This window comes from Pholcus phalangioides, unplaced genomic scaffold (assembly GCF_987345545.1).
Source record: "Pholcus phalangioides strain wild (caught in Gottingen) unplaced genomic scaffold, Ppha-v1.0 ptg000013l_1, whole genome shotgun sequence".
Classification (NCBI taxonomy): domain Eukaryota; kingdom Metazoa; phylum Arthropoda; class Arachnida; order Araneae; family Pholcidae; genus Pholcus; species Pholcus phalangioides.
Window position 1 is genome coordinate 32,381,328 of NW_028301606.1, and position 419,912 is coordinate 32,801,239.

The following is a 419,912-nucleotide window of genomic DNA, read 5'->3' on the forward strand; positions in this document are numbered from 1 at the left end:
TGCACTCCCTGTAAGTTTCTGCAACGGTCAATGCTGAAAATTTAGACTTCACTTCTATTTTGAAAGTGATTCGAGGAATCCCAACTATTGGATCCTGTTGAAATCGTAATAATCATTTTAGAGAACCCCATGAGGCGGAAACTGTTCAACGCTTTTCCGTACATATTTCACAAGTATACTGAGTGATACAAAATATCTCGTGCAGTTGTGATAATGCAATTAAATAAAATAAGACTGTCTTTACTAGTTTCCTGGAACTATATAATTATGCAATTAATTTTTCAAATATATAAGTAATATTACGATAAGTTTTCCCATGTATTCTTTCAGAAGATATACTGAATGTGCTAGAAATTTATCGATTTATATAAATAAATAATACGTATTTCGTATAATTTAGCACGCGTTAAATATAATCTGAGAAATCTCGTAACGTTCTATATATAGAAATCACACTGACAAAGAACGAAATTCCGAAGAAATATGTGTGAAAAACAGCAACAAAATGATTTTATTATATCGGGAAGTACAATAAACTGGGATACAATTCTTATTTACATACAGGATACACGAGTTAAAGAGCTACTTGTTGGTAACATGATTATAGACATTCGATTATAAAATATATAGAGGTAATTTACACACACACAATTCGAGCTGCAAATCGTGGAAGATCTTTTGAAAGGGGCCCGTTAACTGTTATTATCTCAACAGCAATGATGTCCTTGGCGATATAAATTCAGGAGAAATGAGAAGCGTTGCGATATTTATAGGATCCAATATCTTCATAATTATTGTTTGAAAACGAACGGCACATTTTTATTGGAAGACAAACCATTAAACGTAATTTTTCTCACCGGTTATTTGAGCCTGAAAAAAAAGAAAAACACAGTGTGAATAAGGATACTTAAATCTACTGCAAACAAGCTTTATCATTAATTAAATTTATTATTAATCAGTTAATTATTGCGATAATTAAGCTAATGTTAATTTTTATAGAATTTGTTGTGCACCCGCCAAAGTTGAGTACACTCTAAAAATTAAGATGATTTTGGTATATAGTCTTTCTGGTGCCAGAAGCACGAATGTGCAATGGCTTTGGGGGGGGGAGAACTTGAGAAAAAAAAAGAAATGACGTTTACTGTACTTATGATACTCTATGGAAGCTGTTTTCCTAAAATGTTTTGTGGCACGTCTTCAATAGAGATGCACATTCGAGTTTCAGGTACAACTTAGAGAGCACAGCATAAAATATCCAACCAGCTGATAAAGAAAATGCATATTCGTGCTTTTGGCATGCTGGATATGAAATGCATAAAAAAAATGATGGTGGGCACCATTTTATTCGTCATTATAGTATTTACTATTTTAATTGACAGTCCAGCCACAGAATGCACGAGTGCACGCGGTTTCCTAGCGATATTTTGGGAGCATACCTATATTCTGTGATTGATATGAGTCTCTGGTTAGTGCAAAATGCCTGATAGTTCTTGCACGGGGAAAAAACTATGTACAGTTGCTTAGCATGTGTTATACTTTCAGTTTTTACATTTTTAGCTTGTATGCCTCCGAGTAGCACATTAAATGACTGCCGTGACCACTGAGAGACCATCTCTCTACATTTCACATTTCTTTTTGCATCATCATATGAAACTATTGAAACTATTTGTAAGAAAAATTCAAGATTCACTCTTAACGTGCATATTCATCAGCCTATAGTCAATTTCATATTATAGTATACTAATTCGGAAGATATTATAGTATACTATTCAAAAGAATGTTGGTAAACGAAGCATGCGCACATGAAGTTGTTTTAAATTGGTAGACACTATACCGTACTACTTTATTAAATTAGATAGTGGTTGAGAAATAACATGGTACATATATGTATTTCACACAAATGCATGTAAATTATTGACATCGTGGAAAAATTACAGTTGAATACTTACATGCTTTATTTTTCTCAGCATACAATTATTGATCCTATCCTTGCATATCCTTTTGGTGTACCTATTTATTGTGAAAAAAAATGTAGAAGTTTATTTTTCTGACAAAGTGAATAAAAATAATTTCTTGCAAAATTAATACATGTACAGATATTATATTCTACAATATAAATTCATTTTACTGAAGCTGTGTCACTAATGTTTTTTCAGCCATTCCCCCCACACACACGTAAAAATAAATCAAGGCTTCTGAGGTCTACATATATTGGGGCTTTTGTGGCGTTGAACATCATATACTTCAACATCTTTTAACCTATTAACACCGTATGTGCTGCCACCTGACCTGTTTGTGTCATCCGCTAATTATTCGACTATTTCACTGTACGAGAAGCCAAGAGATTAATGTCCTATTGTTTAGCAGTTACACGCCTCAACTACGGAATTATTGGCAAATTTATCGCTCCTGTTCTATAAGAATTATCCTCTATAAATTACCGGACGATTAAAATCATCAGTCATTTCATCACCATCGAATTTAAATGTAGTGTTTCATGGCGTGCATTTTGACTACTTGGGCAGCTAGTCTTTGAAAAAGCTCCTTCATAGTAAGTAACAGATTCACACCATTTATTTCTTTCAGAAATAAAATTATCAGACATTTTATTAAATTGTTACTAGTTGGAAAAATAAGGTGACAGCACAAATATCGCACTTGTCCTACACATCTGTAGAAGAAACTACTTTGTGCCACTCAGCACCTAAGTTATTTCAAAACAACTCACCTCTTCAAGACCAAAAAAGGGGATGAAACCATTCGAGTCATTCACTAAAATGCAATGACATGAATTTTAATGTGTTTTATTTAACCCTATACAGGGTTATTGAAATCATTTGTCCATATAAGACTATTTTTGCAACCATGGATTTTAGAAGTATACTATTCATTACAAAAAAGTTTTTAAATGACATGCGGTTTCTTAAAATGTCATAATTTATTTGAGGTATCAAAAACCTAAAAAAAATAAAGAAATAAACTTTTTATGCATTTCCGTGTGCTATAATTAACCCAATAATAAAGCTTTTGTCCTGTCTGTCCTGGGGCCAACAAAACAAGCATACGTGTCGGCTACAGACAGACAGACATGACCACTGACCGCCCAGAGAGACCATCTTGGGATGGTTTGCGCTCTAACGTGTCGGCTACAGTCGGACCCCAACGCAAACTTTCCGATCTTTCAAATCAGTTTACATAGGAACAATGTATAGCGCGAATTCGGTATTACAAAATAAAAAATCCGTTATAACGAACTCGAAAACAACTGTCGGAAAATCATCGAAAGAATGAATATAGCTCTGTTCGGCAAATTTTTCCCTCATACGGAAAAAAAAAGGAAAAAATAGTTTTGAAAACCAAAATATCTTCCTTAGAAGGCATTTGTGTCATGCCAATTTCCCATAACACTTTGCGTTTTCTTCTCTATGGCCGTTTCCCCTCTTCTTCCGATGTAAATGGTGCTTGTGCGATACTATTGGGGAAAAAAGTTGTTCTCCTATGGCTTTTGGGGCTGCAGGAAGAAATTTTAACGAATACAGTGCGTGAAAAGGAAATCAAATCAATGCAATGAGTGGCGAATGTTTGATATTTTTTCTGTTTCGAAATGAGTGAAAAATTTCTCAAAAGGAAACAGTTTTCAATTGTAGAAAAACTTAACATAGTTTCCGAAGTTGATACTGACGTAAGGAAATACAGTGTGCCATCAAAATACCGCATACCTCTATCTAGTCTTACAACGTTTCTGAAAAATCGGCGAAATTGTAATTCCAAATTCAAACAGCAGTTATAGGATTCCATAGGGAGATCAGACTTTCGAATTTCCAAGATGTGAATGCAACTGTCTTTACCTGGTTTCAAGACATTCGTTTCCGAAATGTGACAATAGCGGATCCTCTCATACGAGAAAAAGCTTTGGAATTCAGATGTGCTTTTAGATGCAAAATCGTTCAAGCAAGTATCAGCTGGCTGAATCACCTCAAAGAACGGCATGGTGCGGTAGCAAATCAGATTTGCGAAAAAGAAAATTCAGTTGACATGAAAAATGTGTATGAAAGGAAAGCTGGTGAAATAGCGAAAGTGATAGAGTCATACGATACTTCCGATGCAACGCAGTCGAAGCCGGAATGTTTTTCTAACTGTTGCCTAAGAAAACTTTGACATTTAGAAAAGACAAGTGCATTGGTGGCAAAAACTCTAAGCAAAACTTGACTGCTGTGTTTTACTGTAACATGAGTGGAACAAAGAAAAAAATTTAATGATTGGCATATCTGCAAATCCGTGGCGCCTGAAAAACGTGAAATCACCGCCTTGTGATTACAAATCAAGTCGAAGGGCGTGGATGGCCATAAAAGGAAAGCACCGTACGCAACTGCTGAGACGTATTCTTAACCAGCTTGGTGATAAAGAAATCATAAAGAAGCCTGACGTCAAACAAGCTATGGATTTGATAGCTGGAGCCTGGAAAGATATCACTCAATCAAAGTTATTTGTAATGGGTGGAGGAAAACAAATTTAGTAACAGTAGAGTTCTGTGAAACACTGAATAACGCTGATAAAAGTGCACCCACCGATTTGCAGGCTTTGTGGGAACACATCGCAATAGAAACATCGGTTCCGATTGGAGTGACGCTGGACGATTTTTTTTTCTCCGATGATGACGTCTTCACTTCGGAGCCGTTAACAGACAATGATTTCGTTCGTATGATACAAGAAAACAAAGAAAAATCGATTGCAGACAGCAGTGATGAAGAAGAGCTTTCACAAGAATATTTTTTTCGGTATCTACAGCATCTGAAGTCTTAGCTAGTTGGAAAACTCTAAAACGATATTTATCGGTTCAAGAGAACTGGAAGACAAATGGTCTGGAAGAGAACCTCCCAGATCATTTGTTTGAGCACGCGTATACTTTAGAGCAGCGGTTCTCAACCGGTGCTCCGCGGATTCCTTGGGGCTCCGTGTGAACTTCCAGGGGCTGCGCGGCCACTCAAAGAAAATAAACAGTAAATTTGAAAAAAATTTATTATAAATATTTTTGATGAATAAATAAAAAATTGGCCTACGGGGCTCCGGCATAGATATTATATACCAAAAAGGGCTCCGCGAGTCAAAAAAGTTTGAGAACCGCTGCTTTAGAGGAATTCGTTGTTTCCTCGGCTTCCACAATACTTGTGCAAAAGAAAATTACGGATTATTTGCCTGTAACATGTTAAGTAACTAAAACAACTCAAACATACGGAAAAACTTTGATTCCTAATTGATTTAAGTTGCTTTGAGTAATTTTTTAAATTCAACTTCATTCTTTTTATCATCTAGAACGCAAGTAAGTTATTTTCCCTTATTTTTCCCCTATGGAATCAAATTCTGCTGTGAAAAAAATTTTTAGCTCATGTTGTAATTGGAAATTCCGATATAACAAAATTTCGTTATGGTGAAGTGATTTCTGCGGTCTCTTGGAGTTCTTTATAACGGGATTCGACTATACTAGAATTCGAAAATCAGAGAAAAGTTGGGAAAGAACAGCATTAACTAACGGACGATGCTTTTTTTCCATCATTTACTTTTGAAGGGGGTGAACCCCCTTCATAGAGAGTTGATATGCATTTATTCCAAAATATACATTCGTTGAAGTTGAAATTTTATCCTAAACTCTAGCGTGGTGGGGTCATTTTGACCCCACGCATTGCTCACATGCCGCTCCCTTGAGAAATAAATGCAACCGGTCCATCCTGTCATTACTATTTTTCAAGCTAATTGTTTACACGTGTTTGACAACTTTATGAGGTTTTGTTCTATTTTTTTTTTCCGTTATTTCATTCGTCAAAGTTTCCGTGGGGTCATAATTACCCCACCTGACTATTCGAGTAAGACATTTTTTACCTGGCGGCCGTAGTGTTGAGATAGAAATCGCGTTTCGGAAGAGCGCCAGTTTCCTCGATAATGGATTCAAATTAATGGTGAAACATCGGATATCCGGGGTGAGCATGAGTATAGTGTTGTTAGTGACTTGTATGTAAGATCTGTGCGATCAATATTCCATGGTGTTGTTTGTGTGCAAGTACTGTGTTTTCGACCTGGAATAAGACTAGTTTTGTGCTTGTGAAAATATAGTAAACATTTTAATTTGTAAATTTTATTTTCTGAGTATATTTCAATCATATCTGTTCAGTTTTTAATCATGAAAATTGCGTTCAAAAAATTTACTATATAATTAAAAAAAATTTAAGCAATCATATATCGCTAAATTTTTTTCGAATGTGTGTCTTGATAAAAAAAAATTTTAGGAAAATATTCACGGAAATTTGAAAAATTATTTAGTGAATTAATTGACGGATAAATGAAAACATGTAAAAACCCATTGCTTTTATAAAGACTCTTTCCGTTGATTTTTAAAATGTGTCAATACTTGCTGGGGTCAAAATGACTCCACGACACGACGCCAGTTACGCACATAATTTTAACAACGCCAGTTAAGGGTTAATTAACTCAAATTCTAGAAAACTGAACGAACGGTAGAAAAACATTTAAATATATATATATATATATATTTTGTTTATATTTAATTTTATTTTTGTTCAGCGTTACATCTGTAAAAGAAACACATCGACAGCAATTTCTGCGTCGTAAGGAGATTTTAGAGTCACCTTTCTCAAAACCAATAAGATCAAAATCCTTCCTCTATTCTTATTTCAAAGCCTCGAAGAAGGTCCAATGTAGTTGATTCGAGTTCTATATCAGAGCTTCTTCCGGAATTTCGGGAAGTGCTGTATGCTCGTGACTTATTGATTCTCAAAGTAAGAAACGATGGTGATATTTCTCTTCCGAATTCAATGTTTAGTTTCTCTCTTGTCTATTTATTTATATATATATTTTTTTTCCATTCTTGTTTATTGCGATTTCTCTTATGCGAAGTTCATGAAAAACACGGATGAACCTTTAGATCACATGCAATTTACTTTTCTTCTGTTATTCGAAAATACTCTCGACAAAACATTGGAATGAATTTTTTTTCCCAAAAAAAAGAGAAAGTTGAGGAAAATATTTCTATAGGTTATGAATTTATGTGGGTTTTGGTTTTTTATTTATTTCCAACGAATTTACAGACATATCGAGAATTTTATGACTTACGATTTTACTAGACTGAATCGAAGTACACTGTGTGAGTATGAAATACATGAAATTTATTAAATTAATTCTTAAGTATTAAAATTTAATTTTGTACAGATAGCAAATGTTTTCGAGTGAATTATTCAGAATTCCGTGAAAATATTTAATGAACTGAGAACAATACACAATTTAGGATATAAAAATTATTCAAGGGTGATAGAAACATCTTTCTATCACTGTTTATTATATAGGTTCCGCAGATAAATCAAATATGGGGAATGTTAATACACTATCTACCAATAAGTATTTGGACACCTATGCAAATGACGATATCTGCGGTCCTGAGATACGTCAAACCCTCCGCCGGTATATATCGTGTAGGAAACAACATCGGCATTAGTCGCATGCAAGATGCCGCGCAGTTCGGAGCTCTCTGATTTCGAGAAAGGTATAATTATCGGGTATCACAAAAATGACCGATCATCAGCGAGGAGTTTCAACAGGCATCCGGGAGTATTGTTTCAATGAATACCATCCGTAAGGAAGCACATCTGATTGGTTTTCATGGTCGTGTTGCTGCCCATGAGCCTTTGATCACAAAGTCCAACCGCGTTGCTCGGTTAATGTGGTGTAAAACACATCGAAATTGGACCGTAGATCAGTGGAAACGGGTTCTTTGGAGCGACGAATCAAGGTTCACCCTCTACCGTTCGGATGGCAGGGTCTGGGTCTGGCGTCTGCCTGGAGAACGTCTCCTGCCAGAATGCATTGTGCCAACAGTCAAGTTCGGCGGAGGTGAAATTATGGTCTGGGGGTGTTTCTCCTGGTATGGACTGGGACCCTTGGTCCCCATTCATGGTAAGCTCAACGCCGATGCCTACTGCACTATTTTGGATGACAATGTGCTTCCTACGTTGCGGCAGTTTTACGGGGTGGACCCCTGTTTCTTCCAGGACGACAATGCCAGCTGTCATACTGCGAGGTTAACCAAGGCTTGGTATGGTGCCAATGGGGTTCATCGAATGGACTGGCCCGCCCTCTGGGACGAGTTGGATCGCCGAATTAAGGTGTACCCTACCCGTCCAAAATCGGTGAAGGAACTGACATGTCTTCTCCAAGCCGAGTGGAGGAAAATACCACTAGCCGTCACACAAGGACTTGTGGAAAGTATGCCCTGGAGGGTTCACGCTGTAATTGAATCTCGTGGAGGCTCTACCAACTATTGATTTTGAATAAAGTTAGTTTTTCTTTTCTATCACAGGTGTCTAAATACTTATTGGTAGATAATGTATACCTAAATCTAGACTTAGTTTGTATTCCTTCTGGTATGCTTGTAGTGTATTCTTGTAAAATAACGTATTTTTGAAGAGATGTGAAGCTAATTTATTACCTCTTGGTATACTCTTACACCTATTACCATGCAAATACTATTCGGAAGCAATATACCCATACCATGAAGGATATATATATATAGAAAGAAATACACGTTTTTTTCAATCAGTTCTTCACTGTAAATCAAATTGCGTACTTGTACGAAGTATATATATATATATATATACATATATATATATATATATATATATGCACTGGTTTCACATAGAATTTCTAACTTATGTTAACACTATCATATTCATTTAAAAATGACGAAATGTTCTGAAGACATTTTGGAACATCCTTTTTACAGAGAGATTATTTTGGGATTTGCATGGCGATGTACGTAAAGAAAAGGTTTTACTGTACTTTTTCATCTTAATATGTATGTTTCACACCTCTGTTTAATATAATTATAGTTTTTCTCAATTTTATTAGAAGCATATGGGTTTTGTTTTTCTAAGAGTTTAACTGGAGGTCTCGATAGTCCATGTCGATAGTAATGTCATTAAATAACAGTTCGTTATACCAGAGTGCGACTATATTTAGCAAAGGTACTGGAGACTAATTTGAAAATAAATGTTCATATATAATCATCAAATTCACCAATTACACTAAACTATATGCATAACCACAGGTAAAAGCGATAAATTTCAAGAATTTATCAAATTTACCAATGGAAATAGGGTATTGAGAAGGAATTAAGGATTGGGTATGAAGAATTGCTGGTAAAAGTGATGAAATTAACAAACTTACAGAGATGATTAGTGGTTATGCGAAATATTCGGTTACTATGCATAATAGCCGATTTATCTACATTAAGAAAGGGGATTTAAAAAAACAATTTGGAAGCTCAAATCCAGCTCAGTTATTATTGAAATCTTTCCGAAAAAAGTATTTACAGGTACTTCTTGAGAAAAAGACATAATCGTAAACATAATCGCTAATTGTAAGGCCCTCGAAAAATTTCTTCACGGTGAGCAGGTAGTGCATCAACTTTTTAATGCACAGAAGACAAACGGTTATAAATCATGCTCACTTTCAGTTTGTGAGACATATGGCAGCGCATACAAGCAAAAAAAAAAAAACCTAGATATACATCTGTTAATTTTATTAATGTGGACATTTTAAAATGTTTTCATTTAATGCAGAAAGCTGTTGATGGTGTCCCCCTATTTTACAAATTTTGTTTCTTTACCTTTAGTCATGATCTTAGCTTCAATTGCTATAGACTTACTTAAGAGAAAAAAATCTTCAAACCGCTTCAGATGAGACACGAAAAGTCTAAATTTATGAATAAAATTTATAAAGTTATCGGAAAACTACAATTTCTACTTTTCTTAGAAATTACCTGATCCATTAAAAATTTATTGCTGTATAAAATCTATTTTATTTAATGGTGAAATTGTAATTTCTCCGATCTTAATTTTATTTATGCAGATTTTCCACTGGAAAATTGTTTCTAGTTCCATATATGCCAACTTATAACTTTATAAATAATTCTGATGCAGCATAATTTTATTTTCATTTTAATATTTCTTTCTCAATTTATATATTTATTTCTTCATATGCAACTTATTGATTTTGATATTGTATAGGGATATACTGTATATTGAACTAATTCTCTTATTGAGGGATAAACATTTTCAATGCATTTTGAATTTATATTTTCGTCCTTTGATACAAGTTTCGTCTTCAAAGTAAATTTATTTTGACACCAGAAACACTTGAATTTAATCATCTTCAGATATTTTAATTCACATACTTTTGTTAATGCAGAGAAAGTACTAGAACAAGTAAAAATAAAAAATATTCAACTTAAAGCACAAGCATGAATAAAATAAATATTTAGAAATATTTTCCATAAATGAAAAATATGATGACGTTAATCCCAATATCACAGGCGAGAATCTATAAATTTATCAATAAAATCATTTCTTTTCACTCCAAGACATTTTCCTACAGATTTTAAAATTAAAAAAAAAAATAGTTAGGGACATATCCTATTTTTATAAATATAAGTACTTTCTTCTCACACGTGGAAATGAAATCGAAGAAGTCTTTGGAAAATATTTTTTTACGTGGAAGGTCACGGCTAAAAGCGAAATATGATAAGACATATTTTGTTAGTACATACAACAATAAAAAATAACATTCAAAAATATATGTGTGTGTTTTAGGATTTCTCCACAAGAGTTTCAAATATTCGAAGAAATATATTTTTATTTTCTTGTTGCATCCAATTTGGTACAAACATCGCAGGATATAAGGAAAATCTAGAAGAAGAAAAAAACGACACTGAAAAACAAATAAAATTCGACAGAGACTGTTTCAATGCTAAATTTTTTCGAATGGAAAAATAGACTTTTGAATCTCCTCTTACATGATCGTTCTGTTGGTATTTCTTTGTGAATATGTACTTTCTTCAGTACATATGTGTCCCATTGTTTTCTTTTCTTAAAGTGCAATAGCGTAATGGCGAAAGCGAAATTTTTCTATGCATATAACCTGCTATATTTTATAGTCGCGGCAATATAAAATGAATGACTTGGATTCGGTGCCATCAATAAAGAAATCCAGCATAATTTGATAGGATAACAGAATTTAAATGATTCTGAATAAGAAGAAGCGCAAATGAATTAATCATAATTTTAGAAACATCAAAGATTCTCACATTGAGTACCGAATTTTTAATGTTTTAATTATCGTGGAAGGGTGCCACACCTTTAAAACTTCAAAAAGTCGATTCATCAGAAAAAAAAGGAATTACAAAAAAATATTTTGCTTAATTGCAAATTAATTAATTTTGCCAGTCGAAAACGAAAAATGACACCACCCCCGCGGGGGAAATCTTGTGTATGCATTATGGTTAGGAATCCAAAAAACATATTTTATTTTCCAAGAAATTCAAGCATATTTTTCATAAGTGCTCAGTGCAATCAGTATTATATATATATATATAATGTAATTTTCTCAATCTTTTCCATTGTCAAAAAATTTGAAAAGTGAAAAATATCATGAAAACGCCGAAAAAAGCTCTAACAGTGAAAGAAAACAAAAATGCAAATGTCATCAACACCTGGGTAATGGTTATCACTATACCCCTTTTCGAAGACACAAATTGCTAATAAAAGTGAACGCATGGACAATTTGTTTTTCTACTTTTTCTGCCACCCTTTTGGCAAATTCCCTATTTTGCAAAAACAATAATTGATAAAAAATTGGAACAGATGTTTCATAAATGAGAGAAACTCAAACTATGAATAGATTTGAAGAAATATCTTGCAGAAGAAACTAATTTTTGATGCATTACACGGGAACGAAACCAAATAAAAAATAAATATTGTTTTGCAAATGAAAGGAAATACAATGGCCACAGTGTAAAAGCTAAATCGGAACTGCTTTTATTTTTTTTTATGCCAGCATTTTTCACTCCTCCCCCCCTGGTATGACGAGTACAAAAAAATATGCAATATAGATAAAGCAGCAGAAAACCGGCGTGCACTATGAGCACCCTCACGGCACGAGTAAACTCCCACTGTCTGATTCGGAAACACGCGCGTGCACTATAATAATGGCACCTATAATAATAGGACGTATTGAAGAATCGTTATAGGACCGACTCATTGGAAGTGGGAAAACCAGTTTTCTATTCAATGTCACGTCTAAGAAAACATTGCTTATTGATGATGGATGATGAGTCGGCCTGGTTTATCCTGTGCTTATAAGAATAACTAGCTGGTTTGACAGACGTTGCGTTGGGGAACGCTTGGTTTGAATTGCTTTGTCAATACTTTTCATAAAAACATTTATATGAAACGAACAAGTTTATGAATTAAAAGGTCTAATGTGTAACATCACATTTTTTTTTGCAAATGAATTTTATTTTTATCACTTTTTAGAAATGAAGTTTCGAGAAGTTTTATTCGGATTTTGTTTTGAACAGAAGTAAGTTTGTTAAGAAGAGAATTTTTCTTTGTTCCCAATTGTTTTTGTCAGATGGTATTTCAGTAAAATCAAGTCATTTAATTTATGTTAACCCTATATTTTCCCATATACAGGGTGATTATAAAAAAACTATCCCGACATATGGGCCCCTAACTATCATACCATTCACAGAAACTGAATGAAATTTTGGCATAAGGTATTTTGAGGTATGCGCTCAAGAATGATATGGAAAACAACAGTGTCACTCTAACAGTTACGGTTACAGTGAGAAAATTTCGAAAATATCAAATGGCAACACCAAGTTTTTTGTATTGGAATGCGATCTCCATACTGAAAAACACTAAATAGCGTTCGAACGGCAACTGTAGCATGAAAATCACCGGCGGTAGAAAGGCTAAAAGTGAGGACAACCAATAAGGACAGAGAAGCAACATAAAATAAAACATTTTATTGTGTTTCACAAATTTTCCACATGACCTTGTGGAGGACTAATCAGGCTGGGATCTCAGCCGAAGAAACGGTGTGACGAATGAAACGAACATTAATGCTCTGGTGCACGGCAAAGTCCTTTTTACTTTTTCCTTGCCTAGCTCCGGGGATTTTCGTGCTACAGGTGCCATTCCAACGCTATTTAGTGTTTTTTCTGTATGGAGATCGCATTCCAATACAAAAAACTTGGTGTTGCCATTTGATATTTTCGAAATTTTCTCACTGTAACCGTAACTGTTAGAGTTCCATATCATTCTTGAGCGCATACCTCAAAATACCTTATGCCAAAATTCCATTCAGTTTCTGTGAATGGTATGATAGTTAGGGGCCCATATGTCGGGATAGTTTTTTTCTAATCACCCCGTATATTTTAATATGAAGGGCAAAAAAGTCATTACATCTATTTCTTTTCCCAGTTCCTTCCGTATTTAGGAAGTGCATCTAGCACTCTTACTACAAAATATTGCTATTTATAAACACAACAGTTTTTTTAAATCTAGAAATAGTTGAATCCACACAAGCGGATGTAATTTTTTTAAGAGTTATTAAAATTTTATGCGTTCAGAGATTTACGAAATAGCGCAAAATCAAGAAGATTGAAAATAAAATCTAAGTTAAAAATTATTCAACTTTTCCAACCAAGATTTTATCTGTTTATAAATAACATTAAATCAAGGAATATTTTAATGTTCATTTAACTATTTCAGTTCATTTAACTAATTAGAAATTTGCTCAGATTAGTTTCTTAATAATTATTAGTAATTTCCCCGCTGGTGTATTTTTTCAGTTAAAAATATGCTAACAGCACTCATTTACATCTGTATTTTTTGAAAAAAAAATTTCAGTGCGTTTTTATTTAGGTGAAGCATAGGTAGGATTAACTAAAAAGTGATTTATTTGTAGAGTTAAGTGAATTCTTTGCATTAATGAAAAGTAAAATCACTAAATTAATGTCTAATTTTTTGGAAATTCTAAAATGTGATATAAAAGTAATCAGTCACCATATATGTGAAAAATTATGCAATTTGATCTTGAATTGGAAGAGCGGTCAAAAATGAGCTAAGCGATTTGATCCATTGAAATAGTATTACGAAATATATTTATGAATACTCATTATGTATTATGTCATTTATTATGTATGTACATAATAACGTAATTTATTATTGTGTCATTTGTTATTATGTGTTATGTCATTTTTCACCTGTAAATCACTATTAATGCAATTCTCTGTAAATATCGCTAAGTTGGCATGTTTGGCAACAACGCTGATAAGTTAGCGATGCCATGACGTTAGGGGAAACACTGGGAGCTCACGAGAATTGTAGAATTTCCTGGAAGCTCCTCCCGTGCCTATAAAGTGGTGCAAGAAAAAGAGAATTAGAAGCAGTTTGTTGAATTTTATTCCTAGATCGCTCTCTTTCTCTCTCTCTATTTGTGGGTCGTGTTTCGAACCACTGCTTGTGAATACGTGTAATAGCTGTTCTGTAAAAATAAATATGTGTCTTTCGTGAATGTTCTGCAAAATTTCAGAATTTTTAAGGCAGTAGTTTTTTGTTAATCATTAATCACACGGATGAACTCAAAAACTGCAATCTGTGAAAATCTTAATAACTGCGTAGAAATTTGAAAAGTGCAACACACACACACAAGAAAGGGGAAAAAAACTGATTTGTTTTCCTCTATTTGCTCTTAGGATTGTACTATTGTAATTTTCAAAAACGCTAAGTTATACGTTTGTCGTACGTTCGATGAATTTGGCTGGAACATGAAGTGACGCACGCAATCAATTAAATAGATCTCAAGGAATCACGTGTGTAATTATTGGACGGGCTATAGCTACCACCCAGTATAATAATAAATTTATACTTAACTATTATAACTAATTTCACAATTTTGTTTCTCTTTCAACAGTTTCTTGTTGAAAAAGGGAAAAATAAGTAATATAGTAATATTTTTTTTGAATCTACGCATCGAAGTGCATACTTCCATTATTTATTTTTATAACAAATTATATGTTCAGAATTCACTATATGCACATTTTCGCCAAAGATATGCATTCTTTAAAAATTTTCATTCAGCTTCTTCTTAGGTATACCATAATTATCAGCATTACATTGCAATAATAGTTACGCAATTTCATATTGCAAACGCAAACCGTACACCACTAACACTCACACGTGCCGGTATTTTGAAAAATACGTTTGATATACTTTTGAATTTTGAAAATCTGGGATTGAGAATTTGAGGAAGTTAATTTTACGGAACATTTATTACCGAAAAAAAAAAAAGTGTTTCACTCTCTAAATATGCAAAACATTTGTTTTATATGCATAGGGGTGTTTTTAAGAACAAAAAGTGCATATATATTGATGTTCTTCGTTAAAATTTTTGTAAGTTTCCCAGATTTTGTATGAACTTTTAACGTGAGACATATTTTACCCCCTACGTTTTGTTCTGCATAACGCGGGAATTTTTATAGACATTTTCTTTGAAAAATGCGAACCAAATTTCCGTTCTTTTCAGGAAATGAAACCGTATATTACGGAGCTGCTCGTTTTCCCCTTCAACGTGCTGGACCATCAAAAAAGGAGCAGAGGCTTCAAGAGTGTAGTTTTGCAAAGCAAATTGCTTGAGCACAAACCACTAGAGCAATTTCGCGATGCATAAAACCTTTTGCATATGCGTTGCACAACGGGGAGAAATTCTAGTAAAATTTCCTTAGTCTTTTACGAAGATAGGATAGGAGAAAAAAAATAGTTACAAAAGCTTTAAATTTTTTCATGCATAAATGCAACTTTTAGACATGGTATAGACTACATTATATAACCGAGCATTTTTCCGGCTGAATGAACGCTTTTTGTGCTTTTCATGGAGACCATATAATGTCTAGTCTGAGCTAGTTGTAGAAAAACAAAACAAAAACTGACTTCATTGTTGTAATGAGTAATTCATCCTTTTTCACCTTTGTATGAATAGATATATTTTTATAATTTGGATGATGCAAAGTGTTAGAAAAGATAAAATTCTTTCTGCTAGGAAAAGGTCAATTTAAGTATTTATTTCTTCGTTACCGAATTCATATCTAATTGCTATTAGAGTTCATTTTTGAATATCAAATTTTAAAACAAGCGTTTTCTCAAACTCACTGCCAAATAATAAAATTTGCAGAATCAGCTTGATGCAGAGATTAACCCTTGATCGGATTACTAGACGTAAAAGATAATTTATGAATAAATGTATGATGATATAGATATCACAAATAATGATATTTTTTATAACGTTATAACTTTCCTTCGAAATCATACGATACTTTGTAAAAGTGTATGTATATATATATCTACTTTTATCTATATGAATGTTTGCTTTTTTTTATAGGACATACATACATGAAAATTTATAATTTGTCCAAATGCTACTACCCCCCCCCCAATTAATAGAAAAACGATTAACCTCTGAGAAAGACATTATATGGACGCGAGCAAGCGTTTTTGCGTTTTTCCAAAGCAATACCATATGCGCTACGGTGAATGTGATAAATCGGTAAACATGCATATAATTGCCGGTTATTATTCATACCAATATGTATGGTTTCGGTAAGTTCGACAGATTTCATTGTATTCATTGTATTTCATTGTATCCGTATTATTCATTATTCATTACCGGGGATTATTCATAATTTCCACCTGGAGTCGGTAAATTTTGATAAATGCATAAGATATAACATGGAAATACAGCTTTAATTAAATCACTCATCCGTTCTCCGTACGTGATGTATGACCTACATTATTTTGCCATGAACGATAAATTAAATTGAAAAATTAAATTGTTATTATTAGTAACTACTGAAAGCCACCTCGTTGGGAATTTTGCCTGTTGTGGCGTTGTATTTGTATAAATAATAAACGCATAAATATCTACTTGTTAATTTCATATTCAAACCTAATCGCCAGGAATTAATTAATTTTCCAAGAGTACTTTGCTTTCATTTTGCTTTTGAAGTTACTGCACCGTAATTTAAGTCCCGCGTCTGTAAAATATATAATTTTTCATAATTATATCAAGACATTTTTCTGGTTCTTTTTGACATTTCCGATGTTGCTTCTTAACACCTGAATGACGGACGGGGTCTGCATGACCCTTCACGCTCTTTGTGGTCCCATATCTCAAATAAGACTAAACAAAAAGAATAAAAATTCCTCGACTTTTCCTGAATTATAATGTTCTTAGCGTACACCAAAACTTTTCTCATTATCTTACTTTTAGCTATGGCGATACGATCAGATATAAGACGGAAGTGGGGTCACACTGAACGTCCCATATATATTTTAGAACACATTCGCCATATAATACTTCCCACATTGTCACAACATGGTCAAAATTCTTTTGATAGTATCTTTGTGCATCTCTAATACGGTATAATCCCCATTAGTTACTTTTTTTACCTTCATTCTTTTCTGCATATGTCGGTCAGCAGGTGTCTCAGATTTTGTTCTTAAGTGTATTTTTTGTCATTTTGTCCAATAAATTGCTTTTTCTGCAAAGTATAAATATTTTCGTGCTTAGGATTTATGTAGATATGGCAAAAAATATAGATTCACCAAAGAGAAAAGTTTTCAAAAGTTAGCAAAGATTGGATGAAAATACCCAGAAGCATTGGTGGTTATGATGAGAATTCAGAGGAGAATGAAAACTATCCCTGGAAAAATCTTTGTGAAATAATTATCAGTATTGATGATGGTTGGTGAATCAAAATGAAATTATACGCCCAACAGTGTCTCAGCTGATGCAAAATGAAATGGTACTACAAATAATAAACACAAACCCTATTGAAGCCACCAACGGGAACCTTGTTCAACACCGTAGGTGTACGCAGCGTTGTATAAGGGGGCACCAAGTCGACCAAAACTTTAATAATATTAAATAATTAACTGAAAAATTAAATTATTTTGTTCTAATACCTCTTTCTTTTAAGAGTCGTTTCTACATACTGTGAATGAACCTATGTTTCCTAGCAAGCTTCCAAAGCAGATGGTGGCATGAAGAGTTATGAAATGTCAAACGAATACAAAAACTGATCTGGCCAGGTAAACGATCGGTCGTAAATAAAACGTAATAATCTCAACTTTGACAAAAGAGGTTATAAATAAATAAGATTTAGTGTTTTGATTGCGGATATATACTGTCCCTGCCAATAGACTTTTTATATTGCCCAATAACACGATGCAAGAAACTGCATTATTTCATTTGCTCTTTCTTATTGGTACGTTACTTCTGAATATATGTTGTGTTGTGTGTGAAATCAGGGAATGATAGGGCATAAACATAAAAGCAAAAGTATACATCAACGCCCACCACAAGCCACAAGGGGAAAACATATTAAATTTATATTCTTGGCCATTCCATGTATAAACGTAGATATCTCCCGAACAACACTTTCAATGTCTTCAAATTTATGTACACAGAGATAAATATGAAAAGTCTTCAAAAATTGAGTGCGTACGATAAATACTGCCAGAATTATACCGTTTCCAAAATCAAAAACAGTCAAAAAAAGGAAATTGCAACAACTGATCTTCTCTTGATAGAAAAAGCGCAAAAATTGAGTATCATATATCTTCCTTGAAACTATGAAAACCATGTAGAAAATTTTAACATCTTTAGTGTGAAACGAGCTTTTTCACCAAAACAAACGCAATCAATCATTCATAGAGCATTCATGAAAAACTAAATAACACAAGTGAAACAATAAAATATTAAAGAAGTACGAATTATATATATATATATATATAAAACTGACACAATTCAAAACTCGTATATTATTTAAAGCGAATTCTCAAATAGTAGGAAACTTCTTAGAAGCATAAAAGGGATCGGAAAGGGAACTATATATTTTTTTTCTGAAATTCCGGATGGAAGTTGTGTGAGTGAAAATTTTATTTTATTTTTTTCTCTCTCTCTCTCTCTCTTTAAATTAAAGAAATAAATTTGATGGGATAGAAAGCGGTAGTTTTTCTTTCCTCTTTTTCTGAATGAATTTAAAATGTGAAGAAGTTATTTATCTTCCTGTGTGGCATACAGGTATTTCAATGTGATGGTACAGACTCAATTAAATCAAGGATTAGAAAAGTGGAAAGTTCAAAGTTTATGGTTGAACTCGAAGTTCAATCAATCAAAATTGCACAATGAATAAAAAAAGAGCCCATCCACTTCAAATTACCTCTTTCGGCGATATTGATGCAGTCCCTGTCGCACTCTGTTTCCGACATCTCCTCTTGATCTAATGAACTCTCCTCGGCGTAAGGGACAGGGCAAAGCTCGGTTGGACACTCGGTCAGCACTTGAGATACTCTGTAAGACCACGAGTATTTTAAATATCATTTAAACTTATCCAAAAAAGCGGACACACACACACACACGCACGCAGCAAAAATACATGATAATATACGAAAAATAAATTATTATATAGGGCGATTCCATAATTTCTCTTGTCACATTTTACTGACGAACCGTTGATCATAAAAGCATACTTCCAACTAGCAAATTAAGAATTTGTATCCAAAAATACCTTTAATCCAATTAACCCTACTTTCTCTATTTTGGTTTTTACATTTTTTTCCTTATTTTTTTCTCTCCAAAATTACTAAACACTGTAATTATATTTTATATTGTAATGGTTTAAATTAACTTCACTGAACAACCAATATGTGACCTTCATGTCTCCGTGTTGGTTTTCATTAATGAAATGTATTATCATTAATCTTATATATAGTAATAAACTGAGATTGCAAAATAAATTGGATTATGTGTAGAACTCAGATGCATCATTCATATAGCGAAGGGTTGTAGAATAGTCATTAAAATACTTTTTTTCCATACGGACACCCTGTACTCAAAAAAGAGCACTGAGAAAATTGTTGACTCGTCTATTTTCAGCCAACAGAAAAAAATTCTATCAGCAATATTCACTGAAATTTTTGAATAGAAAAAATCGGGAAAATTTGGGAAAGAACAGTATAAACGAGGGGGAAGAAGCGTTATATCCGATATCTTATTCTGTTTTTTCCACAATTCACTCTGTTTTTGAATTCAAATATATCTGCGAATATTGCGCATAGAAACGTGGAAGTTTTTTTTTTTCTTTTGGGCAACGGAAGAGACAGGACAATAATTATGTAACAGTTTTTTTGAAAACAGGGTGCCCGTATAAAAAGCTAATTTTTACACAACTCATAGCAACATGAATTTGCTTGTTTTTATCTATTTGCAAGTATACGTCTAGGATCAACGGCTCACCAGTGAAATTTGGTAAAGATAATTATGGTAGCATCCTATACATATAATGAGATGTAAATTAGTATCAAATACTTGTTTGCATGTGTATTTTTAGATTGAATTTGTAACTGATTGGACGTACACATTACATACTGACATAACCAGCTACTGAGATGAAATCTATCTTCCTTTTCTTTCATCCCCGCCTGTATAACTAAATTGAACACTAATACTGTATATTTGCTTAGTTCATCACTAATTGACTTGATCGCTTTGCTTTCAGTGGAGTAGTATTTCTTTGATGTGCTGTGTAATAAGATCCCCTGATTTCCTTCACTTTTATATAAGGCTTTTATCTAAGTAAACATCTTACTTATAGTTTATCAAAGAAATACAAAAGTATTTCATTTATCTCAGTACATTGATCTTTTCATGGGTCGTCAAAGTGCCTATTCGTTGGTATTATAGCACAATGTTATGATTTACTTAGCTGTTATATTTCCCAGCCCGTTCAGCCAATTAGCCAATCTCTTCGTTTATTCACTTCTCGTTAGACAGTTTGAACCTTTACGAAGAACCTTTCTGTTCCGAAAACCTGATGTAGAAATCGATATCAGTGGCATAAGATAGGTAGATAGATAGAACCGCTCACAGCCCCGGACTGATGCAAAGCACCTTACTTCCGTTACCTCAAAAGAGGCAGAGTTGTGTCGGAAAGTTAGCAAAGATTTATAGTGGTGGCTCCCCTTGCCCACCTTCGTTAGATATATGTTCTACCAGAAAACAACCAGGCACTACTTGCAGCAATAGAAATGAAAAATCCCGTTTTTCCCCCTTCAACTATAAAAATTAAAAGAAAAAAAGGAAATGATTATGATTTTTTCTCTTTTTTCGCGCTGTGAGCCAGTGCTTGACAAATCTATTGACTGACATGCCAGGGGCATGTAAAATTTTTGATCAAGAAGCCATTATTTTATTTTCAAATAATTGCCCGACGCGCAAGCATACATACAATTTTAATCAATGATGATGCAAGTGTTCCACACACGTGCGTAAAATTTCACAGAAATACTTCCTCTCGCAGCCATGATGCAATTGTATAGCCAACGTATTTTTATGTATTTCCACGGTGTTAATATTTGGCAGGCCGGTGCAGTCTGCCCTTCATATACTGCAAGTGTAGAGCCACACATGGCCCAGGTTCTATCCTGTGGGGGATATAAGCACCATATACTTCAACTGGACTGTGCTGGAAAACGGAAAACCTAACTTTCAGCGAAATAGTATATCCTTGTGGTGTTCACGGAAGAAGGAGAAACACATCTCAGTTTGCATAAAAACGCGTAAAACTATATTTTTTTCAAAAACATTAGACCCTATCATACAGCGTAAAAAGGGTACGAAAGCGATAAAAAAAAATCTGCGGTGCATTCTAAAATTGTAGAGAATATTTATGTGTCGTTTCTTTCCTACACAAAAATATCGGAAAAAGTTTCTATATGCCAAAAGCCCTGTATAATTATTAAACAGTATCTATATATATATCACAAAAACATGGGCTCTTGGTGCCACCTATGCAATAAAAACTGAACAACTATCTGACCAAATTACTTGAAAAATTATGAGTAATTTGGTGTTAGAGTTGTTGGTTTCAAACGAGTATGCAGCATGAAAACGAACAAAAAATGTGGTATAATCATTAGTTTTTTATTTCATTTTATGCTGCATAACAGTACAAATTCAATGCGCAAAACACCATGTATTATGTTTTTCTTTTCAAAATAATGAAAATAAATCACTAAACATCCAAAAACATAGTGGCAGTTACTTTGGCGCATAATATTTACATCTGTATACAGAATAAAAATTAAAAAGTATAGTTTTTTTCATATTGTTTTTTTTTCCATTTTACACATCAGTTTCAAACATACAACTATTTTATTTCAAAATTATAACTGATAGTTTAGGTTTTATTCAATAGGGACAGCAGGAGTCCTTACTTGGAGTGGCTTCTCGCATTTAAAATAGCAGAATACTGTTCATAAATATGAAATACTGTATAATAATTCAAAAGGTTCGGAAATTTTAGAGATTTTTTTTTCACCGGTTAGCAAATTATTTCTCCCATTTGTGTCGTATTCTGCGGAAATTTCCATTTAATTCCATCGGTCTACAATGAGATAAAGGTTGAAGAACATTGTAATAAATCGTACAAGGCCAAGACATTTACTGCCAATAGGTAATTTTATCAATTTTCTTACACAATTTGGCACTATAATGGCTTCAGAATTTTAACTAATAATAGCTTCAGAAAATAACAACTTGTCTTATAAAGGGATTGAAGAGATATTTTTCAATTAGCTGTAACCCGATGAATGGGGAATTTGTTTTTTTCGTTTACTGTTTGGCGCGCAACTGACCATTAAAAAACTTAAACAAGTCACAAAATTGCAAAACTTTATAACTTCTTTAACATTTGCCCGATCTTAAAAATGAATACGCTTTTCTATATTAATCTTCTGCAGCGGTCGATAGAATCCACTCTGTATACTAGTGTCTCAATTTACAAGTAGTCCAAGTAATACAAAAATTTTATAAAAGAGTATATATATTAAACTTACGAGAGCTTGAAACATGCGAGAAAAATTAGAAAAATCTCATTTATATATATTTTTTTTTACTTTGCCTTTTTTACATTTACTTTACCTGCTTATATACGTAAGCTCGGGTACTTTGAAAACTTTGGAACCGATGGCTTGGAAGGTGGATAAGTGAGCTTCAATGAATTAGTTGTCACGATATGAGAAATAATTTGCCTGGTTACGAAAGGTAACCTTGTAGTTGTAAAGATACAAACGCTGACAAGCACATCAGATCTTTTCCCATACAGGAAGATTATAATTAAGGTTCTCGTACTCTAAGTAGTTTTCTTCAAAAATTGCTTATCCGAATACACCCAATTTTTTATTATATCTTGGGAGACCATAGAAGAGAGATTTATGGAAATAAAAAATAGTTAAATTTTTGACCACCAGGTGAAAAAGTGGTTTTTTTTAATACAATTTATATTTTCCCAGGGTCCATATAGCCTATATAGCAAGTTTCAAAGGAATACGTCTACCAGAACGGGCGCTTCATCGGTCTGAGTAGTTTCACTATACTAAATGTATAACTATGATATTTAAAAAAGTACATTATGGGCAAAACGTCCGCGCGCGTATAAACTTTTAAAATTCATAAAAAACCAGAAAAATAACCGAAATAAAAAGCGGTTTGCAGGGTTAGCATCGCTAGGTGACTGAAATTTTTTAAGACAGGAAAAAACCTCAAAAAACAGCTGATAGTTGGCACTGACGTACACAAGTCAAAGAAAAGAAACGCAATTGAACAGAATGCCTCCAAATCGTCTATTAAACAGTATGTGTTCCACATGACCACCACCACAGGGGCAAATCGAGAAGCTATCCATTCTTAGAATAAGACAACTTAAATTATCCTTTATGGGCATTGTATAATATTTTATCATGTGTATATAGTGGTATCATGTGTATATATGGTTTATAATTTGTGTTAATTGCATTTTTAATTGGGTTGCTGTATTTTTGAAATATATGACATCCATATTTTTATGGGCATCTTTTTATCAGCCACCTCGTTGGGCATTTTGCCTGTTGTAGCGTTGTATTTGTATATTTGTATTCGTGTTTGTATTGCAGGCGAGTCACAAATCCAGCAACGGCAGAGTGCAGCAGGTCCGGATGCATAGGTACATGTTACCTCTCGGCGGATCGCATCTTTCAGTTCCGACAGAGTGGATGGACAGGATCGATTCACTTTTCTTTGACTTGTGTACGTCAGCGCCACCTATCGGCTTTTTTGAGTTATTTGTCTTCCTGTCAAAAAACTTCCCGTGCCCTAGCGATGCTAACCCAGCAAACCGTTTTTTATTTCATTTATTTTTCCGGTTTTTATGCATTTTTAAAGTTTCTACGGATTTTTTGCCCACCCTGTATAACATCATATAACGACTGGATAAAAGCACAACATACAGAATGTATTTCCAATCGGTCGATTCATCTCGATCGTATCCATATGTGCATTTACGTACGCTGTATCTGTATTTTTCCGTGTCATAAAACCAATAAACAGTGCAATAAATCAGATACTTCACATGACATTACAAAGTTATGATGCTTAGTGCATTAAACATTAGGGGGGAAAAAAATCGTCCAGTGTTTATTCGAAACATAAGTTCCTATTATTTCTCGTTCTAGGTATACCTCAAGAAATAAAAAACTAATCAATAATATTGCCGTTACAACTCATGGAGAAACGAATTTATACGTATCCAATGAAAAGCAACAGACTGCAAACTCTTTATCGATTTCTATTCTTATTTTTTTTGGGGGGGGGGGGGTTTATGCTTTTTTATTATTTTTAACTTTGATCCTTTAGCCAAGAGGGATAAAAAATGAAATAGCCTCCCAATTTTTTCGCGATGGAAGCAATATATTACTCTGCCATAGACGGCTTACGGATTTCGCGGGGAATTCCCATCCGGATTTCATTTCTAGCTGGCGAATATTCGAGAACGAACAAAAAAAAAAAAAAATATATATATATATATATATATATATATATATAAATATATATATATATATATATATATTATAAAAGAAATACTACTTCGAACAATTCTAAGAGAACGTGGTTTATTTATTTATAGTGATATATATTTCTTGTCTTGGTCTTTCCCTTGTTATTTGTCTTTTATTTGTTTAACTTACGTATTTGTTCCTTGTTGGATGGCGTAGCGGAAATCTTTGAGCACACGTGCTTATACCATTGTCTGTTTCTATGCGTAAGCTTACTTGACTTATGAGTATTCATGTGTAAATCATCAATACCACTCTGGTAAGGATATAAATAACGTTATTCTATTGTAATTTCTATTGGGAATCGATAAAAAAATAAAGCCCACTCAAATTAAAATTGAAAATCAGGAAGGCTTTTATAAATTATAATACGGTTTCGGTCTCATTTGAGATGAAAACGAATTGCAGAAAAAGAAGATTCAGTTAATAAGATGAGTAAATAAATAGATTAATGTGTGTTTAGGGAGATAAAAAACACGAAATTATTTACAGTCATTCTTTTCTAATGAAAGCATTAGTGTATTATATTATCTCTACATACTCCCGTATTTTTTTAGGAACTGTAACGAATATTTAAATGCTTGGAAGACTAATTGAATCACATATTGACTTTTATCACGGCTGTCCTTAAAATTGACTTGTTAATTATACAGGATGGCGGGTTCCTTCACCAATCGGGGTTTGCTTTTACCCTGCGAGAATGTGTGTGTTTTCTGTGTGGTATAGCCTACTTATATCTGTTGAGAAATGGGAAATGAGAAGAAACTAGTGTACTGTGAATCACACATTCGCTGGTGCGTATGTGGGTTTTTCGAGAATATCTTCCCTAATATGACATATTTTTCCGGATAGTCTATATCGTCTTTCGCGGTTTGACTTTGTCAGTTTCTTAGAACTAACAGCTCCAGATTACTTTGTCTGGATCGAGAGGTTGACTGATGTTTGTATTAATTAGACTGCCGGATATAGTATATATGTGTATGTGTGTGTGTATATACATATATATATATATATATATATATATATATATATATATATGTAATGTAATATGAAATGTAATTATTTGAAGAAAAATGAATACAAGATGGAATTTTATGAGAGTGAAATAGAAGTAATGCAGTGGGTCGTCATCAGGGATAAAACCCCATGCATGGTTCGAAAAGAGTAGGCGTTTCTGTAGGGTGGCTATGCTTGATTGCACTAAAAATGTCAAGCCTTGTTTCTCCGACGTCTTCCTTCTGAAGAAAACATGTTGGACGAAAAATTACAATGAAAAAACTATTTTGTCGAAATACAATACTGGAAAATATATATACAGAACTTCAGATTATAAGCAAAATGAAGTATGATTAAAATATGTACAATGTTACAAGATTACAGGAATTACAGGGAGTATTTTACAGATTACATTTTTTTTTGTAATCTCTGTTCGTCTATCATCCTTTATTGGTCTGACCAGTTGGAACCACAGAAAACCAACTTCGGCCAGTGGTGGACTGAAGTTGATTTTCTGTGGTTCCCGATTGGCTCAAATGCGAGCCGATTTCCCCGTAAAATAGTCTCGCCACAGACAGCAACATACCTACAACGATATAATTATTCAATCATTACACACTTCACTCGAATTGATACAATATGTTGGAATGTGCGTGTACGTTTAGTGAACGTGACGTGAAGTTTGTTTATGTGTAATGTTTGTTACGTGTAGTGCTGCCATCTGGTAGAAAAATTATGGCAGATGGCAGCACTACACATAACAAACATTACACAAACATAACAAACTTCACGTCACGTTCACTAAACGTACACGCACATTCCAACATATTGTATCAATTCGTTACAAGTTCTGCAGAGAAATATGAACGAGGTGCATATGTGGTTTAGTAGTAGTAGTAATAGTTCTGACCATCAATTTAGTTACACCCTGTAGTTAGAACTTATAAGAATATTCTGTCTAAAAATATTACATCATGCTTTGAAATATTAAAATTCAAAATTTCCCGAAAAAAAAAGCTATGGGGTCACACAGACCGCCCCCTATTTTCCAGGTATAGTCCATGGAGATCCGCATTTCTATTGTTAACAAATTACCATAGAGACTATCGGAGTATGAAGGGAATTAAATTAAATCTCGTAGTGGAAATGTTTGAAAATTTTCTGATTATATGAATATGCATATGGTTGCCGACATGCAACTAACTCTCTTGAATGCAATGCGTTCGTTCTCACGTGAGCTCTGGTGATAAATTAATTGATAAAACGGAAGAGCACGTCTCCTTTCCTGGTTACGGACTGAGGGAAGGAGATAGTTATACGTATATAAATCTTCTCACCTGGGGAACATCAACCGGAATCGGAACGAAATTAAAGCTTTCGTTGTCGAATGAAACCCAATAAGGCGGATGAGAATTTCAACTGATTGTTTCAATTATTCGGCCATCTCGCGTTCCCAGATGTCCCATAGTAATTAAGTCTTTCTCTTCTAATCTCGTGAGTGAAGTTGTCATTTCGGGGTTCTGATAATTAAAACTCATGACTTCTCTCAAGAAACTGGATATGTTGCGAAAAATCGATGTTGACTTCGAAATTCAGGGCAATGTCACGCACGCCCTGGAAACCATTTTTTTTTATCAAGCGGTTCAATCGTGCTTTTCAGTTGTGAAACTAATGCGATGGGAATATACTTTTTCTTCATATTCTTCCTTAATCGTTCTAGTGAATTTTCTGACGTTTTACACAAACTTTATTTCATCAATTCGAGGATTTGATCTTTGCTATATCGAATGAGACATACGGAATACTTCTGTATCTACAATGACGACAAAAAAAGTTGAAATTTATAAAAGCAGCACATCATCGATGCCATAGTACTATCGGCTCCGTTTGAACGGATATCAACGGTTCCATCACACAATATCCGATTAAGCGGAGGTAATTGATTATGCAGTCAGCAATTTAATTGTGTTTAACACCGTTTGTATATTGAAGACTGATGGGATGGTAACACCAGAGTCGCACCGAATGTTTGAATTTTTATATTGATTTTTTTTGAATCTTTGTATTGGTTCATATTGGATTGAAACCATGCAAATGGCCGAACGGCAAATGCAATAAATAAGTTTGAGTTTTTTTAATGATGAATAATCAATAAAGCTTCTGGAATAAATCAGACATCAAAATAAAAGCAAATTATATTCAATAACAACGATCACGGTACTTACGATATTTACTTACTATCAAAGTTAGCGCTCGCTATGGGCTTAACAGAGAACAAAAATAGCATAATTAATTAAGACAACTTATGTAATTCGAGCTTAGTACCCACTTTGAAGGGAATTAGATTTTTGCTATGTCTCAACTTGACATTATATTTATATTCAATTCAAAATAATTTATGAAAAAAAACATTATATGCATAGTTGTTTAAATGTATTAACAGATTCCGAATGAATCGTAATATTCGACTCAAGCAGGGAAAAGTTGCTGAAATTATTCGATCAAGCGGGAAAGGTTAACATTGTCTTTGTGGGAGAAATAAACCCTCAGCATTGTTCAAAATGACTATTTTACCATCTTCTTGATGAAAATCCCTTGGAATGAACAGTGCACGCTCGTCTATACAAATACGTACAAAAGCACTTGCTGAACCTTGCTGTTATCACTGATAAGAGAGGTTTTTCTTTTCCTCTCGCCACAAATAACAATTTTCTGGAAATCCTATCTTTGCCTTAGCTATTTCTTTACCTTCTATTCTTTTTTTTTTTACACCTGTTCCCCATGTCCAAACTGTTGAAGTGACAACATCGGTTTGTGTTGTTATCTCTTCCGCTACTTATAATCCATATGGTTTTATTTTTCTCCCACATCAACACGCCTTCTGAATTTGCCTTGGTCATTCTTAGAAAAAAATTCCTTTCGCTGATTCGTTCTTCAGAACTTATTATACAATCAAATTATGCACTTTTTACTAAAACTAAAATTTTTATCTGTTTTTTTTCTGTTTTTGTTTTTTTAATATTCTTCAAATTTATTAATTGCGAAAGCAACTTTTTTTTTTCCCCATTAACTGCAGTTATTAATTAATGGGACTGCAATAGCAATGTCGCAGTACAAAACTAATGAATAAATAGACTAAAAAATTCTAGCATTTTTGTTTAAAAAAATCAAATTTAAACAATTATAAAATGAAAAATTAATTTAACCTGATAAAATATACCTGATTGTTATTAATAAATAAAACATTACGTAATTTAAATGGGAACTAGATTTGGTTATGCAGACAGTTAATATCAAGTTCCATTCAAATATATTTTTTTCTTTCTCTATTTTTGCATTTTCTTTCAAATGTTGTAAAATATGTAATTTAATTGTAAACTCAAATTTCTATAGTTTTATCGTAATTGACTGGGGACAAATATAAATTGTGTTATGTTATTATATAAGGCCGGTATTACACTATAAAAGTTTGATAAAATCAATTTTATAAAACTTGAAAAATCTAACCGATAAGTTTATTGGTTACATTCTAGAAAATGCAACCGTTGGGTAAGGTATTGGCTGCATTTTTCAAGTTTTATAATAGGACTTTTATCAAACTTTTATAGTGTAATACCGGCCTTATATACACACAATATAATACACAACATATTTCTGTTAACGATTTAATTTATAAAAGGGGGGAAGGGGGAACGACTTCAACAAAATCCATGATATGAGTGACTTTGATGACGATAATGAACTTAATGTAGCTGATTGTGATGAGAAATTTATTGGTTATTGGTTTTCTATGATAAATGAAAAAGAAATAAGTATACTGTATATATAAATATAACTACCAGAGGATTATTACTGGAGAGTTTTTATGACCAGTGGCGTGTGTTTTGCGTCGTCAACGGTTATAATGGAAAACCATGGAAATTCAAAACTTTCGATGTTTTGTAAATTTGTATGCGACTATTTTTTTTATTTTTTTTTATTTGGGTCCTTCAGAAACAACTCCCCGTGTTCCACAGAGTATACCACGAGGCTTACAAACGTAAGTAACAACAACAAACATATACGGTTCAAGAAACTCAAAATTTGCAATACAGCGTAATACAAAAGAAAGGAAAAATCAGATCAGTATGTACAATAACAATATACGAATGCACTTCAAAGCGCAATATTGCACCAGTGAATGCCATATGGTATCAATGCAATGAAAAAAAAAAAAAAAAAAAAAAAAAAAAAAAATTCAATACACACACATGAATAGAAAAATATACGACCACACATAAGTATATATATATATCCACACATACACATATATATACACACACCAATACATACATACAAAGATAGTGAGAAAAAAAAAAAAAAAATAATAATAATAACAATAACAATAATAATAATTAGTACTTAAATGGAAATTTTGATTAATTATTCAAGAATCGAAAACAGCACTTGCAAGGAAAATGAGAATGTACACATTGTATATACAAAAAATAAAATAGAAACCAATTATTTTTTCGCAAAGATATTTTGTACATATATTTTTAGAATGCGAAGGACTTCCTTTGATTTGACCAAATCGGACAATGCAGGCGGCCAAGAAATAGACAGTTTCTTAAGTTCTTTTCTGAAATGAACCCTCTCCTTCGTTAGATTTTTGCACGACAGAAGAAGATGCATAGGATCTTCTTCATTGGTTCCACATATACACAGCGAACTACTGGCAAGTTTCATTCTCGCGAGATAACTTTGAAAATTCCCATGCCCAGTAATAAATTGGGTCAGATGGAAATTTGTGGAGAAATGGTAACACTTCCTTCTCGCCGGAATCGAAGGGAAGAATTTCTTTACCGGCCTGGCATTTTTGGAACTGACATACTCTGTGTTCCACTGATGGATTGATTTGTGTCGATACACATATTTATAGTGAGATTTTGGGACTTTCACATTTTCTATGACATTAAGAAGTGTAGCAGACCGTGCGAGATCATCTGCCCTCTCATTCCCAGTGATGCCACAGTGACTTCGAACATGTGTGAAATCGATTATATATTTTTTCTTTTTAAGATCATTTATAAGACATTGTGTCTCCACCACAAGTTTTTCTGTAGAATTTATATCTTGTAGACTTTGCAAAGAAGAGAGAGAATCTGAACATATCAGCGCGCTATTATTATCGTTTCCAACACAAAATGAAATCCACTTGGTGGCAAGATTCAAGCAGAGGAGCTCGGCTTGAAAAACAGAACAGTTATTTTCTAATCTGAATTGGCGAAACAGGAGCTCATTCTCTTGCTTATAAGCAACGTAAGCGAGACCCACTTTGCCATCAATTTTACTGCCATCAGTGTAACAGATGAGATCGTACTTAGGAAAAGACTCTTCATTGTAATTTACAAGTGCGATAGCAGCTCGTGTCGCTGGGTGCGGAAGAGATGAAAAAGGTACTATACCCGAAAGGGAATTGTCATCACAATTTCTTGAAAATATGTTCTTGGCCTCGTTATTGTAGAGGATAAGGATGTCAATAGGTGTTTGCCCAGAAATAGCAAATAGTGCCTCGTAGCTAACTGAACGATATCCTCTAACAATTCTCAAAAGAAATCTCCGCTGAACTTTCAGAATATTCTTATGATTTATTTTCTTTTTCAGGGAATCACCCCAAACTCTGGAAGCATATGTAAAAATAGGAACGATGGCCTGATTGTATATTAAACACAAGACATCAGATTTCAATCCAAATGTATTCTGAGATACTCTCAAAAGGCCATTCAAAACACTTTCACATTTCCTAGAGAGGTATGTGATGTGTTTTTTCCACTGGAATTTTTTGTCGACAATGATTCCTAGATATTTCATTTCTTCAACTTCTTCAACTGCCACGCCATCCAGAGTTACATTGACTCCACCTCCATCCGGACATTTTTTATGCACCATCATAACTTTACTTTTTTCAGGATTGAATTCCATCTTGTAAGATTTGGCCCAAGAAGTAACCAGATCGAGAATTACCTGAGACGTTCCGCAAGCATCAGTAAACTTCTTCCGTTGAACAATCAAAAGCAGATCATCAGCAAAAGCAATCTTTGAGCAGTATTCGTGACTTGAAAGAACACGCAGGAGGTCATTTATTATTAGGTTCCACAGAAGGGGTCCAGATACCGATCCCTGCGGACATCCTTTTTCCGGGTAAAAGACTCGAGAAGCATTGCCTAGAGAAATTTCTGCTGAACGATTTTTCAAGAAACTTTTGACCAGCAAGTAAATGTTCTTTGGAGTTCCACCTTTCCTAAGCAGGTGCAAGATCCCAGGCCACCAAGCGTTATCAAAAGCTCCCTTGAAGTCTAAGAAACATAAAATTGTATACATCTTTTTCATCTCTCCCTTCTTTACGACATCACACAAACGCGCAGCGGCGTCCTCCGTTGAGCGCTGAGGAGTGAATCCAAACTGGTCATCACTCAGTTGACCCGTCTTCGAGAAATGCCATCTCAGACGCACAGTGAATAATTTCTCCAGGCATTTGCCCAGGCAAGACAAAAGACTGATGCATCTGATATTATTGATTTCAGTTTTAGATGTTCTGTTTTTCGGTATAGGTACTACCCTTGCTCTTTTCCACGACAGAGGAAATACGCCGAGTTGTAAGCATTTGTTGAATAAGAGATGCAATAGCGTCGGGAAAGATTGGTGGAAATGCTTAATAATGTCATTGTCAATTCCATCAGGACCCGGAGACTTCCCCAGTTTCAGTTTCTTAACAACACCGTTCACCTCATCAAGCGTAAAAGGCACATCATCAGCTGTTTCGAATGGAAGTGCAGCATCGGACCGGATGGCTCTGTGAGTATCATCATCGTCATTTCTCTCGTCTGGAGGAAAAGACTTATCAATGATTGCGCTGATGGACTGTCCATACGTTGCCGTGAAGACTCCCGGAGAAATTTCAATACCAGATATTTCAACGGTCCTCGAAAAGTTGTTTTTGACTGATTTGTAAATTTTACTCCAAACATTATGAGTGTCAATATCAGAAAGAAATCTCTTCCAGGAGGTTAGTTTTGCTTCCTTTAATTTGAGGTTATAAATATATCTGGTTTCAAGGTATTTTCTCTTGTAGATATCTTTAATAAGCAGAGATTTCTCTCTTTGGAATCTTCGTCTAATGGCATTAAGCTGCTTTCTCAGGCAAGAAATTTCAGCTGTCCACCAAGGAACAATGTGTTCTCTTATTCTCTTAAACGGGATAGAATCATTTGCTGCACTGATGATTAAGTCTTGTAGTCTCTCGACTAGAACCTCCAACAGTTCAGGATCAGAACATTCTTGTAGACTTCGAACGAAATCCTTTTCAAAATGTGAACAAAAGGTTTTGAAACGGCTCCACTTTGCTCTCCTGGTGTCAAAGAGTTTCGTCATCAAAGGAGGTAGCGGATTTCTTCTATTTGAGAGAAGTATTTTATAAGCAATCATTCTGTGATCAGACATTGAATCAATATCTGGAATGTTCCAATTTATGATTTGTCTAAGAATTTCTTGACCGACAACAGTGACATCGATGTAACTGCTTCCTTGATTACCAACAAAAGTTGGGCCAAAGTCCTCATTTACAACAACAAGATGCCATGTGCAAAAGAAGTTTGTGAGTTTGAGTCCTCGAGAATCAGTATTAGAGCTATGCCGCAGATCTGATTTACTGTTGGCATCCATCCCCCAAATAAGTCGAGAAACATTTATGTTCGAGAGAGTTGAAGAGAGTTTACCGAGATCCGAATCAATGTTTTTAGCTGGTTCAAAATAATAAGAAAGAAGAGAGAAATCTATGCCTTCAACTGAAATATGTACAGTAACCATGTTGAAGTCAGTGTTACGAACATCCAGAAAAGAAAATATTTTCTTAGATCGGATGACGATGGCTGCCTTCACCACATCCGCTGACCGATGAAAATGAACTGTGTAAGAGGGAAGAAACCCCGGAAGACTGCCTGCGAAAAAATGCGGCTCTTGAATAAGAGCTATATCAATGTCATCAGATTCCATGTTTAAAATAAGTTGCTGCGTAGCTCTCTTACATTTATGCAAATTAATTTGTACAACTCGCAGACAAGATCCTGAATTCAAATTATTATTCATAATGGATTCGAGAAAGGGTAAGATTTCTCATAAAATTGTCAGTCGGACAGCAGCTGTCATATGGTTTATGATTTACATCCACACACTTGGATGGATTTTTGGTTTTTGCGTTAAAACGAATGCAGTTGGCACAAACATTTTTATTTTTCTTATCACAATCAACACTTTTGTGTTGACCAGCACAGCTAAAACATGTAAGAACACCTCTACATTCACTAGATTTATGATTGTAACCCAAACACTTGAAGCATCTATTCATCACAACAAAGTCCTCAACAGTGCACATCGACCAATCAAATCTAAGACATTTTTGTAGTATGCATCGCTTTCGGACTGCCGCAGGAACATTGACAACAACATGTCTCGAGTCATTGAACTTTTTCCCCAACACAAATCTGAACCTCGATTCTTTGCTGTCACTGTCAGAGGAACATATTTCCGGATTTTGGTCAAACATTACTTGGACTAGCTCTTCATCACTGACAGAATTCGGCACATACTTGACCAAGATCGATGGTTGTCTGCCCCTCGGTATTTCTGAGACCAAGTTGGAACATCTTTTCGTCAAGGCCTCGCGGAGCTTATTTCTGTCATTTTCGGAAACACATTTAATCACAACTTTATCATTTTGAATTTTTCTCAGTCCTTGGATTCCAATCCCCATCTCTCTCGGATTTATTTGGTCTTTGATAAGTTTTTTGACCTCGTCCGAAGAGCATTTCTGGCCCTCAATTGAACTGACAAATAAATCGCATGTTTGTGACGATCGTTGGTCTTGTTTTTCTAAAGGCGCGATAGATGGCGGCAGAGTGCACACCTGAGCGTAGGTACGACTCTCAACGGCCTTGAGAAGGGACTCTTCACAAGCCTTGCGAAAATTAGCAGACTTTAATCGCTCAAAATTAATGGTAATCAAGCTTTTCAACTCACTTAAAGCATTCCTTCCATCTTCCCTTGTTTGATTATTCATATTACACTTCGATAACAATGCGTTTTCAATCGTCTGAAACAACTGTTTACAAGAGGCATGAAAACTGGCGTCTTCATCGTTAGCCGCCATGTTGCCACCGTATGCGACTATTGCCAGGGCTTTTAACGGTTGTATATTAACGTCATAATACACTGCTCAAAACAATTAGGGGAGCACATGGTTTTAACAAAATTACGCAAAGATTTGTACCGATAAGTAACATAAAATGAATCATCCATAATTTAAAGCCTAGCAGGAAACGGAAGAAGAAAACTTCATATGCAAATCAAAGTTCATGACGTCAAAAACCAGAAAAAGGAGATAAGGGCAGAAATCGGGATGTTGCTGAAACGTCTGTTTTACTGCCGTAACTGTGAAATTCGATTGCGCAGTATTTTTTTTTTGAGACAAGGTGATTTGAGGATGTCTCAACAACGTGATTTACCGGAATCCATGGCATGGCGTGTTATAGGCAGACTGGAATCCGGGCAAACACAACGTAGTGTCGCGGACGCTGTTGGAGTCGCCAGAAGTGTTGTTGCAAGGCTGTGGAATCGATTCCAAGAAACAGGAAATGTTAGACGTCGACCAAAGCAAGGTCGGCCACGCGCCACTACAGCAGCTGATGGCCGGTATATACGGTTAACAGCCCGTCGAAACAGAACAGAGAATGCTACGCAGCTCCAAAGACGGTTGCTCTTGGCAACAGGACGAGGGCTCTATGCACGTAGGCCAATGGCCTGCATTCTGTTGACCCCACGCCACCGTGCGGTCCAAAGAATATGGGCTGCTGAACATCGAGATTGGGAGCAACATGATTGGAGCCAAGTGCTGTTTACAGACGAGTCCCGATTCAGTCTGGAGTGTGACACCCGAAGTGTTCTGGTATGGAGGGACAGGGGCACTCGAAATAACCCCGCATTCGTTCGTGAAAGGTCACAATACAGACGAGCTGGTTGGATGGTATGGGGTGGAATCAGCATAGGCGGTCGTACGGACCTGCATATCATTCGGAATGACACTTTGACGGCCCGAAGGTATGCAGACGAGATACTGCGACCTCATGTCATCCCTTACGCTGGAGCCATTGGAGATTCCTTTGTTTTCCAGGATGATAATGCCCGACCGCATAGAGCTCGTCTGGGGGAGAACATGCTTGAATCTGAAACAATACAGCGTATGGAATGGCCAGCGTGCTCTCCTGACCTGAATCCAATCGAGCATGCTCGGGACATGCTCGGACGACGCATTGCTGCGCGACCAAGGCCGCCTGTTACTGTCCGAGACTTGTAGATTGCACTTCTTGAGGAGTGGAACAGTATTCACCAAAGTCTGATCGATAACCTCATCGCATCCATGGCAAACAGGTGTGCAGCAGTCTTAGCTGTTCGAGGAGACCACACGCCCTATTAAAACTCATGCATCATGTCTAAACAGTACTTTTTTTATCGTTTACATGTAACCAAATTGTTGCCCTAAATCATCTTTTCATGTTTTTTCCATATTTTCAAAGAATTAAAGCTTAATTCCAAATTTTTTTACGTCTTTTTTCTGTATTGCGCATTGATACGCGTGTACTATCCATTGTACGCCAATACGTGGCTGTCTCGCACGGTTTCTTCACTTTTTTGCTTGCTCCCCTAATTGTTATGAGCAGTGTACTAAGATTTTGTACTCAGATGTCAAAATTTTAGATTGCTCCTAACGGTATTGACCTAATTACTTTGTTTCTTACGATAAAACGATACCAGAGGGACTGGACTTGATTTTGACCGTGATTCAGTTTAGGCCCAGTCAGCTTACAGCGCATTCCATATTACTAATTCTACTCTGATATAATTAAATCTAAATTATGTCAGACTGCATAACGATCCGAATTTGTTTTTTACGCCGATAATTTAGTATAAATAAGGTATACAGAACACATTCCAAATGAAGATCTTATTTTAATGTTTCGAGAGTGGCATAATTTATTTTTATTTATTTATTTTTTGGTAATTGACCGATTAGGATTGAATTACCTGAGTTTAGTGAATTTTTTTTCATTCAAGCCCAAGTCATCAAAATGATTTCACAATTTATCACACCTACAAAATCTACTTCACGCTAATTGTGAATGGGGAAGAGACTCAAGGCACCACGCACTCTTCATTCTTCAGTCATTAATGCATCTCACTTGACTGTATAAACAAATGCACACAAGATGAAGTGAAGTAGCTTTATTAAAATGAATGAGCTCCAGTGATTACGCTTCCTCCCTAAGCATGACACTAAATTACTTGTATTATTAAGACAAATGTTTGTAAACTCTCCGGCAAAAGTTGTTCTTCTGCTCTCATTCGATTCACGCAGTTTTTAGGCATGTGCGGAGAGCAGAAAACTCTATTTCTTCCTACCACGTCTTTTCTATCAGCATCTTAGACCATTATTCATAACGTATCAGTGGGTTCATGTCTTTCTATGGCATCGTCTTGATGTATATCCCTGTCACATATCCCATTCAACAGGGAATTACCGAAATCCTTCCGAACGGAGGGAAGGAAATGCGCATGTATGCATTATGGTATAGGTACGCACAGACACTGGAAACTCGTTAAAGTAGGAAATGATTGTATATTGTTGTTGCGGCGTCAAAAACGATTAAAATACCAAAATTACCCTAAACATTTCCAGCTTCGTGTGAAATCACAGTAATTATAAGGTAGATGTGCATTTATTCTCCACTGTATGAGCGGACTTTCTCTCCGCTGACTCATCGCGATACCATGATAATTCATCACTCCGTGCTGCAATCTCATGGGAATCTCACTAACATGCACCTGATAAAGTTCTTGCGACTCACGCAACAGAACTGGTTATTTGTCTAGCATTATACACAGGAATATACTCGTTTCGCTGTATTATTTTTATAATTGTACAGGAAAAATACATTTTTATAGATATTACAATTCGCTAATGCCACTAATGTGTTGGCTGGGTATGCTAGTGCATTTAATTAAGGTATCCAACTACGTTCGAAAACACTTTTCTATGAAATAGTTCTGGAGTGAACATTAATGACATTTTTTTTTGATAGAAAGTGTCAAAATGGTGAAAACAATTATGCACATTTTGGACTATCTATTATATTTTCTATGAAAGTTATTTTAATGTCAAATTTTGAGCAAAATTCGGGTTATATTCGAAACACGGTTGCAAAAAATAAAATAATGGAGTATTTTCTTGTTTTCACAGTACATTCAGATAGTCGAGGTGCAAGTTATGAACCAAAATTGCATAGTATGCTCGTAAGTTGTACTCAAATATATTCATGTACGAGCGAATTTTTGAAATTTCATCTTACATATCATCTATAAAACACTGTAATTAGTTTTTTGTTAATGAATGTGCTGTAATTTCCGTTAACAGATATGAATGAAAGGAAATTATTTTTCGCTGTTTAGTTAGCAGAACTATTTTATTATGAAATTTCAAACCACTCACATGGTTTTAACTTTAATCCTGCGCAGGATGTCATCAACAGAGTCGCCAATTAAGGCTGGAATGCCTATCTATCGCGTCGTAATGGTGCAGAGTGGACAAATTTGTAACCAGACTCAGAGCCACCATTACCAAACGCAGGTCCCAGTGATAGCATATTTTCGGGTTCCTTTTGTGGAAAGAATTATTTTAGTTGATATTATTTGAAGATTCATAACATCTTATGAGGGAGCTTGGTAGATCATATTATAAACTTCCCCCCCCCTCATCCCATCTGTATCCATGCATATAAACATGCAATTATTATCAATTCATGTACCAGTGTAGTATGTGTAGATGAAACAAATTTGGATTTCCATGGTTGGGGCACAGCCATCGTTACTTTATTCATCATCATCATCAACAACCATTTTCAATCCACTGCTGGATGAAGGTGTCCCCTAAAATTTTCCCGTTACTTTATTATGCAGATTTATTTTTCAAACTACAGGAGTATTTTGTGCATAACGAGTACCAGTTGTAATCCCCTCACTAAGGGAGGGAGCAAGGCTGCCAGAGAATAAGTAAAAAAAGACCACACTGAAGCATGGCCGTAGCTAGCCATCCCTATGTCCTGTGCAAAAATTTGAATTCAGGTCCATTCTGGCCCATTTTTGGACCCATTTAGGCTCCCTCCCAAGTGGGCCCCGTGAGGGTGCACCTGTTGCACCTGCCTAGATACGGCCCTGCAATGGAGCTCATGATTTGTACGCCATATTTACGTCAGTATAAGAACTTCATCGAATATCAATAATTCAAATCATCAGGAAATGATTGAGCCACCCACAAAAGCGATTATATAAAAACAATGGGAGCAGTTTAAGGGTTAATAAGAAGGGATAAAGTATATGCCTTGTATAAAATCTAATATAAAAGGATGTAACACCGTGATGATTAAATGAGAAAATATATTTTAATTTAATTTCCGTTATAAATTCAAGATTTTTTTTTTCTATAGAAATGTTTACTTCAAAGAAATTCGATCTGCGTTTTGCCCTTTTATCTCGTGAAATGATTTCAATTTGGCAATATAATCTCTCAAAGTAATGATAAGATGTACTGGGAAATGATGAGAATCGATTCACGTAAATCTAATGGCAGACGAAATAACATATTATCACTTTGATCTCAAATAAAACTCAACTAGAATTTGAAAAGGTTAAAACTCTTCTATCGAACTCCAGAAATGCAAACTTCACAAATAATTAGTAATTTTCTCTCTATCGCTTGGAGCAATGTTCCTTCTAAAGAAAAACGAATCTAAGCCTGGAATAAGCAGGGGAAGGGGTTTCGAGATTTGGATGAAACAGGACCGGAGATTGATATGAACAAAGCCCCATCGCAGAAAGGAAAATTATTGGGTTTCGTTTCACAGAAGACTTTCGAGAGCCTAATTAACAAGAAGCGTTGAAAGGCAATTAGTGCCTTCCTGTCCTTTTCGGGCGTCGTGTCCCGGAGGACCGCTGAACGCGCCTGTGTTCGTTAGGAGATAATCACAAGGGAAGCTGAAAAGGGAGCCTGCCAATCTGGTCGGAAATTAGGTCTGCTGCCAGAGTCACAGAATATTACGTGGTCCACGGGATCGAATTTATTGCACACTCGAACGTCCTTTCCATTTTCTTTTTCCTACTTCCAATTGGTTTTCTTTCATCCCGAACATCATATAGCCGTATAAGAACTACTTCTAAAAATACATTGTATTTTTTTCCCTCAAGAAACACTTGACATATGCTCTTTCACAATTGTGTCAACTAAAGGTCAATAATGATGCCAATCTATCAGAGTACGGGAACTGTATCATTCCCCAAAAAAAATAAAATAAATAAAATAAAAGTGTGAATCTCGCGCGATCAAAATGAAACTTCTAGGTTCGGCATGATTAGATTCACCTCTATTCAATTTAATTATTTGAAAATTTTAAATTTAGTTTTAAATATTTGTGTTGTTGAACCCTTATCTTTGTTAACCCCCGCCCCTCCGTAAACTTGACCAGTTGATCTAATTGATCCCTTAAACCTCAAGACACCATCCGCCCCAGTAGAATTCCAGCGAATTTGGCGTCGTATGGAATCATAGTTCAACCCACTTTAAATCCCATGTGAGGCAGATTTGTTCACAAAACATTACTGGCGATAATCGGCCGAATGTCTGTTGCTCCCCACCACCACAACCAATCTGCTTCTCGGAACTTCATCACACAATCAGTAATTCCTCGAAACGAGTTTTGAGGAAAAAGAAAGTGTTTTACTCTTTGTGATGAATTTCCTTTCCCACACAAAAATTCGCTCCCCTGGCTAAAGAAGTTTCACTTCAAAAAAAAATATATATTATAATAACATACGCTTTTTCTTTTATTTGGCGTTCGATATATAAAATCTATAGAATACTTTTAAACATAATGTTTTTATCTATTTCTTTTTCACTGTAAACAATGATTTCGCAAATAGTTTGAACATTTATAAAAATTGTAGGAACTAGTATATTCGAATGCGATTTGTGAACATGTAATTCCCCCGAACGGGGACCATAGAGGACGTTGCACGGAAGCGAATCATTGGAAATATGCAAATCAGAGATTTATAAAATGCAGAGTGGGCGACTAACAGCTCATTTCTGAAGTTTGCTTCATTATCTACGCTTACATAAGGTTTTTATTGTGATGCTCACATTGTTGGATTTCAAGTCTCATTCCATTCGGGACAATTAGGTTTTCGCAAACTTCATCCAATTATAAAGCTTCTTTCAATTTTAAAAATATATATATTTGAACCATTTACGAGACAACGTCTACGTAGACGGATACTGACAATTATTCACATTGTTTGTAGACGAATACTTTCATGCATTTTTCTCTGCACATGTTGGTGTGTCTTATTAATTTATAGTTATTACTGATATATCCCCGTTTTATTTCTTCCCAGTTCATTTATTGTTGCTATTTTGCACTTAGTAAAGACACAGCCCTTTGGCCTTTTACAGGTTTGTATATTAAATAAATATGTAAACAGCTTCGACATGATCCGATTGTTTAAGCTTATACGATTAACATTCACATTTCTAATAACCTAAACTCAAAGAAAGTTAAAGTAATAAATCTTAAAACTTGTAAAATATCAGACAAAGTCCATAGGTGTGAGTTCTGGTATTTTTAAATTTAAAAAAATATTCATTATCTTTGACTTTTCATACAGACATACGGGAATTTACGTATTTACATATGTCTGTGCCCAACCTTGTATTTTGGCATCTACACAAGCTCTTGGGTCATCTGGTACCGTTTTAGGGCAAAGGGCAACATAAAAGTTAAATTATTGTATTATACCAATTTTTAATGAAACACGTAACGAGCATTTCGATTGTTAGATAAAAATTTCAAAAAATACGAATTTTATTTATTCATAAAATTGATTGAGCTTGTAATTTTGTTACATATTTGACTTTTACCCGCGAACACACCCCACCAGAATATATATCAAGAATTTCGTAACTTTCCTATTTTTAGAATGGGTATAGCGCAGAGTAGCCGCTTCTCTGAGGTCATCTTATAGTAGGGCAAAGCGTCAGAAGCAAAACTCCTTATTTTGATCACTTTAATGTAGCGACTGGGTTTTTTAACAACCAAACGAAGATGAGATACAACGTTCAAAAGAAATGTTTGAAGATGTTTCTACTGATGAAGAATGTATATATAGATGAGTCACATGAAAACTCGGATGATATTTTGCATGGTAGTGGTCACGATTTGCTTCTGGAAATTACGCAGCATCGGTCGGATAATGATGATACAAATCTTTACATTAAAAAAAAAAAAAAAAAAAACTTTTTCATTGGGAAAGATGGCAAAACAAAATGGATGGAAGGAAAATATCGTCCCAATAAAAGAGTTCCTTCTAGAAACACCATTTCAAAATTGCCTGGCAATACCAAATACTAGGAATATATATCCAATCCCGAAGAAGCTTGGTCTCTTCTGCTTAATGACACTATGATGGAATTGATGCTGAAATCAACGAACATTTACATCGAAACCATCAGGGTAAACTTTACTAGGGAAATCTCTTTTCACGAGTAAAGAGATTTTCTAATGAAAAAACTCTTCTTTTTTAACAAAAGAAGAGATCTCTTCTTTTGTTACAAACACTCTATAGTTTGTAACAAAAGAAGAATTAGCAGGATTCATTGGATTTCTTTATTTATGTGGTATTCACAAGTCATCCCACGTAAGTGTCAAAGATTTGTGGGCAGATGATGGAACCGGGCTTCAAATCTTCACCCAAGCGTTTCCTTTTCATTATGCGATGCCTGTGATATGACGATGTGCAGTACATGCCGAACAAGACTGCAAAGTATGACATAAAAATACATGCGCTCATGGATTCACGTACATTCTATACTCACAGAATGGAAATATATGCTGGCATTCAACCTGATGGTCCTTTCAAAGTAGGGAACAGTGCGTCAGAAACCGTCAAAAGACTCGTGAATAATATATTTTATTCTGGACGGAATTTGACCGTCAAAAATTGGTATATTTCCTACGAGCTATCGCAAGACTTCTGAAAAAGAAGATAACAATCGTAGTAATAATGAGGAAAAAAGAGAACTACCTATTGGATTTGTTGCAGTGAAAGAAACAGAAACTCGCAGCTCCATATTCGGGTTTCAGAAAGAAACTACCATTGGCTCTTACGTGCCAAAGAAAATTAGGACTATCGTATTGCTGTCTACAATATCGACACCAGTATCGATTGGTGGGGACAATGGGGACAATGCAAGGTTATGGTGTCGCAGGGAATTTTTCTCTAATAGGGTTGTTAATAAATGGAGTAGCTTACCCCCGGAGGTAGTAAATTGTAACACAATTCACACATTCAAAAAGAAATACGATAAACATGTTGGGGTAAATCGAGAAGCTATCCATACTTGGAATAAGACAACCATAAGTGTTCTTTATGGGCATTGTATAGTATTTTATCATGTGTATACATTGATTATAATTTTTGTTAATTGCATTTTTAATTGGGTTGCTGTATTTTTTTGGAAATATATGGCATCCATATTTTTATGGGCATCTTTTTCTCAGCCACCTCGTTGGGCATTTTGCCTGTTGTGGCGTTGTATTTGTGTAATACAACACGATGACGCATTCGATGAAAGTGCAGAAGAATCTAGAAAACCACACATCATAACATTCTATAATGTGACGAAAGGTACGAAAGGTGCCGTGGATGTTGTAGATGAAATGGGCGCTGCATATTTCACTGATGGAATTTCGAAGAGATGGCCTATGTTTATATTTTTTCGCATTGCTAAACGTAGCTGCAATCCATGCTAGGGTGCTATTGTTATCAACGAAAGAAACACCGAATGGATTCAAAAAAATAAGGCTCTCATAAAGTCTATGGCTCTTCAACTAATCAGACCCCAAATGGCTGAAAGAAAAGACTCCATACTCCAACAAAAAGAAAAACTCAGAATAAGTTTTTCGGCTTCTGAACAATGTGCAAAAAATAAAAGACTTCAAACAAGCGTTGTTATTTGTGTGCACGAGGAAATAAAAACGGTCTGCTCCTAGTACTGCAAGACTATTGTCAAGGACATACTGTCAGCCCCTGCGTGGAATGTGCGGAGTAATGTGAGTTTCTATATCAAATAAATCCAGGTAATTACTCATAATTTCTTCCATTTTAATTAAATACTGTTTCCAAAACGTTATATTTAAAAAAATGTGTATTAAAAAAAAGTTTTTTCAGAAGAAATAGAAGTACTGGGGTGCAAAGCACGCACTTGCGCGTTCTCATGTTCTTCCCTATAGCTCGCGTGCTCACGTGTTAAATATAATTTCTGTATGCAATTTCAACTTAAATCAAGATTATAACTGTTAACGTGAATACACAAAAACGAATGGCCCTTAGTTAGGAATAAAGTTTTCAGTTTATGTTTTGTTTTTAAGAGAAAACCCCGTTTCATATGTACATTTATTGAACCAGACTTTTCTGTGTATGATATCACATATACCTTCCCCTTTTAGACATTCTGATGTCTGTTTTCTCTTTTTTGAACACATTTATTTATTCATTTACTTTTTTGTCAGTTTTCTGAATCAAGTTGTATCTAATTTTCGAAAGAGACGAACAATTTTGAATAATATCTGTTACAACATTACTTAGAATCCGAAAGAGACTACGTAACAATGGAAAGTGGTAATTCACCACATTCTAAAATATATCGCGAATTTCAAGTCTCTTAGTTGTTGCCTAGGGTATTTGCAGTCCTAAGCTCCATATAGCGTGCCACGATGCTGTTTCCCGGAGTACCGTTTTCAGGTGAGCTATATATCCATGTATGTGTACGTATGTATTTAACTGCCATTCTCTGCTGCTTATTTGTTCCTCCGAAACTCCAAGTTCGTCTAATACAATCGGTCCACCTGCATGATTCACGCAATTCAGTCGTAAGAGCTTAAAGCAAAACCTTTGATGATATCTCATACTGTCGCTGAGTTTATTCGAAACGAAATTCAGACTGATGAAAAGCGTATTCAAAGATAATATTCATATGGAATATTATTCAACATTTTCATCCTATATTTCAAATTGTGAGTAGAGAAAAAATATTCTGTTGAGTTATTATTGTACGCGATTTCAATAGTCGAGAAAGAACACCTCTCATGTGTGTTCTGATGTTTCTGAAGTGATTTCAATATTTTTGTGATAATTGAAATATAATATTTTACGAAACATTGATGTCATAAAAATTATGCTACCGATTAGGGATATTTCCAAAGAGAGGATGGTATGAAAAATGTCTTTTATAGATCGCCTTCGTGATTGATGAATTTAGTGGAATATTGAAAAAATATTAAATTTGAGATCCTTTGTTCTTTGTAAAAAAAAATATTTCTGACAATTCCACAGTTATATACAAATACGAAATTATATAAATAATAACGCAATTTGAAAATAATGTAAATGTTCCAAGCGGAAACATAACATATAGCTTTGTAATTAATCTGTACGTAATTTTATAGCAACGTGCACATGTTATCAATCTAACACAAAACGATTAAAATTGATAATATTTCTTTCTGAATACGGATAATAAAGGAATCAGTACTAAATCAAGGTCTCGATGCATTCCCAATATGGTGCGTTTGTCATGATCGCTTTTTTCTCTTTCAAAATATTTTACTTTTAGACAGATTTTATTCTCATTTTGATCAAGGAGAAATACTTTTTTTCGCTTTCACTACTTTGTAATCATTTCTTGTTCGACACTTTTTCATCATCATGACAAAAACTGGCGCGCGACTTTGTTTATACTGAATGGCGCCTAGACATTAAAACATACATAGGAATATCATTCCATCCCCACGGTTTAATTAACCACTCAAATTAGACCTTTTTTGTAATCTAGAAATATCTCAATAACATTGTTATAAGGTTATTTGGATTAAATTCACCGTCTTCTAATTAATTAAGAAGTTAAAGTTAAGGGGTAGGCCGTGATGAGAGAGGGAGGGGGTACTATCGAAACTACCCAGGTTAAATGAAAGCAGAAAAATATCAAGCGGAAGTTTATGGAACCAATGAGATGACACAGTGAACACACAAAAGAAACATTGTTTTCGTTGAAATCATAATAAATGTTCTTTAATAATTTCTTTTGAAATACTTGCGAGGGGGCCCCCGAGTTCACAACAGTCCTATTCATCACTTATTTCTGAATACTTTTCCTAATGGAATACTTAGAAATTCGGTTAAATTGAAGTATCGAAATAAAAATGATTAACCATAAAAATTAATGCTATTGCCATTATTATTCTTCGTGATATACTTAGATGGGGATAGAAATTAGACGGTTAAATAAACAAATAATTTACCGATAGTCCCAAACGTCTTCTAGAGACCGGAACAGCGATGTGATTAAGAGGTGCAGGAGGAGATCGTCAGGGACCTGACGACGGCTTCAGGAGAATGTACCGGTCCCCCGGATATTTCACGTGTGGGTTCTCGGAGCACCTACAGACCGTCGGATGTCACTGCTCAATGTAGACCTAGGGCCCAAGTGGCGGGGGGCCCTCGGGATCTCCACTGTCCTGCTTAGGTGACCTAGAACGCTGGTTGCGGATCTTCGGGGTATCTTCTGATTATCAAATGCCACTGCCCAGTGCAGACGATCTGGACCCTAGTTGCGGGCCCTCTGGATATCTCCACCGTTGAGGTCGGATTGATAATTAGGGCTCCAGCTGCTTGATGACTAATTGTAAGGATATCGGTTGAATACCCTACTAGAATTTTTATTGGTATTATCCAGAAGAAAAGAGAGAGAAGATGGGGAAGGAGAACGTCAATTTTTGTCTGCTTGAAAGAACACCCCAGAACGACAAGGTGTACGAGAAATGGTGGAAATGCAGACAATATATATATATATATATATATATTGTCACACACATATATATTGTCACACATATATATTGTCACACACATATATATTGTCACACACATATATATTGTCACACATATATATTGTCACACACATATATATTGTCACACACATATATATTGTCACACACATATATATTGTCACACACATATATATATAAACACACACATATATATATATATATATGTGTGTGTGTGTATATACATATAAATTAACAAATATATTTCAACACAACATTAATACTCACTCCTTTTGATCTGTGGCCTTTCGCATGTTAAATTGCCTAGTTTATTATTTTTAATTTAAAATATGGTTCGTGTTTCGATGCCACGACGCATTCCATAATGCAGTGTCTTTCACGTCATGGTTATTGATACGAAAACAATTTACATGAAACGAAACTGTTTTTCATTTACAAAAAAATCAACTAACTTTATCAATTTAAAATAAGTAGTAATTATGATTACGAAGAACCCTTTATACCATGTGAGAATAAAAGAAACATTTTGTTTTTCTTTAATTTGAAAAGATATCATTTCTGTTTATGGCGAGGACATAAAACCAATTCCGTCGAAAACCAGGATAAAATTCCTCAAAAGTAAATTTTTTGAAAATAGAAAAAAAAAATAAGCAAATAAATAAATAAACTCCTTCGTTAATAAATTCTTAGACCATGAAAACCGCGAATTTTTTGATGTAGAGAGAGAGAGAGAGACAGACAGACTTATGAGGATCTGCATCTCTTCCATCTTGAGGATCACTACTGTTAATTTCCGGAAACTAAGAGAACCATCAAACCTGTCGATATCAAAAAAATAATAGTTTCTTCCAAAAAAATTCGCATAAAAATTACTTGAATTTTGTTTGTTTTTTCACCAAATAGTTGCGCATTGCTTTTCATATTACAGGACTTCGGACTAACATCTATTTCGGATCTTGATTTTAGACACGTGTATCCAATATTCAGCTTAAAAAAGGTCTATTGAAAAAAAAAAACAGTAACCATGCTCTCAATATTTGGATTCGTCTACCCCTTAATTTAAACTGATATTTACAGAATGAAAAACTGTTTTGCTCTGAGTTGAAATAAGTTTAGAAACCAGTTACGGCACCTACATTTAGACCTAGAGACATCTGGGAATTTTCATAAACACTGAGTGTGTCAGAAATTTTGCTCTCGCTGACTTATAACTAAAATCAAAATTATTCATCTTTCCAAATAACATTATAAATGTCAACAACTCATAAAATAAAATAAAAATAAAATGTGACTCAGAAAATCTCGAAAAAGAAATCGTGAAATCAATGATAAAGGAGAACAAGTACGAGACTGAGAACTGTCTATAAGTTCAAATATATTTTCTCCTAAAAATAAGAAAAAAATTCTTGTAGAAATACATTTCTGTATATTCGTCTCCATTTTCTTGTTTCGAGAAGAGTTTCGGAGTTAGAAAAAAAAAAATTGTAGTAGAGAAAGATATGGCGTTTCCACAGTTGCAAGAAGTTGGAATGAAATGTGAATCTCTCTCATCTCACAGCAGCGACCGATTTCATTTTCCCCAAGTTTTATTCTTTCATTTTACTCTGAGAGAGTATATGTTTTTCTTTTTTATTTTCTTCATTACGATCTCAGAACTGTTGCCTTACTTTTGCTTGCCTTCGGGGTATAATACTTTCCAAGAAATAATCTCCTACTTCTGGGACTACTATCTTATGACATCCGAGAATATATTTTTTTAGAACCCTATCTCTATCTGAAGTATACATATACAACCCAAGAGAAGAACATAATTACTTCTTCAGTAAACAACGTTTCACGTAAGCATGACAGTGCGCTGTTCGTGAAACTGATATATGAGAATAAAATATCTATAATTATTTCTTCGTTTTTAGGTATTAAGTTGACCCCAGAGATTCTTAGTTAAGTTAGAATTTACGAAAAATTAAGCTTTAAATATTTTTTTTCTCATTTCAAAGTACAGATATCAAATAGAAACAAAGTCATGCAGTAATACAGTCAACCACGTATAAGAGTACCAAATATTTCAAATTTAGACTGAATTGATAGTTCATATCAAATTGGCTACTTCAAAAATCTTCAAAATTTTTATTTGATGAAAAAGTGAATGCTCAAAATATTTGTCATTACTTCCTCCGTTATGCTTGGTTATATTTTCTTGATTCATAAAGGAAAGGTGACTGCTTCTTTCAAAATTCACACTTCGTTCTTTCATCAAATTTGAGACTAGCTTCCGTAGCGTATAGACCTTCTTTTCATATAAAAGACATTCTCTCATACAGGATAAAATTTTAGAGATGCTTCAATATACGGGGTGATTAATCGAGTCGCAAGTCCACAAATTACTGGCGAATTACTGTTGATCCTAGAGGCATACTTGGATTCAGAAGAAGAATCCAACTAACGTGTAGACATCATATTTTAAGGTGTTGTATAGCTATTAAAATATACTTTTTATTTGGATATACTAACCTAAATAACCCAATGAGAGAGAGGGGGGGGGGGTGATTGATATAGATAGATAGGTAGGTAGGTGGGTGGGTGGGCAGTTAGATAGATAGGTAGGTAGGTGGGTGGGTGGGCAGTTAGATAGATAGATAGAGAGAGAGAGGTAGATTTTACCCTGTCATTTCGGAGGCCAACAGAAAAAACCCCGTGTTTCTTAGTGCAATAATTGCCGAGATATCTCAAATTAAAAATCTGGGAAATGTTGGGAAAGAACAGCATAAGAAGCTTGTCCGTAGGTTACTGACACCACGTATCCACCCTAGCGAGAGTGCAACAGTCAGGCGAGGACATACAACTTGCGGCCTAGATGACGGCGGACCTATGATTACTGAAGATCCGATAACCGAACTGATATGTAGAAGCTGGACACTGTAAAATTAATTTAACACCGATTAATTTACGATTGCTAGATTGTTGATGGGATGGACTATACGCCATCATCTTATAACTTTGATTGCCCATTGGCGTTTGTTGTTTAGATTTTAATTATCTGTTATATGATTTCAGATCGATTGATTTATTTGTTTTATTTTTTATATATTTCATTTTTTTTTTTTTTTGCTTCCGTCTGAAGCGACAATGTTTTGTTGTTGATAATAGAACTTTCCGGATACATCCATCCTTCGGGAACGCTTCCCGATATCTCTCTGAGGTGGGAAGTGGGGTTTGTCCGATCTTCAAAGGTCAAAGCTCTCACTTACAAAATGTTATTTGATTGAAGGAAATATTCGATTATCTACTATAACTGACCCGCTTAAGTTGGAAAGATTATTTGCGATTCCTGATATAAATCTGCTTGGAATATATAGAATCCGTCTTTTACCCGTGATTATCTTAGTAGAATTCTGACTGTATACAACAAACAAAGAAAAAGATTAGGGAGCTAATGCACATTTTATTAGCAGTCAAATTTTGTTTCTACACCAATTCATCAAAGTTATCTAGTTGAGGCTTACGTGCCGTGTTGTACCACCTTACCCTGTTAATCAGCTGGTTGTGTTCCTTATTTTGCTGTTTAAGTTCTGTCTGATACACGAATACCCTGTTCACGAATATACCCCTGTTCAAACACATATTACAGATATTTTGTGAAAATTACACTCTGGTAGAGTAAACATTCAAACGTCGTCATTTCCCAAGTTTTTGAACTTTGCCCACTCACACATGCTTCTGGCATGAGGGGGGACGATATACGATAAATTGAAATTATACAAAACATAAATACAAAGTCCACAACAGGCAAACTGCTCAACGAGGTGGCTGAATTAAAAAGCACATATTTTTATGGTACGGCAACATATTACAAATTCAGCAAACAAAATAACAAGAAAACTCCCATGCAAATAACGGAACACTACGAAAAAAAATATATATAATCTCGCAAAAATTATGGTTTCATTTAGTTAAGTATGGATAGCTTCTCGATTTATTCCAGAATTATGATATAGCGACTTAAGAAATATGTCATTATCTTATATACAATGCCATTTAGGATAATATTTTCATTTACTTCAGTCCTAAACAGTCGACACGCGTTATGAAATCATACTCTATTGAAACGGTTCTGTTATAACGACCGGTACGATAAGTCTCGAATATTTTCTGTTCGTTCCATCCTATATTTTCATCCAATATAACGACCTGCAATGACCACTCTATCCAATACGACATTCGAACTCGACTCGGCTCTGACTTGCTTTTTTCTGCAAAGGAGCGAATGAAATCCGTCCTTATGCGGGCTTGAAATTTACTTTTAACATAAAATTGGATAATTTTGCACCTGTTTTTATTAGAGATACAAATGGTATTCTGAGAAATACCATGTGCATGTCTGACTCTTCCATTTTTTGAAGTCGTGATTTCTTGGAATCTAGATTTAGGAGAACGGGTATAAAAGGTTCTGACTATCACGTAAAGGCATGTTGCCTAGTAGCAACTTATAGATGTGATCACTTTTTTTCAGAAAACAGGAGAATATTTAGAAAATTGGACTTACGTTTCCATACTGTTTTTTTAATCATTTAATACAGCTGTCTGAACTAATCTAAATACGCGATACCTCTTGGACCTCTGCATGCATATAAATGTTAGCATGCAGATAAAATACTACAATATACTAATCTAAATAATACAACTTTTTAAAATATTTTTTAACTTTATTTTACATTTGATTTTCCCCGACATTTGGATTGCAACATTACTGATTGTGAGAAAATTAATAGTACTTTCCGTCAACCCAAACACGGAATCCTCTTGAAAAACTTTTCTTTTTTTCAAACTTTTGATATAATGCCCCCCAAATATAATGTCCGTTTTCTGTGGATAGATAAGGGTCTTTATATCGAGCGTGGGATGCATATGTAAGATACGTATAATGTTTAGAGGCGAGTAAAAATATTGGAATTGTCTATGGGATGGATATGCAAATGTTTTCTTCTCACAGCTAACGGATGTTATGGTAACTAAGGTTGTAATTAAAACATCGATCGTTATGCTCTCAGTCAGTACTATGCCCCAACGAAGCGTTGAGTTTGGAAATACTTTGAGAAGTTTGAAGTATTGACGTATTTTGAAACTTTTGAATATACATATAATTGAATAGCAATGCCAATAATTTCGTATATACTATCCTGAAGTACCAGCTATAGTTGTGATTAGGACATTCTGGTAATTTCAGAAAAGGTCTACTTTGTCCGTAATCCTATGAAATCATTGAACAATCCTCTAGGCAAGGTATAACAAGCTTAAAAGTTTTAGAAATAGTTAGCATTCATTTATGTATATATACATATATATATGTCTATGTATCCATATTTGTTTTCATAATCTTGTTGTCTCAGTTCAACTCTGTATTCAATACCCCAATTTCTTCCAGACATATGTCTAGACGACACCTGTTCTGTTTCAGCCAGGAAAACATATGCGTTTTTAAAATATACCTACTCGATAATCCATGTTTGTCACGATACTCCAAAACGTTATCATTCGATAAAATAAAATTGAATACCCTACTTCCAATTTGATCAGAAGGTTGACTTCCAGCATTTTAATTTTCCCTCGCACCAAAGTTATAACAATAATGTCTATTGTATTGTTATCAATTTTGCAAAAGGCTGAACGGAAGACTTTTTTCTCGTTCGGAAGACTTTCACAAAGAAATCTATGGAATGATAGACAAATGTCGAACATTATAAAATGGTATCATATAATTCGTAATACACATTTAAACAGTTCCGATTTCAATTCCTCACAATTTCTCAACAAGAAGGGGGTTTTAGCTCAAAGGATATATCCTCTTTCGGGTATTAGTAAACATTTCCGTAGAATTTCAAAAAGACTGTAATATGGGGATTTGAAACAAACAAGAAGGCTAGTTATACTGTAATAGAAATGCGATTGCTCTTCCTGGAGATTTTATATAAATAAGGAAAATTAGAGGGAGCTGATAAATTATTTGTGTACTTTTAGTCTGTTCACTGCTCTAGCATAACCATCTAGGCCCACATGGAGAGGAGCAGTAAAATTTGCAAATATACAAAATACGCCGGTTGTTCCAGATATAAGAGTTCCGATTACGGAGGTTTTACGTGAATCATTGTTCCCCAAGATTAAGAGCTATAACAACAGGTTCTTCTAAAATACGAGTCACTGTCACGGCCTTGATTTACAATTTCTTGAATAATTGAGAATTATATACTCTAGTAGCATTTGGAACTACAAGAGAATTATTCATTATCTAAACCGATACCCGATCCATTTACTGCAGCATAAATTGTATATAATACCATTAATTCGCAATAAAACCTGAAGCCAAGAAAACCTAAAACACTGTACTTTTAAGTATTATTCATCGTGGAATTTCAACTTGCTGACATCCAAACAAAAGGATAAAAGAGGCCTCGCGAAATTCCTCTCGAAGAAAATCCCATATATGTTGCGTAGGATATTATCGTTAAGTCCAGGTTCCGTGAGGGTAATTCCTTGAGAATATTTTAATTTCCGGTGATTCCGGTGTTTCGCAATTTCCTCCTGACAAACTGCCGAGATCAGTGCATTGACAGATATCCTCCCATCAGCATTCAGCACATCTGCATAACGGTCGGATACTTCAACCGATGGTAAACTGAAACGCGAACCGAGATTAAGGAACATATATCATAAAACGAGGGGAGAGGGAAGCCGAAGAAGGTTTAGAATAGTGGGAGCGTCTTTTAAAAGGAATCGTCTTCGCGGAGTGTATTCATCGCCCGACGCCACGCCATCGCAACCAACAAAGGCTGTTGGAATTCTTAAACAGCGGCTATCAATTTTCTTGCAGGAGAAGTTTCCACCGGAATTGCGTCAATAAATCCGGATAGCATTTACTGCGTTTCGTTATGATAGCACTAGGGTATACAAAGTATGTTCTCTATCCACTCCTCCATTTTACCCCCCTCTTTTTTTTTCTTTTCGAATTTTCACGAAAAATCTCATAAGATCAGTTTTTCTTTTTCTCTTCGTTCTCCTTCGTCTTCTGTGACTAAAAAAAAGCAGCTGTATTTTATGATTCGAGAAATTTAAAGGAAAAAAGAAATATTTACTTTATAAGGCACACAAAAGTATGAAGGATTCGTTCACCAGCTTCCGTCTTATGGATTCAATGGAATAAAGCCGCAAGTTTTACAACATTCAAGTTCGTCAGGACAATAAAAAAAATGCCCAGCATAAAATATTTTGATAAATTTAGGTTCTATTTCTTTTTCTTTCAATTTAAAGAAAAGAAACATTTTTAAGCTATAGCATATGAGGGTATGTATTTGATCTTTCAAACTACGAAGTTCAATACACTCTTAAGATTGAAATTCTTGACATTTCGGAAACAGAAATTATGTACATAAGAAAAGTGTGTGAAATTTTTTTTTCAAGATGAAGATTTCATGTGGGTACCTATTGTAAATTCCACAAATAAATTTTCTGCACTATACAGGGCAGTAAGGAAAGCCCCTAGGCCACATTTTACTGGCCAACCGTTGAGCTTGGAGGTATACTGTCTGTTTAAAAAAGTATCCAATATCCAAATGACTCGTAGATCTGAGATACTTCATTTATATTACAAAGGGTTGTATGATTATTAAAATACATAAACGAAGTTTATACGGATACCCTATTATCAAAAACACGGTAAGAAAGTTGTTGCTCTGTCTCTTCTGACGCAAAAAAAGGAAGAAAAAAAACATTGACTTTTGCAAATGCAATATTAATTGAGGTATTTGAATTCGAAAATTTGAGAAAAATTTGAGAAGAACAGCGTAAATTAGGGTAAAAAGCGTCACCTGTTAATTTTTGATGTTGTATTACAATTTCACTCTAATTTTTAAATTCTAATATTTCGGTGAATATTGCACATGAAACGTGGAATATTTTTTGCTGCAACAGGAAAGACAGAGTGAAACTTTCTGAATGGGTTCTGAGGAAAGCGTGTCCGTATAAAACAGTTAGTTTTTCCATTCTAATAACTATATAAATAACGTACCTGAAGCGTACTCTCCCCCCCCCCCTTTCCGAAATAGCGTAGAAGGCACGAATATGCCTAGATATGCATAGGAGCTATTCGTATTCTTAGAAAGGCAGGTGTGCTGAGTACGAGTCTGACGGAAATGCGACGGAAACTTACGTGCTTCTGCAATTCAGTAAGAGGATTACTTTCCCTCTAGACCCGTTCATAGCATTAACTAAACTTGCTACCGTGACGACTAAAGTCGTCGACCATTTTATTAAAATGGCTGCAGATGACCCCTTAGTTAGCAAGATAGCATATATCCGGTGGAGAGAAATCGTTTTATTTTATCATTGAAAAGTTCAGATGTTTTGTAATTTCGAGCTCTCAATGGGAAACCCCTTAGTTTGCATCTGCTCAAAATCGAAAAAAAACATTATTCATTAAAAGAGATATGATGATTTGGAGGTTTTTTTTGTGATTTCTGCTGCCCTGGATCTGAAAAGTTAGGGTTTTCCGTTTACCTGGGTTTAGTTGTCCAGTAGACAAGTTGGATAGAACTCGGTTTACTTTTACTGTTAAACTTTCAATGGGTGAAGCCAAACTGTCAAGAAAACTTTTTTATTTTATTAGTGACAGGAGCAGACATTTTGTATCTGTTTCTCACAATCCGTGAGCAGCTCGCGTTTCTCGTTGTTGTTTTATTCACTGCTTTTCTTCTTTTTCCCGTCTGTCATGTACTGTCGGTCACACCATACCACAGGTCGGTCAGGTATTGTTTTAGTGAAGAATTAATACGAGACAGATACCATTAGCTCAGAAGAGCATTCCAGATTACTTTTTACATTAGTTAAAAAACTTGAGTATATTCAGGTTATAAAATATCCATGATTTAGTATAAACGAAACATTTCTGAAAGTCTGTCTACCTATAAATCTCCAGTAATGTCTGAAACTCATACTAACGTCTTTCTACTTCAACACGAATTCCATAGATACTATTGTATATGTACTGTTGTTTCAATTCAGATATTTCTTTAGATAAATTTACAAATGTGAATGTAATATCTTCTTCAAGTACCGTTATAACTCACACGATCAATCTTAATATGCTACTAACTGGATAATGTCAATGTTTCGTTTGTAAAGGATCTTACTACGTAGAAGAAGAGAATATTAATAATGTATCTTTTAAAAATCGTTACCTGGTTTGCTTCAACCTCACGCCATGTATTTTTTCCGCATACACTATAGCTAAAGCTTCTTCTTCTGCGGTCTCCACTGAAAATAAATAATGAAATAATAATGGTCGTGTTTATGAATCCAAGAAAATAAACAAGCTGTATAGTGTATATTTTTACATGACTGGTCATGATATTGACATATTGTGCGTTTCAGAGTCCTAGATATCCTAATCCACACTAATTATACGATTTGCCCAGATGGTTACGAAATTTTTCTTATGAACAGAGTTGATTCCGCACGGGGAGATGTGTGTGTGTGTATTTATCAATGACTCAATCTCTGCATATCTTGTTACCTCTGTTTGTTTAATAATCTTGAAGTTATTGTTGTGGATATCTTTTTAATATGCACACGATTCAGAATCGCTGTTGCATATATCCCTCCAAAGAAAGTGTGTGACTTAAATTATGCAGCTTTCACTAGTACGCATGCCAACAATTCTGTGGTGTTTGGCCAGAACATGATGTCTCCAAAAAATTGGCTTTTTGATCTAAAAGTAAGTCTTGCTAATTATAACTAGTTAGACGCGAGATAAATGCATAAACACGTGCGTACGGCTAAACAATATGTTGAAGTATGATATTTTCATTTGTATTTGTGTGTATGCTTTATTTATGATTTTTCAATGACAATGAAAATGCTTATATCTCAAAACTGTGATTTTGGAGTTATCATGTTCAGACCAAACACCACAGAATTTTCTTGGTGATTTTGATCCCCTGCTCCCCGTACCTTGCTATGTATATGCCAATGATTTGAAATTTTTCCAGATCGTAAAAGATTTTCAGGATGCTTATACATGCAACTGGTATGTGATCGCCACATAATCTTGATATGGAGTGAACAAAATTCACTGCCTAAATCAATGGATAAAACGTTTGTGTTGAACATAAAGATCAGCAATCCTGAATATCGATATGTTCTAAATAATTGTGGAATAAAAGCAGTAGCCATGCACTCTGAACTAGGTATGGATATAGACCATGACCTTTCAATACCCAGCTATATAAGAAAAATCGTAAGCAAAAACAACTCCGTTGCTTACATGCAAGAAGGGGCTGTTCGAAGTGCGACAACGACACTCTGATATGTGCATTCAACACTTTTGTTCGACTGATTCTCTAGCACGCATCGCAAGTGTGGAACCCTTATTTAATTAGTGACATCGAACAAATTGAAAAAAAAACAAAAACCCAAAAGCGTTTCAGGAAGTGCCTGCATAGTCTCCGGGACCTCTCATATCTTGAACGACTGCAACGCTTGGCGCAACGTTCTCTAGAATGCCATGGATTTATCATCGACTTGGGACTGCTGTATGGTTAGACGATAGACAATTGACTCTATCATCGAACTTTAAGTTCATGAACTCTCGAACCAGAAGTCACCAACTGTGCACACGTAATCCCTTTGTAAGAAAAGGAACCATTTACATTATTCACTTTTATGTCGGGCTGGCAGAGCTTGGAATAGGCTTTCATCCGATCTCGTTTGTTCATCGACGTACGCGTTATTTTTCGAACGACTATCAAACTTTGAAACATTTGAAGTTTATGATTAGATACAAATTTCAATTTAATGCAGTATATAAAGTATATTTATATACAGTATGCCATTATTAGCTCCTTTTCTTTTGTTTTTCTTCCCCGCAATATAGGTGCAACCAGCTTTTTGTGGATGTAAATAAATAACATTTTTTTTATATATCAACATTTATTTATACTATTCGTAAAATGTTTAGACAATACATGCGTTACGGAAAATATTGGAAACAGTTTCGAAGTACATTGGTACTAATAACGAGGTTGTTTATCAATAGTTATGAATTTAAATAAATGGGCTTACGCGATTGTCCATTTTTTAAGATTTGGATGATTATTCACTACAAGATTTCTTGTAAAACTTGTCTTTCATAATGGGTGTAGGTACAGGGCATGACCACATTTTTTAAGTTCAATCATCAAAAAAAAAAAAAAAAAGAACGGTTAGTAATAGAAATTGATATTCACAATATCGCGTGCGTGCGCGCGCACGCACGCACACACACAATGCGAGCATTAAACTGATAGGTTTCTGATAGGTCAAACGTTGCTTCGGTAAAATGGTGATGCAATCTGAAGGAATTAATAACTTGGAATATCCTTAATGTATTCACAGCAGCAACCACATGCCGTAGTGGCAAAAGCAAATTATTGCATACCTGTGAAAATACCACGCACCTCTATTCAGTAAAACATTCAAGCTCATGAATCCCCCCTCCCGAATCTTTCCAAGGTACCAAGTGCCAATGGACTTTTAGTTAAGAGTACCTACAGGATCTATGAGCAAAATTTTAAAATTATTTTTAAAATTATTTTTAAAAATATTATTTTTTAAATTTTAGATTACTAACCCTCAAAACCCATTTAAATTAAAAGAAATGGATTAAAATGGCATATTGAAGATATTTTTTCAATATTTTTTTTTTACTCTTTGGTAACTTATGGAAGAGGGGCACTGTACCCCCGAGTCCTAGCGTAAGCCTCTCTGCCAATAAGTATATCGATATGTACAGCATAGAGGATTAATTTTCTGCTTGTGTATGCGTCCTCTATACAAATCTACAATTTTAAACCAATCTTCGCCAAGTTTTACATATAGGATATGTACCAACTGGACCCGGATTGAATGATAAGCTACCTTAAAAATTCGTCAGGGCTAGGCAAATGCCCGGAATAGGAAACCATCCGGGAAGACATAAGAAGAAACCCCGCAAAGAACCATCAGAAAACAATGGTTGTTGGGCTTCAACAATCAATTTTAGAATGTTCACTTAGTTAAGTTCCCTAACACTGCGTTTCAGACATGTACATGACTTCACAATGGTTTGCCACCTCTTATGCTCCCAGAAAACGAAGAAAACCCGGACAGCACGTGTATTATTGCTAGTAATACATAATTCTATTCCATAAAAGAAATTATAAAGCCTTTCAACAAGACATAAATACGTTGAATGCTATGTTTACGAAGGCATATTATTACACAATTTTATCGTCGCTCTAAACGGATATAAATACACGTGATTCTAATGAATCTTAAGCACATCATCATGAGAACATGGAAAGTACCATCAAGAAAAGCCGAAATTTCCTTATCTCTTCCCCAATGACGTGAAAGTAAAATGAAAGAAAAAAAAACCCCGAAATTTCTTCACACTTCACAGAGATTGCATAATGAATCCCTGAGCCGTTCTTTGCAAAGGATCATTTGCTTTTCGGGAGAGAGAAAAAATAAATAAAATGGAAAGGTCTTTTCCAATGCATTTTTTTTTCGCCCAAATCACTGTTTTCTTCCCCCGAAGAGCAACCAACAACTTCCATTATCGTTTTTTCATTAATCGATTCCATGACGTGCGTTCAAAAGAATGGAAAAAAAGAAATTGCGGTATAAAAGACGGGAAAAAAATACAATAAAATAAAATAAAATAAAAAAAAAGACGTTCCGTACGATTCTTTAGAAATCAAGAAAATGTGTGTTTGTGACCGACCTCTGTGGCCAATTAAGGACGGCTTCTCGCACAGGATGTTCGCTTCTGAACAGCTGTCCATCCAATAGCTAGTAGTGTACGGTGGAATAGGCACGTTGTGGTGAATAAGTTGCTGATGATGATGACGATGATGGGGCGAATCGACATTCTGCTGAAAATGCAGAAATAAAATAAGAAAGAATTGAAAACGATCATTCGAGTTACAGACGAAATGACAAAACAATAATCTTTTCCAATGAAGATTTCCCCTCTTTATTCCAAAACAATTCTGTACTTTCCTTTAAAACAATTGTTTTTTTTTTCTTTTCCCTCGAAGTGATTTTAAAACAATTTTCATCATTTTTTCGTTTGAATCCCCCGTTCTTCAATTTCTATTTCTGATGATATTTTATATGGTTATAAAGTTATCGAACGGATGTGTGGTGTTTTATCTGGATACCAATAATTTCATTTTTATTTTATAATTTTGTAACGTTTACAACTTTATGTATATACAATTTTTATAATTTTTAGTTTGCTATTTGGTGAATATATAATTTGATAAATATAAAACTCAAAATGTTTGCTTTTTAGGTTTTTATAATATTTAGTTGTTTTCTATTGATTTTAATGCATTAAATATCACTTCTATTGAGATGTAAAAAATAAAAGAATTAAGAATAAATATTTGCTATAAGGCTGTAAAAAACCTATGGAAAAAAAATGTATATCATAGAAGAAAATAAACATTTATAAATGCCAAAAAAGTTTAGAAAATTCAAGTAAAATTTCACAAGATGTGCTTATTGCGGTCAAACCCCTACGACTTGCAAAACCTAGGTTTTACTGAAGGGATTCGGTAAAATCTCGGAATATTTAAATTTTTATGAATTTCGGACTTTTACTATGTAGAAGCCTGTTTTTGCCAAATAAATAAACCATCATGAATTTAAAAGTTCCTGGCATTATCAATTACTAATAATTATTCAATAATTACGATCAATTATTAAATAACAAATTAATTAATTAACCACCATGTCCATGATGCTAAATAAAAATTACCAATAAGTCATTAATTAATTGATTTAAAGTTCATACCGTTCGGAGTAAATCAATTTACCAGAACAGTAGAAGCCCGTTTTTAATAAATTTTCCTTGCACTTATTAATTCATAATTATATTTTTAGGAATCTTAATTGATGGTTAGTTGATTAATTACAATTTTTACATTATAATTAATTAATTAATAATTAACTAATGCATACATTAACCACCACGAAATTATTATTTCCCAAAACTTAATTAACGTCATAAAATAACAAGCTCAGTGTGGTTGATATTAATTCATTTTTTATTGTAAATTTTATTATAATTATTAAATAACCATATTTATTGTTATCAGTAACCAGCAGTTACTCTTTGTTCATAATGTTTTACTAATTCTTCAAATCGAGCTTCGACTTGGTAAAAGTCCGAAATGAAAACGTTTACAAGTGTACTTCGGGCTTATACCAGCTCGCTTTGGTAAAACCTAGATTTTGCCAGTCTTCGGGGCGGATGGGTGGGGGAGGGGCTTAAGAAGACGAACGGGTGTGCGAAAAGTAATGTCCCACAGGGCCCCACGATTTGGGAGGGGCAAGCACTTATCGAAACAGAAGTGAAAAAAAAAATTCATATATTAAACATATTTTCAATTCTGAGATTTTTCCTCTCGTTAATTCTGAATTTTCCTCCACTCTTTCACATGAATTTTTTGAATTTTCATCAATTCTGGGATTTTTTCTATGATTAATTTTGAATTTTCATTGGTAAATATATATTTTTCAGTATCCCTGCATATTTTGTGGTAGTGCATGAATCTTCATATGCCGATTCCTTTCCCCCAGAAAATATATAAAATCGGGCCTAAAAAGCCCAGAATTAATTTTCGCACCGGGCCACTGTGTCTCATAAGGTTGGCGGGATTTACCGTAATATATATGTATAGTTATATATATTCCATGTATGTAAATTAAATTTTCTATTATAAGAATAATTATAGTTATGCACAAATGATGTGCTTTTTTACTCGAATTTTATATTAATATTTTATTTTATTTTTAATTATTACTTTCTGATCTTATATATACTTTCGCCATTCATTATCATATTTTTTTCTTCATCTGGAATATTTACGAGTTTTGGTTTTATGTCACTTTGCAAGTATTGCAGATAATTTTTGTATATTATTTAATACACGCTTATGCTTTGTACGTATTTCCATATTTTTCCCCCTTATCGTAATTCACTTTGTATTTGCATATATATTACAAGTAGTTAAGATCAGCTTATTTTTCAAAAATTCATTCGTCGTTAAAACTCATGATGACAAGCCTCAGGTTGCAATTTCTCGCACACGAGGAATTCTATAGGAAAGTTGCTATTTATTAATTTTCACAGTTATGAGAGCAGTGGTAAAAAAAACAAACCAGTAGATCAAAAGAATGTACGAATATGTTGCTACCATTTTCCAATCTTTATAACTTCGGAGTCATTCAAGTATTACTTCAGCATCGGGAAGGGTGGGGGGAAGAGGTTTCGGATATGCTGACATTTGATGACAGGGGGGGGGGGTTATGATGCTTACGTCATCAACGCACACTATAAAAATAAGAAATATTCTTAATGAAATCTTTACCGAGTGTGCCAAAACTTTCCCTAGTATGTGTGGGCACCTATAATTATAATGTTTTTCGTGCTAGAACTAATAGTTAACTAACTAAGTATAGAACTAATACCCCCCCCCTATTTATAAGTCCTGTATAAGGTCACTTTAGTGTTTACACGGATCTTTCAAGTGATCTAGAAATGTGTCCCGGGCCGCTTAAGTGCTCTGGAACTATGCTGCGCGTCATTCAAATGATCCCGTAAATATACCGGATAATTTGAGTGATGTAGAACTGCACTGCGGGCCGATAAAGTGCTCGAAAGCTGTGCAAAATTTCATTTAAGGAGATCTCTAAATGTGCCACGGACCACTTAAGTGATTTGTAAATGTGCTGCGTGTCCCTAAAGTTATAATGTGTCAAATTTTAAGAATTTTTTATCTGTTAACAATTTTATGAGACACTTCGTACCTGAGAATGTGGGAAAAAAATTTTAACATTAATTATGTTTTCTATTTTACATGATGTAACTTTCTAATTAATAATTTATTAATCGTTGTAAATTTAATTCATCCAATCAAAATAAATAATTAATACCCCAGTATCACGAATAATGACTTTCAAGTTTCCAGGTTATGATTACGGGAAACCTCATATACCATATCGTACAAAAAAATTGAGAGGGGAAAAAAAAGCATATATTTTTCCATTAAAAAATAAGAATTTCTGTTCATGGGTCAGGATAAAAGAAATTTCAGATCAAAAACCATCGTAAAGTTTATGAAAATATTATTTTTGAAAAATCATGAAAAATTAATTTTTTTTAAAAAAGAATTTGAAAGATACTCTGACACTCATCAGAAGCCTTTAATTCCAAATAAAAAAACGTTGCCTACAGAAAATTGTATTAAAATTACTTGAAAAATAAATTAATCAAAGCATTTTGAGCAGAGTCAGTCAAAAATGTTTATATACATTTATATGCAATGATTTTTGTTTCTAAATACATTATTTAGTTTTTCTTTGCGAAAATAATAAGGTGCTCCTGAATGATTAGTAAAATGATAATAAAACATGGATATATATTGCGAGCTGTAACTGATTAATTAACTTGTGACAATTATGTTGTTTATTTATTTGTTTTTCAATGTTGCTATAATTTGCTTTGAAGCGTTCAACAATAATAAATATGTGAAATGGATGATAAACGAAACTCAGTCACGAGTCTATAATTTACCAGAGATATCTAATGCAATATGATTTATTTAGATGCTTAAAACGTCTATATGCATAAAAATACTGCTAATTAACGTAATCGTATAACATTACTTTGGTAAGGATTATGTAATTAAAAGCTGCTATTGATATAGTGAGTAAATTAGAGTCCGAGTACAAGTTGATACACGATGTGCTTTATAACGATTTTTTCGTAAGATTTATTTTGATGGTAATTACTTTTATTGTTTCCTCGGGAATATTTTTTTTCGATTCTCATCTTACCGAGATTGAAATCATCGCTATAGAGGAAAATGAGAAGCAATGTACGAGATGAGACTTCGATCAAATTTAAAGAGCAAGGCGTAAGTAACTGGATATCAAAAACAATATCCGAAGAAAACTGTAATAAGTACCGTCAATCTTAAAGAAAGTAAAGTTGTAAGAATGACGGAAAAATACGTTTCAGTAATAATTTCATTTCTAGCGAAGCAATCAAGTCGAATGTGTAAGGCATAACTTTTCTTTCTGCTTCTGCAACAAAAGGTAGAATTACTTAAAGCATTCGAAATGAAGCAGCAGTTTGCGCGAATGTAATACTCTGCCCTTCCTCTCAGTTATTTGGATGAAGGAAGCTTCACCCGAGGAATGTAATGAATTCGTAGAATCTCATAAGTCCCCAGAGCCAATGAATGAGTGCGTCGACAACTCGATAGCAACAGAATCGCAACGGCGGAATTTCCAGAATTGTTGCTAAATTGTAATGCTAGATACAGGGGACTCACACGTACACGGAGAGAGGAGACGGAATTCCGTCCATCAATTCTCGAGCAATAACGGCTCCTACTCTCACTGAGAGAAGAGAGAGAGCACAGTGAATGCGACAAATTACTTGAAACATCCCAATATAAGATATTTCATTTTGTGCTCATGGCAGAATTCCACCTTGAAGATTTACTACCACTTGTTTTGATCGAGAAGAATCCGTGCCTAAGATACATCCATGTTATTTAGTAGAAGTTCGAAAATTTTCAGTACCGAATGTCCTCTTTTGTAATATTTCTCAAATTTTTTAAACATGTTTTGTTTCCGTTATTATAAAATATAGTTTGAACTCCTTTGCAATGCAAGGCTTATGGAACATTTTCAGAAAATTGCTAAAATACATTGAAAGGTGACTTAGATTTAGGAAAAAAACCATAATAATACGATAAATCCGGCAGTGCGAGTTGTACTGTGCTGTTTATAAATGCGAGATGCTTTCCAGATTTACCAGTTATGGGATGCATTTTGGTGTATTACTATTACAATAAGTATGGGAGCAAAGAACTCGACACTTTTAAGGTTCCTTAATTGAATATATTTCAGGAGTGAAAAGGCGGAAGCCAAAAAAGGGCATACAAAAAGTAGACAATCTACAGAAGTTCTCAAAAAGTATTCAATAACAGAAATTGTATCATAACTCACAAAAGCTTTCGGAAAAAAAATATTTCGGAGAAAACTCCAGTTTCCTAAAAAATATTTTTCATAATTTTTCAAAAAAATATTTTTTTTTTCAGATTAACGAAAGAAATAATTCCAAGAATTAAAGAAGTAATTAACTAATATTTAATTCAAGAATTAAATTAATAAAATACTAGGCACCTTCGTCCAGGTGGATAAGATGTTCGACTTTTAGAGGTGCCGCGAGTTCGATACCCGGTTTGTCCCTGTCAGAAACTTTCCTCATACACGAAAGTTTACGACCAAACGACGACATGGCCACAGAAGAAGTTTGTTACCGAAGGGACTCAAACAGCGAGGGGTGAACCAATCTGTCGGTGAGAATAAAAAGACTGCCGCTTAGAATCGGCTATTAATTGTAGGCAACGGTCTAATTAGCCCTCGTATACAGAAAATGACCGTGGTGCGACCAAAATGATCAAATGAAATTAATTACTTCAGAATTAACGGAAAATAATTCCAGAATTGGTGAAGTAAATAATTACAGAATCGTTCAAAGTAATTTGAAAATTAATTTGAATTCAAATTAGGTGAAAAAATGATTTCATTCAATAAAAATTGATAAATAATGAAAGAAGTGATTTTAGAATATAACGTCTTCGATTACGAATACATACTTAGGACTTACTTTAGCATATGCCGCTAAGATGTCTCTGTTCATTATATTTAGCCCTTGGGATGGTGAATTACATCTTAGAATTCTAAATCACACAGTGTGAGTTGTGATGGCACCTCCGGTTTCATGCAATGGTTTTGAAGACGCCTATTTTCTGCTGTACTATATTAAACATTTTTCTCTTCTAATTGGAGGGGTTTAAGAGTGCAAAAGGTTAGGTTGGCCGTAATTTTGAATAGGTTTAGACTAAATATATTTATCGCAATGTGTAGTTTCTTTTATTGTTATTCTATCGTAAAAGGTCGAAAACTGACCCTTAGTTACCTGTACTCGCTGAGGGACGTCATAAGTATGTTCGTTGATCCTTCCACGACTGCATCTGCGTAGGCTGTCTGGAGAGTTACTGATATGATGATGTTGCTGCTGCTGTTGATGATGTTGTTGTTGATGATGATGGTGGTGTGGATCATTTTGTGGATGGTTCGGTATATGAGTAGTTGCATAAGGTAAAGGATAATACAAAGGCTCTCGTTGAGAATCGTACATGGAGTTGCCCTTGGCTTTACCATATGAGCTCATGGAAATATCGTCAGCTCGACCACCGGAACCTCGTGAATCTACGAAAAGGTGAATTAAAGAAAAAAATTTAATCGTGTGTTTCCCCGTCAAATGATATACAAATTTATTAAAATTGAAAAAGTAAAAAAATGTGATTTTAATTAATTTTATATTGTATTTGCTTCATAATGGCAATGCTACATACAGTATATTTGAACATGTATGGGGTGCTTCGAAAAAAGATGAAAATTTCATGATTGATTGTAAAATTAAAGTAAAGCCATCAGCAACAAAATAGAAATTGAGCTGTTATAATTCTACTGTCTTAGTAACCGCAGGAAATGATAATTTAAATTACTTACACAGTCTCCAATAAAAAAAAAATTATTTTGTGAAATTTACGTATTTATTTCTCTTACAAACCGGAAGAAATTATCCTGAATAAACATTCATCGAATAGTGATATTTCACATACTTAATTTTTGATATGTTTTTCGACGACATCCCTGTATTTGTCTTGTAATTTTTTCATTTTATTACTCAAATCTGATGGAAATAAAAAACACCAATCATCAAGTCATGAAGGTTCATTGAAATGCTTGTGACAAATTTCTTCAGGTATGGTGATAGGAAGAGCAGATTTTACTGATCAACGTTTACTCATTACTGTATTGGGAAAAAGAGATAATTTTCATATTTAATCCGATTACCATCTTACGAAAACGAAGCGAAACTACCATAGACCAAATTTCCTCTCTTTAATAATTGTTTGTTTACTTCGATTTTGCAATCAAATTTGGAATTTTCATTTATTTTTGGACACTCTTCGAGAAACTCTTCCGTATATCGCATACGCAATACTTTTTCGGCTGAAAATGAACCTATAGATGGAAATAATTGCTTCATCGTATTGTCATCATTTAATACTTTAACTCATTAAAATAGTGTGAATCACAGATAATATTGACGAATAGCTAAGAAGTATCAATAAAATTAGCACTCGCAGTCATTCTTTTTGGAATATTTCCATTATCGTACTGAGACAAGTGTCTTCATTGAACGTTTTATTTTCAATTTTCAATTTCTTGCTACGATTTGTGAAATTGACATCTGTATAAAATATATATAAGAATATATCTCTTTTTTAACTACCTCTTTTTTAAGTAAAAAAAATCTGTGTAAAAAAAAGCAAATTCATTTTTTTTTATTTAGCTTTTTTTAGTGTCCAGCTCCTCCGAGACTTCCGCAGTGGGCTTATTCCACGTCTCTTCATTTGGTCATTTAGTGTATTTTTTTATGTAAACATATCTCTTCAACCAAACAAACGCAATACTAGTTTAATTTTCACCATTAAAAACATAGTTTTATGAATAACAGGCTAGAGACTCACAAAATGCCTTATGACAAACATGAGTTTGTTTTGTTTCTCTCTCTCTCTCTCATTATAATAATATTCACAAATTCTATGACGGATAAAACAAGACTCCGAATTTGCTATATTTGCAACCTTGGAATAGAGAAGTATAGAGGGTATTTGTATTAGCGAAGTATAGATAAATAAATTACTACAAATGAAAATTTATTACCTGAAATAAAAGTGGTTGAAATCAATATATTCAATACATTGAAGTCACGCAGTAGCAAAAAATATACTTGGAATTTCGAAAATATATAAATGAAAAGGTTTTTTCTTCTTCCATGTCCTTTCCATATTTACTTTTATACTTCCAGCCTCCAGCGAAAAAAAGAAAAGAAAAGAAATACTGTGATATTTTTTCGCCATCTTTTTGTAGAATAAGAAATAAATAATGAAAGAAAAGAAAAGTTTGTGAAAAGTGTCATTCGCAAATAGTTTTCTTCGTAGCTCGAAGTTATTGATCTTCGTATCGTGACCGGTTCAGCTGAAAGAAAATCTCGAAGCGAAAATTGCATGGTCGAAAAATGCTAATATTACAGTATTTTCGATTGACCGAAGCAAGCTCCTAAGAATTTCATTTTTCTTCTATTTCTTTTTTGCTTTACACTTTAGATATATATATATGTACTAGCGACACCTAGAACTGTCGGTTCCTTCCAAGTTTGGCATGGAACTTTGACATATTACACCGAGGAGTTGAGAAAAAAAAATGGATCGGAATAAAAAGAAAGCGAAAGTAGGAAATGCTTGTTCTGGAATAACATGCATAGAGAAAGAAGAATGGGTGAAAGTGACGTCGAAAGTTACTGGAATTGCATCGACTTAACATCAGAGCTTTCTGGAAATCGAACATCCACTCGAAAAAGAACGTTGTAGTTGTAAAGTGAAAAGAGAATAACCGTGAATGAGAAAATTCTGGGATAGGAAAAAATATTTGAAATATCACTCAGTTGAAATATTACGCAGCACAATGCTTTTCTTTATCAAATTTGTCATGAAGTCAATTTATTTCCGATGTATTTTTAATACAATGTATTCAAATTTGCATATGCGTAATATGGAGTTTATTTTTTCTGTATATATAAATATTTCTTTTATTAATATACTCTAGAAGAAAAAAACCCATACTTTTGTGGTTGGTAAGTTTTCAAAAAATATCGTTATATAATAGATTGAATGTTAATTCGGCCAGTTTATTGACCATCAACTTGGCTAAATATACGGATTCAATAAAAGACATGGTTGAATCGAAAATTCGTAAACTTCAAAGTTTCAATGAAATCGGAAATTAATAGTTTTTTATATTCTGTATATTATATATCAGCTGTTCATAATAATTTTAATTTTTAACTAAAATTAGCATGCATTTTTGTGATAGAGAAAGAAAAATCACTTTTTGTCCTTATAGAAACTAATTGCTTAGAATATGATCGATCTTTGAGGCCATACACAAATTATTCATAGATAAAACAAAAACTTCAATGTATTTTCGAAACTTATTGGAAATTTCAGGTAACTCGAAGCGGTTAACACTCCTGTAGACAGCTAATATTTTGAAAAAGCAATAAAGAAAATAATATTTTGTAAATACAGTATTTATATACCGACAGCGAATAGTATGAAGCAAACATTCAAAATTTCCGTAACACTTTTAATTTTAAAAGTGATTTAAAGGACCCATAGTTACACATTGGAAACGCCACTGATTTTTGAAGACTATTAGAAAAATTATTGAGAGCGATATTGAATTTTTTTTCCGTGCTGTGATATTCATTCAAGAAAAAAACAATCACGGAAAAAAAAATTTTCTTATAGTGTTTTATACTTTTTTTGTATATTGTGCAACATAATTCAATCAATTATTAAGGAACTTTCTTTTAAGATAAAGTGAAGGGTGATAACGTTTTTTTTTTGAAGATAATGAATTTCAAATATAGTTATATTTCTTTAAAAGGAATATTTTGTTAGTATTAGGGAAGGGAAAAAACGCATTTGTAAAATAATTTCTCTCGTTCTAGGGATTACAGTTTTTCTTTCATATTCAGAAAAAAAACATCTTCCTAGCTTCTATTTACTTTACCTTGAGCGAATTGAGATTAAAAAGAAAAGAAAAATGTGACACACATATGTTGAAGAAGGTTGGCAAAATTTAATTAACTTTAGTTCATCTATTCACATATGTAAACGGGGATTTCCCTAGTAAAAATTTAATCTTCCATTAATATTAATCTTCAATCTGGCACTCAGTGAAGAAGCAAGAGTACAAACTTGAAACTTACTTATCTGTTTGCAGATGCAAACGAAGTAATGATTTTCATTTTTTACATATAATTTAGCAATTTAATAAATATACAAAAAAATTGTCACTCTTACGAAAATGTTCGAAGGAGGAAAAAAGTGTTTCCTCTGGAGAACTAATGAAACGTTAAAAACAGAGCGATTACGGCTATCTTTGTGTCAAGTACATAAAAAAAATTGAGTGTTTCTCTGAGATAAGGTGGAGAAGTATAGTATGGATTAGATAATAAAGAGGGACCATTTCTTCACTTGCGGGTGATGACTGCAGTGTGAAATGTTTCTCGTTCATGTTTTACTGAATCATAAGCATGATTTCGTACGTTCAAAAAATTATTTTTCACAAGCTTCAGTGATAATGTAAATATATGAATGCTGGTGTTCTTGTCCCCAATCGATCGACCGAATATTTTCTGAGTTATAGAGAACTAACAGTAATATATAGAATCTATATGCCACACTATCCGTTTTCTTTTAATAAACGAGTATGAAGTTTGAGAACAGTGTGTATGTGTGTGGCCGCTCAGCAAGCGTAGAGTAGGGTGGTGTATAGGGAAAAATAATCCGTTGAGAAAAATAAACTTCACAAAATATTTAGATTTGTCAAGGCGCTAAAATAAGAAGATTGAAGATGGCGAGATTGATGCCGCTTGAAGCGTTAAACCTGCTATGTGTAATATTTATACACATGATTTCATCAATTCGTTTTTGCCAAAGTGCTTTTAAAATTGATTTCGATGCTCTTGTAGCCTCTTCAATCCCAATAACGTCAATCCCAAATCGAAGTGTCAGGCAACACGTCATAATGATAAGTACTGATTTCTTTTACACATAAATTAGTAAAATCATTTCAATCATCTCAATTGTATCTCAGTAAATATTGCAGTTGGAAAAAACGTGGAATTTTTTTATTGGTATCAGGAAAGACAGAGCAAAAACTTTCTAATTGGGATTCTGGGATTTCTAATTTATTTTATTTTATTTTAATAACTAAACAACCCCTTGCAACACGGAGCTAACGAGAAAGAGAGCCCCCGTTGTCTTTCTCGTTAGCCCCCTTGCAACATGAGTGACGTACCTAAGTTCTGCACATTTATTTGGATACTTTTTCTAATTGGAAGTATCTCTGGAATTAACGGTTCGCCAGTAAAATGCCGCGCGTGCTGTTTCTTATGCACCCAGTATATCGTTTTATAAAAAAAAATGTTAATTACTTTTTTAAATCGTCAATATAATGACTATGTGGTACAAGTATTCATATCAGAAAAAATACATCTTACTTCATTGATTTTTATAGTACCCGCCGTGCACATTTTAATATTTCCTACCTACCGCCTTCACACTGAGCACAACTTTGTTGGATTTCAAACAGCAGATCGTACAGGTCAGGGATTCCCAATATTGGGAAGTCCGCGGTCCAGTTGATTTATTTTTGAGTGGAAGGCCCAGTCTTTCACACAACGCATAGGAAATAAATGTAAAAAAAAATTGAAACAGAGAAACACTCGCGGTCCGGCTTCACTGATATCAAGTCAAGGTACCAGCTCGTGGCTCGGCGGTAAGGAACAGTGCTCTAACCAATGGTTCTCAACCTGAGCCCATATGGCCCCTTTGGAGTACTGGAAGAAAATCAGATGAAAAAGGAGCCCCGACAAGAGGTGAAGAACCTAAGAGAGCTGTGAATAAATGGAAGCTGTCAAGTGAAATATGATGGTAAAAAATTTGACTTATTTTAGAATATAATAGAACTGTCCATAGAAGCCATGCGCTCATGTGGGCATGGGCCTGGGCCTCATATCTATAGGAGGGCGCTACAGAATGAGATCTGGTATCATGTTTTTCAAATGTAAACATGTAAGCTGTTTTTTCTAAGTAATTTTGGGATCTTAGGACATCAATTTCCCGGGGATCCCGATATTGAGACGGCCATGCATAACTCAACTCTAGTCAGGGTAGGCATGCGCCCGTGTTGATGTGTCGGGAGGTTCGATTCATTTTGTTGGTTCAATGGATTGTCCCGTATTTTACGCATACCTATCCCCCCCATATAATTCGGCTTTTGGAAAGAATGGTCATCCGCCCCCCCCCCTTCTGGGTCCACGCCTGGCTCAGGATCCCTGGATTATACAGGGAAACCACGAGAAGAAAATATGGTTCAAACAGGGCCATGGGCTGACAAAGTTTGTAAAACAATGGTATATAGTAGATAAACAATGGTATAGACCATAGTTTCTCAAATTTTTGTTCGGTCACACCCACCTCCATATTCGAAAATTTATCATCTCATCGCCCCTCAACTGAAGCGAACCTATAGGATACTATATTATACTTATAGCATCTATCGCCACCTCGACCATTCCATCGCTTCTCAGAGGGTGATATTGTTCACTTTGGGAAACAATGCTCTATACTGGTTTGAGAATGTTCGAAAGTTCGTTCGATTGATGTTGTTTCCATAATGGGGGGGGGGGGTCAACAGTGGTGACCGCCTTCATTAAATGTGCCTGAATCTCAATAAAGGTTCAGATCTGCAAGCTACTGCTAGCAAAACATAGTGATTTTGTGTTCTTGATATTTTCCGGTGAGCCTGAGTGATTCATTACTTGCAGCGTGCGTTTTGATTCATTAGTGAAGATATCCTGATATCTCATTGGAGAAGAAGGGGAGAGATGTAATTAACACTGCGCTGGACGTTATGGAGATCCGCATCATCATGGAGGTAGGGCTTCATTATATTAGCATTTATTAAGATTCAGTTTTGATGAATTCACATATTTGTTGTAATAGATGGCAGTAGTAAATCAAAAATCGAATAAAAACCTTTACTGACTATGAAACGATTGGTATATAATTGTTCAATCAAGTCCTTGTAATACTAACTTCATTTTAATCAAATAAAGTATAAATATATACAATAAACTCGAGTTAATATTATCGCGAGGTAATCAGTTAAAAAAAATACTAGCGTTTCTTAGTGTAAATAGATAAGTAGCCAATCGAAAGTAATTCCTGATCATGAACTATGCATTTGGAATTACTTTAGTAGTTATCACTTTGTTAGTGTGACATCAGGGTTTTCATTCATATTGTAGGACAAAGTCATGGTTAGTTATTAGGGCGAGATCATCCCGGAAACCGTCATTCAAAGGGCAAGTCTCTTGCATTTCATACCAGTTTGTTTTGAGAAATTGATTGCATTTTTCCTTCTTGCATCACCATCGCCACATCTTTAGTACTATGCAAATATTAACGGATCCCTCTCGCTTGAGCACACATCTTTTATGAATGACGGCTAATTCAAAACTTAAAATTTCAGAAAATCTGAACGAAGGGGTCCGTCAGCGTCTATAGTTCGTTAGAATCAATTCATCTATAGTCTATGGGGGCAGGGTAGTTCGTGCGCGTGGATGTAGGCTGGTTTCTTAGAGTTATCATCACGTCGCCCTAGTATCTGCCAAACCTCTCACGGTTAAAAAAAATTTCACGAGGTTATTGATTACCCATGGCTCGTGACTCTAAATCTTTGAAGTAGTTACAGCAGCGTCTCTCAAACTTTTGTCAACCATGGCCTTCTTGCCCAATTAATGGTTCGTCTGCGGCTCCCCAGAATAGCTTGGTAGGTATTTTTCCGTATAAAAGAATCGCTTCTAAGCATAAATAGGCACACAAATCAATATTTCCAGCTCTCAGCGCGCTCCTGACAAAGCGATGCCTATAATAATCGCGTCGCATGCTTTGAGGTACACTGAATAACAGGGTAGATAACTACATCTAATACTGTCGATGGATAATACTTTCTTTTCTGAATTCATCTTCGCATCAACCAGCTGTTGAAGACCTTCAACTGAACTTGAATTTTTGTTTCGGCTTTTCCTCACATGTAAAGCTGCTGCAGTGAAGCCAGCTCTACAGTGAAAACTATCACTTTTGTTTTTTTTTTTATCATCATTTCTTTTACACGTAAAAAAAACATCAATCGTACCATTAGTTTCATTAAAAATTCTCCGTGGTTAGTTCTTAAATTTCTTGGAGAAAATTATCCACATTAATTGAAATTGCCATGCATTATTTCCTTGTCATGAATTGAATTCTGCATAAAGTAAACAAGTTATTATATTTTTATTGTAATGCTAATTTTCACCCTAAAATTCAGTTAACAAATATAAAATATGTAAATATATTCATTCAAAACAAGTAAATTTTCATGTGTGGGTGTAATTACAATTTAGAATGGAAATAACGAAAGAAATTAATTTGTATAAGGAAGTAAGACGCACTTTGGACTTACAGATGTCAGATGGAGCTTCACCACCACCGTTGTCTCTTCTTTTCCACACGACGACGAACGCAGTGACACATATTATCACCAGCAAGACCACTATTGCACAAACGATGGGTACCAATATGGTCGGATCTTCGAAGAACGCCTGAGAACGCACTGAGCTTGGTGGTGGTACCGTAGCTAGAGAAAAATATGTTTAAAAAAAGAGGATGAATATATCATTATAGTGATTAATGGTAGTAAGGTCATTGACATGCTGATACGATTTTATTGTATCATTATTTGTTCTGTTGCTACACTTAAATCCGTAGGAATATCCTAAAAACTGACTACCTGAATCACACAGTTACATATGACAATGGTTACTTGTGAAAACGTTTTTAACAATATGTTTCTCATATGTGTGTGTATGTGAGAGAGCTTCGTCTAACTAACCATAGCGTCGGGACTCTGTGAGTTCCAGGATAAAATAGAGTTAATTCCAGTCTGTCAAAAGAACATGTTAGGTCATCATTACTGGCCCTAATATTGCCGTTACCAAACACATTGTTTGGTTTTCTCGTTGCCAAATGCTAATTGTTTTCTTACATTTTCATGGTGCAAAGAAAATCATGGTTCTTCATTTATAACTACAGTCTTGTTTATCTCATTTTTGCGATTGTAATTTGTAGATTTGTAGTTTGTTCAATCGGTTTTTATAAAGAAAATTGCAGTTTAGATAAGAAATTATATTTACAGACCTTACCATCTCTTATTCGTATCATCATCAGAATCGATAACATTAAGTTTTTCACACTAGCCGACAAGTTTTTTTATCTCAGATAACAAAATTCTTGAGCTTCAGATCAGAAACCTTTACATTTTCGGTAATGATGCGGTCAAACTTTTAAATTTTCTAAATTGAGCTGCAACCAGGCAGGTATAAGCCAACATACAATTCTGAATGCTCTGTTACAAACAGACTGTTAATAAAATTAATTGCTTCCAAAAACTCTCGAGCCATATAATTATTATTCACATATTTCTAATTTGTTACATGTATATTATTTATAGTATTTGTCATTATCTACTTGTTTTCTGTATTCTCGCCAACCGGTCGCACGGATGTGGCCCCCTATAAGCGAAAGAAACAACGATTGATTGATTTGTTTCTCACGCTATCATTGATTTGTAATTCTTTCCTGATAAACCGTTAAAAATGTAACCAACTCCTTTGTAGAATATGTTTTACTAACGAATAAATATTTTTGTTTTGGATAAATTGTAAAAATTGTGATTGTTTTATCAAAATCGTGATGTATTTTGATATTATTATTTATTTATTATAATTGAGATACTTGTGTCTAAAAATTTTGAGCAGAGCAAGAAAATGGAAAACGTCTCACCACGTTTGAGAATTTCCTTCTTGTGAATTTTTTAAATTATAAATAATAATGAATTAACTCATTTTCTTAAATTATATGCTTCTATATAGAGAAAAGCTTGATGTTATATCGGGAGGAATCTCATATTTCTTACGAAGTATTATGATTATCGAGTCGAATATTTATTTTCTGATATTCACTGGTATAAATATTTGCAGTGCACTTATGCTATGTCTATGTAGGTCTTATGTAACTTACCCCCGGACATAGTAAGAGTCGCGAAAGCGTATTCGGCATCTGTTGTTCCAGCATCGCTATGAGCTGTGACAAGCAAGTCATGCCAAGTTCCTGGACTGAGATCGGCAATGAGTACAGAATCCTGGTCCAAAAGAATATGGTTCGAGACTAATATCCATTCTTTCTGCGTTCTTGGCTTGTATTGCACTACAAGATGTGAAATTGGACAACCTTCGTCTTGCCAACTTCTCAGGTTTAGCTGGACGCAAGTGGAATTTGTTCTCAAGAAGTCATCTTTTCCTGGTTGACCTGGTGCTTGTCAATTAAGGAAAATATATTCTGTGTACACAACATGAATATAAAAAATGAGATATTATGAAAAAAATATTTTTTGAGTTACCAACACCATTTCCCCGATCGAAATAAATACCTCTCCCGTCGGTGGAAACTTGAATGATGTCACTCGGTTCCCCTCTGCCGACGCTATTAAAACCAACCAAAGCTATATGATATGCTGTGCCGCATTGTAAACTCTCCAACACGAAATCCCGTCTCGATGGTGGTAACTGCGTTTCGTGCCATTGCCCTGATCCATCCTTATACGTTAATATGTATCCTAGAATATATAATAAAAAATGCATTTCGTAAAACCAAGAGTTTTTATTGCCAACTCCCCATAATTTTTGACTGAAGAAAATTCACAGTCTTACAGTACAATATGATACCTCGACAAAGAACGTCTTGACTTACGAATTTTCCATTTAACGAAGATTTTTTTCGTGATTTTCTGCCTCGGCTAACGTTTATATTCATTAATAAGGATCCACGAGCTAACATAGAACAACTACGCCGTGAGCTGAATTTCTCGCGCTAATCATCATCAGAATCACTCTCACATTATTTCCAGATATACCTCCACTTCTCTGAAATGTTTTGAATCATTTCATGCAAAATAAAAGATTCAGCTAACAGGAAACATTGAAAAAACAGGAACCTCCATTTTAAAAGCATGTATATTTCAATACAAAAGCTCTTGGCATCAAATTCACAAGTTTGGACATTTTAGGAGATCAACTTTTCCATCTGCATGCTATATCAGAAACAGAAATGAGCTGACCAAATCACTAATGAATGGGAGACGGCTACGAACTTTACTGGGTTGTGCCAACACCAGCCCCTTTATCAGATTAAAGCTTGTACGTTTGAGTAAAATATAAAAAGATATTCAGCCTTATATTCCTGTACATTCTCATTTAGTCAATTTTTTATCTGTCATTTTAGCATTCAATCAGTTTTGTCTTTTCCATAGCGTGTCTTGGTGTTTTAGAAGAAAACTGGTCTTAGGATTTTGGGCAGAACCTAGAACGAATCCAGGCATTTTATAATATAGAAACCTTCCGGGACGAACCATCTTCGTTAGCCAAGATATCACTGTATTTTAATACAGTTTATTCCATTCCTTGGTTCAGATTCATCTCAGTAGATAGCAGCACGGCCTTCTCGAATCTAAAATCGATTGTTTGTGTTCTGCGTGGTGTTTCAATTTCATCTCATCAGAGGGCAGCACAGCAAAAAAATCGACTTTTATGTATTTCCAGCAGAAATTCTCTGGAAAGATGTTCCATGTAACTGAAAGATATAATACAAGATGGCGCCACGTAGAATGTACCGGTTTCCTTTTTTCCTTCGATTTCCTTCGTCATTTTCTGCTATCACGTTAATATTGTTTCTTTTAACTTTCAAAGTATGAATGTATCTGTCAATGCCAACTTTGCTTAAATTGAGATTGTGTGTATGTCATGATATTTCTCTCAGATTTGTTTCTCCTGTGAGGCGAATTTATTTTACGTTACTCGTGCAGAGTTACCCACGTCCTTATTTATAAGGGCATGTCCCCATTTCTGGTGCCATGTAAAGCGTAAATGGTTGTTGTATTTTTGAAACATGACATCCATATTTGTTATGGGCATCTTTTTCTCAGCCACCTCGTTGGGCATTTTGCCTGTTGTGGCGTTGTATTTGTATCACCTGTTTTTGGGGTCATTCACGTATTACATCAGCATCGATATTGGGTGGGGAGTCCGGGTTTGTTGACTTTTTGATGACGGAGGGGGGGGGGGTTGAATGATGCTTACGTAATCAATCACCCTTGATAAAAATATGACATATTATTAATGACATCTTACTGGGTATGCCAAAAACGAGAAAAAACTTTCGCTACACAATTTGGGCATCTGAACTAACATTCCCTCTATTGATAAGTCCTCTACAGAGCTCATTTAGTGACCTCTCAATGTTCTGCGAATCCTTCAAGTGATCTGGGAATATGTCCGAGCCGTTCAAGCGCTCTAGAAATGTGTCGCGGGCCGCTGAAGTGCTCTCCAACTGTGCTGCGCGTCACTCAAGTGATTCGTAATTATGCCACGGACCACTTAAGCGATCTGGGAATGTGCCGCGTGTAACTTGAGTGATGTAGAACTGCATTGGGGGACACTTGAGTTCTCTAAAACGGTGCCACATGTCACTCAAGGGATCTCTAAATATGTCACGGACCATTTAATTGTTCTGGAACTGTGTCGCGGGTCATTTAAGTGATTTGTGAATGTGTCACAAGCCTACTAGAGTGATCTGAAAATGAGCCATGGGCCGCTCTGGGATTGTACCACAGAACACTTGGGAGATCTGTAAATAAAATATAGCGCTTAGTTCATTTTTATAGAATTTGGTTTGAGTTGGCGGGCAACATCAGATATCCCTGAGGTCCCCATTCGGTCCGCGGGTAATCGATTTAGCATATATTGGTTAGAGAGCAGGAACTAATAAATTAAAAAAAAAAGATATTTTGAGTTCTTAACGTTCAAATAACATTGAAATTAACAGATATTGATTATAATAATATATAAATGTATTTTCTTCCAAAATTTTAATTCAAAAAAAAATAAATTTTTGCAGCAAGCATTTTTGATCTTCTGGGGTGAGGGGCAAGAGCACTTCCCATGCCTCCTCCACCGCGTGCGCCTCTGATTCCAATATGCGTTAGGAGGCAAAGCTGACGAAATTATGCTGACAAGTGAATGAAAGGAGTGAAAAATGGCTAAATATCTGCTGACGTAATACTTGAACTGCCACTTTGGAATATCTCCCTTTCGTCTTCATTTTTAGGTTTTCTGAATATTTTCTGATTTTTCTATCTTGAAAAAAAATTGCCCCGTGGAACTTTATCTTTTCAGTGTGTGCGCTTACATGTTTTTTTTCCTAGTTGTCTCCGAGCATGACATTTGCTGTTCTAGCCAGGGACTTTGCGTGCTCCACTATAGCTGCACGAAGATAACAGTTCAGTTCATGTGTGCAGAAAATAACGACAAAATATGTGATGCGACAAAAAATATTAAAATGGTCAACGATAAATGTTTCAATTGATCAATCCCCACAAGACAGTCCCCATACAGTTCTACAAAAAGAAAGCAATAGTATTCGTTTTGGAAATACCATTGCTCACTCGTCTATGGTTAATATAGTGCGTCGGAAGGGGGGGGGGGTTACTCAGGGCCATCTCAACATCTTTGCGTGTCTTCGGCAAAATTATATTCCGGATGCCCATTTTGCCTCGTTAGAATTACCAACATACAGATTCATACTTTTCAAAATCTTTAAACTATACCCTGGAGTCACCTCCAGTGTCGTCGGAACTGTGGGTGTTTGAGCACCCAAAATATTGGTGCCGGCCTGAGCGCTCTCAGAATTAATGCTTGGACCAAAATGTCTAATATGAAAGTTGACCTGAATACCCATGGGCTTGAAATGGTTCCGACACCTCTGAATCACTTTGTGCCAGGTCCCACGGGTAAACCTCTTTTCTTCTACTCAGAAATATACTAAAATAGGTTGCACACAACTCTGAATACTGCCTTATTTCTCAATAAATGCCTATCGTTAAAAAACAACTACTTAAAAATGGTGGTAGTTAATTTCTAATTGGTTCTGCTTTGGTATTGAAAAACTTTGCTAGTGCGATGAGACCATCTACCTTAAATGTATGTAAATACGGTTTGCGCCACGGATACGTACGCAAGCTTCCTCACTTCCGAGTTTTGAGATCTGGTGACCATTATAACTCGTGTTATAGGGAAATTCAGAATCTTTTCAATTTGATATTTGAAAATTTCTATCAAACTTGTTTTTGAACAAAATTAAAGTATTTTATATTAAAATATTCTTATACAACCGAAATTCGTCTATCTGTAACTTGCGGTGCACCATATAGGAAACGTATATATTAGAAATGAATAGAGTGCGGACATCTATAGGTAAAAGAACATAATTAAAATTGTCAACACTTGGAATTGAGGGAGCAAAAATGAGAATAACATTAAAGATGTAAAAAAAAAAAGTTTTACCCTGACCAGTGTTTTTCTCAGAACAAAAAAATCATATATGAAATTTACCTGATACAGGCTTATCTTCTGGTGTTTCCGATTCCCATTTTATATGAATAGACGTTGAACCAACGTTCATGATGCTTACTGAAGGAGGCGAAGGTGGATCTATAACAACAAAAATGAAAACTAGTTGTTAATGGATTTCCCGTAATGAAATATAAATGGTAATACTTACAGTATTTAATGTCTTATTGCACATGCATTTCATGTTTACATGTTACATTCAAATACATAACAATGATCTTATTTGAATAAAAAGAGCTGTAATATCCTAGTCTTTATGTAATATGCTGTAATATCCTTTATTGAACTTCTTTAAATTTGAAAAAAAAAGAGAGAAAACATTGTGTGCAAAGAAATTGGAATTCTTGTCTTGGAATTCCTCATAAAGTAACACGATGGAAAGGAAACAGCAAGAAATTTCTCCATTATTTTTTTTCCTCTTATCTTTCATTCCTATTGTATCCATTGAATTTCTATTTAAAAAATTCACTCTACATTAAAACTTTTATAAGAATGCTGTGAAAGGTTTCATAATCTCACCTATCATGAACGTCTGCGTCACAACTTCATCAGATGGAGGTCCTGCACCCTGACTATTGAAAGCTTGCACGACGATGCTATATTTGGTGCCCCTCTTCAGGCCAGTGAGGGTGTAATTTGCTTCTGCTTGACTCTGTCTGATATTCACTGTTTTGTATACGTAAGGCCCACTTCCTTTGATTTCTCTGAATCCGACGTAATATCCGTCAACGTAACTTGTCTGGTCCATGAATGATGGTTGCTGAGAATGAACGATACAATAATTTTGCATCGATAGTAATATTAAAACATAATAATAATAAAATTAGGAAACTTATTACCGCGGATTTAATAATGAATGTTTTTTTTCTTTATTGATTCTATGATTTTCAATTATATTAAAATGTGAATACCATCACTTTTTGTAATTATTGCGGCTAAGATTAGGTTGATAATAGTTTCTCGAGAAAAATATACGGACCGTATTTTCCTGCGTATAATCCGCTGTGGAGAATAATCTGCATGCGAAATTTGAAGGAAGAAAATCCATTAGCATTATTTACACACAAACCATACTGTAATTCACAGTTACATCAAAAACCTTCAAATTCATACTCATCAGGCTGATAACATAATTTTCAATAGATTGTAAGCAGCGGTAGATAATCCTCATTTTTGAATGTTAACCGCTTCTAAACAGATAATCCGCGGATTATACGAAGGAAAACACGATAAATAATATCGTTAATATTGGATTTAAAAAGTTGTCGCCAAAACAAAATTGTTAAGCATTGTTAAAAAGACCGAAATGTACAGTGAAAATAGAACATTTTAATGAAAAAGTATGGGTTTTAATGAAAGTGAGAGGGCGTTATATATATATATAAATATTCAATGACGTGTGTGTGTAAAAGGCTTGTACAAAAAAAAATGTGTTTTCTTATTTGCTCACGTCCACAACGTGGCATGTGGTCTCGCCATCTAGCGACAAATATGAAAAACAAATGTGACTGGTTTAGTCAAGTATCAGTAGATGGCAGCAGCTCGAAATTCTTGCTCAATATTTTCTCAGAAGTTATTTCATATTTTATAATAAATATTCGACGCCATCTCATGAATTTTTAAACATTTTTTTTTCAACTTACTGAACTAAAACAAGTGAATAATGACATTGTCCAATAACCAAATAAACGATAAAAAATGATTGTAAAAATTGGTGAAGTAAAATCACTAACAATACAGTATTATTATCGATGCAACTAATAGAAAACTTTCATCAAGCGGAGCGCTTGCAATCGACCGTTAAATTAATTACCCAAAAGCACACGAACATAGAAGCTTGCATACCACTAAATTATATTTTACACTACATGTGTATATCTCGATCTTCATCATCAATGAACCGATAAAACACAGAAACAAACAGTATATGTTTTTGCCGATAGATGACAGCGTGTATTCTGTAACTGAATTGAAATGTGTGTGTGTGTGTGTGTGATAGATTATTATTCCTTTCTTTTTTGGTAGAATAATTTTGAGGAATATCACGACAATATTTCATTTTTGTTCGGCATATTTGAAAATTGTTTTATTTATTTATTTTTTCATTATAAGCGTAAATGGTGACGAAACTTTCAAGCATGAAGTTAATTAAATCTCGTTGTGCACTAAATAAATTTTCGAAAAAAAATATTTTTCCTGTGTTATTAGGTTTTAATTAGAAATAAATTGACCATAAAATATACATGATAATTATTTTATTTGTTTCATAATGTGGTAGATAAAGGGTAAATTGAATTGTAACGAGTTTTGATAGCAATTAAAGACGACATACCGTCTTTTAATCGGATGTCAACGATTCCAGCACACGATATCCGATTATGCGGGTAACAATTCAATCGCCGTTTTACCACATTATTATAGTTTGTATATATAAATCACAATAAACCAGACATCAAAAGTGAAATGAAAATTATATTAAATTACAATGATCACTACCTAAGATTGTTACTTTTCATTAGGAAAGTTAGCGTCTTCAGCTCAAAAGAGATTAAAAATAAATTAATTGAATGTACGTATATTAAAGACATGTTTTACACTCAAATGTATTTTCTTTTAATTAAGTGACATATTTTTAGTTGATTACAACTATTTTGCTCAATAAAAACATTGTGTGTATAGTGACTGATGTCTCTTAATTGTTGACGTGTGAAGTGCAATATTCAATTAAGCGGGGAAAAGCCGTTGAAATTATCCCTAATACAGCGCATTCTGATATATATCTAAATACGCATTTTGTGAAAAGTTGTTCATAAAATATTATTCTAACTTTAATGAAAATTACTCCTCAAAAAAAAAAAGGAAAAAAAATAACTGAGAGTAATCCCTTCTCTCTTTCAATTCATTTACAGAATACGCGTTGTCATCCTATCTGAAAAAAAGCTATATAATTTGTTTCTGTATTTTATCGGATTAACTTCGAGTAACTAAAATTGTCTATATGGAGGAAATTTTGATGCCGAAGGATTTTATTTGTTTAAGCGGGATATCTCTGCTATCCGATTAAGCGGTGCCGACTGTACTATCATGAGATAGCAGTCTAGCAGTCGTTTTTAACATGTGATTAAAAATGAAATAAATCAAAATATGTATCATAATTTTCTCAACCATTAGCGATATTTTACCACCATTGGGGAGAATGGTCTTAAACAAGAGACTTTTATTCGAGTAGAGATGTGATGGAAATTGAATTCCCATTGATTTTCTTAAAAGCGAATTTTTGATCAAACACGGTATTAAAATTATGGGTCAACCTATTCTTCTGGGAATTTTTTTTATTCTGAGAAAATATCTAAACAAAAAATATTATTTTTCCGCGTTTTATTATTTTTTTAAAAGAAAAAACATTATTTTTTCTTCTCAATGTCTGCACTGAATAAATTTCAGTTTTATTACTGGATATACTGTACAACAAGTGTCTATATTATAAAATCCTAATAAAGTCAAAATAACTTACTCTTTTTTTTTACTCCTAAATATACATCTTATATAATATTATAATATGATTTGAAGTTTCACATTGGTTCTGACTCTATAAATTCGATATATATAGTAATTTCATTTATATATGTATCAGGTGTCACGAGAACGTTTAGAATTGTTTTCGTCATTGATTGTTTTTAAGTGACAACCGGAGCGTAAGGATGAGAATGTCTTTACAAATATGTCCTATGAATTCTAAGAAGGAATTTCTACAATCTCTAGAAAATATTTGTTCTAAAAATATTCCTTTTTGCTCCGCGATGCGTTATGAAGATAACGGGCAGAAGTTATTCCATACCGTTGATTCGACCGTTACCATTCTTCTCAAAATCCCACAAATACATATATACGTCCATAGGAATAAGTCAACGAAAATCAAGAAATGTTTCTTTTCTAAGGCCTCGGGCGTATTTATTTTCAAGAAAATCGAATACGCGGTAGGAATATTTTCCGCAACATGGCTTCTACAAATATTAGTTGTCAAACACAGAAAAATATTCCCATTGTCATATTTCTCGGAACAATTTTATACCCTGTTTTGTTTTAGCGAAATATAAACTTATATTTTATATTAATATCAGAATATGGAGTCAATGCAACTTGAACATATCACGTTGCATTTTTCTCCCCGATAATCATATAAACTCAGCTCAACTGGTGCGGAAATAGCAATAGGAAGCCGCGAAAATTGAAAGAAACACATCATACTTTTGTAAACATCGAGGTGAGAAAAGATATTAGGGAAAAATATTGAAAAAAAATAATCAAAAATGCTAGATATCGATTTCAGTAACTAAAAAAATATATATTATTTAAAAAATTTTTGTTGTATATATTTTCTTCTTTAATTGAGGGGGAAATTCTCTTGGTTGGAAACATTTTTTGATTAATTGCAGTAGGCCTACTTATTTTCACGAAGTTACTATCTAAGTTACTAATTATTTATTCCTGAAAAAAAAGGGATTTTTTTTGACAAAATTTCATATCGATAGATGTAACAGTTTGAGTATAAATTATTTTATATCATCGATACATAATGAAGAAAGCAACGAGTTTCTGGATTATTTTCGATTATAACGTTACAGAACATAACCAGTATATTTGTCCAGCTAATAAATTGTATTTACATAATTTTGAAGAATGCAAATAATAAGTAGACCTATATAAAATCAAGAATTACTTTAAAGTTTTTATGAATGATATGAAAGTCAATTTTTCTAGCCAATGACGTCACGTATTGTTTCACCATAACTATCGTATAATCTTCACTTACACAATGTAAATTTAAACATTTTGGGGGAAAGACATTTTTCTCTTTATTTAACATTTTTTACATTATAAATGCCGGGAGGGATTAGTCTATGAAATTTTTGTAAATGCTCTTTTTAAAAAACTTGAAAAATGCAATAAATTAATTAATCGGTGAAATTCGAACAAATACAAACGATAAACTTATTGGTTGTATTTATCCAGTTTGATAAATATATTTTAAAACTTTTATAGTATAATCCCGGCCTATGAAAATATCGTGAAAGAACGACCGGCTTTTCTATCATACTGGCGGTATTTAAAACTAACGTTACACCTATAACACTCAGGAGCCTCGTTCATACGGCGGACGTCCGTCCGAAGACATGACTGCCATTATACGGCATGCCGTATAAATAAAAAAATCTTACTAGTGAAACGTAGTTAAAAAAATAGCTTCCCTCTTATGTAGACCTAAAAGAAAATATTACCATAATTTAATGTTTTTAACAACATTTTAAACATTATTCATATGTAAATTCTACTTGAGGGGAAGAACCCCACACAAAATAAATTATTTTTAACCTATTATAAATCACTTGAAAATCTGAAATTCACATAACTTTACAGTTGCTGAAATCTCGAGTACTATTTTGCTATTTCTTCAATATTTGAAATAGTAATACGTAGTGATTTCAAACTTTCGAACAGTAACGTGCAAGATGAGTGAAGTGTTATGATTGAATGATTTATCCTACAACGATAAATCATTCAATCATAACACTTCACTCATAGTTAGAAAAACTGGTGGCAGATGGCAGCACTACACATAACAAGCATTACAGAAAAACAATAAAACTTCACGTCAGGTTTCACTACACTTACACGCACATTCCCGCATGTACCGATTCGTTGGGGGTTCCGCGCGGTTCATGTTTGGTTAGCAGTAATAGGTAGGACCTCCAAAAAATGGCTCGGGGATCCATGATGTTCTTACATCAGCCATTTCGTTGGGCAATTTGCCTGTTGTGGCGTTGTATTTGTATTTTATAGATGCTTGTTATGTTGATTGATTTCTGGAGCTGAGCAAAAAAAAGTAATGTATTGAGTTCAGATACCTGGAGAGTGTCGATACCGTGCATATTTCTATTAGCGCACTATACCTTTCAAAATGCTTTCAATGAACTTCCTTCTCCTTAAGGCAGTGGTTCTCAAATTTTTGTCACCCCAGCGGCACCCTTACCGAATTCATGGTTCATCTGCGACTTCAAAGAATTATTTGGTAGGTACTTTAACACGTGAAAGAGCCACTTCAAAGCATAAATAGGCATGCAAATCAATACCTCCAGCTAGTCGCGACGCCCCAGACAAAGATTGGCGACGAACACTTTGAGAAACACTGACTTGAGGAATAATGCTGTAGACATTAGAAAATTTTTTTCACTGGTCATATAAATGCGTTTCAGATCGTTGGAATTCATTTTTTTTTAATTTTGATTCAGGGTGTTTTCGTAATTCTCATAAAAAGGCAATGATGACTTGCGGTTCGAAGAATAATTAAAGTTGTTTCCCGCATAACTGAAATATTTTACAATCAATTGTATAGAGATGAATTTCGACCGAAGCCAAACACTGTGTCGTATGAATTAGAAACGCTTAAACGGGACTCCACTGTGTGTCCCCAAAAATTATTCTATTACTTTCTACCGAAATCGTTAGGCGGAGTAGTTGACCGAACGAGAAAACGTTGGTTTTATTACACTCCTGGTCTAGTTAGCGGAAATTTACATTTAATTAATCATACGTCCTAATGAATTCCTAAACCTTCTTCCGTTGATCATGATTTATGTAAAGTATAAAAAGAAATCGGATTAGTTTAAAAACTCATAAGTGTTAGGTGAGATAGTTTTATGGTTGATATGCCGATACGAACCTCAGGAAGAAAAGTTACTGTCTGCTCCGGGGATCGAACCCAGGATCTCTTGCATACCGAACAAGTGCGCAAATGGACCTACAATCGATTCCCGGAGGAGACAGCTAACTTTTTTCCCCAAACTTTCCATCATAACAACTAGAAAAATCTTTCTCCCAATGCAATTACTGGCAGAGTAAATAACATCTCTTAAAACTAATACGATTGTTCATCCAATCCTTATGGGTTGAATTTTGACTGTTTCGTTCATTTTTTTCCGCCAAATAATTATATTCAAATTTTGCATTTATAAAATGGTGAAATAGAAAGTTCACTTGAATATAAATTTTGACAGCATATTACAAGTTACATCCACTGCTGCATAGGTAGAACGTATTAGACTTCATGTGTTAACTTGTCAAGAATGATTGAACAAGTTTCTAAAATTAGATTCTTCAGCACGCGCTCGAAATATGTATACGTACGATGTTGCAACTGTAGCGTGGTAATTGGAGCCGCTTTCATTAAAACGACCGGTTGAACAGGGGTACTTGATAAGTCACGATGGTTTTGGTCAGCGATTATTAGACTTGGGAGATGCCGCTTCGAAATCCCTGAGAACTATGAGGACCATGAAAGAGAGTGTTTGCTCACCTGCCAGGATATCTTTATTGAGGACGAGTCGAGTGCTGCTGCTTTGACATGCCTCGGAGCTTTCCTTGGAGCTAGAAATAGAAATTGACGGACCAAACCATCAATTATAGTTCGTTAGTAGCATTTATGCTTGAGTTGAACTTATTTAGTTCCCGGTGTAGCTCCTTATTTCATAAAAACCACGGAACTACATGCTTACTAGGATGAAAATTATGAAAAAAAAGTATAATACCGGACCATATATGAAATCAAATTATCAAATAATATAATTAGAAACGGCTCAATATAGATATCTGTGATACAGTAAAACCTCATTACAAAGGACATCGCTTATAACGGACAGAAAGAAAAGCGTGATAATAATAATAATAATAAAGTGCGTTTATTTTTATTCCATGATTTTTAAATTTCCCACCAAGCGATTCAACAACAACAACGTTGTGTTGTTTTGCTCAAACATGTATGCGCTGCATGAATCACACGGCTCGCCAACTGGAAACATTACGATTAATGCAATGTATACGTACACATCTTTTTCAATCCAATTTGTGTTGAAGGCTGCCCTTTATCTGGGATTTACAATAAACTCTTTTTTTAGTTTATCACTGTACTTCCATTCATGTACATCTGTTGCATTACGCCCCTGTGATTATTTTTTATAAATATAAACAGGACTTTATTAAAACGGACAACCTGTAGCCCCTGTTAGTCTGTTGTAATGAAGTTCTACTGTATATGTATTTCTGAAAATTTGGTGCTAATCACTATGTTCTTCCTGGTAAATGATCGCAGAGAATTTTTTTGTAGCTTTTTTCCCCCAGAATGCATTCCATAACAAGTTTGATTGTATGTGAATATTCTATGGCGTTGGCATTATACTTCTTCATCTATCCAATTCATAGGATTTCATGTGTTTTATCATCTATTTTTATACATTGTTTTTCTTCTTACATTTTATTATCAATTTTTATTCATTATTTTATGTTTTTCGAATTTTTCATGTCTATGTGACATACTGTCAATTTTATATCCCTTTATTTTATCCATATTAATGATTTTTATTTGTTCTTATTTATTTACTTTTTTATGCATTTTGTTTTTCGCTCCAACTCTGTTAATTTGTTATTGCATAGTTAGACCAAAGATAAATAAATAAATGCAATCTCTCTCTCCTTCGGTGAAAACCAATTTTTTAAATCTCTTTACATATATCGTTAGAAAAGACATATCCAAAAATGTGCCTATATATTTTATCAGAATCGATTCATAATTTTTATTATCTTGATCATTTGATAATTTTTGCCGCACCATGGTCATTTTCTTCATACGAGTGGTAATTAGTACCTGACCTATTTAATTCATTGCCGAAACCGAACGGAAGCATTTTTCTTAATACTCGGTTGCTAATAGAGGTAGGTGCGATAACCTCTCGGTGTGGGGCTCTTTGATGTGTAATCTTTTTCAGTGGTCATGTCACCGTTTCTGTGGTACCCCTGTGTCAGGAAAGTTTCTGACAAAGACGAACCGTGTAATGAACTCGTGACACCTCTTAACATCCTTTGGTACTTTAGGCGAATATATTATCGACCTTGGTTACCTCGCTCTATTACCTTGATTATATTAGGCCGAGTGAAATATAGAACAACAATAAATGTGCAGTTAAGGGAACACAAAGTGTCATTTAAATATGTTTACTAGTGTAATTATAAAAAATTATTCGGATCGGTCGGATAATTTTTTTGTAGTTAACATAGTACTCTAATACTTCGATCAATACTGTATTCGAATCCAGTATGATTTGAACATTTGTTGATATATTGTTGAAACTGTTGATATATTGTCAAATTTTTCTGAAACCTGTACTTATATATATCTACCTCCATATCTATCAAATTTAGGCTTTCGAATTAAGAGTAACTTTTACATAAAATAACATCGATATAACAATTTTTCAGGTGATTGGTGAGAATAAACTTCTATGAAGTCAAATACTTCATATGCAATATTAATTGTTACTTCTTCAAAAGTATCATCATATCCACTTCAAGATAAAGGCGCGGACTTTATTCATTGACCCAAATTGATCCGTGCAATGATAAATTAGACTTCTACAAATGGTATTACTTTCTCTTTTTTTAAAAGAATAAAATGTATTTCTCATAGGTTCATTTATATAGTTATGAGTGATATTAGAAAGTTCTGATAGTAGAAAAAAATGTCATGTTTTTTGGGTTTTTTTTCTCATAATCACAATTTATGAATAAGATGAAAAGAAAAATTCTAGTTCCAGCAGATCGTTGACGTGGTCTAGTTTTTGCAGTCCAGAATATATATATATATTTTTTTTTTCAATACGTACGATGACAGGGACTGATTAAGTTAGTATTGTCCATGATCATCAGTTGCAGAACCTGTCCATTAACTAGCTAATAATAGTGAGGGACATTTATGCCCCGGACGCATAATCATGGTACTCGTTTCCTGTTATTCCCTGTTGGGCGTCCTGGGGATTTCGGTGAAAATTACAAGAACGGATACTCCACGAACACACTACACAATTTGCTTCTTTTTTTCCCTTCTCTCTCTCTATTCAGGATCACATTCTTCCCATTGAGAAGAAAACTTTTTTGCTTGTTCTCCACACGATGTTGTTGGTATCCAGGATACAACGTTCCTGAACCGCGCCCAGCTGAGATTAATTAGAAAGGATTCGCAGGTGCCGATGCGCCGAAACAAATTACCGAAGTGGCGAAAAGTTTCACTACCGGATAAATAATTGTTCTAAAATTAATATATCATATCTCACCATGGGCTCGGAGACACCCACAGCTGCAAAGAGGTACATTTCACGAATAAAGTTGAAACTATTTATATGGAAAGATCATGAATTTTTGTAGAATAGAGTAAATTATGCGTAGATACTTATAATTTTAATCATTATTTTCTTACAATTTATATGGAAGAATAATAATTATTACAGATATAATGGAGAGTTCTATTCCTCCTTCAAATGTTTTCTATGCAAAACCAGATTTAATTGCAGGTTAGATTCCACAAGTACGAATACACAAAACGGAATCATAATAAAAATGAATTAGTAATAAATTTATGATTATTTTTCTGTATTCAAGTGATAATGTTAAGAAAACCTGAAACTAAACTGGTTTCGCAAATGAATATTCTGAAGGAAGAATGAAATTGCTCATTATAGCTACACCATTATAAGGCTTCCATATAATAACGAGAATAAATTAGTTAAAACTATAATATTATATATAACGGTAAATAGATAAACTAATAATAATCGGTAATTATGTATGTTGTTATCACAATCGTCTAGGAAAGTTTGAAAATTTATTATTTTTTTACTGGCGAGTAATAGTATGCATGATATTTAAGATTCGTTGGTAAGTCTGATAAGCACGAACAGAAATTATCAATTTTGCCAGAGATTATGCATAATACCTAAACGTCGTTGGTAAATACGATATATGTGCTAAAAATATATGTAATGATAATTTGATAAAATGATACTCAATATCGGGGTTCGATCGTGAAATTTGTTAAATAAGTGTATATTTTATCGGGGTGTAATCGTAAAATGTATTAAATATGAGTTCGTTATATCGAGAGCCGATTGTAGAATTCTTCAGGCAGGGGTTAGTTTGCTCGATATGTGATTGTATAAACACAAAAATTATAAAAATTGTAAAACTCAGCGGATTACACAGTTGCCTTAGTTTAAATGTTATTAGATAAGTAGATAAAATCTTGCTTAGCAAAGTTTAATAGTTTTTTTTTACCTCAGTTTTTATTTCCAATTCACTCTCTCAATTTGGTACGTTTTACACACAAAGTTGACGTATTCTTTGTGATAATTATGACAATCTACAATTATGGTTAGCTTTGGCAACCCTAACGATCAAAACATCGATATCTATATAGACAGAAAAGACTATTATTTTTATATACAGGTTATTTATAATTAAATTTCCACTTTGAAATGGCCAGAAAAAGGAAAACTACTCGACAAAATGTTATCAAACATCGTAATAGTTTACAAGAGGTCATGAGATTCACTTTCCCGCAAAAAAAAGTTCAAAAACTCACCACCAGGAAGGAATGGCACTGTATGCGATATTTTTAAAAGGAATAATACATGAAGACATGGGTTTAAAATGTTTTTAATCGTTTATAAACCGTGTAACAAAGCTTTTTTAGTGTGGTTCCACCATTTTCTGAAAGCAAGTTAAATCGCATTACTGCGTTCTCAGCTGTTGCTCTTCGCATATCAGGAGAAATGTTACGGACATGTCGGTGTATCGCACTTTGCAATTACATTTTTCACGCCAAATTGTTTATGTTATCACCATAAACCGTGGCTTTGAGGTAACCCATAGCCAGAAGTCAAAGGGGTTGAGATCTGGTGACCGCGGTGGCCAAGAAATGGGTAAGTGTCCACTTATAACCCGGTCATGCGGGAAATGGTGCTGAAGTAACTGTTTGACACATGTACGAATGTGAGGTGGCTCTGACGAGAAGGATAAATTTCATAGCTGAGAACTCATATGACGTGTAACGTACATTTGCATAATTCTAATTTGCATTCCTTCTGCCGTTATGTCATATAGCCGTTGCGATTTTGCATCACCCCACAAACAGTTTCGTTTTAGAAACGATTAAAAACATTTTAAACCCATGTCTTCATGTCTTATTTCGTTTAACAATATTACATACAACGCCCTTCCCGGTTGTTGGTGAGTTTTTGATCTTTTGTTTTTGGAAAATTGAATCCTATGAGACCTCCTGTAAACTATTACAAAGTTTGATAACATTTTGTCCAGTAGTTTTTCTTTGATAACATTTTGTAAGTAGTTTTTCTTTGATAATATTTTGTGAGTAGCTTTTCTTTGATAACATTTTGTCCAGTAGTTTTTCTTTGATAACAATTTGTCCAGTAGTTTTTCTTTGATAACAATTTGTCCAGTAGTTTTTCTTTGATAACATTTTGCCCAGTAGTTTTTCTTTGATAACATTTTGTCCAGTAGTTTTTCTTTGGTAACATTTTGCCCAGTAGTTTTTCTTTTATGGCTATTGCAAAGCGGAACTTTAATTATATAAAGACCCTACAAATAGTTTTTCTCTCAAATTTGTCTTTTTCTTCACTCGCTATATAGTGCTTATCCAATGCAGCTACTATATATGACCATGCATCACACGTTGGCGAGGAAAATAAGGATGTGGCACCCATGTGACCGTCTTACATCAATACATCGATGTTTGGCCAGAGATTTCCAGCCATTCCGGATCTCCTTCGTGAACTGGCCGCACTTCGGAGTTTGGCCTTGTTATATGTATGATGCTATTTATTGAGTGATAGGTACAGTATCTCAGGATATTTCTTCTTCAAAAATATTTCGTGAAATAAATCTCGTTTCTAAGGTTCATTTTCAAAGACAAATGATGAATGATGGAGTGAGCATACGCCTATTTTATTATTCAAAGTTTTGAAATATTCTTGAAAGCTAGAAATAAATGAGGCTCAAACTACAACTGACTCGTAATTCGTCGGGTATGAAGATAGTAACGAAACTAATTTTTGTGGCAAAACCAAAACAACACCGAGATGTTCAATGGCACTCTATTATGATTGTCTTCATACCGATATCGCTGTCCCTCGGAATACAAGCAAAATATTTAAAAAAATCAACACGAGGAATTACACAGATTTTCTGAAGATTCGAGGATATTTAATTATAACAACGTGAAAATTCTGAACGAGCAGCTTTCCTAATCCCCCACCCTCATATCGTTTATCGTTAACCGCGCACATTGTAACGGCAGATGTCGGCGACGTCTCTTTAAAACCGAAAACTTGTTAAATTATTTCTTAGCGAAGAAATAACAATACTGTGTTTTCCTTCCCTCAAATCATTTAAAATAACACGAATTCGAGAAAAATACCGTTAAAATGTCATTAGCTATCTAATTACTTTTGATATATTTTTTTCGTCGCGTTATTATGACCAGACTGATTTTCTCTCTCTGTTTTGGAAATATGCTTCTACTAGGTTTTATTGAATTAAGAATTTCACCGTGATTGAATATTCATTTTTCAAAATACCAGTGGTTACAGTTTGTTTATGTTAACGTTTAAATATCCGAAATACTTTTATTGTAGGTTTATTTAGGTGCAATACTAAATATGTGATAAGGGGAGAACAAAGCATGCGTATAGCGTTGAAATAGAAAATGAATATATAGCTGAAAGTTAAGACCAATTGAGTTATCATTCCAAAACCATAAATATTTAACAATATAGAAATTATATATTTAAATTAATAATTATGTTTCGGGAATAACAATTAAAGTAAGGAATCGGTAATTTTCTGTCTAATAATAAAAATATTGGAAAGAATTCTTATATATTTTTCTACACGTATAATATTTTCACAGCTATTAAAAGAGTTTTTGTAAGGAATAAAACTAGTTTTTTTATGAATAACTACAAGCTATATAATGTTCGCAAAATATCATTATATAGTACATGAAACCCTTTAATAAACAATAAATCAAGTAAAAAGAAGTCGAAAAAAGAATTTGATTGATTCCTAACACGACACTAAGAGAATTTAAGTAATATTTAGTGACTGTTTTCCCAAAATATCAAAAAAACGAGAGTGATATGATTTGAGTATTCTTTAAAATGTACTCTTTATATTAATTATTGCACTCAGAACTTTCCGGAAATATGCTGAGGATACCAATTAAATTTGAATTTCTAAAAGCCATCGCTTAGAACGAGAAAGGCTTTTAAAATTTCCACTCATAGCACGATATTTTTTGTATTATAGCTGATAAAATCATAATTCTGAATGTAATTGTCAATTTTTAAACTGATTTTGTAGCTCAAATGCATACCGAATACTTAACCGAATATGTACTTCTTACACATTCCTTTCAGGAATTCCTAACGAATCGGTACACGTCGGAATGTGTTGTGTGTGTGTATAATATACATGGCCCTAGCGTATGCATGCTGTTACAGATGTGTTTATTTCGTGTTCTTGCTCTGGGGCTGTCTTCCATTTTTTGAAGTGAAGATGGCAAATACTTGAATTTTCACGTTATGTATATACACTGAAGTGAAAAAAAATAGGTCACCTGCCTAATATCGTGTAGGGGCCCCCGCAAGCACGCAGAAGTGCCGCAACACGACGTGGCATGGACTCGACTAATGTCTGAAGTAGTGCTGGAGGTAATTCACAGCATGAATCCTGCAGGGCTGTCCATAAATCCGTAAGAGTAAGAGGGGGTGGAGATCTCTTCTGAACAGCACGTTGCAAGGCATCCCAGATATGTTGAATAATGTTCATGTCTGGGGATTTAGGTGGCCAGCGGAAGTGTCTAAAGTCAGAAGAGTGTTCCCGGAGCCACTTTGTAGCAATTCTGGACGTGTGGGGTGTCGCATTGTCCTGCTGAAATTGTCCAAGTCCGTCGGAATGCACAATGGACATGAATGGGTGCAGGTGATCAGACAGGATGCTTACGTACCTGTCAGAGCCGTATCTAGACGTATCAGGGGTCTCATATTACGCCAACTGCACACGCCCCATACCATCACAGAGCCTCCACCAGCTTGAACAGTCCCCTGTTGACATGTAGGGTCCATGGATTCATGAAGTTGTCTCCATACCCGTACAAATCATCAGCTCGAAGCAATTGGAAGAGAGACTCGTCAGACCAGGCAACGTGTTTCCAGTCCAATGTCGGTGTTGTCGGGCCCAGGCGAGGCGTAAAGCTTTGTGTCGTGCAGTCATCAAAGGTACACGAGTGGGCCTTCGGCTCCGAAAGCCCATATCGATGATGTTTTGTTGAATGGTTCGCACGCTGACACTTGTTGATGGCCCAGCATTTAAATCTGCAGCAATTTGCGGAAGGGTTGCACGTCTGTCACGTTTAATGATTCTCGTCAGTCGTCGTTGGTCCCGTTCTTGCATGATCTTTTTCCGGCCACAGCGATGTCGTAGATTCAATTTTTTACCGGATTCCCGATATTCACGGTACACTCGTGAAATATTCGTACGTGAAAATCCAAATTTCATCGCTACCTCGGAGATGCTATGCCCCATCTCTCGTGCGCCGACTATAACACCACGTTCAAACTCACTTAAATCTCGATAACCTGCCATTGTAGCAGCAGTAACCGATCTAACAACTATGCCAGACACTTGCTGTGTTATATAGGTGTTGCCGCAGCGCCGTACTCTGATGGGTTCCATATCTCTTTATTTGCATACGCATGCCTTACCAGTTTTTTTGGCTCTTCAGTTTATGTTCACGTTGTGTATATATTGTTTATAATTTTTGTTAATTGCATTTTTAATTGGGTTGCTGTATTTTTTAAATATATGACATTCATATTTTTTATGGGCATCTTTTTCTCAGTCACCTTGTTTGGCATTTTGCCTGTTGTGGCGTTGTATTTGTATTTGTAAGTACCACGATCAAGGTCCTCTCTGCGGAGAGATTTTTTCAAATGCGAGACCGACTCATATTAACATCTTAAAGTTGGAAAACTGCAGAAAACTAACTTCAGCCGACCACCTCTGTGCGTGAATGGGTTCGAACATGAATTCTCACGATGAGTTCAGCCCGATGCTCAAATGTATTTCGTACTGAAAAATCTTAAACAATATATATTACAACTTATTTAATTAAACTCATGAAACCTTATTGAACATAGCTAAATTGAATTCTACCCCAATAAGGTCTTCACATTCTTAGAAAGAAAACCATTTTTGATCCTGTTCTTGGTTCAAACAACATGATGAACGATTGAAAAGAAGAAATATAATTCAGAACTAAATAGTTTTCGTATTCTTCTTCAGAATTTTGTGGTACTTGAACATAATTCTTTTTCCTCTTTTTTTTTTAAGAATTTGTATTGAATTGAATACACATGGACAAGGAACGAAATAATAGAGCTTGCCTACGTTGCTGTTTTGACAACGTGTAAGAGGAAAATAGCTGGGGGGAAAAACAAGCCATCAACCTTTTCATTCCTCTTTTATATTGCCAATGGGGATAAATACAAGAACGTTAGGGCATAGAGATAGAAAAAAGGGGGTATGAAAAAATATGAAGCCCTTAGAAACGACTGACAGAGTGAAATTATACAGCGATGACAATTTAAAGGTGACAGCCGGTGGATTCCAAACACACTTTATTGGTCCATAGCGCCCTTAAAAGAGAAACAATATTTCTGCTAGCATTTTTTTTATCTCTCTTCTTAAGTATTTCTTAAAACAACTTTTTTTTTCTCTTATTTCTCATAAGAAATACTTTGATCTCCGGGATATTTCTCCATGGTATTTGAAGAGAGCAGTTTGTTTGCAATATATTTACATGCAAAATCTGGCGGAGAAAAAGAAATGGCGATGGGAGAGAGTCAAATATACCGATGATGTTTCCAAGGTTACAGTACATTTCAAGACTTATGTTCGTGCCATGACTACTTGAAGAAAAGAAAGTATCATTGCAGCTTTACCGCGAGAGATTTTCCTGGATTTCCATGAAAGAGTCTGTGTATATGTGTGTGTGTGTGTGTGTGTGTGTATGTTTGTGCAGAGCATCGATTTCGATAGAACTCTTCGATGCAAGGATTTCTCGTTGCACATCAAACATAACTTGCAGTCGACTATTGCTGTACTATTTTATTTTTTATTTCCATTCAAATTCAAGTTTCATCTCTTCCTCGACTAGGATGTTGACTAGGTATAAGATATCGCTCGTAAAAGAGAAACAAGCTATTTTATAAATGGCTAAAAACAAAAAAATATATATATAAGCATTACTGTAACATTCACCTTTATCGAAAGACACAGCTTTAGTAAATCGTCAAGTATCGTAAACTCCAGTTGGTAGAGAATACAACAGTTTTCATCGTAGGGATTTCAATATGTGTTATGTATAGCCTTAAGTTGTCAGATGTAATGGCTTGTTAGTTACGTGGATTTTTATGTTTTATAAAATTCAGCTGTATATAATTCAGACACTAGTTGTCAAAGAAAAACTACTGCTTAATATATCTTGAAATGTCTCTAATGGGCAATAGGTTTGTGACCAAGAAATAGGTTTTTAATGTATGCAACTTACACGTTTACTGATCAAGGGCCTTTTCACACTGGGATACTAAAGCCTGACGAGTGATAGGATCTCTGTATCCAAGTGATCCAACAAGTACATTTCTATGGTGCTCTCCACACGAGGATAATGACGTATTAGCGATAAAATGGTCTACGCGACGGAGTCGCTGGCGACATTGCATGCTTGTCGCCCGCTACATTAGTAGCTCTAATTTGAACTCTTATGTCATATTTTCGTTAGTCTAGATTGGATGATGGGCGACCACGGTGTGTGTGTGTGTGTGTGTGTGTTATGTACACACACATATATATACGGGCGCGGTAGCCCGGTTGATAATATACTCGCCTAAAGTACCAAAGGATGTTTAGAGGTGTCGCGAGTTCGATACCCGGTTCGCCCTTGTCAGAAAACTTTCCTGACCCTCAGGTACAACAAAAAACGGCGACTTGACCCGTTTAAAAAATTGCTACAGCAGGAAGTTCCCCCCATCGAGGGGTTAGCACACCAACTTCTCCATGAGTATGAAGAAAACAAGCCTGCCGTTCTCTCTCTCGGAATCGGCAATAAATTGTAGGTCCCGGTCTAATTAGTCCTCGTGTGCAGAAAATCAACGTGGTGCGACAGAAGTGATCAATTAAATGATCACATACACATATATATATATGAATTGACTGACTGTGACTGTGTGTGTGTGTGTGTGTGTGTGTGTGTGTGTGGATGCATCCAAGTGGAAATATGTCAAAGCAAAGTGAATTATATATCAGATTATAATTGTAGTACACACTAAAGCATACCAATATGAGTGCTAAAAGCAGCCGGAATGTATGGCGTGAAATACACAATAGCGAATTCCTTAGAGAATATCAACTAAAATGTGTTTCAAATTGAAACTATGAAGTGGTGAGTTGAATATTCAAAGCCATTTCTGGGTTCTTCATTGGGGGGAACACCGCAGAGACTGGCTGGAAGAGCAAAACGTTTCTAACAGTACATGAACAAAAAAGTACTGGTCCCCACTATGTTTTGCAGTGCGTACACTGAAATTCAGTCACACAAAAGAGCAAAAATAACATACGAAACACCACCACAAATGCATATAAATGAACGTTGATAATAAAATTTGTTATCATTCTTTATATGTATATGTATTTGTGTTTGGTATGTCGTTGTTGCTTTTTATTTAATAGGACTTGTTATCAACAAGTATATGTTGTGCTATATGCTAAAAATATCTATGTTCTACAGAATATGGCCTCTAAAATTCATAAATAAATATAAAACAGTATCGTAATGGGAATTCACGTCACGAAAATTTCAAAAAAGACATTTTTGCCAAAAAAATGTTTGAAAATAATCAAGCACAGAAAGATATTTATGACATTTTTTGCCTGCACTTCCTTGCTTTACAAATTACTATCGTCACCAGAAATAATGAATGCAAATAGTGTGGTAATCAGGTCTGCTGTGGCTTAAATAACAATAAAAAAATAAATTTAATATACACTAATTTTATACCTGATCACAGCAGCACAAAATCACCTCACTAGCGACATGCGGGCCATCTGTTGGCCACTCCTGATCTAACCCTTATTCAGACATTATCTTCAACACGTTGTGCACATTTTTGCGTAATATAAGTATAACATTAGACATTCCTCACACATTGACCATTGCTGTACGCAAACCAGAACCCCTCCCGCAAATGTTGATATATTCACTGCTAGCCAGAAAATGTGTGTTAAATTCCTCAACAGCCGTATCAAAATCTACATTTCGATGGAGAAGAAGATGAAAAACAACGACACCACTTAAGCGCTTGCATACATGAAAAAAAAGGGTTCCGGAACGAATTTTAAAGCTAGAATCATACTCTTGTTGAGTCGGCCAATTTGTTCCATGGTTGGTCATGAGTGAATAGGGTGTATACTCCGCCAATGGCAATGATCGTAATATGTGGGAGGCTGGAAGGTATTGAGAGGATTGTCAAAGAGAACAACCAGGACCACTCAGTGAAATCATAAGTCAAGGGAGCTACTTGCCTTCCCGATCTCCAATTTGTCTGGCGACATTGGTCATAGAACGCTAACAATCACAACATGGAGTGTTCTGAAAGTAAATATTCGCCAAGGAACATTGGTCCAGATTGGGTCAGCGTGTATCCAACTCAGTCCCTGGTGCGACTTCAGCAGGGGGAGGCAAATTTTGGAAGCAAATATTTGAGAATGAGTATTCATCAGGATGAACACGAATGTGGCCCAAGTTTAGAGAGCATTTATGCACAAATTGTTCGAAAAGCACATCAACCGAGTTCGGTGGAATGTTTTTCAGTGATTACCTTTATCCAGAAGAAACTGAGTGGAGATACTTTAATCAGAACCACCGGGAACTTGGTGATAATTCAACAACTCACCCAGAAAACATTTTCACATCTCTCCATAGTTACTGAAAACTTGCCACTTCTGAATGAGAATGAGAAACACATTCGTTTCTCTGATCTTTTCAAGAAATGTCATCAAAATATTGTCGAAGCAAGCGCTATGTAGCAATTTCCAGACTTAATTACGGTTGCATCTTCTTCCAGAAAAATCCATAAGAATAGCGTTTGTTCTTTTCATTTTTTCAGGAAACATTCTGTCAAATAATTTCTTTTCTATTCAAATCAGTGAAATAGTTTTCTATGAACGTCGTCCAAATTTAGCGATGTGTCAAAACCGATTTATTGGAAAATCCAAAACTGGAATTACATCTCGGAATTGTAACTTATGTAAACGGAAAACTCTCTGCAGTACAGAAAAATATTTGTTTACTAGAAGTACGTTCAGTTTATTTTTCTTCGTTTTGTTTCACCCTTTTCAAAACTCGGAAAATATTGTGGGGCAAAAAAATGAAAATTGCGCAGTGTTTACTAATTACCCATTTCCTTCAAAATAATCTTTCTTCCTCTTTTGCTGAAAAATGTCCAATTACGGATCTATTCAATTTGACGCAACTTTCCCGTTTTATCAATAATCGCCTCGTACTTTCGCAGGCGCTGTACTTCGGAAATTTGTTCAAGTATATTATCGTTAACGCAAGGAAAAGGGCGATCATTCATGAGTTTCTCCGCGAGAGAGTGCGATATTGACATAATTCGTCTCTCCGAGAGGAAATTACAAATGGTTGTCAGCTTCGAGTATTTTCATGCTGAGTCTAGAGAATGCTCATTTTTGTCGGGAGCCTTAAAAATTCGTATATTACCCTCTTACACACTTTACGCTCAATGAAAAATCTAATTTGTTCAACTGATAGAAAAATGTTCAACAAGCGCTGGGTGATTAATTTTGCGAAAACCCCCGTACGCTTAAGAGACATTAAGCGACAAAATTATGCAAAAATTTTTAGTGTCTCTGCGAATTATAATGGCCGATTCTCTTGTCTTGATAATTGCTCTGTGTCTTGATGTATTAGCATCTAAAAATGTTCATATAAAATGCACAAAATTGAGTTTGACATAATATTCATGTGAAACAGAATGGGTGATAAAATTTTCCCCCCATTCATCAAGGAAAAAGCATTGAGCCTAATAATTAAATCGAAGCAATTCCTATACGCATTCCTCTAGCTCTTGGTAATTTTGTAAACTGATTTCTTTTATTGAAGGATTTATCATGATACTTGAAGAACATAATTAAAATATATCATTTTACATTACACTTATTATAACATCAATCCATTTTACATTATAATAGGTTTCCTTTTTCAAATGAAGTATTTCCGGAAAAACAATTAGGTAAGGATGTATGTAGTGAAATGCTCAGTAATATTCACTCGAGAGGACAGTACAAATTCAGTGTTTGCATGAGAAAAATTACTATACAGGGTGTCCTGCAAGTGGTAAGGCGGCCTTAATCTCACCAACCGTCCATCGTGAAGGTATTCTAATTTCGAAATGCTCAAAAGGCTTTCAAAAAATACCTTGTACCAATTTTCAGATTCAGAGTCAGGGAGTGCCACAAAATAAAAAGAATCTGAATTTTTTTACTTTCCCTTGTCCTCTAACTTCCAATTAGAAAGTTGTTGTATTGTCTTCCCAGGACCCAAAAAAAAGAACAACCCAATCTTTATATCTTCAACATCCACTGAAATATTTTAATTCAAAAATCGGAGAAAAGGCGCGAAATAGCAGTGGAAACTCACCGACAAAGCTACTGCACCCAATTTATGCTGTCCTATCCCAACTTTTCTCCGAATTTTTAATTCGAATATCTCAATAAATATTGCAGTTAAAAACACAGTATATCTTTTGTTGTACTCAGAAAAGACAAGGTATCAATTTCTAATTCGAAGTAAGAGACCAGGGGGACCGTATAAAAATTTAATTTTTTCATATTTTGACCGACTGTATTGTCACTCCCCAAACTGGTACTGGCTAAATTCTTAACACATTGTGAGCTTTTTTAAATTGAAACATATCTCTACGACAAACGGTTGATGAGGTACGGCGCATTAGCACTTACAGGACACTATGTATAAAATTTTGGACATTTTTTCCGAAGTGGTGAGCTGCGTTGAATATTTTTCACTGAAATATGACAGCTGCAATATCAGCAGGCTTGTTCAGATATGTTTTTGATAGGATGAAAGTTGGGCTACCATCTAACTTTCAAATTAATATTGAACGAGTTTGATGTTGAAATGAGTATGTTGAAATTAAATGTATACGGTTATCGTGAGTTCTTATTTCAAAACTTTAAGATCAATTCTGTTCAGTCATATCAATGACATCGTTTACGAACTAAAATCTAAGATTCAATAATGATAACGCATATTATCATGAAACAAGCCAACATCGAATGCCCTACTCTTTGCAATTCTAAAATCCTTACATAAGAATACTTATACATAATCCTTATATTTAACTCCTTGACACTGCAATTTATTTCAGAAAAAATGCACCAAGAACGGTAATTTTTTCTTTGTTGTTGTGCATTATATCAATAAAAAAGATAAACGGACTCAATTCGAGCTTATGGAAAAGGTGACACTATATTAATGAGAAAAAAGAAATGCGCGCATGTTCAACATCTCCCTTCAGGTTAACTTTGCAGTGAAGAGAAAGGTAGAGAGTGTATTCCTTCGCCGCAAAATATAGTTCTCATATATCGGAGGTTTAAGATGAACCTTTATACAGAATATTTCAATTTTTTCTATGATTTTGAAAAAAATACTGAAAAAAAATCGTTTTGAACCGATGTTTACTTGTCTAAAATCTTTAAATTATAAAAAATATTGGTTACCATTATTAAAAATCCATAGCAACGGCAACGACACTCTGGCGCGATATCCTAGAAATGTTCCCCGCCAATATCACTGTCGTGTTCTTTTTCGTTACACAATTATATACTGTATATATACATTTTTTTTTTTCGTTATTTGGTTGAATTTTCCATAACGATACAATTTTTCATTCAGTTTTACATGCAGTTGTAGGCTTACATAAAAACGAATATTCAATCAGTTTTATTTTCTCCTAAAAATAGGCTTCAGTGAGTTCAGATATTCAGTAATAGATTACAAGAAGTGTTTCTCTTCCACGAGAGTGCCGATACTGAGTGCCGATACTATTGTGACTTGTGAGAGGCCCTCAATGGCACCAGTGAGGACATACCTATTGGGTGCAGAAGTTTTGGTTATAGGTCCTCCTTTTTTTAATTATTTATTTTTTGCCATGTTTATGGGATAGTTTTAGTTTCCGATCACGGAGAGTGTTGACAGAGTCGCGACTTCCACTCACACGAATGGACGCCATCTTCCACCCGCCTGTTTCTCCTCATGCCCCTTGCCTTTAGCGTCTCTTGAGATACAATAAATGAGTGGGGGGAGGGGTCCACAGTGGTTTGGGCTTTCATCTGTTATGTGACAGTTGTGTCTTAATTTTCACCAGATATAGCCACGCTAAAGTTCACTGCTCTTCCATTCCTGAATACTATATTTTTGGTTTTTGAATATTCGTTGTAAACAAAACTCCATAAGAATAATCCGTAGTAACCATGAGCAGCACATCGACCGTAACAAAAGACTAAAGCTGTCGGGAAAACAAGTGGCATCGACGTATACCGTTCGGGGAAGGGGGGAGGTCGAGTGACGGAAATTTCGGCAAGAAAAGTGAGTAAAAAAATTCTAAACTTTTCCGTATCATTATTATTATTTGGTGCTATTCCTGCATTTACACGTGAAAACAGAGTTAACCTGCTTCTTCTTAATTTTATTTAACATTAATTTTTTCCATATAAAGTGAAGAAAAAATTAAAAATCCCCTAGTTTTTGAGAGCCATGGTTAATATACAGTATTTTAAAATTATACGTTGCTTTCATAATATTGTTTGGATTTTTTTTTGTAAATAAATTTCAGCTGAGGTAAGGGAAATATTGCAGAAAAATATATGACTTTTTTGAAATTTTTAGTGTTACTTACGGCACATCAATGAAGAGTAAGTGACACGCTGATAGAAGATAATTATTTTTTTCTAAATTTTAAAACCTTTTCTAATCAAAAAACAAAACAAATTATTTCAAAAACCTCACTTTAGTTTCTGAAAGTATCGGCAGTGGTTTTCTTTTAATTCTATAATTATTACTAATCTAACTGTGCAATTACGTTACACGTAAAAATATTTTTCTCAGTGAGATTGGCGAGAATCGACCCTATCTTACTGAGGCGGCGCATCGATACATTGGTTAAGAGGCTTTCGTTCCCATAGCAACGAGTGATGCGGTTCCCTCGTAGCTTCCCCTTCACTGCAAAGTTAACCTGAAACGGACTATAGGCAACAGATATTTACAAGCGAGTTTTTTCACTTAGCAATAAATCCTGTACATACGAGTGAATAGCCTTCTTTGAAAATGTTCGATATTTTATATAACGTATTAGTTTTGTCAAAGTTGTTCTTCCTTCATGTTCTTAGTGGTGCTGCCATCTTGCTTCCATATTTTAAAGTGAAAATTGTAAATGCTTGAATTTTTTTGTTATGCTGCGGAGAGGCTTTTTCAAATGGAAAATCTGGTCTCGCATTCGCACCTCGAAGTTGGAAACCACAGATCGCTGTCAATCTGCTCATATATCTTCATTGATATAGAGCAGTGGGCCATGATATGGTTAGGAAGAAACCGAATTCAACCGACACCACTGTGCCGCAATGACAGCAGATCCGAAGACCAATGAAAAACCATACAAGAGTAACAGCTATTCGCGATTGCTATTATCTATGTTTTCAAGCAAGACATCGTGGATCCCGTACAGCTTCACAACTTTGAGTACCAATGCACTATTGGCAACAGCAGGCACGAACGTCGAACTTTTTTTTCTCATTTAATTGTGATATTTTCCCTCTCTAACACATCCCCAAAAGATTCAAGTATCTTCACCTCAAGACAGGTCTCCTGTGTTGCACAAATGTTTACAAGCGTATAATGCTGTGCCCCATCGAAGTCTATTATAATTTCAACAGAGATATAGCTACGGCACCTCATTACTTGGTTTGTGAGCCGCGTAAATTCCTAATACATACGAATATACCCGTAGTATAGTAGAAAACAATATAATGGATTGTAGGTGTTAGATTTCAAAGTTGAATGTGAAACAAGGTCTTTGTTTACGAAGTCGGCATTCTAATTCGAATGGTTCTGGTGAAAGGGAATAATGATTAGAAAATGTAATAATAAACTCCGAGCAACAAAGTGTGAGAACCCAAATTACTTGCAAATTCATTTGTGAGCATTTGCAGTTTCCTACATCCGCCATATTAACTATTCGCAGACTTATTGAATTACGGTGTTTCAAAACATGGAAATTTATGCAAACTGTTTAGATTTGGAATTTCTAAGTTTTCATATGAATAGGCGAAGGAAAATTATCAATACAAAACAAGTATGGACTTGCCTTCGGCATTAGTTGTTACTGTCAGCTCTTTACTCGGAGGACTTTGACCAATATCGTTCCTAGCGGTTATGTGGAAACGATAAGTCGTGACAGGTCTGAGTCCAGTAACAGTGGCACTAGTGTCCATTCCAGAGACCACTATTCTCTCTGCTCTTTCTTCAACCCATTGATCTAGAAGCAGCCAAAATTCATCATAGAAATAATTAATATGAAGGTTAAAAAGAATTTAAAAACAAAACACCATAAGTATTCTAAAATTACAAGACTCAAGAGAGTAAACATCAAATAAAATGCTGAGTATCGAACTCCACAAAAACACTGTATATATTTACAATTTTTTGCTCAAAACGTGTGAAAGTAATATTACATTCATAGTGATTTTACATCCATATTGTTTATAGGAATCTTTTTTCAGCCAACTTTTTGCCTGTTGAGACCTTTGTGTTTGTATTTTAATAAACAAAGAGAAGCAGATAAAGCAACCCCCAGAATGCATGACACGTACAGCAATTATGAAAAGTGTAATTAAAGAGGACCTTCTTCATCCGGCTTAGCTAGGATCGAGATCAAGCGGATTTACAGAAAATACTGATTAAATGGGAAGATTGAAATACCTAACATACTAATCGAAATTCATGCATGTGTCAAACATTCAAGATATTAGATATTGTAGAGCAGTTATTCCTAAACTTTGGGTAGTGTTAGACAACTAAGGAAGCCGCGAGAGATTTATTTTAGAAGTAAGTCGAAACTAAAAAAATGTTTTTACTAACTCAACAAATTCCCATGTATCATACAATGTAATTTTTTTTTTCAAATTCAACTTGTCAATACATACTCAATATATCAAGTTAACACTTATACAGGTTGGTTCAGAGAGAATCATCCGATTTCAAAATTGTGTATTTTTTTAAAATTTAAAACACAGAATGATAAGTAATATTTGTGAATATTAGGGGGAAAATGTCTACTTTTTATGAAATATTTTTAATGGTCGATTTCAAGTGTAGAATCATTTTGAAAACGAATAATTTTTTTCTTAATCACCATGTATCCGAAAATTAAGGATCATGCATCTTGCTACACTTCCATCTTGCATAAGGAACATCAAGTACATCAAAAATCAAAAGAAATATTTACATAATATTTGAAAAAAATATTGAATATTGCTAAAATCAATATACCACCTAATTTAAACCGAAATAAACATTTCGGAAAGTGCTTTCGGAACAGCACATTTGCTAGCAAAAAACGCAATGTTCCGGTCACCCTACGTGTAGGGTGGTCACTGATAATTTTTTTGATGAAAAAAGGAATCACCCTACAAAATGTTTGGGCACCACTGCTATAGAGGAATATTGCATTACACGAGTAATTTGAAAATAAGGAAAATATATTAAAAATATAAGGATTCCCTCTTTTTTCATACATCCAATATGTGTGATAGCTTCTCTATTACACCGAAAATAAATAATCCAGTAATATTTGGCATGGACTTTTTTTTCCGCCACCCCGTTGGGCATTTTCATGTTGCGGTCTTGCATTTGGTTTTGAATGAATATTTTTCGAGACATCGGTGGTGGATATTGGTTTTAACCACCGTTCACGTGCTAAAATCACGATCTCAAAACAAGTACAAAGATATCCATAGGAAATGACACATAAATGAAAATTTTTAACTATTGATATCTGGAAAAGTTATCAAATTTCAAGAGGTAACTTTATTTAATTATAATGGAGGCAGACGCAGATTTTATCAAGAGGCATATACTTTCGACCATAACTGTACAAACTTTATTTTTATATTTAGCAAATTATCATTTTCAGAGGAGTAAATCAAATACAAATACAAGGGCACAACAGGCAAAATGCCCAACGAGATGGCTGAGAAAAACATGTCCATAACCAATATGGTTGTCATATATTTCTAAAATACAGCAACTAAATTAAAAGTGCAATTATAAAAACTGAAAACTATATATTCATGATAAATATGATACAATGCTCATAAAAAATATTTATGTTTGTCTTATCTAAGTATGGATACCTTCTCGATTTCCCCTAACATATTTATCCTTTTTGTTTAAACGTGTCCATTGTGTTTGAAGTTACCACCTCCGGGGGTAACCTATTCCCTTTATTAATAATCCTATTAGAGAAAACTTCCCTGCCATCCGCATTCTGAAATTGTCCATTACAAATCGATACTGGTGCCCCCTCATCAAAGCAATCGATTAACTGCGTATTAGTAATTCATAGTCCATCCTATCCATCCTGTTGAAAATGTTTTGAAAACTTCGATATTATATTTAGCAAATTATCATTTTCAAGGAGTAAATCAAATACAAATACTCCCTGACACCTCCGTTACTTCAATGTAAACATATTAAAAAAAATAATTATCTCTATAACTCATGCCCCATGTGCCAACAAGGACACGCGTTACTCTTCTCTGCCCTCCTTCAACCACATCTATATCCCTCTGTATGTATGGTCTGCATAACCTTACAGCATACTCCAGTCCAGGTCGATCTAAGCCTTTGAAATGAGGAAAAATGACTTTAAGAGAAAACGAAGAGCCTTTTTCAAAAATGAAACCGAGCATTCTATTCGTACCACCGCTGAAAAATGTTCAGAAAACCTAAGCCGCTCGTCAGTGAGAATTCCCAAATCGGTGACCCTAGTTTCATCCGGGATGGTAATACCATTCAACTCGCAAGATAAACGTGGGCTGCTCGAACCACAATGAGCGACCACGCATTTGTCTAAGCTAAACGTTAAGCTCAATTCATTTGCCCACGCTGCAGTCCTGTTTAAGTTGGTCCAGAGCAAATCCCTATTGCTTTACCTCCTAACTACCCCCATTAGCTTCACTTTACCTGCGAATTTCCAAATAATCCCATCGATACTTTGATCGAGTTTATCGATAAAAATTGAAAAAAGTATGTGCCCAAGGGCACATCCTTGAGAGGCTTCACTGAGACCCACCTGTCCAATCAGAAAATTTTCCGTTCTCGCCTATCGCTTAAGCACGATTCTATCCGATTCAGCAAGTTGCCTCCAATGCCAATCTCGTGTGAACGCTTCAAGAGTTTACTATGATGGATCCGATCGAATGTCTTATGGAAGTAAAGATAAACAACTTCGACATTTTTGCCCTTACCCAAAGCCTTAGTCGGTAATCTTAGAAGCAAAGAAGGTTGGTTTCACAGGCCTTTCTCTTTCTGAATTCATTCTAATTTCATTATTAATCCGTAATTATTATACGTAAATTACTCTCGTTTATTATCAACTTCAACAATTGCCTTTTGATAATAATTTCGAAAATTTTTGAGAAGGAGCTAGTCAAAGTCAATAAACGATAATTGGCTACGACTTCTCTACTAAATCAAACTGCCAAAGCTGTTTCCCTGATGTACTGATTTTTTTTTTAATTTTTACTTTTGGTTTAAATTGAATTACAGGATCTTTATTCCTCTTAGACTTTCCTCCTGAAACACCCTGTAAATACAGAATTATACGCATTCTTTGAAAACATTATAATTCAAAATATTCTAGAACACACAGATACAAGTAAAATTATGGTAGTTCTGGTGAACGGAAAATCTGTTTTTCAGGTCCTAATATCATTGTATTTAACACCATCAAACAATGATGTCCGTATGTTTTCCATTACCCAATGGAATTTACAAAAAAAAATTACGACGCATGTTCCAATGCTTATTTTGAATATAAATTGGAATTACACGAAGTTCACGGTGACAGTGAGCACCAAAGCTCGTACGTATTTAATTTATTTCGAGTATACTATATATATATATACTCTATATTCATCCTTCATATGATCTTTCATTCTTTGACGCTTCCGCGAAATTCAATTTTCTCGCAATGCATTCCTTTTTTTTCCTTCGTCGATTCTCTGATCATCCATTGAATATAAGGAATGTACCATTAGGCTTCATGGAACATGAAATATGAAAAAGGTAATTTTTTTTACAAATTCTTCAGAGTGCTTTGATGTTACGATATGAGGTCGAAAATGTATTTCTCTCGGTGCTCTTTTCTATATATAGTTTTTTGATTAAGCTTTTCTAAAACCCGTATAAGATGCGGGCAGAATTCATCGGTGACCCCGTTGAAGCATTGGTTCGGTTAAAGCGGAGGAAAGTCCCTATCATTCATCTCTCATAACCATCCAAAAGATGTTTCGCGCAAGCATCGTCAGTAATGGAATCGTTATCATCATCAATGGATAGGAAATGAGAGATGCGATACCTTAAGCCACATCATGATTGCTGGATGGAATCGTTTTGTTTTATGTTCCTTGTTTCTTCATTTTTCTTGGCCCTACTTTTCTTGGTCATTTCTTTCTTTTTTACCCTTTTTTTTCTGTTTGATTATTTTGTTCTTTCTTGGATATGTTTGCTTCCCGATTAATCGAACAATGCTCTCAGCGTTGGTTTAACAGAGAGAGAGAGAGAGAGAGAGAGAGGAGAACGGAAATAACATTCAATGCAAGAGAACGGACAGAGAGAGAGGAGATGGAGAATCTCGGGAAAATAAATTACAGGAGATTTTCCCGAATGGTAGATTCTACAGAACAGTGGGTATTAAAGTTATCGGTTTCCATTTATTTACTGTGTACAAAACGTTACTGACAAAATATTTTATTGACATATATCGATCTTTGTTATTTTCTGCACTTCAGTTTCAAATGCAATGTATTGAGTTTCTGTTTTCAAGGAGAGAAAAACAAACAAAACTTCTCCAAATATCATTTTTTATTTCATCTTGAAAGTTTGAAAGGGGGAAAAAAGTATGGTATTTCTTTTCGCCTATCAAGAATGATCTTGTTTTCTTTCGATTCTATTCTCTGAGTTATATGATTTATGTTTATGATTCATAAATGATTAGAAAAATATCTTTATTTGTATAAAAGGTTCGAGTGTTACAAAAAAATTTATTCATATTCTCTTCCTACCTGACCCAAAACTGAGTATTCAAATTTTTTTTTCTCATTTATCTGTGTTTATTGCACGCCAATATTGCCTTTAAAAGACAAAAAACAATTAATTGATTAATTCTATAGTTAATTAATTAATTTGTATCTCAGGTCTTGAAAAATGAATCATTGAAAACCATTTGAAACATTAAAAATGAGGTATGCGCGTGTACCTATAGCACGAAGGGGATATACATCTATATGAGGGATCGATTCCTCTCCCTCAAGTTATATTGCAAATTTTGAATAAAAAAAAATGCAAAAAACAGAATAATACCGTTTTATAATATTTTTTGAACCTTTAGATTTTGTTTAGCTTCTAGAAGGTAGCTTGGAAATAAATGATATGAATTAAAAAATATATGAATCCAATATACAGAATCGAGTATGAAAATATCTACAACATCATTAGAGATGGGTATTATAAGTTAACGGCAGCAATGTTATGATTTTCTTAAAATTGTATACGATAGATAAATATTAACGAGCCTTAAATTTATTTGAAAAAAGTGCGATTGAAGATAACTAACATAACTGTTTCGTAATAGATTGTTACATGGTCGGACCGACTGGAGTTTGTGACTAGTGAAGGAAAAAAGCCACACATTAAATGCTTAACCAATCAGTTCAAGAATTTCTTAATGAACTTTTCACCTTGTTAGCTGGTACACCAATTCACAAAATAGTAGTATTCAACCGCTTTCTAACAATAACATTTGAAACAAAGTCATTTCTAATCATTTTGAAAATTCAAAGGTTTTATTTCATTTCTTACATATAATGAACTATGTTCATTCAACGGCTAAGATTAAATATCACTAAAAGACAAAACCATTATACATCAAACTAATCATCGTATTACGGCACTATTAAATACGACATCCCCGCCCCTTCAAATATTTCCCTCAATTTTGTTTATCACATGAGCACAGTATAATCATAAATTTGTTATGCACTCTCGATTTAATGATGCTCTTAAGAAAATTAATTTGAAAGACGCAAAAAACATTTTAATACGTGTTATAAAAATGATGGGCGAAAAAAAATTGAAGCCAGTGGTATGTTATAAATTAAGAAATATGATCTACCGTGAATATATATATATATATATATATATATATTTAAAATTTTTTTGTTTATCTCTCTAAATGTTTTAAATAACAAAAGATTGTGTTCCGTTCTGAAGTGATGGAAGCATAAGCACGCATCAGTTGACAGCTTAAAGTGTTTTCCGGTTTGCTGACTAACAGCGAATAAAAGTAGGGTGGGAAAACGGATATATACGAAGGGGAAAAAGTATATATTAAATAAAATAAAATGAAAAAAAAAATATTATTTGGTGCATCATACGCACCAAGTACTGTGAAGTATAGATAAACGACTCAGGAAAGTAACAAAAAAAAAAATCACGCTATGGATCCATTAAAATTTTTAGGAGATTAAAAGCTCGCTGAACGATGAACCTGGGAATTAATCAAAATTCTAGACAATGCGTGGGGATTTTTTTTTACGCCATTTCCAGGATAATAATTCTCTTGAAAAAAGAAGGAAAAAAAAAGTATCACAAAATGAACAGCATATAAGGATATACTGAATATAAGAAAGAAAAACTAACTTTTAGTTGTTTTCCCTCCTTTTTTGCTATTTACTTTTTTTTGTGTTGCCATCCGTTTTTCCTTTCAACCGTAAGAGTGAAAAAAAAAAAAAATGTCCTTAGCTCAAAATTCAAGAGTTAGTCCGAAAGAAAAACTTTCAATGTCTTTTTCTTTCCTTTTTTAGTTCAGAAATTTCAAGGAGGAAAAAAAAATTGAGAAAATACCAAAAAAAAAAAATAAATAAATAAGGGAAGGCAGAAAGAAAAACAGAAAAACCTCTCCTCGGTATGAATTGTTAAGATGGTGAACCGCACCTAAATATTTGTGAGAAATTATCACGTTGATGTTCTTCTCGGTTCCAGAAAAGAAGATGTTGGATTATGACCATCTTTTTTCTCTCACGCATAGAAAGTTGGTGCGATGGGTACAGAGGAAGGGCAAAGAAAAATATTTTTGTTTTTTTTCTGGATTGTAAATGTACAAACAAAACATTGTGTTTATCCACGGAAGCAAAAAAACAAAAACAAAAAAATATTGCGATAGTGTATGTACCAGTTGTAGTAAAATGTGCGTTTCTGGGCCGTAGAAGCGTCTATGGGAGACCGTCTCCAGAAACGCACATTCCACTACTACTTATACCGATGCATTCGTAATGCTAAGAAAAGAAAAAAAAAGTATATATATATGTTACGTTGTGAAAAGGGCGAGGCGAAATAAACATAAATCATACTATGAATAACATATGAACTAACCTTATTTCAACATTGTTCACGAATACCATAATGGAGTCAGCGCATGTGTAATGCACATTGTTTAGACTTGGAGCTACTTGAAGTTGGGAAATTACGAAATATCTGTAGTATATTCACACTCACATATATATACATTTGAGTTGTTTACACAAAACAACGCAAATGTATCCCCCTCCTTAAGATATGTCCGGTGATTGTTGAATAATTTTTGACTAGATTTTGGATTTTTTTAATTTATTATTTTGATAATTTTTTTAAGTTCCCTGTAATTTCTGTATATTTTAAAATTTTGTATATATTTTTCTCATGCTTTTCATTTTGTTTATAAACGAAAGCTCAGTATATTTTCAAATAATGTATTTCCCCAATATAATTTTGCTCACTTTCTTTCCATTTTATTCACCCAACATGTTTTTGCAGGCGTCGGGAAAAAAGGGTTGACATTTTAAGTGCAATTAAACATAGCGATCATCCAGAAATACCTATTCTTTTAGAATCATCATGGGGTTCCCCTGATGAAGACTCACTGCATAGATTCTATTTAACTCATGCACAAATTCTATTATATGTATATTATTTCTCCTTCATATATTTTCCTTTCTGTATATATACAGTCAAACCTCGTTAATGAGTCACTCTTGGGAGAGCAAAAATATGACTTAGTAAGCGGAGTGATTCGTTAAACGGAGTAAGCCATAGCTCTGCCAATTCCTTCCTGAGGACAATTGGGACTTCCAAAAAGTGACCCGGTAAGCAGAGTGACGTGCTAACCGGGTGACGAACTAACGAAGTTTGATTGTATATACAGGGTGGGCAAAAAGTTCGTAGAAACTTTAAAAATAAATGAAAACCTGAAACATAACCGAAATAAAAAATAATCTACAACCAGTTCACCGTTGTAAACCGTGTATGTGCACCTGCTGCACTCCGCCGTTGCTGGATTGGTGACTCGACTGCAAGGTGTTATCCCCTGTGGTGGTGGTCATGTGGAACACTTACCGCTGTAATAAACGATCTGGAGGCATTCTGTTCGTTAATTGTGTACCTATTTTTGACTTGTGTACGTCAGCGCCACCTATCTGTTGTTTTTTGAGTTACATCATAAATGAGGGAGTAGGCAGTTTTTGTGCTGCACACTGTATTTTCACTCTCAAAACTGGTACAGGGTAATTTTTGACCTGGTTTTGAATGTTCTTTTCAATTAAAATCATACCTCCACGACGGATGGTTGACGAGATAAAGGCCGCCTTATCACCTAAAGGATACCCTGTTCATACGTATAGCGTTTTCCGAAAAAAATCATAATTTTCAAGTGCAATCCCACTCTTTTACAAAATTTTAAGGCTTAGTTTTGTAAAAAGATCGGAGTATTGTTTTTTTTTAAAATGAAAAGCAGAGAAACAATTCTATTAAAAATTACCTAAAATTTGAAAATGTATTTTCCCTCCTCGACGAAATTTGAAGTGAAACTGAATATTGTTGGGTATTTACACACACATGTTGTTCCGAAGTCGCATGTATTATTATAGTAAAGTATGTACAGTGACTAAATATTTACTATTTTTAATTTAATTTATACAAACATTTTAATATACTCTTTCTCTAAATGCGGCCTTTCTTAAAATGCTGATTTGAAGATACTTCTCAACCCCGAAATGCGGACTTTTGCATATGTGCAAAGAGTTGTTTAAACGTTGTTTACAGCAGCCAGTTTGAAGATAAAAATTCAGAATCAGTTTTGTACACAGAGTGTCCAGTAAAAAGAGGCACAGACTGTAAGCAGATGTTGATAACATCAAAAGAATTTAGGGACGCATATGAACCCATGACCGGAAACGTTATCGTAAGTCGCTAGGCCGCGCTGTTCATGACAGCACTGGATTGGATACTCGAGTGGCGCCGAGGTAAAATTCTCGTCTTCCACTATTAAGGTTACCGTCAAGGTCCACCGATCGAATCCGACTAGAGAACATCAGAATCTATCTACCGATCTTGAGGCGACCACCGATAGATGGTGTCTTCAGTTCCATTCGTTGGAAATTGACCGGAGTTGGTGTTTGGTAAAGTAAGCACTGGAGTGGAAATATGTAATACATTCGAATCCCGTTCACGTGGTAAATTTCGAGACTTCATCAAAGAAAATAATTTTTTCGAAAAAGTAAAAAAGCAGTGCAATATTTTTTTAGTGTGAAATACTCGAATACGTGTTTTCCTCGGTAGATGGCACCAAATTGATTGAAAATAGTGAGACAAATTTACTAACAAGGGAGAATTTTTAAAGGAATTTTGCTCAACTTGACGAAGTTACAATCACTGCCGTAGGAAGAAGATTGCAGCAAATACGTACAGGGTGCTGGCAGAAAAAAACAATGAGGAAATATCTCCTATTTTTCCTACAGCGGTGTCACGAACAGCGTCGCCTAACAAAGTACGATGACGTTTCGATTATTGGGTTCCAAAACAACTCTCGAACTATTTCATGTTCTTTACCTCCCTATATAGTTTGTACTCTATTTACGGGACACCCTATATAAGTTGAGGTCATATTCTTTCCATTTTATATTTTGAATTTACTGGTAGATGTCGACCAATTAACGACAACCCTTTCCTTGTTACAGAGATTTATCAATCCGAATATTTTTCTCTCTCTAGTATGAATCACATACACGAGCAGAGCAGGTAGTTATATATTTGCAAAGTAATACTTCACTACATTTTATTTTATGTGCGTTGTTTGAGGCATTGCACTTCTTCAGAAAAACCCTGTATATGCTGTAAAATTCGAAATATATTTTGTTAAATTATTTTTCCAAAAATAATTTAAAAAATAATACCGTGGCATTGACTATGAAAAAAAGTCTATTCTCAATATAAAAAACAAAGATCATTTACGTGTAAAAATTTTCGGAGTACATTTGTAAGTATTCCAAACGTTATGTGACCAGAAACAATGGAATTATTTCTCGTACTATAAGCGACACCTCAGGTCGCATATTCATATGGGTGAACGATAATTGAAATAAGACACCTATACATAAAATATTATTTTTTCTATCACCGTCAGAAAATTTGAGGAAATAATTGTTATAACTATTTTTCCCTCAAATGTTTGTTCCAAGAGAACAAGAGCATGTCTTTTGTTTCGATTGAATAGGCTTTTCCGTGTAAAAATATCGTATACGAATGTGTTCTTTTGATTTACAGTCAGATGTCAAATCTTTTTCGGAATTTTTTCGAATTAGTCGAAATCGAAAATGTATCGAAATGTATTCGATTCAAATTTACAAACTGCGTTGTTTTCCTTTTCTCTCCCAGACTGGAGAATTCAATACATTTAAATTGAAGAAAATGCATTTCCTTATTCAGTGCGATAATTTCTACGAATTCGACGAATTTTTCTAGGAATGGATGATCCCAGTTGAATTGTTTATCTTTTGAAAGTTTATTTCTTTTCGGTTTCTAATGTATGCAAACAAAATGAACGTTTAGCTGCAAGATTTATATTTATAAAGTCAACGAGTGCGAATGTTTTTCAAATGTAAGGAAAATGAATAGAATCCTTTGACTTCAGATTTTGAAAGAATAAATCTTGGATAAATATTGCATCTCTGACAACTTTTGAAATTTATGTATAAATAGAAATAAAATCGTCAATAATAATGAATCGGAAATAAAGCTAAAAAAAAAATTTTACTTTTTACTTATTAGCAATTTAATTTAAAATGTAGCTGATATATATATATATATATATATATATATATATATATATATATACACACACACACACATACACACATATTTGTATATTATAAATGTTATCTTACCAAACGTTTTAAGAGTAATACAGACATAATCACTGAAAAAAGATTCTTTCGTTGCTCCTTATGCTTATGATTTTACGAGTTGAGTTTTTGAACACTGGTGTATGTAAATCATGGATATGTTAGAATAGTGCACATTTTTATAGACGTGTATACGTTCTTAACAACTCATTTATCCCACACGGGACATGTATCAGAGTATAAAATAAAACAATTTTAAATATGGAATAAATGAGTTATGATACAAGGATCAAGTACTATAGACAAAACATGTAATAAATAGATCATTGTGAAAATGTCACACGATAGTGTCAAAATGATTCTGAAAATTATTTCTGAAGAATTTTTACGTTGGCAGAACATAAATTTTCGTAAGCTCATATTAATACGTATCTGTCGAAGAAGAAATACAGTTTATCTTGGATAAATCTTTAATATTTCCCATACACCATGTATTGCTTTCATGTTTTGTGATCGACATTTTGTCATGGCGGAGGAAGAAAGAATATATAATAAAATAATCCCAAATATACAGTATATAAAATAACGAATTTCTCTGCCGTGTTGGAATTTCTCGTGATAAATCATGAGAGTACAAAGTGATTGGCTTAGAGATAATTTGCTTCATTGCTTATATAAAAATCTATACCAGTTGTTTAATATTGTAATGTAATTGCTATCACGCGTAAAATTTTATCACGATATGTCCTTTGCATGTTGCATACGTAAAAACAAAAAAAACAAAAAACAAAGAAAAACAAACAAAGGGAAAACGGTAACAAAGTAAACAAGAGTTGTCACGTTGTCACACCAAAAGTCATCGTTGAGGCATAGAATCCATTGTTGCTTGGCAGTGTTTCACCCACTTCGGGTGTTTGTCCAGTTCTGACTAACATTTACAATAGCCTGCCGTTTAAATCAGACCCTGTTTGGTATATATGCAATATTTACATATTCATATGCGGTGATCGGCCGAAAATGTCGGATTTGTATAGAGAACATACACAGACAGACACAGAAAAACAGTTGTATATATATACACATAATGTATAATTTATGGAAAAAAAATAAGAAATCAATATCTCTTTTTTTTTTCTCTAATATGTGTACTTAAAAGTGATAAAATATCAAATTAAGAATACACTTTTATACGAATTCAAATTTCATCACGAGCTTGGATTTTATACAAGTTTCAACATATTTTCACAATTTTTTCCAAAACTTGAAAAATATAAAAAGTAAAAAAAATTGCCGTTCTTTTCTTCTCAGGTATTATTTATAATTTATTTTCGAAATAAATAAAATTTTTTTTTTTTTGGTAGAAAAACACACGAGAACAAGTTTCATTAAACGACAGCCTAAATTAAAAACAATTTCCTTTCATGTTTATTCGCCTCATTTGAAAAAAAAAAACAAGCTAAAAAACATCCAACCTAGTCTATGTACATTTAATTATACGTATTCGTCCATGATACGGATTGAACATTGTAGATGTAGATTCACGCAAAATTGAACAGAATGAAATTATTTCATCTAATGTCGACAGTTTGTTTTTCGACTGTAAATAGATCAATGAAATTTACTTTGGGCCTCCATGAATGCAACTTGAAATTAGAATCTTTTTCCCTCATTCTTCTTCTAACGGTATATAATAGTAAAAAAAATATAAGCTCATAATCTCTGGAGCGAAAAGAAGGTAAGAGGAATAAAACAACGGGAATCGACTGGCAACTCACCCGAATTCTGCCGGTAGCTGAGGACATAGGAAGTGATGGGGTTGTTACCCTGGTGACTTGAGCTCCAGGACACGCTAATGGAGTTGCTCGTTACCTCCGTAGCCTGAAGATCACTTGGGGGATCCGGGGGCTCTGGATAGACAAAAAAAGAGACAAAAAACAATGAGAGATGGAAATGAAAAAGTAAATTAAAGAAGGAAACGAGATAGAACAGCAGTTTCCATTTTTTTTTACTTTTATACTCTGCAATTTTGTTTCTCAACTCCCTAAGCTTCATTGCTTAAATCACACACACAGACCTAGAACAAGAGATACGTTAGTCCTTTTTATTATTGAATTGTTCACTGCAAGTAAGAACCAAAAAAAAAAAGAAAGAAAGATAGAGAGACGGAAAAAAGTAAGTAAACAATTCTCGTGAAATTTAAATTAAACTTAAGTTACTTTTTCTGTCTTTTCCAACGTAACTATAGAGAGAAAAAAGGTTTCTTTGCTGGTTACACTAAGAAAAAATATATAAATGGGAAAAAAATACGATTTAAAACTCGTATGGAATCTAATGAGGATAAGGAAAAAGTCTCTAGGTAAGTTTTCACGCGAGTTTTTCAAAAGTAATAACGAAGTTTAGGAAACTAGGTTTGTATTCATCTTGACTCGCCTATTGAAAAAAAGAAGTATGAATTTATATAAGACAGTATAAGAGGCTTAAACATTATATACTGGGATCGTATAGTACAGTCCACGCCGCTTAATGTGATCACATAGAGACTTCGGGTTTCGGATAACAATAACTGAAAAATATTTATATCCGAAAAAGTCCCGTTTGCAAGTACGGTGACCATACATTCCGTTTGGTCGGGCAAGAGGTATGGTAAACGGACATTTGTAAGAAACGTGACACAATTCTGTTTTTATTTTTCACAAAATTGGTTGCAAAATGTGCAATCGTTCCATTTTTATTGTTCTATTTTGAAACGGGATTTTTCTTTTTTTTTTACTTCAAGCAGAAATCCTACAATTTCATTTTTCAGCCATGGTGAGGAACCATTGAATGGAACTGTCTAATGTATATCACGAATTATGATATTTTTCTAATGTGCAATACGTTTCATATTTGAAAAAAATTATTTATTTATTATAGAGAAAATCATTATTTGAGAAAATCTCTCAGAAAAAGGGATTTCAATCTAGCCAACTGAAAGGAACTGATCAAGAACTTTAGGGAAATACTTTTTTTTATTCCCTCATACATTTACCTTCATTATAGAAATGCTATTGCAAAATAAGCTCTACACGTACATGTATATGGGCTGATTATGACAAAAAGTACAGAAATATTTGTTAATAATGGAAGGGGGTGGGAAAAACACCTTCTAACATCCTACACAGTTTTGCAACTTAATAACTAGAGCTAGGATTTTTATGTTTTAAAAACTTCTGAATATGCTCTATAAAAATTCATTTATGGTCTTAAAGAACTAAATATGCCCTATAAAACGAAAAATATGTCCAAAAATTTTTTCATTCCTATCTCAAATAACATAAGTTTTAGCAAAATAATATGGTAATGCCAAGTGTCGATGCAGTTTTAATTATTTTGAATCATTACTTATTTTGTATGAAAAAAAATTCGTACTTTCACTAACTAATCTCATCCACCCGAAATTTCCTCTTTTTGAGTAAGTTTTTCCCTAAAAATTCAGAATTAATGTGCGGCTGTCTATAGGTGAAAATACCTAGCCAACTACGGTATTAAACTTTAGAAAAGCATCGCACAAAATTAAAATAATTAAATCATTCTTTTTATTTAGTAAAAACTCAAAATTTCCCACAAACGCTAAAAAATCCCCCATTTACGAATTTTCGCGAACTTTTCCCACGAGTTACCATCACCTACACCGATTCAGATGATTAATGTATTTACACCCACACGCCAGTGTCCTTGAAGGGCTAGTATTTTTCTGCTCCAAAAATTCAATGTCACTGTTGATTGGTTGAAAAACCCGAGTTTCAGGATTTTTTACCAATCAGCAGCAATGTTCTATTTTTAGTGTATAAAAATCCTAGCCCTGGGAGCTCTCATCGGACAGGAACCGCAAAAACCAGTCTAATTCTTGATTGGAATAGCGAGGAAAGAATTTAGTTTCCATCGAAAATTATGAAATATGCAAAATACGCCTTAAAATTGTGCAAATAAGCTCTATAACGTAAAAATAGCGAGAGATATGCAAAAAAAAAAAAAAATGCAAGGACAGAAATCCGAGCCCTAATAATAACGGTAACTTGGACGGAAAAAAAAGTGGTTAAACCTTAGCTCCAAAATGCAAAAAAAAACAAATCGCAGAGAAAATATTGGCATTATGCGACATCCCGATAATTATAAACGAATTTTTATCCAAGATATGGTTATTATCCGTTTCGTTCTTCGCAAAAGTGAAAATAATACCCGAATGGTACCATTACCCGTGATTTTAATAAGCGGCGTCGACTGCATTAAAATATTGATATTTCTTATTGTTTATTAAAATCACCGAAAGTGCAAAATTTCATTTTCCTTTATTTTGAGATCGAGCAATAAAAAAACTCAAGTGGACATTTCTCCATATGTGATTATTTTTGTGTTAAAAATAATAATAAACGAAATAAATAGATAAGAATGAACAACATTTTTTTTTTTTTTGGTTCTCTTACCTTGTACTATCAGTCTTACGGTAGCTTTGCTCTCACCAAATGGGTTTGAAGCGGTGCAAGTGAAAGTATCTGAGTCTTTTCTTTGACTTGATTTTATCACGACTTCTGAGATTTTTGCTTCTCCTGAGTCACTTTCTTTGGTCATGTATCTTGAATAACAAGGAAATGAAAAAGAAAAGGGGAGGGGCAGTTACACTCAATAATCATTTAGGTGATGATGAACACATTATGATACACGATATGCAATTGAACTATAATAAATTAGAATTTGAATGTATGCAAATTATATGCAGAACCTTAATTTTAATTAAAGCTTTGTTTTTCTACGCATGGATTTGAAGTTTTCCAGATCGAATATGCTAATAAGCACACTTAGAAGAAATATTTTTGAAACACGTATTTGTCAGCTTTTATATGTTTATATAAATATCACTGCAGAATCTCAAGCCAGCAAATTGGCCAACGAGGTGGCAGGAAAAAAAATATATATAAAGAAAACAAAAGGGTAATAAATAAGAAAATATAAATAAGTAAATGTAAATGTTCTACAGTAAATGTGATAAATCGTTCCATATGTACATCGTCGGTTACATACATAATAACCGGTTATTATGTATATATAACCTAAATTTATCACTTCTACCGAAGAATATACGTAATGCGCCCAAGTGTCGTTTGTAAATTTGATAAATACTTAAAAATTATTGCCCTTAAACATGAATACGTAAAATACCCTAGTGTAAAATGCGAATTTTATCAATTAGAAATGAGTCTAGCATGTGTGATGAATATTGTTGAACCCCGATACAATTTTATAAAAGTTCAGGACCGTACCCTGATATAATTACACAATGCAAGTATGAATTATCATATACGATTTATCTCGTTTACTAATGACGCGTGCTTGGGTATTATGCATAATCGCCAGTAAAATTTACTAATTTAGGTAAATTTATCAAATCTACCAACGTCGGTTCGACACTATGCATATTCGCTATAAAATTGGTTATTTTAGGGAAATTTTTCAAACTAAAAAAAATGCTCAGCGATCATGCACGATAACCAGCAATTATGTATTATAATCGAATTTATCACATTTACAGTAATATATATACATACATACACAATTAAAAATGATATTGGGACCCCCCACCATAAAATGTGGTTCATAGCCTAAACGCAGCAACCAATACTTCAGAGGTTGTATCAATATTTAAGTTGTATTCGGTAGGAAAAAATGTGTTGCTACTCTATTTCATATGCTCAAAACAACAAACCAGTTTCTGATGGACACAGCTTATGAACGAGATAACAATCTTCCTCCCCCCCCCCATTGCCAAGCAGTATTGTACAATGATTTGTTTCCGAAATTCAAATATACCAGTGAAAAAATTAATTTGATACTATTGTCACCACATTACTGAGGTGTGATCTTGGTAGTATCACTTATTCTTGAACCGACAAACAAAAAGAGTCGATAAGTTTTGACACTTTCCTACGTATTTGAAAAATACTATAGAGGAACGAACGGGTCCAAATCAAAAATCAGAATTTTGATCTGGTGCTTCAGGAACTGGGTTTTTGTTTGAAGAAGAAATTCCTCTAGCAGAACTATTTCAACATCAGAGATAATTTTATTTGTGAACTGCCCAAAAAGGTCAATAATAAACGTATTGGTCAGACGTTTTCCAAGTGTTTTTACACGTCTAATCAATTCCTAACTTTTAACCCTTTCATTCATAACGCATTCATTCTTTTTACAATTTCAAAACATTTTTGCATTTTTGATATTCAGCAAAGTTCTTCGAAAACATAAATTTGAGCAAGTTTTCATTTTTTCAGTTTTTATTTTGTGAAGAAATAATTCAGTTTATTCAATTTTTCTCAGCCAACATAATGAAGGTTATATTTATCTTTACATGTAATGTTTTCCAGAATTTATATTGCTAAATTTTGTTATAAATCACACACTTTTTGTGGAGGCACTTTCTCCTGCAAGGCGTTCTATAAACTCCCCGAAAGTTCAACTTTAAGTGATGACCTATGATGAGTTCCGTAAAAGGTCATGTTCACCATATTTTCAACTGAAAATGCACACAATCCTCTAGATAAGGACTTGACTTCCTCAGGTCAAAAAAAAAAAAAAAAAATTGCAATGAGATAAAGCAACCTACAATTTGTGGCTCCAGGGTCTGAAAGGGTTAAGATACCTGCTGTTGAGCATGACCAATAATATTTAGAAATATTCCTGTATTTTTCCTGTAAGTTTTGAAGCTGTTCAAAAGAATTCAGTGTTAAATTTATGACTAATTAGAATGTGCTGACGCATTTTCTGGTCAATGTAAACATGTATGTTTATGTTACGGTAAATACGATAAATTGATAGTTTTCTACAGTCGTCGATAATTATGCATAATCACAAGTGTCTCGGTAGGTGTGATAAATTTTCCTTTTATCTGTGATTACTCATTACTTCCAAATGAAGTTTGCAAGTATGATACATATTGATGAAATGATACGGAAATATCACTTGAATTCAATCACTCATCAGTATATCCCGTACGTGATAAATGCACCGCTCGTATTCCTATATGAAAACTGAATTTAAAGAAAATAAGAATATCAACGTATAAATTATCATCAGCATTGTAATGTTAGCTTTCTCCACATTCATCGAAATTTTTAATTAAGATCAACGTAAGCGATCGAATCCATCATACTAGACTGAAGTTTCTGTAAAATGTCCTGTAATAATTCATTGATGATTTATAATATTTACTAATACGAGCTAGGCCTATTATAATCACCGGTAAATGTTATTTGAGGTTCGCAAAATTCGCCAACCTTGAAAAAATGATCGCGCAGTAATTATATATAATTACCAGATTTAATACTTTTACCGAAACATATGCATCATTATTTGAGTTATCTTGAATAGAAAATATTTCAATACTGTAATTGAAATCACGTAGATAAATTGTAAAAGTCTTTCTTTTCACAATCTGATTAATGTATGTTATTATGGATTAGTTTTCGGTTTTATTCATTTTACAAATAAATGCAACCATGAATAATATTGTCATCGTTATTGAAAATTAATTTGCAACAGTTAACTAATAGATTAAGTGTAATCATAGTTACATAAAAAATGCAGTTTTCTTGTTTCAATTACTTGTGTCAAAAGAAATTATTTCTAATCAGTGGATACATAAAGAGAGATAATGGCAAAAATGTTACTTTTCCCATTCTTTTTTAAAAATCTACATTATTTAATAAATTATTTAAAAAAATGAAAACGAATATGTATGATAAACAAAAAAAATCAAATAAATAACAGCTTTGGAGAAATATATCCAAGAAAAAAAAATTATAAGCAGTTATTGTTTACATCAAGTCCTCACTCTATTCCTTAAATCATGGATATTTTTTCATATAGAAAAATAACTGAAAGTAAAAATAATCAACGTTTCTTTAAAGAAAATCGTGGATAATATTTTGAAGAAAAAAAATCAGACATTTTCTCTCTTTCTTAAAAATTAATGATTATTTTATTTTCTTACTTTTCTAAAAATAAAAATAAAAAATCAGGAAAAAACCCAATAATGTAATAAGATACTTACTTCCAGGTAGAGGGATGTTTCTTAAAAAACTAAAAAGATATATAACAGAATGGAAAAAAGAGATAAACAGCGATTCTTTGAAGAGATTTTGAAAAGGAAAGACAGGAAAGAAAAATAGTATAATGTCGAGGAAAAAAAATTGAATATAAAAATGAAAAAAAAAAGGAAGAAGCAGAAATTACCTGTTTCCCGGATAAAGGCTGAGAGGGAATCCTTCTCTACTCCAGATGATACTTAGAGGAGGATCTCCTGATGCTGAGCAAGAGAATTTGGCTTCTTCAGATTTTCTGACGTGAACAACAGGCGTTGAAGCTTGCACCTGAGGGGCGGCTTTACAAATGAGAAAGTAAAATTGAACATGGTATTGTAAGACTTACCAAGAGTGAGTAAAGATGAAGTGCATAAAATGCATCATCATGTTTAAATAAACCGGAGAGGCTCACGTCTAAAATTTATTTATATGCTTATTCAACTTTAAAACAAGTCATAAACATATACGACAGTGTTTATGTACTTTGAAAATAAATGAATATTTCATTTCTTTTTTTCCTAAAAACTCATACTTGTATGTATGATTTTTTCCCTGTTTTTTACAAAGAAAAGCAATTACTGACTTGAAGCACTTAAAAAATCTACATGTCCCAGAAACATACGTAGGTATTTTGTCATATTTATTCATGAACAATATGTTCTTCATGTTCTATGTATCTGAAATCGGATTACCTAGCAGAGCTCTTACATTTTAAAATTATTGATTTCATACGTGTATGGCTTTTTTACTGTAACATAAAGGAAAAAATACCAAGTTTTTTTCATTTGTTCGTTCATAGAAAATTTTATCCACATCAGAAGTTATGTTCAATAAACATTACTTATGAACTTAACATAAAAGCTATATATTCTATATTGGTATATTATCGGTATATTTTCAGACCTTTTATTGCAAAAATGTCTCATTTCTAACGTATGTTCAACGAAGTGTACTCTAATTTTTATTTTTATTCAGATAAAGTATTGAAATTATTTTCCAACTTATGAAGTCCGTTATGATAATTACGACTGCAAATACAAATATTTCTAATGTTCAACGTTGTCTTTCGGTCGTAAAATTCATTTTAATCCACTGCGGTTTGCTGTGTCATTACATTGGTTAGTGAATTTAGTAATAGCTTGGGAAACTTTGCCCATCTTTGGCCTCGTTTTCGGCGATGTCCGTATTTTCCCGTCTTTGGATTATTCGTGTTATTATATACTTCTGTATTTTTTTGAATGAAGTGTGTGTATGACAAAGTATGCATTAAATGAAAAATTCGGTATACACGCATATAAACAATGTTAGCAGTTCTCAAGCGGTGCTCCATGTGCACTCCCCAGGAGCTCCGCGGCCCTTCGAGGAAAATACAATAAATAAATAAATTAGATCGATGAATGAATAAAATATCATTATTTTTAATGGCTATTCTATAGAAATTATAGCCCAGTAAAGGCTCCGAGAGTTGAAAAGGTCGAAAACTACTGAACTATGCCATTACACACATACGTTTACATTAAATGTAAACTTTACTATACATAATAAATAATATAAAATATTTATATTATGCAGGTTCAATTGTTTTTTTTTAGCTCTTGATTTCAATACACTATTTTATAATTTTTTTAAACTATTTTTCTGGAAAATTGATGACACATACTTGTCTTAAACGAATAGAAATAACCTATTGAGTGTGTAATACCTCACTCGATTTACTTAGTCATATAAATCAGTATTCAATGTTCAAAAATATTTTTGATAATTTATGTCATTAATTGAATGTTTCGAATATAGAGTAATAATATTTTGATTATTTTAACTAGTATAGCATGTTTTAAAATCTACATAAAAGGAACAAAAGTTCATTGAGGAATATCGTATTTCTTGAGGTATTTGCCGCTGCGCTTACGACTTTTTGCACTTACTGTATACTGATATGCGGTACCAACGTTATAGTTTTTATTTTTTTAAAAGCATCGTCTTTATAATACATAAGAATCAACTTATTGGATTTCATTTCGACTATTCAGGACCGACTGCGAAGTGAACCACTCACTTTTTAAACCAATAGAGGTTTGTATAATGCAATAAAGAATAAGTACATGAAGTTTAATTTTCCTGGAAAAGTGCCTAATGAGCTTACGTTGTTCTCAGAAATATATTTTAATGTTTCACCACCCCCATATGCGGTGCATACTCACATGCTGCGCTTTCGGAGAAATGTGATCATTATTTTTGGTTCAAAATGATAGTTAATGTGATTTTGTGAAAGATATTCAGATCAAGTAAGAAAATGACGAATAAAAATAGATGGTATAGTTTTCAAAATTCTTCGCCACAAAAGATACGTCAAATTCATCGCATTCACTAACATATGTAAAGCCGAAACACATTAACACATTAGCCATTTATTTTCAATTGTTTAAAAATAAGAAAAAAATACGGTAATCGGTTTAATGACGCAAATGTCTAAAAATATTAGTTTGAAATAACGTAATCCATAACATGTCGCTGGAAAATCATATTATATAAAACAAAGAACTTTCCTAAAATAGAATTTACTTCAAAAATAAGTCTCTAATTTTATTCATAGACATTCAGTAAATAGTGCTTCGACTGGTTTTTGGATGTTCATAAATTCAACAGAATGCAACTTACAATGCACCGTGAGACGGACTGTATGTCTCAGAGGTTCCCCAACATCGTTGCTCGTCTCACACATGTATTTGCCTGCGTCTGATTTTTGTGAAACAGTGATAGCCAAAGAACCATTTTCCAAGACATGTATATGGGAGCTGCTTAGTATGCTCTGGAACGTTCCATCGTCTGAAATTAATGGCCATTATTTAAAATAGCAATTATGTCAATATCAGAAATAAATCAAATCAGTGGAGGAAATTATCAGTGATCACATGAAAATATCATTCTACTGAATATTTGGATGATCCTTTTATAAGAATGTCCAGGTCGTCACCGGATCTCACTACGACTTTGCTGAAATAAATAATTTATCCTTCTCCCCGACAGAAGAAATCATTAAATTCCCCCAAAAGGTCATATCTTTTTTATGAAATAAGCTTCCTCCCGATTTTCTGCAGGCGAAAAGTAAAGGGGATAAGGTAATCCAATATACTGAGGAATCAGTATTATACAAAATATCTAAGCCCTTTATTTCAAAGAGAGATATCTGGTCAATTCTAGTGGGAGAGTTAGTAATATATTATCATGTGATAAATTATCATATAATCAATGATTATGATTACAATTGTAATATTTAATTACAGTCATACGTATAAACGCTCATCTCGGATATTTGTCAAACCAAATGTTTTTAACTCGTGAATTACAATTCAATCCATTGCGATTTACAGTAGCGCTTCATTTTTTGCCTTAGGTTATTTTTCAGTGATAAAACACAACTTTTTGCATAACTTTGATAACTTTTTGGTGTTCATTGACGTTATCCTGTATTTCTTTAGTAGCGTTTCTTGATTTCACGTATTTGTAGCGAGGAAATGTGGTCAACTTCAGGTTTGTCACGACCTTTGAAGTCGAATTTCAAAAAAGGCTTCAGAAATGGTTTTAGTCAGTTGCGAATAGAGTATACTAAAAATTTAGTACCACACAAACTGTCAATTTGTTCTTCAAAATGAACTAAAAATAAAAACCAATGAATTAATAGTGTAAATGCATACAAAAAAGAACCACTTTGAACGTGGTTTTCTCAGCAGTTATTAAGAGAGTTTATCCGTAAAATTAAAAAAAATCTACAGAACAAAATTCTGAAAATTTTGCTGAAATGTTTATTCAACATGTGTTAGTAAAATGGACCTCGAATTGTCCAATTTATATTTTTGGAATTTATAAAACTTTTTTTTTCTCAAATTTTGAAAATTCATGACATTCTAACGAATGGTGTATATTTAAGTTCGAGATCCATTTTGATAATACATGTGGAGTATACATTATTGCAAAATGAAGAGGTGCTGTTCTGCACCCTATAAAAACACCATCTACCGCCTTTGCTATTGCAATTCGACAATTCATTCCATAACCAAAAGTACTACTTGTTTAGTAGTCTTACGTCACCTCTTAAATATTGCCCCATGGACTTTGAATCACCTTGCCTATTCAAATACAAATGATATCCATTCGAATTCCTGACGAACTGTTGATGCGAGAAGAAGAGGGGAAATGCGTATAAAAGAATAGGTGAGGCATTAAGTGAAGTGTACGCTTATCTCTTTGGGCTTGGATTTTTCAAGGGAAACGTGGAGGATATCATGGAGATGAAAAAAAAAAAAAAGAAGAAAAAATGGGAACCTCTGCAAATTGGTGATATAGAGGGCGCCACTTGCAGAACATTAACAGGCGCCCGCCGAACAATTTAAGATCAGGATAATGACACATTAGTACGGAGGATATCAAGATCCTGCTCCTGACTTAATTTTACTTTTTCTTTCCTATCTTGCATGCTTTTTTTTCTTCTAGGGAATAGAATATTACATCCTAATGCACCCTCTTAAGTGATACTCAGAGAGCCGTAATAACTGAACTGTTTCTTTTCTTGCGTTCAGTGTGTATTTGCCCTTAGCATTCCATTTCACATATTCCGCACTTTTCTTTTTTTTTCTACAACATACAGGAGCTTACTGAATTTCTGTGAGCTTTATTTTTAGCTATTTAGAAAACTGCATGATCAATTATTATTTTTTTTGGCACGGACATTGTTTCCAGTGTTGACCGTAATTGAAATTCTCTCTTCCTCGATTAGCTTATATTATTTTTTAATTGCATTTACATATTAAGGAAAAAAACATTATTTTGATATTTTTATCTCATTTTTCATCAGTTTTTATTATAGGTTTGAGATTCATTAATCAGGTGTAGACTTGATTGACTTTCAACGTCTATTTTTGCTCTTTTTGTGATCGACGTTATATATAAAAATAATATTTTGAATTAATGTGGATGATGTTTGTTATGTCTTTCATAAATACTACTTACTATATATATATATATATATATATATATATGTATATATGTATATATGTATATATGTATATATATATATATATATATATATATATATATATATATATATATATATATATATATATATATATATATATATATATATATATATATAATATATATAATATATATGGAGAAGGCCATTTTGCCCAACAAGGTGGCTGGGAAAAAAATAAAAATGAAAGAGAGATTGAATAACACGTAAAGATAAATCATAACAACGATCCGAATATGTATAATATATGAAGAGTGCAGAGTTTACATTGCGTATAGTATTTTACTGGTGTACCATTGAGACTCCTGATGCCAACAAAAAGTGCAATATTTAATGAATTCAAGAAACGAAGAATAGTTTGAAAATAAACAGCGTTAAATGCGGGTAAACCATTTTACCCGCACGCATTTTCAATTTAATCACTGTACAAACCCTTGGAACATGAATGGCACATCTAATACTACACGTTATTTGGATACTTTTTCTAGCTCGAAGTATGCATCTAGAATCGACGGTTCGTAAGTAAAAGGCGAAGAAGGGAATTCTAGAATCCCCCTGTATAATGCCAATACAAATAAAAAATTGTTTTCGTACCCTAAATATAGCAACTCGAAGGAATAATTCACAAAAATAAACTAACGGTAAAATTCAACGCTTAAAAATATGTTTGTCATCAGTTCAGGTATAACCTCGTTAAGCTTATCAAATTTCCTTTCAAAGGTCGCTATCGGGGGGGGGGGGGGGCATTCATGACAACCGAATATAAGCTGCTCCTTGCTTTAAAATCTTTTTTTCCTTATTCCGCTAAATAAATTCTGGTTATCGGCGCAGATCGAACAAATATAAGTAAGTCCCTGTTTACCATCGTATGCTGGAATTTTCCCTCATCAACCAATGTTCACTGCAAGTCAAAGAGTATAATTACCCATCACCACCTATAGAGGCTGATGTTGGTTTATCTCGACGTACTTTATTATGCTCTGGAGTTTTGCATGGAAATAAATAAAGAAAAAACAGGTAATACAAGAACAAACAGCACACGAACAATTACGCTATAAAATTCCCATTAGCTAGAGATCGAGTTGTCATTCACCAATACTTTATTAAATGCGTTTCAAGTGAAGGTGATTGAAGGACTAAACTGAATGATAATATATTCTTTTATACATAGTTACATCGTGTAACTTACACGATTCCCAACAACATTACTGGATTCATATATTGCACCACTTTTCGAACGATTTCCCAACTTACAACACAATAACTTAAACCTTTACTTTTCAAAACATGATAAAATTTTTCCGAATAATAATGTCGGAAAAAATTCTAATGCATCAATGATGTTTACGGGTTGGTGTCCGGAGAAGTACTGTGTCGATGGCAATGACAGCCTATCGTCATTGCCAAAGACATCATCTACCAAGCATAACAGTGGCCGAAAGTCGAAGATGGATGATAGACCCAGAAGGGTTTTGATGTGCGTGCGTGCGTGTGTGTGTGTGTCCACAAAGCACAAGAAAGCACAGCATCCCAGATAACATCTGAGATGAGCACACATCTACAGGAAGGTGTATTGACAAAAACTATCCGCCGTGAACTGCATGCAGCAAACATACAAGGCTGAGCGACTATTCCAAAATCATTGGTGACACCATGCAATGCCTTGAAACGACAAAGACGGTGTCACGAACATAAGAATTGGGCACAACAACAATGGTCGGACGAATCGTCGTTCACATTATTCCAGATTAACGGACGTGCTTACGTTTGGAGAACGCAAGCACAAGCCTATGACGTAGACTGTCTCCTACCTACACTTAAGCATGGAGGGGTGTTGCAGTGGGGCGTGATGTCTCACCGTGGTCTCGACACACTTGTTGTCCTGGTTAAAGCATCGGTTTATATCAATATTCTGGCCGGCCATCTTAATTCAATGGTGCAATATTAGTTCCCTGATTCTCGACCTGTGTTCCAAGATGTAATTCGCCCGTTCGCACCGCTGGAATTGTCGGAGACTGGCTTGATGAACACGATGATGAACTGCAACACCTCGTGTTACCCTGGATCTTAATATAATTGAACCTTTGTGGGGTATTTTGGAGGCCAAACTGCGCAGTAGGTTTCCACCTCCAAAGACACGTTCTGAATTAGTGACCTTTTTCCACGAGGAGTGGCTACTTATCCTCGTGACTGTGGTGCATGACTTATGTTTGTTCATCTCACGACGGATACAAGCTGTAATTAATGCAAAATGAGGGCCAACAGCCTATTAATAAAGATTTTGTCTCATTTCACAGCTGTGCATATTAATTTGTCCAACCCCTGTATATATTGTATGTATATTTGATAACTATAAATTGATGATAGTCGCAATATATTGTACGTCAGTGTAAATAGTTGTATAGGGATGAATGCTATTGCATAAACGAATTTACTTTTATGTGAATAACATCCTTAAAATTCTTGCAACTTATATTGAATGAATGTTCGAGGACTGGCATCTTTGGGAAAACACCAGAACCAACCTACTTCGACCTTCCTTATGCAAACACATAAATTTAAATTTACATAACCACACATATACATGCACCTGTATTTCTCCTTCTTCAAAAGCTCTTACGAGCTCTTCTTATATGTCGTCAGATAACTTTTACAGAGAAGGAAACGACGTGAAAGTTAAATTATGCTATGGTGAAATATATACACAAAATTAAAAAAAACAACAACAAAGATTGTGAATGACATTAATATAAACATTAGGAACATTAGTTATCACTCAGTAGGTGCATTACTAGATGATTATATAAAATGTTTATGTGAAATTGTGCTAATTATTTAGTATTTTGTTTGATACAATTTTACTTCTTCAGATGCTTAAATGATTGTTTCACGCAAATTTCCTAGAAATAGATTTTCTCTTATACATATACAATTGCTTTAATTAGCATCTAAATTTCCTACTAATTGCTGCCGTCACATACAGATTGGCAGAAAACAAATATTCGGTGGCTCTTCTTGTGGTTCTCACATGAATAATATATTATTGACCTCACGCATTAAAGGATCATGGAGACCTAATATGATGTATCGAAGTTATAGGCCGCTACATTTGCTACTACTTAAGAATTTCACAAAATGGCATTCGCTGAACATGACAAAAAGAGGAAAAGTGTCTTTCCTTGAACTCTCCCAACTTAATAATGATTGTACCAGAAATTCCGAGATTTATAACCAGCCAAGTATTAAGACGCGTAAAAATGATTGTTTTCGCGGCTACCCTCTTGATTGGTGGGAATTAACTACAACGGAGTGTGATGGTATTTTCACTGGCGAAATTATATTTAATGATAGGGAATGTAATTTTCCTATCAAGAATCACGGGTGTTTCCAAATAAACCTATTCTGCATTAAGAGTTTATTACTAAGAATTAAAATGTTAAGTAGAAAGTTCAAAGGATTAAGCGTTGTAAATTGGTGAAAGGAAGAAAAAAAAGGGCGATGTATGGTTGTTGTTCTTCATTGATGTTCTTTCACCAAAGAATTTCTGAGAAAGATCTGATGGTGTTCTAAATTATTTTCCCTCACCAGCCATTTTCAATCAACATGCTATTTCAAGATGGTGGTTCATTTCGATGTTTAAATTTTTCCCTAGGAAGTATTTATTTTGTTCGATATACTGTGCACTTGATATACTTGAGTGAGAGCACAAACTGTAAGAGAAATCAAATTTGGGAGATATATGAGGATTTGCATCAAACGGCGGAAACTTTCAGTAATAAAATATCGAACAATATAGCTTATAAATCATTGATATAATTTCAATACTCTCTTATAACGATCTCTCATAATTTACACACTTATACTATTCATTTATAGTGCTTGCAATATGTATATGTATTTCTTGGATATAACAAATACATATGTTATATGTTAGTACCAAAGCTTGAATTCGAAGTTAGTCACTTCTCGATGTGGCCAGACCAGTTGGCCTGGCCAATATCCGAAATTCAGGTTTTCGCGAGGCTTTTGCCGACTTCATGCATAAATATCTCTACATCCCTATATGGACTCCCTATGATTCGGAGTCATCGCCACGTTGGCGTATTTTTTGTGATAATTATGATAATTTATAATTAGACATAGCTAACCTTAATAATTATGGTTAGCTAAGGAATACAAAGGAATCTCATCACGGATATCAAAGTGATACATATATAAGGATATACAGGAAATCGACATATATAGGGGTCGGCAAAAACCTGGCTAACGACTGAATTCCGGCATTGGCCGGGCAACTGGGCTGGCTACTTCACGGAGTGTCCGAATTTTGTCTTTGGCAGTAACAGCCATTTAATTGTATTTATATCTTTTATTCTTGTCTGGTATATCTTTTATTCGTGTTCGTTACATCCTTTATTCGTGTTCGTTACATCCTTTATTCGTGTTCGTTACATCCTTTATTCGTGTTCGTTAAATCCTTTATTCGTGTTCGTTACATCCTTTATTCGTGTTCGTTACATCCTTTATTCGTGTTATTTATATTATTTATTCTTATTCTTCATATTATTTATTTATATTATCTATTTTTTTTGTTTATTAAATACTGGATTAACAAGCATGGCTTTCTTTTCTCAAAAGACATGGCAAGCATATATTTTTGAGTGATACTAAAGATTTCATACTGAAAAAAATTTATACTACAACTTTCATTAAAGTTATCTAGATTGTTTACCATAAGTAATATCCAAGTTTAAAAACTGATTTTCAATTTCTTAAATTCAATGATACATGTGTTTAATAGTTTACAATGATTATAATTTTTCTAAGCAGAGACACAGACGCTCATAAATTGTTATAAGTAAATATATATCACTGTCAGTTCCAGAAAAAAAGATTTTCAGGATTTTTTTTTATTTTAGAGTAAAATAAAAACATACAATTTCATTGGTATATTTGATACGTTACTGATTAAACTTCACTTATTATCCTGGTATAAGATATTAGTTTATTTCAACTGTATTGCGAAAGAGATAATTCCATTATATAAAAGATGCATTAAAACTTTGCAAGCCACTAATTTTATTACATTAAATGCCGTATTTATACTGGAATGTGAATAAAACGTGCTTCTGTGATGTTTAAAATAGTTCTAAAAATCTGTCTGCAATGTTGAAAGAGAGCAAATATTAATTAACATTTATTTACGTATACTTTGGCCACATTTTAACTTATTATTAAATCATCCAATTTGTAAATTTGTTCTTGACAAAGGATTCCAAATTTTACTAAGGAACAAAAAATTATTTATTCAAAAATTTTAGTCGAAAAATTGCAACTAATCAATTATATGTATATCCACTGTATAAATAATTAAAATACAAAACTATACTCAATTATGACTGGTGGAAATTTAGTTCAATTTAAATAATTTAATTACTCTTCTTTATAGAAAAGCGTTCAAAAGTTATTCCTTTGAGAGAAGGATAAAGTCACATAAAGTTGCGTGTGTATGGAAAATCTTATTATTCGAGCCGATTTTTTTTTTCGGTCGATACTACGTTAGAAATAACGAGGAGGATAATAATTCAATGTTGTGCTTAAAATACAAATTCAAACGTTCTGTTATACTTAGAAACAGTAACTAGAAATTAAGAAAAAAAGAAAATCCATCAGGTAATTGATGGTTTAATTGGATCCGTTTTAGCTAAAAAGGTAACAGCAAAAGAAGAAATACGACTTTGTTTGAAAACACCGCAATGCGACTTCTCCGGTAATTAGGTTCTTCGAATCCTGGGTCGAAGCAGAATGTGGATTCCCTTTATGCCCCAGTGGGGAAAAAAATATAAAAAAAAAAAAACCGGGGAAAAAAACATGCTTTAAGTTAGTCTTTTTCCCCCTTCCCTGTATAAAAATAAAGATAATCAAAGAAAAAGCAGTCCCCCAAGAACGAAGTTAAATGGAAAATTTTGAAAGAATATAGTAAATTTTTGACTTTTTACTTTGCACAAATCATCAAATGTCACTATGCAAATGAAGAAACTATTCCGATAGAAAATATCATTTTAATTACTGTTTTGGGCCTTTAAGGACTCTTTTTAACATGAAGATTAATTAGAATCTACATTTTCTTACTTCTTTTAATCTTCTGCTAATAGAAAATCTGTGTTTTAAGAACTTAAAATAAAGACAATTTATTCAATTCTTGTTGATATTCAAATGAATGCAATTACAAAAATGTTGATTAAAGGAGAAAAAATAAACAATGGACAGTATTGTCTTAAAAGAGATAAAACCGTTGCTTTTAGGATCTTTGAAATTTATTCATTAACAGAGTTCTTATGTCACCATAATACCATCATATAATGTTTCGTGAAACCTATATGTTACGTGATGCACAGCATTAGTTTGAACATCTTTCGTTAGTTCTCATTCACAAACCATCATACTCAAAATTCGCGTGGATTTAATATATAAGATAGTATTACTATTATCATCAGAAATATATTATATAGCACCACAGAAAAGCAAATGGATGTATATCAGAAACATCTGTGGCAAAATGTCTTGGAATAATCTATCTGTTTGCGAGTATCTGAAGATCACCAAAAGAATTTATTTCTTCATAATTTCTCTTATATCGCGATGACTCCACTGTACTAAATGACCGACCATTAGATAGATTTTGATCACTATAAACGTTGAGGTTATGTGCATCACAGCAGGATACATGAACTGTATATATTGAGATAATTTGAGCAAGTATGGTGCGCTATATAATTCGACGTACCGTAGTTTCAAAATGTTGTTTTGTAGTTTCTTGTAATTTCATATTCACCATTTTTTCGCCATGGACGAGACTCCTAGAAAGCCTCTTATTTTATCAATTACAAGGAGATATTTTGTTGAGCTAATTTCTCAATGGAGAACACATTGAAAACATTTTAATGTCCTCTTTGAAACTGCTGAGAATTTAAAGAAAGCCTGTTTCTCTCTCAAAAAAAAAGAAATGGCAATATTTTGCAATGGGTGATTTCTGCTGTGCCGGCCAAAGGGTAGAGCAACATTAATGTAAAAGGTTGATAGAAGAGATCTTCAAAGATATGGACTAAAGGTAGCTTAGATCAGTGTTGCTCAACCGCTGGTCTAAGAAAAATTTCGTCAAATTCTGAAAGCCACTTGGACTTGAAATTTATAATTATTGAAAAAAATATTCAGCCTTGTCAGTAATATAAACCAAATAAAGAAATATAGTAGAAGTTAATGCAGCGATTTACGCTACAAAAACAGCACTAAGCCACGCAAACAGTAGATGTCCAACTACGGAAAAGAATGAAAGCTTGAACCTCATTTCGTTTATCGGGTTGCAGTAGATGTGATCATAATGGCTCATACCCATAATGGTCTCCTCCATCGCCCTTAACTAGTTGTCAATATTAGAATTTCGCATATTTTGTAAAGAGCCCCTTTCGCTTTCTTGGCTTTCTTAATAACTTTAGAGTAGTGATGTGCGTTAGACGTTTGTCAGATATTTCTTCAAAAATTTTGAGTGTGTCAGAAGGATGAATTATGCTGTCTTGAAAAGGAATGAGAGTTACAAATGTTGTTGAAAATATGGAAACGTCGTGCTCCCTATGAAATAGCATCAACATTTTTATTACTTTTCTCAATTAAAATCGATTGTTGTTCTAAATCACGTGCAGATGAAAATGAAAAATATATGTTATGATACCATATACTCTCCATTTTTATACTGCATATTGGCATGAATCTCATATTCCACAATACCTTTTTGTGTCTTGATGTGTCTCGATGCTTACTTTGCACCTTCGTTAGTGCATTAGAGAGATGAGAGGCTTTTTGCAGCAGTGCTCAGAAAAAGTGATTTTGCAGCAAACATCGAAACCGATACGTTGGTGAAGAAAATTTGCATTGTTGTGTGATATAAAAATAAACATTTTCTAATATTACACTACGTGTTATTCATTTCTATGCTGCAACTGGTCTAAAACCAGCAGTCAATATTCCATTCGGAGAACTATAACAGACAGTTCTGCTTTTATTCGATAGGTGGCAGTAGAAATCGCAGCTCAATGAAATTTCTCTCGTGAATAACAGCAGATTCTGGAGACATTACGAAATTTTTCGCCTAATATTTTTTATCGGGATTCCGAAAATTACTTCTCTCATTTGGGCCGGTTTGTACAATTGTTCCTTAAATTTCACTGATCCGAAGTAAAAAAAAGGTTGAAGAGAGCACTGGCCTAGATCATGTATTAGAAATACTGAATGCATGCATGCATATAGGCATCTAAATTTGTAAAGTGATTGTCATTATTAGATGAAACTAGTAACAATTCATTGATGTAAATTTCACATTACGCGATATAAATGTTACTCGCATTTGATGACTAGGAGAAAAGTAATAAATTATATCATATATATTTAGAGTATGAATTTTTTATTTAAAAAAAAACATATAAAGTATATGTCGATAACCATTAAAATGGCTTTCCAACCGATAGGTCAATCACACGAGATCATATCTACAGTAGTAACAGAATAATAACTAATTTATATTGGTATTATCCGTGAATGTACTAAATATAAAACTACATTTTTCCCGTAGCATACTTTATGAATAACAAGTGGACTTATATACCAAATGAAAAAAAATTGTTAGGATTCATTACAAAATGGATGCAGAGAGAGAGAGAGAAATCGACTTCAATAAGTTATTTAGAAACTTTTCCGACTTGACAATCATGATATCCAGCGGTAACGAATAATCTCAATAATTGAAGTAACCTATTTGAATAACGTTATCGACATTATTTATATCGAAACATCTTATTTGACATCTAATGCATGGCTTTAGATCACAATGAGGCACCGTTTTTTACTTTCCGGGATAAAAAGAAATGGAATAAAATATTTGGTAATGTTAATAGCAATATCAAATGGACACTGGAAAAGGAATGAATAGGTAGGGAATTGAAAAGAATATACACACAAGAATTTATTTTTACTTCTTCAATATTGTGCACATGGGACACTTTTCTGCGGCTACCAATACTTTCTTTTCTAACATTTCTATTCAATATGTGCCTTATTTACCTTCTCCTTTTTGGTGCAGCTATTTTGTTGTCAATGGTTTTAGGAACTGGTTCATGCTCGAATAGACTTTTCATTCCTAATATTCAGTCATCAATACAGTTCTTCCTCCCCTCAGTATAATGGAAAAAAAAAATCAAGAATTTTTTTATCTTTTATATCACCATTTAGAAGATTCGGATATATATATTTTTAATCTTATTCCTTCTCTACATATCTTTTTAGGTTATTTATTTATAATTTTTATTTTTATTATTTTGTTTTATGCTTCCATCTTTCTTCATTTTTCCAGTCGGTTAGTCTTGTTCAATATACACCCACCATCTGTTGCAAAAAAGGAACAACAAGAAAAAAAATTGAAAAAAAAGAATTGCCAAACGCAATATCAAGTTTTTGTTTTGTTTTTTACTTTTGCAAATCGACACAAACTTGGCGAATGGAGAACTCGGTAAACGTGTTCACAAGCGTGGAAAAAGAGAAGACAGAGAAGAATTGAACAGAAATGGAAGGATTCGTATTTAATATATCCTGAAATAAATAAAGAACAAAACATTAGAACAAAATAAAGAGGCTCGTGCGAGTTTTGGTATGCAAGTATCTCCGATAGATTTGCGTAAATGTTCTAGCAAAATGGAGCTTCGGATAGAAGAATTTTTATTCTCTTCCTTTTTTTGTGATATTGTGAATGTCAGGAAGCTTTTGAAACACACACCGATACTAATTTCTAATATCGTTTGTTTCGTATTCGAAATACGTGATTTTCAGCGGAACATAATTAATTGGCTTGAGTTCGTGAATTTATTCGAGGTCGTACTTGATTCAGCTACATGTGTTTAGCTGAAGCAATAAGACAGTGTTTTTAATTCTGTCGAAGATCTGATACGTACGTTGGATGTAGAGAAAGAGATATCGTGCAAATAACTAAGCTGAATCAAGATAATTAATTAGAAAAGATGGAGAAATGCATCTAATGAAATTTATATCGGTTTTGTTTACGTGTTCACGCGCTTCTCTATAGGGAACTCCGTTATGGAATGCCACGGTGGGAATTATTTCCCTGATTGCATTCCTGCACCAACTCGCGGATGATTTTTGTCTTTTATTCTGATACGGATTGACGTTCGTATACTTATATGTTGTGAATTAAAAGAAATCTCATGTTGAAATCGATTATTCTATATTCTAAGAAACTTCTCTATCCTCAGTGTTACTTAGAATGTCTTTAGAGAATTCACAATATAAGAGTTTTAGAAATTCAACATTTGGCTATTTAGGAATTTCACCGTAGACGATATTTGAATGTCAAGTGAGGCGTGGTAGCTCAGATCGATCAGATACTTGCCTAAAATACCAGAGGATGTTTAGAGGTGTCACCAGTCGATACCCGATTCCTCCTTGTCAGAAACTTTCCTGCCACAGGAATAGAATAGAAACGGTGACATGATCACAGAAAAAGATTGCTACCGCATGGAGTTCAACATCGAGGAGTTAGCGCACCAATCCCTCTCGGTGAGTATAAAAAAAAGGATGCCGTTCATAATATGCAACAAATTGTAGGTTCCGTCCTAATTAGCCCTCGTGTGCCGAAAATGAACTCGGTGCGACAAAAATGATGAAAAATGATTAAAGGAATGTCACGTGACTAAGGAAATATATAAGAAATGATCCTGACGAGAATGAATGTAGTTATTTGAAGGGTAATAAAGTATTATATAGTGCTGCAATTGTGAATGTTGTGTTATACGGTAATCGTGATTTTCTTTTATTCATTACTTTGTATACGACGCTGTGATTCCATATGAAATGAAGTTCATTAAAGTTCATCTGGTCCCTCACTATGACCACCACAGTGGCTAATCGATTGAGTGACCAAGTGAGTAGGTGAGTGACTGTGTGAATGACTATGCGAAATATTAGTGGAGGGGGGCTTGATTAATACAGTGGAAACTCATTCGGTCACTTACACATGCGGTGGCTCACATCCTTCAATTGGTCACTCATACGGTCTCTCGCCCCTCTCACTTGGTCAAAAATTTCAGTCACTTCGGCGAAATGTCCAGAGCCAAATTTCAGGGGTGAAATGTACCGGCAGCAAAATGACTTGGGCGAAATTTCTGTAAACCTTATGAAATAGGATCGTTCAGTTCTAGGTCTTACTTGGGATATTTTTAGCATCAAAGCCAAACTAAGCAGCACAAGACGTCAGGTGCAATTCTAGGACAGCGTCAGTACTACAATACGTATTTATATATCCATATTTATTTTATTTAAGTTCCACCAACCGCATACCACAACGGAATGCCATTGTATAACCGAAGATCAAAAGACCCTAATAACTGCAAGGCACCACAAATTTGAGTTATTTGCGAAGCCTCCTGCACGTGCGATCACATACGGTTTCAGTATAAAAAAAAATCATGCAGCACGAGTCAATTCTTATATTACTTTTCCCTCATGCTCTTATATTTACATGCCAGATGGCCTTCCGAAAAGAGAAAGAAAAAGAAAACCCATATTGTGTAAATGTACCAGGACTCAAACAGATAGAAGTTCGTGCAAAGACAAATGGTTTCTTTTGTCAGAACAGTAAGCTGTACGGAGAGTTTTCGTGGAGTGTTTCCGGAAAGCGGGGCGAGAAAGATAGTGTTTCGATTCCCTAAAAAATTCCATTCTCTTAACAGAAGGAGAGCGTTTTTTGGCTTCGACCAAATGGTCGTTCTACCCGATAGGGTCATTTGTTAGACGGAGAGATAGAGGGAACATTTCGAGATCGCTTTTCCAGGCCGTCTTACTTCTTTTTTTTTTCTACTTTCCGATGCCTTCTAATGGCAATGTTTTTTCACCCGCCGCTTCTTGAGCTACCCTCTTCAGATGGGTCAGCCGTTCCGATGCACCTAATCCAGGGTACTCTTCCGAAATGATGGTTTCTTTGGTGTATTTCACACTATTGCTTCACACACGAAGCAGTTACAACAATACATAAAAAAAAAAGAAAAAATATATATATTTTACTCCATGTCTCTCTCTTTAACATTACTTTCTCTCTCTCTCCCATATTCCTTACTCCTATTTTTTCTCGCTAACACATTCCAGTTTTTACTCGGAATAAGATGAAAGGGAAAAAAAGGAACTTTATACTCTGTACGGTCATGTCTTGAGGTTAATCTACGACTCCTCTGTAAGCAATGGCTTTTAAGAAACATTATCCTCCAAAATTCCAGACGGACATTCATCTCGAGATGAAAACTTTTGGGCGTGTTCGTTTTCTTGAAATGACATTTTTTGATAAATAATGTTGGAAAAAAGAGAAACATATCCTACATATTTTTATGGGTTTGTATTGCATATTTTATGACTTAGTCTTGGACTAGTTCTGAGTTATCTATTTATAATTCACTTTCAACTAATCAACCAGCTTAGCAAAATGGAGCAAAAACCAACTGCAAATTATAGATGCGGATTTTGAAGGAAATGGAAGCCTCTCGATTAAAAATTAAAGGGGTGGATTATACTTGTGTCACTTCCGTGAGAAGATAATAGAATAATGTTGTAGTGAAACACAATTTCAATGTGAAGTTGGATCACCGTAATTTCGTGGGTATAATCCACGGTGGTCTACAATCAGCAGATCGGGATTTCGGTACCGTCGGGGGAAAGCTTATACACTCATCCACCCCATCCCCTCGGGGGAAAGAAAAATTTGATGCTATATTTTCCGCATGTGGCCAGTGATAAAATAACAATGCATTGATCGGTGAATTTTTCGTCATGTTTTATTTGAAACTAAAGTCCACTTTTTTACTAATACGCATTAACAGCTATCTGGCATCTCAAAAATAAATAAATGAATAAAAATAATAATGATACTTGAAATTTTACCTATATTTCAACCTCTCCGAAAAAAAAATTGTATATGATTTGCATCATTCAGCACTAAGTATAAAGGGTGTCTCATAAATACGTAAATATTTTAAAAGGTTAAAAACATTACATAAAAAGAGCTTTTCCTTCATTGCCCCCAAGATATTAAACATTTTTCACACTGAAAATCAATTTAATAATAATAAAACATAAATAATGTTATTTTTTGACTTCGTCAGACGAATAAATTGTGAAACCATTTAGATGAAAGTATTGAAAGAGTATATAGGAATAATATTGAACTAGGTACAAGTGAAGATTACAATAATAGAATTATTTACGATAATTATATTATATCGAACTTCACGATAAGCAATCTAATTGTGAACTATATTCAGATAAATACATAAACGAAAATACATTTGAACACATATCTAATAAATATAATAATGCCGTTGCAAAAGAAAAAAAAAATCTATAGCTTATTTCTTTAGGCCTGCTGGAAGGAGACCCTTGAGGCTATAAAGTGTTTGTTTGTAATATGTGTTTGTATTTTTTTGTGTATTATATGTTTGTATGTGTGTAACACAGTGATTCCCAACGTGAGCGTTGATGCCCCCTGGGAGGTGATGGAATATTCCAGGGGGGCGGTAGATGCTACGGGTATAACATAGGATCCTATGGGTTGGATTGCGTTGGTCGGCGTTGGGAGAAAAAGTTTCTGAAGAAGGGGGCGATGCGCGCGTGACAAAAAACGTCGGGAAACTATGGTGTTACACATGTCTAAATTTGTGTATTGCAGATTTGTGTTTGTGAAATAAATAAAAGAAAATTTAAAAAATTATGAAAATTGAAGGAGAGACAGAATTGGGGGTATATTTTAATGTGGTTCGCGAAAAAGATATTCTCGAGAAAATAATTTTTTTCAGTACGGAAAAAAAACATTACTTCAAATTTTCGTCTATAGAGAGCGCTGCACGGAAGCAAATCCATACGGGGTGTACGATGAACAGCTCGTTTCTGAATTCTCCTGTAACTGGCGCTTACGTAAAGTTTTCATTGTGTGATGCTGAAATTGATGGGCAAAAACACTTTTGATGAAGATATTTTATCTCAGCCATGAATCGCCGGCTGAAGCTCTACGAATGTTTCAGACACAGAAGAGATTAAAGAAACGTTGTTCTTCATAGAGATTCTGATGATTTTATTTAATGATTTTGATTTAATTTAATTTTGATTTTAATGATTTCATTCTGATTTGTTTTCTTGCAAAGCCCTCTATCGACGGAAATTCGAACTACTTTTTTTTTTCCTGCAGAAAAACAACAATAACAACTTCTTTCACCCTCTCGAGAATAATTTTTTCGCAAACCGCATTTAAATGAACCAATTCCTTCAACTTCGTGGCTATATTTGAAAATATTTGCGAATTTATCGGACACCCTGTATAAGAAATATAATTCGAACTAATGAATTCAGATTTTTTTTAATCGTATGTTCCGACGATTGTACTCAGGAAATTAACGTACGTTTATTTTCGAAGACACTAGGACATGTGTATAACAAAATTAATGCGAACAAAATATATTGAAAAAAATTCAACGTTTTACATTACGTACCGTTTACATCGACTAATTACAATATACACATAGGATCAGATTTATTATTCAGATTTACCAACATTTATTATATATAAAATATGAATAGAAATCAGAATATGAATATGAATAGAACTATATATTCTAGAGTTATATTCTCATTAATCAGATGCATATCAGCGTATTCCGCGTTCGTGTAGTCAGCCATCACGATACTCTTTGAAACAGACAACTTACTGCTGCAAGTGCTTACTACCGCAATAGCGCCAATTTACGTCGTTCACAGCGCGTGATCCTACCCCAGCGCATGCGTTCCAAGATGCTGCTTACGTCAGATATGGTGAGCGAATCCACGAACGCATTCAGCGATCAACTGACATCCATCCACCTTTCTCCTCTTTTGTACTCAGAGCCTGCGTGAGTTTTTCACGATTTTCACCCTCTCAACGTGGTTTGCGACACCATGTTCCATTGCAATTTTTGTTCTTCTTGATGCCTACTAACAAACCTCTGAGTCTGTCGGTCCATTAACAGAACACCCTGTACAATACAATAAGTATTAAATTAACAATTCCCGTCGCCACTATCATCTGAGAGGCACTAATGTGAGTGTGTACAAGGCATTAGAAACACTCTCATACACGACTGTAAAAGCTATTTTACACTCATCACTGAATGGATTTGACAGCTCTATAAATTAAAAAAAAAATTATAATACAAAAATGCAGTATTATTGAAGAAAGTTATACGTTTAACTTACGAGTCTTGGAAGAGTTGATTATATAATGAATGAAACCATTAAATTTCGACAATTAAAAATTTAATTTTTTTTTCCCGCAGAAGATTTTGTCCTTCAAACTCATTTTGGATGCATAAACAAATCCGATTTTTCACATTACTAAGCTATCAAAATGAGCAAAGTGTCTAATTGAAGAAGCGGAATTAAAATTTTGGTTAGTACTATATAAAGTTGCTAGAGATTCATAGTATTAAAAAATACAAAGGTTGAAAGTTAAGCCCTTTGCTTTTCAAATGGAAGTTTCGGTAACCCATGCATAAGTTCGAAAATACAAAGCCAAAATCTAATGGAATATACTGTTGAAAAGAGGAAATTCCGTTTCATGCATGTGTGTGTGTAAGTGTCTTTCAAACAAGTAAGAGTAAGTACAGACAGTGAATAAAAGAAACCGACCTTTTCCGTATTTCCATCTGACCACAGGTCTAGGCTGTCCTTCCGCCTGACAATCAAAGGTTACCGACATTCCTTCGAGAGCTGCTTGGTCATTGGGTTTTATTACCCAAAGAGGTGGTGCTGCAAGACAAAAGAATGTTTTTAACAGGAATTTCTATCTTCACGCCTGTATACAATGTGTCCCGTAAATGCTAATGCAACCTTCACCTCATTAACCATCATCGTAGAGGTATACTTTCAATCTATAAACAAAATGCTCAAAAGTCGTTCAAAAACGTGTACCAGTTTTGAGGGTCAAAAACAGTGAGGAACATATTGAAAATACAATTTTTTATGCGGTCTCCGTGTCCTCTAACTTTTCATTCGAAAGTTGACTTTCCCAGGTACCGTTGGATCCCGTGCAGCACACACGAGCAGTAAGGAAAGATTGATAGCCGTTGCCTTTGTAGTGAAGTGCACTCACCCGGCAAGTGAGTGGACGTAGGTTGCATTCGCTGCAAGGGCAGTTGAATTTTCTTTCTTAAATTCCTCTTCGCATCAGCCAGCTGCTGAAACCCTTCTTATGTGAGAATACCAACTATGGAAGTTATAATTCAAACACCAAACATGGCCCCCGCTCTGTCCCTTGTGGGATATAAGCAATGGAAGTTATAATGATGAAAAAAACAAAACTTTTAATTAGTAAGTTTTATTTCTTTTTTCTAGCTAAATTCCACTCAATATCTACGGTATACTCTTTCGACGTTTTATATTAATACAGGTTTGTTTCGTTTATATACATAGTATTACCAAAAGTTTGTATAGTATGCATGTAACAGAACTTCATATTTTATTTATTTCTCAACATGTATGCAAATTGTTCTGTAGCGTGCATATAAATAACGTGTTTTATACGATAGTTTGTTTTTATACTACTATTTAACCGAACATGCACCTCGTATCCAGTGCTCTCAGGTATTCCTAATGAATCGGTACATGTTCGAACACGTTGTATGAGTGTGTATATGCAAGGCCCTCGCATATGTTGTTATACTTAAAAACATGAGAAAATGTAATGAAACGTGCAACCAAATTATAGTATAATTTATTAACAGTGATTGCCAAATGGATTATGCTATCAAGCGACGATTAAAACAGTTTTCCCTTGCTTCCATCCTGCTTTTTTGCGTGAGATCAATCCTATGATCGCGATCTCTTAGAAATGTTTAAAATGCTTTTGTACCTCTCAAAAATATACGTGTGCTGTACATACTCCGGATAAATGTTTTATGTATTGTCTTGAGTATCTCTTGCGGGCGTAAATGCATGCTTTTAGGCATATATATACTTTTTTGAAGAAAACTTTGAGAGCAATGCAATAACATTTATAAATTTCCCAAATATCTGATTTAAAATAGTTTCTTAGTGTTTGGGAGAACTAATCATATTATTCCATTCACTTAGTTTCAGCTAAGGGAATTTAAATACGTCAACAGTGAAGCTGATACATATAAATGTACGCTACTAAAATGTCTAAGTATTGATGTGATTTCAGAAATGATGCTGTAAAAAATAACTGACCTTTCACAATCATGGACGCAGTATAATTTGCTCCAGCTGCACTGTTGGACGCAAAACAAGTGTAGTTCCCACTATGGTGCCTCGAGACCATATTGATTATGAGCGATGAGACAAAGTCGGTGATCGGTACGATTTGGATATCTGGCGAGGTTTCTTTAAGCAGACGCCCGTCTTTATACCACGTTATGGATACCGGCGGATCACCAGCGATGACTGAGCAAATCACTGAACTTCTCATTCCTTCCTCCAACATTTCAGAAAAGTGGAATGGGCTGATGACTGGTGCGACTGAAAAATCAAATCCATCAGATAATTTTAGATACAGAAAAAAAGTCATCTTATATCCGAAAATCCTATATTTCTGCCGAACGTGATTGTGCTTATACAAATAACTTTGCGATAATAACTAATTTCAATGATGTAATGATTGCGTTATACAGGGTGATTCGTAAAAAGTATAATGTTTTCAGATGTTGTAGATTAGTAGCAATTGATTGCACCGGCGATTCCTTCTGCCAGATGTACAGTCAAACCCCCTCTATCTCGAAACTGATGGGGGTCGAAAAAAACTTCCAGATAGAGAGTTTTTGAAAAATTAAGCTTTTCAGTGGTAAAGAAAAAAACACGCAAAAAAATGGAAAAACATTCGATTGGTAAAAACTAAAAAATACCGTGATAGATACTAATGAAATTATTGGTTAAATTACACAACCAATGTTAATCACACTATATGCAAATATATTAAAATCGGTTCGAATTTTGTTTTGTTCAATACAGTTTTATTGATATACCTTATTTAAAATAATCTGTAAACTGAGATTGAGGCTTATTTTTTTGCTCTGAGTTTTCACAATTCCATCTATACTAGCAAGAGCTGCAAATATTTCGAGCCCTATCTTCGCAGTTTGCTAAAGAGAATGTAGCAGCGTTTTTACAGCATGTGTTCTGCACTTTTCTCTAATTCATCTGGAGCATCCTCTGCCGCATTTCCGCCACCAGAGTCGGTCATACACCAAGCAATAATTTCGGTATCAGTTAAGGGACTGCAAGTTTGTTATGAGTTGTCCATTTCCCCAAAATAGTAAACTGGAATTTCTAGCTTCAAGTGTTTTCTAGTTATGCCCCAATATTCTGAAATTTAATCTTCATCATTGTTCCGAGATTCGTTGAATTTCGAGTGAAACACTAGATTTGATCATTCATCACTGAGGTGACTGGTTCCAAACCCGCAGCTTTCTTGAAGCAATTTTGTATTGTCTGTTGGCTGACTTTCTGCCAAGCTGCACAAACCATCCACATGACATTCACCACCCACCCCCGCCCCACTGTCAATCACAGTATCCGCTTATGATCAACAAGATCGATCAATACAATGGGCTGTGAAAAATACACGAATAATCCTTTCTTATCGGTTTCTTTCACCTCCGGAGAAAACTCAGATTTGCTCGAAACAAAAGGAATTTCCGTGTTTTCTTTATCTATCTCGCCAAGCCCAGTGATGGTAGAGTTTTTCGAAAATTACCTCTCTCTCTCTCTCTCTCTCTCTCTCGAGACAGAGAGGTAAAAATGCATTGATTTAATATAGTAAAAGCGAGGATTTTTTTAGTTTTTGAGTAAGTAAAGTTTTTCGAGAAAGAGACGTTTTTTTTGCTGTATTCATAAAGTAATAATTATAAGTGTATTAATTTGTGTATTAATTTTTTATTGAGAGCAGTAGAGCGTAGACGATATTGGATTAGTCACGTGATCAGTCTCTTCTAGTGTTGTGCCCATAAAAAGTAAATGTCTCTTGCGTTTCTTTGTGGTTAAATTCTCACGGGAGGTTTTTCTTTATTTTTTTTTTTTTAATCTTAAGCCTTTGAATGAGACAACAGTTGCAGCACGACAGTCGCAACATAGCAGTCTTGCTTATACATGCGACCTGTTATCGTTTGTATTAGCTTCCTGTAAATTCCGAAGAGGAATTTTACGAGATGCATGTACGGTTAAGTAGTAGTAGTAGTATTAGCTTCCTGTGGATAACTAATCTTCGATTGGATTGAAAATTTCGTTACGTGACAGTTATGAATTCCGTTTTGCTTAGTGTAAGAACGCAGAATGCTTTCTCAACTGCAGACCCAGCCATTTTAACAGACTAATCACGTGACATACATGCGGTACAGTGATTAAAACCCTGCTGCATGTTGATTAGGTTAGCAATAGGAGGCCGTAACAGAAACCAGATTTAACACAAAAGTAACCAATGGAGATCACAGAAAAGAAAAGCTGATCAAATTTAATCGATTATCACGTACTATTTCCGATTATGAATATTTAAGTGATTTATTTACTTCTACCATCATTTTGCGATTATTAATAGCTTTTTACACTTGTTTACTGGTGATGTGCATGAAAGGTCAATGCATCTGTTCATGTTCATGGATTTTGTTCAGGCTACAGTAAATGGTTAGGTTTCCCGGATGCACCGGAATTTCCCTGAGGCAAATATGCATGTGTCACCTGTGTGACAGAGCCAGGGTAACTCTTGGATCCTATCGCTATCACGTGACAGTCTACTGCTTACGCCACTTCTTCAGTTGCGCGAAGCAAACTTTATGAGTACAAACGCATAAGGGAGATTGCAGTTGTCATACACACACACACACGACATCATCAATTTTTTTACCTTTTTTTTCAGCAAAAATATACAAATACAACGCCACAACAGGCAAACCGCCCAACGAGGTGGCTGACTTAAGAACATCATGGATCCCCGAGCCCCTACCTACTACTGCTACACCACACATGCACCCCCCTCCCCCGCGGAACCCCCCAACGAATCGGTACATGCGGGAATGTGCGTGTACGTGTAGTGCAACCTGACGTAAAGTTTGTTTCTGTGTAATGCTTGTTATGTGTAGTGCTGTCATCTGCCCCCAGATTTTCTAACTATGAGTGAAGTGTTATGATTGAATGATTTATCGTTGTAGGACTGTTGCTCTCTGTGGCGAGACTTTTTAACAGGGAGATCGGCTCGCATTTGCGCCTTGAAGTTGGGAACCACAGAAAACCAACTTCAGCCGACCACCACTGTGGGGTTCGAACCCGGATCCTCGCATCACGAGTCCGGCACTATAACCACTCGACCACCACAGCGGCGAATATAGAATATAGATATGCATAATATATTTTCTATTATGAGATAGTCTACAAAACCCATGATCATTAAATAATACACAACTTGTGGAGCTCATAAATTTATATATTATGAGCTCTAAACGAATGTTTCAAGAGAGTTACGTAGGTAAACATGCATAATTTAAGACAGAAATGTCTATTTGCATGCGCCAAGATATAGTTCGATGTCTCGTGCTATTATAATATCTTTATGTATTTCAATGTATTTAGCATATCCATGTGTGTATACATAGTGCGCTCGCGCGCGTGGGTATGAGTGAAAATATTAATTCAATTGATGACTTGTCACATACTGTCACAAATTCAGGAAACGACAATACACACACACACACACACACACACACACACATGTATATATATATATATATATATATATACACAATGGGAGGAGCTTATGAACAGCTATTGGTAATCTGATATTTGCCAAATCTTGCTGTCTAGACGAAGTAACTTTAATGCGATACTCTATCACATATTCTGCTAAATTTCATTGAAACCTTACGTCGTTATAATATCTATTAGAAGGAAACATAGTCAAGGAGATTTATTTAATGAATCACGTGATTTATTTCGATTCATCTGTAATGATATAAGTTACTTTCGATGCAAGACAACTGATGACGGAAACAAAAATACATTTTTTTATATTCCGATTTAGGATAAAATTGCAAAGGTCATTAAAAAGGGCAAGAATGTATGAACTTGTATTATATTCCAGACTAGTTAATTGATAAGATTTCCCCAGCCTTACAGGACGTTTATATCCCAGACGTTTCCCCTAGTTTACAAACACATAACAGAAAACTATGAAGATTGTCATATATATGTCTCATTTAAAATTTCAATCTACAGTCGAACTTGGAAATATATTTTCATTAACTTATACACACTGTAAACATTTCGATACTTTCCATAATCTTAATGGCGATAAAATATTTCAAATTTTTGAATGGGACCTTGCAAATACCTTGATCCGTATGTTGAATAACATAATTCGTACGTGGTGCGCACATTCTCGACGCAATCCAGCAAAACAATTTTTAACTGGGCATTAACATATCAAAGGGGGAAAAACAACACCGAAGCAAAATTTCAGTACATAAATATAAAATTAGCATTGTTTTACAGCTCTCAGCCATTTTCGTTGGATTCATTCACCACGGATAGGGATTTCAACGAAATTAGATCATAGAGTTTTGCCGGTTAATGATTGAAAACGGAAATTTTATTTTTTATGTATCCGACAACGTTAAAAATCGTCATTTTAGAAGAAAATATCGATTTTTTCCTTATGAAAACACAATTTTTGTGATTTCCTAACAGACCTCGTTCTGTTTATATGACGCTTAGAACTGAAGTTACATCCACTTTAGTGCTGTATCATTAAGAAATGCATTGCAATAATATCGATTACGAAATTTTAATATGATATTCTGCTATGCAGGGTTCTCCTGTAAGTGCTAATGCGGTCGTTGTCAACCGTCCGTCGTAGAGGTATGATTCTAATTTAAAAAATGCTCAAAAGGAGTTACCCGATGCATTAACCGAGTTACAATAAATCCAACCCGAAAAGCAAATTAAATTCGGACATGCATTTTAGCATACAAAAGTTGGAGTTTTCAAAGAAAGAAGTACTCGATTTTTATCAAGTCTCAAAAAATTTGGGTTTATCTTCACAACTGGATCCACATTTCCTTACACGTTACTCAACGAACACAACGTTGGAAAGTTGCAGTTTGAACCTGAAGTTGGGGCAAAAAAAAGGACATCCATAATTTGTTGAAATTACGTTATAATTTCCAAATTATTAATTTTAATCTTTAAAGTTTTTTGTATAATAACACATGAACGAGAAAAACAAAGTCTGACTGTTTATATAATTTTCTAAACTAAATTTGCTCATACAAAAACTACTAATTTTTTCCTTGCACATTCAAATCACCCAAAACATAAAAAAAAATCGAATCAAACAAGAAATGTCAACATTAAATTAGAAAACTGAATGGGAAGTTCGTAAAAGTTCGATATATCCAAAATTAGAATTAACCAAGTTCAACTGTATATAAAAATTCTTTGATTTTCGATTCACCAAAAAAATAAACAATTTCAAATAAAATTATAAATATAATCCATAATTCTTTTTTTAATTACATAACCAGAATAACGTAAAAAATCATTTTTCTCTGAAGAAAAAATACAAGTTATTTTAAATGCGCCACAGAAATTAACGATGTCATATTTTATGATTGCCGTTGCAGTGGAAAATTAAAAATCAAAATTGAAGACGTCCAGTGCGAAGTTAATTCGAGTTCCTGGGCAGAACTAATCCTGTTGCCAAAATTGGAAAACTTGCATGCGATGAATATTTAAGTCATTCTAATCTTAATAATTATGGTTCACCTGCCAGCATACCATCGTCGTCAGAAGAATTAAGAATGGGAAAGAGTTATGAAGCCTATATATATATATATATAGTAAGAAAAAATATATTTTACTGTTCCCTTTTTATTCTGATGTTGAAATTCTATAAGTAACAATCATTTCAGAAAAATTTAATATTTATCTTCTTTACAGGAGAAAATAAATACACGTCTAAATTCTGAGCCGAGAACCTAAAACGACAGTGATTGGTAATTCAACTAGATTAACTCAATTTTTATACAGGAAATAGGTAGCCAGAAAAATTTTAGTTTGACTACTTTTAAAAAAGGGAGAAGTTCCTCGAATTCTATTTCAATAGAAATACGCATTGGTATTCGATGTAGTGCATTATAATTAGGAAAAATTGGATATAAATTTTGCCAGAAGGAGAGGAATCTACATTTTCATAAGCCGTGAAATTTCTAGATGGGAATTTCCTTTGTAAGACATCTGCTCCCCACAATTCCACCATACCAAGTGTTAGAAATAAAAAGAAAAAACAGAAGGGAGAAAGTTTTCGTGCTAAAGAAAATGAAAGAAAACTATCTTTAGGACGATATTTTTCTCAAGAAGGAGTAGTTGAAAGATGAAATAAAAGAAAAGTGGAATAAGGAAGCACTCGCGGAAGCGATTCAATTTGTTCAACCAGATTAGGTTCGTGATGAAATCAAATAAAAAAAAAAAAGAAGATAGAAATTGAACGATATATATTTATACATAAAAGAAATCTATTTTATGGGTTTTTTTCCCCCTCTCTTTCTTCGGGAGCCGCTTCACTTTCACGCGATTCGAAGGTTCTCTTCAACCAACAGTTGGAAATGAAAGTTTTTGCTTTCGAAACATAACCAGAATTTCTTCCAGATCAAAAACAGCAGTAGCAGAAAGGGACAGCCATTGATATAAGCTAAGGAAAAAAAAATACATAAAAAAAAGACTTTCTTGTTCGGGAGAAACAACACCGTAGAGTTAATATGTGGACGAAAATTACTAGAACGAAATAAAAATTATTCTGGACATTAGCAACATAGAGGGTGGTTCTAAATTCATGGGACAAACTTTAAGGGGCGATATAAAACACTTGAGCAAACATTTTTGATCTCAGAGTGTGTGGTCGAATCGCAATATCAAAGGCGGTAGAGGGTGTGTTTAGAGGTGCACAACAGCACATTTCGCCAAAAGCAAATATCATATTTTTCTGACGGATTTACTGCAGTAAGTGCAGTAAACCATTCGAAGGTGCAGGGCATTGTAATGTGGTAGGCATCCTCATACACTACCTGTGTAACGAAAATTCTACCTAAAATTCATTGTTTTTCGTAGATCAACCTTGATTGTCTTTGTGCACCAGTAAAAAAACAATTCTAGTCCAATGCGAAAGTATATATGCACTTTCGCGGGGTTGATAGTACCTCACGCAGCAAATCCATCAGAAAGATATGATATTAGCATTTGGTGAGCTGCTGTTCTGCACTCTCTAAAAACACACTCTACCGCCTGCGACTGGACTGCACATTCTATGATCAAATATGCTTGTTTGGCTGTCTTATGTTAACTCTTACAATTTGTCCGATGAATTTCGAATCTCACTCTGTATATTATTCTTTATATTTACTTCAAAAGAAAACGGTAAAACTCGGTTATAAGGACATTGAAGTTTCCGCGAATTTTTATCATTATATCGGAGGTGTCGTTACAACTGAGGTTACCGTTTTGGAGAAATTTATTTGTGACGAAGAATGTAATCAGATTCAAGCAAATGTTACGAAAGATGCTGCTATTTTATTATGATTATGTGTGACCATATTTTATCAATAGAAAACGGAAAATTCGCATCAAAAATAGGAGATATCCCCCCATTTCACACCGAAAATATCAACAACTATCAGAAAAATCAGCAAATATAGTACCTAACGAGTTATCCTAATGAGAAATGCAGTGATAATTCCTTCGGGAAAAATTAAGAAAAAAAATTTGAGAGATGAATATTTGCAGTCATACATTTTTTTCAATTCAATTCAATTCAATTTTATTCATCACATCATAAAACTTACATTGGCAAAACGAAGAAAAAAACCATCCAAGGGATCGTTGTTTATCCATACTGGTGGATACGATTATTATTAAGTTAATTTTCAAACACGAATAGTAAATATTAATAATAAACTAATAATTAAAAAAAAACAATGAAAAAACGCAAGACAGAGAAATCATCTAATGAATATGACATACATACACATATACGCAGACGCAAAATATTACATTGATTTGGATTAAGATTATTGATTTGTTTTATTAATATAAATAAAATAAATTATAAATGAAGCAAATAATTAGTATTAAGATAAATAATTTCACGATTTGTAAATTATGCAAATCCATCTCTGAGAACTACTCAATCGGGGAAAAGTTGGGGATGTACTGCATATTCTGATGGACAACGTTCCTCTCCCTCATATATGCTGTTCTTTCCCAACTTTTCTAAGATTTTGAGTGTTTATATTAAGCAAATGGTGTGCCTTGAATGCAATGATGCACCATGTTACTTTTGTATCACTGCTGAAGAATGCACAGCATGGTCTCCTCCACACACGGTATTCCCCTTCAAAATGCAACGTTCAAAAATCGTTCTTGTTTGGCTTGTCAAGAAATAGGAGACACGTGTACCTGTGAGCCACACACACATTCTGCTGGTAGTTATAGAAGACTTATGAACAAAACTGACAAGCAAAAATCAAATGTTTAGGAGTTGCTTAGAAACATCAATGCCTAAACCAGCTCATACTATGCAATGCCTACATTTGAGAAATATAAGGATATCCCCCTGCTGTGCTTTTTTGAGAGCAACAAATTGAAATTTAAAGTTATTTTATAGGCCAAATAAAGCGTTAAAACTCCGATGATTTTATTCTACCTTTTATCGGATTTTGCCAAGACGAATGTTTTGTACTAACCACCTAAAAAACCACCGTTAAATGGCCTATGATTTGGTGACGGTACCAGCAAAATATAATTTTTTATTATATGAACTAATTAAAAAACGCTACAAATTACATATACAGTAATGTATTAATACAGTAACATCTTTCTCCACGGTCACCCTGTTTTGCGGCCAAACAAAATATTCCTGGCAAAAACCTATTTAAATAATATATTTCAACCCCCTATTTAACGGTCACTCTCAAATACGGTCACATATACCATTTTTCCTCATTCGTTCCATCGGACTAAAACCCCTATACAGACACCAATAGTTGCAATCTCGGTTCGAATTATGCTCACTAGATGACAGTAAAAGTTTAACATTCGATCAAATTTTTCATACGTAACTACTTTTGAATGACTTTTTGGCTTGGAATTTGTTAATATTCGGCAACTCTGATATCCGTTTCGAATCTGAAATCACGTTCTGCTAGTTGTGCTCGTATATTTTACAGAATTCCACACTGTTTAATCTGGCCAGAAATAGTAATCGGTTCTCTCTACCACTCAGGGAAAAAATTGGTATCTTGAATGCAGTGAAAACTTAAAAAATTGGAGCTTGATACAGAAAGTCAAGTGATTGTTTTGGAGCTTAAAATACATTTTGAAGTTGAAATATTAAGCACAAACCCAACAAACATCGAATGATCAGTTTTTCCAAAAGATGCAAATTCAGTATTTAATTTGCAAATATTCCTTTTGTAACTTTAATTACGTATCCATGCAATAACTCTGTATTTTTATGGCATTAATAGCATCTTATATTATCAGAATTTCATCTATTATCAAATAAGGATCCATTTCAATTATTGATGATACTATATAAAATAATTTAAACAGAAACCCTCTCTGATACGGTCACCCCTGTTTTGCGGACAATTTTTTTTTCCCGCGAATGTCCGCAAAAAAGAGGGGTTTTATTGTATATCATTTAAATATTTATTTCGAAGTGTTCTGATTCATATTGGGAAAAAATATAATTCTTGAGATACTACTACTAAACTAACATAAAGGAAGCAAAGCAATAAATACTTTATTTTTGTCGATTCGTGCAATATCTTTTGGTTAAAATGTATTCAGAGCAAACTCAACGAAGGCGGAAATGCTCATAAAAATTCCGCAGAGAATCCAAATTGCGAAAATGAATGTTATACAGAAATATTATGTAAAAATAAATCGATAAATAAACATGCCTATTTTTTCACTACAAAAACATTTTAATGTGAACCTTAAATCACGTAAATTTACAAATGTAATGATTTGTGTCTATTTTCATATATGTTTTAGTATAATGACTTTTAAAAACTTCTAAGAAACAATACGAAACTGGTTAAAGAAACAAATATTAAATTTTTAAGAAACAAAAAGTTTATGAACTATTATCAGGTAGGGATATAGAGAAAAATATATAAGAGGAATACAATCTAAATTTTATTTATATAAAGCCGTATATTTTACGTTCGTTTTTATCAGTTATACACATATTTTACAAAATGAATACCCAGTAATAGCATATATTCATAAGAATTATTTTGTATGTATTGTAATGCATGACGTGATTTATTATTATCATTCGCTTTCCATCCAATCAAACTTCATTTTCTTAAGAATAAAGATGTATAAAAGACTTTTCTCAGTCGCAGAAACGTTGCAACACCACTGGAAATGTATATAATTTTCAAAGAAATTACGTTGTTTTTCGAAGAAAAATATTAGTTTTCGCTTCAAATCATCGAATTAAACCTGTGTAAAGTTTCATATGGAAATGAAGTATTTCTCCATCTTTCCATCTTGTCCGACAAGAGAAGAAAATGAACGACATCCGCTAATTACGAGCGCAATGTTATCCTCTAATCTAAAGCGCCACATAAAATCAATTTTGTTCAACAACCCGAGACTCCACATGTCTCGGAGCTTTTCAAACAATAAATTCATTGCAATGAAACTTGGGCTTTCCAAACTAATTCCGGCGCGAACATCAGTACAAGTTATAGTTGCATTTTGTATACCATCCTTCCTGTTTCGCCAGTGAATAGGAGGATCTCATCGCTGCTTTCGAGGCTCATTCGAAAGTCATGTTTGCCTGTCATCTGCAGTTGATTATGACTTAGTAGAGGGACTGAGAGCGTGTGTTTGTGTGTTGAATGCATGGTCTTGCTCCCTCCGTTTTAATCTTTTGCCTGATTTCTCAGCAAGGAACATGACGTCGGTATATAGGTTGTTGGGAAACACCGACTGTGAGCAAATAAAAAACGACCTTAACATGTTCTTCTTCGTTCTAGTCGATAATTCCCCTAGACAATAGGTACCAAGAACGTGAGAAAAAGAAAAAGAAAAATAATGCTGTGGACCTCAACACCGTAAGTGTCACACGCAGATACGAAAAGTAAATAATAACCCGGTCGAATATTTTATTTTTATGAAGTCTCTTGTATATACTGTCGCGAAAATACTCTCACGGACTGGATTAAATTATTCGTTTGTTACAGGATTATAACTGATGTATACCAATATTAATGTATAGTGCGCATTTTTTTTATTTTTTTCGAATAAACAGTGATTTCAAATTGTTCATGTATTGTGAGTTCTTATGTTGGAAGTTGAAATGATTATGTTCAATGATTTATCACACGATACACCTTTTCTGAAACACATGGCAGAACAGTCTTCTGAACACACATATGTTTATTATATTACTTGAAATTTTTGTTATTTGTAATCTGAAACATTTTGTGGTGACTTTGTGAAAGAGTGAAATTTACTCGTTATTGATCAGTTGCATGTCAATGAGTAATGAACACCTGAGAATTGTACGGCTAGCGCAACAACATAACTTATGCAGGTCTGAGTGTTAATCCCCTCTGAGACAAGGTTTCCTTGACCAAGCCGTCCGAAATCCATTAAACCGTGCATCTTGGTACTTAGATTACTAGAAAACGTATAATAACAGTAGTGTAAGAAGAGAAAATTAAATTTCCAGCCATATTGTCTTCAATAAAACTTAATTATAGTTATTGATGTGTGAGGTTAATCCTTCATGGAAAAGCAGAAATGATTATGAGTGGTTTTGTATCACGTTTTAATTACTGTAACACTAAAAGTAAGGATAAGAATTAGAGAATCGTGTGCGTCGGAAAAGGATTATATTTCATATGTAACCTTACACAAAGACAAATACATATACAGCATATACACGTATATTGCCTGAAATATTGATGCCCGACACAATCGCTTATTATATCTTCCGTTTCCAGATTTTCTGGTTCTAGTACAATCCTATAATAAAGCAAAACAAAATATTTTCTTTCCCAGCAATATTTTTTTCTACTACAGAAATCCTATATGTATTTCTTTTCCTATCTTAGAGATCGCTTTTCACGTGCTTATTCTTTTCTTATATATATTTTTCTGTGCGATACGAGTCTGGGATCTAATGGTTGGGAGAAAACTTATCGTCCCAGAAACAAACAAGGGCTTCTCAAACATGATACAGAGAGAAAGAATAAAAAAAATATATTCTTCTCTTTCTCTCAAGGCAATAAAAACTCTTCTTCCTTAGTTATTGTTGTTTTCCCGTTGCTCCAGTGGCAAACTCATGTCTACGCAAATAAAAAAGAACTCAAAGTATAGGAACTTCGTAAGAGAAGAAAAAAAAATCATATATTGGCCGCGTACCGAAATTCACGCGAATCTTGTAGAAAAGACCTTGGTGGAATCAAAGGGAACCGATGACATATCATCATACCCTAATGCAACTTTTATCAGCGATGAAAGTGATAGATCCTCAAGAATAATAGCGGTTTTGATAACGTGAGATGGTCAGAAAAGCCTGAATTTATTGGCGGGACATTTTGGTTTAAGATAGGATATTTTGCAACATCTATTGACATAGTTTTTGGGAAAAAAATCAGAAAATGCAATAAATATCTAAAAAAGTCGATAAGGAAATGTTTGTGAAAGAATAATATTTTCACATTATTTTCGCATGTATTTTTGAGTAGCCAACGACTTAAATGTGTTAAAATGTTGCACAGAGTTGTTACTTCTTTATATTTTGTTTTTGCTGATGTTTGCTTTCTATTTCTAAAATTATAAATATGTAGACATAAGAAACTTTTATCACGTAAATCAAGAAAATTAACTGGGAATAATGTATTCACAAATGTTTTATTGAAACATAAAGAAATGAAATAAATTATTCACATTGAATTATGGCTTTTTTTTTAGTTTACAGAACTCAAAGCGCCTAAAATTCAATTTCTGATATCATAATGTTTTTTTAATTATTCATTTTGTACATAGAGCGCTTACCCTGAGTCTTAGTTAACCGCGGCTAAGAAAATTATTTGCATTTTTCAATCATGAAATATATAAATAAACAGCAGTAAAATCTCGTCAAATCTCACCGATGTTTTCGGATTAAACAAACCAACATCGTAATCTCCAATACATTCAAGGCCCCGAAAATATTTTTAGAACAGATTAACATTTTAATTTATTTTTAATAACATATTTATTAATATTTTATCACTTGATATACGATTGAAACAATTCTTTTCGTTTCCGGAATCAACATTCTTTAAAATGTTGTTGAACATTTTAAAGAATGTAGATGAGAGTTGATATTTTTCAGCTTGAGGGCCATATAAGAAATAAGTTTGTTAGCTGAGATATAAGCTTTTAGTAGATTAATAATTACCGTAAACTAAACACACTTGTTTTAATTGCGCGTTTTCATGAACTGATTGTATTGAACCAATGATCGTGGTTAAATTTATCCTATTTCTCATACACACTAAAACTAACTAGGGGTTTATGTCGTACTTCAAAGTGATTCAATATTTTATATTCATATATAATTAAGAGCCGGATGAAACGTGAACTCCGGTCTACGAGCCGGACTTTGTGCACCCATGCTCTGTATATACCCAGCACTTTTTATGTCACAAATTATTTTTTTTTATTATACGTACTTTCAGGAATGATGGGTATGTATGTGGTCAATGCATTATATTTTATCATGTATATATTGTTTCTAGTTTCTGTAATTACATTTTTAATTGGGTTGCTGTATTTTAGAAATATATGACATCCATATTTTTATGTTCAATATTTTCACAGACACCTCGTTGGACATTGTGCCTGTTGGGGCCTAGTATCTGTATTCTCTCGCATAAGCGCTTGGAATCAGTTTTTCGCAAGTATACCGTAACAGTTCTATCATATTTGTATAGTTGGTTTTACTAACTAATCTGAAATAGTAATATTTTGTAAACACTTAGATCATGAAATATAATTGCAGTTCGAGTTTAAATTCTGGTGCAAGCAGACTAGCTTAGGTATTTAAAACTTTTTTAAACTGAATCAAATGGTCTGATTAGCTAATCAGAATGCATCTAATGTCCGTGCTGCGATAAAATAATTAAATATGTAGTGTAATATCATATAATTTATAAATATGTTATTACTTTTTATAAATCATCAAATTTATGAATAATAGAAACCCGATATAAAATAAATTGAAGAATAAGCCTTTTTTTCTTATCTTCATACACGAATTCCATATTCACATTTCATGGATTAGCTCTGATCCCCAGAGACTATATAGGATTTTTTATCAAAATTACATATAATTCATACTTTGAATTTATTAAATTGAATAGCGTCGGAAATTATAAAGAAACGTGCATATTTTTATGTTATCAGTTTTTACTATTAAACTCGCTCGAATATTCATACAACGCTTATCCACCAAACAATTCCAGATGAACCATTTTACAGTTGGGATTTGATTGCTTTCTCAATATTATTTGAATTAATTTTTTTTCCCTTCTGAATAATGTGTTCTAAGACAGACTATCAAAAAATCCGTTTACCAATAGAAAAATATACATCGTCATGAAAATATTACTTATATCCACGTCGGGGAGAATTTATTAGTCTAATCATAGTAGGATTATGCGTAGAAAGATTACTCTAATAAAAACTCGAACTGAGATTTTTCAAATTTTATGCTCCTAAAACACAATTTCTCTTTCCAAAAAAGGAAGCTCGAGTCTAATATTGAGAGTAGAGTGTAGCTGGAGGGAATTACATTAGAAATTATTAAATGTTGCAGTAAGAGATAAGCTTATGTCTCGTGGCAGCTGTTACTTTCTAGGATACCCTCTTGAAATTATAAAACATAAAACATTCTGAACTCTCGGCTTTTAAAAGAAGAATTTTCTACTGAAGAAAATCTTAGGAACTTGGTGCTGGATATACTGAGTTTTATGATGTGAGGGGGAGGATATTTTCAGAAAATTCCAGGAAGAGGGGTTAGAAAATGGAAAAAAAAAGTAATAACTCCCGGCAAGAAAGGGTACGGCATATCCATTGAGCAACTTGAAGTAGAGCGTACGGTTGAGAAGAGAAATTTAATACGAGAGAACGACAAAATAACTCTATTCTCTAAGACTTGCTATACTTTTCTACGTATGTGCGTAGTTCGTGAAATTTCCTTATTGAGTTAGAAAACTGGATAGTCGTAAATTGATGTATAAAAACGAATTCTGTTCTGGAGACAATGTATTCTGAAATCTTCAACATTGCATTAAAAGATAGGTAATAACAGATGAGAAGAAGTGGAACATCTTCAGAATTTTTTACACAGTATTTACACCTCAGCAGTGGATTTTGTACTTCGATTATTATTATTTTGACAAAACTGACATATTTATTAAATACATGTCTTTTCCCACTTAAGGAGATACGGGACGTTCAACTCATGAAAATAAAGCTTTGTTTTTTGGGGTTTTTTACATAAAGAATAGATAATTTATTATATATATAATTTAAATGTGGAATATTTTAAAAGAAACCCCATTAAGATCCATTCGTTAGTTATTTTTGCATTATGATTTTGATAATTAACGAATAATGGTTGTCTATGGGAAATATCTTCATTTCTAGTTTTTTCCGCGTTTGTTTTCGCAGCATACTGATTTTCAAAATGTTGTGCTTTTTAAACTTTCAATAATAATAGTTCAAAGCAAAAAAGGAAGTTTGGCAATAAACTGCATTAAATGCGCAGTTTTTTTGTGGTGTTCACAGGGTGTCCATATAAAAAGTTCCTTTTTTATTTTTATAACTACACCCTTGCAACATGAATGACGTATTTAAGTTCTATACGATATTTGGATACTTTTTTCTAATTGGAAGTATGTCTCTAGGATCAACGGTTACAGTAAAATGCGGCAAGGAGAATTATGGAATCACCCCATAAGTGTATCATATTTGCCGAAAATTACGGAATCCGTTTTTGTACAACATTCGCAGGTCAAGGTTTAATTTGTAGATTTAAAAGAAAATTTTATTTTAAGATCCGTGATGAATATTATTTGAAACTTGTTTATAAAGTAATATTTTCATACGGAAATAATGAGTAATTAATCGGTATGGTACTCAACTATGATGTCTATCTTTGTCTATCATCTCTATCTTTTGCTTATCGAATTTACTGAAAATAAGAAAATTCTCTCTAAAAAAATAGTTGAGAAGAAGAGAGTGAGTACTATGATAATATATATATATATATATATATATATATATAATTTATTTGCATAATATGTATTAGTTTATTTAATATATGCATATTTACCTTTATGCAAATAAATTAATATATATTACATATATATTAATTTATTTGCATAAAGGTAAATTACACAAATTATACACTGATGCATAACTCTCGTGGTACAAATGTGATAGAATACATTTCATTCGCGGAATTAGCACTGAATGAGCTTGAATGAGTTTAAAAGCATCAAAGACAGTTTCTTCATCGGTATCATTTGCCTTAATCCTCTTATAGAAGCTTATAATACACCAAGTTTTTAAACTAGTAGTTAATGAAACGTTTTCAAAACTACCGTGCAATTTGAGGGAAAACTAAATTATTCTAACGGATAGAATTAATGGTAATGTGGCTCGGAATTAACTTTATGACATTCTGAGGCTTTTGAAATTCTCATCCGATTACGATTATAACTTCGGTACAAGAAAACGCTTCGCTTATTAGGGATGGAGCTGATATATTTTAATTGAAAAATAGCTTATACAGTTTCGATGTTATCACTGTTTTCGGAAATAATAAATATTGATCGTGGAATTGAAAAAAAAAAATTACATTATGTCCATGAAAAGTTTTGAGCAAAATGTTTAAAAAAAACTACATTTTTAGGTCTAAGATACTACTACTTAACTATACATACACCTTATACCCATTACTCTGTGGATTTCTGACGGATCAGCACATGCATTAAAACGTGTCGCGTGCGTATGTATGACCTTAACGTATTTATGCTGTCAGAGTTGTGCTCATTAGTTTCGTGTTGTTGCTGGTGTCGCCATTTATATCGCCATATCTTGAAATGCAGATGGTAAATGGTTGCATTTTTATGTTATGTAAGTATCGTGATGAAGGTCTGCCTGCTCTCTGCGGAGAAACAGTCTAAGATACCACAAAATCAATTATCGAAACATTTGTTTTTCATTTAATGTCCAATACACGTGTAGACATTAAGAATGAAATAAACAGTAAACTTCTACAATGAAATAAATAGTAAATTTTCATAGCATGCACTGCATGTATGGTTTTAAGTTCGCGGCTTAGTCTGAGTCGCACGAACCACAATGCGTATACATTGATCAAGTTTTGATAAAATGGAGAAATAAAAGTTAATTAAATTTTATATGAAATTAATTTTTTCATAATAGCAATTATAGAAATAAAAGTTAAAATGTTCTTGGTCTTAGTTGGCACTTTATTGAAAATGTGCGTTAATTTATGTTTTACATTGAGAGTAAATACGCGTGAAAATACCAAACATTTTCTGCACATCCATGTATGTTCCACATTACTAATTTATATTTATTTTAAAGTTGAATTTCAGAAGCGTATACATTTCTTAATCTGACACGAAACTAACTACTTATGCATTGGAACTAACTACAGTCGAACCCAATTATAGTATTCTCCGTTGTAGCACCGCAAATGTGCAGTTAACAAATATCCCGTGTAGGAATTATAATGTAAAACACCCGTTTTAGTGCCAAATAATACATATCATATATACAGTCGAATCCCGTTTTAACGAATACCGTTATAGTGAAAATCTTGTTTTAACGAACACTTTTATGATCCCTCAGACAAGTTTACATAGGAACAATGCCAATACCTGGAATTCCTTTATAACGAAATTCCGTTATAACAAAGTGATTTCTGTGGTCTCTTGGAGTTCGTTATAATGGGATTCGACTGTGTATATATATATATTATATATTTCGATTGACGAAATTGCGGTTAATGTAGAAGAAAAAAATATTTTACGAAAATATGTTACGAACTATAGATAATAGATGACGCAATTCTTTATCGCAATCTTTTGTTGGCAACGACAGTTGATACCGGTTTCGGTTTATCGGAAAAGGCGGGACCTTCTAGAATTGGTGGGAACATTCTAGAATGTCCCCGCCCCTCCAGACAGTGCTTCCACACCTCCATACGGTAGCGCCGCCAACTTGGAAACTGTAAAGTATAATTTTGTAGAATGTTCCTTTTCTCAAAGTTTCAACAGACCTATAAATAGTCTATAAGGTTTTCGCGGCCATCATTTGATAAAAATTGTTTTTTCGGGTTCGAAGACCGTCCTCCGTTTGAGTTTGTTCTCAACGTTTCCCCAACACTAGTGGTTGGCATCATCAGGAGAATTGATAAACTGGATCAAAGTCAAGTTTTCCGGAGTCTCAGGTTGTATTTATGCACATAAGTGGCTTGAACTACACTATTGTTTTGCGATTGGTCAGTTGATTCTATGGCTGGCAGCGTATTGTAAACAGTTGTTATGCTGGTCCAGGAGCAGATCCTGGACACCAGCTCTCAGAAGAACAAGAACCTTCCCCTTCAAGGTCCAGCAACAGAATGATGACAACAGCCAATCAGATAACTCCACATCTCTCGGCCAATCAGGTTCTACCAGCATAACAACTGTTTACAATACGCTGCCAGCCATAGAATCAACTGACCAATCGCAAAACAATAGTGTAGTTCAAGCCACTTATGTGCATAAATACAATCTGAGACTCCAGAAAACTTGACTTTGATCCAGTTTATCAATTCTCCTGATGATGCCAACCACTAGTGTTGGGGAAACGTTGAGAACAAACTCAAACGGACGACGGTCTTCGAACCCGAAAAAACAATTTTTATCAGACCTATAAATAGTAGGGAGTTGTGAGATTTGATGCCAGATCCCAGAATAGAGAGAAGATTCGATGAAAAGTCAGTTGTGATTGAACTTTGCGCACGAGAAAGTTGTTAGCTTTCTGATAAGCCTGTAAATACGTGTAAATTGCTGTTCTGTAAATAAATCTGTGTTTGTCCGTCTTCTTGTTTTGCTTGTGAAAAAAAGTCTTGTGGAAAATTATCCGGCACAATATATATATATTATATATTAGTTTTGATTGGTGAAATTGTGGATAATGTAGAAGAAAAAAAAATATTTTTGATTTCACAAAAGCAATTTGTATTTTGAACAAACAAGCACAAAACCTCTTTAAACCACACAGGCCATATGATTGATTTACAAACATCCTGTGAGAGAGAGTTATGGAGGTAACAGTTGTAGATTTTCTTGCGCAATCATCGGAGTTCAGTGATAGTAATCTCGACGAGCAAAATTTCGGTCAAAACTTTTTCTTTTAAGTAAAACTAAAAGAAAAAAAAATACGCGAGGCACACAAAAAATAATTGGACGAGCTGACAACATCAACTTGAGAGCTAAAAAACCCCAAGCAGAAAAACTCAGGAGAAGATTAAGTTCACCAAGTTTGAAAACTTGTGGAAAAGGTAAACCAAGTAAAAAAATTAGTTTTTTTTTTCATCTTATCGCGGACTACATGCGACCCGCGGGCCAAGTGTTCGCCACCCCTGCTCTAAACTATTGCTATGCTGACGGATAAAACATTGGAATCAAAAGAATAAATCCTAATCTATTTTCGTTGGGGGAGCAAAGAAATGCTGCAGACATTTTTTTTATATAAATGAGTATTTAGGTGATTACGCAGTTTTTCCAATTTTACGAATATTCTCATCTTAAAATTTGAATGAGTATAAAATAGGTTAAGTTATTTATTGAGTAACACTAATAAGACAATGAGATACAGTAGTTCACAATAAACATGTGAATTTATGCAATGGAGCTTCTCTCTGTGTGAAACCCTATTCCGATAATGAATCAATGTAACGCAAACTCGTTATAGCACCAAAATTCTTTGGAATGAATGGTGGCGTTACAACGGGGTTCCACTGTATATTTTCCCTAAATATATTCAAGAGAAATAAAACTTCTTAGGAAAAATATAATGGTCCTATCTATTATTCATAGTAAGATGTTTTTGGTAAGGTTGTGACAAATCTGGCCCAAAGAATGGAATTTTAAATAACTGAATATAAGAAAGGGAAATGGAGACATAAAGAGTTTTCTGTGTAACCCTATTATCTTAAATAGGATTACGCCGAATCTATTGAAATCAATACTGGGCTAGGATATTTCCGTGAAGAATGCATTTGTTATCATTTTCTGCTCCAGTTATATTACATGTATTTGTTGATATAGGTGAATGAGCTGAATGCAAATGATACTTTGTTGACTAAGAAGTCTTAGTCAATTCTAATAAGAAGTCTTTGTAAATTTAGACATGAGAAAGAGGTCAAAGATAATCATCATATTCCAGGGGAAACAAGAATTGTATGACTCTGCATAGCAGCGTCAAATTCATATACAGGTTTTTCTAAAGATCCGGAAGGATTGATTTAGACTAGGCTTACACGGGCCACTAGAAGCTATCCTCAGAGAGAGATTGCAGGTTATCTATGAGCTTAAATGAGAATAATAAACTCATTAGTTTTACATTGCTATACACTGATTATTATTTCGTTATTAGGGCCGTGGTGATCATTTTACTAGCACAGGGAATTCGTGAACTTCCTCTTATGGGTAAAAAAGGTTCCGTGGGGAACAAAAGGTTAAGATCCCATGATTTAGACTAGCGGTTTCCAAATAATTTTAGTCGTGTACCCTACGGAAATTTTGGTGTTTGCCATGGACCCCAATTTTAATTGTGGATCCCCAGAAATCTTTATGGTCCAGAAATCTTAATGGATCAAATTTGTGAATAATAACAAATTTATTGAATTTAAATTAAATTCAACAAATAACAAAAAACATAAAATTTGAATTGTAACAAATTTATTGGTTTCATAAAATCACTAAATTTGTTATTATTCACAAATTTGATCCATTACACAAGGTATATAATGCAACTTATTTCAATAAAAGGATTCAGCTGAATGGAAAATCTCTTAGTCATTACATACTTATGATGCATTCAATGAACACGACACCATTAGAATAAAAGTAAATCTCTACTAATAAAAAATTCATTTTTCTATACATTTATGTATATACAGTAATTTAATACGTTATATAAGAATAGGGTCGTATGTATATTTATTCATTCATAAAAATATTTATGAAGTAAATTTAATACAGCTGAAAAATAGAAACGAAAATCATACGAATGAGGAAGATATGCTAATTTTTTTGTGTTCAAACACACATACAAAAAAGACAAGGAAATAGAAAATCTTATCAATTCAGTCGGTGTATATATATATCGAATCAAATAGTAAAATTTCCCTTGTATATTATTATTGTTATTTTTGCGGGCCCTCATTCATTTCTTGAACGTATTCCGCCGTCACGGAAGGAAGAGAGGAAAAAATAAGAAGACATGTAATAAATAAGTAAGTGGGTCAAAATTCTAGGGTTAACTCTGTTTGCTTTCTACACTTTAAAATTAAGCTTTCCGAGCTCTAAAGATTGATTCTTTTTTGGAAGATATCCAAAACGGAATCACTAACTCTTGGGAATAAAGTAAATCTGCGGTTCACTCTGCGTCAAGGTTTTTAGAATTCAGTTGATTCGACTCATAAATAAAAACGTCAGCAATTTTTTTTTTCTATTTACTTTTTTCCTGTTCATATTTTTCTCTTCATTTTTTTCTTCTATTTTTTTCCCATTCACATAAAAATTGTCAAACTTGGAAAATGGGACGTGAACACAGAAAAGGATTTCCGCTTATTCCCGTATATATTTCTGTTCTTCTTCTTTTTTTTTTATTCATCCCGTTGTATGGCGGATCTTAATGCACGCGAATAAGGAAACGGAAGAATAGAATGTCCATCCTTTTGCATATTTCTGTTGGAGGAGAAGAAAAAAATCATAATATAGGGATTATTTCAAAGCGACGCATAAGCACTATTGTGTTATTTTCGTTCTCTTCCATCTCGTGTAGCTGATGTGGATGTGTTTCATGTCTTTGTGAAATGACGGAAAATGAAATTCTCTTGATGTTTAAAGAGTCATCACACAAATGAAGGTTCTTTCATGAAAAATTCTGAAATAAATGGATACATTATGCATCTGAATTTTCGGTGAATCGAATAATTTTTCAGTTGTAATAGACATAATATTCTTATGTGAGCCCTATGTTATTTATGCCTATATCTACCTCTTGTTTCATTTCTATGTCTGCAAGTAGATATCGCAATTTAGAGTTTTTAATTAGAGAAATTTCAACAGCTTTAAATTATTTGATGTTAGAAATAAAATTGTCTTCATCCATTGCTGAATATTTTTGATATTGGGAAATAATTTTCCAAAACTTACGTAAGCCACCTCGTTGGGCATTTTGTCTGTTGTGGCGTTGTATTTGTATTTGTAAGTAAAGCCAATGTTTCCATGGATCATAACGCGGCATATCAAAATAAACACTTCGCATTCAAGCGTTTTTCAACAAATTTGAATTATCTCTATTTAACGAATCGGCGATAAATATGGTAACCTTGCCGTAGCCTAACCATACGTTGGAAAAACGAAGAAGGGGGGGGGATATATAAAAGGAAAAAATATGAGATAAGAGGTAGATAAAAAGGAGGTTTTTTAAGAGTCCTCTTTTCACATTCACCCTACGAGTTCTCTTTCGCTCTCGCATGCATATAGTTGAAATATGCATTATATGTGTGGAAAAGAAATCTTCCGTAGATAATAGGGTTGCTATAAAGCTTTGAGATGCTGAAGAGAGAGGGAAGAAAACACACACAGCGTTTGGCTTTATTCCACAGGATATTGAATGTAATATTACGCCCGTGATCGTAAAGAGGTTAAATATTAATGCGTCTGGTTAAAGGTTAAACTATATTTTATTGGAATTATTCAGATAATACAATAAAATGTGGGACCTATAAATGATATATGATAACAGATAACAAATTATGAGGAAAACCGATATAGATATAAACATCTTGGGGTTTGAGAAAACATAGTAGAAGGGAAGGAGAGAAAATAGAAAAATATCGATACATGTGAGTTATCGAGGAGCAATATCACTCACACTAGAAACTGTATCATTATTCCTAGAAACTGTATCATTATTCCATTATGTATCGAATCATTATCATTAAGTAACCACAGGTAAACGTACAGCAATACTGAAATATTACCCTTCGATCAGAGAAGGTATTCATTATTTATGATCGTTCATTTATAGTGTAGAGTGATTTCATATTATTTTATTTTCCTTCTAAAACAGTGAAAAATAGAATAGGTTCCGAAGAGAATATAGACGACATTTTAATATAAAATTTATATATTTTAAGTAAAACTTATTTTTCAAGTTGCGTTGCACCAATTTTATTTATGATATCGCTCTAATATGGATGTTCATCTTACTTCTTAGATGATGCTCTAATGATTAGGAATATAGACTACAACAGCGAATGTGCATTGGTATTGAATACCAAAATGAACGCATGAATACATGGACATATGAATGATGAATACATGAACATATGAATGATGAATACATGAACATATGAATGATGAATACATGAACATATGAATGATGAATACATGAACATATGAATGGAGAAACTTCATTAGTGATTGGTAAAAGCAACCCCTTATTTAGTTATACAGTCGACGCCACTTATTGAACTCACGGATAATGTTATCAGGTATTGTCAAAACTTTTCCAAAGACGAAACGAACCAATGCCATAATATTCGTTTATAGTTTGGAAGAAAAATTCGTTTATAGCATTCGTTATTCGATTTTACTTCGTTTATATTTATCGGTACTTCGGATAATGTTATCAATTTATTTTCCGTTGAATGTTTTCATGCATTCAGAAGCAAAGCTTTATTCAAACTCTTTTTTTTCGTGATTTATCCCTATCGGGATAGAAGATTATGTAGGAGGCTGGAAGGTTTTCCCCCTTCCTCCCTTGTAGCCAAACATTTCCGTGCTCCGTAAGTGATAAGTAGTATTCGCTGTGATACATGTACGTGTGGACCTGCTTTTGCAATGGTCATTCTGTAAAAGCAAATGCATGGCCACTTTCCTTCCGATTTTGATCAGTTCCTTTCAGTTGACGAGATTCAAATTTCTTCTTTCTGAGCGGTTTTCTCAAGGAATCTATGAAACGTATTGCACGCAAAAATAACTTTAATTCATCATTTCTTCATTAGACAATTTCATCGGTCTCCCATATGAAAAAGTCTCTCCGCAGAGAGCAGTCAGAGGTACAACACAATACTGACGAAACATGAGAATTCAAGCACTTCCGTCATCACTTCAAAAAATGGAAGACAGATGGCAGCACGAATACGAAACAAGCGCAACTCCACAATACAAATGCGTTAGAGCTACACATACACTCAGAATACACATTCCGGCATGTGCCGATTCGTTAGAAATTTTGATTCGTTAAAAAAGTAGAGGAATGTGTACGAGGAGCATATACGGTTCATAGAAGTAGTAATGTGATCACATTAAGCGGCGTGGATTGTATGAACTGTGAAACTAAAAAAATAATACATGTCAGGTAATAATAAATATTTGGTAACTTGATTTTTAAGGTGAGATTACAAATAAAATTTTGCAGACTGCGTTGAATTTACTTTTTCAATCCAGGAAAGAAAACAATTAAGCGAAAAGATATTTCTGTATTTGTTAAACTCATTTCCTAAAATCCACAAAATTGCTGCAAAAGCAATTTTTATTCCGCTTTTTTCTTATTGTTCACTATTTATTTCGTTCTATTTCGTTGCGGATTTTTTTTTTTTCGCTTATCATTTTCTCTAACCAACGACAGGAAACGTCTTATTTTGTTGGAGGGCTGCTTATTTCTGGTATTTCCTGGTGAGTTTAAGAAAACCCAGCGGCATAACACGGAGAACAGACATATAAAAAATACTGATGTTTAAAGGGTAATTTCGGTAGACATATGTCAAAAAGATATGCTAGGTGACTTTGTAACATGAGGAATATCTTTAGTAGAATTCCTTGCTCGGCAAATAAAAATAAATACAGCGCATAAGTCTACATTTGAAGTTGATCATTTTCGAGAAAGAAATATATACGAATGTTAAAAGAAAAGTATATATAGGATTTCTGCTGATTGAAAATTACCAAATTCTCGGAAATTCGAAAATAAATCTTTTATTTTCCTTTTCTTTCTTTTTTTTAAATTATCAATTTCAGTTCGATAATTGCTAATACAGTACCAAAATGGGGTGAATTAGCAATTGTTTTTCCCAAGGAACTTTTCTTAGGATATGAATAACGAAAAAAATGAAAAGCCATAGAGGTCTCAATGTCCCCTAACCCTTCTTTCGCACCACCGTCTTATATATATTTGGGACAGAAACATGTCGCAGCGCAAATACAAACACTTATTTCGCTTACTTTGGTATTTCACAATGAAGATTAAAGATATAGTGCTGCCATCACTATCAACTGAAGTAATTTAAACTGTATTATTTTTTATACACGTTTTATTTATACAGGGTGTTCTGTTAATGGACTGACAAACTCAGAGTGTTGTTAGTATGTATCAAGAGGAACTAAACCACGCTGAGAGGGTGAAAATCACGAAAAGTGCATGCAGGCTCTGAGTCCAGAGGAGACGAAAGGTGGATGTCAGTTGATCGCTGAATGCGTTCGTGGGTTCGCCCACCATATTTGACGTAAGCAGCGTCGCAAAACGCATGCGCTGGGGTAGGATCACGGACGACGTAAATTAGCGCTATTGCGGTAGTAAGCACGTGCAGCAGTTAGTTGTTTGTTTCAGTGAGTATCGTAATAGCTGATTACACGAACGAGGAACACGCTGATATGCATCTGATTTACGGTCGAGCAGATGGCAATGGGTGTTTATCACAGTGGATGTACCAACAGCAATATCCGATGAGGCGTTGTTCGCACCATACTACATTCACCACGATCGATCGACTACGTCATAATAGACGGTGCAATGACGTCAGCGTCCTCCACTTCTAACAACTCTCGCAATAATTAATGAAATGAATATTTTTGCAGTTATTGTACTTTTTGTCGTTCCGTTGATGAGTTTTTTTTTTAAATTTTATTAATTTCATGTTTGTTCTAAGACCGAAATATGTATGAATTGAAACTTCATGAAATAATTTTGATTCCTTTCAAATCTTAGTAAAATATGAACTAAAAAGTGGCATATTTTTTTTTTCATTGTCCCTATTGAATAAGATACCATCGTTTGCAAGCACTTTCTCAGGAAAAGAATTAGTATATTGATTATCTTAGGAAAGAGCCTCGCATTCGCTTCAGCGAGATGCCTGGAATAGAATAGAATTCGCAAAATATTGATAACATTTCGTAAACGGTAAGGTTTATACTCAACCACTTGGATGCGTCATATAACTGCACAATATAAAGACTGCGTAAATAAATGCCATACAAAATTGGAAATCCTCAATAGCTACGCCACCTTTTCCTTCCAATTTTAAAATATTCATCTCCAACATACAAGATCCTTGATGCAACGTCGTTAGTATGATCAGTTTCCATGCGCTGTTGAGCTCGAAATTCCTGAAGCACGCATTTTGTGACAGGAGAGTGGTTTCACTGAACTCGTTAATGATTCTAATATCAGTGATCCGAAGGGAGATGCATCCGAATCTCGCTGTATTATAAATGTGTGGTAATTTTGTTGGAGCTATGTTACTAGGAAGCTCGAATATTTCCAGAAGAAGTGATATTGGAGTGGATATATATTAAACAGGTGAACGTGTCGCTGATATCAACTTTGAGGGGAAATTCACTTCAGGCAGCGATAGATGTTTCGTTGTTCCTTGAAATATCCAAATAAATTTACTGGAGACATTGTCTCGATTATTTCAGAGAAAAATGGACATGAATTTTGTTTTTGTTGATTTTTTGTCCCTACACAAAAATATCATTCTTCCTTATGAATATTGCTTGAAACAAGACTTTGGATCATGTAAAAGAAATATATAAAAAAGAAACTAAAACAGAAACACACATTTTTCTTGCAGCTTTCAGTGACTGACGAAAGCAGAATGTGGATGGAATAATAAGTAAACTGCAACTGAAATAGATTACTTCAAAATGGAATATTTTTTTCAGGAGTAACCCAGTTAGTTGTGTGCGAGCAATGCAGATGCATGCAAATGGTGCCACGTGCACATTGGGTTGAGAAATAATAATAGCAAGTCTCTCGATATAAATATTGAAAAATAGCAAACCAGGTAGAAAAAATCATACATTAACGTATATATTTCGGTAGATGTGATAAATTCGGCTATTATACACAATAAACCGGTTATTATGCATAACCACCGAGCACTTTGGTAAGTTTGATGAATTTCCCTAAATTTATCACTTTTACCGATGATTATGCATAGAACACAAGCGTCGTTGATAAATTTGATAAATTTCCCTAAATTTATCAGTAATCACATTTTTACTAGCGATAATGCATTACTGTAACGAAAAGGGTGCGGCGGTGGTTAACGGGATAAATCGTACTATGATATACTTTATATGATAATTAATAAATGTAATATACTGTAATATCGAGCCACCATCGTAAAATTTGTTATTCATAATAGATAATTAAATCGAATTTTATAAAAAGAATTGGTATATAGGTATGGGATCATTCAAGTATTACGTCAGCATCGAGGAGGGGAGGGGATTTCGGATTTGCTGACTTTTGGATGAAAGGGGGGGGGGGTTTGAAGGTTGCTTTCGTCGTCAACCACCCCTTTTTGAAGATATGAAATATTCTAAGCTGACAGGCGGGGGGTCAAAAATGGCTGAAAATCTGCTTACGTAATACTTGAATGGCGCCTATACAACTAATAAAAGAATAATAGATATACTATAAACATGTTGAAACAAGAAATACGATAAACATGTTGGGGTAAATCGGGAAGCTATCCATTCTTAGAATAAGACAACCATAAGTATTCTTTATGGGCATTGTATAATATTTTATCATGTGTATATATTGTTTGTAATTTGTGTTAATTGCATTTTTAATTGGGTTACTGTATTTTTGAAACATATGACAACCATATTTTTATGGGCATCTTTTTATCAGCCACCTCGTTGGGCATTTTGCCTGTTGTGGTGTTGTATTTGTATTTGTATTTGTATATTTGTAATAATAGGTATCCAAATACGTACATCCCAGTACATAAATGTTTTCCTCGAACAGAAATATCATTAACAGAAATTAGAGCATTTTGATACTCATTTACAATTTATGTAGCTAAATTTTGAAATTTTTGACTCAAATGATTTATGACATGAGATATAGACTTGGCATATTATTCCTGAAAGACAATGAAACCTCGATATAGCAGTTGTCTGCTGCCGAAAAAAATATATAGTAGTTGTAGAGTGGTTATAGTTATCTTGAGAGGAGTATTATCATCAGTCCGGGCCAAACCTCTTTGGCTTCTGAATTGGCGTTATTATTATTATTATTATTATACCATAAAATGCCATTATAACTGTTTTTTCGCAAAAAAATCCAGTTCATTAATTATAATTATTTATCATTTAGTTTCGCCATGCTGTAAAGTGGTCTACTGTACAGTACTTTTGTATACGACACAGAAAGTAGCATCATGACAACTCCATCAAGGAGGATGTATTGGGGAAATATATTGAAGGTGACACTTTTTGAGCAAAGTATAAAAAAAATGCCCATGTACATAGTTTCAAAATCTCATAAAAAAACACCGGGTGTGGTAGCCCAGGTCGATAAGATAATCACCTAAAGTGCCAAAGGGAGTTTCGAGGTGTCGCGAGTTTGATACCCGGGTAATCCTTCTCAGAAACTTTCCTGACACCGGGGCACAACAGAAACGTCTACCTGACCACAAAAAAAAAAAACATTGCTACCGCAGAGAGTCCCACATCGAGGGGTTAGCGTACCAACGTTTCGGTGAGTATAAAAAAGTACGCCGTTCTGAATTGGATATGAATTGTAGGTCCCGGTCTAATTAGCCCTCATGTGTAGAAAATGATCATGGTACGACAAAAAATGATCAATAAATATCATTATAGAGGGATTTATGTTTGTTTTTAGTATCGTTGTAGCAAGATTTTACTGTATTCACATGTTTTTTAAGCTGAAAAAATTCAAGCACAGGACAGTGCACCTCTGGAATTTAAAAGATAGAACATTCTGTTTGTTTTAATAAATACAGATAAATAAGTTATGTTTCTGTTGCTGAATTAAGTGAAAAAATTTTCGTGTGTGTATTTTGACCAAAAATGTTTGTCAAGTCCAATATATTATTCTAAAAATGCATTCAGAGGAATAATGCGTTATTCATTTTATCATTAATAATTTAAATTCGAAGAGAAAAAGTTAAGTAATATAGAGAAGTTAAGTTAGAGAAGAACTGATAATGGAAGGATAAGAGAAAAAATAATAAATCACGGAACTGATTGAATCCTATTAGAAAATATGCAAATTATGCATGTAACTAAACCAATTTTATATAATTAGAAATATTACACTGATCATTTTCCGTGATTTTTGAAATTTATATCCTATATGAATAATCAGTTATATACATACATATATTTTTTAAATTATAATTCCTTTTTTGAGAATTCAGACCCAAAAATCTGAAGTCATATTTTTATGAGTAATAGATTATTTGCTTAATAGGTCATACGGATTATCATCACTAAACGAAGAAAAATAATCAAAGTTTCTGTATTTGAAATGTTGTTTAATAGGAAGGATATGTCTTTATTTTTTAGGTAAATAATACGTCGTTTCATATATCCTCAAAGCATATTTGTCGAAAAATAAATAGTGTAAGGTTATACGGGCTGCAGAAGCTCTGATATGTGTCGTTAACATAATCTACTCTGTCTCTGCTATATAAGAATTGTTAGATCTATTTCCAATTCTATAAGCACGTCGCTACCGCCAAAATTATTCGGCAGAGCACAATGTTGCCGAGTAATAATCTCTTTCTCTCCATATATCCCCTGGTATTTCTCATGCGAGTATGATGGATGGTTTGTTCCCTTTATCCGGCAGCAAAAACCGGAGAACATAATAACGATGGCCCCGCTCTTTTTCTCCCAGAGGATAACAGAAAGTATTACTTATGATAATGATGATACTTGTCATCAATCCACCGCAATATGTCATGACGTGTAGCTCATTAGTGTAAATGTCACTGCGGGATTACCATTTCCACGCAGAGAAAAAGGCTATTATTTTTCTGACAAGTTTCGGGCGTTGAAGGTGAAAAACAAGTCGGGAGATGGCGTCGTCTCTTACATGTGATCCTCAATACAAAGGGCTAATGAAATGAACGAGGGGAGAAACTGCGCTTGCACCACAGAGGTGTAATAATAATAATATACGTTTGTATTTTAGTTACATTCTCTTCTATGAAGGAAAAAATATTATTTTCTCAGAAGAGGTTTACATAAAGTGGATAGATTACATCTTATAAGGACAAGGGATACTTTAAAATGCTGATTTTTTTTCCCTCAAAAATAACTTCACTAGATTAAAAAACAACTAAAATTTAATAAATCTGGTATGAAGTCTACCTTTTGAGATGTACAACTGCAAACTTTTGCGCAATGTTTGTACCGCGATGAACAGAACGAAATACATGCATAATTTATGTTCATTCTTCTGAAACATCCTCATACATTTATACGTGATTGCTGATGTTTGATCACATTTTTATCCTCTTTTAAATTCTGAGAAAAAACATAGGAATACTGTATAGTAAATTTACTTACTTACAACCCGTAGTACGACAGGACTTTCGGCTTTCTCACCTCTACCATTGACAGCGATGCAACGATAAATGCCTTCATCTTCTTTTCTGACGCTGTGTATCCGAACTGTTCCTCGCTGATCGGCTGATTGCCTGTCACCGTAAGGTAGACGTTGGCTACCTGAAGTACCAAGCAATTTACAAATAATATTGAACATTCGTCTTTGAATGAATATAATTATGTGCGATATAAAACTGGTATTAAAAAACTAAAGATAAATTCTGTGAAAATAAATGAGGTACACATTATTTATCTTACTATACATAGAAGAGTTGATCAACTTTGCCCAAGAACTAACTATACAAACACATACGCTGCTCATAAGAATAAGGTGATATGTATTATTTATGTAAATTTATTGAATTTATTTATCAACATTTATTAAAAGGTAATTGATGATTAACACTTGTGACACAACTGTTTGTGAATACCTAGCAATGTTCTTTGTTGATATTTTACCAATTAAAATGTTAAAAAAAATCAGAATAAAATAAAACTACATTTCCCTCAATTGATTTGAGCAGTGTACAATATGTGTGCAAAAATATTCGCATGCAGAATTTCATATTCATCTCTTTGGTTCCAAAAGTAAATTTACTTGGAGCAGAAAATACTTGTTTCTATCCACCCCCCCCCCTCCCAGTTTCATACTTTGGTTTCGGTTCGACTCAGAAGAGCAATGAATGAACGCCGGGGTCTCTGCCACCGGACTTATCCCGTTGCCGAGATCTCTTCCATCCCAGCTTCGTGTCTGAAACAAAGAGAGTGCACCTAACAGTCTGAGTGTGTAGCTAGTGTTGTGTCTGATATTTCAGTGCTGTCATCTATACTTCAAATTGGGAGTTAAGTGTAATGATTGAATATTTGTAACGTTGTAGGTCTGTTGCTCTCTGTGGCGAGACCTTTTAACGAGGAGATCGGCTAGCATTCGCGCCTTGAAGTTGGGAACCACAGAAAACTCAGAAGAGCAGGGAAAAAACTTTTTAATTGGAAGTTAGGGTGGGACCGTATAAAAGTGAAATTTTGTGTATCAGTACATCTAGCGCCTATAGTGGAAGAAACTAAATATTTAAAAATGGGATAATTTTTTTCCCAATTGAATGTATGTTTCTATCGAAAAAGTTCAAAAGATAAAGATTGCATATGGATATTTATTCACACCCACTGTATAACAAAAATTACTTATCAGAAAGTATTTTTTTTTATAATATTCGAGAACAATCGTGGGTGGATGATATGCAGTTAACCTAATAAAGTTTGGAAATTAAAGAATAATCTGTTAGTCCAATTCTTCAAGATTGTGTTTATTAAAACAAATTCCAGCGTATGTAAGATATTTAACCCTCTCCACGGTCATTACGATATATCTCGCCTAAGTTGATGCTTTGGATTTCGGTGATTAAAAGAGATATCACCTCCTCAACACCTCTTATTTCGGCTGTGTGTGTGTGTGTGACGAGCACAGAAAGTTTTTATTGTTGGCTTCATCTTCTACACTATCTACCAATAAGTATTTGGACACCTATGCAAATGACGATATCTGCGGTCCTGAGATATGTCACGCCCTCCGCCGGTATATAACGTGTAGGAAACAACATCGGCATTAGTCGCATGCAAGATGCCGCGCAGTTCGGAGCTCTCTCTTTTCGAGAAAGGTATAATTATCGGGTATCACAAAAATGACCGATCCTTAAGGGACATATCTAGCGAGCTGAAGTACCCAAAATCGACAGTGGTCTATGTGATTAAGAAGTGGAAGGTGAGCTGTGATTGTCGGAATTCGCCCTGAGTCGGCAGACCAACGAAACTGGGAGATAGAGACAGACGGGTGCTGTCCAGAGAAATTCGGAAGAACCGCACCCAACCGATGGCCCTCATCCGCGAGGAGTTTCAACAGGCATCCGGGAGTATTGTTTCAATGAATACCATCCGTAAGGAAGCACATCTGATTGGTTTTCATGGTCGTGCTGCCGCCCATAAGCCTTTGATCACAAAGTCCAACCGCGTTGCTCGGTTAATGTGGTGCAAAGCACATCGAAATTGGACCGTAGATCAGTGGAAACGGGTTCTTTGGAGCGACGAATCAAGGTTCACCCTCTACCGTTCGGATGGCAGGGTCTGGGTCTGGCGTCTGCCTGGAGAACGTCTCCTGCCAGAATGCATTGTGCCAACAGTTATGTTCGGCGGAGGTGGAATTATGGTCTGGGGGTGTTTCTCCTGGTATGGACTGGGACCCTTGGTCCCCATTCATGGTAAACTCAACGCCGATGCCTACTGCACTATTTTGGATGACAATGTGCTTCCTACGTTGTGGCAGTTTTACGGGGTGGACCCCTGTTACTTCCAGGACGACAATGCCAGCTGTCATACTGCGAGGTTAACCAAGGCTTGGTATGGTGCCAATGGGGTTCATCGAATGGACTGGCCTGCCCAGAGCCCAGACCTGAACCCTATCGAGAACCTCTGGGACGAGTTGGATCGCCGAATTAAGGGGTGCCCTACCCGTCCAAAATCGGTGAAGGAACTGACATGTCTTCTCCAAGCCGAGTGGAAGAAAATACCACTAGCCGTAACACAAGGACTTGTGGAAAGTATGCCCCGGATGGTTCACGCTGTAATTGCCTCTCGTGGAGGCTCTACCAACTATTGATTTTGAATAAAGTTAGTTTTTCTTTTCTATCACAGGTGTCCAAATACTTATTGGTAGATAGTGTAGAACGCCACTCATCCCCCTCCCCCATAACCTGTCGATCCTCTGGCAAAGGGTTGAGTTAGAAGTTGTTAATATTTTAATAATAGAATGAGATACGTGCTGTTCGAAACATAACATTTCCCTCTGGAATTGTATAAGAATATATACAGTACACACTATATAATAGAAAAATATTGAAAAAAAAAATCAATCAGTATTTCTCTTCCTTTTCTTTCTTTAAATTATTCTTGAAGTTAAAGGGAGCGCTATCATTTGCCCAAAATCGGAGAAAAAAGTTTTCTTGAATTTTACAGATGGTTCTTACTACATCCGCTGTGCCAGTTATAATTCGGATCAGTTTCAGTTATAAAACTAGTTAAAGAGTTAAAACATAATCTCAGTGATGTTCATTCCAAGTAATTCCGATAGAAATTAGTTTAATTTATTCGTAAATTTAAAAAAAAAAGCTGTAAATAACTCAAGATTTTCACCAGACTTCATATCATGTTTCAAAACGAAATATTAACTGCACAGTCTCGGTATTAAAACTCATGAAAAAAAATCTTATTATACTTCGAATCATATCCGTACGTAAGCATTATTAGATCTCTGTTTTGAAAGAAGTCGAAAAAAAGTTAGTGCCCGTGATTGCATCAGAGAAACTAACCGCATTTATCTCGATATATACGGCGTACTAATATTGTCCCGAGTTTTCTTATTGTTCATACTCATCATAGAAGAGAAAAAATACAAAAAAATATTTCGAAACCTTAAGAAATATTATTATCGACGTCCTGACAATAGAAAAAATTGCACATTATACTTCCTGGAGTTTCCTCTCATGAGAGAGAGAAGAAAATCTTTTTCTCCTGGTTTCTTAATAACCTCCCAGGTAGGTAAACAGTAATATGAATCACAATCAGAGTATTCTTTTCCTTTATTTTCATTTTTTTTTTTCAAGGGGAAAAAAAATGAGAAAGGAAACCCCAAAGCTAATCGCGGTCTTTATCGTCGGAGTCCATGAATGGGAAAGGAACGTGGGCTTCTCAGTCATATTCCTCCCTCTTATAAAAGTCTCACTCTGTGTAGTCTCCTTTACCTACATTGTTGGTCCAGAGAAGAAAAGAATCAGGAGTGAGCTGGGAAGGAAGGGGGGCATAGGAATACAGAAGAAAATGAAGGTTACTGATAGTTTTACTTCTTATATGTCTGTGATATCCGGGCAAGCCGATAGTTTTGATGAATGGAATCCCCCCTTTGCGTTACTGCAGCCCATTTCGCTTGGGATATATATATATATTTTTCTGTTTTATTATTATTATTTCTTCTTGATATATCCGCCTTTTTCTCCGTTTCACCGAGTGTTATTTTCTGCTCTCTGGTATTGATTGGTACATGAGAGGAAGTGTCATTATGGAGAAAATGAGATTTCTCAGTGGAAGGCATTTTTCGAAATGGGAATAAAAGGAATTTTCTAAAATGTTCCCAAGCCAGGAAATGTTCAATTTCTCTCTTATCATTTTTTTATTACATTATTACCCTTCTTCCATCTATTTCCGGAAACAAATTTCAAAGATCGGGGATAATGATATATGTATACCATGCATGTTCGGTAAATTAGTTTAGAAATCCATCTATAAAGAAAAATTGAGTTATTTCTTGTGAGCTTAGATGTCTGAAATGTTGAATGATTATGTTTTTGCCATGGTTAAATGTGATTATTCGGTAATTATTTTCATAATTACTGGGTAATTATGATATTCCTGACTTCGAGGCACGAATGCAGTCTACCTACCCGTTAAAAGTCTCGTCACAGAGAGCACCAGCCCTACAAAGGTACAAATGATCAATCATTTTACTTCACAAATTAAAATATAGATGGCAGCATCAAAAATCCACACACAAAATACGTATTCACAGACTGTTAGGAACACGTACTTTGTCCGGATTCTACCAAAAATGTGGGCTGAAAGAGATCTCGGCAACGGAATAAGTCCGTTCATTCATTCAAGTAATTTTGATAAATGTCAATACATTTATGACTTTTATAAGTGAAAGTTAGTTTGTGATAAGGTAAAGGTGAGTTTAGATAGATATGAAAAAATTAGCATCTCTTCTTTTTATTTAACCAGTTAATTATATTTACCAGAATTTGATACGTACACTACACGTATTTTGCCTTAAAAATTAAATTAAATTACATATGAAAAAGACAAAAACAGAAAGATTATAATCAGTTATGCAATGTTGGCTTTCTTCACACGTAACATCATGTGTAAAAAAAAGAGCATTGCCAATAGGATTCATCATCCTAGACTGAAGCTTACTCACAATTCTGGCAAATTTGTGTAATTTCATTCACAATTTATCATACTGTACTTACAATTAGGACGTGGAGATTTATAATATTAATATAATATTATTATTATAATATTATTAATAATGGCTGGTAAATGGGATAAATCCTCACCTTATAAAACAATGTATACAAAAATTTATCACTTTTACCGTTTCATACAGGCTACGTTTCTGATTTTATATCGATAAAATGACCCTTGGGAGGGTAAAATCTAAAACTACGCGTAGCCTCGTGTAAAGAAAATGAATCTCACCTCTCTCGACGTATACTTTATCGATAGGATATCCGGAAACAGGACACCTTATCGTCAGCACAGTCCCAGCAACGACGGTCATATTACTCATAGTTCTAACGAAGGGTGGGCCAAATACATCCACTCTGGCTTGATGGCTGACAGTCCCGACGTCATTCTGAGCCCTGCATTCATATAATCCACCATCAGGAACCTGAAGATCGCTAATGTTCACATAACTGACAACCGAGCCATCTAGGTGCACGTAATCACCGGATTTCACTCTCCTCGATTCAGATAGATTATCTCCGTCCAGCAGCCATGATATCTGTGGTAGAGGTGAACCCGTGGAAGAACAGTGCAGGGATACCATTTGGCCCGGCATATGTATCTGGTCTGGAAATATCCTGAGAAACGCCGGCATTTCTTCTGCAAAAGATGAATCAATAAAAATGTGTTATTGATATAATATCGATAACTATACTTCTCATTCGAATATCTTGCATACGATTGAGGTATCATTGAGTATTAGCAAATGCGTTACACATTATTTATATCAGTGGTTTTGCACCCCTCATGTTATAAGTTTTGTACGAATATTTTCTTAACTGTGCATGCCCTGGATTTTCCAATTCTTCTGCAGAAGTTGTTCTGCTTTTCTGTTTAGCGCGTTCTATGCCTTTTTAGCTATGTATCATTTTACTGACTATAAATTCCGTGTAAAGATAAATGCAATTTTTTCTCACACGGCCATGACTTTTGGGGGGGGGGGGGGGTATGTGCTTAAATTGCATTAACGACAGAGCCTGGCCGTGTTCGGCAAGTTAGTAAGTAAGAAAGTGGTTTTGCTCCTGTGCTAAGCATATAAGCTGCTCTCAAGGATTAAGTGAAAATAATTTTAAATGTTTGGGAAAACGATTGAAAAAAATCACAAGAAGCGAAAATCGAAACATCGGTTACGGGACAACATATAAGGAAGTAAGCAAACTTCTCTTACGGATTTGTAAGAGTAAGTACCCCTACTATGAATTTATAATGATAAGTAAGCCTCATGGTTTTTTATGGATCACATATGTGTTTTTACTCTTTTTTACAACTTTTGCAAGGTGTACGCGTTCGTTCCTCTCGTAGACATGACATATGTTGCATTACGCAAGATTCGCATGAATTTCTTGAGTTATGGGTAAGTTATTAACTCTATTACTCTATTAGAATTCGAAGGGATTATAGGTATCGTATATATTTTTAGTGAGGAGAAATACAATACTTCTAAGCATTCACAGAAGATACGAAAGGCTTGTGAGCATCCACAGGAAATACGCAAGACCTAAAATAATTTCCCCGGAGTATGTACACTACGAGTACATTTCAAGAGATACAGAAGCTTTCTAAATATTTCGAAGAGTTTGCGATCTTAGGATAAATCTTACACATATCTAAAAGATATGAAGGATGGAAGCCTGGAAACACTTCTTTATATCGCATGAGATAGTATAGTGCATCTGACAATCACCTCTAATTACGCTATAATTTGGCGTCACGTTTCATTGCATATTCACCTATTTTTTTTCAATATAATGACTATCGTATATAATATACAAACAAAACACGACGCTGTCATTGTTTAATTAATATTAATTTTGAAAGGATAGGTAAACAATATCAAATATCTGATTGTCATTCTGATAGTGATATTTTATTTCCACCGTCTGAATTTTTGACCCTAAAAATTGACAATGACAATTTTTCTTCTTTAGGGAAACTGGGAGAACCTGCCAAAATTTATATGTTGCTTGGAGAAGAAAATACAATAGAATAAAATGCACAACAGAAAAAAAAAATAGAGCTTATAAGTTTGCCCAGTGGCTCCAATTAGGGGAGTGAATTCACGGAAAGCAGCGGCATAGACAATAACGGCTCGATCAACAGAGATTGTTCCAGAATTTCTCGTCGTATCTTTTTACTGCTTCCCACTTGCTCTGACAGCTAAATTGATACGGCCCGGAAAGCGTCTTAAAATTCTGGCATTAATCTGAGAAAAGATAATTTGAAGTTACTGTTCAAGAAGAGAAAAAAAATAAGTAGAATGAAAAAAAAATTGAAAAAGGAAAAATATGATGAGAAATTCGCCCTCTTCAAGCTTTTAAAAGCAAAACAGGCTACCACACACCACCACGGGCCATCTAACCAGTTTCCTGAATGCATAATAGAAATTGATTTTCCAGTGCTTCTCCAGTTTAAAAAGGATGACGGATATGCTTACATAAAATTAGTGGCTAGCGTTTCAACATGTTTTCTGTTTTTTTCTCCTTATACTTCACTTTCAAAGTGAACAATATTTTTGCATAATCGTGAAATAAATGAATAAATGAATTATGATGAAATGGAAGTACAGGACACGAATTGTTATTAATAAACTCCTAAGGGAAGACACAGAAAAATATAACGCTAGAGAACAGAAATTAGCTTATGCACACAAAAATACGCACTGATGTCATCATTTTCTAATAAAACAATGTTCTTTTCCTTAGAAAGTTCGAGAAGTCAAAAGTATCTGTTTTATACAAAATTGGATCCCTTAAACGTTTTTGTACATATCTGAACGATGGTCATTCAGACATATAATAACTCCAAGAGATTCTTTGCATTTGTTTTTGCCGTTTTGAAAGAATAAAATATGGAATTTTTTTCGGGAGCATGAGAGACAGGACAAAAACTGTTTAATTGAATTTTATGGGCATGGTGACAAATTAAAAAGTTCATTTTTCACTTAACTATACAACCTCTTGCAATATGAATGATGTGTCTGAGGTGTACTTGTTATTTGGATACTCTTTTCCAATTGGAAGTATGCTTCTAGGATCAACATTTTGCGAGTTATTGCAGGAGATAAAGAGCCTTTCGTATGCACCTGTACGTATTTTTCAAATTCTCTTCCGTTTGTTTATCAAACATTAACGGTACTGCCACGACAGAAAAACACTGTAGATTCAGGACCTTCATTATGAATGCTACGCATAACTATTTGTGGTTATTTTATCTATGAATCAATAAATGTAACCGGAGACGGAACTTGAGGATTTTTTTAATCCTTATGTTATACTTTGTGTATACACAGTTTAAATGAACAAAAAATAAGATTTACAGTTCCTGACCGATGATATGATTCCTAACTAATGCTACTTAAATAACATGGAAACTCAATCCTTTATCATCTTTACTTCAAAGTATGGAAGACGTTCAGCACCAGAAAGATTACAAAACAATTACAGCTCTGTACTGTAAATACCTTAGAGCGATACATACATTTAGAACACACATTCCAACATGCAACTTTTAACTACAAAATCAACTGAGGAATCTGCATGAGTTGCATGTACGGTGGATTATCATTAGTTCCTAACCGAAAATCGCAAATGCAATATATTATATTTTCAAAACATTCGAAAATCCAAAAAGCCGACATCAATTGGAAATGATTCTGAGATATCGTATGTTACGACAAATAATTTTTGATTTCTAAAATATTCGATTATCGTTGTAACTCGATCCACTGGACTCAAATAATGCCTTGTGAAACCCAGAATCAATATCTTGGATTCTTGATGAACGAACCCCTATCTCATATGCGTCCCGAGTTATCCGAAGAGCTTACAGTATAAATTAAATTATGAAATCGTAGTCTCCCCTAAAGGAATAGTTCATTTTATATGTTGATTTCACGCGTTTGAGTGAGCATAGATATCAGCCTCAGAATAGCTCTACCGAAATTACATAAAAGAATCACACAGAAACTTATATTTTTCAAAACTATGGATGTATGGGTGGAAACTAGATATCTTTCTGTCTTGTCAGAAACTCGTATACTGCAGACATCATACCATGCATATGCCACCAGCCTATTGGTGCCTTTTCATGGCTTTTAAACAGTTTTCTAAAATCAAGAACAATACACTCGATTTATGTTATTTACAGCTGCAGCATAAATAAACAGTTCATAGTAGTATTTCAGATCTGATTATGCCAATCAAACACGTTTCTTGTAAAGGGATACGGCACGTTACAATCATGAAAACAGTGATTCGTTTTCTACAGTAGAACCTTTCGATAACGGACACCCATAGCACCAGAAATTTAACGGGGAGTGTCCACTAATGGGGAGATACGATGCAAGGTGAAACCTCGTTTATACGACTTTCACATTCATACAACGTCTGGGTATGGTCACAATTAGTTCCTATAAATGTTAAATACAAATACAACGCCACAAGAGGCAAAATGCCCAACGAGGTGGCTGAGAAAAAGATGCCCATAAAAATAAGGATGTTATATATTTCCAAAAAAATAAAGCAACCCAATTAAAAATGCAATTAACAAAAAATTGTAAACAATGTTAACTATATACTGTATGTTACTGTGTGTGCAAAAGTGAACACCGGTACGGTAATTATACATAATCACCAAATGTCACCATAAAGAATGTTTGATTTGAAATTTCACTACATTTTATCACTTTCACTTGCGATTATGCATAATTCTCAAATAAAAATGGAAGGTTTGATGTGAATATGGAAAACTTTATAACCTTTCTGCTCTTCATTAGACCAATTAATTATTTTAACCAGAACATGATACGCGCACTACACGTATTTTGCAATAAAAAATTGAATTAAATTAAAACAAGTGTGAAGAAGATAAAAGCATTCATTACAACATTATCAATCTTGTAATGTTGGCTTTCTTCACATGTGGAAACATGTGCAAAGAAAACTACCATTACAATTCGGAATCACCATCCTCGACCATAGTTACTGGTTCAGTTGATCGAGTAACTGATTGCTAGATAATCATATTTACCAATACGAGCTTAGGAGTATACATAATCACCGTTGAACATGATAAATTTTCGATTTATGAACAAAAATTAATAACTTGGAGTTGTGAAAAAAATTAAAGCTTGTCCGATTTTATTGTCCTCTGTCGAGAGTGTCCACTAAAAGGGGAGTCAAATGCATTAAAGTCCTATTCCAAGGGACCGGGGAACAGGGAAGTGTCCATTAACGGGGGTATCCTTTAGGGGAGGTTCCACTTTATTACATAAATAGGAAAAATAACAGAGTTTCAGTATAGTATTTTAAAACAAAACACATTAAAATCTGTTTTTTTTTGTTTTTTTTACTAAAATTTTTATAATTGTAAAGTTATGATTGTCTACCGGAAATAAAATACAATATCTCCATTTTTAATTTTTCGGTGTTTGTTTTTCGTCACGAACTACTATTCAAAATGGAGCTGGAGAACCTAATTTCAAAATCACTCCAAATTTTACATAATTGTTCCTTATGAACCAATTTAAATACCTTAGCTTCCATTTTTAAATCCATCAATATTTATTGCTAAAAATGTGAATCAATTATTTTTTAAAAGGACAAAATGATTGCATCCCCCGTTTGGTACAATTACTTGGTCTTTATTTTTTTTCCTGCATACCGTTCTATACACCTCAAAATGCATGCTTATAAATTTTTGTGTGTTCCTTTGCAAGCAAAAAAAAAATATGAATGGATTCCATTGAAATAGAAACCGTAAGGGACACGTATAGCACATTTCAGTTTTGCTGTTATTTTCCAATGAATTATTTATTGAACACATAACATTTTTTTGAAATATTTTGATTAGTTACATTAGTTACAGAAAATGCATTTATTGCGGTGTATGCTTACGCTATTCAAAATAGTCTTTTAATAAGATTTAAAATGCTATTAAAGTGCTATTTGCTGAAAACATTAAAGAAATATAATCTTCATTCTGAACGCCCTTTGTTCTCTTAAAGTGCACATATTTTCAACGACATGGACTATGTTATAACCATTCATATATTTTCCAAAGGGAACGACTCAATGATTACTTCCTATTAAAATTTCACATTTATAGCTTTTTATTTTCAAATAATAGCTTAAGCGTGAGACATACGATAAATCACTTATATATATTTACGAAGCTTTTGTCACCTGTATGTGATGCGATATTCATCACTAATGAGGAAATCATGAAGTTTAATTATTTAACAACAAAATATGTTATAAAGGTTTCCACCAAAATATACCATATTAAAACCAATATTCGATAAATGCACATCATAAAGAGCGCATTTTTCAAAAAAACAACAAACTTCCCCCACTTAAATATCGCGTAGAACAATACAGTACTTTGTGATTGCACATTACATCTCCAAAAGAAATTAGTGGTGATTAGTACGAACATAAATCACTGGCAGTTGTAATGGAGAAATCGCACTGACCTCTAATGTAACTCACAGAAAAGTCGTATCAATAAGAGCATCAAGCTAATGTCTTTCAATTAGTGATAAGGAAGAAAACAGTATGTAAATGCAATAGCAGAGCAATTCATTTCTGCCGCATGCAAATGCGATGCACATAATTACGACTACATCCCTAGGGAAAGGCACCGAAATTCATTACAGCGCTTTGCTAATTTTTATTTATTTAATATATACTTTTTCTTTTTTTTTTGTTCCTTCGTGTTCATCTGCTTTATGTGTGAGCAGAGGAGGCATTTCGCTGCATAATCTGCGAGGGATATGATGAATATCATCATTGGGATAAAGCGTCGCCGACGGAAAGAGAGTTTCAATTCCGATGGGAAATTTAGCGACAACGAATTAAGAGGAAATGAATTTCTGCAGCTATTCATAAGCGTCAGAATTAAAGGTATGTTAAAAGTGAGGAACTTGTGTAAATACCTAGCCATTGGATTATTCAATTTATTTTTCTATACGAAACGAATTTCAGATAAAAATTTTTGAGAATTTTGCATTATTATTCATTTTGCAAATTCTCTACACAAAAGGACGATATTTTATTCTTTAATTTCAACATTAAGGTTGGTTTTACATATTTCGGTACAAAACATTTACCGAAACACTCTGAAATTCAGTTTTCGCATATTTCATAGAAAATGGAAGAATTTATCAAATTTTTCTTTATTTAAAATTTATATGTTGGAACAATATTATAAAACCCCATGTTTCTATTTGAAATTTATTAGTTATATGTCTGTTTTCAATCAAAAACAACAAAAACTTCTATATTTATCTTTTATGCACACAATTTATATTTCAATCTAATATATTCTCTCAATATAAAAGAATTATAGATTTCAGTTGAAACAATGTTATTATTCCAAGAAAGACATAGTTGAATTAGATTTCCTGCTGTAATATAACAATGAACATAATTATATTAGTATTTTTCATTTGTTTTGTAATTTTAATTCAAATGCTATGTTGTTTTGAAATATCGTCACTCGTTAATCATTGGATGTGTAGTACTTGTTTTAGTCAAAAAAGACAACTTATAACGCTTCCTGTAAGGAAGATGGATGGACAACTTTGGGCTCGCAAGAATGTATTTATGTACATGAATGTTGTTTGCCCCATTTGAAATTTTTCCCCAGATTTTTGATGGAAAATCTGTACTTTAATATGCTATATCGAATGTGTGTATGTTCATAAATTGTTAATGAAAAAATATCACAGTTTTTTTTTCTAATTATAAGCATTTTTGTCATGTGATCTTTTACTTATTCAAAATATTTTTATTCTATGCATTCGATTCAATATCTAACTACTTATTTATATTTATCGAAAAAAAGTTTTCTAAGACTAATTTTTCAAGTGGAAAAATACGTAGCATTCGGTTGAAATACCTGTATCAACAAACAATTAGTATAAAATAACGACGCAACTAATCAAATACCTTCACAGTTTTGGCAGTCATGCTATATAATATAAGAAGAAAAAAAATTAAACGAATTGATTTGAATGCAGTTGCGAAACAAGTTATTCTCACGAAGGGGATCTAAATATAGTACACAAAAATATTTAATTCATTTTTTCGTTGGAGGTTCCAAAACTTTCGTAAAGCGATTCGTAGCATTGGTAAAATAGCTTCCCTAATAGTGCTTTTCTACCGATCTCAACATCGCAATCAGAAACTTTAGCAAGCGCAAAAAGCAGTAAAATTCAGAAATGAGCTATTAATCGTACACTTTGCATTTTATAAGACTCTGGTTATTTCCTGTGATTTGCTTTCGTGTAGCGTGCAATATTGACAAAAATTTAGACTACTTTTTTCTGCAAAAAAAAAAGAAGAAAAAAAGTCCCCATTTTCTGATAAAAAGTTTTTTGCCAACTTTATTCAAGTATACCAATTCCTAATTTTTTTATGGATTTTACGAAGTAATTTGACACCACGTATATTGAAACACAGTTGAGTCGCCACTCACTTCATAGAGATATCATGACGGCGTAATTGAAGTGAAGTGCCGCCAGTTTCAATGTGCAATAGCCACGGGTGGCAATTTTGCTCAAGGTGAGTCAGACTTAGTAAGATTTTCAGATGTCGTCAGCAATAGAGCCAGTGAGTCCACCCATGATACCATACTAATAATCCACTGGGTATTCCTCCGATGGATTAAGGAGCGAACCAAGTTGAAAAATAAAATCAGGAGGAAATGGAAACGCACATTAAATCCATACATACTTCCACGAGAGATACAGGGCTCTTAAAAGGGAAGTATCGCGTGAGACTAAAGAATTCATCAGCGAGCGTTATTTAAATTTTATGTGAGAGGCAAATTGTACCGATGGTAACCGTTGTAAGATCTACAAGACCAGTTAGCCCTCTCAGAAAAGGTTTCCCCCTACCTATACTGCGTATAGCGAAGCTAATAAAACATAAGTTTTTGCTGACAGTTATGAGAAGCTGTTCACTCCTTGTGATAATACTCCTGCTCAGCACATATCTGATGCTGAGAGGGGGGTGGGTGTCTATTTTAGGGACATTCGTCCTGAACTACAATCGGCACTTTACCCTACTAATATTGAGGAGGTGCTTCGTATCATCAAGCACTTGAAAAAGAAGGCAGCTAGCCAGGACGTTGTTACGAATAGCACATTGAAAAATTTGCCAGATAACATTATTAGATATTTTGTTACTACATTCAATGAGCTTCTTCATTTGAACTGATTCCCGAATAGTTGGAAGTCAGCCACCATCAAAGTACTCCCCCCCCCCCCAAATCTCGGCAAGACCACCACTATCCACGAAATTAGGGCCCTATCTCACTTCTCAGCCTTTGGTATGTTGTATGAGAGAGTTTCGGCTGTCCGAATTCGCAGATACACCGAGGATCATATCATTCGTCCGGAACAACACGACTTTCCCAGTAAGCACCCGACAGGAACTGAACATCTTTGATTGGTTGAATGTATTCGGGAAGCCAAGAGGTTCAGTTGCTCCAGGACATGTGATGAAGCCATTCGAAAGGCAGCTGTGGTTTCGGTCATGCTCAGCAAGTCATGCCACAAGCATCAATCAATCTCTCAATCTCTAATAAAACTCAATTTCTACGAGATGATCATCAGACCGGTATTCCTATTCGCAGCTCTTGTGTGGCTGCATGCTAGTCGACCAAATCCAACAGCACTTCAGTGATTTCAGAATAAGATCCTTAGACGATACACTGGTCTTTCTTGGTTCGTCAGAAATGTGAACATTTATAAAGATTTCGGTGTATTGAATATGACTGATTATACGAAGATGCTGGCTAAAAAATTCTACGATAGGTTGTCTCAGTCTCAATTTCAGCATCTTGCAGAGATTTCTCCGTACTATAGCAGAACGAGTCTCCGATTTCCAAAACCGAAAAACTATGCGCAATTGCCAGACCTGCGTTTCGGGCCTTTCTTTTCGGTTGTTGATGCCATTTTTGCTTGGTGGTGATTCTGGTTAGTGTAAATAAAATGTTGTACATACATTTAGTCCCATCTACACAAACATTTAATTGCATCTATTTTCATATTTGATCGCATTTATATTATTTACTAGTATTATTCATGTGCCCATGGGAAGTATCATAGTCGGGCACGTGTATGATTAAAACTATTTCCTGAAAAATGATCTCGAATCAATAGATTCGCCTTCTTAATGAGTGCAAACTGTAGTGGCAAAACGCACTCCTGCTAGAGAATCGTCATAGTAATGATGAAGTGGTGGGGGGGGGGGGGTTACTGATACTTGTTGAAACCTCGGCATAACCAATTATAGTTTTCAGGTTTTTAATGTGCAATGTTGTAAAAATTCTACAAAGTTAAATTAATATGAAATTATTAAAACATGAATTAAAATTGCAATCTTAACAAAAATTATAGATTACAAAAAGAATACCGAAATTTTTAACTTTTCTTGAACTTTTAGTGCATATGTAACTTATAATGGTGAAATACACTGTTACACTTATCAGTTATCAATAATTCACGGTACAAATACAAAGTAAACACGAAAAGGGATTCAATTTTTTTGAGGAAGTCCTGGGCAGAGCAAAGAAAACACTAGAAGGCTTCAACTTCTCAGGTAAATTAGGCTTTTATCGTCAATTTTTAATTTATGACAATGCTGTTATCAATCTACTTCTTTAAAGGGAGCTATGGAAATACTCTGTTCCTCTTCCTCCAACTTTTCCAGAGAAGAGTTAACAAAAATTAGCAAAAAGGAAACGAGACATTAAGACATCTATGAAAGCTTAGACGAGACCAAAGAAAAACGGCGAGACTTAACCGGAGTGACGATTTACCGAGGTTCTGCTGTATATCTATTCTTTACGAATCAAAACAATGTACAAGATTAGCATCTGCTGCTACAGTTAAAAATAACTGCAAGACACGGTATGCGAAAAATTATAGGTGACCAATCACGTGACAGTAGCCATATAACCGCGTACATATATATAGCATAATAAATAAATGAATAAATAAAATTTTATGATTTCCTGTCTCGAACAAAATACTAATAAATTCTTCTTTGCGCATCTAGCAAGATATATGTACAGTGTTTTTCTTCTTTGGAGCTCATATCAAAATTCAAGGTAACACAGCAACAACCCTTGCGTGTTGCTCGAATTCAATATACATAGTGTATTGAAATAGCCGAGCAGCTGAGAAAATTAAAATAAGGAACATAAAAGAAAGTTAAAAAAAATTCTGTCTGGAAAAAAATCTTCTCATCCTATATATTGTATTTTATTTTTTTTTTATCTTTCGCTATGCAACATGGAAGGCAAATAAAATTTTTGCTCTGGAAGTTTTCCTTGCTATACTGGAAACTATACCGAGTTTACTCGCTGAAAACTGCCGAATAAATTTTATTCTTTTACTTTTATTCTTTTTTCTGTGGATGGCGTTCATATTTGTAACGTTATTTTATTGCTTCGCAGAGAACAAAGCAATTTCCAACGGACTACACGAATTTTCCGTGATGATCTCATATATTTTCGGAGATTTTCTTTCTCTCTACGTGACCAAAATTCCGTAGAGTTTATTGTTCTAAGGCATGGACTATTGCTAATATAAGTTGGAGCAGGTGGAAAAAAAGGGATCCATATAGGGGGAAAATATATATATATATTATTATTAAAGATAAATCCGAAGAAAAATAAAACAAATAGCAGAATAGATCCCTGAAAATTCGGGTCACGATAAGAAAACAAGGAAAAACTTGAGATAGGGATTTCACTTACCTTTCAAGTCCAGCTGAACGTGTGCTTGAGCGGATTCCCAATCATTGTAAACGTAACACTGGTATATCCCACTGTCATCTCTTTGAAAGACGAGGATTCGTAGATGTGTCGCGCTTATCCTTCTAATCCTATGATCAGGGACTATTTTTCTTTGGTCTTTAACCCAGATTACAGATTTAGGTGCCGTGGACATACTGCAATTCAGAGAAACCTCTTCACCTGTACGGACAACTCTTTTTGTCGTGATTACTTCTACTTTCAAAGGCACTGTCAGCATAAAAAAAGAAAGAAAAAAAAACAAATAAAAATATCGTGTAGTAATGAAAATAAAAATTAATTCTCTGGATTTTCTTTACATTTTGAAAGAAAAATAAATGTTTGTATATACAGAAATATCAGAAACTCAATACTTTCAACAATAAAAATAAGTCTTACGTGTCGGAAAAATGGAAAAGCTGGTGTTTACGGTATATGCAGTGGTGAGACTTCAGGAGATTTAATATATTTGGGTGTTATTCTACATTATATAATACTATACCTTATCATATAATCTCTATACCACTTTTTTCTGAATATTTTGATAAATATATTTTTACTTTTCAATTTCGTTTTATCATGATTATTACGACTGTGACGGTCAACCTTGTTGAATATATTATAACAATAATATTTAATTACTGCAATGAAGTGTTCAAAATTAAGTTATCTGATTGTTTGTCAGATATGAGTTTGTGATAAAAAAAAAAAGGATGCTATTAATTATATATATAAGTAATTGGGAAATTTGTATTTGGAGATTCCCCCATTTAAAATGCTTAAGTTTAAAAGCCCCATTTACATTGATCAGTTTTCTTCCTTTGACAGAATATTTTCTAAGTGTAACGCAGTTTCATCATTTGAAGTTATTACTATTGATCATTTTCCCCATCTACGGACGAGAATTTGAATATGAATAGCAAATATCTATTATATGTATATATACTATTTTTACTAACGGGCCAAAAACTCGTTATAACAATTTATTTAGCCATTTTTTTAGTATTTCAGAAAGCACATCTTTTCTTTCTCTCTCATTTCAGTAGAAAATGCGAGTTTATAAGTACTGTACAATTTTTTTTTCAGACTAAAAAGTGTTGATTCCGTGTAGGTGTCATGAGAACTGCAGAAATTGTAGTTGTTCAGCGATTTATAAAGTTCTACCTAATTGAGGTTATTGCAAATAAAATTCAATTAAGAACTATCATGCAAGATTGATTCTATTTATATGTAACATTAAAATCAAGATGAACTGCATATTTTAGAATACACCCTTAATTAAAATTTTTAACTAATTAAAAATTCACACTAATTAATTTAATTACCATTGTGATGCATTTCAATTGAAAATAAGCTAACAACTTACATTCACTTTTGTAAAACAAAAAATTGACGCATTTCTATGGGGACGAAACAAAAAGGTTAAAAGCATTATTACTGATCATTTTTAAATCATAACTACTGCTCATTTTAATTCCTAGTTTTTGATCGTTCAAATGAAACTACCATTACCTCTTATCCGCAGTTCTTTTTCGGCTCGGTCTTCACCGACACTATTGTTAGCGAAACAAACATATTTTCCACCATCAGATGTCGTTGTTTTGTGAATGATAAGCGTTCCGTCAACAATGCTCGCCTTTCTCTGGGTATCCACCGAAGTAAGCTGACCACCTAGGTCCCGGAACCAATGATACTGTGGTGCTGGTTGTCCATGAGCAACACAGGGAAGGCGTGCGGTCTTTCCTTCCCAAACTTCCCATACAACTGGCTCTTGCATGACTCTTGGTAACTGGTTGCTTACGGTTTCTGAGTAATAAAAATAATTTAATATCGAATCAGAAATTTAGGTTAAATGTCCCATCCTGATAATACAAGAGTATTATTTCCTTATATCAACCTAAAAAACCATTGCATGGTGAATAATGATAATAAATGAAGAATGAAATGACGCGAAAAGAGACATGTTGGTATTATGGACATTTTCATAACTTCACCTAGGAACTAAATCTTCGGTAGACTTTTTCGATATATTACATGGCGGTTGATTGTTCAAATATATATATGGCTACTGCTGCTCTCCGACGACGGTGATGAATGAACATCCTCCGTTGGCTTCCGAACACAGTGAATCTGAGCAACTCCGCTATATCTCAACTCTGCCGATAAGGTACGCCGAAGCTGACATTCAATTTCCAGAAGGAGGGACTTTTGGGAATAAGGCATCGAAGAAAATATTCGGGGAAATCAAACATATATTGGAAGAAGTAGGAGCATGAAAGGCAATTGACCCTCTTGTTACAAGCTTTATTTAGTCTTCCCTCGGTTTTTTAGTATGTGATATGAAACATGTAATAAATTTAAATTATTCATATATAAAAGTTCAAATATAAAAATATGCAGACCTTGGCTTTAGCCAATATTCCTCAGAGAAAAATAAACACAAAAATCCTATATTTTTTTATCCCAGACTTTGATTATGTATTTGCACAATACACTATTAGAAAGAAACCAAGCCATCGGAGTGTGAAACTCGGTTTTAATAGCAATAGGCGGATATAGACTTGAAAGTCTGAAGAGGGGGGGGGTGGGGGGGCACGGTCATAATTGCTAGTTGGGGCACGATGATGATGATGCCAATTCATATATACAAGCATGCATTAGATCATTTGACTCCACTTTTGGCCTTGGGGTGCTAGTAGCAATTACCTAATATTTGATAATAATCCGAGACATAATCACCTGTTTGTCACCAGCAATTAATATGTTATCTTAGGCTCTGTTTCATTTTTCTTCGATATTTCTCGAAAAACGTGAGACATTCAAATTTGTTTCTATCGTTGAAAAATACCCAATGATTTTTTTTTTTTTGTACGAGTGAATTAGATGAGTTTTATACAACATGATTGAAGAACTCTTTAATATATTTTTAGTCATAATAGCACTGCATTTCTAGGAATTCGAATGTTACACACATCGCCATATCACACGACGCGATGATGTCATGCTCATCACGTAGAAGTAATGTAAAGAGTAAATGGACTACGGCTGGGCTTTTAGAAGAGTATAATAGTCAGTTCCACATTTAAATTCATTCCACGTAACATCAAAAGCTCCTCCTCTATTCAATTGCATTAGTGTAACTGTCTAGTGCTACACAAAAAAAAGTGAACCATTCAAAAGTTATACGCTAGAGACGAAAACTAATTTTAAAATTTATATTTCATTTACATAAACTTGAGATATATAACTCAACGTACGGCATTAGAATTTTCCATTTTTATTTCTTTAAAGAAATTAGAGAAATAAATATGTAACCTACTTTGCATGTGTCAAGAAAATTTGTCATAGTTACATGAAGGATGAACAATTTAGTTCGTGCCAAAAAATTGGAATTTGAAGTAAGTTTGAGGGAATAACAATTGTGTATTCAGCTTGTTTCAAACTTTTTCTGCAACAACAAAAAAATTCTTCTTTTTTATGTAAATATTTATCCGTTATTTAAGTTATTTTTCGAAATTTTATTTTACATTATTTTATCTTTTCTCTTCATTACCGAGACATTTCAGAAATTTTCGAGTTAATGATTAAACTTTTCTTTCCTTCGTAGCTTCTCGCGCTAAGAAGTCGATATGCTGCAGGACCATTCATTAAAGAAATGCTTCCCTTGCTAGCGACAGCAACGTTGTTAAAGAAAAAAAATAAAATATATATTATAGAAAAAAAATAATTCCATGGAAGAGGAAATTGATTTCTTTTACTCAAGGGATAAGAAAAAAAAAGAGGATAAGAATTTGAACAAAAAAAAATTGAATAAAGGAGGAGAAAATATATATAGGCTCGTCCCAGGAGTGAAAGCAAATACAAAGAAGTTGAAATAACTATTGGTGGAGTCGGTTTTAACCGATAACGCTTTATTCCTTCTTAGTGCGAGTTTTGACGCGTTTGAAGGATGACACCATTCGATGTTATCGGGGAGTTTGTCTTGACGATAAGCGATAACATTTACCAAGCGATCTCCCAGGAATCAATACATGCAAAAAAAAGAGGTTATAACAAATGTTGACGCATGCACCATCATCAACCCTTGTGGTATCAGTGCCATTAAGAAGTTTCCTGTTCGTAGCTACTTTTTTTTTTAAGTGAGGGAAAAAAAATCGAAGAAAACATTATCTTCTTTCTTTCTACACTTTTCTTCGTATTTGAAGTTAAATTTAAAAACTATATATGTTTGGAGAATTCATTGAGGAAGTATGAATTTTAATAAATGGAGTTTAGAAATATTTAGCGAAAATATACAACATAGATCAGGTATAGAATCTTCACTGAGGGAAAACTTTAATATTGAAAAATTTCAATATTAAATGATTAATGAATGTTACACAGAGTGTTTCGGAAAAGACCTTGCCAAAATGAAAGGACAATTCAGGCATATGATAATAGTCTAAAATCACATAGCAACATGAGTGCGCAAATGCCAACCGGAGCCACTACAGGCAGATGTTGCGTCACACCCTTTTAAAGCAATCCCGAACTCACGCAACCGTGTGTGTGCAGCAAGAATGCAGTCGCAATTCTGACAACATAAATATTCTTGGGAGAACACATACACTCAGAGCACACATTCCGATTCGTTAAAATCGCGCAGAGGAATGTATACGAGGTGCCTGTGCAGTTAAATAGTAGTAGTAGCAGCAGCACGCATACAGTCCATGAAGCGTCGATGTAATGCATGTGTCAGTGCGTCGGGCAAAAACTTTGAGCATTTACTGTAGTACTATCGTTCCTAAATAAATTATTGTAGAAGGAAGATTCTTCTTCGTCGTGCTTATGTTACGTATTCGTTTAAATGGTGTCTGCTGCTTCCAGATGGCGTTTCAGCACCTATGGCTCCTAAGTGATTTTGGATTGTTATCTTATGCCTGACTTGCCCTTTCATTTTGGCGATGTTTTTCTGAAATACTCTGTATATTATGAATGCAGTAGAATCTCGTTAATCCGACACGCATAAGACCAGGGTGTGGCGCTTTTCCAAACTCACTAGTTTACTGGAAGTTAGCTGAAAAACCCAATGTGAATAATATAAACTGTGAGAGGACATACTGTGAAAAATGTTCCTCTTTTATACTCGAATAAAACCAATCTAAAAACGCCGGATTACTCAATTGCGACAAATAAATTATATGTGAAGTATCAAATAAGTGGTTTGGACCACAGAAATAAGGTTTTTAAAAAAAGCATGAATAAATGCTTTATACTTTCATATTCCTACATGGGATCAATTTGATCTCAAACCGATATGTTTTACATTTAAACTTTTTTTTTAGCAAAATAAGGATATTGAATATTATTTTTATTTAGAGTCTTCTAGTTCTTTTTTATTTATAACTTAAAATATTCTAATAAGATAGACCGAATTAGCTCACGGCTGGATTATCGAGTCTGCTGTATTTAAAATTTTACAGATCAAGAAAGGAAAAGGTCTAAATATAGGCTACATGAATGCGTTTTCTCCAGTCTTTCTTTTCAACCGTACACGGCAAAGGCGTTATGGACAACCGTCAATATTTTAGCTGTGGCCCTCATTGAAGCGCAGGACGGTGTCGAAGAAGAGCTAGGAGAGGTTCTTTAACTTGGTGACGAGGGCATAAATGTATCACGGTCTTGAATAGTTGATTCTTCAGTGTCCGAGCGGCGCAGTGGTAAGATGCTCATTACCACCATGAAGGCTTTCGTCAGTTCTGCGGGTTATATTCTTGGGAAGGAAAAATATATTACAAGTTCTTTCTCTAACGAGCCCAAAGCGACCACCGAGACATGGCAACTTCATTTCTCACCCAACCTGATCGGTGGTAAATTGTTGTATGGCGGTATGACTGGAGTTGGTGTGCGACAAACTAGTAATAATTCACCACGTGTAAAGTTGACGCCGTTTTTCCAATATACCACCTATATTCTCATTTCTCAAAACTTCATACATTTAACCAATGTCTGTACATTTTAATAATTAATTCTTACATGTTTCGTTCGTTGTTACCATATCACTGATAAGGTAAAGAGCTATGACGTTTTGATAACCTAAAGGTAAGGGATATCGTGTATGTATCGGATCGTAACATACACATACATACACACACATCCCCGTGTGTGTATACATATATACACGAAGCTGGGCTGGAAGAGATCTCAGCAACGGGATAAGTCCAGTGGCAAAGTTCGGGCATTCATTCATTTATTACCTCCCGGTATAAGTCTAAAACACTGTTGGTCTAAATATGGGCCAGCAGACCTTTTTTTGCACGTCATACATCTTTTTGCAATTTCTTGGATTTTTATAACACCTAAAAATACTTTTGAACCATTTATCTACTTCATTATGTAAGAATAAAATAATAAACATACAGTTTTTCTGGTAAATCATTTTAGTTCTAATTTGCCTATACTTCGCTGTATTGTGCACATCGAATTAATTAACTTAGTACTTTAAAGTAGCGTCACAGCACTATACGCTTACAATAAAAAAAATGTGGATTCAAATATGTTAAATTACACAATTGCTTGGCTACTTATTCATTTTCATCACAAAAAAAACATAATGTGTTTCCTGCATTTGTTAGGAAACACTTCGTGAGATGTGGTATGCAGAATTGTAATGCGGTGAACAATTTTACGAGGACGAATCGTCTGACTGAATTTTATTAGTTAACATGATACTCTAATTATATTTTTTTCAGGCGAATAAGTACCGAAGGTGGCACTAACAATGTTGAATTAAAAATATGCCAAGAACGACATAAACTTGGTGGTGCATTACGATGACGATCTGCCCCTCATGCAATAACCCCTTATAAAATTTTTTTTGTATGAAAACGAATATGAAATTGCAGAATTTTTTCAACAATGATGAGTTGTCAAAAATGTATTCATTTATTATATAAGTTGTTTTATGCTGAAGAGAAATGATTGACATTGGAAAAATCAACTATAATATAAACGGGAAATATAGTTGAGGTAATTTCTATTCAAAAATGTATTTGTATCGGTGTGTGTTCAAAATAAAAAATAGAAGTTGTTAATTATAATGTAAATGTATGCAACAAAAAAAATATTTTGGAATGCGATTTTCTCAGAATGCAGCTTTTGAGTTTTTATGCATAAGATTTAGGAAAACACTACTTACTGAAATTTGACAGAAATATTCATTCAACACTTGTTAATGAAATGTAGCTCCGGTTTAGCAATTGAATATAGAAATATTTTTTTAAAAAAATGTTGGATTCACAGATTTTTGCATTCATATTCCATATATATGTTGAATTTATATTTTCTTAACATTTAAAAATTCAGAAAATTCTAACAAATGTTCAGGTATACAAGTTCGAAGTTTATTTTACTAACCCAAGTGTTTTTCTTGTATACATTTACACTATAATTCATAACTTCTTTCTTTTATTAAGAACCAATAAACCCATCCCCACGAAATTGTTTGCATTTGATTTGCAAGTGCAAGTGAAGGAAATATATTTTAAAGTCATTTCTGAAAAACCGACTTCATGGTCGTGACACCCCTTCAGATGAGAATCCTTAGCCCTGACGACTGTGAATCTCAAGGCCTGCGATTATTCTAGTACTGGTCGTTATTGTGGCCAATTGTAATTATGGTATTTTTCCCCTCTTAGTAGTGTCCAAAAAATACAGTTTGTGAACTATTTCAATGTAATTTTAATAGATCAATTATAAGGAAACAATCGCGAAATTCTTATTCATAACAACACCTGCTAATCGAAACACTGAATTTTCATGTTTGTTAATTAATTCGAAAAATTCAGATCTAATATATGGCAATATGGGAAATCTCTTCGATTTGAGTGATGAAGATGTTTAACACAATATTGTTTTGCCAAGAAATAGAAATTATAACAGATGATTAAAAAAAAAAACTTGTTTGTTGTTTCATCATATATATGTGCTCGCATAATTTTCTCTTCTAATACGTAAAATGCTGGGGATGCTTCTAATAACAAAAACAAAATGTGCAATGAAAATCGATAAATCTGTCACCTCAAAATATTCTATCATTATTTTCCAGTGAAACTAGGCAATACATGGGCTAAACAAAATGATCTTAAAGAGTGACAAAATTGCATATTGATGACCCTAGAATTCTTTCTAGTTACCAAACTCATTAATTAGACTAACTAGCTGAAAATTAGAAACGAGAAGTGAGAAAAAAATCATCTCCATGAAACTAAACAATTCTGTACCAGTAAACAATATTATAATAGAAAGAAGAAGGAAAATGTCCGTACAAGTATCCCTTCCGAAAATTTTAGGAAATTGCAACTCCAGCTTTCTGAAAGTGGTTAACGGGGAAATACTCTATTTTGAAAATAGCCTGATAATTACGTTTTGCTTTAATAACTACTGCAAGTAAGTTTTTTTTTCTTTTCCATTGCTTTTCTTTTTACTACTTGTTTTTTTACTCTATCATGTAAGTTTTTTTTTCCCTTCTTCACTTCAGCTTGAAAAGATTATGCATTCATTACGTGGTGGGGTTTTTCGGAAGTAGAAGGAAGGAAAAACTCATTTTCCTCACTTCCTCATCTCCTACTCAAGTGCCACACATATCTGGTAATTAAAGCCTTGGGTCATCACTTTGGAGGAGTTCTTGGCTGCGAGTGAAGTTCTCTCTAGGATGATCACCATAAATAATATTTTTCCTTAACCTTTTTTTTTTTGTTTTGCTTTCTTTTCCTCCCGCTCATTTGGCGTATAAAGATTTGAACCACGAAGAGCTCTTCACGTCAACAGATTAATGTTAGCAATAACCGGTGAGCACTGCCAAAACGGGTGGGAACGGACATTTCTTTTCCTTCTTCATTTTTCGCTACTTCTTCATCTTTCCTTCCTTCCTCGCACATTAGTGAGCTAATTAGTAGGTGAGTACGAGGCTTAAATACACACTAGAAACCATTTCGATTACCCTCCACGGGAGGGAAAATCAATTTATGACTGCCCATTCATTATTACCGGCGCCTGTAAGGATCACTTTCAAGAGTTCCGTGTGAGTGATGGGTCTAGACTCGGCAAACGAAGCAAACGGATAATATTGTCTCTTTTTTTCCCCGTTTCGTCTTCCTGTGACATAGGGAATAAAAGGTAGCGTTCGTTATCCTCGACATCGATCTGCAATACGTGTTGCTTTATAAGATACGAAATTGGCTCGTTGCATTCTTACGTTTCGTATATTTGAAAACATACCATGTTTTCTATTGATAAGAAAAATAAAATTATCCTATTCGTGATTTCTTATATAAATGCGTACGAAAATCTGCATTTTCGTTGTGAAATTCAATTCTCCTGAGAAATTCTATGGAAATATTTGGGTTTTCTTGGAATTTCATGCAAAGTCAATATTGAGGCTATTCATATATCTGCATTTCTCTATTCATAGAAAAGCGCAACTGAATATTTTGGCGTTATAAAGTTTCTTACAAGTGATGTCAATGAAATTGCTGATTCATAGTTTTACTTCAGTCTTGTAACTTGAAAAATATTCCATAATTCCTCAAATGCCATTTGTGTGATCTAGATAACGTTTTCACTCTAAAGATTACTTCAAATTTTTATTATAAACGATTTATTCATTAACTGAATCAAGTTAAATTTCCTGCTTAAACTAAGAACAAAATATTTATTCGAATTCGTGACATTCGAATTTACATGAGTTAAAATATTATTCTATAGACAAACACAATATTGCGTACTCTGACAGCAAGATCTTCTTTCATCTACATGTATAAAATTGATACATTTTTATTTTGTCTGTCTGACTGTGTGTCTTTGCGTGTGTATATTCCCTATACAGATTTGCAATTTTATATCTATATCGTCGCTAATTTTTCATATGTACCAAACGGGACCCGACTTGAACGATAGGCTAGTTCAAAAGTTCGTCAGAGCAGGGCAAAGGCCCCAAATGGGCAGAAAAATTGTAGGGCAACAATGGTTTCTGAGAACCAGCAATCACTTTCGGAATGTTTATTTTAGTTACCGTGGTTCCCTAGCAATGCGTTTCAGATATGCGTATGCCTTTGTCACTTCGTTAATAGTCCCAATATATGTATAATAATTAATGTCTTTATAATGGTTTGTCACTTTTTCATTCCTCTCAGAAATTGAAGTAAGCCCGGGCAGGGCTGAGAATTGTATAGCTAGTGTTTAAATAATTCATTCATATTGTTTGGTTAGTTTTTACTCGTCTTAAAACTCCATGGCGAAATAATGAGAATTGGAAGTTCGACTTTTGCAGCGTCGTCGAATCATTACTAGTGCGATTTCCACCGAGAGATTAGTCTCACGTCAGAACGAAAACCAAAGGAGTTCCTTTTGGCTTCGGATTCGATAATTCTGGCAAACATCCGGGGTTTGAAGTAGAAGAGAAGTAATTAATTAGCGTTTAATCAGTTCAAGAAAGAAAAGGAAATGAATGTGATTGATATCGATTTGTTTTCGGGTTAAATAAACTAATAAGCGCTGTCTTCCTTAAAAGGAAGACTAATTAACAAAGATGAACGTCTTGCTATCAGTAATCGTTGCTATAATTGACTAGATCGGAGCAAACTTGGAGAGACACAGAGAAATCTACGCTACATTCGTAGTGGATTGTGTTCGGAGAAGATTTGTATTTTCGAGAGAGAGTACACACGTCTCTGGAAAATTAATGTGTCCGTGCTTTTGGCAAGATACATCGAACATTCGAGACGAAAATTAGGTTGATCGGAGATAATTGCATCGGAAACACTCTTAACGGACGCAACGAACGACTTCCGGCTGGCTTCGGCATACACACAAGCACACGAACGTTAGCATATGACGTGAAGTGACGTCAGATATCGGATACGGATTTCTGAAAACCACTGATACTGATTGCGAGTGAAGCAGATTATTAAATTTGCATTAATCTGCTTTGAAATTTGAATTGTTAATGGTTTCCAAACGTTCATTAGAGCCATCTACTCGGTTTAGATGTTCAATAATTGTGAAATGAGAAAACACAGAGGAGGAGAAATAAACAGAAAATTTATATAATATATAAATATGATAGCAAATCTACGAGAAACTTATTAAAACCGAGAAGTTTGTGTTTTCAGAAGATATGCATCCCTTGACACTTCACTTACATCAGCGATTATTCATTCGGAAACTATCGATGGCAAATTGAAGTTTATCAGGAAACGAATTTTTTTTGAATGTTTACATATTTTTTTTATGTTTTTAATATCAAAGTCGAATACTTATGATTAAAAATTATAGAAATATAATGATGATCATTTGCTAATAATTTTGTGTGACCCCCATTTGTCATCAAAAAATATGTTCCAATTTTTGCTAGCTAGAACTCGTCTAATTTCAGTTGTAAAATTATAGATTTTCTCTTCTATTATAACATGCTAGTTCATGTGCGTATTAGAAAATATATGTTGGACCCACGGACTTCAGGAAAGTTTCATTTTCGTAATTTTTATATAAATTATTTTTTGACTTGAATAGCTAGTTAAATATGTGACCATATGGCTAATGGTTGTGAAGTTGGGTATTTGTAAATTAGTAAAAAATAGTAGTGGATAAAACATGTTTATATGCTAATGTTATATTTGGGGTTTCCAATATGAAAACTTGCAAGCTCTTAATGGATTCGTTACTATCGCTTTACCTCACAACAATTCATATCGCCATACAGTAATTTACAACAGATCGAGTTGGGTCGGAAATGAAGGCGCCATTTATCAGTGGTTGCCTCAGGTACGGTATTGAAATAACTTGTTATATCTACGCTCTTCCCCAGGATCGACCCGCGGACCTGACGGACACCTCGAGGGACAGTAGGACTAATGAATACGTTCGCTAAATGCGGTAAATATACGTTATATATATATATACATATACGTATAGTGAGATAACAAAAGATAGAGACGGCGTTTCCTCTCATCTTTACAGAATAGTATCTCAGAAACACCCCTGTCCCACCTCTCAGGGTATTTAGGTTACATAGTAAACCGGACGCTGCCATCCTACTCAGTAAGACTACTCAGACTCTGACTGGACGAAACGGAAATAATTTCCCAGTCAAGAGCCAGCGGAGCCAGGTTCGAGGGGGTGGTGCAAACCCTCTTAATGTCCGTGGTGTGGTTTTTAGCTATATAGCTACAGAGCTGAAGCCGTATACCCCCAGGGCTTAGTGCGACGTGCACCAAGCAGAAGCTTCCCCACACCGTATCGATCTGGAAAGCACAGCCTGTCAACACTAGGGTAAAAGTAACCTGTGTCTCACGACGGTCAGAAGAATAGTAATAACCTAGAGAATAATATAGGGATATGCGTACAAAGTAAATAATAGAAAATAGAGTATTTATCTTCCTTTTTTTATTTTATTCTTGGTTCCGGGGGAGGGACGGAAAAAAATAAATTATTCTTGAAAACTTATCACAATTTCTTGTAGGTTTAGTTATACCCACTTATTAGCAAGTTCAAATTAAATTTAAGAGCTTGATAAGTAATGCAATGTCCGGAAAAAAATGTGAATACAGTGAAACCTCGATACAAGTATACTCGATACAAAGACATCCTTTACTACAATAAATCCCTCTATACTGATATATTTTTAGGGGATTTTGGAACCCCTACTACAACGAAAATTTTTACAGTTTATTCACGATCACATTCAATATACATTATCTTTAAATTATTCACAAGATTTTACTCTTTCGAGAATATTTAGCACACATTTGTATTTTGCACTATCTACCCTTCGAAAATGTTAAAGATCTAACTGAATTACATTAATAAAGTAATGAAGATGAATTTTTCGTCGCGAATGAACTTATTAATGAATTTTATGGTGATACTAACATTGTCAATTCCAAAGAAATGCCAACTACGGCATAAATATGGCGACGACTGATGATAGTGCTACCTTTCGATGTAACGATAACCCCTCTACAACGTAATTTTTTTTTTATTGCGGTGCAGAGTATAGATATATCGAAGTTTCACTGTAATTCATTGATGATTTATCACGCTTACCAATACGGGATGAGGATTAAGTATCATAATCACTGGTAAGTGTGATAAATTTGAATATTTATCAAGTTAACCAAATTCGGATAGTCATCGGATTTACTAGATTGACAATAACAATTGCATATCAATTGTTTACTGTACGCAAATCTAATTTAGAAGTAATAAAATAGTTGTTTTTTTCGGTTCCATTTGTTTACAGTTGCCATTGGTATCTTTCTCTACTTTCTCATTTGATAATTTTTCTCTCCGTACATTTCTTCTTCTTCTTCTTTTTTTGACAACCTGTGTAAGTCGCACCGCCGAAGAAAACTGAAAACAAATCGGAATCAACAACATTTCTTGTTCTTACCGTAAACAAATTTCCCCCGCTATCTTTCGAAACCGCTAAAAATTTCGATTTTCTTTTGCTTTTCTTTCTAAACAACCATGGTATTTCCCTGCAGGTATGTAAATTCTTCGTCATTAGAAAATCGGTTTTTGGGTATCTCGTTTTGGTTCCCGCCTGAATGAAAAGCCATCAAAATGCAATCATGGGTAAATGCGAATATAATTAGTAAGGAATATATCGACATTTTTCTTTAAACCAAACAAATATTTCCACTGTATCTATTTCATCTTCCAACGCGGGAGCTGAAACAACCGCAAAAAAAAAAAAAGATATTATTTGTACGCGTGATTTCTAGTTCCCCTCTTGGGTTAAATTAAGCATAACCGTTTGTTCTGAACATTAATTGATAAATATTTACAAATTACGAAAAATACAAAAAGTTTTGAATGGTTTCACAAATAATGAAAGAAAAGCTTTTTTTTTTTTTTTTCTTGTTCAAAATTAATAGTTTTATGCGTAATAGAGATTCCCCTGTTTGCTTCATTGAATGATTGCATGTTCAGGCATGAAATAACTGGAAATGAACCAAAACATTTTTCTGCATAGGAAACACAATTTCATGAAAATAAAGAAAAATAATAATAATGTGAGCAAAAATATTTTACCAAGAGAGATTTTCTAATGAGAAACATATTTACGGAACACCCACACATATATATATATCTCAATAAATATTTCAATTTCTTGATTTTTTTTTAACTCTCCCATTTTGATTTTACTTTCAATATTCGGAATTAAATTCCTTCTTGGAAGATTTTCTAAACATATTTCAAACCATTCAAAAATTACTACTTGTGCGTATAATTGACTTTTCTCTTGGAGTATGTCAGTGAAACATTTTGCAGCGGCAGACTGAAATATACAGGTTTTATGTTTTATATTCTTCGTACCTATTATAATCTCTTAAAAGCTCCAGTCATTTTGATTTGTTTTTGTTTCAATTATTCTATGATATAAATTGTATCTGTTTAACGCATTACTATTTCTAAACATATGCTCCACTTCATGTAACATCAATGCTTTATTTTGTTCAATTCTTTTATTAAAAAATGTAAATCCTAATGCCTGCAGTAGTGGAAAAAATATATCATACGCATTTTAAATTACATACGATGAAAACGTTTCAGGAAAATCTTGTTCTTACATGTCCGATATGTGGTTCAGAAAACTGGAAGAAATTCCACATTATAAATGTACATTATGATGTATATTCAGCTTTCAAACTCCGAGATGGTGGTTAGAAAATCAAATTCTGTGGTGATATTTTTCTTCTCAAATAAATTTTGCGAGTGTTTTGAGAATAGTTATTTTTTTGACCAACTAAAAGCGTAGATAATTTATTTCATGAAACCTTTATTGCGCGAATTGATTTGAATAACTCATCATATTTTGGGCAAAAGTTAGTTATAAACATACATCATTTTGAATGATCATTTCCAGCCATTTATATCCACTTCACGCCGGAGAGCCAAAACTGACTACTAAAAAATATTTTTTGGAATGGCTTGTGTTTATTGTACGTCAACATGTTCTCTAAAAATAAAAAATAATATTAATTAATTTGGTACGATATCTTTACTAGGTTTATTTGAATACGGTGCACATGAGCGTAGCTCAGGTCTTAACTTGAAAAAAAAAATCATGAAAACTATTTAATACCGTTAAAATGAGGTACATATAGTATACCTCTTGAGCAAAGAGGATATGTGTAGCTTCATATGATATTTTAATTGCTAAATATTTTTTAGTAAAGTTTCTTTGAAAACATAGAATTTTATTTTAACAATTTGGGAACTGAATGTGTGTATGAATATGGTGCACATGCAGTAATATTGTAGGCCGTGAAAGCGAATAAATCGTAAAACGTTTTTACACGGTAAATAAATTGAGTCGTTTGATTTAGAACTTTTCAGACGTATCCAGTATACGAAAAAAAAAGCAAATTAAAGGTTTTAATGGCATCATCGTTTAAGCGCATGAGTAACCCTGAAAAACAAAATCTAGATCAATATCTTGGTTGAACTCCTTTTCCATTAATATGAATTTATCACCAGGCCATGTTGGCAGTCGCTGAAAACGGAGGATATAAATTGTCCATTTCCTTTAATTCTCGGTCTATATAATTTTTTGCTTTCATTTTCATGTTTTTTTACTTCATTTTTGGTCAGGATTGTAATTACAGAAATGCTTTCGGTGGAACCAATTTAATAAGCGGAAAATTTTGCGAGGACTAGCGAAAACCGAATATTTCATTACGAGTGCTGCTGCTGCTGTAATTTATCGTGAGTTGCGACTGATTGCGAATTTGCACTCGGCAATAAATTATTTTTTATTTCTTTCAACGTGTAAGAGCCGGCAGAAAAGATGAAAGAAAAAAAAAGATTTTTGGATAGAACTTGGAAAGTTTTGAAGTAAAATCGCAAAAAAAATGTGTACTAATAAACCGAGTCATAAATTCTAATGAATAAATCAAAACTGATAGAAACGTTCAGGATTTGGAAACTATACACAGATAAATCAGATTTAAGTTACGGACATTATATAGACCTATATACTGACTCTTCTCTCTCTCTGTCTATATATATATATATATATATATCTTTGATCACTATTTAAAATTCCACGTGAAACATAAATTAATGATAAATTGGAATTCGAAGTTATATATATACTAATTTGATGTGAGCAGAATGACCATCAAGGAATATAAATAAGTAATATAAAGAATATAAGATCACTCCCACATTAAGAATGTTCAACCTGCTATCTAATGACACTAGTAATCGGTCTTAAAAGTCAGTGGTGTTTAAGAGCATGGATGTTTTCCATCATGCTAGAGAGGACAAATGTTTTATACATACATAAAAGATAGATCGTACCTCTTTTCTGGCATTGCAGTATTATTTCAAATTAAGGTATTTTACATATTTTTTTGTACAAATACAAAGGGTACGACAAGCAAAATACTCAACGAGTAGGCTGAAAAAAAGATGCTATTAGTAAATATGGATATCAAACATTAATAAAACACAGCTACCAAAAATAAGATCAATTATCAGGAGAAAACAAATGCAGTATTATTTAAATGCTTCACCATTTTTTCTTAATTTTGTTTTTTACGTATATTTCAAACGTATATTTTACGGGTTTCAGAAACGTATATTTTACCCATTTCTTAAAGGTATATTTCAATTATTTGTAAAACGTATTTTTTTACGTATTTTCGAACCGTATTTTCTACATGTTTTCGTAACGTATATTTAACATGTTTTCGTAATGCATATTTAACATGTTTTCGTAATGCATATTTTACATGTTTTCGTAATGCATATTTTACATGTTTTTCAAACTTATATTTTACATATTTTTCAAAACGTACGGATATATTTAACGTATCCTTGAAACGTGTATTTCACGCTTCTTCGAAACGTATATTTAATGGGTTTTTAAACATATATTTTAAGTAGTCAACATACCCTTCCGGTGATAAATTTTGTATACAAATGCAAATTCTTGGAAAATTTATTTCAGTGTCTAGGGCATTGCATTTGATGCTGAGATAAACAAATATTAATTTTTAAGAACAGAGGAAAGTCGATAAACTTCGCTCTTTATAATAATTTCAGTCCATCACATGAGTTCGCCAAATATCAAAATCCCATCCTAATCTACAGAGATTACAGAAACGTCAGGTGAATTACTCTCTATTATAATTATTTTCAAGGTCTATTTACTTTCTGCGATTGCTCCTGAAAGGAAAGAGAGATGATAAAGTAAATATCACGTATATGAATGATTTGTTCTCACCGATTACTTTCAGCCTGCCCCATCCGGCGCTGACAACTTTCTCTTGCGTAAGCTGATTAGTGACTTGACAGCGATATCTTCGCCTTCCATCCGCGTTCTCAACCGATGACACGTGTAGGGAACCTGTTCTGAAGGCCTGATATTTGGATGTGCTGAAACCTATCAAGAAACAAAGAATAGACAAAACGTTCACCGACATCTTTCACATGAGAACTTGTATATTAATAGCATATAAATATTATATGGAGAGAATCAAAAACAATATAAAAACGTGTACATTATACGAGAACAGATGTGCCCCAATGATGTCTAGATTTGCCAGATATATCGGCTGAAGCTCAAAGTCATAAAGTTTGGAAAACATCTTTCTAACATACTCGGCGTCTAATAAAAGGTGTCGCGTAATGAACTGTCTATATTCTCACCTACTCATTAGAAAATTATTATTCTTTACGAGTGCCTTCATGAGGGAGAATATTCGAAGCCCCATCTAGACTACCGCATAGCGGTTTGGAACTCACAAAGTTTGTAAAAGGTTTTCACCAGTAAAATCCGTCCTTGCAATACATTAGCGAGCCGATCATGTAACGTAAGCATTGACAATTGGTTGTTTAGTAAATTTTACGGTGTTGTGAATGACGAACTAATACTTTTTGATCATTTAAGGAGCCGGACCATCGGGAGTCCGTTGTTTTTAACAAACCCAAAGAAAAGAACACATAGTAAGTTCGTGTACCCAAGAACGGATTAGAACCGCTCCGGGGGGGGGGGGGCTGTTACGTTACAGGTTCAGCTCGATCGTCTATACGAGCCTTCAACTCAATGTCTTACTCTTTGGTGCGAATATAAAGGTTCGAATGTATAGGGTATCCTGTAGATGTATACATATCCTGTCTCATAATCTCTAAATATAAGCATGTCCATAAATATTTACCATATAGTATAAATGTCTGAACTAATTTGTTTTGCACACATTTTTTCCCATCCCTTTGTTAGCCCTTTGCGGTCCAAAGGTTTTCTTGGTATTTCTTTGGTACAGTTCTTACTTTATATCGCCTCTCAAGCAATGAGAAAGCCCCCCCCCCCCCCGATTGCTAGCTATCGGGAAGTTCTGCCGAAAAGATGCATTTGCAGGAGCCTTCCTGTGATCGTAAGGAGTTGTTATAACTACGAAGTACCAGTTGTTCTTCATGTCGATTCCACTTCGACATAGGACAGCAGAAGGTTAGGCCATTCGAATGTTCCATAACTTTCTGATGAATTGTTACGGCCATAGAAAGCTCTGAATAGGTGAGCTTCAGTAATGTACACCATGTATATTCCCGTTAATACTAAGTAGTTAACTTCAAGGGAGAAAATAATTCAGCCAATGTGGACAAACTTTTCAATTTTCAGCACGACACTCCTTACTGAAGTTAAATTATCGACATGTCTAACATTTTTTTTTTTCTCAAATCATCTGTGGACACGGCTGTATCGTCGAACAGCACTTTTAGTCATTGTTCAGTCAAGGATTTAGATCGTGTCGATATGCTTACTTAAGCTAGAAATTGCCAGTGAACAGGAAATTAGTTATTATGCACCATAATTAAACACTGAGAAAGTCAGATCTTTCTCGAGATTTTTACCATAACTAATGCATCCAAATTGAACTTGATGACAGACGTACCCACAGAAATATCACTGTTATTTCATTTCCAAATTAGTTCAGGGAATACTGAATATATTCAATTTGGAGCATACCCAAGCTACATAATTTACAAGTACATTAAAGAAGTTAATTTTTAAAGAAACACTTTTATTTAAAAATATTCATAGATAATCCATGCGAATAAGATGTTTCTTTCTTCTGGGAAGCTCTAGAAAGCTCTAAAAAATAACCATCATCTGTGCATTTCCCTATACGTTTTCGACAGCGTTTATACGGAGATATAAATGCATGTTTCCAGTTTTCTTTCGTTATACTTTCCAGTGCATCTGTCGCTCATTGTTCCTTTCCTTTAGAAGTTGAGAGGAATAAAATATTGGATAATTTTTGACTGATATTTTTTTTTCCCACATCCAACTTTCCCATTTTATACCGTATGATGAATCCGCATAATTCAGAATAAGCTGGTTGTGGAACGTTCGTCGGGTGCTGAATGTTAAGTGCTAATCAAGTTATGAAGAAGAGTAACGAACCATCAAAGACTCATTGCAAAATTTGACAAAAAGCCTTGTAGTATCATTGATATTTTTTATTCACATTTGTGAAGATTAATAGTTGCACAGGGTAGCTAAATCGAAGAAAACAATGCATTAACAGAAATTAAACATAATAACTCTCTTTTTTTTTAATATAAAAAATGTTCTGAAACATTTAAACGTATAGATATATACATTGCCCACCTGCCAGTACGAGATGGGAAATTTCAACGTTACATCATCAGAGATCTAAAAATATCCCATCTACGAAGCTATCCACAGCATTTATATACTGTGAAATATCTATACACGTACCCCCAGAGTGATTCTGCAAAACCTTATTTTTATCTCCTCTTCTTCCCCCTAGTACTTCCTCGCGGATTCTGTCAAATCTTTTATTTCAATCATCGAAATGATCGAATCAATAAGTCATCAAAAACGTCTAGATAAAGTCTCACATTATAACTTTTCCCCTTCACTCAAATTACCTCACATTCCGTTCGGGAGCGAAAAAATAATAATAATAAAAAAAAGTTTTTTTGAAGAGATTTAAATCCGTTGGAACTCTAAACTTTATCGTAAAGATCTCTCTCACTGCACATACACACACACACAGAGGGAGAAAGAGCATACATGTTCTCACTTTTCCAACTCACATCAGAAATATTTTTACTTTACGAGTAACATGAACTTTTGCACAAAAAGGCATGGATGAGGCTCACAGTAAGAGAGAGAGATGGGATAAAAAAAAAGAAGCAAAAGAAATATTATATATCGCATTCCTTTAAAGCCGATTCGCCACGTCTCTACCATTCGAACATCGTTTCTGTTTCTCGGGTTTTCTACTCTTTTAGAGATGAAATCTTTTCGAAAGAAATACGAAACTGCATGATTTTCGCCCCCGGTTATTCTTTTTTATACCTTTTTTACTGTTTTTTTTCGCCCTCCTTCCTACTTTTTTTTCACATCTCCTTCGGTCCCAGATGCAATACTTCCGAAAATTTATTGAATTGCCACAGAAATGATCATATTACCCGCTGGCCTCACTCTCCTACTACTTTCGCTCCAGCCACCCAACGTAAAAATATTAGGCTTCGAAGGAATTATGGTCGCTGTAAAGCGACAAACTGCAGTCGTTTTGTCCCTTGGGAATGACCACTGGATGCCAATATATATGTCATATATATATATATATACATAGGAGACAAATGTTGATGACTACAGATATCAGTTACCCGTCCCATCCAAAGTTGTTCTGAAGGTTTCACCCTATGCTCAGCTTTAAGCTGCTATCCCTGTACTATGAAACTTCTTATCCAACATTCCATATCATTTATATCGTATGTCATTGTTTTCCTCCCGTGATGTTAGTTTTATTTTCCGTCATTTCCACAGTGACCCATTATTTCTATGAGAATAGTTGTTTACGAGACTTGCTCTGACCGTGTGTTTTACGAACACCTTGTTAAATTCCTGATAACAAGATCCCGAAAAAAAAAAAAGTATTGCACATGGGTTAGAACGATCGAACTTCTTACGATAAATACAAGCTTATAAGAATAAAATACCTATTATTTTTTCACTAAAAATTTTTTTTTTGCCTGAGAAGCTGCGTAAATTTATCATACGCAGAGCTTCATAAATGAGGTGAAAGGAAAAATAAACGGCCCATTATTCGACGAGTTTTTAGGTATAGGGATTTAATAATAAAATTTTTGACGCATTTTTTTTTTTTTTTTTACTTTATTCCTGAGGGAAAATGAAAACACCACTGAATCTACGATTTTCGTGGAATCCGATACATTTGTTCTTGTGTATGATTCTTTTTCTCAAAAGTAGAAAACTAACAACAAATGTACTCCTGGGAATGAGAATGAAAAATGTACGTAACAGAAAACACTAAGTTATTTTCTTAAAATCGAAAGAATTGTTGAATTTATTTATTGAAATTAAATAAGTAAAAAATTCGCCATCGATATTTTTGTTATCGGGAATCAATTCTATCGATTGAAGTGTATTGCATATTAGATGCTTATAAAATATATTAAATATATTCGAAATTAATGAAATATTTGTGCACGTTACAGCTGAATACATGATTTTTTATGACAGTGCTTGTGTGTGTACGTTGTCTAGCTCATATACTTACAGTGAATTTCGTGCAATTGTACTTCGTGATTCTGGGTGAAATATCACGTGTCTTAGCAGAAGATTTTTGATGATGCTTTCTAACATTTTTCTTTGACTTATTATAATTTCTACACTTGGCATATCATGTTTTTCTTCTCTGTATTGTGAGGCCGTTGAGGAAATTTTCCAATCACAATTTTTTGGTTTCAAATAATTTTTAAATATTTCAAGTGTTCTTATAATAACAATCATAAAAATGTTACTAACATTCATGGCAAGAGGGATAATGTTTTAAAAAATAACAATAAGTTCTTGTATGACAAATTCTGCCTTGTTCTGAAATACGAAAAAAATAATTTTGTATGAATTTTCTCCAGCACAACTTTTTGAGAATTTATATTTATACTCCAGGAATATATTACATATTTAAAACAGATTATAATGTGTCCTATATCACGCAATTCTTTTCAGCTATTCTTGTGTAGTAACTATTATTTGATAGTTCACGCATTAATAAATCCCAATATATATATTGAGAACAAAATACTGTTTGTATATCATTTCTATCAACAACTTAGAATTGTATAAATACCATCATCTCACTTTGATATGCTATAAGAAAAAACGACAATATACATATATATATAGTAGATAGTTGAGTCATTACGGAAACACAAAGTGTGGACAAAACTTCTGAAATACCAATCTATGCAAACATTCCAGATTAACATATTGTTAACGGATGGATACTTTTCATAGTCATGCATGTAGCTGGATGGGAGAAGAGACGGACAGAATATATATGAGCGAGGTAAACAAAGTAAACCTCGACATGCTACCGTTATCTAGACCCAGGCAATCATCTCCCCGTAATTCCAGAATTAATAGCTTGGTAGTAATTACGGATTATTTTAGGTTCGTGTACGATGTTCAATCCACCTACCAGATCCTTGCTCTCTTTTTACTCTGCTCTCTCCCTCCTCTTCCTTTCAAGCAACATGAACACTCCGTTCGTAAACTTTGGCCGTCGTCGCCCCGTTTAATCACCGTGAATTACAATCTTTCAGATGGATACGCTAATTATGCCAAACACGCGCGTATTCGTCGCGGTGATTTATCATTCATACCTTTTTCCCCTCCTACTACTTCTCTCTCTCTCTCTCTCTCTCTCCTGAGCATCAAGCTAAGCTGCCGTATCCTAATGTGTGTACGCAAAAAGGAAGGTGAAGTGGTAAACTGAATGCGTGTAATAACAATAATAATACTGGATGTGTATAGAGAGGAAGAGGAAAAAAAAATTAAAACGTAAGAGAAAACCGAGAACAAAATTTTCAGCGGCTCGGTTCGTGCGGTAATGTGCCTGCGTGACTCGAGCCGCCCTCCGCCTCTTCTTTTTTTCCTCTCACTCTCGATGTTGCTCCTGGTGTTTCAAAAATTCACATTCTTGAATTCGAGTCATGTTCTTTTGCTGTTTTGGAATTTCAGTCGCTTACATTTATCGCCGGAATTTTTCCCCGTTGTTATACATTCATTCGCTTCCAGCTAAAACGATGGGAAAGCGCCGCACAAACGATATGGTTGTTCAAACATTCGGAGCACAGAGGTCCTGAATTATGCCTGTATATCAAAACACTTTTTTCTCCCCTTTTATCTATCTCGCTTCGGTATGTACGCCTTTATTGCATTTGAATTTTAGCGTGTTGGTGCATGAGCAATTCCAGATTGTACACAACGAATATAATGTCCGAAGAAAATAACTATAAATATAAGGTTTCGAGTAACACTTCGGATGTTAAGATATGTTTTTTCCACCCTCACGTAGAAAAGTAAATAATTCTAGGAAAATTATATCACATAAATCATTGGAATGATTTTGCATCACATTAAAGTAAATAAAAAAAAAAATTCGAAGCTACCAAATGTTAACATATTCAGCTAATTACAACTCGTATGACTAGTTTTGAATGAACTGAGAACACATGGTTTTAATCGTTTTTAGTGTAGGGGAAACAGTTGTTCTTTGACCATACTAAACCTCGAAACAAAAAAATAATTGTAAAAGTATTGCACTCTAGCGGATTTTTTTTTAGTGTAAAAAAATACATAAACTCAAAACTGAATGCTGTTTCACCACTTTGTCTGTGATCATCAAAGAGATTTTGCATGTAGGCACGTTTAGGCAGATACGGTCACTCATACAGTCATTGTCGTAAAGTCAATTGCACACTAATTGATACGGTCACTCACGTGGTGAGTCATTCTGCCACTCGCTTAGTTATTTGTACGGTCACTAACGCACTCTTACAGTCCATTTCACACTCACTTGGTCACTCATACGGTCACTCGGTCACTCATACGTTCAGGGCAGATGAAATGTCAGGTGTGATTTTTTCGGGGGCCAAACGCACCAGGGGCCAAGTGTACCGGGGCGAAATGTCAGGGGCGAAATTTCCGGGGGCCAAATGTAACGGGGACGAAACGTTCCAGGGGCGAGATGTCGGGGACGAAATGTCGGGGGCGAAAGTTCCGGATCCCGTTTTAGTAATAGGATTGTGCGGTTGTTTTTGCTACGCTTTTAATATTGCAAGTTTAATGAACTATATTTAGTGATTATAATCAATGTAATCACTTGATGAAACGCAACATGTGTTCTATAATACCAAACACTGTGAATAAAAGTATTAACAGTTGTCATAATTGGTTTAATATCGTCTTGGAACAGTATAACGCATGAAATTTTTCTAGTTTATCTTGGAATTCCCCAAACTTGCACTAATTAATTTACATTAGCTCTTCTTCTCTCACATTTGAGTACAATTTACATTTTACATTTTAGTTCTACACTTCTCTCCTACAAAATCTTGAGCTACCCTCTATTTTTCTCTTCCGTCCACCTTTGGTTATTTCCTGGTCAAATTTGTTAGAAAAAACATAGTTTACAGTGGGGGAATGCGTTCGACAAAAACTTCTACCAAGTAAATCTCCTTAGAAGAAGGTGAGAAAATATTTAATTTTTTCATCAGTGCCAGATATAGCAAATGTTGACATTACGGATTGTTATCTCTAATGTAATCACCTAGCATCAAAGGAACTGACAGCACTGAAGATTTAATAATATTTAATTTACCTTTCTATAAGTACAATGTAGAATAATTATGCATTTCACCCACATAAATACGTTCCTACCTATCATTATTGTTACTTTTGTGTGTGTGCGCGTGCGGTAGATTCAGCGGCAGTTCAATAACGTGAAGAAAATTGAGAATTAATTTAAATTGTCGAGGAGCAGATAAGAGCTGCTGCCTAACATATTTGCAAAATACAAGCCTCGACTAATGAGAGTGTATGGGTTTCCTCCATACAGACAGCTTCCCCAGACAGCATGACCTATATTTACACTATCATTCCCAAGAACATTCCCAAGAATCGTAAAATATGGAGGTGCCATCAGGGAACGCTCCTTTATATGTAAAATATACAGCATGTATTCATATATAATTCATAAATAATTCAATTTTCGTCATTACTTTGATACCTTTTGTTTCAATATATAATTTATATTTAAAAAAACATCCTCGCGTTATATTATTTTACAGTAACATTTGTTTTTGTAATTTCACCCAGTTTCATGATGAAACATTACATGTTTCAAGGTACACGACCCAATGTTGTAAATTTCAAAAATAATGATTCAAAGTATAACAATCTCTCTTACTCTGAGTTTCCTATGAACAGCGTCGAAAAGAATAACAACCCTACACTTGATTCGGAAATTTTAGTTATATATGTGGAAACAAAATAGCAAAATTGATAGCAAAGAAGAAATGGAATCATTGCATTTTTCATATATATATAATGTGATTCATTTATTTTTATATTAAAAAAAAATATTTATGTAAAAAATAATTGTGTTCGTTTATTTATTGTTTTCATAATTTGTGTGAAAATATGTAATTTTAAATTTAATTTCCATCTTGGTTTCTATCAAATCTGACACTTTTAAAGGAAAACAAATCCTACTACAAAACCCTACTCTACTTAAATTTAATCTCAACTCCACCTATTTACTTCCTATAATTTATAAAATGATTGGTAAGAAAAACTTCTCCCATATCCTGTCCCAACATTCTACAACTCTTTACCAAATCAACTCATTAATATTAACACTTCATTACTAGACTTCAAAAAGAAATTAAAATGTTACCTGTTTTGAATAAATTATATTGAAGAGTTTTTTTTTGGTTAAATTTCCCTCCCATAATTTCCTCTCTTTTTCTCCCTTACTATTACATATGGTCTCCTATTTAATATTTAAACTTTCCTCTTATTTTACAATCGGAACACTATCACTACATGCCTGTGGCCACCATGACCTATTGATTCATACTGTGTTTAGTGTGGTTTTCTTTCCTGTATATAGTTGTTGTGTTAATTAATTAATTTAGTTATTTGCTTACATGATTCATACCAAATTGTAATTTGTGATTGCCAGTAAGGGCTATTTGAATTCTTGGTAATTTTTTTCCCTCTCGCTTTCTCTGTATTCCATATACAAATATACAAATATACAAATACAACGCCACAACAGGCAAATTGCCCAACGAGGTGGCTGACTTAAGAACATCATGGATCCCCGAGCCATTTTTTGGAGGCCCTACCAACTACTACTACACCACAATCGAATTTTAAAGGATGTCAAAATAGCCCTGCAGATGCTATTAGAAAAATATTTGTTGCACAATTCTTCATAACTCTATTTTTAGTTTATAAAGGGGGAGTAAAATCATTCTTCATCACATGATGCAATTTATTTGAGTGAATTCTATTGGAGAAATATGAATTAACGTCTATTTTCAACCGGTTTTTTAAAAATTTTGCTGATGCGCATTATAACTGGCACATTTGAAATTGCGAAACCTTCACATATTGCCACCTATTTATAAGAATTATGTTTACGATTGCATTGCTGATTTCCTCCCCAACAAGAAAATTGACTCCGCTCATAGCTTTTATTCCCCCTTAATATGATACAAAAACTTCTGCCGTGACGTGTGTGGCTTTCCAGGAAGAGAACTTTATTTTCGGAATTTTTTTTAGTATTATTTGTACTTGGTCGTATATTTATTTCTCTATTTTTCTTGCTCCTTCTCTTATCTACCCTTGAACAAGAGCTGACTCAACCCACTGACAACTGATTGATTACAGGGGGGGGGGGGAGGATGTGGAAAACATGTTTAACTGTAAAAACAACTTCAACGCGATCTTAGAAGCTGGGCGTGGTAGCCCAGGTCTATAAGATACCCGCCTGAAGTACCAAAGGATGTTTAGTTGATCCATGAAATGATTTCCTTCATACATTTACCACGGATAATATTTACAAAGAAAACGAGAATGCTAGTAGAGAAAAATGTTTCCCGTGCACAGAGAGACACAGCCACGTTTATCGGTGGGTAGGACAACATCAACTACAAATGAGCAGAGCCAGACGCCTTTGACTCCCGATTTGAGTTGTGTTGCGACCAGCAGAAAATAGAACAATAAGTATACATGCTGTGGAGATAACCCAGCACCATCGTGCGGGGAGCACAACATATGTTTAGAGCTGTCGCGAGTTCGATACCCGGTTCGTCTTTGTCAGAAAATTTTCTTGATACAAGGGTACAACAGAAATGACGACATGGCCACAGAAAAACATTGCTACCGCAGGGAGTCCCCAATCAAGGGGTTATCACATCAACCTCCTGATGAGTATAAAAAACCAAGGATGCCGTTCGGATTCTGCAATAAATTGTAGGTCCTGGTCTAATTAACCCTCGTGGGTAGAAAATGACCCTAGTGCGACAAAAATTATCAAATCATCTTAGAAGCTGAGATATTTCAGGGTGACTGAAATAAAGCAGATCAAGTTTGATGAGATATCTCGAGATTGCCGCTGAAAAAAGTGTTAAACAAGGAATTTCGTTGATGGTATTCACATAAATTTATAACAAAGAACATAAGTGGCAGTTTTACTACCGAATAATTCGAAGATATTTGAAAAATTAACTTCATTTTTCAAAATTTAATTATTTTCGGTTTTTATCATACAGGAAAAGGCTAACCTAGTAAAATCAAAATATGAAAATGCGTCAAGATATTTGTGACTGACAGGACTCTGCCACCGTACTTATCCCGTTGCTGAGATCACTTCGGACTATTGCACCGTAGTAGGCATGTTTTTCTCTATGGCGAGGAGATCGGGTCGCATTCGCACCTCGAAGTTGGGAACCACAGAAAACCAACTTCACCCAATCACCACTCTTCCGCTGATGGAATTCGAATCTGGGTCCTCGCGATTAGAGTCTGTCATTATGACCACTCGACCACCACAGCGGCAAATATTGATGACTGAAATTTTTATTTTTCTGCTAATTTTTTCGCACTACGATAATTTATTCTCTTTCCCCAAAAAAATACAGAGATAGTACCAGAAACTGAGGAATAATTATAAATTAAACAATCCTCCCCGAATAACTCTAATTCCTATTTTTAATTTCTGAAGTCATATAAAAATTTAATTTTTTCAGATTCAATTCAATTATTATTCTTTAAAAATATGGCTATCAAACTCGATTTCGTCCTTTTTACTGAATATTTTGATGTTATTTCAATTTCAAAATGAACAATAAAAATTTAATTCTATTCGTGAAACGCCCCTAAAGCTTTATTTTATTTCTAAACAATTAATCGTTCCTGGATCATTTACTGTATGAAAAATCGAACACTAAAAGCCTATCAAATGTTATAACAAAAAATGAATGTACTCATATTTTTCTTTCCAATTGAGAGAATGAATAGTATTGTATTTCAAATGCAATCGAAATCTAATCTTCTGATTTTTTCAATCTTATTCAAGACGGAAAATGTCTGTGGTTCTTATATATATATATGTTATTTTTGATTATTTATCAAGCATTCAAAAGAAATGACAATTTTTTCAACTAACAATATCATGTGACACGAAATAATGAATTGACATTTTTATTCACATTTTTACAGAATCGGCTTCATATTTTTTAAAAAGAATTATAAATGTGGAACAAATCCAGACTGATTCCAAACTCACTGTGTGGGATAGAACGTACGACAAAGTGACGGGAAATGCCACTTGAAAGTGAACGAACAATCCTGATGTACAATGGAGATTTTTTTCTGGTGGCCCTCAAAAATCCTGGGTGTACAAATGGAAAAATTGCATTTTTGTGTTACTACATTGAGTATAAATATTGAAATAATTATTTGGAGAATTCCATATCGCAATGAATGATGTTTTTTTTTTTTTTTTTTTTTTTTTTCAATATCAACAAACATTTGAATGTACACTGCTCAAAACAATTAGGGGAGCAAGCAAAAAAGTGAAGAAAACCGTGTGAGACAGCCACGTATTGGCATACAATGGATAGTACACGCGTATCAATGCGCAATACAGAAAAAAGACGTAAAAAAATTTGGAATTGAGCTTTAATTCTTTGAAAATATGGAAAAAACATGAAAAGATGATTTAGGGCAACAATTTGGTTACATGTAAACGATAAAAAAAAGTACTGTTTAGACATGATGCATGAGTTTTAATAGGGCGTGTGGTCTCCTCGAACAGCTAAGACTGCTGCACACCTGTTTCCCATGGATGCGATGAGGTTATCGATCAAACTTTGGGGAATACTGTTCCACTCCTCAAGAAGTGCAATCTGCAAGTCTCGGACAGTAACAGGCGGCATTGGTCGCGCAGCAATGCGTCGTCCGAGCATGTTTGGGATTGCATTCAGGTCAGGAGAGCACGCTGGCCATTCCATACGCTGTATTGTTCCAGCTTCAAGCATGTTCTCCACTAGACGAGCTCTATGCGGTCGGGCCTTATCATCCTATAAAACAAAGGAATCTCCAATGGCTCCAGCGTAAGGGATGACATGAGGTCGCAGTATCTCGTCTGCATACCTTCGGGCCGTCAAAGTGCCATTCCGAATGATATGCAGGTCCGTACGTCCGGCTATGCTGATTCCTGAATCGATCATATAATATCTGATTCGATCGTATTTTTGTAGAAACGTATATTTAGCTTGGAAAGGATTATAAAAATAAAGGATTAAAACGTATATTTAGCTAATGGGAAGGAGTGATCCATTACATAAAATTTAGCAATGAAATTCTGTAAAAAATTTTTACATGAAGGTGAATATACCCAGCATCCTCTTGGCTGTAAAATTTTGAACAAAATGAATTATTTATTCCCAAAAAATCTGGAAATTAAAAAAAAAACAAAAAACAAAGCTTTTCTGACATTTATGTTCATAATGCATTTTTTGAGTATAAAAAGGCTATAGCACAACGGTATTCTGGCATCACTTAAAAATAGCTTGTAGTGCCAATGAAAACAAAAGGAAAAGTTGGAAATAATTTGGCGAAAAAATAAAGATTTTTATGCCAAGAGAGAGGAAATACTGTATTTATCCCCGAGAAACGCCCTCCTTTTCTCACCGCAACAAAATAGACCATCCTAGAAAAGAATGTTCCGAATGTGATTCTCTCATCTTTGGCGGATAATGCATATAGCTTGCGATGTAAATAAATACTGAGAGAAAAATATTGAGGTATCACACATATTTTACCACTATTTATTTAATTAAATTTTAATTTTTTTTAATTTTTTAATTTAAAAATTATTTTTAAATACATGAAATCATTTATTTCATTTGTACCCTTTTGTTTCTTCCAAAGTGTCCAACATTAAAGAATTTAGGGTGAGAAATTAAATTTACAATAAAAACGATTTTTCATAAAATTCTATACAAGAAAAATTTAATCTTTTTTTTTCCTTTCTCCTATACGGTTTCTAATCCATCAGCTGTTTCAAGAATTCATAACTACAGCTTTTAAATAAATGAAAGCATGTGGTGTTTCCTTCAAGCATTTTTGATCGAAAAAGAAAAATCATCTTTTATCGAAGAATACATCATACTAAATTTTGAAATCAATACTTTAGCTGTCGAAACGAGTATCGGAAATTTTCTCGTGCTGAAACATTACTTCAGAAATCAAATTATCAATTCGAATGAATTTCTTTCAATATAAAAAAAAAAATCCGATCGAAAATTCAATATTCCATTCATTTAAAGCATTATTTCTTTATTCGGGAAATAAATTGATGATGAGATAAGTTTTTTTTTTCTTTTTATGGGGAAGGTGGCAACTCAATCGATCCCGCTATGAACAATGTTTTTTTGAATATTTTGAAGCTTGGGAACTCGTGACAAATCTTTCACGTGATTAAATCTTTTAAAAATATACACATTTCAGAAGTTATTGATAAAGGTTTCTGGAATATTTATGGCTAGGATTATTTGTATAGGAATTCTATTTTTCATAATGCTTCACTATTTGCAAGTGATAAATGTGATAGAGATACAAATTTTTATATCATATTACTGTTTCGGAATATCAATTTCTGTTATGGGGTTTGATCTAATAGATTTTCAATTGCGTGACATATGCTTAGTTTTCAGATTTTAAATATATATATATTGTTTAAGTATATATATATTTTAGGTCATTCTAAGTACGTGTTATAAAAAAAGCAAATAAACCTCTATAAATGTAACTAATTAAATTGTATCTCAGATCACACAGTGTGCCGTTGATCTGAACAAAACAGATGAAACATCAGAGAATAAACGAGGGACGATAGGTTTTGGACGAACATAGTAGATAAAGTTTAAATAACATGATCATATAAATATGTCTAAATCAACATGAAAATTACGTAATGTTATGCATAGTCGTTGTTTATTATGCATAAGCATCAATCCCCTCGATAGATTTAATAAATTCACCTGTATTTGTCAATTTTTATGCATATTATCCAAATGCAGTGGCAAGTTTGATAAATTTGGGTATCTTCCTTTAACTACTTAACAGTTTTGATGCACGGGACACCGTATTTTGTAATAAAAATTAAATCCGCTTTTAATGCGTGTGAAGATAGAAACATAAAAATTAGTGTCATTTATAAAAATGTTGACTCTTTTCACATTTATCAACGTTTGCGCATATAATCAGCATTGCCAATCGAATTGCTCATTCTAACCGGTTAGATAATCATGCATAATTGTCCAGTAAGGTTGAACAATAATAGATTGAAGTTTAAACATATAATACCAATACGAGCTGGGAATAATCACCGTATTTATTTTTATCGTGGTAATTTTTCACTTATTTAAAACAGAGATGTTAAAACACTTTCAGCAAAAACAAAAAGAAAATACGTATTTTGGTGGGCCGAATACATTCGGACATTGATTCATAATAGGGGCTTTTATGCTTAGAAAAATGTTGTGTACTTGGAAGATTGCTGCGGTTTCATTATAAATGAGAGCTAATGATTTATCCTTTTACAACTGTGAAAAAGTAAATAAGTATATTTTGATTAATTTATGGATGTATATATTGCATATTTTTTTAGATTTTTACCAAAATTTCTTTTATACAGAAAAAGTTTTTACATCCATTTCTATGTACATTCTCCCAAAATTGTATTTTTCATATATAAAAATATTAACACCCCTCTTAAATTGATGTTTTTAAATCACTAGAATTAAAAATTTCTATACAATTATTTTAAAATCTCTGGCACGTCGGATAGAACTTCTAAGCGGGCCGTCGTCCGTCCATCATTAATTTAAAGCCTGGTTTTTTCTTATCAGGTATAGAACCATTTCTTGTTTTCTATCAGCGTACGTATGTCATTATAATTTACATTGAAAAATCGTTTTCAGAGATATCTTTGAAAATATGGAAATTACTTACCAGGGTCATCATCTGATAGTATTGTCAAACCATCATCTGTCAACCAGGCAGTGACTGTTACATAGCTCGCTACAGAAGATGGGACCCGGCAACGTACGACTGCCGTATTCTTCGATGGAACTGTGCTGTCTTGTACACTGACATCGTATATCTCTCTTATGACTAGAGTAAATAAAGATAAAGAAACTATTACACTTGGAAAAATACTTATATAGGCCATATATACTGATTTAAAATCTATTAAAACGAAAATGAAACTTCATAATACAATTCTGTGATACCTATATATTTCCGAAGCTGAGAAATGTCTGGTGGGAAAATGATGCGATAAATAATAGTATATATTCCTTATAAAACTTCATTGGAGACCAATGATCTATATATTTCTGCAAGTAATGCCATGTATATTCGGAAGTGTCTCTGGCGATGAGAGCAATATTATCATTCTTCACGTCTCAAGCAACAATTCATGATTCCTACGAGAATTCCTATCATGATACAAAAATAAACGTAGAGATATGTCTCGAGGGAAATGAGCCGTTTCCCCTGCTCAGCATTCTATACAAAATAAATGATATGGATATCATCAAAGAAATCCGGAAAAGCCTCTTTCTCCCGAGTTATTTACTTTGGTGAGACCGAAACTTCAAAAAGCTGCATTGCCATTCACATAAAACCTTCTTTGTGTATAGTACCTCGGAGTAAAATTATTTCTACAAAACCATATGAAGGTAAATCTAATGGTGATTCCAAGTTTCTCTTAATATGTTACTTTCGAATATACGGCTTTCACAACAAAATGTTAAGTTTCCGAGATGTATGAGTCCCAAGTTTATCTTCGGTCATATACTATTATACTGTTCTTTATTTATAGGTGCATATTTTGGTGATTTTTAGTTTTCTATCTTCTGTGGATTCAATATTTTCATACTATGAATGCAGTTTTAATGTTCATATTTCATATATATATATATATATATATATTTTTTTTTTTAATGTTGTATACGGTTATCTAGACTTTTTTCTCAACATGTACACGATCCAAGAAATGTGAATTTCGTCGTACGGTAGTTTACTTTTTTTTTCTTTTTTTTGTAGATTTTTATGCAAAATATATTAAACTGTCAATCGAGTAGCTCCAAGTTTTAGAGTAAACGTTTCTGAGGATTATTAAATGATATTATAAATTGTAATTTATATCACGGACAAACGTTTATCCAAATTCCTCAAATGTTTTGTGAATTGATCATTTCTTAATTCCGCATATTTTGGAGTTGAATAAATTTTTATTGAAATTTTTTTTTGAACCTTTGATTGAAAAATCGCCCTATAGAAACTCGTACAAATGATGAGTTATATAAAAGAAAACTACTATTTCAATTTGTAAGAATTTCAGAAAAAATGATTTTCAGAAAATAAGTGTTGAAATTAGGCACTGTACCCCAGATCGATAAGATATTTGCCCTGAGTATTAATGAATGGTTAGAGGTTTCGCGAGTTCAGTAACCGATTTCCTTGTCATAAACTTTCATGACGAGGAGGTGTTACAGAAATGGCAACAACATGATCCATAAAAATTGTGCTACCGCAATGAGCCCCACACCAAAAGGTTAACGCACCAATCTCACGGTAAGCATACGAAGGCAGAACGTTGGACGTTGCGGTTCAAGTTGGCAATACATTGTGGGTCGCTGATATATCAGCTCTCATGTACAGAAAATGACCGTGGTGAGACAGAAATGACCAATGATCAGCTTGTTGAACTTGATAGAAATGAATAATTTGGGCTATTTAGAAAAAAAAAAAATATTCCAATTTAAGTATGGACACCCTAGTGGCGTGGTAGGAAGATGCTTGTCTACCACCGTGAAGGTTGCCGTCACGTTTGAGCCGGGGAAAGAATATAACGAACTTGAACTGACCCCCGATAGATGTACCTTAATTTCCAGCATCTCAACTCGTTAACGGCAGTAAATTGCGATATAGCAGAGTTAGTGTGTGGTGAAATAACCTCGCATAACCGGAGATTTTTCACTATCGTTATGTAGTAGTTCATTGATATAAATAGCAGTCATGCGGAATGAACGGTGTATAAAAGCATAGAGAAAATGCTCACAAATTTTGCAATTTCACTTTTATAAATTTTTCCACGTAGAATACAATAGGGGGGAAAATAGAATGAGAATAAAAGTAAAATATGAAGCACCCCGAGAAAGCTTCACATCTTAAGAAAATTCACATTTATCTTTGTTCATGCTGAATTTGAGTAAGAAATAGTACAAGTATACGAAAATAAAGGAAGGGAAGGAATGGAACAGCGAAAAAGAAAGGAAAAAAATTCTTTAAGAAAAATATGAGAATAAGGAAACGTGACTAAAAACTTCTGCTTGCTTTTTCATTCTCTTGAAGAGTCGAAGATGGAAGAAATAAAGTAAAAAAAGGAGGATGAAGTTCAAGAGAGAAAGTGCGTTGGAAGGGTGGAGTAGAAAAGTGGCTGTTCTGCCAAGGTGTTCCCATCCTGATATCGACAAGGTTCAGTCCGCGACACTTCCATAATCCGCTTCTACTTCTTCCTTCTTTTCATATGACCTGAAGGAGAAGTTATCGTGCTTGAGCAGGCAGAGCTCAATTTTTGCTTCAGCACGCAAGACAATTTCGCAGAGTGAGGTCAGTTCGCTACTCATTTTTCCTCGGTATTTCTTCCCTCAGAGTAAAGTGGGTAGTCGTCTTTCACAGTGGCTTCACTGATTTTTACCAGAAACCTGAGCACGCAGGGGGTGTGTACGTCGATAATAAAAGAAATTACGATCCCAATCAATAATATCAAGTTTTAGTAAATGGTTTATCGGCTCGGGTGCAACGTTACTCATCGTAGATATTCTTTTTAAGGGTCTGATATACTTTGCCTTTTTTCATTTTTATTCTCTCATTCATCATTTCGGTATAGCATGAACCATTCAACAACCATTTTTTTTTCTCATGTCATACTGTTATGCAAAATCATCTCGTTTTAAATAATAAATTTTCGATATAGTAGTCGGTGACAGTGAGTGGCACAGGACGTGCTCCTCTCCCAAGACGATAAACAATTATTATTATTATTTTAATACCTTTGTGAAATAAGTGAAACATCGAAATAAAATGCATTTATATGCTATCTTAATTTATTTTGATGCAGAATTCTTTTGAGTTTGGCAACCGAGTATTTTTCGAATTAAATTCACTGTGCCCCCAGAGGTAGTGGGTCCTCCAGATGACAATCCTGCGTATGCCCTGTAGGGATTACCTTATTATATCCAAACGATTTAGAACTCATCAAAGTTAGTACGCGTCATTTAAAATTTTTTAACGGCATAGCAGAAATCATTTAATCCGGCTTTAAAATACATATATTTTTTTATGAAGTCAGCTTTCTTCGAGATTTTTTTTGTTTTTTTTTTTCAGATAAAAAGTAACGGAGGGAGGTAAAAAAATGTGTTCCATGGAGAAATCAACTTTAAAAAATGTGTGTGTTTGTCATTGCTAAAAGACATTCAAAGAACACAGGATATCTCGTGAATACCGAATGGAAGGGTAAGGAGAAAGGGGAGGTACACATATGTGCGCGACGCTTAATCGGAACTCGTCAAACTCTTTCGAGAAACCAAATTGCCTTTTAAGTATTTCACCAGTCATGATAAGTACTTCAGTTCACACATGGCAGCCTCAACGACGAGCACCTACAATAGGTGCTTATAAATATACACGGTAATCCGGAACTACTTTGCACCACTCCTGAAAAAAAAAAAAAAAAAAACAAACCCCATCGTTACCTAACGACTGTTCTAATGGATATATATATTTACGAACAGTTTCGATTATGCCCAACAGGGCACGTTATTGTCAACTCCTGTATTTGAGTAGCTGATGCATTCATCATTTTGGACTGAATTTTTTCATTTTTCTTGATGAAAGTTCCAGCTGAAACCTAACAGCAGAAATATGGTTATGATATCCGAATGAATGATGCATCAGTGACTCCAATATATGAATTGACCAGTTGCATGCCCTATCAGGCAGAATCAAAGCTTTTTGGAAACATTCATTAAAATAGGCGCTAGGTAACGTTAAATCCTTTTTCTTTCAGCAGTGATGTCTGAAAAATTTCACTCTTGTCCTGTAGGGAGAAAGTACACCAGATTACGATAACCATCACAAATTTTCTTGCCCACTTTACTTCCTTTGAATAATTCAACTGTATCGTTGAAAACTGGCATAATTTTCAGCAAGACCAGTATGGTCCTGTTCAATTATCGAATAGAAATTTTGTGTGACAGTACGGTTACTGGAAGTGATCCAACTCAACGTCAATAAGGAAACAATGTCACAATTGTTTAGAAACATTTGAGAGTGATTCCAATGTTAGAAACATACTCAGACAGAAATAAAGTTTCTTTTTATAGATTTCTATGGCGATACCTCTTGAATCCGATCTCCAATTTTTTATTATCTCTCATTAAACTATGATACCAGGCTAACAGTTCTATTGAAAGAGAAGGTGAATTTTATACTACGTATGGTGACTTATGGTGTTTATTGTCAGTCAGTTTATTGAACTGAACTTTCATTATTCCGAAAAAAACACATAGATTTAGAAATGTTGCATGTGAAAATTTAGAACTTTTGAGGAATTTAATGCGATTTATTTCTTTTACGAAAATTCCTTGTAACACTCCGATGGTGGCGTTGGATCAGAAAGATACAAGCTTGCATTTTGTTATGACCATTGAACATTGAAGGACCAGACACACCCCGCTTCCCATCTCAAGAAGATATCGAAGCGTTCCCGAAAGATGGGTGCATCCGGAATTTTATAAAATATGTATATGTATATATATCTATAAAAATGTGTATAACAGAATAACAAGTCCAATTACAGGAGTATAAATCAACGGAATAATTATGATAAATCGTGATCTAAGAATCGAAATCTAAATTGATATTATAGCGTTATGACCGCACCACGAGTTAAGAGATGTTGGGTACTCCACTAGTTTATATTAATAGTTTGTGGGATTGCATATGCATACATCTGATTTGTTCTAATACCATTTCTCAAATATGAAATGTATTTGTGATCAGTTGATCGATTTTCGATCTTGTATCTCACAGATACCATGTCATCATTGGTGTTGCTTCAGAGGCGCCACCATCGGAATGTTGATACTCGGCTCGGGCACTCTCCGAGTTATAGAAAAAATAAAATGTCAGATACAACTGTGCATTCAATATGATAATGGAGAAGTTACGGAACATAAATACGACGCCATCATTACTTACTTTGATGACTATTCAAAAGTTTTGGATATTCAAATCCATCTCGCCTTCGTAGCTCAAAGCAACAAAATAGAAATTTTATGCCAAAGAAGCGTACCAATATTGTTCAAAATTCGGGATCTACTCGTAGATGGTTTTGTTACCAGCCTTTGATCCCCAGAGACTTCGGGATTTATAAGAGAGGGTTATATAGAGAGCTATTTAAGGAAAGTTCTCCATTCCTCGGTGTCGTTGTGTCTCAAGATCTCAGATTTATGCTCAGGATTTTTCTCGCATAAATGGCAAGAGTGAGTGCTTCTTCAGCCCCTGAGGCACTAGAGTTCTTGCTTTCGATATCACTCACACACGCGAACATACTGATGCGTACACACACGCACACATATATACAACACAACATCCCTGTTCACTTTTAGTTTCTTTCTCTTCTTCTTTTTTTTTGGAGACATTTCCACCGAGTTTACTACGGTCTACCTAACCACCATTGGTAAAGGAAAGGATAAGAGAGAGAGAGCTCCCGATATTAATATCTGTCTGAGAATTCCTGTGTAAAGAAACCAGTAGGAAACCAATAGCATGCAGCTCGGGAAATATTGCTCGAAAGAATCAAGCGCTCCACAACCCGCTGGGCAAATATTTGACATCCACAAGAGAGCAGGATAGTAAAAAAAAAATAAGTATCCACAAAATTGAGAGAGAAAGATATATGTTGGCGATGGCAACGTAGTTTCATTCCATGAGATAGATAGGCGATTCGCGCAACCGTCAAAAATACGAAAACGAACAAAGAATTTTAATCATACATATTAATGTTGACAAAGAGGCAAAATATTTCTTTTTTTTGGAAACTAAATTTATTTTAACAAACAAGACCAAGAAAGTTTTTTTTTTCAATTACCCATTTTCTAAAATGATATAGAGTTTCGGGGAAAAAATTATATACGTAAAAAAGACTTATATGTGGTATCTTATTCCAAGTAAGTCTGAAGGAAAACGAAAACTGATTTTTAATTAATTTTCTTTCAAAATTTCCCTTCCGGTGATCCGGAAATTAATGATTTTTTCTCTTTTTTTTTTTCAAGAGTAAGCAGTATTGAAGCAAAATAATTGCTGCCGATAAAAGATAAAAATTAAAAAAAAAATTCTGGACGTCTTTTAATAAATAAATTATACCCTAGTCGTATACGCACGCGTTATCAAGCTTTTCAATGGTACTAAATTGGAAGTTTATTCATTATTTTCCGATTCGATCTCAACTGTGGAGTTAATAGATGCTACATATTATCACTGTTAATTTATATTTCAAGGACTTTCCGGAATTCTCATTTTATCCACAAATTAACTTTGATAATAAAAAACAAAACTAATGACAAGCGGTACTTATGTTAGAACGGTGAAACAAAAATAATGATATTTGAGAGTTTCAATTGTGATTTGATTTACAATTCCGGGTACGATGCAAAATGATGCGTATACTGTATATTTATATCGTTCATTCAGACACAATAATTCACTGTAGCTGCCATAAATCATGGAAGAGTTTGAATTATTGATTAGTAGATGTATAATCTTGAAAAAAAAGTCAAGAGAATATCTATAGATCCGCTTATGGAATTATTATATTCTGTTTATTTTTTGAAATTAATGAAGAATGAAAATTCCAAAATTCTATATTGATCGTTGAGAAGAAAATCCAATTTGATAGTTGTCTTGTTCTCCTGTGTTAAACACCAATCAACACAAATATAAGAGTATAGAGAGTGAGACGATGTTTTCCCAGTCCGACTTATCAAGGAAATATACATTAAATGTATCACGCCGAGGTGAACTCGAAAAGGAAAGCCACCGGTAATAGAACTCAGGTCAACTTGCAAACTCTATGAAAAATAGGAAGAACTGGGTCGTGTCTCCAGTGGTGTATATGATAGCAAACTTGCTCGGTTTGCAAGAGAACCTGGTTTCAATTCTCAGTGCAGACCAGTTGGCATTTCTTTCTATGTTCACCTCGGCATAATATCCAGAAAATGACTATTTTCTTGATTATAAGAGTATGTTATCATTGTTATTTTTTTTTACATTATGTTCTGATTATAATATTACTCTGAGCTATGCCCAGTATTTGACACAGTTCTGTCTTTACACAGTTTCAAACCCAAGCTGAGAAAGAACGAAAAGAAAAAGTTGTTCCATATTTGGACGATCGGGGATCGTTTTATTTTGTTTTCTTGCTTTTTATCGATTATTCTCATTATTACTGTTTGTATGATAGCAACAGCCAGTTAAGTTCTATATATCGTGGTAGCAAGTCGCACATATATGTAGCTCACATGTTTTGTATTTGAAGGAATTAAATCTAGTTCTAAAATGTCGTCTCATAATTCCGAACAAGCGACCGTGAAGCAAGCCCCAAAGAAATCAGAAAGTTTATATTGTGAAGCGCCAATATTCATTTTCTATGTAGGTTTACTCAATTTTTTTTCACTTTTTAACACTTAGTTGAGAGGTCACAATCTTTTTCCTTCGAATTTTTACGCACAAGTTTTTTCCTTACAAAAACTGATTTTTTTATACACGAAAATTAATTTTTAAGGATTTAAAAATTCATATTCGAATAATCATCATAATTGTTTAGTTGAAACGTGTTTGTATTTAATTGATGAGGGTTTTCACGGCCGTTATCGACATTGGTAAACAAGGTTTCGAGACAAAAGAACGTCCGTATGAGTTCTGTTTCTTCAACGATTCCCCAATATTAGCGGTTGACATCACCAGGAGGTTTCTCTGGAAGTTGTATAACTGGTTTCAACTGCCAAGAGTCATTCCAGCGAGAAATCCCAAACTGTACAACTCTTTGGCATTTGTTTTACACACAATTATATCGAACATAGAGGAAAAACTATGTCACTCTTCGCTGTTCACACGATGTACGACAGCGTGGATGAGGAAGCGGAGATGAATATGACGTTCGGAAAGGAAATCCGCATTCCTCTGTGGGTAATTCGAACCACCAATCCCTCACTGTGCGGGCGAGTACTGAACATATTACCTGTATTTTACGTGACTACCAAATCAGGAATTATCGGATACACTAAGTTTTTCATTTTCAACAGCTTTGTCGTTGGATGAAGTGAGAGAGTTTCGAGCAAAACTGTGGTTGAGGATATCCATATCCATTGGACGAGTTCCTGCAAGGATAAAAAGAGCTGCATAGCTCGCTTTCCTGTATCCCTTCACTATTCTTAGAGGAAATATTCTGTTAATTCTCTCATATATTTAGCGTTTACTTTTTTCTTTAGACTATCACCCCCAAACGCTTGAAGCATATTTGACTGCGGGAATAATCCCTGGGACTAAATAAGTTCCATGGCATCAAACTAACATTATTTCTGTAGATTTTATAAAAGCCGCGGAGAAGATTTTCTGTCTTGTGCGACAGGTAAGAGATGTGTTTCTTCCAGTGAAACTGTTAGTCAATGAGAACACCAATATACTTTATTTCTTCGATTCTTCGACTTTTATATCGTGTTTTGTCCAAGTTTTAAACAAAGTCACATTTCATTGATCATTTTTATGTACCATCATAGCCTTGCTTTTGGTTGGGTTGAATTCTAACAAGTAGAATCATAGATCATCGAGCTATGAAATCAAGAATATCTTAAGCTTAGAGGGGAGACAGTCTCAAATTTTTATCCTTCGATTACAAGAAGCAAATCATCAGCAAAAGTCATTTGATGGCAGTTCTGAAAACGTAAAAATTTTAGCAAAAGGTGGTTCAAGATTAAATCCCAGAGAGCTGATCCTGAAGTAGAGCTGTGGGCAGCCTTTCTCTAAATCATAGATCATTGAGACACCACCAACTGCAAGCTCAGCGGAGCACTGATGCAGAAAACTTAAAATTAAAACATAAGTAAAAACTATTTCCAGGAGTAGCAGCTCTTTCAAAAGAGTCAAGATGCTAGACCATCATTATCAAAAGCACCTTTGATATCTGCATTCACCAACATGAAAAGTTGTTGAACGAGATTTTTTATCTATCCCAAATGAATATCATTATACCCGGCATCAAATCTCATGACATCCTAGCCAAGCTGAATATCTGATAAATACGCATGATACCTATTCCAACTCCGTTCTAATATCCTTAAATTAGAGCTCTCTGATTAAAAAAAAACAGGTTCATACAAACATTCAAACATTAATTTTTAGTTTTTGGGGTTATTGTTATGGATAATTTTTCTCATAAGTCCTTGATATGAGCGGAGGATGAAAAAAATGCAGGACGTCGCTGATTTAACCGCACAGAACAGCTATTCACACGTGTTTGCAATCATTGATTCGACGGAATGCTACCTAGAAATAGCAAGAACTATCTACAGATAAGGTCTCGTCTTCTCGATACAATTTTCATAACTGGTCATACTACAGTTTTAGTGTGGAGCCACTTATAGGCAGAACAAACCTTCTAGAAAAATATCGACGATTCGCGTGACAGCTTCACACTGATTTTGTTTTAACCGCACAGAACAGCTATTCACACGTGTTTGCAATCATTGATTCGACGGAATGCTACCTAGAAATAGCAAGAACTATCTACAGATAAGGTCTCGTCTTCTCGATACAATTTTCATAACTGGTCATACTACAGTTTTAGTGTGGAGCCACTTATAGGCAGAACAAACCTTCTAGAAAAATATCGACGATTCGCGTGACAGCTTCACACTGATTTTGTTTGACATCATGGCATTACTAACTTATAGCCTTCGCCAAATGTGCCTACTTGGTGGTACTTTTTAAAAGGTAAAACAAAAGTAAGTAAGAAGGTAAAACAAAAGTAACCGATAAATGGAAAACAGAAGCAAGTTCACCTGCAAGGAGATGAATCAAGTCATCGATGGCAAGGACGAATTAAGTGTTTACTCGGCTATATAGTGAATTGTGATGATCTCAGTTCACCCGGTAACGATTCCGTTAACGACTGGCGGCTTAGACGATGATGATCTGCGACTAATTCACAGTGATTCGAAATTTTATATACCAAGATTATCGGCAATCATTCGATCAATTGACGATTACTGGATTCTTATGGGATGGACGACACCAGCATCTTATAATCCCGTTTATAATTTTGATTGCCCATTGGCGTTGATTGTTTAGATTTTATTTATTTGTTATATGACTTCAGAAGTTGGCGATCAATTTTTATGTAAATTATTTTATTTTGCTGCCTTCGTCTGAGGTGGTCATGTTACGTTGTTTTTAATAAAACTTTCCGGATACACCCATCCTTCGGGAACGCTTCGATATCTCTCTGAGATGGGAAGCGGGGTGTATCCGGTCTTCAAAGGTCAAAGGTACTTACAGAGAGTTGTGTGAATTAATGGTTATTTACAGGCGAAAAATGGCATAATACATGATAAATAATGATTATTTACGTAATTTTCGTAACAATATTTGTGAAATTGCTTTTACTTCTATTAGCTACTTTCACTTATACATAAGTAATAAGAAAGACATGCACGTCACAAAAAATTGCATAAATTACTCCGGCTATAAGCGTAATGTATAATCTCTTCGTCTTTAATTACTAAACCCATTTTCTTTTCCGAAGCTATAATCAAAAATGAGGCAATGAAGTCAATCGGAACAAAACCATTAGAGTGTGGTGAACTCCTCTCATCGAGTTAATGAAAAGTCATAATTTCCTTGATATTCCCATTACAAGTAAAAAGCATTGATTAAAATTATCATAGCTTCATCATCTCTGTTTTGGTTTTGCTGCTTTAAAACGTCATATCATATCATAAAATTCAGCGGCATAGAACGGGAGAAGAAGAGAAGAAGTGAGAGACGGGGGAAAAAAAAGGGACACTTCGAAGGTTTCCGAGCTTAATTTCGTATTGATCTTGTCATAAATAGTTTTAGAGTGGTGTGAGAAAAAAAAATCCTGGGATCGATACACGAGTAACTAAATGGTTCGTTAAACTCGCGATGGTTCAGCTTAACGATAAGTTATGGAGCAGAGGAAACGGGATCAGGAAAAGAAGTAAATATATTTCAATCCTATCTAGTTTTAACCGGAGTTATATATCTACTAATTATCTTTTCGGAGCAGTGGCTTATTTATTTAATGTGGATACACCTACATGAACCAGGTAAAATAACCTTAATAAACAAATTTTCGATTTTTTACTTCAACAGAGAGATTACTTTAATGTGAGATCAGCCAGCTCGATCTTGTTTGCTTATTGATTTTTTTTTTTTGTAGATGAAAATTAATGAGCTACTAATCATACTTTAAATACCTAGAGTTTTTTTTCATAAGTTTTACTTTGGTTTTCTTTTTTCAAATATTCGATAATTGATTTCTAAAATAAATACCTAACGTTTCGCGAGGTGTTATTTAAAATAATTATTATTAATTACATTTTTTTAGAAGTATTTTCAGTGTTTATGTTTAGGGATTCTCGAAATTCTGTTGAACATTTGGGAAAAATTACAGAGAGGGTAAATGCGTGTAATGATTACGATGTATAGTGTTTATCGGAATTTATGCTACAAAGCTTAAGTTTTCGAAAACGCTTTTTTTTAGAATTGTGTGTATTTTTTGAATAGAGTGTATTTGTGTTAAAAGAAAAACATGAAAATAATGCGTGCGCTAATTTTTACAGCACGTTTTTCTCGAAAAAAAAAATGTTTCTGTTCACTTTTATGTTCCTACAAGTAAATGTAACTTGTTGCATATTTCTTTCCTCTCGAAGAAGGATGGCATATTATTTCAAAATAGATTAGCAATGCAGTATAGTGGAATAAAAAAAAGGAAATGAACTGTAAGCATTCATATGAACGAGCAGTTACTAACGCGGAACCGGAAAAAAGAAAACCTGAAAATGAACTTGGATTTGTTTTTCTGATAAATCAGGCCTGATTTGAAAACTAAATATTTCATGAGTATTGTAAAAATAGTTTTTGAACTCAATAATTAAGGTAAACGTAAAATAGGTAACCGATCAGATTGATAATTATCTTCTGGATTTCCTTCCTACTTCTTTTTTTTTTCAATACTCAAATTAATTGGGTGGAGGTTCTTATACATATATAGATATTAAAAAATTACTGAGAGAGAGAGAGAGAGAGTGCCCATACATTGTGGTCGAAATTCACCACTTTAATTTTTTTAAGAAGTGTATCTGGCATTCGCTGTGAAAGTCTTAGCAAAGGTGGATATAACCATTCAACATTTCTCCTCGGTTTGTTTTGAACATCCCGTCGAAGATGTTGTAATATGGATTTGACAATATGCAGCAATATTAATTGTGATGCTGGGACGCATAAAGTCAACCCCAAAATAGTTCCTGTGTCCAAGGAAACAGAAATCACGTTCTAGAAGCGAATTTGTTTTTGTTCAAATTGAGGTTTGAATTTCTTCGCTTTTGATGAAAGCGTATTGTGCAAATTGCTAAACATTTTTGTTTGTGTTCAAGCCCTTCTTTTAGAAAATTCTCCACATCACATCTTTAAATTATTACGATTCCATTCCCATAGAGGTGGGCAATTTGTTAGTCGATATCCTCTGGGAGCTTACATTTAAGAAAGCGTATGCCAGAAAGCACTTCACAGTGGTCGGCGTTCTGAATCGTCGTGCACATTGTAATCACTCAACTATTCAAGACAGACTTGGAGTAGCAATGACAAAAAACCACGAGGGAAAGGCTAAATTATCATTTCAAAAATCAACATTGCCGAATATACGGACAAAAATTACTTTTCTGCCTATATGACATGTATCGTTAATTTCCGAACAGCCCTTGCACATATACTAATGGTGTCTACTGATTGCATTTCTGAAATCCCTATGAAACTGCATACTAGTAAGTGCATACTAGAATAGTATCTTATTCATTTTTGTAGCTATATTTGTGAGCGGGAAAAAAATTCAAATCAGGAATCTGTTTTCAGTCAAATCAGGAACCTGTAGTTTGCCACTAAGGGATTGAAATATTAAAACTGACGAATGAAAGATACGTCCGCTAATCACCCATTCCTATTCAGAAAAATATGCGAATTTCAGTATAAATATAGCACACGAATTTTCTTATACATAGAAGAATTAATTCATTAAAAAAAATATTTTTAATACATAACCTCGCCATATATATTGACAGAATACATAACATTTATACACTATGTCTTAGTTTTGTATTCGATTTTTTTTTTAGAAAGTACATATTTCTATAGAAGTGATTTCAGTTATCTTTTACATATGTATTAGTCGAAATAAAAAAAAGTTCAAAAGTTATTCATTCGCCGTTGCAATAACAGCTAAAAATATAATGAAAATTCTGATGTCTTACATTAAACTCCAAAGCTCATTTCCTGATGAACGAAAATCCTTCTTTACAATCATTTCGAATATAAATATCACAAAAGAAACCATCAATTCAAACCATACCAAAACAGTAATGGAAAATGAGGGGAATGAATTCTCTGTATGTTATCGGAATTGAGTGAATAAAAAAAAAACCCAAAAAACCAAAAAAAAAAAAAACTTTAATCCGACCACCCGAGGTACGTGAAAGTATTATCCTATTGTGTGAATAGAGGAAAAATTATTAATATTTTTTTTTTGTCCTCCGCCCATCCCTTTACGACACCCACAACACTGATATAATCGGACACTCTATCAAAGTGCGGATAAGTTTCGATAATATCCGGAGCTGAATGAAAGGCGGTGCACACCATCAATCTTATCCAAAACGTGGAGGTTACTCGTTAAAGCCATATATCAAAGAGAATCTGGCTGTCATCCAGCGAATCTCAGGGTATGTGAAATTTCGAATAATTCTGCAATTTCTATTCACGGAATGTTCGTCCTGGCACCCAACAACTGGCTCTCAGTTTTAAGGCATCGAGAGACAAGATGGCAGAGAGCGAGAGTAAAAGAGGATAAGAGTATTTCACAGATTTTCCCATTAACTTCGAGTATTCCGAGTTACCGTCGATCGAACGGAAAGCTACCAATTCGAAAAACTACTCATATGGTTTGTTTGGATTTCCAAAATATATATGTTTCGGTAAATGTGATAAATCGGTTATTATAAGTAACAGCCGGTTCTTATGTATATACTTAGTAAGCCTAGTGTATTTGGTAAATTTGATAAATATGAAAAAAATTCCAAAAAGAGTCTAGCATGTGTGATGAATATAGTCGGATATATATATAATAATAACAAATTATACGATTGCATCCCAATATACTGATACAACCATGTATGAATTATCATGTAAAGTATATATATATATACCATATAGTACGATGTATCATGTTTATCAACGACGCAACGCTTGGGTTCTATGAATAATCGCCGATGAAAGAGGGAAATTTATCAAATAAAAAATTATTTTTAAAAATTAGGGAAATTTATCAAATTTACCAAATACTCAGTGATTATGCATAATAACCGGATTCATCACATTCACCGTAGGAGATATAACAAAAGTACCAAATGAATTGTTACTCTACTTCTGTGTGTGTAACTAAATTTAAATTCTAGTTTTTATTATTTGGATACTTAATCTCAATAATAGGTGTCTCTATGCCTTACATAACATTTCATGAAAAATCAAAATAAACGTGAAGAAACATGTGACATGTACTTTATACACTGGGACGCCGACAACCGTGTAGGAGTAATCGCACACGTCAAAATAAATAACTTTTGCGATGAAACGTTGGACCGAAACACAATTATTTATTCGGAAACAGTGTTTGCAACTGGAGAACTGCCAACGAAGCAGGAATATATATCTAGGGTGGTAGATTCACCGCAGTGGACCTGTGGCATGGCCTACACGCTTCCCTTACCTATATTCACTAGACTATTTCTTCTGGGGACACCTGAAATCATTTGCCTACGACGCATCAGTGGAAGAATTTGCTGCCGAGATTCTTGTTGCTGCTGACACAAGACTTACTCGACACCAGGGTGCTCCATTAATTCATTTGCCGATGTTAGTTGCGCAACTCCACCCTCAGACGCCACTTCGAGCAACTACTGTGAGTGCTCACATAGCCTTTTACATTGGTACGTTTTACTTTCTCTGATAACCGTGAAATAAAGATGTTTCTGTACTTAGTTTTCCGATTGAACAAATGCATTTCGACCCAAGGTTTCATCAGGAATACTTGATTTGACGTTTACGATCCTCGCTATATTTTTGTAGTTGGAGTTACGAACCACCATGTATACTGTAGGTGTTACGGTAAATATGATAAATCCGATAATTATGCAAAATATCCGAACATTTTGGTAAGTTTGATAACTTTTGCGAATTTATTACATTTGCCGGAGCTCGTATTGGTAAATATGATAAATCGTCAATGTGAATCACTTTTAGATTTACTGGAAATTCTGCACAAATTTCAGTCTAGGAGTATTGACGAGGTATATGTGTGGTTTGATAGTAGTCGTTCAGATGACTGATTTGATAGGTAATGTTGATTATGTTCAAAAATGTTGATGGATGTGAAGAAAGCTACGATTACAAAACCGATAATAGTTTACACGTTTTTATGATTATAAGACTTATTTTAATTTAATTTAAACATTATGGAAAATTATGTGTAGTGCTTCCATCACGCGCACGGGCAATACTGATTAAGTGGTTGAATTTAAGTGTCATATTTATGCATGATTTCTTTCACATACCTGTCATACTTAACTTCGTTCAGAAATTACACATAATCACAGGTAAAACTGATAAATGTTGGAAACTTATCGAACTTACTAAGACGATCGGTGATTATGCACAGTAACTACCAATTATGGATAATCACCGATTTATAACATTTAACGTTACACATATTCATTACAATCTTATTCATATGACATGAATTAATTTCTTTCAAAGAATGAAAGAGAACTACGGTGAAAACTCGGCTAACAAACACCTCGGTTTATGAATTTTTCGGCTAACTAATCTTTTCGACGATTTTCTGCCTCGGCTAGCGAATACAGATTCGGCTAACGAACAATTTAGTTGATGCGAATGCATGGGCTAACTTAAAACAGGCGCTTCGTGAGCTGAATTTCCGTGCCAATCAAAATGAATCCAATGATTTTCCATCACTCAAGGTGGGTTATTTTATTTCCACATCAGGATCCCATCTCTGTTACTATTTTAGAAAGATTTTGAGTCACATTTCATGAAAAATGAATCATTAAACTAAGAGAAAATTCATTAAAAAAATAAAAAAAAACCTTCTCATCTAGACTTGAATAGTTTCAGTGGGTACTGTAAAAATCTTAATACCAAACTGAACAGCCTGGACATTCTACGAACTTACTTTTTTCATCTGCGTGTGTGTGTGAGAGAGAAATGAGCTGACTATATCACGTAAAACACCCCTTTTTCTATTATTTTTGTTCACAAACTCGACTGTATAGCGTCACATTATGTAAAATAAAAATAAAAAAAATCATTTTCTATCTTCCTTTTAAATTCTCCTTCATCCAATTTTGAACTTGTTTATCACCGCCTGCGGTTAGTAATTGTATTATTTAACGACGCTCCTCTGTATTTTATGAAACTAATCTTCACGTTTTAGGCCGTTTCTGGAAAAAAAAAGCAATTTTCCGTAGGAACCTATGAAAAATCGTGTTTCGGCTATTCAAGATTTCGGCAAACGAACGTGCTTCCTGAACGTATCATCCTCGTCAACCGATGTACCACTGTATGCAGTGCCGAAACTAGAGGAAAACCGGGGAAGGGGGTAACTTCCCCGGGTGGCAAGATTTAGGGGACGGCAGTTTTGGGTGGGAACAGAGAGCACTGTAATGAAATTAGCGAATTTTAAAGTTGTGGGGGCGGCTCAATAATGTTTGCCCCGGGCGACAATAACCCTAGTTACGGCCCTGACTGTATGTATAAGGCATATTCTATTATAATTATTTCTTGTAATAACTCACTGCGTAAGGTCATGCTTTCTAGCACTGGACATTTCTGTAACTTGATAATGAAATAGTCGATCGAAATTTTTATCAAAACTGCCGCAGAAAAATTGCATAACACTATCATATAGGCCTATAAACCCAACTGTTTTATCTCCCTCCACCACATCAATTTTTCAAGAGAAATTTTTATTGTATTGGAGATAACTTGATTGAATATCAACGGTTTTGTTTGCGATGTGTATTTGACTTCTTAATAATTTTAATTCTTAACAATATATAATCAATGAATGAACAAATACTCATCGATCGGAAAAATGGATGGAATTTCATTCATGATGATCGATGTACATGGATGAGAACTCGTCATCTTCATTTGGAAATTTATCGAACTCTCACTCAGTATACACTTCATCACAAAGCGTAACCTCAAATAAATGAAGATCCATAACCCAATATGTCTATCACCCACTTATGAAAGTTCATACATCGATTAATTACAGTGAGTGATATCCCACCATTCGAGTAATAACTCAAGTCAAGTGTTGTTCGCGACCGATCAATCAATGTTACTAAAAATATCGTTATGATTGAGATCACTGTAGAAATATAGGCAACATTTATCTAATGAGAATTATTTCGGAATATTATTAATATTAATAGTTCAATAAAATAATCAACTACCCAAGGAAAGAAAAGCAATAATGAAGTATTTTCATCTTTCCTCTTTCAATATCGATACAAATGCTCATTGCGCAGAGATAAGACTCCAAGTAAAATTTATTACAATTTCAGCACATAAGATCATTAACTGTTATATCTGTTATCAAATCACGATAACTATCAAGGAAAAAAATAATATCAAACAAAATAAAAGTATGATAACCGATTACAAAATTTCATTACTGAGCATTTCTATAACGATGATACAATAGCCATTATAATATATATTTTTTTTGGCTGAAATTTTCAAAGAATAAGGTAATGAGAGAAATCAGAAATAGTTTTTTTTTTTTCACTTTTCAAATATAAAATGAGATAATTTATAAATGAACAGACGATAAAACTCGAATGTGTTCAGATAAAAGGAAATTGGAAATTCAGAAAAAAAGAAATCATTTTTTTGTTAGGCACTTCTTTATTTAGCTTTATGATTTTTAACGCATAATAAAATGATGAAGAAATCGACCCAAGTGGGGAAAAACAATCTTATCGATTTTTATTTCCCCATCAACAAAAGATTCGTGAGAATTGCTTTTTATATTCACCATTGAATATAATGTAGGGAAAATTTCAATTATATTACAGATAACAAAACGCATCGAAAATCATATACACATTGTAAACTAAATAAGATATGAATAAATGAAAAGGATATTTAAAAAAAAGTCTTATATTATTAAGGACATTATTAGTAAAAAGCTCATAAATATTCAGTGTAACTACAATACGTATACTTTTTGAAGAAAATTCATGGAATCGTATTATTAAGTTAATTAGAATGTCAAAAATATATTACCGTACATGAGAAAAGAAATCTGTTAATTAGAGAAGAGGAATTATTTACAAACAAGAGAGAAGATGACAGCTGTTGTTTATCCAGGGGCTCTCATCTTTTCGCGTTTTACTACCTATCGTGATTCCGAAAAAAAAAAGAGAATCACGACATCATTAAGTTAATTAACATCATTCTCATAATACATGTAAAAATCTCGGTATAGTTTCATCACCGACCGTGTAATTGTGTTCCTCGATGGGATGATCAAAGTGGAAATAAGAAAATTTGTGATCGACAGTGATTAAAATATATCATCCAACACGGATAATAAATCCTACTCGACAATTCTGGCCAAGTGTAAGAAGCTATTCATAATGTGTCGTATGCATTGAAAATGAGAAGAAACGTGAAGAAATTATTTCACAGATTTCTGACTCAATTAACTTCTTTTACTTAAAACGAAGACGTCCTTTGTAAAATGAGGATGACGAAGAATTTTATTATACCTCGGAGATGCGATAACTTTAGCAGACTTATGAGATGAGAAATAGGAGAACGTAGATATTTTAACAGTAATTTGGGTGTACATTCGAATGAAAATTCATGATTGATTAATCCCAAAGAGCTGGGAAAATGACTTTTTAAGAATACATATATTCTCACAACTGTAAATAGATTCCAACGGAATCAGTTTCTTCCTTTTTTGAATAATGACAAAATACTGTACGCATTCCAATGTATGTAAATGGATGCATGCTGTGTCCCCAGAACGTGATCGAGAGCGCGTATAAACTCCTCACAATAAGAAAAATAAAAATAAAAGAAAAATACAGCGGTTTTGTATTTTCAGACTAAAGGCAACTGAAGATGGTGAAATAAATTTCCTAGCGTATATGATTTCGCACTCTCGAGAGTATCCTCGGGGACCGCATCAATTTATATGCAAAATTTCACGCACATATATATATATATATATATATACATGCATGTATATGTACGTATGTACATCTCCTAACCTCCCTTCCCCACTACTTTTTCTTTAGAAAAGACTAGCAAAATAAACTCGAAATCGCAGCTGTCGCGTAGATTTGATTTTCTTCTCCGTCCACCAGAATAAAATATGCAAAATGAAAGGAAAAGAAATGAAGAAAGATTTTTCAGTGTACTGTGACAGAAAAATATACTTTTCTTTTGAAGGCTCAGCGAAAATACCATAATCTTGGTTGGACGGCGGGACCAAAAGAAAAAAGATGAGTAAGGAAAATATGTATGCTCTGCAGCGTAAATGAATGGTCATGCATTTGATGCTTTGAAAAATCTCGATGATAGTCACAAGGACAGAGAATAGGAGAAAGCTGGGCTAATATATCTAATCTCGATAGAGAAATCCGAGTTTGTATCCCGTATACTTTCTTTTTCCCTGACAAAAGTATTTATTATTTCAATTTTTTTATGCTTCCATTTATAATCATGGCATTTGATTCTTATAAAAATGAGGTACATTTAGTCTCGATTATTCAACCTAGTTAAAAAACAATAAAACATCAATGAATGACAATGTTACCTTTTCACATTTTTTAATCATTTATTAACGAACAGTAAAATAAGTGTAAATAGTTTTTTTTATGAGCTTAGCCTACGTTTTAGTGGTCCATTTCTCACTGTTTCGTAGCCAACATACTGGTCAGCTGCATTGCCGCGGGCCGCGCAAGAAACAGCACTCCGGCTCATAAGTAAGATGACCCCGAAAACTCTCAGATTTGTGAGCGTCAATGATGCTATAAGTAATGCGGTGAAAAAACGGGCAATTTAGTAATTAAAATTTTACCCTGGGGCTCCCTTTTTTCATAAATTGATACACATCCATTGCTTTTCTCATCTAGCTCCCAGGTACTAGATGCAATGCATCAAAATTTTGTGCAAATTATTCCATTTAATTACTCATAGTTTAAATGTTACAGATAAAACATTTTTTCTCATTTCTGTGTGCTATTTTTATCACTTACTCCTGATTTGGACAACCGGGCCGCACGGTACGAATAGGCGCTCAAGGAATAGATTCACGCACTGGTAGACTTCAAGAAGAGTTTTATTATTGGGATGGAAGGCGTGCCAAAATTCAGCCATATGGATAGTATTGACTGTCATGGATAAACCAATGATGGTGCCAAGATAAAATGGAGTAGCTTCACATAGACCAAGCAGACTACTTGTAGATGTGAAATGAGGTATGTGCTCCTGTATGAGATTACACGGAAACAGATTTGCGATACCAGTTTTACAAATTTTCTTATTACTCCAGTTACCTTCTTGACACAGAATATTGGCATTTTGGTTCAAGAAAGTGTTGGTCTGCTTCAACGTGGAACGCCGCCAACCGTTCATTCTTTCTTTCAAACCGAACACAACTCCGGTCTATAGCCATGGGAAATTTGCTACCGAGTGAGTTGCACCGGAAGTGTGAGTGTGTGTACCTTAACAGTCTGAGTGCGTATATAGTATTGCATCCGATTTTCAGTGCTGTGATCTATATTTCAGAAGTGAAGTGCAATGATTGAAAATTTGTACCATTCTAGGCCTTGCTCTCCGTGGTGAGACATTTTAACGATGTGATTGGCTTGCATTCGGAGGAGCTCGAAGTTGGGAACCTTAGAAAACCAACTTCAGCCGACTACCATTGTGGCGGTGGGATTTGAATCCGTGTCCTCGTGATGCGAGTTCGTCACTATGACTCCTCCACCAACCTGCTATGTCGAAATTTAGAGATCAATGCTTCTCCGTTTTCGACCAAAAAATAATATTTAAAAAAAAAATCAATGTGCCTGGATATGGAACTCTCTCGTTCAACGCCACAATATGGATCCGACTATCCGATATCACATATTTTTGCGCTTTGAAATTTAGTCTGCGTAGCCTAATTGGGTGTAATTTCGAGTTGGCATTGTGAGTTGACATCCACTTTAAAAACTTTTCGCCACTGTGAGCAGAACACCAAATATGTATTCAACTACACATACAGACCACAAAAATACGGGTTGACCAACTAAGTTCCAGAAAGAAATAGGGAAAAAAATATCTATAACAAACTTTAAAAGCAATTCTTTTGTACAAAAAGGCAGTGTGGTAAGAACATATTCAATTATCATAGTCACTAGAAATAATGAGTGGAAAATGATAGCTTAAATAACGGAAAGAAAACCAATTTAATACACAGTAATTTTACCTAGTCGCGGGCAGGATCTAGGTAAAATTACTGTGTATTAAATTGATTTTATTTTCATTATTTAAGCTACCATTTTCCACAGCACACCTAATTAACAGATTGGGGCGGGGAGCTATTGGCCACTTCTGCTGTAGATCATAACGAAAAAGTTTTTATAGTGCAAAAAGCATTACAGTGCCATCTGTGAGTCGTTGCTGTGATTATTTTGAAAATAAAGCATTCTTATTACAAGAATTCTCAAAAAAAAAGGCTCACTTTAAGAAATACATTTAGAATTCATCTGCATATCAGAAATGTTGAACAAATAAGTAATTTTTTGGCTTCATTTTTCCAACGTTGTATTCGCAGTATGTTATATCCCGATTATGTTTTAAGTTAAGGAAGTGTTGTTGGTATGTTATGAATATGATGTAACATATATATATGATAATAACAGGACTTCTAAACAGAGTCTGTTACACACGCTCTGCACTTAGCCTCAAAAACAAAACCATTATGTACAAGTCAGTCATTAGACCAATTATGTGCTATGCAGCACCATGCTTTTCCACAGCGAAACCCTCTGTCATCAAACAATTACAAGTGCAGCAAAATAAAATACTTCCGCGATGTACCGGGGCACAATGGTATATCAGAAATCTTGACATAATGAAGGATTTGAACATTGAAACCATACATGACTACTTAGTCAAACTATGTAGAGGATATTTCAATAGAGCTGAAACATCAGAATATCAGCACATAAGAGACATCTCGCCTTATTCTGCGGGAGAGGTGTTGAGGTTTCTTCGACCTAAGAACATACTGACCTGATATGGCCCTATGAATTGGTTTAGTTTTGTAAAAAGTGTAAATAGTTCTATTCTTTATTCATTGATTGGAGGCATAGTGTTGTATATATACTGGACGCCTACCCGTATTTATCGCATTTAATCTTGTATCCACATGTAATCATATATATTGTATTCACGCAATTCATTAAAATGAACATAATATACTCTTTTGTAACCATTAGGTGCAGTATTCCACTTTTTTGTCAATTATTTGCTGAGATAATTGAATGATTTTGTAATTGTATATGAAATGCGTTCTTGAATTTCGATACTTCACCTCCTTCGGACATAGCTCTACAAATTTCAAATTTCTGTGATAAGTAAGCCACAACTCACCGAATTCATTTTTTCCAATATGATCTGAATTAATTTGACGAATACTGACTCTCTGAGTACAGCATGGGCTGTAAATTTTATTATATTTTATTGACACGCCTCTTATACACGTACACTCACACACTCGACTATCATATATACAAACAGTTTCTTAAGTTCTTCATCCAGCTCGTACGGTGCGGCATCAAACAGGGAAGCTTGTGGGAGTCTTAAAGACTCGGTACGACCTGAGAAAATGTATCTACCTCAGTCAGTCAGTCAGTGTATGTAATAACAGAAGAAAAATATGTAGAAGGGATGGGTTAAATATCGGAGATAAAAGAAAACATGTTATATCAAATGGGAATTTTAAGAGATTATGAAATGAGATTCTATCTTTATGAATCCTAGATTGGCCTTTGCGATGTTTGGCAAAATCTAGTTAGACCAGCCTGTCTCTCAATCATTAATTGCTGTTCCGAGTACATAATTAAGGATATTCAAGAAATATAAAATTCATTTATGTACCATGTATGCAATGTGCATCATTTCACGAATTATGTAGGATTTACATCCTGCATTTATGTACGGATTTTAAATTGTTATTTTCGAAAGATTTATTGAATGTGTATAACAGCAGCATATAAAATTATCCGAAGTATCGTGGAAACTGTGCATTGTAATGCATGCCATTTATAACTTGGCATCTGGATGAGACAAAGCTTTATATTAACCATGGAAATTATTCGAAAAAAATGTACATAAATGATCCGTAAATGGTTTAAATATCATCGAAGAGGAGGGGAAAATTCTGGGTCATAAATGATAAACTGATGGCAAAGGAGTTGAATTCAGAAGCTGAGAATGAGGGCATTTTCCAACTCATTGAAGCTAGTAAGAGTCAACTAGTGATGGTTTGATGGAGGTACAAGCTATGAAATTGTCTGAGGAAAGCCGGAATCATAGGTGCTTAGATGCAATAGTTGTGTTAAGTACTGGCTTCAGAAAAATGTTTTGAGCGCTTTTACATAATTGAATAAAAAATATAAGATTGATCTCCAGGAGATTTTATAATGTAAATAAAAATTATAAAAAGATACATGCTATTCTGTACAGAATTAAACTACTTTTTTAACTATTAACTCTTTGACTATCACGTTATTAAAAGTAGAATAAGAAGAAAACTATAATAAATATAAATATAATGATAATAATAGATGCCTATTATAAAAGTTATTTGGAGTAGTTCAGTTTAGTTAAAATTAAAGACAAAAAGAAAAAAAAAAACATCGTTTTCAAACAGTTATAGTTACATAACAAATTATCTATCCTGGTATTTTAAAGCACCGTCAGTAGACAAAGCGTTAATTGGTTCTATAAACTTACCAAAACTTTTTCCTATAATGTTTTCGTTCACATTTTATTTAAAAAAATACAACACAGTACCATGTTTATTTGTTTGTTTTTATTGGTAAATCTTGTCATCGAGTTGTCTTTTAATTAACCATATCTAACGATGACTAATATTTCTATGGACACCCTGTATACTTAAGCAAATGTAAAATCCATCAAGTTAATAATTGATCATGTGGGGTAATGCTTATTATTGTTTAATGTGATTAAATGCGTTGCCCTAAGAAGAATCACCACCACTAAACCAGAACATGGCTCCCAGGAGGGATATAAGCAGTTGACGAACCCACGCTGGAGAAAAAGAAACGGAGGGAAAAGAAGAACCAGTGGTCAAAATGACTGGCGGCAGCAGTTATAGGGCATAAGGGTGCCAACACAATCCATGCTGATTTTCAATTCTGTGACTCGGCACCATTACGGATTGCTTAAAATACTTGGAATTCAGGTTTTTAACCTTAGAAATTCAGGTTTTATTTCTTATCCATCCGAAAATTGTTTCTCCTATTTATTTATTTTTTACTAGTCCGCAAATGAAATCAACTATTAACAATTTCTCTATTTCATTTTTTTCCCAAGTTCACAAATTATTTTTTTTCCTTGCCGAAATTTTTTTTTTTTTCTCGGTCTGAAATTATTTCTACTGCTTTTTTGATCTGTTTATAAATTTTTGTTGGTCTGTAGATTAGTTCTACTATTTATGTTTATCCTATTTATTTTTTGTTGGTTGACAAATTATTCCATCCCGTTCGCAAGACGGTAAGTTTACGTAAGAAGTAGCTTCACACGGATTCATCAAAGCACTTAGACTCCAAAAAATCAGATGTCCAAAGGCTTTATAAATTTTTCTGTTAGAAGGTAAGTGAAACGGTGAAGAAAAGAATTATAAGTATTGATATTATTGAATATGGCATAGCTGATACAAAGACCTTTTTATAACCAAATCCAGCTCGTGACGTGTTGTCATTCAGTAATATTGCGTTCCAAAAAAAATATTTATTATTTTAGGAGATTCTATAGAAGTGTGTGAGTATTTTTTTTCCTTTCTAAAAATTTGGTTATTTTTCTCTCCTTTCTTTATGCGTTTGATAACTTTTTACTATTTTAACCATTGGATAGTTGTTCATCATTTAATATACATGTGTTTTCACGAAACTCCGTTGCCGAGAAAATATGATATGATTTATTCCAGAATGTGAATTAAGGGTTTTGTGATATAATTTTGATGTTTTTCAATACAATATATCATTTAAATTCGCAATGCTTGTTAATGGTTTTATTGATAATGATCAATAATTAATGATATACACTTAATTAACAATCCATCGTTATGCACATTGTATTTATTTTATACCTTTGAGGTCTAAAAAAAATATGTATTTGTTTTGGACAAAATAAGCATCGTGCACTACTAAACGTCATGTTTTAGATTCATTATTTGCCGGTAAGATCCAATGGTTCCTGTCCTGTTTGAAAACGTCGTTGTTTCATATATTTCCTCATAGCAATTATTGAGAGAAACATGCATGCAATTTGTGATAAATTGCCTGTGTGATACGAATCCAAACTAAATAATGTTTGCTTAAGAAGTTGCTGGAACGAAATTTTACCACTGTGCGTTGTAAACCAGAACGATGCACCCATTTGCATTATTTAGCACTAACATATTGGCTTGATTTTTTGCACTTTCATTTTAAAATCAATAACATCGATGATATCGTGTATACTTGTTTATCCCATCCTAAGTTATTTATTTTACGCATCTTTATTTTTTCAGAAGGGATTTATTTTCTAAATTCATAGCGCTACAGAGTTCTGAAAGAGTAAAAAGTTAAAGTTATCCTTCAGAGAGGGTGCCAAGTTCTAGAGAAATCTTCGGAATCGGACTGTCATCAGTGTAGAATAGAAAGTCTCTACAGGAATCAGCGAAATGAACAAAGTCGAACCGATCGATTACAGTAGGTGCCTGATGAATATATTGAAGACTGTCCACGGCGGCCAACTGAGCATCAAGCGAAACGCTGTGAATCTTATCGCGCTCTTAATAGACAACTTCAACTGCAAGCTACTCTATTGCTTCGTGACCAAGTCTCTGAAGAGCAAGGTGCGTGAAGGCGTTGATTTCCCCTCTTTTCGTGCCGTTTTCGATGCTGTTGACGAGATCCTGGCAGAGCAGCTCAAGCACTGCGCTCTTACTGAGGCGGACAGGCAGGTGATCCTCCACAGGATGGGTGTCTTGGTGTTCAAGCCCGCCAAAATCAAGAAGCGACCTATTAAACCGAAGCCGGTGACAACGCGACCAAATGTTTACGAATACGTGCCATCCGTGGAAAGAGTCTTCAAGTTGATGTGTCCTGAGGATCAAGTGCAACGTAACGTCACGAAGGCCATAGCATTATTTGCTAGAGAATTCTCCCTCCGGTTGATCGAAAAAAGTCAACAGTTGGCCAACGGTCGAACGGTGCTGCCTGCTCACATGAAGCAGTCTGTGGACTCGTCGATGAGCAGAATGCTGGCAGCCCACGCTAACAGCGAAGCCATTAGACACCAGTTGATGTTTGATCAAGGGATCGTCGGTGCTAGGCTGCGGCAACCTGTCGAGATATACGAGGCACTGAAACCCTGTGAAAAAGTCCGCAAAAATGAATTTTCGGAATTTAGTTGCACCAGTATGTGGAGCAAATAGTAATCATGCATGTACTACCAAAAGAATAAACATGGCGTATTCGTGCTTAACCCAGTGACCCGTTTCTTTTTTTTTTATTTAGGAAATAAAGGCTACTCAGCTCAATATTTCCATTTCCTTACGTGTCATTTCTAGTCATAGCGAATACCATTCAATTTATCTGATTATGTGAAATAGCATATTGTCCTGTCAAAAACTTGAATCACGAATATTTTCATATTGAATCGAAGTTTCTCGATGCTAATCGTAGTTGAAAATCAGCTGTAATAGATATACAGTGAACGTCGCTTATTAGAATCAATTCCGGATAATGTTATCATTTGGATCACTTTTGCAAAGTACTGAACGGGACAATATGTGAATATGGAAAGAAATTTATGTTATTAATTTTTAATAACATAATTTAATTTAGATATAATTAAATAACATTAATTAATAACATTAATTTTTACTTTTTCATATTTTGAAGCTAGGGTTAAATCAGACTAATGGTTTCTGTATGCTACAGTAAACGAGATAAATTGGTTATTATACATGATAACCGGTTTATTATCCATCCTTACTAATCATCTTGATGAGAGTTTAATAAATTCAACACTTTTACCAGCGAATATGCATAATACCCAACCGTTGTTGATATGTTTGATAAAAACTAAAAATAATTATCACTTTTACCGGAGGATATGCATAATAATCAAGCATCGTCAGTTAATTTCACAAATACTTGAAATTTATAATCTTTACCTGTGGTTATGCGTAATTCATGAATTTGATGAATATGAAAAAAAGTTGGGATTTAAATCAGATTTTTTGATTCAAATTGGATTTTTTTTATTAAAATTAACTGACTGCTTATTAATTAAAACAAATCTTGCTAATCATTAATAATGCATGTTTTCATATCACCTATTTTTTTCAACTGATCTCTTAAGTTTAATTCAGCATTGATGAATAAAGAAAATACTGGAAACATAGTCTAGTACGTATGTATGATCAATATAGTCATACCTCGAATATAATTAAACATATATGCATTAACACATATAGAGTATATCATAAGTACGATTACGTTTACCAATGGCACGACGATGCATAATCGCTGGTAAAAAGTAAAAATTTTTCAGTACTTATTAAATTTTACATTTGCCAGTGACGCTTGGTTAACATGCATAATCGCTGAAAATAGTGATAAATTTCGGGAAATTTATCAAGCTGAACAAAATGCTCAGTGATTGTGCATAATAACCGCTCATTATGTACAATAACCAGATTTATATGATTTTTTGTAAAATATATGTTATCGATATCAATCAACGAGACTTTGTGGGAAGTCAGAAAGTTAACGTCTTGACAAAAAAATTCCCGTACTCTGTACATTATGTCCTAGCTGAGACTTGATTACCGTTGTGGCAGGGGAGGCTCTTGGGTTGTGCGACTCATGTGGCTGCATGGGACGCCGCCTGAGTAGGGAGGGTGCCTTCTTTTCCAACACCAAGCAGGCTTTTTTTTCGGCTTTCAAAAAGAGCGAAAAAAATTCTTGTCGATCAAAAAAATATAGTCGGGATGATAGAAATAGGACACGCACAGATAGCGATTGTTTTTTTTATTGCCGCCCTTCTGTGGTCCATGTACGTGTACCGCTGCTTTTAAAACAACCTCCCTATAGTGAAGGCATTTGCAATGTAAAAAAAATAGTCTGTCTGTTATTTCGTGGCCAGCTTTTCTCAACTGACTACATTCACAGTTTCTTGGCTGGAAAACATGCAAGAGGAAACAATGGAATCTCCTTACATTATAAAAAGCATCGTAATTCGTAATACACATTAGACATTTCCAATTCTAACTCCTCACAATTTCTGAATTTGAAAAATAAAAGTGTTTCCACTTATAGGGGGAAAATACCGCTGCTTTATAGAACAATTAAAAAATGCATGAAAATTTTGAAACCTGTTATGTGGGAAAGAAAAACGGAATTGTGTCGTTCCCATACGCGTCCCATTTGGTCAAACGGAACTGTCATGCTCATCGAACATTCATTCAGGATTTTTTTTCGGATTAAGTTAGCAATCGATATTTTTCACAGTGCGGGTCGCTTAATGTGCCCATATCGCGACTCAGGATAGAATATAGAATACATCCGAAACCCTCAGTCCCGATGTAAGCATGTTCAGCCGCGTGCACTGTACTGCTTTAAGAAACGGCTAATCGGGAAAATGTTTGTATCACCATCTGCAATAAAATAATCTTAAGCATGAAATCTCCCCATATTGGTGGTCTGTGACGATCCACATCTCTCATATGACTCTGATCCTTACCAAAGTATTCCGCTTGTAAATTTCCGAGAGCAGCAAGCACGCTATATTGGAACTAGTGAATAGTTTCAATCATACAACTTGAGTGGTCTCGAGTCCACGATACTGTAGCTTAGGATTGGAGAGATATACAGACATACACTGTCATGTGAGGTATTCCATAGATATAATCCGACGAACATGGTAACAGATTGGTGCAAGGGAGAATCACTAAGAGAATTGGAGATCAATGTATCGATTACGGGCCTGAGGGAAAGGGGTTAGATCCATGCAATTAACTCTAGTGTTTGCCAAATTAATTCCTGTCCCAGCAGAGAGATAAGTGCATGAATTGGTAGCATCCCACATAATTATAACACAGACATTATCATTCTTTCGATTGTTTTTCCACATTATGTATCAAAATGTAAAATGTTTAGATATACGATTTTTTTTTTAAATTAAGTACTACATTTATCAATACGAGAATGCGATATAGGAAGGTTGTCATGAACAAACACGATTGTAAATGTCATTACGATACAAATATTGGGGATATGTTATACGAGTGTTTGCTGTCAACAAACTTCAGAAACTACTAATGAATTGCACTGCTATTCATGGGACTGAGTCACTAACTGACTGAGGTAGATACATTTCCTAAGGACGTGGCAAGTCTATAGACTCGCATAAGCTTCCCTGTTCGCTGCTGCTCCGTAGGAGCTGGATGAAGAAGATAAGAAATTGTTTGTATTGTTACGAAGAGGATCGAATAGATTGGAAAGTTAAGCCCTGCAATTAAGGAGGGATAGGTAGTGGTCGTATAGGAAATATCAAATAAATACAATCATTTAACTCAAGAATAACCCTAACACAGGTTCAGAGCAGGGAATACTTTTTAATACATATAATTAGAAAAAAAAAATTAACAATTTCTAATCTACATAAATTTCATTTCTACATAATTTCGCTTGTACGAGGGTATGAAAGTCGAATGGGGGGGGGGGGTCAGATTAAGTTTAAGTTGTTAGATAGACCACGAAGAGGTTGAACGATACATATCTCAGCTTCTACTCACGTACGAAGGGCAGGCTTAAGGCTGAAACACACTACGCTGACTTGACGTGACACACGTTAGTGGGGGGATATAAAGTTCCACCAATGAGTCTTCTGTAGGCACGTTCACACTGTGCTGACGTGACGTGGGAATGTGTGGCATCATGAAATCCGACGTAACATGCGTTATTACGTGTCAGAAACAAATCCAAACTTTCAGATTTTCCTTATTGGCATGTGAAGACGCCATATTTGTTTTTCCCGTTCGTTTTGCTGCGTTCGTGTTTTGATCAACTTTTTTTTTTGTTCGTATATTTACATTTGGGTTTTTTTCATGTTTTTATTCATTTGGGTTTTTTTCGTGTTTTCATTTATTTGGTTTTTTTGTTCGCGTTTCGACTATGAAAAAGGAACTATTTTTGGCCGAACATGTTCGGCCAAATTCTCTGTTGTATGACCCTACCAACCGGTCTGGGTCAAAATATCGACAAGGTCATAATCCCGACGCGGATGAATTTAAAAATTTAATTTCGCTTTATAAGCCGCAGTTCGCGCTTTCCGTCGGTATTTGCATTTCTCGCGGCGAGGGGCGTTGATAAGAATAATGAATTGCATCAAATACATTCTATTTATTTGATCGCAATTTATTATTCTTATCGGCACCCACAAGGCCCTCGCCGCAAGAAATGCAAATCCCGACAGAAAGCGCAAAGTGCGGCTTATATGGTGGCATTAAATTTTACAATTCGACCCTGTCAGGATTATGAACCGAACCACCTGCCAACACCGTCTATAGTAGAAATGACATCACTGAAGTCTTCCATTTCACTTATAGTCGCAAGCATCGGTCTGCTTTATCCAATGGCGAAATAAACGAGGTGAAATGAACGACTTCAGTGATGTCGAAGCTTCGCGCGGAGGCTTTCCGCTATAGAAGGTGTTTGCTCACGAAACAGCTGTCGATCTGCATTTATGAGAATCAGAGCCGCCCTTAAGGGTGTGGGACAAGTGCGGTCTCACCGGGCCCTGCGTTTTAAGGTAGCAATAGTTTTTCATAAATTCTGGAAATCTGAATTTTCATTTAGAAAGAAATAATTCTGAATTTCCACCATATCTGAAGTTGTTGTTTAATAATTTCTGAATTTTCATCCGTTCTGGAATTACAATGAAACCTCGATATAACGATATTCTGCGGACCTGGAAAAAAACGCTGTAGAGGGATTATTAAAATATCGAGAGGCAGCAGTAAAACATTCGAATATAGACATTTCTGAGAAAGACTTGAAAAATTATCGTTACAAAGGGATTTATCGTATCGAGTAACGCTGTAGCGATGTTTTACTATATTTCCATTATTCTACTTTTTACAATAAAAAATTCTCTTTGTATTTATTTCGAATTTTCATGATTTTCATTTTCAGAATTTCCGATTCCTCTTTCACAGAAAAATCGGGGCAAAGGGGCCCAGCTATTATTTTCACGACGGGCCCCCATGCACGGTAAATGCGACCCTGTATGGGATGCATGCACATTCTTATCGAACACTTTACTGCAACGATTAATTCAGTCATTTCTTCCTGTTCCTCATCAAGGTCATCCAAAAATACGTAATCACATCCATGGGTGTTGAGGGGAACAAAAAACCCCGGTTTTTTGAAAAAGTCAAAACAGATATCACGACCAACACACACATTGACTTCACTTCGTCTGATGGCGCAATGGCTGGAATACACTACACTGACGTGACGGGAATTCCACGTCACAGAATTTTCAAGAATAAGATTTCACAAATTCGTCATCCTGTCTTCATGCATCTCTTAAAACATCAGACCAGTGTACACACCATATAATGTCTGATATAATCCCGTGCCATCTGACGTGGTGTAATAATTGACAAATATGTGTGGAACCCTCCATCTAATGGTTACAACAGAGTATATTAATATTCATTCCAATGAATTGCGTGATTAAATACGATGTATCTGCTTACATGTGGATACAAGATTAAATGCAATAAATATGGGTGGTAGCGTTCAGTATATATGCACCACTATGACTTCAATCAATGAAGATAGAATTAGAACTATTTACACTCTCTTCTTACAAAACTAAACCACTTTACAGACCCATTTTAGGACGGTGTCTATGTAGGTCGAAGGAACGTCAACATCCATCCCAGGAAAAGTCGAGATGTTTTTTTATATACAGATATTCTGATACTACTTAAGAGAAATACGTCTAATAAGTCTACGCATTTACATAATGTGAGACTATAACATGTGTCAAGAAATATTAAAAAAATATATATACACGAGGTGTCCCAGTTATCCTTAAACAGTTTAAAAATTCATAAAAATTCAAGAAATTAATATATTTTAATGTGGTTTAAAAAATGTTATTCTCACGAAAGGGGGTTGTTTTTGGTACAGAAAGAAAGTTCAAATTTTTGTCGTTGGACGGCACTGCATGAAAGCAAATTATAGGACATATACAAATTATAGAGTCCTATCAGCCCCAAGGTGTACGAATAATAGCTCATTACTAAAAGTCTGTTACTAGCGTTACTTACAACGCTTGTAACCATTGTTGGATAAAGCATTATTGGTGCAATTGTTTACCGGTTCGAACGCCACCGTTGCTGCGCATTGGTGATCGGCTGAAATTGGTTTTCTGTGGTTCCCAACTTCAAGGCACAAATACTAGCTGATCTCCCCGCAAAAAGGCTCTCCACAGAGAGCAACAGGCATACAACAGTACAATTATTCAATCATTACAATTCACTCATAGTTATAAAAATTGAAGGCAGATGACAGAACGGCACATCACAAGCATTACACAGGAACCAGACTTCACGTTAGGTTCACAACAAGTGCATGCAAATTCTGGCATGCACCAATTCCTTAGAAATTCCGTAGAGGAATATGTACGAGATGTATGCAAGTTTGAGTAGTAGTAGTTTTTGTTTATTTCAGCTACGAATCACCAGCTGAAGCTTTACGAATATTTCAGACAGAGGAGAGATTGACAAAATGTTCGGGCTGATGACTTTATTTCGTGAAGCAGAAAATTGAACTAATTATCTTTCCTGTTCGAAAGTAAAATAAATAAACCCCCCCCCCCCATATCTTGTCAGAATAACTTTTTCGCAAACCGAATTCAAACATTCCAACCCCTTCAATTCTATGAAATTTTAGTAGTTTGAAGTAGTTTGTGAGTTACCTCCACTAATATACAGGACAACTTGTGTATATATATAAATAAAAGAAACTCATAAAAAATGACACGAATGGGTAAGAAATGTGGTTAAAATCACGAGAAAGAGATTTTTTTTTTTTTCAATATGAATTTAGAAAGTATCTAAGATCCTGTAGTAAGCTTTACAAAACTAACAGATCAGAACAAATAAACCTGGGATATATTTCTCTAATATAGCAAAACAATTTTTTCCCGTAATAATTGAATGCATATTTGCCGAAGTTTTCTAAGAACCAATAGTTATTATGGTTTCAGCTGATAAAACACGAATCATCAATATTTCGACAACATTTACATTCAATCCTTACCCCCCCCCCCCCCTACTGGCATGATAAAGAAAGATGCAAAATTCAGAAATTGAAAATTTTCAATTTGCGGTTCGTATATATATATATATATATATATATATGTATTACATTTTGTTATTTATATTTCAAATAGTTTTCGTTCAACTGTTAATGGAAATTATTTTCCCGCATATGTAAACTTTATAATTTTTAATTGCGGGTCTTATAAACTTTTAAATTTTTGTATTTTCTCCTACACACAATAACTTTTCATTCCCATTCAACTATAACAAAACTACTTTTCTCTTTTCGCTGTAAATTTTCAAGTATTTTTCTTGAATTTGAAAATAAACCGCAGAATTTATATCACTTTCGGGCTTTTTCTCATGAAACACTCCTTAAATATGAGCTGATGAATTCTTACAAACTATTATATTCAAACACATTTTTGAATAAAAAAGTAAAAGAAATTTGCAAACCCTATTAAAGAATTTACACTCCCACAAAACTAACGAAAGAATTTCCCGAGTCATTTCGAAAACTTATTACGGAATATAAATTTCAATTTAAACCAGGTATATATCCTCGTACATGTATTTTTTTTTATCTCAATCTATTAAAAATAAACGATCAGCATGGCTCTCGGTCTCGAAAAGATCACGGAGTTTCCATGGAATATGATTATTCCGGAACGAGCACCGCCACAGCGTGTGTGACAAATATCTTAAATCTAACAGTCAAGACAGCTACTATAAATCACAATTTGTGAAGTTATCTTCTTCCGGCTACTTGAAAACAGAGTATAAAGAGAGAGAGAAAGGTTGGGTGGAGTTACGTAGAGGACCGCAGAGATAGAGATAGAGAGGAAAAATTAAAGTGGGATCATACTCTACCTCTTTTCTTGAGCAACAGCAAGATAACCGCGCTATCTCTTTCTCTTACCAGCACTGGCGAATTCTCTCTCTCCAGACCTAAATTATGGACCTGCCAAACGCATAACGCGTTCCTCCTAGAGTTCTTTCCACCGAGTTAAGTCTTGATGGGTCTTCAGAGGCAAATAGAAAACCAATCAACATGGCAAAATATCTTACTCTGAGGAGATCCACGCTTACAGAATGGTTAATGTGAGGGTGGGGAAGAAGGTTCGAGGGTTCGTCGATGTAATTTCCGCTAGTTATTAGTAGGTCCCACTGCTATCGTCTCTAATGAGGATTTTCAAGCCACACACACTAACACTAGTTCCTCCCTCTCGCGCTCTCTCTCCCTTAGACATAGCTCGAAGCCGTACATAAATGACGTTTACGTTCGTTTCTACCTTAAACTTGCTTCTCCCACCGCTGAAAATCGTTTCTTGGTCAGGTGCAGGAGAAAATCGCAAAAGAGGATGGGAGGTCGAAGTATGGGGTTTCTGTTCGAAATATCGATTACAGACCTGAGGGGTTAGATCCGTGCAATTAGCTGTAGTTTACCTAATTAATTCTAGTCCTCCTACCGCTATCAAGGAGAGATAAGTGTGCGAATTAATAGCATCCGATGCGTTTTATGAGAATATCCATGGCGGGTTTTATGGTATTACGCGCAATAGTTTTTCCCTCCTCTCTTTCGATCCCCCTCCTCTTTTGTATATATGTTGTTTAATCTGAAACATAGAGAAAGCAGAAAAGTAGGTAGAACGGATAATTGGAAATACTGATTAATTTTAAACTCGTACGGACGTTAATTAACAGTAGCGTGTGCCTGAAATTTGATTACATACATTCCGTTCACCACCGTTCGAGAAGACACATAAACTTATCTCCCGTAAAATCGATTTCAACAATTTCGGAAATTTTGTTGGACATATTTATGGTCGACGTGAAATGAGATATTCTTCCACATGAATGAACTAATTTTATTTCGTATTTTATTGGTAATTTATGTAGGATGATTTTGATAAAATTTATGCTGTTAATCAAACGACTAAATGTCTCATTCATGCAATAATGGAAACAATTGATGTATTTTTCTTGTTGACGCATTTTTGTGACTCTCGTTTTCTAGTCAGAATTAGAGTACCCTCGACTGGGGTCATATTGTCCAGTTTTAAAATTGAAGTTAACTATTTTCATTCAACCCGTTGTTAAGAGTCAAAAGTAAAACGTTTATGTTCGGTTCATGGTTCTTAGGGGCCATTCAAGTATTACGTAAGCAGATTTTCAGCCATTTTTTACCCCCCCCCTTGTCAGCAAAAGTCAGCAAAACACTGACCCCCTCCCCCTGTCAGCAAAATTTGGTCAGCAGCTTAGAATATTCCATATCTTCAAAAAGGGGTGGGGTTGATGACGTAAGCAACCTTCAAACCCCACCCCCCCTGTCATCAAAAGTCAGCAAATCCAAAACCTCTCTCCCCTCGATGCTGACGTAATACTTGAATGACCCCTTAGATGGGATTTATGTACTTTTTATTTAAATAGGTAATTCCTTTATTTTCATGAAAAAATAAAAACAGGGTGTGTGTAGTCAAAGTCATCCGTCATAATGGGGTGTTTGCCACCACCTGATGTGTGTATATAACAAGAATATGAGTGGTTTTGGGGCAATCTGGAAAAAACGGCGTTCCAAGAGAAACAAAATGATATTAAAAATAAACGAAAACAGTGCAATGAAATTTTATTTTTAAAACATATCACTTAGTTATGACTCGTTAACGTTCAAAATAGGTAAATTATATACGTTGAAAAATTCATTTATTATTATAAGGTTGTAAGCTTACTAGAAAAAAATTGAATTTAATATTTGAATTTCGAAAAGAAAAAAGAAAAGATTGACAAAACTAATGGTTTCACTGCAATATAATCTACAAAGAAAACAACTTGACATAGTGCAAAGCTCCGAGGACGTAGTATCTTTAGAAAATGCGTTAACTCTAATATTGAACGAACTTAAAAACGAGTTGATGCAGTAAAAGTTGCAGGTGGAACGGTTACCACAGAAATTGCACGAGTTCACCCTGGAACAAATAATGAATAAAGGGACTAGCTATTTTTTTCTAATTACTGCATAACCTCTCTTTTGCGGACACCGGTGGGACAAAAAATTTCGCTCGTAATAGAGGGGTGACCGTTAATCAGGGGTTTGAAATGCTTACTGTCATAATACAGGGGGGGGGGGGGCATTATGTGTGATTTGCCTTAAAAGTGGTGTGGCCGCATGTGAAGGGTGTCGTTAAAAGGGTTTTACTGTATATTGGTTCTAATAAGAATGAAGCTCGTGCCTAAAATAAACCTTTTGTCACGTTGTTAAATACACTGCTGGCCACCCAAATTGCAACACCAAGAAAGACAAGAGATATCGCAACAATATTTATTTTGCAGATAACATGTTGACCAAGCATCAAATGATTAAATTTATAGACTTCTGTGAAGTGTGGTTCCTGCCAAAATCAGTAGCCAGAGTAGCCGCCATTGTTGGAGATCACCGCTGCCACACGCCTCGGCATTGATTCAAAGAGACTTTGGATGTGTTCTTGGGGTACAGCAGACCAAGCAGCTTCCACGCGTTGCCAAAGTTGATCTGGTGTGGCAGCTGGGGATGTAATCTGGGTCAATCGTTGAGCAACCATGGACCACATGTTTTCTATCGGCGAAAGATCCGGAGAGCGAGCTGGCCAGGGAAGCAATTCAATCTGGCGATTGACGAAGAACCTTTGGACAATGCGTGCCACGTGTGGTCGCTCATTATCCTGTTGAAATATGGCTGTGGGCAAGCCCTGAAGGTAAGGAAGGACAACTGGCTCCAACACCTCGGAGATGTAGCGCTGGCTTTTTAAAGTACCGGCAATGCGTACTAGAGGAGTGCGAGAGTGATATCCAATACCGCCCCATACCATAATACCCGCTGCAGGACCAGTGTGGCGTTGCATAACGCAGCTGTTCAGCATCCTCTCTCCACGGTGTCTCCAGACTCGAATCCGACCATCGTGGTGTTGCAGACAGAAGCGTGACTCGTCAGTAAAGACAATTTCATTCCATTGTGCCGTCCACATCCTTCTTTCATCGCACCATTGGCGGCGGAGACGTCTGTGGTTCTGCGTCAAGGGTAGACGAAGCAATGGACATCTTGCGGACAGACCACTCTGCTGTAAACGAAGTCGAATGGTACGCGCAGACACTGGATGATGCGGTACAGACTGAATGTGCTGTGCTATGGTTCGTGATGTGGCTGAGCGATCCGTCACTGCCATACGCACAATACGCCTGTCATCACGTGAAGTGGTGCACTGAGGTGGATGCGATCGAACACGTCGGTCCGTCGTACCCTCCTGCATCCAACGATCACATATCCGCATTACAGTTGTTTGGTTTCGTCCAACACGACTACCGATTTCCCTGAAAGATAATCCACAATCTCGGTAGGCCACTATCCTTCCTCTGTCGAACTCGGATACTTGATCAAAAGATGATCGCTGTTTTCTACGAGGCATAATTGATCGTTTTTTTTGAAAAAACCACAAAAAAAACACAATTGCCGTACTTCAAATCGTCGAAATCTCCAAGCCTTAAATAGCGCTTTGAAGTGGCGCCACGGGCGTGCGTTATGTGCGTCTGCGCTGAAATTCTAATCATTTGCATATCTCACCTCTGCTAATGCATGTTGTAAATTTCATATTATTTGCATGCTTCCTTCAGGGTGTTGCATTTACGGTGACCAGCAGTGTATTTTCAATTCATACATACGTTGTAAGATTTCATTCATTTGTACCTTTAAAGTTGATACTCTGAGACAACATGACAATTACAAAGTGGACAAAGTGGCCTCGAATATCCTATGGAACCTGGGGTGACACTACCCACTAAAAAAATATATTCAGGTAAGGTGCAAAACTCTCTGCGATTGCTTTACAATATTCATTACATCATCTGCTAATAATAGCAGTAACTGATGGGAATCACTGGCTTATCAAAAAGGCTGCACAAATGTGAAAGTTTGATGTCTTCAAATTTTTCAAATTTTGTCGATAATCTGGCTTATTAACGATATGACTTATCAGGAGAGAGAAACGCCCCCCCCCCCCTTAAATCTCGGACCCTTTCATTTACATGTAAAACGAATGTCATGACGGTTGCTGCACCACAAACGATCAATTAAATAAGTTTTACACCGCTAGAAATCTTGCTTTTCAAAACAGGGTAAAGTCACTTCACTTGACGGTATAGGGAACTTGAAAAAAAACGTTCAAAATTTCCAAGAAAAATTCAAATGAAACGTTAAATAATTTTCTTAGTATTTTCTCGCGTCAGTGATTATAATAAAAAATAATTCATCTATATGTGATTACTTGCAAACCATACCAAACTGAATGATATGATTCGTAAACTGATTCTAATTATGATTAATGTTTCTAAGATTATGTTGAACGCAATTAGCGTAGGTTTATATATTAAGATGAGTCAAAAGTCTTATATTTACATCTTATGAGCAATTACACTATATCCCTTGATAATCTTGGGTGCTAATCAACGGATTCACTTTCGACGCTGAGCTGTAAGCCTCGGAATCAACAGGTATGACTTACATGATCCTAACTATTCGTTGTGGTTCTTAAATCCTAAGCTGAATGTTTTGAAAATTTATCTGATGGAAGAGACAAATCATTGGTGGGTCTATGGCTGAAAAAATCAATAAACAAATTTGCTCTCTATAGTTTGTAGTCTCAAATTTATGAATGTATTGGAATGAATAACTTGTGTGTGTGTGTTGTCTGAAGTTGCACCTGCCATTCATCACTTATTTTGACCATGATTCGTGATATATAATGACACTGAATTAGCTCATTCAGTTAAAAGAACAGTGCTTCCATTTATTTATAATGTTACTATACGTATATTCACTAAAACTCAATTTCGCTATCAAAAATCACTTTCGTTAGATATAAAATGCTCCTCGTGTTTGAAAATTTTTCCTTCCGCGTGAATCAAGACTATCACTAATTTCAAATATCGGATCTAAGAAACCTTGTAACGAAACTCGATTTATTTCAGACGCGAGATTAGAATAAACTTTTGAGAAACATGCTTCTTGCTTTCTTTTGGATGTTGCTGAATCGACAGACGGTAAAGTGCAAGTCCTTTGGGGTGATGGTAAAAATGCTTTAATCAGCAGAGGCCAATTAGTTCCCATCAAATGCGTTTTACGCATTAGTCGTTAAAACCTTCGCAAGCAAGCAGCACCGAAATTCACTCGCTTGTGCAAACTGTTTGCGTATATATCAAGTGCATGTCATGCTGACAGAATGATTAAACGGACGAATGACTAATGGCGATGCGCGTTACTCTCAACGAGACTCAAATTTTCTCCGCTTCTAATTGATGAGGAAACGAATTTCTCTCGTTTGCCTCTCGGCTGATATCGACGCTGACGGAAGTGAATTAAAGATCGTAGGCTGCCACTTCATCCACACATCCCTACACACATTCCTTGATAAGCAAGTTTTGCCAACGATGAAAAGATTCCGTCGAAAATTGTTTTTCCCGATCTCACATGTTTTCGGCGTGATGTTAACAAACAAACACGACACATTAAATTAGTGATTTCTTATCAGGAAAAACTGTGATTTGTTAAAATAAGAGATAGAGAAATCGCTGCTGGAACGGGTAAATAAACTTAGCTTATTGCTTTCAATTGCTATAAAATCATTCGAGAGAGAAAAAAACCTACTTTTTACATGGACAGGAAATGAGTAGCATAGAATATTATTATGCAAATATTTTCGATACAAAAAAATTGAAGGGTTTTTCAAATTTTATGTTCTTGTGATACTCGTTATAAATTGGTGTATCTGATACTGAATATGTTTCTTTTAAAAAAAACATTGATTCGAATTTTCAATTCTAAACATTTTAGAATTTTGATTTATGTAATTTGATCCAATTTAAATGAAAAATGGGCTTACAATATCTTTGTTCACCATTGTAAGTTTGACTGATTGAAGGTTACCCGAGCTTCGATGCGTGATCAGTGAGTTTACTAATGAATTATCTAATAATACTCTTTTTACCCTTTTCGGCTTCGGACTTGATTGGAAAAATGCTTCTCTCAAAACGGCAGAGTAATGTTTTTCTTTAGTTGCCTTTTGTGAAAGATAAAAGACACTCAAACTCACATACATTGCAAATAGTGAAATCTATCTAAAGGACGCTACACACGTGTCTGACGTGACGTGGGACCATGACAATGACATGGTGATTTCTGATTCGTGGGAATTCTGTGACGTGGGAATGATATTCCAACGTCATTCCGTTTCGTACAGGTTTCACTGTATAATAGACGAACCCACAATCACCGACAAAACAGTAATTGGGAAAGGAGGCACTCTACCACTATTCATCAATGTACACCCGTCCTATACAGTGTAAGCAAATCTGTTAAAGAACAGAGTAATAATAATAAAATAAACTAGAATTATATGCGTACACCATCTACATGCCATTTTAAGAACTTCATGTTAAAAAGGAATAAAATTCAAATCTTGACGGGAGGGTTTGAGCAGACTACTACGCGCATCATCTGTGGATAACGGAAGCACTATGAGGGTTAATTGCACATGTTCTTAATGCATAGTGAAGAGTTTCCTATTGATACTCTGAATATTAAGACATTGAGCTTAATATTATTCTCACGATTAAATATCACCCTTATCTTATTAGAGATAATGATATGATTATTTTAGATATAATGTTATTTAGATATAAGTTTTTGTGCGATTATTTTAATTCATTTATTGAAAATTCGTTATTATAACTGTAGGGGTTGTTGCAACTTATAGAATATCATATTTACGTTTTCATAAATTACTAGATATACGTAAATTTTATAATAATTATTGTAAATTTCAGTTATTTCGACCAATGATGGTATGGGAATTTATTTATTTTCCTCACACTGAGGTAAAAATTAAAAATTTTAAAATATACTACTTAACAATTAAATTTAAATCAATTAAAATTATCCCTAAAAATTATTAATTTCAGATTAAATTTAACTATAATGCATGAAACTTAATTAGATTTCTTTGAATTCAAATTAATTTTGTATTTTATTACAATCTGCTAAAATTGTCATATTCTGGTATCTCAGTGTTCAGATGGCACCATAAACGAGCGTTCATCAGTGTTCAACGGCTATTTTTGTATACACGAGGCTTAATAAAGCAGGGAGACTGCTATTCCGAGTGTTTATTTCAATTATGTTCATTGGAAAAAATTATAATCACGATGATTCTTAAAAAGAATAAATTGCAATTTTTGAACACAGATTTTGAGTATGTATTAAAACAGTAACAGATAAAATAGAAATACGGCTATATATATCTGTTACGGCAAAAATCTGATAAATTGGTTATTACACATAATAACCAGTTAATATTCATACTTACCAATCGTTTAGGTTTGCTAAATTTATCACTTTTACCCGTGAAAATTCATACTTAAGCGTCATTGGTAAATTTGATAAAAATGAAAAAAGAAATCCAAATGAGTCTATCATGTGCGATAGTAATAGTCGTACCCCGATATAATGATATAATACATGCATGAATTATCATGTATGGTATATAATACATTAGGATTTATCGTGTTTACCAACGACGCGACGTTTGGGTATTATGCATAATCACTGATATAAATTTATAATTTTTTTAAATTCTGCATTAAATTTACTAACGACGCTTGGGTACTACTCCGGTAAAAATGATTAATTTATGGGAATTTATAAATTTAACAACGATGCTTATGTGCTATGCACAATCGCAGGTAAAAGTGATAATTTCATGGAAATTTATAAATTTTAGCAAGATCGGAGATTAGGCATAGATAACCGGATTTATCACATTTACGTTACATATTCATTGCATAAGAGAAAAACTAATATAACTTCACTTATATAATAGAAAGATTTTGCTTGCATTTAATTAAAGAAAACATATTTTTCTGGTTTTGATTGAAATCAAAAAACATTTGCATAATTAAAAGAATCGTTCTTTTATTTGGAAATATACATTCGCTTACAGATTGCTGTCTACTTATACGCACACCTTGAAATATAGCAGAGCATTCTACGATAATATGAGTTATTACCACTGGGATTGATGATTGTTGTTCAAATGAATCAAGAAATTAGACCTAATACCATTATAATGATGTATTTTCTGTTTCGATGGATATGATTGTCCAATGCTGTTTTCGTACAATAGCATTTCCATTGATCCATCGAAGATGTGAAGAGATCAATACATTCGCGTTGAAAATGTTATAAGCAGCCGTCAGCCTCGGAACAATCAAGAAACTGATTAAATCATAACTCTGTTTTATTTTGTTTTTTTCCCTCATCCGATTTGGTATAGCTACTGTCATATTCTTAATCTCTTCTTGCTTAGGGCACGTGTACACAGAACCGCGCCAACGATTCGTTATTCACGGTCTAATGGAATTGAAATTGATTTCTCCGAAAACTTGATGGGAATTATTATAGGAAGAGTGGAGCAAAATGTTCACGATAACATTAATCATCATGAATGTAGTTAGTAATTCCTATTATTACATGTATATTAATTTTTTTTTGTACACATATTTGCAGCGATGTGCTTCTAAAACAAAAGCAAAGGGAAAAGTGTTGCTTTATTACCGTATATACTAATACAGACAGAGTCAAATCCTGTACCTATCATTTTTAGTTACACCATGGGTGATAAAAAAGATTTATTCTACAGAATTTGACAAAGAAGATCTCTGATGTCACACGTCGTAACATCATTTTTTCGGAAACGGATTCGGGATACGGATATGAGGGTGTTGTTATATGAGTGCTAAGGAAAGTCCCTTGGCGCATTTTACTGGTGAACCGTTGATCTTACAGGCATACTTCTAATTCGATAAAGTATCCAAATAACGTATAGACCTCAGATAACTCATTCATGTAGAGATTAACGATGTCACTCTCCACTGTCCATACGAAGTACGAAAGCCTGGATAACCAAGCGGAGATCGAGATGTAGTTCGGAAAGAAAATATCCCCACAGAGGAACGTGATTTTTTCTTCCCGAACTACATCTCGATCTCCGCTTGGTTATCCAGGTTTTCGTACTTCGTAAGTCATTCATGTTTCAAAGGGTTTAATAGGTATTCAAATATAAAAATTAACTTATTTTACGAACAGTGTGTCCTTAACAACCCCATTGGTTCAAATCGAAAACAAGAGAAAAGTTGGGAACGACATTATGAGCTCGTTCGATAGTTTATGCTGTTTTTTCTCCAAATTTTCCCCGATTTTTGAATTCACGTATCTCATTGAATATTGCATCTCACAACATTGAAGTTTTTTGTTGACCTCAGGAGAAACAGAACGAAAACTTTCTAATTGGGTTTTCAAGGACAGGTTGTTCGGTGTTTGGTGTTTTATTTCTTTTAAAAAATATACAAGATTACAACCCTTGCAACATAAATCACGTATCTGAGTGCTACACATTGTTTGGATTTTTTTCTAATTGGAAGTATGCCTCTGGAATCAACAGTTGAATAAAATGTTGCCAATGGATTTCCCCCAGCACCCTGTATATTCACATGCACATAGTGCTGTAAAAGTGATAAATTTGTGATTATATCCATAATCGTCACTTATTATGTATATTAAACAATCATCTTGGCAAGTTTGATAATTTTTCTTTTACATTTATCACTAAAACTGGATTATCCATAATTCCCGACTGAAGTTGGTATATATGATAAATATGAAAAAAAAATCATGCGGGCATGTCACTTAAATTCAATCAATCATCAGTGTCTCCCACATGATGGATGCATTGTGTTTCGCCATAAATATTAAACTAACGTAAAATAATTGTTATGACCTCTTCAAACCTGAGCCAAACTAAGCATTAAAAAATTGGTTGTCGATGGATTTGTGTTGATTGTGTGTCAAAATACAATTTAAAAAGAAGAAAAAAAAGAAAATTTAATTAACTAATTTTGGTCGATACTTATACCAGGATCAATCGTGAATTAGGTACCCTTTCTCATATTTAAATTTAGGACTTAAGATATGAGAAAGTCTGGAAAAAAAGAATCTTTAAAACCCTTATAAAATCTTTTGAAAATGAAGATATACATATGTGTACCTCTGGAGCAAAGAGGTTATGGATATAAACGTATATATTATATTATTAGTCTTGTAATGTGAGCTTTCGTCACATTTGTCATCCTTTTAAAACATGTAGATCCATCATCATAGACTGCAGTTTAAGCAAAGTATCCGGTGAATTTAACTGATTCATTGAAGATTTATCATATTCACCAACATGGGCTAGGAATTATAAATAATCACCGATAAATGTGATAAATTCACAAAATTGATCAAACTAACCAAAATGGTCGGTGATTATTCATAATGGATTTCCCACATTAAGTAAGACATGCATAAAATATTTTCAAACACACTGAAGAAACTACAATTAATTTAAAATATAGTACACTAGATGTTACCCTCGGCTTTGCTCGTGTGGATTTGGTAGAAGCATCTCTTCCCTTAGTGAGTCACTACATTATGAAATAAAACTACTATCCAAATTTCATGTTTATAGCTTTTGCAGATTCCGCTTGGCTATGCAGCTCCTTATCACATTCGAGCCCACTTACGACACCCTCCTCCGCACTTTGCGATTGAATTTTGAGAAATCTCTTCTTAGTGAGTCTTTACGTTATGAAATAAAACCACTGACCGAATTTCATAGTTATATATATTCAGCGATTTCGGCTCGGTGATGATGCGTCAGTCAGGACATGTTATTTTATACATAGACATTATTCTCTAAATATCTTCTTAAATTATTCATTTTTTATCGGTCATAGAAAGATTTCAGTTTTGCCACCTTTCTCCTGTACTAGTGTAATTTAACACCCATTCTCCCCGTTTGCCGCTCATTCTGTTTTTCTGTGATTCCCCTCAACCTGTATATGCGAGTCTAGCTTCGGTTGCAAGAGTTCAAAACACACACAAACGCACGCACATACGAAGATCGATGAAGATCTCATTTCAAGTTCCCTCCTAAGATAACACTGATTTCAACATTGTGTTAGGGTGTAGAGGAAATACACATACATTTATTCCGCGCGGTTGCCCGAGACTGTTTTCCTGTCTGGAGGGATCACGGATGTCTTGAATACAGCCAAATAACTAATGCAAAGTGCCAATAACTAGGCATTCAATCTTGTTATGGGGCTGAAAATTGCATTCAGCGTCCTTAAATGGTCTTTCGGTCGGCTAATAATAAAGCCGGGGGAAACATCGTTAATGTTCAACAAATTCGTTTTATTGGAGTTGTAGCGGTATAACGTTGACTGTTTTGCTGCTCGTTCAACGTTCCCCGTTGGAAGTCAAGTCTGAAAGAGGCAAATTCATGCGTGACGTTATTTCGGCTGTTCGCGATGCATGTGTTATGGATATTAAACACACACAAAACTTCAAACTTCTATTACCCTGAATCATAACGGTGCATAAATGAATACATAATGCGCATTTGTTTGGCAACATTTCCGTTTAATTTCCTGTAAGGTGATTACTAATGTAAATTGCCACGATAAGATTCCTTCTACATCCAAAAGTTTGGATTCGAAAAAGATTGTGCTTCAAACATTCTTTAAGTTTTCGTAAAATATGAACAACTATTGTACTTTTAAAATCTGAATCCACTTCCGATACGATATTTCGAGTCTTAGATCATACATGCTCAACCCACGGCCCAGGGGCTGATTGTGGCGTTCGGAATCATCTTATGCTGCCCGCGACCTCAAACATAATTTTGAAAACATGAACTGAGCGACACATTTATAGATCATTTGTAGTCACTTATGCGACCCGCGGCAAGTTCAATGCAAGTGTCTCGTGCCACTTTCACAGATTACTGTGACCCGCAGTATATTTATAGATTGCTCAAGTGACCTGCGGTACAGTATTAAGTTACTTATGTGACCCGCGGTGCAAATACAGATTACTTAATTGCCTACGGCACATTCCCAGATCACTTGTGTTTCAGATCACTCACCACAGTTTCAGGTCACTTAAGTTGTCCGCGGTGCAGTTGCACATCACCTGCGTTGCCCGCGGCACATTCCTAGTTAATTTAAGTAGCCTTTGGCACATTCCCAGATCTCTTGGGTTACCCACACTAGTTATTATCACTTGAATGACCCGCGATACAGTTCCACATCCCTTTAGTGGCCCACCGCATATTCTCAGATCCCTTAAATGACGCGCGGCATATTTACAGATGATTTAAGTGACCCGCGGCTCGTTTTCAAACGAATGAAGTGGTCCGTACTCCACAGAAGGTTACAAACCCTTGATTTAGATGAAATTTAAAAAAAAAATAGCAATTTTTAATAACCTATTAATATACATTCAAATGGTGTGCGTTGCATCGAGTTGATGGCTGTCTTCATGGGAAGAATGACGTGAATGATTCGATACTTGGGAGCACGGGGCACAAACGGAGCCACCAATATAAATCTCTGCTAACTTTTCCGACACAACTCTGCCTCTTTTGAGGTAACGGAAGGAAGGTGCTTTGCATCAGTCCGGGGTTGTGAGCGGTTCTATCTATCTATTAATACTCTTTATAGATGTTTATGAAGCTTCAAGTGTGAAAAGAAATAGTGAGTTATGTTATATGTCAGAAATGGAACTTACCAGCCCTCACGCGAACATCTCGGCTTCCAAGAATACCGACTTCGTTCGATGCGATGCATCTGTAAACACTGGAATGTATATCCTTTCTATATTCTTCCTGAGTGAACGGCGGAAAGTCTAAAGAACCGTCCCACCGAACATGTCTGAGTCCCGGCACATTGACCACCACAGTACCGTCTTCTGTACGCCAAGATATGGTTGGAGGGGGAAGACCAGTTGCTGAACACGGAATAATAGTTCCGAACGTGTTGAGGAATGTCACTTCGCTTGGCGGTTCCGTAATAAATGATGGACCTTGAGTATCTGATATACTTTGCTGGTATTCACCTGGAAAAAAGAAAGACTATTTATCTTTCATGTAATAATGTGTGCATAAGTTTTTTTTTTTAATTTTGTCATTTTCTGCACCCGAGGGCTAATTAGACACTGGGACCTACAATTTATTGCCGATCCCGAACGCGACAGCATTTTTTTATACTCACTGAGAGATTGGTGCGGTAAACCCTTGATGTGGGACTCCCTGCGGTAGCAACATTTTCTGTGGTCATGTCACCGTTTTTTTTGAAGCCGTCTGTCAAGAAAGTCTCTGACAAGGACGAAACGGGTATAGAACTCGCACACCTCTAATTCTCCTTTAGTACTTTAGGCAAGTATCTTATCGCACTGAACTACCGCCCCCCCCCGTATATATTATATAGCCGGCAAAATATTATAATTTTGAACAATAATTATGCACATACAGTCTTCCCCGCTTAATCAGATATCAACGATTTCATAACACGATATCCGATTAAAAGGGGGCATCTGATTATGAGGCAATTTAATCAAACAATTTAATCTGGAAGCAATTTAAACTTTTTACAATGTTAGTATATTGAAAACTGTTGTAGGATCAATATTAATAAAGCTGCTGGAATAAATCAGACGTCAAAAATGAAATGAAAATTACATTTAATTACAATGATCAAAATGCTTAAGATTTATTTTTCCTTTTTATTAGAAACATTAGCGCTCTCTATTGTCTCAATAGAAAACCAAAATAAAGTAGCTGAATATACGTACATTGAATACAACTTAAATATTTAGGCCAGTACTTACTCTCATTTGTATTATTTTTAATCGTAACTGAGTAACATTTTCCATTAGTTCAAAATGTTTTCATTCTACAAAAATGTTATGTGTATAGTGGTTGACGTGTGAAGCATAATATTTGATTAACCTGGGTAAAGTCGTTGAAATGATCATATTAATTAACCACTTGCCCGTCTTTCCCGTGTCAGACACGTACATCCGCTCTTTCCCGAAATGTACTTGCGTAATCTTTGCCCCTAGAGGCCGCTATCGGAAAGGGAGCATTTAACTAAATCTGTACACACAAACGATATGGCTGTAATCTATTCACAAAGAAATATACAATATATACTAATCACATAATCAAGTTCATTTACATAACCTATTTAAAAACTAGATGATTTACATTCAATGCAAAAAATATTGAAATAAGTGTTTTTGAAAAAAAAAATGTAATAATTTCTCAGAAAAAGGTAGTAACGCAGAATCAACATTTTAAGATTTTTTTTAAATAACAAATAAAGTAAAATATTTCTTTCTAATTGTCTGTTATTCTTAGCCGTAAACATATGAGTCGAATGAAAAATAAAAAAAATCTGTGCAGAAAATGGTAAAAACCCATCAGGCAAATGATCAAAGACATTAACGGGAGGAACATTAACGTTGGTTCTATGGCAAAAATTTAAATGTCAGAGGATTTTATCCGTTTTAGTGGGGTATATGCGTTTATCCTTTATTCGATTAAGCGGCCTATCCGTTTATCATTTATTCGATTAAGCGGGGTATCCGTTTATACTTTATCCGATTAGGCGGCCTATCCGTTTATCCTGTATCCGATCAAGCGGGACCGACTATAGTAAAAATCTTTCGCTACACTCGTCTGTGAAACCCCGGTCTATCACCATTTTTTAGGAATACAGCAAACTAAAGATCAACAGCTCCCAAATGCTTTTTGTTGTGGACCGACCCCTAGAAATCTTAGTGTCTGCCATGAACTCCCCCCCCCCCCTTTTCCGGCAAAACAGAATATTCTCAAACAATGGATTACATTCCAAATTACAATACATTAATTACAACAATTTTACAAACAAAATACATTCATTTACAAAATACAATTACATTACATTCCGCAAATTTGATGCGATAGCAATGTCATCTACTGGACTACAAACGAACTAAAACAATACTCCCATCGAGAGTAGTCACCACAAGTACAGTAAAACCTCTTTTCTGCGGTCACCGGCGGCATAGAAAAACTTTTCCGTAAAAGAGGGGGTGACCTCATCTGAGGAGGTGTCAGTTAAGAAGAGTTTTACTGTACAATATTTGTCAAATCATAGCAATATTGCTACTGCCATCTACCAACGTTGTAGCGGTATTTTGCTTGCTTGACTTCTGCTATCCGGCATACTCAGGTCTGATATTTGCTGGATTAGAGAGAGCTGAACCTCTCTGTGCATTTGATGAAAGTATAGTCTACTTTTGAAATAGGCTTTTTTTGGATATTATGCCGAAGTGAACCCGGAAAGAAGAGTCATCTAGTCTCTGCCGGAAATCGATCCCATGTCCTCCTCAAACCGGGAAAGTGCGCAAGGATATACACCACTGGAGACACGACGGTTTGCAAGAGTTCCTGGGTATGATTTCCGATGGAGACTAGATTACTTTTATATTCCCAGGTTCACTTCATCATAAAATCCAGAAAAGTACTATTTTTTTTTTCTTGATGTATTTCGATGAGAAAAAAGCCGTCTCAATCTCTATAGTTTATTTTATATGTCAGGGTACTGCCATCTATCTTTCAAACTTGAAGTAAAAAACTGGCAATTTTCTTATGTATTCTTTCCTGAATGAAAAACAGTTCTGCAGCCTAGTGCAGGGTGGTTATAAATAAGTTGACACCACACTCAGACATATATAGCGCCCATTCTCATGGAGGTATTTCGATGAAACTGTGTTTATGGGATGTGTGGACCATGCAGAAAAAAGAGTTTCGATAAACAAAATTAGTTCACAATTCGACCACCAGGTAAAAAAGTGTCACTTTTTATCACAGTTACGTTTTTCCCATGGTCCAAATAAAGTATATACCAAGTTTCAATGAAATCCACCCTCCAAAACGGGCGCTACATAAGTCAGAGTAGCGTCAGTATAATTCAATTGACGTTACTCAACTTCATTATACTGACACTACTGCGACTTATGTAATGTCCATTGTGAGGGAATGTATTCCATTGAAACTTGGTATATACAGTTGAATCCCGTTTTCACGAATCTCGTTTTAACGAACACTTTCCTAATCCCCAAATAAGTTTACATAGGATCAATGCTAGGTAACCTGGAATTAATTCATTCGATATAACGAAGTGATTCCTCCGAACTCTTGGCGTACGTTATAACGGGATTCAACTGTAGTATATACGTTATTTAAACTATGGGGAAATGGTTACTGAGATAAAAAGTGTCACTTTTTCACCTAGTGGTCGAATTGTGAACTATTTTTTTAATTGAAACATTCTTCTCCACATGGTCCACATATCCCATAGACCAAGTTTCAACAAAATACCTCCATCAGAATGGGTGTTACATACGCCTGAGTAGTGTCAGTTTATTTATAAGCACCCTGTACTTGATGTGGCGAGATTTTGTTTTTTCAAGTGAGAACCAGTTCGCTTTTGCGTACAGAAATTGGAACGACACAAAACTGCCGTCAGAGGAAAGAAACAGTATAAATGACACTGATAGGAAAACATAACAAATAAGAATAAAGATTGAAGGTAGTATAACGTCCAGATAACAGCTTCGCAACATGAGAATCAGACAATATAATTGGAGGTGATTTGTCTGTCTCGATATGTTTCCCGATCGCATTAGTCTTAATCCCCGGATTCTGCTTCAGAGATTTCTCTATGGATAATTTAAACAACTCGCGTGAATCGGAATGTCTGCATTTTACTAAATTGAGGGAATAAACAACGTCTAATAGCTGGGACACATACGCACTGCTTCCCCAAAGCTTGTAGTAATAATAATTCCGTATGAGTTGATATGAAAAGTATGGGTTCGATATAAAATCAAAACAAGAAATATAACGCATATACCAAGCACTGAAATCCACCCTCCAAAACGGGTATACATAAGTCGGAGTATAAATTTAGAAAAACAATTTTATAGTGGCTCTGTTTCAACATCAATGCTGAAAATGCCGCTACCATTTTTTAAGGAAACACATTTGTATATCGGTCTAGCTTTATTAGCACATTTCCATATTATTTGTGGTATAATTGACTACATTTATTGACCAATGAACGGTTTCAAGGAATAAGAGAAAGTTTCCAGTCTTCAAATTTTATTGAGAATGTGATCATCCTGAAATATTCCCACAAAATAACAAATAAAAACGCATACGGTCAGTTTCCAGCAATGAACCATATTTTATTCATAAAATGCTATAAACATTCTTTCGCATGGTGTTGTCTGAACGAGTTTTCGTGTTAACAACTTTAAAAGAAAAATTAAAGTGCATCGAGTATTGATTAAACATCTATGTTTGGTGTTGAAAACCTTATTGTGTGTGCTTTAATTGGGATTACTTAAAATTCTGAAAACTACGTGTAAGCTTTGCAGCTGATCATCTTGTATCAGTGTTATCCATAAATGTAGCTTTGAAGAGCGATTCACTTTTCCCAAAATTTTAAGGGTTAGAATTTTCAATGAGAAATAACTCTATTAGCCATCTAGCGGAGGGAAAAGCGAATATCACGTTTCCCATACGCTATAAAATTTCGCGAGGTACGCTATTATCACGTTCTATACACATGGCAGATAAAAACACCCCCGCTATTTTATAGAGGAAATTTCAAAAACCGCCCGTAGCTGGAGGGTTGAAGTAAAAAATTACTTAAAACATAAAGAATGTTTTCACATTCCTCAACGGAAATTCGAACATTAATGTTGAATTTTGATGCACATTGACAAACGCTGCCTTGTACGTAGACGCACCTATCAATAATGGATTGAGACCAGACAGTTCCTTAAACAGAGGTGTTCCTTATTCAGAGATAAATGAGTTATTATTCAAAGGGTATCTGAACATCTGTCCCTCAAATAAAGAAGACCTACCATTCGGACTGTTCCTTAAATGGAGGTTTGGCTGCATTCGTTGACCGAAAACACAATATTAAAGACGTAAAAATGAAAATTACACCAATCTTAAAGTTTTTTTTCCTAACATGGAAAAAATTAGCTGGTTTTAATTAATTTTTGGGTGGTGATTCTAAATCTGATCTTGAATAAAGTCCATCTTGTCCAGCTTTTTTGTTACATGGTATTTAATTTTGTGAATATCTCAAAATTTACGTAGAAGTCAATACGTATGAACTGATACTAGGTAACCATATTTCTATTTTTTGCCATCTAAAACTTTTGGAAACTTTCTTTAATTGAAAGAAAAACAGACGCTCTAAGTTTATGTGCATCCCTTCAGTTGAAAAATGGAGCTAAGTTAACGTTTATCTGGAAGAAAATCCTTGTGACCTCCCCCCGAACCTTTTGCGACCCCCTCGATCCATCGTATGCCCCAGGGCCTGATGGAAAACATTTTGAAGGCTATGAACAAATCTGAACCCAGGTTTCTTGCACCTAAAAGAGAAAATTTCCGAAATAAAATGAGACAAAACTGAAAGAGGAAGTATTTGTAGGAGGTCCTCAAATGAGAAAACTATCGAACGATTTTGTTTTCTCATGAACTTGCAATCATTCACATCTGCAATGAAGAGATTTTGAAAATTACCAACAGCTTGTTAAAAATCTGCTCTGTTCGTACGAAAATCTTGGATATTAAATTACTCGAGAAATCCATTTCAATTCCCCCCCCCCCGGTTTCTTGGGAACAGTCAGCGATGAACAAGGAGAATGTTCCATCAAGGCATTCAAATTAGGGGAGGGGGGTGGGGCAGGTGAGACCCTTCAATGATGAGTGATGTTTGTTTTTGCAGAAAGAAGACAACTCGATATATAAAAGAAAGCAATGAATTATTTATATAAAATACCGGAAAAATACGTATAAAGTTTGTCGTGTGTAAATACATGTGTATTCTATAGATATTATATGGATGAAGAAAAAAAATTTTTTTTTGATAATTCATGTATAACGATGCACGAATGATAAAACCTGTTGTAATAAATTTATTATAACTTGTTATTAAAAATGTGTCATGTATCTCCCTTTTCAAGATGTGTAAGTTTTCATAGCGTATAATATATATATATATTTCCAAAAATGACGATCACGCATAAAGAAAAAACTGTACGCGATGGAGATTTTTCACATTGATATTTGAATTTAGCATTCCAAAATTTGTCTAAAAAACTTATTTTACTCGTGGTATAAAAAAATTTGAAATTGTTGACCAGTGTTATTTTTCAGATTAGGTATTCGGAATTTCCGATCTAAGCGGATTAATGAGAAATATCTCGCAGAACGTAGAGAAGTATATTATGCGGGTGATTCAAAACTAATTCTATCGAAATAATTTATGCCTTTCTTTGCATCCTGAATGGGCGTTCTGTTCGTCACTGCATGTACCCCTGCCAATTATTTCACGAATCTACCGGGGAGTTTCTCTTCAACCAAAATAATTTAACAAATTTAGAAAAGACCAAGCATTACCGTTAAAGTTTATGTACAAAAAATAAGAGAAGGACGCTTAAAAGCTTAAACAGATTATCTGATAGTAATTAGTATAATTGTTTAACTGCCTCGGTAAAAGGCTACGAGTAAACGTGGAATTAAAAAAAAAAACTGCAGAGAAGAGAAGGAGAGGTATATCAACGGCACTTTACATCAAGGATGAATTTTTAAGAAGATTTAATCTATTTGTTTGAAGCAACGACTCTCCTCCGTACTTTTTTGTTTTTTCAAATTACTTTTTTCTGTATGTCGTGTTTCTTCATTTATTTCCCTGAGGAGCATCAAACGTGACGTAGATTACCGCTTACATGGAAGTTCAATATTTGTTCAGGTGAACGTTGTTTCACTTTATTTACTTTTTTTTTTCATCTCTTTCTATTTTTTCGTAGACTAAAGTTCTCATCTCTGATGGAAAAATAAAACAAGTTAAATATCCTTTAAGTAACTGATAGTAATGCTTAAATGTATTTATTTACCTAAACTTTAACGGTGAATAGTTTACAATGCGTTATGTCTACCACCTAATTTTGTGTTTTATTTTTTGAAGTTAACCGATTACCTCTCTTGTCACTATTCTATAAAATTGTACGGGAGTCAACATTTTCTGATAGAAAAAAAGTGTTGACAATAGTAAATTTTTAGACTGACTATGGCATATTCTATAAAAAAAGTCCTTTTTATGTGAAATTTAAATGTGTTAGTTAATGTGTGTGTGAAATTTAAATTATGTTTTTTATTTTCATAGTACATTTGGCTAGTGCGGATTCTGAACAATAATTTTAAGGACTATATAGTATGCTCATAAATTATAATCAAATATGTATATGAATATGCGTATTTTTTTTTTTAGAAATTTCGTTTAAAATGCCATGCATGAAACACTCTAATTAGACAAGTATATGTGATAGACATTAGACATTGGTTCATAACCTTAATAATATATGGCAGAATATCATATTAAAATTCTATAATGATAAAATCAATACATTTTCAGAGAAATCATGTTCAAACTCAAGTAAAACGTAAAAAATAGCATTCTTCGCGAAACGCGTTCAAAGTTTTATTCACAATTAACTTTATGTAAAACCGCAACACTAAAGTGGGCGTAAATTCAGTTCTAAGCATAATATAAGCAAAACAGGTCTGTTTCGAGATCACAATAAATATAGATTTCATAAAAAATAAAAATAAATATATAAAAATCGATATTTTTTCTATATATATCGACGAATAGCTTAAACTAGCGGCTCTTAATTTTTTTTTTTTGATTCGCGGAGAACTTTCTGCTATATAATTTCTATGGCGAAGCTCCGGAGGCCTATTTTTTCATTTATACATCAAAATTACTGTTTTAATTTTATTACTTAAAAATATTTATAATTATTTTCTGCAATTTACAGTTTTATTCCTTTCTCGAGTGGCCGGTTGAGAACCGCTTCCTTGAACAATTCCAATCATAAATAAATGATTTTGTGAGAAACTATCTAATTTCAACCAATTGTGAACTTGAAAATTATATAGGAACTGACTGATATATCATTATTGAACTTCAATAGAAAGTATTGCCGTAAATTTATGATTGGACATGATTGATTTTCTCTAAATCAGGGATTACACTGAAAAGTATTATAAAATAAAATCCCTTTTATAAAACTTAAAAATGCAGCTATTAAGTGCGTCGGTTACATTCTAGCTAATGTAACCATTAGACTTATTGGTTGTTTTCTGTTTTCAATCTTCGTAGAAGATTTTTTATCCAACTTTTATGGTGTAACCCCGGTCTAAGTTGTTTGAGCTTTTGTCCTGCAGCTACAAAAGTAATTTTATATTATGTTATACTGAACAAGTTTTATGGGCAGTTTTAAGAGATTTTGTGATAATTTTTGTTCTTTTTTTCAGCTCCCTTTTTATTATTTTTTTCAATTATAACACGCATTTATGTACCTAATATAATAATTTGATATTGAATAAGAATAATATATCACTTTCTGTTTTTGACATTTTATGCTGGTGATAAACTATAGAATTCAGATTTATGATAATAACGCATTGTTTGTCTATGCGAATAATATACAGGGTGATTACTTAATTATCCTTTGCCACAATTTATCGGTGAACCGTTGAGGCATACTTTCAATACATGTAAACATTTTCGAAATACCGTGTACACCTTAGATACATCATTCATTCTGCAAGTGGTTGTACAATTTTCAAATAAAAAAAATAGCCTTTTATATGCATCCTGGCCTCAAAAACTTAATTAGAACGATGCTGCCCTGTCTCTCCTGAAGAAAACATTAGAAAAAAAAAAAAAAAAAAAGAATTCCACGTTTCAAACTACAATACCCACTGAGACATTTGAATTTAAAAATTAAGAGAAGGAAAGCAATAACGGACAGATAACACTTCTTTCTCTTAGTTATGCTGTTCTTTCCCAACTTTCCCCGCCGATTTTTGAATTCAAGTATCTCTGCGAATATTGCACTTGCAAATGTTGAATTTTCTTTGTTGGTCTCAGGAGACAATGAACAAGAACTTTCTAATTGGGTTTTTGAGCACAGGGTGTCCGTATATTTTTTGTATTTTAATAACTGTACAACTTGCAACTTGAATGATATATCTGAGTTCTATACGTTATTTGGATAATTTTTCTAGTTAAAAGTATGTCTGTAAGATAAACGGGAATTGAGTAATCAACTTTTATATAATTCACATCATATGTTCAGGTATTATTTCAGCAGCAAAGATAGAGAATGGAGAACAATTGTTCTCAGAACAGATGTACCAAAACACTGGCGCTACCAATGTTGGCAGGTTTGTTCCTCACAGGACATACTAAGGGAAGTGGTGTGGAGCACCGAAATTAATTTGTATTTATTTTGTGTTATTTTGCGGGTAATTCACTATTTCTGTGATTTAATCATTTCCTTTTTTACATTTTCTGTACTCTAAATCGCACGCCAATTGTAATGCTCTCTCAACGCAACTTTAATGTAAAAAAAAAAAATTGCGCTGGCAGTCCAACTGACATCTTTAAAGGCTGTAAACCATCGTTTACGTACTGCAGTTTCCATCGACAACCGTTTATTGCACATCTATTGAAATTAATTAAGTATTCTTTCAGTTCTATATTCTAATTTAAAAAAATAATTGGCAGTATTAGTACCCGTGGGCATTTCTTTTGCTCTGACAGATGCAACCGCAATATCAATCTGTGTAATCAGCAATCCCGTTTCTCCCTTCACACGTTCTAACTAACAAGGCTGTGCGTGGGCGCTTGACTCTCACGTACTGAAACTTATAGGGTGATTATATGACCTTTATTTCACGGAACATTTTGTTTTCCAATTAGTGCTTTTGGAAATATTTCTTTTAATTTTGCCAAACTCATCAAAAATGGATGATAATTCAATGACATAGAATGCTATTAAATCCGTTTGAATAAATTAAATGAGGAGTGAAAACTGGAGGCGTGCTTTCAAGTTCTCTCTAGTAGCTGCCAATGGACGATACTGAAAAATACATACGCAATGAGACTGCAACGTGATTTTGAAATGCGTTGCAAAAACACCGACACTGATTTCCCACAATCTACTGGCTTTAAAAAATGGGATAAAAAGAAAACAGTGACAGACATTGATGTCATTCTTGCAGAATATAAATGAGCAAAGTGAGGAATTTCAGATACATCATTCATGTTGGAATGCATTGTATAGTTAGTAAAATAAAAATAAATAACTCTTAATATGGACACCCTGTTAGCTAACTTTTCCGGCACAACTCTGCCTCTTTTGAGGTAACGGGAGTAAGGTGCTTTGCATCAGTCCGGGGTTGTGAGCGGTTCTATCTATCTATCTATGGACACCCTGTGCCCAAAAACCCAATGAGAAAGTAACCCCTGGTCTCGATGGCAACAGAAAATTTCTACGTGTTTAAGTCAAATATTGGCAGACATAATTAAATTCAAAATTCGATAAAAAGTTGGGAAATAATCTTTGACCCTTAGTTTTTGCTGCTATTTTCCCAACTTTCCTCCGATTTTTGAATTCAATTATTTCATCGAATAATGCGCTTAGAAACTTTTGTTTTGTTGGCATCAAGACAGACAGGGTAACCAATTTCTTCTTTAATTTTTTTGGGCACAAGGTGTCCATATAAAAATTTATTTTTTTATTTTAATAACTATGCATTTCTTTACAACATTATTGACGTACCTGGAATACCTGACTTTTCTCACATTTATATTTCGCAGGAATGACTTTAATATCTGCCATCGTTTTCTTGCTCATTTTCATCTCATTTCGAAAACCGTCAGTCGATTTTGGGTCTCTGTATTTATTGAAACAATTTTTCCTTTTAAATCAATACATACGTTCAAGCCAAACTGCTTCAAGAGAGGCTTCACTCGCATATAGGACAAGGCTTTATTATCTATGAGAATCATGCGTAATTTGGTTATGAATAGCACACGATTTTGCCATGATACGAACGCACCCTTTTGTTATGACATTAGCGCACGCTTTTGGTATGAGACTACAAAAACGCCAAGCCATTCATGTGACAACATGACATTTTCCTTTGGCTCACCTTACTCAAAATTCATTAAGCAAGCTTAACTAATTTCTTTTCATTTAGTCGGTTCTTTTATATAGTATGAAATAAGCTCTATTTGAAACGAAGTTTAATGTATTCTTTAACAAACACAAGAATTTGTGCAATAGTTTCAACGGATGTTTACGTTATGTAATGATACCAAGTATACGGAACGGAAGATTTTCATTCATTTCCAAGAAGCTTCGTTATGAATGAGAGTAGGAGAACCACAAATATTTCCAGCCGTTCGGATTCAACGAACGGTTAAGTGAAGCTTTGTTTGAGTACGCGGAATTCCATTTCACTTGCTGGAAAAGTTCTACGTAGAAATGACATTCTTTTGACAGAATTCGGAAAACATGGCAACTCCAAAAACTTTCCGGTAGAAAGAGAACTCGGGGTTCTCGAAATGCGTGGACAAACAGTTCTCTTCCATCTGCATATTCAGCAAAAGTTCATTCATTACAAAAATGTGGAATATATTTTTTGGAGCAGAGGGTAATCTTTTGTAGTTATCTGATTCAAAAAAAAAAACAAATTCATGAAACAGCTTCTTGGCATTCATGAAACATTAAAGTAGCTGTTCGAACACGCATTCCTACGAATATTTTCTGCATAAAATTTTTATTTGGTATGAACAAAGAAAATATATATGCATGGTTCTGAGAAAAAAAAAATTATCCGCATCGGGCCTGATATATATTTTTACCTTAACTATGTTAACTATGTAATTATTTTGTTTTTCGAACTTCATGTTCATATTTTGTTACTCAATATGACTTTCTTTGAATTCTATAAACAGGAGTACACAACTTTTCTAGTCCGCGGGCCATATATGCAGCATTTATACCACTCGCCGTACAGAAACGTTCATATATAATGAGCATGAGACCCCGATTATATGGGGCATTTTTGTAATTTTGTGGCCGTCCCAACTTTTTATAAAAATGCCCCGTTTTTTTCCTTATTTTTAGTTGGCTTTAGTTGATTTTTTAAAATCAAGAATTAAGATTATTTTTATAATTTCTAAATAACATTTTGATAATTATGACTCCACCATAATTAATATACAAAATATATTTATTTCACATATTAGGTGAACATGTATATATTTTTTTTGGTGAGTTACGAACCTTTGACAATTCTTTTTACTATATAACTGACATCTTTACTCGTTTTTGGACACACTATTTAATCAGGTCGATAAGAGAGCCCCCTTAAAGTACCATAGGGAGTTCAGAGGTGTCGCGAGTTCGATACCCGGTTCGTCTTTGTCAGAAACTTTTCTCACACAGGGGTACAACAGAAACGGCGTCATGACCAGAGAGAAAGATTGCTACCGCAGGGTGTCCCATATTGAGGGGTTAGCGCACCAACTGTTTGGTGAGTATAACAAAAACGATGCCGTTCGAAATTGCAATAAATTGTAGATTCTGCCCTCGTGTGCAGAAAATGACCGTGGTGCGCCAAAAATGATCAATGATCAATTGTTTTGACAATTTTTTCTCATTAATTGACGGCTTCACTGAGGGTCGTCTTAAGACCGGGATTGCACTATAAAAGTTTGATAAAAGTCGTTTTATAAAACTTGAAAAATTTTACCAATATGATGATTGGTTGCATTTTCTACAATGTAACCATTAATCTAATTGGTGGCATTTTTCAAGTTTTATAAAAGTATTTTTATCAAACTTGTATAGTGTAATCCCGTCCTATGAGCCGGGAGAGAGAGACCCCACGAGACCCCTTAAAAAAAAATTTATAATGCATGAGTGCTTTTCCTGACCAATTCGAATGCTTACTTTCGAAAAGTTTTAATATATTTCATTTTAATGCTGCTGCTTGCACTTGAGCCACGCTAGCCGTGCGTAGGTCGGCATATGCATTAAGACGATACTGGTTTTACTTGCCTTAGACAATTTCATTGCTATAATTGATAACTTTACATGTCTGCGACAATTTTTTATTAAAGTTTGAAAATTATACTTGCTATTGACAATTTTTCGGCTGCTAAGACAACTTTACTTGTCTTTAACAATATATTTGGTTTTAATTGGCAACATTAATTAAAAATGCCAAAAAATTGCATTTGGCAATTTTTTGGCAATAATTGCTGCTATCCCGAATGAATTCCAATCTGCCGCATTTTTATGAAGGATAATATACATACAGCCTAATTATTTATCGTGTTGTGGGCATTGGTGGCATTTTACCGCGGGGACACCTTTCGCGGGCCGCATCTGCCCATCCTTAGATTCTGCACCCCTGGCATATATGCATAAATAAGCATTATTTAAGCCATTAAATAAAGTTTTGGAATGTAAATTGTTTTAGAAATATGTATAAATGCAAAACCATTTCACACAAACACGCGGTGAGAAATTTATTATATCAATCAATATATACATTCATGAGAACACTAACAATCGATAAATTTGTTAAAGATCCACAAGTTCTAGTAAATAAAACGTCAATTCAAAATCAGAAAATAACACAAATTCAAAATCAAAAAATACAATTTATTTTTCAAATACTTCTCATTTTTATGCCGTTTTTGTTATCTGATAGTGAATTAATGAGAGAATTAGTGAGAGAGAGAAAATAATTATTTATCAATTAACTATAGTTAAAAATTTCATAATTTTTAATTTTTAATAAATCTCTCTTTTTTTTCTATAATAAGTTTACGGTATATTTTAAAGGAAACTTATATCGAGATATGCATTTTAACACAAAAACCGATATCGTATAAAAATAAAACAGTAATTTCTATGTACAATTATATTTTGGTTCCCAGTTTTTATAGAATTACTCAGAACAAAAAAGACATTCTGTAGCAAATCATTTCATGCGTATTAATAATTCAAAGCTCTCTCACGTTTGAGACCGATTATGAAAAAATACATTTTATGGTCATTGATGGCATTTTGCAGCGGGATAATTGACATAAATAGAATTAAGGAGGGATTTAATGTCGAGGAATATTACAGAAAAAAAAATAAAACAAGAAAATGAACATTAAAAACAACGCGAAGGCTGTTATTATGATATGTACAGGTAATAAACGTATACGTGGGATATTAAATAAAAGGGAAGTGAAGAAATTTTTTTGTAGGAATTTTAAATTCATGAAGGTAAATTTTTGTCGTTGAAAAAAATCTAATCATTATTATAGAGGATCCAGTGAAAAAATAATGCACTTCCATTCTCAAGACGAGGAAATTCAGTTAATTTTCATTAATATAACAAAGAAGCATTCTCATTAAGTCAAACAATTTTTATTAAAAATGCATAAATTTCTTTTTAAAATCAAAAACTCATTTTTTTTTTCAGAATAAAAGTGTAAGTCTGTTCCCCCCCCCCTTCAAAATATGTTTATGCTAATCATTTAAGTGCTTGGAGATACAATTTTCTCAAGTTGAAATTATTATATTATAGTTGAGAGCTTAGAGAAATGCGTGAAGTAGGCTTTCGTTAAAGAATTTTCAATTAAATATTTTTATTATTTAGTTCTTGAGAAGATGTCGATTAGAAAAAATGCAAGATGTGCTGATATTAAGGTAATGCAATTTTTCCATATTAAAATACGGTTGAGTATACTTAACACGTGATTTTTTAGATCTCGAGATAGAAGCATTAAATTTTATTAGGATGACATAAGAATGTATGCAAATACAGGGTGTTTCAGAAAAATATAGCGTACACCCCGCAAAAGCGCCAATGCTTGGCGAGATTTTGAGCTCGCCGTGTCACAGAGGAACATTCGCTCAAGCTTCGTTGAACTATGTATTATGAATAAGTTGTTTGTGTTTTTTTATATTTTTTTTTATGCTAATAAGTTTTAGCATATTTTATTGAACATGTGAATAATCACCATTCCTTAAATCCATCACCATCATCAGCACAAAGGACTGCCAACTTTAAAGAGCCATAACTTTGGAACAGTGAGGGATAGAAAAATAAAACACCTCATTCGTTTAATGGGCAGGCAAGAAATTTCAATTATGTCGGTTTGTGAAATTAGTAACAACCGTTGCAAACAGATGACATCACATAGCATCAAACAGTTTGTGATATTGTCCTGACTAAACATGGGTCGAATTGTCGCCTTCCCTAGCATTGACATGACGAAAGTGAGTGTGAACTGTAAAAAAAACTTCCAGCAATGCCTTTACTGCAATGGATACATATGCCTGGCACATCAACTGTTCAATATGATACAACGTTTGAAAGAAGAAAACAATGTCATTCAAATGGCCCGATAGCAATAAGTCGTGAAATAAAACGACTTCAGTGTCATCTGTCATCTGTTAGTTAAAAATGGTGCCGGAGTATCGACAATTTCATTCCTACCCATCAGCCATTTTTTTTTTCTGCCCATCAAATTTTAATTTTCTCCTCTTTAAAATTAAAAAAAAAATGTTTTTCCGTGTCATTTCTGGAAACCGTATCAGCTTTTTTTGACTCTTCCATATTTTTACGTATGGATTTATTTTTGGAACTTTCATTTCATTATTATGGAACTTTCATTTCACCGATAACTAGGCACCTTAAGCCTTTGCACAAAAATCAGGAATTTGAAGATATAAAGCTCAGAAAAATATTTGGGAAAATTTGTATTACTTTAACTACGTTCTTACAAAGATTTTATTTATTTTTGGAAAAATAAAAAAAAAGATAAGTTATTAAACTCTCTTTTTTATAATGCATTTTTTTTGTAAGAATAAAATTATGAAAATATATTTAATTAATTCACCTTACCAAAAGAAATAAATTTCCGTCCGTAAAAAGTTCAAGGAATAAATATCTTTCGTGGAGATAAAAAGAAAAGCACAAAAAATCTGCAAATGATAATATCGTAGTATGGATATTAAAATTCAATATGCTTCTGACACATTTTTATTCAGAATTGATGAATCGACACACCACAAAGCAGCGCTTTAAAGTTCGCAGAGGTTAATGGTCTCCATACTACAAGAGGGATAAATTACTAATCATCTCACGTTTCACAAAACGGTATAGGCTTCGTTCTATCCACAAAACTGTTTCCAGTTACGGTGTAGCACGCATGTTATAGATGATTTCAGAGTGAAACTTGTTTCATTAGCATGCCGGGCAGCAACATATCATTGAAGGACTTCCGCACGTTTATGTTCGTATATATTTAAGATGATACGTTGTATGACATTAAATGAATCTTACAGAAAACTTTTCGAAGGACTTCGTGTTTTATATTCTTCTGATGTGATTAAGAACAAAATCAACAAGAAAAATGTTTTTTTCTTCAAATTTTATAAATATTTGCTCTAAATTTTACTTTTTTTTTATTCAGATAATTCTTAAATTTAATTTGTTCAATAAACATGTCTGTCAGTGAAAATGATTCAGGCTTAAAGAAAACTATTTAGATAATAGGTAAATTTATAAAACTTGAATTTAATTTAGTTCATAATAATATTATCTTTGTTTTGGTAAGAAACATTAAACTTTTCCAAAATATTTGTATCAGCTGCTGAAAAAATAATATAGTATTCCTTCCTATTCCTTTAATTTGCAAAACACGAGACATCAGTGTCCATTAAATTTAGGCAGTGTTTCAGTTTAATTACTCCACAGAGAATTTGTTAAAAATTCTCTTCCTCTTTTCTACCTTGAGATAAAAAAAACTGTCGCTTTTCATTATGCACCTAATAAACGTTTTTTTATACCTATCAACTAGCTAAAGGCAATAGAAAAACCAAATATGTTCATTTCTGGATTAGAGTAAAATATAAAGTAGAATAATGTTCTTCTTCTGTTGTGCACCGGCATAAATGAGTGAAATGATTTGTGAAAAAATGATAATAAAAGTTGAGTATAATATATATATATAAATTTCCTAGCTTTCTGACTTATTTTCTTACTTATACTCTATTATGTTAAATTCAATGAAATGCGTTGGGAGTCAGCCCTGCTGTGCCACATGTCAAATAAAAAATAGAACTATTCGTTGTTTTTCTCTGAATAAAAGTTTTTGTTCGTTTTGAACAGGTATGCAGTCAAAATGAAAAATATAACAGCATATATCATTTATTTTGCACACCGGTGTAAATTTTATGTGTTAAAATACCGGTAACTATGTTGACTCCGCAAGGTAATCCGTTTATATCCCGCAAGGGCCAGAGCGGGGGCCACGGTTGCTCTGAAGGTAACTATGTTGAGTTACCGGTACAGAGTTGGAACTAACGGTCACGATGGTATTTTGCGGCACACTAACCAATACGATTCTCAAAAATCCTTGTTATTATTTGTAGATAGTAGCATGGGCCTCTATTGGGGGTATGCTGAATTTGGTTTTGTCTGATTTTCAACTTAGAGGCACGAATGCTAGCAGGTCTTTGATTTGAAAAAAATCTCTTTTCAACCAGCATGTGGACGTTCACCATGATATTTAAATTACACGAAAATGCAGACATCTACCATTTCCACTTCAAAATAGCAAAGCCTGGTGAAAGCACCAATATAACCCATAACGAGTATAACTCTAACAGAATAAATACGTAAGGGCTTGAATACACATACACAACATCCTATAGCATGTAACTGATATCTTGAAAATTTCCCGAAGAAATGTTTACGAGGTGTTGTAAGGTTCAGTAGTAGCAGTATAGGAGGTTTTAATGGTTTTAGTGTAACAATGATGTACCTTACAATAATATATCCGAAAAAAGTGTTCCGCTGGTATTCCTGCTGCCATCTACCTTACAAAAGGCAAATCAATCTGTTATAGTTCTAGACGTTAAATTACATGTTAGTTAAAAACCGGTTCTCCGCATGAAAATAAACAATATACGGTATGATACTTGTATAAAGTTGGATATTATTTGTATACTTTTAAAATTTGAATCATCAATAACACACCGTGCATCCTGTAACTCCCATTATGTCTAAACGCGTTCAAAAATGAAATGAATATTAAACTTCAATTTTACTCTTTTATGTGAACTAAATTCTTTAAAAAATATATATATTATTTCTGACTGCGACTTATACGTTCCAAAACTTAATAACCAGAAATAATGATACAACGACACGTCTCGACAATACTAGTCAGAAAAAAAATTTAATTTATTAGACAATCCTGTAAACAAATAGTTCTCAATCTATCTAAATTATAAAAAAAAAACAAAATTACTTGGATTTTTCATTTGATTTAAACTAGTTCCGCTCAGACATCCTAAAAAACTCCATGTGGATCTTTCTCAGAAAATAATAATTTTCTTGTTATTTTGCTTTCTTTTATCTGGAAAAAGAATGTGAAGCATTTCTAGAATTCTACTAAAATATTGTCTGTTTCCCTGACGGAAAACAAATGGATGAATGGAGATATTTCTCACAGAGAGATGCAACATTCCAAAAACCACCCTATCCGTGTAGGTATTTCTTTTTCCTTTTCTCTTTCTGCTTTTATTTCTGCCTTTGCGTTAGAGCTCTAGGCATAAATCCAGGAAATACGTTAAACCGGATAAAACAGATCCCGGGTTTTATGTGCACAAGAACTATTTTTCGTTTGATACCTTCATCCATTCCAGTGTTCGCAAAGATATTGATATTGGGAATGCATAAATGGATAACACTGTTTTCATGCTTTTTATTTGTTTTCTACCATCTCTGGCGTATCAAAGTTTTCTTCACGTGGATGGCAAAAAATAGTTATGAATACGAACGGTTTTATGTTTCCCAAGGTATAACGGTATTTATTTTTTTGATCTATGCAATATGCATAGTAATTTCAGTTTCTTGGAAAGCACAGCTGTAGTGAAGCGTTTAAGAACAAGAGAGAGAGAGAGAAAACAAAGGAATTTTAATTTATTTTATATTTTCATATCTTATGACAACTGATGAAATATTTTAGCACTTAAAGCTTTATTGCAATTACTAACGTTCACAGTGAAAAATTCAAATTTTTTTGAAGTTTGAGAAAAATGTTTGAACTTAATGAGTATCTGAAGTTTATAACGCATGTATCCATATATATTCATTTTATAAAATGTATAATAATATGTTTTTTAATTGTGACATTTTCGATCCATCCACATATATTAGGAGTTTTATGCTGCAATGACTCACCGTAATTTCATGGGTTTCATTTTTCCTTTGAATTTTATCATTTTCATAACCGTAAGTATCCGTACGGATAATCCGTATTATCCGTAATTTTGAAAATTCTAATTTTATATATCCTGTAGTATGTATTTAAAAGTAAATACAAATAATGACTAATAATGGATATCAATAAAAATTTATTAGAATAATTTCATGTAATGGTAACCAGATGTTATATAAAGTGATGTGATAAGGATAATTTCATTGCCGACAACGTGATCTTAGTCGAAAAGTTAAGCGTTCTCTAGAACGGTTTCCTCGTCCTATGGTCAGCGGACTAATGTTGGTTCGCAGGCAGACTTGATAAAATTATTCATCCGTTGTAATTGATATTAGGTTCAAATAAAACTATACCTTCATACTTGGGTTTACCATACATCATCGAGAAGAATGCAGGAAACTACGATCTTAAACATGGATTATCACTAAATTTTGCCAAAAAATTGCAATTTATTGCTGAAAATGAAACTTCTATTTACTACTAAAATTGCTGAAGGGTGTGGAAATAAAGGGCTGCTAAAAATCGCAGTGTATTGTGTTACACGAAAAACATTCAAATGATCAGATGACCACATTTCATTGACAAAATTACGGTAAGCTGGGATTTTGAATATTAATCTGCAAAATACAGGACATCGCCAATGGTCATCAAAAAAGCTTTGCCAAAAGTAGATATAATCACTGATCATAATTAAAATTGTTGAAAAATTTCGGAGAAAACGTTAACCCTGACAAATATGTGAGGTGTGAATAGTTATAATTTTTGTCATAACCATCATAATAAAATTTATAATTTATAACGGTGTGTGTGTGTGTGTGTGTTACGACTTCATTAATTATTAAAAATTCAAGTAAGTATCTCGTTGACAAAAGGGAAAATAAAAAAAATAAAAAATCTGCAACAACGGAAATTACAGATGTGTCCCGTAATACGGGACACAAATGGTTGGACAAATTGCTTCAGGCAAAAATTTTTCTTTTCAGAAAGTTTGAGAAACACTGCTCTAGAGAAGAAAAATCATAAAAACCGTGAAAGTGCTTTTCGAGACTAGGTTTCAAAATTTTTATCAAAATTTACAACACTACGTAAAATAATAATTGGGTGAAGAATAAATATCCAAAACAATTTTATACTGCCACAAATCCAAAACAAAATTAATTGGTAAAATAGACGTCTCTAATCGGAATTTATCCCGTGAAACTTGGATGAATATTCACCGAGATATCAGTGATTGAAATCCATTATTTTTGCCTTTTTGCATGTACCACAATCACTGTGTGGAAAGGAACACGGGGATCGATGCAGCAACCAGCAAAAGATAAGAATTTCATTTACTGATAAATCGGGGAATTTTTAGCCAAATGTGACGCGTTAAAAGACGTAATATATGGCAAGGTTGAGTTAGAGTCAAGCGCGCAGTTGTTTATTTTGAAAAGTAGAATCATCACGTGTACTCCTAGTTTATGTGGCATATGTACCACGTAAATATTCCTCTACTGAACTTTTAACGAATTGAGGCAGAAAACGAATTTCAGCCAACCAATAAAATGCCGTCAGTTGAGCTCGTACCTAAATCTTCGCGGTACGAGTCCATCGCTATGCCCACACGACAGTATAGCGGCAACCAGAACGAACAGGTCAACCTGTCCGTAGCTCGTACGGATATCGAAGATATACAGAAGTAACAGACCATTTAATGAGATAGAGATTTATCTGCCTTGTTGAGTAAGTATCTGAAAATATTCAAGATGTGCTGAGGTCTTCAAAAAGGAAATCTTTTACCATCAGTTTTGATTAATGTATCACTCTTCATATTTGTCCCTTTTCTGCTCATAACCTGATCGCACAGCCTTTAGACTTTATCCCCCTAAACCCATTCACGTTTACTCTCTTAGAATCAGTTACAGATTTGTCGCATGTTTATCCAGCTGCGATATCGCGGTATTATTTTTAATTAACTGTTTTAAGTCGTCCTCTGATTTCCTCTTGATATATAACATAATAGAATTCGTGTTGTATTTTTTGTCTATGATTACATAGGCATGAAACGTGGTACATATGATTACATAGACACGAAATAATTATTCTACTTCAAAAAGATAAATAGCAAAAAATAAATAAATAAAAGATATTTATGGATGCGTTTCAGATTGTAATTACTACTGCAAATTAATCATTTCACATGAACTAAAGAACGGCAAATTCATTATTGCACGGACAATGGGTAGCCAAAAAAGCATTAGTAATATAATAATACGCTATTAGATTTCCATCGCAATTTTTATTGACATTTCTCATTTGTTCCGATTCCGGCATTTACCTGCTTTTCTTTTGTCGGATGATAATGAATGCGGGGAATGTCAGACAGAATACGACTGATAAAACAATGAATACCGAGGGATAAATATCTGTCACGGAAAAATCCCCTATATACCATTCCGGTATGTGATTTCTTGTCATGTATACCGAATGTGCAATATCGAGCGATTTCTCGGACAGCAATCATTGTGGGTCGCGGTAACTGCTAAAACTAAGGAAAGACTGCTTTTTTTTTCTCCTTTTATCGCCTGATTTTGTTCCTTTTTTCTTTTTACAGTCTTCTATCCGATGGACAGGATGATGGATTGAAAACAGAAGTAAGGGCAGTGTTTGCGTCTCCGGAGATTGGGTAAAAAAAGAAAAGAAAAGACGTGCTGGGGTGAAAAAATAATGCTATGACCAGAAGGGGTATAACAATAAAACAGACCAGAAGGCTATTGCGTAGTTGTGTGTTACGTTTTTTTTTTTCCTCCCTAAAAGAGAAAAACCTAACTGGTTTAGAATTCCCTAATAGCTTCCCCGGAGGGCGGAGGTGATAAGATTAAGAAAAGATCAATAACTTTCTGTACTGGAATCCATTGTGAAAATTCCCTATTTTCCTGTTCTAACAGTCTTTGTGCCGTCATTCTAGTGCACTTCCATCGAAGTTAAGAATTGTTTCCTGACGCTGCTATTGTACAAAACATTAATTTTCGTATATAAACTTTAATAAGAAGTTTCCGTACTAAATTTTCGAAAACGTTTTCTAAGGAATGTATTGTTAACGTATAGAGGGACCTCGTTTATACGACGTTCAAGAGGGTGAGTCAAAGCATCGTATATGTATGCGTAAATCTAATAACAGAGACTTTTAAAAAAATGACTTCTCCCCCCCCCCCCCCCCACAGACACCAAATATTATAAAATTTAATCTGTTTGATTGCATCTCCCATTCTGTTTAAAAAAATAATATCATTTCAAGCATACTTGAGGAGTAAAAATTGAATTGCATTTCAAAGAGAAATATAATTTAGCAGAATATTGCCTTTTTGGGACACGCATCGGGTGAAAAACCGCAGCAAAATCTTCTCGGCCTGGCCACGCTTGGACTCCCATTTTTTTTTTTGGCAGTAGATAATTTGCAACCATCAGCTTTTTGGTCTTTGATTTCGTTTCTTTGCTTTATAATCGTTTCCATTGTTGACAGAGGGATATTCAACTGTTTTGTTAGATCAACTTTTCGTCATTAATTTGAAATTCCTGTCAAATACTTAAAAAAATTTCAGTTTTATTTTAGAGAAAGCGCTTTTCGTTTTATCGACATCATGAACGGTGGATTTCATACAGCCAGCAACAAAGCACCAAAACGAAAGAAAATTCTGTAGAAAATGATCATATAAGTGTACCGTATATGTCTCTCATTGGCAGACCTGTACTATCAAAATGTGGTTAATTCAATTACAATGTGGACATTCATACCCTCTGGGGATAACGCAGAAAACATTTGGAGAAAAAATTCTGAAAGGACATATAATGCTGTCAAAACAATTTTAAACCTGTTTATTTGGGGCTGACTGCGTCTATGTATTCTGAGAAACAATCAATAAACAAATCACTCAAGTTCCTACTCTAAATGTCATCGGTAAGCTCACTGGCTATTTTCATATACGTCGTCAATCAACGTAGAATTTATGATTTTTGCGGTGACAATATATGCAAGGAGAACTGTTGCAGCAACGTGTTTCCACAGCATACAAAAATTATGCGCATATGATGCATATATGTACATATATAAATGACGTTTATTCCAAAAATTCGGAGTTTGAGTCGAAGTGAAAACGTCGAGTAATTAAAGGTTTACGTCGAATAAATGAGTTATTTTAACAAGATACGGTATAGGAAGAATATGAACCAATTGCAAAAAATGCCAAACGTCGCGTAAATGTGATAGTCGCATAACTGAGCAATATATAAACGATGTTCCACTGTATCTGACAAGCTTGAGAGCACTTTTCGATAAAATTATACAATAGAAAGTATCCCAAAGAGGTGAAAAAAATAATAAATTTTGGACTACTCATGCCATTTTCTGTGTAAGTCATTTTTATGTCAAATTTTAAACAAAACTCATGTGATACCTGAAACAGGATTGCAAAAACTTCTATGAATGGAATATTTTGATATTTTCATAGCATATTCTATTCAACTAGTAATGGTGCAGATTAAGAAAAAAAAAATAAAGGATTGTATTTATTCTCATAAGTTAAACTCAAATTTCTTAATGTACGTGTGAATATTTTATGAAATTTAAAAAAAAAAAAGATTGTTCGTAAGACGCCTCAAAAATTTTTATTCACGGATTACTTTTATGTAAAAACACAACACTAATGTGGACGAAACTTCATTTCTAATCATCACGTAAACAAAACATGACGTATTTTGGAATTACAACATTTAGAGGTGTGATAAAATATATCAAAATAAAAATCGATATTTTCTTCCAAAATGACGTTTTGGACGTAGTCGGATACCTCAATAAGTGAGATTCAATGAAATTATAAATTTTAAGTATAATCATAAAATATTGCTCACATCAGAGGCGTACGCAGAAGAGGTGGGCACAGAAATAGAAGACTCGTACCCCCAAAAAATAAAATATTTAATATTTAAAAGAAATATTTTTCATACTTTATTTCAATCAATTTCAGTTAATCTAAATGCTTTTTGAGGGTTGTACCTCATAGTTTCTCCGAAATAAATTTATTTCATTCCCAACCCTCCCCCCCTCCGCTAGAAATGTTCATTCTTCGTACTCCCCTGGCTAATATCTTCTTTATATATAATAATATTTTATATACTTTAATATATAATGTTTTCTTTATCATATTATAAATTCCTAGAATCGCAACAAAAACCACTTTGCTCCAGAGGGACACATGTCTACCGCTAACCTTACACAAATGGTTCTCGTAAAGGTAGTCACAATTTAATTAATTAATTAAAGTTTTTTTTTTCTTTTTAAAGTGTATTTTTACACGTGTGTTTTTTTAAAAATAAACACACATCAATCCAAAAAAAACTTTGTTAATAGTCAGTTTTGGATCAGGTGTGGAGGAGGGCAAATTTTTTAAACTACTTTCATGGTTTTTATTTCACCTTTTCCGTTTTAGTATTTTTCGCTTTCTAGTATAATTGTGATTTTTTTTTTCATTGATTTTCTTTCAATTATTGTTCACATGCTTTGTCTATATTTCCCCATGCCAGGTGTAAGTTTATTTATATCTTCAAGGGTGATATGCAAATAAAAATAAATAAAATTGCAGATATGATTATTTTCAGCATATATCAATATACTGAAAAACAATGTAAGTGAAACCCTATTTCTTATGTTATGTTATATTTTACTAGACACATTCACAATTACGAAATTTACCATACCAAAGTTCTAAATCCTCCCAATATCAATATATTGAGACACGAAAAATGTTTTCAATATTTTTGATCAGATTATTATGTATTAATGTTGTATCAAGGTTTTACTACTGGTTTATTACACGGTGGATCTTTCTCCCGATAGAAATTAGGTAACATATATTGCAACTCATCGATATAGCGACACATGATAAAGTATATTAACTGCTCTTTAACATTAGGGAGATAACCATATCGAGCTTAAAAATAAAGAACATTGAAAGAAAATGTTACAAATCTGGTATTAAAATCTGAATGTGTCCAGCTGTAAATTTAACACAGAGCTGCCGTCCGTGAAGCTTTCTTTATATCACTCTAATACATACATTTTTCATGAACAAATAAAAAGCTTTTTTATATATGATTTCTTACCATTCTAACCTGTTGCTCAAGATTGACATTTTTAGTGAATTTCTGCAAATAAAAAGTAAGGAAAAAACAAAAGTAAAACAGCTGATGGGTCATGAGAAGCGAGTATGAATCATACTTATTGCGTCATGTCGTCATTGATGTTTGACGTTTTTGGACGCACATCCAATTGACAGAACACCGTTAGAGTACAAAAAAAAACTGCATTCGAAAGAAATGTTATCTTCCTTCCAGACAATGGAATTTTAGTTTATAGTAATATTTTAGATGCACTCTTAACGAAGCTTGCAATTTTAATAGAAATTCAGTGGGGGGGGGGGGTTATATACGCTTGTCACTGTGTTTAACTTGGATATATGTTATAATTGTGATTTTATTTTATGAAAAATTACTATTTAGATACGATTTTAAAAGTAATCGGTACATCAGAATATATTTAATACTGGTTTTACTATTACTTTTATCCGTAAATGATCGCAATTTGTTTTGATCGTTTGATCGTTTTTGTCGCACCACGGTCATTTTCTGCACACGAGGGCTAATTAGACCGGGACCTACAATTTATTGCCGATTCCGAACGGCAGGTTTGTTTTTCGTACTCATCGTGAGGTTGGTGCGCTAACCCCTCGATGGGGGACTCCCTGCGGTAGCATTTTTTGCTGCGGTCAAGTCGCCATTTTTTGTTGTACCCCTGTGTCAGGAAAGTTTTCTGACAAGGACGAACTGGGTATCGAACTCGCGACACCTCTAAACATCCTTTGGTACTTTAGGCGAGCATCTTATCGACCGGGCTACCGCGCCCTCGCAATTTGTTCCTTGCAGTAATTTTTCATCCTTTCTGAAACCGTACGAATTGGTAACTTGATGATAAAGTGACAGGTCAGTCCACGCTCAGTTACGAATTGCAAGTCAAGAGCGCAATTGTAAAATTATCGGATACATAATATATAACTTCAATGTTCGAAGGACATCAATTATACATAGTTAAATGTATATAAAATGCATGTGTCGTAGTTCTAAATAAAAATCGAATAAATGGGTATACTTCGTTTTTAAATTATTTAAAAAAAATTTACCCATGTATTCCATTTATTAAACCTCAACTTTTTGAATTCAGAAAAAAAAAATGCATGTCTTTGTAAATACGAAAATGTTTTTTTAAAAAAAGAATAAAATGAACAATTTTCAACAAACTTTCCAAATATATATTTCGATTCAAATCAAACCATTCAAAACATCAGATAAAAGAGACAAAAAAAAATCTCAAAAATTTCAAAATAATAGTTTAAAAATAAAAAACGAATATTTTGGCAACTTCACAAATAAAGTTTATGTTCTGGCTTCTTTTCGACCACGAAATACAGACAAACGTTCAGCAGAGTAATCCAATTTAGCATGTTTGAATTTCCTTATATACGTCATGGGGGCAAGAAGTCAAAAGTCAAGACGAAGAAATACATATACATATATTATAGATATTTTTTTCTGGTTTATATACGAACGAATTAAGTGTCTTGATGATAGATGTTGCATGCAATTTCGCTGCGTACTTAACCCAGTTGTTACTTGACCTACTTGGAACGGAATTTCTCTTACTTACTGAAAGGCTAAAAAGAGCAAAATAATGTATTGGATGGAAACGAAAAAAGAAGAGAACATTTCCCAACGTAATTATTTCCTACAGGAAATCGCATTGGTTAAATTTGGACGAGAAAAGAGCAATAAGAGCAACAAACACAAAAATTCCAAGGGAAAAAATGGTATAGCCATCGTTTCTTACATATATATTTCACTTATTATTTTTTCCATATACTACGAAAATCTCCGTCTGCCAAAATTTAGTATTTTTCATTTATTTGTTTATATTATTTTTCACTGAAAGTATGATTGATGGTACTTATATAAAGAGTTTCTTCAAACAAAAATCATCTGGCTTGAGCTTCTTGAAACATCAGGAATTCAGAGCACCCAAAGACTTAGCTCATAACCTTATAGATGTGGCGAGGAGAAAAATGCCAAAAATCCCCCTAAAAAAAATTATTAAGAATCTGGAAAACGTTTTCTCGTTTCTATATGAGAGAATACACATTCTGTCGTTATATATATTTTCCGTCGGCGGGATTCTGGGTTTTATCAGACCGAAGGAATTCTCAGAATAAGGGATTTTTTTCGCAACATCATTTTTGTGTGAAATGATATGAAGAATTGAGTTGAGGCTTGTTTTTATCGCATTCATTTTACACATGATTTCTTTCTCCTATATTCTCGCATTATGAAAACGAATTCAAATTATATTGAAAGACTTGAAGAAAGTTTCGAGTTGGTGATGCCAATGACTGTGAAAAAACGAGGTGTGTTATACAGCAGAACCTCGATGTAACAATACTCTGTGAACCAATGAAAAATATCGTTGTAGATGGGGGTTATCGTTTTATCCAGCAGATCTCATCAGATGCCACCAAAGTTGTGCTGTTATTCGCGCTTCTTCTGAATTGGCGTAGTTAGTATCACCATGTAATTTATTTATCGGTTATGTATATTTTGTCTATCATTTTTTTCTACAGTAAACCTCATTTGGACGAGAAAAGAGCAATAAGAGCAACAAACACAAAAATTCTGAAGAGAAAAAATGGTTAGCCATCGTTTCCTCGATATATATATCTTCGTTATTTTTTCCACATACAACGAAAATCTCCGTCTGCACAAATTTAGCGCAGCTTTCATTTATTTATTTTATTTTTCACTGAAAGTATGATTGATGGTACTTATATAAAGAGTTTCTTCAAACAAAAATCATCTGAGTTGAGCTTTTTGAAACATCAGGAATTCAGAGCACCCAAAGACTTAGCTCATAACCTTATAGAGATGGTGAGGGGAATGCAATAAAAAATAAAAAATCCCCAAAAAATATTAAGGATCTGAAAAACGTTTTCTTGTTTCTGTATGAGAGAATACATTCTGTCGTTATAGCTCTTCTCCCTTAGCGAGGTTCTGGATTATATCAGGCCCCAAGGAATTCTGAGAATTTTTGTTTTTTTTGCAACATTATTTTTATGTGAATTGATATGAAAAATGAAGCCTGTTTTTATCGCATTCATTTCACACATGAATTCTTTTTTCCCTATATTCTCTCATTGTGAAAAAAAATAGAATTCGTATTGAATGGGAAGAAAAAAATTACAAAATGATGATGATGATATAGAGTATGAAAGAAATAGATGTTTCATATTTGAAACTAAAAAAAGAATAATTTTTTTTATTATTTCTGTTTTTCTTGTACAATGGAATAAGCCATAGTGTGACTATGTAAACAGTGTATTTAATCATAACTTGTTATGTGTCTACACCTTCTGAAACGATTTATATTATCCTTTTTTTACAAATGAATGTAATCATTTTCAAATTTTATTCGTGTATTTCCCGTTATAGTTATGAAAGCTTGCAGATTTCATGAAATTGGTTATTTTATTTTTGCCGAAATTTTTGAAAATTGATTAAATTTCTGAAGGAATAGGTAAAATAGAATTATTTTACAGTATCGAGTTATCTAGCACCAAATAAAGTGTTCCGGACTCTGCCACGAATCTGTACTAGAAGAAATCTCGGCAACGGGATAAGTCCAGTGGCAAAGTTCTGGTGTCCATTCAGTATCGAGTTATAATAGAATTTTACAAATACTTACACCATAAGAGTAGTTTCCATAACGCTATGACGTTTGAAACTACGTGCAATTAATATTATTTTAGATGATGTGTAGGTCACATCACGTAAGGTCAGATGTCAACACACGTAATAATGATCACGCGATACTGAGACTGTCCCAATTTTTTCCCCTATCTTTTGTATCTTCTTTTAGGTTGTTATTTGGGATGAAAAATAACATAATGAAAAGATTGCTCAATCCAAGTCAGAATTGTCGAAGAAATGTACAAAATTCATGTTTTTCGTTTGCCAGAATTGTGTTTGACATCGATCTTCGATATTGGAGTGTTCGGTACATACATTCTTACAAGTAATCAATTATTAGAGTGTTATATACAAATACAAATACAAATACAAATACAACGCCACAACAGGCAAAATGCCCAACGAGGTGGCTGATAAAAAGATGCCCATAAAAATATGGTTGTCATATGTTTCAAAAATACAGCAACCCAATTAAAAATGCAATTAACACAAATTACAAACAATATATACACATGATAAAATATTATACGATGCCCATAAAGATTACTTATGGTTGTCTTATTTTAAGAATGGATAGCTTCTCGATTTACCCCCAACATGTTTATCGTATTTCTTTTTAAACGTGTCAATTGTGTTACAATTTACTACCTCCGGGGGTAAGCTATTCCATTTATTGACAACCCTACTGGAGAAAAATTCCCTGCGACACCATAACCTTGCATTGTCCCTCACCAATCGATACTGGTGTCCCCTTGTAAAAGCAGTCGATTGGCGGTGTACTAAAAGTTCATGGTCCATCCTATCCATCCCATTGACAATTTTGAACACTTCGATCATATCTCCTCGACACCTGCGTTCATCCAATGTAAACATATTCAAAAAATGAAGTCTTTCTTCATAACTCAAGCCCTGTGTGCCAATAAGGACACGCGTAGCTCTTCTCTGCACCCCTTCAACCAAGTCTATGTCCCTCTGTAGGTATGATCTCCAAAACCTTACAGCATACTCCAGTCCAGGACGAACTAAGCCTCGAAAAAGAGGAAGAATGACTTTAGGAGAACGCGAAGAGACCTTTTTGAAAATGAGACCAAGCATTCTATTCGATTTTTTGACAACCGCTGAACAATGTTCAGAAAACTTAAGTCGCTCGTCAATGAGAATTCCCAAATCGGTGACTCTAGTTGCATCCGGGATAGTGACACCATTCAACTCGTAAGAGAACCGTGGGTTGTTCGAACCAAAATGAGCGACCATGCACTTATCTACGCTAAACGTCATGCTCCATTCATTTGCCCATGCTGCAATCTTGTTTAAGTTGGTCTGGAGCAACTCCCTATCGCTTTCATTCCCGATTACCCCCATTAGCTTCACATCATCTGCGAATTTGCTAGTAATTCCATCGATACCCTGATCGAGTTTATCGATAAAAAGTGAGAAAAGTATGGGGCCAAGGACACTTCCCTGAGGAACTCCACTTGTGACGTCTGTCCAACCAGAGAATTCCCCGTTCACCATAACTCGTTGCGACCTATCTCTTAACCACGATTCTATCCAATTCAGCAAGTTGCCCCCTATTCCAATCTCGTGTAAACGCTTCAAGAGTTTGCCATGTTGGACCCGATCGAATGCCTTCTGGAAATCAAGGTAAACAACGTCGACATTTTTGCTCTTACCCAAAGCCTTAGTCACGTAATCATAGAAGCAAAGGAGGTTAGTTACACATGACTTCCCCTTCCTGAACCCATGCTGATTATCCGACAATACATTATTCTCGTCTATCCACTTCACAAACTGCCTTTTGATGATAATTTCCAAAATTTTCGAGAGGGAGCTCGTCAAACTCACTGGACGATAATTAGACACCACTTCTCTACTACCCTTCTTAAATATCGGAACAACGTTAGCCAGTTTCCAATCTCTCGGGACGATACCCTCAGCAACACTACTCCTGTATATCTGTGCGACTGGCCCCAACAATTCATTAGCACCTTCCCTGAGAACCCTGGGATAGATATCATCTGGTCCTGGTGCTTTGCTTGCACATACATTTCTTAGAAGATTTAGGACCTCCACGTCTTCCACTTGAATATCGTTGAGCGTTTTATTACCCCATGCAACACCCGTATATCGAATATCATTATCTCCATTAAAAACCGACGCGAAAAAGTCATTGAAAGCACTACACATGCCTACATTGCTCTCTACTTTTGAGCCTCCTATCGAGAGGGGGCCAACTGTCCCCTTACATCCATTATTGACGTATCGAAAAAATGATTTTGGGTCAGAGCCAATGTTATCTGCCAACCTAGATTCAACTTGCTTTTTACTATCCCTTATCGCTTTCTTCAACAGTCTTCTTTTATCAGTAAACAATGATAGGTCACCTCGTCCACTTTTATACTCTCTGAATGCTCTTTTCTTTTCAAGATAAAGGTTCCGCACGCTATCCGTGAACCATAGAGGGTGTGATGTACAAACACGCTTTTTTCGAACAAAGGGTATGACGTCGTGCAAAACAGAGGACAGCTTCGTACTAAATTCTTCCCATTGACTTACCACCCCTTTGATTGACTTACCACCCACCATTGATATATATATTATTATTTTTTTAACCTGATGCGTTTCCACTACAGTTGTTTTTTTTCTCTCCGTCTAAACATGAATTCTCTAAATAAGCTATTTTTGTTTCAAACGTTCGATTTAACGATCTGCCAATATATCGTTAGTTTTCCGTGAACGGGAGAGGTCGTTTTAACGAACGTCAGCTGTATACATTACTGCGTATATTTATTAGACTGATATATATATTCCCCAGGTCTTTGACCACCTGCTTATATATCTTTGTTGGGACAGAGCGGCGTGTCATGTATTGGTTAGGGAAGGAGGACACTGATATACTGGGTGATTATAAAAAAACTATCCCGACATATGGGCCCTAACTATCATACCATTCACAGAAACTGAATGAAATTTTGGCATAAGGTATTTTGAGGTATGCGCTCAAGAATGATATGGAAAACAACAGTGTCACTCTAACAGTTACGGTTACAGTGAAAAAATTTCGAAAATATCAAATGGCAACACCAAGTTTTTTGTATTGGAATGCGATCTCCATACTGAAAAACACTAAATAGCGTTAGAATGGCACCTGTAGCACGAAAATCCCCGGAGCTAGGCAAGGAAAAAGTAAAAAGGACTTTGCCGTGCACCACAGCATTAATGTTCGTTTCATTCGTCACACCGTTTCTGCGGCTGAGATCCCAGCCTGATTAGTCCTCCACAAGGTCACGTGGAAAATTTGTGAAACACAATAAAATGCTTTATTTTATGCTGCTTCTCTGTCCTTATTGGTTGTCCTCACTTTTAGCCTATCTACCGCCGGTGATTTTCATGCTACAGTTGCCGTTCGAACGCTATTTAGGGTTTTTCACAATGGAGATCACATTCCAATACAAAAAAACTTGGTGTTACAATTTGATATTTTCGAAATTTTCTCACTGTAACCGTAACTGTTAGAGTGACACTGTTGTTTTCCATATCATTCTTGAGCGCATACATCAAAATACCTTATGCCAAAATTTCATTCAGTTTCTGTGAATGGTATGTAGTTAGGGGCCCATATGTCGGGGATAGTGTTTTTATAATCACCCTGTATATAGATGGAGGGAGCGGTACAATATAATTTTCTAAAGTAAATTTTGCATGAGAAATCAGACACGGTAGCTCAGGTCGGTTAGCTGCCTACCTAACGTAGCGAAGGATGTTTAGAGGTGTCGCGAGTTCGATAATCGGTTCGTCCTTGTTAGAAGCTTTTCTGGCATGGGTACAACAGAAACGATGTTATGATCGCAGAAAAAACAGACTGCTACAGCAGGGAGATCCCACAGCGAAGCGTTCGTGCACCAAACCCTCGGTGAGTACAAAAAAACTACCGTTCGAAATCGGCAATAAATTGTAGGTCCCGGTCTAATATGTCTCCGTGTGCAGAAAATTATCGTGGACAAACTGATCAATGATAAATAAGAAATAACAAATCTATTGTGTTTTCTGCAATGTTCGAATTTCTATATTGTATTATTTTATTCTATACTAGCTATAATACCCGGCATTGCCTGGGTTTTCTTCAATGGGGCTGTTAGAAACACGTGATATCTCCCTCTTTCTTTGAGGGACATGCAAACCGTGTCTAAAGTTAACCAATATGGCGACATCCTGCGCGACTCATGAAATAACCAAATCTAGATTTAAAGAAACGTGGAAATGAAGAGTCCCCCCCCCCTTTTTTTTTGGATGGACGCTAGGTATTTCGATTCCCTCCCCCTGAAATTCAAGTTAAAACCTCCCCCTGAACCCAAGTTATCCATCTGCCTGTTTCAGCTTCCAAAAATGCTTAATTATAGCTGTGGAATTTTTTCGATGTACTTTATGGCTCCATAATTAATTTTAAAACATCCTAAACCATATGAATTTATGCAGTTGAATATCAAAAGACAATACGGAGACATTAATTTTCATGCTTGAGAAGATGTAAATAAAAATTTCAAATCAATGTTATTGCATGAATGTCCAACTCAATGTAGGTCCGGCTAATTACTTCGTATTTAATCTCCTGGGCTTCGTATATCTATCTCTAAGTGACCTCAATATTTCAAAAATCGAGATTTCAATACAATTTTTTAAATTATTGATGTGACAGAAAACCCCACTAAATTTCTGGATTTATACAGTAGAATCGGCAATTATAACACTGATTTCTAGGAGGATCACCCTTTTCCTGACCCTCAAAGCGATGCTGGTGATGATTATGACGTCTATTCCAAAAGCCTCATTACTGAGAGTATTGAAAATGTGGCAAACCATTATAAATCCATAAACTATTATACATAACAGGCAGCATTAAAGAAGTGACAAACCATTGTAAAGGCATATGCATGTCTGAAACGCATTGCTAGGGAACCACGGTAACCAAAGTAAACGTTCGGAAAGTGATTGTTGAGGTCCAAAAACCATTGTTGCCCGACAGTTTTTGCCCATTTGGGGAACTTGCCCTGCTCTGACGAAATTTTAAAGTAGCCTATCGTTCAAGTCGGGTCCCATTTGGTATATATGAAAAATTTGGCGACGATCGATCTAAAATTGTAGATTTGTATAGAGAACATACATACACACAGACACACAGAAAATCAATTTTATACATATAGATAGATTGTATTATTTTATTCTATATTGTAATTATTTTATTCTATATATTATAAAAACTTTCTCCGCCCACTGGCAGTTGATCGGTAGATTGGAAAGGGATGGAAGACATGCTTGACTGTAAAAACGACTTTCAATAAGATAGTTTATTCAGTTCTAAATTGAAGAAAATGCTTTCATATTTTAAACCATATGTTAGATATACGGTATCCGAAAAGAATATCTGTGAAAACTGTTCAATCCAGACTTCCATAATGTTATAAGACTTCATCGTGAGGTCTCTAAATCGATTTTCACGAAGAGAAAATTCTCAGACTTTTAAATTAATCTTATTCAAGAACTGTGTTCAAGTCTGAAGAGTAATGTTCGCTTTTAAACAGTTTAATTTAACGTTATGATAGAATATTATGTTACACGGGCATGACTACTTTCTTCTTGCTATTCCTTCATATTAAAAGACTATTGTAATTTTCTTTTTTCTCCCAAATATCTGAAACTGGAGACCTACTCCCACTATCTAAGCGTATAGAGCAGATTTTGAGATAATTATGAATAAATATTAGGAACGCATTACAATTTAAAATGTTATGGAAAGGTGGAAAGTGACGGTAAAGAAAGCTGGGAATTTAAAAAAAAAATTGTGGAGGAAATTAATCTCATGGGAAATAATGTATAAAAAATCAATGAAAAAATTCACAATGCTTTTTTCAGTAATTAGTAATTTGGGGTTTTTAAAGAAAACTGAATTATGTTGGGAAAAAAGTTAATGCCAGCCATTTTAGAACACTTACATTATTTTCGTGTTGACGTTCCGAAACAACAAGACTCGTTCGACGTGATTGTTTTTCATCAAGTTCAATTTGTACGGCACGGGCGAGGAGAATGTCTATACCAGAAGATGCATTATTATTTCAAGCGAAGTGGGGGTTGTTTACTTTCAATGAAATCGGGAGAAATATTAATGCAGGACTGTACGCCAGAGTGATCGGTAATTTCTTCAAGAACACTAGATGGCAATCTCAGTAGAAAAAAAAAACTGGTAGGCGATCTTCTTTAACTGTTCGGAGGAAAAGAAACGCAAGAAACTGAGATTTGAATAAAAAATAAACCATCAGAGAAAATTTTGTATTATTTAAACCTTATTTGTAAACTAGTAGAACTGGATATAATATAAAATGCAAAGATGATACCTTCTTCGATCTAGCAAGGAATTGCTATGCTATTGCATCAAATCCTCATACATTCAACGGGATAAACTCTATAGAAATACGGAATAGCCTTATGAACTCTGCCGAAAACAACCTTTTCGAACAATCATAAAGCTAATGCCATGGAAAGACTGTAGGCAAATAAAGTAAGTAAATATAGGAACGGGGACTGTCCTGAAACTCCTTTACTACTCCATCTTAGACAAAATAACAAAAAAAGTATATTACTGAAACTGTAGTACAAATTTTCAATTGATATTTAGATCAGATGTTGTTCCTCATTAGATTTATCATGTGTGAAAATTATCAGTGCATATGCATCTACATATGCACTCATGTATAAAAAAATCAAAGAATAAAACTGTTTACTTTGTATACTTTGATTAGAGAGCTCACCTTTGAGAGCTTATTTCTGAAACGTAACATTGGAAATTGTGTTGCCTCTGATTGATACGCTCTCAGTTCTTTTTTTTCAAAAAATAATAAAATCAAAACTAAAATAAATTAATAAATAAAAAATAAAATATAGAGACAGATTTTGAATAAAAATATATTTGAGTCATACTATAATGAATAACTAAGAGAGAACATCCCCATGAATAAATTTCTCTGAACCACGTGACTGAAATCTTCAGATGTCCCTTTTACATGTTTGAAAAACGAAACAACAGGACAACTTCGGTACGAATTTTTATTAAAAAATACCCATTCAATACTCAATTGATATAATATGTAGAGGGTCTGATTCATATATAGAAATAGACTATTTCGATAATTTTTAGGTACAATACTTAATATACATTTTTCTCATTCCCAGAAAGCCATCTTTAATAACAAAACTACACCTCGTGTCTATTGGACCATTTGTGGCTGACCATTCAAGTACATACTGAATCGATTGAGATGGGTTAAAACATTAGGCCACAGCATTCGAACAACTATAAAGTTTAAATTTGGACCTGTGATAGCGTAGTTTAGATAGTTAACACTGGAACAACGGATAGCAGTCATTTTGACCCAAATAGAGTAAAAATCAACAACCATTTTTTTTTCACATAAATTTCTTAAAACAACATTTCCGTGTATTCGACTCATTTTTGCAATAAATCCGTGTTCATATGCATACTTTTATTGAAATTTTGGACAAAAGAATTGTTATGACAAAGACTGATTCCATTTTTTGTTACTTTACAAAGAGTTTCGAGTATTTTTTGAGCTCTTGTAATTCATGTCTTCATTTTTTTTCACTTGACAGTTTACGGACAAGGTTTGAAGTATAATACTCTTGCCATATTAGCGAATAGCGTAAATGCCCATAATCACATGTGTGGAATGAAAAAACTGTGAATAGCCGCCAAATCCTGAGAAATGCAAAATACAGTAATACGTAAGGCAGCTTTCCGATGCTGATCGCATTATGCATTGAATGATTTCATTTTTTTCGAAAACATCAACGGCACTCATTGGTAGAGTAACAGCATTTCATTTGTCAGGAATTTCAATTTTGTGTGTTCATGCATGGTATACAAGACAACAGACTTTCCTTGCTTACATCTGTAAAATTATTTTTTTTTGCTCAGTCGAAAGCATGGCATGTGGTAAAATAATATTTCCCTTCAATCATCGAGCAGGGTCTCTCTACGCTGGATTTTTTGGTGGGACCACCGGGGCCCAACCATAGTAAATTCATAGTGTGAAGGAACAAACAAAGATAAGAATCGTCTCATCTTCTAGGCTGGACCCCTGCCCATTGATAAAATCGTGAAAAATGAAGATTCCTTTTTCTTGCGAAATTGTACAAGCGAATACAATGCATTAAAAGCACAAAGATCAATAGAAACGCTAAATGAATCGAATGACGTCAAACGATGAGCTTCTGTAAATAGTACGTCTGAATGGTACAACTAGGCACTGGAGAAAATCAAACACCAATGTAGAACATCTGTTCCCTCAATATACATTTTTCACATAAGAAGGCCGTTTCAGCATGTTTTGCAATGATATTAGTTAAATGCATTTATACTGGTCAAAATGGCCGCTACCGTCGTTCTAGGTAAAGAATTATTTTACTACTAAACACCACTAAGAAACCTAGAACAATTTATATTTAGGAATTTAAGAGCCTTAACAAGATTAGAAAATTGATGAAACTTCAACAACCTGAAATAAACCGTTTGGGGTGTAATCACATATCAAAGTAGCTTTGCGGTTTATCAAATGACCGCTTCCGTCGTTCTAGTGTAAAATCGATTCCCTCAAGAAACTTTCATAAACTATGGTAATCTAACGAATGAATCTCCTGGAATGAATTTAGTCACGAGTGATATTTTTGTGTGATTTCGGAATCTTTCATTTTTGAATGTGAGTATAGGAAAAATGTAGCATCTCAATGCTTTCTACGAAACTTTCTCTTCATTAACAAAATTTTGTAGTTTGCGGCATGTAATTGCGTTTTGGAAATTAATCAATTATTACTTAATTTAGCTCATAAAATGATACACAACATCTAGAGAGCTAGCAACGGCAAAACCCAGCATTATGTTCTCTGCGTTTGCCACAGAAATTAGCCTTTATGCTTATATGAACTCTGCTTGGCATGAAACGCAAGCAAATAATCACTCACAGTATTAAAACTACTGGAGCGGATGTTGTTAAGGCTCGAAAAATGTTCAAAATTCACGGATGAAGAAAGACCTAACCAACATCTTTCCCTTCTGGCTAGCGTTGTTTGTTTCGAGTTTCCTCAAAAGCTCTCTCTCTCTCTCTCTCTCTCTCTCTCTTGGAATCTTAAGAAACTTTTGGATATGAGCACAACGCAACATATCTCACTCACACTGCGATGGCGAAAGAGAACTGCCGAGTATTTTCCCCGAAGGTTTAAAACGCATGCAGAGAATGAAACGATTACCCTAATAATTATCCCAGTTGTAAAACGCATTTAATTTTAATTTATTTCAACATCAAGTAGGGCTATTTAATTACGCAGAAAAGTTCTTCAATCATGAGTCTGATCTGAGAAGTGTCTGGATACTTTTCAAATATGTTTTTGTTTTTCTATCAGTATTCTCGTGAAATAAAATGGATACCTAACTCTAAAAAGTTGTTGAAATAGATTTATTTCTTATATACGTATCATACAAACACATTATTGATCGCTTATCTAATTCAGAACCAAATTGCACTTGTTTTATTCACATATGATGACTGGCTACTCAAGGGTGTTATAACCCCTGAAGTCGATTTTTGAAAATTTACGTTGAAAAACATTTCATTCAATTTTAAATCCATTTCATTTCATTTCATTCCGTGCACCGCCCAGGCTCTATCGAAAATTTTAAATCAAATGCAAAAACTTCCGTGACAATCGGTTAATTTGTTCTAAAAGTAAAAGGAAGAATTAATGAATCATAGTTTAAACACGGGGGCTCTGCCTCCCTCCGACCTCTGGCGGCCTCCCCCCCCCCCTTCTCTTCACAACATATCTTATTTGTTTCGTCCCACTGCATCAGCGTGCTATGGAAAGGGACATGTGAATGCACCAGCTTACTGAAGAAGCGAATTTTACAATGATAAAGCAACAAAAAAAACAAAAAACAAATGTGATTAATCAAGTACGCCCAGAAGGGGGGGGGGGGGGTCCCCAGACTCCAATTCGCCGAATTTTAGTCATGCTCCAGACTGAATTTGGCAACCGATGTTGCAAATTTTACAATGTTCAAAAATAAAAATCAATGAGATATCCAGGGGCTCCTGAATTCGAACATGTCAACATTTCCATGGGGGCCCCTACCTGGAGATTTGTCGGACATCCCCCTGTGTGGGACCGCGAATTTTTCATTTTTGTCAATTTTACAACGAATAAAATCCAGGGCTCCACATTCAGTAGCGTGGACCCAATACGCAGATTTTTAGTGGGGGACCCAGACTGCATTTATCTCGGGCTTCCGCTGTTACAAGTTCTACAAAGTTAAATAACAGAAAAGAATGAGATTCACCCAGGGTCCCAAAATGAAACGTTTCCCTGACTCGGGAAGCTTCAAGCTTGTCGGACATCCCTCTGTGAGTGCCACGGCAAATGTTCATTTGCATTCATTTTACCAACGAATAAAATCCAGCCCCCCCCCTCAATTGCCCGTGACCGAACTCGCAAATTTTATGGGGCCCCCTCCCCCCCCCCCCATGACCGAATTCGCAAATTTTATGGAACCCCCTTCCCCCTAGACTGGATATATCTTGGGCTTCCGCTATCTCAAATTTTTCAATATTAAGCAGCAAGAAAACAACGAGTTCCATCAAGGGCTCCTGGAAATGAAACCTTTTAACTTCCCCTTGAAGGTATACGTGCAATCCCCCCCCCGGGTACCTCGGCCCTGTGTGTTGGGAGCACAGGTGTTATATGTATATTATAGATATGCATACCTTTCGGCATGACCCCCACAAGGGCAGGGCTGACAGGGGCCGAAACGGTTCTTATCTCTTAAACAATTAGTAAATGCAATTTCGGAAAACCTCATGCACAATGTAATAAAAAATAAATAAAGAGAACTATTTTTTTCAATCTTTCTGTTCACAGTCATGAAAAAAAATTCCTGATCGAAAACCAAGATAAAATTTGTGAAAATTTCATTTTTGAAAAGTCGTGAAAAATTGAGTGTCTTAATAATTGTTTTTGCAAAACTCTGATACTAATTCGCTTTTTATATTGGAAAAATAAATAAATTGTTCGTTTCTCATCAAAATTATACTTGAATTTTCTTCAATTTCATGGAGGGGTCAGCCTTTTCCATTTGAAATTCGCATTCAATTATCTATATATTTTCATTTAATTACAACAAATGCTTTTGTTATTTATGCATTTGACAATATTAATGAAATGTACGTACTGTGAGCATTTAAAATTTTGTTAACAAGATCATTCATTCATTCCTAACAGCTAGCATTGTCAGCTATAAATTATATTTTCAAAAAATACGTTAGCATACAAAATCTGTTCCATAAGTAATTCACAAACGTTGCACGTGATACGTCCGCTCTCGAGCGGTGCGTATTTTGAACTTAAAATAAATTTTTAATGTACACTGCTGGCCACCGTAAATGCAACACCCTGAAGGAAGCATGCAAATAATATGAAATTTACGACATGCATTAGCGGAGGTGAGATATGCAAATGATTAGAATTTCAGCGCAGACGCACATCACGCGCGCCTGTGGTGCCACTTCAAAGCGCTATTTAAGGCTTGGAGATTTCGACGATTTGAAGTACGGCAATTGTGTTTTTCTTGTGGTTTTTTCAAAAAAACGATCAATTATGCCTCGTAGAAAACAGCGATCATCTTTTGATCAAGTATCCGAGTTCGACAGAGGAAGGATAGTGGCCTACCGAGATTGTGGATTATCTTTCAGGGAAATCGGTAGTCGTGTTGGACGAAACCAAACAACTGTAATGCGAATATGTGATCGTTGGATGCAGGAGGGTACGACGGACCGACGTGTTCGATCGCATCCACCTCAGTGCACCACTTCACGTGATGACAGGCGTATTGTGCGTATGGCAGTGACGGATCGCTCAGCCACATCACGAACCATAGCACAGCACATTCAGTCTGTGCCGCATCATCCAGTGTCTGCGCGTACCATTCGACGCCGTTTACAGCAGAGTGGTCTGTCCGCAAGACGTCCATTGCTTCGTCTACCCTTGACGCAGAACCACAGACGTCTCCGCCGCCAATGGTGCGATGAAAGAAGGATGTGGACGGCACAATGGAATGAAATTGTCTTTACTGACGAGTCACGCTTCTGTCTGCAACATCACGATGGTCGGATTCGAGTCTGGAGACACCGTGGAGAGAGGATGCTGAACAGCTGCGTTATGCACCGCCACACTGGTCCTGCACCGGGTATTATGGTATGGGGCGGTATAGGATATCACTCTCGCACTCCTCTAGTACGCATTGCCGGTACTTTAAAAAAAGCCAGCGCTACATCTCCGAGGTGTTGGAGCCAGTTGTCCTTCCTTACCTTCAGGGCTTGCCCACAGCCATATTTCAACAGGATAATGCGCGACCACACGTGGCACGCATTGTCCAAAGGTTCTTCGTCAATCGCCAGATTGAATTGCTTCCCTGGCCAGCTCGCTCTCCGGATCTTTCGCCGATAGAAAACATGTGGTCCATGGTTGCTCAACGATTGACCCAGATTACATCCCCAGCTGCCACACCAGATCAACTTTGGCAACGCGTGGAAGCTGCTTGGTCTGCTGTACCCCAAGAACACATCCAAAGTCTCTTTGAATCAATGCCGAGGCGTGTGGCAGCGGTGATCTCCAACAATGGCGGCTACTCTGGCTACTGATTTTGGCAGGAACCACACTTCACAGAAGTCCATAAATTTAATCATTTGATGCTTGGTCAACATGTTATCTACAAAATAAATATTGTTGCGATATCTCTTGTCTTTCTTGGTATTGCAATTTGGGTGGCCAGCAGTGTATATCTTGGGTGATTGAAAATAAATCAAACAACTTCACTGACATAAAAAGAATATACATGTTGTTAAAAATGTATAATTTCTAGGAAACTTTTCCTAGAAAATGCATTTGTAATAATAAAACAAATATTGTATTTTATATATCCTTCACTGTGGGGATGATCTTTGATGATTCTGAAGAAAAAGATATGAAACCAAGTCCTCAAATGATACCGTGGTGGGCATTATTTCAGGACTTTATTCAATATACTCATAAGGAAATGAAACAATATCCTATAAAGACAAAGTAAAAAATAATTAATGCTGATGTTCAAAATAATGATTGGAAATTTTAAAGACAGAGAATGGAAATGATTGGGTTATATCGAATTTTCGCTCATTATGGAGATTAAACGAAGTCGTTAAAATATTATACATATTATAATGTAGAAGTTAGTAGAAAATTCTAATAAAAATATTATCTGGAAATTTAATTTTTGTGCGTTTTATTGTACGTACTTTACGTATTTAGAATTCGACGTAAAACCTCATTGCTCTATCACTAGAATCTTAGTATTGCTTAGAAACAATTTCTAAAATGTGTATCAGGAATCGCTTCTTTTCATTAGAAATTTCGTATTAAACAGTTTCATGGCAGACATACTCAAATGACGATAAAATAAATTAAAAGTCTTAATGATGTCTGAGTCTAGTGATCCTAAATTGATAAAATTCACATTATTTTCGCATTCTAGTTTCGAAATGTTTCGAGTGAGACGATTATTTAGGAATGCAGTTAAAATTTTACGCTAAGTGGAGAAAGACATCACATACCTTTGGTTGCTTATTATAGGAATTTTTAGAAATCGTTCTCGTTAATGATTTCTAAAAGAAAATTGGAATTCTTTTTGCAATAAAGTTCATAAATTATTGATCGATGTCTCAATGAAACTTCATAAAAGTTATTATCGTTATGTGCATACAGTAATGAAAGAAGCTATTTTCTTCAAAACACAAAAATTATTATAATATCGATCCATATAAAAGACAGCTAGAATCAATGTACATTAATGAAAAATACCCTAAATTGTTTTTTCTTTTGCAATAAATTAAATATTTATCGTATAGGGGGTAACGCTCTGATGAACATATTTGGAAATTCTGATTCTTAATAGTTTTAATGCATACTGGACTCATTTGCATATATGGATGAATAAATATAACTGCCTATGAACAAAACTATGAAAATTTTAGTATGACCCTAGCTCACCTAACATTATCTGAATATTGAACCCCGTACCTTTTTACCTTCTTCGTCATTTTTGTTAAATCAGAAAAAGAAAAAAAATCGAAAATGCTAATATTTAATGAGTAGCGAGAATTTTCGACAATAAAAGATCATTACGCAAGTCATTGCCCATGAGGTGATCAGCATTAATAGTTCAAACATTTACCGCCTCGGGTCTCTTGCATTTAGGATAAGCTTACGCCAAAATAATCGATTCTCGTGTCTGCCGAGAGTTTTCGTGAATTTCCAACGACCTGAAGTTGTGCTCCTCTTCTGTTAAACGTGGGTATGCAGCAGCTGCCTGGCATGGTAATAATAACTATTCCCGACCTACCTTGCCCTGCTCTCTTCCTCATCTTGTGTAATTGCATCGAATATCGGCATGCCATCATGTTTCAACTCTCATTGCTGTTCCTCGCTCATTTGCGAAACTTCGGACAGATTCCGATTTCGAAGACGGTGTTGCAAACTTTGAATTTCCGACTAAAATTTCGGAAGCGTTCTATGTACGCACAAATAAATTCACAATTCCTTGATGCACAGACAACGTAACTTGTAAATTCTAGTTAGAAAAAATTTATAATTGGAATGGGCAAACAAATTTCAAACACAATATTGTTATAAAGCATAGCAATATGGTGTTTTAAATTGAACATAAATAATATTTGCATACCATCTTTTATGATGAATGACCTGCTTTAACTTTCTACTTCGCAACTATTGATTGTTGAATCAGAAACAGGGCTACAGCTTTCTAATTGGGTTTTTAAGCACACGGTGTCCGTATAAAGAGTAATTTTTTAATATAACTAGAAACCCCTTTTCCTTTGCAACATGAATGACGTATGTGAGTTCTACATGCTATTTGGACACTTTTTCTTTTTGGAAGTATGCCTGTAGGATCAACGGTCCACCAGTAAAATACTGTTCGTGACGTTATCTATGTATCCTGTATATGTATATGTATCCTGTATATATATCTATGTATCCCGTATATGTATATGTATCCTGTATATGTATATGTATCCTGTATATGTATATGTATCCTGTATATGTATATGTATCCTGTATATGTATATGTATCCTGTATATGTATATATATCTATGTATCCTGTATATGTATATATATCTATGTATCCTGTATATGTATATATATCTATGTATCCTGTATATGTATATATATCTATGTATCCTGTATATGTATATATATCTATGTATCCTGTATATATATATATATACAGGATACATAGATATATATACATATACAGGATACATATATATATATATACATATACAGGATACATAGATAACGTCACGAACAGTATTTTACTGGTGGACCGTTGATCCTACAGGCATACTTCCAAAAAGAAAAAGTGTCCAAATAGCATGTAGAACTCACATACGTCATTCATGTTGCATATATATATATATATATATATATAATTGGTTTCTAATCTAAGCTCACGGACCACCTGAAATCCCTCTGAGGATCCCCTTCCAGTTGTTCATTTATACCTGGTCTAAATTGATTCTTTCGGATCTTTAGAAAAACATTAATTGATTTGAACGTTGATATGCAGTACCAAATCCCTTGTTTCCCAGGAATATCGAGATTATCTGTGATTTGTTTGTCATGTCTAAATGTATAAAAACGTTTTAGTCAACGAAGCATCGTATATGTAAATGTTACTGCCAATGCCCAGAATTGGTCAATTCGCGATGGGCCGGCCACTTCGCCAATTGGCCAATTTCGTTTAATATTGACAACGCCGGTGTCCGAATTTCGGACATAAACCGGCCAGTTCGAAAAGTGACTGGTGATCCCCTGGTCAAAGTCTGATGACAAAAGACATGATTCGAGATTATGTTCAAGTTGGTGTATTTTTTCGTGATAATTATATACACGTTAGTTATGACAACCCATCAAATCACAGTCACGATACGATAAACATATTTTTCTCCAAAATTTGGCAGAAAAAAAAAATGTTTATATATGACTATTTTTATAGTTTTTTTTTCTCTCAAAGTTCTTTTTTTTCCTCTCGTCACATGGAGCTAATCCAATAAAGCTGCTTTATAAAGACATGTATCACACGTTGGCGATCATAAAATATGGAGTTGGCTCCTACCGGGCCGTCTTACATAAGCACATCGAGATTTCGCCACGGATCTCCAGCCACTTCACGGAATGACCGACCAAAGTCTGAATCACTTTTTCAATTCAGACTTTGGTCAAAACGCTTTTCCAATTCGTGAAGTGGCTGGCCCCGTCGCGAATTGGCCGCACTTCGGGCTTTGACGGTAATCTAAGCACATATAATGTATCTGAAGCAGCAAAGGATAACGAATGTTATTCCTCTGGGAAACACTAGCCTACTCTTGGCTTCCCTAAACCAGAAGTAATCTTATTCAGGATAATAAGGTTACACATGAAACTCTTCCCCTTTCACTTTTCTTTTGTTCAACTATTTAAAATCCCATTCTTTGGATCAGGCATGTCAAATCCCTACGAAAAGCAACTTACTATGAATAATAAAAAAAACCATTATCTCTTCTGTAAGAAATTTTATAGGTACCTAAAATATATTTATGATCCCTGAATAACCTGGCACTCTTTTGAATTCCCGCTGAAGTTGGAAATATAATTTTAGAATATAAATGATCAATGTAAATTTATCGTAGATAATTTAACGAAATAGAACACTTTTAGCAGAAGAAGTTTTTAGTTCAGATATATGTATAAGCTGTACCAGAACAAAATTCTACCAGCAATACTTTACTTTATTACCAGACACGCTCCATGTCAAATGTGAAACCAGCAATAATACGAAATATTCGATAAATAGTAAAAAATATTTTTAATACCTTGAAAAAAATTAAATTCAGCAAATTCAAAAATGCTTTTAATTGGCTGAAAGGTTCAACGACCATGATCTGTAAAGTAGAGAGCTAAAAAAGTCTATTTATCACAAAACATGGTATACAAACTATTGTTTCTGATCAATTTGAAAAGAATTTTATGTTTTACGATAATATGGTATTTGAAATATGATGCTGATTTCAATTATTAAAAAAAAAACCAGCAAAATGTGATGCGGGGGGAGTAAGATGCCAGTAAATGAACCTTGTATAAGTAATTGATAAGGACGACAATATATAGTTTCTCAGAGCAGAAGAACACGTTAGTGATGGTTCCTTTTTTTACTTAATGAATCTCCAACGCTTGTAATTGTTTTCCACAAGTCTTTTCCACACTTCTTTTGAAATCCGAAGCTGCGGTCTCCGGCCCTTATATGCCACTGGGCGCACGTGCAATTTTTCTCCCTAGTCATTGGATTCAGTCACCCATTTTTGTCAAATGACTTGCATGTTGCATTGAGTTGATGGCTGCCATCATGGGGAGAACGACGCGAGTGATTCGAAACTTGCGACCACGGGGCAAAGGGAGCCACCACTATAAATCTTTGCTAACTTTTCCGACACAACTCTGCCTCTTTTGAGGTAACGGAAGTAAGGTGCTTTGCATCAGTCCGGGGTTGTTAGCGGTTCTATCTATCTATCTACAAGTCCAACGCTTCCCGACAGATGGCTTACCAATGATCAGAGCGTCTAATTATTTTTTAATTTGTCAGTTGCTGCTTTGCTCTGATTGGTCGTTGTGGATAAGAACTGCTGTCCCATGATCCCATGAGTGTCATCCGTAAGTATAAAAGGATACGAGAAACAAATCCGCAAGACAGGCAATTAAATCCTTCGCCGTCTCTTTCCCAAACACATGTGGTTCTTGAACTTGATTTGGCGTAATCTTGCAGGTCATGGAAGCTTAATTTTTGTTCCGCTTCCATCTTGCCTCAAATGATGATCGATTGTAAATGACATTAATGATAGATCAGGATGATGTGTGGGATTAATGTGCGTCCAAACGCATCTTTCTAGACGTACGGATGACTCATGTGACATAAAATTAACACCGCAACGACTAATAAAACAAAGTCTGACAGACTGACAAAAACTACGTGAAAGCAGTGAACATCAGCTAGCCAGTTGTTGAAAAGTGAATTTGTAGCTAGAAACTAATATTCTAAATCAGTCTCTGGTTACACAACTTACAATTAGTAAACTTCTGATAATACGACCACAAGCGTTGGGAAACATTGGGAAGAAACCTAACTCACACCCATGACTGTCACGAGAAACACTCTTTCTACGCACTATGAACATTCCACGATTGATATTTTTGGATAAAAAAAAAACATTCTATAAAACGATGTCATGACATTATTACCATGTAATTCAACAGGTAGGAAAAACGAATTGAGAATGAAATCTTGCATCCCTATCACGATACCTCAAACTGAACGTATTTATCGCGCGGTTACTTTAAGTCGGCGTAACAGCGGTGGTATGTTATATATGAGAACAAAAAAAAAATTAGTGTAAAATCGCGCATGACGGAACATTAAAAAAAGTTGTCATTTTAATCAGCGAAATTGACTAAACTTTCTTGGAAGGAGTCTGTATAATATGTTTCTACTAGGATACTAGTTTTTTTTTTTTTTTAAATTGACTAATTATTTTTCTCGCCTTATCCGCAAAGTCATAAATAACTCCACAATAATTTTAAAAAACGGAACGATTGTTTTGACTGTATGTGTGGCCCTAACCTATTTATATTGTCAAAGTTATACGTGTTTTACGTTCTAGTGATGCTTTCATCTATCTTACATCCATATTATACAACTACTGCAACCGCACATGCACCTCCTGCAGATTCCTCCGAGGAATTTCTAAAAACTTGGCACATGCAGGGACATGTAGTGTGTGCGTATTTACGTGTTTTAACGTATTTATGTTGCAAGACTTATGCTTAGTTAATTGTATACTAACTCCGGTCATATAACCATACAGCAATTTACTACCGATCCTGTTAGGTAGGAAATGGAAGCGTCATTTATCGATACTCGCCTCAGTTTCGATTGAGAGAAGAGCTCGTTATCTATGTCCTTCCCCATAATTTTTGCTTATTTTTGACTTGTTTCTAATATGTTGAAGTGAAAATAACAGGTGCTTGAACTTTCAAATCATTATCCACAAAAGAAGTTTTTCCACTGTTGCCAATGAAACAACTGGTTTCGTTGTAAATTCTGTAATACACTAAATCACCTAAAAGAAGCATATGATCCGTCGGACAATTCTAATTTGCATTGTTTTAACTAATTTTGCATAGTTTGCATAGGTATGTTTTAAAGTTAATTATGGGAGAATGTCAGCAATGGAAGAATTTCATCGTCATCAATAACCAATAAAAAATTCTTAAACAATATAATTTAAAAAATAACATATTTCACGATTATTATGGCAAAAATAAAAAAAAAATCAAATATCTGTATTTGTTTTATTTTTCATATTAATGGAGATCCTATTCCCACACTGAAACACATGCAGAGAGTTAAAAATTATCAGATACGCATACACAGACACACAAATACAGAAGCAGATATAGGATATCACGTCCACCGGAAACGCAAACATACTTTCCTACCAACAATCCAACAAATATGGAAAATATGTTTTCGTGAGGTTGCTGATACCATAACATTTCCGATGTTTTGTTAGCCCTGCGGTCGAACAAGGTGTTAATTAACGTTGCCGCACCTATTCTTCGGGAGCCACGCTCTTTTTATTAGCTCTCTGCCGATGTTCTCCCTCCTGCCAACGATTTTGCTCCACAGAAAAGGACAAAGAGCAAGGTAGGGAGAGGGGAGCAAAACTAAAAGTTTGTACCTGGAATTACTTTCCCTAGGAATCAGAGATATGTAAATGTGAAAGAACAAGAGAGTGCTGGGTATGAGCGAAAGAGACGGAGGCAAACAGAGGAATTGTTATTATCTTATCTGATCGCTAAGGAATTCCAGTAAATCGAAATTGTTATTTACATTTTCACTCGCTTCCACACAAACTCCTATTTTCCCTCCACTCACATGTTTCGAGGCTTCACCTTCGCCATGTGGTTTAATAGATATCTTCGAAATTGCAATCAGGGAGCACCAGGCAGTCAATATTTCTAATTATCATCAACTGTTTCTGAATCTTTGTGTAATAACTATTTATGGATTTCCATTACACACTTAACCCCATGTGTGTGTGTGCTCTATTTTTTTCTCCCTTCAAATAGTCTGAATAAATCCAGATATAACTTATATAATTTTAAATAATTCTCTCTTTTTTTTCAGTCATGACAGGTATGGTTGAATCCATTAATGTCAACATATTAGGAGAAAAAAAATCAATTCACCTCATATTATATTAAAAAAACAACATTTTTGTACTTAATGTCAAATTTGTACAATCATTTTATATAATGAGATTCCTATTGGTCCCGTTACGAGATATATAGGTTACGGTAAATACAGTAAGTCCGGTGAGATTATATGAATATAATAGTCGGTTTTTATGCATAATCACAGACAAGTTCGATACATTTTACGAATTTATCATATTTACCGAAAAATGTATGTGATCTCCATCTCGCATTGGTAAATAAGATAAATCATCGATTAATTATTCGAATTAACCGGGCATTTTAATCAAACTTCAAAGTTGGATTCGATCAGTGATCATGATTATGTTTAAAGATGTTTATGTGTGTGAGGGAAGCTGAAACACTACAGAAAATATTATAAGATATTTTTTTTATCGTTTTATATACCACTTTTTAATTTATTTTTATTTCAAAATATGTTATTCCATCATGTACGAAACATACTAATATGTGGTTGAATTTAAGTGATATTTCAGCGTGATTTTTTCCCTATTTGTTATACTTACCGGTGATTTATGAATAATAACGGATAAAAAGGATAAATGTAGGAAAAATTATCAAACTTACCTATTGATGATTACCACTAGTTATGGATACTCACTGATTCATCATATTTACTGTAACATGTATACCATAAAAAATACCGTAATTTCACACAACTGTGGTCCAAACACACGTGCTCCCTAGAACATCCATAATCGAAATGCTAACAACACCTAGTGGCCTGTTTAATTACTAAAGCAAAGAGCATTGATAGCGTAATATGGAAATATGTGGTTGGGACTCCCTCTCCCATACTTTGCCGCGAATCAGGTGTCAGTTGGGGGTTATGTGTTTTTCACGTTATCTTGTCCAGCTGCAAACTTTCTCGGCTACAAGTTACTACAACAAGCTGTTCTGCACTATTGATGTTCTGTATTGCAGGTAATTTAATACTTATACATGTTTAATAAACATATTTACTGTTGCGTGCGTATAAAAATAATTATAGGAAAAATGGTAGAAAATTCTAGTTTGCTCTCAACTATGGTCCACAATGGTCTCGTCGATAATTCTATCCATGTAACCCTTGAACCCCTGCTGACCCCCTTGGGGGATGAAGTTTCAGAAATCCCGTCTTGTTGGGGGGGGGGGGTATCTACGTTAAAAAATATAATATTGAGTAAATTCCATATTTAGAGCTTCAGTGATTTCGGCTGAGTAATGACTGCTCCATACAACTTTTGAACCCCCGGGATTTTTAAAAATTCAACCCCCCTAGAGGGGTTGAATTTTTAAAAATCTCTTCTGAGAGTGAATTTCTACATTACAATAGAAAATACTGACCGAATTTCATATTTATAGCTTCAGTGATTTCTGCGCTTCATGGTTGATCCTTACGTAATGAAACGGAACTTCTCACCGAATTTCAGGATAACGTCAGTTGTTTGGACTCGGTGTGATTTCTTTATGAGCAACCCCTTTTTGACCCCCTTAGGAGGTGGAATTTAGAAAAACCCCTTCTCTTCATCTTCTAGCAAAGAGTACAAAGATGGATATATAATGTAATCAACTATGGTTTATAAGTGATTTATAATACGAAATATTTGATGACTTTAGCTGGGCCTTCACAACAGAACTATGGTGCGAAATGTAATTTTTTTTAAAAATCCAAATTTGAGCTACTGGTTGAGTTGCTTTATTCTTATAACGGCCTAAGGAATAAATTGAATAAGGAATAATAAAAGTATATAACACATTAATGCTCGATCTTTCTACTGGCAATATGAGCAAAAAAATGAAATTGAATAGCTTGAATACAGAAGTTATGATAAATCTAGAAAATGGCGTTATTTTGGATCATAGTTATGTGAAATTACGGTACTGTACGTTTTGAAATGAGATCAATCAATTCGTGTTTGTGAGTCGTACTCCGAATAATCTATCGAATTTGAAATTACACTTGCTTATAACGGCTAAAAATGCTGAATTTCTATTGAATTTCGTAAAATTTAATAATTTATCATCACTCATGCAGATAAAGTATTTTATGGTGCAATAGATTCCTTTATTATTTCATACAGCAAACTTCTTCATCTGTAGACATCTATCGGCATAACTTCACTAGCAATTTATTACAATGATATTTATCACTGGGCTAAGACACAGTATTTCCGATATATGTATGAGAGTCCAAGATATATGTGTGCATTTCAAAATCCTTTATCACTTAAATTCTCAAACTTGTATTTTATGCTGATTATTATTTCAATTTAATGGTTAAAAGAGAAACTTATAGTAATTATTTTGTTGCATTAAAATGCGTGTCATAAATTAAAAGCAGTAATTCCTTTTCCTACACCATTTTTCATAAAACAGTGCGTAAAATTGATAAAGGTTGTCTTGTGAGATCCAATTCGGCCTTCGTCTCATCAACGGTTCGTCGTAGAGGTACAATTTCAATTAACGGTTGAAGTAATATGGTTCAATTCAAAATGCTCAAAATGTGTTCAGATATTACTCTGCGCCAGTTTTGAGCGTGAAGATAGTGTGTCACGAAATTTAAAAAAAACTAAATTTTTATGCGGTTAGTGAGAAAAGAAAGCCACACAAATTAGGACTTACAAGACACCTTGCATGAATATATGTATAATACCAGCTATACGAGTTTAAAAAGTCTCTGCGCATATGCAAAGCTAAGCTTTTAAGGGTTGGAGAGTGATTTCATTGGAATTTTCAATCTATTCATGACAGTACGACAAAATTTGTTTGTACTTATTCGCTTCAATCATTTATGTTGTTATGATGAGATGTTTCGATAAAGATAATGAATTATTTTAATGTAATTAAGTATTAAATATACGGTGTATCTAAAAAAACTAACTACAGGAATGCTTTCCAAACACAAATAAAACTACAATTTCTCTTAGTTTTGAAAAGGAATATGGAAGAAACATTTTATTTATATTTCCCACTTGCATTGAAGTTTTATATTTTCGGTATATTTGTACGGATTCTCAAACTTAATCATAGACAAAATTAAGTGACCCTGTTTATTTCGATTTTGGAGGCCATAGATAGAAATTTCAATACTTCTAATTTCTCTTTTATTGAGATAAAAGAAAAGTGTAAGGTAAAAAGTATCTAGATTAAGATGTATGCCTTCACGGGATATCTAACGAAATGACGAAGGATACAGCCCATAAAAAATGCTTTCAAATATAAAAATAATTCACAAAGTCTAATTAAGAAAGAGAACTGAATTTTTTCATTTATTTATTTCTTAATGAAAAGAGCTAAGCTTTGTGTGGAAGCCTTGCGGTGTTCCCAAAAATATCATTTTAAAACATCAATTAACTGTAGTCGTTGAGGCGTGATAGAAAGACGTCGAGCGAAATAAATGGGCAAGATAACAAAAAAAAAAGGCATTTATAAAAATATATTCCACCAAACATACGTCTGTTCTCGGATATTTTCGCTCACATTCACAGACACGTTCATTTCAAGCTTGTGTTTATTAAAGTGGAATTTAAATATTTTTTCTGCATTATAATTAATTCTCTTTTCTACAAACCAAAGATTCAGAAACAGAAAATTTCACTTTTTTTCTCTTCATTTTTTTTAAATCTCATTAATTTGTACTTATCTCACGATATTTAATTAATTGCATGTTTTTTTAAGCAAAATAACCTTGTTATAATTGCTTCATTTTCTATCATATTTAAATAACACATCGTCTTTGGAGTTATCCTATAGTATGGCAACCTCAGACATGCTAAAAAAATCATATTTTAATTAATTATATTTTCTTTTATCTGTTTAATTGGAGAGTTGGGATTCTGGGACGGTAGTAAATTTCTTATCATAATTACGATGGATCGGATAACAAATGTTTGCATAAAGACTATTTAACACAGTCTTCTCTGTGTGAAACGACGTTTCCTCTCGTATATAGTGCTTTTAATTCAATAATATGACTGTGCTGCAATTCCATGCATGGCATAAGCATCTTATGCAGTTGAAGTAGATATTACTATTATTATAATGCATAACACATGGTGGATATGAAGTGGTGGACTTATTAATAGAAATGGTAACGAATCAAACAATTGGTATAAAAAGGTTTGGTTTGCATTAAAATACCTACCATGGCCTAGTTTTTTGTTTTTGATAAATCGTAAGAAAAAAAAATTAAATCTCACTCACAGGTGGTGCTGTAAGAGGTAATTCTCGACATAACATTAAATGTAACGCAAACAGTGCATCATTAATGTTTCGTGTGTGTGTTTCGATTGAATAACTAAAACGATCTTAACAACGTATATTCTTAATTATAACACAGTGTTTAACAATGAAAACAAATCTCAAATTTTGCTACTCCGTGATAATATTTATCTGCTTTGTGGTTGTGTGGGCACCTTGCTCGATTCTCATCATGAAGATCCAGGCTCGAACCTCGTTGACGCACAGTGGTAGTCGGCTGTCATAGTGACGGACTCATATTGCGACAATCCGGGTTCAAATCCCACCGTCGTCACAATGACAATTGGCTGAAGTTGGTTTTCTGTGCTTCAACTTCGATGAGCGAATGCGAGTCGATCTCCCAGTTAAAACCTCTCAGACGAGACAGAGAGCAACACGCGTCAATGATACAATTATTCAATCATCACACTTCAGTCATAGTTCGAAAAATTGATGTCAGATGAGAGCATTGCGCACAACATGCATTAGACACACAAACAAAATCCACGTTAAATTCACAAATACACGCACATTCCATCACGTACCAATTCGTTAGCGATTCCGTAAAAAAACACATTCGAGGTGCGTGTACGGTTAAGTTGCAGTATTAGTGAAAATTTTTATGTACATTTGATAAACCGACCAGAATCTGCAGTTGAAACCAATTTTAATTTTACATGTTTTGTGTCAAGCGGCAGGATTTGATAAATTATTTTTTACTGGAATCTTACTAGCTAGTAAATTTCAGATAGTTTGTTTGTGCATCTCTCAATAAAATATATTAAAAAAATAGATAATGAATTTAGTTTGCGTTTGAGTGATGATAAATATATTTTTTAATTCCTCATTATATCGTGTGATTCATTGCTGTTTTTAATTATATTTATTTTAGTTCATAAATATTTTGATTCAAATCAGTCTTTTCAAAACATTTATCTTCTCCGGAGCATCCATAAAATAACATCTTATCGTAATATAAAGAATCACAGTGCGTTGGGAACATTTTTACGAATTCTTGGTAAAGCATCTTAGAAAAAATTCCAAAAAATCACTGTCAAGAGCAGTTCATAGACAATAAAAAAAAACGTATTCATTAAAGATAAGAAATTCTTCCAAAAAAATAGTTCAAGTAGTGTTTAGAAAAAAGAAATGTATATAAAAGTTATGGGGCGTCTTCAAGAATATTCTGTATCTTATATTTATTTATTCTTTTATTTTACGTTCCGGTTGGACTGTCTAAATCTTTTGAAAAGATGGGAAAACTTGAAATAAAAAGAACTATTCATGAAAAAAAAAATATATATTTGGAAATTTCAATAAGAAAAATCAATAGAGAAAAAAAAAACAGGAGCGAGCGGGAGGCCGTATAATAGAATGCGACCGAGCTTGAATCCTATTTGGAAAAGGAAGGGAGGAATGGAATTCGGAATCTGAAGCTGCGAACGTGCTTCAAGCCGTGTTTTGCTACCGCTTACGGGTACATTATTTTCGGACGAGATGGCTTGTGCGTGCTGAAGCACTTTCCACATCGACTGACGTCGTCGGTGCTGCAATTCTAACCATCGTGTACGTAAGAGATAAAGCGGAATATAAAACAGTAAATTTTTAATACCGCAATACTTTTTATAACCGAGAATGAAGTTGGCTAGAAGTTGTTTGGTACTGATTCTTTTTTTTTTTTTCAACATTTATTTTTTTTTTGCCTCTAGCGTATCCCCTACTCCTGTCCCATTATACAGCGTACATTTTTTTTTTTGTACGCATACACCCTGAATTCCGATTCTCTCGCAATATAACGAACTCTACTGCGAAAATTGAAATCAGGAACGGAAAATAGAACGTCGGACGAAAATTAAACGACAGGCTGTTAAAAGGAATGCGAAGTAATTTTCCGTCTCTCTCTCGCTTATTTATTCTTCCCTCAACAACCTTCTCCACCAGTTTCAACTATTTAAAAAATAAATAGAAATTCTCGTTAAAATGTTTTCCAAGGTGGTAGATTTTGATGTAAAAAATAAATTTACAAGTTTTTTTTTCCTACTGAAAGAGTTTATTTTTGAAACTTCTGGTTCCTGATGGAGTCTCTCATTAATAATTTGGCTCCGTTTTGATACACCGTAAGAACTGAATTTCACTACATAGACCATTTTTAGTATATTTATTTATTAACATGGAAGAAAAGGATTCGCGCAAATTTTTCTCAGAATAAAATGTTTGCGAGAATCAGCTGTGCATTGCGGATAGAGCTGTGCAGGTGGGTGAATTGAAATCACAAGTTATAATTGAAACTAAAACGTATTTATTTTAATATAATGTTTATACAGGGCGATTCAAATTAATTGTCCGTAGGACTAATTCTGTAACCGTTGACTATAGAAGTGTACTCCCAATGACAAGAAGTTTTCAAATGGCATGATGTTACTTTAAATGACGTAATTCATTTGAGGGGTCGTATTCATAAAAATGAAGAAATTAAATTATTATACAGGCCCAATGTGCTAAAAACTCAAAACTAAAGTTGTTGTCCTGTCTCTTCTGAGTCCGACAAAAAAAACATTCACGTTTCTAACTGCAATATTCACTGAGATGTTTTAAATTCAAAAACTGGAGGAAAGTTGGGAAAGAACAGTATAAATGAGTCTAAAGAGCGTTTTCAGTTATTCTTTGCTTTTTTTCTCAATTTCTCTTGATTTTTTCGAATTCAAATCTCACAGTGAATATTGGACTTGGAAACGTGTAATTAATTTATTGTCTTCAGAAGAGACAAGACATCAACCTCCCAGTTTGGTTTATTCGTACATGGTCTATGTATGAAAGGTGTTTTTTATGTGTAACAAATAAATAATGACATTTTAAGAAACCGCATGTCATTTGAAAACTTCTTGTAATTTTACGTATACTTCCAAAGTAAACGGTTACAGAATTAGTTCTACGGACAAAAAATTTGAATCACCAATCACAAATTGTATTCACTGTTTCAATGCGAAGTTATATGATTAATTTATTAGGATGTAATATCACGATTTCTGCGGAACAAAAATAAGTATTAGAATATTTCAAAATACAGGTAAATATATACTAATCAACTATTGGTAAGGGAAATTCATTCAGTCAAATAATTTGACCGTCTGATGAATAAAAAAAACGTTTGTATTCTTTTTTTTTGTTGTACTTGGTAAGTTGCTCCTTATGTGACTTTGTTTTTGAATAAACTGACTGTCAGTATTGTATCTTGAATAAACTAATATCATGATAATCAAATATTACGTTCAGTGATATTTTTCCTCCAAAAGTCAAGTTTTTGCTTCAACATTTTTTCATATCTAGCTTTACTAAGATTTAAAAATATATATATATTATTTTTATAAAAATGGGTTTTTCTTAATTTGAACGTTCACACAATGGATTTTTTTTTCTTTTTAGCTTACAAAGACTGTCTTAACACAAATATTTTTTATTCTTTTTTCATTGAATAAAATATACTTGAAAATATACTCGAAACTCAAAAAATCATCAGCTTAATAAACAGAAATTCAGTATTTTGTGCTGCTGAAGAAGAATGCGTAATGTTATTCGTACTTTTTCACCTAAATTATGATTTGGTTCGATAACTTTCGAATAACTATCTCAAATTATATACTACTATTATTTTTAACTATTTCAAATTTTTATTTATTTTTAAATCATGGAGAACATTTTATATGATTTTCAAATATGCCTTATGATTCTCAATACTTTCTGAGATTTTTGAATGTTTCTATAATTTGTATTTTTTTTTAATGAACTTTGATTACTCTGTATGATTTTTAAATATTTTCTATAATTTGTAATTGTTTTCTGTGATGTTTTATTAATTTATGTGATTTGTAAATAATTTCTATCATTTGTGATTACCTTCTATTATCTTCGTCTGAAATTCAGTTGAATCCAATTCGTTTTATCACTGATCATATGCAGTGAAACCACTAAATAAGGGACACCCATGGGAACAGACTTTTTGCCCTTCAAATAGATGTGGTCCTTTTTCTTAGGTAAGTAAGTTCCTACGAAGGTTTCGACAGCTAGTTGATGCGAAGATAAATCCAAGAAATAAAATTCAACTGGCCTTGCGGAGTATCGAACCCACGGGCTCTCACTTGCCGGGTGAGCGCACCAGACTACAAAGCCAACCAATCCTCTTTCGTTACAGCTCGTATGAGCTGAATGGGGCCGTACATTTAGAATTTTGAATGTAATTTACGAATTCATATTTGAATTTTCTTTCCTTGATTTATCTTCGTATCAATCAACTGTCGAAATCTTCATAGGAATAGCAAAGAATGACATCATCTTCGGATAAGTAATTTCCTATTCAAAGAAACTTTCATCAGAATATCCGTCTCTTGAATAGAGTTGTCTCACATTCGTAGTGTCTGTTAAACGGAAATTTGAAGGTGCATATATATATATATATATATATATATACATTTTTTAATATAAGTATAAATTTAAACACTTTTATAATATTGAAACAATTAAAAAGTATCCATAAATGAAACTTCAAAGATTTACTCGGTATAACAATATAAAGGAAAGAATGATATATTGTGACAAGGAAAATTTATTTTTGTTCTTTATTCTCGGTAATACGCTACTTCATACGGTTCATCAATCAATGTCTAACACAGACAAAATCTAGCGATGTTTTACAGTAGAGGAGTAGAAGAGGTGAAACTAGTATAACATACTCTCCCCCTACTCTACTTATAGAGATGGAGAGAGTTATAAGCATATTTGTGGTCTTGTCACTGGGCTGGATAAGATAAAGTGCTCTATATACTTTTTTGTAGTCTCTTATACGGGGCATGGCAGTACTCGAAAGTCGGAGAGTCACGTTTGTGTTTGATGAAAACAAGCATTCTTTAAAAATAGCAGTGATTAGGATGAGCTTCTGAACAAAATATCAAGAAATGAATTGTTAATTGAAAATATAGAAGACAACATACTTTCAGAATTTTGTGATTGCTTATAAATTGAATGTCAAAAATTGAATATAAGTAAGAACAGAAAAATGTTAAAGGTACTTCCTAAAGAAATATTTATTAATACAAGCTTAGTGAGAGTAAGATAAAGTAATGTAGAGATGGAAAAAGAGTGCATAATAAATGCTTGTTACTGCTTGATTACTGCGTTATTTTATGATTATTATTTCAAATTTAGAACTCGAACAACATTGAATATTATCATTCATTATCGTGTTCAATAAAAAATTAAATACATGTTATTGGCAATGTTAAAATTATACATTTTTGCAAGATAACCTATGGTTCCATAATTGGAATTTTATTTATCTTCTTTTGTGCTATTTTTATTCAATCATTATTCATCTCATCCAATTTGAGAACATCTTGAAAAAGTCTTGAAGTGGTTCTACACTCAAAATAGAACTGCAGTATTTGTGAGCACATCAGGGAATACAATAACTATAATACAAAAAGATTGTACTCATTATCCAATATCTGAATAATGTGTGAAGCTCGAAAATAATAAGTAGCGAAGAAAATTTCAGATACAATATCGCGTTAATGAAACACTTGATGTTTCCGCCTCCAGCTAAGTTTTCATTAATCACAGACCAATAATCGTTAAGATATCGGAGTTTGAGAAATCTTTATTTGATGGGGGAATCTTGTAAATTCTTATTCATCTTTATCAATGTTTACGCTGTTGAATCGTCAACTGACTATATACAGGGTGTCAGGACTAAAGTTTTTCAAACAGTAACGGCTAACAATGGTAAAACAACAAACAAAAGTTTCGAGGAAATAGGCCAATCCAAGTATATTTGCAGCTTATCCCTTCAAGCAATGGACCATAAATCACTGAACCCCTTACAAAATGCCATATATTTTTTATCTGAGGTTTCCTCTGATTTTCAGCAGGTGCAAATCAAGAAAATGTATGTAGAAAGAGTTTCCATTCAGGAAACAACAGTACAAATTACAGTCGACGCTCGTTTCTACGAACCCGTACTGACTTGATAAATAGTTCATAAAATTTAAAGTTCGTAAATGAGAGAAGCAATGAAAAACGAGTTAAGGTGTATGCATACTACACTGACGTGGCAATGCGTGTAATGTGAAATTTTTCGCCTATGGGACTTCGTAGGTATGTTCACGCTGTGCTGATGTGCCACGTCATTACAACGTGATCCATGTCACGTCAGAGAAGTCTGTAGGCACCTTAATCACTCACCTCTATTCGTAATTTTCAAAAAAAAAAAAGTCACTTTTATTTGTTTACTTCATCCCAACATTTTGGTAAATATAAAACTTCATGCAATTTATGTAAGATAACGTTTGGATTTTGCTACCAGATTTTTAATGCACAAATTGGGAATTACGTTGTCAGCGCATCTTTACGAAACCTCCTTCCAGACATTCTATCTTCACTTGACTAACCCTAATGGGGGGAATCAAGTAAATCTAGAATAGTGAAAATCCTACCTGGCATGTGTTAACGCCCCCATATACATACTATCTTATCTATAGGGTTATGTTTTTTATAGATCAGATTTTATGAGATTATTCATCTGATATTCCTTTCATATCAACTCAAAGAATTTGCACGCATGCGCTATTTCATTTCGAAATGGTAATGGTGTGCTCGGTGATTTTACCATAGAGGATCAGCGTGCTGTTGTCAGATTTTTGTGGGCAAAACTACACGAAGCAAAAAATATTCACAAAGAATGTTTTCCTGTTTATAGAGGAAAAGTGTTTATCGCTTAGAGCAGTGTACCATTGGTTCGAGAAATTTTCTCTCAATGCCGCTCAAAAATTCGTAACATTGACGCGGGCGTCCATTTTGATTGAGACAGAATCAACAGTGCAGCAGGTGGAGGAATTGATTCGGGTTGATCGGCATATACAAGTCGCCTAACACAGGAGACAATTCAAAAATATGGTTGGAAACTTCTTCAATACCTACTTTGCAGCCCCTACTTAACCCCAATCGATTTCCATGTGTTTAGTCCACTAAAAATCATCTTGAAGGCAAGCACTGCAGATGATGAAGATGTTTTAGATGCCCTATGCGGATGAGACAGCAACCCACGGAAGTTTATGCATCTGCTACTGAGGCACTGATAAAACGATGGGATGAGTGCGTAAATATTTATGGAGATCATGTTGAGAAATAACAGTTTTGGAGTGATTATCACTGAGAGTTATTCTATAATTATCTTTTGTGACTTACTTAATGACTGTCCTACGTAAATAACATATTTGAGAAGTTTCAAAAAAGTATATATTAATTTGGCATGTTTTTCTCTGTAAATAATGTAAATTTACAACTAATTAAATGTTTTAGTTAATATAAATTAATTTGAATGAAATAATTAGTGATTGTGATATTCGGAAACCTCATATATCATGTGACAAAAAATTCAAGGAAACAATATTTTTTTCTATTTGAAAGAGAAAAAAAATTATTGCTGTTCATGGTCACGGAAAAAAATTCCCAGTTAAAAAATCAGGATAAAATTTTCGAAAATTTCATTTTTAGAAAAAGCCATGAATATCATATTCCTTTGTTAGGTAAATATTGAAACATACAATAGACTCATTGAACTTTGTAATTTCCAAAAATTTTAATTTCATCCGAAAAATTGAATAAAAATTGAGAATTATTATTTTTTTTCAACAATGAGTTAAACAAATACAACGGCAATCAAAAAAGGGGGGGGGGAGACATCTCGTCAGTGACGCTTAAAGAGTTAACCCGTCATGTAGTCAATTAATTTCTGTGTGTGCTATCTGGGGTGCCCTTTTTTATGAAGATGCGCACTCTTTTTTTCCTCTTTTTCTTTATTTTATAAAAATTTGAAATTAATAAAATATATATTTTGATTGAAATTTTTTATATGTGTATACATTACACTTGAGTTTATCATGTCCTTTGCTTTATTTATTTATTTTTAAATCTTCAACGAAAGCAAGTATAATAACAATGATCAATAATTATTTTTTTTAATAGAAACAATTTAATTATCAATTATATTCGGAATAATCCGGAAACCACAATGTGGCGTGATATTCCGTCATAACAGATTGCTGGTTTATAATGTTCAACGTAAGCGATTCCGTTGGTTCTGTTCCGATAGTACTAAGACACACATGAATCTCGTAAACATTCCTCTCATAAACTTATAACATGGAATGTGCAGTGCGTGAGCTGTACATTACCGTCAAGTTTATTTGCGAGGAATGCCTGTCGTTTGTCTTCCGATGTAAAATCAATCAACTCGGCAGGTCAATTTGCCTGTATCCCGTTACTGTGTAGGTTCTATATCTTTTAGGACTGATTGCTCTCTCTGTGTGTGTGTGAAGTTATCTGTTAATTCAATAATCAATCTGTGAAGGAAGTTTTTGACAATTTTTCATGATATTCAAATGAGAGATTGCACCTGAGAGTTGGAACCATAGAAAACCAACTTCAGTCAAACACGTCAGCCCCACGCATCAGTGCAACTGCTGCGAAAAGCGTCTCAAAGCAGCTGCCGGGAATGCGCATGCGTGACCTTGGTAAAAAATCTTGTAGCAATCCCTTATATACGGTGCAGCAGTTTGCTAACTAACTTAGCATATGTGATTCCCTTTTTATAAGCTATTACACTTTAATATTTTCAGACCGCACATCCTGTTTATATTTAACCAAACATTTCTTTTCTTTCATGTTTTTTTTTAATATACAAGGTTCATAGCTAACAGGGTGTACAATATTTTACTGGTGAACGGTTGGTCCTAGAGGCATACTTCAAATTAGTAAAAGTATCCAAATAACGAGTTGTACACAGATATGACATTGATATTGCAAAGGGATGCATTGTCATCAAAATTGTGTTGTTAACTTTTTGTACGGAAAAGCCCCTGTGCTCAAAAACCGAATTAGAAAATTGTTGTGTTGTCTTTCCTGATGCAAACAAAAAGAAGTGCAATATTCAGTGATATATTTAAATGCGAAGAACGGAGGAAAGTCTGGAAAAAAACAGTGTTAAATACGGGTAAGCCGTTCGATCTGCATTTTACGCTGTTTTTTCCCAACGTTCCTCCTTTGTTTTTCGAATTCGAATACCTCAGCGAATATTGCACTTGAAAACGTGGATTTTTTTTTGCGTCAGGAGAGACAGAGCAACAACTTTCTAATTGGGTTTTTGAGCAGAGGATGTGCAAATAAAAAGTTAACATTTTTATTTCAATAACTGCACAAAATAAAAAAAAACCTCTATGCATCGTAAATGCTGTATCTGAGTACCACACGTTATTTGGATATTTTTTTTTTATAATGGAAGTGTGCCATGCACCCTGCACATACAATTGAAAGCTGAAAAAAAAAGATTGAAAAGGAAAAATTAAAGTAACTAACAATCGATTTCACGTCAATTTAAAGTACCATGTTTCAATTGGGATATTTAATTAAAGAAAAAAACCTGAATGATTAGTTGCGAGTACAAGCAAATATCTCAAACATTGAACAAAAATTGAGTTATTTCCTCTATTTTTCAAATTCAGGCATATCCAAAATGATTTCTCAGGAAACCGGAAAATGTTCATCTCCGAGATCCCCCCACCTCTATGTTTTGTCCGCAACATCTTGCCCCTGGTAAGTTTTGTTCCCGATACATTTCGTACTTGCAAATTTTGCCCCTGATATTTCGGCTGCCTCGAGCGTATGAGTGACCGAGGAAGTGACCGACTGTGTGAACGACTAAGTGATTCGGTGAGGGACCAGATTAATCGGTGAGTTGCTGTATGAGCGAGTAAGTGGCCATATGAGTGGAAGTTCGAGTAGCCAAGTACATGACCATGTGAGTGACCAAGTGAGGGATAATATTAATGATCAAGTTGGTTACTGTATGAGAGAACAAGTTGGTGACCGTATGAGTGACCAAGTGAGGGATAATATTAATGATCAAGTTGGTTACTGTATGAGAGAACAAGTTGGTGACCGTATGAGTGATCAAGAGTACGTAAGGCTGTATGAGTGACCGTTTTCGTGATCTAGTTATTGACCGTATGAGATATGAAGGGAGTGGCCATACGAATGATCAAGTTGGTGACCGCATAAACGACCACAATCAATTGGTTTCTCATACGGTCACATACTGTCACTCACTTTTTCACTCTTCCTGTCACTCACGCATTCACTTGGTCACTCATACTTTCAAGGCAAGCGAAATGTACCGGGGAGTTTAATTCGATTCAATTTTCGGTTTAATTACTTCTGAACTAAACTTTTTAATTTTGTTTTTGAGCACAGGGTTTCCGTTTAAACATGATAAGGGCAAAATGTCAGAGACGAAATTTCCGTAACACGATTAAACACAACGATAATAAATAGCAATTTATAAATCAGAGTCCAATCTGGTGTACTAAATCGAGCAGACTTTTTTTTTATTGCTAGATTGATATGTTCCGTTCAATTCCAATTGAAATAATTTATCCCTCAAATAAACTTCAGATAAAGTCGGTATCCCCAAAGTGTTTACCTCACCGTCATAGATCATTGAATATTTAATTTTAATCATTTGGCAGGCGTTTGTTCATTAACTAATGGTCTGAAGCCCATTCGACTGCGGTACAGACCTAGTAGAATAACCATTACGTGCTAACAAAAGCAAGCACTTTCAAGAGTTCGGGTGGGGGCCGCAAGTCTGTTTTCACGAGATGCTTTCGCTCTGGCGTTCAAGCGCCCGTCTCGGATGTGTTTACCATATTTCTCTTGAGTATCATTAAACCTTTTCAGGCCCTCGGGTTGTTACCATAAAGCCGTTTGCAATTCGCTATATGATAATGAGGGGAATTCATTATAGACGAACACTCCGGAAACATTAACATCGAACTATGCCAGACTAAATTACCGCATGATGTTCGCGTACTCTTTTCTCTTACAACACACTTTCAATTCCCATCTCGAAATTCGAAAGATTAAAAGAAAAATAAAATGCAAACAAATGTATCCAAAGTGTATGAGATGTTTCATTTCGTTTTTCCGCCAAATTCTGAGTGCACTAGAGTATAAGGAATTACGTTGTGAGCGGAAAGCGTAATGAAAACAAATAATTGTCGTATACATTTTCGCTTCCATTCTTAGATGATCAAATTATTTCTCTTGCAAACAAATGCAAAGTTCAGTTACTTTGCATAAAACAGCGTTTCTCAACCTTTCTGAACTCAAGGACTGGTAAAATATCTGAGATTATTCGACGGACCTTTACATACTGTATGAGTTACGTGTCCATGTGTCCGGTACTTTACGGGACATTCCTGTGTTTTTGTTCGTTCCGACTATATACAATTGTTACATTTTTTTGGTTTTTTTTTTTTATTCAACGAAGCTTATTCGAATTTGTAATCTTTGTTTCAAAATGGTGAATGAAGATATAACTCTCGTAATTTATAAAGCATAATATGATAATTATGATTATTATGAATACTCATCTCACATTCTTGTGATGATCAACGTTTTTTCGTCAACTACATTTCGAGTTGCTGTGAGTACTCTAGTAGTCCTTAATTTCTCGCTCGTCCATAATTTACAGCCATTCCAGCAACAATATGTGATTTTGCCAATTTGTAATGTTAGCCAATGGTTAAGAAAGTAAATGACAGTAAAAGTCCGCATTTCCCCGCATTTCAGATCGTATTTTTCCTTATTTTTATTAATAGAAATAGTCCCCAGTCATGTAAATGCTTTCTCATGAAGTTTTGGTTAATTATTTGCTGCAGTTCTTCATTCTCCCAGTCTTCAGCAATTTTAGCAATAATCAGAAACTTTTTCGTACAAATTTTGCCTACAAATTTAGTCCATATTTAATGTTGCGACAAACATTATTTTCCTCAATGGAAATGGTTATCCCGCGTATGAAGGTATAATTTTTTATTTGATCACAGATATTACTAAAATCAATAAAATTCATTGATAGAATATTGCTAAAGATAGAATATTGTTATAAATAATATTTTCATGTTCCACAAAGCGTGGATCCCCAAACCTCTTCGTATTGAATAAAAAAAAAAAAAAAAACAAGTTCTGCAGCTTTATGCTGGTCGTCCACTGGGACCTACTACGAGCTATAACAAGTTGGTGTATGCGCGATACCAATCTTGCGTATAAACGTGACTTTTTATCCCTCGTAGTAGCTTCCAGTGCTCGAGGCGCTAATGCGAACCGATCTCCCTTTAAAAAGCCTCGTCACAGAGAGCAACAGGCCTACAACGATAAAATCAATCATTGCACTTCACTCGTGGTTTGAAAAGGTGATGGTAGATGTCAACACTACGCATAGCAAGCATTATACAGAAACAAACTTTACGGTAGGTTCACAACACGGACACGCACATTCCAATTCGTTAGAAGTTCCACAATGGAATATGGACGAGGTGCATGTCTGGTTTAGTAGTAGTAGCAGCTTTCAGTGGATGACCTGCTTAAGGATGTCGTTCACTGGAAGCGACTATTTCCCAGCCAACAAAAACATGTTGGATGGGAAAAAATGGAATGAAAATAGTCCAACATGTTATATATATATATATATCAGGACCCGGATTGGGCAATAGGCTACTTTACATAGCCTCCACAATGACTTTTAGAATGTTTACTTTGGTTAACCGTAGTTCCCCAACAACGCGTTTGAAACGTGCATATGCATTTACAATGGTTCGCTACTTCTTTACTGTCACTAGTCACCACTATCGTGTGTGATAGTTCATTCCTTTATATAATGGTTTGCCACTTTTTCAATCCTCCTAGTAATTGGAGAAAACACACACACGCTGCACAACAGGTATTATAATTAGTACAATATGATATACAAATTATTTTTGTATTCATTCACAAAATTGCATGTGACAAACAAAATAATGATTGCTCAAAATAAAAAAATAAAAACCATTCTTATAAATTTGCTGCAATTCCCAATTCCCTCGCATTGCATAGTATGAAATATTTAAGTTTTTTTTAATCTACCTACATCTTACAATTTGTTATTCCGGGAAAAAAAAGGAGGTCCATTTTTGGTTCAATAAAGTGCAGCTTCGGTGAAAAGAAAAATAAATATAAAAAAACATACCCCAGGTCAATTTGCTTTTGTTACGGGAAACAACTCTACCATATTTTATATAGGAGACCGAGGAAGAATGGTGCAAATAATTTATTCATGTTGTACAAAGGCATCTAACGTCCAAAGCAGGATTTAAACACTCACTCTTAGGCGGAAACGCCAGGAATGATACCTGGTAATAAAAGTGATTTCTCTGTTCTGTTATTTTTCTTAGCACCAGGGGATTCTCTAGTAGTTACGATGCCCCATAAATTCAAATAGCATGGGAAAAATCTCCGACGTCTCGCGTGCTGTGCGACATCCGATTTGTCTGGCAAACTATTTCTTTGGCATTTTAACCCTCCCTTCCCCCCACCCATCCGTGAATTGGAAATATTGCAATCGTTTTAAAAGATATATTTCACTATTTTCCCCCGATACAGGCGTTTGCATTTTCCTCTTCATTCGAAATTTATTTGTATATAATGTATGCATATGTGTGTAGATAAAACCGTTTCCGAAACACACAAAATACGTGAATCTCTGATTTGTGAATAATGTAAATATGATTTCTACAGGTATGAAATCTTTTTGCCGATATCGAAAAAGTACGGCAAATGATTCGTCGTATCTTAAGTTACGTATTGTTTACATCCATATGTATGTCTCGTATGTCCGTGAGGTTTTAGTAAGCTAAAAAAACTACTTTTGGAATCACAATTTCGATGTTTGGAATACACATGTTTATACATGAAATTCATCGAAATGAATCATAAAAAAATTCGAGCAAAAAAAAGACGGATTGAAAAAATATCATTCAAAAAATATTTTTCGGATTCATACAAATGACGTTAGGCAAGATGAACAGTTTGAATTGAAATAAGATACATGCAAAATCTGATATGTATTCATTTTTATGTTCGAGGGAAAAAATTTACTCTATCCGAACGATCTCAAATCATTCCTTATCACTTTGTAGTTTTGTGCTTCACTATTTTCTTGTAAAAGATAGATCTAGAGAAAAAAGAGCAAGGAATTCTCTAAACGAGAATTACGTCTAAGCCTACTTTTTTTTAAGGATATTATATTTATATTTTCATTCGTGTTAGAAATATATTCGTGTGAAAACATGCTAGATACATACTTAAATTCATATTAATTTCAAATAAAGCATACCTATCGAATAAAATGCGCACGCTTTGTGTATTATATAGAGAATATTTGCATGAATAAAGCAAACCCAAAATATGTGTGTACATTTTTAATGGTATCAGATGAAGTTTTCGGATTTTATGAATAATCAGGAACATATAAGACTTATATATATAAGTCCGTCAATAAAAAGAAATATATTTTTTGCATCTATATATACATGTATATATATTTTGTTATTTCTGTCTGTATGTATGTGTTCTCTATACCAGTCTCCAGTTGTTGACGATTTTTGTCAAATTTTTCATATGATTTACAACGATTCTTGATATAACGATAAATCCCTGAACATAATTTTTCCAAGTCTTGTTTGCACTAACATTAAAACTGCTGCCTCTCGATATATATCATGATAATCTTATACAACAATATTTTTCTTGGTCCACTGAGTACCAGTAAATCGAGGTTTTACTGTATACCAAACTGGACCCGACTTGAACGATAGGCTATAAAAGTTCATTAGAGCTGGGCAAACGCCCGAAATTGGCAAGAAACTGTCGGGCAACAATGATTTAACAGCATCAAAAATCGCTTTAGAAATGTTTGTTTTAGTTACCGTGGATACCTAACAATGCTTTCCAGACATGTTTATTCCTCTACAATGGTTTGTTACTTATGTTATGATCCCAGTCCGTTGAGAAAGCACAGGGCCGCACAGCGTAATTCTTTACTACTATCTGCAGGATGTTAATGGACCGACAAACTCAGAGGGTTGTTAGTAGATATTAAGAAGAACAAAACATTGCAATGGAACATGGTGTCACAAACCAGGTTGAGAGGTTGAAAATCGTGAAAATCGCATGCAGGCTCTGAGTCCAGAGGAGACGAAAGGGAGATTTCAGTTGATCGTTGAATGCGTTCGTGGGTACGCTCACCATATCTGACGTAAGCAGCGTCTCGTGCGCTGGGTAGGATCCCGCGTGGCGGACGATGTAAATTAGCGCTACTGCGGTAGTAAGCACGTGTAGCAGTTAGATTGGACCCGTTGCTTGTCCTCCACGTTCACGCGGATCTCAATCTGTGTGACTTTTTCCTATGGAGTCAACTTAAATCACTCGTTTATGCGACGCCTTTGGAAACACCTGAGGATCTCGTACCGCATATTGTCATCGCTGTGGCAGACATCAAAAAGCATACCTGGTATTTTCGAGCGCGTCCTGAAATCGCTTTTATGTGTTTGTAGACTGCACAATGACGTCAGCGGCCGCCACTTCCAACAACTCTTGTAATAATTAACGAGATAAATCTTTCCGTAGTTATCATTGCCTTTTTTGTCCTTCCATCCAGACGCCGAAACCTGCATGCGTTTTTCGCGATTTTCACCCTCCCACCGTGTGTTGCGACACCATGTTTTATTGCAATTTTTGTTAATTTTGATATCTACTAACAACCCTCTGAGTTTTTCGGTCCATTAACAGATCACCCTGTTTATAATTTTGCTTTCCATATACGCGCACCAGAACGAAATGGTCATTGAATTGGTAAAAATTTGTCTTTAAATTTAAGAAATAAAAATCGTTTGAATATGAATGTCGACTTGAGTTTCAAACTAATAACTGTTTCAGCTATTCGGTTATTTTCAATCAACTGCAATTGGTCAAATCTGAGGAATGAGTAAACACACATCTCGAGTAGATTATAATGTCTGAATTATAACGCTGCACATAATTCAGATATTTTTAGTTCTGTTTTCTTGATTTGAAAGTGGAAGAATTACAGTATTTTGTGTAAAGTTTATTTAAATACAATTTTTTGGTTTAATACCGATACTTATCATCATTAATTAAAAATTGATGTTATTTTCCATTCAGCTTCTTGCGAAGATTATATATATTCAAAAAAGGACCAAATAAAATTTTTGAACCAAGTGCATTCACACACACACACACATCTTTATTCTTAATTTAAATCCGATATTTCTTTTCGTTAGTCTGTCTAAATAGTTTAATATCACATGAATTAAATTGTGAATCTTATGAAATGTAAATACTTCTTTCTTTACGTTAGTCCAGAAAGCTTCGCGTGTGTATGTTATAAAAATTACGTGTATTCTCAATTTCTTTTAATGAATTATTTAATAACGAGATATATATAAATCCTCTTTAAATACAGAATTTTCTCTTGGACAAACAAAACACTCTTATTAGTAACTTTTGATTAATTTCATGTGTGGAATCAAAAATTTTAATCGTATATATTTAGTCTGTAAATAAAATGCTTTGATAGTGATTATTGATATCACTGCGCATCACAGGAGGAAAAACTGATCAAAGTAAGTCTTCTTTCAAAAAGTGGATGATTATTTAACGATGTCAAGCAACTTCCAAAAATTCGAAACTTTTTCGAAAATTGGATCTAATAAAAGTATTGAAACTAGCCATGAAATATAGTTAAATTCCTCTTCATCAAAGAAAGTGAATATTTGAATGAAATGTAATACAGTATATCGTTCTCTCTCTCTAATATACTCAATTATTCCATTCAATCTATCTAATTATACATCATAGTAAATTTCCTTTCATTGCTATAATTTATCCTTGAGGGTACGGGTTGTCTTAGTGAAATGAATATATATATGTTTTCTCTTACCGACAGCTGATATAAACAATTTTCTTGAGGCTAATTTATCCATTTAAGCTCGTTTATGTACTGTGCCAACTTTGGGGGCGGTGACTATTTTTCTTTCCTCCGGAAGTGTTGTAAGATTCGTCTGTGTCAGAGTCTGTGGGATTCAACCCGTACAGTGAAGCATCTTTTTTTTAATTTTAATTGACGTCATATTTCAAAATTACTGTAAAAATCAGATATCAATATATGAAGGAAGTTCTTTACGTCTGGCTTCAATAGTTTGCCACTATAGAATGTGAAATTATAATTTTTTTTTACTCTGCAACAACAATTTTAGTAAAATCGTTTTTTTCCTTAAATGATAGACTTAATTTACCCTGAGTTTAACTCTCCCTCCTATTTCCATATTATAAGGTTCATTTCACGTACATAAAAAAATCATTTAATTATTTTTATTACTGAAGTCCTGCTTTAATTACTACTATGTTACGAGAAATCCAGAACTGTTAATTGGAAATTTACTGTAAATTTGTACGGCGGTAGTAAATTGTATTTATTTTTTGTTCATGTCGTATGTCAAATGATGTGATAATAAATGTATCAGAATACTCTAAAAAATATAGTGTATAATTATTTTAAATGCTATGCAATTAAGTATGGGTCTATGAGGCCCAACCCATTCGCTCACGGAACATTTCCTCGCACGTGCGCTGATAGAATAGAAAAAGAGAAAAGAACGTGATTTTTGTTTGAAAACTATTGTGTAACTAAACAAGGTAAAACATAATAAATTCATTTTTTCGCGTCATCCTTTTGAAAATTACCTCTACCGCATTTTTAGTAGATGATTCTATATTAAAAAGCAACATTAAATGCAGGGATTGTTTACCCGAAAAGCGAAAACACGCGGAAAGTGTGATGAAACACATCTATGTTTTTTTCGTAGGCTCAAAATTTGCAAATCACATTCAAAAAAAATAAATAAAGTCAAGTTTTCTCTTCGTTTTGTGTGTTCCCCTTTTTTTGTATAATTCCCATTACCACCGTTTAGTCGCTAATGTGTTTGGCAATTTTCAACAGGAAAGAAAAAAATGTTTAAAAAAAGAATAATTCAGAAAATCGATGTTGTTTCACTTTGAATCACTCATCACTGTATATTAATTTTGTGACTTTTTTTTTTCAAATTTTCATTTAAGTGAAAATCTGTGTAATTTTACGTTTTTAAAAGTATTGATAAACATGTTTTTTGAATAGACAAATTTAAAAATTTGCTTTTATTCTTTTGCAATATTCAAAAGAGTTTAAACTCTAAAACCAGTTGATCCATTTTTTTAAGGGGCCCGGCGTGGCCGGCTCTCTCCAGCGTGGTCCAACCCCTCCGGGTAAATGGCTTACATCCCACCAGGGACAGAGCCTGGACCACGACTGGCCTTTCAGTTGATCCATTTGTATAATTGACACTTCTTTGAACTGAATTGGATTTGAAATGAATCAATATCTAAAAGTAAAATTTATAGTTATTTGTGTTTATTTTTATGTACGTAAATGAATGTGACAGTCGCATTTACGGTCGGTTAAACTATTGCTCTCCTGCTAGTAAATAATGCGGGAAAATTAGAGAAAAATGAGGAAAACCTTCTTTTCGTCATCTCTTTCTTCATTTCAGTTCATTAGGTTGGCACAGAAAAAAAATATATGTTTCAGTTTACTTTTGCGACATGAGTAAAATCATAACAACCTATTTATAGTTAATGAGACAAATTTTACTATGTATAGAAAACATGATTTATATCTTGTAACCGAACGCTTCAAGGAAATATTCGTTTAAATGCATTAGATTATTATAAAGAAAATTTTTATCCCAAAAAATGCTTCATTAACATGGCAGTATCAGTGTATGTGGCAGTTAATGAATTCTAAATAAAAGTTTTATGTTTTTACTTAGAGAAACACATGCATATAATAATCAAATGTGTATCTTTTAACAATTAATCTCAATGATAATACCAGAAAATATTCGAGAAATCATGAATTATATATTCTCTGTTAAAAAACCAAACTTTATTTCATAACAACGGGAAAAAATACTTTCCTGAAGTTATCAGAATTAAACTTGCGAAATTCTGTAAGTTTCGTTTTTTTTTTTAGTAAACTTGTTAAACTTTCATCCATAGAGTTTGTCACAGCCGATTTGTACAGATAATACTGGTATATAACCACATTAGATTTTCAATATTAAAGGTTTTATTTTTTTGTTTCAGTTCTCATAACACGAATTATTCATATTAATGTTTTTTTTCTACGAGAAAGAAAAAATTAAATGGAATTGGACAACAGAAGCAAAACAAAGATAAACATGATTTCAAAACATGATATTTCGTGTATTTCGTGATTCATTTTTTCTCGATATGAAACTGTAGTGCCCTTACGGCTGTTTGTGTTGATAGATTTTGAACTCCCTTATATTTTCCTTTTCTTTAACAGCAATAAATTTAGAAATTAAACCGTCTCACTTACTTGCTGTCGAGGATGTAATCCACAGGTATGTAAGCAATAGTGCGTAACACTTCAGTGTAATTGAAGAGCGTTTTAGAAATTCCATTAGCATGTACCACGATGTCATTCTTTTCGAACAATACTTGGTAGTCTTCGTCCGCCAAATCACATGCGCTCACCGGAGGACGATCTCCCAACGCAGTACAGAGTCAGAAGTTTTCCAAGAGCGGGGGCGCAGTCGTGGTAAAAGTACATCGACCAGGTGTACGGAAGTTTCGAAAATATGAGAGACAGAAACAAACAGCGAGAGACAAGAGAAGAGAGAGACAGAGAGGAAAAGACGTGCGTTCCGATCAGCCGCTGCCCCCGGAATGAGCGCTTCTCTGTGTGACAAGGTTCGAACAAAATTTTCGCGCCAGCGCAGTAGTGCAATAGCTCTGTTTTCCTGCCTCGAACACGTGTTTTTGGAGTTTTCGGAGAAGTTCTTCGCATGAAGGAAGCTGAGAGTGAGGGAAGGGTTTTGGATGAGATATTACGACGAACCTAATGACCGATTCACAGGAAGCTCTGCGCCTCTCCTAATTTCATTATCAGGGCAACAACGCCGAGCTAATATGATGCCAGAATGTATGCAACGCAACATAAAAGTACATTATACGTCATAGAATTACGGATCTTTTTTTAGAAGAAATAATTTAGGTTGATATTTTTTTTCTAATGAACTATTGATTACACTTCATCTTTGTTTTTTCCACATGTTTTTCTTATTCTCAAAAATCCGTTTATTTCATGTTCAACAACATGGAATGTATTGATGTAAAAATTCTAACTCCTTTACCATCAATCGTGTTCACCAGAATAGTTATAAAGTTGTTTTTTTTTTCTCGTGCAGTTACAAAAAAGTTCATCTAAAATTTGAATTATTTTGCGGCTACCGAATCAAATTGATTGGATACGTAAAACTGTATAAAATTTACCAGAATATGTATGTTACATAAATTTCTGTGTTTTTTCATTTATATTTTTGTCACTAATTAAGTATGAAACACTTGTCTTATACAGTTTCGTGATAAATTTCATCCTTAGTTTTCACTAGCGGATTTGTTCCCAAAAGTAGAGGGGGGAAAAATAGATACTTTCTAAAAAAATCCGTTAGATAATCTCTCATTGTGGAAATTATGAATTTTCAGTGTGGACATAAGCATAACAATTTCATTTTAAAAAATTCAGGAACGATGAAAAAAATAATATTTGTAAATTAAACTTTGCATTCTCAAAATACAAGTGAATACATATATCTTCAGAAATGGGAAGAAGATGAAATTCAACAGATGTCATTTTCATTGTTAAAAAAATAAAAAATTTAGTCATAACAACTAAATATAGTTACATAGGTAAGTTAAATTTAAAGAAATATATACATAGCCCTACTCAAATTTTTTGCAATAAATATTTTTATTGACAATTTGCACACACACACACACACACACACACACACACACACACACACACACACACACACACACATGGTTGAAGATTTTTTTCTACCTTCACACATCAAAATAATTGTATCAATCACTTCACTATTCGATCAGTAATATTTGCAGCAGATTCCGTAGCAGTTATAGATGTTAGCAGTAAGTTTCCAGCAAATGGATTGACTTTGATTATTAAGTATCACTTCCACGTTGAGGCTTTTCATCACGAAGTTACAATAAGAATATCCACTCACATGGTTTACGTGAAGCATACAATGAATACTTAAAAATACAATACGATAAAATTGAAAACATTGTTGACTTTAGTCTCGTTGACTCCCTTCGCATCTGAAATTCTACATCTTACTGGCATACTCATAATTTTTTTTATATTGATAAGTGGATGTTTAAAACAGCTAAAAAAATGTTTAGCATTTTTCACTCATCATATAATATGAAAACCCGTGCAATGGTTTGTAAATATTCAGTGATCCCTGTATTCTTATATAGATATAACTTGCCGACTGGAAGTTTAAATTCCCACTTTGACTACCAACTAACCTACGTATGAATCATTCATATCATCTAGAAAACAATCTGATAGAAAATTCACGTCGCAAAGTTTTCATAACGCATGAAAATAGAATGTGAAAACGAGAGACGAGAGGTATGAGGTTGCGTCGCGTTTAGAGCTGGCTTGTTGCGCTGGAATCTTCACTTAACAGCCCCGGGATGCAACAGTGGGGCACGGCTGATAAAATCCCTCGTCTTTTCTGCTGTCCTTGTTGCCCTTCCTCCCCATAAATGCATATTGGAGTTGGGAGCAGGAATAATTACGATTTCCACAAAATGAGTTTAATTATAGCGCTACTCCTTAGATTATACAACCCCATTTTAAGTCGCACTAACTACCTTCGGGAAAACCGAGTGCGCGACTCGTGTGAGGCGTTCGGTTGTTAAACCATACCTCTCCTGAGGCCCGTCTCACGAAATATTCCATGTCTAGCTGCCAGGCAATTAGCTCTCGCATTTTGCCTTGTTTCCAGAGCGCCAGAGCCTTTTCTACAAAATCTTGAATAATGAGAATTTTCGGGGAAGGGTGTTGTTGGCTCAGATCTGGAGTTTTGTTTCCGTTTCTCGCAGGTCTCCTTCGTTTACATACCGAAGCAGTAATTTCGCGTTGGCATCCTACGCAGCCGAGTCCGTGCTGGTCATAAAACAGCCGCTTCAGTTTCGTGAAGAATTAACCATGAAATGCACCGTCTCTCATAAACTGCACCGTCTCTAACATAAACGCATTTTTCTACTACTTTGTTAGCTATATTACATGAATTCCTTTTCAGTTTCATGGAATTGAAAACAATGGATACCCAATTTTTAGGAAGTAAAAATATAATTTTCTTATCATTAATATAAATGAGCTTATTTGTTCAATAATTACCGCCTGAAGCTACGTGCGCAGTGATATCCCAAAGTTATGCGATAGGTGGGACCTGCGACATCCGTGTAAGTTGAAATCGCGTTACTCGGGGTTCAGTTTTCTACAGAAATGTAAAAGACTACATTCCTTCTAAAACCTGAGCAAACGAAAGTCATGTGTTAAATGTTTTGGATATTTTGATAACACCTTCACTCATCGAAAGAAATGAGCTGCTCGTGTCTGGACGCAAGGAAACAAATTTCAGCCATGGGTTGTTATTCGAAAGTTGCCAACTACTTGTATTATCATCAATGGAAAAATACATTAAAAACAGCAATAATTATTGAACTGGATTTGTACTTCAGCTATAAAATAGTGATCTTTCTGTAAAAATACAGCCCATGCCGCTTAATGTGATCACTCGAAATTTCTGATAGCAATAATCAAAGCATAGGTATATCCCACAAAAAAAATCTCGTTTGCAAGTACATGGACCCATACATCCCGACCATTGACGGGACGTACAGTAAAGAGGTGTTGGCAAGACGGGGCGGTCTTCAAATTTTTCTGTATTTTCTAAATTGCAACGGAACTTTCTCTCTTTAATTTAATTAATTTTTTTTAGCCATTGTGAGAGGCTAGGATGGAGCAGTCATATGCCGTCGTGAATCACATATAGATCCATTGAGAAAAGTCTGTCAGAAAAATATATTTTAATTTATTTCTGGTGAACTGAAAGAATCTGATCTCGAACTGTATAAAAGAGTTTTTTTTTTTATATCATGCATTTGCCTTCACTATAGGAAGGTAATCGCAACAGGAGCTCTACACGTATATGAACCACACAGCATATGAAGACCAGAAATGACATACGCAGTAAGTATCAAAAAGTAAAAAATTTACACGTCAAAATGTAGTATAAATACCAAGGTTGTCAACCTAGGAAACGATGCGAGTGTCCAGCTAATTCTAAGTAGCTAAAAAAAACCGTAGATGTCACCAACACCATGTGTATGACACCTGAAACCTGTTTTTCGCTCTCCTGTAAAATTTGCGATTTGGTACTTGCTGTTTTTACCATTTATGGTCTTCAGATTCTAGGAACGGATTAGATCAAGTGCGGAAATGCTTGCAAAAAGGAGAGGGGGGGGGGAGTGAACATAATCTATCCTCTTTCATAGCATTGCCAGCCGATAACGATAACTTACAGAGAAAAACAAAATAGTCTGGTTAAACCTTAGCTTAAAAATGCTAAAAAAAAAAACATTCAACGGGAAAAAATAATAACATTATCAGAGTCCCGACAACTATAAACGATTTTCCTCCATATCACGATATTGGTTCGTTCCGTTCTTTGCAAAAGTGATAACAATACCGAAAGGATAACATTATTCGTGATTTTAATAAGTGGCAGTGACTGTATCAAATATCAAACAAGAGAAATCGGGACTCCATACTAAATTAGTTTTCATCTTTACTTTCATACTGCAGCCTCTCACAAATTAGGATAATTTCCTGACACATAATATTCTAACCGAATAACACAACTATTTACCGAGCTATCACTTTACTGATCTCCACTCTCTCACAAATAAGCCCGTAATTTTGCTAGAATTTGAGAAATGGGAATTCTTTACTAGATAATCACGGAATCGCGCCGCTCGGGGCAGCTAAGTCCGGGAATATCTGCATTTTAAAATTGCACGCATGAAATATTCTCTATTATATCAGCGCTTAATTTTCACAAAAAAGCAGCTTCAACGGGAAAAATATGAACTTTTGTATACTGTTGCACGTTCATATATTTACTGTACCCTAACTACAATTTCATTCAGAAAAAAAAAGGTGAAAATGAGGGAAAGCTATATATGTATGAACTAGAATCAGGTGTGTGTTTCTTGTGTTTCGATTTGAACGTGTAGATAAGTTCACGTGGTCCTTTCTGTTGTATAGGGTATCTGTTGTATATGTGTTGTAGAAGAAAGACCAGTTTTATTCTTCTGTTATTTAAGGGGTCATTAAAGTATTACGTCAGCATCGAGGGGAGGGGGGGGGAAGGGTTTCGGATTTGCTGACTTTTGATGACAAGGGGGAGGGGGGGGGTTTGAAGGTTGCTTACGTCATCAACAACCCTTTTTTGAAAATATTAATTATTCTAAGCTGCTGACGAAATTTTGCTGACAAGGAGGAGGGGGGGGGTCAAAAATGGCTAAAAAATTGCTTACGTAATACTTGAATGGCCCCTGATGACATTGGTGGCAGTAACTTAACCCTCTTAGTTCCTGCACTCACAAACATAAGTGTGATTTTCCTCGCTTCAGATACAGTAGAACCTTCAAATAACTCCAATAAACACGCCCCTATGGGCACCGAAAATTTTGTCCGCAAATGGGGAGGTACGATGGAGAAGGGATCCTTGTTTATACGACTTGTGCGTTTATACAGGGTGGGCAAAAAGTCTGTGGAAACTAAAAATGAATAAAAACCGGAAAAAAAACGAAATAAAAAATTGTTCGCAGGGATCGCGTTCACGGGAATTTTTTTTTCACAGCAAAAAAAACAACAACTAAAAAAAAGCCGATAGGTGGCGCTGGTACTTCGGTAGAAATATGCTAACGGAACGGTTATAACATAGACCTTTTTTGTCCTATCGCACCCTTCCTCAGAATTTTTTTTCTCCCAGCCCCCCCCAACGCAATCTAACCAATAGAATCCTATGTCACACCCGTAGCTTCTACCGCCCCCCCCCCCGGAACATTCCATCGCCAACGTTGGGAATCACTGGGTTATAAGAACTTGTGTTCCTAATCCACAATCAGTTCACCATTGTTAACCGTATATGTAGACCTGCTGCACTCCACTGTTGCTGGATTTGTGATGTAATTGTAAACTGTATTTCCAAATATAAATGGAATGGTTGATAAATTTCGAAAAAATTAAATAAATTGATTAAAATTTTAATCAATTTGCTGCTGGAGATACGTTCTGTCCGCAGCTGAAGATGCCTCCCTCAGCTACGGAGAGAGGCAGGAGGGGTTAAAGCTCCCCCCCCCCAACAGCCGAATAATATGGGAATTATTTCCTGTCCCGTAAAATACGGGACGATCAAACAAACTTACACAATTTGCCCCTCCCGTCGTATTGTTCTGGATCCGCTCCTGATTGGCAGATAATCGTATTTACCAAATGCTTGGAATTATACATAATCACCTTGAATATGATAAATTATCAATTCATGAATAAAAATTAATTAAAAAAAATTAAGGTTTGCAGAGTTTATTAGGAGTCAAGTCCCATCCCACGATGTCGGGGAATGAGAAAAGTGTCCGTTAATGTAGGTTTTAATTTTTTATGATCTCAAGGAGTTCGACCTTGACTTCAAGGATAATGTTATCGTTGAAGTCAGGGCAGAGCTAGCTCAGGTTAGAAAAGAATATCTTCAAAATTCACCACCACCGTTTGCAAGTTCTGGGTCTGGAAGGATTAAGTAAAGTAGTAAAACTCGTTCCAAACTCGAAAAAAAACACCTAAAACAAGATTGAACGACATTGAAACGTAGCAGATTTTAGTTACAACTATATTTCATATTAATAAATTTAGATGGTGTATCTATTTTTTTCCAACTTTACAGAAAGTTTAAAAAAAAAAAATACGCAAAAGAAAAATGCGTAATTTCCAATATTTATTACCACTCTTGAAGATCTAGTACCGAATGAAACAAATATAGGCTACAAGTTGCCCAATAAATTCGTAAATACCGTATATACTCGTGCATAAGCCGAGTTTCTTTGTGGAAAAATTCGTTCCTCAAGTGTGGGGGGGGGGGGGTCCGGCTTATACTCGGGCCAGTTTTTGATGAGAAAATATCGACCCCGCATAATCAGTAGTCATTTTTGTAGCAGTGTTCGAGAAACCGGCATTATTGGTATGGGGGCCCCCGAAAATGTCAAAGACGAGACAAAGAAATCGAAAACATCATTGACTTTGATACCAGGTGGGCTAACGTCGATTGTAAAGCCTTATGTAAGCATCAACAAGCCTTTCAAAGACTGTTCGAGGAATGGATGAGTTCCGATGATAAAGAAACCACAAAAGGTGGTGCCACGAAGAAACTTGACATTGGTTTAGTGTGCAAACGGGTACATGAGGCGTGGAATTCTGTCTCCACCGAAATTATCATCCGATCCTTTAAAAAGTGTTGCATCAGCAATGCGATGGACAAAATTGATGACTGAAGATGATATCCTCTTTGAAAGTGACAATGGCGATGACAGCGTACCATCATAGGGGCGATGCCGCACCCTCTATGATGATCAGATGGATTACGATGAGCTTGGAGACTCAGAAGAAACGGTTTAAAAAGTTTGAATCGTTTTCCGTTGTAAATTTCCGTAAGCTATTCATTTGGAGCATGGAAATATAAGAATTTTTTTTCTCTGAAATGCACGGAATTTTTGGGGTCAGCTTATACACGGGTTTTCAATTTATTGCGGTATTGGTGGTCCTGAAGTAGGGGGGTCGGCTTATACACGAGTATATACTGTAGTTGAAAAATTCTTTAATAAATGGAAGATATTGTATACAGTAGATTCCCGTTTTAACTAATACCGTTAAATAGTGAAAATCTCGTTGTAACGAAAAATTTTCTAATCCTCCAAGATAGTTTGAATAGTACCAATGTAAAAATCTGGAACTCCTTCAAAACGAAATTTCGCTATAACGAAGTACTTTTTTTCTGGTTCCTTGCGTTCGTTATAACGGGATTCGACTGTATTTAAACGGGAATTTTCGAGGAAGTTATTCTCACGAAAGTGAAAGAAGTTTTTTTACAGAAAAGGTAGTTTAATTTTTTGTAGATAGAGGACACTGCACGAAAATAAATGAATGGAAATATGCAAAAATCAGAGTCGAATAAAATGCATAGTCTACGATAAACAGCTCATTCTTGAATTTTCCTGTTACTGGTGCACACATAGGTTCCATTTTGATGTTGAGATTCGTGGATGAATAACTATTGCTGAAGTTAGAAATGAATTATTTTTGGTTTCGATTAACCCCAAAATTGCAAAAAGGAGCCACAGCTAGCCGGGGTTCCTGTATGCAATTTTGTGTCAATTAACATCGGTCGTTCAATTTTATTATTGGTGGAATTGTTTTACTTCAGCTATGAATCGTTGACTGAAGTTTTACAAACGTTTCGGACACAGAAGAGATCGAAGAAATGTTCAGGTCCATTCACTCATAATTTACTATCATGCTGCACCCTCCATCGGCAAAAATTTGAACTAAACTTTTTTTCCTGTATCAAAAACGAGGAAAAAAAATCCCTTCGTGATAATAATATTCCGCCAACCGCATACAAATATACCAGCGCCTTCAATTTTTTGTAGATTTTTACATTATTTTTGAGAGTTTATGTGATGTTTCAATCGACCACAACGGCCCTTTTTATTCATATTTGTGTCTAGCATGTACGATCCATAGAAGTAATTTGAAAGCCTCGGGAATTTAAGACTCGGGTCTTATTTTGGAAACCTTAGGTTATAAATACCAGTTCTTCTTCAGGTTATCATAAATTGAATGCTAACATCAATATTTCAAGGTAATTCTGTCAAAAACTACAGCTCAAGGGAAAAAAATATATCGGATAGAAAACACAGATGACATGTAATATCGTATTTCCATAGGGGAAAAGAAGGAAATAAAATTCCTTTTCGTACAGGGATTTTCAAACCCATGATGGGATATAGCATAGATATTTTTTTATGCAGTAAAAGATGGGGAAAAAAATGCTGGAACCACCGGTTCAAAGTTGCGGAATCCTGTTGTTATTATGGGTTTTCCCTTTCTTTTTTTTTCAGTCCCAGTTCTCATGTTTGCTTTCCCAAGTTTCAGCAGGTCTTCATATATTTACTTAGACGCAAAATCGCTTGAAGATATTGGAAAAGAAAACACTCAGGCGATTTTATTCTTACTGAATTTATATCAAAACTTTTTATTATTATTATTTTCCTACATTATTATTGTTATTATTATTTTCCCCGTTCGTTGCATATCGATCGTTCGAGTGCAATTTCAAATGTTTTTCCTCCTGTTGTGCCCTTTTTTTTTCTATAACTGAAGGAAGAGGACTTTTTTTTTCAAATTTTCATAGTAACAAGAGAAGAAATTTTGGAAATAGAATTTTTTTTCGCTTATATTTATATATTGAATCGCCAAAATTCTAATCTCCGCACTCTATACTGAGAGATATAAAGTGGGGGGGGGGAAGAAATATACATATACACACACACAACACATACATATTCTAAATTTTCTGCAGTAAATTGATTCCCCTCTCACGCGCATATTTCCACTAAAATGAACTCACCATCACGCTGATGTTACGATTCACGCTCTCTCAGTCAAAGCATATTCCAATCTTTCTTTTCAAGTCTAGAAATGAACAGCAAGCTGTTCCCGTCAGATCCTTGGAAAACATACATGGCGCGAAAATATTCTGGCACATATGAAGGGAAAATTTGTTTTTTTTCTTCCCTGGTGGAATCGTTATACATTAAACAGTGCCTAACAAATCTATATGTACAGCAGAATCAGGACTATCCGGCTTAATGTAGCGAAGGGCGAGCCGGTAAACGGAAAAGCCGGATAGGCCGGACGTCTATAAATGCTCACATCCTACCCCCATACCATCAAAAACAGACCGATGAGATAGGTTAGTTTTACCCTACTGTTAACTAATTCGTTGCCCTTGTGTGTAGGGTGGGGGCTTCATCAGGCCGCATGCTAAGCCCTGATGGTTGAAAGCTGTAGATTTGTATACCTCGTTGTGCATTTTGCCTATTGTGGCGTTGTATTTTTATTTATATTTAGCATGGGAAAGAATCCAGCGTCAGATTTACGAAAGTTACCTGCATACCCATTAGGGTTGGAGTCGGTATATTGAGATACCATCAAAAACGACATTTTCGTGGTACAGGTCAGTACTTTATACATAAATGTATTTATAATATAAATGTCTGTTATGTACTGTAGGTCTCTAATGTACTGTAAATTGTAAAAATTTATTACAGAGAAAGAAATTCCAAGGATACAAATACTGTTACGAAAACTGTGTAAATAGTCCTTGTTTATCATCAATTATGTTATTTTTTGCCGTAAATAGACATTATTTTATACACTGCTCAAAACAATTAGGGGAGCAAGCAAAAAAGTGAAGAAAACCGTGCGAGACAGCCACGTATTGGCATACAATGGATAGTACACGCGTATCAATGCGCAATACAGAAAAAAGACGTAAAAAAATTTGGAATTAAGCTTTAATTCTTTGAAAATATGGAAAAAACATGAAAACATGATTTAGGGCAACAATTTGGATTCATGTAAACGATAAAAAAATAGTACTGTTTAGACATGATGCATGAGTTTTAATAGGGCGTGTGGTCTCCTCGAACAGCTAAGACTGCTGCACACCTGTTTGCCATGGATGCGATGAGGTTATCGATCAGACTTTGGGGGAATACTGTTCCACTCCTCAAGAAGTGCAATCCGCAAGTCTCGGACAGTAACAGGCGGCCTTGGTCGCGCAGCAATGCGTCGTCCGAGCATTCAGGTCAGGAGAGCACGCTGGCCATTCCATACGCTGTATTGTTTCAGCTTCAAGCATGTTCTCCACCAGACGAGCTCTATGCGGTCGGACATTATCATCCTGGAAAACAAAGGAATCTCCAATGGCTCCAGCGTAAGGGATGACATGAGGTCGCAGTATCTCGTCTGCATACCTTCGGGCCGTCAAAGTGCCATTCCGAATGATATGCAAGTCCGTACGTCCGCCTATGCTGATTCCACCATCCAACCAGCTCGTCTGTATTGTGACCATTCACGAACGAATGAGGGGTTATTTCGAGTGTTCCTGTCCCTCCATACCAGAACACGTCGGGTGTCACACTCCACACTGAATCGGGACTCGTCTGTAAACAGCACTTGGCTCCAATCATGTTGCTCCCAATCTCGATGTTCAGCAGCCCATCTTCTTCGGGCCGCACGGTGGCGTGGGGTCAACGGAATGCAGACCATTGGCCTACGTGCATAGAGCCCTCCCTCATGAAGCCGATTACGTACTGTTTGGCTGGACACCCTTCGTCCTGTTGCCAAGAACAACCGTCTTTGCAGCTGCGTAGCATTCTCTGTTCTGTTTCGACGTGCTGTTAACCGTACATACCGGTCATCAGTTGCTGTAGTGGAGCGTGACCGAACTTGCCCTGGTCGACGTCTAACATTTCCTGTTTCTTGGAATCGATTCCACAGCCTTGCAACAACACTTCTGGCGACTCCAACAGCGTCCGCGACACTACGTTGTGTTTGCCCGGATTCCAGTCTGCCTATAACACGCCATGCCATGGATTCCGGTGAATCACGTTGTTGAGACATCCTCAAGTCACCTTGTCTCAAAAAAAAAAAATACTTCGCAATCGAATTTCACAGTTACGGCAGTAAAACAGACGTTTCTGCAACATCCCGATTTCTGCCCTTATCTCCTTTTTCTGGTTTTTGACGTCATGAACTTTGATTTGCATATGAAGTTTTCTTCTTCCGTTTCCTGCTAGGCTTTAAATTATGGTGGATTCATTTTATGTTACTTATCGGTATACATCTTTGCGTAATTTTGTTAAAACCATGTGCTCCTCTAATTGTTTTGAGCAGTGTATATAGAAACGTGAAAGTATGAATGTATGTATGCATGTATGTTTGCACTTTATACAAATCTGAAATTTCAGACCGATCGTCGCCAGATTTAGTCGTACCAAACAGGGCCGGGATTGAACCATAGGCTACTTTAAAAGTTCGTCAGAGCAGGGCAAATGCTTGAAATTGGCAAAAACCGTCGGGCGACAATGGTTCCTGGGCCCCAACAGTCATTTTCGGAATTTTTACTTCGGTTACCGTGGTGGTTCCCTTACAATGCGTTTCAGACATGCATATGCTTTTACAATGGTTTGTCACTTTTCAATCCTCCCAGTAATTGAAGAAAAACCGGGAAAAGCACCGCGTATTTTTGCTAGTCTTACATAAAAATGAAAATTTACGTATTCCTCTGTAAATATCACCATTTTAGCAACAAACTTGAAGAAGTTTGGCGCAGCTCTGATGATTTAGCGCAGAGGTCTTTAAGGGGAGATTAACATACGAATGCATGAGATGACGATGACTTCAATCCTTGAATGCGATTCCTCCAAGGTGTTTAATTGGAACGTTGATTAAGTGCTCGCGAACATGAAATGGGACACGAGCATAGAGCACTCTGGGTACTTCAGGGAACACCATGGTGCTCGCGAGAAACGGGTTGAAGATGCCTGATTTAACGACATCATGGAGCCAGGCCGGCTGGTCGAGATTCTGCTGTATATAAAAAATACTTCTAGCTAAATTGTACTAAATAGTTTTAAATCTTTGAGCCAGTGGTAGTAGCTTATGAGACTTGCTTGTGATGCAGCTTTTTCTCTCCCTGTGGATTCCATCTCATGTATGAATATTAGACATGCATGCAGCACACTTGGAATATATATTTTTATCTATTTTGATATTGTGTTTTTGTATTAAATATATATTTAATATTTTGTGAATGGAGCTTGGTTTTTCCCTGTGTTTTAAAGTTTTCCTCATAGACTCGGAATTGTTGTTTTCATATATTTAATACTATACGAAACGTATAGCTATCTTCTCCAGTTTCTGCATACATTATATCTTAGTCGAGCAATTCAACTTTTGTATTAGTTAAGTATATTTAGTTACGCGTGTTACTGTGATTTCCTGCGGATGTATCTTGCTAAAGACAAACTTTTCATTTATTACTATTGTAAATTTTTTACTCAGAACAGTTTTCTGAACAGTTCTCCCAACTTTTTTTCTTTCAAATTATCTACGTCCTGGCCCAGGGTCGGAACCAAATGGGAGCAAATGGCGCAACCTGAGAGCAAATGGGTGATACATTTTTTTGTTGCAAACTAATAAACCATTATAAAATTATCGAATTTTACTGTGGAGAGGGGCGGCAAAATCATGTCTCCCCCGCCCCCTCTCGTGGAAAATTTTGTTCTGGCCTGATTCAGACCTTCTGAAGACTGCAACTGAATTCGAACACCAGGATCAGTTTCAAGCTAATCAACTCTTCTTGATGCGAAGCACGTGAGATTGTCAATTCCAGGAATGCGATGAATACTATCATTAAATTAGATGAATATGGGTCAAACAATTAAGAATAAAAAAAAAATGTATGAGAGTTTTAATTTTTTTAACGATTGCCGTCATTTTTTCAATAATTATTAATGGGTTTTTTTTAATACTACGTGTACTATAAGTTGTTTTTATCATTAAGGTAGCCGACTACATTTCTTAGCATATTTCCATAGAATGGTACTGGAGTTTTCTACAAAAATCAATTTTTATATCAAATTTTATGTAATATTCGAAACAAGATTGCAACAAATTCTATGAATGAAATGCTTTGCTATCCACACAGTACATTTACAAGTAATGATGCAGGTTATGAACAGAAAATTGAAACGGTTGTATAGTATGCTCATAGGTTACACTCAAATCTGTTCATGTACTGTTATTTTTTTAATGAAATTTCAATAGTAGCATTCTTCGTGGAACACGTTTAAAGTATTTATTCACAGATTAATTGACGTAGAAACGTACACTCAAAGAATCGTAACATTACAAACAAAACAAAACGTGCTTTTGAATAATCAGAAATTGGACTTTCATAAAAAATAGAAATAAAAACTGGCATTTTCTTCTAAAATCACGTTTAGAACGTATTCGGGTACCTTGATAGGCTGATTTTAATTTAGCTTTCTTATATACGATAAGAAGGAGATTTTGTTATTGAAGTTTAAGTAAAGAACCTCTGGAAGTATATATTATAGTACTTGTATTCGAAGAAAACAACTTCGATGCGTTAGTGAATTTCACCGAAAATATGTTTTATTATATATTGATAAATAATGTAAATTTTCAGAAATGTAACAATCACGACATCCGGGAACAATTTCATATCCAATCTTTCAGGATAACAAGATCACTCTGAGTTTAAGTTAGATCCTACATCATAACCAGTTTCGTTATTACTAAATGTTTCTACTGCAAACAGTTAGTCCGGATGAAACAAAGTGTGATCATCATTCATGATGATATTATTCATAAAAAGTTTTCCATCCAAATTATTTTTCAAATTAATGTGCAAATTATTAATGTTAAATTAAAGCCTGGGGAATGCTAGAAAATTATACTTTTAGTAGGAAAGACAAAACTAGCATATAAGAAACTGCAGTAATATAACAATCCTTACTATTTTCTTTTGGACTTTCTTTATTCATTTTTTTTTTCAAATTTTACTGCCGATAAAATTAAAGTGTCTCCGTTTTGGAATAAAATAACTGCCTTCTCTAAAATAATCGTGGATATATACAGACAGCTAACAATGAACTACAAATCTAGTGAATAAATATAAAGTACAACTATCAAGTTAAAGGTTACATTATATGCATTACCCGTAACATAAATTGATCGCTAAAAGTAAAGCCTCCGTGAATATAGAAATTTTACGAGCGGAACATCAAATGACCCAACCACTCGTCAGAAACGTTTGAATTCCACCGAATAAAACATTGCCGCGCACAACATCTTGTATATACACATACGTACATACATATACAGTACGTATATGGAGTAGAAATCGCTCACCGATCGTACCGGAACGTTACGATCGGTTAAATGCTCCAGAAACTTCCAAGAAGAGTTTTCGCCCGTCCCCCACCTTTTTCTCCCCGTTCACCTCCACTTGCACTAGGTATCCTGAGGCATAAAACTAAACTCTGCAGCGCAGCAACATCTAATAGAATAACCAGGGAAATCCTGATAATCTAATGCATTACACTCCAACTGATTAATTGCTGAGATCCCCTCCGCTAAGCGGCTGCAAACGGCGGAATTCTGCGTTTCTGTAGATTTAATCATAACAGAGCGGCCTGTGCGACCGAACTCTGGACTCCCGCATCCGAAATCTGTGCTCTGAAGTGGAATCGAGTTTAGACCCGTTTCGTGGGATACGTATAACTGCTGTGAACCGAATTTCTCGCATGACAACATGAATTTCACATGGGCATATATTCATGCATCCCCTTTAGCGGAGAGAATTCTGCATGGATAAGATCATCTGTGATGCACGGTGTCTTATCCATTGAATCTAAGTAGATCCCAATTAACTGAAATTGAAATTATCGTTTCTAACGATGCAAGTTTTGCGGTTTATTTTCTGAACTTTTATTTGAATTTCTTCACCTTTCACATTCAATTTTGTTTGAATTTCTTTTATTTCAATTGTTTATTTAATTAATTTTCATTGCCAAATTTTGTTAGAATTTCTCTGTTTTTAATTTTATTTCAGTTTTTCCTTCTTTTCTTTAAGTCTTCCTAAATTTTGTTTGAATTTTTCCTCACTCAATTTTGTTTTATGTTTTGGACTTGAATTTTGTTTTATGTTTTGGACTTGAATTTTGTTTAAAAATTTCATATACTTCAATTCTGTGTGAATTTCTTCGTCAATTTCCTTTGAATTTCTTATACGCCAATTTCTTGTACTTAAATGCCTTCAAATTTTTCTTCAGTTTCTAAAAGCAATCGAAATTTATTCACAAGATAGAGAAAATAAAATATTAATCTTATGTCAAATTTGAAATATATATATATATCATAGAGATTTGCGCGTACATATCGTGCCATGTTTCGTGGTTTGAAAAATTAAAAGCATAATTCAAAGCTCACACTCAAAAATTAAAAAGAAAATTCTGGACGCTTTTGTATCTCATTTTGGTGATTCTAAGTATAAGTTTTGAATTTATACATGAAAAACTCTGATGTTTCCAAGATAAAAACATTAGTTAAAAGTGTTATTAATTTCGAAGGAGTAAAGATCAAAATTATATCAGAAAATTACTTACCATGGGATTGATTTTCAGAGATTCACCATAAAATTAATAACACCAAAGTAGGGAATTTCTCTTTTTCAGCTAATCAACGTCTTTCTTTCATCCCATTATGCTTATTCAAATTTCGTTTCTGTATCGATTTAGGAAACATAATTTAAAAATAAAAAAAGGTTGGTAATGATTTTTTCCTCCATTTCTATCCATATTAACTTTCCTATTCTATTTCTGACTGAAGTATCAGAATATCTATAACCCATTGCTTTGCGCTGGAATAGGAGAGGAAAAATTGCCAAAATAAAGAAAAAAGGAAGAAAAGGCGGAAGAGTTCAAATGAAATATCGTCCGTTTCCAAATACCTCGTCGTGCGGATGCTGAGATTAGATCGATAAATCTTCAGTCATATGCAAATAATAAATTCGCTGCCATTTTTCAAAATAAAATGCACATCACCCTGACTTGAACTCTTTTTTTTTTTTCCTTTGTTATACTTTTCTTTTTCTCTTCTTCTCTTATATCTGCCTTCACGTGCCGAACCTTTCATATTTCTTTTCTCTTATGTATGCCAGCATTTGCTGTGAAACAAAACCATTTATGGAGATTAGATTGCGTCTGTCGCGGCCGGAAGAGACGTTGTAACTTTCAAAAGATCAACAAAAAAGCTGAAAAAGAAAAATAATATAAAGAAATATAAAAAAATAAAGGAAGTAATGCACATAGGAAGTCATGAAGAAAAATATTTAGGTGAATTTTTTTTTTTTCAAGAATACTAAGTGTAGTTTTGAGTAACTATATGTTAGAGGATATATTCAAATATTATATATTTATATATTAATAATATTATAATATTAATATTATAATTTATATATTATTTATTTTATAGTAGTGAATTTTATTTTGGTATTAAGAAGGGGCAAATATTTATGCACCATAGATTTTCAACTTTGTAATTATATATAAATTCAGAAAAATTGTATCTTGTTTTGTGTTGAGCAGTATATTTGTGTTTTTAGTTTTTTTTTCTATTATATTTTCTATCTGTCATTAAGGATTTTCTCTTGTTTGTGTTGTGCTGTGTAATTTTTTAATCTTCAATTTACATCATTATTCGACATTCTTAAAAAATGTGGGCTTTCTAACCGTCTGTAAAGGCATTTATTTGCCTTTAGATAGTGAATATGTTTGGCCTCCGAAATTTATTTTTTTATTTTTTGAATTCTATGAAATGAATAATATTATATCGATTTTATAAATTTATTTAATAAATAATTCTAACACAATGATGCCAACGATAATGCCTCAAAATTATGATTAATTTGAGAATGGAAATGCACAAAAATATGGGACATTTCATTTTAGCTACCAATGAAAATTCTGAATCATTTTGCTATTAATACTGTATTTATTTTACTTTTGCATGAGCTGGTTTTTATCACATTTTTCGAAAAGTAACAAAGCACGAAATGTTTTTAGACGTACGCAACTCGAGTTCATATGGTTGTGTACCATGTATAATGATTATTGGAAATTATTATGAACTTTTAAGCGGCATTGACGAGATGTCTCGCCTTCTTAAAAACCAGTTATCTTAACATTGACAAGAGCAAATATTTTGTGAAATTGATTTCTCAATGAAACACTTTTTACCCTATACTCTTGATTTTGAACCTGCTGAAAATTGAAAGAAAGCTTGCTTCATTTAAAAATGTATAGCATTTTAAAAGGGATTCAATATTTCTGCTGTGCCCCTTAAAATTTTAATATATATACGTATATTCATGTTATTTGATACTAAAATACAGTTTAACAGATTTGTAAGTACTAATAAATCTGTCTTTTTTATACGTTTCTTGAATTTCTTGAGATTTATATATAAAAATGTCTCGATAAAAATATTCCACTATATTGTTTATGGAAACTCTATACAATGTCTCACCAGGAAACGTTGGTTTAGTCGCTTCCTACAGTAATTTTTCAAAAGTACGTTCCATAATAACAACCCTATATCATTTAGCTTGGAGAAATTATATGATAGATATCATATTCAAAAATATGTTGCATAACAGGATCTTCAAAGTCGAATTATGTGTGACTCAATTTCAAAAATTGCTGTCTACATACGATGATATAATATAAGCTGTATACAGGATTGTTCTCCGAGAACATCCATCCCTTTGGGAAGGAGCGCAAACCATCCCAAGATAGTCTCTTTGGGTGGTCATGTCTCTATCTGTCTTTATACAGGATACATTTAACATGCCTGGAGCTAAATACTCTGCTCACGATACTGTATTTTGTGCATTTTAAATGGATGGAGTCTAATATAAATTTCATAATGTAATAATACACCATAATGATGCATCCCTCTTCGTTATAACGAAGTTCACTGTCAATTTCGGAGGCTGATTTTCAACTGGATCAGATCGATGAATCAGCGACATGTTATAATGAGGAGAGCTACAAAATTCTAAATGCATATATCAGCTGGTATTTGACGAGAGAAAAGGCATCAAAGATAGAAGAGAAGAATTTTTCGTCATCATCACCAACCCATGTAACTTCACACGATGGAAATCGGGTTATTTATCATGGTAACGTGTTTACACGCCATGTAGCAAAACTAATTGAAGTCTCCACCGCCGTAAATTCTGCAAATGATACATTGTTCCATAGGATCGGAAGTATAAGTCCGTTATTAACGCAATTATGCGTGGGAGTGAGGAGAGAGAGTCTTGTCAGAAATTTCCAGGACCCAAAAGACAGGCCAAGCCAGGCGTGTGAAGGGGAGTAGCTGTGTTGATCAGAGGCTATAAATAATGTTGGACGTGTAGGTAATATTTCCTGGATGAATCTTTTGACGCGAATAATGCCGATAACTTCCATGTTTATGTAACAAACATCACTCGCGAAAACTCTTGCCTCTGTGCTAATGGGGTCACGCATTGGTTTTATTACAAGCTGTCCATTTTTCCAAGATTTTATCCCAGTCTGTTGCCTTTCTCGGCGCAAATATCTTTATTCACTATTACTGATATACGTGTCGAAAATTCCGTCGGAAATTTTCTGTATAAAAGAAATTACAAGAAAAAATAATAATTCACAAGTGTTATTACAATGAAAATAAATGTATTAAAACTTATACTCACTTTCAGCTGATACCGTAGACACGTTTTTATGGCATCCATAACAGAATAAATAAAATCACTGGACTGCATTTTAGTTTTATCTCACCCTTTCTTTCGAAATATCGAACCTACACCGCGAACCTTTCATATTTTTCTTTTCCCATATATAAACTAATAAATATAACTTCATCCGCAATTCCTTTATGAATCCATGCCTAATTTTCCCAAATGTTTTCAATGACTTATTCTTAGTAAATGAATATAACACAAATTACGTTGAAATATATAAATAAATTGTAATGAAAATGCTAAAATCGATGCATTTTTTTCAATAATTATATAGTCAAACCTCTCTATTTCGTAATGGAATCGACTGAAAAAAAATGTGGAGATGGAGAGTTTTTTCGAGAAATAGAACCTTCTTGCGAAGAAAAGAGAGAGAGGGGAAAGAGAGAAAAACATCATTCCAAAAATGTCGAAAATTTTAATTGGAAAAAACTATAATATGCTAAATTTTACTACGCATTAATCAAAACATTTTTTTTTTCTGAAGTCACAAAATTAATGTTCAATGGCACCAAATTATTTGCATGTGGTGTAATTAATGCTCAATTACGACACATGCAAAATACGATAGATTTTTTGTTGTCCAGTTTTTATTTACATAGTTTTTTGAAAATAATTTGTAAGCTTAGATTGATGCATATTCCTTGCTCTTTGAACATTCACAGTGTCAGCTACACTACTATGTACTTCAAATATAGTCTGCCCGCTTAATGGGATAACAGAAAAACAGATAAAATCATCCTCCACTCTATTAGATACAATGTCACCAGACACCAGAATTCCCCGCAAAATATGCTAATTTGAACGACCTTCCCCCGCTGAATTCAATGTTACTCTTTACTCATCACCTGTTAATACACACTAACAACTATACACATATATTCATTGAATGAAATATTTGGAACGAATGGAAAATATGTTACTAGATTAAGATAAACGCATTTCAGAGTAGGTACTGGCTTTCGAGCGTTCAAGATGTCTTCAATACGCACATTTATTTTATTTCCATTCTCTGTTGAGCCGGTAGAGGGAGCTAACTTTCTTAATGAATATAGAACTCCTAAGTGTAATTAAATATAATTTTCACTTGAATTTTTATGTCTGGTTTATTCGAGAAGCTTTATTAGTATTGATCCTTCATCAGTTTTCGATATGCAAACTGTACTAACGTGGTAGAAAGATAATTGATTTACCATTGATTGAATGGTAATTGATTTACCCGAGTCGGTCATGGATTCACAAATGATTTCTGTATCACACAAGGTGACGCAAGTTCACTGTCTATTTCCACAAATGAAGTGTATTTTAGTAGCTGTTATATATGTCTTCAGTGTTCTTTCTTGGGTACACAAAATTTCATTTGTGGTCTTTTTCTTTCCTTTGTGTTCGTTGAGAAAACCGATTCGACAGGTAGGCCCAATTTAAACATCTAAAGAATCTTTCACAGCACCGTACAAATTACTGAACAACCAATTACGAATGATTTTATTACATTATCCACGGGCTAATGTATACACGCCTTTCCAACAGAAGGGTCCAGTCTATCCCACGACTTCTACCTTTCACTACATTTTTAATGAACTGCTCCCCCCCACCCCGAGCCCGCGCTCAATCGTAGTAACCTCTTACGATTGACAAAATTGATCATCACAATCGCTTAAACTACGTACTATTACGCATATATAATCCGTTCTTATCAGTTTCTTTCATCCTCAGCGAAAAGGGGAAAGAACAAGAATTTCCGTGCTTTCTTTTTGTTATCATCGTGTGTGTGTGTGTAAATACTTCGAGGCAGAGAGGTGAAAATGCATTGTTGATTTTCGAGAAAATCATGTTTGACTGTATCTGGAATTCGTAAATTTTCTGTCGTTATCTTAAATATAATCTGAAATATAAGACATGAAATATACTATATAACATCACAGATGTTTAATAAACCAGGAAATGTTTTTTCCACGTTTCGAGTTAGATAATTCATTCCAAAAAGCGACGTAAAATATCCTACCTAATGCTTTGTCACAATTACTACGTAATGCTTTGTCACAATTTGAATGTTGAGGTCTCTTTCAAACCACTCATAACTCCGCTCTCTCGCCATGGAAAATTCACTACCGGAGGAGTCGTGCTGCAAATGTGCATGTGTGCCTAATTCAATCTTGAGTGTGTATCTTGTATTTTGCGTAAATTAGTGCTGCGATCTATTTTGAAAGTTACGAGTGCAGTGTAATAATTAAATACAGTATTTGTACTGTTGTTGGTATGTTGATGTGTGACTACTGGATTGAGCATTACGATGTCTTTAAACTTTTTCGGTTGTTAATTTTTTAATGCAGTTCACATTTTCCTAATTGACTTATTGATTGAAAATATTAAAAAAAAAATAATTCTTCTCCATCAGGTAGTTGTTAATTTTTGGTGATTACATTTCACTTCAATTTTAAAATCAATCATAGGGTTTCATTCCTTTCGGACGCTTCATTCAACATCCTGGAAAATGATAGTGATGTAAAAGCAGATGCACACTCTATTATTTCTATAACATTAGATTATTACAGTTCTGAAAAACTATATTATAATTATAGGAATAAAGGATATAATTTATTATAATATGGGGAATAGAAATTTAAAAATCGATTGATCTCAAAAAAGAAGTTTCACTGTATTTAAATTAATAATAACTATCATTTAACGCAGGGTAGCTAGCTTATAATATACATAAGGTTATTATTCTATTCTTAGGGCATCGAAGGACGAACAAAACTTGCATAGCAAAGATAAATAGCGTTAATGAAAAAACACCAAAAAAACTGCATCGAAAAAAATAAGCATTCCGAACATTGTTGATGTCAAGGGGAAATTGTTTCATGCTAGTTTTGCAATAAATTCGGATATATCGTTCTGTGACAAAATTTAAAATAACCTAAAATTATGCGGAATTCGGTGAAGTTTTTTTTTTTACTTCTTATTCTTCTTCTAGACATTGTCGATTTCAACACACAAAAAATATAGTCACTTTTCAATGCATTCGTACATTTGGTATTAGAAATTGATTTTCAATTTATCCGCGTGTTTTTTATACAAATCTACAATTTCAGCCCGATTTTCGCGCAATTTCGGATACATCGGTTCATACTAAGTGGGCACGCCAGAGTTGAAAAAAATGTCCGAGAACTGCAAAAAAAGCACTGAGGAGCAGCAATGGCTTTTTGAATGTTTATTGCGGTTCCTCTAACAATGCGTTTCGGACATGTTTGTCCCCTTCACAAAGGTTTGCCACTTCTTCAGTTCACAGAGAAAACTTGGTATTATAGTAAAACTCGCTGTAACTGGCACCCCTCAGATGCGATCACCTCCTCTTTTGCAGCCAAATAAAAATTCCCCCGTGAATAATAAAACTATGATTTTTAAACCCCTAATCAACTGTCACCCCTCTTTTACGGACGAAACTTTTGTCACAGTGGTGTCCGCAAAAGAGAGGTTCACTTATTTATTATCACACATTTTATCACACACAATTATCACACACAGAAAATCAATTATATATATATATATATAATTGATTTTCTGTTTACAAATATACTGTTTTAGATCGATCTCTGTCAAATTATACATATGGATCTCCTCCTCCTCTTAACCAGATCATGGCTCGCCGCTTTGTCTCAATGAAGACATTTTAGCATGTGGTCGAAGAAGACCTGGGTCATGCTGTACGTGCATGTATGTGTTATGAACCTATCACGAAGTCTGCTTCTGTGTAATGCTTGTTGTGTGTACTGCAGCCATCTGCCGTCAATTTTTCTAGCTACGAGTGATGTGTAATGATTGAATAATTGTATCGTTGTAGGTCTGTTGCTCTTTACGGCGAGACCGGTTCGCAGTCACGCTTCAAAGTCAGGAACCACAGAAAAGCAACTTCAGCGGACCCCCACTGTGGAATTCGAACACGGGTCCTCGCGAGATGTGGGTCCGTCACTATGACCACTCGACCACCACAACGGCGTATACATATACAGCAATTAAGACTCGATTTGCGACTGAAAGTTCATGCTGGGTGCCTTAAAGTCGCAAACCACCGTCGGGATACAATGGCTTTTGGGCAGCGACAATGACTTGTGGAATGTTTACTTTGGTTATCGTGGTTCCCAAATTCCCAAACATTGCGCTTCAGACATGTTTATCCCTTTACAATACGGTTCGTCGCTTCTTTAAATCTCCCAATATATGGAGGAAACCCGGACAGCGCCATTTATTTTAGTCAGTTTGATACAGTGAAACCTCGGTACAATGATACGCTGCAGAAAAAATATCGTTGTAGTCGTGTTATCGTTATATCGAGAGTTAGGTGCCACCATTTAGGTGCCACCAAATTTAGGCTGTCGTTGGTATCTGTTCTGAATTGGTTGGTGTTGTTCGCACCGCGATAAAACGCATTTATAAGATATTTATTTGCAGCAAAAAATGCTAAATTATTAGTAGATGAGTAAAATTTAGTTAGTAGTTTTAAACTAGTTTCCGCCACAGCATATGTATGTGATACACATAAAATAGCTCCACGGCAACTTCAATAACACTTTTGTAGATGACCTAAAACACCGATGCTATCACACACCCTTGGGGGGGGGGGAAAACACTGGCGAGGCAGAGTTAAAATTACGTTCAAAGTGATTTGGAGTGAAAAATATCGAGAATGTCACTGTAAAATAGAAGTACCCTAAAAAAATACCGTTATAGACAGGTCGTCATTTTGGGGGGGGGGGGCAGGGAAGGCCGTTGCCCCCCTCCCCCCTGGCTTTTGAAAATACACTAAAAATGAAAAATGCTATATATATATATATATATATATACATTGAGTACATGTGTCTTGCCCCCCCCCCCTCCTGGAAAAAGTTTAAATGACGGGCCTGGTTATAGAGGGATTTATCGTAGTATATGATATCGCTGTATCGAAAGGAGCTTGACATTAATTAGATTGGACCAGTGTTTCTTAACCATTTTTTTGTCCGTGGCCCCCTTTGAAACCATATTTTTTCTCGTGGCTGCCCGGTCTTTCCCAGATTTTTCGACCGTCATCTAGAAGCAAGCTCCTTTATACGTATTGAATTGGGTTTTTTAGTGAATTTATACTGAACGAAAATTTTACAAATAAGATTGGCCTCCAGACACTGGCCTAGAATTTACTGAGGTCCCCGCTAGTCGGTGTTCTATTCAAGACGCTTTAAAAACATCATGGACGCCATAGGCAAAGTGATGCTATGGTAATCCCATACTTAGCTGGAAATAAACAGCCTAGATATTTTCAAAATTTATTGTACTATACAAATTATCATAAGGTGGGGGGAGTCACTTATGGACATGAGACCCCGGGCATGACCCCTCACAAGAGTGGGACTAGCAGCTGTAGCCCGGGGCCTGATATGGTTTTCATCTCATTTTTTGTTTTTCACACTATAAATTTAATATAGAGGAGGGGTCTGTGAAAAACCCCATCCTCGGGAACCTGCTGCAAAATGTAGGTTGTGACGCCCAGGTGGGTGCCATGCCCTAAGACGGCCCCGGTTTTATGGGTTGTTTTGTTGAATTCTGTAAGTGTATAGTCACTAAAAGCTTTATTTCTTCACACCTTAATTTTTTTTCTCATCTATCTGCAGCCCTCCAAACCACCTGTCATGGCCCCTATCTCCATTTTCTTCCATGCCCCCCCCTCCCCCACTGAAGTATCCCAGTACCACTAGGGGACCATATGGCCCCCGGTTGAGAACCACTGAATTAGACTATAGACAATTCCAAACAAGATTCGAAAAAATATCGTTGTAGAGGGATATATCGTTGTAGTGAGGTTTCGCTGTATACAATTGTATAAAGATTTTAACCTCTTAAAAATATTCCACGTATTTATTTATCTTGCACATATTGTCCGCACGAAGTACGATAAGGAGAAAAGTAGAAAGCTTGAGAAGAAACACAAAATCCGCGAATCCCGTGCAATACAATACGCATTAGAAAAGCGGGCAGAAAGAGAAAGAATAACAGAGATATAACTGGAAACAATGTCTCTCTGTACGCGGATTATCTGTGGGAAAATGTTGGACCCCCGTTTATTTTTTTGCTGCCATATCAAAGAATCCCGTGGCGATAGACGGCGGAGGCACATCAAAAGAAGCCCTTGTGGGCAGGTTTCTCGATTGATGATCGAAATGGGTGTGACTCCTATATTTTTTGCCTTCCTTTCTGTCGCTAACATCTGCCGCTAGAATAGGAATTTCAGGCGTCACAAAAAAAAAAAAAAGGATAAGATTAGGAGAAAAAAATACAGAGATGGGGCACAAGGAAAAAGAAGTGAAGGGTATCTGCAGGGCGCTTTCCTTTATTTTTCTCGGGGATACATTTTTTTTCCCCTCCTGTTTTTCTTTTTTGCCACCAAAAACAAAAGACGTGTGGGAAGAAAAATAATGCTTCTATAAGCCTTTTTCTTTGTTTTTATTTATTTTTTTCCTTTTCTATGTGGCTGTCACCAGTCTTTCCGGGAAGTCAGGATGGTATCTTCGCCTATAACCGGAATTGTACCAAGATGTGAAGGATGTTCTGGCCTCGACACATAAATTCTCGTTCCATTGCATCAATTAGAAATGTACTAACGCGCAATGCCTTCAATAAAATACGTATTTATCGCTAATAATTACGTTGTGGCAAACCATTTGTAATTTGGTAAGTTTTTGAATAATCCTCTAAAGAATATTCTTTCCAAAGGAAAACTTCCATCCGAGCGTTCTGAAACATTATTTTCAATTTAATGAAATATGCGTAAAATGATACATTAGTTACATTTTGCTTTATAATTCAATTTGAATTTATACAAGCATACATTTTTTTAGCTGGTACCAGTCTTTGTATTTATATTTTGCAATGACTGACTGAATCGAACAATAACGATGCCAGTTCTCGGTATTGCCCGAGTGGTGCAGTGGTAAGATGCTCATTATCCACTTTGAAGGTTACCGTTAAGGTTAGAACCTGGGCATAGGACGTCCGAACCCAGTTCTTTTCCTACCGAGGCTGCGGCAGCAACCGATAGATGACACCTTCATTTTTCACTGGTTAAAAATTGCCGTATGGTGATATATGACCGGAGAGATGTTGTGCGGTAAAGTAGTAGTTCTTGATATTGTTCCGGGGAAAATATATATTACCTATAGGTTTGTAAATTGTTACAATGCCATTATTATTATAAAACTACTTTGAATATAAATAGTTTTCATATGGCATGCATCGTTATATATCGGGTTTTATGGCACAACTAACTATTCATAATGTCTGCCGCTGCCCGGAATTTCCCCATGTACTGACACCAGTAAAGAAGTGACAAACCATTATGAAAGCATATACATGTATGAAGTATATTGAAAAGGAACTATTTTGTTGCAAGACAGATTTTTTTGCACATTTCGGGTATTTGCCTAGACCTTGACGAACTTTTAACTCTTTAATGCCCAGATAGAAAACCTGGGAGGGTCGCGAAAATACCAAGTTTTTTGTGTTCGAAGTGGACTCGTCCAAATTTCGGCCACTTTCCTTCTCCCCACCCCTTCTCCATGAGTTTCTATTCATGCCACCATTTGCATTGACGTTCACCCTTTCATTTCAATGGATATATATATATATATATATATATACTGAAAACACCCCCTTTCCTCACAGTATTATCTCTTTTGAAAATGCATTGAGTACCCTTAGCCCATTCTCAAGGAACATTCTAGTACATCAGCTTTTAAAATCCCATTGATAGGGCGTTGCAGTTGTCTTTTCCGTTCCCGCCTCTGACAAGAGCTTTCATCTCCTTCCCGTAGGTGACAAAAGCCCACCAAAACATACCCATACCCCCTAGCTGGGCCGACTTGAGGCGGTTATGGGCATTAACCTACTCGGCCGACTTCGGGTGATCTGGGCATTATAAGCAGCCTATCGGTTAAAGTTGTGTCCTGTTTGGTATTTTTTCGAAATTTGGCGGAGATCGACCTTACATTGTAGATTTGTACACTGGTCACCACCCCTATTCGCGGGGGTTACGTTCCGGAGGTGACCGCGAATACGGGAAATCCGCGAATAACCAAAACCATACGGTTTTTTTTTGTATAGCTCGTTTATTGAATAGCTTGAGAAGAGCAGGGTGATGAGATGTTGATCTAATGTAAAAGAGAGAGCAGCGATTGTTGGCGATGTTTTCTGAAAGAACATTGTGATTTTTGTTTGCCGTTTCTTATTCTTCATATCATCAAATATGTTGCAGTATGAGGACAAGGATTCCTCGACAAAGTTTTCTGCATGTGAAGAACGTACCATAGAGGGAGCGATTTTGTCATGAAAACAATCTATTGTTTATTTGAACTTGCGAAACCCTTCCGCTATGTTACTTATCGTGAACTTGCATTCCACTTCTTTATCTTGATCTTCTTCATCTGGTACCGCTTCAGTTTCAGGAGCAGTCAACTGAATTAATTCCTCCTCGGTCAATGCCTCTGAGTTGCTATCAATTTTAGTTGTTCGACTTCCTCTATATCCTTATCATTGAACCCTTCTCCACCCACCTGTTTCGCTAACGTGACAATGTATTTTATAATATCTTCAGTTGGCTCTGTAGAAACGATTGTGTCCTTGAGCGCACATTAGTGGGCAAAAGTTAATAACCCGATGTGACTGTTTCTCTCTTAGGAGCTGCCACGGCTCTAGTGATGACAGTATTGTCATTAGCGAGACCATCCTGAACAGGCACAATTCAAATTTCGTAAACAAAACACATGAATGACTATTTCTGAGTGTTGCAAAAATTTTTATAATAAATGAAAAAAAAAAAAACCCCGTGAACACGGGTGGCCGATTGTATAAAGAACATCACTTCACATCACATCACTGTGTGTCTGTCTGTGTGGTGTCTTTGCACGCAGACAGAAAATCAATTTTGATTAGTTACAGGGTGGTAAGGAAACTCTCTAAGCCACATTTTACTGGCGAACCGTTGATCCTAGAGGCCTACTTCTAATTAGAAAAAGGATGAAAATAGCGTGTAAAACTCTCACACATCAATCATATTGCAAGGGCTGTCAGTCATTAAAATACAAAAAAACAATTTTTCATACGGACGCTCTCTCCTCAAAAACCCAATTATTAATTTGTTACCCTGTCTCTTTGAAGCCAATAAAAAATCAACGTTTGTATGTGCAATATTCACTGAGACATTTCAATTCAAAATTTGGAGAGAAATCCGGAAAGAATAGCAAAAACTAACGGGCAATGCTTCTTTCATGTATTTATGCTTATTATTTCCAAATTTTCTCCAGCTTTTTAATTCAAATATCTTAGTGAATATTGCAAAGGTGGAATTTATTTTGTTGACCTAAAAAAAGACAAGGGGGCCATTTCATAATTGGGTTTTTGAGGACAGAGTGTCCGTATAAAAAGTTGGTTATTGTATTTTAATATTTATTCAACCCTTGTAATATGAATGACGTATTTTTTCTAATACGGCACTTTTTCTATTTGGAAGTATGCCTCTAGGATCAACGGTTCGCCAGTAAAATGTGGCATAGTTAGTGACTTTCCTTACTACCCTGTATATAGAAAATTGTTATCATCGTTATGAATATTATTACTGCATTTAAAGTATAAATTATTCTCATATAGCATGCATCGTTTTATCGTGTTGTATAACACAATAATTAAAATATGGTGATGCTTCGGCTAACGAACAACTGTATTTAGTAATTTTTCGGTTAACGAATACGGATCGGGCTAACGAAGATTTTCGTTGATATGAATGCACGAGCCAACATGAAATATCCTCGTCATGAGCTGAATTTTCGCGCAAGTCGTCATCAGATTTTCTGTATTCCGATTAACTGATGTCCAACTCGGAATATTTTTTCCAGATTCGCCTCCACTTCTCTTTCTGAAATTCTTTTGAATCATTTCATATAAAATTGAAAGATTTAGCCAATACAAAATTCATGGAAAAGAATAAAGAAACCTATGTGTTCAGAGCACACGTTCTTTCAGTGCAAGACTCAAACTGAAAAAAGACAAAGACTGCAAACTGAACAGTCTGGGCCAAAGCATTGTTCCGGGCATTCTAGGAGTTTATACTTTAAACCTGCATGTATCAGACACCGAAATGAGCTGACCAAATCACAAATGTATTAGTTTGTGACAACATGACCTTCTTTAGAATAAAGCTAGTGTTAGTTGTTTATATACTGAATAATAAAAAGATCTTCAGTATATCCTATCTTCCTGTAGATTCTCATTTAAGCATTTTGGAGCTGTTCATTGTAGCCTTCAATCAGTTTTCGTCTGTTTTATAGCATTCCTTGGTGTTTTAAATTGTTTATCTTGGAATTTTAGGCAAAAGCTGGAACGGTTTTCCATACGATTTTATGAGAAATCACATTTCATGTGTGTGTGACCCACCGAACATTTTGACGTATAAAATAGGAGTTATTTCAGTTCTTCAATTTAGTTTCTCATTTCAAGATTATATTCAAGTTTTGCTAATTTGAAGTTGATTAATTCGTTAATATGAAGTTTGAATGATGATTAACTGATAATTAACTTAATTATTTTCTTATTGAAGTTTACTATACGGGCCATTGTCTCAACACTGGCTATCCACAGAGAAAGCATTTACTACCGTTTTAGAACCAAAGATAGAGCTGTGTCAAAATTGTGTTTCGTGAAACACATCGGCCTATGTATGCCTATATAGTAACATGCTATGCGATCATGAATTACCTCCTTTCATCTTCAAAATCATAAATGAAATTTGTGAAATATATTAGAAGAAATTATATATAAGAATAAATTCTCAAATTCTCAAGACTGAATTAAAATCAACTAAATTATTTTCTCATGGATAATCAACAACATTCCTATCCGAACATTCCATCAGACTAGAAACTATTGCCTCATGGAGAAAAGTGAATGCTATAAAATAAGATAAAGGAGGAAGAAAAATGATTCTGAGTTATTTTACTTCAAAAAGAAAGAAAATTAGGGCTCGTGTAAATCACTCAAGTCCCAAACCAAAAATAAAGAAATTTCCAGCAAACAAAAAAACGGTCCCGCTGGCAAATCCAAACAAAAATTTGGATAACCTTTTCCTTCCGCATCAAAAAAGATTGAACATGCAACGTCTAAACAGAAACATTTTCTCAGGCTGAACTCGGAATGCGTGAAATCGAAGATCTCGTTGTGGTGAAAATCCAATACCGTTTTCTTCAATTTCAATCATGTGCTGATCCCAAGGGAATGTCACGGTACGAATACGTAATCAGTTGTTGTTTTGCAACTTCTTCTCTATCTCTATGTATGTGTGGTGTAGGTATGTACACGTAGGATATGCATTTTGCTGCAGCAAAATCTATCAAGATACAAATTTCTTCAATAACACGGGAAATTGCATTCGCGGCTCTGAAATCACTTCCTTTTCCAAGGAGTATTAATGACCACCGTATATCTGATTGTCCCGGTGTTTCACACATTTACGGCATGATTTCATGAGAGGGAACAGCTTACTTTCATCAATTACCATATTTACCAATTATCCTGTGCATGTAATAAAATATGAATAAAGAGGAGGAAGAACATTTAACATCATTATTTTTCCAATATTTACTTTCACTGATGCGTAGTGTATCCAATATGTATGCATAATTATCTCTAGAGCGTCGAATTTTATATGAATCATATGATTTGATGTTATTACCTGAGAAAATCATTAATATATCAGATATTTCAAAGTTGAATTATGCATTTTTGATTTTAGTTATAGGGGCTGTCCCAAATTGTTCGTGCAGCATATATCTTTGCAACCGTTGACTTTAGAGAGAGAGAGATAACTGCACGTTTGAATGTGACGCGCAATTACCTAAAATCTCAAAATTAGTTTGAGGTATCATACACATAAAAAATAACGAAATCAACTATATGTACTATCCCCGTTCTCTTGATCATTTTGTGGTACTACGGTCGTTTTCTTCACACGAGGGTTAATTAGACAGATTTTCAATTTATTGCGGATTCCGTACGGCATTTCGCCTTTTCTTACATTCACCGAGGGGGTTGATGAGCTAATCCCTCTGTGAGGAGGATTAGGGGTTAAAAGCGGACGAGACATATGCGGACATGTCGGAAATCGGGACATATGCGGACATTTTATGTTTACCAATAATCAAACGTTACTGGCGAGTAATTCTGGCGATTTTTAAGGTACGTTCTCTGGTCGCGATCGGGTCAAAATCGGACATTTTATGTTTACCGATAATTTAACACTTATTGGCGAATGATTCTGGCGATTTTTCGAGCTACATTTTCTATATGTGTTGAATAAAGGGGGGGGGGGGAGAGAATAAGTTCCTGGAAAGTTTGAAGAAGAATCAATATATGTCGGCTGCCGACCCCATGGGAGATTGTACTATGAAGAAGAATGAATTGACTGAGAGCTGGGAGGATTAGAGTCAATTGTTGCCTTGTTTTCATTGCCGTCCGTACCTCCAAATACGACTCTTATCCAGCCCATGGATAAAAAAGTAATTTTAAAACTTTGAGAAGGTTTAAATCAAAGGACTTTTAAGAAGATGTTTTGCAATAATCTCTGCCACAATCGCTGACTTCTGCAAACATAATTTAATACACTAATACACTACTACATTCCCCATAATTTTTATTTGTGAAGCTTTGCAAAAAGTGACTTACACAGGGGCGCCGTTATCAGACATGGGGCCATCTCAAAAATTTCGAGGCATCAAAAATGTTTAGGACACCCTTAGTCCCGATTTTATATATTTTGTGGGGGGGGGGGGGAGATCATCAGCTATTATTTCAGAATATGCAGGAATGCTGAGAAATATCCTAACAAAAAATTTTAAATACGCAATAAAATGTAAATAAAAAAAATGAATGATAATTCAGTACTTAAAGGTAGTTTCAAAGTAATGAGGGGAAACAATATTCCAGAAACTGATGAAAATTTTAGAATTGAGGAATTAAAAATAACTGTAAGAAATGGATCCAATACCAATGAAAATTCAGAATGAATTAGGAAAATAATAACAGAATTGATTTTTTTTAGAATGAACGGAAGAAAAAATTCTAGAATTGATGAAAATTCGGAATTAATGCAAGACATTGCAATGTAAGAATTGATGGAAGCCTCCAATAAGTTACCGTGAGTGCGGGGCCCGGTGCAACCGCACCTGCCGCACACCTCTAAGGGCGGCTCTAGACTTACAGAACCATGAATTCCGTTTGGGACGCATTGTAGCCAGATTGCTTTTCAGGCAGAAATTTCGAGTGCTTTGACTCGTAGACTGCTCAACACTAATTTTATTGCCAAAAACTTTTTAGTGATTTCAGGGTAATTTTGAGTGCTGATTCTGTGTGTGAATCTGGCATTATTTGTTTTTCAAACGCTCTAATTTTTAACAAAGTGAAAACTAAATTTCAGTAGTACTACATAAGCAGCACACAAATCGCATTTCAATCTGCGAGCGGAGTTTACATCACTAGAAAGATTGAATCAATTTAATTATGAAAAGTAATCAATACATAAATCGGAAGATAAGTCAATACTGATGATACTTAGGGCCGGACTTGGGCAAGTGTGAAGGTTGGCCGCAACCGGGGCGTTAAATGTTAGGGGCCGCAAAAACGTGATGAAAGAAAATACTTTGATTGCATTTTAATTTAAAAACTTCGTTTTCAACAAAGCGAATGCATTTAAACCTCGCTACAACGATACTCAATATAACGATAAATTACTCTACAACGATATTTTTTCAAGCCTTGTTTGAAAATGCCTATACTCTTAATGTTAAATTGTTACCTCTCGACATAACGATATATAATCCCTACATAATCTACAACGACATTTTTTCTTGGTCTGCAGAGTCGTTGTATCGAGGTTTCGCTGTAGCTTAAAATTTTGTCTAAAACCTTTAAAATTCAGACATCGAACCTCTATCGAACCAGATCTATTCCTCTTGCCTAGGGTTTTCACAGAACCCCTTCCTCCAAGTCAAGTAAAGGATGGAGGTGGATCTAGTGTTCCGGATGATGGGTTGCTAAATTCTTCTTTTAAAATTTAAAAAATTACACAAGGTAGACATAATGCATACTTGACCGGCTGAAAGAGTGTGAAGTTGAGGTCCTGGGTAGGTAATCGGTTCAATTTCCCCGACAGCTCTCCAACCTTTAAATGCCTGGAAGCAGCGGGCAATATCGTTTAAATTTATTGTCGAATAATTTTTTTTCTATGACCATGAAATAGTAGTTTGATGTTCATTCTGCCTATGTAAACCTGGCGTGCTCCAGGGTGTTCATAGTTACTCAGGGATTAGGAAACTCCGTTTTCGAGGGCCACAAAATGCTTAAGCCCGTCCTTGATAACAAAATAATGCGTATTTGTAAATCAATAAATGTACATCTTTAAAAACACTCCACTCAATTATCAGATTTCAATATGCAAGCAATGCACGTCACACGAAATTTGTGGTACATTTATGTTCAGAATAAAAGTAAAACAATATATGTATAATATACATTATACATATCGTGTATGCATTTATATATCGTATAATATATGGAATGAAAATAAGGGAATATATTTAGGATATCAGAATAGATCAATGCAGTAATGATATGCTCTATAATGTAGCATTTTGTCCACTAACATGAACACAAAATGATATTAAATTAATTCAAGGAGAAGCACTTGCATGATTTTCTGTTATGGGTTTTGAATGTCTTTCATAGGAGGCTTCGGTAGAGTAATCAGCCATCATACGCGAGGCTCGAGCTTGCCTTGATACTTCTGTTCCATTACTTTCATATCTTGATGAAACCGCCTCTCTTGTCATTAAAATGACTCAGATTGTCTGTGAAATTGGACCAAGTAACTAAGAAGAAAATGCGCCTTTGTGCTCATATTAACAGCCTATTTTTCAAACGTTTGAAAATTTTTAAATTCAAATTACAAATTAATCGTATTTTACTGCAATTCTTCATCGTTCTCTGCTTTGTAATCATTCAAAAAATTCTCAACAACCGATACGAAACATGATCAAATTGAAGATTGGACGGATATTGATTAATATCCGTCAAAAATGCTGAAAATTTCGAATCTTTAAGAAATTTATGAATTTGAGAACCATCAAAAATCCCTGCTCACAGCTTTTCATTGTTCAGTCCAGGAAACGTTTTACAAATTAATTGGAAGCACTCGCCACTTTATTTATTGAGTACCTTTATCGAATTGCTTCACTAAGCCAAGTTTTATATGAAGTGTTGGGAGATGTATTTTGTCTATGAACCACTGGCTCTCTAAAAATATTTTCTTTGTTGTCCCAGTAAGAGGTTCATCAGCTCAAGATCATGACAAATAACGAATGTCTGATGATGTGATATACGTAAATCTTGCGCATAAAATTTCGAAATTTCGCAAAAATAAAATTTTCTAAATCGGAGATTTTGCATTTATTCGCAAAAATGAACAAAACTAACGATATATTTTTCCTTCAGGTTTCATTTTGAAGCGAAGTAATAAAGTACTTAATTAAAAGCTAATATTTCAGTAGTCTCTCCATATCTCCTTCTTTAATAGTACTTCCCTCTGTGAGTAGTAACGGCGTTGTAGGTACATAATACAGTCGACTCTCGGTTTACGAAGTTAATTCGTTCCTGAGGTAGGTTGGCAAACCGAAACACATTTGCCCATAGGAATTAATGTAAAAATAGATTCATTCGTTTCTAAGACCCCGAAGATTCCTACAGTGTCAATTTTTGCACTTTTTCACGCTCAAGTGAATAACTCGAAACCTATTGAAATAATCATACTGACACTAAAAACACTTTTTTCCAGAGAAAATCCAGACTTTACGAGAAAACGGGCATATATGCTATATATGGGCAGAGCTGTACCCATGTCTAGTCTGATTAATTTCATCTATTAATATCAGTGTCAAAGCTCTCGAAATTTCTGCCTGCAAAGCAATCTGGCTACAATGCGTTCCAAACCGAATTCATGGTTTTATAAGTCACTTGTTGCCAAACTTCATCAATAAGTTCTATGAGCAATGTGGGACATTAAAATGATGTTTCTAGAAATCAGGTAGTGGTAATTATATATGTATCAGAGGTTATTGCAAAACGTGTTTCAAAAATTTCTTTGATGAAAACCGTCCCAAAATTTGAAATGACAAGCTGATCTATGAGCTAGATAAAAGGTGTCGAATTCGGAGGAATGCATTTGAAAAAATCGAAATGCGGCCGTAGACACTTCAATTTCTCCATTATCATTTCGAATTTAGTCAAATATTTTCCTGCTTGCGTGTTCGTAAACCGAATCAATTTTTTTTGTTGGTAAACCGAATTATACGCAATCCGAGACGTTCGTAAACCGAAGGTTGACTGTGTCAGCATTCTTGCTATTAGCGGGACTACGAAGACTTTGAATAACTGCCTTTGCAAAGTAGGTAGTAGAATTTCATTATATTTAACATGTGCATGGCCATCAACAGAAGTCTTTTAGATGACTACTGAAAGTAGTATGATTCTATTTATCAATGACTTCATACCATGCCATAACGTTGCAAAAAATATTATCTTGGAGAAGCTTTCCAAAGCACAAAATTTGGGTGCAAAGTTGATGTAAGTGTTGTCACGGCGTCAGGCCTATCTGACGCCGTGACAACACTAGACGCAATATTATTAGCAACTATAGCAGCAACTATAGACGCAATAATAATATGTTGCGTCGAATATCGTGTAAAATAAATGTATTTAAACTCTTCTGCTGCTGTCAAACTTTTTTCTGTCTTTTCGAAAAAAATGGCTCTGACTTTTGCGTTCATGAGAAAATTAACTTGATGCGCAAAACGTGCGCGAATGGATATATATAGTTTGGTCCTTCTATAAATAGTCAATAAGATCCATAATTTTCGGACAGAACTCAGAAACGGAAGGCAACTGAACTCTTAATTCACGAGTTAGAATTCAAAAGCATTTTACTCAGCAAAATCACAACCCATTTTTGCTTAAAATTGTAAATCTTCGAAATTTTGAGGGAAAGTTATAAAAATCAAAATTTTCGTATTTACTCATCTACATCGGCTAATTTCACTTTTATCGCATTTATTCCGTAAATATGAAAATTATGCTTCCTTAATGATGATATGAACGCAATAATATTGAGAATAAGTTAGGAAAATAAATAAAAAAACACAAAAGTAAAAATCTGCCGCAAAAAATAGTGATTACAGACTGCATTGGAATGTTGAGAATATGTATTATCTCAAAACTAGAGTCACACACATTTCGTCAAAACCAACACCAGTTTTGGAATCAGCAGCCCACTAAACCCTAAAACCATTGAAGTTTCTTTGGTAAACCGATTTTTGTTTTTGTTTTGAGCAGTGTTACAGAGGATATTTTAACATTTCTAACGAAATTAGACATTCTCTGCCCCAGTCTGGCTGTCTCTCTCTGAGGGAATTCGTTTTTATTTATTTTATTATTATTTTTTCTATTCATTATTCAAAGTTCTTTATGACTTTTTCTCAAAAACGTTATAAGCGGGATCCGAATTGGACAAAAACCGAGACTGCCATGTAAAACCAACAGATCTATCCACCCTATTTTGTAAGTTAACTATCATTCTCCTTCGACGAAAAAAAAGTTTACTCCCCTCTCCCGCACTCATGAGAAAATCTTCCGTACACTACTGAATGGAATTCGCTGCACACACAATGTACTTACAGTTCCTGTTTGAACTAGACTGGGACAGAAGGAGTCTTCTCCTGAACTGGGGTCTTCCGTGTACCTATAATAATTAGCTAAAATTTTTCACAAGCATCTTTATAGTTAATTTACTGTGCTATCAAACAAAAAATATAGCATTCATATATCTGCAAACCATGTCAGTCTCCCTTATAAAGATTTCATGGGTCTTCGCAGTCCTAATCTGTAACGAATTAAGTTATTGAATTAATAACAAAGCAGGGGAGATTGTGTCTGAATAGGCAGGTCCAAAGAAGAGAAACTAGAAAAATAATTGTTTTAATGTAATTATTATACAGTATGTCATCAAATGGAAGTAAGTTCCTTATAGCCGTTAACTGCTCATGTTTCAAATGCCGCTACACAAGTAGAACGCGGATGGGGCTCCAGCTTTGTGACCCAGGATAAACGTAGTATTTTCTTAACATTTTTTATTATATTTACCTTTAAATCAATATAGCCCCCCCCCCCTCTCGAGAGTCGTTTTCTATCGTTTTTCGGATAATCCGAGTCGGTGCTGTGGGTTCTGAGCACCCATGGTAATGGTAATTTTTGGCATGCATCCGACACCTGCAGAATCGATCAGAAAGCAAATTTATTTGTTTAAAACAAAGATGAGTACCTACTGGTTCAAAACACTTTTGAAACTCCTGATCTTAGTCCTTGGTAATTTGAGGTAGTCTCGGTGCCATTCACCCCCAGATTTTCGACCAGTGACCCCAGTAATTTTTCTCGAACGATTGAATATAAGCAAAGGGTGTCCGGCCTCCTCCTCCGGTCCGTACTCCTCTGGAGCATTTGAAATAAATTTCTTAGTAAATGTAGTTATTCGTGCTCTTCACCCATTTTCGGACAAGTGTAACTAATGATGGTTCATCAATAAGAGCTGCAATGTGGATCAAGTTATCAAGCATAATCAAGAACAATAAAAAATCCTGAACCACAAAACGGATAAGTTTATTCAAACGTGGGACGTATGGTCACGCTTATTTTTTCCTTCAATAAGGTGGAAGCTAGCATGAATTACGCAAGTTCCACTAACTGAAGGTTGTACCTAGACCAGATACGTATTGATCTCCTGAATGAGACAAAGAACATGGAAAGAGAGGAAAAATAAGAAAATAAGTCGTAAATTTTATGATACATTACTATATAGTTGGGAGTAAATAATGGCTGAGACATTTTCTTGATTAAAGACGTGAAACTGGTAACGAGTGTTGAAAACAAAATCGATTCCACAAGTAATATTGAAATACAGTACATCATCCTTAAATTTGATTGTCATTATCTTGGCAATAAAAATCTTTTAATATTTATTTAAATAATAAATAGTATAACTAAAATTCAATGTCAATCATTTGAAATTACAAATAATTTTATTTTCAATTAAAAACACCAGTTTTATATATGGTTGTGTTGAATTTTAAGAAAATACATACTCGGCCGCCGAGTATTCGGTTATTCGCTCAAATCACTATTCGTCCCATCCTTAATAAGACAGTAATAGAATTTCAATTCTGAATCAATTAAGCATGAAGATCGCATGTATCTAATTGATATCTATCATTTCGATTCATTATGCTCAACTCAAAGATTTTTTAATAGACTACCTATTATATGCAAATGCATAAATATTAAATAATGCAGTGGATCCCGCTTATAACGTTTTCCAAAAAACTGTCATGGAAAACGTTGTAAGCGAGAACCGCTTTAAATGGGAAATCTTAATGAGAATTACAGTCGATCCTGCTTATATAGTTTTCCCGCTTAGTACGACTTATTCTGGTGTTTCCAACTCACTAATTCGCTCTAAGATTTTCCATTTAAAGCATTTCCCCGCCTACAATGTTTTTGTGACAGGTTTTTTGAAAAATGTTATAAGCGGGATCCACTGTACTTAGAGTTGAGACCACAGAAATAAGTCGTACTAAGCGGGAACGTTAAAAACGGGATTGACTGTAATCGGAATAAGTGTGTGTGTGTGTGTGCATAGTTTTAGATCACTTCATTAGAATAAAATCTTTTTTTAATGTTTCTGTCGAACTAGTTCACATGTTTTCTATATCATCATATTTCTATCCACGTGTGACATCTGTGAATTGCCGTGATTTTTATTGATTAAATTTAGTTCAGTTGATGTAGTTATTTTTATTTTCCCACGATATATCTTGCATGTACGATCAATCGATATCGCTTATGTATATGATCGTATAAGTGCTCATTAATTTATGTATGATTTTACTAATTTTCCCTCTTATGAAACAATCAACTTCCTTTGGTTTGACAATGCCGTAGTCCACGCACTGTGCTGATAATACTCAGGCGAGATTAGTTGTAGAGACCCTTCCTAGGATAGAAATCCCTCGGGATAAGGACTTATGATCACCTCCGCACCGAGCCCAGTAATAATAATGACAATAGTTCTACTGAAGCTATATATTATTATAGTGTTGGTTATGTCGGCGGTTTTTTTTTTCGTGTAGCAATCCATCACTTGTCAGTGGTTCAAAGAGGACGGGTTTTTCTTAACTTGTTCTGGCGACTGGTAGACGACTCATGTCTTTCATTGTTCAAATTTCATCAAAAGTTTCTCTGTATGTCTTTATAATGTCCATCCAAGAGAAAATCGCCACTTAGCAGCTTGGTGGAAAAATTAGGGATAAACCGCCAACATCGCCGGCTCGGCAAAATTTGTCCGATTTTGACCCGGTTTCTTGTTGTATCCATTTTGTCGCCATTTAACAGGTTGGAGAAACAAATGGGAGATACAGCGCCAACATCGAGGGCGCGGCAAAATTTGTCCGATTTTGACCCTATTTCCATGTTGTCCGCATATGTCCCGTCCGATTTTGACTCGCTACCGTGAGGAGACTGCTTGCGGTGTCAATCTTTTTCCGTAGTCTTATCGTCACCGTTTCTGTTTTACTTACGCCTCAGGAAAGTTTTTGATAAGAAGTACAGTCCATGACTGTGTGGACGCTGTCACCACACCATGGATGGTAAATAAATGGAATAGACTAAACCAATTTATTTTTATTCCTAATCACAATAAATGACAATTACAGAAATTTCACAACTTTAAAACGCAAATTTTATTAACGTTTCGCAATTTGTAACCTATACCATTGAGATTATTGACGATCAATACTGAAATCTTCAAATATGTACTAAGTTCATTGATATCGCTTTTTTTTTCATTAATTGGAAGTTTCATAACACGGGCTCTACTTGTATTCCGCTTGGAAAATTCAAGACATTTGAATGAACTCACATCATTTGAAAACTTTTTGTCACTAAAAGTATATTTCTAAAGTCAAGGGTTGCATAACTATCAGCTGCACTAAGATATTTGTACAACCTCTATATAGATAAAAAAAAACCCCCGTTATAAAGTTCGACTCATGTAAATGAATGATCACTCCATGAGTGAGCAAACAGACCCACTATTTCACCCCGTTACAAAATTGCAGTATAAAAAACAAATGCTGTTTCCAAAATTATTGAGATATAAAAAACGCCACAGAACCATGCTTATCGTTCAAAATATTAAAATTTCTCACGTAATATTGCCAAAAAAAATTCTTTCATTTATATCCCTAAAAACAAGTGAGATGCGCAATGTCTAATATGATCGAAAAATGAGAAGAGAAATGTACTGGTGAACAAAAATTTAACAAACCTGAAATAATCTGAGCACAATCGGAATTAATTTGTTTCGAAACGAATCGGCAAGCACGATACGATTCCTAGAAGGAACGTGGATTATTGTTTCCTGAAGGAGTAAATCGGTCATCCCTTTCTCACCTTCACGGAATATTCTCGAATTAATGAATCTTCTCAGTCATTTGCAATCACTGCTTCGCTAAAACAACAACAATCCTTTTGAGCGCTCACGGCCGGAACGCTTTCAACTCATTAGAATACAAAAGCCTCTTCCTTTGTTATGACTAAATACTCTTCTATTTCCAGTTACCGAGAAATACCAACGTTGAATTGCAGCGAATTTGTTTTAAGGAACGTACAAAAGATAAGTAGACTGAACGGAAGCCTGTTTCAAAGACAACCAATTATAAATGTTATGTTTATAGTTAGAAGGGAATTGTTTCTCCAAAGCTTTCACTCAGTTTTCACTTTGTGTACTTTGCTTCGTGCCATAAGAGCGCAAGCTTGCCGAGTTCATCTTTAGTGATTGGAGACATTCAGTGTGGTTTTTCGTCCCCTTTGAAATATAAGTCAAGATTGCTACTTTATTTTCCTTCGGAAACATTCGCATTTGTGATTTAGTTTTACACACATAGTGGATAAGTAGTTAGTTTATTTCCATTGCTTCGTTGATTATAAAATTTCTCTTCGAGATTCTTTTTCCATATTTTATTTTACAAAACGGTATTGTATGACATATACAATATATTATCATTTCAGTCATAAGGCCAAGCAGAATGTTTTATGAAGAAAGTATAAAGGATAAAAATTCTATCATTGATCCTAAAATCAGATGGAAATAGGCATATGCAAAATATCAACTTGAATCGTGATAGTTTATCGAAATAAAATGTCAATGAGTAAAATTACGATGCACGCATCAGGAACTCAAATATTGTTCCGTATGCTATGATAATAAACTTTCAATTCGAAAGAAAACTTTCTTATAGGAAAGGATATATCAACACAGTTAAATTTGGATGTAATATTTGAAAAAGGTAACGCTTAGCAAAATACCGTATTAAATGGTTTGTGACTTTTCAATCCCCTCCCCCAGTAATTGAAGAAAACTCGGACACAGCACCGGGTATTATTGCTAGTTTGGATATAATCTTAAAGTACTGGAAATTCTTGCCTAACTAGGGAGAAATATATTAAAATGCACCCCAAAGAAGTATAGCAGGACTTTGATTGTTCGACCCTCTGTTAACCGAGTTCTGAATTATTCGAAGTATTCGTCATGAATTTAATTTAAAAAATTAGGTGCAGTATTTTCACCTTTCGTCGTGGGAATTGGTTTATGGAATGCCGTTGTGACGAGAGCTTCAACAACAGCTTGGCATGTTGTGAAATTAGAAACTTGAACTAGCGTTACCCAAAAAAGGCGATATCATCCCTTGGGTTCAAAGCGATGGAGCAGACCAGGGCAGGAGGGTATAAAAAGCTACAAATGGAACCTGGGATCTTAATGATAGGCTTAACCAGGAAAGGGGATGGTGGTAAGACTTTATTTCTTCCGAGAAAGAAGTCGATGAAGAAAAGGAGCCTGATACTTGTACTAGGCAAACATTTAAAACCTGTTGCCAACGAGCACTATGGTATTTCATGAATCATTTGAGGGTTATCGGTGACAAAAGACATTGAAAAGTCATTTTTCAAAGCAATGTTCTGTATTTCAAAGTGTATAAGAGAACCCTAAATTTTTTGGATTTAAAATTTAGAAAAGTGCTCATCAAAAATATTTTTTTATTAAAAAATGAAATTATTTCTTATTCGTCATAGAGACCAGCAAATTCCTCATCACTACTATCTTATACATCGCAATCAGCAACACCAGCTAGCGTTCATTATCATCATCGGTTATTCTCATCGTAAATTGCATCATCCTCATTGCCATTCTAATCATTTGTTTCTGCCTACCATTTCGTGACTTCTTCATCCAGCTATAAACTTCACTAGTTGTTAGCTTTCTGATTTTTCCTGTTGCTGTTAGGTCGGAATCAACATAGAAGCTTTGAGTTTTAAGGAATTGAGTAATTTTTTGATATGATATAATACTATTCATACATCCCTTACTTTTAGAACCAAATTTTTGACAAAACGGCGGTTCCTTATACACGTTAAAATAGGATACCGTCAACCGTGGGGAAATTGCCCACTCCGAGGTGTTTTCATCCTGTCTAAAAGAAAATTAGCGCTGTCTGTTAAACATGTTGATAATTAAACTAATAAAGGGACCATTTGACTGAGTGCATTCGAGCATTTGAGTCTCCAATGTGTCACACAGTAGCAGTTGAAATTCAGTGTTGTCTAGATGACTGTGTTATTTGTAAAAAAAATTGTAGTTTGTATACAAATGATAGAGTGGCTGTGTCTCAAACGGGATGTTTCTTGAAAGAGAATAAGATGTTTACCTAAAAAGCAAAGCCACCCCAAATACGGCTGTTATCGTCTCACTAAAACAAAGCGAAAAGAAAAAAAACAGAATAACTGAATGAACTTGATGAAAAAGGTGTGAAAACGAATCATTGAATTTCACAATTACTGAAAAAGTTTCAAACCAAAAAAAAAAAAAAAACGTAGGATTTTACATCATAAATGAACAAAATCCAACAAAACGTACTGAAAAATAGAGATAAAGTCACACAGATTGACGGAATTCTTGAAATATTATAAGCTGTAAATACATCAAGACCACTGCACACGTGAGACGTACGCCGGAACATATGTAACGTTACTCACAGTATTTCATGTAATTCTGTACTGTATTCATTTGACCGTTTTACTGCATTCAATCAATTAAAATCGTTACGACTTTATCAATTTCATTTAATTTCAAAATTCTCAAAGGTCCACATTATCGGACAATCTACTGTTTATTGAATCCTTAAAATTTAGGTCCAGTCAAACGAAATGCAAAGAAAAATAACAAAATCATTCTGGTGTTTTTTTTTTTTTTTCAATCTAAAAATAACAATACTTTTATTTGGTTGAGAATTCTTTTTTTTTTATTTCGAACGGAAAAATAGAAAAGAAACTTCCGTTTCCGTTGTATTTGAAGTGTATTTTTCCGTGTTTTATATTTTCTTTTAGTTATCGTTTACGAAGTGAGACAGAAAAGAAGGACACGAAGGAAAATAGAGGGTAAAGGTAATTAAAATCCGACGTCTTCTTCTTTTTCTTCTCGTCTCTCGTTTTTCCCCAAGTCCTTCTCTCAAGTTGAAATTTCTTTTCAATATCCTATCGGTTTCCACTTCTCGCAAAAGTATTTTCATTAAATCGTTGGTGGATGCCAAGCGCTACTTCTACTACTACTACCACCAGTACTACTCGAAATCCCGATTCCGATCCCCCGAACCTTTTCCGCTCCCTCGCTCGCTACATTATTCCGGAAATCAATTTCGTTGCTCCCTTAAATCGATTCCCCGAACGGGATGCAAAAGAAAATGCTCGAAAATAAATTAAAAGATCAGCAGAGCGTTGTTAAGTTTATTTGTTCGCTGCGTGCAGTTCCGAATCTTTTAAAAATTAAGTTTCGGGTATTAAAATCAGTTGAGTAGAGCAGTGAAGCTCTCTTAGGGAACATCTGATATCTAAATACTGGAAGGAGATAATTGCAGTAGGAATCTGTTGTTGTTGTTGTTATTTATGCTCCGAGTACAACCAATATATGTTTTACGACAAATTACTTTTATTTTATTCTTCGGGTAAGAATTTAAACCGTCTCTAGAGGTTTTCTTTTTTAAATTATTCTTTTAATTTAGAAACCTTTTGTGGGACTGTTAAAATTTCAATACTCTTTTTTTAATATCTCTTGGAACGTTCTGAAATTTACATTATATTAAAGTTCCTTTTTTAGTTATTTCATTTCTCTCTGGAAGTAATATGATACGTCGACTGAAATGGTTAAATTCACTTCTTTTTATGTCAAGTGACCAGTTTCCGGTTTTTAATGCAAATAAAGCAGTTATATATATGTGTGATTTGACTGGATTCTTTGCTTTTAATATTTTGCCTGGACTGATTTTTGCGTAATTATTGATTTCATTGGTACAATAGCAGAACGTCGGGGGATCAAGCATTTGTTTACGCTTTCTGGCTCAAATACTTTCAGAAACGTTCTGTTTTAAGCCAATGTTGTTATATTTGTTGTTGGGTTGCTATATTTTTGAAATATATGACATCCATATTTTTATCGGCATCTTTTTGTCAGCCACCTCGTTGGACTTTTTGCCTGTTGTGGCGTTGTATTTGTATTTAATGTCAAGGTGCCCCCCCCCCTGATGAGAGCCCTAGACATTGGCTTCGATTAATTTCATTTTTCATATACTGCTTTCAAATTCCCTTTCTTTTCTTCATCAATTTTCAATTTATAGAAAAATTCATAGAAATGTTTTAATTTTTCATACATAAAAAAAATTAATATTTTACAATGTGTACACACACACACACACTTATGGACATACTAATGTAATGAATTGCTATATACACTTTATGTACTAATGGACATACTAATACGAGGGCAAATAAGAGGGATGGCCCGATGACTCTTTGCATGCTACATGGGTGTAAACGGCTATCTAATTTGCTAGTAAATGAATGTATGAAATAGCTCTTCGCATGAAATATCCACATGTCCAGAGTTGGAAAGGTCTAACTAGAATCCATTATGAAACGTAAACATCGATGTAAAGGTATTCACAGGGAGCAAATGATTTCAACATTCATGCAATAATATTCCTCGTTAATTAGGGAGGACGATGATTTACGCTTGAAGTTTAGCAATCAAGCAGACATCCACAATTTCATCACTGTTCAGATTTATCCGTCGTCGTGCTTAACAGAAAACATTTTGTACAACTAACATAAATCCGACTAGCCTTTAGTATGCAAAATAATATGATGATAGTCATTTCTATCGGAAAAAAGAATAAGAGATAGTATGCCAGAAGAGTTTATTTGTCATCATCTCGTTACAGTGTATGACAGCAATTGAAGTGAACAAATTCCGAAACTTTTTTACATGATTGGGATATTGTTAGAATTGTTAACCGTGATTCATCCGTAAATGTCAATGACTTTCATGTACATTCTATACTTTTTGAGATGACGCGCAAAATGATTTCTTCATGTACAGCCAGATTGGTACCCAAACTCTATTCACACTAGATTAACATCCTTGAATTTGCTTAAACCGGACCTATTTGTAAACGCCAGTTAAACTCTTATATGCTTCGTACCTTTCATGAGATATGAGCAATTAAAGCAGTTCTCTTCAATCTTTCACTACTTGTGGACTTGTTGAATTAATTGAACAATTTTATGAACCGTCATAAATGCAGTAATTGGGAACCTGTTAAAATATATATAATCATTGGAAGGAAATTTATTATCCATCTGGCGTATTATTATTTTTTATATCTATACTGTACTATTGCATATAAGAAACAGTGCTTCACTGGAACCCCTGCTGCCACCTATCATAGAGAAAACAGAACCATATGTATGAATATTCAAGAAAATGTGATTGAGCTGGTATACATCACGAAAATGACCAATAGGTTTTATGATACCACACACACACACACACATAATAAATCTTTTTATGCTGCATACTGGTGTTTTTTGTGCGCCATTACACCGATTATTAAGCCTTTTGGTGTGTACAAAAATGATTTTATGGCAAACTTTTAAACACATACTAACCGATATAATGATTCATAAAATTACACAGGTATTCCGCAAGAAGATTTAAAATATGAAGTTACATACAAGTGTATTTTTCATATTTTTAGGTTTACCTTCCTAATTGATGTGCTTTAATCAAGTTTTATGTGTTATATCAAGGAGAAGTAATTTTCGTGGAGCACCAAAACAAACCAACATGAGTAAAAAAAGGAGTGTTATAAAAAAAATAATATCAAAATCCATTGTAATATCACTGTATGAAGTATAGGTGAGTACTTTTTTTTTTAAACCACCGATGATGTTTTCATTCGGGTATTGTTATCATTATCCCAAAGAACGGAATGGACCAATATCATAACTGAAGAAAAATCCGTTTTTAGTTATCAGGGACTTCGGATAAAGCTGTCAAACTTTTTTTTAATTTTTTAGGGCATTCTGAAGGTAAAGTTTAACCAATACGAGAATCTACAACCAGTGGAGTTGGGTGGAAGATGAACCCCCACTGATTTAAAGCAACAATCAATTTTACTCGAGGATTTATAACAAATAGTTTTCCTTTTTTGTTCACAGATGACATCAGGAGCACCAGCGTAAGTATTTTATATTTCAAGAAATATTTGTGCGTATTCTTCCTTCGAACTTGCCATCATCTTCATTTTATTTTCACGTAAGTAAAAATTTCAAAACAAACTTTTCATCCGGGATATAATACAGTTTTCCAATTATGTTTTGAGCTCAAGATTTTAGAGGAATGTTTGAGGACCGCCAGGAAGTTCCAAAGAACAGGCACCAGTTCGAGGATCAGTTTTTAATGACATTTGTTCAAGTTATTTTCACACATTATTTGTCAGCTTCCCGAAACTAATGCCGGCTAACCAAAGAGTATGCCTTCCAGGAATACATTATCACTGAACTTTTAAAGTCTGAAATAAAAATAAAATCGTAATCTAACGAGTTGAAGTTCCGTGTAATATACATTAGCAGGCATTCAATTGAACGAAAAGCAAACCTTAATTCACCAATCTTTCAATATCGATTGAAAAATAAAATAAAATCTTATGGAGACTTCATGTAGAAGTTATCCTCTTATTCATGTTTATGGTTTCCACATATTCAAATCACGATTCAAATTCTAATACGTGATAGTAAAAAAAAAATTATTGTGGAAACAAGTAGAAATTTTTTGGCATTTTTTTGAGTTACGAGAATATATTTATTATAAATTATTATAAATTTAATATACAAGAATATTAGTTTATGTTCAATTCATGAAGAAGAATTGATAAATAAATTTATGTCATCCACCTGCACAATGAATTTTGAATAATTAGTAAAATGGTTATCGTATAGAAAGTAATTTGAAAATATGACAATACTGCTCGAAGGGAAAAACCAGTTCAATTGAGTGTACTTTTTTATCTCTTCGTGTAATCTCTTTTCGAGTGCTATTCCGACTTCTTTTTCATTATTTCTTTTTTTTCCCAGAAATCACCGCAAATTTTGAGTTCTTTAATGTCGGTATACCTTCACGGGAAAAAATAAAGTTCCGACTTCCGCCCACTCGCAAGAAACATAGTACTTAAAAGCACGCCATAGTGCAGAAGAAAAGAAATTAGTGGAAGCTGAAAAGGTTGGGAAATGGGTGGTACATTAGACGTTGAAAGTAACAGAAGAAAAAAAAATAAAATAAAAATGAAAGTAATGTTTGGTATGGTAAACGATATGGGAGAAGATGGAGGGTTAGTCGAGCAGTATTCTTTAATGGCGAAACGATTAGTTTCCCACACGCACTCACGCAGGCACGTACGCAAGTTTCGAACCATGCCCATCTCGTCCTTAGGAAAGAATAGTAAGAAAAAAAGGTAGATATTCTGTTTTATCTCGTCCAAGGGAGAAGCACTAATCGCTTTGAAAGATTTATTCGCTTAAAGCCTTAAATTTAAATACTTGTTCTTCTTGAAACTTCCATTAAAGTAACGTATCACTCACCGTTTACTTCAAAACTTGGCGTTGGATATCTTTTTGAAATATTTACATTGTCGAGACCGTTTCAGCTCGTTGTTTGGATAACACTTTATCTGGTATTAAAACTGAGAAAAATGTTTTTATGATTCCATCCTCCAAGTACAAAGTCCCGTCCATTAGCTCCATCTGGTGACTTTCACCTCCTCTGGATTTACCTTCCTAATTGATGTGCTTTAATCAAGTTTTATGTGCTATATAAAGGAGAAGTAATTTTCGTGGAGCACAACAACAAACCAACATGGGTAAAAAAAGGCATGTGCTATAAAAAAAATATCAAAATTCATGATAATACCACTGTATGAAGTATTGGTGACTACCCTTTTTAAAATCACCGATAATGTTTTCATTCGGGTATTGTTACCACTATCCCAAAGACCGGAATGGACCAATATTATAACAAGAGAAAAATTCGTTTCTAGTTATCCTTGACTTCGGATAATGCTATATATTTATTTTTAATTTTTTTGCGCATTCCGAAGCTAACGTTTAAATAATACGAGAATTTCCAACCAGTAGTGTTGGGTAGGAGGTGAAGGCAACATTTATCGATGGAGCCCTAGGCTCGGTAGGTAAAGAACTGGTTTCTGATGTTCTTGTCTGGATTCGAACCTATGGACCTTGACGGTAACCTTCATAGAGGAAGACGAGCATCATACCATTAAGAAAAGTCATCTGCCCCCGCCGGAACTCAAACAAAGCCCTCTTGCATCACGCGACATTGCGTGAAATAAGGAAGACAGGGTCATGTCTCCAGTGGTGTAGATAGTAACATACTTGTCCGGTATGCAAGGGGGTTGCTTGATTCGAGTGCCGGCGGAGACCAGAAGACTTTTCTTTCCGAGTTGACCTCGGCATGAAATCCAGAAAATATCTGTTTCCTTTATAATTTTATATTTCAGTTGTACGAGAATTTTTTGTTTGAAAATGGTTGAAGGGACAACGTGGAATAGGGCTTCATGCAGTGTCATTTACATCACAGAGTTTACTTTCATATTTTACCGCTCTTTCGCACTCTTTGCGCTAACACTCTAGTGTCAAAAACAGGATATTGTGAATATATTTTAACTTCCACAAGATGAATAAAAAACCAATAAGAACAACGTTTCACCGGCAAATTGAAATCCAAATGATATGATAAAACATGACTCTTATGACAGTTTCGGAATACTCTGGGTTCCTACTCAAAGAGTAAAAAATCCGGCTATCATGACGGACGCCTACAAAACTATGGTTTTTCTTATCATTCCCATCAGTTTCTTTATAACATAACACAATCAGGAAGTTTTAGCTTCAGAATCGGTGGAACTTGTTAAACATTGAATATGTACAGGTCATAAAGGCTTGCGGGTCATCTACACATCCTTACAAATTTGCTGCAAGATGGGTGAAAACCTGTAACGAATGGCGCTCTTGGATTTTAGAGTGCAAGCAGCAAATTGTAGCTGGTTTTCTTTACCATCAGTGGGTTTGAAAAAAAAAAATTCCAATATCTTTCTATACTGTGAAGATTTATATGCCTGTAATTTTGGTCCTTGGAAAAGTATTAAAAAATCTTCCCTTCTCCCCAATACTTACTCTAAGACTGAAAAACCATTTCATGTCGTAAGCTTCAGAAGAACTGAATCTATTCGTCAGGAAGAGAAGATCGGTTTTTTTTCCCTACATCATCGCGAAGAGAAAAAAAAAACGTTTGAGCATATTGGCAGTGGCATTTGATGGTTTCTGCATCACTAGCAACGTAGACGGTATTACAATTTCCTTGTAGTACACAGTGCACCTTGTAGACACTGGAGATCGATCGATGGCCTGCGAAAACTTGAAACCGTTGTAATATGATATATTGTTTCTTGCCTAAATTGCCAGCATAAAAATGAGCCCTTGTATTTCAAAAAACAACAACATAAAACAAAGTACAGTTGACACCGCTTATTAGAATCACGGAAAATGTGATATTTCGGGTGTTGACTACCGATACCATAGGTTTCAATTTTTTTTCCTATTCATCTCATATTATTCTTCTCTTAATGCATTCGATGTCGCTTATTATAATCACGAATAATTGGATAATTTTATCATTCGGTTATTTTTCATCACTTTTGCAAGAAACGGAACAGACTGATACCAAAACATGAAAATATATTCGTTTATAGTTATTGGGATTTTGGATAATGTTATCAAATTTTCCCGTCGAAAGTTTTTTTTTTCTGGGCATTATGAAGCTAAAGTTCAACTAAATTATTGTAATTACTTTTATTTAAATTATCGTTATCGGTCTGCAAGACTATGTAGAAGGCTCTAGAAGGTGTTCTCCCTCTTCCCTTGTTCACAAATATTTCTGTACTTAATGTCGTAATCGGTGTCGTGATGACTCATACACATGTGGAGCTGCTCTTACAATGACAATCCTATAGTGAACGCAAATGTATGACGAAATAAAAGCGTTTCCCTTTAGTTCTTGATCAGTTTCTTTCACTTGACCAGATTCTAATTTCTTTTTCCCGGGGACTTTCTCAAGGGATCTGTGAAAATTATTGAACACATCAAAAAATTATCGTAATTTGTGATATACATTAGAGAAATTGATTCTAACGCCTCACATGAAAGATTAACAAAAGTGAAAAATTTCAGCTAAAAGGAAAAAAAATCCAATTTTAGAATTTAAAAAAAAATGTACGATTGAACATTTTATAACCAATTATGTGGGAATGACAAACGGTTGTCCTCCTTTACTAATGCCCGTTTACCACACGTCCCATTCAACCAAACAGGGCGTATTGTTGCCGTACTTGCAAATAAGATTTTTTTTGGATATAGCTATTGTTCGGTTATTATTATCAGACATTTCCGATGTGATCACATTAAGTTGCATGTACTGTATCTAAAAGCGATATTCACTTACTTAATTCATATATGAATCTATAAATTTATTTATTATAAACTCTGTGAATTGCAAACGAATCTGATTGTGAAATTTGTGAAAATCTCAGTAGAATTAATAAAAGAGACTATTTGTACAAAAATTTGCTTGAAAGAAACAATTCAAGCGAAGGTTAACAAATCCTCAGACGATAATGGATAATTGTATATGCAAGAGTCAATATTTATCTTTGTGGTTTGAAGTTATTGTACCGAAATATTTGCCTTCACCATAGGCGTCTTGTCGGCAAATAATGCATATACATCAAAAGCAGGAAATCCGACGAAGGCGGGTTGAATTATTCAAAATGAAAAATTAATATTAGGCACTTGGGACATTATGACTTTGTGAATAGGAAATCCGACAAAATTATAAACTAACAGAACTTCTTGTAATGTCGCCGTGATTTCATAATTCCCATTTGTATATTTGATGAATATAATTTATTACAAATTTTGAATAACCAAAGCATTGCTATCGGGGATGTGTTTGTAGAGAATCATGAAAGAAAATGTGTATATCAATCAGAAGTGTAGACAGTAATATTACATGTGTTGGATGTTGAGCGTGATTTTCTCCTCTATTGTCTTTCCGTTAATCTAATTTCTTTATAATCTTTTGAACTGTTTAACTATTTCAATTTTTGTAAAGTTAATTTTCGGTTTCGTGATGCAGCTATTGATTTTGTTTTACACTATTGGTATCATTTTGAATTGCATATTCAAAATGATATTGGTACAATGATCATAATATATATGTACGTTTTTGTTGTTGTTTTTTTTACAATTAACGCAACTTGCATTATGGTTTATTTCGAAAACTGATTAGACAGTATATTCATATCATTTAGATATACGTGGAATTACCTTTTTTTATATCAATGCATCTAATTGATTTCAATAGAAAAGGCGATTATAAGAAACAGAACGCACCCGAATCACATAGTTTCATATAACACAAAATTATCATTATTCATGCTAATAATTGTTCTGTCTTACGCATCATTAAAACCATCATTACCCAGGAAAGAGGAGAGCTTTGATTATAAAAAACGATTATTATTTTTCTCACCAAAAATTTCGTACGGCAAATATTTTATAGAATGTTCAACTCCAAATACAGGCTATCCAAAATTGTTTGTATAGCAGATATATCCGCTTCCGTTGATTCAAGAGACAAACTTTCAATTACGAAAAGTTTTCAAATCGACTACGATTAATAAAAATCTTAAAACTTGTTTCAGTGGTGTTATGCATAAAAAAAATAAGAAATTACTTTTTAGTCCTCGTGTGCTCAAACTTCCAATTCTTGAATTGTAGATCCATGGGTGGAGATGCGCCCCCCCCCCCCACCAGCATCAAAAGTGGAGTGGGCAGATCTGAAGTATATGAATTGACATCATCATCAACGTGCTCCCCCCCCAGCAATAATGTCCTTGCCCCCCCTCCCCCCAATACTTCCAAGTCTATCTCCGCCTATGTGTGGATCCCTCTCGGAAAAGAAATTTGTTAAAACTTTCATTTTTCTAAATGCAATATATATCCAGATATTAAATGTATAAAATCACTATGTTTTGGCAACTTATCACCGTGTTGGTAAAAATTCTTTAGCTTAAAGTTGTCATTTTTCGAGGCTGTATACAAGTGAAATGAATTCAACTATTTCATTTTTTATTCGAAATAAATAGCAAGTGCATTTTTAAAAATTATTTTGACGCAAAATTTTCATAACTTTTAATATAATTTTCGTTTCGCTACTTGTGGAATACACATTCAATCGTTGGCGAGCAGTGCTGAAAACTTCAAAGTAAAGTATCTCCTTGTTAATATTTCATTCATAAATATGCAATTTCTTATGTAAATGAGTTCTCAGAGCCGCATTTACATTTCACTATTTCGAAGTTACAGTATACATGGGTGTACGTAAAAAGCTGATTTTTCTACTTTTTGCTTATGTATACGACCCCTTGTTGAACTTAAGATATATTTTAAGTAACTAAACGTCATGCGAATGTTTCTGTAATTGAAAGTACTGGGTGATCCAAAAGCCACAAGTTTTTTCAAAACTTCATAACTTTATATACGTAATATGTACAATTAAAAAGATGCGGTTTCCGCAGGTATGCTTAGAAAGTATATCTAGGATTTCATTTTTCGTAATAAAAAAGTGTATCTAAATAGTTACATTTTTGTTCAACAGATGTCTCTGCCATTCAAAAATAGTTTTTCAATGACATAGAGTTGAGTTCATTCATAACAAATAATCAGCATATAAATGTTTTCAATGTGACGCACATCATTATGAAGTACACCCGTCCGACGACGAAAAACACCTTGCACATCAGTGAAGAGCATTTCGGAGGGCATCTCGAAACTTGGAAACTTGATGCTGCATAGCATATTTCAACTGGGCCAATAAAGCAGGCCGATCTCTGTATACGCGGAATATCAAATAGTCCCATAACCAAAAGTCACAAGATAAGATCTGGAGGCCTTGGGGGTCAATTATGAAAAAAAAACAGCTACTCAAGACACGGTACTCTCGAAATGGCGTGCTCAAAATTATCTTGACAGGATTAGAGTGATGTGCACGTGCGGAGAATCTCCATCCTGCATGAACGTTATGAAATGGAGCGCTTGCCTTTCTCTTGCAAGCGAGGAATGACTATTTCTTTAAAGAGCTACATATCGCTTACCTGCCACAAGAACTTTTTGAAATTTAATCATGTTTATTTCTCGGAGAAAAAAGGACCAATGACGAAAGAAGCTGTCAGCCCGCGCCACACTGTCACCTTTAGGTCATGAACAGGTTTTCCCACCACTGCATGTGGGTTCTCAGTTTTTTTGTGCATTTACACTTCCACTGATTGAAAGGTGTCCTTCGTCTGCCCACAAAACATATGGAAGCCAGTCTGCATCATCTCCGATTTTCAAGAAAACCCAATTTGCAAAATTCTCACGTGCAGTTAAATCAGTTGGCTTCATATCGTCCACATGTTGCAAATGTTGTACTGATATTTCTTGAGGACGATCCTAAAAGATCACCACACACTTCCGAAAGAAATTGCAGTTCGTGCCGTGAAATTACACGTGCACTGCCTGCATTCACCCTGTGGTAATGACGATGTCGATTGTGTCGGCGTCGTGTTTCACCTCGTTCAGGAAATGGACATTTTTTTGATTTTCTGCTTCTTGAACCTTTCTTGTAAAGAGCCTCTTTCCCTCGAACTTTTTCCTTATTACCATCAGTGCTGAAATTCTCATCGGTCCCTTTCCAATTTTAACGCCCTGTATTGTTTGATAGAAACGTAAAGTTAAACTTGATGATTATGCGTTTTCATAAAACACTTTAACTAATACTATCTTTTCTCACAAGGATAACATATTTACAGATAAAGTAGTATCGTACTTTTGAACAGAAACGTTTCTCACCGAAAGGTCATAAACTGAAAAGAAAAAAATCTGAGCAGTACCCTTGTCCCGGGCGTTACGCAATTAATCTGCTTATGAAATGCGCCAGGTACTTTTTTCATTTTCACGGGAAATGAAATCTTACATGTTTTATTTAAGCATATCTGTGAAAACCGTATCTTTCTATTGCACATATGTAAAATGTTGTGAAGTTTTCAAAAGTCTTGAGGCTTTTGGATCGCCCTGTATATTTCTAAAGTCAACAGTTGCAGAAAAATCAGTTGTGTAAATAATTTGGGGCAGCCTGTGCAGTTACCGAAAATGTTCCCGTTTTATTTCTGCTGCTACAACCCAATACAGAGGTCTATATGTTTCTTAACCAAACAAATATTTCTAACCGATAATCTCATTCAGTTTCCTGCATTAAACGGAAGTAATGATCAATGTTTCTCTTTTCTCACCTGTTTCGTATTATTTTGCATTATTTCCAATAGGAAAATACAATAATTCAATGTAATGTTACATACTCATTCTATGTATATTTTATGGATGGATGCACAACCTCCACTTTCCGAGGGAAAATAATCTTCATTCATTGTTATTAATGTACACATGAGTCTACTCGATACATCTGCAAACTTCTAAGTCTCTAGCGTCATAGTTTGGAAGACAAATTGCGTTTGTGGTTTGATTCGAGAAATTTAGTGTTAATTCATGTTTGCTATCAGCTGACAGTGAACTGTTTGAAATATTGTTTAGAATAAAGTTGAATATTTACTGAAAATCGCTATTTATGACAGCTAATCTAAATTATAGTTGCTGTTTTGTTAGTATTTGCATAGACAAAAATAAAGATTTTGTGAATCATTTAATTTTAAAGAGTCGAAGCATAGCATCTTGACCGATTCAAGAACATTGCCATACTATGGACATTCACAGAAAAGTGATAGGATTTTTTCAAACATAATATGGATATAATAGTTAAGATGGAAAGTTGAATGTTTTTCATGGAAATTGATAAATTCGTACTAAAGAAAGTGCATCACGTTAGATTCAAACAAATAATTTCAAAGTCAATTGAGAATGAATCTCTGTACATCGGAATGATAATACTTCAATCTAAGTCTACAAATGTAGTCTGTAGACTTTCAGACGATACAACCACAGAGAACCAATTCTATATGAGTATCGCTGAGCCGGTGGCAATGTAAAAATAAACCAAATATAATTGATTGTTTAAGATCGAGCAAAAGCAATGAACAACTTAAAGGTAAAAATCGAACTATGAAACCCAAGATAGTAATTTTCTTTAAAAAGCGTCATCAGCAACCATTTTTAATCCACTGCTGGATGTAGGTCTTCTCTAAACTTTTTAATTTTTCTCTGTCACGCTATCTTGTCTTTTGCGATCCAGTTGACTCCAACCCTACATAACATGAAAATTCAAGCATTAACCATTTTACTTCGAAATGTGGGAGGAGATGACAGCTTCAGCAGAATACGAACAAACACAACTCTGACAACATAGATACGCTAGGGGCCTTTCATGCCCCCGAAACACATAATCCGACCTACATATACCGATGCTTTGGAAATTCCGCAGAGGAATGTGTACGAGGTGCATGTATGGTTAAGTAGTAGTGGTAATTGACCCCGTCTACCTTTCGGTTTCACCACTCCATCTCGTGTGAGGATGTCTTCCTAAAAGCTTAACATTACGGAGATACAAATCTGAAGTGTTTCTGGTTCATCTTTTGCCCATTCTTCTTGCAAAAAAAATGTATCCAGCCCAGTTATATTTCAAACGTTTAACTGCATCTTTTAGACCCTGTACGCTTAAATGAGCGGGTCGCCTTTCCCTCACGTTATATATAATTTTTTTTAACCTCAGGAAAAGTCGATCCTGATTTCTAAGATTATGTGGGCATGCCGTTGGAGTCAAGGATGAACTTTATGGTTAAAAAATATTATCAACTGCGAGAAAGAACAATCCGCGCGCATGTTCGTGAGGACTGGGTCTGAATGGGTTACGATATCATATACCTTTGTTTGGCTTCTTATATATCTCACTCATTCGTTTCATATCTCCCCCTGTGATGCCTAGCACAAATATACCCATGCTACTTCGTGTTGGTTGAGTATTTGTATTGTTTTGCTTGTAAATTTTCATGTTTCAGCTTCATAAGACAGTGCTGACAACATACATCTAGCGTTAGAATTTAAAAATAAAAGTCACGTGTCCCATGGACCAGTGAATACCAGCAGGCATCATCAGTGGCCGGATAAACGAAAAATCTCTTCCGAATAATAATAATTTTTTCATTAATCATTTTCCTAAATATATTGTCAGAAGAGCGATATGCTACCAAGGGGTGCACAAAAGCAATTACAACAGTTTGAACTGCAGTCGAACCTTATAAAACACACCACTGTTGATTCAGTGGCTTTATCGAAAACAAGTGTGGAGGTTTGAAGAGGAGAATTCCTTTCTATATATATAGAATTACATTTTCAGAAAAACATTTGCAAATGATATTCAAACAGCATATGATTCAAACAGCAACATTGATTACGAAATAATTAAAACAAAATATTTTCACAAAAAATACACGTGTTGGTTTTGTGGATTCAGCAAAAAATAAGACATTGTCAAGTCTCAAACTGACTGGCGAATTTCCGCTGCTGGTCTTGAGGATTACCACAATTTTTTTTTTCTGTGTTCCGACTGATTAATCACTGGTCTTGGACCAGCGGACATCCAATGATTTCGAACGCTGTACATCGATTGAATACGTATCTTTTTATGCATAATGACATGTTGCTCCTTAGAATTGCAGTTTTTAGCAAAAGTGTTACATCAAATGTTGAATCGCCTGTTAATTTCAAATGTATTTAAATGTTTCTGTTTTATTTTGTTTTTTTTTAAATAAAATCATTCAATTAATGTCTACGGAAAATCCAGAAAGGATCGTAACTGGGTAGATATATTGTATACAAATGAATGAATATGATTATGCACTCACTAATTGTTTTGGTATTCATTACATCAAATGCAATAATGGCTTCACATTATTTTTATTAATATTTCATTATAACAGCAAGTAATTCATCTTTCTGATAACCATAAAAAGTTGAATTTGTTAATACAGTTGTTTTATTTATTTTCATGGGGGAAAGAGTATTATAAAACATATTTATATACAGTTCAATGAACAATCACCGAATAATCGGTTCTCCATAATCTCTTGCTTTAATATTGTCCATTGAAGTGAACAAACAATTTCAGCGAAATTCGAAGATAATATTCCGATAGAGCGGTTCAATCTAGAATCGCATATATAACCTGGAGTTATCGCGATGCGAGTTACTCGCATTAAGCTTGGGTTGGAAACCCTTCGGGTGGGAAATGAACTCGGTATTGTGAGCAGGCTATTAATTTCCACCTTGTTTAATTACCATAGTAAATCATATGAGTCATATTAGATGCATATTTCCCCCAGGCTATAGATGCTCGTGACTCTAGAATATATCCTCTTCATTAAAGATGCTCTTGTTATAAGCTTAAGTGTAGAATAAAGCGAGGACTTGGGATTCTGTTGACATTAACTATTAATATAATCTGCCTCAGAGAAAGATGCTACACAAATTAGGAAAAGCACAGGATTGTAAATGTTGATTCATTATTCAATTTTAGTTAATTCAATCCAAATTGAATAAAATATGCATGTCATATTTTCTTATAATGAAAATTTTAGTAAACCAAATTTATTTTACATCGAATTCACGATGGCTTTATAATTGCTTTAGAAATCAAATAAACCTCTAATATGATTTCCCCCCTCTTATATATATAGTAGCGCAAGTAGTAGAAATATATGCCGTTTTGCGCGAATTTTTTTTTCTAACTTTCCTCCGATTTTCGAATTCAAATATCTCACGGAATATTACACTTGAAAATGGGGAATTTATTTATTGTTATCAGGATAGACAGGACAAAACTTTCTAATTAGGTTTTGGGGCACACGGGAACTTTATAAAAAGGTATTTTTATTTTATTTTAATAACTAGACAACCTCTTGAGACATGAATGTCATATCTAAGTATTACACGTTATTTGAAATTTTTTCCAACTGGAGGTATACCTCTAGGATCAATGGTTCGCCGTTAAAATGTCATGCCCTCTGTATGCTATGCACCTAGTATAGACATAAATAGTACATAGAAATGTAAATCGCTACATATAATAATTTTCCATAAATGTGGCGAGATATGAGGGAAACTACAAAGGAATTATGCACAAAAAATGGAATTAACGAAATGTGTCTTTAATTAATGTGGCTTGATAAAGGGTTGATAAAACTAGCAAAAACTGTATTGGCTATCAACGTTGCCAATTTTGTCGTGAAAAAAAGTCGCCAAATTGTCGCAGACCGCGCTTATGGAAAATAGGCAGAGATATACTTGGAAGTCTGGGAGGGGCACGGCCATTATTGCTGGAGGGCTCGATGATGATGATGATGATGTCAACTCATATATACATATATAGATTAGATCAGTCGACTCCATCTTTGACTCTGCGGAGGGGGGGGGGGCAATGCCGCCTGTCCCCTCCCCGTATCCCTGCCCATGGGAGGGTTATCTCGCTGGACAGCACAAAATGGTTTAGTGGTTCACCGGGACTCTTACATGTCCGACCACGTGGACTTTCACAAGGTAAAGACGCTCAACAACCAGTTTCTCCTGTCGATCTTCAACTTTTCGGCTATCTGATCGGTAGCGGTGAATCAGGTGCCCATCTACACAGGTTGTTGGACACCACTAGGTCCCGCTTTTCCTCCTCAACGACCGAACAGGAGACAAGAAAAATGGAGGCTAAAATGCCGATGGCCTTTTCACTTGTGGAATCATTCTCATTTTACCTTTCATATATGCTGCTATGAATCATGTTCCAAAAGGCGGGAAACTAAGCAAAATATTAAATTTGATATCTACGTGTGTATTACGTGTTTGTTCAAAAGTGTGGGGCAGATTTGAAGAAGGGGGAAGGAATTAATAAGTGTTACATGTGTGAATATAACAATAATAATATGTATATACATATAAATTTTTCACATTTCAATACAACAGTACCAATTTTTTTCCGTGTCTATGTTGTCGTCGTTTCTCTTGTACCCCCGCGTCAAGAAAGTTTCGAACAACTAACTGGATATGGAACTCGCGACTGTAAAAACAACCATTGGTACTTCAGGCGAGTATCTTACCGACCTGGGCTATATACCACGCCATTTAAAAATTCATCGATTAATTAATTCCAAAACTGCTAGCAATAACATTAATTTCTTCAAATCAAGAAATTAGTATTTCTCAACTTAATTAAAAAATTGCCTGCAATCAGTCTGTTTCTTTTAATAAAAGGTTTCCTGGCATTTTGTAATTCCAGTAAAAAAAAAAAAAAACACAGTACTTATTGTTATTTTTTTAGAATTTCACTAAGAACTGAAGAAAATTTATACGCTTCATAAACAGTAACGACGTATGTTTAATAATAATTAAGATGCAATTATAATTTTAGGAAGGAAAACTACATTCCGTGGAAAAAGAATACTTAATTGGGAAATAATTACTGATTAAGAGTTTTCCAGGTCGATAGTTGCATTATGGTCGAAATTCTGAACGTTCTATATCCGGAACATTCAGCGAATCAATCACCCGATGCTGTCAAGTTAACGTGAAAATGAAAGCTGTTTTGGCTCAACTCGGAGAAAAGAAGCATAAATGTGCTCAAGAACAAGAAAGTAGTCACGATAGCGGGGAATAGAAAGGAAATTCCCCAATATCCTGTTCTTTTCTTTAGTTTCAAAAAGAAAGGAGAGAAAAAATGCTGGAACGGAAAGCGATACTTTATATCATTTAAATAGAAACTTCATCGAGTGAAATGCGCGGAAAAATTTTAAAATAATTTTTTACAATCAGTTTTAAAAAAAAATTTTCAAATTTGAAAAAAATAAATTCATATTTTTTGATTCAGTGAGCGTATGTAATATATCGCAATTATTTTTTGCCATATTATTTTAATTAATTAATACGTCATACACTATGATAGAGAACGCTACAGACTGTGCTCAGATGGAAAAATGTAACATGTCACTTTTTTCAAAATTTCACGAGGGCGAATTTGTAAGCAATATTTTGCAAAAATGTGATACTGTGCCTTTTTGACTTATTGCAATTTGCCCTTTTGCCTTCGTTAGTTCGTCATAAATCGAAAGAGATGGACGAAATTTTGTCATCTTCCATAATTTTAACGAACGAGACTCCACAATGTGAACAACTAAATTTTTTGGGAAAAGTTTCTTGTGGCATTTTGCCATCTGACAACAGAGATATAAGTACCAGACCATGGAAGATATAATGATTTCACGAAGTACTGATGGCAAACTATTGAGCTTCGATGTCAAGGGAATCCCATAAATTCGTAGATAATTTCCTAATTCATAAAAATTGAAGAAATTTGCTCATGTCCATGGTAAGAACATTAAAATTAGAATAAAAATATTAATAAATCTTTCACTTCTTTAAAAATAAGTAATTAAAAAAATAAATTGATTAAAATTTTATTAATTAATTTCAAATAAATGATTGAAAATTTAGTTTTGTAAATTAAGTTTGGAATCGCATACCTTCAAGAAAAAAAATCAAGTGGTTTCATGGACGAAAAAAATTCTGATTGTTAAATAAGTTATCCAATATATGCCCCCAATTGGGAATATTGGCTGATAAAACGTCCACCATTACCCTCTCTACGATGGGATGTCAATCTCCCTATGCAATCTCCTTTTTGATATCTCTCACCCTTCTTTTCCCGATTTAATCAGTTTTTGAATACCCAGCCAAGCCGGGTTTCCGATTTTATTAACAGTATAAAAACACGTTATTATAACGTTCATGTTTAAAATGTTTATTTTAAACAGAATTGTGAATACATTTTTTTTTCATATCAAATGATCTGTATATCAGTATATTTAAGGCGTGTATATACATCAATTCCTTCTCTTCCCCTTTTCTATTTTTTTTGATCGACGAAATTGTGTATTTATATACAGTATTTGCTCACAGGTCACGGCCTCAAGCAGAAATAAAGCAACTTATTGCTTTTGGTACAGAAAAAAATTATACTTTTTTCTATTGAGAACGCTGCGTGAAAGCGAAACAAATAATTTCGGAACTGAATATTTCATCTCTTGTGTGTCCGAAAATTTCGTAAAGCTTCAGCCGGCAATTCATATGTGAGGTAAAACGACTTTTCCGATAGTGTTTTATACATCAAACGCCAACATTACAATGAAAACCTTATGTAAGAACCCGTTACAGGAGAATTCAAATATGAACTGGTTATCGTACACATTGCAATTTATAGGACTTTGATTGCATGTTTCCGGCGATTTGCTCACATACAGCGCTCTTGTGTCGACATAAATTTGACCTTTTTTCTGTACCAAAAAAATCATCTTCGTGAAAATAACTTTTATCTCTTTTTTTTTGCAACCCCCGCATTTAAATGCACCTTCCATTTTTATGAATTTCCGAACTATTTACGAATTACTGGAATACTTATTACATTAAGTCAAACAATCATTATATCGGCGTTTTTCAATGGATTCATTATATTTGATGTATTAATATGAGCCTTCCACTAAAATGTCCAATATTTAGTTTGTTTATTACCATTACAAAAAAGAACTTTCATAACATTATTACAGCTTTTCCAACATTACGTCTACAGCCATCTAGTTAATACTTATTTGCATCCGGTTTCATCTGAAAAGTAATTGGATTTTACTGCGATAAGATTATGAGGATCTGAAATGGTAACGAATTCTAAAGATAAATATTCCGAGTTAAATCTTAAAATTTACTTCAGCGAGGAACTAATTAACTGTTCCTGCTGACCTAGTATGATTCTACTCGTAATGCATGAAGAGAAAAAGTGCATAAGGATACATGAGTTCATTCAGCATGAAATAATTCAATAGCAAATTTTAGCAGATGAATATATCGATGAACTGAACAAATCATGCACGAAACAAGAATATGTTCAATGAAGCGTGTTTAAAAGATGAAAAGAAAAGAAAAAAATCAGTATCGCAAAGCGAATTTCTGAATATTTCCAATTTCATTTTATTTTGTTCTACGAGAGAATAGTCACGAGTGCTATCAATAGGACTTTATTTGAGAACGTTCATTATATCGAAGAACTTGGTAAATGAATGTTGTGAAATGAAGCTCGTAGAAAACTTTTTCCCGAGACGGTTACTTGAAACGAAAATGAAAAGACCGCTGTCCCCGAAGATTGAATCGAAGAAAGACGAAGAGGTCGAAAGATTCGAGTAATTGAAACTAAAAGAGAATCGAAAGGAAAGAAATGACATTCCAAGAAACAAGTTCCTAACGATTCCGACAAATAAAGGCCGGGACATTTCACCTCCATACAACAAGTTAATAGCCAATCCGTGAAAAGTCTATCACGAGTTCGACGAGAACTTGAACGGAGATGGATGGGAATCAAAAGTTTTGGACAAGTTCTATTCTTTTTCTCATTTATTTCACGTTATTATGTTTATCAATTTAATCTTCCGTCTTCTTGTACGCAATGAATGTGATGATGATTTTTCGAGACATCATTTCCATAGTATCTTTTTCTGCTTATAAGTTGAATGTGTTTCTAGACTTTCAGCATGGAAAGAAAATTTATTTGAAGATACTTTTCTGCCAAAAAATAATTATGGTAATCTATGTCATAGACATGGCCGCAAATTTTAACGTGAATGCGTTCTTTCGGTCTACTTTTGCGCGATAGGTACTGACATAATGAAATTGGTATCATCAGTTTTCTCCTTAGGATAGCTAACACACGATACCAATTTTTTTTCTATTTGCTTGCGGCTTCCGCGAGAGTCAAACAATTTCGTGTTATGAAAGCAATACAAGATTCATCGAAAGACTGGTTATTTGTGGAGATGAAGATTACAAGGAAGAAAATTCATCACTGCCCCCCACGGGGACACGAATCCCGGTCTCTCGCTTGCCGGACGAGTGCTCTACCATCTAAGATGCAAAGTTTTCAAAGCAATACCAAGCTTTCAAAGCAATACCAAGCTTTCAAAGCAAGCTATGTTTCTGGTGTCAAGACCGGAAGATATTAAAATCCGAAAGTATCATCGGATTTGTCTTTGGACTATCTAACAGATGATGTCATTGTCTTTTGTTTACATTGTTAATTTCCTGAGATATAGTGTAAAACAATTTCGTTACGAATAAAGGTGTTAAAACCAACAACAGGTATTGAAACCAGAGTGTTTGGATTTGTCTTAAGGGTATCTATCAGATGACACCACTGCCTTCTATTGTGCATTCTAAGTTGCGAAACTTATGAGATATAGCGTGAAACAATTTCGTTACGTAAGCGGGTTGCGACTCGTTGCCCAGACCAGAATATGTATTATGACCAGAGTGGTCGCATTGGATTATTTAAGTCGATCTACCTGCAGACTTACAAAACAACTGATATATATTTTGAATACTTCCTGAGATATGAGCGTTTAAATTACCTCGTTATGAAACTTTTTGCGAAAACACCCAGTATAGTTGGATGATTTAAAAGACGTATTCACGTCAAAAAAGTATAGTCAAATGTGTTTTAAGACCTCGTTAGCTACAATAACGGTGCTCATCAATCATGATTATTATCATCAATCGCGGTCATTAAGGGCCACGATCTCAGTCAAGGTTCATCATCAATGTGCAAATGCGAGTCGATCTCCCAAATAAGAAAAAGTATCTTCACTATCCGGGCTACAACAGGTAAAATAACCTGCCGAGCTGTCTTCTATTGAATTCAGAAGACAGAGCGCAGCACTTCTTAAATCCGTATAAGAGACATTCCTCAGAAACGAACACGCATACGCGGCACATTACATTTCGACATAAACCATTCGTGAGAAGTTATTTAGCTTAATGTTTACGAGATGCATGAGCGGCCATAGCTCTTACAAGGTTGAGCCTGACAGGGCTCTGATCTTTCCACGCTATGAATATACTGTACAGGAGCACGAAAGATGTCTGGCTTGGAGGCCCACGGAAGATCCCAGCGTAGGAGCCTTGGAGCAGAAACTCAACTGACGTAATTTTGTATCACGACTATACGGAACGCATATTGTCCAGTTTATGAAATCAAAACTGAGATATGGATTTCGAAATTGAACATCTGTTTCTGTGTATTGGAAAAGTCTGAGAGAAGTGACTGTGTTCACGAATGAGATAAAGTCTTCAAATAACTTTAGGAACACTTTGAAAAAAGAAAATTCATTCATTTTTACCTTAACTAGTCTACCACTGAGCTTGAATTTAGATACGCAAATACTAATGAATGAGATCATGTCAAGCAAAAATAAAAAGATAAAATAATCTACGATTAATTGATTCAATCAGCGAATTTTTAACTAACAGTAAAATAATTTCCTATTTGTTCGGGAATGCCAGTTGTAATTTTCCTTTCAACGATTGTTTTATTTACCGAGTCTAAATACTGATATTCATTATCGAATATTTTAACGTAAGACATTTTTTTTTACTCAGAGCACAAAACGCGAGAGTTATTCTCTCTCCATTACATCGAAATAGTTATGGATGGCGTAAATAAAAATATAGTTCGAAATGACACGGGATGACATTTTTATGAAGGCATTAAAATTTGAAGGGTTGGGACATTTTTATTTTTGTCTGATACATAAAGTGACATGAATTCTATCATTGATGTAATGTGGAGCCCTGATGGATGAGTTTATGCTTGTTTGTTGACAGGATAAAGATATATCACATTCTTTCAATTTAAAGTTTACGGGAACTAGGCGTTGCCGTGCGTACAATGCTGAAGTCGGACATTCAAAAAATCGTGCTCTATAAATATTCGTTCTCAAGAAACGATATATTTGTTGTAAAACTCACAAAAAATAAAGTGAAATAATTATGGTACACCTCTATTAATATAAAGAGTTCGACCTTTCCTCAATTACCACAATAACAATTTTATATCAGTACTGAGTCACTATTAGATAACAAAACGAGTACTTTCAAAGTAAAAGGTGTTTTTACCCACAGATATTCAAGAACCAACAATCCAGCTGCAGTATAAAATACATTGTAACCGAAGTGTTGTAAAAGCAGAGGGGCTGTTTTTTATGAGATGAAATTTCATCCAAATTCTTATACTTGCCATTAAAATAAAATATACAAACATTACATCAAAATGTTGAGCTCCAATTTCTAGATCATTTTTTTTCTGAAATATATATCACATAAGTAGAAATGCTGATAAATATGTCGCAATAACCAACGTCGTTGTATGTAGCCGATGTAAAAAGCGTGATTCATTAGCACTATGCTCTGCGGTGCCGCCTCCAACAAATAAAAACTGAGAGCTGTGACGTCACGGAAGATCTGTGTGTGTGTGTGCGCGCACGAAGGAAAAGAAGAAGAGAGTCCACAGTAAACACCGAAGCGTGTAAACGTCCGTAACGGCCTGCGTGCCGTTAGTATCTGACGATGTATATTAAAAGTTATGTTTTTTAATTAAGAAGTAATGTCTCTAATTACCGAAGTCAATTCGCCTCCCTGAATGACGAGACATTGCAGCTCCATGGGAATCAGTCGAGACAACTACTACTATAAACCAACATGCACCTCATCTACATTCCTTACAGAATTTGTAACGAATTGGTACATATGGGAATGTGCGTGTAAAAGTTGTGAACCTAACGCGTAAAGATTGTTACTGTGTAAAGCTCGATATGTGTAGTGCTGACAACTGCCCCATCATTTTTTTCTAACTAAAGAGTGAAGGGCAATGATTGAATAATTATACGATTGCACTTTACTCATAGTTAGAAAAAATTGATGGCAGTAAGCAGCAGAAATAACCATTGTTGATTCAGATGTCGGAATAACCATTGGTGTTTAGGTGTGTTTTACTTTAATGCCTATGCGAAAGATTTCCAATAATTATGCCGGATTTAAAAAATAATCATTTCGAAATTAATTTGGTTACATAGATTTGAAAATTGATTATTGTCCGATTTCAATTGTTTTGAAAATTAAGAAGTGACCAAATACGATTTTGTGTCTCTGTCCTAAGGGCCTAAAGATTTCTAACTGTTTCAGTAATGTTTTAGTAATCACTAGTTAGTTGTTAAAATTCAAACTGGAACTTATGTACTGTGTATCAACCAATTAGTAATTTTTGTTGTTTCGGCAGTAGGGTTTTAGCTTCTTTTTGCTGAAATTCACTGAAAATAGATATCCCGGAATATACTCCAACAAAAATCTAGCATACTTAGAGGGGAGAAAAAAATGTCATCTTCCTTTTTTTTGTTATTGTGCCCGTCCATATGTGGCGTGAAATGAATAAAGATAACAATTTTATACCAGTTTAACCGTTGCGCAGTGGTGACCAAGACACGCTTTACGTTTTATTATAAGGAGAGTCCTTATAAGAATACATCTTAAATATGAAACGCCAGAATTTTTAGTGTCAAGAAAAATACAATTTTTTTAAATAAATATTTATTTTTAATTCTAAGTAAAATATCAAAACTAAAAAAAAATATTTTTTTCTTCAGAAGTTCTCAATACACGTTTAAAAAAATTAGTAAATTAAATACGTAGAATATTACTTAAACATCAATGTGAGTGTCTGAGAAAAAAAAAAGTCTGTTAGAATTTGATTTTATTGAAAAAATTACAAAAAAAATTATTATTTTCTGAATCATCTAAAACTTCGTTTAAATTCTGTGGAGTCAATTTCGAAAACTTTTCATTTAAATTCTCCATTGCATTGATTTCACCGACTTCTTAATGAACAAAAAATTTATTTGAACATGTTCCATACTTTCAAATTAAACACAGCTCCCATTTCTCTTCATAAAAACTCCGTTGAAAATGAAATATTTTAAAATTAATCCAAAAACATTTTTTCAATGCTCGGAAATTTCTGCATCTAGATAGGAGGAGGAGGAAGTCCAAATTATCATAAGAACCAATCAAATTTTATTTTCTAATAAAAATGAACTTCATCGAAAAATAAATTTTTCCCTTATATTAAGATATTTTAAAATCTAAAGAAATTGAAGTATGTAGTTCGTTATTCGACTTTATTTTTAGATGCTTCATTACGAAGCGTGTTTTCGGAAAAAAAAAATGTGTATTCCGTTTATTTTCTTTTTCAGAAGCAGAGATTTTTGAAGTGGCTGTCATCGTCATTCTTATTACGGTATGTGTAGTGCGGAGCTGGAAGCGTTTGTTATGAAAACAAAAAAAGGGAGCAAGGATGTGTAGTGTTCTATGTCGAGCGAAACTGAATATATCCCATTACTAGGCCCTTGATTTTATAATAAGAATTTTGACTTTCTGAAAATTTAAATCGCGTATAGGGATTGTTGTTTAGATCTGTTTTTCCTCCTGTTTTAGTTTCAAGGCGATATTTCAAATCCAGATGCCAAGAAAATTTTGAATTCGCAAAAAGAAAATCCTTATTAAATAAGTATTTATACTATTTTATGATAACTGTGTTTTAGCTGTTTTTTTACGTATTTGAGGTGACGTATGTATTTTGAATCTCTCTAGAAAAGTCAAATCAATTATTTGGAGTGCAGAAAGGCATTTTGCGTTAAAATGCAAAAATGTTCTACATAAAAGACATCATAATTTTCTTTTCATTATTCGAAAATCATAAATGTTCAACTTTCCAGCTGTAACGCAATGCAAACTGTGAACTGCGGTTGGTTTCCACTTAGTTGTAGCCGAACACATTACACGTCTCATTTGAGAAACATGAAGTACTTTTGCGTGTCTTGTATTATGGGTGAATTCTCCTACTCCCCCCCCCCCCCATTTGAAAAATTCTCTCCTTCAGAGAAAAGCAGACATGATACTTACATAATGCATGAAAATTCAAGCATTTACGATTTTCACATAAAAATATGGAAGAAGAACACCAGCAAGAACACGTAACAACCACAACTCTGACAACATACATTTTAGGGGGCCACAAATACACTTAGAACACATATTCCAGTGTCGATTTATTAGAAATTCCACACAAAAATTTGTTCGAGGTACATGTGTGATTAAGTAGTAGGGTTATGGATGTCAGTAAAGAGGTGCCGTCGTCGTTCTCAAGTGTATATAAGTGATAAATGAAAAATTTATAGTTTGCCTAAATGCTAGAATTTTTATATTATGGTTTAGTGGGAAAAATTCCCATGGATAGATTTGTTTCACTATTATGTCTACTGTTGCTTTTCCTAATGGCACAATGAGTATTTAATGATCATTTTTCTTCTAAAAATAAGATGATTTCTTCGTTATAGCAACATTTACTTAACTGCAGTGATATAAATACCGACGTGTATTCCTGACATAAATACCTTTACCATTTTTTCCAAAAAGTTTTCCACTATTTACTAGTATTGATTACTTCCATTAATGTATAGTTTATATACAAATCGCTTAATGACACGGATTTGTGAAAAATCCTCCAAAAAATCTCATTCTTCAAGAAAGGTTTGCGGAATTATTCATTTTTTCCCTTCTATTCCAGCTCTCAGCGTCGAGACTAATAATAATCTCTCGCGGAATACATACATTACCTTTGTACCCGTGAGTGATCCCCTTTTAGAAGAACGTTTCCTCAAACTTATCGCAACACCTGCGTGTGTACGGGCTGTGCCGCTAAACTAAGAATATCAGTGTTCCGAGATTATAAATCATTTTGACGTGAAACATTAAATATTCATGAAGTGTCGGGCCGTCAAAAAGGAAGTTTGTTCGCGCCGCCACGAGAAGCTAAAAGACAGGAGGGGGCTCGGTATCTGTTAGACTATCCCACCGAACCCCCAACCAAAGCCGAAATTTCACTTTCTTCTGGGAATAAATAACATCACTTGTCATGCAAATGCCACTGCAATGGCTTGTCCTCACGACACGCTCAAAGAAGAACACAAACGATGGCTCTTAAGTGTGTCGCTCTTTCATGATCAGATTGCACGCTCTCGTGAATTATCCCCATGCCTCCCACCGGGAACACTGAAAAATTCGGCAACTTCAACATGCACGAGGACTGGCTTTTTTGTGGACGCATATACTAGTTGGAGTATTACTGAGAATCGGAGTAGATGATTTAGGACTCATAAATTTGAATCATAGAGTCATTACATAAACAAATTTCCCACAAATTTTAGATCAGACATTTAGTGCGGAGAGTCGGAGCACTAACCTCTCTATTGCAGAAGCTAGCAATCGAAAATGTGTATAGGTATTTCTCTTTCCCACATATTTTTCGAAATAAATATAGTTATAGGCTGTTACAATAACCCGTTTCTTCTGAACAATGATTTGAATTATGTACTGGGAAAAAAAAAATCGAATCTTAAAAAGCTACAGGCACCTTGATGTCGCAGAGATGTCGTTTCTTGTCGGTGGCGGATATTGTTGGGTCTGGAGTATTATCCTTCGTGGATTACTGGGCAAACGGCTGTAATTGGCTGTTACCGTTTTCCTGACTCCTCTTAGTTTGGGTATTTTGCAACAAAAACGAGACTTAACGTTGTAAGTACCCCTGTTGCAATCTCGACGGAATTCCCGAGAAATAGCTTCACAATACAAAGCAAATATTAGATATAAACCATTAAGTTAGCTTCATCAATACTGTCTTAAATTAATAAACAAAGAACCACCTTTTAATAAAAAAAGTCAAGGAATAATAAAATACAATGGAATCCAAGCATAAATTGTTTTTTCATGAACACAATTTTTACTGAGGCACTTACATATTTATCATTATTTGCATCGAAAAAACAACTGAGATAAGATTATCGCACATATTCCTCAATAAAGATTTTTTATAGAATAAAATCACTATTTTACATAGCTTTAAACTAGACATATAAAAATGTCTTTTTCATAGAAAATGGCATAGGAAGTGAAACAATTATTATTGTTTTCACCATTTTGAGACCCTTTCTATCAAAAAATTTCATTAAAGTTCTCTCCAGAACAATTTTACAGAGAAGTGCTCTCAAACGTAGTCGTATAAACTGATTCTGTATTTTTTTCCTTTGTCTCAATTGCCACAGGTAATTTCTCTTCAATTTACTCTGATTACCCTAAAAATAAAATCACTTTTAATTTTTTCCCATTTTTTTTATCTATTCAATTCAGATATTTGGAAAAAATTCAAGTCTATTGTTTCGACACTACCTCATAAAAATTATGCATATTTGTTTGTCCTAAACTCTGACTTTTTTCTCTTTCATTTTTCTTAAATTGCACTAAGAAATTGCACTCATATCAATAAATCTTGAAGAAAAAAGGAAAAACCGAAATTTTTTTGAGAACTTATTTGACGTTATAGCGAATGCTTCCTAACTTTAAACATTCTATAACCGAATATTTTTCGTACCTTTAAATTTGATATTTGACAATCACTTGCAAATCATTCGTTATAGAAGGATTCTCGTTATAAGCTAAACTCGTTATTCGGACCT

The 419,912-nt window shown here is 34.4% G+C and overlaps 2 protein-coding genes and 1 long non-coding RNA gene across 7 annotated transcripts; 2 read left to right on the plus strand and 1 right to left on the minus strand.

Annotated features, from left to right (window-relative positions):
- Window positions 1–484: 484 nt before the first annotated feature.
- LOC149078975 (cell adhesion molecule Dscam1-like) lies at window positions 485–349,037 on the minus strand. Of its 5 annotated transcripts, none has more exons than XM_089241217.1 (27): window positions 348,696–349,037; window positions 275,288–275,614; window positions 227,457–227,618; window positions 212,304–212,462; window positions 196,541–196,834; window positions 194,993–195,259; window positions 183,416–183,823; window positions 178,073–178,231; window positions 147,258–147,545; window positions 145,698–145,817; window positions 127,565–127,732; window positions 125,058–125,205; window positions 121,256–121,404; window positions 118,568–118,699; window positions 105,662–105,832; window positions 87,595–87,665; window positions 80,760–81,000; window positions 80,223–80,321; window positions 76,208–76,393; window positions 75,799–76,086; window positions 74,183–74,356; window positions 65,949–66,241; window positions 59,667–59,817; window positions 56,104–56,179; window positions 19,130–19,260; window positions 1,950–2,010; window positions 485–870 (listed from the first exon to the last, which is right to left on the minus strand). In XM_089241217.1, the coding sequence occupies exons 1-26, from the start codon at window positions 348,799–348,801 to the stop codon at window positions 1,964–1,966; spliced, it is 4,815 nt and encodes a 1,604-aa protein (XP_089097343.1). In that variant the 5' UTR covers window positions 348,802–349,037; the 3' UTR covers window positions 485–870; window positions 1,950–1,963. The 5 variants fall into 5 exon arrangements, 4 of the variants coding, with proteins under 4 accessions (XP_089097343.1, XP_089097342.1, XP_089097341.1 ...); XM_089241216.1 differs by having other exon boundaries at window positions 59,667–59,814; window positions 75,799–76,092; XM_089241215.1 differs by having other exon boundaries at window positions 75,799–76,092.
- LOC149078976 (uncharacterized) lies at window positions 242,771–254,727 on the plus strand. Its single transcript, XM_089241219.1, has 2 exons — window positions 242,771–242,851; window positions 253,774–254,727. Exon 2 carries the CDS (start codon window positions 253,927–253,929, stop codon window positions 254,680–254,682), a length of 756 nt encoding a protein of 251 aa, XP_089097345.1. The 5' UTR covers window positions 242,771–242,851; window positions 253,774–253,926; the 3' UTR covers window positions 254,683–254,727.
- Window positions 266,369–297,525, plus strand: LOC149078977 (uncharacterized). Its single transcript, XR_016193868.1, has 3 exons — window positions 266,369–266,420; window positions 294,729–294,803; window positions 297,386–297,525. It is a non-coding gene; the product is annotated as an uncharacterized LOC149078977 (long non-coding RNA).
- Window positions 349,038–419,912: the final 70,875 nt, after the last annotated feature.

What these genes read in the sequence shown, in the direction of transcription:
- LOC149078976 (XM_089241219.1), top strand. Translation starts at nt 253,927, where the DNA reads ATGAACAAAGTCGAACCGATCGATTACAGTAGGTGCCTGATGAATATA.
- LOC149078975 (XM_089241215.1), bottom strand. Translation starts at nt 348,801, where the DNA reads ATGACATCGTGGTACATGCTAATGGAATTTCTAAAACGCTCTTCAATT. An exon ending in CGTAAGACTGATAGTACAAG is followed by an intron (nt 118,700 to 121,255) that starts GTAAGAGAACCA and finishes TTGTCTATCCAG; the next exon opens with AGCCCCCGGATCCCCCAAGT. An exon ending in GTCCTTAATTGGCCACAGAG is followed by an intron (nt 56,180 to 59,666) that starts GTCGGTCACAAA and finishes ATTTATTTTCAG; the next exon opens with TGGAGACCGCAGAAGAAGAA.